This window comes from Salvia miltiorrhiza, unplaced genomic scaffold, assembly GCF_028751815.1.
Source record: "Salvia miltiorrhiza cultivar Shanhuang (shh) unplaced genomic scaffold, IMPLAD_Smil_shh original_scaffold_455, whole genome shotgun sequence".
Lineage (NCBI taxonomy): Eukaryota > Viridiplantae > Streptophyta > Magnoliopsida > Lamiales > Lamiaceae > Salvia > Salvia miltiorrhiza.
In genome coordinates this window covers 157,113-683,788 of record NW_026651553.1, presented here as the reverse complement: position 1 = coordinate 683,788, position 526,676 = coordinate 157,113, and the positions used below count along the sequence as shown (strand labels likewise).

The 526,676-nt window shown below is 36.1% G+C and overlaps 64 protein-coding genes, 1 long non-coding RNA gene, 2 other non-coding genes and 1 pseudogene across 106 annotated transcripts; 29 read left to right on the top strand and 39 right to left on the bottom strand.

The window, feature by feature from the left end:
* Positions 1 to 3,984: 3,984 nt before the first annotated feature.
* LOC131004771 (uncharacterized) lies at positions 3,985 to 19,318 on the bottom strand. The gene is made up of 2 exons (XM_057931533.1): positions 18,869 to 19,318; positions 3,985 to 4,050 (listed from the first exon to the last, which is right to left on the bottom strand). The coding sequence occupies exons 1-2, from the start codon at positions 19,316 to 19,318 to the stop codon at positions 3,985 to 3,987; spliced, it is 516 nt and encodes a 171-aa protein (XP_057787516.1).
* A 7,154-nt stretch (positions 19,319 to 26,472) lies between these two features.
* LOC131004796 (abscisic acid 8'-hydroxylase 4) lies at positions 26,473 to 29,091 on the top strand. Its single transcript, XM_057931557.1, has 8 exons — positions 26,473 to 27,088; positions 27,165 to 27,314; positions 27,406 to 27,654; positions 27,744 to 27,833; positions 28,013 to 28,091; positions 28,198 to 28,304; positions 28,484 to 28,602; positions 28,735 to 29,091. Exons 1-8 carry the CDS (start codon positions 26,552 to 26,554, stop codon positions 28,841 to 28,843), a joined length of 1,440 nt encoding a protein of 479 aa, XP_057787540.1. The 5' UTR covers positions 26,473 to 26,551; the 3' UTR covers positions 28,844 to 29,091.
* A 7,586-nt stretch (positions 29,092 to 36,677) lies between these two features.
* Positions 36,678 to 38,052, bottom strand: LOC131004770 (uncharacterized). The gene is made up of 2 exons (XM_057931532.1): positions 37,246 to 38,052; positions 36,678 to 37,148 (listed from the first exon to the last, which is right to left on the bottom strand). The coding sequence occupies exons 1-2, from the start codon at positions 38,050 to 38,052 to the stop codon at positions 36,678 to 36,680; spliced, it is 1,278 nt and encodes a 425-aa protein (XP_057787515.1).
* Positions 38,053 to 71,150: 33,098 nt separating this feature from the next.
* On the top strand, positions 71,151 to 71,690 carry LOC131004769 (uncharacterized). Its single transcript, XM_057931531.1, has one exon. It carries the CDS (start codon positions 71,151 to 71,153, stop codon positions 71,688 to 71,690), a length of 540 nt encoding a protein of 179 aa, XP_057787514.1.
* A 2,196-nt stretch (positions 71,691 to 73,886) lies between these two features.
* LOC131004787 (ethylene-responsive transcription factor ERF109-like) lies at positions 73,887 to 75,104 on the top strand. The gene has a single exon (XM_057931548.1). The coding sequence runs from the start codon at positions 74,047 to 74,049 to the stop codon at positions 74,887 to 74,889; it is 843 nt and encodes a 280-aa protein (XP_057787531.1). The 5' UTR covers positions 73,887 to 74,046; the 3' UTR covers positions 74,890 to 75,104.
* A 35,509-nt stretch (positions 75,105 to 110,613) lies between these two features.
* LOC131004780 (protein CYPRO4) lies at positions 110,614 to 113,789 on the top strand. The gene is made up of 2 exons (XM_057931543.1): positions 110,614 to 112,593; positions 113,299 to 113,789. The coding sequence occupies exons 1-2, from the start codon at positions 110,941 to 110,943 to the stop codon at positions 113,578 to 113,580; spliced, it is 1,935 nt and encodes a 644-aa protein (XP_057787526.1). The 5' UTR covers positions 110,614 to 110,940; the 3' UTR covers positions 113,581 to 113,789.
* A 367-nt stretch (positions 113,790 to 114,156) lies between these two features.
* Positions 114,157 to 114,229, bottom strand: TRNAR-CCU (transfer RNA arginine (anticodon CCU)). Its single transcript has one exon. It is a non-coding gene; the product is annotated as a tRNA-Arg (tRNA).
* Positions 114,230 to 114,613: 384 nt separating this feature from the next.
* Positions 114,614 to 117,350, top strand: LOC131004776 (probable LRR receptor-like serine/threonine-protein kinase At1g67720). Of its 2 annotated transcripts, XM_057931537.1 has the most exons (9): positions 114,617 to 114,818; positions 114,900 to 115,449; positions 115,710 to 116,173; positions 116,237 to 116,372; positions 116,451 to 116,522; positions 116,596 to 116,664; positions 116,743 to 116,814; positions 116,897 to 116,968; positions 117,053 to 117,350. In XM_057931537.1, exons 1-9 carry the CDS (start codon positions 114,746 to 114,748, stop codon positions 117,060 to 117,062), a joined length of 1,518 nt encoding a protein of 505 aa, XP_057787520.1. In that variant the 5' UTR covers positions 114,617 to 114,745; the 3' UTR covers positions 117,063 to 117,350. The 2 variants fall into 2 exon arrangements, with proteins under 2 accessions (XP_057787522.1, XP_057787520.1); XM_057931539.1 differs by lacking the exon at positions 116,743 to 116,814 and having other exon boundaries at positions 114,614 to 114,818.
* A 141-nt stretch (positions 117,351 to 117,491) lies between these two features.
* On the top strand, positions 117,492 to 121,163 carry LOC131004777 (protein disulfide-isomerase SCO2). Of its 2 annotated transcripts, XM_057931541.1 has the most exons (3): positions 117,492 to 118,104; positions 118,758 to 118,884; positions 119,892 to 121,163. In XM_057931541.1, exons 1-3 carry the CDS (start codon positions 117,709 to 117,711, stop codon positions 119,963 to 119,965), a joined length of 597 nt encoding a protein of 198 aa, XP_057787524.1. In that variant the 5' UTR covers positions 117,492 to 117,708; the 3' UTR covers positions 119,966 to 121,163. The 2 variants fall into 2 exon arrangements, with proteins under 2 accessions (XP_057787524.1, XP_057787523.1); XM_057931540.1 differs by having other exon boundaries at positions 117,511 to 118,104; positions 118,758 to 120,327.
* LOC131004778 (calmodulin-like protein 30) lies at positions 120,444 to 121,163 on the top strand. Its single transcript, XM_057931542.1, has one exon. The coding sequence runs from the start codon at positions 120,444 to 120,446 to the stop codon at positions 120,999 to 121,001; it is 558 nt and encodes a 185-aa protein (XP_057787525.1). The 3' UTR covers positions 121,002 to 121,163.
* Positions 121,164 to 122,318: 1,155 nt separating this feature from the next.
* LOC131004752 (protein CHROMATIN REMODELING 25) lies at positions 122,319 to 131,931 on the top strand. 2 transcript variants are annotated; one of them, XM_057931501.1, is made up of 21 exons: positions 122,319 to 122,599; positions 122,936 to 123,316; positions 123,679 to 123,765; positions 123,878 to 124,118; positions 124,185 to 124,310; positions 124,402 to 124,458; positions 124,553 to 124,639; positions 124,800 to 124,895; positions 125,075 to 125,125; positions 126,142 to 126,216; positions 126,315 to 126,401; positions 126,785 to 126,876; positions 126,963 to 127,095; positions 128,001 to 128,120; positions 128,556 to 128,669; positions 128,771 to 128,854; positions 128,940 to 129,011; positions 129,089 to 129,147; positions 129,900 to 130,074; positions 130,148 to 130,246; positions 131,370 to 131,931. In XM_057931501.1, exons 1-21 carry the CDS (start codon positions 122,409 to 122,411, stop codon positions 131,718 to 131,720), a joined length of 2,778 nt encoding a protein of 925 aa, XP_057787484.1. In that variant the 5' UTR covers positions 122,319 to 122,408; the 3' UTR covers positions 131,721 to 131,931. The 2 variants fall into 2 exon arrangements, with proteins under 2 accessions (XP_057787484.1, XP_057787486.1); XM_057931503.1 differs by lacking the exon at positions 122,319 to 122,599 and having other exon boundaries at positions 122,957 to 123,142; positions 123,231 to 123,316.
* A 5,106-nt stretch (positions 131,932 to 137,037) lies between these two features.
* LOC131004751 (uncharacterized) lies at positions 137,038 to 137,891 on the top strand. Its single transcript, XM_057931500.1, has one exon. It carries the CDS (start codon positions 137,255 to 137,257, stop codon positions 137,702 to 137,704), a length of 450 nt encoding a protein of 149 aa, XP_057787483.1. The 5' UTR covers positions 137,038 to 137,254; the 3' UTR covers positions 137,705 to 137,891.
* A 9,205-nt stretch (positions 137,892 to 147,096) lies between these two features.
* Positions 147,097 to 149,989, bottom strand: LOC131004750 (uncharacterized). 2 transcript variants are annotated; one of them, XM_057931498.1, is made up of 4 exons: positions 149,461 to 149,989; positions 148,312 to 148,399; positions 147,628 to 147,710; positions 147,097 to 147,546 (listed from the first exon to the last, which is right to left on the bottom strand). In XM_057931498.1, exons 2-4 carry the CDS (start codon positions 148,387 to 148,389, stop codon positions 147,282 to 147,284), a joined length of 426 nt encoding a protein of 141 aa, XP_057787481.1. In that variant the 5' UTR covers positions 148,390 to 148,399; positions 149,461 to 149,989; the 3' UTR covers positions 147,097 to 147,281. The 2 variants fall into 2 exon arrangements, with proteins under 2 accessions (XP_057787481.1, XP_057787482.1); XM_057931499.1 differs by lacking the exon at positions 149,461 to 149,989 and adding an exon at positions 148,771 to 149,407.
* Positions 149,990 to 150,047: 58 nt separating this feature from the next.
* LOC131004748 (uncharacterized) lies at positions 150,048 to 151,683 on the top strand (the record flags this gene model as incomplete). The annotated part of the gene is made up of 2 exons (XM_057931497.1): positions 150,048 to 150,176; positions 150,290 to 151,683. Coding segments are annotated over 2 exons (1,209 nt in total), but the record flags the coding sequence as incomplete, so codon positions are not given.
* Positions 151,684 to 151,853: 170 nt separating this feature from the next.
* LOC131004747 (putative pentatricopeptide repeat-containing protein At3g15200) lies at positions 151,854 to 153,773 on the bottom strand. The gene has a single exon (XM_057931496.1). It carries the CDS (start codon positions 153,570 to 153,572, stop codon positions 152,043 to 152,045), a length of 1,530 nt encoding a protein of 509 aa, XP_057787479.1. The 5' UTR covers positions 153,573 to 153,773; the 3' UTR covers positions 151,854 to 152,042.
* A 192-nt stretch (positions 153,774 to 153,965) lies between these two features.
* LOC131004746 (autophagy-related protein 2) lies at positions 153,966 to 165,257 on the bottom strand. Of its 2 annotated transcripts, XR_009095098.1 has the most exons (14): positions 164,734 to 165,257; positions 163,292 to 164,340; positions 162,716 to 162,864; positions 161,452 to 161,627; positions 158,191 to 161,316; positions 157,995 to 158,107; positions 157,288 to 157,495; positions 156,934 to 157,047; positions 156,159 to 156,266; positions 155,946 to 156,078; positions 155,487 to 155,689; positions 155,022 to 155,218; positions 154,642 to 154,932; positions 153,966 to 154,247 (listed from the first exon to the last, which is right to left on the bottom strand). XR_009095098.1 is itself a non-coding variant. In XM_057931495.1 (13 exons), the coding sequence occupies exons 1-13, from the start codon at positions 164,935 to 164,937 to the stop codon at positions 154,857 to 154,859; spliced, it is 5,856 nt and encodes a 1,951-aa protein (XP_057787478.1). In that variant the 5' UTR covers positions 164,938 to 165,257; the 3' UTR covers positions 154,488 to 154,856. The 2 variants fall into 2 exon arrangements, 1 of the variants encoding a protein (XP_057787478.1); XM_057931495.1 differs by lacking the exon at positions 153,966 to 154,247 and having other exon boundaries at positions 154,488 to 154,932.
* Positions 165,258 to 171,510: 6,253 nt separating this feature from the next.
* On the bottom strand, positions 171,511 to 174,378 carry LOC131004745 (uncharacterized). Of its 2 annotated transcripts, none has more exons than XM_057931493.1 (6): positions 174,219 to 174,378; positions 173,938 to 174,029; positions 173,372 to 173,485; positions 172,558 to 172,637; positions 172,169 to 172,293; positions 171,511 to 171,784 (listed from the first exon to the last, which is right to left on the bottom strand). In XM_057931493.1, exons 2-6 carry the CDS (start codon positions 173,988 to 173,990, stop codon positions 171,713 to 171,715), a joined length of 444 nt encoding a protein of 147 aa, XP_057787476.1. In that variant the 5' UTR covers positions 173,991 to 174,029; positions 174,219 to 174,378; the 3' UTR covers positions 171,511 to 171,712. The 2 variants fall into 2 exon arrangements, with proteins under 2 accessions (XP_057787476.1, XP_057787477.1); XM_057931494.1 differs by having other exon boundaries at positions 174,159 to 174,332.
* Positions 174,379 to 175,045: 667 nt separating this feature from the next.
* LOC131004743 (uncharacterized) lies at positions 175,046 to 182,073 on the top strand. The gene is made up of 17 exons (XM_057931491.1): positions 175,046 to 175,476; positions 175,554 to 175,735; positions 176,086 to 176,191; positions 176,343 to 176,419; positions 176,637 to 176,724; positions 177,168 to 177,357; positions 177,443 to 177,569; positions 177,849 to 177,929; positions 178,841 to 178,942; positions 179,048 to 179,143; positions 179,314 to 179,388; positions 180,029 to 180,148; positions 181,042 to 181,170; positions 181,294 to 181,371; positions 181,457 to 181,543; positions 181,626 to 181,712; positions 181,783 to 182,073. Exons 1-17 carry the CDS (start codon positions 175,248 to 175,250, stop codon positions 181,831 to 181,833), a joined length of 1,905 nt encoding a protein of 634 aa, XP_057787474.1. The 5' UTR covers positions 175,046 to 175,247; the 3' UTR covers positions 181,834 to 182,073.
* On the bottom strand, positions 181,974 to 183,691 carry LOC131004744 (B3 domain-containing protein At3g19184-like). The gene is made up of 7 exons (XM_057931492.1): positions 183,388 to 183,691; positions 183,219 to 183,311; positions 183,111 to 183,145; positions 182,863 to 183,022; positions 182,581 to 182,787; positions 182,315 to 182,394; positions 181,974 to 182,206 (listed from the first exon to the last, which is right to left on the bottom strand). Exons 1-6 carry the CDS (start codon positions 183,514 to 183,516, stop codon positions 182,350 to 182,352), a joined length of 669 nt encoding a protein of 222 aa, XP_057787475.1. The 5' UTR covers positions 183,517 to 183,691; the 3' UTR covers positions 181,974 to 182,206; positions 182,315 to 182,349.
* Positions 183,692 to 186,314: 2,623 nt separating this feature from the next.
* On the bottom strand, positions 186,315 to 190,225 carry LOC131004741 (B3 domain-containing protein At5g42700-like). 6 transcript variants are annotated; one of them, XM_057931484.1, is made up of 8 exons: positions 189,982 to 190,225; positions 189,718 to 189,819; positions 188,353 to 188,381; positions 188,090 to 188,255; positions 187,796 to 188,002; positions 187,200 to 187,290; positions 186,922 to 187,095; positions 186,315 to 186,851 (listed from the first exon to the last, which is right to left on the bottom strand). In XM_057931484.1, exons 1-8 carry the CDS (start codon positions 190,081 to 190,083, stop codon positions 186,754 to 186,756), a joined length of 969 nt encoding a protein of 322 aa, XP_057787467.1. In that variant the 5' UTR covers positions 190,084 to 190,225; the 3' UTR covers positions 186,315 to 186,753. The 6 variants fall into 6 exon arrangements, with proteins under 6 accessions (XP_057787467.1, XP_057787470.1, XP_057787468.1 ...); XM_057931487.1 differs by having other exon boundaries at positions 188,090 to 188,249; positions 189,982 to 190,221; XM_057931485.1 differs by having other exon boundaries at positions 189,718 to 189,816; positions 189,982 to 190,221.
* A 5,624-nt stretch (positions 190,226 to 195,849) lies between these two features.
* LOC131004740 (B3 domain-containing protein Os01g0234100-like) lies at positions 195,850 to 199,696 on the bottom strand. 5 transcript variants are annotated; one of them, XM_057931480.1, is made up of 5 exons: positions 199,443 to 199,696; positions 198,053 to 198,282; positions 197,770 to 197,976; positions 196,966 to 197,056; positions 195,850 to 196,883 (listed from the first exon to the last, which is right to left on the bottom strand). In XM_057931480.1, exons 2-5 carry the CDS (start codon positions 198,200 to 198,202, stop codon positions 196,138 to 196,140), a joined length of 1,194 nt encoding a protein of 397 aa, XP_057787463.1. In that variant the 5' UTR covers positions 198,203 to 198,282; positions 199,443 to 199,696; the 3' UTR covers positions 195,850 to 196,137. The 5 variants fall into 5 exon arrangements, with proteins under 5 accessions (XP_057787463.1, XP_057787464.1, XP_057787465.1 ...); XM_057931481.1 differs by having other exon boundaries at positions 197,803 to 197,976; positions 199,443 to 199,685; XM_057931482.1 differs by having other exon boundaries at positions 197,803 to 197,976; positions 199,386 to 199,632.
* A 2,765-nt stretch (positions 199,697 to 202,461) lies between these two features.
* Positions 202,462 to 211,276, top strand: LOC131004739 (presequence protease 1, chloroplastic/mitochondrial). The gene is made up of 19 exons (XM_057931478.1): positions 202,462 to 202,894; positions 202,982 to 203,165; positions 204,624 to 204,798; positions 204,892 to 205,024; positions 205,157 to 205,227; positions 205,438 to 205,521; positions 205,908 to 205,998; positions 206,331 to 206,851; positions 206,951 to 207,115; positions 207,185 to 207,403; positions 207,490 to 207,617; positions 208,012 to 208,201; positions 208,531 to 208,614; positions 208,701 to 208,798; positions 209,045 to 209,309; positions 209,407 to 209,569; positions 209,648 to 209,828; positions 210,317 to 210,388; positions 210,982 to 211,276. Exons 1-19 carry the CDS (start codon positions 202,624 to 202,626, stop codon positions 211,121 to 211,123), a joined length of 3,237 nt encoding a protein of 1,078 aa, XP_057787461.1. The 5' UTR covers positions 202,462 to 202,623; the 3' UTR covers positions 211,124 to 211,276.
* A 14,995-nt stretch (positions 211,277 to 226,271) lies between these two features.
* Positions 226,272 to 229,274, top strand: LOC131004738 (uncharacterized). Its single transcript, XR_009095097.1, has 3 exons — positions 226,272 to 226,749; positions 226,821 to 226,895; positions 228,980 to 229,274. It is a non-coding gene; the product is annotated as an uncharacterized LOC131004738 (long non-coding RNA).
* A 2,006-nt stretch (positions 229,275 to 231,280) lies between these two features.
* Positions 231,281 to 233,059, top strand: LOC131004737 (cyclin-dependent kinase inhibitor 7-like). 2 transcript variants are annotated; one of them, XM_057931475.1, is made up of 4 exons: positions 231,281 to 231,851; positions 232,004 to 232,068; positions 232,316 to 232,534; positions 232,740 to 233,059. In XM_057931475.1, exons 1-4 carry the CDS (start codon positions 231,609 to 231,611, stop codon positions 232,807 to 232,809), a joined length of 597 nt encoding a protein of 198 aa, XP_057787458.1. In that variant the 5' UTR covers positions 231,281 to 231,608; the 3' UTR covers positions 232,810 to 233,059. The 2 variants fall into 2 exon arrangements, with proteins under 2 accessions (XP_057787458.1, XP_057787459.1); XM_057931476.1 differs by having other exon boundaries at positions 231,429 to 231,851; positions 232,319 to 232,534.
* A 5,194-nt stretch (positions 233,060 to 238,253) lies between these two features.
* Positions 238,254 to 241,634, top strand: LOC131004736 (uncharacterized). 2 transcript variants are annotated; one of them, XM_057931474.1, is made up of 7 exons: positions 238,254 to 238,643; positions 239,200 to 239,257; positions 239,678 to 239,758; positions 239,909 to 239,944; positions 240,024 to 240,263; positions 240,384 to 240,521; positions 240,740 to 241,634. In XM_057931474.1, the coding sequence occupies exons 1-7, from the start codon at positions 238,465 to 238,467 to the stop codon at positions 240,779 to 240,781; spliced, it is 774 nt and encodes a 257-aa protein (XP_057787457.1). In that variant the 5' UTR covers positions 238,254 to 238,464; the 3' UTR covers positions 240,782 to 241,634. The 2 variants fall into 2 exon arrangements, with proteins under 2 accessions (XP_057787457.1, XP_057787456.1); XM_057931473.1 differs by having other exon boundaries at positions 238,259 to 238,643; positions 240,384 to 240,525.
* A 1,858-nt stretch (positions 241,635 to 243,492) lies between these two features.
* On the bottom strand, positions 243,493 to 244,833 carry LOC131004735 (probable carboxylesterase 12). Its single transcript, XM_057931472.1, has one exon. It carries the CDS (start codon positions 244,708 to 244,710, stop codon positions 243,655 to 243,657), a length of 1,056 nt encoding a protein of 351 aa, XP_057787455.1. The 5' UTR covers positions 244,711 to 244,833; the 3' UTR covers positions 243,493 to 243,654.
* A 3,054-nt stretch (positions 244,834 to 247,887) lies between these two features.
* LOC131004734 (probable carboxylesterase 5) lies at positions 247,888 to 249,335 on the bottom strand. The gene has a single exon (XM_057931471.1). It carries the CDS (start codon positions 249,249 to 249,251, stop codon positions 248,187 to 248,189), a length of 1,065 nt encoding a protein of 354 aa, XP_057787454.1. The 5' UTR covers positions 249,252 to 249,335; the 3' UTR covers positions 247,888 to 248,186.
* A 2,850-nt stretch (positions 249,336 to 252,185) lies between these two features.
* On the bottom strand, positions 252,186 to 253,474 carry LOC131004733 (probable carboxylesterase 12). The gene has a single exon (XM_057931470.1). It carries the CDS (start codon positions 253,328 to 253,330, stop codon positions 252,416 to 252,418), a length of 915 nt encoding a protein of 304 aa, XP_057787453.1. The 5' UTR covers positions 253,331 to 253,474; the 3' UTR covers positions 252,186 to 252,415.
* Positions 253,475 to 255,763: 2,289 nt separating this feature from the next.
* LOC131004732 (probable carboxylesterase 7) lies at positions 255,764 to 256,952 on the bottom strand. Its single transcript, XM_057931469.1, has one exon. It carries the CDS (start codon positions 256,758 to 256,760, stop codon positions 255,831 to 255,833), a length of 930 nt encoding a protein of 309 aa, XP_057787452.1. The 5' UTR covers positions 256,761 to 256,952; the 3' UTR covers positions 255,764 to 255,830.
* Positions 256,953 to 265,896: 8,944 nt separating this feature from the next.
* On the bottom strand, positions 265,897 to 266,926 carry LOC131004731 (2-hydroxyisoflavanone dehydratase-like; annotated as a pseudogene).
* Positions 265,897 to 268,139, bottom strand: LOC131004730 (probable carboxylesterase 12). The gene has a single exon (XM_057931468.1). It carries the CDS (start codon positions 268,012 to 268,014, stop codon positions 267,082 to 267,084), a length of 933 nt encoding a protein of 310 aa, XP_057787451.1. The 5' UTR covers positions 268,015 to 268,139; the 3' UTR covers positions 265,897 to 267,081.
* A 5,628-nt stretch (positions 268,140 to 273,767) lies between these two features.
* On the bottom strand, positions 273,768 to 275,391 carry LOC131004729 (probable carboxylesterase 2). Its single transcript, XM_057931467.1, has 2 exons — positions 274,304 to 275,391; positions 273,768 to 274,007 (listed from the first exon to the last, which is right to left on the bottom strand). The coding sequence occupies exon 1, from the start codon at positions 275,221 to 275,223 to the stop codon at positions 274,312 to 274,314; it is 912 nt and encodes a 303-aa protein (XP_057787450.1). The 5' UTR covers positions 275,224 to 275,391; the 3' UTR covers positions 273,768 to 274,007; positions 274,304 to 274,311.
* An 11,241-nt stretch (positions 275,392 to 286,632) lies between these two features.
* Positions 286,633 to 290,288, top strand: LOC131004728 (uncharacterized). Its single transcript, XM_057931466.1, has 6 exons — positions 286,633 to 287,020; positions 287,738 to 287,973; positions 288,052 to 288,310; positions 289,383 to 289,562; positions 289,637 to 289,792; positions 289,881 to 290,288. Exons 1-6 carry the CDS (start codon positions 286,991 to 286,993, stop codon positions 290,052 to 290,054), a joined length of 1,035 nt encoding a protein of 344 aa, XP_057787449.1. The 5' UTR covers positions 286,633 to 286,990; the 3' UTR covers positions 290,055 to 290,288.
* Positions 290,289 to 296,479: 6,191 nt separating this feature from the next.
* Positions 296,480 to 301,235, top strand: LOC131004727 (polyadenylate-binding protein RBP47-like). The gene is made up of 6 exons (XM_057931465.1): positions 296,480 to 297,228; positions 298,900 to 299,395; positions 299,610 to 299,692; positions 299,771 to 299,901; positions 300,403 to 300,499; positions 300,836 to 301,235. The coding sequence occupies exons 1-6, from the start codon at positions 296,869 to 296,871 to the stop codon at positions 300,974 to 300,976; spliced, it is 1,308 nt and encodes a 435-aa protein (XP_057787448.1). The 5' UTR covers positions 296,480 to 296,868; the 3' UTR covers positions 300,977 to 301,235.
* Positions 301,236 to 302,765: 1,530 nt separating this feature from the next.
* Positions 302,766 to 310,283, top strand: LOC131004768 (uncharacterized). Its single transcript, XM_057931529.1, has 17 exons — positions 302,766 to 303,361; positions 303,435 to 303,542; positions 303,643 to 303,914; positions 304,003 to 304,364; positions 305,021 to 305,116; positions 305,489 to 305,594; positions 305,707 to 305,855; positions 306,799 to 306,830; positions 307,206 to 307,222; positions 307,967 to 308,375; positions 308,456 to 308,563; positions 308,649 to 308,920; positions 308,993 to 309,232; positions 309,310 to 309,431; positions 309,528 to 309,617; positions 309,703 to 309,808; positions 309,895 to 310,283. The coding sequence occupies exons 1-17, from the start codon at positions 303,001 to 303,003 to the stop codon at positions 310,036 to 310,038; spliced, it is 2,994 nt and encodes a 997-aa protein (XP_057787512.1). The 5' UTR covers positions 302,766 to 303,000; the 3' UTR covers positions 310,039 to 310,283.
* Positions 310,284 to 312,133: 1,850 nt separating this feature from the next.
* LOC131004726 (serine carboxypeptidase 1-like) lies at positions 312,134 to 314,452 on the top strand. Its single transcript, XM_057931464.1, has 8 exons — positions 312,134 to 312,491; positions 312,602 to 312,709; positions 313,034 to 313,296; positions 313,375 to 313,638; positions 313,714 to 313,835; positions 313,919 to 314,014; positions 314,095 to 314,200; positions 314,271 to 314,452. Exons 1-8 carry the CDS (start codon positions 312,152 to 312,154, stop codon positions 314,415 to 314,417), a joined length of 1,446 nt encoding a protein of 481 aa, XP_057787447.1. The 5' UTR covers positions 312,134 to 312,151; the 3' UTR covers positions 314,418 to 314,452.
* Positions 314,453 to 320,793: 6,341 nt separating this feature from the next.
* On the top strand, positions 320,794 to 322,190 carry LOC131004725 (uncharacterized). Its single transcript, XM_057931462.1, has one exon. The coding sequence runs from the start codon at positions 320,986 to 320,988 to the stop codon at positions 321,991 to 321,993; it is 1,008 nt and encodes a 335-aa protein (XP_057787445.1). The 5' UTR covers positions 320,794 to 320,985; the 3' UTR covers positions 321,994 to 322,190.
* Positions 322,191 to 327,111: 4,921 nt separating this feature from the next.
* LOC131004724 (zinc finger protein ZOP1) lies at positions 327,112 to 330,723 on the bottom strand. Of its 3 annotated transcripts, none has more exons than XR_009095094.1 (7): positions 330,401 to 330,559; positions 329,506 to 329,706; positions 328,650 to 328,767; positions 328,074 to 328,169; positions 327,598 to 327,994; positions 327,366 to 327,444; positions 327,112 to 327,298 (listed from the first exon to the last, which is right to left on the bottom strand). XR_009095094.1 is itself a non-coding variant. In XM_057931460.1 (7 exons), the coding sequence occupies exons 2-6, from the start codon at positions 330,407 to 330,409 to the stop codon at positions 327,642 to 327,644; spliced, it is 777 nt and encodes a 258-aa protein (XP_057787443.1). In that variant the 5' UTR covers positions 330,410 to 330,584; positions 330,631 to 330,723; the 3' UTR covers positions 327,112 to 327,444; positions 327,598 to 327,641. The 3 variants fall into 3 exon arrangements, 2 of the variants coding, with proteins under 2 accessions (XP_057787443.1, XP_057787444.1); XM_057931460.1 differs by adding an exon at positions 330,631 to 330,723 and having other exon boundaries at positions 327,112 to 327,444; positions 330,401 to 330,584; XM_057931461.1 differs by having other exon boundaries at positions 327,112 to 327,994; positions 330,401 to 330,707.
* A 1,773-nt stretch (positions 330,724 to 332,496) lies between these two features.
* On the top strand, positions 332,497 to 334,324 carry LOC131004722 (protein ALP1-like). The gene has a single exon (XM_057931459.1). It carries the CDS (start codon positions 332,724 to 332,726, stop codon positions 334,050 to 334,052), a length of 1,329 nt encoding a protein of 442 aa, XP_057787442.1. The 5' UTR covers positions 332,497 to 332,723; the 3' UTR covers positions 334,053 to 334,324.
* A 393-nt stretch (positions 334,325 to 334,717) lies between these two features.
* LOC131004721 (CDPK-related protein kinase-like) lies at positions 334,718 to 338,931 on the bottom strand. Of its 4 annotated transcripts, none has more exons than XM_057931455.1 (11): positions 338,249 to 338,931; positions 337,067 to 337,197; positions 336,850 to 336,891; positions 336,644 to 336,752; positions 336,418 to 336,496; positions 336,040 to 336,336; positions 335,841 to 335,953; positions 335,646 to 335,753; positions 335,496 to 335,558; positions 335,242 to 335,409; positions 334,718 to 335,159 (listed from the first exon to the last, which is right to left on the bottom strand). In XM_057931455.1, the coding sequence occupies exons 1-11, from the start codon at positions 338,621 to 338,623 to the stop codon at positions 335,019 to 335,021; spliced, it is 1,626 nt and encodes a 541-aa protein (XP_057787438.1). In that variant the 5' UTR covers positions 338,624 to 338,931; the 3' UTR covers positions 334,718 to 335,018. The 4 variants fall into 4 exon arrangements, with proteins under 4 accessions (XP_057787438.1, XP_057787441.1, XP_057787440.1 ...); XM_057931458.1 differs by lacking the exon at positions 338,249 to 338,931 and adding an exon at positions 337,430 to 337,724; XM_057931457.1 differs by lacking the exon at positions 338,249 to 338,931 and adding an exon at positions 337,415 to 337,716.
* A 13,079-nt stretch (positions 338,932 to 352,010) lies between these two features.
* LOC131004719 (uncharacterized) lies at positions 352,011 to 354,084 on the bottom strand. 6 transcript variants are annotated; one of them, XR_009095093.1, is made up of 5 exons: positions 353,908 to 354,084; positions 353,235 to 353,669; positions 353,017 to 353,088; positions 352,327 to 352,437; positions 352,011 to 352,245 (listed from the first exon to the last, which is right to left on the bottom strand). XR_009095093.1 is itself a non-coding variant. In XM_057931453.1 (4 exons), the coding sequence occupies exons 1-3, from the start codon at positions 354,082 to 354,084 to the stop codon at positions 353,032 to 353,034; spliced, it is 669 nt and encodes a 222-aa protein (XP_057787436.1). In that variant the 3' UTR covers positions 352,011 to 352,437; positions 353,017 to 353,031. The 6 variants fall into 6 exon arrangements, 2 of the variants coding, with proteins under 2 accessions (XP_057787436.1, XP_057787435.1); XR_009095092.1 differs by having other exon boundaries at positions 352,331 to 352,437; XR_009095091.1 differs by having other exon boundaries at positions 353,017 to 353,669.
* Positions 354,085 to 354,700: 616 nt separating this feature from the next.
* Positions 354,701 to 362,580, top strand: LOC131004718 (uncharacterized). Of its 4 annotated transcripts, none has more exons than XM_057931450.1 (9): positions 354,701 to 354,851; positions 354,932 to 355,192; positions 355,713 to 355,996; positions 356,211 to 356,339; positions 356,817 to 356,939; positions 357,664 to 357,771; positions 358,602 to 358,780; positions 358,853 to 358,953; positions 362,335 to 362,580. In XM_057931450.1, exons 1-9 carry the CDS (start codon positions 354,701 to 354,703, stop codon positions 362,352 to 362,354), a joined length of 1,356 nt encoding a protein of 451 aa, XP_057787433.1. In that variant the 3' UTR covers positions 362,355 to 362,580. The 4 variants fall into 4 exon arrangements, with proteins under 4 accessions (XP_057787433.1, XP_057787431.1, XP_057787430.1 ...); XM_057931448.1 differs by having other exon boundaries at positions 362,321 to 362,580; XM_057931447.1 differs by lacking the exon at positions 362,335 to 362,580 and adding an exon at positions 359,126 to 359,720.
* Positions 360,475 to 361,892, bottom strand: LOC131004720 (uncharacterized). Its single transcript, XM_057931454.1, has one exon. The coding sequence runs from the start codon at positions 361,021 to 361,023 to the stop codon at positions 360,625 to 360,627; it is 399 nt and encodes a 132-aa protein (XP_057787437.1). The 5' UTR covers positions 361,024 to 361,892; the 3' UTR covers positions 360,475 to 360,624.
* A 7,069-nt stretch (positions 362,581 to 369,649) lies between the features above and the next one.
* LOC131004717 (peroxidase 10) lies at positions 369,650 to 371,295 on the bottom strand. The gene is made up of 4 exons (XM_057931446.1): positions 370,846 to 371,295; positions 370,574 to 370,765; positions 370,320 to 370,485; positions 369,650 to 370,197 (listed from the first exon to the last, which is right to left on the bottom strand). The coding sequence occupies exons 1-4, from the start codon at positions 371,092 to 371,094 to the stop codon at positions 369,782 to 369,784; spliced, it is 1,023 nt and encodes a 340-aa protein (XP_057787429.1). The 5' UTR covers positions 371,095 to 371,295; the 3' UTR covers positions 369,650 to 369,781.
* Positions 371,296 to 378,553: 7,258 nt separating this feature from the next.
* On the bottom strand, positions 378,554 to 380,989 carry LOC131004716 (transcription factor HHO6). Its single transcript, XM_057931445.1, has 5 exons — positions 380,500 to 380,989; positions 379,996 to 380,264; positions 379,530 to 379,896; positions 379,099 to 379,175; positions 378,554 to 379,012 (listed from the first exon to the last, which is right to left on the bottom strand). The coding sequence occupies exons 1-5, from the start codon at positions 380,723 to 380,725 to the stop codon at positions 378,818 to 378,820; spliced, it is 1,134 nt and encodes a 377-aa protein (XP_057787428.1). The 5' UTR covers positions 380,726 to 380,989; the 3' UTR covers positions 378,554 to 378,817.
* A 3,279-nt stretch (positions 380,990 to 384,268) lies between these two features.
* On the bottom strand, positions 384,269 to 385,506 carry LOC131004715 (uncharacterized). The gene has a single exon (XM_057931444.1). The coding sequence runs from the start codon at positions 385,384 to 385,386 to the stop codon at positions 384,571 to 384,573; it is 816 nt and encodes a 271-aa protein (XP_057787427.1). The 5' UTR covers positions 385,387 to 385,506; the 3' UTR covers positions 384,269 to 384,570.
* Positions 385,507 to 398,932: 13,426 nt separating this feature from the next.
* On the bottom strand, positions 398,933 to 404,556 carry LOC131004714 (pentatricopeptide repeat-containing protein OTP51, chloroplastic). 2 transcript variants are annotated; one of them, XM_057931442.1, is made up of 3 exons: positions 403,910 to 404,556; positions 401,563 to 403,429; positions 398,933 to 399,148 (listed from the first exon to the last, which is right to left on the bottom strand). In XM_057931442.1, the coding sequence occupies exons 1-3, from the start codon at positions 404,432 to 404,434 to the stop codon at positions 399,141 to 399,143; spliced, it is 2,400 nt and encodes a 799-aa protein (XP_057787425.1). In that variant the 5' UTR covers positions 404,435 to 404,556; the 3' UTR covers positions 398,933 to 399,140. The 2 variants fall into 2 exon arrangements, with proteins under 2 accessions (XP_057787425.1, XP_057787424.1); XM_057931441.1 differs by lacking the exon at positions 398,933 to 399,148 and adding an exon at positions 400,563 to 401,044.
* A 5,101-nt stretch (positions 404,557 to 409,657) lies between these two features.
* LOC131004713 (serine/threonine-protein kinase SRK2E) lies at positions 409,658 to 413,114 on the top strand. Its single transcript, XM_057931440.1, has 9 exons — positions 409,658 to 410,655; positions 410,957 to 411,031; positions 411,107 to 411,208; positions 411,307 to 411,360; positions 411,467 to 411,559; positions 411,710 to 411,802; positions 412,265 to 412,369; positions 412,447 to 412,545; positions 412,617 to 413,114. Exons 1-9 carry the CDS (start codon positions 410,473 to 410,475, stop codon positions 412,908 to 412,910), a joined length of 1,098 nt encoding a protein of 365 aa, XP_057787423.1. The 5' UTR covers positions 409,658 to 410,472; the 3' UTR covers positions 412,911 to 413,114.
* Positions 413,115 to 413,747: 633 nt separating this feature from the next.
* Positions 413,748 to 427,916, bottom strand: LOC131004712 (kinesin-like protein KIN-12D). Of its 2 annotated transcripts, XM_057931439.1 has the most exons (38): positions 427,674 to 427,916; positions 426,875 to 427,556; positions 426,640 to 426,795; positions 426,485 to 426,568; positions 425,777 to 425,896; positions 425,562 to 425,675; positions 425,375 to 425,467; positions 424,938 to 425,098; positions 424,774 to 424,848; positions 424,596 to 424,683; positions 424,454 to 424,512; positions 424,259 to 424,322; positions 424,095 to 424,160; positions 423,839 to 424,021; positions 423,238 to 423,342; positions 422,912 to 423,147; positions 422,747 to 422,816; positions 422,593 to 422,646; positions 422,395 to 422,436; positions 422,230 to 422,309; positions 422,063 to 422,144; positions 420,205 to 421,914; positions 419,682 to 420,122; positions 416,955 to 419,441; positions 416,754 to 416,861; positions 416,551 to 416,672; positions 416,387 to 416,474; positions 416,193 to 416,267; positions 415,877 to 416,110; positions 415,679 to 415,777; positions 415,370 to 415,444; positions 415,231 to 415,289; positions 415,042 to 415,153; positions 414,843 to 414,953; positions 414,561 to 414,731; positions 414,395 to 414,460; positions 414,174 to 414,293; positions 413,748 to 414,078 (listed from the first exon to the last, which is right to left on the bottom strand). In XM_057931439.1, the coding sequence occupies exons 2-38, from the start codon at positions 427,553 to 427,555 to the stop codon at positions 413,944 to 413,946; spliced, it is 8,826 nt and encodes a 2,941-aa protein (XP_057787422.1). In that variant the 5' UTR covers position 427,556; positions 427,674 to 427,916; the 3' UTR covers positions 413,748 to 413,943. The 2 variants fall into 2 exon arrangements, with proteins under 2 accessions (XP_057787422.1, XP_057787421.1); XM_057931438.1 differs by having other exon boundaries at positions 426,875 to 427,916.
* A 3,295-nt stretch (positions 427,917 to 431,211) lies between these two features.
* LOC131004711 (DNA-directed RNA polymerases II, IV and V subunit 12) lies at positions 431,212 to 433,006 on the bottom strand. Its single transcript, XM_057931437.1, has 3 exons — positions 432,870 to 433,006; positions 432,661 to 432,753; positions 431,212 to 431,367 (listed from the first exon to the last, which is right to left on the bottom strand). The coding sequence occupies exons 1-3, from the start codon at positions 432,907 to 432,909 to the stop codon at positions 431,345 to 431,347; spliced, it is 156 nt and encodes a 51-aa protein (XP_057787420.1). The 5' UTR covers positions 432,910 to 433,006; the 3' UTR covers positions 431,212 to 431,344.
* Positions 433,007 to 442,066: 9,060 nt separating this feature from the next.
* On the bottom strand, positions 442,067 to 443,927 carry LOC131004709 (protein DMR6-LIKE OXYGENASE 2-like). 2 transcript variants are annotated; one of them, XM_057931434.1, is made up of 3 exons: positions 443,161 to 443,927; positions 442,544 to 442,871; positions 442,067 to 442,468 (listed from the first exon to the last, which is right to left on the bottom strand). In XM_057931434.1, exons 1-3 carry the CDS (start codon positions 443,670 to 443,672, stop codon positions 442,214 to 442,216), a joined length of 1,095 nt encoding a protein of 364 aa, XP_057787417.1. In that variant the 5' UTR covers positions 443,673 to 443,927; the 3' UTR covers positions 442,067 to 442,213. The 2 variants fall into 2 exon arrangements, with proteins under 2 accessions (XP_057787417.1, XP_057787416.1); XM_057931433.1 differs by having other exon boundaries at positions 442,067 to 442,871; positions 443,161 to 443,773.
* A 230-nt stretch (positions 443,928 to 444,157) lies between these two features.
* LOC131004710 (protein DMR6-LIKE OXYGENASE 2-like) lies at positions 444,158 to 445,665 on the bottom strand. Its single transcript, XM_057931436.1, has 3 exons — positions 445,029 to 445,665; positions 444,620 to 444,947; positions 444,158 to 444,533 (listed from the first exon to the last, which is right to left on the bottom strand). Exons 1-3 carry the CDS (start codon positions 445,496 to 445,498, stop codon positions 444,279 to 444,281), a joined length of 1,053 nt encoding a protein of 350 aa, XP_057787419.1. The 5' UTR covers positions 445,499 to 445,665; the 3' UTR covers positions 444,158 to 444,278.
* Positions 445,666 to 449,018: 3,353 nt separating this feature from the next.
* On the top strand, positions 449,019 to 453,159 carry LOC131004706 (uncharacterized). Its single transcript, XM_057931431.1, has 6 exons — positions 449,019 to 449,193; positions 450,026 to 450,297; positions 450,419 to 451,070; positions 451,172 to 451,371; positions 451,753 to 451,997; positions 452,179 to 453,159. The coding sequence occupies exons 2-6, from the start codon at positions 450,026 to 450,028 to the stop codon at positions 452,934 to 452,936; spliced, it is 2,127 nt and encodes a 708-aa protein (XP_057787414.1). The 5' UTR covers positions 449,019 to 449,193; the 3' UTR covers positions 452,937 to 453,159.
* A 47-nt stretch (positions 453,160 to 453,206) lies between these two features.
* Positions 453,207 to 455,096, top strand: LOC131004708 (putative F-box protein At3g23950). Its single transcript, XM_057931432.1, has one exon. It carries the CDS (start codon positions 453,669 to 453,671, stop codon positions 454,896 to 454,898), a length of 1,230 nt encoding a protein of 409 aa, XP_057787415.1. The 5' UTR covers positions 453,207 to 453,668; the 3' UTR covers positions 454,899 to 455,096.
* Positions 455,097 to 455,816: 720 nt separating this feature from the next.
* LOC131004705 (uncharacterized) lies at positions 455,817 to 459,614 on the bottom strand. The gene is made up of 9 exons (XM_057931430.1): positions 459,126 to 459,614; positions 458,181 to 458,369; positions 457,880 to 457,956; positions 457,658 to 457,748; positions 457,386 to 457,580; positions 457,044 to 457,300; positions 456,672 to 456,762; positions 456,340 to 456,556; positions 455,817 to 456,248 (listed from the first exon to the last, which is right to left on the bottom strand). Exons 1-9 carry the CDS (start codon positions 459,321 to 459,323, stop codon positions 456,037 to 456,039), a joined length of 1,527 nt encoding a protein of 508 aa, XP_057787413.1. The 5' UTR covers positions 459,324 to 459,614; the 3' UTR covers positions 455,817 to 456,036.
* Positions 459,615 to 460,300: 686 nt separating this feature from the next.
* LOC131004703 (pollen-specific leucine-rich repeat extensin-like protein 3) lies at positions 460,301 to 462,437 on the bottom strand. The gene has a single exon (XM_057931428.1). It carries the CDS (start codon positions 462,369 to 462,371, stop codon positions 460,542 to 460,544), a length of 1,830 nt encoding a protein of 609 aa, XP_057787411.1. The 5' UTR covers positions 462,372 to 462,437; the 3' UTR covers positions 460,301 to 460,541.
* Positions 462,438 to 462,576: 139 nt separating this feature from the next.
* Positions 462,577 to 464,289, bottom strand: LOC131004704 (CCG-binding protein 1). Its single transcript, XM_057931429.1, has 3 exons — positions 463,760 to 464,289; positions 463,268 to 463,341; positions 462,577 to 463,061 (listed from the first exon to the last, which is right to left on the bottom strand). Exons 1-3 carry the CDS (start codon positions 463,992 to 463,994, stop codon positions 462,747 to 462,749), a joined length of 624 nt encoding a protein of 207 aa, XP_057787412.1. The 5' UTR covers positions 463,995 to 464,289; the 3' UTR covers positions 462,577 to 462,746.
* A 3,657-nt stretch (positions 464,290 to 467,946) lies between these two features.
* LOC131004760 (uncharacterized) lies at positions 467,947 to 476,330 on the top strand. The gene is made up of 15 exons (XM_057931513.1): positions 467,947 to 468,369; positions 468,819 to 469,221; positions 469,323 to 469,500; positions 469,601 to 469,740; positions 470,265 to 471,165; positions 471,533 to 471,633; positions 472,101 to 472,245; positions 472,314 to 472,382; positions 472,458 to 472,503; positions 473,209 to 473,681; positions 473,993 to 474,072; positions 474,346 to 474,481; positions 474,891 to 475,074; positions 475,444 to 475,526; positions 475,740 to 476,330. The coding sequence occupies exons 1-15, from the start codon at positions 468,267 to 468,269 to the stop codon at positions 475,860 to 475,862; spliced, it is 3,165 nt and encodes a 1,054-aa protein (XP_057787496.1). The 5' UTR covers positions 467,947 to 468,266; the 3' UTR covers positions 475,863 to 476,330.
* Positions 476,331 to 476,372: 42 nt separating this feature from the next.
* LOC131004762 (uncharacterized) lies at positions 476,373 to 477,489 on the bottom strand. The gene is made up of 3 exons (XM_057931519.1): positions 477,065 to 477,489; positions 476,864 to 476,971; positions 476,373 to 476,760 (listed from the first exon to the last, which is right to left on the bottom strand). Exons 1-3 carry the CDS (start codon positions 477,380 to 477,382, stop codon positions 476,485 to 476,487), a joined length of 702 nt encoding a protein of 233 aa, XP_057787502.1. The 5' UTR covers positions 477,383 to 477,489; the 3' UTR covers positions 476,373 to 476,484.
* A 130-nt stretch (positions 477,490 to 477,619) lies between these two features.
* Positions 477,620 to 479,342, bottom strand: LOC131004761 (uncharacterized). Of its 4 annotated transcripts, XM_057931515.1 has the most exons (5): positions 479,207 to 479,342; positions 478,874 to 478,939; positions 478,343 to 478,655; positions 478,141 to 478,248; positions 477,620 to 478,036 (listed from the first exon to the last, which is right to left on the bottom strand). In XM_057931515.1, the coding sequence occupies exons 3-5, from the start codon at positions 478,652 to 478,654 to the stop codon at positions 477,740 to 477,742; spliced, it is 717 nt and encodes a 238-aa protein (XP_057787498.1). In that variant the 5' UTR covers position 478,655; positions 478,874 to 478,939; positions 479,207 to 479,342; the 3' UTR covers positions 477,620 to 477,739. The 4 variants fall into 4 exon arrangements, with proteins under 4 accessions (XP_057787498.1, XP_057787499.1, XP_057787501.1 ...); XM_057931516.1 differs by lacking the exon at positions 478,874 to 478,939 and having other exon boundaries at positions 479,207 to 479,327; XM_057931518.1 differs by having other exon boundaries at positions 478,874 to 479,228.
* Positions 479,343 to 480,801: 1,459 nt separating this feature from the next.
* Positions 480,802 to 484,320, top strand: LOC131004794 (B3 domain-containing protein REM6-like). 2 transcript variants are annotated; one of them, XM_057931555.1, is made up of 4 exons: positions 480,802 to 480,975; positions 481,074 to 481,179; positions 481,251 to 481,607; positions 481,703 to 484,320. In XM_057931555.1, exons 2-4 carry the CDS (start codon positions 481,084 to 481,086, stop codon positions 481,934 to 481,936), a joined length of 687 nt encoding a protein of 228 aa, XP_057787538.1. In that variant the 5' UTR covers positions 480,802 to 480,975; positions 481,074 to 481,083; the 3' UTR covers positions 481,937 to 484,320. The 2 variants fall into 2 exon arrangements, with proteins under 2 accessions (XP_057787538.1, XP_057787539.1); XM_057931556.1 differs by having other exon boundaries at positions 480,802 to 481,179.
* Positions 482,134 to 484,335, bottom strand: LOC131004793 (pentatricopeptide repeat-containing protein At1g11290, chloroplastic-like). 2 transcript variants are annotated; one of them, XM_057931554.1, is made up of 2 exons: positions 484,182 to 484,318; positions 482,134 to 484,107 (listed from the first exon to the last, which is right to left on the bottom strand). In XM_057931554.1, coding segments are annotated over exons 1-2 (1,896 nt in total). In that variant the 5' UTR covers positions 484,184 to 484,318; the 3' UTR covers positions 482,134 to 482,213. The 2 variants fall into 2 exon arrangements, with proteins under 2 accessions (XP_057787537.1, XP_057787536.1); XM_057931553.1 differs by having other exon boundaries at positions 482,134 to 484,335.
* Positions 484,336 to 484,841: 506 nt separating this feature from the next.
* Positions 484,842 to 485,670, top strand: LOC131004804 (uncharacterized). Its single transcript, XM_057931564.1, has 2 exons — positions 484,842 to 485,076; positions 485,144 to 485,670. The coding sequence occupies exon 2, from the start codon at positions 485,156 to 485,158 to the stop codon at positions 485,501 to 485,503; it is 348 nt and encodes a 115-aa protein (XP_057787547.1). The 5' UTR covers positions 484,842 to 485,076; positions 485,144 to 485,155; the 3' UTR covers positions 485,504 to 485,670.
* A 353-nt stretch (positions 485,671 to 486,023) lies between these two features.
* On the bottom strand, positions 486,024 to 487,736 carry LOC131004802 (uncharacterized). The gene has a single exon (XM_057931563.1). It carries the CDS (start codon positions 487,525 to 487,527, stop codon positions 486,142 to 486,144), a length of 1,386 nt encoding a protein of 461 aa, XP_057787546.1. The 5' UTR covers positions 487,528 to 487,736; the 3' UTR covers positions 486,024 to 486,141.
* A 2,355-nt stretch (positions 487,737 to 490,091) lies between these two features.
* LOC131004801 (uncharacterized) lies at positions 490,092 to 491,801 on the bottom strand. The gene has a single exon (XM_057931562.1). It carries the CDS (start codon positions 491,601 to 491,603, stop codon positions 490,215 to 490,217), a length of 1,389 nt encoding a protein of 462 aa, XP_057787545.1. The 5' UTR covers positions 491,604 to 491,801; the 3' UTR covers positions 490,092 to 490,214.
* A 3,443-nt stretch (positions 491,802 to 495,244) lies between these two features.
* LOC131004800 (uncharacterized) lies at positions 495,245 to 511,352 on the top strand. Of its 2 annotated transcripts, none has more exons than XM_057931561.1 (16): positions 495,245 to 495,724; positions 496,288 to 501,244; positions 501,367 to 501,555; positions 501,859 to 501,973; positions 502,482 to 503,535; positions 504,188 to 504,635; positions 505,196 to 505,249; positions 505,334 to 508,172; positions 508,264 to 508,377; positions 508,863 to 508,993; positions 509,181 to 509,273; positions 509,390 to 509,659; positions 509,745 to 510,098; positions 510,189 to 510,300; positions 510,440 to 510,515; positions 510,593 to 511,352. In XM_057931561.1, the coding sequence occupies exons 1-16, from the start codon at positions 495,456 to 495,458 to the stop codon at positions 510,690 to 510,692; spliced, it is 11,175 nt and encodes a 3,724-aa protein (XP_057787544.1). In that variant the 5' UTR covers positions 495,245 to 495,455; the 3' UTR covers positions 510,693 to 511,352. The 2 variants fall into 2 exon arrangements, with proteins under 2 accessions (XP_057787544.1, XP_057787543.1); XM_057931560.1 differs by having other exon boundaries at positions 510,186 to 510,300.
* A 432-nt stretch (positions 511,353 to 511,784) lies between these two features.
* On the bottom strand, positions 511,785 to 511,857 carry TRNAA-CGC (transfer RNA alanine (anticodon CGC)). The gene has a single exon. It is a non-coding gene; the product is annotated as a tRNA-Ala (tRNA).
* A 1,033-nt stretch (positions 511,858 to 512,890) lies between these two features.
* Positions 512,891 to 517,308, bottom strand: LOC131004799 (extra-large guanine nucleotide-binding protein 1-like). The gene is made up of 8 exons (XM_057931559.1): positions 515,771 to 517,308; positions 515,539 to 515,679; positions 515,349 to 515,453; positions 515,057 to 515,242; positions 514,592 to 514,766; positions 513,998 to 514,266; positions 513,733 to 513,896; positions 512,891 to 513,613 (listed from the first exon to the last, which is right to left on the bottom strand). The coding sequence occupies exons 1-8, from the start codon at positions 516,887 to 516,889 to the stop codon at positions 513,022 to 513,024; spliced, it is 2,751 nt and encodes a 916-aa protein (XP_057787542.1). The 5' UTR covers positions 516,890 to 517,308; the 3' UTR covers positions 512,891 to 513,021.
* Positions 517,309 to 526,676: the final 9,368 nt, after the last annotated feature.

Sequence of the window (526,676 nt, the reverse complement as noted above, 5' to 3'; positions counted from 1 at the left end):
TAATTAATTACTACATATGAATTCAAAAGTTGCATGATGTTAACAAAACTACACAATATTGAACATAAAACTATATACATATGAATTCAAAATTGCATTCATGTATTAACATTACTATAAATATATGTGTAATGCAATTTTCAAAAAATACATAATTATATATGCAATATTACACTGCTTTATAAGTAAAAATAACATGGACATGGATACTACGATAATACCAGAGGAAAATATACTACCTAATCCTGACCCTATTAATTTCGAAAGGTCTGACACCATGTGCAGTGTGGTGCACAGATTATTAGAATTTTAGATATCAATTTCAAAAGGAATATGCAGACAAGTTTTCCGAAAAATACAATTCAAAATATAACTACGGCCCAGAATTGAAGCCCACTTTCTAGTTAAGACCATTTGTAATCATCTTTTTTTTTTTTAGTATAACTAGATTTATTGGGCCTACACCTGCGAATCCTATTTACTTACTAGATCAAATCAATATTTAGGTTCTACAAAATATAAATTTAAGTTTCAGCTAGTTTACTAGAAAAATCTCCACTGCAATTCTAAGACATTTTTCTTCCAACTCTATTAATTCACTTCAAATACCACACCAACACTTCTTTCTTTTTCCGAATAGATTTCATTGACACCTATCAGTATATCAACTAAAAATATTGTCTACAATGTTAAATTCAAATCAGTAGTAAATTTGATTAACAGTACCAGATTCTGCACCAATACAAATTGACCTCAAGTGAATAAATTCAAACAAACAATCCGGAGTCAAAGGTCGGAAATATTAACTTAATATTAATTGGGTGTTTTTCCACAGATACTGGAAGCTGGTTTTTTTTTTTTTTTCCATCTGAAAACATTTAAGATTTTTTAAGTGTGTCAACATGTAGCACAAGTGAACCACAAATATCCACACATATTTTCTTTCATTTACTTAATTGTGTGTACAATAACATGTGTAGCCAACTATCATATTTAAGAAAACCAGCTAATAATGCAAGAATTTCATTCAGTCGTCAGTTTTCAATAGCTAACAAACTGCCATCCTAAGAGACACAGACAAGACAAGAATTAAAATAAAATAAGTAAAGATAAGGACCCAAAACTGTACCTAAGTAAACAACACATACATACACGCGAATCTACATATATATTTACACAGAATTATTTTTATAGATAAATGATCCAGTGAGAATGATCATATGTGATGAAAAATGAGAATAAATTTGGAACGTCAGATTTTCAAATCCTATAATTGATATTAATTTATTCAACGTGTAAAATGAAAACAACAAATAACTGAAATAAGCCACACGAAATACACAAATAATCGTTCAAACTTGGGTTCAAATCCAACGGAAAGCGAAAATTTCACTATATTAACTGAATACGTTATTAATTCCTACTTATTCGTTATTCACATTTTTCATGAAAACAATTATTCTCTGTATAACTTAACCCTAGTATACATAGTAATGATCTTGAAATTGACGAAGTCTACAAACTAATAATTGGTTGTGAAAAAAGTATAGGCATAACTCAGCTCGTAAAAGGATCAATGTATTTGTGTGTTTTTGAATGCATGGGGGAGTAATTATAGTGATATCATACGAGATGGATGTGGCGAGGGCAATATAGTCATTTTAACCTGTAAATGCTCAAAAAACCAAAGTTAATTTCTACAGGCTTTCGAGTTCTACATAGAGATAGTTATGATTTGGTATGAACTACGTTCGGCTTAATACATTATTATTATTATTATTATTATTATTATTATTATTATTATTATTATTATTACTATTATTATTATTATTATTATTATTATTATTATTATTATTATTATTATTATTATTATTATTATTATTGTGTTGGACATATAAATAAGGTAGTTGAGGCTAATATAATATATATGAATAAAATTTACATTTGTTGAGATATTGGAAGAAGGTTGAAAGCGAGATAGGGGCGAATGTGTGTCCTCAGGTATCGCACGTTTTCGCACAGCCACATACGTTGCTGTCTACTTTTTTTTGCCTTCACTAATTAATCACTACCAATTTCACATCGTCGTTTAATTTGTACATATTAGTTTATCGAATTTTTCACTTCTCACGGATATATGATAAGATATTATTCCTACTCTTTTTGTTTTTTAAATTATTTGAAGTATTGTTGGAAACCAAACAACCCCCAATATTGATATAGGACTCAGCCACATGAAATCAAACCCCATTTAATTTATTGAAGATCATCCTCCAATACTCAAAACATAATTTAACGAGTTTATGATTGAAAGAGATCTTAATTATTACTTGAAGATAAATTCATTCTATGATCATAATGCGACAAGCGATAAAGGCCTTTAAAGATGATGTGGAGTAAATATCAGCGTTGATTCACCTATATTCCTCAAGTAAATGCAATTATACTCGATTAAAATAATATATTTATATAATATATAGGTAAAATTATAGAGAGAATCGGCTCAAAATATCTCATGATAGCTCTAGTCAGAACAGAGGCGAGATGAAGTAAAATGGAGCGACATAGCACAGGTGAGATGAGTCACCAAAATGATCAAAAGTCAAAGTATAAGGTTTTATTGGATTACATGATCAAAGCCGTAATAATAGAGATTCATAATCACATACCGAGATATATGGCGAAAAATTAGCATGAGGGGCAATTTACAACATGAAGGACCTTATTGATCGAATCTTCAATATAAGGTGTCAGAGACCATAGAGGTGTCTATGATAGGGGCTAAATTACTACTTTTCTCTATTAAAAATGCGTTAAAAATTAAGGGACAATAATATTCCTCAGTGCTTTTTTGTAAATTTCGATCTATTTGCTATCCAAGGAAAGGAATTTACTAAAATAAGCGGCAAATAGTAAAATGTAGAATAATTACATATTCATCTCCCATCATCAATTTTACACATCACTCTATGCAACATGAAGAATTCCATTCTTAATTGTTTATCATCAATTTTACACATCACTCTATGCAACATGAAGAATTCCATTCTTAATTGTTTATCATCAATTTTACACATCACTCTATGCAACATGAAGAATTCCATTCTTAATTGTTTATCTGATTACTGTAAATCACGTGTTTAGATATAACTATATTTATATTCAATATTTAATTAAAATTAAACATAATATAATTTAGTTTAATTTTTAAATATTAATACACAAAAACCTATGTTTATATTTTTACAAAATGATCAATTTATTTCAAGAACATAAAACTAACATTTGAAATCATAATTTACACAATAAATTTTAATATCATCACGATATTTATAAATTGGCTTTAAAACTAATTTTACAATGTAATCAAGATAAGTAATAGGTTTTGCAAAATAAATGTTCTTGATAAAGAATAAAAACAATAATCAACAAAAAAAATATTGTAGGAGGTTGAACGATACCCCACTTCATATAGTGGGATACTGTTTACTCCTCTTATTCTAACTTGGCGTTTAGTGTTAATGATGTAGAATAAGTAGCTCATGTATAATTGCTGATCAGTGACTCAACATGCTCCAATGTTCATGTAACTAGACAAGCACTATTATAAGTTTATTGTGGTAAAATATGTAGTCCTTATTTCCCTCTACAAATGAAATTAAAGGCCATTTAGACCTAGAATAGTAGAATGTAGCCAACACCAACTCTCCTAGGGGACGGAACAAGAGCAATTCTCCTAGGGGACGGAACAAGAGCAGTTCTCCGAGGTAGATTACCAACCTGCCATAATCTTGCCAAGAGATATGTTGACATTCCGGTCGAAGAAGCAAGTTGCAATGCGTGTATTTTGAGAGAGGAGACCACAGATCATCTCTTTCTCTCTTGTGCAAAAACAGAGCAAATTTGGGATGACCTCCAACGATGGATCGGTATTACTACGGCAAGACCAAGAGGTGTGACACATCATTTCATGTCTTTCTGTCATCAGGGGAGAGGTAAGAGAAGTCGCAAAATCCTTAAAGCTTTGTGGATGTGCATCATTTGGCTTATCTGGAAAAAAAGAAACGAGAGCAGATTCGAAGAAAAATATTGGAACGTCAAAAATCTGGTTTTGGAAGCTAAAGTCAGGCTGTGGAGTTGGCTGACATCATTCAAAATGTTGAAAGAGGAATTTTGTCTTGAGTTATGGTGTTCTTCGGATTTCTCTTTGGCCTCCTGCTTTTTCGTTTAGCTTTTCATTTTGTTGTGCTCGGTTCCGTACTGATATGGCGTGGGTTGGTTCTTTAGCCGGCTTGGTTTTCTCTTTTCTCTTTTGGTTTCCTTGTGCCCTGAGTCTCTCGGGTGCCTCGTCTCGTTTGGCCTTTTGGCTAGATGAAACTGTGCTGTAGTTTTGTTTTGGTACTTCTGGTACCTTGTTTTTGAGTTATACTTTCCCTCTTTTCTTATCAAAAAAAAAAAAAAAGTTCTCCGAGAATTAATACAAAATATAATTATATTATTAAACGTAACTGAATGAAGGACATGTGTCACTCCCATAAAAATATTCTAACTACCTACACTCAATAAAAGGAAGAAACAAACAACACTATGCGATCATTGTTGGAAATATGGTTTTATGCCATATCTGAAAATTATTATTTAATTAAATATTTATTATTTAATTAAAATAATAATTGGATGTTAATCTACATCTCGAGTAGATCAACGTGATATACTTGAAGTCTCAAAACCGATTTCCGGTGAGTGAGATATTGTATGTCAAAGTTTGGATGTTGAAGAGGGAAAATCAGTTTCAACTTCTGCGTTCAACGATTGCGGCCACCTACCGCAGCCGCCGGAGTTGACTGCCTTCCGTTCACACCGGCCGTTCACACCGGCCGTTCACACTTGGTTTAACACCTATAAATATGGGTGTGTTGTGAGCTTCATAACTGACAACTTACGAATCATAATTCACAACTCACAACATAAGTCTAGCTTAGTTCTCGATCCTTATTCAGTTCGCCGGAGCTCGCCGGATTGTGGTGCTACATCCGACGAGACGAAGTCGTTTTACCTTTGGGGAAGATACGCCTAAACCGAAGAGCACTACCGGGGCGATAATCTTCTTGCGGGAAGAGATTTATCTCGACTCGACTTAGTCTATACGTATAATTTATTTATACAGTATATTTCACTTGTACAAAATTATTTGAGTTGTAATTTCTCAAATTATTTTCTTTGTAATATTTTCAATTATTTTGAGTTGTAATATCTCAAAATATTTATTTTGTAATATCTCGATCGTGTACCCGGTTCTAACAATCGCAAGAAGATTATTTCTCTGCCGTTGATACACGTTCGAGAAATGGCTCACACCGACGTCAATATGGACGGCGCCACCACCTCTGCAACCATCGGTTCAACCACGTCGTCAATGTTTTCCTCGTTTGCATCAATGGGCGCTTCAACGTCAACCATGGCCCCATTGCAAACATCCAGAACTATTGGTCTTGCCGAGAAACCATCAACGTTCTCAGGCAAGAACTTCAAATATTGGCAAGAGAAGATGCTATTCTACCTCACAACTGTGGGGTTTGCCGGATTCTTAATGGAGGATAAACCTCCAACCCCGAGTGAAGGGGAAGGGGAGACAAGCCAAGAAATTCGTGCCGGATATTTGAACTGGTGTCGCGGCGACTACTTGTGCCGTAACACCGTTCTCATGTCTCTGGACGAACGGCTCTACCGTGTTTTCAAGGTTCATGAAACCGCGAAACAATTGTGGGAGGCCCTTGATCTAAAGTATCAAGTGGACAAGGCGAATACTACCAAGTATGTCGTTGCCAAATGGTTGGAATATAAAATGGTTGACTCCCGACCATTGATGGACCAAGTGGAAGAATTCCAAAATCTTTCACATGAGGTTCAAGCCGAAGGGATGCCCTTGGCGGATGCATTGCTCGTTGCAATCATCATAGAGAAATTACCTCCTAGTTGGAGGAAATTTCAAAACCTTTTGAAGCATGAGCGCTCGGAGATGTCCGTGCCGATATTAATATCCAAGCTTCAAATGGAGGATCACGTGAGAAGTCGTGATCAAAAGGGAAAAGCTCCGATGGAGGCAAAGGCCAATCTCACCGAGAAAGGCGGTCCCTCCAACAAACGTGGTCGCCCTAACCCTAATAATAAGGGTAAAGGGAAGCATAGCGGTAGTCAACCATCAAAGTTTGATGGTGTATGTTTTAATTGTGACAAACAAGGTCACATGGCTAAAGATTGCCGCAAGCCAAAGCGGAAGAAGGTAAAGAGCAACGTGAACAACGTCGAGAAGGACTTCGACGATTGGAACCACGATGACTTTACTGCCATGATCTCCGAGGTGAATCATGTGGACAACCCGAACGCTTGGTTCGTGGATACCGGCGCTACCGTCCATATATGCATAAATCGTGAGTTGTTCCACAACTACAAGGAAGTGGAAAACAAAACGATAATGGAGGCTAGCGAGCGGACATCCCAAGTCCTTGGCATGGGAGATGTGATTCTTCAACTCACGTCGGGCGTGGAGATCACATTAAAAGACGTATTACACGTTCCAACTGTCCGAAAGAATTTAATTTCGGGCTTTAGGCTTACGAAAAAGGATTTTGAATTGTTTTTCAAATCTGACTATGTTGTAATACGCAAGTGGGGAAAGTTCCTAGGGAAAGGCTATGCCTCCGAAGGACTTTTCAAACTTGGTGTAAGAGCTTGTAAGCCTGCCAAGGCTAAAATCAATAAAGATGCATCAACTTCTTCTGCTTACTTGATTGAGTGTTCTGATTTATGGCATTGTAGACTTGGACATGTTAATCTAAATGCTATAAAGAGATTAGTAAAAATGAATTTACTAAAAGTTGATGAATACAACTCACAAGAAAAATGTGAAGTTTGTGTTGAAGCCAAAATGACTAAGTTACCGTTTAAATCGGTAAAAAGGAGCACTCAACCATTGGAACTTATTCACACCGATGTTTGTGATTTAAAGTTCGTGCAAACTAGAGGTGGCAAGAAGTACTTTATCACCTTTATAGACGATTGCACAAAGTATTGTTACCTTTACTTATTGAAAAGTAAAGATGAGGCTATTGAAGCTTTTAGAAACTTCAAAAATGAAGCCGAGAATCAACTTGGATGTCGAATTAAGATGGTTCGAAGTGATAGAGGTGGAGAATATGTAGCTCCGTTTGCTGAATTATGCAACGAAAGTGGTATAATCCATCAAACGACGGCTCCTTATTCACCACAATCTAACGGCGTTGCTGAACGCAAGAATCGAACTCTTAAGGAGATGATGAATGCCTTGTTGATTAGTTCAGGATTACCCCAGAACATGTGGGGGGAAGCTGTCTTAACGGCCAACTATATCTTGAACAAGATTCCACTCAAAGGGAAAGATGTAACTCCCTATGAGCTATGGAAAGGAAGGAAACCTTCGTATAAATACCTCAAAGTGTGGGGGTGTTTAGCCAAGGTAGAAGTGCCTTTACCAAAGCAAGTTACAATAGGACCTAAAACGGTGGATTGTATCTTCATTGGTCATGCACTTAATAGCAGTGCCTATCGTTTTATAGTGCACAGATCGGAGATACCTGATATACATGTTGGGACAACGATAGAATCAAGGAATGCTATATTCTTTGAAAATATCTATCCTAACAAGGATAAAGGTACATCGAACTCTAATGATGGAGTTGATGGTGATGCTACAGGTTCTAAACCTATGGAAGTAGCTAGTAATTCTACTCAAGTAGATGATGCCACGGGTTCTAATCATGTACCACCTAATAGGAAAAGACCAAGGTCTAAACCTATGGATGTAGAACCGAGACGTGGGGAACGAGTTAGAAAAGCTAATGTCTATGGACCGGATTATGTTGTCTTGATGCTAGATGGCGAACCGGTGACGATTAAAGAAGCTATGTCTGACTCAGATGCAGCTCTCTGGAAAGAAGCCATCGATATTGAGATTGATTCCATTATGCAGAATCATACTTGGGTGTTAGTGGATCTACCACCTGGAAGTAAAGCTTTAGGATGCAAATGGATCCTAAAGAAGAAGTACAAATCTGATGGTACTATAGATAAGTACAAAGCCCGACTTGTCGTTCAAGGTTTCAGGCAGAAAGAAGGGTACGATTTCTTCGATACCTATTCACCTGTGACCAGACTAACATCTATTCGGATGCTTCTCGCTATTGCTGCCTTGTACAATCTCGAGATTCACCAAATGGATGTGAAAACTGCGTTCTTGTATGGCGAGTTGGAAGATGAAATATATATGAAGCAACCTGAAGGGTTTGTAGTACCTGGGCAAGAGCACAAAGTATGCAAACTTCAAAGGTCTTTATATGGGTTGAAGCAAGCACCGCTTCAATGGCATTTAAAATTTGACAGTGTAATGTTGTCAAATGGATTCAGAATCAATGAGTGCGATAAATGTGTCTACATTAAGAATTCTAATAACGGATATGTTATTGTTTGTCTTTATGTAGATGACATGCTCATCATGGGAAGTAATTCCCGAGTGATTCAAGAAACCAAAGGCATGCTAAGTAAAAATTTTAGCATGAAAGATATGGGCTTAGCTGATGTTATCCTTGGAATTAAAATTCTAAGAAGACCTGATGGTATTGTTATAACACAATCTCACTACGTTGAGAAAGTGTTAAAGAAATTCAACGCTTTTGACAAGCCAATAGCTAAGACACCATGGGAAAACCTAGTGTGCATTTGAGTGTACACAAGGGAGAACCTGTTGACGCGATAGAATATGCGAAGATTATTGGGAGCTTGTTGTATCTAACAAATTGCACTCGTCCCGATATAGCATGCTCGGTCAATAAGTTGAGCAGCTTTACAGCTAACCCTAGTAATGAACATTGGAAAGCTCTTGAAAGGGTTTTGAGATATTTGAAATATACTCAAAACTATGCGATTCATTATACTAGGGAACCCTCTGTACTTGAAGGGTACTGTGATGCAAATTGGATATCTGATGCCAAAGACTCGTTTTCAACGAGCGGTTATGTATTCACTGTGGGGGGTGGTGCTGTGTCTTGGAAATCCAAGAAGCAAACATGTATTGCTAGATCGACCATGGAATCAGAATTCATAGCTTTGGATAAAGCTGGTGAAGAAGCCGAGTGGCTTAAAAATTTCCTCGAGGATATTCCATGTTGGTCGAAACCTGTGTCGTCCGTAATAATTCATTGTGATAGTCAAGCTGCTATCGGACGAGCACAAAATCATTTGTATAACGGTAAGTCGAGACATATTCGTCGACGTCATAATACCGTGAGACATTTGATCACTAGTGGAGTTATCACAATTGATTATATAAGATCAATTGATAACATAGCGGATCCTTTGACAAAAAGTATCCATCGAGATCAGATGTATAAACTGTTAGGGGGAATGGGTTTGAAGTCCACAAATTAAGGATAATCATAGTGGCAACCCAACCATGATGACTGGAGGATCCCAAGAACTTGGTTCAATGGGACAACTAAGCTATGAAAATCCGTGTGTTGAACACTCGAATTGCCTATTCCTTGTAGAACAGTGAGTGTTCGAAACCTGCACGTGGTGAGGTTAAGTCTTTGACTTTTAATGACTCTAGAACTCCTCGAAGAGGACAAGTATAGCAGGATACTTGAGTTAAGAGTCACCTATGTAAGTGTGAAGTGGGGCCGCTTCGATTGAAACACTTATGAATCCAAAGAGGTGTTCCAAGGCCTGTAATGGACACAAACGTGAGAACGAATAAGGATTGAAGCAATATTGTGTCAATATTGTTGACTCAGTATACACCGAGGAGGACTAGTTCAAGGAACACAATCCACTAGGCCGCCGGTATACTCGATAATATTGACTATGGCAGGTTCAAAGCCACAAGCTACCTTTCCAAATGCAATGTTGTTACTTAAGAGAACTGAGCTAATTGTCTGCATACATTCGCATACTGATTTCTCACTCATGTAGGGGATTGTTGGAAATATGGTTTTATGCCATATCTGAAAATTATTATTTAATTAAATATTTATTATTTAATTAAAATAATAATTGGATGTTAATCTACATCTCGAGTAGATCAACGTGATATACTTGAAGTCTCAAAACCGATTTCCGGTGAGTGAGATATTGTATGTCAAAGTTTGGATGTTGAAGAGGGAAAATCAGTTTCAACTTCTGCGTTCAACGATTGCGGCCACCTACCGCAGCCGCCGGAGTTGACTGCCTTCCGTTCACACCGGCCGTTCACACCGGCCGTTCACACTTGGTTTAACACCTATAAATATGGGTGTGTTGTGAGCTTCATAACTGACAACTTACGAATCATAATTCACAACTCACAACATAAGTCTAGCTTAGTTCTCGATCCTTATTCAGTTCGCCGGAGCTCGCCGGATTGTGGTGCTACATCCGACGAGACGAAGTCGTTTTACCTTTGGGGAAGATACGCCTAAACCGAAGAGCACTACCGGGGCGATAATCTTCTTGCGGGAAGAGATTTATCTCGACTCGACTTAGTCTATACGTATAATTTATTTATACAGTATATTTCACTTGTACAAAATTATTTGAGTTGTAATTTCTCAAATTATTTTCTTTGTAATATTTTCAATTATTTTGAGTTGTAATATCTCAAAATATTTATTTTGTAATATCTCGATCGTGTACCCGGTTCTAACAATCATTTCATCTCATTCATTCAACTCACCGATTCTTCCACACATGTAACTTTATTCTCTCTCTCTCTCCGACATACACACGAAGAGAACATATATATCAAATTGTCTTATTCATGACTTTCGGCCATCGTCGCCGCCACCAATCTTTGAGGACATCTTTCTCTTTTCATTTGTTACAAGAGACTTAACCTATCCCTTGTAATAAGATATTTTCGAAAACGGAATAACGAGACGAGCAAAGACTCACTCATTTGTTCATTTGAGAAGTGGAATTTATCATGAATTCATCAAATATTATCGATATTATGTACCCAATTTTGTGCAATAACTAGTACGGGATTGTGGTTTCCATATGTTTATATTGATGCAACCATATGGCGATATTATATTTGGTATATTATTCATAGTTGGAACTTTTATTTCATATACGTACGTGTATGTATGTAATCAGTAGCTCTAAGTTTGATTGTTAGGGAGCCACGTCATCTTGCAAATTCTGTTACTCACAACCACTAAAGTTGGGGGGAAAGAGGCGCTCAAAAACAAAGTTGGGGGGAAAGTAACGAGAAGAAGAAAAACAATGAAAAAGAACAAAATTAAAATAGCTAACTTTTAGCCTTATTTCAGAAAAAAGCCCAAAAAAGGGAACAAAATGTGAACTTGGATATTATCCCCTGTTTGGCTAAATTAGGCTGAAATTGGCATCATTCTAGGTATCTTCATGCCTTTATCTAGATTTGTTGTGCTTTTAGGGATAAGTCCATATCCATATCCACTTAATCTTGATTTCAACTAAATCGCTATATCTATACTATTTGTAAAAGAATAACTATCGAACTATAATGTTCATTATCGTTTAGTTTTGATGTGTGGACACTACACAATAATCATAATGGTAATAATCACATAGAAAATTAAAAAAATCTTTTAATTTTGATGTTCATTATTAAATTACTGTATATAAACAGTGAGGTCTAAGTTTCAGACCGCATCACTCCTCTCAAATCAAGGAAAAAAAACCTAAATAATCACAAGTAATCATAATGAAAGTAATCCACTAAACAATTATGATTTTTTTACTAGAACAATTATAAACTTAAATACTAGTGAATAAAATTTTGTTAATTATATATATAGACCATACTATTACTAATGAAATAGTTAATCCTAGTTTACAATAAACGAATTATACAGCTAGCTAATAGCAAATGGTTAGTCCTAATTTAACAGAACACTTAAAGCCAAACTTAATTATGCTTATGTGATCTTAATTTAGAAAACGTGACTTAAAATAATAGTTATCCTATAACTCTCACACTCGATGACTAATGAGTTAGTGAGGGAAAGCATGTAAATCGAAATCATCGATAAACAAGAATATTTTTGGGAGATTTGAGGCTTGCGGCTTCAACCATTTGTGCTACGCCCATTTGTTGCACCAAAGTTAAAAGGATAAAGCATCTACACCACTTTTCATGATAAATTTCTTTTCCTAATGACTAAATTCTATCAAGTTAGTCTATAAGCCATCTTGAATTTCACTATAAAATATTCGCACTGCCCTTATATAATTGCCATCTACGACCGTTGAAATGCATATATAAAGAAAATGAATAATTTTATTCTTTCTATTGTATACTCCGATCCATGATCAATTTATCACATAGAAAATTGAAAAAGTATATAAAAAAATTGTATTGATGATATATAAAGGTGAAATGAAAAACTTGACATTATTTTATGATAAAAATATTCTAAAATGATCAAATGGAACACTTATTCAGAGATGGAGGGAGTAATATTTTTGTATTTAGTTAATATTTAATAAACGTTAATTATGATTAATTTTCATTGATATATATAACACCTATTAATTAAAGAATACAATACTATAAATTTCACGAAAAATAAGTCGAAATTAACTAAACTAGGAATGACACGAATGAACTAGATAGAAGACACTATCTTTTTTTATTTTTGATACCAAGATATGCAAATGACGAGGCAAATCTTGAGAGCCACTACCCTTTATTTCTCAGCAGTGGTAAATACCCATGTGTGTTGCATTAATTTTTGAAAGAATCGTGCAGCTCTTACATTTGCTACAACTTTGTTGCTTGCTGCTTTAATTTTGGAGCTGTCATTATGTGAAGATGAATTTTCTGCATCAAATTACTTCACACTATGTGGCTTTACTTAGTTGGTCAACATTTGAAAAATGCGCATGGATGTCCACGTGTCGATGTTTATATATAGATAGCTCGAAATAATATTCTCTTGGACAAAATCGAATCTTGTTTTATAACTAAAAGTAATGTGCACTTTGAATTTAATTACAACCACAAAATTTACATTATTATAGTCTATAGATCCTCTCTTACATCAGTTGATACCATTGTACTTGCATTGAATTGAATTAGCGGTAAAATGATTAATATTTAAATTTAAAAATTTTAAATTTGAATTCATATACTCTCGCCATCCCTGAAATAAAATTTTTTTTTTTTTGGGACGTCCTCCAAATAAGTTTCTCTTTATTTCTTTCTATTTTTGGACAACTACCCCACCACTAATAATACTTTATTTATTCTTACTTTTCACTTTTTCACTACTCCAATACTAATTATAACAATTTTTCACATTTTCACATAACATATTTTTCTTTACTATTAATACATTTTACCATTTTTCCTTAAAACTCGTGCCGTCCCCAAAGAGGAACTTATTTTGGAGACGGAGGAAGTATCATAATATAATTTTAAAAGGTTAATTATCAGAAAATTCATATACTTTTCCAATAATTGATTTTTTTTTCATAACTATTAAATTATGCGTGACACTACATGAATTGAAAAATCATTCAAAATATATATATCTAATAATTATGTATAAGTGATGGATTGTGAAGCTCATACTCAAGCACGTACACGTGCGCGATGCCCCTGCCCACAGGGGCGGAGCCAGGGGGGGCTAGAGCCCCCCCCCCAAATTTTGAAAAAATTTTTTTTTTTTTTTTTTTATAATATGTTTAAAAATGTTGTTATTATTGTTATTATATTTGTATTTTAGTAAAAAAATGTCTAAAATGTATTGAATGCCCCAAAAAAAATTTTAGTAAATGTTGAACTATATTATCTATGAAAATGTTATTATTATTATTATTATATTTGTATTTTAGTAAAAAATGCCTAAATGTATTGAATGCCCCCAAAAAAAATTTTAGTAAATGTTTTGAACTATATTATCTATGAAAATGTTGTTATTATTATTATTATATTTGTATTTTAGTAAAAAAATGTCTAAAATGTATTGAATGCCCCCAAAAAAAAATTTAGTAAATGTTTTGAACTATATTATCTATGAAAATGTTGTTATTATTATTATTATATTTGAATTTTAGTAAAAAAATGTCTAAAATGTATTGAATGCCCCCAAAAAAAATTTTAGTAAATGTTTTGAACTATATTATCTATGAAAATGTTGTTATTATTATTATTATATTTGTATTTTAGTAAAAAATGTCTAAAATGTATTGAATGCCCCCAAAAAAAATTTTTCGGGGGCTGCCGCCCCCGAACCCCCGTAACAGTTCAGCCCCCCCCCCAAAAAAATCCTGGCTCCGCCACTGCCTGCCCAAGCCTGGGCTCGACGTCCGTGGACTTTAACAATTAGCCTTTGGGGTGATTTTGAGCTAGACTTTAGACTCTATTGGGGTAAATGTTTTAAACCATAAATTTGTTTGGGGTTTAATAGATCGTAATTAAGCTTGTTTGTACACATGGGAACTCGTCCGTCCGTCGATCTCTCATAACTGCATCAGTGTTGATTCGACAACAGCGAAAATATCACGTCATAATAGGAGAAGTGAGAATTACGATGGTAACCTCCTGGAGTTAATGATGGCGTGGGAGTTACACCAATAATAACCTCCCGGGAGTTGTGTCCGACCATCACTTTATAGGCTCCCCTGCATTAATGGAGAGTTAACTCTGCAGGCTTCCCCCATAAGTGTATTGCGGCTATAAGTAGGACAACCACACATATATTTTAGAACTGCGAAATCCGCACACACCATGCTCAATTCACTACACTAGCCAGTAAAACACTGGTTTTACCTTATTCCAGATCGTCGGAGCTCATCGATTTGTGGTATTGCTATGTATGAGACAACTTTTTGTATCTTTGAGAATGACATGCTAAGATGTGAGCACTATCACAATGTATCTCATCTTGCAGACGAAGGGATTTCTCGACTTGGCTTTATACATTTTGTTCAGATTTATTTCTTTAATCCAGTTTAGTTCTTTTGTATTCTAATCCTCTCAATCGAGTTCTGTTTCATATAGTAACCACCGCGGCAGCCGGCAAGCTTTGTATTCCAACAATTTTTCTCTTGAAAGTGCATTTTCCTTTATCATAAATTTATCGTAAAAATAGAGGAATTAATGAAAAAATAATATCACACCACTATAACCTGGGATAATATTATTATGAATTGGAGTGAACATGCATGAATTGCTCGACTTTTTCATTCTTGTCCATGGAATAAATATGACATTATCCACCATATTCTATGTGAAATTAAAGAAATGAAAATTAGATAAACATATATAATCTCATCCATTGATCTTATCTAATCTAACGGAACATGGCGTGAATAAATCATGTCCGTTAGATTAGATAAGATTAACAGATGAGATTACTTCTCTCTTTTTTCTTGCATTAAGGCCTTCTTCATTGAACCTTCGCCTATATATATATATATATATGATCACCTATTTCCATGAAAGTGAATGCGGCACCACCCTATGAGAATTTGAACAAATGCCATAAAATTATAAAAACGGTGTTGATATTGCAAATTGCAATCCGTGAACTAAATATTCGAACTGAGAGAAACTTGAAAAGCCTATATGCATGCTTTAATAAATTGACATTACAACGATGCACATTCCACCTCAATATGTTGATAACAATGATTTTGAGTGGGAGGAGCAAAAAAGCAAACGTGACCTGCAAAGGATCGTAACGAAATTTGTAACAGCTTACGTGATGATGCTTTGGGATCTTATGTCTCACTCCTATCTCAATAGAATCATATCTTTGGGAAGAAAAAAAAAATTAAACGTCGTGCCGTACTAATTCAGTTACCACATTTCCCCACGTACTTGGGTCAATATCCTCCAAATTTTAAGATTACACTCTCAAAATGGGACACATTGAGACAAATATACAAACTTGGAGTACTAGTCTGTAGAGGAGTATTGTGTGAGTAGTTTTATTAGCCAATATTTGAATTTAAAATATGATAAATATTAAGATAATTATTATAGGAAGGGGCGGATTCAGGAAAAATTATTGATGAAGCTTGTATTTTCTAAATTTTGAGTTCAAAACTGATCAAGAAAATAAGTTTTCGAAACTTCAATTTGATTATAAATATGATTTCGGATGTAGCGTTTTTAATACAAATCCTATCTCATTATGAGATGATTATACACAAATTTATGTGATGGTTTGTTTGACATACAAATAGCCGTAAAAGTCCATTAGTATAGCATTGTGCATGTTTTCGTTTGAAACTTTAATTGTTAAGTGGTGTTTCCAAAACTATATACTTATTGAATATGTGCACATGTATATGTGGCTTTAGAATATTCTAATATTGTACTTTTCCGGATTAATGGGCATGAAAGTGCATCTCTACTCATTTAATTAAACTAACACTTTTCGTTAACTTAAGTAGTATTAAAAGTTCAGTCTGATTAGGATGCTCAGAAAGATTGCCGTTGTGTATTTGGTAATTAATTGGTAGAGTTAATTCATGTTTTAAATTACAAATTAATTTAATCAGCAAAGTATATTAGTATAACATAATGGTATTCATTCCTCTGTTTTACAAAGTTGAGTGACCAAACTACGAATCTCATCCCTTCATCTCCATTTTATAAAAATCCAAATTTAATCGAATTTCAAATTGCACCACAAAATTAAACTTTAGCGAATTACTTTTTAGTTTTTCACAAATGATAATAAAAAAATAAAAAAATAAAAAAGAGAGAGAGAAAAAAAATTCAGTAAAATAAATGGAAAGTATTAATAAAATTGTTTATGTCATATTTTTTGGAATTGATGAAGGAGATAGGGTTGGAATATTAGAGGTAGTGATAAAAAGGTGGTATGAGTATGAGCACGCATGGAGGCAGCGCACGCATAAATCTTTATGCGATGATTTTATCGCATCTCAGACTCATATCCTATAAATCCATAGATACGGGATCAGATTTTGCACTGTGTTGTTATATATATTCTATAGATTCTACAATGATTGATGTTTCGTATAACGTATTATAACGAGTGCCATAATAATAATAATAAAATACAAGATGTAATACGTAAGCGTAATAAAGGAATCAATCCACAATTTCTATTGCTTTTATGCCATATACTATGTAAACTTTGATTCGAAACATTAATCTTTATATGCATATGGTTATTTCTGATGTATTATTTTAGTAATATATAAATACATTATCAAAAAATATATGATTACTATAATACATAGGGGAGCGTGTGTGTGTATATATAGTAGAGAGAGAGAGAGAGATATTAGAGAAAATAATATATACTAATTTTAGTATATAAACTCGGAGATAATTTTAGTCTTAATTAGATCGTTAAATTTAGGATGTACTTATTAGTTTACCATTAATTCGTTAACAATCCAAAACTCCTAGGTGTATTTGCTTTGAGATATAAGAAAGGTATAAGCTACATTTATCACCTTATACCTCGTTTATTTTGATGTATGAAAAATTCTGAGCAGGTTGTATAATTTTTCGGGCAGTTTCTTAATTATCCCTTGAGAAATGGATAATTTTATACCCAAGAGAAGGCGATATAATTTTTTACCACCTTATAATGAGTGGATAAATATACAATCCTTCAACCAAATAAGATATAAAAAATATGATCCCCACTTTAAATGATAAATTTATACTTCATTATATTATCCCTTCATTTAGAGGGATAAGAGCATCCGCAATGGGGTTACATGATAGCTTACATGATAGCTTACATGATAATGGGGGGACCACATAGTGTAAAGATGCTGCAGTGGGGTTACATGATAGCTTACATGATAGAATTAGTTTTGATTTTTTCATTTTTCATTTAAGTTTAATTTCATAAATTTAAATTACACAATTTACTTCAAATTTAAATTGCATTAAATTTTAAATTCCTAAAAATTACATATTTATTTATAAAATAAAAACAAATACTACAAATAACTATTCCGGCCCTAGAGGTCCGAAACGTGCCCAAACATGCTCCATCAAATCATATTGGAGCGCGGCGTGCAACTGCCTATCTCGGAGAAGAGCATCTCTTTGGACATATTCCTCGAATGAAACGGGGGTTGCTCGACCACTCTCCGTCGAGTCACTGCTAGACGCCCCATGTCCCGCGTCGTCATCTCTCCAATTGGTTGCTCCTTCACCTTCGTGCTCCACAATCATGTTGTGGAGAATGATGCAACACAGCATGATGTCCCGGAGGTGCGCAACGTACCAATTCCGCGCGGGACTGCGAATTATTCCCCACCGTGCTTGAAGGACTCCAAAGGCACGTTCAACATCCTTCCGTGCCGATTCTTGCATCTTCTTGAACCTCGCCTCCTTCTGATTTGTCGCCATCGGTGGACTCTTGACGAAGCAACGCCACTCTGGATATATGCCGTCGCACAAGTAGTAGCCCATCTGGTAGTAGCGCTGATTCGCCTGAAAGAGCACAGGCGGGGCAGTTCCATCCAACACGTCGGCGAAGAGAGGCGACTGGTTGAGAACGTTGATGTCGTTGTTCGAACCAGCGACACCAAAAAAGGCATGCCAAATCCACAGATCGTGGGATGCAACGGCCTCCAATATCAAGGTGGGCTCTCCCTGATCCCCGCGTGTGTAGGCGCCGTGCCACGCCTTTGGGCAATTCTTCCACCCCCAATGCATACAATCAAGACTCCCGAGCATCCCGGGAAATCCGTGTCGTACCTCGTGCATCTGGGTAAGACGTGTGATGTCCTCCGGCGTTGGACGGCGTAGATAATGGGCTCCAAAAGCCCGGATGACCGCCTTGCAGAACTTCTTGAGGCATACACGCCCGGTGGAGTCGGCGACTCTGAGATACTCGTCAAAAGTATCCGCAGAGAGCCCGGTGGCTAATTGGCGGATAGCCGACGTGCATTTCTGCAACGGGGAAAGAGAGTCCCGACCTATTGCATCAGTGGTCATGTGGAAGAAAGTATCTACACCTTGAACAGCCTCCACGATGCGCAAGAAAAGCTCCTTTTGCATTCGAAAACGCCGCCGGAAAAATGTAGGTCCGTACGTCGGATTGTCGTGGAAGTAGTCTTGCATAAGACGTAGGTGGGCTTCCTCTCTATCACGGTGGACGTAAGATCGGGGACGTTTCACACGTCCCGCCTCCGGAGCCGGCTGGCCATAGATGTGAGCAAGCACTTGATTATGCAACTCTATCTCCTCCATGATCGCATTAGCTACACCGTCGGATGAATCAGACGAAGAACCGTGGTCGGATTCCGCCATTGTCGGAAGAAATCAGATGAAAGCGCTTGAAAGAGGAACAAGAATGAAAGAAATTGAAAGAAGAAGGAGAATTGTAGAGTGAAAGTGAGGAAGATGAAGGAGGAAGATGTAGTTATAAAAAGAGAAGAAAAATTGAAAAAAAAAAAAAAAAAAAAAAAAAACAATTCCAAACGGTCAAATTTTGAATTAAAATTCGAATTTCCGTTTTTTTTTTTTTTTTTAAAGAGGCGCGTGTAAAACACGCGCCTATATATAACCGTTTAAAGGGCTACACGATAGAACGTGTAGCCCTCGTGTAACCTGAGGCTGCAACGCTTACACGATAGAGCTTTTACACGATAGGGCTATCGTGTAAGCTCTATCGTGTAAGCGTTAGTGATGCTCTAACAAACAAACACACCTCTATTATATTTTTAGCTAAACTACAAATTTTATCTAATTGGATCGATTTTCTAACATGCTATCTCTCTGAGTGGAAAATAATCCAAGTTTAACAACACAGATATTCAAGAGTGTCTATATAATACTCTTTTAAAAAAATATAATTTGTAGAGATAGTGTTAGTACAAAAAAAGAAAAATGGAGTGTTCACCGCTAGGAGGAAGGAGGAAACACCATCGACTAAGAAAGATGGAGTGTTCACTTCGACGTGGAACTGTGGTGCGACTCAAAAAGCAAAGATCACTGCATGGAGAGTCTTAAAAAACAGGATGCCCACATGCGATAATTTGAGGAAGAGGAAAGTCGTTTTTAGAGACGAAGAAGCCAAATGCAACGCTTGTCAATCCGAAGGTGAGACGATTGACCACTTCTTCTTGATTTGCCCTAAGACGGAGGAGGTTTGGAATGATTTGCATTCTTGGATCGGGATTAGTACCGTCAAACCAAATGAGGTCAGAGCACATTTTCTCTCGACTGCAAATTTTCATGGTGATAAGAGCGTCAAGAAACTGTTGACTTCCCTTTGGGTGTGCACTATCTGGTCGTTGTGGAGGAAGAGGAACTGCTGCAGATTCGAAGGTCATAGCTGGAACTCTCGCGACATAAGTACAGAGATAAAGGTCCGGATGTGGTGCTAGAACAAGGCCTTCGGTATTACAAAGAAGGACTTCAGTCTTCAGGCTTGGTGCGAAGAGGGATTGATCGGTCATGTCATGAACTAAGGTTCTCCTTTCACTTTTTTTGTCGTTGGTCTTCTTCTTTCCGCTCCTTTTTGCCTTGGTGTTTTGCTGAGTTGTCTGCTGTTATTCTGCTCTTCTTCCCGTTGTTTTGCTCGGCTTCCTGCCGATTGGCTGTCTTTTCCTTTTGGCTTGTAATTCAAAAGAATAAAGTACATTATTAATTAAAAAATGGAATAAAAGTACAATTTATAGTCAAATATATGAGAGAAGGTATGATGTGATGGTTTAAAAAGTAAAATGAGACTCTTTTATGTACAAAAAAAAAGACAAGTAAACTATTTTTTATGAACGGACTAAGTATTTATCAAAAAAAAGTCTAAATAATAAATCTTCCATAGCAAAAGGCGTAAGCACATTGTCATTCGGAATTTATCTTTATTGCCATCCGCACATTATTGTTGATTAACCTGATAAAACAAAAGGTTTTTCTTGTAGGCTGCGTCTACTTTGATGGATAAATTTATCCATGAAAAATAATAGATAACAAAAATTTATGCTTTTAAATGTCTCCCTTTCTTTTTCCACATTTTACATAAAAGAGAAGTTCACCATTTTTCCTTCCTTATTTTCACTTCAAGGATGGATAATATTATCACTCCATTTATCCATCCTTGAAGTGAAAATAAGGAAGAAAAAATATTTTTGTGTCAAATGTTGAAAAAGAAATTAGACATTTAAATGCATAAATTTTTGTTATCCATCATTTTTTATGGATAAATTTATCCATCAAAATAAACGCAGCCTTATATGCCATAAACACAAAAGTATGTAAAAGATTATGAATTTGTCTATTGACCATTGAATGTGGCTTTGATATTTGGATGGTGTTACAATCACACACATGGTGACTAAAGTTCACTGGCCGATACTTAACCAAACATTTAAAAAAAAAAATTGTAAAATGTTATTCTTTTATAATCGTAGTAGCTAAATTCAGTTGATCAAAAATCCCATTTAATTTGAAACAAGAACATATGCATCGATGATCGATCAATAAAATGATATTTCATTCCTCCACATAAAATGGAACAAAATTACCATTTTTAGCATCCATAGAAAATGAAGCACTTTTCCTTTTAATACATGAGTCTATATCGATCTTTTCCTTATTTTTTCTTCTTATAAATATAATTTATTTTAAAAAAATTAATTCAATCTCAACTTGCATCTTATATACTCCCTCCGTCCCAATAATCTTGTCCCACTTTCCTTTTTGGGCTGTCCCAATAATCTTGTCCCCTTTCCTTTTTAGGTAAATTTTAAGGATTCATTAATTTCTAATTAAACATGATTTTAATTAACTCAACTAAACAAATCCCCTTTATTAGAATGAATCACAATTCACACCTACTGCTCTCTCTCTCTACCACCTCCCCCTTCCCCTCTGTAAACCGGCCTCCCCCTTCCCCCTCTGTTCCGCCGGCGCCGGCGCCACCTCCCCCCTTTCCCCTCTGTTCCGCCGGCGCCGCCTGGCGTCGCCTCCCCCCTCCCCCCTCTGTAAATCCGTCGATTACCTCTTCGCCACCGCTTCCTCTTTCTCTCTCGTCTGCCTTCCATTCTCGTCTCTCCCTCTGTTCTCACAAAACACAGACACACACACAGTCGCCGGGCACATAGCCGCCATCGGCTTCCCTTCGGCGAAGCAGCAGCGACGGCTGCCGTCTCCACCTCTCTCTCCTCCTCCGAGCCCTAAATCCCCAAATCCAAAAACCACCCCTTCGATTTCGCCCCTCCTACTTCATTTTCTTTGGTCGAACGGCCGGAGCCGCCACCGCCGCCGCCTGAATCTGTTGAATCTGTTGAAAGACACAGAGAACTTGCTCTTCTCTCCTCCACCATAGAAATTAGGGATTTTGTTCTTCTGTTCTTGAATTTGCTGCGTTGCTTGAATTGGTTTTCTTTTTCTTGTTTATTGAATTTGCAGAGTGTTGATTAGTTCTTCTCCTTGAATTTATTTTTGTTGAATTCATGTTTCATGTTTGGGGAGAGAGTGCCGAGAGAGAGAGCCATGTTTGGGAAGGGGAGAGGGGGGAGGCGACGCCAGGCAGAAGGGGAGAGGCGGCGCCGGCGGAACAGAGGGGAAAGGGGGGAGGTGGCGCCGGCGCCGGCGGAACAGAGGGGGAAGGGGGAGGCCGGTTTATAGAGGGGGAAGGGGGAGAGAGTGCCGAGAGAGAGAGAGAGCCATGTGTTGATTAGCTGTACTTTCATTTTCTTAAGCATGTGGGACCTTACAATTTACAACACTAACTCAACACTCCTTAATCTCCGTGCCCAAAAGAAAGGGGACAAGATTACCGGGACGGAGGGAGTAACTTTTTTTCATTATATCAAAATCATCATCTATTTTATTAGTAAAATATATGCCCAAAAGATGTGCTAGCGAGGGAGTAGCTTATAGATTATCCAAAATGACAAGTTGGCATCATGATTGATGACTGATCAACAGATTAGGCAAATGAGGGGCGCCGACATGTTGCCAAATCAGGGAAACTATGCTTGCTCCTGTGCTCCCGCCCATACACAATAATGTCCTTTCTCGGGGACCAGGACACGCGTCGCCTCCGCATAGGATTAATTGCGAGTACATGGTGGACCCGCACTCGCGAAACTTCACAATCCGTACAAGCCGACTGTTGGGCCATTAGATGCTGTGACGTAACAGTTGTGGCCGTTGGATCTAGAAAGTGGGAGCTGATCGCCTGTGTGAGCTGGCATGCACCCGCGCTGGTTTTCCACTGTTACCCGTGCACGCGCTGCGCCGGTTTTCAAAGATTCGCATTTAATCTCAAAAGATTTGAGTCGCACGACCATTCCCTTATTTATTTTATCGTTTATTGTGGCTTCAAAATTTATTATTTAGGTTTTCCGCAAAAAAATACAAATAAAACACCAATTAAATGAGAAAAAAAAAACACCCATTTTTTTTTTAATATGCCTAATATATTCTTATATATATATATATGTATAATTAGGGCCTGGCTCCATTGTTGTCTAAGTGTTATCATCGGATATGTGTAAACTGTAAAGAAGGATATAGAGCCTGCGTCATTCAGTGATATTTTATTATGTATTCTATCGATTTTTAAATGTGTTGAAGGAGATTTACGTATTGTGAATATATAGGTAAGGAAAAAGATCATCTATAATCATATGATACAAATAAGATCATCTATAATCATAATTTCTGTTATTTTAAGTGAACTTATTTATTTATTTTTTAGAGTATTTTATGTCCAAAAAAAAAGGAATACGGCAGGATTTGTCTTTCATTTGAGTTTTGTAAATTGTAATTATGAAATTACACTCCTTTACTACAACATGCAATTAATTAAACATAAACTAGCTACATAGTATGTAATAATAAAAAATGTTATGCTACACATCATATGTGAGCATCATGTGTAGAATAGTTCACGTTTAGCCCATATTAGCATTATCTTTTTAATTTTATAAATTTATTTTAATTTTAATATATCATAAAGTATTATTGAGATAATTTACATGAAAATCAAAGCTCGATTTGTTTACTTTCCAATTAATTTCAAATAAGTAATAAAAATAGCAATTTTTATTTTTATTTTTATGAAATTAATAAAATCAATAATTTCAATAATAATTTATGAGGTATTAGAATAAGAATAAATGTACAAAATAGAAAAGAAATATAATGTGACTAAATGTAACGCGATGCTCACATAAAGTATGTAGTATAATATTTTTTCTGTAGATAATATACTAAGATGTTCCTATATGCATTAGATCGCGACAATTTGACCTTTTCTCACATGAGCTCTCATACGTATGGATCAAAACTCATACTTTATCCATTCATAAAAAAAATAGGGCATAATTATTATTTTTGGCGTCCGCGAGAAATGGAACACTTTTCCTTTTAGTATATATGATCACATAGAGGCATAAAGGCATTCCGCAAATATAAATCAATAGACAAAGATATTTATTCATCTTCAAATGTTCTAATTAAACATTACAGTAATTAATGTAAGTTAATTAAAGAATTAATTATATGACGACATTATACTACAAACTACTTTTAAGAAAATAAAGGTAAAATTAAAGGAAAATAACTAACTTCTATGACATTCGATTCATTCTTGAGTAAACTAAACTCGTGTAAAGTCATTAATTCCATATAAATGGTACGTATTTGCCTATTTTGAAAGATAAAATTTTTAGAAATAAAAATATTTAACAAAAAATAAATAAAACTACACATTTAGATTTTTTTTTCTTTTTTACTTTTATGACTAGCATTATTAATTAAAGTATTTTGCAGTAATGTTCAACTTGCAATGGTTGAATATATCGAGTATTATTGCATTTTTTAAGAATACTCGATTGTTCGATTCGCTATAGTCAAACTTATCAAATTGAATTGTAGGTTGGGTGTAAAAGAGAAAGAATAATAATTCTTTTATTAAAAGGTTGAATTGTTATAAATTTGTTGATAAACATAATAATTATTTGACAACCTTTTCGGATGAGGCGAAATCGAAATCGAAATCTAAAATGTTAATCTAAACAAACAAATAAATAAATAAAAACTCTTTTGCTAATAAGAAGAATAGAAGATATTGGACAACTTTTTGGATGTCTGTAGTAACCGTCATTAAACTAAAGAGTACTGTTAAAAGTCAAACTTGACCATGCATGCATTAACACACATGATATGATAGAACTCTAAATTATGACTCCAGATTATTCAAGATTAGAAATTTTCTTATATTTTCCTCATTTCTTTGGATTAAATTGATCCCATTGACCTCCCATCACCATCCCATGGATTCCATTAATTTTTCTACGTTCTATACAATTCCATTCTCGTATGTACGTATTTTAATCATACAGCTAGTCTCTAGATAATACTCCCTAAGACAATTCTTTTAAATACATGATTAAGAAGTTGTTGTTTAATGTATTAAATATTTTTAATTATATGTGTAATTAAAAAAAATCAAAAATAATTTCAAAAATAAGGGATGAGTATTAATTATGATGATTAAGAAAAATAATAGTGTAATTATATTTATTAACATAATCTTAAATTTCCTAATTTTTACCAAAAAGGAAAACGATTCACCTCTCAAAAAAAAGAAGGAAACGACTCACTTTAGTTGGAATAATCTAAAAAGAAATACTACTCACTTTCGGTGAAATAGAAGGAGTACTAAACTATATATGAACACACTATATATATTGAAAGATAAGAATTACTAAATAAAATATAATAGAGGGTTCATATCATGCATTGATAAAACCGTTAGTACTATCCTCATTCCTCGGAACTGGTCTATCTGGTAGAATATAATAAGCGAACTTGTAGCCTAAGCTAGGTCCTAACATATATATATGCTGTGTTAATGTCTAATGCAATTTATCTATTTTATATAGTTTACGAACCATCACATAGGATGTTAGCTTAGCAAGATTTTTACGATATGATGATTTATATATTTCTTCCGTATATGAAAAAAAAATCCCAACCTTTTCTTTCTTTTTAGGGTGTCCACGAAAAAAGTGGAGTAATTAAAAAAAATAAAAAAATTATACCCTATCAGTGTTACTACTTTATTTACTTTTTACTTTTCACTTTTTCACCACTTTCAATATTAATTATAATATTTTTTACTATTTTCAATATACTCAATATTTTTTTTTTCACTAACACACTTAACAACTTTTTCTTAAAACTCATGTGAATTTCTCATAATAAAAAATTCGTGGAGAAAAGAAGTATATAATACTAAACTCGACTTTTACTAGAGGTGGTAAAAGTGGTCAGCATCAAAGTACATTTTGATAGGGTCAAATCTTATCACAAAAAAAAAATTGTGGGGTGAAAGACATCCCGTAAAGTTAGGGTAATTAAACTGGTCTTCCTTAAAGAAGACGATGTAACAAAGCTTGTGCGCCTATATAAACAAACCAACCTCCCCACTCATTCCCAAAGGTTGCATTTCGATCGAGGGTAGAGAGAGAAAGCCACACACACACACACACAACAAGTGATTTAGCCATCATATATATCTTGATGTTAATGGATAAATCCCCTCCCACAATCATCTACATCCTCCTCTTCCTCGCTACTCTCTTTTATTACATCTTCTCCAAAAAACACACGAAAAAGCAGAAATCATTGACACCAAAAGTGCCCCCAGGTTCAATGGGCTGGCCTTACCTCGGAGAGACACTCGAGTTATACTACAAAGACCCCAACATCTTCTTCTCCGACAAGCAAAAAAGGTACGGCCAGATCTTCAAAACCCACATCCTGGGTTGCCCCTGCGTCATGCTGTGCAGCCCGGAGGCGGCGCGCTTCGTGCTCCTCACCAACGCCCATTTGTTCAAACCTACTTACCCAAAGAGCAAGGAGAAGATGATCGGCCCCGCCGCCCTCTTCTTCCACCAAGGCCAATACCATTCCCAAATTAGAAAGCTCGTCGCCACCTCTCTTTCTCCGAACTCTATCAAGAGATTCATTCCCGGGATTCAATCCACTGCCATCTCCACTCTCCATTCATGGGCCACCACTCCCCACCCCATCAACACCTTTCAACAAATGAAGAAGGTATACTACTACTACCACCCTTTTCTCCTCATGCACGTTTTCTCAACTTTCTTTAATATATACTATATATTTGCAGTTCTCCTTTGAAGTGGGGGTTTTAGCTATATTTGGGGAGCTGGGGAGAGAGCACAAGGAGGAGTTGAAGAAGAATTATTGCATAGTGGATAAAGGCTACAACTCGTTCCCCACAAACCTACCGGGAACACCATATCACAAGGCTTTGATGGTAATTAAGAAAAAAAACACCACTAAAACTAGCTAACTGCAATTTATAATTATTCAAACTAATTAGTCTGTGATGATGATGATGATCCAAGGCAAGAAAGAGGCTGAGCCAGATTTTGGAGGAAATAATAAGCGAGAGAAAGGAGAAGAAGGTGTTGGAGAATGATCTGTTGGGGCATCTTCTCAACTTCAAGAACGAAAAAGGGGAGACGCTGAGCGACGATCAGATCGCCGACAACATCATAGGAATACTGTTTGCTGCTCAGGACACAACTGCAAGTGCATTAACATGGATCGTCAAATACCTAACCGATCATCCCAAACTATTGCAAGCTGTTAAGGTTAGTTAATTACTTCTAATCAACGTAGTTATCTTCATGTCTTCTAGTATGTTCTAGTTACTAATTTTGTCTCATTTGACTATACACAGTCTGAACACAAACCAATCTACCTGGAAAATAAAAAGGGAAACAAGGGCCTCACATGGACTCAAACCAGAAGCATGCCACTTACTTATAAGGTATTTCTCCGTACGAATACGAGAGATTCTCGTAGATGCTACACTTGAGGAAATATGCATAATTAATTACTTAATTTGTTAGTACATGATTATTTATATTTTACATGCATGTATTTGATTGATTTGACAAAGATTTTTTGATAGTTTTTGCTAATATGCATACTTACTATATATGGTAGGTGATATTAGAGAGCTTAAGGATGGCAAGCATTGTGTCTTTCACTTTCAGGGAGGCTGTGGCTGATGTAGTATATAATGGTAAGATTCTTGGAACATTTTTTTTTGTTGTTGTTAATTTATTTTTTGTGGGGTTAGAATTATTGGGATGTTCTGAAGGATAATAGTGACATTTTCTTTTGGGCAGGTTATCTAATTCCAAAAGGGTGGAAGGTGATGCCGTTATTCAGAAATATTCATCACAATCCTGAATTTTTCAATGAACCACAAAATTTTGACCCCTATAGATTTGAGGTATGAAATTAAAATCGATGTATATTTTTTGTCGACATAAATTCCATAGCTTTCTAGAGAAGTAGTAAAAGCTAACATAAATGTGGCAGTCCTTTTCTTTTCTTTTTATTTAAATTTTTTTTAATTTATTTTGAGGCGGTGTTTTATTTAAATTTTCTTGTGGTGGATGTGGGATGCAGGTTGCTCCGAAACCCAATACATTTCTGCCATTTGGCACCGGGGCCCACTCCTGCCCGGGAAATGAGCTGGCAAAGCTTGAAATTCTGATCTTGGTTCATCATCTGGTCAACGAATTGAGGTAAGATGAATTTCAAATCGTTTTTCTCTCTCGCTCTCTCTCAATCACTTTTCTATTATACGAGGAAAATTTAAAAAGTAGATTATGTATAATATAAATAAATAATAAGGAATATGGTGATTCATTTTGCAGGTGGGAAGTGGTTGGCTCACAAGATACGGTGGAATATAGCCCGTTTCCGGTTCCTCGTAACGGGCTAAGGGCCCGATTTTGGAAGGAGCCCAACACCCAAGAAAATTGACGTTTAAAAGTTAGAAATTAAACAAGTACAAAAATAGTACCTAACAAATTAAATAAGTGTTACTATTAGCTATGTACCCCAGAACCCTTTGTAATTTTTAGAATTTACCAAGGGTTCAATATTAATGTATTATGCTCATAGGGTTTTTTATTTTCACAACTTGGTGATTTTTTTCTGCAAGTCTTGCACTTGTTTGTACACGATATATATTAATATGAAAATTTAATGATACTATATTTTTAGTACAAGTCGAGTTTTCTTGTATCTTTTTCCTTGGTACTTCTGGTACCTGATTTTTTAATTAATTTCCCTTTCTGATAAAAAAAAAAGTACAAGTCGAGTTTTGTTTAAGGTTATGTCATTAACAAAGATCTTGTTCTTGTTTTTGTTACTTATGCCATCAAACATTATATATACATACATCGACACAAACATATATACATATGTGTGCGTACGTATAAGAGTATATTGATACATAATTAAAACTAATTAGCCTACGAGAAATATATATTCACCTTATATATTGCACAGGGTTGAAAATTAAATTAAGTAATTATCCAAACCACTAAGCTATATAGGTTTGTGGTTCTATATACCAATATCTTTCAGATCAAACATGTTGCACAAAATTAAAATTTGTCTTGTTTGTCTTTTGCACGTGTCTCACTTCTTTGAAGAACACATAAATTGAATAATAATTCATCATTAAATTTGCTTTAAAAATCATCATTACGTGCATACTTTTATTTCATTTTTAGAAATATGTTAAATTATTTAAATAAATTTATAATATATATAATTCAAATTTTGAACTTAATTTATTACTACTATATGTTAAAAAATTGGTAAACTTTTAATAGGGATATTTAAGGTAAAACACATCTTCATTTTAATATCATGAGGACCAATTTAATTCAAATAGATTTACCTAAAATTATATTTTCGTCATAAGTCTGTCATTAAGTCGCAATATTGTTATGTTTCATTTTTTCAGAATTCTATGTGGTCAACGAAATTATATGATGATGAATTTCCATTGCCGAAAAAAATTAGAATCAAATTGAGGTTCAGATGTCTTGAGAATTGAATGAACCTTTCTGATTTAGATCCTTTTTCTTTCAGTAGTGTTGGAAAATTGAAGACTGTTATGTTTAAATGAAGGAAGAGCCGGTCAACGAAATTATATGTGAAACATAGTGATGGAAATTATATGTCGTCACAAGGATGTCGAAAATCCGGATCGCTTAGCTTTAGGGTTGTAAAATGAACAGAGTTTTTTTTTTGGTCGATAAAAGAAAGATTTATTAATGGATCAAAAAGCATAATGGTACCAGAGGTACCCAATTACAGAAAGTTCAGGGTGTATTCCTTAGAGCACCACAAAGGGAATGAAATACTTGTATCCACTATAGGAAAAATTGAATTCCAACTTTAGATCCTTCCTTTAATTTCCTTTTAAACTTTTTGGATCTCTCAGAATTTGATTTTGCTGTCTTGATGTTGATCCATTGCTGCAGATTGTTCCACACTTGTTCCGTTTTCGGGCAATGAAGGAGCACGCGCTCCACCCTAAACGGAACAAGTGTTGATAGACTGTTTTAGGGTTTTTTTGGGTTGTAAATGAACAGAGTTACTCACAAGCTATTTGAGATATGATTCGACAAAAACTCGTTCGGAGCTTGATTTGATAGTAAACGAATCAAGCTCAAGCCTGACAGCACTCGACTCGCTAAGCTCGCAAATATGTTCGGATTCGATTGTTCGCGAACATGTTTGCGAGCCTGTTCAAGAACATTCAATCGAGCCCTCAATCGAATTAGTATACGAGCCTTAAACGAAACGAACTCGAGCCCGAGTAACATATTAATTAAGAAGTTTTTTCAAATTTTTGTTTAACTGTTTCGAGCTCGAACATCATGTTTACGAACATCTAACGAGTCGAGTTCGAGCCCAAGCTCAAATTTGACATTATCGAGTATCACACGAGTCGAACTGGAACCAAGCTCGAGCTCAATAAGTAGGTAACGAGCCAAGCTCGAACAACAATATAAAAGCTCGAATCAAGTTCGAACCGAGCTCGACCACCTGAATATTTAAACGATCCAAGCTCGAACATGCTAGTATTCGACTCGACTCGACTCGGCTCGTCTACGGTTCTAATTAAGCTTTTTCAAGTCGTGTTGGACTCGATTTAAGTATTTCTCAAATAATTTGGTCACTAGTATATCCCCAATCACATAAAAAATTAAACGGTTTTAGTTTTATTTGAACCAGAAAAAAAAAAAAATCTTCTAAATTTATTTTTCATTCATAACTCTTACGAGTGTATTTCAAAATAACTATCTGACCAATAGGTAGATTCCTTTAGTGGCAACACATAAACGACTCCTAGTATAAAATACAGTTGGGATCCCCTATACACAAAGCCTGTCCCACTCCCACTCATGTTCCAAATCAAATACAGTATACAACACCGTTTTAGATTGAGGTATTTCATTTTTCTTTTGTTATTATTTAATTGATTTATATGTAGAACTCCGCTTGGCTTCAAGCAGCCACAAATCTTCTTCTTCTTCCTTTCTTCCAAAGCAAATCTTTTATTTTTCCGTTCAAAAAGATTTCTCTCTCCACCGAAAAATGATTCATCTCCTCTGATTCCTTTCCACTTAATTGATTCATCTCCTCTAATTCATTCCCATTAACACACCTGAACTTTCGTGATCTTGTGGAAGAATAAAATCAGAGAAAATCGAGTATGGATTTTTTGAAGAAGAGGAATAAGAAATTGAAGCAAAACAAAAATTGATTTGGAGACAAATCCCGTGCAGCAAATTAAGATAAATTCCTCATTTGTCGGTGGAGAAAGAAATCTTTTTGAATTGGAAAATAAAAGATTTACGTTGATGAAGAAAGGAAGAAGAAGAAGATTTGCGGTTGCTTGAAGCCGAGCCGTATTCTTCATATGAATCAATTAAAGATTAACAAAAGAAAAATGAAATAACCTAAATCTTAAACGGTGTCGTATTGGATTTGGGACATGGAGTGGGGCAGGCTTTGGGTACAAAGCATCCGAACTGTATAAAATAAGTTACGATTAGTACAACTTTGAGTCGTTCTTTTTTTAGAAACAACTTTGAGCCATTCTTAAATACGTAACTAATACTCTCTCAATCTTCAAATAAGTGTTATTTTTTGAAATTTTTTATATGTCATTTTACGTGTCATTTGCAAATTTTTAGAATATTAATTGTGCCAAACTTTCAATTTTGTCCTTGTCGAAAAATTAGAAAAAGAATAAAAATTTAAAAGATAATGTCTTAAAATTGGGAAACTTTAATAAAGAGTACAACTGTAAAATTATCCTCGTCTTTAGTATGTATTTTTTTTTTTTTTTTGTATCATATGACTCTTATTTGAAGAGTATATGATTAAGAGATTAATTTTTAATTGGAAGTGTATATGGCCTTTGTACAACTTAAACAAAGAAACTAATTGAAAACAATTGGATGCTCAAGACCAGAGAGGTTCCGGATTTAAGTCTATCGTGATGCTGTCTTTAAATTTATTTATTTACTTGTGTAATTTATATAAAAATAATAATAGAATGCCTAAGCCACATAGAACTCTTACCAATTAATGTTAGGACGGTACGTGATTGAAAGTCGCCAGATATGTTTATAGATACTCAACCCCTTCATTGAATAGTAATGTGGGATATATTCATTGTCTAACATGGGCTAATTTTTCTTTGCTAACATATGCCAAATTTTCCATACATTAATGTACTTGCTACTTCGCTAGGGTTTAAAGTCTAAAATCGATGGGGGTTTCGTAACGCTAACATCATTTTTTGCTTTGAATCTAAATATTTTATTTTAACACCATCCCAAAGGTGCCCAAAGGTGTATCTTATCTTATGTTAGTGAAGATATGATCCAAAATAATATTTAAAAATCCCAAAACCTCAAATTTAGTTGATATAGAGAATCTAATTTTGTAAAGAAATACTCCACTCGTCCGCCAAGATTATGTCACAATTACTATATCGGGCGTCCGCCAAGATTATGTCACTTTCCTTTTATGGCAATGGTCCCACCATCCTCTTTAATATTTTATCCTTACTAACACTCTTTATTTACAAAAAAATCATTCAAAATTCAATCTCAACCACTCATTTCATAAAGTGGTGGGACCCTTTCTCCACTACATTAAAATCATCACCAATTTTATTAAATCTCGTGCCCAAGCAAATTACCATAATCTTGACGGACGGAGGGAGTAATACATACTCAATCAAGAAATGAAAATAATACGAGAATTGGTTATCTAATTTGTCTCTACTAGATTACTTCTTGAGATGATACTAAGTCACAGATTTTTCGAATACCAAATATAACAAGAGAACAGCTTTTTATAAGTAATTAATTGAAACCTAAAATCTAAGCCTAAAAGAAAGATGCATGGATCTAAAAACAAATTATACGAACAATCCAAAAGAGTTGTAGATTGTTGAAATCGAACTTCAATATTCATTATTTATCTTCAGACTCCATGCTTCAAAAAAAAAAAAAAATCACAACCAACCTTTGACCACAATGTAAAAGTTTTTTTTAACCGTTTGCACGATGAAACCATCTCACACATAAGATTCCATCTCGCCATTTTACTTGAATAAAATTGGCTTGAGAACCGTGTTATTCCATGAATATTCCTTAATTTATTAAGCATACCTCCATCTCTTCAGTAGTAAAAAATATGTATTAGTAGGAGATATGAACAAATATAAAATTAGTCGTCATTAATCCGGGCTAATATGCAAATAAACTCCCAAACGTTACCACCTCAATTGTACTTAAACCCGCCAATGTAATGTTAGCAATTACCACCACAATATTCAATAAGTATTCCATTTAAGTCTAGTTATAGATGAAAATATTAACATAGATATGAATTTTTTTTATCTTTTTTTAAATTTCATGTGAAACCACCTTTAATACTTCTCGTTTTTGTGACGTATACTACCAATCCTGCATCTTTCAAAATCGGCGATGTCGAGCCCTATTCCATTATTTGCAGTCCAATAATTAAGATCATACACTATTAACCTACATAAGTTTCAAGCAAAGAAATTCCTCCTTTGCAATAAATTTCTATAGGTAAAGGCTAATCTAAAACAAAATACTGAACTAGTACAGAAAAAATTAGAGAACTATTTGCTATAAAGGAGAAATTTCTTTGCTTAAACACCAGCAGATTAATAGTGTATGATCTTAAATTGAACTGTAAACAATGAAATAATACTCGACATCGCTGACGTTGGTAGTATACATTGCAAAAACGAGGAGTACAAAAAGTGATTTCGCATGAAATTTAAAAAAAAAAAAATCTTAACAATGTTAATATTTTCATATGTAATTAGACTTAAATAAAGTACTTATCAAACATTGGGGTGTTAATTGTGATTAACGTTATTGGGGGTTTAAGTACAATTGAAGTGGTTTCAAAGCTCGTGCCATAAAAAATTATGCATATTTTTGTGGGATGAAGGAAGTACTTTTTTTGTCCTATTGTTCTTGTCTATTTTTTTATTCAAATTGTTTCATTGTTTTTGTCTCATTTCTTAAAATGAGCCTAAATTAATGAACAAAAATATCTTAATTTTTGTATTCACATAATTTAATTTCAGTATTTATAATATCTTAATTCTCGTGCTTAAAAAATTGGGATAAAAAATAATGAGAGGAAGATAGTTTTTTTTTTAAAGAAAATAACTTTGAAAAAAAAAAAAAGAGGCAATGATTGATGTAATTAAATTGGGTGCATAAAAGCACAAGTGCCTTGGGGCCAAGGGAAGCTTAGTTTCAGGTGCAGAAAGTAAGTATTGGTGGGTCCCACAAAATAGGCATTGCGAATTGTGACCACCGCTTTCGTGTTGGGTTTTCAAGCCCATGTACTCCACCGCCACCACGTGATGTTTGGAACCCACAAGAAATTCAGTTAATTTATTTCAGGGCGATTCGTGAATTTTTAGAATAGGAATATTGGCATGTAAATAAATGAATGAATTATTGGTTAGTTTATGAATTAAATTTAAATTTTAATTTTAATATAATAATATATAAATTTTAATTTATATGTACTCCCTCCGTCCCAGGCCAATAGGCCCAGTTCTTTTCGGCACGGAGATTAAGAAACTCATATTTTAGTAGGTAAATGATGTGGTCCCCTAACAATTAAGGTTTTAAGAGTTCCCTTATTTTTCCTTAATCATATTTGGGGGAAATTATGAAACTTCTTCAAAAAGAAGTTGAAATAAATGAATGAATTAATTCTTCATTTTCTTGACAAAATGGGCGGCTGATTCACAATTAATTGGAGGAATAAACACAATGAATTCAGGGATGCATCTCCCATCAAAAATTCAATAGAACACAATTCTACAGAGCATCAAAAATCAATTGCTAATCACCCATTTCACAAAAATTGCTAAGAACTCAAAAATTCAGGGATACAGCAACAATTCTACAGAACCCATTTCACAAAAATTGCTAAAAACTCAAAAATTGCATAATTCCATATCTGCAAGAATGGTCGGTGGAGACGGAGGAGGCGGTACACGCGGTGGAGGTGGACAAGAGTGGAGATGGAGAGCGGTGGACGGTGGAGACGATGGCGGCCTAGCAGAGGTTCCGGGATCTGGAAGGGGAGAAGACCGCCATGGCTGGGAGAGATGAGAAGGAGAGCGGTGGGGGGTGGAGATGGTGGCAGCCTGGCAGAGGTTTCGGGATCTGGAGGGGGAGACCGTCATGGCCGGGAGAGGGGAGAAGGAGAGCAGCGGAGGCGGTGGAAATGACGGCGGTGGAATGTGGGTGAGAGAGAGGGAGAAGACGAGAAGAGAGATGCAAGATAGAAAGAGAAAAAAGGAGAATGAATGATTTAGGATTTTAATTAGGGGTGTATATCCTCTTTAATTAAGTAGCTAATTATTTTAATTACAACCCTAATTATTTCCATTTTAAGACTGAGTCTATTGGGCTGGGACGTCCTGAAAAGGAAAACAAGCCTATTGGGCTGGGACGGAGGGAGTATATTTTTTCTTGAAACTAAAAATTTTAATTAAAAGTTGATATCGAAGTCGAAATTTGCCTATGTAAACTCATCATGTGATGATCAATGCGATATTACTTTTAACTAATTAAAACGACGTTATATTGAACAATTTCTTCTCACAAAAAAAAAAAAAACAACAATCTTTCGGTACGGTGAGCTCAGAACCTACGCAAGGTAACACTTGCCATCACACATGACACATGATTAAGTAAGTGTCTTCATATTGATTCGTGTATGATTAGATTGATTACGCCACCTAGCTAGTATTCCAACACACTCAGAATCCATCCACGCTCATTAAAACACACTCTGAATGATTGCTATTCAACTCTACAATTTGATGATTAAATTCATGTTCCTATACTTTACGAAAATGCACCGCAACAATGTGAGCTTCAATGAAACTGCACTTTCAATGCTCTTCTAATGGCCTCAGCCCAACTAGAGAGCGTCGAGGAATAAATTCGTTATTTGATCTCTAATTAAAATTTTGACAATGTCACGTTCACACCGGTACTTGTCGCGTGAATTAAATTTCTCACGACAAAGTTTAAAAATGACCAAAATGTTTCATCGTGGAAAATCATGACAAATTAAAAGGTTATGTATTGTCATATCAGAATTAAAATAATTCGCGTGCAATTCATGAATTGACTAATAATTTATATTTTAACAGGCCAGTATTTCATAATCTGTTGCACCAAATTCATAGGTGCATGTTCAGTCAAGTAAGTAATGCACTCTTCCACCAAATTCTTAGAAACCTCCAATCCCTTGGCAACTCCCCTGCTCTCATTAGTGCATCTTTCCTCATGTGTGGGATTTTGTATGCATTATGACCTCGCTGTTTCATTATCTCTACCATGCATGATTGCAAACTTAGGAACACTTTGTTAAGTGTGTGAGGAGATAGTGCTGCATATGATGCCTCAACAGCCTTCACTATATCATCACAACTGTAACATGCATGCTCTTCTTGTATGCTCTGAATAGCTCTAAACCATCCCAGGTCGTTCACATTTGTGTCCGGACTGTTTGGTGGTTGTTGAACTATTCTTATGTCAAATCCATGAGCTGTGGCTGCAGCCCTAAATTCAGGGTCTGAGTCTAGTATATGGGGCTTCGCATTATCTTGCTGAATATAGATCAATTTACTTCCAAATTCAGACCACTTTTGATATATTGCTGGTAGAAGCTGTATTAAAGATAAAAGAACAGTCTCAATTTTATTTGAAAATAAAATACATATCACATCCACATTCTTTGCATACTTGAGCTGCATTTTTGCATACCTGATTTATGTAGCACCCTTTCATGATTTCCTTGGTCACGGACTGTATAGGCTTTGTTTCCATAGTTCCAGCCGGTCTGTTCTTGCTGTTTCTCTTGGCTGGAAGTTGTTCTATTAGTGGGAAGATTCCAATCTTCCCATCAAATAGGCACTCACCAGAATTTGAAAACACCGGCCTACAAAATGCACACACAAACATTACCTTCTTTATGAAAGCCTTACTCTTGCACGTGCGGTGAGGATCTCCCTCTCCCGGTGTTAGGTAAAATCTGTTTGATGCCTTTGTGATGTAAAACCACTTCTCATCCACATGAATGGTGTTGTCCATAGTCTTAAACTTCACAGCCGACATAATGTGATCAAATTCCAAAGCCTCTAGTGAGAACCGTAGTCGCAATAACTTGTTTGGTGCTGTTAAGTCGGGCTTAATAGCACTAGAATGCGCTCTGATCAGCCCTTTGTTTACCCACCTCCAAACAGTTGATTTGCTTTGATTAATCCCCACTGCGAGTCGTCGTATGGTTGATCTTTTTTGTAGCTCCAGACTTTGTACGAGCTCTATGTCGACTTGTATTCTTTTTCTTCTTGTTGCACCTGGTTTGGCATTGGCTAGATAAATTTCTTGACCATTCTCCTTTTGTTTTTTTGCAGCCGCCCAAAGACGAGTAATCATACGTTGTGATGTGTTGAAAAGGGATGCCGCCTCCTTCATGGCTCCGTACCGAGGCTTGCCATTCTTCAAGTTGGCAAGAAGATATTGCACAATCTTATTTCGATCTTGGTTAGAGAGATCCTTAGGAGGTCTCATTGGTAGATGTGTTTTTCTGAATTTTTGGTGGATTTTTGGAATCGGCTGAATTTGTAAAAATGAATCAGCCCTTGTTTTTATAGATGTTCTGCCGCCTTTTTAGTTGTGTTAGTGCACCGAAAATTTTTGGTGGCAAAACAAAATTATGTACTGCCGCCTTTTTAGTTTATCTAACAGTCCAAAATGTGTGCATTATTAAATTAGTTTATCTAACAGCCGCTTTTTTCATTGCAAGTGTTTATGTTTAAGTTTTCTCATTGTTTAAAATATTGATTTCCTTAAATATAATGGGTAGATTGAATAAGTTAAATGATTGAATAAAATAAAACTGAAAATTACACGTGAATACAACTAAATAAAATAATTTTGTTTAATTTAATTAAATGTAATGAGTGAATAAAATAAAACTGAAAATATTGGTTTTAATTTAATAAATAAAATAAATTAAATTTATAAAAAGTGAAAAAGGTGGTTGTTAAGTTAGTTGAAATTAACAATTTAATTAAGTTTCAAAAAGTACATCAAATTTGAGGGGACCACCCTTAATCTCCACTAACTATCCCTTTCTTAATCTCCGTGCCGAAAAGAATGTGGCCAACTTTAATGGGACGGAGGGAGTAATATTTTTCAGAATGACAACGAAGTGCAATTTGTGACTAAGACACACTTTACTCCAATCAATTTGGATTTGTTTGAATCACTCTCTTTTTATTAGAGTTTAGTTCAAATAAAAAATATTTGTATCTTATAAAATGAGAATATATATTTTTCAGTTCTTAGATTGTAGTAATAATGTAAGAATTAACTTTTAAATTTTTTTCAACATGTTATGACTTCATCATTTTTTCATATTGGCTTCATCGTTTTACAACAATTTATATCTAGCCTTGTGGACCTCTTCGTCCAGTTTGATACATCATCTGGAATTAACGATCGAGCTTCACAAATATACAAAAGTACATTTAAAAAAAAGTTAAAATACATATGAACGTGTGTCCCAACAAGATGCAATTAATATCACCATATATTTGGACGTGAAACCAAAGTTAAAAGCAAAACTATCATTTATCAGTTGAGAAATTCCACCTTAAAATAAATACCATACACAAAACAAAATTTATTATAAACATATAAAACATATTTATAATTAATTATAAATATTTGAAACATTAAAATGATGAAATAATTTCAAAGTCAGCTAGTTTATCAAAAAATAATTTTCTTTATTTATTAATTATATCACACATAATAAATGTATTCCAATACCATTTTTTGTGAGGCAAAAGCTAGGACCACAAAAGGTACAAAATTTATGTAACAAATGATGTGTAGCCACATTTCGAGCAACTCACATGTTTATGATATCGAACTATTGTAACTAATTAAATAGCATCGAGAAAGCACTAGAATTGTGAAAAATCAAGATTAGTTAACCAACCACTTGAATTATTGTTTCTGCAATTAAAGTCTCACATTGTTGTGATAGATGTGAGTAAATCGATGGATTTTTGCTCTATATATAAATGCATCTGAGTTAGCAACTTTGACACTGTCACAACATACATTCTGCTATATTTATTGATATGCAAATTGATCTATAAAATTTTCAATAGAATTTAAATTTATGATTTTTTAATTACAAGATTGTCTGTATCACCAACTAAACCACTCAATGACGTCAAAAACTACACACTAATCTTGCCTCGCAAAAATAAAACTTAAAAATAATTAATTTCTAAACTATTAATTTATCTGATTAGCTAGTCTCACACGGTCTCAAGCTTGATTTTCAAGTATATATATTATATAACATACATATCAATTAATTAATTGACAAGCGTAGTCCAAGTACGTACTTGCATATTGTATGCACATTGCCTATTATATCTGGAGAAAAAGAAACACAGGTTAATCGCGTAGCAGCTAGACCAATAATATTGACCAATGTCTTTTTTTAATTAATTTAATTAAGCATCCATCAAAATCAGTCGGTTTAGCAAAAGTGACCTGAAAATAACAAAAGCTCACATACCAACTAAGTGACATTGACAAAGCAAGTGCTAAACCCGTCCAATATTATGCATAAAAGATGAGTCGACCAAACTACTAATTTCATCTAACAAATTGATTTAGTTGTAAAAATATTACTAATTAGTATCGTGTATGATTAAGACTGTAGGCACACGATTTTCATAAATATTTATTGATTTTATATTTTATTTAATTTGAGAAATTTATTAAATCCAAGATTAAATATGATATATTACTAATAAAGATATTACTATATCTTAAAAATAGAGATCAATATTTTTGACAAGAAGTCAAATCTTAATATTGATATATATCAATCTTCAAGAATAAATGAAATCTTGACACATCAGCTTTAGGCCCATAATCATACGGGCTCTGGCCCAAAGTATGGCTCTTCCTACAATTATAAATAATGGTCTTCATATCAGTTATAAACACATCAAATCATAATTTAAGAGCTCGAAAATTGGAGGAGAATTCTCTCCAATATTCAAGGTGTCTCATCAAGGTTCAAGGCGTTCTTCATGGAAGCAGCGCAAAGCTTAAGTCAAGCCCAACGTTCGATTCAGATAAGGCGAAGACCCTCTGCATCAACGTTATAAAGTACAAAGCTTAAGATTCAATGCGTTCTTCGTGGAAGCAACCCAAAGCTCAAATCAAGTCCAGCAGTCTGCATCAACGTTTCAAAGCTCAAAGCCTTAAGTCAAACCCAACGTTCCAAAGCCCAAACCCTCAAGTCAAACCCGCATCAACGTTATAAAGCACAAAGCTCAATTTTCAAGGCGTTCTTTATGGAAACAACCCAAAACTCAAATCAAGCCCAACGTTCGATCCAGAAATAAGGCGCAGACCATCTGCATCAATTGTTTAAAGCTCAAAGCCTCAAGTCAAACCCAACGTTCCAAAGCTCAAACCCTCAAGTCAAATCCGCATCAAAGTTATAAAGCACAAAGCTCAAGTTTCAAAGCGTTCTTTATGGAAGCAACCCAAAGTTCAAATCAAGCCCAACGTTCAATCCAGAAATAAGGCGCATACCATCTGCATCAATTGTTTAAAGCTCAAAGCCTCAAGTCAAACCCAACATTCCAAAGCTCAAACCCTTAAGTTAAACCCAACGTTTATTCCGGAAACAAGTCGAAGGTCCTCTACATCAACATCATAAAGCTCAAATACCAAGTCCAAGAAGATCGGAGGCATATTCTCCAACAAATCTCAAGGACTAATCAAAGACTATCCAAGAATCAACTTGAAGAGTGTGCGTGTGTTGACTAAGCGGCAAAGGGTTAATGCCGAAGGCCAAAGGTCTTGGGTTCGAATCCCATGCGGTGCGGGCTTTAAATTTCTTTATTTAATATTGTTAATCTATCAAAAAAAAAAAAAATCAACTTAGAAAGAAGAATCGGATTCTTATGTGGTGCGAGCTTTAAATTTCTTTATTTAATACTGTTAATTTATAAAAATAAAAAAGAATCAATTCTTGAAGAAAAATCAGATGATCAAATAGAGATAGCAATCTACATAAATACATTTGATCTACAATATTAAAGTTGTATGTAATTCTGTATTTATTAAATTAAATACATAAATTTGTGTTTACAAAGATAAATTAAAGTTAATAATGAGAGAGAGAGATTGACCACATGCATGAACATTCAAGATTTTCAAGACTTTTGGGAATAATTTTCTGCTAATCTGGCTTTCTATTAGTGGAAATATTTTGTTCGAGAACTATCTGTATGTTTCGCGCCATGAATGAAGCTTTGTCTTAATCTTGATAGCCACCCACAAAGTAATCTATTAATTAGGCTCGAATTTACCAATTTGACCCTGGTAAAATCTGTGTGATTCGCAGAGAGTTGGTGATGTTCCGCAAGGCAAAGTTGAGTACATACGTGAAGGATTAAAATGTCAATTCCGTATTGATTATTTGCTAGAGCTCAAAGAATCGTAATTTGTTTTAACAATGCATGCTAGGCACTATTTGTAATTTGTTGTATTAAATACTTTTTCCCCTAAATTATTTTCCTAAATATGTAGAACCATTCAGGAAGACATCTATAACGAGCTTAATCTTTGTTTTTTTTTTCTAAATTATTATTTTAAATTTAATGGAATGTCCCATAATATGTAGAATCTTAAGGGCGTTTACTTTGAAGGATTAAATTTGATAGATAAAAATAATAAGACTAATCTCATGTTTATTTAGATAAATTGACATTTTGGGATATTTCAAGGCCCTTAATTATTTTATTGAAAAAGTGAGAATAAAAAATTCTTAAAGATAAAAATACTCAATTATTTATATTATCAATCATGTAAAGTAATCTCTAAATGGAATCTCAAATATGAGCTTGCTAGGACTCTATATTTAGATATGAGTATTAATTAGTACGCTAAATCAAGTAACAATGCCCACTTTTTGCAAAACTAAATGTTTTTGAGAGATTGAAAAAGTAATTTGGCAGATAATCACATGATTACAAAATTCATCATTATTAATGCCAGCAAAAAGATGACTTTTCTAGAGACTTTGTAGGAAACTTAACTGCAGCTTAAAATCGTAACGTCGCGTACGTAATCTTATGTTATTAATTACTCTCTCCGTTCTATTGTAAATGACTCAAAAAATTTCAACATGAAAACTAAAAAAAATGTGTAAATAGGTTGAAAATTGTAGGACCTACACTTTTTTATGGATTAAAATTTTTCATTTATGAAAACGTGTCACTTATAGTAAAACAATCCAAAATAAAATATATGTCATTTTTAATGGGACGGGTGGAATAGAAATTACGACCGCAAAACAATAATATCAAATGAGATGGATCGAGTCTTCTGCATTTAATTTTGTAATATCAATATATTCAAATAAGGTGTCAAATTTGGGCCAATCTGGTCAAGAGGCGGGCTTTATTATAAGGCAGGGCTGGGCTTCCGAAATTTAGGCCCAATCAAATTTTGCGCTAGGTTAGGCGAATTGATTTTAGAGTGAGGCCCAAATTTCTATCAGATCGGCCGCTCTAGCTTGTAAAATACCCACGCTTTAATTCTGACGGGCTTGCACTATATGAAATAGGGAATCAAATTATCAATTCAAAATAGTAGATAAATTTTGGGAGAAAAAGAGGGTGAAAAAATGATGTGATATCCATTACTTCGCATTGTGTTATCCAATTGGCTTAGACTACACCTTTGAATAGTAGTATTATGAGATTGCTTGAATTAGTCTCCTTATATGGACTTATACTAAGATTGCTCACATCGGCCCAATTACTTTATTTTGATTTGTTCACAATGATAGTAGGCTATAGACTAGGCCCATCAAACAAAATAGAACCGCTTTATACCATTCATTCACTTTTCTTTTTCTTTTTCTTTTTCTTTTAGTCTGTGTTATCTTTGATTGGTAAATTTATTATGAGAAAATAAGTGATAAAAAAAATTCTTAAATCCCTTCTTTTTTGCTTCTTATTTCTATAAAAGAGAACTTCGATCATTTCTCATCCACCTTTTCTACTTCAAAGAGGAATAATGTTATCACATCATTGTTGGTATAATGATATTATTCTTCATTGAGTGAAAATAAGTAATGATTAATGAGAAATGGTCGAATTCTCTTTTGTAGAAAATGAGAAAAGGAAAGAATAAATTTAAAGGAATTTTTTTATTATCTTTTACTCCCTCCGTCCCAGCTTTTTGTATCCACTTTTAGTAGTAAATACTACTAAAAGTGGATACAAAAAGTTGGGACGGAGGGAGTATTTTTTCATGATAAATTTATAAATAAATAAAAACATACTTTTAAAGTCCCTCTATGAAGAAAGGACAAAAAAAGAATCCGCTGAAAATGATATTTTTCGTGGAAATGATAACTGATATAAATAAATTAGTATAATGATTGAATAAGATGCAGTGTAATGCACAAATAATCATTCAAATCTGAGTTAGAAATTTAGAGGGGTCGAAAATTTCACCAATTAACTACATTACGGTTATTCATACATTACAAAAAGCTTATTCAACCATATATAATGATTTATTCATTATTCACATTTATTGCGAAAATAGTTGTTTTCACTATAATCTAACACTATTATATATATAGTACGAACTAGTTAAAATGTATGAATTTTATATAGAATATATATGAATTCGTTGTGTAAGAATTGCAAAAAATAAATTTTTTGCTAACTATGAAAATCGAATTCGAGACCATAAATTCATCCAACAATTGAAAATTTTTTATATTCCCAGTTGTGTTTTTATTTTAGCTTACCCCTATATATATATAGGGAGAAGATCAAATGAGAATGGACAAATGTGGTGAGAATGAAGAATGATTGCATAAGCCAGTATATATGTTGAATACAATATTTGCATAAGCTGCTTGTAATGATTGCATAACGAAATTCAATTAATTAGATAAAATTTTCACGCCCTCTAGAATTCAGACACATGTAAAAATTTTATGCAATATTATACTGCAGCTTGTACAATACTATATATTGGCTTATGCAATCATTCTCATTTCTCACGAAAGTTAGCATTCTCAGTATAACTCATATATATATATATATATATATATATATATATATATATATAGGGAGTGGTTCAATTGAGAAGCTCAAATGTGTTGAGAAGTTGAGAAGCAATCTAATAGATGAACATGTCAGCACATTTTAATGAACATGGCAATTAGACCCCAGATCAATAAATTCTTTGAACATACCAAATATAGAACATACGAATCTATTTAATTTGTTAAAAAATACGCCACCGCCAAGGATCGAACCCCAGATCAAACCCGCGTTCATAAAAACTAATTGACATGTTCATCTATTTGATTGTTATTCAACTTCTCAAGCTTCTCAATAAAACCTAACCCTATATATATATATATATATATATATATATATATATATATAGGTTCAATGGAGAATTCTTTATTGATCGTTTCGAATAAGTCAATAATTTTTTTGAATAAATCAAAAAACCGCATGAACAGACATATACGCATAAAAGACACCTCATCTAGTATTTGAACCAAGGCGAAAATGCTTGTAGAGAAATTAAATATTTTGCGAAACTTAGAATCGTTGAACTTTTTCATAGTAAATATTGGTTTTGTCTATCCTAGGCTGGTGCGTAGAAAGCACTGCCGTGGATCTTTCGACACGTCAACTATAACTAAACCCTTTTGATTTTGGTTTTCGAAACCTAGACCGGTCCGAGTTTGATTCCAATACCACTTTTTTCCACTATTCCTGTTTTGCCTCAAAACAACCTGACACCTATGAAACCCATTACTCACTTTTTAGTTGAGAAAGTTGTTTGACCACGTTTTGACTTTTGAATCTGTTTAATTATCTTCGAATGAATTTAATTACGTTGGAATGAATTTATAGTAAAAGGGAGATCACACATACAAAATTACATTATAATTTCTCATATATATATATATATATATATATTGGCTCTGCACTTGTTTGATTTTGTGTCTCTCTCGGTACATTTGTGTGAAGCATTTATTTCATTGATATGTATATATGTATTTGGGTAGTGCTAAATGGCCATAATTATGGCTGCCATAATAGGTTAAATTAGTAATTTTCTATTTATATAATTATATATTTAATTATTTTTAATCAATGATTTATTATCTTACAATATTACCCCTACATATATTCTATTTCCTTAATAATCAAAGATTACTTCCTTATATATATTGAACTAATTATACTATGTTTGACTAATTAATTATTACCTACTATATATAGATTGATTTATTTTCGAATTCATTTCACATATCATTGTGAGTTTTGTAATGGATTCAATTTGAATATCAATTTAAATGTTATGTGTAATTCGAATTAAAATAACATCACCATAGCCATCCCATCACCCTTAATCTTTTATGTTTTTTCAATATACAATTAAAAAATCAAGATATATTTGAATTTGCTTTTTTTATTTAATTTATAAAATTAATAAGTTAGTAACAATATTTGAGTCACTTACATATTTTGATCTATATATTTTTTATATAAAATTTATAAAATAAAATTCAAGAATCATGGGGTTTTAGTTCAAAATTTCCAACTTTTTTTTCAAAAACTTGGAATATGTGATAACAGTGTTTAGAAGATATATTTTTATTTGGGAAAGATAAAAATACAAACTTTGAATATGTAACAAGAGTGTTTAGAAGATATATAGTTTTAATCGACAAAGATAAAAGTATAATAAGAGTGTGATAGAGAAAATTTATTTAAATAGAGTGTAATGGATAAATGTATGTAATTTCACATGTATAAAATTATTTATTTATTTATTTATTAAATTGCGGCTTTATTAATAAAATGAAAAAAGAAAAAAACTAGTACTCCCTCCGTCCATAATTTAAAGCCCCACTTTGGTGTGGGGCACAAAGGCTAAGAAAGCTGAAAAATATGATGTGGATGAAATCTAAGGGTAGTTGACTAAAGTGATAAAGATAGTTAACTAAAGTGATAAAGATGTTGTGAGTGAGTCCATTAGTGATAAAATGTACTCCCTCCGTCCACAAAAAATATGCCACTTTACTTTCGGCACGGGTTTTAATAAAATGTGAGTGAAGTTGGTAGTGGAGTAAGGGTCCCACTTTAAATGTGAGTGAAATGGTGTGAACCCTACTACTAAAAATAGATGTGGCATATTTTTTGTGGACGGATGAAAAAGGAAATTGTGGCATATTTTTGATGGACGGAGGGAGTAGTAAATATAGAATATAAAATTGATAAAGGTGTTTTAAGGTGGGTCTATTAGTGAAAAATAAATATAGAAAAAGAAGAATAGTAAAAAAGTACAAAAACAGAATATGACCTTAATTTGTGGACAAAAATTTAAGAACAAGTAGGGCTTTAAATTGTGGACGGATGTAGTATTTCTTTTTTATTTATGATTAAATGTAACAAGTAGGTAAGATGGTAAAGAGTTAGGTTAATATTTGATAGGTCTTAAAATCAATTCATTTTTAATATTTTTTCTTATTTTTATTTCTATTTTCTTATTTTGTATCTTCAATTTATTTTATTAAATATTCGTCGAATATAATTATTTTTGTTTTTGTTTTCTTATGATGTATGTATGTGATAGATATAAGTGTTTTTTAATCTCTTGTTTTAATTTGAAATCATATTATTTTATTAAATACTAATTTTTATATATCGGCTCAAATTAAATTTTATCCGTTCAATTCAAATATACTAATAATTTCTCATAATTATTTTTAAATTTTTTCTTATTTTTCATTTCTATTTTTTTGTTTTGTATCTTCAATTTATTTTATTTAATTTTCATTGAATATGCTTTTTTTCTATTTTCTTAATTATGTCATGTGTATGTAATACATATACATGTTTGTTTTATTCTACCAATTATTTATCCATATCGACACAATTCAAACTCCAAATCCATATATATATATATATATATAGAATAAAAAATAATCGATCATTTACGTATCATGGAATGTGTAATGTGTACGTGTATAAAATATTACATACAATTATGGAAAGAAGAGTATTAATTGATGATTAAGGAAATAATAATACATCCAAAATAGTTTAAGGATATTTTAGTCATAAAATTTTCTATGTAATTTCAAGGGTATTATGGTAGCCATAATTATGGCTCCATATAATTTCCCTATGTATTTATATAGGTATTGTGTGTGTGTTTGGAATATATTAGCGACTGTGGGGAAGAACAGTCCTCATACTAGTTTGGCAAATGAATTAATTGCAATTAATATTGGATGATTATTCTACGAAGGTGTATGTTTATTTATTTAAAATAAGATCAATTATAATTCCTTATATTTCAAATTAATGATGTATGTTAAAAATATTTATTTTAATAAAAATATGTAGTATCCATCCCTTTTAATGTAACTAGTGTTCTACCTGTATACATTTTTTATAAAATGATAATCTATAAGTTAATTATCATTACAAAGAATAATATCAAAAGTTAATTGTACTATATTTAAAATATTACATTATAAGTTTGACTAACCAATATTAATTTAATCAATCTGAGTATTGTAGCTCGGTAGTATTCTTTTATTTGTAATAGTGAGTTGTCCAGATATGTATTTGAATCCCTCCATATCTCAATTTAAAAAATACTAAAAGATTTAATCAACCATGTATTACTAAACAATTGTATAATCTAATTGAATCGTACTATTGAACGATCTGCCAAGATGAATACTATATTTCATCAATCAAAATTATTATAAATGAAAAAAATATATATAATTTATATAAATAGTAATATACAAAAATTAATTATGAGATATGAATGAAATATCAGCTTTATTGAAAAGAAAAAGAAAAGAGAAACAAAAAAAAACCCTTAAAAGCACAGAGAGAGCAAACTAAGGGTCGAGCCTCGTTAAAACCTCTTTAGGAAAAACCTGAAAAAGAAAAAACAGTACCCATCTGAATACAAGTCAACTGACTGAAGAAAAAAAAAGGCCGAAAATAACAAGCAACATCATCGAGCTTCGACCTAACTATCACCCAATAATTATTACCCACCATTTTCGACCAACAAAGAGCAACCCGGCTAAAGTCTTGAGTGAGCTTCGGCATGGCCATCACCCCCTCAAAACTCATAGCTCACAGGACCAAAGTCCGAAAAGGACGGGATAAATAATCATAAGTGTGGACCAAATTATGAGCTATAATCTCATAACAATTTTATTAATTATTTTAATAGTGAAAAATACTCATAAGGGCCCTCTAAGAAAATATACTTATAAAAGGACATTCAAGCACTAAATATTATTTTAGTTAATATAAAGGCTTAACGTTCAATCTCCACCATTCCCCTTCCCATCTAAAACAAAAAACAAAATTCTTGTGTATTAATATACAAAGATCATTCAATTAAATTCACTAATTTGAATTTTTTTGCGTTGATTATTGAAGATAAATTTACATAACTTTTTATGAAAATATCGTCAAATATTACTGTTTTATTCTTGTATGAAAATAAAATAATTCAATATAATGAATATAAAATAACTATTTGATGTTTATATGCAATTTTATGAAATAACCACCATTTTATTAATATAAGGCCCGTGACATTGATTATACTAAAGATAATAAATATACTTTCTTAAGATAATAAAGTGGGAAAATAAGGTAAATTAAATATGATTGTAACTATATTCTATAGTAACTAAACTTATACAACTTCATTGCTAAAAATATAAATTTGTGCTAATATGATACACAATATGAGATTCAATTTTCATATCCACAATTTGATTTGATGCAACTGGGATTTAATTTAAAAATCTTCGATTAGATTTGATGAAATTGAGATTCAAATTTATAATCCCCAACTCAGTTTCATCTAATATAACTCGAATTTTAAAATTTTCAATTCGATTTCATCCAATCTAACTCCAATTTAAAAATTCCTAATTCAATTTTATATAATTTAACTAAAATTTCATAATCCCCAACTCGATTTCACCTAATCTAATTCTAAATTCATAATCCTCAACTCGATTTCACCTAATCTAACTCCAATTTAAAAATCCTCAATTTGATTTTATGTAATATAACTCTAATATCATAATTCCCAACTCAATTGGATTTCATCTAATCTAACTCTAATATCATAATTCCCAACTCGATTTCACCTAATCTAGCACAAATTTCAAAATCCTCAAATGTATTTCATCTAATCTAAGTCCAATGTCATAATCTCTAATTCGATTTCATCCAATCTTACTCCAATTCCATAATCCCCAATTGCATTTTTCACTAATGATTTCACTTTTCACTAATATTACTTGAATTTGAGAATTCTCAATCGATTTTCTACTAATCATACTTCAATTTGAGAACCCTCAATCGATTTTCCACTAATTGTACTTCACTTTGAGAATCCCCAAATGATTTTCCACTAATATTACTTGAATCTGAGAATTCTCAATCGATTTTTCACTAATTTTACTTCAATTTGAGAATCCACAATCGATTTTCCAGTAATCATACTTCAATTTGAGAATCTCCAATCGATTCTTCACTAATCTTACTTCAATTTCAGAATCTCTAATCAATTTTTCACTAATTTTACTTCAACTTCATAATGCCCAATCAATTTTTCACTAATCATACTTCAATTTTATAATCCTCAAATGATTTCCCACTAATCTTACTTCAATTTCATCATTCCCAATCGATTTTTCACTAGTCATACTTCAATTTAAGAATCCTCGAATGATTTTCCACTAATATTACTTGAATTTGAGAATTCCCAATCGATTTTCTACTAATGATGCTTCAATTTGAGAATCCACAATCGATTTTTATCTAATCAATCATACTTCAATTTGAGAATCCTCAATCGATTTTCCACTAATATTACTTCAGTTTCATAATCCTCAATCGATTTTCCACTAATCATACTTCAATTTCATAATCCCCATATGATTTCCCACTAATCTTACTTCAATTTCATAATCCCCAATCGATTTTCATTATCCCAATCGATTATCCTCTAATCATAGTTCAATTTGAGAATCCCCAAATGATTTTCCACTAATATTACTTGAATTTGAGAACCCCCAATCGATTTTCCACTAATCACACTTCAATTAGAGAATCTCCGATTGATTTTTCACTAATTTTACTTCAGTTTCAGAATCCTCAATCGATTTTCCACTAATTTTATTTGAATTTGAGAATCCCCAATCGATTTTTCACAAATCATACTTCAATTTGAGAATCTCGGATCGATTTTCCACTAATTTTACTTCAATTTCAGAATCTTCAATTGATTTTTCACTAATTTTACTTCAATTTCAGAATCTCCAACTGATTTCCACTAATCGAACTTCGATTTTCTAAACCTCAATTGCATTTGCATTAATCTTACTTCAATTTCATAATCCCCAATTGATTTCCCACTAATCGAACTTCAATTTCATAAACCCCCAATTGCATTTGCACTAATCTTACTTCATATTCCCCAATTGATTTCCCACTAATCAAACATCGATTTCATAAACTCCCATTTGCGTTTGCACTAATCGAGCTTCGATTTAATAAACCCCCAATTGCATTTGCACTTATCTTACTTCAATTTCATAATTTCCAATTGATTTTCCACTAATCGAACTTCGATTTCGTAAACCCAATTGCATTTGCACTAATCTTACTTCAATTGGGGATTCTCAAATTTCAGTATGATTAATGAAAAAATTATTGGGGATTCTCAAATTTAAATATGATTAGTGAAAAATTGATTGTGGATTCACAAATTCAAGTATGATTAGTGGGGAATCGATTGGGGATTCTCAAATTCAAGTATTATTAGTGAAAAATAGATTGGGGAATTTTAAATTCAAGTATGATTAGTGAAAAATTGATTGAGGATTCTCAAATTCAAGTATGATTAGTGGAAAATCAATTGAGGATTCTCAAATTCAAATATGATTAGTTGGGAATCGATTAGGGATTCACAAATTCAAGTATGGTTAGTGGGGAATTGATTGAGGATTCTCAAATTCAAGTATGATTAGTGAAAAATCGATTGAGGATTTTCAAATTCAAGTATGATTAATGGGGAATCGATTGGGGATTTTCAAATTCAACCATGATTAGTGGAAAATCGATTGAGGATTCTCAAATTCAAGTATGATTAGTGGGAAATCGATTGAGAATTCTCAAATTCAAGTATGATTAGTTGAAAATCAATTGGGAATTCTTAAATTCAAGTATACTTAGATGAAATTTAATAGAGTATTATGAAATTGGAGTCCCGATATAGTAATAAGGTCACAATTTTCAGGGACGGAGAGAGTACTATACAAAAAATCGAATCGAATAGAAATAATTCAAATATTCCAATCGAAATTATTATTTAAAAGATATCTGAGTATTGAATCGAATATTCGGATGATTTTCACCAATATAAACCGAATACAATAATATTCACTTCAAATATCATTTATCGCATTAACACACTTCAAAAAATGTGTGTAATGACAACATAATTCCTTCCTACCCCAAAAATAGTTCATTTTTGGTCATTTTGATACGTCAACATTTTTTTTCATTTATATACACTAACCTACAATATATTATCCTTAATATATAAATTTATTAATTATTATACCACATGACGGACCACTTTCTTACTCACATCTATACAATTAACTAATCATCATTAACACTACTCGTAAAATGTAATTATTTTTTTATTCATAATACACTCTACCACTTTTATTAAAATTTATGTCACTCTCTTCTAAGAATGTAGTATAAAGGCCCATAAAAATATATAGAATGTGACAAAATGCCCATTGTTTCGTTAAATTAATCAAAATTTAATTTAAAATATGACAATTCCTTAATTGTAGAAAATGAAACAATTACAAAAAAATAAAGTACACCATTATGCTTATGTACTCTAATAACAGTGCTTTTCTTTTTTATGCTTCTTATAGTTACATATTGTGCATATTTATGTATTTTTTAAATAAATATATTTTAGGATTAAATATTTCAATAAATTGTTAGTGTAATATGTTGAAAAAATTATAATTTCAACTTAATAATATTATTTTTATATATAAAATATGTATATTTTTAATATTTCAGTTGATGATAGTTCATTATTAATGTACTCTACTATTTTTATATTGTTAAGATACGTTTATGTAGAAAATGTGATAATTAAAATTAACAGTAATACTAAAATTTATAGCATAGATAATCTTCCAACAAATTACTATAGTAATACTCCCTCCGTCCCGCGAAGCGTGACCCACTTTCTTTTTTGGGTTGTCCCACGAAGCTTGACCTGTTTCTAAAAATAGCAAAAAATTTACCCTTTATTCACCTTTTCACCTACCACACTTAACACATAAAATATCAATTTCTTAATTTCCGTGCCGAAAAGAAATGGGTCACGCTTCATGGGACGGAGGGAGTAATTACTAGTATAATTGTCAATTATAATTAGCATTATAACATTAATTTTGACACACTAAATTGGCTGTGCATTTTCGCGCAAAGAAAAGTTTCTAATGAGCTTAGCTTTATTGTTTCAAAAAATTTCTCGTAATATAATGTTAATGCTAAATGAGCTGGCATCCAATTTGTATTTGAATTAAGGTCCAATTAAGCTGCTGCCATCCATTTAACTTCTTCTCTCTTCAACACATATTAATGTTCTCAATCTCTTGATTTCTCTCTCCACAAAATCAATGGAGCTTTCTTGCCCCTTCTCTCTCTTGACTTCCATATTAGAAATCCACCTGCAACAAATGTTTTCTCTTCTCAAAAAGCTCAACAATTTCTTCGTCCTCGTTAACTCAAAGTCACAGTAACAAATCGGTGGTAAGATGCGTGAATTTTGGTTTTAAAAAGCAGAGATTTGGCGTCGACTTGCATGTTGTATTCTGGTTCCCTACTCCCTCTTATAGCAGAATTGAGAATAAAAGAAAAAAGAAATAGGATTTAGTATAGTAGAATTAAATGCTAAATGTGTAGAAATAATAACGAAAAAAAAAGCAGAAAAGAAGAAATTTCAGAGAGAGAGACGTAGATCTATGAAAAAGTGAAGCTAAATTGGACGGCTAAAATGGAGAGCACTGGAGTTTTTGGTAACTTGTGAAAACTGGACAGATTATCTAATTCCTTCCATGGTGGTAGAAGTCGGCAACAACAGCAGATTTCAATCACGATGGTGCGATGAAGATGAGAAGTTTGATATTTGGGGCGTGAAGATGAAAACGTGAAGTCTGACATTTTGGGTGTCAAATTGGTGAAAAGGAAAAGAAATGAAATGACTCCAATGCACAAAAGGTGAATTCTGCAAAATGGGAAAAGTGAAAACTATTGCAAGGGGGTATTTAGAAGTAGACCAGACCGGTCTGGGTTGTCAAAGGCGGAGACCGAAATGGGTTGGTGAGTAGTGACGTGTTGAAAGATCCACGGCAACGCAGCAGCCTAGGATAGACAGAACCGTAAATATTGGTCGTGGGTATTTCTAGTAAACAAAAAACAACAAAGTAGGGGACGAGCCCACCTGTTCCCTCCGAGTCTCTCAGCCTGGCCCTTTCTTCTGACTCTTGTGGGAAGTTTTTGATATATTCAGGTAGCTTTGGATAATAAATTAAATGTAGTATATGAACAAATAAGTTTAAAACCGTACAATAAATCAATTTATTTGTTGATTAATATAGTACGATATTAACTTTATTTACTGAAGGTGTGATTATCTATTGTTAAGTGTAATTGCATTATACCATACCCATGATCTTTATTCTTTAATTACTAATTTTACTCTGTGTTGTATATGATGTACAATATAGTAGCTACTAATCTAAATATTTATCTTCGTAATATACTTTACTAAAAAATCAAGATTTAAATCAAATTGATTTCAAAATTAAGTGACAATTTTATAATTACTAGCATTTGCATCCCGTGCAATGCAAGTAAAAATATTTTTAATTTTTATATTTATGTAAAATTAATACTAATTCAATTATTATACTTATAAATATAATAAAAGGCTAATTTTAATTGAATATATTTGAATTACATGTTGAAAAAACTAAAAAAGAATTCACAATTATAAAATTTGATGTTATGAAAAAGAAAAACAAAAAAATAAGCTAAAAAAATTTAAAATAAAATACTAATTAAAAAGAATTAAAAATATATTTATTCAAAAAAGATGAGAGAGGAGAGAGAAATTTATAAAACTTTAATATTTAAACAAATTTAATTCTTACATGTTAAAACAAATATTTTCATAAAATATAGTATCATATTAAATATAAAAATATTTCAAATACTAGTATATTTCAAATATAAAATCGATATAACTTTATAAGTGGAATATTTACTTGGTTGTTAGTAAAAAGTAATGTTGGAAAAATGTGTTTAATTGAGCTCTCAAAGTTGACAAATATTAATGGGAATTTATTTCGAATATATTTAGAAAAGTAATCATTATTGGGAGTATATTAATTTAAACTAGAAATACAATGAGAAAAATAATCTCGTTTACATTCAATGGTAAAATGGATCTTGTGTAATCAATGATATAGAAAGTTCCTTTGTCAAAGGCAATAAATAATTTCTTAACGAGGATTCAGATGAGAGAACTTTCGAGATGATCGTATTGATCAATGAAACTCTCAGTATTTAGTCACTTATCTAAAAATTATAAATTTTGATCATTTTTTTATGTTTTAGAACTATTTTACCCTTAATTATGACGGATCTGCAAGTTCAAATTTGCGAGCGGATTGGACTTCGAGTCGTAGCTATGATGGTACAGTTGATACAAAAGGGTAAATTCGTGCTAATTGTGTAATTCATTGGATACACTTGGCATAATTATGCTCATCTGTACAACTGTACCAAGAGAAATGGGGGAGGGAGGGGAGAAAGACATAAAGAAATTAATCTAATTATAACAACAAGCGAGAGTGCATGATTTAGATATTATTGTAACACCCTAATCTAATTAAAATATTAATTTTAAATTTTAAATATATATTTAATGGAAAAATTATTTATATATATTCTGAAAGTAATTTTAAATAATACTTTAATTTCGAGTTGTCACAATTATATATAGTCTCACCACTGCAAAGTTCTGAATTACACAATTCATTACATAGCTAGTCCTAATTTTCTTTCTGATACTTATAGGTCGATTATTTTCTTTTCTTTTTCATTTATGTAAACTAGTCGTGGTTATGATGTAATGACGATAAAATTAAAGAATCATTAATGTGTACCTGTGTTAGTTTAATGATCGTGGGATCTTTAAAAATTTATGTTTTCTTAACTAAAATAATTCGTAAATTGGAAGGGATAAAATTTATGCATATCAACTAAAAAAATCACTGATTTCTCAACTAATGCAGTTTAAATTGCACGGGATTTATGGTATGGATACAAACTACAAAGATGGTAAAATCAATTTTCATTTATCGTAGTCTTAGAGCAAATCCAATGATGCACCAAAACACCATTTTGGTACAATTTTGATCGGTAGGATCTTGAGTATTGTTGTTTAATTTGTTTTAGTAACATTTTGTAGTGATATTTATTGTCCCCTGATATTTTAAAGGATAAATATCATTTTAAATCGTGAACTATATCTATTTTATCAAAAACATCATAAATTATAAGAAATGTCATCTAAAACTTCAAACTATTAAGTATCTATCAAAAATATCATGCGTCCATTTTTTAACCCCAAAAATTGTGACGTGGCTCGTCAAATGTTACCATGTAATTTATATATATATATATATATATATATATATATATATATTAAATGACATGGATTAAAAAAATAAAATTCACGCTTAAAATTAAAATGTATGCTTAGAATTAAGAATAAAAGGTTGAAATTGGAAAGAATTCCTAAAAGTGTCAAGTCAGCGTCAAAGATCAAACACACATACAAAAAATTCGAGAAGATTAGCTCCAAAAACGTCTAATTTAACAACTCCTAATTGAACAAAAAAATGCAACAAGATCAGCCCCAAAAACACAGACAAAATCAATATAAAAAATGCAGATGAAATCAGCCCCCAAAAGTCTGAATTAGAGGCGTCGATCGTCGATTTTGCAACAGTAATGCTAGTCCGCACCGCCATTTTTCCGCTTCTTATATGCCATCGGAGCTGCCGGGCTTCGACTACCACCCCAAGCCGGTAAGAGACTTTTCAGAATTCTCTTCATTTAGAGCTTGTAAATTAAAAGAATTTTTTTTTGAAGAAAAAAATTAAAGGAACAAACACTATTAATGGGAGAGTTTTGGATTCTAGCGTGGATTTTATTTTTTCAAATGACATAGTACGACCACGTCGTTTTGTGCTATGCCATTTTAAAAAATGTATATACAAATTACATATTGGCGTTAGGCGAGCCACGTTACGTTTCCGGAGTCCGAAAAACGGAAGCAGGATCTTTTTGATGCAAACCTAATAGTTTGGAATTTTAGATGATATTTCTTACAGTTTGGGGAAATTTTGACAAAACGGATATAGTTTAGGTTTAATATGATATTTATCCGATTTGAAATTACTTTTACGTGTAATAAATTTTATGCTAAAAATAATTGTGAGATTTTCAAACAAATATCATTATATCATAAACTAATTTAAGATTGTATAAAATGATTTATTAACTTCGAATAAATGCCATTTCAAAACTATCAAGTTTATGCGCACAGAAGACATGCATAATGGAAGAATATATAGTTCTTGGTGTAATAGTTGGAGTTGAGCAAATTTTCTAAGCTAAGATTGCTTCATTTTGGGGAATGAGATTCAGTGTACCACATTTTATGTCCTACTTTGTGTTTTATTTTTAATTTAATTTATTTATTTTATACTCCCTCCGTCCGCCAAAAGTGGACCACTTTTACTATATCGGGCGTTCGCAAAGAGTATACCACTTTCCTTTTATAGAAATGGTCCCACCATCCACTTTAGTCTTTTATCCTTACAAACACTCTTTATTTACAAAAAAACCACCCAAAATTCAATATCAATCACATATCTCATAAAGTGGTGGGACCATTTCTCTACTAAATCAAAATTATCACCAATTTTATTAAATCCTGTGTCCAGCCAAAGTGGTCCACTTTTGGCGGACGGAAGAAGTATATTTTTTCTTCAATTTTAAGTTTATATGCTTTAGTTTAGTTTTATGATTATTAATTAGGGTTTATTCCATAAATATAGGATATATAATTATTTTTTATCATTTAACTTCACTTTTATTAGCTAGCATCACCAACGCTGGGTGCGAAGGTCGGATCGAACCCGGCCTATCGCACCCAGCGCCGTTGCTGCACCCGGGAGCGAAGGGAGGGGGCGATTGAACGCACTCGGGGCATGGCTGGAGCGAAGGAAATGGGTGAAAAACACGTGCTCATTTCCGTAATAAAAAAAAAATCGAATTAAAAAAAAAAAAATTAAACGGTCATTTGACCGTTGAAGCCAACGGTCTTCTCGGCCAATTTTTTTTTCTTTTTTTTTTCTTTTTCACCTATATATATCCCCTTCCTCAATCACAAACACTACATCAAACTACTCATTTTCTCTTCAATTCTTAAAGAAAATGTCTTCATCCACCAATTCTTCCAACAATAATTCTTCATCCGACGAAGAAGTTCATGTTGATCCCGCACAACTTCCTCATCTTCCCGATCCTACTCAAGCCCCCGATTTATTTTTTATGAGATGTGCTGTGAATTTTATGACAGTGGCAAGTTCATATCGTTTCGATCCACCTCGACCACTGATGTGTGTGAATTAGTTGTCTAGATTTATATTTATTATCGTGTGTTTTTATTTGATTTTGCCCAAGTTCGTTGGCGTTTTGGCGCAGGAATTGCTTGGATGGAGAATGAAGCTGGCAGATGATGAAAGTCGAGAATTTTGATGAAGTTGGCATGATTTTGAAGAGATAATTAGAGCTGGGCTTGGAGTTAATTATTTTAGATTTAATTAAGCCTTAAACTTTTGGGGTTATTCTATTCGTAGCCCCCATTTTACTCTTTGTAGCCCCTTATCTAAAATAATAATTAAAAATAATTAAAATTTTATCAATTTACCCTATACTTGATAACCCCAAATTAAATTAATTTATCATCCCCCTTCCACTTTGATCTCTGTTTCAGAGAAATTTTCTGTTCGGCACCATGCTGGAGCCCATCGGACAGCTTCAGAATGGCGGCAAGACGACGGCGCCGCGGGCGGAAGCCTTTCTCCGGTGAGAGTCGGAGGTGCAAAGTTGGCCTCGAAGTTGAACTAACAACAAATAATGCACACAACAATGTAGAGCTCATTCTGAAAACTCTGACGTTGAGGAGGAAATCAAGAATGGAGAGCTCTCTGGAAGAAAGGAAAGGAAACGTGAAGTTGAGGAATGGTTGGGAAAAGTCAGATCCATTGAAAAACAAGTTGTTGAGTTGGGGAGTCAAGTAAAATTAGGTTGATTGATGGAGGATCACCGGAAAAATTAAATGGGTTGGCCAAACATTTAATGAAAATCTGGAAACAATTTTAAAACTTTTGGAGACTATACAAGTGCCGAATATTGGTGTTTATGGTATGGGGGTGTGGGCAAAACGGAATTGGCAGATCGACTCCAGCAACAATCTTAGGGAGGTGTAATTTGGGTTACATTACAGTCTTTCTCAAGAATTTACTGTTATGAGTTGACGAGATAAAATTGCTGCACAAATCGAAAAATTTGGTAAATTAATTTAATTTGGAGGATATAAAATATGTAGGGTAAATTAGTAAAATTTTAATTATTTTTAATTATTATTAAAATGGGAGCTATAAAGAGAAAAATGGAGGCTATGAATAGAATCACCCAAACTTTTGTGTTTTAATTTATTTTGGGCTTATTTTTTGGAGAAAGCCGATTGGCCCATTTTGTGGGCTAAGGACGGTTGCTTTAGGGATTTAATCCCTTATATTTTGCTTTAACTCAGCCGCCATATTAGAGATATATTTAAGGGGCAACCGCATGCCTTAGGATTTAGTTAGTTTTGTTTTAATCTTGCAGTACACGTTTGATTAGATTAGGATTAGCGATAGTTGACTTTTTTTATTTTTCAATTCTTAAGTTCATGCAATTTTTCCTTCTGCACGTTTTCTCTAGTATAGCATTCCTTGGTTTTACTTTTAATTGCACACTACAATTGCGGCTGGAGTGTTTTCGAATTGGAGCAGACGAGTTTGTTCGAATTGGTTCAAGTGGTATCTTTAATTTACTTGCAATTTATTTCGATTGTTTTTATGTTTGCTTTTATTTATTTGATTGTTCTAGTTTTAATCATGAGTAGCTAATTTATTAATTCGGCGAGAATAATGAAGTATTGATTTAATAATCTGTGAGACCTAATTGAGCCTATAATTGATTTCTATTGATTTCGATTTGTTCCTTGTGTTTAAAGATAGTTCTGGTTTAATTTAAGCCTGATCAACTTAGGTTAAATTGGATTACAGTCAATTGGTTCCCCCAATCCGTAATTGTTGGAATAGGGCTGATTAGTGATAAAGCTACCATGTTCGTAGTAGGAATAAATTGGTGGATGAATTATTACTAGCGTATCTAGGATAATTTATCTAAACTGGGTTCCTTTATCTTAATGCTATTAGAATATTAAATCTAGGTCTGGCGTCTCCAGCTAGGTTATATTTTAATAAGGGAAATAGGCAAGACTAGCGTATCTAGCTGTCTATCGACACAGTAAGTAGGAATTGGGGTATGTCAGTGCGTATCACGGTATCCTATAACTAATTGGTTAATAGGGATTAATTAATCATTGCGTCGATGATCAGAGTCACTAAATTAATATGGATTTATTCGAGCCGAGTTACTTTTCTTTGATTATTTTCTAGTGTTATTTTATTTGATTTAATTTGCTTTCTTAGTTAATTAATATTTCTCTTAATTTAAGGCGTGGTGGCTACACCAAATTTTTAGATCTTTAGGAAATTGATTGCAATTACCCGTTCCCTGTGGTTCGACCCTGCTTACTACTAACTATATTAATTCTTAGCTATTGCAGGAATTATTTGGTGGGATACGACGTCCACCAAATTGGCGCCGTTGCCGGGGAACGGTGTTAATTAATTTCTTTTTCCTATTGATTCTATTTTTTTTTTATTGTTTTTGAGCAGGTTTAAAAAAAAAAAAAAAAAAAAAACTCCAGGTTGAGGAAAGAAGCAAAGGAGAGGAAGCTGCAAGGTCTGTTGGATTCGGAAGTTGTTCTGTTTGCCCAAACAGAACCGTTTCTCAAAGCTGAACTCAGTGCCTCCACTGTCGAAGAGGATCTGTTTGCCCAAACGGATCCTGACTCAGAGGCAGAAGCAGAAATCGAAGAGGATCCTGAATCTATTCTCATGACTGTGATTGATCCTTTGATTGATGATTTTGTTGAGAATTTCAGGGAAGAGGAGCTCGAGCAAGTTATTTTCAGTGTGCTGAATGATGAGGATGCCAAAACAGAGGAGAATGATGCTATTCGAGAGATTATCATGCAGCTGTACTCCATGGACGAAATTCCAATTCGGCACCTATCGAGCAGGATGCCCAAATCGACCAGCACAGAACCGATTATGCCATCTGTTGTGAAGCCATTGAAGGTAGACTTGAAAGAGGTAGGGGTTGGGTGTCATTTTGAAGATTCTGGAGAATTTGGGGTCAAATTGGACACTATGCTAAGTGTGGTGGAGTCAACTGCAATTCTGGGATTTGATGGAGGATTTGACCCAGTCAAAATTTCCCCCATCGTTTCCCTCTCAATTCCACCTCTTCCAAAACCCACTCCAGGTATCTCCACTCGCATCTCTCCGCCTGAAACACCACCACCGCCGCGACCCACTCCAGAACCGCCGCCGCAGCCACACACCTCCAGTCTCCATCTCCAACATGCACCCGTCGCTGCTCTCCAATTCCACAATCCAACACCTCCCTGTTCCCGCTATCATATCTTTTCATCTGCATTTGGAAATCACCATCGCCAGCCTCCATTACCGCCCTCCATCTCCACTCGCATCTCTCCGCCTGAAACACCGCCGCCGCCGCGACCCCCTCCAGAACCGCCGCCCTCTGCCGGCATCTCCACAAGGCAGCGTGCACGGTGATGTCCTTCCCTTGTGTTTGTTTTTTCTTTTTTGTTTCTCTTTGTCTTGTGTTTTTGTTATTATTTTGTGTGCTTCCCTTTTTTATGCTTTTTCTTGTTTGCTTGAGGGCAAGCAACGTCTAAGTGTGAGGAGAGGGATGTGTCTTTATTTTTGTGTGTCTATGTTGAGTCGTTGTTTTGTCTTGTTGTTAGTCAAGTGAGTGTTGGTTTGTTAGTTTTGTGTATGCATGCTGCCAAGTTGCACTTTGTGATAAAGTAGATGACTTGATACTTTTGGAAATGAAGAATTATGATTTTTTGGATGAATCTTTATTAGATGAAAATTGGGATGACGAATAAAGGCAATAAGTGAGTAAAAACCACACATAAGTGAGATTTGAGCTTAATAGAGTAGAGCACTCTCTACTATATTCCTTTTTGAGTGCTTTGATGTTCATGAGGTCGTGATATTAAGTGTGTCATATGTGACAAATGATAGAAGGCACTAGGGAAGCCCTTTTGGCCTGCGTTTCATTGCCTACCCATACATTAACCCATAGTGAGCCATTTTTGAAGCCTTAACCATTTTTGTCCTTATTAGTCACTAAATAATTAGCCAAGGCCTGTTTTGGACTCTCTCTTTGGCCCAGTGATGCATGTCTAATTTTGAACTTTATTCCATTAATTACTAGAGAAAGTTAAACTGTGGTTGCATGTGCCGTTTGCCCAAACTGCTGTCTTGTGCTAGATGATAAGGGTCTGTGACCCGTTTGGCCAAACAGTGGCAGTGAATTCAGATGGGTTTGGGAGATGATTTGTGGGGATATTTTGTAGATGATGATTGCATGTTGATTGGAGATATAAAAAAAGAAGGGTGCTGCTGAAAAAAAAAAGAAAAAAAAAAAGAAAAAAAGAAAAAAAAGAAAGAAAAGAAAGAAAAAAAAAGAGAAAAAAAAGAAAAGAAAAGAAAAGAAAAGAGAAAAAAAAAGATGTTGCACCAGTTTGAGTTGAGCATGTAGTATCATTATTATTATTGGAGTTTTCCCCTAAGTTTGGTTGCTTTCTTTCTCTATGAACTTAAATTTGTGGATGATGGTTTGGATTAGATGTGCACACTTTGATCTTCATTGCTTGAGCCTAGGAACCCCTTTAGATCCTTCCAATCTTATGAATGGTCCCTAGCCCCATTACGCCAAATGAACAAAGTCCTTTTTGAGTCACTATTTGACCGCGATATATCTTGACCGAGTGGATCTTTTCTTGTGTGTGTGTGAATTACCTCATATCTTATGGAGAAAATTGAGCGAATGAGTGAAACCGTGAGTTGTACTTGCTATTGCTTGATTTTGACTAATTTGATGATAGAGATGCATTCTTGAGATTCTAAATTTTTCATTTTGAAGGTTGAGAGTTATTTATGAATTACTTAGTTCATCGCGGCAGTATAAGTTACAAGCTAGCAGTTGGCATTTACTTGACTGTTGTGTTTTCATGTCCCACTTCCTATCTTCCATATTTTTTTTTTCCTTTCCGTGTGTTTATGTGTTGAGTCGGGGAGAAGGTCGTATCTAGATAGTTGATTCCACCTTTTAGTCTTTTCTTCACTTCATACTTGAGGGCAAGTATGATTCAAGTGTGAGGAGATTTGATGTGTGTGAATTAGTTGTCTAGATTTATATTTATTATCGTGTGTTTTTATTTGATTTTGCCCAAGTTCGTTGGCGTTTTGGCGCAGGAATTGCTTGGATGGAGAATGAAGCTGGCAGATGATGAAAGTCGAGAATTTTGATGAAGTTGGCATGATTTTGAAGAGATAATTAGAGCTGGGCTTGGAGTTAATTATTTTAGATTTAATTAAGCCTTAAACTTTTGTGTTTTAATTTATTTTGGGCTTATTTTTTGGAGAAAGCCGATTGGCCCATTTTGTGGGCTAAGGACGGTTGCTTTAGGGATTTAATCCCTTATATTTTGCTTTAACTCAGCCGCCATATTAGAGATATATTTAAGGGGCAACCGCATGCCTTAGGATTTAGTTAGTTTTGTTTTAATCTTGCAGTACACGTTTGATTAGATTAGGATTAGCGATAGTTGACTTTTTTTTATTTTTCAATTCTTAAGTTCATGCAATTTTTCCTTCTGCACGTTTTCTCTAGTATAGCATTCCTTGGTTTTACTTTTAATTGCACACTACAATTGCGGCTGGAGTGTTTTCGAATTGGAGCAGACGAGTTTGTTCGAATTGGTTCAAGTGGTATCTTTAATTTACTTGCAATTTATTTCGATTGTTTTTATGTTTGCTTTTATTTATTTGATTGTTCTAGTTTTAATCATGAGTAGCTAATTTATTAATTCGGCGAGAATAATGAAGTATTGATTTAATAATCTGTGAGACCTAATTGAGCCTATAATTGATTTCTATTGATTTCGATTTGTTCCTTGTGTTTAAAGATAGTTCTGGTTTAATTTAAGCCTGATCAACTTAGGTTAAATTGGATTACAGTCAATTGGTTCCCCCAATCCGTAATTGTTGGAATAGGACTGATTAGTGATAAAGCTACCATGTTCGTAGTAGGAATAAATTGGTGGATGAATTATTACTAGCGTATCTAGGATAATTTATCTAAACTGGGTTCCTTTATCTTAATGCTATTAGAATATTAAATCTAGGTCTGGCGTCTCCAGCTAGGTTATATTTTAATAAGGGAAATAGGCAAGACTAGCGTATCTAGCTGTCTATCGACACAGTAAGTAGGAATTGGGGTATGTCAGTGCGTATCACGGTATCCTATAACTAATTGGTTAATAGGGATTAATTAATCATTGCGTCGATGATCAGAGTCACTAAATTAATATGGATTTATTCGAGCCGAGTTACTTTTCTTTGATTATTTTCTAGTGTTATTTTATTTGATTTAATTTGCTTTCTTAGTTAATTAATATTTCTCTTAATTTAAGGCGTGGTGGCTACACCAAATTTTTAGATCTTTAGGAAATTGATTGCAATTACCCGTTCCCTGTGGTTCGACCCTGCTTACTACTAACTATATTAATTCTTAGCTATTGCAGGAATTATTTGGTGGGATACGACGTCCACCAAATTGGCGCCGTTGCCGGGGAACGGTGTTAATTAATTTCTTTTTCCTATTGATTCTATTTTTTTTTTATTGTTTTTGAGCAGGTTTAAAAAAAAAAAAAAAAACTCCAGGTTGAGGAAAGAAGCAAAGGAGAGGAAGCTGCAAGGTCTGTTGGATTCGGAAGTTGTTCTGTTTGCCCAAACAGAACCGTTTCTCAAAGCTGAACTCAGTGCCTCCACTGTCGAAGAGGATCTGTTTGCCCAAACGGATCCTGACTCAGAGGCAGAAGCAGAAATCGAAGAGGATCCTGAATCTATTCTCATGACTGTGATTGATCCTTTGATTGATGATTTTGTTGAGAATTTCAGGGAAGAGGAGCTCGAGCAAGTTATTTTCAGTGTGCTGAATGATGAGGATGCCAAAACAGAGGAGAATGATGCTATTCGAGAGATTATCATGCAGCTGTACTCCATGGACGAAATTCCAATTCGGCACCTATCGAGCAGGATGCCCAAATCGACCAGCACAGAACCGATTATGCCATCTGTTGTGAAGCCATTGAAGGTAGACTTGAAAGAGGTAGGGGTTGGGTGTCATTTTGAAGATTCTGGAGAATTTGGGGTCAAATTGGACACTATGCTAAGTGTGGTGGAGTCAACTGCAATTCTGGGATTTGATGGAGGATTTGACCCAGTCAAAATTTCCCCCATCGTTTCCCTCTCAATTCCACCTCTTCCAAAACCCACTCCAGGTATCTCCACTCGCATCTCTCCGCCTGAAACACCACCACCGCCGCGACCCACTCCAGAACCGCCGCCGCAGCCACACACCTCCAGTCTCCATCTCCAACATGCACCCGTCGCTGCTCTCCAATTCCACAATCCAACACCTCCCTGTTCCCGCTATCATATCTTTTCATCTGCATTTGGAAATCACCATCGCCAGCCTCCATTACCGCCCTCCATCTCCACTCGCATCTCTCCGCCTGAAACACCGCCGCCGCCGCGACCCCCTCCAGAACCGCCGCCCTCTGCCGGCATCTCCACAAGGCAGCGTGCACGGTGATGTCCTTCCCTTGTGTTTGTTTTTTCTTTTTTGTTTCTCTTTGTCTTTTGTTTTTGTTATTATTTTGTGTGCTTCCCTTTTTTATGCTTTTTCTTGTTTGCTTGAGGGCAAGCAACGTCTAAGTGTGAGGAGAGGGATGTGTCTTTATTTTTGTGTGTCTATGTTGAGTCGTTGTTTTGTCTTGTTGTTAGTCAAGTGAGTGTTGGTTTGTTAGTTTTGTGTATGCATGCTGCCAAGTTGCACTTTGTGATAAAGTAGATGACTTGATACTTTTGGAAATGAAGAATTATGATTTTTTGGATGAATCTTTATTAGATGAAAATTGGGATGACGAATAAAGGCAATAAGTGAGTAAAAACCACACATAAGTGAGATTTGAGCTTAATAGAGTAGAGCACTCTCTACTATATTCCTTTTTGAGTGCTTTGATGTTCATGAGGTCGTGATATTAAGTGTGTCATATGTGACAAATGATAGAAGGCACTAGGGAAGCCCTTTTGGCCTGCGTTTCATTGCCTACCCATACATTAACCCATAGTGAGCCATTTTTGAAGCCTTAACCATTTTTGTCCTTATTAGTCACTAAATAATTAGCCAAGGCCTGTTTTGGACTCTCTCTTTGGCCCAGTGATGCATGTCTAATTTTGAACTTTATTCCATTAATTACTAGAGAAAGTTAAACTGTGGTTGCATGTGCCGTTTGCCCAAACTGCTGTCTTGTGCTAGATGATAAGGGTCTGTGACCCGTTTGGCCAAACAGTGGCAGTGAATTCAGATGGGTTTGGGAGATGATTTGTGGGGATATTTTGTAGATGATGATTGCATGTTGATTGGAGATATAAAAAAAGAAGGGTGCTGCTGAAAAAAAAAGAAAAAAAAAAGAAAAAAAGAAAAAAAAGAAAGAAAAGAAAGAAAAAAAAAGAGAAAAAAAAGAAAAGAAAAGAAAAGAAAAGAGAAAAAAAAAGATGTTGCACCAGTTTGAGTTGAGCATGTAGTATCATTATTATTATTGGAGTTTTCCCCTAAGTTTGGTTGCTTTCTTTCTCTATGAACTTAAATTTGTGGATGATGGTTTGGATTAGATGTGCACACTTTGATCTTCATTGCTTGAGCCTAGGAACCCCTTTAGATCCTTCCAATCTTATGAATGGTCCCTAGCCCCATTACGCCAAATGAACAAAGTCCTTTTTGAGTCACTATTTGACCGCGATATATCTTGACCGAGTGGATCTTTTCTTGTGTGTGTGTGAATTACCTCATATCTTATGGAGAAAATTGAGCGAATGAGTGAAACCGTGAGTTGTACTTGCTATTGCCTGATTTTGACTAATTTGATGATAGAGATGCATTCTTGAGATTCTAAATTTTTCATTTTGAAGGTTGAGAGTTATTTATGAATTACTTAGTTCATCGCGGCAGTATAAGTTACAAGCTAGCAGTTGGCATTTACTTGACTGTTGTGTTTTCATGTCCCACTTCCTATCTTCCATATTTTTTTTTTCCTTTCCGTGTGTTTATGTGTTGAGTCGGGGAGAAGGTCGTATCTAGATAGTTGATTCCACCTTTTAGTCTTTTCTTCACTTCATACTTGAGGGCAAGTATGATTCAAGTGTGAGGAGATTTGATGTGTGTGAATTAGTTGTCTAGATTTATATTTATTATCGTGTGTTTTTATTTGATTTTGCCCAAGTTCGTTGGCGTTTTGGCGCAGGAATTGCTTGGATGGAGAATGAAGCTGGCAGATGATGAAAGTCGAGAATTTTGATGAAGTTGGCATGATTTTGAAGAGATAATTAGAGCTGGGCTTGGAGTTAATTATTTTAGATTTAATTAAGCCTTAAACTTTTGTGTTTTAATTTATTTTGGGCTTATTTTTTGGAGAAAGCCGATTGGCCCATTTTGTGGGCTAAGGACGGTTGCTTTAGGGATTTAATCCCTTATATTTTGCTTTAACTCAGCCGCCATATTAGAGATATATTTAAGGGGCAACCGCATGCCTTAGGATTTAGTTAGTTTTGTTTTAATCTTGCAGTACACGTTTGATTAGATTAGGATTAGCGATAGTTGACTTTTTTTATTTTTCAATTCTTAAGTTCATGCAATTTTTCCTTCTGCACGTTTTCTCTAGTATAGCATTCCTTGGTTTTACTTTTAATTGCACACTACAATTGCGGCTGGAGTGTTTTCGAATTGGAGCAGACGAGTTTGTTCGAATTGGTTCAAGTGGTATCTTTAATTTACTTGCAATTTATTTCGATTGTTTTTATGTTTGCTTTTATTTATTTGATTGTTCTAGTTTTAATCATGAGTAGCTAATTTATTAATTCGGCGAGAATAATGAAGTATTGATTTAATAATCTGTGAGACCTAATTGAGCCTATAATTGATTTCTATTGATTTCGATTTGTTCCTTGTGTTTAAAGATAGTTCTGGTTTAATTTAAGCCTGATCAACTTAGGTTAAATTGGATTACAGTCAATTGGTTCCCCCAATCCGTAATTGTTGGAATAGGGCTGATTAGTGATAAAGCTACCATGTTCGTAGTAGGAATAAATTGGTGGATGAATTATTACTAGCGTATCTAGGATAATTTATCTAAACTGGGTTCCTTTATCTTAATGCTATTAGAATATTAAATCTAGGTCTGGCGTCTCCAGCTAGGTTATATTTTAATAAGGGAAATAGGCAAGACTAACGTATCTAGCTGTCTATCGACACAGTAAGTAGGAATTGGGGTATGTCAGTGCGTATCACGGTATCCTATAACTAATTGGTTAATAGGGATTAATTAATCATTGCGTCGATGATCAGAGTCATTAAATTAATATGGATTTATTCGAGCCGAGTTACTTTTCTTTGATTATTTTCTAGTGTTATTTTATTTGATTTAATTTGCTTTCTTAGTTAATTAATATTTCTCTTAATTTAAGGCGTGGTGGCTACACCAAATTTTTAGATCTTTAGGAAATTGATTGCAATTACCCGTTCCCTGTGGTTCGACCCTGCTTACTACTAACTATATTAATTCTTAGCTATTGCAGGAATTATTTGGTGGGATACGACGTCCACCAAATTGGCGCCGTTGCCGGGGAACGGTGTTAATTAATTTCTTTTTCCTATTGATTCTATTTTTTTTTTATTGTTTTTGAGCAGGTTTAAAAAAAAAAAAAACTCCAGGTTGAGGAAAGAAGCAAAGGAGAGGAAGCTGCAAGGTCTGTTGGATTCGGAAGTTGTTCTGTTTGCCCAAACAGAACCGTTTCTCAAAGCTGAACTCAGTGCCTCCACTGTCGAAGAGGATCTGTTTGCCCAAACGGATCCTGACTCAGAGGCAGAAGCAGAAATCGAAGAGGATCCTGAATCTATTCTCATGACTGTGATTGATCCTTTGATTGATGATTTTGTTGAGAATTTCAGGGAAGAGGAGCTCGAGCAAGTTATTTTCAGTGTGCTGAATGATGAGGATGCCAAAACAGAGGAGAATGATGCTATTCGAGAGATTATCATGCAGCTGTACTCCATGGACGAAATTCCAATTCGGCACCTATCGAGCAGGATGCCCAAATCGACCAGCACAGAACCGATTATGCCATCTGTTGTGAAGCCATTGAAGGTAGACTTGAAAGAGGTAGGGGTTGGGTGTCATTTTGAAGATTCTGGAGAATTTGGGGTCAAATTGGACACTATGCTAAGTGTGGTGGAGTCAACTGCAATTCTGGGATTTGATGGAGGATTTGACCCAGTCAAAATTTCCCCCATCGTTTCCCTCTCAATTCCACCTCTTCCAAAACCCACTCCAGGTATCTCCACTCGCATCTCTCCGCCTGAAACACCACCACCGCCGCGACCCACTCCAGAACCGCCGCCGCAGCCACACACCTCCAGTCTCCATCTCCAACATGCACCCGTCACTGCTCTCCAATTCCACAATCCAACACCTCCCTGTTCCCGCTATCATATCTTTTCATCTGCATTTGGAAATCACCATCGCCAGCCTCCATTACCGCCCTCCATCTCCACTCGCATCTCTCCGCCTGAAACACCGCCGCCGCCGCGACCCCCTCCAGAACCGCCGCCCTCTGCCGGCATCTCCACAAGGCAGCGTGCACGGTGATGTCCTTCCCTTGTGTTTGTTTTTTCTTTTTTGTTTCTCTTTGTCTTGTGTTTTTGTTATTATTTTGTGTGCTTCCCTTTTTTATGCTTTTTCTTGTTTGCTTGAGGGCAAGCAACGTCTAAGTGTGAGGAGAGGGATGTGTCTTTATTTTTGTGTGTCTATGTTGAGTCGTTGTTTTGTCTTGTTGTTAGTCAAGTGAGTGTTGGTTTGTTAGTTTTGTGTATGCATGCTGCCAAGTTGCACTTTGTGATAAAGTAGATGACTTGATACTTTTGGAAATGAAGAATTATGATTTTTTGGATGAATCTTTATTAGATGAAAATTGGGATGATGAATAAAGGCAATAAGTGAGTAAAAACCACACATAAGTGAGATTTGAGCTTAATAGAGTAGAGCACTCTCTACTATATTCCTTTTTGAGTGCTTTGATGTTCATGAGGTCGTGATATTAAGTGTGTCATATGTGACAAATGATAGAAGGCACTAGGGAAGCCCTTTTGGCCTGCGTTTCATTGCCTACCCATACATTAACCCATAGTGAGCCATTTTTGAAGCCTTAACCATTTTTGTCCTTATTAGTCACTAAATAATTAGCCAAGGCCTGTTTTGGACTCTCTCTTTGGCCCAGTGATGCATGTCTAATTTTGAACTTTATTCCATTAATTACTAGAGAAAGTTAAACTGTGGTTGCATGTGCCGTTTGCCCAAACTGCTGTCTTGTGCTAGATGATAAGGGTCTGTGACCCGTTTGGCCAAACAGTGGCAGTGAATTCAGATGGGTTTGGGAGATGATTTGTGGGGATATTTTGTAGATGATGATTGCATGTTGATTGGAGATATAAAAAAAGAAGGGTGCTGCTGAAAAAAAAAAAAGAAAAAAAAAGAAAAAAAGAAAAAAAAGAAAGAAAAGAAAGAAAAAAAAAGAGAAAAAAAAAGAAAAGAAAAGAAAAGAAAAGAAAAGAAAAGAGAATTATTTGGTGGGATACGACGTCCACCAACCACGCCCGAGGAAGAAGCGGACAGTGGTTCGTCATGACCGTGAAGGTGGAGCCGAGCGCCTCCATCGCGATTATTTTTCTGTCGAGCCTGTTTATGGGCCACAATTCTTTCGCCGTCGATTTCGCATGAGCCGGGAGTTGTTTCTACGCATTGTCAATGCGCTAGAAGTCGATCCTTACTTCCAACAACGTCCGGATGCTATTGGCCGCTTAAGCTTCTCCCCGATCCAGAAGTGCACTGCCGCTGTTCGACAATTGGCATACGGAACTGCTGCTGATTGTTGTGACGAATATCTCCGTATAGGAGAGACGACGGCGTTGGAATGCTTGAAGAAATTCTGCAAGGCCGTCGTTCGTATCTTTGGCGGCACGTATTTGAGGCGGCCAACAATTGCCGATGTGCAACGCATCACTACAATGCACGAAGCCCGCCATGGGTTCCCGGGAATGTTGGGGAGCCTAGACTGCATGCATTGGGGATGGAAGAATTGCCCCGTAGCTTGGCACGACGCCTACACTCGAGGGGATCAAGGCGAGCCAACAATTATATTAGAGGCCGTTGCTTCACAAGATTTGTGGATCTGGCATGCATTCTTTGGAGTCGCTGGGTCCAACAACGATATCAACGTGCTCCACCAGTCCACACGCTATTCAACGATGTTTTAGCGGGGCATGAAGCGGCTGTGCACTTCCTCACCACACTCGAGGATACTACTTAACAGACGGCATCTATCCGGACTGGCCGGTGTTCGTGAAGAGCTTCCAGTTTCCGAACGATGAGAAGAAGCGGAGGTTCAAGGTGATGCAATAAGCTGCAAGGAAGGATGTGGAACGAGCTTTCGGTGTTCTTCAGGCTCGATGGGGTATAATTAGAGGACCGTCGCGTTTGTGGAAGGCGGAGCAAATGAGTTCGATCATGTTTGCATGCATCATATTGCACAACATGATCATTGAGGATGAAGGTGGAAATGCAAGTAATTTTGACGGTGACGACGGCGAGGGACCAAGTTCTACTCCTCAAACACAATTCAATTCCGGAGCACCACCGGAGTTCGCCGCCTATTTGGCACGAAATGCAAGCTTGAAGGATGCACGGTTGCATGCTCGCCTCCGCGATGATTTGGTTGAGCATATATGGGCACGCTTTGGTCCGGTTGACCCGTAGTTCGACGGCTTTAAATTTTTCGAAAATTGGATGTTTTAAATATTTGTTGTTGTTTTTATTTGTAATGTTTGAATTTTTAGTTGAATGAATTTTATGTTGTTAAAATTGAAGTTGTTTAATTTAAATTGAAAAAAGAATAAAAGTAAAGAGAAAATGAAATTAAAATCTATTGAACCCGGACGGGTGCAATACCATTGTTGGAGTGAGTGCAATAGAAGTGGGACCATGTCTATTGCACCCACTATGGGTGCAAGCATTGTGGATGCTCTAATAGGTTGATCTATTCAAAGTGATGGTATACACTTTTTAAAAAAAATTAATTTTTTGAAATAAAAATTAAATATAAGTTATAGTATTATAAATTTTGTTTTTATAAAAAATATCTATGAAATAATAAATATAAGTATAAGATATAGTGATACACATAAAATTATGGAACGATGTCAACCCTCATTTTGGTGTCAAATTGAAAACCAAAATAATGCAAATAATCGAAATTCGGTGATAGAGGCAGGGGCGGAGCCAGGGGGGCTAGAGCCCCCCCCCCCCAAATTTTGATTTTTTTTTTAATAATATGTCTAAAAATGTTGTTATTATTATTATTATATTTGTATTTTAGTAAAAAAAATGTCTAAAATGTATTGAATGCCCCCAAAATTTTTTTAGTAAATGTTGAACTATATTATCTATGAAAATGTTGTTATTATTATTATTATTATTATTATTATTATTATTATTATTATTATTATTATTATTATTATTATTATTATATTTGTATTTTAGTAAAAACTGTCTAAATGTATTGAATGCCCCCCAAAAAAAAATTAGCTAATGTTTTGAACTATATTATCTATGAAAATGTTGTTATTATTATTATTATTATTATATTAGTATTTTAGTAAAAATTGTCTAAATGTATTGAATGCCCCCAAAATTTTTTTTAGTAAATATTGAACTATATTATCTATGAAAATGTTGTTATTATTATTATTATTATTATTATTATTATTATTATATTTGTATTTTAGTAAAAAATGTCTAAATGTATTGAATACCCCCAAAAATTTTTTTAGTAAATGTTTTGAACTATATTATCTATAAAAATGTTGTTATTATTATGATTATATTTGTATTTTAGTAAAAAATGTCTAAAATTTATTGAATGCCCCTCGGGGGCTACCGCCCCCGAACCCCGTAACAGTTCAGCCCCCCAAAAAAAATCATGGCTCCGCCCAGGTTCCCATGGTCCAACGGCCTAATTTAGGTCAAACACTAAAATATGTACGGTTGACTACACTTTTTATGCTTGGCTTGGGCATTATTTAAATTGTGGCCCCTATAAAGTAACGATTTATTTATATTAATTTAGAAAATAATGTGAAGAAATAGTAAAAACTAAAATGAGTTTTGGGGGATGATAAGAAAAAGCAACGGTGTAGTTTTCCCCGAAAGCAGAAATAGTATCTTAACACCTGGGGTTTTGGTGGTCCGTAATCGATTACGTCAATTGTTTGGTCCCTCACCGAGTCGGTCAACATTACCGTGTGAACACACAGGTGGTGAAGCCACATCATCCTTACTTATCCTATCAGAGTATCAGATAGCCGCGCGGACCCCACCCTCCATTCAATACCGCACGTGCCAACATAAACAGAAGCCTTTTATTAGCCGAGGATTCACTCCGTCTCCGTGTAAAACTAGTGTGTGAGACTGTGAGCTGGCACTTGCTCCCCTTTTCCACCATCACCCCCTTACATATATATACCATCCCGCACTTTGACTTATGTTCATCATTCAAAACATTTCACAATTTCAGACATCTGAAACCAATCTCCTCAGATACATCAAAACTGAAAAATGCAGAGGTCAAACAAAAGGATCAAGCAGGAGGAAAGCAACAGCATCGCCGCCACATCCGCAGCGACGCCGCCTCTGCAGCGCCTCTCTAATGAGGAAGAAGTCTCGGTCATGGTGGCCGCCTTGAAGAATGTTATCACGGGCGAAGCGGCACTCGTTAACACGGCTCACGAGTTCAGATTCATGTCATACGGCCGCGGCGCCGCCGCGGGCGATGGGCTCTTCTCTGTTTCCGGCGATATGGAGACGTGCAGGTTCTGCGGGATTAAAGGGTGCTTGGGTTGTAATTTGTTCAACGAGGAGAAGAAGGCGGCGGGGGGAGGCAATGCGCCGCCGCCGCCGCCTGCGGAGGCGGCGACGGGGAAGAAGAGGAAGAAGAAGAATTACAGAGGCGTGCGGCAGCGGCCGTGGGGGAAGTGGGCTGCGGAGATACGGGACCCGCGGAAGGCGGCGCGCGTGTGGCTGGGGACGTTCGAGACAGCCGAGGACGCGGCGAGGGCCTACGACAGGGCGGCGATCGAGTTCCGGGGGCCGCGGGCGAAGTTGAATTTCCCGTTCTCGGACTACACGTCGGCCGCTTCCCCTACCGTGGCGAGCTCTTCGAGCTCGCAGCGGCAGAAGGAAGCGGCGATCGTGGCGGCGCCGAAGAAGATGATGAGCAAACAGGAAAATGGGGGAATGTGGGAAATTGGATCGAGCAGCAATAATCAGAGTAACAATGATTATAATTTTTGGGATTTGACGATTGGGGAAGAAGATATGGAGCAGTGGATGACGATGATGGATTTCAACAATGGGAATTCCTCGGATTCTGCTAATGGCGGGAATGTTCAAAGCGTGTAGTACTATTGAATAGAAACGTTTTTTATTTTTTATTTTATAACTATTTTTTTTGAGATATGGGTGTGACTAATTTGAGAATTTTAAAAATTCAAATTTTGGCATAAACCCAGCTCTCTCTTTTTTAGATATGCATATACATATTAAATTGATTAATTAGTTAGCCGAATAATTCCAAATAAGAACTTGCTGAAAATAAGAAATTTGCAATGGATTAAGATTGAGTTTGTCACCATTGAATACTTATAAAAGAATTTCCCTGAAAATCCATGCAATGGAACGACGCAGCTCTGTTTACGAATATGGTAATCAACAAAAAGGAAATCTAGAAAAGTAGCTTATGTCAAGATTAATTAAACCGTTTAATTAATGTCTAAATCCCATTTTATTGTCTATAAACATACTAATCTTATTTATTAACTGTTAAAACAACCGCGAACAACACTTCATCAACATGTTTAAATAATACCATTATAGAATGCTTAGTTCAAATAAAAACTTTTCCATATGCTTTTTGCTTTATTCTTTTCAAACTCTCGATTAATATGTTTACCACATTCTTTTTTTTTTTTTTTGAGAGAATGTTTACCACATTCTTGAAACTAGGAAAAGAAAACAATAAAATGAAGGAAAAGGTGAGAATCAGAAACGAGTACGACAAAACAGTAGCGATCGAACAACGATGGATATACCAACCTGACATGTCGGCATTAAGCTTTTCTTGAAAGGAAAAGCCATTCGATATTCACACGTTGTCTAAAAAAACCTTATTTTAGCATAATAAATGGACATGTGCTGGTATTGGAGTGAGCTAAACTCAATAAAAAACAGAAACCATATTTAACACGTGATCCAAAAGTAGTGGTAATTCCCATGAGTTGTTGTTGCAAGTGGTTATTTTAAATAATTAGTGGTGGGGTTTGGGTTTGATCAATACTCAATCATTATTATTTGATTCTTAAAATAATGGATCCCACCACACAAATAGTAAGTTTCTATAGTAAAGCAGCGAGTGGTGCTCACTCGACTTTGTAGTTTCCTTATTTATCTGTGTCGGAGCAGTTAGTATTGATTATTGAGAACTTTTTTATTGATTAGAGTCATTAGATGAATCGATTAAATTTAAACAGATTTGTTGTCGTTGATCAAATACAATTCGTTTTGAAATTTTATTTTCAGAAAGTGTTGATACTGACTACAATTGTCTTGCTAATATTTTAGAGAAATATTCATATCAATACTTAAAACTTTGGTAAAATCTCTAGCAATCCTTTAAATTTTGTAACAATACAAATGCATCCTCTAATGATATGCACCGTTTTTCTTTTTTTTTGAGAAAGACATGCACCGTCCTAGTTGATTGTATTCGATCGATTCATTTAAAAAATTCCGGATAATACTCCCTCCGTCCCAATAAAAGTGACCACCTTTCTATTTTGGTTTGTCCCACTAAAAGTGGCCACTTTCTAAAAATAGAAATATTAATATTTAATTAAGTCCACTTAATTAAAATTAGGGCTCTCTAATTAAATCATCATTTATTTACCTCTCTCTCACTCAAAACACACAAAACACATACAAAACTCTCACACACCTATCGGCCGCCTCTTCTCCCCCTTCTCTCTTCTTCTCCGGCGACTACAGCAGCGCCGGCCGCCGCCCCGCCCCCGTTCCCTTCTCCCTCGTCCTCTTCCTCCCTAGAACACACACAACGACGCAGCCTCCTCCCGCGAAAGGGGAAAATCGATTCCTGGGTCAAATCGGAGGGGGATAAGCTGAACAACGGCGAATCAGTCGTGGTGGTCGACCACGGCGCCGCCCTTCTCTCAGAAACCCTAGATCTAAACTCACCGCCCTTCTATTCTCTTCTCTTCTCTCGCGATTCTTCTCTGAAATTCCGTCTATGTGTGTGTGTGTGTTCTGTTTGGAGCGTCTGGTCTGGTGATTTGGGGGTGGCGCGATTTGGAGCGTTCTGGAAAAATCGAGGACTGGAGCGTCTGATGAGCGTGGATTCCGGGCATGGCGGTGGCGGCTCTGCCATCGCTGGTAAACCAGGCGCGATTTGGGGGCTGGGTTTTCAAGCGATTCGTTCGAGTTCGACAGGAGAGAGAGAGCTCGACGTAGGTGAAGTCAGATGTGGGTGTCTGGTTCGCGATGATAGGACGGCGAGGGGCGACCGCCGTCGCCGTCGTCCAGGTGCAGTGAGAAGGAGAAGAAATCAGATGGAGGAGAAAAATAATTATCTTATTAAACTTGGTGGACCACACCCAACTAAACTCATAATAATAAGTTTCTTAATCTCCGTGCCCAAATAAAAGTAGCCACTTTTATTGGGACGGAGGGAGTACAACATTAGGCGCACGCGGGATTTTTTTTTTTTTTTTATCAGGACACCGGAATTTTTTTTAATTGATCGACTTGATTTCTAACTTCTTAATTAAAAGTTTGAATATTTTTATTGCAAAATAATGATATTAGATGTATATTAAGAATATTCATCAAGAACATATACAAACTTATAACATAAATTTTCTTGTGCGAACGTTGAGATGATGCACAACAGTACTCACATGTTATAATAGGACACTTGTAAGTGTCATATTAAAATTTGTAAGTGATTAGAAATGTGCGAACATCAGCTTGAGATACTTTTTCAACTTATTACATACTTCTTCCGTCCATGAAAACCTATTATAGGGAAGGTTGATATGGATTTAAAAAAAAGGTACTTGTATATTTAGTGAATGGAAAAAAAGCTCCAAAAAATAAATAAAAAAAGTGAAAAAGGTTAGTGAGAGAAATGGTCCCATAATTTAAAAGATGGTGAATCCATGAATTACAATATATAAAAAATTTACAATAACAATTAGTAAAATTATTTTTAAAAAATTAAAATAATATTTTAGAAACATACGAAAAATAATAAATTAAAATAAATTTTCATGAACGAAGGAAGTTCTCAATATTTATTGGTGAATGTACTCCCCTCATCCCGTTAATAATGACTCATTATCAATAGAACATATGGAAGAAAAAAAAAGTGAGTTATTAATAATGAGACGGAAAGTGTAATACTTCACCTGTCCCACTTATCTTGGCACACTTTTCTTTTTAGTTTATCTTAATATTTATAATGACATTTTTCAAAAATAATACATAATTCCTATATTTTTTACATATAAATTGAGTGAGCTCTATTAGGGATGGCAATCTACCCGCGGGTAGCGGGTATCCGCGAAAACCCGCACCCATTAGGGTAGGGTTTGGATACCATTTGATATCCACGGATAGTTTCGTGGGTGCAATTCACTATCCATTTAGTTCGTGGGTATGGGTTTGGATACTTACTATCCATACCCGCGAAACCCGTTTACCCGCCAAAAATACCCGCTAATTATCCGTCAATTACCCGTCAAATATCCACAAAAAGTTCATAAAATATGGGCCTTGAATATATATTTTAAGGTTATGGGCTAGCATATTATATTTGAAAATAGGCCCAAATAAAAATTGAAGGAAGGCCCAAGCTCTAATACTATTATTCTGTTTCCTATGCCCTAATTCTCGTTTGGCAAAACATTTCTTCTAACTGACACAGCCGCTCAACCTTCAGCAGCTCCCCATTTCTTCCCTTCGTGGGTATCCAGCGGATAGTAGGTATCCGGCGGATAACGGGTATCCGTCGGATAGTGGGTGACGGATACCCGTCGGATAGCGGGTTTCGCGGATACCCGACGGGTAGTGGGTATCCGCGGGTAGTGGGTTTGGATACCATTTGATATCCATGGATAGTTTCGTGGGTAGCAACCACTATCCATTTAGTTCGTGGGTATGGGTATGGATAGTCACTATCCATACCCATCGTACCCGATTGCCATCCCTAAGCTCTATCCATTTTACACTCTTAATATTTTATTTTTAATTTTTGTGCTCAAAATAAATGCGTTGATAAGTGAATACTAATTTAGAACTTGCACTCGTAGCCCAAATGTTGACAGCAATAGTTTATTTTACATATTAACTTTCGCGTCACTATTATGATATGCCCCACGTGATCAAAATCAATAAATCGGGTCGCTAGGTCATTAAAATATCATCAAATTAATTTTGACCTTTTCTATGACAACTTTTTTGGCAAAAGATCATTTGTTTAGTTCTAAATCTATAAGGAGTAGTTTATTTCAAGAAGTTTTGGTTATTATACTATAATAAGACCGTTTTTCTGGCAAAAGGTTAATTATTTAGTTCTAAATCTATATTAGTTCATTTCAAGAAGTCTTGGTTCATATTACCATTGTCTATGTCCCGTAAATATATAGTATCACTTTTTTCATTTTCATCCGTTTTATAAGAATGTATTACATCTATTTTAGGACATAACCTCACACATTATCTACCAGACTATCACACATTATCACTTTTAAAAAAAATAATGGGACTCTCTCTATACTCGACACATAATTCATCAAATATTTCTTAAAACTCGTGACGTTCCCCAAATTTTACAATCTTATGGGATGAAAGGAGTACTATATTTAGTGAATGTGCAAATCTTATTTTGTTCGAAGTTGTTTGATTTTTTTTTAAATTTTTATTTAGAAGAGAAGTTCTTTGAAATTAATTAATCATTATGCATGCACTTAAATATTCTCTCTATCCACAAAAAATGAGGCACATTCCTTGGACACATGTTTTAATAAAATTGGTGGTTAGTGGAGAAAGGGTCTCACTATTATTTGAAATGAGTGGCTGAGATTGAATTAAATGGTGTTTGTAAGAATTAAATATATGGAAAAGTGGTGAGCCCATATACTAAAAGGGAAAGTGTCCCATTTTTTATGGACACTAAATATAGTAATTGTGCCCCAGTTTTCGTGGACTGATGGAGTATATTATGAAGTCCAACACGTTGTATTTTTTCTAAATGATATTTTTTAAACAAAATTAAGGTTCATTGTAAACGAAGGGAGATGAAGAAGAACAAGAGTAAAGTCAAGCTTAAAATTCACCAATTTTGGTTCAATTAATTTTGTTTGACATGCTTTATAAATTATTTGAATTAGAAAAATAAACATATAAAAAAAAAATCAGTGCCTGAGAAAATGACTGACTTAATTAAGCATGACTTCTAATTGAGTATCAATAAACTCTAATTAAAATTTAATTCAATAAATACTAATTTAAAATTATTAAGCTACGTACAATTAACTATTAATCACTAATCACCACTACCAAGGACATTTGGACTAGCCTTAATACACCATACGGAAGATCTTTATTTCAAAACAAACTAGATATTGACGTTTATCATCTAATATTATAGTAACATTAATCATGATGAATTCATATGCCTAATTAATCACCTCAGCAAATAATATGTTGCGTCCTAAAATGAACATATGTCTAAATCAAACCAACCAATATTTTCTTATTGATCTTAATAAACATTTAACAGGTGATGTTAGTAAGATAATTAACACATACGGATTGATTAGCCCATTTCGAATGCAAAACGCATAAAATTAGTCAACTGTGAGGAAAACTCCGAACGTGGGTAATTATTTTATTATTACAAATGATATTTTCATCGTCTTATAAAATTAGTCATCTATCTTTTTATTAGAATGTCCAAAAATGTAATCCACTTTTTTTAATTTGAACTAAAACTTGGTTTTACTAAATAACCTTATTTGGTGTTGTGAAAATAATGTGGAATAAGGATAAAATAAAACAATTGTATATAAATTATATATTTCAAAGAACATTAAATACATTTTTTAATTTATATAAAAAAATAAAAACGGACTATTTTGATGGGGCCGACGGAAATTAGTACTCCCTCCGTCCACAAAGTATTGCCCCATTTACTGTTCGGTACAAGTTTTAAGAAAGCTGATAAAGTGGTTGTGAGTGAAATATAAGGGTAGTTGACTAAAGTGATAAAAGTAGTTGACTAAAGTGTTAAAGGTGTTGTGTGGTGGGTCCACTAGTAATAAAGTGTATTAAAGTAGAATATAAAAATGAAATAAGTTGTTGTATGGTGGGTCCATTAGTGGCAATTGATGGTAAATAAATGAAAGAAAAAAGGGTGTAATGGTACAAAAAGCAGAGTAGGGCATTACTTTGTGGACAAGGAAAAATGAGTAAGTAGGGCAATATTTCGTGGACGGAGGGAGTATCATTGAAGTGATAACATGACATCTTACTATGTGTTATCTTTCCACGTGAATATTAAATGTCATTTTCAGTAATCGCAAAACTCCTAGCTTAGTGGCACTAAACTTTGGTGATTACCAGCTGCAGTTATTTAATTCTGCTGTGTTATCTCATAGCAAGAATAAAAAACGAATATAAGGTTGATATATAGCATGATGTTAATAAGTAACATATGAATCACCTTTCTTAATTTTCAACTTAAATAATTATATATAGCATCCTATATTTGTTAAATTAATTTCTAAAGATTCAAGTGTAGATTATACTCCCTCCGCCCCATATGCTTAGGCTTGTTTTCCTTTTTTGAATGTTCCATTTATATAGGCTTGTTTCCATAAAAAGTACTCACACTTTACTATTATATTCCTATTTAATTCTTTAATTTACTCCCACTTTAATACATCATTAAATAATAAATATGAGCATACTAGGAAATTTACTTATATATTTTCATTTTCAATGATTTTTTTTAGTCTTTGTGAAAATCTCAATCAGCATATCCATATCCATATGGGACGGAGGGAGTATTAGCTAGCTATAGCAAAGAATGCAAAGAATGGTAGTGGTCCCAAGACTGTAATAAAGGCATCCCACATGTTTATTGCTCATAAATGTTTATATTGTTTTCTTACAAATAATTAAGAATGTGGAGTTTAAATGTTTAATTAGCAAAAGATAATTTATTCTACATGTCATATTTGCATAAGATTCAAAAAGTAAAAGAAGCAGTATAGACTTAATTTAGTTGGTGTGTATACGCATATAACTAGGTAACAGCAACAACGGATTCCAAGTTTATAATACTCTCTTCGTCTCATAAAAACATGAACATTTTATTATTTTGGAGTGTCTCGCAAAAACATGAACATTTCTATTTTAATACATTACCCCATCACAATCCCTTTACTTTTCATCTCTATTTTTTCATTAAGTGAGATCCATTTTTCACTCATAATACACTTTTATCTAACATTTTTTAAAATACGTGTCACTTACAAATATTTATATTTTTATGAGACGAGGAGAGCATGTATTTAATTTATATTTATGCCTATGGTGTATCAATTAAAAAATAAATGCAATAGTATAGTATAAACAAGGAGATGATTGCTCTACACCAAACATCCACTTACATTTCATTCATATTCTCATTCCTTATTCCCAAACCACGATACGACCAATTCTAAACCATTTGCGGACTCAGTCAACATAGAATATTTCATTAAGATATTCTCATTAACATGGAATATTTCATTGAGATTCTCTTATGGGTTGTCACGTGATATATTTAAGATATTTTAACAAAATTTTCTCTAAGAATCTGCTCAAGTATTTTTATGCTAAAGAGTATGCTTTCTCTAATATCACAATTTTCATGAAATAAAAATCAAGTAAAATCAGTTTGAATAAATAATCAAGAATTTTAAAATTAATCTTACTATTTTTATCTATCAAGACTAATCTTTCAAAGTAAACGTTCCCTCATGATAAGTGATATGATATTTGCAAGTGATATAATAAGGTAGAACACTTGTAAGTGATAGTATATTATTATGGTGTGAATTTAGAATACTCTTATCTATAACTTGTATATAAAAATAAGTATTTTCAACATGTAAATTATGAATGGAGGTATTTCACCTTGTTAACACTTATTATGTCACTTATAAATTTCTTATTATATATGAACGATTCGCACCGTATGGATATCTACATGAGAGACCTCTGCTAAAATATATAGTCTTTCAAAAGTTTGTTTGTTTTCATTTCAAATAATAGAAGATTTTTAGTCTTTCAAAAATTTGTTTGTTTTCATTTCAAATAAATAATGATTGTTACTTTTCTTTTTTATCTTATTTTTTCCATAATAAAGAAAATTCACACACCATCACGTACCCAAACCATAAATAAAATATTCTATTTCCATGGATCTCAAATGAGAAAATGCGACGGAGAATAAAAAGTTGTAAAAAATAATAAAGAGAGAGAAAATAAAATATTTTAAATTTTGAATTTTTCATAACTTATTCGTTTTAAATTCATTTATGATGATTTAAAGATCTTGTCATGATCTTAAATTTAAGATGCATATTGAATATTTTTTTTCATGAATCAAATTTGTCGATATCTAGAAAAAAAAAATTTAATTAGAGAAAAAAGAGTACTTAATTGGTAGGGGATGAGAGGCAAAAAAAAAAAATAGTGAAAAAATTGGTGGAAGAAGAGAGATAAAAGGGGAGGGAAAAAACTCACACTTTATATATTACTACGATTGTATTGGAAGAATTAAAATAAGATTGACAAGTGTGATAATTAACAAAATCGTAGAACATTAGCATTTTAAGTCGTGACTAAGAATATACCTAAATTTATAATCCCAGTCATTTTATACGAATGAATATCGACATAAACTTAGAAAATAACTGAATTTCAATCTTAGACTTTACCATTTACCAAAAACGATATTACCATCGGTGAATCTACATAGTGTACCTTCTTCCTAATAAATAAATGATTTTTTTTTAAGCTACAAGATGTATTTGAATACAATCAATTATGCAAACCCGCACGCGCACGCAGACATGATCTCAACACCACTCAACTCAACGGTGGAAAATCATCACTGCACGCAGGAGAGCCGATGCTACATTCTGTTGAATCGAATCATGCATAGTATTTATCTCAATTGACTAAGAATTCAACTTCAAACATTAATAGATTAGACTTATAAAAAAAACCTCGTACTATTGGTAATGGGTATTATTGGGTCAATGGGTATTATCAGACCCGTGGGTAATTAACTTACCCGAACCATTTTATTTTATCACTTAATGGTCCGGTCTGGTCTGGGTCCAATAAGCAGTGGGTTGGTTCTGGTTCTGAAACTGTAATAATGTTAATGGTTCTGGTCCGGGTAAAACCCGCCCATTGACATCCCTAACTCCAACTCCTGGCCCTCCAGAATAGCACCTTTCACGAGAGTCTTCTGGGTTCTAAGAAGCTCAATGTTGGATGCATTATGGAGTAAATGACAAGAGTAGTTTCCTGTCTCCAGCCTCGACGCATTCATATATAAGTAGGCAAGTGTTTGTGTGTGAGAGAGAATTGTTGCTGATATTACATTCCTATGCTTTTGGTTTTGATTTTTTTGAAATGCTTACCTATTTCTACGTGCTAAATATACTCCTATATCTGAGAGGGTGGAGTAATAACATAACATGTGACAATAATTTCTATTTAGATACAATTTTGTCAACGCTGTGATTGCAGACAATATCTCAGGCACTAGGCGAGCATCTGACAAGATCGCTTCTGATTTCACACCAGCTAAGCACGATTCGTTTGATGATTAGTTTTTTATGCTTATGATTCATTGTTTGAGTACCATATAATTCAGAACATAGTATCATGAAATCGATCGATAACTTCTTGTGTAGAGAATGACGTCTCCTAACATGTTTCTTCATTTTGAGAAGAACAACCTTTTTCATACGATAGCATATTAAAATTATTATGTCTACGATCTCAAAATTTTCCAAACAATATTAACCTCTCTGTCAATCATTTAAATCAACTTAATTATAATAGTCAGCGCTAACCGTAGTAAAGAAAACAGCTCAATTTTTGCCATAGACACTATTGGGCTTTAACTTAATTAAGCCCAAAAATCAACTTCTGAAATTTTACTTTTACAACTGTAGAAAAAAGCTTATGGGTTATTCGATGCTATTGGGCCGAAACAACTGAGACTCCCAACAACTTCCCAAAACAACATTTCATACATAAAATATTTTTCTTTTCGATATTTTAGGTGCTGGTGAGGAGCAATATGTGCAGAGCAGGGAGAGAGTATAAATCAGAGAAGTCACCATCGCCAGAGGAGACGCCTTTACCAGAGACGACGTGTTCGCCAGAAGAGTCATCTCCACCAGAGACGACGTGTTCACCAGAAGAGTCATCTCCACCAGAGACTACATCGTCAGAGAAGGCGCCTTTGCCAGAAGAGACATTTCTACCAGAGGAGTTATTAAATGCGCGGGAAGGTCTCCCGCGTATTATCGAAATTACCAGCATACCCTTCCACCACGCAAGACGCATGCACCGAAGATGTTTTTACTATTTTACCCCTCCGCTTGTAAATCTATAAATAGGGCCCGAGCTCGTGTATTAGGACTTACGCTATCTCATATTTTCGAACACAACGACTATTTTCTCTTTGGTGCAAGGTTTCCGATCGGTTACTCTTTCCGGCTTTCTCGACTAGGTAGAATTTATATTTTCCCTTTATAGATTTAGGTGTTGGTTACGTTAAACACCAACTGGCGCCGTCTGTGGGAAGGCTACTGACTTAAGACGTGAGGTTACGGTCGCCGGCGTACGCGGATCTGTGAATCCAATTGGATTCGCGGGCGTCGGCACCGATCGGTCCGATAATCCGGACCCTCAGCTGTTTTTAGTCGGTTAATTGTGTTTTCTGGGTTAATATGTCGTTAATTTTCTATGCTCTGCATTAATTTGTGTTTTGGGTGCATGAAAAAGGTGGCGACGGGCGTGTAGGGGTGTTTTGCATGTTAATATGAATATTGTGGGTGATCTTCGTGTTTTTTCTGATAATCTTAGATTTGTGCTCATGATTTGTCGAATTTTACCCTGTTTCCGGTGAAGCGTGTGGTTATTACTGTTAATTCATGGGTTTGCATCGATAGTACGTCGATCAGTACTTTGCTTCCGTTGTGCTGGGGTTCGCGTTGTTAATCAGCGGGTCTTCTTCGTTTGAGGTTGATAATTACCATTACTTCCTTTGCCTGGGTGATAAATCTTCGTTCTATATCGTTGGATTGGGGTTGATAATCTGTTTTTGTTACGTTGGTTCTGTGCCGGGGGTTTATAGACGTTTTTCGTTTAAGGGAGGGGGTTTATGGGTGTTTCCCATGTTTTTCGTGGTTGATCTTCGATTTCGATGGTTGAATTGGGAAGTTATGTTCTGTTCTTGATATATTGAAGTTTTTTGCTCCGGATCTATGAGTTTTTGTGGCTCATCTTCGACTTCAAGGATATTTATTACCGTTGATGCGAGGGATTTACCTCAATAATATGATAATTGAACACTTTGTCTTTGTGATGGTGCGATTCATATTATTGTTTTGTGGATGATCTTCATTTATGGGCAACGATTATTCATGTTCTCCATGTTTCCCTTGACTAATCTTCGTATTATGGTAGTATTTGTTTTCTTACATAATTCTTTTTCCTATCATGATTAATGAATTGCGCTAACACGTCTGCTGGTGATTGCTCTGTTTGTACTTCTTTCTGGGTATCTTGCGTCTGCCGGATCTTAATGAGGGCTCTGTTTTCTCAATCTATACTCTGGGTTTATTTCCCATAGTGTAGCGTTACTGGGAAGGGAACTCTTTAACGGTCTTTGTACCGGTGCTCGGGATTCTTTATTGGATTTCTTATATCGGAACTCCTATCGATAACGGAGGGTTTGTTCTTTCATCCTTGGGGTTGTTTCTCACTTTGTTTACATGTAGGTACTATGGGATCATCAGATGCTCACCGCAACTTGGAGAAAGAGTTCAACTCTGCTGCTCTCACCACCGAGGTGCCTACCTCATTGTTCACTGGCCTACAGGGCAATGCTGCCTTCACTGCACCACCAGGGTTTCAGGCTATCTCCGCCACGCCGTTGACAGGGTTGAATGCAAGCCTCCAGAGATCTGCTCTGGTGACTCCAGGATCTGACATGCCAGGCTTAACTCCCGCGTCTGGAGCAGGACAGCTTACGTTTGGGTCGATGGAACAGATGATGGCGTTGCTCCACTATTCTGCTGTGCGTCAGGCACTGGGAACTCCCATGTTGTCCACTGTTCCCACTGTAGCTCCACTAGTGGGGGCGACTACTTTGCCGGGTATTGAGGCCCCACCTCCCGCTGCCCAGGAGGCAAACATTTTGGCAATCAACAAACAGGCTGCTATGCCTCTGGAAATGCAAGGAGACCCCGCTGACAGGGAAGGGGAAAGAAGACCAGAGGGGAGCCGTGTCCGGCTCAACAGTGTTGTCAGAAAGGAGAGGGTTGACGAGTCTGATAGTCAATCTGTCTCCCTGGTGTTCGAAGAAGAGAGACCAAAGGAGAAGGCACGGTTGAAAAACCAAGTATCCCAGCTGAAACACCAACTCCAAGATCTGGAGGAGTCACTGAGGGAGAAATCCCGGAGGGACGATAGGGAACAGAGATCAGAGAGGTCGAATAGAGGGGAGCGTTCGTACAGGGTAGAGAAGTCCCACCGTCAAGAGAAATCCCGATACACGGAAAGATCAGAGGAGAGGGAGCCAGAATATTCTTCTGGCAGACATGAATATAGAACTCACAAGCGCCATGCTCACGACACACCCAGGGACAGAAGGGAGCAGGAGAGACACAAGGGGGATAAGAGGGCTAAGACTTCACGATTTCACCCCATCAACAACCGTAGTCCTTTCTCTGATGATATTCTGGCAGATACCCTACCCAGAAGTTACAAGCCCATCTCATTGGATTACGATGGCACTACTGACCCGGAGGTGCATCTCAATCGGTTTGAGGGATTGGTCACTCTGCACATGTATACTGAGGGCATTAAGTGCCGAATCTTCTCCACTACTCTTACTGGACCGGCTCAGTTATGGTTTGGGACGCTGCCCCCAAATTCCATTCACTCTTTCGACGAATTACAGACTCGGTTTTTGCGTCAGTTCGCGAGTTCGCGGAGGGTAGGGAAATCAGCTCTTTCGTTGATGGATATTAGGCAGGAACAGGGAGAAACGTTGCGGGAGTACACAGCGAGGTTTAATCTTGCTGCTCTGGAGGTGCCAGAGGCAGAATCGCAAATTAAAAACTGCGCCTATGTCAGAGGACTCAGGCCGGGAATCTTTTTTGACGAATTACAAATTCGACCAGCAAGGGATTTTGATGACATCATGGCAAGGCTGCCAGGTTACCTACAATTGGAGGATGCCAAGATGGCGAGGAAAGTGGAAAATGAAAAGCACAGGGCCAAGAAAGCCGAGGAAGCACCTGAAAGACAGAGACACCAAGATAGGGCCCCGTTCCGGGGGTTGCCTCCGAGAGTACTACCACCCCAGGGAGGAATGCCGCCCCAACAACAGCGCACTGTTAATGAGGTTACGCGGTTCACCGAATACACACCCTTGAATAAACCGCAGGAAGAAATCTTTCATTTGATAAAGGATCAGCCGTTCTTTCGAGCACCGGGAACTTATCGGACTGGGCCACCACAGGAGGGGTCTAATAACAAGTTGTGTGAATATCACAATTCCTTCGGGCATTACACAAAATACTGTGGGCATCTTAAGCACCAATTGGAGCTACTGGTGCGTCAGGGATACCTCGACCAGTTCATTGACAGAGGTAATGAGGGTCAGAGGCGGAATGATCAGAGGGATCAGAGAGATCAGAGGGATCAGCGCGATCAGAGGGATCAACGGAATAATCGCGATCATCGACAAGAGCAGGGGAACCACAAGGATCATAGAGCAGACGATAACCGCGATAATCGCAGAGAGGGGGCAGATAGGCAAGCGCCTCCTCCTCCCCCGTATAGAAGGGAAGTTCACATGATTTGTGGGGAGAATGGGATGCCCACATCCAATAGGGCTAAAAAGCAAGTCGTCAGAGCAGTCAAAACAGGGTATTATCCTAAAAAGGTCATGGAAGTTACCAGCGCGGCAGACGAGCCGGTGATCACTTTTGGGGCGGAGGATATACGTACACTCATGTATCCGCATGATGATGCACTGGTCATCACGGCCGATATCGCCGGTTGCATCATCCACCGTATTTTTGTAGATTCGGGCAGTGCTGTAAACATATTATATAAAGAATGTCTTCAAAATATGGGAATTGATGCCCGTATTGAGCCGACCAACGCCCCGCTGTTTGGGTTCGGGGGAGAGATGGTCATGCCTTTAGGGTATGTGGAGTTGCCGCTGGTTCTTGGCAATACAGTCGCAGGCACCAAAACAAGGATGGTGCGGTTCTTAGTGGTGGATATGCCTAAACCTTCATACAACGTCATACTGGGCCGGCCCGCTTTGACGGCGTTTAGGGCAGTTATTTCTTTATTTCACCTAAAAATGAAATTTCCCATCGAGGGAGGGAAAGTGGGGGAAGTCTGTGGCGATCAAACGGCATCGAAAGCATGCCACGTACAAATGCTGGCACAATCGGCGGGGCAGAAAAGGGAAAGATCGACAGAGGGGTCGGATAGTCGGAAGAAGGGAAAAATGGGGGAGGTGCACGCCCCGGCAGAGGAGCGCCAAGAGTTGGCGGACCTGTTAAAAGACAGAGATAGTACAGGCAAAACTGCGTTGGTATCCACCAGTGATGTCTGCAACATGATAGAATTATTTCCAGGAAAAGAGGGTTTCCAGACCAAGATTGGGTCGGCCATGAGTGATCAGGTCAGAGACGAGCTCATTGGCTGTCTTCGGCGAAATGCGGACGTGTTCGCTTTCAGCACCGCAAATTTAAAGGGAATTGATAGAGGGTTGGCAGAGCATTGCCTCAACGTGGACCCACCTAGGGTTAAGCCGGTGAAACAGCGGACAAGGAATTTCGGGGCTGAAAAGGACGCTGCGATCAGAGAGCAGGTCTACGAACTGTTGAAAGCTGGGCATATTATGGAAGTGCAATATCCAGAGTGGATCTCAAACGCGGTGATGGTACCCAAGAAAACAAACACCTGGAGGATGTGTGTGGATTTCAGAGATTTAAATGCCGCTTGCCCAAAGGATCATTATCCTCTGCCGAGGATTGACCAATTGGTGGACTCTACTTCTGGATGTGCTTTGTTATCCATGATGGATGCATACCAGGGATATCATCAGGTCAAGATGAACAGGGGAGACGTTGCTAAAACGGCTTTTGCCGTCTGCTGTGGGGTCTACGGATGGAAAAGTATGCCGTTTGGTCTGAAGAATGCGGGAGCCACATATCAGCGGATGATGGAGAAAATTTTCAAAGAACAGCTTGCTAAGAATATCTCAGTGTACGTGGACGACATGCTCGTACGGAGCAACAGGGCAGAGGACCATGTGTCTGATTTAGAAGAAATCTTCACAGTAGTCAGAGATCACAGACTCATGTTGAACCCAGCCAAGTGCACCTTTGGGGTCACAACAGGGAAATTCTTGGGGTATAAAGTCACGCCAGCAGGGATTGAGGTCAACGCCGACAAGGTCAAAGCTATTTTGGAAATGACACCGCCCAGAGGAATCAAGGAGGTACAGACTCTGAACGGGCGTATCACTGCTCTGAGCAGGTTTATATCGCGATCGGCAGAACGGAGCATGCCGTTTTTCAAAGTGTTGAGGAAGGGAACCAAGTTTCTATGGACAGCGGAATGCCGAGCGGTGTTTGAGGATCTTAAAGTGTACCTAGCCAAACTCCCGACTCTGACCAAGCCAGTTCTGGGAGAAACGTTGTATTTATACATAGCTATGGGGGAGGAGTCCATCAGCTCTGTGTTAATCAGAGAGGAGGGAAGTCATCAGAGACCTATCTATTTTGTCAGCAGAATTATTCAGGGCCTTGAGCTCAACTACACAGAGATCGAGAAGGCTGCTCTGGCGGTCATGATCACGGCAAGAAAGCTGAGGCCTTATTTCCTTTCACACCGAGTAGTGGTACGCACGTCTTTACCTTTTAAACAAGTTCTGGGGCGCCCAGATCTGTCGGGCAGAATGGTTAAATGGGCTGTGGAACTGGGGGAGTATGAGGTAGACTATGAGCCGAGAACGGCGATCAAAGCGCAAGCGTTGGCAGACTTCATACAAGAAACCACTCGCCGTCCCATACCAGAGTTCTGGGTGGCTTGTGTGGATGGATCAGTGACAAAAGAAGGGTGCGGAATCGGGGTATATATCACTTCCCCGGGATACGGAACATATCAGTTCGCTATTAAATTCACCTGTCGGTTGTCTAACAATGAGGCAGAATATGAGGCAGTGGTCAGAGGGGCACATATCTTGTCAGAGCTTAAGGCCGAGTGTGTCATCATCAGGACGGATTCTCAACTGGTTGCTCAACAGTTCTCGGGAGGCTACAATATCAAAGATCAGAGGATGAAAGCGTACCACGCCAAAATCAATGAAATAAAAGACAAGTTCATGGAATTCAAGCTCGAGCAGATTTCACGGGAGGAGAATACGAAAGCAGATCTATTGGCGCGAATGGCTAGCGCAGTGGAGCAAACTTGGAGCGATGAAATCATTCTACTCTGTGATACCAGAGAGATGGAGACTTCGCAGGTGTTCTCAGTAGAGATCAGGGACGATTGGCGGGCTCCGATCATACACTTTCTAAAAACAGGGGAAAGACTAAGTAGAGAGTCCAACCAGAGGGCCCGCTACGAGAATTACTGCCTAATCAACGATCAACTCTTCAAACGATCTTTCACCCAACCTCTGTTAAAATGCTTGTCACCAGATGAGGCTAACTTTGCTCTTAAAGAAATTCATGCAGGTTGCTGCGGTGGGCACACGGGATTTCGGGACCTTGTACGCAAGATCATTCGAGTAGGGTTCTATTGGCCTCATATCAATCAGGAAGCCAGAGAGTTCGTACGCAAATGTGAAGCCTGCCAGAGGCATGCCGGGAGAATCAACATACCAGGGGAGCCCATGGGGGTCATGTACGCTGCTTGTCCGTTTGACAAATGGGGCATTGATATAGTAGGCAAATTGCCCACAGCACCTGGAGGGAAATGCTTTCTCATTGTAGCAGTAGACTATTTTTCTAAGTGGGTCGAGGCTGAGGCCGTGAGCAAGATCGATGAAGTTACAGTGGAGCGCTTTATCTGGAGGAATATCTGTTGCAGGTTCGGAGTGCCGCGAATCATTGTATCTGATAATGGGACTCAATTTACAGGGCAGAGGATCACGGATTTCTGTGATCGAATGGACATTACACAGAGGTTTGTTTCGGTGGCTCATCCACAGGCAAATGGACAAGTGGAATTAGCTAACAGGACCATATGTGAGGGAATCAAGAAGAGGCTGACTCAGAGCAGAGGGAAGTGGGTGGAAGAGCTGGACACAGTTCTCTGGGCTTATCGAACTAGTCCAAAAACGGCAACAGGAGAGGCACCATTCACGCTGGTGTACGGATCTAACGCGGTGATACCGGCAGAAGCGCGCCTAGAATCCTACCGGATTACCACGTACAACACTGAGCATAATGCGGAGCTCCGCCGAGCAGAGCTGGATTTGGTGGAAGCACAGCGGGAGGAAGCCCGTGTCAGAGCAGCCAAGTATAAAGGCATCATCAAAGCGGGATATGACAAACGGGTCAGAGTGAGGAAATTGTCAAAGGGCGATTTGGTTCTTAAGCGGGCTGATGCGTTGAAGGTGGTGGGCAAGTTCGAAGCCAATTGGGAAGGGCCATACATAGTCACAGAGGTCTTGGGCGGTGGCGCATACATACTAAAGGATTCAGACGGCAGAGATCTTCCTAGGCCATGGAATATAAACACGCTTAAAAAGTTTTATGTGTAACTGCTGCCTAGCAAGAATGATCATTTGTAGACCGGATACTCTTTTTCCCCACAGGGGTTTTAACGAGGTCCGGGGCCATAATATCAATAAAACAGATATGTGGTTCTAGGGAATTCCCTGGTGTTGTTCTATTCACTTTATTTATCGTTTTCTTACATTACAAATGCTACTTAACATGTTCATGCAGAGCATTGCACATGTCACCAGAGGGGGGAGTAGGGTGTATACCCGTAATCCTCAATTTACAAATTCAAACTACAAACTGCTTCTTAGCAGGTCAGGGGCAAAATAAATACAAAAACTGCTTCTTAGCAGGTCAAAGAGAAAGCAAGCAGTCGGGATGGGCACCTCCTTTCCTCCACGATACAACACTCCGAGTCCCTTTTCGTCGCTGGGATATGCTCATCTCTCAGATCTACCTCAGCTCCACTCCGCGTCTGCAGAATATCAAGCAAAACAACAAGTCAAAACGCCAAAGAAAAAGAATACAGAAGAGGAACAAACCAAGGGCCAGATCTGAGGAACCAACGCCCAGATCTGAGGAATCAACGCTCAGATCCGGAGGACCAACGTCTAAATCTGGGAAGCCTGGTAATAATGCTCTCAAGCAAGGGAAGTCCGCTCATTACAACCACAAAGTTAGAGATATGCATCAGAAGCTCAGGGATGTGAGTGTTCAGAGGGGAACTTCCCTTACTTGAGTGCCTTACAACCGATCTAGGGAGGCAAAATGTCGGCAGATCCAGGGTTTGAGAGATCAGAAAGGGCAACGAGAAAATTTTCTTCAGGAATCCTGGAGATAAAACCCTCAGGCGGAGGAGAGTCCTGTTTTCTCAGCCACCAACAGGAGCCGGTGTACTTTCTCAAAAGGACTGACTCCTCCGACTGAGGGCGTTACAACCAGGATGAGGAGGCAGCTGGCGCCAAGGGAGCAGGAGATCTAGGGTTGGAAAAGAAAGTAGTGTGGGACGGCGGAAAAGAAATGAGGGAATTATAACCTAAATCGCGAAGGGTGGAGGATATATATAGAGGCGATACTGGGCTCAGGAAATGGGCTAAGAGATAATGGGCCTACGCGAGTTTACGGGCCGAGGAAGGAGTAGGAAATAATGGAACCAACATGTTCATAACGGAGTATTGCACATGTCACCAGAGGGGGGAGTAGGGTGTATACCCGTAGGTCCCAATTTTTATATTCAAAAATGGCTTCTCAGCAAGCCAAGGGAAAAACAGAGGGATCGTGCTTCACCAGAACAGAGGGTGTTCCTGACAATCGTAAGCCGCGAAAGTTGGTCGTGCCATCCGGGCCTTCCATGCTCCACGCAGAGGTTCCTGACAATCGTAAGCCGCAAAAGTTGGTCGTGCCATCCGGGCCTTCCATGCTCCGCGCAGAGGTTCCTGACAATCGTAAGCCGCGAAAGTTGGTCGTGCCATCCGGGCCTTCCATGCTCCGCGCAGAGGTTCCTGACAATCGTAAGCCGCGAAAGTTGGTCGTGCCATCCGGGCCTTCCATGCTCCGCGCAGAGGTTCCTGACAATCGTAAGCCGCGGAAGTTGGTCGTGCCATCCGGGCCTTCCATGCTCCGCGCAGAGGTTCCTGACAATCGTAAGCCGCGAAAGTTGGTCGTGCCATCCGGGCCTTCCATGCTCCGCGCAGAGGTTCCTGACAATCGTAAGCCGCAAAAGTTGGTCGTGCCATCTGGGCCTTCCATGCTCCGCGCAGAGGTTCCTGACAATCGTAAGCCGCGAAAGTTGGTTACACCCCCCGGGTCCTCCATGCTCCGCGCAGAGGTTGTCCTTAACAGTAAGCCACGAAAGCTGGTTACACCCCCCCGGGTTCTCCACGCTCCGTGCAGGGTGTTCCTGACAATCGTAAGCCACGAAAGTTGGTCGTGCCATCCGAGCCTTCCATGCTCCGCGCAGAGGTCCCTGACAATCGTAAGCCGCGAAAGTTGGTTGCACCCCCAGGGTCATCCATGCTCCGCGCAGAGGGTTACTATTTAAATCGTAAGCCGCGAAAGTTGGTTGCACCCCCTCTGGGTCTTCCATGCTCCGCGCAGAGTGTTCAAACTTGGATGGGAAGCAGCTTGGATGGGAAGCGCAAAATCATTGACAGAGAAATTAACCAAATCCTCGTAAGAGGAGACGGTGAAATACCTATCATAAAGGTCAACCAAATCCTCGAAAAAGGAGGTGGTGAAGCCTCTACCAGAAGGGTCAACAAAATCCTCGCCAGAGGAGTCATTAAAATCCTCGCCAGAGGAGTCGTTAAAATCCTCGCCAGAGGAGTCGTCCAAATCCTCGCCAGAGGAGTCATCAGAATCCTCGCCAGAGGAGTCGTTAAAATCCTCGCCAGAGGAGTCGTCCAAATCCTCGCCAGAGGAGTCATCAGAATCCTCGCCAGAGGAGTCGTTAAAATCCTCGCCAGAGGAGTCGTCAGAATCCTCGCCAGAGGAGTAGTCAGAATCCTCGCCAGAGGAGTCGTCAGAATCCTCGCCAGAGGAGTCGTCGGAATCCTAGACAGAGGAGTCATCAAAATCCTCGCCAGAGGAGTCATCAAAATCCTCGCCAGAGGTGTCGTCCAAATCCTCGCCAGAGGAGTCAATGGAATCCTCAGAGTAGAGATTAAATAAACACCGAAGGAGGGGAGCAAAGAAACATCGACAACAAGCATGATGATTTATGCTTAATTGTTCTAATTTTAAGGGTTTGCATGTGCATATTTTAAATTAAATCTTCTGGAAATTAGTGCGTTTTATGGTTTGTTTGATGCTTTGCAGGAGATTTAGGTTTATAGATGGAAGAATGCAATTTTGGAGATTTTTGGGCTAAAAATGGTGTTTTTAGCAGACATCGACATAGCAGAGCTAAGTGCCAGAGTTAACTGCCAGCGCTGACCATTTTCAGCTCAGCTCATAACTGCCAGCGCTGACCATTTTCAACTCAGCTCAACGCTGCCAGCTCTGCCGAAGTCAACACTGGCAGCGCTGCCGAAATTCGCACTGCCAATTTCAGCACAGACCAGGCCAGCCCTGCCAACTTCCGCACTGAGCAGAAAACCACCAAGGAAGAAACCAGCTCTGAACAGGACAAAGTTGAGCAGAATTTAAACGAGGAGAAGAAGGAGATGGCCCAGAACATGGAATACATGGGAGACTTCACCAGACCTGTGATTGGAGATACCAACACGTCGACAATCGTGCTCCCCACTGCTGTGAGAAACTACAATCTCAAACCTAATGACTCGAGTTTACTGCCGGTATTCCACGGGATGCCAAGCGAGGATGCTCTGCAATTCATCCGGGATTTTTGCACCCAAGTGCAAACAATTCCTTTGCTTAGTCTCACGGAGGACCAACTCAAGCTCAAGTGCTTCCCCTATGCACTTAAAGACCGGGCGAGGACGTGGATGCTATCTCTGCCACCCAACTCAATCACTACGTGGGGAAATGCTTGTGAAAAATTCATGCTGAAATACTACCCAAGCCATAAGACACAGGAGTTGAGAACAAAAATAATGGAGTTCACCCAAGGAGCGGACGAGCCTTTGCATGAAGCTTGGGAGAGATATGAAGAACTCCTCCGTCAATGCCCTCAACATCAATTCACTAATGTTATGTTGATGCAGTTCTTTTACGATGGGTTAGTGCAAACTGCCCAATTTATGGTGGATAGCACGGCAGGAGGTAACATAGCTCGGAAGACAACAACTGAGTTAAAAGGGATTTTTAAAACTTTAGCTGAGAGCTCCCAACAAAAATCCGTCCGTGGAAGAAGAGTTGAAGCCAGCGCAGTGACGAATCAATTTGAAATACAACAACAATTGGCTTCAATCATGCGGGACGTACAACAGCTGAAGATGGGCAAGATGGATACACCTTCCGTTCCGGTGCAGAATTTAGCTCTGCAGAATGCAGCGCTGCCGACGCCAGCTCTGCCGAACCCAGCTATGCAGAATATGGAGCCTTGTGGTATTTGTGGAGATTTCAGCCACGGAGCTAATGAGTGCCATAGAATGGGAGAGTTTACTCTGGAAGGACAAGATGAGGTCTATGCGGCACAAGGATTTCAAAGCTATAATCAAGGGCTAAGTAGACCATATGGGCAGAACATGAATCAAGGGCAACATAATGTCAATGGAGGATGGAGAAGTCAACCGAATGCTGGATGGGGAAATCAAAATTTTGGGGGGAATCAATACCGTCGACCACCCCAAATGGGCTACCAACAGCAACCACAATATTTCCCTCCGCAGCAAAGCTCCTCTCAACCATATAGACCGCAATACCAACACCAACAATCAGCCCTGCAGCAGAGTGCACAGCCCATGCCACCACAGAAAACATCCCTAGAGGATACCTTGCAAGCTTTCATGGAGATTAGTAAGCAAAATATGGAGATGACTAAGCAGAATATGGAGTCCCAAGCATCTACCATAAAAAGGCTAGAAACAACTGTCGGTCAACTTTCCGGTACTTTGAATCAAATCCAACAACAACAGCAGCCCGGAAAGTTTCATGGCCAACCTGCTCAGCCGCATCAAGCTCTAGCTGTAACTGTTCTTCGTAATGGTAAGATGGTGGATAACAAAGTGGAAGTGCCAGCGCTGCCAAGATCATCCCTGACGAACTCAGCATTACAGAATCTCTCAAAGTCAAAGTCAGCGCTACTGCAGTCAGCGCTGCCGAATCCAGCTCCGCCGATGTCAGCGCTGCCAAGTCCAGCTCTGCCTAATTCAGCTCTGAATAGCTCTTCCTTCACAAGAGCAGAGCTGCCGAGCTCAGCACAGCCCAGACCAGAGATGCCGAGCTCAGCTCTGACCAGCACTACCAATGGAGAGAAGGCAGATCAACAAAAAGATGGAGAGATGGAGGAAGAAAATGAGAATAAACTTCATAAGTCTACCACACCCTATCGACCTCCGATCCCTTTTCCTAGCAGATTGAAGAATGAAAAGCTGGATAAACAGTTCGCCGACTTCTACAACATGCTTGCCAAGGTGAACGTGAATCTTCCTCTCCTTGATGTGATAAGAAAAGTACCGGCGTATGTGAAGTTTTTCAAGGAGTTGGTTTCCAACAAGCGAAAGTTCGGGGACAATGAGAAAATTTTAGTCTCGGAAGTAGCGACCTCAATCATGCAGCAATCCTTACCACCAAAGCAGCGCGATCCAGGTAGCTTTGTGATTAATATTGCTTTGGGAAATGGTAAGAAGGCCACGGGTATGTTAGATCTGGGAGCGGGAATTAATTTGATGCCTTACTCTATTTTTCAACAATTAGAGTTAGGTAATTTGAAATCCACTCGCATGTGTCTACAACTAGCTGATAGGTCCGTTAGGTACCCCCGTGGGATAGTAGAGGATATTCTGGTTAGAGTCGGGGGTTTGATTGTGCCTGTTGATTTCGTAGTGCTTGAGATTGGGGATGTGCATGAGAATGGTAGAGACCACACTCTACTATTAGGAAGACCCTTTATGGCGACCACTAACACTTTGATTGATGTTCAACATGGAACTATTAAAATGACGGTGTTAGGGGAGTCGGTGTCTTTTTCGGTGCATGAAAATCGTGCAATGCCTTCTATGAATTTCATAAATGAATGTTCATATATAGATGCTATTAATGGCTTGGTTGAGAAGGTATTTATTCAGGAACAGGAGTATATGTAAGCTTTTGCTGGATCGACCGACATGGAGGAATTAGCTAAGGAAGCAGAAGAATCAGCGCTGCCTGAAGAGTCAGCGCTGCCGCAGCCAGCTCTGCCGACTCCCGCGCTGCTACAGTCAACTCTGCCTAGCTCAGCACCCTTCAGCACTGCCCAGCCAGCTCTGCCACCCTTTAGCGTTGACCAGTCCGCTCTACCGAGCTCAGCGTTGTCCAGCCATACCGAGCTGCCCTTTGATGAACAGATGGAAACCAAGAGGTCAGCGCTGGAACTAAAGGAACTCCCTGCCAATCTCAAGTATGTATTTTTAGAAGCAGGTGAGGAGAAGCCAGTGATCATATCTTCCACGCTGACTTGGGAGCAAGAGGCAGCGTTGCTCAAGGTATTGAAGAGAAACAAGGCAGCGTTGGGATGGAGCCTGGCAGACATACGTGGCATAAGTCCAACCACATGCATGCACAAAATCAACCTAGAGGAGGGAGCAACACCCAAGCGAGACGCCCAGCGACGATTGAATCCTATTCTGATGGATGTCGTGCGCAAGGAGATCCTTAAGCTGCTGGCCGAAGGGATCATCTACTCTGTCGCTGATAGTGAGTGGGTGAGTCCCGTGCATGTCGTGCCAAAGAAAGGAGGAATGACGGTTGTGCGCAATGACAAGATGGAGTTGGTACCGACGCGTCCTACGACGGGGTGGCGGATGTGCGTTGACTATAGGAAACTCAATGCCGTCACCAAGAAGGATCACTTCCCTCTCCCTTTTGTTGATCAAATGTTAGATCGTTTAGCTGGGCATGATTTTTATTGTTTTCTTGATGGTTTGTCAGGATATTACCAGATCGCGATCGCCCCGGAAGATCAACTCAAGACTGCCTTCACCACTCCTTTTGGGACGTTTGCATGGAAGAGGATGCCGTTCGGGTTATGCAATGCACCCGGGACATTTCAACGATGCATGATGTCCATATTCTCTGAAATGATTGGTAAATTCGTGGAGGTTTTTATGGATGATTTTTCGGTTTTTGGGCAGTCCTTTCATGATTGTTTGACGAAGATTGATGTAGTGTTGCAAAGGTGCATTGAAAGTGGCCTAACCTTGAGTTGGGAAAAGAGTCATTTCATGGTTACACGTGGTATTGTCTTGGGTCATGTGGTGTCTAAGCATGGACTAGAGGTCGACAGAGCTAAAGTGGAGGTAATCCAAAAGTTGCCACCCCCTATTGATGTTAAAGGAATTAGGAGTTTCTTAGGTCACGCCGGTTTTTACCGACGTTTCATTAAAGATTTCTCTAAAATTAGCCAACCTCTATGCAAACTGCTAGCTCAGGACATTCCCTTTAATTTTGATGACTCTTGCATGAATTCCTTTGAAACATTAAAATTAAAGTTGAGCTCTGCCCCGGTGGTGATTGCGCCTGATTGGTCATTGCCCTTTGAAATTATGTGTGATGCGTCTAACTCTGCTGTAGGAGCTGTGCTAGGTCAGCGTGTGGATAAGATGTTACGTGTAATTTACTATGCTAGTTTAACTCTGAACAGTGCACAAGTAAATTACACCACTACTGAAAAAGAGATGCTTGCTGTGGTCTTTGCCTTAGATAAATTTCGTGCCTACATCATTGGGTCTAAGGTTATTGTTCATAGTGACCATGCTGCGCTGCGATATTTGATGACTAAACCTCAAGCTAAAGCTCGTCTGATCCGTTGGGTCTTACTGTTGCAAGAATTTGATGTAGAGATCAGGGATAGGAAAGGGAGCGAGAACCATGTAGCTGACCACCTTTCACGCTTGGATAATCATCGGATAGAGTCGAATCTTAATTGCATCCCTGAATCTTTTCCTTTTGAGCAAACATATGCATTAACCTTTGACAAGTGCAGCGCTGCAGAGTCCAGATCTACCGAACCCAGCTCCACCGAATGCAGCGCTGCCCAGCCCAACGCGGCTCAATTCAGCCCTGCGAGCGCCGAGCCCTGGTATGCTGATATTGTCAATTACTTAGTTTGTGGTATTCTACGACCTGAGCTGACATCGCAGGAGAGAAAGAGATTTTTAGCTCAGTGCAGGCACTACTATTGGGAGATTCCTCACCTCTTCAAGCTTGGAAAGGATGATGTCATTAGACGGTGTGTGCCGGCAGAGGAGCAACAACAAGTGTTGAAGATGTGCCATGAAGATCATTGTGGTGGACACTTTGGGGGGCAGAAAACAGCACATAAAATTCTTCAATCAGGTTTGTTTTGGCCTTCCATTTTCAAAGATGCACATATTTTCACTCTTGCATGCGATAGGTGCCAGAGAGTAGGAAATATCGGACGCAGGAATGAGATGCCTCTCCAAAGCATATTAATTGTCGAAATTTTCGATGTGTGGGGCATTGATTTCATGGGGCCATTTCCTACTTCGCATGGGTTTCAATATATTTTACTTGCTGTAGATTACGTGTCCAAGTGGGTTGAGGCTATTCCCACGCGAACATGTGATGCTAATGTGGTACTTAAGTTTGTGCAAGAGAACATTCTTTCTAGATTCGGATTTCCTAGAGCCATCATTAGCGATGGAGGCAAGCACTTCTGCAACAAGTTGTTTGCAAAGCTCATGAAGAAGAATGGGATCACGCACAAGGTAGCAACACCTTATCACCCGCAGACCTCTGGCCAAGCCGAAACGAGCAATCGGCAAATCAAGGGAATTTTGGAGAAAACGGTTCAACCCTCGCGCAAGGACTGGTCCGCAAAGTTGAATGATGCTCTTTGGGCGTACAGAACTGCCTTCAAGGGCGTACTTGGGATGAGTCCGTACCGTCTCGTCTATGGCAAGGCCTGCCATCTGCCGGTGGAAATTGAGCATAAAGCTTATTGGGCGATCAAGGCTGCTAGCTATGACTTGGACTCTGCTGTGAAGCAGCGCACGCTACAAATGGAGGAGCTTGATGAGCTACGCAATGAGGCGTATGAGAATGCGAGAATTTACAAGGACAAAGTGAAGCGACTCCACGATCGCCGCATTTGCCACAAGAAGCTTTGCCCTGGAATGAAGGTGCTCTTGTTCAATTCTCGACTTAAGTTATTTCCGGGAAAGCTGAAATCTAGGTGGAGCGGTCCATTTTTACTCAAAGAGGTGTTCGAGCATGGTGCGGTAGAGCTGTTGAACGAGCACATAAAAGAGAGTTTCCGAGTGAATGGCCATCGAGTGAAGCCGTACTACGAGCACCAGAGCTCGCCTATGGAGGTGGAGTCTCAAGCTCTGCACAACCCTAGCTGAAGTTCAGCTCTGAAGTCGGGCTGGAGACTTTAACTCTAGCGCTTTGTGGGAGGCAACCCACCTTTGGTTTGTTTTTAATTTTTATTTTTCTTTTGCTTTCTTTGTTTTCGTTGTTTGTTTTGAGTCTTTCCTCAGTTTTGGTTGCCATATGGATACTTTGATGTTGGCGTTCATGTTTTGACTCCAGCGCTGCCAGCGCCTTAGCTCCAGCCCGCCCATTCGGTTGATTTATGATGACCAATTTCATTGGCATTGATTTTTTTTGCCACCTGCATAAATCAACCGAATTGGTCAGCGCTGCAAGAAATCCTCCGCCATCCGCCACCCGTCACCCGCACCCGTCAGCGCCTATAATGGCACAGTGACCAAGCTAAGGTCAAGAATTGCCAATAATGGCTAAGGGAGAAAAGACGCCATAAAAGCCAACGCTGGCAAAAGAAAGGAAAATAGCTGAAGGAGTCAGCGTTGGCAAATAAAGGCAAGGCCGATTGAGTGAAGCAGTCAGCGTCGCAAATTTTGGGGGAAAGAGTATTTAAAAAAAAAAAAAAAATGCCACCCGCCAGCGACGCCCAGCCTGCCCAGCCACGCACCCGTCAACGCCGCACGCCTCGGTCACATGCCAGTCCGCCAGCGCTGCCGCGCTGCCAGCCCGTCCACCCCGCCCAGCCACGCCTCCGTCAGCGCTGCCAGCACCGCCACCCATCACGGGCGTCGTGTCAGCGCTGCCACCCAACACCGCCCAGCCACACCCCGTCAGCGCTGCCACCCGCCAGCGCTGCCAGCCCGCCAAGCCCGCCCAGCCACACCAGCGCTGCCAGCCGCCAAGACCGCCCAGCCACGCCCCCGGCAGCGCTCCCACCCGCCAGCGCTGCCACCAAGCCCAGCCCCGCCCCGCCCAGCCACGCCTCCGTCAGCGCTGCCAGCACCGCCACCCGTCACGGGCGTCGTGTCAGCGCTGCCACCCAACACCGCCCAGCCACACCCCGTCAGCGCTGCCACCCGCCAGCGCTGCCAGCCCGCCCAGCCGCCAGCGCTGCCAGCCGCCAAGACCGCCCAGCCACGCTCCCGGCAGCGCTGCCTCATGCGCAGCGCTGCCCAGCACCATGCCTCTCGCACACCATGCCTCATGCGAAGATCAGTCTTCTATGCCAGCGCCTTCGCTCTCCAAATTCAACAAGGCAGAACGTCAGCGCTGCTACATGAAAGCGCTACCAGCACCTTCACTCTCCATATTCAGCGCGGCATAACGCCAGCGCTGCCAAATGCAAGTACCTTCGCTCCCAAAGATTCAGCCCTGCTGCCATCACGCCCTGCTGCGCCCAACACCCGTCAGCGCTGAACTGACCTAGCGTGGGAAACTCGTTAGGCGACTTGATTTCGAATTTGGCCATGGCGTTGAAAGGCGGGGCCGACGACACGAAGGTGGCGATATCTAGCTGCTACGTGGAGCCGCTCTTCAACACACTGAGTCAGCGCTGCCTTTCTAGTCTGCAGCTATCAATGCTGCTACTCTCCACACTTGCAACAGACCGCAAAGCCCTTTCTTAACCGCCTCTCACGATGCTTCAGTTTTTCAATGCCGATAATCAGGGATGTTTTCTAAACTATTCATATTTCTTTTCTTCCCTGAGGACATGGCATGCTTTTAGTGTGGGGGTGTTTTCTTGTGCTTATATTTAAAAAAAAAAATTAATAAAATAAAAAAAAAAATTGGCGAGATTAGTCTTCTATGCTTAGTTTTTGGTCTTTGTCTCATGCGAATTTTTATGAATTTGTGGAAGAGAAGATGGTTTTCGATGTGCATTTAGGGTTTGTGAATGAATGGTGGTTATTCTTGTTTTATTTTTAATATGCGTCTCTTGATTATGCAAAGAATTATGAGTTTTGTTGCAACATGATTGTAAGTTAGTAAAACGTGATTTGTCCGGTAGATACTAGAAGGAGTATTGTCAGTGTGATTACCTACGATTGTATCTTATCTGTGAAATGTGAAAAATGTTGGACGAATTGCCAACTCTGAAAATTCCAGCTCTGAAACATGTGGCCTGTTCTGAAAACGTGACAGCTCTGAGTCTCTGCTCCTCTAGACTAAATCTATGAGCATGGGAAACTACGTGAAAAGACTTTGGATTACATCCAAATGGTTTTATTTCATGAATTATGGCTCAACTATTGAAAATCTTAAGCACAAAAAGTGATCACATTAGGGAATTCACTTCTAGCGGAGAATCGGGTCTGATCGAATTACTTGCATTACTCTTTTGTTGCGTCTTAAACTTTGAGTTACTTGCATGATCAAGAGATGTGTGTTGTTGATAAAATTTTGAATTGACTTTGTGAATGTTTGGATGGAAATTTGCATTGTTGAAATCAATCTCTTCCTAGGATTCATATGGATTTTGCTTGAGGACAAGCAAAAGGCTAAGTGTGGGGGGGTTGATTTATGCTTAATTGTTCTAATTTTAAGGGTTTGCATGTGCATATTTTAAATTAAATCTTCTGGAAATTGGTGCGTTTTATGGTTTGTTTGATGCTTTGCAGGAGATTTAGGTTTATAGATGGAAGAATGCAATTTTGGAGATTTTTGGGCTAAAAATGGTGTTTTTAGCAGACATCGACATAGCAGAGCTAAGTGCCAGAGTTAACTGCCAGCGCTGACCATTTTCAGCTCAGCTCATAACTGCCAGCGCTGACCATTTTCAGCTCAGCTCATAACTGCCAGCGCTGACCATTTTCAACTCAGCTCATAACTGCCAGCGCTGACCATTTTCAGCTCCGCCCATTCTTGCCAGCGCTGACCATTTTCAGCTCCACCCATTCTTGCCAGCGCTGACCATTTTCAGCTCCGCCCATTCTTGCCAGCGCTGACCATTTTCAGCTCCACCCATTCTTGCCAGCGCTGAGCGCTGACTACTTTCCAGCTCCACCTATTTCGCCAACGCTGACTACCTTTCCCAAGCATAATCATCGGAGTTCACTTTCCAGAGCTATGTTTATTCTTTCCAGCTCCGCATATTCTTGCCAACACCATTACTTTCCAGCTATGTTTATTCTTGCCAGCACCGATTACTTTCTAGCTATGCTTATTCTCACCAGAGCTAGGTCTATAAATAGGGTTTCATTTCTATTGTAAAATCATCTATCTTTTGCTATAGTTTTAGACTCCATCCTTGAGATCTCTTGGCATCCGAAATTTAGAATTTATTGCTTTCATAGTTCTTTTTCATAGTATTGAAAATTCATTGTTTTTAGTTAGTTTTCGATTTAGTTAAGTTTTAGTTATTTATTGGATTGTGATTGCGTGACACAATTACACGTTCAAGACATTTACGGTATTTCGTATTTCAATTCAATTTATTTTCGTTTAATCATGTTTATGTTTTTAGTTCATGTTTATGCTTTCTTTTTAATTATGCAATTTAAATTATGCATTTTAGTTTCATGCCTAGATTAGTTTTATTTTTAATTTACAAGTACTTAATTTCTTAAGTTAGATTTTATTTAAGTTGTTTTAATTCTGCCTAGGGTTAATAATTTAATTCGCCTAGTAATTTTACAATTTGGTTTTAATTCAGTTTTAAGTTTCAGTTTTAGATTAATAATCAAACTCTTTACTGCTTTCTTTTATTACTTTTTCCCACGATACTACTAGAAGCCCTTTAAGACTTTCCTTGAGAGATGACACTGGGTCAACTTACCATCACTAGAATGTCCTTGTTCTATTGCAAGTCAAACTAGAGGTGTTCTAGGTTGAGTCACATGACGAGCCAAACCAAGCCAAATACAAATTCAACATAAACAAGCAACAACAACAACATAAAGAACGAAGGGAAAAGGCAGTACGAACAGGGAAGAAATTTTATATAAACACGCCAAGAAGGCAGAGCTATACATCAAAAATTGGAGGTAAGTGTTCAGTTGGTACAAACATTTCTTTTGGTAAAGACAGGAGAAGGATGGAGAACATCAAGAGGGAGGAACAGAAGCAGCTTGAGCGACAACAGAGGATACAGGAGCAGAGGCAGATGAAACCGGGGGAGGAACACCACTTGCAGAAGCATGGCCGGAGACGGCTTTCTCTGTGAACACGGGCAACATGCCAGTTTCCTTCACCTTGGGGAGACGAGCACCCAAGTCCAGTAGCTTTGCAGCTTCTTGCACATATAAATCCTCATCTTGGTACAGGTCAAATAGCTGATCCACCGCAGCAGAGGAAGAGGCAGAGTCGGTGAAGGCAGAAGCCGCTAAGTCAGAGGGCAGGGGAAGCTCCATGCTGAATTGAGAGAATGTTCGGGTGCTCTTGCCAGAGGGATCTCGTAGCTGGTTCACAAAGCGCACCAGAGAAGCAGAGAAAGCAGGCACGTACATGGGAGCAGAGGGCAACGAGTCAGATCCAATCCCGAAAGTAAAATAAGGAATGGCCTTCTCTAGCACTGGATACCACCACTCTGGTTTCCCTGGAGAGTGTGCAGGGATCCCCATCCGCTTATTTATCTCCTCATCCTTAAGGTTATCCATTAAGGCTCGGAAATTCAAGGAAGCAAGTTGCTCCGGGGTGGCCCTCGCCATCTCCAAAGTCTTGGAAGCTGTTTGCTCTATCACATAAGCAAACAGGGGTCCAAAATCCTCCAGGTATTCAGGAGTCTTTTTGAAAGCCCCCAGAGTGCCTTCCAGCATCACCCCCAGGAAGTGTTGGCCCTGCGGAGACAAGAAATACTCCAGGCGCTGATCTCGAGCCCCCAGGACGTACGCGCGGTTCTGAGCCTCCACAAGTATCTTCTTCCAGCCCCGCCTGGCCTCCTTGTAATCTTTCTCGTATCCCGCCTTGAACCTGGCAAGGCTCTCGTGGCTCTCCTTGGTCGCCCTGGTCAATTCAGAAACCAGGGAAGATTTCTCCACTTCGGTTTGGGCCAGCTGAGCCTTCAACTCAACAATCTCCGCTTCAGCCTTGCTCAAGCGCTCCACAACTCCAGCAACATCATCATCGCGCTTGGCAATGTCTGCCTGCTCCTTCTCTCTTTCCTTCTCTCTTTTCTTCTCTGCCATCTCATAGTCATGAATGCATTTCACAGCTCCCCACAGCCGCGACTCCACCTGCAACAAAATGAAATGAGTTCCAACAAAACAATAAAAAGGTTAGTAACTTAAAATTTTTAACAAGAGTATAAGATGCAGGATACCTGAAGAGCTAACTGGCAGAGCTGAGTAGCTAAAGCTGGTCGGGACAGCTTTTCCATTTTCTCTTGGTCCTTTGAGTGGACACGAGCTATCAAAGCATCAATAAATTCCTGCCCCGACAAACTTGAAATCGGCCCAGGAACAAGATCCTCTGATTCATCAGCCGAGGGCACCACAGCTTTGCCCTTACCCTTTCCACCGGCCGAGGGGAGAACCTTAGAACCACCAGCTGACTTCTTAGCTGGCCCCTTGCCCTTGTCCCCAGCAGAGGGGAGAATCTTCACACCACCAGCAGACTTCCTTGCTGGCTCTGAAGATTTGCCAGCCTTTTTCAGGCTCTCCTGTTTCTCCTTCTCACCCACAGAGATTAGGGAGCCCCTCTTCCTTTTCTTCGAAAGCTCAGCAAGGGTGGCACCGGGAGCTGAATCGGGCGAAGGAACCTCATCAGTAATATCCACGATTTGGATATCTTCTTCACAGGTGCCAGCGGCATTACCAGCGCTGGAGCGTCTACCCCTATGAACAAGGGCTCCCGCATCAACTTCTTCCGCGTCAAATGGGCGCGAGGCTTCCACATTCCCCTCTGGGATTTCAACTACAGGAGGAATGGGGATCAGCTCGGCCCCAGTAGACTGTTCCGAGGGATTCGTTACGGAAGCAGAACCGCCTGCACCATGTTCCCCGCTGCCAGCAAGAGAAGGAGTGTCAGGCAAATTGTCCCCACACTTGTGCCTCCAAGACATATCTGCAAACCAAAATTTCACATCATTAAAATCAGGGTAACAAAAGCTAATATGTTTTTTAATGTATATTTTTTTTACCTATTGATTTCTCTGGGTACAGGGGAAATAGACCATTGTATGCCAGAGATGAATTATTCTCAGCAAGGTACCTACAGTCTAGGGGCTGGGCCTTATTCATAGCGTTAAGGTGGGCTATAATATTCTGGTCACGGGTAGAAGGGACCTCAGGAGAGGCTGGTTTATAAGTAGTGCGACGTGTATGCCATTCCAGCTCCAAAACGTGATAGTCGCGCCAGGTGCCGAAAAGAGTGCGCACATAACAATAATGCTTCAGGAAGCCCTTATCGAAAGAATTCAGAGAGGAAAGAAAGGTAGTAGGATATTTCGGGTGAGCAGCAAAGCTATACAGGGGATTGCCCTGCATGCGAAGGGTCTGGGTCTGACAGAACAATTTGGCGGTGTCCCCAACACCGTGAGCCCGGCACAAAACATGGAAGGCATATAACCTCCGGATAGCAGAAGGAGCGACTTGAAAGAAAGGGATGTGAAAATAGTTACAAACGTCAACCAGCAGAGTAGGAGGAGGGAGCCTTAAACCAGCATCTATCTGGGCTTTCCAAACAACTATCACCTTGGGATGGCGAAGGCTTTCGGGAGGCGTTGAATCCTTAGAGAAGGCCTCGAACCTTAAACCTTCAGGACGCTTACATTTGCTTCTCAATTTTTCCACCTCCGCGACACTAAGACGGGATGGGGGAACACGTTTGGGGGGTTGGGGGGTCTTCTTCCCCTTTTTCTTAGGTGGAGGGGGAGGGGGCGCAGTTTGAGATTCGTCAGAAACAGAGGGGGAAGGAAGATTTTCGAGATCTTGCTGCGAGGGGGAGGAAGATGAGGGGTCTCGGGCAGAAGGAGAGGGCGAGCGAGAAGGTTGAGGGGTGGAGGTGCAGGCCATGATGGGAAATGCCAATCCTAGGGTTTCTAACACGCTCAATCAGAGCACCAACAGTTATACCACTACGCTACGATTAAACACAAAATTGCAGTGAAGAGGATGCGCGAGTTACCTAGGCCAGAGAAAGATGGACGGTAAAACCTGGAGCGGAAGGGTCGCGGGAGAACGCCGGAACAGTGAGGAAATCGCCGGAAAATGCAGAAAAATCGTTTGGAAAACTTGGAGAAGAAGAATAGTGAAAAATGGGAGTTCGAATCGACTAAGTAAAATTGTACGTGGGCAACCACCAGCACGCGGGATGAACGGCACGTGGCATACGGAAAAAATCAACGGAGGAGAATTTATACGGAGAGGCGAAAGGACGCAAAGGTTAAAAAGTAACCTCGGGGTACGGGGAAAATACTGTAGACTGGGCAGGCATTTAATGCGGATGACGTCATCCACGCGGGCGAGTCCTCTGGCTAGTTGCACCACTCCAAAATGAACTAGCCAGACCAGGGGGTGGGAGTAACAAAAACGCCAGAGAACAATTCACAGGGCTTATCTTTACTTTCTCATAATGTCAAAACGCTTACGTCTTTATGATTTACAGGGATCCAGGAAAACAACAAAGTGTTAATGCTAATAATACACCACTGGTTGAACACGAAGAATACCCGGTTCAACCAGACTAGAGGAGGGAGTGGTTGGTGAGGAGCAATATGTGCAGAGCAGGGAGAGAGTATAAATCAGAGAAGTCACCATCGCCAGAGGAGACGCCTTTACCAGAGACGACGTGTTCGTCAGAAGAGTCATCTCCACCAGAGACGACGTGTTCACCAGAAGAGTCATCTCCACCAGAGACTACGTCGTCAGAGAAGGCGCCTTTGCCAGAAGAGACATTTCTACCAGAGGAGTTATTAAATGCGCGGGAAGGTCTCCCGCGTATTATCGAAATTACCAGCATACCCTTCCACCACGCAAGACGCATGCACCGAAGATGTTTTTACTATTTTACCCCTCCGCTTGTAAATCTATAAATAGGGCCCGAGCTCGTGTATTAGGACTTACGCTATCTCATATTTTCGAACACAACGACTATTTTCTCTTTGGTGCAAGGTTTCCGATCGGTTACTCTTTCCGGCTTTCTCGACTAGGTAGAATTTATATTTTCCCTTTATAGATTTAGGTGTTGGTTACGTTAAACACCAGGTGCTAAATATTTTTTTAACTAATTGTTCTGGAACTTTTGAATCGTATAGATTTATGTAGAATATGATATATATATATATATATATATATATATATATATATATATAGGCCAAGGTTCAATGAAGAAGGCCTAAATGTAAGAAAGAAGAAAGAAATAATCTCATACGTTGATCTTATCTAATCTAACGGACATGATTTGTTCACGCCATGTTCAACGGATTTTTTCGTTGAACATATGGGGGGTCAAAACCCAGAACCCCCAAAAATATTATATATGTTCACGAATGTTCAACGAAAAAATCCGTTGAACATGGCGTGAACAAATGATATCCGTTAGATTAGATAAGATCAACGGATAAGATTACTTCTCTCTTCTTTCTTACATTTAGGTCTTTTTCATTGAACCTAACCCTATATATATATATATATATATATATATATATATATCATTGTAAAACTAATTATTCATTTAATATGATTCATTGTTATATTTTTTAATATTTTCCGCAGAATTTATTTATTTTATTAATTCGTAATTTTTATCTATTAAGAGAATATTTACTTTACATGATTGATAAAATGACTGATTAAGTATTTTTATCATCAAGAGTGGAATTTCTTCAATCTCATCTTTTTAATGGGATAAAATTTATGTAAAATTAATTCAAATGATAGAAATAATTAAGAGTTTTGGAATATTCCAAAATTTCAATCGATCAAAATAAAATAAGTGACTAATCTTATTATTTTTATGTATAAAGTTAATTCTTTAAAGTAAACATCCTTAAATGTAATTTAAATAAAAAACATAATATCAGTCGCATCAGGACGGAAAAAATCTAAAAACGAAATAAAATGAAAAGTATGATCGAATATTTTAAATTCCTTTTGTTTGTGGTTATATCAAAATAACGAAAATAAATTGCTGGCAACGGAACAGTTTGAAGAGCTATACACGATTTATCCGCGGCTGAAACGCATCTGACAGTTGTGCCTTCGCTACCAAGCAATGCCCACACGTGTCGCCATTTGGATGCCGATTCATTCACACTTTATCTTTCCTATCGTATAACCCACCGCGGCCCACATTTAACCACTTTCCATTTTTCACTCCCTAAATCTCCTCAAAATCAACGTTTCAATTCTCGATCGTCACTCAAATTCGAATTGAAATTTTCAGCTCGTGATTGAGAGGTATTTTTGGGGGGAAAGCTTTTGATTTATCGGAACATTGAACTGAACTTATCATTTCCCTGTAATTCCGGAGGCAGAGCGCGACCACCATGGGAGCTTCACAAAGTCGCGAAGGGCTCGAGCTTTCCGATTCGGAATATTCCGACGAGGAGGAGGTAGAGGAAAGAGAGGAGGAGCACTATTCGGAGAAGCATGCCGATGCAGAGGATCGTGCCCCGCAGGTGAGTGCAAAAACCCTAGACGAAGTCGATTCGAGGTTGAATGCTTTAAAGCTGAAATACCCGAGCAATGCGTCTCCTTCGCCTCAGAAACCTAAAGTTGACTTAAGGAACGCCGCTAAGCTTTACCTTCATATCGGCGGCAACACGCCCAAGGCGAAGTGGGTGGTTTCTGAGAAGCTCAGTTATTATAAGTTTGTTAAGAAGTTGAAAATCGATGACGAGGACGATTATGATGAAGACGAATTGCGTCGTGGAGAAGGATTTTGGGTTTTGAAAATCGGGGAGAAGATCGCTGTTAGGGTTTCCACGGATTTGCAGATGAAGTTTTTCGGGGATCAGAGGAGGGTTGATTTTGTGGATAGGGGCGTTTGGGCGTTGAAATTTTTCCTGGACGAGGAGTATAGGGGTTTTGTGACTAAATTTCAGGACTGTTTGTTTGAGAATGTTTATGGATTGAGAGCGACAGAAGAAAACAAATTGAAAATATATGGAAAGGAGTTTATAGGTTGGGTGAAGCCGGAGGAGTCAGATGATGCCATGTGGGAGGATGCAGATGATGGTGAGTGGAAGACTGCGGATAAGAGGCCTGTGAATTTCTCGGATAGAGAGAGCCAGGATTTGTTGGAGGAATTCGAGGAGGCGGCAACGGGTGGCGGGATTCAGAGCTTGGCTTTGGGGGCATTGGATAACAGTTTCTTGGTTAGTGATTCAGGAGTTCAGGTTGTCAAGAACTTTAGTCATGGGATTCATGGGAAGGGAGTTTATGTCAAGTTTGATGACAAGAAGTTGGAATCGAGTTCTGGAAACTCCGGAACACCAAAGAAGGGGCTTTTGATGAGGGGAGAGACGAACATGATGCTGATGAGTCCATTGAAGGAAGGGAAATCACCTACTACTGGGCTTCACCAGTTGGATATTGAGACTGGGAAGATTGTTACAGAGTGGAAGTTTGCAAAGGATGGCGTTGATATCACTATGAAAGATATCACTAGTGATTCAAAGGGATCACAATTGGACCCTTCTGAGTCGACATTTTTGGGTCTGGATAATAACAATTTGTGCCAGTGGGATATGCGCGATAGGAAGGGGGTAGTTCAGAAGATCGCAGATGCCAATCCGCCTGTGCTGCATTGGAATCAAGGTCACATGTTCTCGAGAGGGACCAACTTTCAATGCTTTGCAACTGCTGGAGATGGCTCCATTGTTGTTGGGTCGCTTGATGGGAAGATTAGACTGTACTCGAGGACTTCTATGAGGCAGGCGAAAACTGCGTTCCCTGGCCTTGGCTCGCCAATAACATCGGTTGATGTCACCTATGATGGGAAGTGGGTGTTAGGCACCACAGACACGTATTTGATCTTGATATGCACTTTGTTCACGGATAAGGATGGTAGAACAAAAACTGGTTTTTCTGGACGGATGGGAAACAAGATTCCAGCTCCAAGGTTGCTGAAGCTCACTCCTGTTGATGCACATCTGGCTGGAGCTGGTAATAAATTCCACGCTGGTCATTTCTCTTGGGTAAGTAACTTGCAAATATATTGCCTTTTGACTCCTTTGCCTAAAAATGTATTTGTATGATATTTACATGCTTGAGTATGTGCTTAGCCTATCAATCATTTATATGCCCCCCCCCCCCCCCCCCCCCCCCCCCCCGGTCCTTAAGCTTTTTGTCTTGTCATATTAAGAGCCTTGCATCTGGATTTGATCTTTTGGACTTGAATCCTCTTCATTACTAGTTGTTTGCTTGCTATGATGGATATTGATATTGCACATGACGCCGTGTTTGGCATACATTTTTTCACTTGCAAGTGGTCGGTATCTAGATAGACTCCATGCAAACTGCTTAATTATGCGGCATGAGATCTCCCTTCCGAGGGAAACCATTTGTCGAGTTCTCCATAAGCATGTGGATTCTTGGTTTGGGATTTTGATATTGAAACAAAGATAATTAAACTAACTATATCAACCACTTGGTATATATGTACGCGTGTTTGTTCCTCTAAGGACTGCGAACTAAGTAAGCTTCTGGCAATCATTGTTTGCATTAGACTAGCTCTTTTCATCTATTACCTTCATCTTTTCCGTGGTTAATTTTATTTCAATAAGTTGGTACACTCAAATATTTGCCCTTGCCCTGTTATGTGATCAATTGCAATATTGGCGCAGTGAGTTTTGGTTTGATTACGCTCTTTGAATCTAATACGTGTTTGTTGAATTTGTCAGGTTACCGAGAGTGGTAAACAAGAAAAGCATCTGGTTGCTACGGTGGGCAAGTTCAGCGTGATATGGAACTTTCAGCAAGTGAAGAACAGCGCACATCACTGCTACGAGAAGCAGCAAGGACTGAAGAGCTGCTACTGTTACAAGATAGTATTGAAGGATGAATCCATAATCGAGAGCCGGTTCATGCACGACAAATTTGCATCGGGCAGTTCCCCTGAAGCTCCGCTTGTTGTGGCAACTCCGATGAAAGTAACTTCCTTCAGCATGTCGGGGAAACGATGATGAGATGAGGATGTTGGCTTGTCGGTACTTGTTTTATTTTATATACCTCCTCAATCTAGTATGTTTTGGTGTGTAGATGGAGGAGTGTCCTTTTTCAGTGGGTATTTAGAGTTTTTTCTTGTATAGGGAATTGATTTGATTCTTCACCTTTGTATTTCCTAACAATTGAAATTTAAATATTAGCAAGAGTTTGATTTGTAAAACATTAATTTCGACCCGAAGCAGACCAAACAAGAACTTGAAAAGAAGCCAAACCTATATGCAACAATGTCGATTTCTGTTGATGAATCTGATTCCTCGTTTGTAAGTTTAGTTGCCTAACCATAAACATATCGCTAATTTCACACACTTGATAAGCTATGGATCTTTTCAACTTCGTTATACTGATACAAGTTTATCAACACAGCTGGTATCAGTACGTGAAATATAAGAGCGATATTTATTTATAGCATTTTTTGCCGGAGACAACATAAGAGAGGCATTCATACAAAAACGATGCAACAAAAAATGGAGTAGACATTTATCATAAACGCAAAAATCAAGGTAAGAAAAAAGCGTAAGAAAACGCAAAAATTTCGCGCCAGGTAGGGGTCGAACCTACGACTTTCTGCTTAGGAAACAGACGCTCTATCCACTGAGCTACAGGCGCTGGTTGATTGCATGTAGAGAGATATTTTATTTATATAAATTATAGTTACCAATCCCTAATTTATTGAGCTTTTGGAAGGAGATTGACTAACCGTGAATATCTCATAGAAAAAATATATATCCAAATTTTTAAATATAAATATATTTTATTTATCTCAAACTGTTCTCCTTAATAGAAAATAATGAATTTAGTAACAGGTTCCTTAGAACATGATCCATAACTCCATTGAAACAAAACGAGTAGTAATAGTTTTAATCAACTTATTATTTGTTCATTAATTTAATAATTTTACTTCTATACGATGCAATATGAAAACTGCCCCAACATAAAATTGGGATTTAAATGATGAAGCTTAGTCAATTATGTAGCAATCTATCTTCAAGCATAGCCCCTCATGCACACCATCTCCCCTAAATCCATGTCCAACATCGCCCATTCCAAATTCGACCACTTTTCTCTCTCTAACCTCTCTCCCTCTCCCCGCCCTCGCCGGAAAATTCATCCACCTCCGCCGCCATGTCCGCGTGCGTCTTCCTCCTATGGCTCGTTAGCATCCCTCTCTCAATCCAAGCGGCCCGACAACCCAGAGGTTCGTTGCTTAATCTAATATTAATGCATTCTCCACGTTCACAAATTTGATGGAAAATCTTTTCAATTCTACACACTGCAGATTACCTCATAAGCTGCGGCGCTAAAACCGAAATCAAAGAAGGGGCTCTGAAATACGTTCCCGACAGCGACTTCATCGCGACCGGCAACACCACAACCTTAAAGCGCACCGACATCTTGCCTCGGCTGCGAACCCTTCGATTCTTTCCAAACGCCAACGCCAGGAAGCATTGCTACAGCTTCCCCGTGATCAGGGGCGCCAGGTATCTCGTCAAGACCATATATTTCTACGGAAAGTTCGACGGAGGAAGAGCGCCTCCGGTGTTCGACCAGATCATCGACGGCACCAAGTGGAGCACCGTGAACACGACGGAGGATTTCGCCGGCGGGGGATCCTCGTTCTACGAGGCCGTCGTGGCCGCCCAGAACAAGGTCCTCAGCATATGTCTGGCTAGGAACCAGCACACCCCCGCTGGCTCCAGCCCTTTTATCTCGTCTCTCGAGGTGCATTACCTCGAGAGCTCCGTCTACAACTCCACCAACTTCGACAAAGCCATGTTGATGACGGTTGCCAGAAGTAGGTTTGGCTCACACGACGACATCATCATTAGGTAAATTTACTTATGATAACTCCCTTCGTTCTATTACAAATATCCCATTATTTTTTGACAACTTTTTGACACGGAGTTTAAGAAATGTGTAATTAGTAGTAGGTTGATAAAAATTGTTTAAATATTAGGTATAGGAGACAATATATTACCAAAAAAGGAATGTGATATCCCATTATAGAAAATGAGACATTTGTAGTGGGAGAGATAAAGTATTAGATTGATAATATTACTTTTATTTGAATTGGGATATGTATATACAGTTACCCGGACGACATATTCAACCGTTTTTGGGAGCCATACAAGGACGAGAGCCCGTTCGTGACGAGCCATTGGAACGTGACGACGACGTCGTTTTGGAACATCCCGCCGCAGAAGGCGTTTGCGTCGGCGCTGACGACGAGCAGGGGGAAGACTCTGACGCTGAACTGGCCGCCGTTCCCGTTAAGTAGCGGACTCTACTACATCGCGTTCTACTTTCAGGACAACCGCAGCCCCAGTCCGTACAGCTGGAGGGTCTTCGACGTCCAAGTTAACGGCCACTTCTTCTTCCAACACATGAACGTGACGGAGCAAGGCCAGGGCGTCGTCGGCACCAACTGGCCTCTCTCCGGCCAGCTCGTCATCACCTTGTCTCCGGCTCCCAGCTCTCCGGTGGGGCCGCTCATCAATGCCGCCGAGCTCCTCCAGCTGCTGCCCTTCGGAAACAGGACTCTCACCAGAGATGGTATGCATATTTATTTCAATTCGGTCTTCAAATTAATACTCAATGTATTGGTGGATTGGACAGCGGTGGCGATGGAGGAGTTGAAGAAGGAAGTGGTGAATCCGCCGGAAGATTGGGGAGGGGATCCATGCCTGCCCATCGGCCATTCCTGGGGCGGCGTTTATTGCACCGTCGCCGAGCCCTTTCGTGTTGTGTCTTTGTAAGTGCACAAATTGGAGCTTTCAATATCAAAAGTATTGCTGTTTGATGAGATGTGTGTGAAAATGGATATATGTAGGAATCTAAGCGGGTATGGATTGTCGGGGAAGCTGTCGCCGAGTATAGCTAGATTAACTGGGCTCAGACACATGTAAGTTTGATGATGATGCTTGCTTTGTTTTTGTTTTGTAATTTGATTTGGATGATATATGATGGTGTGTCAGTTGGCTTGGAGACAACAAGTTTTCGGGCGTCATACCTGATTTGAGCCCCTTGAAAGCTCTAGAAACTCTGTGAGTTGCTCTCTAATTTTGATTCATTGCTTAATTATGTGCAAATAATTGTGACAAAATATTATACATGGGAAAAAGGCATTTGGAGAACAATCAGTTTGAAGGGCCGGTTCCTCCTTCGTTGGGGCAGCTGCCCAATCTTCAACAAGTGTAATGCCTCACTTTCTCTCACTCTTCATCTTCCTCTTATTTCTTACTAGTGTTATCAAACCTCTCTCTCTCTCTTCCGCAGCTTTCTCCAGAACAACAAGCTCAATAGTAGCGTTCCCGAGCCTCTCACTAAAAGAGATGGTCTCAGTGTTCGGTAATTCTCTCTCTCTCTCCCCATTTTAGTATACCCTTTAATTATAGAGATCTAATGCTTATCGTTTCATGATTTGATGATCAGACTATCCTAGCAAAATGCAGCAGCCCCAGGAGACGTAAAGCTAAGGTGAAACAAGAGGGAGAGATTCGTGTTTTGACTGTCGAAAATGGAGATATGTCTGTATGTAAATATACATTTGCTTCGTCTTTCTACAATGTGATTGTTTCAAGAATTAGTATCCATCATCATACTCACTATTTTCTCTACCCAACTGCGACGTGTAATCATAATAGTCATATATCATCTTGTCGACATAGATAAATATTAAATGCTCTTGAATTATGACATTTATAGTCACAATATAATTTGAATTCTATTACATTGATTGAATTAATTTTATCATTTTATCATATTCGTTGGAGATGCCTTGAATGGACACTTTCCTCATCATTCAAAAATAAATAAATGTTGATTGATGATAGTGAATCAGTGATTATGGATAGTCATAATTAGCAAATTTCAAAGTCAAGCCTTGGAGCTGAAAAATAAAAGTGCCAAAGTTTAAGAGAATGTGGTGTAAAACGCGACGGTGCATCCTATAATTGAAACTGTAAACACTCCCATAATTTCATCTCGTGCACCTCAACTATCCACGCCATTCTCTCTCTCGCTCTACAAAATCCGTTATATACTCACTTTCTTTCTCCAACTGTAAAACTTGAAGATATTTATATGGAATGTTGCCGATAAACCCTACCTCAATTGCTCCCCTTTCCAACCCTCCGATTCTCTCATTCCCGCAATTTCTCTCCCCATCCTTCGTTACCTTCCGCTGCCGAGCCGCCGCCGACAACGGTCTCCCGCGCTCCTGGTTCAATTCCGCCGCAGCTTCCGACGCCTCCGCAGTCGGAATTGGCAATACTTTACCGGATAACGTAGGCTCTGGCGCTGCTACTGGGAGCAGTAATAGTAAGAACACCAAGGTTAATGCGAAAGAGAGATGGGCGCGAGATCGGGAGAGCTATATGACCGACGCCGACGACGCGCTGCCGCTTCCCATGACTCATCCCAATTCCTCCCCCGTGTCGCCGGAGGAAATCGATAAGAGGCTCAGCTGCGATCCTGTGATTGAGGTAATTTATTAAATTTTAATTGTTGCTTAAATCCACATTTAATGTTTTAATTCTATTGAGTGCAAATGATAGTTTGGCTTGCGTTTTGTGTTGTGCTTGGAGTTTAGCATTGCTCCCGAGGATGGGAAGTTTGACCGTGAAAACAAGGCTAACTTGATGAAATGGATGCTAATTTCTTTGAATTCTGTATTAGAGTTTGAGTATGAATCTTATCATCATTGATGTTTACTGAAACAGAAGCTGTATGTATGTTAATGTTACATGTCGAATTTGGACGAGTGGAATTTCTTGAAATCGGTTGATGATGATTTAATTCCCCCTACATTTTTAAACCAATGCGAAAAAAAGAGGTTTCGCATAGTTCGAGAAAGGGGAATTTCCACTCCAGCTTTGCTCTCACTTGCTGCTTCCAGATGATTTTGATTTGTTAGCATTCACATAAGTTAAATGGATCGTTGCCAATTTGATTGCTAGCAACTACTTTAAATGGCGAGCAGTTTACTTTTTATCTCAATATTTTCCTTTTATTTTTCAGTTTCTGATGTCTTGGCAAGGAAAGTTGCCTTCTTAATAAGAATTTTCAATTATTTTAACATTTTTAATACCAAACTCTTGCTTGCTAGAATTGCGTTAAATGTATTCTGGAATTACAGGATTGCAAGCCAATGGTATACGAATGGACTGGAAAGTGTCGTAGTTGCCAAGGATCTGGTTTAGTCAGCTATTATAACAAGAGAGGAAAAGAAACCATCTGTAAATGCATACCTTGTCTTGGGATCGGTACTATTTCCTTTTTTCCTCTTTCACTCTTTCTTTTTGTTTCTCAATCCCCTGCCCCCCACCCTCCTTCAAGTTGGCTATTTTTTGTTCTTCTACTTGGGATGGGATTTTCGTGATTTCATACCAAACTTGGATTACGAGCTCATACAAATACGAAATCCAAATAAAGCTAAGAATCCCAGCAAATTCCTAATTGAGATTGAGGTAGCATAGAATCATTTTTAGAAGAAATGTGAAGCACTAGGTTGCTGTCTATTCTACAGTGACAGAAATTGGTTGGGATTTAACTTACTGCCTAGGAGAATTCTGCTTTACGCACTTTTGTACTCCATTTATAAAAGCACAATATAGGTTTGACAAATGCCAAAAGGCTCTTTTGGAATGAAAAATAAACAACAGGCTTGTTTTGAACACAAGGTCTTGATTGTATTAGCTACGTGTAATTCTGAAACAAGTGAGGTGAGGAATACTTCAAGGTAAAACTAATGAAAGTGCACAGTATTGTAATTCAACTTAGGTTACTCCTCTATGCCATGATGGCCATATCCTATATCATATTCATTCTGTGGACAATTGTTTCATAGAGCACGTGTCACATCACTTCTGGATTAGGAAGTCATATCATGCTTTGCTCTTATTCTTTTGTTGAGATCTTTTTACCAGTAGCACTTGATTTCAAATTATACAGACATTCCTTACATTTTCCATTGGCATTTTTCATGCATGCTATTATCACCTTAGAGATTCTTAAGAGTTAAAACTGCTTTCACAAAATAGAACATAGATGTGACAGACAGACCACAATGCAGAGACACTACATTACTTTATTAATAATATTACACTTTTGATGTAGATATTTGCTTTAGATGCTATCTAATGCAGATCTTCTGTTAGCATGAGGAAATTGTTGAGTGTAATTGTGCACCGGCTTTTCAATCAACTCTTCAGTCTCTCTTTTAACTCATTTAAAGGATCAGAAACATGATCTTTTTCTTTCATCATAGCAGGATTTGTACAGAAGATAACAGCGCGGGATGATATTGAGGTGATGGAGGACTTGGATAATGGAAAGCCATCTTGATCGATATGCACCGCATATATCACTTTTTTCCTAACCCCCGAGTTCCTTTCCACATTCTTAAAGATGCAACATTGTTGCAGTTTTTCAATATTATTGGTCGTTATATTCTACCTATTTTTTTAACAACTTTTGAAAAGTCAAGAGAATCTGTATTGTATTTACTATTAAGAAGGATAAACTTGCAAGAAAAGGAATGTTGTGGAAGATGGAATCAAGTAAACACATATAGCAGCCACAGAATAAGAATCTCTTTTCATCTTTTTACAGTTTCCCACTTTCTGTGTCCTTTCTTGTACCTAAGAATCTTGATTATGTGATTTCTAAGTAGTCCATGAATAAAGTTATTCTGCGTTATCATTCAAGCATCAGAATAACTCCAACCATATCCCATCATAGCTTGATCAAGCATTTATATATTCACTGAGTCTCTTAAATTTTCTCATATCTCATCCCTGTCTCGACTCTTGCAAGTAAAACGATGTCTAGTTTCAGTTTCCTGGACCTGCAGTACAATCTGTCCAAGAGGAAGTTCTTGAAAAAGCCATCAAGAATGTTCTCTCGAGACAGGCAGACGTCAGGCCTAGCGCCCGTTTACATGCCGACTATAGAAGAGCTGAGGCAAGTGTTCAACAAATTCGACTCCAACAGAGATGGGAAAATATCTCCCGAGGAGTACCAGGCAATACTGAAGGCCTTGGGGAAGAGGAATCTGGTGAGGAAGGAAGTGCAGAAGATATTCGAGGTGGCGGATTTGGATGGCGATGGCTTCATCGACTTCAACGAGTTTGTGGAGATGCAGAAGAAGGAAGGTGGGGTGAAGACGATGGATCTGCAGCGGGCCTTCCAGGCCTTCGACAAGGACAACGACGGGAAGATCACGGTGGAGGAGGTGTACGAGCTGCTGCGGAGGCTGGGAGAGAGATGCAGCCTGCAAGACTGCCAGAAAATGGTGCGAGCTGTGGATGCCAACGGTGATGGTGTGATCGACTCGGATGAGTTCATCACTATGATGACTCGAACCATGATTACATACTAGATCAATTACTCGTGCTTGGTGTGTGTGTGTTTAATTTCATCATGCTAGACCAAATTCAATAGAAATGAACCGAGTCTAGTACCCTTTGTGTAATTATGCTTGCTTTAGTATGTATCCAAACTTTTTAATTCTGTAGTGATATTTAATGATTACGGAACTCCATGTATACGTGCATACCAACAACGCTAAATTACAATGTTCGATTCCAGGAGAAATCCCATAGTCAGTCTTCATTGAACCAAAATATGTGAAACCTCTATCATCAGCATTAACACAACTTTCTAAACCAGCAAATAAATAGAGTGGAATAAATAAATGGTCATCAAATTGGCGGGCAAATAAACTCGAGTCACCCTCTTATCTTTTTACCACATTCTGACACTCATCATCTTTCTAATCGTGTATTAAAGTACTATCTTAAACACATTTTACTATATAATACTACCTCCATCCATGAAAGAACTTTCTAGGAGGAAGTGACACGAGTTTTAAGAAAAAATATTGTTGAGTGTATTGAGAGTGGATAAAAGTAGTTGAGTGTATTGAGAGTGGTGAAAATGTGTCATAATTAATATTGAGAGTTGTGAAAAGTGAAAAGTAAGAGGATTATAAGTGGTGCGGTATAGTCCAAAAATAGGTAGGAAGTTCTTTTATGGACGTCCCAAAAAGGAAAGATAGGAAGTTCTTTCGTGGACGGAGGGAGTAATTCTTTCTAAAATTTTATAATAATTGTATTAAGCTTCTTAATGATTAGTTTCTTTAAATAAAGTAGAGCCTAATTTTGTTATATTTTCACAAACAAATTAAATACTTATTTTCCTTTTTTTTTCAATTTTATAGTTAAATTCTTCCAATTTTCATTTAATATTGAGTGAAGTATCAATTATAATAATATTTTATTTTCAGTATGAATATTATAAAGTAAAAAAAAAACAAATATTTTATTGTATTTTTAAATATAATACTATAAAATTATTACTTTCGGCTATAAGAAATTGTTGAATATAATTGTAAACTAAAGTAGCATATAAAAGGAAAAAAACTCATTAATGTTGCATATTAAAGAAATCAGTGGGAGTTTTAACAGGAAAAATATTATAGCAATGTGACCACACATATGGTGTAACTATTTAACATATTTCTATGTTCGTATTTAAAATATTTTTACATACACGTACATATGCAGATGCAGAGTAAAATACACGTACATATGCAGATGCAGAGTAACGGCAACCAAACCTCAAAATAAGCAATTTATATTTTTTTTGGAAACTCGAGTTAGCAATAGTATTAGCATAAGCCAATAAGGAAATTTATACTATTTCAGAAAAAGAAAGCTTATTTCCAACTTTACCGCCAAAATTAGATGAATTTAAAAAGGGGCAGTGTTTGTTGTAAGGCTAGAAGATGAGAGACGAAGACGAAGACGAAACCCTCTCGACTTCCGGCGACTCCACAGGATCCGAACCCGATTACCATGTCTCGCCCGAATCAAATGGCTCCGAGTGCGATAGCGAAGATGAAGAAATGCCGGGTACCCGTTCGGCTCCGGCGCCGAACCTCCGACGGAAGTCGCAAAACGTAGCCGCCCTCGTGAGGTTTGTAGTTTGTTAACTCGTTTTTTTTGTTCAAACATTATTTTTTGAGAATTAGTTACTGCTCAGTGATCACAGCGGCATTGGGTTGTTCTAGCTGTTAGTGTGTGAGGTGCTTGAGTTGTGTGGATCTAGGGTTTTTTTTTTTATCGTTTCTGATCTCATTTTAAGCTATTTGTATCAAATTAAGGTTCTCTGATTGTGTCAGCAATATTTAGTACTAGGGTTTTAATTCCTAACTAGAGAAATGCAGTAATTTGCAATTGAGAGAAGATACATTTCCATGTGGCTTTGTCTCTGATATCTTTTAACAAGTTAGGTTGTGGTGTTTTAAATCAGGGGAAACCTAGAAGTGAATCGGCAGTCGCTATTTCCTCGAGTTTATTCTGTAGTGGGTTCAGAGGCCACCTTAAGAAAGCCCTTTAAGCCTCCCTCTTCCTTTGGTTACTCTGAGAACAAAGAGCAGTTGGCACGTAAGCTTTCGGCTCGCAAACGGTTTGTGCCATGGGGGTCCACGAGGCCTGCTCTAGTCCACATTTCAAACAGGTTTGGTACTCCCAATACGATTGAGAATGATGTTCCCGAGGAAAGTGAATCACTGCCTCCAGGAATTGAACCTTTGGTGTTGTGGCAGCCGGAAGAGTCCAAGGAACAAAATGATGAATTTACTTTTGTAACTGTAGATCCCTTGCTTGTGAAGTTTCTCCGGCCCCATCAAAGGTACTGCTCAGCAGATTTTCTTGTTTTCAATATGTGAGTTTAAGATTGTGAAACTAAAAGACAAAATGTTTCCACTACTAAGAAGAGGTTCAAGATAAATTCAGAATATATGGTGTGACTAGCATCTTAGTATCATTTTGCATTCTTCATGAGGATCAGCATCATGTAACTTCTTTTTACTGAATGCTTGCTCAAGGTCTTACAAAAGCCAAGCCTGTTATTTATCAATTAAAAAGTATTTATAGCTGGTTAGTGTTAAAATTCAGTACCAAACCAATAACTTGCATCACCCAATACGGATAAATATTCTGTTTCTTTTGTCACACCACTCAAGTGGAAGGTCGTTTGATTTTCATTTGCAGAGAAGGCGTGCAGTTCATGTTTGATTGTGTTTCTGGTATGCTCAGTGCTGAAAACATCAATGGATGCATTTTGGCTGATGATATGGGGTAAAAGTTCAGTAACCGATGATGGTCTTAATTCCCAGCTTATGAGACTGAAAAAAAATCTAATTTATGTAACTTCTCATTGATGTTCTAAATTTGGGTTTTCCTTCTTCAGGTTGGGAAAGACATTGCAGTCGATCACACTTCTGTACACCCTTCTTCGTCACGGATTTGATGGGAAACCAATGGTTAAAAAAGCAATAATTGTGACTCCTACTAGCCTTGTGAGTAACTGGGAGGCTGAAATCAAGAAATGGGTCGGGGAAAGAGTTAAGCTTGTTGCTCTTTGTGAGAGTACTCGAGATGACGTCATCTCTGGAATTGATAGTTTTACTAGTTCCTCAAGCCCTTTACAGGTGCTTTTCTGGTGTTTTTTAAGTTATCACCAAATGTTCAAAGTTACTCAACTCACATTCTGACAGGTACTGATTATTTCTTATGAGACGTTTCGGATGCATTCTTCAAAATTCAACCAAGATGGATCCTGTGACCTACTTATATGTGATGAGGCTCACAGGCTAAAGAATGATCAAACATTGACCAATCGAGTAAGATACATTATCTTTTTTCCATTGAGCTTATTTTTCCTGAATGAGATCATTCTGGATTCAAGATGACTTTCATATCCATATGGAGCAGGCGCTAGCTGCTTTATCATGCAAACGACGCATTTTGCTCTCTGGCACTCCCATGCAAGTAAGAATTTCCTAAGCATCCTTACAATCTCATGGTGTGTTCTCTCCATTTTCTTATTTGGAATTATCCATTTTTCTGTGTTATCCCAACGTAGAATGATCTTGAGGAGTTCTATGCCATGGTTAATTTTACAAATCCTGGAGTTCTGGGTGATGCTTCATATTTTCGGCGATATTATGAGGTATCAAACAAAATTTTGACTATGTCAGGCATCTTTATGTCTATGGAACCTAAGATAGATTTGGCAATGTGGTGTTTGTTGTATCTGATTATTCCTAGGCTTTAAAAAACACTCTTTCTTCATTTTATCTTAATATTTGTTCTGCTCTGTACTTCTGGAGATGCCAATTGTATGTGGTCGAGAGCCAGCAGCTAGTGAAGAAGAAAAGAGACTTGGTTCAGAGCGTTCTACAGAACTAAGTTCAAAAGTAAACCAGGTAAACTATATTATTCAATATTCCCTGCATCTGGACTTCAAATTGCTACTTTCCATTCTCAATTAAATCTTAATAAGAATACAAACTTGCTCATCTTTTACAATTTTTTTGTTATTCATGGCTTTGGAATACAGCACAGACTTAAGATACTTCTTATAATTTGTTTGCTTGTGTCTCAGTTTATATTGCGAAGGACAAATGCATTACTGTCTAACCACCTACCACCAAAGGTACCTAATTTATTTCTGAGTTTTATGCAGAATAACTCATGCAACACATCTGAACTAAGGCCATAAGATCCTATGACTATGCAGAATGACTTTACTTGTATACTAAGAAAATCATGATTTTCCCACTCCATGGTTGATGTTCCGACATCAATGTTTCAAGTGATTATTTATTCCTATATATATATGTGCCCCTGGGCTATCAATCATTCTTTTTGTTTATTTTCTTGCCTGCCCTCCACGGTAGTATATCTGTTCAGAACAAATAACCATGTAGATCCACATGACAACGTTATAATTGTTTCCCTTAATTTTGATAGATTAGATAGAGAGGGGGCTTGGTCTACAACTTTTGGAGTATTTGTGATTATTTGGCCTAGGAATCACTAGTTAATGGACTTACTTTAGAGGTCCTTTGCGTATACAGGAATATCATTTCCACAACACTGCAGAATGTACGTCTGTAGATCAAATTGATTCCAATAAGAGTATATGTTGAAAATGGAAAAGTGAAAAATTATTTAGTATTGCACGATTTAGAACTAAAGTCTTGTTCGTCTGTCACTGTATTCTAGCTATTGAACGTCCGGGGATTTTCACAAGTTTTACTTTACCTATCTATTGAAAAATCTGAATTACTTATAGAAGAATCAGCTAGATGGCAAAGCTAACTTGGGTTTATTCTGACTGTCTATTTCTTTCTGGCATCTGAATGGCATATACTGTTGGTTTGGTTCAGTTCTAGTAATTTAGACCTGAAAAACCAATGGATCTGCATATATTGTGCCTTAATTCAGTAGAGTCCAGCTTCCACCCACATTCAATCTCGAGACTTGGGAGTTTTGATTATGTCCGTCACTTGGTACTTGAAGTTCCAGAACTAGATTTGAGAGATACATGTTCTGCATAAAAAGTTATTCATGCTGTCCAATAACTTATTTTGTTTTGATATCTAGATGATTTGCTTCAAATATGCTGATATGCTTGTGTTAACTAGAGTAGCCCGTGTCTTTCTACAGATAGTCGAAGTAGTGTGCTGCAAAATGTCGCCACTCCAATCTCAGCTATACAGCCATTTTATTCAATCAAAAAATGTAATATTCTTTCCTTTTGTATGATATGTGCAGTCAACATCAGCTTCTGCATGAGATGTAGTAGAAGAACATCTAAGAATCATAAGCTTTAAATACAGGTAAAAAGAGCAATTTCAGAGGAAGCAAAACAATCAAAGATCTTAGCATATATAACTGCTCTTAAGAAGCTCTGCAATCACCCAAAGGTATGTTGTTTTTCAGGAATTAAGAAAATCTTGGATTTATGGTGAACTTTAGATATAATTGTATCCTTGGTGTCAAAGGTAACTTTAATCTTTGTGATTGATACGAGGTTCTCACTAAAACCTAGTGATAAGATGTAAAACATTCTTGTTTGCCTAGATTCTTGTTTCTTCTCACAGACAGGTCTCACGACATTCCATGTGACCATATACTGTCATTTTTCATTGAAAAGTGAAAACTGTTGCCAGGGTTTACCAACGCATCAATCTCAACCCCCATCATATGTTGGGCATAATTTTTCATTTGAAGTTCTAATTTTAATTTCTTGTTTATTTGTTGCTGTTGTGGATATAGTAGTTCTAACACCAGAAAATCTTATTTGAAGCTAATATATGATACAATTAAGGGTGGTAGCCCAGGAACATCAGGATTTGAGGATTGTTTGCGTTTCTTCCCAACATCAATGTTCTCTGGAAGGTAAATCCTTTCTGGTTATTTTGTTTTTTTTGATCAACTTGAATTTACCTGATCCTAATTTAAGTGATTACATGATTTTCTCTCAGATCTGGATCCTGGACTGGTGGAGATGGGGCATGGGTTGAGCTATCCGGAAAAATGCATGTATTATCCCGGTTACTTGCTCAGCTTCGCCAGAAAACAGATGATAGGATTGTTCTAGTTTCGAATTACACACAGGTTCCAATTTTTTAACCTTAAATGATCGAATACTTTGACGGATGATGGGATGCATCTTCTTCTTATTCTACTGATGTTCAATTTTTTAAGTACTGCATGCCACTTTTTGGATCAAAATTCCTTCTGGGATGAATGGATGAATGATTCAATTAAAATGAAGAAGTGGATATGAGTATTTTAGTCTGGTCTTGGATATTCTCATTTCTACAAAAGACCATACTGATTATTGAAATTTATTCTGCAATTGGTGGACAAAGAAAACACATAGAGAAGCTACATCCAATTTTCAGTTTTGTGCTAACCTTACTTTTATCAGGCTTTCCTTAAGCATTCCATATTTAAAGCAACTTGGACCAAATAAACACTTGAACAACTGTTCCTATGAAAATTCTGTTTGACATGGTAACTGTAAGTGAAAGTTTGAAATGGTTAATATAATGCAATTGCTTATGCTCTCACCTAGAAGAGTATAAAAGTATGATAGGGACTTACTGAATCTGTTCCATACATCAATGTGAAATTACTTAATTTTCCAAAACATGGCTAGTATGTGATAAACTTATGATAGACTTGGATTTCTTCTAATTTCTTGAAGTGTCCACATCAGCTTGATCTGACTATACAGTCTATACTTAAGTTGTCGCATATAGGATTTCTTTTTTTCCCTTGAATCTTTTCAAAATTCTTTATTCTGCCATAAACTTGGCATGAAAGAAGTTTGTAGTTAGGGTCTATTAGCTTGATCATGTTGTTAGTCAAACTTAAGTGCAGTGTGGAAGCAGTTATGAAGATTGCTGTCATCTCTAGTTGCATGAATACTTCTATTATACTGATTTCTTTTTTTATGTTTGTGTTATTTTGTTTCATTGAAGTGTGGTCATTTTGATTCCATTCTTCTTTTTCAGACTTTGGAACTTTTCGCTCAATTATGCCGTGAAAGAAGATACCCTTTTCTAAGACTTGATGGGAGTACATCAATTAGCAAAAGACAGAAGTTGGTTAATCGTTTTAATGACCCTTCAAAGGTACATGATTTTTCTTCTTCTTTGAGACGTGTCCTTATGTTTCGCCTTTCGGGAAGCCTTGTGGATTTAAAAGCACGATGCTATTTTGTTTGGACTTGTTTAAAGATTCAAAATTAGTTATCTAGTAGTTGTGGTCTTGTTTTTATTATACGTCGTTAAATGTATAATCCACCTAAGATTTTGGCGAGGTGATTCGTCATTCCATCGCTGGATTCTATAATGCGGGGCATAAATTATTTTTTTTTTCAAAGTTTGGGGGTTTTTAAAGTGAAAATGTGAGTTGGGGACATCTTTTGTAAAATGCTAAAAGTTGGGGTCACAAACTATGATTAACCCTTCTTTTAATCTAAATAAGGTTTTTGTTCTTATAAATAAAAGGAAAATCTGTCTATATGTTTTTGGCCATCATCAGGTTGTATTAACGTGTTTTTTCAGGATGAGTTTGCCTTTCTCTTGAGTAGCAAAGCTGGCGGCTGTGGCCTCAATTTAATTGGTGGAAATCGGCTGGTTCTCTTTGATCCTGATTGGAATCCTGCCAATGATAAACAGGTAAGTTGTCCTTTTATATGAAAATTCATATTTGGCTTCAAGGGTGTAATAAATAAAAATTCGAATTTTGAACAAGATCTCTTGAGTTCTGATTCTCACAGGCTGCTGCAAGGGTCTGGAGGGATGGTCAGAAGAAGAGAGTCTATATCTATAGGTTTTTGAGTACTGGAACCATTGAAGAAAAGGTTTTGTGCAGTAAATTCTTGATGCATTTGCTTTCCTATCTGTACATCTCCCGAATCACTTATGCAATGCTGTATATTTCTGCAGGTATACCAGCGTCAGATGTCAAAAGAAGGTCTTCAAAAAGTTATTCAGCATGAGCATGTAGATTCAGAGATGGTACTGTACCCTATTTTCTTATATCTCTCATTTTCTGTTTGTAATCCTGTGAACACATTATGAAGTCCTCATCACAGGGAAATCTCCTTTCAACGGAAGATCTACGCGACTTGTTCACATTTCATGAGAACACAAGGTGTGTCATTGTTTGAAGTTTTGAACTTCTTTTCCAAACGCACAAGGTTCACAAAAATTACAAGAACTATCATTCTTTTAATTAGTATTTGGTGGGTTTTAAACATCATGCATCCTAAAGAAATGTGAGGATGAGCGTTGGCAGTGTATTTTTTCTTAGACTTAATATGTCTATGTAGTTTTATGTGTTCTGATCTAGTTCTGCTACAGTGTTATGAATTCCATAAAACAAGTTTAGGTGGAATTGAATCCCAGCAAATATGGTTACCCCTCCACCCAAGAAGATAAAAGCAATACTAATTAATAAGTAAATAAAATTAAACCAATAAATAAATTATGTTCAAACTGTATTTGTGAATGTTGTGTGAAAATGTCAATTTATATGCAGATTGATATATAAGTTCAAATAATAAGCTTTATTGTGAACTGTATTATGAAAACCTCACCTTATTGTTGAATCTCCAGCATTTTTGTATTCATGAGATCACGTCTAAAACATTTATTGTCAATAACGCAAATGCTTTTATCATATAATTGAATTCAAAATAGGATGATTTTTCATTTGGCATCTCGTTCTACCTTCTAGTGAGATGCTGATTTCTGCAAAGTGCCTTTTTGCTCTTGCACACCACTTTTTCTTGTGTGAAATGCACAGGCTACTGAAATGACTAATGAAAGTTTTGGAACACCAAAATAGGGTCCTCTAATACTGTGAGATATTCTCTCTGTATTACTAATGATAACATTTTGTAGCTCGGAAGTACATGAAAAGATGTGCTGCAACCGCTGTAGACAACAGGAAATGATGTCTGATAGTATTCTCATATCTGAGTGCCTGAACGGAGGCTGCCAAATTGATGAAGAGGATATAGGGGGATTTGCAGGCATTGCTGGGTGCTCTGGAAGTTTGAAAAGCCATGAGAAACAGGTTTGTGAGGTTCAAAATATCCAGATTCTTGAAAGTAGATCACCTTCATTTGCTCAAACACTGCTTTATCTAGGTTGGGGCTCCCAAGGAAGAGGACTTAGCTAGCTGGGGGCATCATCATTCTCCGTCATCTGTACCTGATCTAATACTTCAGGCTTCTGCAGGGGATGAGGTGAGGGTTTCAAGTGAAGCAGATTCTGCTTTAGTTTATTTGGTTAAACTTAAATTACTGGTCATCACATTTTTAGTATGACAGCATTAGAGATTATCATCATTAAACAAGGTCAGATTGAAAATCACACTCTTCACCTTTTGTTTTCCTCTTTGATACTTGTGAGTTGTGAGTAGACAATTACAAACATTTTAATGTGTCTTTCTATAGTTGATAAAGAGACCTAATGGATTTGCAAATATTGAGTACAAATTTTACATTTACTAGCGTGATTGACTTCCCAAGGAGTATCTTATTCTTTGATTAGCCAGACTTTTCTTCCCAATCAAAACCATTTGTGACTGAACATGAAACTGAGTTGTTTTGCTGACTAGTTTTTCATAAACATGAGTTGAGGGTTCTTGGAACTTAAAAATAAGATAGTATCAACCTTTTTATAGGATTTCGTTTCTAAAATTTCACTTTTTGTGTCGAATCAGAAATTTCTTTAGCATAAGGACTGAACATGAAACTGAGCTGTTTTGCTGATTAGTTTTTCATAAACATGAGTTGAGGGTTCTTGGAACTTAAGAATAAGATAGTATCAACCTTTTTATAGGATTTCTTTTCTAAAATTTCATTTTTTGTGTCGAATCAGAAATTTCTTTAGCACACGGACCTATTCTACTTGTCACTCAGAGATTTCTTTTTCCCAGTTTTTTCCCTTTTTGGCTATTTTCTTTGTTCACTGCTAAAGTTTATAAATTGTCTCCTGTTCATATGCTTTCATTAACTTGTTAATGGTTCTCTAGATTTTATTTATTTATTTATTTTTAAAATTTTAATCTGGATTTAGGCCTCTTTTTCATGAGGCATTATGAGTTATTGTATAGTTTCTTCAAATACCAAAATTGCTTATCTGGAATTTACCCATATCAAATTTGATCATTTCAAAATGTTATAAATAATAATTTTGTTCACAAGTCAGGACTCAGGTAGAATACTGCACTTGTGGATATTGGACCAAAGTAATCCCAGTATGAAATTAAAGCAAAATACAATATAGCCAAAATTAATTACAGATCTTACTGACTTTTATTGTGTATGCTCTTTGTACAATAACCTTTTTCTTATTGTACATCAGGTTTCATTTGTTTTTACAAATCAAGTAGAAGGGAAACTTGTCCCTATTGAATCAACTGTGAGACCAAAGATAGAGGCGGTAGAACGCAAAGGCCTCTCTGTTTTAAAAAGAGACCTCTCCCGAGAAGCAGTATTGCCATTTAAGAACAAAGATATGTCGCCAGCAATCTCTTTTAGGAGAGATTCGAGAAGCTCATTCAATTTTACGACTCTACCACAGCCACACTCAAAATCAATGAGAACTTTAGAAGGTAAAACTAAAATCTCGCTGTTGCCAAGAAGCTCTGTGAGTTTTAAAATACCTTCAAATCGGTTATCTCCTGCTTGCATCAATGATGATGATTTTGCTTAGGTTTTGGTCATCTGGCTAGTTCTGGTTTTGCTTATATTAGGTTTTATCCCCATTTTATTAAAAAATAGTCATATAGTCATCATATTCAGGCTGGATTAACCACTATTTGCCCATTGGATACACATAATTCAGTTGTCCCTATACTTATGTACGTTACAGAACCTTGCAAAATTTTCCTGTGATTACATGAATAAAGTAAATAAATTCTTTATGTTCCTTGGATAAAGTTTTAAAATTGTGTATGATTCCTGCGTACTAACTTTTCTTTTGTTGACTGCTTAAGTTAACTGCTGAAGTCAACTACCTAAATGGCTTTAGAGTTGGCATCTTGGGAGTCTGTCTAACATATACGTTTACTGGTCTAATTCTAAGCAGCCAGTTTTGTTGACATATATAAAAGGCCTTTTGAAGTTTTGTTACCTATGACTTCAAAAACCACGAGTCCAAATTGAAAGAAATTTGAATAACTACAATGCTTGGCATGTTTCGGTGCCTGAAAAGAAAAAAAGACCTGCATATTTCTATGTTTTAATCAATGCTACTCTTTCGTATTCTGATTTACACATGCTCAGATTCCAATTTCCATCTGGATATAAATTTTTTATTTCATCCATGTTGCATATCATCATCATTAAATTCTGGAATGAACTTCAAGAAAAATTCCATTGTCGCCCACTCTTCCTGGAGTAGCTGTATTGAATCTTGTTTAGTTTCTTGTCCATTACTTAGGTTCCTGCAAGTAAATTGCATGTTCTCTTTGATGGAAAACATATATATTCATCATTTTCTCATTCTTTTCATATGTTCTTTATGATAGATAATTTTTCCCGAGCAATATAGATTTTATTTTTTTGGACTAGTATTATGTGATAATATTTTCTCATATTTTCCACCCTAGAAAACATGAGAGATAAAAAGGTGGGTGTGATAAAATTTTGATCATTTTTATCCTTACTTTTCTTATGATAAATGTACCATAAGAACACTCTTATGACTTATCTTAACTGCTTAGCATAACAATCCCTTCCATTACTTGTGATACACATAATAGTATTTGAATAAATTTTCACCCCAAAAGAAACCGTTGTGAATTTTTACAGGCATATGGTGCTTAAAAAAAAGAGTTTTACAGGTCTCAAATACAAGGCATCTGTATTATTTTAATTTTGTTGAAATTGTTGTTGGGAGCAGTATTTTATAGTCTCCTATAATAGTGGACGGTGAATCTTGCTGAATTTATACAACACTTGTTAGTGGGTTGGATTGTAGTTTAAGTTTTGAGACAGCTATATCCATGTGGTAAAGCTTGTCATTTACGTCTGCATGCGCAAATTATTGCTACTTCTATCTCCTTCTCTTCTGTTGGATTAGTGATTTCCAAGTTTGGATTTCAAACGTATGTATTCTTTTCCAAAATTTCTTATCTCATTGCAACTTTGCAGCATGAAGTTCCAAATTTTCTGATCTCATATATAAACACAAATAGCCAAAACATTACATATGGACACATTTTCGCTGATATATGACACAGCAAATCGTGGCAAAGAAGAAAAATAGTTAATAAAGGAACCAAATTTTGGGGCAAAAGGAGGTGTAAAAAGACAAAAGTTGTTCACAAGATGGGAGACCACAGAGAAGAAAATTTGTGAGTCTCCACCTTTTGATAAAGGGATTTGGCCACATCACATCTTAATCTTTTTTTACTTGTTGAAAACATTGGGAATCAGCCACCTGTTATATACTCCTTTGACTAACACTATTTAACCATGTCTGTCACCCTTTTCTTTGTCAAGATTGAGAATCTTTTAGTTTCACCTCACATTAATTAATTATATTCCTTCTTATCTATAAGAATTGCATTTTCCTTTACTACTAGTACAACATAAGAATTAAAGTTCGTCGTTTATTTAATATTTGAGCCACTTCTTTATTTTTATTTTTTATATTGACCACTTCTTTATTTGACCATACACAAATCCAGCTTCAGTGGCTCGATTCTTCACACTTACGATCACCTTTATTTATTTATCAAGTTCGAGCAATTTGATTTTTTAACCATACGCAAAAAGTACATAGGTTTTTTGTTAGATGGGCCGAATGAGTTTTTAAGTGAAAACAATTTCAATTTTCAAATGGCTTTGGCTTCAGTTATAGCTGCACTCTTTAAATATTAGTTTCATTAATTTTCCCAATTGTCAAATTTACACACACACACACTATTTGAAGCTGTGTTTTTTTTCAAATCATGCAAAAATGCAAGATTTTCATTAAGTACTAAATAATAGTGGTACCGAAAAATGTCTACATTTTATCCGGTTTATATATAAAATCAAAATAGAGCATATACATAATAAATTATGTGCAGTGTGTGTGTTGGTGTCGTGGATTCGTGTGTGGGTCAAAATAGAATAGCTAATAGTAGTGTTTTTGTGTTGTGAAATGTCGGTGGCACATGTGACTTGCCAGTTTGGCTCTTTCAAACAACACCCATTAACCATAAACTTCTACGAAACAAAATTATTTTGCCTCACTAACAAATTTATAATACAAAACTTCTAATTTAATTCGACGGAGAAAAAGATAAATTTCTAATGCAAATTAGGAAATAACTGAATTTTAGTGTTTCAATTAGAATATAACAGTCATTCAAAAAAAGAACATAAAATTGAAAGTGTACATATATGATACATGTTGGTGCAATATTGGCACTATATATACATATATCATACTATTATAGCTCGATATGTATCATACTCAATGTTCTTCTCTACTTCTACTTTTCATCGGTTACTTGGAAATTTCAATTCAAAGGGAAAAAAATTGTAAAACAGTCCAAATTCAAAATGGTTTCAAGTATTATCAGATTTTATTTATACCTTAATTTATGCTATTCAAGTTCCCAGGTAAACCTAGTGTGACCTGGAGTGTAATTATTTATTCTTTCTTTGCGATAAGCACTCGTATAACAATTAGGCATAAAATAATAATTTGGAAATATTTATTTATTTCGAAGACATCAACTTTTTGCTGTCTTCCCTTGATTCAAAAGTTTTCTCACTGGATCACATCTTTCCAAGGGAAGACATATGAAAGGATCAAGAATCCAAGCATGCACATTGCAAACACACTCTCTCTCTCTCTAGATTCGATTCGTCCACTAAGACTTGAGATGAATATTATTTTTTTTAAATAAATAATTCCATACAGCTTCTGCTTCCCATGTGGGATCAATTTTTATTAATTGCAACCTTTTTTCCGAGTTTGTAGTACTTGAGCAAATTTCTTGAAGTATAGACAGCGAATGTTGTAATAGCAAGAAATTAACTAATGATGCGTCTTGGAGTTCTAAACAATATCTTAAAAATCAATCTAATAAAAATGAATGATCTGAAAAAAATAGACTTACGTTTGAGCGAATTGCAAAAATAGATTGATCTTAATTTGAAACTTTATCAAAATAGCCCTATTCTTGGACGTAATTAATTGGTTGCAGATGTGGCCTGAGCCCGCGTTTTCAGAATTCATTCTAAAGATATACTCCATTAGACAATAAATTAATAATAATTGACTAGGAAAGATTTACGAGAATTAATTAAATAAATTAAAGAGTTTGGGGCCGGATAGGAGTGCATAATTATTAATTACCACAATATAAATTGATAAATAATTAATGATGTATAATTATTCATCATATATTATCCATTTCGATTACTAATAATCATTTTGTGATTATATATGGATTAGGAGTTTAGGACATAGCATTATGATATTGGTATACAAGCTATTTTTTTTTATAAGAAAAAAAACTTTCATAAGGGCACCAGTGATGCCAAAAAGAACAGCTACATCAGTTTAGAAATTAAACCCGAAGAGCACCATTCGTCAAAACTACAAACACTCCCAACAACCTTAAACTCACAAAACCAACTCCAACTCCCATATATAATCAAAAAATGATTATTAGTAATCGGAATGGATAATATATGATGAATAATTATACATCATTAATTATTTATCAATTTATATTGTGGTAATTAATAATTATGCACTCCTATCCGGCCCCAAACTCTTTAATTTATTTAATTAATTCTCGTAAATCTTTCCTAGTTAATTATTATTAATTTATTGTCTAATGGAGTATATCTTTAGAATGAATTCTGAAAACGCGGGCTCAGGCCACATCTGCAACCAATTAATGGTATACATGCTATAATGTTCCTTATGTTTGAACCTCTAAAGTGGGAAAAATGAAGTTTAACTTTTTTAGATGCATACAATTAAGACAACACAAATTCTCCCTTGCACCCAGATGTACAGTGTCATTTCGATAACATAATAGTGTCATTTCACGATAATATTATTTATATAACATGATAGTGTCATTTGTAAAACAAAATAGTGTTAGTGTCATTTCAAGATAGTGTTAGTGTCATTAATTTAGTGTAAATGTTAGTGTCATTTTGCACCCGGGTGCACAGGAGACCACCTCTTAAGACAAATGCTGATGTGCGCGGGCGCCAAAGTATGTGCGTGGGTCGAGTCGGCCCGGATTCGACTCATACTCTGATTCAAATTCTAACCGCCCATGTCTTATTATATAAAAATGATATTATGAATAAATGTATTTTTGAATTTCAAATAAAAGTAACAGTTTTTTATATTTAAAAGTAACAGTCGTACGTATTTTAGAATCTCCATGAACTCAGATCTAAATGAGCCCAAAAAGAATTAAAGTATTCTTGGGTACTGATTTGCTTTTTCAAGACAAATATATTAAGTTTTGATATCATTACAAAAGCAAAGAAATTAATTACATGAGGATAATATAGATAAAATTCTTCCAATATTCTATCTTGCACAATTAACCTTCTTCAAGAATAGCTCAATACTTTTGATACTTAGATGAACTCATGTGCGTTCATTTATATATCGGTGAGCCCAATTCAATTCAAGAATGGATTCGACCTATCAATATTAATGACGATGAGAAAGTTTGTCACGTAACATATCTACTAATGATGTTGAAACAAGACACAAAACCCTAATCAAATTAAGCAGCCACGGTCAACATGTACTGACCATATATTCAGACAGCAGGTCAATTACTGACACTTAGTGAATTCACATGTCTCTAACCTAATTCCACACCTTCACAAAAATTCAATCTTTTACAATAAGAAATATCCCAAAAACAAATATAAAAATCTGGAAAAAGTTAAAATCCCACATATCCTACATGATTCTGCATGATACACAGATCTGAAGCACATTATTTATAAATAGGATATAATATCCTCTTCTGTAATAAACAAGGCGAAAATCATGGTCTTCTTGTCTTGAATAAATCTAGAAATCAAACAGTTGTACATAAAAAGCTTGTTTCTTATTGCATTTATTAATTTATGCACACAAAGATTTTAAAATCCTTGCATGCACATGCAACTCCCACTATCCTATATAAAGGCCCCTCACACTGCATGTGATCATTAGGCCAAGAAAGAAAAAACAAAACCCCCCTCAAACCTCAAAATCTGATGGCTTCTTCAATGGCATGCAGCTTGAACATGTTGAAGAACGAACAAAATCCAAGAATCTCATTCTCGAACGACTTCGGTGATTCTAAGCAGCTCGAAAACAGCTACCGGGAGGCTCCGGTGTCGGCCGATTTTGAGTTCTCGGCGCCTAGCTACACCATGATCGCCGCCGATGAGATTTTCTCCAAGGGGAAGATTCTCCCCTTGAAGGAGAACTGCAACACATTGCGCGATGAGCTGCTCTCCGGCGACGACGATTTCGAGGGGCTGCCGGCGAAGGGGGCTAGCCGGTGGAGGGAGAGGTTGGGGCTCAAGAGATTTAATGCTGTTGGGCCTAAGAAATCTGGTGGTGGTAAGAGTTTGGGAAGCATAGATGAGCTCAAGATTCAAGACATCATTCATCATCATGAGGCTGCTCATAGTTATTCTATTTTTGATTTCAAAGCTTAATTACAACACAATTCAATTGTGTGTAAAGTTTAGTTTTTGCTCATCTTAATTTGTGATGCACATTTTTCAAATCATTGTTTTTTTTTTTGTGTGTGTCAGTCAATGGTAGTGGGGATTATTAATGTGGTGATTGGTGTAAAGAGATATTATTAAGGATGTATGAATATGATGATCTGTGTGTAGACAATTAATATGCAGCTAGTCTTGCTAATTGTCTCCTTCATGTGCACAAATGTTTGCAGTTTAATTTGAGATATATCTTTATCATGTACTAATAATTTGGATGTGATCGTTCTTGCTTCTTTTCAAGTGGATCTTGCTCGATCATAAGGAAACTTTAATTTGTTGCCTCTTTCGAATTTGATCTCTCTCTTTTTTTTTTCCCTCATGTGTATTGACAAGTTTGCATATACTTAAAGGTGGATTCAATACAATTCAAACAATCAATTGTAAACAAGTGAAAGTTCGTGTATTTTTCGGCTATTAACCCTTAAATATATATATATATTCTTTTAAAGAATATATATATATATATTTAAAGGTTAATAGCCGAAAAATACACGAACTTTCACAAAATTTGTAAATTGCACATCACCTTCAAAAATAGCCTCAGAATACATTACCTTTTAATTTTGTTGCGAATTGCACACGCGTTGACCACCACTTTGATCGGAGTTGACGTGGCACCAAAATTTTCATACGCAGACTCACCGGCATTCAAAACGACGTCATTTTGAATGAGTATAAATTAAAAAAAAAAAAAAACGAAGAAGGGAAAATCGTGAAAATCAAAATTGAGCCATAATTCCTCTTCACTCCCAAACCAGCAGCGCCTCCTTCCTTGCACCAGCGGCCGGCCTCAGTTCACCACCACCACTCCAGTTCGTCGTCGGCCGCCGCTCGCCTCTGCCCTCCTCGCCACAAGACACGCTCGCCTCTGCCCTCCTCACCTCCAACTTCCAGACATTGCGCCGCCTCTACCACCATCGCGGTCGGACGTCGCAGCTGCGGTGCTATTTAATTCCGCGCCGCTGCCGTCGTTTTTCCATCTGTAAAACGTCGACCACCACCACTGCTCAGGCCAGCTGCACAGCGCGGCCTTGTCTCCAGCCGCCACCTTCCACCACCACGCCACGAACTTCTCAGTTTACCATAGATCTACCAAGTTTGCAAAACCCCCAAATCCCCCACCGAGCCCTAGATCTTCGCTAGCGACTCCACCGCCCCGTGCAATCGACGTCGCATCAACCAACCTCTACATCTGCGCCGTCGCGGTAAGTTTTGGTCTTTCATTTTCTTTGGCAAAACGATGGTGGTGGAATTTTTGTAGTGGTGGTTATGGTGGAGGTGAGGGATAACAGTGGTTGCGGTGGTTGTGTTGTGTTTCGAAAGGGCGGAGTCATGTTAGTCCGGTGATGGCTCGCCGGATTCTGGAAATGTTGACGGCGGCGCGGCGGATTGCCTAGAGCAGCAGGAAGAAGGCAGTGGAATGGCTCGCCGGAAAAGCAAGGATTTTTTTTTTTAATTCTTCAAAATATCAAAACGACGTCGTTTTGCTCACGTGGCTTGCCAGCGTGTAAAAAAGCCACATGGCTGTCCATGTCATCGTCGGTCAAACTTAAGAGTTGCCGGAATTTTCGCCGTGTGCAATTTGCAACAAAATTAAAAAGTGATGTATTCTAAGGCTATTTTTGAAGGTCACGTGCAATTTGCAAATTTCGTGAAAGTTCGTGTATTTTTTGGCTATTAACCCTATATTTAATCATATGCAATAATTGCTTTATGTTTGGGTGTATACGTTCGCTATACTTCTCTGTGTAGTAAAAATAAAAAAATTATATAATCCACATGCAATTAAGCAATTTTTTATTTATTTATTTTTTTTTAAAATTTGGTCAGCAACATTCAGTTCATAAGAATGAAATTAATATTGGGTGACAGATACTGTAAGGATTACATATAGAGGAAACGAACTATAGAATTAATGTTGCTTCTTCCAATATATTGATATCTGAATCTGCAGCTTGTGGATTGCTTTAAGCTCATAACTCAGATCTAAATAAGCCTAATTAAGCAAAATAAATTATATATAGTATTGGGTCGTTGGGTGACTTTCCAAGACAAATAGATATACAAAACAAAGATATATATTGCATGAGGATACTATACCACAATTATTTTCCTCTGTTTTGTACAAATTAAAGTCTTATTGTCAATACCTTCAATATTAACATTACATGCAAGTATGCAACACCTCCAACATTATAATTTATACTATATGCGAAGAAAAAAATTGGCATGCAGCTTAAATATGTATATGATGAAGAATGAACAAGAACCTCCAACTGTTTTGGTGATTACACCTGCAGATAAGAAAAACTATTCGTTTGGTTTGATGGATGAGATAGATAAGATTGATAGGATTGGAAGAGCGTTTAAATAATCCACCCAACTTTGGGGTGATAAATAATCACTCAATTGGATGATTAGACGCGGGTCGAATTATCAATCACAAACTCAATCGTGCAAACAAAACACCTGATTAAGGTGAATTATTTTATCAATCATGCCTAGCTTGTCACTCAAACCAAACACCTGTTTTGGTAATTAATAATTAATGTTGAGTTTGGCAAGTATAGATGGACTCAAGATTCAAGACATCATTCATTAGGGTGATTGTGTTGTGTTCCAAAGGTTAATTAGCAACTACTAATTTTCTGTGTAATTTTGGCTATTGATTATGCTTTTGCACGTAGTGTGTAAATGGTAAGAGGAAAGTAATTAATTAATTAATGGGGATTTTGGATTGATATAAAGATCTGTGTAGACCATAGTAATAAATGTGCGCAGCTTCTTGTTCATGTACAAATGTTTGTTGGGCTTAGTCCTTTGTAATTGGGCCTATGGCGTTGATCTCTTTCTACTGTAATTGGCCTTTCTTACCAAAAGCCTTTCTCCTGCCCAAACAAGACTCCTAAATAAATCAAACAGCAAGCAAACAGACAAACAGAAAATTGAACCATTTCTCTCTTAGGAAGAATACAAAAAATTCTCCCTTCAATCTTCTCTTTCTTTTCCGTCATTTTTCACAAAAGGAAATTTTACCATTTCTTACTTCTCTTTTCACTCTTAATAGAGATAATATTAAGAGTAAAAATTTAAAATGTCTTATTCTTTAAGTTATATATGAAAAATATCATATTTTATAAACATAAGATTCCTATGCTCTATTCTTTAAATATCCTTGATGTTGATGAATTTGTTTGATTTTTTATGAAAATCTTAGATCACGTGTCCGGCCGCTAAAATCATGTGTCCGCCCAACCGGTCACATGATCTAGCCACCCACCGATCATATGTACTCTCGATTGATAGCTGTCAAATCGGTCAAATGTGTAAGACTTTCGCAAAAAATCAAACAAAATTCATCCATCAACATGAAAGGGTAAAATAGGTTATTCACTTAAATTTGAGCATAAAATACTTAAGTTTATAAAATAGGGCATTTTTAACATACAACTTAAAGAATAGGGCATTTTTGCCTATTTACACTAATATTAATATTATCACTTTATTTTTAGTGTGATAATATTTTTTTTTATTTTTTTTTTGGTAGTAAAAATATTGAATAAAAAATAATGAAATTCTTTTTTGTATAAAAAAGAAAAAGAAATAAGATATTTAAAAAAATAAATTCCTTTATCTCTTATTTTCAAATAACAAATTTACAGCTAAAAGAAAATTTAAATAACCATGGAAATGGACGTGGACGAAGTAGCCCTCGTAGAAAAGAAAGCAGGCGGAGATATTTATATTTAATGGAGAAAAAAGGTGAACGGCGAGGGGTATATAGGGAAAAATATTTAGTGTGGACCGGTTTGAATTCGAAAAAGGAAAAGTCTCGACCGGGTTTATTGAAAATGAGTATTTGGCCACGCGTCGATCATCGAGAGGATCGTAGCTTCGAAATTACCGTTTTAAAAGACAAGCGCATGTGATTTTGAAGGGAATCTAATCGATTAGCCCCAAGACGTTTCACTACAGACTTTGCAGAATTCCCAGTGCTGTCTGTAAATTTAACTGTACACCCCACCCCACCCCCCCCCCCCCCCACCCCCACCCACTTACCATTTTCTCTCTCAACTTACCATTTCTTATCACTTTATAAATTGTCCTCACAAATCTTGACCCATACATCTCCAGGTCTATCCTCTCTTCTCACTAGGGTTTCTTCTCTACTTCTCCCAAACTAGGTTTACATCAGCCGCTTTTAAACAAAACCTAATTTAGGGTTCCTTCACACCATAAACGTTTAATCTTTTCTTGCTTCTTGCAGATTATATATATCTATATTCTGCTTGCTTATTATGTTTATAGATCTGTAATATCTGTTTCAACTTTTGCTAGATCAAACTTAAATGGGGTTGACTTTCTCTTCTTTGTGTTTTTCATTACACATTTCTGTTTGTGTGATTTATTCAAGAAAAAAGCAGAATTAATTAATCTGTGGTTGATTTTGAGGTATATGAGTGGAGCTCCTTGAAGTCCAATAAAAGGATCTTGCTGGGATAAACAAGCTGCTGATTTATGGATTCCTCAGCCCTATCCAAAAAAGTATAGTGTAAATAAATTGGATTGGTTTGTGGATTGCATATGTCAGGAGCTTTTGTTACCTATGTTGGAGCCTTCTTTGGATTGAAGGGAGCTCTACACTATTTTTGCTCTTAATTAAAAATATTTCGAATTTTAATTTATTCATCTCTTACATTTGTGTCTTGTAGCTCATATTTATTGTTCAATGTGTAGAAACCCTTTGTGTAACCTTTTTTTTCCAAGAAAAGGAAGAATTTCTGTCAAAATAAAGATTTTCATTTTAGATTTGTTTCGTTGTTGTCTGTTTCTCCTTAGATTCTCTTGGACTGTTGTGTGATTATATTCAACTTTAATCTGATGACTTCATTCCCTCTGCATGGAAACTTATTTTTTTCAAGAAAATTCTCATCTTTAGAATTTTGGTTTGCTATTTTTGGTTACCTTGTGAAAGTCAAATCTTTAATTGAGGCCTTCTTTTTCTTTTAACACATTTTTGGTTGTTGGTGGATTCAGTGTTCTAAGATTTCTGTTACATATTGCTGGATTTTGCTTACCTTTTTGTGTTTGTTTTCTGTGTTGTAAATTTATTATGGAGTAGATTTGTTGTTGGTTTTTGCTCTCATTTAGTTTTAGCCTCTTCTGTACTAGATCACAGATTATTTGTTTGTAATAAAAGTTCAGATTCACAAGTTTTTCGTAATATTATTGTGTAATTGTAAATAGGGTCTTTGTTTTCTTAATACAGTAGTATATTAGTACGTGTCAAATTAAATTTGAAGTAGTAAAATTTTGAGAATATCTAATTACGCAGCGTATGTCGGTTTGTGACAGCTACCTCTCCTTTTGAGTTGTATATAAATGTGTACATTTTGGTATTAGTAGATCTTCAATTCATTGTATTAAAACAGATCGTACGTTTGAATAAGTTGATACGAATTTCCTTTAATTTTGTAATAAATGTACGTTTGAATAAGTTAATACGAATTTCTTTTAATTTTATAATAAATTTACTCGTTTCTGATTGGGGCCTGGTTGTTTCTCTTTAAAAACACTGCCTATTTTTACAATAAATTTATAGCTCACTATTATTTCTTAACTACCCTTTTATAGAGATGTGAGGGGCCACCAATTCAATCTCTAAATTCATTTTACCCTGTGTAATAAACACACGATAAAAGAAAGAAAAAGCGCTTCGTATTAAAGTGACGTTCTCTATAATAAACTTAGCTCGTGATATTTGGATGATTGGATCAATTTGATTTAAATAAATATTTAATTTTCAACATAAAAAGATATTCCTACTTTTTATATGTTTTTTATTTCATAATTTTAATATAATATTCATTAAATGGTTGTATTTTAAAAAAGAATTTTAACTGGTTTTATTTATATATATATATATATATATATATTATATTTAATTGAATAATAAATCATCATTAAATTTTCTTTAAAAATCATCATTAAGTTGATATTTTTATTTTTTTTATGGTAATTTATTTTAATTAAAATGTACTATATTTTTCATTCTATTTTTAGAAATATATATGTTAAAATATTTAAATAAAATTATTATTCAAAATTTGAACTGGATATAATATATAATATAAATAAATAAATTTGGTAAACTTTTATTAGGGATATTTAAGGTAAAAATTATTAGTATGTTTATTTGTGCTGGATAATCCTCTGAGTTCGCTGGATTCTACATTAGTACTCTTGAATTTGATGGGATGTTTGTTTGGGTATTAAACAAATTTACAAATTAATGTTGGAATCAAATAACAAACCATAGAATTAAGTTGCGATTCTTCAATAAAATTAAGGATAGTGATAAATTAACATAAATCTGTATACATAATTGGGGCAAATTTGTCACTTTTTACAATTTTTAAAAATCATGGGATTAATCCATTTTAATTGAATTTTTATCTTTACATTATTACATAAATTTCGAATTCCAAATTCAAAATCTAATTGAAAATTTTGGGATTAATCCATAAGGAAGGAATATATAGAATTCCAATTTCCTTCTCAAAAAAAAAATTAATAATAATAAAAAAATCCAATTTCGAAAAGGAATATTCAAACATTTTCTTAATAAAAATATTTATTTCTATAAACTATAATAAATAATTCCACTATTAGTGCATTAATGATTTATACCTAGTTGTGATTTTTTTTTCTTCTTCTTCTCTAGTTTCCCTATTTCAAAAAATCGTATAATTTGATAAATAATAAAAATATTCAATATGTATATAAAATGAAAAATTATGAGGAGAGCTTTAATTTGGTACTCTCTCTATGTGCACAGAAAATATTACATTTTTATTATTGTGACACCTACATAAAAATTAGTCTATTTTTCATTTATGAATACGTAGATCTTTTCTAAACTCACAGTACAATTAATGTCATCCCCTTCTAAGACATTTTTTTTTATGAATGGAATGAGTATATAATTTATAAAAATATAAATTTAAAACTAGAAAGTTAATTCTCATTTAAAATTTGAGGCTGGTTTTGAAATAAATTTTTTAATTAGCCTCTAAATATTTCATGCATTCCAATTCATTTATATTTGTATGATGTTTGCTAGTTTTTTTACACGTCGTAAGTATACGGGTGCAATTGTATGTATTGCAAGTAAGGTCGTATTTTATAGAGATTGGTACCAAGTGATCTAAACATTCCTCTATTTGGATTAACAGAAAATAAAGGGTGATTTGAACGAGTAAAGTAAATGAAAACATAAATAAAATATCACTAGTATGATGAGAGAAAAATATGAAGATAAAATATTCATGGCATTGATTTCAACAGACTCATGAAATCAAATAAATTAAATTAAATTAATCAAGTAAAGACAAGTTCTTCCTGAGACAATTTCAAATTTAGTCTATACACACTCTCGTGACATATAAACCGTGGATTACATTGCAAGAAAACCATCCACGAATCATACTTAAATATATAACTCCCAACAGTTCCTAGGATTACATGCAAGGCCACAAGTCTCAAGTCCTATAAGCTACTATTGACAAGTATGTTCTATGTTCTTAGTTCATAGTTCAAGCAATACTAATGATCTCCCGATATCAAATTAATGTCAATAATCTTGCAAATTTGATGATCAATCAACTAAGCAAACAATATGCATAAAAATATGAAAATGAAAGAACAAGTCTCCATTAATTGAATCAAATAAAATAAAAAATTCATTATCTGTTTACTTCCTAACCCTATAATAAAAGCACCAGCAACACATAGACATATGAACTAGTATCAATAAATCAAAGGTATGAATAATCACCGAACGATAAAAATCGTAAAAACAATGATAAATCTTCAAGTCAAGCTCTTGATCTTCAAGTTCGGCTTCTCTTCTAACTCTCCAAGTGTGAAAATAGACAAAGGTAAAGGCTAAGTCTTCTTTCTTGAAGCTCTTAAGGGTTATTTATAGGCGAGGGTATGAGATACTAAAGAAATTAAGTGAAAATCAATTGTTGGCCCAAAAATCAATAAAAATGCAGTCAAACCCAGCAAACACGTGGCTCGAGGTGTGAACACGCATCCAAAACAACAAACTCAACTAACCACGCGGCCCAGACACGTGGCCGCACAAGTTTTCAGCTTTGAGCAGTGTTTTAATTTCGCGCGCATGGCCACGAGCTCATTCGAGATGAACTTCAACTTCCATTAAGATCCATTTTTCAAATTAAGCTTCGATATTCCTGAAAATTCAGTCAAACAACAAGTTATTGACAATAAACCAAAATACACTCAAATTAACCATAAAACATACAATTCCCTACAAAATTGACATTATATTGACCTTTGAAACATAGAAATATGTGTGTTCATCATCTGACCAGTTTAGTTGAAATGATTTTTCATTTTCTTCTTTCCTTTTTTTCTTTTCTTTACTTTTGAATTAGAGTTTTTTTTTTTATTTTTTTTTTGAATTTTAATTATTATTTTATAATCATATTATATTATGATGGAAGTATTTATTATTATTTTATTAAATTAAAATTTTATAAATTAAACTAAATATATATTAGTATAAATTTGAGAATGATTAAGCACAAAAGGTTATAAATACTACTCCCTTCGTCCACCAAAGATATGTCATTTTACTTTCGATACGGGTTTTAATAAAATGTGAGTGAAGTTGGTAGTAGAGTAAGGGTCCCACTATAAATATGAGTGAAATATTGTGGACTCTACTACTAAAAATGGATGTGGAATATTTTTTATGGACGGACGAAAAAAGGAAATTGTGACATGTCTTTGGTGGATGGAGAGAGTATAATAGTGGCGTGAATATTTTAGTTGAACCTTTATATAAATTACTCTCTCCGTCCCACTATACGTGAGAATTTTTTTCTTGGACACGGGAGCATCACATGAATAGAAAAGATACCAAAACTAAGTTCTCCACAGTCAGCTCCACATTGACTCGATGAGAGAGAGAGAGAGAGAAAGGCAGAGAGCGATAGAAAAGAGTTTTTTGTTTAGTTATTAAATTAATTTGTAATTGTAGTTTGCAGTGGGGATCTCTCTCTCTCTCATAAGTTCGAAGAAGAGCAACTCTTCTAAGAGCATTTCCAACCAATTCTTACCTTGAACATCTAATGAAATAGATCAAAAGCAGGATCTGGTTACAGAAACATTAATCGATTTTGTATTATATATATAAGCACTTATGCATTCATGTTTCCCAGTTGGATCTCTGCTGATATAGGCAACTTCTGTGTTTTCAAATTAATTGATATCCATAACTACAGGGCAAACAATAAACAAAATCGCCTATTTTTTCATTAAAGTTACAAGTCATTTTTTGCAGGGTACATTACATGTGCATAACATGAATAGAAAAGAGAGACCAAAACTACATGAAAACTACACGGTTGTTGCTGTAAGCGTCGAAGAGTATGTTCAGCCAATGTCTCAGACAGCGTTTCTTACAAAAATACACCAATTACCTACGCTTCTTTCTGGCATGTAGATGTGAAATTGAATTCGGAGTTCTCTTCTTGGTGAAAGCTCGGGTTTTGCTTTCCGACTCCTCTTCATCGCTGTCTTCTTCATCAGCCTTTCCATTTTCTGCAGACGGGACCAAAGCTTCATCTTTCATGGCGACTTTTCTTTTGTCGTTGTGCAGCTTGGCAAGCAGCTTTCTTTCAACAGGATTACTTGAACGTGTAAATTGGGATTCTTTAGGAACGGTTGCACCAATACCAAGCCTGTGAAAAATCTCCAAGCAAATAAAATTCCATTCTGATGTTACATTGTGATGCAGGAGTTATAGCCGGAGACACACTAACCTCATCGGACGCCCTTCCAAATCTATCGAAGTTGATTTATCATTGGATGATGATTTACTCATGTTATTAACCCATTGCTCAGCCTAAAGAGAAATAATACGTTCATAAGAATCTATTCATTTCAAGGCACCTACATAATTTGTATTGAAATAATATCAAGTAGATCGCAATTTGAAAGAGTAAACAAAGTAAAAGTAAAAACAAAAACAAAATAAGCACTCAACACAAATTTTAAATAACAGGGCAAGATCTATGTCTGTACTGCAAAAACATATCACTAACCAATATCCATTGACAAAATCATAAAACCAATTCATCAATTCTTCCTCACTCTATAACAAGAAATGTCTTCTCAATCTGAACAATCAATTGATAACCCAAACAATAAAACTAAGATATCTGATTCCGGGAAACCCAGATATGGATTGACTATATACATAAAAGCAAAACTTGTGTATATCCGAATGTAACGTGCATCCACCCCAATTAGGGTTTATTAATTCCTATTTAGGGTAATATTAATTACAATTAGGATTTAATTATGATGGATGCACCTGAGTGTGCCTCGTATATAAATGGGAGATTAGCAGTCAATCAACTCCAAATACTTACACTATTTCAACTCCCTCATATCAAAACCAAGTAACCTCAAGGACAGCAACAAAGCATCTAAATATGGTTTACCAATTTGAAAGCATGATTCAACTTCACCAACTGCGGCTGCGGTTTCTTCTTTGGATCCTCTTCTGCACCAGTTACCATCTTGTCACACCTGATCATTGGAAGCACTCATAAGTAGAATTATCCACAACAACACAAAAATTTGAACCATAAAAAAGATACACAAAACAACAAGGATATCACAGCTGTTTGTTCTTCCTTTAGTGTTTGAGAACACACTAATTCTCAAACCCATCAAACATCAATATAAGAACTATACACCAATTACTCAACCAAAGGCACATCTTGTGCATCTGACGGTACAAACAGCAGTCATCTAAACAAGCAAAATAATTGCAATGAGCTATCACACGCCCAATCGTGAACCCGAAAGGCAATTAGTAATTTCAAACAAAATTAGACATCAAAGTGTATCCTGAAATCATAGAAATCTTCGCTCCGAGAATAATAATAAGGGATTACCATATGCTTTCGGAGTTTGGAAGCAATAGAGACAGAGGCACGAATGGCAGTGGTAGGGTTTTGTGGCGGCCACTCCGACGATAGCTACCTTCCCAACTCAAGATTTTAGTGCAAAGGCGACCGTGATGCAGTGATTATGGTTATGGAGAAAAATAGATGAAAAGGGGCGCAGCTCGTATTCTTGTCTGTATAATAAATTTAGGAGAAAAGTATATTATGTGATATTTGCGAAATTGGTATTACCCGACCCCGATTAAGCTGAAAATCTACTATCCGACTCCCATTTGACTTTGGTATTAGGGTACCAAATACACTAATCGGTATTCGAAAATTACCAGATTTTGTTTGGTCTGCTTCTCTAGATTAGTATTTTGTCAACAAACATGCTTCGAATCTTGGAAGTACGAATGAGAAGATAAAACATTATGAATCAGAAACACAAAACCAGATGAGCTACAAACAATAAAGGAAAATATATAATAAAAAAACACAATTAACTACAAGCAACAAAAATCGGTTTCACTGAAGTGTTGAGCAATGCATTGGGCACCAAAAAGGCAAAAACCATTCATTTAAATGAATTGCAGAATGTTAGCACGGGAAACTCAAAATTGATAATAGATTCCAATCTCAGCACAGGGCAATGAGGCAATAGATAAATCGAAATCAGAAAAAAAAAAAAATTCGAACCTAGAAGGCTGAAGGAGCGGCGCGCCGGGGGCGACGGGACGGCACAGCAGCCGAGAGGTGGGGGGTGCGCCGGGGCGGTCCCGGAGGAGTCGGGGAGAGGAGAGATGGTGCGGCGCACGCACTGCGCTGGGGAACTGTGGGCCTGCGGCGGCGGCGGCGGCGGCAACGGCGCGGCGAGAGACACGGAGCGCGTCGAGAGAGGAGAGAGAGAGGCAGAGAATTCAGACTTGTGTAATTAAGTGTGTGTGTTTTTTTCTTTCAAGTTTTTTGTTTAAAATTATTAAATTAATAATTTAATTTAAATAAAATATATAATCCATCAGAACATCTTATCTTATAGGAGTAATAATAAAACTAGTAAAGGTTTCAAAAAAAAAAACTAAATTAGTACTAAAATTATAACATGTCTCATGAGAAAGAAAAAAAAATTATATATATAATCCATCAAATCAAATGCTGTTATCAGATTACATTTGTCTACAAAACTTAACCCTAGGGTTTAGACGCAGGATTGTGGCTTCCAACTACACAATTGATCATCGAAAACTGACTAAATTTATTTATTTAAAACAATGATTATTTGAATATATTCGAAGACAAATGCTTTTATCAGATTATTACAATTGTCTAAAAGAGTTAACCTAGGGTTTAGACGCAGGAGGGGCTTTCAATCTCTGAAATTCGATTTTGCTAGAATTGTTAATAGAATCGAAGAGGTAAGATTCTGTATTCAATCATGTTCAATCAAATTCGCAAAATCAATTTTTACGATGTAAGATTCTGTCGCGTTGCTTCTCTCCCATCAGTCGCTGATTTCCTTCTCCTGCAGTTGAACCAATTTTCATCACCAGCTACAAATGCCCTAGAACCTAACTCAAAAGATTCGAATCCAAAGTCCTTCGTTGCGGTTTATCTGGAAAACAAATTCGATTTTTCCCCAAAACGAGCCCTACTCTATTCCAAACACCTCAAATTTGATTCCCCTGAAAAACCCCTTTCGGTTATCGCATTCCTCAAGAATCATCATTTTACCGATTCCGTAATCTCACGCATTGTCAAGAAGTGGCCTTTGCTTTTGAGGCACTCCCCCAAATCTATTCTGCCCAAGATTGAATTTTTCCGTAATTTGGGACTATCGAGTTCAGAAATAGTGAAGCTTTTGACATTGCAGCCAAATTTGCTGGATAGAAGCATAGAGAGCCACATAATCCCATTTGTTGATTTCCTTCGGAGCTTCCTAGGTTCCGACAGAGATGTCGTGTTCTCGATTCTGCGTCATCCCGGTCTTCTTAGGGAGAATTTGCACAAGACATTATTGCCTAATGTGGGAATCTTGAGAGATGCAGGTGTGCCCCAATCCCACATTGTAGCCTTGCTGAAAGCTGATTCTAGACGGTTGGCTCTTGATCCCAACAGTTTTAGGCAAAAGGTGCAGGAGATTCTTGATCTCGGGTTTAGTCCCGCGACAAAGGGTTTCATCTCAGGGTTGAAAGTGAGGAGGCAGTTGAGCAGTTTGTCATGGAAGGAGAAGGTCGAGCATTACACAAGATGGGGTTGGTCCGAGGATCAAGTGCTCGTTGCTATCAGGAAGAATCCGCGGATCATGGCAGTTTCCAAGGATAAAAGTAGTAAAATCTTGGATTTTATCATCAACACAATGGCATGTGATGTTTCTTTTTTCATGACCAGGCCGGCGATATTGGTTTTGAGCTTCGAGAGAAGGATTGCACCACGGTGTGCCTTTTACCAAGTTTTGTTGTCCAAAGGTTTGGTCAAGAGCTCGACCTTGGGCACGATGCTTGTCTGTAATCAGACCTTGTTTCTTGAGAATTATGTGAAGCGTTTTGGGGAGAAAGATCCCCAGCTCTTAAAGCTCTATCAGGAAATCTTTAGTAACTGTAAAGCTTAGATTTTTGGTGGTCAGGGCCATATCCTAACTGCTTTGCCTATGGTTTATCGTACATTTTCATTATGCATGCTGCTGATTGTAAGCAAAGTTTGCAGTCGGAGAATTTCGCTTTTTATGATTAAAGTAGGACCTAGAATTGCCTTGTTTTGCAATTTTGCTAGTGATGTTTGTTGGATTTAGGTAATTGGTGGTTTTAAACAGTTGTAGTTTTCATGGTTGTTTTCTGTCTTTTTTGGATGCAATCTAAATCTTGTAGTGGACTTTCTTTGGGAATTTGACATCTCATTTTTATATTGTTTCCAAGAGAAAATCAATTCTTGAGTCTGTATCCAGATCTTGCTTTTGATTTATTTCCATGTCGAATGTAAGAACTGAATGAAAATGCTCTTACAAGAGTTGCTCTTCTTCAGAAATATGAGAGAGAGAGAGTTACACTTATGACTTGACTAATTTAAAAATTAAACCGGATTTTGCACAAATAGTATTAAACAAATTTTCATTTTCCTTGATCAAATTTAATCTCTTCTCGACATTTATTTTCTCCGAACACCTCTTCACAAATTCACAGGATCACTGATAACTCACTCATTCTCTCCAAGGGCACACTATTTCATCTTCTTCGGAAGAAAAAGAAAAAAAAAATCAAGCGCGCACACACACACACAGACATAATCTAACAATTTTTGTTGAGTCGTTTAGGGGAAAGTTTCAGTGAAGTATCCCCCTTTCTCAATCCCATCTCTCCTTGATTCAACTTACATCTCATCTCCTCCACCAACACCTTAGTCCGAGGCTCCGGCGACATACCCTTGCACTCCATCTCCGCAAAATACTCCAACGCAGCCCCTACCCTCCCCATCTCACAAAGCCCGTGCACGACGATCGTGTACGACCTTCGATCGGGCCCCACTCCCCTCCTCTCCATCTCACCCCAAACACACCTCACCCTCTCCTCATCCCCCCATTTCACAAACAACCTCAAAACCAAGTTGTACAAGTCCCCTCCAACCTCACACCCTCTCTCCTTCATCCTCTCCAAAATCCCATCAACTTGCTCCACACTCTTGGCAGCCCTCACCAAGCAACCATACGTCAAAGCATTCGCCTCAAACCCGCCATTCTCCTCCATCTCCTTGAGCAGCTCCTCAACCGCCTCCATCCTCTGAATCTTGCAGAGATGCTTGATCAGCGAGTTATACGTTGCAGCATCGGGCGAGCACCCTTTCTCTCTCATCTCTCTGAAAACCTCAAGAGCCTCTGGGATCTTCTTCTTGAAACACAGCCCCTCAATAACAGTGTTGCATATGGCTGCGTCGGGGCTGCAGCCTTCCTCCCACATTGCCCTCAGCAACTCCAACGCCCTCCTTGCCTTCCCGCATTTGCACAACGAATTGATGAAAATGCCATAGCTGTATCTATCCGGCTTGCACTCCGACGCAAGAATGTCCCTCCAAAACCTCTTGGCGTCGGGCAAGCTCCGCAGCAAGCACCAACCGTTTAACACGATGTTCCACGTCTTGATATCGACATTAAACTCACTCTTTCTATTGCGGAACACTAATTCCGCCATCTCCACATGCTTGTACCGGCAAAGCGCCAGCAGCAGCGTCTGAAACGCAGCCAAATCACGCCGGAGGCCCAAACCTTCTTCCATCCTGTCGAAGAACTGGATCGCTTCATCCACTTTGTGAGCGGCGGCTAATCTGCGGACCACGATTGCGTACGTCCGCTCGATCATTGGTTTTTCTCTCCTGGGCAATTCGTCGAGCAGTTGGCGGAGTTCGTCGAACCGGTGATTTCGGCCGAGGGTGTCGAGGATCTCGTTGTAGACGGAGGTTTCTGGAGCGTACCCTGATGAATTTTCGGGTCCGGAAAGCCAGCGGAAGAAGGTGTGGGCGGATTTCCAGTCAGAACGGTGGCGTTTGAGGACGTTGAGGGCCAATTCGTGCGAGAGCGAGGGGTTGCATTGCTCGAGGCGGCGCTCGATCGATTCTGCGGGCTCGTGGAAATGGGACTTGAGAAGGGTCTGGATTTTGAGAGCTTGATCATCAATGGAGGTGGTTTGCGGTTTGTGATCCTTTGTTGAAGTGCTGAAGCATGGTATCGGAGAAACAAGGATTTTGCCGGAGTTGGAAATGGTGCGAATTGAGGAGTAGTGATAAATGAAAAGAGTGGAGACTCGCAACCGAAATCTTGAGTTCATGACGCTGCAAACTACAACTACAGATTAATGGAGTAGTTGATAATTAAACAAAACAGAGAAACACACTTGTATTCTGCCGATCTATCGTATCGCCGCCGCAGTTATTTTCCTCTACCTTTCTTTCTCCCTCAATGTGGAGAAGACTAGTTTTGGTCTCTTTTGTATTCATTCATGTCACGCACATCATACCCTGAAAAAATTTAACTTGTTCACTTTAATGAAACAAACCCATTTTTGTTAGTATTTGTTTTCCCGTTAGATGCGGATATCAATTAATTTGAAAATTATTTGGGCCAATTTTGATTTTATTTGGTTCTATTGAAACTGGAGAAGTTGGCTACATCAGTAGAGAGATCAACTGGGATACATGAATACATTATCATACAAAATCAATGAAAACAAATAACTTCCCGCTTCAGCATTCATTGTGTGTATATTTACATCAACAAAGAATCAAAACAAACGAAATCATAATTACACTTGAAGCTGTCGACCAAAACATGACCCCTAATTACAAGGCTGGGGGTTGATTTTAAATAAATAAAACCTAATATCATCACATATTCACTATTTTACACTGTGTATTTACACAATCTCTCCTCACAAGCCGGGCCACAGAAAACACCCCTCCGATAGAGTTGCCCATTTGTGCATGATCTATATACATCGGTATACCTGCAACAAAGCAAATATTAATTTGATAATTTAGCAACAAGATATAAGCAGGCTTTCAAGAATGAAATCTTAAATGCAATAGGAATGTCTTTTTTGCTAAAACTAGGAGACGGCAATAAGATTGGGAGAGGAAATTCTGTTAATTTTATCAGTAAAGGCAGCCTAAGAAACGTGTAAATTTGAGAGCAACAATAAGACTCATTTTGAGTGCAAGATTTAATCCCTAAGGACAAGATTGCAAAATCTCTAATTTAGTTCTTTTGACACAAGCAAAACACACATGAAGGTACATAAACAGATCACCTCAGACGTTTCAAATCACTTCTAAACTTAATGGTGCAAAGAAGCTAGTACATTCGGGGGGTAGGGGGTGCAAAATATAAATGGAATTTACCACAAAACCAGAGAGGGAGGGAGAGAAAGAGTAAGTTTTGCTCCTCTCTCTGCAGCTGTTGAATTTCTGACTGCCTGTGATATGACCGTAACCTTGCTTTTTCACCATCAACTTGTGTTTTCAACAGCTTCCACATAGGGAAAAACCCATAAAATCTATCTTCAGCGTAATTGATGACATAATGCAGCATCAATTGTATTGCTTGTCTGCAAAACCTACTGCTTGGATTCCTGAGGTGGGGTTCTGCCCAAGTATTTCTCCAGAGACTCTTTCTTGTGCTCAGGATCAAGGCTGCCATACAAAAAACTACTAGTGTTATGGATCTGACAAGAAGCTACTGCAACATACACACAGAAAAGGAAGATGGGCAGTAGCAGAACCTGTTCCTAAAGCCAAGAAGAGCGCAGTGCACTGCACGTGCTGTAGCAGAAGCAGGAGCTATAGCCGCAGCTGGAGCAGATTGCACAGCAGTTGCCAAAGCAGATCCCATACTAGCACCACGCTGGTACTTTTTCAAGGGGCTTTGTACCAAGGCAGAGGCTGATCTTCCCAGGCCATCACTAATACTCTGGTAGGCCTGCCAAGAGAAATTCATATCCTTATTTGCAACAGCAATGAAGAATATTGCTTGCTAAAGAGGGTTAGGGAAAAAGCTGATAAAGAGTAATCTTTCCAAGCTAAAAGGGACGGGAAGTTGCCAAAAAACTTCTCTCTCCCCCAGTGAATGGTTAGGAATCAGGAATTAAATATTAATAATTCAAAAACAAAGTCAGTTCTTAAAAAAAAATCAAAAACAAAGTAAGACGGAACCATGATGAACAAGCAATGTTTGATAGGACACTGACCTGTTGAATTCCATGTTGAGCATCATTTGGCTGATTTGATTTCACACCGTTACCTACTTCGCTTTCTAGCGGCCATGGTACAGAGGGTGGAATACTAGCTAGAATATACTCTGCTTGGAGGAGGATGTTATGAGCTCCGGCAGCCAAATGTACTCCCAGCCCAATTGCTTCAAGCGAAATGCTTTTAAGGAATGCAACAGTGCCTATGACAACAGTTCAGTTACACATTAAATATCATATCCTTATTCAGACAACAACAATGAAGAATATTGCCTCTTGAAAGGACTATTCATCTTCAGCAGAACCAAAAGCCATGTACTGAAAGTTGAAGATGTCGACTAAACTCCAAAGATAAGTACACAGGTAAATGACAAGCGAGCTCACAGTTGTGGGTTTGCATCATGTCAATGGAACTCACACAATATGAATAGACGAGACATGTCTATTAAAATATTTTACCTCTTTGCATTCCTTTGAGTAACCTATGATCCCTTCTATAGCTCTTCACAGGCAGAGATACCAACTTTGCAGCTCCAGAGCTAACAGCAAGCAATGACTTAATGGGAGGAAGGCCTTTCAACAGTTTATGAACCTACAAAACACGCAATATATTAAATCTCATGCATTCACAAATATCAAAATTCGTAAATAATAAGTCGGATTTAACTGAACCTGGTTCTGAGAAATGTCTTCCAGCCACTCTCCCATTATTGTTTCACAAACACTGCTCCAGCCGTAGAGACCTATTCCTTGCACGTGTTTGAGTTGCAACTCCACACCCTGCATAAGAAGTCATTAGTATATAAAGCTAGTAGTATGGATATACAATAACTCCCTTGCATAATAAGCTTTAATTCAGCCGGAAGCACGTCAACTTATTTCACCAAACTCACGACGATATCAATTAAGGCATGCCTAATGACACAACTAAAATACCATAAAGTGGTAGAAAACTTATGATGGAATATCAGAAAAGCCAAAAAGCAAGTGCATTTTTAGATTCATATTCTTGCACAAGAAAATTCTCACGAAAACTAGTAGTTTTACTAAGATGAACCGGGTAACAGTAGTTAGGCATGGACTTCATTTTTAAGCTGGGAGACACAACACAAGGCATCTTCAAACTTCTCTGATAAGAAGCAGAATTTTATGTTTCATGGCAAGCATCAATGCTGATATATGCAAATCAAAGATGCATATCCAATTATCCATCATGCAGATGAGCCTACCACTCCAAAACAGATCAGTGTAAGCGGATCAAGCAACAAAAGCAGCAATTTGCATACGGATATATTCATTAAATATCAAATCGCTTAAAATTCCTCAAATCTGGCCCATTGATTAAGTTTACTTACTTTATCATGTGAAATCAAATGATTAGTTTATAACCTGGGTGGATTGCAGAATTAATAGAAACAGATCAAGAGATGATAAAACAACAAGTCACCTTCCAAGGTATGAGGTTGACAAGTTCGACATACTTGCCACCCCTTAGAGCTGTTAAGTCAACATGGCAAGGACTATAATCAACTCGAACCAGCATAGGCCATATGTCAAATTTCTGTAAGAAAGCAGATAAAGATGAGTGACCCAGACTAGATGAAGAGCCCAGTGAGAAGAAAGAACATAACTGGCAGCAAACAGGTATATTAGAACTTAGAAGTGAAGTATATAGAATGGAGCATCACTGCAGGTAGAGGGGATGAAAGACAGACACGTCCTTCCAAACACTTATGGTCTTCATATATCACAAAAATCACAACTCAAATTAGGCCCATCTAAAAAATAGACTCAAACTTACCTGGAAGTAAGTAAGAAATGCCTCTTCATTGATGCCACGACCCTGCACATTGTTGCTCTTCTCAAATGGCTCTCCTGAATTACTTAAATCCAGAGGGGCACTGGAAGAGGAGTCAGCTGATGTGTTTTTTCCTCCAAAGAAGCTGATGAGAAAATCAAGTTGGCGTTGATGAAGATGCAAAAGAAGGGGAAGTAAAGCAATACGTAACCTGGAGAGGAAATGCAATATCAATTAGAAATTCAGAAGATAAAATGTTTCAGCACTGTATACTTATAATGAAGGGCAAGGTACATCTACTGATGCTATCATTCAGTACAAATCCTTCTAGAGACAATTTAAGAAAGAAACCCAATGTTCACTACAATCCCAATTTCAGGCAAATCTCTGCTTACGATAATGACAGAAACAAGGAATTTACAAGAATGGACAAAATGATTAAAGAGTTGGCACGAAAATTGGTGGAAGGGAATATATTGGCCTCATTTCACCTTCTTCATTCTTTCATATAAAACCCTATGACTTATTGGTTACCCCATCTCAATGTCACCCCTATCAAGTCGTTGTCTAATACTTACTAAATGGACTCTTGATATTTCCTCCAAAATCCACTAGAAATAAACTAATTAGATATTTTAAAGCAAACAGCAGAAAATTCCTTCAAATGTCCAAAAATGGCTAAAGAAATAAAGCTAAAACAAATAGCACACCGATTTTCTTCAATACGGATTGAAGGGTCTGGTCTAACGGCTTCTAAATTCAGCTTCACAGCTTTTGAAGAGAACTTTCTTGGATGCTTCTTCGACTGATAATTCCCAAGCATCTTACAACCAAACAACACTGAATCAGAGAATAAAATATTACAAGATTAACAAGTGGACTGAAGCATAGATAGTTAAGCAGTACCAGCTTCCATGGCGCATCATTACTTCTGTCATAGAGGCAGAAATCCCTAATGGTGAGAGAAAGCGTAGATGCAGATATTTCACCATTTGGGTACACATCATACTCAACACATAATCCAGACAATGTAAGCTCTAAAGAAGTAGTCACATCCCTTGCTATAGCCAACGGTGGAGAAGTATTCTGGAAGTTGGACCAGTCAGAACCACCGTACATTCTCCAACTGACATTTATATTCTTAAGAACTACGCGACCCTCAGCTATCACATCAACATGTTCAGAATCATTTGTACAAACTTCAAAGTCCACAGGTTTCCGCACATCAGGCTTCTCCACTTTTGAAGCATGATTTTCTAGTATTCTTAATGGGGTGCTCCCATACCATCCATCAGTTCCTATCCGATCCTCTCCAGCAACAACGGTGTGGAAACCATAAAATTCAGATGACTGGCTTCCTGAAGAAAGTACGGAAAGGGGGCGAAGATCTGACAGGAAATATTCTTCTATAATCTCAGGAGTCTTTTCTCCTGATGATGAAGCCCCACCAGCTACACGAGAAGTATCCTCGACCATGGAGCAAAGATGAGAACTAAAAGTTTTAGCTTGGCCAGCAGAGTTGCTGTCCAGCTGAAAGGCATCTTCACATATCTCATCCATCAAATTTCCCATCTTGGACTTTTTCTCTTGACTTGAACTCTCTGATTGGTAAAGTGGAGAGAATTCACCGCTTATTGCCATTTCATCAGTGACTTCATGTGCTTGCTGTACATTATTCCACCTATTCTCCAAGTGCACAACATAATCTTGCATATCAGGAGCAAAAAGCTTTTGGAGTTGAGCAGCCAACCTAATTAATCCAAAAGTTGTATCATGGCATGTACTTAACATGATGTGCGACTCTGCACATTCTAATTCCCATGCATGGCCATTCTCACAGTTCGTCCTAAAAAGTGCTTCAACATTTGCCTCTTGGGCAACTTTCACATAACCAAGATTGTTAAGTTGCCCTACACTGTGAGTGCAACCAATTAACCCATATTCAGGCACTGTGCATATAAGAAAACCTAGATCTTGCAGTCTGATTTTGTAATCCCTTTCTGCACAATAAGCCACAGTTGTATTTGAAAGTTTCAACGAAGAAGCAGCCAGAAGGCAAGCAATATACATCTCATCCTCATATTCATTGGCCTTAAAATCAGAAGATTTGAGGTCTGAGCCCTGATTTTCGATCAATTTTTCAATGTATGGCTCATAACTCAGGCCAACATCCACCAGATTAAGAATGAACGAAGATCCACAAGCCTTCTGACAATTATCACCTGCTTGTTGAGATTCAGAAGATGGTAGGATGAAAAAGGATATTATTGTATTAAACCAATCCAGGCGACCCCCAATTGCAACAATAGTGGCACATCTAATAGTAATTGAAGTAAACATATGGTTGCTTTCTGGGTCCGAAAAGTTGATAATGTCAGAACCAGAGTATCTAGAAGATAACACATTTGAACCTTCTCCATTACCACGACCCATTGTCGAGTCACTGCATGATATCAAAAGAAACTCCCGTTTAAGACCTTCAGTAGAACCCCACAAACTTCCCTTACCATGGGACACCCATAGGAAATTGGCATGGCTTATTCCACCAATGTTAGATACAGAAAGTAACTCAAACTTGTCTACCTTGAGAGTTAGACTAGACCAAGAACCTGGAAGTTCTGAGCGTATGTAACACTTAAAATCCCCCACTGGTTCAACTGCAAGAGAAATTGTTACAGACTCACATTCAAATAGAAATGATGTTTGAAGCGCAGAATGCTCTTTCATATTACTAACTGATTCGGCAGTGACAAAAGCGAAATGCTCGGCCATCTGATTTAGGAGGCCAGATATGTTCTCGTACTTTTTTTCGTCTACATATATTGTTGCAGGAGGTAATTTTCCACGCAAGAAAAATGCAGAGCTTGCTAACATCTCTTGCCGAGTATGAGTATCAAATCCATTGCTGTCTCTAACAGTTGTAACTGAGGCAAACTCAGAATCTTTTCCAACAACCTTATCTTGGCTCTTACCATACTCAGAGGAAGCCAAAAGCTTGGCTTTTTTGGCGATCCAAGGACCAGTCACAGGACCCTCCTGCCAAAACATACTAATAACAGACAGATGATCAGTTCCATTAACAACTGAAATAATCTTTTCAGCTGAAAAGCTACCCTCCCGCCTCTCGTAGGTTTCACTTTCATCAATCTTCTCCATATAAGCTGAGCTGATGTAAAAGAGATAAAAGTCACCCATATTCAAATTCAAGGAGCATGATGTGGTCATAGTGGGTCTCTTGTCAAAACTAGCAATAGGAGTCAGCCTGGTTGATCGATCATCTCTCCCTCTTATTGTTGGTGAAACCAAGTCAAAAGCAATAAACTGATTGCAAGAAGAGTAGCTGGAATAATATTCACGCTCCTTCAAAGGGAAACACAGTATTATCCTAGCATTTGGGAGGAATATATTGCCCTCCAGAAACTTTCTGGTTGACACATTGGTAGGCCGTGGCTGTGAAATCTTTCCATGAATAGCCGAAAATCCATATTCTTTACTTTCTGGTTCCAGTGCAAAACCATTCCCCAGGCTAGTTGTTCCAATACAGTTTGACATCTCTTGCAGAAATTCTAGCACCGTAATAATAAGATCAAAGTTCATCCAACAAACAAAGGGTGGCAGCTTTAAAGTAAAAGATGTAGGCCCCATTAATGAGCTGCCAGAAGAACCCAGGTTTATACTGACATGGATGCTGCTGACACCTGAAGTTTTGAGCAAAGTTACACTGGCATAGTCTCGACAAATATCTTTGCCATTCTTCAAGTGCTGACATCCACTAGTGTCCTGCATGCTCAATGAAACTTCAACAGGATCATTAATTCGGTGGCCTAATCCAAGATCTTTTGTGGATTCTTGAACAGTCCGAAGAGCACCTTGGACACCATCTTGCATTTTTTGGATCAAGTCCGTCTCACTATCAGAGTTTTCATGTTGAACATGACTCTTGTAATCCACCAAGTCATTCACGGAGGACAAATGATCGACTAATTGAATATGTTGCGCAATTAATTCAAAGTTCATTTCTCGAGGATGTACCTGTGGAACTTGCATAATTTTGAACGTTAACAGAGTAAACTAAACATAACATTGAGAGAGATTATGGTTACTAGGTAAAGACGACATCAAACTGTTGTAATCAAGAAACGAAAGTAGTATCCTGGTTACAATTACCTGCAGTACAAGATCTAGTTCTACAAACTGTGCACACAGATGATGAAGGTGAATAGCAGCATTAGCCATATCAGCCTTAATGTTGGGGGACTGTTTCTTGTCTTCATCAATGAAAGACAAAAGGAGGGATACTTTTTCTATGGATGCACTGAGGTTGGTTTCAACAAGCTGCTGTTCTGCACCCAAGTAAGTAGAAAGTGATATCAGTTCCAGAGATGAAAATGTTATGGTGATGCAGCAACAGAGCTAATAAAGGTAAAAATATTTTCAAAATTGAAACAAAGAGAGTACCTTTCACAGATTACATATACTCAAAATAACATATCTTCAAGAAAAAACTGACAACATCAATGATGCAGACAGTCAAGACTCAAGAGTTAATTTTTAGAAGGTGGTGTTAGAAATTAATTGTTGAAACTTCACATATGTTGAGTAAGCAGACCAGAATAAGCAGAAAAACAGTTCTAGAACAGAAGCCCCTACCTCCCTATCCCCAGAAAATCTGGAATTAAGTTTCAGCTGTACAGACAGAGAATAGGTACACAGTAACATCGATACTGGAAAACATCGATGAAAAACCCAGAAAGTCTCTTAAAATCATTGTTAAACCATTCACCAACACTGAGGAAGGTTTTTTTTTTTAAAAAAAAAGAGTAAAGTGTTTATATAGTGAGATAACTGAATAACATGACCAATGTCTTTTCTCTTCTCATTTTACCAACACTTAACAACCCCAATCATCATAATGATTCTACCAGATGGAACTTCAAAGCAGTGAAGACAGTTCCAAAATTCAATAGATGTGTCCTGTTGCTATATCTTACATTGATGCAGTATAAGCTAGACATGTGTTTGGTCATGACCTAATAGTTGATAGGGCATGGCATCAGAGTTAGTTTCGCAGCTCAAGAAAAGTCAACTTGTTTATAATAATCTTATTAAATTACTGTAATGTCTTTTTATGACAATATCCCACCCACCACCACCATTACCCATGCTTGCACAAGCTTATGATTTAGATAGGAATTCAAACTTTCGCAGATTCAGTTGATGGCCGCATAATTTTAGTGAACAGGTCAATAACATGAATCTGGAAAGACACTGACATGGTATTCAATAATTTGCTAATCAAGTAATACAAGCATTAACCAAAGTCAAAAGAAAAGGTAAAAGAAAGAAAAAGCTTACAAACTCAGTAGCACCATACTGAACCGCTATAGCACAATTTGCATTTGAGACTACACTGTATAGGATTAGGACTTACCAGAAGGGACATGTAAAGATCCAGAGGCAAGGTTGGATGCTGCAGTAATTGCACTAAAAACAGAACAAGTCCAATTCCACATGCCACTGTTCCCTAAAGCTGACTGTGAATTTCTTAGTCCATCAATGCACTCAAAAAATTGATCCACGCTGCCAATATATCATTTAACAGGAAAGAGTTCAGAACAGGTTCAGACCAACGAGAGAGGTGAAAATTTTAGTATAGATATAAAGCAGCAGAAACTTTCATATCCCCATGAAGAATAAGACTAAATTTCTTTCAGCCATCAAAACTATGTCCTGAAGAAAGGATTCAAAAGTTCTAATAGCCAAAAAGTGACATAGTGAGAATGTGAGATTGATCAACCAACTATTTGCATCTCCCAAACAAATACCCATGACTGGTAATACATGATGAGGCTAAGTTGGTGGCAAATCAAATACCAATTGGTTTTATTCAATTACAGTAATATGTGCTCATTATAGCATACGTACAGCTTAATGCTCAATAATCTGTTTTAAGATGCAGTTTATTGTTTATTTAGTGCAAATTTGTAATAGGTAAGAGAATACCAACCTCGCCCCAAAGTCTGGTTCTTCTTCAGTTAGGTCTTTCTGGCTTTTACTCACCCAATCAGATATGAGATGTGAATCTGATAGTAGGTTATGTACTGGTTCTTTCTCTGGCAAGTTGGCAATAAAGAATTCATTACCGAGTGGCCCCTTGCTACTAGGATGCATGGCAGAGCTCGAGGATGACAAGCTGTCTGATGGTTCACGAGGAACTGGGTCCTCCCTCTCCTCACCTATACCTTTAAGTAGGTTCCACATAAAGATGAAGTACCTGATGGAGCTAGGTTCAAGTCTTAATTCAAGAGGTTCAATATGAAGGTTGGCATCCACTTTGCTAATGTCCAGTGAACCATTTTTCCAAGGTAAACTTAACTTTAAACTCCCACAAAAACCACCCTTTTCTCCAGAAATTATAGCAGTCGTGTTACCAGCTGTACAATTTCCTGAATACCAGTTGCCAATAGTCGAATCAACCAAAAAATCAGGCGAAGACTGATGATCAAGACCATCCACAGGAAGTAATTCAAGAACTGCTCCTTGGAATTCAAAAAAGTTTGTTAATCTACTTATACCAAGGACATTGCGAGCTTTGGTGAAATTGGTAGAAGCAGAATCCTCGCAAATATGAGTTCCACATTGAAGTTCATTAATCCGAAGAACCAATATTCTGTCTAACGCTTTACTATTTTCATCTTCCAAAAGTGGATCAAATGCCACAATTAGCTTCTTAATATTCACATGAAAGCTAGTTAGCAACCACTTCACCATTTTGGCAATAGTTTTAACTCCTTCATGAACTTCAACAGAAGCACTTGCAACCGCATTATTATGAGTCTCATTGTCTTGTTTTCTGAGACCATGGCTCGAACTATTGTTGCCACTCTTGCTGTGACAGTGAGTCTCAAATTCATCTCGAATTACTTTCGTCTGGCGAGGAGCAATAACAACTTCGAGCTCATCCACCTCAACTCGGCAACCACCTTCCTTCCAAGGCATAGTTACAGTTAATGATCCAACAGACCCCTCTTTCACTAGAACAGCTGCTGTTCCAAACTGAAAAACAATAAAATGTTAGCAGAGAACAGTATAATTATTTGGGTTAATGGTAAGCTTCCCCACACCACCCACCGAATTGCAACTCCTCAAATAAGGTGGGTGAAGGCTCAACTGTTTCAGCGAAGTTAACCACATAACCCAAAATCAACATTTTCAAACTATTGGAGAACCATCGCATACTAAAAAAAGCTCTCGTTTAATTTTTAGTCTGTCAAACACCTACATCAGGCTTAATCACACTCCACTTGAATTAACAACGTATCGCATCCAAAAACGCAGTAATCGAACAGAATTCACTTCCAAATTTGAGAATAGCGCTATACAAACAGACAATTACCAAAGCGGGGAAAAAATTTAAAATTTACAGCTAGAAAAATTAGCGCACCCTACCTTCTCGTTTATGTAATCAACATTCAGCGCGAGGTCGGAGAGCTGAATCGTGCCAGCACCGAGCTGAACATCAAGGTGATCAAGATCAATATCTCCCAGTATAAATTTCCCCAGTTTCTTCTTCAACAAGAATTTACAAACACGCTTTACTGCCCACCGCGAGAACATCGCCTCAGCGGATTTCGAGAAACTCCAAGAAAACATCTTCAGTATAATCTATGTACACTTCCTCCAGATAATATTAGAACTTTTATATTCTGGGTTTCTGAATCACTATATACAGAGTGAAGTTGGATTTGATGGAGGCTCGCACCTCCATCCAACCGGAATTCAGACAATGAAGACGGAAACAAGGTTTGAGGTTTTGTTTTCCGTTTTTGCCTTGTTAGGGTTTGGATTGGGATAAATTGAACTGAGACGACTTTTGCTATGGGAGAGTCGTGTTTAGATTGTGAATGGTTTCGTGTCAATGATTGGATTTGTCGTAGTGTTCTATTTTATGTATCGTTAAGATTAAGATTGTGATCTCATTGGAAAACGAGGGCTAACCGTAATTTATTTCGATCCAGACTCCTAAAGCTTGTGCTTCTGTAGTAATCTTTGGCTCAATTGTTTGAAAGATTTATGCTTTTACGTAATTTAAGTTTAAACACAATTTATAAAATATTCGATAATAACTTTTTTTTTCTCATTTTTGGAAGTATATATATATATATGTACGCCTGAAATTTTCCAACGACTAGATAAATGTTGTGGCATGCTATCTATCTATCTATTATACTAAAACAAAGTTGTGAAGCCAAAATTTCCCGCCTAAATTCTATGTTTCTTCAACTTCTTCTATGTCTCTACACTGTATTTTCATGCTGCCTCTTCCAACTTTTTTCTTTATTTTCTTTTAATTTGATATATCCCCAATTGTCTCTTCGAATTCTCTTGGTGTATTCCCAATGTTTCTGCAGTTTACTAGAATTCAAAAACATTATATTCCTTTCTCTATTTATACTCCATAAACAAGGTCATTTTTTTCATCTTTTGATTGAATTGACAATATTCTTCTTGAGTTCTTGCATTTTTTATTTGCTACACAAACTGTGTTTTTCTTGCATTTCTTATTTGCTATATAAATTATTGTTGCATTTCTTATTCGCACTACAAGTTATATATTTTTTTTTGTTAATCTTCAAGTAGATTTACCATCAATGTGTTGAAACTACATTCGGTAAAAAGAAATTCACGTACCTTCCAAGTATGTGTTAAAAACTAATTAATGAACTTGCAATAAATAGAGCTTAACAAGTTTTATATACACAAATAAGTTTTTTTTGTACTTTTTTTTGTGTCGGCACAGTCGAACGAAGAGGTTGGCGGTGTCTCGGACACCATGGTGACTCAGCAGAATGTGGAAAGCAAAGGCCCTGCGTAGGGCAGAGGGGGCGATTTGATGAAGGGGAATGCCAAAGTAATTACAAACATCTTCTATAAAGACTGGGGGAGGAAAACGAAGCCCCGCGTCTACCTGCCCCTGCCAAAGGATGATTTTAGTTTTGGAGAGGTCATTGAAGAATTCCACAGGGGTACCAGGAAGTTCGAAACGAAGGTTGGGAGGATTCCTCAGCCTCCTTTGCAGTTTATCTAGCTGGCCTTGAGTCATGACAGAGTGGGGGATTGTATCGGAGGCCATGATTGTACAAGTCCTAAGTATCCAAAATAAACCACACCAAAATCGAAAAGAACAAAATGGGAAAAATCGAGGGTTCGAGATGATACCTAAATCGAGATTTGGGGATAAACACGAACAAGAACATGCACTTGGGAAGGACAGCAGATGAACAACGATGAAATAGCAACAATAATCTCAGTAGCAAACTGATAAAGGAAAGAAAGAAATTGTTAAACAAACAAAAGGATCTCCAGAAATTCGGAGAGAAAAGAGAAATGAAGAACGAAGGGTTGATTACCTTGGATATGGAGGGAAAGTTAGACGTTTCGAATTCCTTTTATTTTATAATTATATGGTCAATTATATGGATATGGATACGAATATGGAGGGAAAGTATGTCACGCGTAGTTTTTAAAATATTATTTGCTTTTATGAATATTTACCTTGTGCACACTTCAAATATGGATTTTGATTACTCTCCTAATCAAAATACTATGTTACGTCATTTCTTAATAGTCATAAATTGGTGGGGTGTTTTTTTACTATAAGTTAAATGTGATGTTACTATTGAAATATTTATAACTCGTGTCTAAAATAAAATAAAATCAAAATTGATTGATTTTGTGATAATTAACCCTCAATTTAGGTATATTATCAACAAATACGGTGAGTTTAATTTTTACATCGTTCGGTACTAGAAGGATTCTATCGTTGGAATGCTAGCGGAAGACTATTAAATATAATAATGAACTTAATTAATATGTCGAGCATCAAAATATCAAACTAGATCTTCGCGTAATTACATTCGTAAGGTAATAATCATCAATACATCATCATGGCAATAATTTATTATGTCACTTTCTTGTTTACAATTGATACCGGAGTAAATAGTTTAATCATTCATTGTTGATGAATGTTAATCAATTTTGATGTATCTCGTGATATTGGATTGGAGCACTTTATTGATCTCCCGTGCACTCATATGTACTGTACACCAAAATTGACTCATACTCAAATCCTGATCCACATTCTAATTCGAACTTGCATCCTAATTCAAATCGTACAAATGACATTGATTTATAATTGACATTATTCAATTATATAAATGATACTATAACATTTTAAAATGTTATAGTATCATTTTCAATCTTATAATGTTATTTAAAATATTATAATATCATTTACAATTTTATATAGTACTCCCTCCGTCCACCAATTCAAGGCCTACTTGCCTTTTTGGTCCGTCCACAAAAACAAGGCCTACCTATTTTTGGTAAGTTTTTATTCATTATTTAATCAAAAAAGTCAAAGATTCTTTACAAAAAAGTGGGACCATTTCTCCACTCAACTAATAAAAATACATTTTTTTCTTAAATCCCGTATTTTTTCATATAGGCCTTTAATTGGTGGACGGAGGGAGTATCAATTATAAGAAGTGCTATTTATATTTCTGAATAGTGTCAGTTATACACAGTGTCATTTATACGCAGTGTCATTTGTATAACAAAATAGTGTCAATTACAGATAGTGTCATTTACATGATTTGAGTCAAGATGCAAATTTGGGTCGGGATGTAAGTCAAGATTTGGATATAGATTAATTCGAGCGTACGGTACACTCGAGTGTACCCAAGACCATCTCTTATTAATTTGCCGGATAAAATATTTTGGGCAGTTGAATAAGAAATTACAACATGCTTTAGAATTAGTGGCACATGTCATCTCCAAGTAATGAGCAGGATCGGTGTTGGAGAAGTATAGTGGAGAATATAATTTATCATCTCAATTTTTTCAATGTATATCAATTATATAATTAAGGGCTAAGGTGCAGATTGGTCCCTGAACTCGACCCCCCTAGAGCGTTGAGCCCCCCATACTCGGTCAAGGCGCGTTGACCTCCCTGAACTTCCGAGAAAAAGGTGCAACTAAACCCACGCACCAAACGGCGCCTAAACGCCGTTTCTTCCAATTTTCCGGCTGGATTTTATCATCTTCTCCGGCTGGATTTCTTCAATTTTCCGGCGTCAATTTTCCGGCGTCATTCATCTGTCGAAAGGGGAAATCTTGCCAACGCCACTTCTTCTCCGCGAGCGCCCTACCCCAACCAATGCGAGGCGTAACCGGAGCAGAAATCTGCAGCGACGACTCCTCCTTGGCCGTTCGCTGCCGGAAACGCGAGAGAGAAAGGGAGGACAGATCTATTGCCGGAAACGCGAGAAAGGGATGAGGGGGGAGGCGAGCAGCGGCGACGACGCTCCATCCTTGGTCGTCCGCTGTCAGAGATGCGAGAGAGAGAGGGAAGACAGATCCGTTGCCGGAAACGCGAGAGAGGGATGAGGGGATGGCGAGCGGCGACGGCGGCACTCCATCCTTGGCCGTCCAAGCCGGTGGTTCTCTCTTTCTCTCTTCTCGCCGGAGAAGATAACCAGAAAATTTTTCGGCGATAGCGGGATTCTTTGAACATTGTGCTTGTTTTGGTTGCTGTAGTTTTTGGGTTTCTTAGCAGAAATCGAAATGAGGAGAAATCTCCATTGTTTGATGAATTTCAAACTTCTCCGATCAAGGAAGATGAAACCCAGAAATCGAAATTGTTTAATTTTCCATCAAATGATGAGGAAAAATCGAATCTTTATGAATTTCAAGATTTTCAGCAACATAAAAATTCGATCTTGAGAAGAAGCAGCAGCTCCTACCCTGATTTGCGTGAATTTTCTTCATCAAATTGGTGTTATGGAGATTATCAGAGGAGATTTTTTGATGATTTTCATGTTGATTCGAGCCGGAGTTCGGATCCGTTGCAGCTTCACCACCGCCGGAAGATGAGGAGATTGGGAAGAGGGTGGTGAATAGGGATGGCAACGGGCCGGATCTGGACCGGGTCTGACCAATACCAGATCCAGATCCGTTTTCATATATTAGATCCAGATCCAGATCCAGATCCGTGGATCTGAAAAATTTGGATCCAGATCCAGATCCGTCAGATCCGCGGGTCCACGGGTCCAGATCCATGGATCTACTATTTTTAAATTAATTTAAAAAAAATTCACAAAATCAACAACATCTAATTTCCATCATGAAAAATATAACACAAAATATTTTTATCTAATTACTTTTGGGTTTTATTCTTTTGAATATAATTTATTTATTATTTTTAATTTAGTTAATATTATTAGTAAACTAAATATTAAATATAAAATATATATATAAAATAAAACGGATCCACGGGTCGGATCTGGGCCGGATCCGGATCTAAAATTTCAAGATCCAGATCCAGATCCGTTTTCAAAACTAAGATCCAGATCCAGATCCAAATCCGTCGGGTCCAAAAAATTGAGATCCAGATCCGTAAAAACGGATCTGGATCCACGGATCTGGACCGGGTCCAAGATCCACTGCCATCCCTAGTGGTGAATGAGAGTGCGGTGGTGAGGGAGGAGAGATCGAGCAGGAGATTTTACAAAGATTTGGAGATCTCAAATCCCGTTTCGACGCTGAAGCCGCCGCTGCCACCGGTGGAGGAATCTACTCCGCCGCCGGAATTTCAAGAAAGTCAGAAACGGAGCCGTGAGAGAGCGGCGCGGAAGAAGGAAATCTAGCCGGAGAAGAAAATCATTTAACGGCGTTAAACCACCGTTAAACGCGTGGGTTTAGTTGCACCTTTTTTTCGGAAGTTCAGGGAGGTCAACGCGCCTTGACCGAGTATGGGGGGGCTCAACGCTCTAGGGGGTCGAGTTCAGGGACCAATCTGCACCTTTGCCCTATAATTAAAACAATGGAAGAGTTTTTCAAACTCAAAATTGTTTGCTCGTGTTCTCAGCGAAATGATTGAGTCGAGAAGTTAGCGCAGTAGAAACATGAACGTCATACCAAAAAATTGAAAACATACACAGACAATTCATACCACAAGCTTCAAAAATCCTCAATAAATATTGAGTTTCAAAATCCTTCTTTTATCTCAATAATAGAATTGATACATAATGAAAATGAGAATATAGATCTGACAAGTTTAAAAATTGCGATAGAATTTCCTTTTCAAAAAAACATCTCCAAAAAAATTGGAATAGAAATCGATATTAACCAAAAGGTGTTGCATATCCAAATTAATAAAAGGAATTAATTTCAAAACCGATCTACTTGAATTTAATAAACAATGTATTTAAAATAATTTTTTAAAATGAAAGAAAATCATTGTTCACGTCTTGGATTGATATGTTCATATCATTCAAGTCTTAAATCTAAGATTGATGGTAATCTCCTCAACTGACATACTATTCCCTCCGTATCTGAAGCATCTCTCTTTAGTTACTTTTTAATTCATTCCACTAACTATTATCCTTACAATTCCACTAATTTGTGGGACCTCTTCTCTACTCATCAAATACACAACAAACTTTTATTAAAACCCGTGTCATCTCCCCTCATAAAGATATTTCAGGAACGGAGGAAGTATCAAATAATAGTGAGCAATCAATATACAATTTATTACCACATTATAAAACAAGTGGTCTATGCCTACATATACAAATTATATTAAAAAAGTTGTTTAAAGTAAATTGAAGTGAAAAAAAAAATGTAAATTGAAGTAACTACCATATACAGCTGCCAAAAGATAAATGAAACAATTACTCCATATACAATCAAAAGCACGCCCAAATGCTTGAAATGCCGTAAAAGTCCTTTGAAGAAACTTGTAAGTTTCCACAAAAGCCGAGGTATATAGCCAGGGCCGGCCCTGACATTCTGGGGGCCCTAGGCGAAAGGGAAAAAAAAGGCCCTCTAGAAAATAAAGCTTCATAATTTTATAGCAAATTTGAGATAGCTGCATATATAACTAACATTATTATAAAGTGCAATAAATCATAAATTAATGATCAAATAATTATAGAAATAAAGTAGATTTTTAACCAGTATAGTCTTTTTTTTTAGGGAGACAATAACCACATCATAATCAACAATATTCTATATGCAATAAAAATATTTAAAAAATAATCTAAATTTTTTAATAGAATTAATATTAGTGGACTTGTATTTATTTTGGGGCCCCCTAAATTTAAGGGGCCCTAGGCCCTTGCCCCTTTGGCCCTATGCAAGGGCCGGCCCTGTATATAGCAAGAGTAAAGTGATAGTAGAACAAGCAAATATTATGCAACAACAGCTACAACCATACAAATACAGACCAAATAGCCAAATAAGCAATTTGTAGAGAGTATCACGAAACAAACCCATGAAAGTGCATTTTCCACGCAGTAATCATAGCAAGAAGGCAGGCCCCCCTTTGTACACATGGAGAATGCAGAGGTTGTCTCGTGTCTGTCAATTAGAAGTCAATTGGTGGCTTCAATCGTATAAGTCTCTTGATTCTGTCTTTGTCTGTGTTCTCCAACAAACCCTTCAGAAAAAAGGAAGTATATTAATTGCACCATTGGTGAACCCGTTCTTCAAATTATGCAAAAATTTGCAACATAGATCAAAGAATATATGAAGATCCAGTTATTGATAATTTTTGGTTCATAAGTAAAATAGAAAAATTATGCTACACAGATTTAGACGTCATAGCTATCTAAATCGGATGTAACCCCCAAAAAAGATCCAAAAAGAAAGAGAGGGAGCTAAATAATGCAATGCTTCGATAAAGATTCTTTAAAGAAAAGCTAATAATACCAGGTAACGTACAAGAGTTCAGCACATAAATTTCCAAGTATTTCCACTAGAAAGGAACTAATGTTCTCATGTAACAAACAGTCGTAATTTAGAAAAAGGTAAGAACGCTCACCTTCCAGACAATCTCATCCAAGCACAAGCATATTTTACCATATTTGTCAAGGAAAAGGCGTTCAGTTGGAGGTTTTCCACATACATCCTTCAGGGCTGAGGTTATAACAAATATAGCTTCTGACACTAGAAGAACAAAAATACAATGTCAAGATAGAATGACCAAGAAATGGATATACCTAATGTATCGGACTGAGTGGCATGTGAAACAGATAACGGCACATCCAGAAAAATAGATTCGGACATATTTATTTGAATTTTTAAATAAGGGCATGTTTCTCATAAAATAAGAAAGAGAATAACGTATCTACAGTGTTCAGTAAAGAATGCTGTGCCACTTAATAGGACATTCGTTGTATATAACCTCGCCTAGCTGAATGAATTACTTACAGGCAAGTTCATCGTATTCGTCCTTGCCAACAACGAATATACTGACATCACCAAGCACTGTGTATACAATATACACCGACCTGTAGCATAACAATCACACCTACACAATTAGAACACTCAGAGATGATACAAATAACAAAATAGTAGCAATATCCAAGTAATACATTATTAATTGCACATTGCCTCTAAATTAAAACATAAGAGCAAATGATGTGCACTAAACAGATACTTATTCAGTTGAGGGAAGTAGGTTCTATCCATGCTGTGCACAAAAATAATTTCACTAACTTCTCATCTTCAATTACATTATATCTAATCCAAGATAAGTCCAAACAGACATTTTTTTCTGTAACCATAGCTGCAAAAGTAACTTCAGTTGAAATTCGAAGGGGAAATAAGCTCGATATAATTATAAGAGCAATAAAACTAAAGAAAATGTAAGCATATGGGCATCCTTTTCCTTCCCGCAACAACAAAACTAGAATTTCAGGTTTATTAGTTACCATGTGATGTTTTAATAACATAAAACAGTTAAACTGCACACTGGGCCTAGGCAGAAATGTTCAAGGAAATACTGCTGGTAGGTTTTTTCAGGAACAAGAGATACAAATTCATGTTAATATATAGGCCAACTAGAAAACATACATCAGCCGCGCAAGTCAAAAATCAACATCATTTTTAGCATTCAACAGTTTAGATCTGACGCAAAGTTTGATAATCACTCCTAGCAGATGCACAATCACAAAATATGCTTTCCACAAGAGGGTAAAATTTACAAGAAAAAACGAAAAATAGAATAAAAATCATCACATACTTGTGATTAGCAACAAGGAGCTCCTCATTCTTGACTCCTCTGAGATTATCTACTCCCAGTTTCACTAAGAAAGATCTCCAATGTAAACGTTCCTCTGCCGGAACACCATTAAAACTACGACATCCAAGAACCAAATAAACCCATCAAAAAACAAAGAGCAACAACAAAAACTATAAACTTTTAAAGATGAAATAATTTTACTAGAAAAAAGTACAAACTAAAACCATTATTTTTATTTGTTGTACTTAAAGCTTACACATGAAAGTTGAATTGATTCTTAAATTGATCGTGATCAAGTAAGGCTCAATTCTGAAAGCATTTCAAAATTTTAGCTAATTTTAGGATTATATTTATTCTTCAACATTCCTTAACTCAAACAACTTGCCGATTACAATAGATCCACAAAAACATAAACAACTACAAATGCTAAAGACATCCAATTCGACAATTGTCATAACTTCAGTTCACATAAAAGTGAGCTGAAAGAAGATGAATATAAAGGAAACCCATATCAACATTCAGAATATACGACAGAAAATAAGTATCTAATTTTTCGGTTGTTGTACCGTTCGACAAGAATATTGCCTTCCGAATTTGCGATCAGGACTGCGAGCAACATTTTCTTCTCTGCTGTCGATCAAACTGCAATTCCGTACTTCTATACGAGAAAATGTTCGATCGAATTATCAACTTCAAATTATTCCATCAATAAAATGAAAAAAAAAAATACACATCTAAGTTTCACAACATGTACAAATGCTGAATTCCTGCTATTCAGTGAACTTACCATTTGATTGCTGATTACAACTTACAAAAATTGAAATAAGCAATGCAAGTCAGGAATTACCGTCAGCTGGATTTTGTCAGTGAGAAGATGAATCTAATAGCGCGAGCGGGATTGCTGATTAGGGGTTTTGGAGGGGAAGAAGATGAAAGGGGATCCCGGCGTATCAAAGAGGGAAGACCGATTCAGTGTAACAACAAGTTTTTTTTTTTTTTTTGAGAATGCGTAAATAAATTTCACTACTACATGTCTACATCATTGTAATTTTGAGGGATAAACTATTCCTTGATGTGGAGTTTCAACTAAAAAGTTGACATTACGTAGTTCAATTGGGCTTCCATGTATTCTTTTTATTTCTCTATTTTTGTTGGACGGCTTCATCTTCATTCATTCCCCAAATTAAAGAACCAAACCACCGTTTATTTGAGTTAGGAGAAGAAATATTGGGAGATTTTCTGAATTACCCACTTTTCTGAATATATACTAAATATATCCATTTTTATCATTTGCTACATTTTATATCCTTTTATATTTTTAATATTTCATTCGACTATTAAAAATTGAAAAATATACTGCATTTGTGTCATTACAAGTACAAATGATTGTGAGTTGGAAAATTATTTTGGAATTTTCAGTGACTTATATTTGATGACCTTTGTTTTATTCCGCATAAACATAATTTATGTGAATAGTTAGTTCTTGTATGCGCATAAATTATGCACATAATACCATTGTGCGCATTGAAACATTAAGAATAATTTAATATTTTAGACATAAATATAATAATTTTATAAAAGTGACAAGGTATTTTTACTCTTATCTTTTTTTTTTGGGGGAACAAATATTAATTTACAAGAAAAGATAATAATAAAAAATAACATATCGACCATCTTGGGCGCTAACTTCGAGAAGGATATGAACAAAAGAAGTTGCAATCACACACCGTTCTTCAAAAAAAAAAAATGCTGCGTTCACACTCTCTAAGATTGCATCGCAAATCTGTACATATACACGTCCACGTGTGTATATATAAATGTGCGGCCTGCTTAACTATTTAGTCAACAACGAGAAAACTATCAACAGACAGCGACGATGGAGCTGAAAGCCGGCCTCTCAGCCATCGTCACCGGCGGCGCCGCCGGCATCGGCCGAGCACTTGTCTTGGCGCTCGCGCAGAAAGGTATTTTTATCACAATCATTGATTATTCTCAAGACAAAGGGATAGAGGCTGCATCACTGGCTGAAGAAGAAGTTCGGAAGTTTCACGCCGACCTGAAATTTCCGGCGGTGCTTTTCTTCAGATGCGACGTCGCCAACTCACGTAAGGGAGAGGTGTTCATATTTTATGTGTTTTATTTTTTGTGAATTAGTATGATGAGATTTTTGATTTTGTGGCAGATGCTCTCGCGGCGGCTTTCCGTAAGCACGTGGAAACTTATGGAGGATTGGATATCTGTATCAACTGTGCTGGAATCGCGACTCCGCTTTCTTTCTATGAGGATCGGACTGATGGCTTAAAAACGTGGAGGCGTGCTGTTGATATCAATTTTGTTGCAGTCATTGAATCCACGCGCCTCGCGGTATGAATTCAGGTTTTTGGTTGTTAAATTTTGTACATCGAAGTTGTTATAATTGCTTAGTAAGATGAAAATTTGGCCTCCTTTAATTTTGTCCTGTGTTTTCTCAGTGTGTTTGATTGTAGTATGTTGCACCCAGTGATTATATGATCTCGTTTATTAGCTTGCTGTCTTATGATAAAGTTGTTCCTCATTCTATTTATTAGCTTGCTGTCTTATGATAAAGTTGTTCCTCATTCTATTATAGTCTATAACTTTTGATAACATCTTTTATTGGTTTGCATGTTATTTATGTCCGTCTCTTTACTTGTAGTTCTAACTTCTAAGAACTAAGTTTCATTTCGAGTGCACAGATTCAATCGATGAAAGAAGTTAAGAAACCAGGTGTGATCATTAATGTAGGCTCTGCTTCGGGTTTATACCCAATGTATGCTGACCCTATTTACTCTGGCTCAAAAGGTTTGTTACTCTTCCACTTCCGTTGTGTGTACTTGAATTTTTGTTTCTATTCTACAAGTGGAAATGGTTAATGTACTTATTCTTGATATACAGATTTTTTTGTTTTATCATTAGTATAGTAATATTTTCCTGAATTATAATTTTTTTGCAGGGGGGGTAGTCCTATTCACCAGATCACTGGCTCTTTACAAGCGTCAAGGTATTCGTGTTAATGTCCTTTGCCCTGAGGTGAGCTATTTTTATAGATTATTTTGGAAAAGAGATTATATTGTGTATTTTGGACTGTACTGTGTAATGCGACTAAGCTCCTGCTCATCCAACTACAGAATGCTTTATCTGTATATAATGCTGCACAATATTCTCAGTCTTAATCTTGGTTGCTAACCAGACTCGAGTGATCTTTGAGGGTTGTAATTTTTTATCTTTCTACTCTTACTCTATGCAGTTTGTTCAAACTGAGTTGGCCTCTAAGATGGACCCTAAGTTCATTGATATGATTGGCGGCTTTTTGAGTATGGAAATGGTTGTGAGAGGTAAATTTTACCCCATCTAATATTATCTGCGTTTCAGCATTCACACCATCTCTCATTTGTCGACTTATGAATCTAATTGAGGAATAAGCTTGGTGTTCGTTGTTTTCTGCTCTTGGAAAACTGTATTTGTTCAGTGTATCTGAACTTGAGCTGTTTGGAGTGACTATGGCACAATATACAAGGCCAAGTAGCCTGATATGCTTCTACTGTGTGTTGCTATTGTCTGCACCCCCAAGATCTTCTTGCTGCTTCATATAGCAGGAATGCATGTTTCTAGATCACCTATAGGCTATAATTGTTCTCAGCCATGAGAAATAGGCTATTTGCAGAATCAGTACATTATTTTTCAAAGTTCTTCATTCTCTAAAGCTGATAGAAATTATTAATACCCTTAATACAATGAACTACATCTTAACATTGGTTTTAGCTCCTAACTTATGTAGGAGCCTTTCAGCTTATTAGCGATGAAAGTAAAGCCGGGGATTGCTTGTGGATATCCAATAGAAGGGGCTTTGAGTACTGGCCAACTCCCGCAGAAGAAGAGAAATATCGAATTCGTCCTAAGGCTTCAAGGAAAAAGTCTGCAGATGTTTTGCCAGTGAATGTTCAAATCCCTCAAAGTTTTGATAAGATGTAGGTACAAGTATCTAGGCCACCTCTTATCTCAAGCCACTTTGTCGTGACCTTAACACATCATTATTTCAATCCTGTCCTTTAGAGTTGTTCACACTCTCAGTCACAATTTCCAAAGTGCAACAAGAGTGGTACGGGCACCCTTGAGATTGCCGCTTAAACCAGATTATGTTCTTATGAAGATCATATATGCTGGGGTCAATGCTAGTGATGTAAGTTCATTTCTTTCAAGTTAACAAAATCTGTTTTTTTTTTTTTTTGTTCAGGGGCAACAATAACTGTTCTTTTTTTTTTAGATAATGATAACTGTTATTTATTGTATTTTGGATTTTAATTGGCTAAGTAAAAATGTACGAGGTGAACAGTAAATAACTACAGACTCACCTGTCTTAGTTATTATAGCACATAAGAACTTACATGTCTGGAGAGAATTTGATTTTGTTTGGGCATATCTCTACAAGTTTTTGACATGCTTTTATCAATTTTAACAGGTGAATTTTAGCTCTGGAAGATACTTTAGTGGGAGCAGTAAAGACACTGCTTCCTTGCTTCCCTTTGATGCTGGCTTCGAGGTTAGGAAAAATCCCAAGTCTGCATTTTTTACTGTTACATACATACATGCTTACATTATGTGTATATATATATATACATAATTAGTTTGGATGCATGAATCTATCTGGAATTCGATGTAATTTATCATTTGAATTTTGTGATTGTTCAACTTCATCCGCAATACCTATACATCTGCATAAGCAGGGACGGAGCCAGGAATTAAGTTCGGGGGGCTGAAATTGTACGGGGGTTGTAGCCCCCGAGAAATTTTTTTTGGGCATTCTGTATATTTAAGGTATTTTTTTTATTAAAATACGAGCATAATACTAATAATAACGAACAATATTTTCATAGATTATATAGTTTCAATATATCACAAAACTTTTTTTGGACATTCCGTATATTTAAGACATTTTTTATTAAAAGGCAAGCATAATAATAATAATAACAAACAACATGTTCATAGATTATATATTTTCTATATATTACAAATTAGTTTCAATACATTATAATTTTTTTTAGCATTTCATACATATTAGGCATTTTTTATTAAAAGACAAGTATAATAGTAATAATAACAAATAATATTTCATAGATTATATAGTTTTAAATAACAGAATTATCCTTAAATTAAGTATATATATGAGAGAATATAATAACCAAATACTCTTTTATAAAACAAAATTATTTTATAATAGTAATAGGTATAAATATATATTAAAAAAAAAAAAACTCAAAATTTGGGAGCCCCCCCCCCCCCCCCCCCCCCCCCCCCCCCCCCCCGGCTCCGTCCCTGTGCATAAGTACCATCCCGAGGAAGTCATGATACCCATTCCAAAATATAGAGTCATTCTGTTAAGGAAGAGTGTCATGATCTAGTGCCATCTCCAAGTCCAAGGTCAGTTTACAAATGCTATCTTTTTATCTGCAGGCTGTGGGTATAATTGCTGCTATTGGGGATTCAGTTAAGCACTTAAAGGTTGGCACTCCAGCTGCAATTATGACATATGGGAGTTATGCTGAATTCACTGCGGTAAAATATTTGTTTGATTTTGACATACTTAAGTATATTTCTCTCCTTTATTTTCTTTCTAAGTTTTTTATGATAACTGAAAGCATAGGTTTCCCTGTAATCTAGGTTCCTTCAAAGCACATTCTTCCTGTGGCAAGACCAGATCCAGAAGTTGTTGCTATGCTCACATCTGGGCTAACAGCCTCGATAGCTTTAGAAAAGGTATTTCTGCATTCTTGGTTTTCTTTTCAATTCTTTGTAAGATAGCGAGTGGCTTAAAAATGGATTTGGAAGATTAATTCTTTCTGTTTTACAGGCTTTAGTATATTAATGCATTGCACCTATAAAATGTTAAGTCTTATCATTTCCCCTTCCTTTTGCTGATGTTGTAGGCAGCTCAAATGGACTCTGGGAAAACAGTTCTGATCACTGCTGCTGCAGGAGGGACTGGGCAATTTGCTGTCCAGGTATATTTAGTGACACAAAATTCTGTACTTAAAAAGAAATTGCTCCTCGTTCTTGAATATTGGCAGCAAGAATTTGGTATGTATACATGATGCTCTATCTTTGCATCAAAGAAGAATTCCTTGTGGTCTGTCTTTCTCTACACATTCTTCCTTATGGATCAAATATCCTTCTGAGACTCACGATACCAAAATTTTGAAAGGAAAAACATAAGTTTATTGATTCCTGTTAAGGGCCTTCAAATACTTTGAGTTTTTGAGGCCAAACTGAAGCTAGATCATATTCTTATCAGGATGCCAGATCCTGACTCTGTTGAACTTGTAGGCTATGATATTTTTGTAATCCACCAAACATTATCCTACCCAGTTACTTCTCCAGAAACAAATGCATCCACTTTTTCTCATGCAATTTTCTTCCTAATAGCCAATAGGTTGCATTTTCTAAAACACTTGTTTCTAGATTCTTATCTAGAAACACATCACACATGAACCATCTAAACATCACAACATTAAGTAATGGCTCCAGTGATTCTTTTAGGGTCTTTATACTGCCTTTTATTTTTTTTATTATTGATTTCTCATTCTATCATGAAGATGTTGCTATTTATTTTAAGTAAATAAATAGAGGACATTTATAGTGCAGCTGGCAAAATTAGCCGGAAATAAGGTTATTGCAACTTGTGGAGGAAAAGACAAGGCCAAGCTTCTGAAGGATTTGGGAGTGGATAGAGTAATCGACTACAAAGCTGAGAATATCAAAACTGTACGTTACTACAACATTATTTTTCTCTCTTAATTTATATAATGCAGTGTCTAGTGTATAGAAATTGGAAGCAAGCAAACCTTTATGGGCTGTAGTGGTGTTAAAACAAATGGAATTTTCGGTTTTGACCATCTCCTAATTTCCTCCCCCCATATTCTCTGAAGTTGTAAATCAGTCTGTGAAGTAGAAAATATAAAATTCTGCCTTGAGATTTGTTAATTTTGTGAAGTTTCCTTGTCATAGGAACATGAAGTTATGGAAAATCATAATAGCTCCTCTCTTGGATTTGGAATTTTGACTTAGTTTTACCGCATGATTCGTGCAATAATCAATATCTGGGAAAGTTCCTATCTTTGACCTCATACATGTTATAAGCAAAGATTGGCTGATGTAATTAATTAGCAACAGCTACTTCAAAGTGCAGTTCAAATGTTTGTCAACTTCTTGTAGAGATATCCCAAAATTTCGCTTAAAATTTTTATTCCTAGTTATTTGGTTAAGGGTTTTCTTGATACAAGTTCAATCTAAAGTTTTAGTATGGCTACCTGAGCCTGCATAAGCTTTATTGATCATGGAACAATTTGCTGGCTGATATGAAATAAAGAGTTTCCAAAGTTTCAAGGTGCAGCCATCATACATATTTTACATTTTTTAAAATTTTGGCTATTCGTCAGAATGTACTTCCGAGTTATATCATTGTTCAGTTAAGCATAAAATACACAGTTAAAATTTTCTAACAATTGAGGATATGGACAACTACGTGCATGCTTCCTTATTTTCCGGTTGAAAAATATTTTCCGTTTTAATATTTGAAGATTATATTAGAAATAATGTACAGAACAAGGCTGCCCGCAGGAAATCCAAATATTTATAATGCTTTGTTTCTTGGTCAGGTTCTGAAAGATGAGTTCCCTAAAGGTGTTGATATTATATATGAGTCTGTTGGTGGTGACATGTTTGACCTATGCTTGAATGCTTTGGCAACCTATGGACGTCTTATTGTGATTGGGATGATTTCTCAGGTTAGTACCTTCAATCAACTATGTCATTATCTTAAAACCTTAACAGATTGGTTTACTTGCAAGTCTTGGCAATTTCATGTGGGTTTCTAATCCATTGCAATCATGAAACATATTCAATTGTAGTATCAAGGGGAGGAAGGATGGAAGCCACGAAATTATACTGGACTGTGCGAAAAGATTCTGGCAAAGAGCCAGACTGTGGTAAGTCCTATGCATTTTCATATTGGATAGTTGCAGACTTGAAGTGGCTTTTCAATGTGTTTTAATGGTGACTCCAAATGTCTAGGCTGGTTTTTTCCTAGTACAATATACACATTTTTGGCAAGAACATCTAGATAAGCTAATGGATCTGTACACCTCCAGAAAGTTGAAGGTAACTAATATTCTCAGCTCTTGTAGCATACTTGATTAGATCCATTAATCTGCAACCTTTTTTTTCGTTTCTGCTTTATCAGGTCATTATCGACCCTAAACCATTCTTGGGAGTTCATTCCGTTGCTGATGCAGTTAACTATCTTCACTCTGGTCAAAGTGTCGGCAAGGTAATAAAATACGCGTCAAAACATTCACAAAACTACCAGATTGATTACTGATGGTTTCTAACTATCGCAGGTTGTTGTATGCATGGACCCAACGTTCAACAATCGCCTTGCAAAATTGTGATATGTGTAGGATTCCCGCAATCCATTTGCAGAGGATTTTACTCGTGGAGATTGGTAGAATAATGTACTATCTTCTCAATTATAATCAGCAGCTAAACCATATTTAAGTTTGTATTACCCACACTACCGAACTCCATGTTGTGTTTCATTTGAACCAATTCACTCTTTAAGTCAGCATCCTGATACATGAATTTTTGTATAAATTATATTCATGCTGAATATGTAGCAACATCCAAACTAATCAGTTCCAAGCTACAAACAACAAAAACAGCTTCTCTCTCCAAAATATGCACGAGTATTTTGGCGATGTAACATTCTAGAAGCTCATGAAGATTGAACTTGCGCCCCTTGTCAGCAAGAGCAAATTGGAGGAACTGCAAAATGAGATAGCTAATCGGATCTCTCTTATTGCTAAATTACTAATATCATGCAATGGAATTCGAAATAGCAAAAAATAAGAGTAGACATAACATTTATCATACCTGACAAAAAAACACCATCAGATCTGCGTCGGTGGTTAGTTGCTGCTATCTCCCGGTTCGTTTACCCTTATGATGTAAACCTGTATGTCAATTAACATATGCACAAATAGCATAACTTTTAAAACTCGGATATTTCGTATAATGATGAAAGCTAAGTACTTATACATATAAATATGCTAAGAAAGTAAGCATCAGCTATTCACTTGTGTAAAGTTGATAATACAATGAAAAGAACAAGTGATTGAAGCAAATAGGTATAAGGTTACCTTGAAAGTGGTTGGGTCAATTAACTGGAAAACAAGAGCATCTCCATCGACTAATTCATGGTCGATAGCAAAACCTCTCCATCCACCGCTGAGCCCCGTTTTGAGAGCAAGGTACTTGGTCTCAGACACTTGATCATTCTCATCAACTAGATTGATGGCTGCATCACGGCTTGGAAGGTGCGTCGTGCTAAAATGTTTCGGGAGGCCCTAATTCCACAGCAACACCACACACTTAAGCCATGTCTATATTCATTTTTGTGATACCATACAATACATACATACCAGCCAGAAGCCACCAGTAACATGAGATTGAAGCATGGGCTTTACAAAGGTGGGGATATCTTGGTCTAAACTTGATTGAAGATCCTCGGCCCTTTGTATAGCATACTGCCTCTCTTCGTCCCCGGCATACACTCTGTTTAGCAAATCCCTTCTTTGGTAGCTGAAGAATCAGTGCCAAAACTATTATTCACATTCACCCACGCCCTAGAAATGACCTATTAATTAAGGAGTAAGGAGTGGGGACTAACCTCCTTGGCTTCCCCATTGCTTCAACAACAGCAACCTACCAAGTTATAAACACCAGCTTAGTTTCAGAAACTACCTTTAAAATATGCAGAGAGAGATTAGTTACAGACTTCCTTGTAGCTCCGGGGAGGCATAACTGCAACGCGGCTAGATCGCCGGACCGAAGAGAGATCCAACGGCAGCTTCGGCTTTACCTTCTTCATCTGTGGAAGAAAGCATCATCACATGCCATGAAACCACAGAGGTAGAGAGAGAAGAAACAACAAAATTGGGACATACTGGAGAAGGCTTGGGAGTGTGGAGAGCGTGGGCAAGCTTGTTGAGATTGAGTTCCTCCATTCTTTTCTTGTTCTCTTCCAGCCGCTTCTGCCTAGTCTCCTCGTACGCTGATTTCTTCCCCACCACCATTTTATCTCTTCTCTTTTATGGAAATGATATTCTACTACTTGTCTCAAGAAATTTTGGAGGAGTGGAAATGGTGGACAAGGAGACTGAAGCAAAGAAATGGCCGTTGAAATGGAGGAAACTAAACATTCCGTCTCCCTCCCAAAACCCTTGCTGGGGCCCCACTTTTTCAAATTCAAATTCAAAATCATCCACTTTAATTAGATTATTAGTACTACTACTATATTTCCTTTAAAAAAAATATTACATAGAATTTATCCACTATAATCTTTTGTTCATCGAGAATCGAGATTGTGCTTGATTTAGGGGGGTGTATTCGTTGTAGATTTTCACAGACTTTAAAAAGTCCATGGAATTTAAATTCCATGGAATTCAAATTCCATTGAATTCACATAGATTCGAGACGACTTTCAAAGAATTCGTGGTTGGATTTCACCCTGATTTTCACTGATTTTCGAAGAATTTAGGGAATAATTCTGGAATTGAAATCCATGATGCCAACGCCCGCTGAGTCTCAGCACCGCTGGAAACCCAGCGACCGCTGGGTTCCAGCGGGCGCTGGGTTCATTGTTATGAATATAACGCATCCGTGCAGCCTATGTAGAAAAGAGAAAACATTGACAGCAATTATGTGTTTTCTTCATGTAAGACAATTCAACCAACAAATCTTATGTCTATACTCATCTAAAGTAGTCATATAGCAATTAGAGCAGTAATAGACAGAGACAAAACCTGCAATTTGATAGTGATTCCTCTTTCTCTCTCCAAGTCCATATTATCGAGAAACTGCTCCTTCATTTCTCTGCTCTCCACGGTGCCAGTTATCTGCTCTCAACGGTGGCCGAGTTCCAGCGGTCGCTGGCTTCTTGGCCGCGGTCGCTGGAACTCAGCGCTCGCTCAAAACTCCATGGATTTCAATTCTCGTGGTTCTTGGTCGGATTTCGTCGTGTGTATTTTTTGGATGAAATCCATGAAAGTCATTCCGGATTTGAAGTTAATGGAATAACGAATACACCTAGATTTGTATGGATTTTAAAAAGTCTGAAACGAATACACCCAGATTTATATGGACTTTTAAACAGATTTCTGCAGACTTTTAAAAGTCTGGAACGAATATACCCAGACTTTTAAAATCCATAGAAATCTATTAAACTCCACAACGAATACACCCCCCTTAACTATGCATATGTCCATCATTATATGTCTCTTCGATTTGATTAAGAGCAGACATTTACTCAAAATAAAATAATATGAAAGGGAAAGCTCCAACCTACACAATAATATTACAGGTTCGAATAAGGTGTTGAGGTTTAAAAATTGAGTACTGCTATTTTGACAAAATATATTTCAAAAAAAGTTAATGTTTTAAAAAATTAATTTATTTAAAAATTTTGGTTTAAATTTAAAAAGGAATCAATTAATTTTTTTCTCTATATAGTTTTTTATTTTATTTTATTATATTTTTTTTGTAATTTTTGTACTTAAAAAAAACAAAAAATATTAAAAAATTACAAAAAAAGTATAATGTGGGTAAAACAAGAAAACTAACTAAATTATTTTTTATTTTGAACCAACATTTTTAAATAAATTATTTTTTATTTTGAATCAAAATTTTTAAATAAATTATTTTTTAGAGTATTTAATCATATTTTGTCCAAATAGAATTATTGTTAAAAATTTGACAAAAGTGAAGTTTCGGAATTCTAACTTTGTATACAAATTTCAAAGTTTAGCATAGTAATTCTTGAATTAATTATTTAATCTGATCTTGCTATTAATTAGTATTTCAGTCAAATTTACTGCTGACATGACTAGCCAAACAATTGGCGTTATTTCATAAGAAAGAACGTCGTTTCTACCAACTAATTGTCACGCAATAACAATTATGACATGTCAACTATTTGAGTAGTCATATCAATATTAAATTTAGGCAAAATTCTAAATGATAACAAAATTAGATTAAATCAATAATAATTTAATAATTACGACACTAAGTTTTGAAATTTATATAAAAAGCTAGGATTTAATTAAAAAAATCAATAATTTACAGGCATAACCTATTTAGAAATATATTTTTGACTATTTGACTGTGGCAAGACGATTGGGTGACCTCGTTCACTTGTAACTATGTCGCCTCGAAGCCAATATTAATCCAAGATGCTTCAAATCACATTACCATTTTTGCTACCCCTTAATTAATGCATAAGAGAGTTATTTTCTGATGAAATAAATAAGTTGGCTGATTCTGATTCATGGAATCACTCATGGATAGCAATAACGTGTATTTCTAAAGGCAATTAATCCATACTGTAAGGTATTACGGTTTACAATAATGAAGCATTTAATTTGAGTGAAAGATGTGATTAATTAAAATAATCCTCCCTTCGTCCCGCTCCAATAGGCTCATTTTCTTTTTGGGTAAAAAATTGTACTTAATTGGTGTGTACCACACCACTTTATTACCACTTTCCTGCCTATTGAAGTGGGACGGAGGGAGTATAATCTAATTGTATAATCCAATTTGTGATAAATAACTCAATTCAAACTTTAATCATTTAATTAAATAATTAGGAGTACAAAATAGGGTGATGTGGCGACCAAGGTTGCAAAGCTATCTCACAAAGTGATGGTTATGAGACACATAACACTCATTGAATCAATAAACAAAGTTAATAAAATTTCATGGTCCCAACTCTACATAAAAAGGTTTTCTGTTGCAATTTCCCTAATCACTATTGCACTTACATAGATCATTCCTTAATCAAGACCATCTTTAAATTTGCAGTAGTTGTGAATTGATATAACTCAAACTGTAATTTTTTCAGCTACTCCAAGTAACTCGGAACATACGTTCACAACCCAAAACTTCTCAATATTCAAACATTACACTATAATGATTCTACATTACAAATGCTTGATGACAAGACCCTGATAATGAAACTTCTCTATAAACATCATGTAATATAAGCGACATATAATGTATTCAGTTTTCTTTTTTTCTTTTTAACCTCGATGTCGATGTCAGTATATATTCAAGGCCTTCTGTCAGAACTTCTAAATTTCAACGCTTTCTTCGACTATTTGCTCCCCGAGTTGTAAAATCAAAGTCTGAAGCATCTATATATGATTGGGATCCAGTCAAAAACTCGCGCTGTCCAAAGCCAATTCCAAAAGACTTTTGCAAAGCTTCGTCCTCAAATGTAAGAATTTGGGGTAGAAGTGATGGAGCTTCAGCAGGAACTATCTACAAGTGACACCCTCACGGGCATGATCGCGTAGAAATGATGTCTCAGGATAGCAGAGGTCGTTGGTTTGGTGCTGATTCGTGATTTCAGGACCTACAAAATAACATTTCCTGGGTCAGTTATGATTTCCATGGATCTCATTTCATCAACTAGGGAACAATACCTTTTTCAATCACATCCGAGCAAAAAGCAGTGCTGCTATGATCTGCTACAGGGCTAAGGATCGAGTTTTTGCCCTTGACGTTCTTCACTGGAGAAGCACTGCCAAGCTGATAAGGCTCCACGTACTTTGTCTTTCTGCGCTTCCTCTGCTTCCTGTCATCTTTCTTCACGAGATCTTCTCTCAAAAATATGCCACGCCAACAAAAACAGACATATTCAAATTTCTATGTTGAAGATTCTAATGCATTGTAGAATAGTTGAACGAAAGAGGTATCCAACCTCCGTTGCTCCTTCTCTCTGAAGCATCCATATTCATGAGACAAAGCGCTGCACCTACAACATCTGCACCGTTTACTCTCACAATGTGTACCTATAGGAGACATTATGGTCAACTACAATATGACAAGATGTGTTTGTTTAACGAACTATCAATTGGGTAAAAGATGCTCCATCGATACAATCAACAAAATATGCAACTGGTTACTCACAGTTTCTACAGGAAAATGTTATTGCCACATGCATTATTTGAGAGTACAGAACCGTAATGTCAGATGTTCATAACATGATCGATCAGTAAATAAATATTCTTCCTAGTGTTCACGAGCATGAAGTTGAACATTGTAACTCAAGAATGCAGTGAGATGTAGAACGTTCGACCTTTTCAGGGCTTATTATAGAGAGAAAAAATTTAACAGTAATTTCCAAGTTCCTAGACTCAGTTCCCAGACATTTTGTGTTTTATGAGACGGGGGGCTCTGGCATCAAGTTCAAAATGAAAAGAATATAAATATTCATAGAGACAGGCACACACTAGGCAAGGTGCAGGTCATAGATGCGATTAGAAATTTTATAAACCCATATGATGGAATAATTACCTTTAATTTGCAAGGCGCAGTCAAATGGAAAATCAATATATCTCCTTTCAGTAACCTGTGCGATAAGGAAAAGCCCCTCCATCCCGCACTCAAGCCGTGCCTATCGAGAAGGTAAGATGTCTTGTACTCATTTCCCCATTCATCCACCAACACAATCGATGTATCATGATTGGGCAAATGAATACTGCAAAAATTCTTAGGTAGATGCTGCCATAAGAAGCAATGGCACAATGATTTAGCCCACCAACATTCTTCACATGTTATAAAAACAGGACAATATTTACATGGGCTTACCAGCCAAAATCCATGAGCAACATTTGATGGGAGCATACACTTCACAAAATGAGGTAGTTCATTTTCTAAATGTGCTAGTACTCTTTCTGCTCGCTCCATTACGGAATACTTAGCTTCGACATCATCATATAGGTCGGTATACCTGGTCCTCTTTCGTGCACTGCAGCTTTACATTTCACACCACACAAAAATAAGCATTCTTGCACCTTCAACTTTCAAGTGAAAGTACATGAAGATTGGATTCCATGAAGTAGATAGCTTACCTTCTCGATTTCTTGGGATTATTTGATGCCTGTCCGGGAATTCGGAAATTTTCATCAGCTCAATGATTTATCATTAAAACCAACAGAAACATTTTCAACGCATTCACAGTCAATAGAGAAATTCATGTAATTATTGATTACCATTATACCATCAGCATCAATCAACTCAAAGAAAAAGATGAATTTGATAAAAGGCAGTAATAAAAATAATATCAAGGACACATTGGCAGCAAAAGAAGACTCAGCACCAAGATACTGACACACCATTTCATTCTAGGACATTTTTCAAATTCTTAACAAATTTCAATACCCAAAGTCATGCACATTTGCGCAATAGAAAATTATTTTCTTGTACCCCATTGTTGTTCTTCTGATTTATGAGTTGATCTCTCTATGATCATCTTAAGCTAGTTGTTCTTAAAGTGTACCAGTTATGCAGCTACGGAGGCAGCCAGCTACCTGGAAATCTAAAATAATTTTGAGATGATACAAGAATTTGAATTTATTCACAAGGCAAATGATTATGAAATTCATAAAGAAAGCCAAATGATCTTATAACATCAAACTCAAGATCGAGGACAGTCACAAAATGACCAGGGAATTATGCACCCTGTCAATTGCCATTGCCTAGCATCTTATTTCTTTTGAAAGAAGCCTAGTCTGATAGTTTGAGTAAATTACCAAATATAGCACAAATTTATCTAACAAAAAGTTCTAAAAATAATACAAACATGAACATCACTGGAAATTGCCTTCATTGCTTTGGGAACTATATCGCAGTTCTATAACTCTGCAAGAAGTACAGAGCTTCAAACATTCGCAACTCTCAGATGAGATTCTCAAAAGGTCATTTAATTGCTGCAATCGCGTAAGCGTTTAAATTAGCGCATTAAATACTTCTATGAACGGATACATCGACCAACTATTTGAAATCCGACCTACCAACAATAAATGCAAAGAAACTGAATCCTGAACCTATGCCGGGTTATCCGGGGCAATCCTATCTGGAGCAATCCTGTGTTCACACAGCTAAAATATGGCATGGGTTTGAGCCAAATAATTTTAGGGTTTCAAGCATCACGGATTAGGGAAAATTCATCTTTAGTTATCCGAAAACGAATAGAAGTGTGGCATTAAATATTACCCTTAGACCTCCAGAAACTGAAGGAACCCCTATGACATTACAGCAAATTGGCATATAAGGCAAACCTCCATGAATAAAATTCAGTGGCATTAACTTGCACAAGATTACACAAGCGAATTTTTCAAGAATCTAGCCAAAAATGCACAAAATCAACAAAACATAAAGTTGTATAGACATGGATCCAAGCATATTGTTAAACAAAGGGAATCACAAATTCTCACTTGTCTATCTTTAGATTTGAGACTTTTAAGCTTCTTTGAAACACCCTTTTCCTTGTTTTCTAGTTGCATTACATTCCTCCTCCTCCTCCTCTTCTTCTTCTGCTGTAAGCACAATATATAAATTAACAATAGAAAAGCCAACTAACTAAAAAATTGAAATACATGCAAACTACACAATCACAAACCTGGACACAAATCGCTAAGTAAAATACAAAGGTACATAAATATGTAAATTAAGTAATAATTAAAAAAATTTAAGAAAACCTTGTGTGAAGAATCTGTGAGGCCTGCCGCACAATAATCTGAAACATCAGATGTCTGGGCCTCAATCTTATTTGCTTCTTGTTTCAATTTACTAATTTCCATGAGTGCAAATTTTGTAATTTGTTTTTTTCCCCAACTTTTTCACTAGCAAAAGTTTTTACTGAGTTCAAATCTGGATACACGCATTTGATTATTTATATGTGTTTTTGTGGTGAGAGAAAAGGGAAAAGGACATGGGGCAGCTCAGACAGCAAGACGCGGGCCACACTCACACTGCGTAAATATAGCTTTAATTCTCACTCTCTTTTACCATTATTGCGCCGGTCCCTATTTTTCCACACAATTTCTTCTCTTCTGCAAATAAATAACTGCGTAACTAATTTTTGGGTTTTGAAGTAAAAATCCATTTTTCACATGATTAAAAGGACAAACTCCATTCTCACTGTTCTCTATAATAAGGGTGAGATAGACTCGAATATTTGATATGCATGATAAGTGTGTGAGGTAGACTCAAATATATTATTTTGGTTCAAAAATTATTTTTTTTTTATAAATTAATGACTCATTATTTATTATTTATATCTTTTTAATTTTAGTATTACATTTAAGAGTTGTGATAACATTAACACCTTTTTTACATATCTTATCAAACATGATATTAATATCTTTCGATGATAGTGATATCTTATAAGTAAATTAATAAAAATCTCGATCAAAAATATCACATATCATCTCATACCACGTAGGAAATGATTTACGGGAATTCAGACTTTTGGTTTGTGTATGTACTAATTTGGGGCGATAAGCGATAATAAAGCGGTATTAGGATAATTATGTTAATTTGATATTGGAAATCATGCAAGTATTGAAAGGTCGTGAAGCCAATTATTTGAATTTAAAAGATTGACTTACTATTATTTCAAAAAAAAATAAAATGACTTACTATATGAATATATTATGCTGATAAATTAGTGAATCGGCTTACCTAATCTTCAATTCAAACAAATATATTTAGTCCTAAATTAAAAGTGTATTCGTGCTAAACATTGATGAATCGATACTAATTTGCAAGACTATCTCAAATAAATTCTTGTCTCGATAAAGATTTCATAATATAGGCTATTGTTAGAATATAGATTAGTCTTAGGTGTCATTATGTATATTGTATTTTTGATGTTTGATAGTTCGTTCAGATACACGTACTAAAAGATGTTTTAATTTAACTGGTACTTATGAAGACTTTTTATTTGTTGGTGTTTATCTTCAAGAGGACAGATTTGTCTGTGCTTATATATATATACTATATATTAATCTAATCATAAATTTAATTAAATAGCCAATCAATATATGTAGTGACCCGCTCTTTTATCAGTATTTTAATTACAGTATTGTGTGTTTAATTTTCTATCTGCCAGTAATTGAAGCGTTTTATGTTTTCATCTATGTTTATGAATTTCGCATTTTGGAGACAGAGTCACTACACTAGCAAGTATGCATTTATTTATTTTCGTGTGTTTAAGACTGCGATGAGAATCCTTGAGTCGATGAATTATTATTATTCAAAGTTATAACCAACTTAGCTTAGTTGTGTTATTTATCAAGATGGAGTTTATTTCACATTGTTACTTAAGTCGTGAATTATTTCCGACTTTGAAGCTAATTAAATCTACGGATTTAATTTAAGTATTAGAATGACGAACGGATTGAATCTACGGATTTAATTTAGCATTTATCGATGTTAGCAAACACGAAACCAGTATTTTTCTTTTTACAGAGAAGCCATCACTGAAGGATTTTATTTAGATCTTTTATTAGATCACTTCACCACTCACGCCACCCAATCCCAACACTTGCCAACGCTACAAGTAAAGAAAAGAAGGAAAAAGTGGAAAAGGAGGCTGCAGCTATGCCCATTGGCTGGGCAGCCGAAGGGCCGCCTGCTGCACCCCTCTCCCACGCCACGCCATACTCCACGCCAGACCAGAGCAGCCACGGCAGCAGCCTCCATTGGACGAGCAGCCGAAAGACCACACTCCATCTCCACGCCGGCAGAGCAGCAGCAACCCTCTTCCACGCCACGCAACACCACAGCAGAGCTCAGCACGCCTGCTGCACCCCTCTTCCACGCTGTGCAGAGCTACAGCCGAAGCTCTCCCCTAGGCACTCAAGCACATCAGCCGAAGCCCTATTTAAACTCACCTTCAACCCCTGAACCACCCCTCTCTCTCTTCGACACTCTGAATATTCAGCAGCAACAGCAAAAGCTTCACCTCTCTTGACGCCTTGCACCTCGACGATCGAAAACGCGAAAGAGAAATCATCGTTTTTACCCGACCAAAGCACGCGACATCAAGGTAACTCTCGACCTCCGTTGCTACTCCTTTCAGCATGAATCACACGCTCGTAGAAAGCATGTTTTAGGCTCTAGATACGAACGAACACAAGAAGCATGTTAAGTCACTTTTTCAGTAGAACCCACGGCTTGAAACCTTGATTAAACGACGATAACTTTAGCTTTAAACGTAGATGAACTTGAACAAGCACATCATGCTCACATAGGAATAGATTTAGGCCGGTGTACGAGTGAGAATCGAGGCAAGAAAGGACGAAGAACTCTGGTTTTGGAAACTGGAAATCCTCGTCGTTCTGCCCAGAAACGCCAGAGCAGAGCTGGAAATTCCAGAGCAGAGCTGGAATTGCCAGAGCAGAACTAGAAAATGCCAGAGCAGAGCTGGAAGTTCCAGAGCAGAGCTGGAATTGCCAGAGCAGAGCTGGAACTTCCAGAGCAGAGCTAGAAATGCCAGAGCAGACTAAAAATACCAGAGCAGAACTGAAAAATGCCAGAGCAGAGCTGGAAGTTCCAGAGCAGAGCTGACCAGAGCAGAGCCGAACATCCAGAGCTGACTTTCGGAGGCCAGAGCTGACTTTCGGCATCCAGAGCTGACTTTCCAGAGCTAAGTCGCCAGAGCTGACTTTCGGAGGCCAAAGCTGACTTTCCAGAGCTAAGTCGCCAGAGCTGACTTTCGGAGGCCAGAGCTGACTTTCCAGAGCTAAGTCGCCAGAGCTGACTTTCGGAGGCCAGAGCTGACTTTCCAGAGCTAAGTCGCCAGAGCTGACTTTCGGAGGCCAGACCTGACTTTCTAGAGCTAAGTCACCAGAGCTGACTTCGGGGCCAGAGCTGACTTCGGGGCCAGAGCTGACTTTCCAGAGCTAAGTCGCCAGAGCTGACTTTCGGAGGCCAGAGCTGACTTTTCAGAGCTAACTCAGCCAGAGCTGACTTAGAAGCCAGAGCTGATTTCCAGAGCAGAGAACGAAGAGACAGAGCAGATCGCGAGAGAAGAGAGAGAGAGAGAGAGAGATAAGAACTTAGGGTGTTTGAGTTTTATTCCTTTTCCCTTTGCCTACGCGAAGGGGGAATTGTGTTTAAGTAACAGTTTAGAACACCCTAATGAGAACGAATCAATATAGTTAATTACTTGACTTCATGAGACGAAACCTAGTTGGTTTAAATTGTCTTTATAACAAGGACTAGTGATAAAGTTTCCCTAAGTTTTATCTCAGTAATAAAAAAAGGAAGGAATATGAGTCATGCATATTCATTATACGCATTCTCATTTATTTGAGAATTTTCATCGAACTAAGGTTTGACCTTATGTTCTCGCATTAGGTTAAGCGCAAGAGTAAGAGCTAGTCAAGGAGTTATTGAACTGAAGCAAAGCTTTGCTATCAGGTGGGCATTACTTTACTATACGTATATAGAGATCCCCTGCGTATCGTAGGCCTCTTATACGAATGAATGCATGAGATGATTTAACTGTTAATTTCAGTTTTATATGTCTATCAAACGGGTTTAATGTTACCTTTGAACAAGTTACTTCGTTACAAAATCTTTGAATTAAAGTTATTTCAAGTATTGTCTTGCCATAAAATGTTTCAATTTTAGTATGATATCTATCTGCTTTGGCTTTGCCAATGATGTAATCGAATTCGGGTCTTGAGCAGTTGATAGCTATCCTGCCTTGACTAGTGTACACCAATGACCGTGAGTCATCTAGCGGGTTGTCCGGTCAAGTGTTCGTGAGAGGTGGCCACCTCTCCGACACACAGTTCCAGATATGATAGATTATAAGAGAACTTAGTCTGCAGACGAACTTTAAGAATCACAAAAGAATTTAGTAAGCTTGGGCCTATTTCACGAAAACTCCCTTGCTGTACTGTTTATGATGGCATGACAATTTACAGTTTTATGAAGCACGTATTTTTATATCTAGGCATACGTGCCCACTGAGTGCTCTCGTACTCAGCCCTGCATATATTTCTAAATGTGCAGGTTGAGCAGTGGCTGATGGAGATGAAGTGAAGAGCGGAGCTTTTGTCATAAGTTAAATGAATGAACTCTTGGATACATGTCTTCATACATGTAATCAGATTATGTTATTCCGCTGCGTACTCTTAGGTTTTATGATCTTTCAGTTAAGCCAGTTTTATCTGAACCTGCAAGTCTGTTCGAGTCTTGTGACTAAACATCAGGTGTATTATACTTTTCCCTTCTTTAAACAAATTTTAGTTCGATCCTCTATTATTTGTTCACCCCCTTTCTATCGCCGTCGATAACTGTGTCCTTAGTTACGATTTCTCTGGCTTAATTATCCTTAATTAAGTCCGGTCGTGACAGAAATTCCCTTTCTATCGCCGTCGATAATCGTGTCCTTAGTTACGGTTTCTTGGCTTAATTATCCTTAATTAAGTAGGGTCCGTGACAATATAATTATAAATTGAACTGAATAACTTAGTGTACTGCACAAATTGATCAAATTTGATTTCTAATGCCATTAATAATTAAAGATATAACTAATATTAAATTAGTCAATCATTTAACAATTCATGAATAATAAGAATGAAAAATCTAGGAATCATGATTGTTTGAATATATATTGATATATGGAGTATAATTAATAATAGATGTTATGCACCAACCAAAGCCAAAAATAGTAGTAAAATATATTTTAATAACCAACAAAAAAAATTCTCTAAAATTATAAAATAATAAATATGGTTATGAATATGAAAGATTTTACATATACGTTTAATGGATTCAAGAATCTTAAAATAATTCGGATGAAAAAATCTTAAAAAATTAGAATATTGAAAATATAATACACATAAGTTTCATTTGGTACGCGATATGGGATCTGGTGTAATATGTTTGACGGAAATGTCTTTTATATATTAATATCATATTTGGTAGAATACATTAAAATATCTGTAAAATATAATACTATGTCGTTTCATATGATGTATTAAAATTATATAAAGTTAATAGTAGTTACTTATGATTTGTGAAGCGTATACCCCCAGACGTAGTATACAAAATTTCAAATTAAATATTTTCGGGCTTTTAATTTATGAAGAACCATGTATTTTTTTATTTTATCAAACAATAGTGTCACATGCATATTATACATCCTAATCACCCGTCCAAAGGTCGTAACTTTCGCGAAGGCCTCAAGTAATCGGAAACTAGCCCTAAAAATTGAATCTACGAACGAAAGAAAAATTAGGTTAAAAAATAGAAATCGGTAAGATATGATATTGCTACTATAAACTGCACCTACCTATTCTATGGGATTTTTGCTTTCTTCTCATCTTTATATTTAAAATAAAAATTACGCCTATATATTTATATTTCTCATCTTATATATCATAAATTTATTACTGGTCTTCTACTGCCATGCCATCTATTGAAGGGAAAATATAAGACCGAAGCATATAAAATTTTCATGTATTGCAGCATAAAATAATATATAAACTTTTGACAATAATACTCTACTTGAAAACAAGGGGTCTGCTGCGCCTAGGATGCAAACAGGAGGTAAGACTTTCTTTTTTTCATTGCATAATAATTCATTCTGGATACAGCATGACGCAGAAAGCTCAATAAAAAGACTACATAATTCTATAGGGGTGCGATTTCTCACCAATAGCTATTTACAAAAGCATGATACAAGCAAGCATTTGCATTAATGAATAGGATGAAATCTCTATGATGCATGAAATTTTGATTTTTACGGCATTGGAAACATACACGCAGCTATTAAGGTCTGTCAACAAGCAGGTGCAGGAGTTACCGTATGTGCTCGCCTGCAGAACACGCTTTCACCATGGAACCTGAGCAATTCTCCGGAACTCAAAATCGAGCTTCTCATTTTTCAAGTTGAGGGCCTCTATTTCAGCCTCTAGACTTACTACGAATGCTTCCACATTCAAAGATGTGGTCTCAAGATTGTTGATCTCTTCATCAGCTTGAACTCGTTTTGTTCTCTTCGATTCTGTAGTCACCTGGGATTCGTGGGAAAGGTTGAGTAACTTATGCAGCCTATTGCGTAAAAATCCCACTGCCATGCCTAGATCCTCAAAAGCTTTAAGAGTTTTATCCCAGCATTCCAGATAATGGAGAGGTGTGGCAAGGTCCGCAGATCTGATTGCATCGGCTATACTGATAGTTTCAGAAATCATTACAACAGCTAGCTTACCACTAAGGCCCTTTATAAGGTGGCCATGAAGACTCATGTTTTGACTGCAACAGAGCTTGAAATATTTTACTCTCAGATTTTTTGATATCTGTGAATCAAGAACTAGGCCATCCACTTGGATCTTGAAATCCTCGAAACACTTTATATCTTCAAAAAATACAACAGGCTCTGAATATCTGACGCCTTCTGGAACACTGGGACTAAAAGGATAGTCTCCCTTGCCAGATTGATCTATCTCAAGCTTACAATCAGAATTTAATCTAGCCTTTTTTGTTCCTTGATGGCTATCCATGGCAAGCCAATTTAGATATAGCGGCCTTGCTGTTTTGCCAGTGCATGCATTTGCTTCCATTTGGTCTTCCACTTTCACTGCGAAACACTCTGGTACTTCATTTCTAGCACAATTTGCAATTATATGGTGAAATAATCTTTTAGCTGTGAACTGTCTTACAGGTGCTAGTAGGCTTGCCATTCTGAAAATCATTAGTCTGAAGACCAATTCCATCATCTTCTGTTAATCTGCTTGCTCTCACAATGTAGACCTTACAAAACCAAACAAGAGCAGTCAAAGGCCGTAGGTGGGAGAAATATTGTTAATATATTCACAAGTTTTAAATCAGGCCTTAAAACTGAGTAAACAGCAGAGTAAGCAATAGGACAGAATATATATGAATCCCAACAGCAAACCTACCAATTATTTGGCCCAACAAGAGTTTTAAATGTAGATGTTACGTGTTTATGTACTTTCAGGAAAACATTGAAACAAACAACAAACAGAAAACGGATACACCTCGCCTTGGATGAATCTAACAAACACATAATACCAAATATCCACAACTTGTTAGTTCAATCAGCCAAAGTCCCACTATCTTATTATTTATGACCCTGATCAATGAAAAGATTCAATTTTTGATCAACAATGATATTCTGCTAACTATAAAATGACATAACCATTTCAAAACCAAATAAAAGAACCATAATTATTGTGAGAACGGAGAACCTGTTTTAGCTCTTGAATTGTGAAGATCTACGGTGGATGCATCATCATGCTGGATGAATACATCACCCGTGTTCGAATCTTGGAGGGAGCAAAAATTTCAATTTTTCCGAGTGCATTAAATTTAACATCAAATGCATTAACTTTTATAGGAAAGTGCATTGCTCTCACGCCCTCACGAAAAATGTAGTAGTTCTTATGATAACCAACCCCAATATATATATGAATTCGATGTATTCATGAGGCTCAAAAAGTTACCCTAAACTTGCAAGGCTCAATCAGATGGAATACCAGAGCATCTCCCTCTAGCAAATTGTGAGCAATGGAGAAGCCCCTCCAACCACCACTTAGTCTATTTTTCCGAACAGAGTATTTTGCACTGAATTCTTGTTCATTTTCGTCAACCAAAATAATCATGTCATCTTGGCTCGGCAAATGCATGTCACAAAATTTCTTTGGTAAACCCTGTTAAGAGTATATAATCTCCATTAAATTATCTAGTCATATTTTAGATATTATAGAAGATAAAATATCGACTTACCAAATAAAATTTACCAGACAGATGAGATTTAAGCAGTTGTTTCATAAAGCTAGGGAACTGTGCCAACGAATCTGCTTGAACCCCTTTTGCTTGCTCCAGGGAAGAGGAATTGAACTCGAAACAACTATGATGATCAGCAGTTGTTCTCATTTTAGCTTCATCTCAGGTAAAAATTGCTAAAAGAGATCACGACCCATTGACACAAAGAAGCTCCTTCCTTCTATGGGAAACTATATACATAGCCATTCAATGCATTTAGTACACCGATTGCATATAAGAAATTATTCCACCTACCCAATCTCAATCTACTTATGCAAAATAGTAAGGCATTTTATGTCTGATAAATGACCGGATAGTAAAGACGCAAAGCATAAAATACATCAAGTATAAAGAAGTTGATAGGATGTACATGGAAATCATACGGCTAGGCACGATAAAGACTTAAAATTAACAAAAGTAATTTCAGTATATTATTTCTATATGCTGTATATAACAACACCATGGTATAGCCGTATGAGGGGGTAAAACTGAAAATGCATACAAGTGCTTACATGGTTACATATGCTACAATAATATATCTTTAAAATTTAAATGCACACATAATCAAGTAATAATAAAATTTAATATGGTATATATAAAGTATAATGCAATACTGCATAATATAATATAATGTGCATATTTATGTATATATTTAATTAAAATATTTGTAAACATACATGCATATATATAAGTATATAACATGAGTTGACACTTGACAGATTGAGACGGGAATGAGGAGGTGAGGGGCGTGAACTCAAACTTTGGGTTTCAGGAGAAACAAGATTTTGCAGGTTTTGGGGATTTTGGAGTCCCAAACGCAAACAAACACACCGTAAGGATTTCCTCCTCGGCTGGAGTCGAATCTCATACTCTTATCACAATCATCATCATCCTGTTTGCGCTTTGCTTAAATTGTGGCTCATCAAATAGCAAACTAACTTACAACTTACCCAGAAAAATAAAAGGAAAAAGCAAACAAGCAAACAAGCAAACAAACAAACAAACAACACGTTAAGAAATGAATATTAGAACAAAATCACCATGAGCAGAACATTGGAACCCTAGCATATATGACCAACAGTAACAAAGATAAGTGACGCCTAAAATCAAATTATAAGATCAACCACTAAAACGAACCTCCACTACTAATCGAAGTTCCACAATAACAGACCTCACGATATCCTTCTCCACACTAAAAATCATCCTTGCTTATTTTTCACGATAAAATGTATTGCAGAAAAAAAAAAAAAAAAGTACTACCAAGTCAAAAAAAAAAATCAGAATTGAGCATTACATTATTGGAATCAGATGCTCGAAGAGATTAATCTGAAGAGAACCAAAGAGGTAATACCTCGGCACAAGAATCATACAAATTGTGAGCTGCTTGGTTCCATCCTTTTCCCAGCCATAGACGGAAAAAGAAGCTCAACTTGCAGCGTTTGGTCGGCGTCGTAATTTCATAGTAAAAACTGGGCACTCGCTTAAAATGCGTGAGGGAGACCCCGCTAAATAAAAATTATTTTGGGCTCGTGACTATGGGTGTCTCGACACCAATCTGGGCCTGAGAGAACCCGTTTCGAACCCTATACTGGAACCTTCGTCGTGTAATTGAAGCATTTGGTATTTCGTAAATCGAAATAACTGAAATTAACGAAAACAAAAAACAAACCAAGCTCAAATGATAAAATAAAATACTTGAATGCTTGAAATAAAAATTTAAAAATAAAATAACATTATAATATATTAATAATTAAAATAAATAATTTTGGTTAACCGTTTATATCCAATCCATTATTGAGTACACTTCCACAACCCCACCACAATCCATTTACTTTTCATCTCTACTTTTCATAAGGTGGGACCCATTTTTCACTCATAATATACTTTTACCTAACATTTCTTAAAAGTAGTGTCACTTACAAATATGGATGACAATCTACCCGCGGGTAACGGATATCTGCAAAAACCCGAACCTATTAGCTAGGGTGGGTTTGGATACCATTTGATATCCACGGATAGTTTCGTGGTTGCAATTCACTATCCATTTAGTTCGTGAGTATGGGTTTGGATACTTACTATTCATACCCGCGAAACCCGTTTACCCGCGAAAAATACCCGCCAATTACCCGTCAATTATCCGTGAATTACCCGTCAAATATCCACAAAAAAATCATTAAAATATGGGCTTTGAATATATATTTTGAGATTATGAGCTAGCATATATATCTTAAAATAGGCCCAAACAGAAACTGAACTAAGACCCAAATTCTAATAGTCTAATTTAAATTTGAATTTTGTTGAGCAATTATAGAATTTTGTTGGATTTTATGTTTTAGTTGATGAATTTGAATGTAAACATTGTTCTTTGTGGATTTCAACATATGGATTTGAATTATGTTATTTGTGTTATATTAAATTTGTTGTAAATTTATATTTAAATTTTATTTCGTGAGTATCCGGCGAATAGTAGGTGACGGGTCCGGCAAATAGCGGGTGACGGATACCCGCCGGATAGCGGGTTCGTGGATACCCGACGGGTAGTGGGTATCCGCAGGTAGCGGGTTTGGATACCATTTGATATCCATGGATAATTTCGTGGTTAAAAACCACTATCCATTTAGTTCGTGGGTATGAGTATGGATAGTCACTATCCGTACCCGTCGTACCCGATTGCCATCCCTACTTACAAATATTCATATTTTTGTGAGACGGAGTGGGTATTATTTTTAGACATTTAATTCTTCTTTATAGGAAAAAGTAAAAGAAATATTTGATATGAACTTAAAAAACCTCCACTTTTTAACATTAACAATGTATTTGATATGAACTTAAAAAACCTCCACTTTTTAATATTAACAATGTACCTGTTGGGATCGGGTCGAAAAACGCAACAGAAATAAATTTTTTTCGAAATTATAAATGAAATAACTATTATTTCATTCCAACGGCATTAACGACTTCACGTTAACATGATGAACGAGTGAGAAAAGAATCTCATACCTTTCGTCCTACTTATCTTGACATATTTGTTTTGAGCACATAACTTAAAAATAAAGGGGTAAGAGTGTAAGGTGGGTAGGACCCACTTATTTTATGTGTGTATACTTTTTTTAGAAAATGTTATTATAAATGGGATAAACTAAAAATGAAAGTGTTCAAAGATAAATGGGATGAAGGTAGTATAATTTAAGTAAACGCATTTAAAAAGCACAGTGTGTCACATTATCCACAGTATGGGATCTTTGTAGCGTTGGAAAAAGAATCATTCACTTATCCACCGTGTGCAAATTTAAGTATAAATTTCCTTCTTTTTTTTTTGGTCGAGAAGTCTCAAAATTTCAAATTAAATTCGTACTTCGGTTACTAGTATACTACTATTTTTGGGCTATTCCTACCCACACCATTTTGAACAAATTTCTTTAGAATTTGAATAGCGCGACAAGTTTTTTATGGGAATAGAAAAATGAAGAGAGAAGAGTACACAAGTGTAGCTGGAAAAAATTATGCCTCGTAGAAGAGGATGACTTCAGTTCCGAGACATTAGTTTGTTTAACCAAGTCATATTGACTAAACAACTCTGGAGGCTGCTGCAAATTAAGCCAACGTTCGGAGCTTTTGTCTACTTCTGCAAAACTAAATACTAGCATGAGTTTCTTTTTTTCTCCAGAAAATTTAGTTGAATTTTGCTTGGGAGTTTAGTGCTAGGACAAAATTTTAATTGGAAAACAGTGGACGAGAAGCAACCAGAACGTCCCAACGCTCACCATAAAAAAGTTGGAACAAAAAAAAAAAAAACAAAGAAGAGAGAAAGAGAGATTATAATTCTTGCCGTAGAAAACAATGCCACGGATTCTTGAAACTTGAAAGACTGTTCAAAAATTTAACATGAACGACACATATAATTGAAATGTTTCATAACATGTTAACAATTTATTCCCAAAACATCCAACTCAAAAAACAAAATAATTACTTCCTATAATATTTACAATAAAAAATTCGATCAACTTATGTGTATGTATATATGAGAAATATTTGCTATATGAGTAGTTTATATGAGCACCGTTCACTTATAATCAATATTGGCGTTAATTTTTTTAATTTAATATATTTATTTTAATTTCAATGCCTTATAAATTGTTATTGAGCGCATTAATATTATAAATGGCATAAAAATCGAAGTTTGATTTTTTTTCATTTTTTTTTAACTTGAGATAATTAATGAAACAGATCAAACTTTTAAAATTTATGAGGTATTAAAATTAAAATAACTATATAAAATAAATAAGGAAAAATAAGACAAGTAATTTTTTTAGGAACACAAATTTTCACACTTCTTATTCCCCAAGAAAGCACCACAAATTGTTGATATTTATTTTTCCCTCCCTTCTCTATCATAAACCCCCAAACTCCGAACAAAAACACACGGTAGATATATCACCATATAACCATTTTACACACGACAATATCTACACACTTGAGCTCACAGCCTCTCCAGTTCTCCGCCGTTTCCCCCCTTTTTTCTTAGACCTGCGATGGAGCGTGCGGTGCTCCTCCGCTCCTTCTCCTCCACATCCCCCGCCTCCTCCGCACTCGCATCCACCAGATTCTTCTCCCGCTCCGCTCACCGCCTCGCGCGCATCCCCAGACGACACCGTCTGCTCCCCGGCGCCCGCCGCGGCTCCCTCCTCCGACGACACATCGGTCTCATCTCGCCGGCCTGCCGTCCTTCTCTTCACCTGAAAGGACAGTTCTGCCCCCTCTCCATACGCGCCGTTGCTACCTCGTCCGTCCAGCCTTCACCTGGTAACTGAGCGGTTCTTCTGCTCATTTCGTGAAATCTAAAGGAATTCGGATGTTTTTAGCTGACTGTTTTTGCTGAATTTTTGCAAGATATTTTGGGAGCGGACGATGACGTGGCGGAGAAGCTCGGGTTTGAGAAAGTATCGGAGGAATTTATCGAGGAGTGTAAATCTAGAGCTGTGTTGTATAAGCACAAGAAGACTGGCGCTGAGATCATGTCTGTTTCCAATGAAGACGAGAACAAAGTATTTGGCATTGTTTTCCGCACTCCTCCGTAAGCCTTCAATTCATGCGATTATGACTTTGATATCTCCTCTTTGCTGAGTGATTGTTCAATTGAACGATGTTAGTTATATCTCTGCATAATCGGAATATTCCGAGTATGTCATGTTTCACTCCTCTACAGAAAATACTTTTGTATGTGAGCTCTTACTTAAGTTACACGGTTCAGTTAGTTGCTAAGAGTTTACATGGAACAAATTGGAAATGGAAGAAAACCTAACACTATGACTTTTGCGTTTAAGTTCAGATAAGTACATCTGGATGTGGATGGAAGATTACTAGAATCTAATATTGCTTAATGATTTTTTAATGTTGCTACTGAATGGTAGTGGCTTATTTGAGGTTAAGGAAAGTATAATAGTGATGAACTTGCTTAATTTTGGCATCTCATGATAGGCTCATTGGCATACTTATCTTGTTTGTCCATGTAAATGGGTGGAAATCATGTCTCGACAACAATGTTTAAGATTATTACTCTTATGTTGCAACTGAGTCTTTACTTGTGGATATTTGATCTTTTTTCATCAATCTTTTGGACTTGGTTTATTGATGACAATCGATAATTGTTTATAAATAAGAAGTAGAATGAAAAAGAATGAGCTGTGTGTTAAACTCAAAAATGAGACTTCCATGATGAAAGACAGGAATGCAGAACGCTACAATATCAAATACACCATTATGGCTGCCGATACAATTGTTTAGTCCCTTAAATTCTCCAAGTATCACTATATTATCCTAAAATTTTAGAACCATGAAATTAAAGTAATCCTAGTTCCATAGAGATATTATTCTTGGACAAAATTTGGTGAGCATTCTGAATAGTGCAAACAAAGTCAATGCTTCACATATGTTCTTTGATAACGGTGCATGTTTCTGTGTTTCAAGTATTTCTGAAAATTTCGTTTGGACTTCTGGTGATTAAATGTTTCCCAAACTAATCCTTCCCTTCTTCTTTCCCCAAACTAGTGCATGTTGTGTACGAATCAATCTGAGGACCTCTATGGCTCTATGACATATGTTTTGAAGGAGCTAGCTTATGTTGGATTCTGTCACACTCTATGAAAAAATAGTATAAAATTTTATGTTAATGAAGTATTGTTGGAGGATGTGTGGTATGGTGGCTTGGTGCTTTTTGAATCATAAAAAGTTTGAGGCGTTATTATATTATTATCTTTTTGGTGTCAGAGTTAGCTAGATACTGGAGTTGCATAATTAATATGATGCTCTCATTAATTTGGGGCTGACTGTTCCTTTTGTACTGTTTTACTTCTTCTAATAGCATTTCATCTTCCTTACCCTCCACCCCCAATAAAGGAAGACTATTGAGGAAGTCTTTAGCAAGTAGTCTTTTAAATCACTTTTCCTTACCAAACCATTTTTATATTTATCTTCTGATTGAATAAGGATAAGGCACTGAATAAGGTACCTACTTGCCAATTTGTTGATGCAGAAAAGATTCGACGGGAATTCCGCACATTCTAGAGCACAGTGTATTATGTGGTTCGAGAAAGTATCCTTTGAAAGAGCCTTTTGTTGAGTTGTTAAAAGGGAGCTTGCATACATTTTTGAACGCTTTCACATATCCTGATAGGACTTGCTACCCTGTTGCTTCCACAAATACAAAGGTCTGGTCCCTTTATCCAACTTAAGAGTTAAGATACAGAGAATTCCTCAAAGGTCCTTATAAACTAAAAAATATTGCTACTATCTGTGTGCAGGATTTCTATAACTTAGTAGACGTGTACTTAGATGCAGTCTTTTTCCCCAAATGTGTGGAAGATGTTAAAACATTTCAACAAGAAGGCTGGCATTATGAACTGAATGACCCTTCGGAGGACATCACATATAAAGGTCAGTGTTTACTTCTAATAATTATTTTCTCCTGGTACTGTTTGAGTCCAAATGTGCCTTGATAGATCATTCATATATGACATGCAGGTCCATAGCATCCTGATATTTTTATCTGATAATGGTAAATTCCAGGTGTTGTTTTCAATGAGATGAAAGGTGTCTACTCTCAGCCTGATAGCATACTAGGCCGAGCTTCCCAACAGGTAAGCTTCTCGAGATTATGGATTTAATTGTCCCAAAGTTGAGCTTAATGAAGTATACGAACCATATTGTCCCGAGATTCAGCTTATGTGTCATAGATAAATTAATTAAAAGCAGTAGTTGGTTTGTTTGTTACTGATATTATTTACTGATTCTATTCGTGAGTACAGATTATATTGATGGGCTTTTTAACTGTGATTATTTTTCTGCAGGCCCTTTTTCCTGACAATACATATGGTGTTGATAGTGGTGGTGACCCGCAAGTTATTCCTAATTTAACTTTTGAGGAATTCAAGGTTGGTTTCCCATCAATTGACATTGTAGGCGTTTGGTTTGAGGAATAATGCATGATTGATAAAATAATGGAGTACAACTTAATCAAATGTTTGGTTTGCATGATTCGACCCGTGATGAATAATATAACTCGGTCCGCACTCTAATCATTCAATTAGATTATTATTTTGTCAACCTAAAGTTGGGTTGATTACTAATTATTCTCTAATTCATATGCAAAATTTCAAAAATACCCTTATTAAAATTATTATTGCTTTTCCTTGTTTTCATAATGCACCAACAACTTTCATTTTATATAGTATACTTCTGGCGGCAAAACATATATGATTACCTGATATTTTGCTGTAATCCGAAGGGTGTCTTATTTTTTTATGTTGTCTATGTACAGGAGTTCCACCGTAAATACTATCACCCTAGCAATGCCAGGATATGGTTTTATGGAGATGACGATGCAAATGAAAGACTACGCATTTTAAGTGGTATGTAATTCCATGTATCTGTGTGATTGTTGACGTTTCTTTGGCCTAATGAATCCAGATGAATGGAAAAAGAAGTAAATTGACTCGGAAAACAATTCCATATATTTTCCACATGGTGTGATTCCTCAGTTTAATTTCCCTTGATGTCAATCGCTATGGTTTTTTCTTTATTTATCTGTGTAAGTGCACTCTGAGATAGATGTTAAATGGGAAATATGTAAATAAATTGCATCCGTATTGTTGTTTTAACTGTTATTCTCTAATCAGTTGTTTTCGGAAACCTTATAATAAAACTTATTGCACCTCATCTTTTTATCCCGTACTTTTTGCAGAATATCTTGACATGTTTGAAGCAAACTCAGCTCCTGAGGAATCAAAAGTAGATTATCAGAAACTGTTTGCGAAACCGGTTAGGATTGTTGAGAAATATCCTGCTACTGACGGGGTTGACATGAAAAAGAAGCACATGGTGTGCCTTAATTGGCTCCTCTCAGAAAAGCCTCTAGACTTGGAAACTGAGCTAGCCCTGGGATTTTTGGATCATTTAATGACGGGAACTCCTGCTTCTCCTTTGAGAAAAATCCTGTTAGAGAGTGGTCTAGGGGATGCAATTGTTGGTGGGGGGATTGAAGATGAGCTCCTTCAACCTCAGTTTAGTCTTGGACTGAAAGGTGTATCAGAAGATGACATTCATAAAGTAGAAGAATTAATCTTAAATACATTAAGAAAGCTGGCAGATGAAGGCTTCGACACTGATGCTGTGGAAGCATCAATGAATACAATTGAGTTCTCTCTAAGAGAAAACAATACCGGATCATTTCCTCGTGGCCTAGCGCTCATGCTTCGCTCCATGGTAAGTAGTATATATTATTGTCACACCTTCAATTTGGTTTCTCCATTATTTGTCACCCTTCAAGTTTCAAATAGTCTGACCAGAGTTTTTATTTGACAGGGGAAGTGGATTTATGACATGGATCCATTCGTGCCATTAAAGTATCAAGAACCTTTACAGGCATTGAAAGTTAGAATAGCTGAAGAAGGCTCAAAAGCAATATTTGCTCCCTTAATAGAAAAATTCATTTTGAATAACCCACACCGTGTAACTATTGAAATGCAGGTAGATGCTGCTACTTTTGATGTTGGTAATTGCAAGTTTTTATATACAAACTCATGTTGTCATTGACAGCCTGATCCAGAGATGGCTTCACGAGATGAAGCAGCTGAAAAAGAAAATCTGGAAAAGGTGAAAGCTAGAATGACTGAAGAGGATCTTGCTGAACTAGCTCGTGCTACTCATGAACTGAAGTTGAAACAGGAGACTCCCGACCCACCAGAAGCTCTGAAATGTGTACCAAGCCTGTCTTTAAAAGATATTCCTAAAGAGCCTATACAAATTCCTATTGAGGTGATGAGGATGATGATATGCTATAGAAGTAATTCTATAAAACTTATGATCCAATTCTTCTTACTTTAAGCTCAATGCTTATATAGGTGGGTGATATCAATGGGATAAAGGTGTTGCAGCACGACCTTTTCACAAATGATGTTCTATATGCTGAAGTTGTGTTCAATATGAGTGCACTGAAGCAAGAGCATCTTCCTTTGGTACCATTATTCTGGTGAGACAGCAATCAGAAGTCTTTGTTTTGGAACTTAATGACTGTAGCCATGAGAGCTGAACGTCATAAGGCTGCAAGCTGTCGTGTTTTAGTATATTGAAGATATGACTGAGAAAAAATCATATTCCATCGAAAGAAAGACTACATATCCGATATCTCTGACACTATCACTAGATCTGGATTCTGAAACTCTATAGTCAGATTAATACATGGCAAACGTTATTCTGTAGCCACTACATTGGTCTGCCAACCACCTGTTACAAAATGCTGTTGTGTCTTGGATGTTTGTAGTTTCATGATTTTTAACTGTCCTAGTTATAAAATTGATGATTTCGATTGATTAATAGTCTTGTGGCATCTTTGTTTTCATTAAATTGATTTGTAATGTCAACAGCCAATCACTGCTGGAGATGGGTACCAAAGACTTGGACTTTGTGCAGCTGAACCAGTTAATTGGAAGAAAAACTGGTGGGATATCTGTATATCCTTTCACGTCATCAGTCCGAGGGAAAGATGACCCATGCAGCCATGTAATTGTTCGAGGCAAAGCAATGTCTGAACGTGCTGAAGATCTATTTAATTTGGTAAATACTCATAATCGTTCTTCATAATTGATGAAGCATTTAAGTTGATTATCCTCATCGATATCATTAATCGAGTTGTTAGCAAGGCTGTTTATTATTTGAATAGGAATCAGAATAAACTGTTTGTTACCATCTTATACTTGTCTGAGTTTCACTCTCCATATATTTCAGTTATGTTGCACAGCCTCTTGGCTTTATTAGACTGAATACTAGGTCCAGTTAATTGTTCAATGGGAAAAGTTAGTATTGGGTTTCCCTGCACTGTCCTTTTTTTTTTTTTTGGAACTTCTGGAGATTGCTTAAGGCAGTTGTGAATTTGCTACTCGCAGGTCAACCGTGTTATTCAAGATGTTGAATTGACAGACCAAAAGCGATTTAAGCAGTTTGTTTCGCAAAGCAAAGCAAGAATGGAGGTATTTGTCAAATCTAACAAAATAAGAGTAGTTAATGTTAAAAACCTTGATACATTATGATGCTAACTGTTGATTTCATTTTCCAGAACCGATTAAGAGGCAGTGGACATGGCATTGCAGCTGCAAGAATGGATGCAAAGCTCAATGTTGCTGGTTGGATCTCTGAGCAGATGGGTGGTGTCAGGTTGGTAATTAGGAATCTAATTAGAATATTAAGTTTTGCAATTTCAGCAAAGTTTGTCGTGCTATTTTCATGAAGATTTTCAGTCACAATATATACTTTTTTTGGTTATCTGTGCTGGGGTGAGGCTTCTGGCAGCTGTCCCTATTTTTCCTTTAAGTCGTGAAATAAAAGCCTCCATACTCCAATACTTTTATTTTCCGGATGTTTCTTTTGGCCCCAAATATGGATGACATATTTTGCTTGCAGTTACCTGGAATTTTTACGAGCTCTTGAAAGTAAAGTTGATGACGACTGGCCCAATATATCTTCTTCTCTTGAGGAGATACGAAGAACGTTGTTTACAAAAAATGATTGCCTGGTAAATCTTACAGCTGATGGGCAAAATCTTAAGAACACAGAGAAGTATGTTGGTAGATTCCTTGATATGCTTCCTAGCAGCTCTCCAGTTGGATCAACTGCTTGGAATGCTCGACTCCCTCCCACAAATGAAGCTATTGTAATACCTACTCAGGTTGATAGAAAATGAATATTTGGTTTGCTTGACTATCTCTATTTGTTTAAGTATTGTGGTAGGCAACTTAACTGAACCATGTAATATCTAAGCACAGGTGAACTATGTTGGAAAAGCAGCAAATCTTTTTGAGACTGGCTATCAACTTAAAGGCAGTGCATATGTCATCTCAAAATACATAAGCAATACATGGCTGTGGGACCGTGTGCGAGTCAGTGGTGGAGCCTATGGAGGATTTTGTGATTTTGACACTCACTCAGGTGCAATTGATATGGCCACTGTCATGGTACTTTTCCCTTATAACTTCCTTTTTCCTAACCATGGTACTCTCTGTTCAGGTGTCTTCTCATTCTTATCATACAGAGATCCCAATTTGTTAAAGACACTTGATATATATGATGGAACAAGCAACTTTCTGAGAGAACTTGAAATGGATGATGATGCTCTCACTAAGGCAATTATTGGAACCATCGGGGATGTCGATTCCTATCAGCTGCCTGATGCCAAGGGATATAGCAGGTATGGCAATTACTGGACTTGCCTTTGCAATGCATCAGTTCGTGTATGACAGAATATTCCAGAGATTTTAAGTCTTGTATATAAATGTTCGTTATTTACACAATCAAGTAATATTTGCACAAGCACAATCACCACTTCTTTGAAAATATTGGTAGAAATGAGAACCTCAAATAGGTAAGTTGTTTGGAGGCACAACAAAGCTAGGATTTGGAAACCAAGTTAACTTGGAACTCTTGCATTTGCACTTTGTTTGTCTGAAACTTGAGGTATCCAACTGGGTCTTTTGTTTTGAAATTAAAGGCTTTCTCTTTAAAACTTAATATGTTCTTAAATCCTACTTTGTTGCTGTTGCACATATTGCTATGTTGTATGATGTTGACTATGTGTAGCAGTGTAGGTGTGTGTTTGCTTTCAATAAAATTTATATAAATACATTATCTGAAATGCTGCCTGTACATTGGATGTAATCGATACTTTTTATTGTTCAGCTTGATGAGGCATTTGTTAGGAGTCACCGAGGAAGAGAGGCAAATTAGAAGAGAAGAAATTTTGTCAACGAGGTACTTCTTATTCTCTTGGCTATAGAGGAAGTTCATATGTACAATATCTCTGAATTTCTTTGTCCACGTCTCCATTGCAAATGGCTCTGATGAACGTTTTCATTTTATCAACCATGAAAATGAAATCATGAAGGGTATTAAATCCCAAACAACTTGTCTACTTGTCCATTTAAGAGTGGTGTAATTGTTAATAGTCACTGCAAACAACCTTTCTTGATCGTGGGTATTGTTTTATTTCTGAGATTTCCCAAGAAAAATTGCAATTTGTATGTTTTGGATTTATGATTATCCATTTATATGCAGTAAAATAAAAAAACAATATCTGGATTCGTCGTAATTATATGTGATTGGGTAAGTGAGAACCAGATTTTGAATTCAGGAAAATGGGAAATAGTAGCTCTATATTTCACAAGTCATCATCTTTTTACCATGCATGAAAATGAATACTATTCACCACAATCTCAAATTACTTTATGCAAATCATAACTCATACAGACATAAAAATGAGGAATGGCGCTGATACTTGACTTGAAGTTCCTTTGTGATCATCATCTTTGGCAGGCATGTTTCTTAACCATTTTTCATCTCTGTAGGTTGAATGACTTCAAAGAATTTGCTGATGTTATTGAGGCAGTTAAGGACAAAGGTATTGCGGTTGCTGTGGCGTCGTCTGACGATGTTGATGCTGCTCACAAGACGTGTCCCGAATTCTTTCAAGTGAAGAAAGCTCTCTAAGATACTGAACTTGTTTGAATATTCTTTCCCAGAGCGGTTTTTGCCCGTACACGATGCCACTTTGATCTATATGTTACAAATACATTACATTCCTTCAATTTGCAAATTAAGGAATGCATTCGTAAGATCAAATGTACTTTATACTTTTTCGCCTCTGCTATAGTTTTTCATTTCTATATTTTTAAAGAATGTTAGGTTCGGATGGGACAATACCAATACCTTCTACAGCATTCTCATTTCCAAAGCGTGAATATTGGATGGTTTGCCCCTGTGGTTGCATCTCTTTACTAGCCTACCAGGTAATATACTCTTCCAAAATATGCTACTTGAGTCCAATTTTCTTTTTCCTTTTTTTTTAATCTTTGAGAAGCTTAATCCACTTTTGAGATGTTTCATTTCATGTGGTGGATAATATCTTAAATATACTCTGGGTCTATCTATGGCCTATGCGTATGATACATCACGTCACATTTTGTGTTTCCAAACACACGACGTACATTGATAAAGCGAAACACAAAAATGTAAACATAAAGAAGCAGACTGAGAGTTTAAAGTCTAGTTTGCAATGCATATACACGACAGGTACTTAAGCTCTCCCCCATATAGGTTTAATTTCCTTGGATCGAAAATAGAAAGAAAGGGCAGGAGGTGAAATTGAATAGGGAAAAGCTGCGGGTGAGCGTCACCCGATTTATAAGTGCAGCAGCGGCCCGGCCCGGCCCTCAACAGATGCATAGTAGTAGTAGTATTATGTTTTTGTTGTTATCTTGTAGCGAAACAGACTGCTGGTCGTATATTTTTTCTGATTACGGATAGGGACAGCAGCCCTTGAATTTAGGGGGAGGGAAAATTGGAGGTTTCTACACGCTGCCAGTTTTTATGTTTACCCTTTTTTTGTGGGCCACTCGTTTTTTGCCTTTTCGATTCTTTCTAAGGGAATCCAATGTTGCATCTCAACACTTACTCCAAAACTTCCCCATTTTTTCGTTTGCTCAGATGTGGCTTTCTCTGCTCTTTTTTATGCCAATTTCGAGCATAACCACGTGTTAGGTATTTTAATTCAATTCGGAGTTTTACCTATTGGTTGCGTCTCCCCTATTATTTTCTCAACTATATGTTTTATTTATCTTCGCTTTGACTTCAATCTTCAGGTATAGTGGTAGTAGAAATATACGACTATGCACCATTTTAAAAGTTTTTATTATCAATTATCTTCTTTTATTTTCTTGATATACTCAGAATTTTATGTTTACAAGTTCTCCGTGGCCTTGCATGCCTTTTAGTAAATTTTTACTAAACTTGACAAAGTTGATTATAATTGCCTCCAAATTGACCAAAATATGACAACGCACAACTAAAAAAAGAACTATCAAAATTAGAAACGTGACAAAGCTTTTAACTATTTTTGGATTTTGCTGCTTGGCCTTTTTCTCTATTCTAACTTGTGTGTCAGCTATCGTTTCTCCCTTTCGAATTGCGTAAAATTCTGCAGTAAATTTAGTAACTAGTTTTGTATTTTTCTGACAAAAATGTTATTTGTAGATCTACTTTACGTTTATTTTCATGGTTTCTGATTGGAATTGGAAAGGATCCATATATAGATTTTACCTAGTTATATCTCCCCTATGTAAGTAGTGGCTTGTTATGTTTAAATGAGAATGTGTTCATGATGAAGCTGATGGAATTCTTACAATACACATTCAAAGAACAAGCAGTTTTACAAATGTATTTCACTCTTTAATATTAATGCATCATTTATGAATATCTTGCAGCTTTAGATGTAACATTGAGAAGTTATAATAATGAAATGTTGTTTAGGGGTAAAAAGGTGTGCTTTTTTTTGGCCAAAGAACTGTTGTACGAATAATCTATTTTCATCATATTTTGATATCATGATCTATTTAATTTGCAGTCCGAGTTTATTACTGCACTATTGATTGTATATTATTGAAATGAAACACGAACTGATATACGACAATAATTAGATATCTAATGTAAAAAAAAAAAAAATACAGTGATACTGCACAAGCACAATGCAAAGTTTTACTATTATTGATTTCTTCCATATGCATTATTCTGCTAATTCTGTAGCACATTCTCTGGCTTCTTTCGCCATAAATTGTGATGTGGAGCATTGTTGGTTGAAGGCTTTTCCTCCTTGGGTGAGGCATCTTGAACCCATTGTTGGGTAATCTATTTATGAAATATTTTCTCCAGTTTAAACAAAAGAGTATGCGTGTTGTAAATTCTCATGTAAAACCAAATTACACCTTATCTTGTTAGGTGGATTTTCATGTATGTGTATGTATACATAAATAACATCTCTAACTTGCAACATATATGAAATATGCGTCGAGAATTTTATTGAGAATTTTGCAGCATGATTAAACATCTCGCTCCACTTTCACATATAAAGATGCACAACATTATTGCAGATCTGCAACATCCGAATTCACTATTTTTTTCGGAGTTGGTCTCTTATGCGGACGTTTGTATGGTGCAAACAACTTACATATTTTAATAGGACACTTGTAAATGTCTTATTAGACACTCTAATAGGACACATAAGTATCTTATTAAGAGTATGTGAGCGGCTTGCACCGTACGGATGAATGCACATGCACATGAGAATACATGAATAAATCTATAAAATCCATGAACTCGATATAAACAAATTAACGTAATATAGTTGTTAATGTGTTGCGTTGATTTATTCATGTCACATTTGAATTTGTTTGTGCGTAAATCTGACTAGATTTGAACTCTATATATGTAGTGTTTGCATAAAAACTTCTTGTTGAGTTGTGAGATTTTTTTGTACTGAATCTACAGAGTAAATATTGAATCACTCTATACTATATGTGTGTGTTTGTGTGTGGCAGCAGGAAGTCAAATGCGACACACAACAGACGCTTAGTGCGAAACAAGTGAACTTAATTGTAAATCCAAAACTTCCATTTTAGTGATATTTGACCTCAAGAAAATAGATATTCCCTCTGTCCACCAATTCAAGGCCTACTTGCCTTTTTGGTCCGTCCATAAAAATAAGATCTACCTATTTTTGGTAAGTTTTTATTCATTATTTAATCAAAAAAATCAAAGATTCTTTACAAAAAAGTGGGACCATTTCTCCACTCAACTAATAAAAATACACTTTTTCTTAAAAAGTGGGACTCTTTCTCCACTCAACTAATAAAAATACATTTTTTTCTTAAAACCCGTGTTTTTCATATAGGCCTTTAATTGGTGGACGGAGGGAGTACTAAAGTAACAGAATGTGATCCATGAACTGCATTTGAGTTCCACAATTTTATCATCATGGTATAGTTATTCTTCCCCACAATTCTCAAAAAAATTATTGTAACTTGATTATTTTTTGTGCTAATCAGTGAATTATAATAAATAAATTTGCAACTTTTTGTATCAATTACAGGATGTACGATGTGAGCAATACTAGACAAGTACTATTTTAATTTTTTAAGGGCCTGTTTGATATGGGTTTATAGGTAGGATAAATTAAATTAATACAGATTAGTGTGATGTTTGATATCATGTGCAGTTAATATGGTCAACTCCTACTTAATCCTACTTCTTCATGCTATTTTGTGGGATTAACCCATACTAATAATCCGCCCACCCCCCCTCGGATAAATTTAATACTGAGAAGTTGGATAAAAATTCTGCTACCCTTCCTCACGCATATCGATGCAAATGCCCAAGTAATGGTGGACACACATGATATTTTTAAAATTATGTGAGGATAGTTTTGGTATTAGATAATATAATCCAACATAATCCTATGGATATCAAACATAATATAGGATTAAGTAGCCATGATATCAAACACCCATGAAATAATATAAATCCACACTAATCCACACTAATTTCTCAAGATAATTTTAATCCTAATCAATCCTAAACTGCAAATCAAACGGCCCCTAAAATTTTTTGGGATGTTACTAGAGAAGTACTATTTGAACCATGTAATTATAGTCTTCAAAATTACTCCGCAATATGGATTATTACTTATAGTCTTATAGATAAAACTTGTAGAGACATTAGGCAGACAATCTACTACGAGTCGATGTCTTATAAATAAATGCTTTTATTTATCTGATTTGGCATGTCTGTCTATTTGTGGTAGTATATAAAGTGGAAATCAGCAAATTAATTGTCGCGTAACTTATTATATTTAAGGATATGTATATATTACTATGGTGCATGTGATTTCATATTTCCTTTAATAAGTTTTCATGTTTGATTAAATGCTTGCATGTGAACCATTTATTGCCTTTTTTGCCCCAAGTGAAAGTGCTTTACTGTGAAAACATAAGATTGAGCCGGTCGTACAACATTGTTTAATGTAATTAGTCGTTTCGGTACGATTTTCAAATCATATAATGCATAATCGGAGTGGAGATTGCACATCAAATTAAATTTTTACCGTGAGTGCAATGATTTTATAAGTTCAGTGTAATATTTTCACGTTCACACGATGGATAAAGTTCTCGGGATAACTAATTACATATATGGGATAACTAGAATTTAATATTCAAACAAAAGTGTCTCGAATTACATATATTTACAATTAAATACCCTAAGCTATTGATATTTTAATAGAATTATCACGGATTATGCATAATTATAGTTAATAATTAATTAAACTATGAGAAAACTAAAGTTCAATTTTAGGTGATAAAAAGATTACAAAGCTTCTCAACAATTAATATTGCCCTTCGATTACAAAGCTTCTCAACAATTAATATTGCCCTTCGATTACATAGCTTCTCAACAATTAATATTGCCCTTCGTCCACGATATCGTTTTCACTTTGTGAATGACACGAGTTTTAAGAAAGTGGTGGATAGTAGTAGGTATTATTGTGAGTGGAGTTTGAGTTTCACTATATATTGTTGTGGGTGGAGTTTGTGGACCCTACTACTATAAATGAAAATGGAAATAATATTGTGGACGGACCAAAATGACAAAAGTGGAAACGATATCGTGGACGGAGGGAGTATAAATTAACCTAATATATAAACTAACATATAAAATAACACATACACGTGTCAAATAGAATAAACAAAGTAATTGAAAATTAACCTAAAATTGAACTAAATTTTAACGTACACTAACCTTTGGAGTCAACAACGAGGAAGGAGGCGGCAAAGGTGGAGACAGTGCCGACAAAGGCGGGGCGGGGCGGGGGCCAGTGGGGCAGAAGCGACACGACGCGTCTGGGACGAAGGAAGGACAGATACGGCGCAGGCAAGGATCGGCTTGGTGTGTGAGGGTGGAGGCAGCGTAGTTGGGCGGAGGCGAGCGAATAGGGCACGACGAGTGGTAGGATGGGACATGGCGTCGGGTGGCTGGTGGCAGGTAGGGAGAGTTAGGTTTTTTTTTTTAACCTTTAATTCTGCAAAGGTGGGAATATTGGGTGGATAAAGATGTTTTTATTCAACGATAAAAAATATCGGTTGTTAGCTAACTTAGCTCAATGAAAATGATCGTTAATTTAATTAGAAAATAATTTTTAAAACAAATCAACAATGACCATTTAAAACGGTCGTTAACATATTTAAAAAATTAATAAATGAAATAAAAACTAATGTTCGAAAGGAACTATCGTTAATTTAATTATTTAAAAATAAAAAGTCCTAACGATCGTTTTTTTTTCGATCGTTAGAATTAAAAATTCCTCCAAAAAATTAAATTTAAATCGATCGTAATATGATCGTAATACGGTCATTGGACCCTCCCCTTAACGAGTGAAAAATTTGGTAATTATTCCCCGTTGTAATACGAATGTCTTTTTGTAGTGATATATGTGTTAAAAATCACCTCACCACGTAATCTTCACGACACATGAAATTGAATTTTGTTTGGTTTTAAGTTTTATGATAGTTCAAATATCTAATTGTTTTTTTTTTACTTTGGGGAAAGGGCAGCGGTGGGGTTTGAACCCTGGACCCGTTCGTAGACAGGAGTCGCACCGCTTGGTGAATATCTAATTGTTATTATGTAAGATTTTCAATAATTTTATAAAAATATGAAAAGTTTTGGTTATAATAATTGTGTATAATTCGAGTCATTTCTTTTAATGAATGTAATTAATAAATAAAAAAGGTTTGATTTTCAGTAAACGGATGCGAATAGTTTTTATTATAATCAAACCTTATGGAGTATAAGAATACATGTATATGGATAAATCGGGAATGATACCAAAATACTCAACCAAACTCCATGTGCACAATCCCTCTCCGTTTGGTTAATGCTCAACTACCCTGATTTGTGCATAATGAAAATATACAACATGAATTAATATACATTTCGGGAATATATGAACGGGGCACCGAAACTCAATAAATCAAGATATGAATATCAAAATCAATAATTTCCAAATAAATCGGACCGAAGTGACACTATCGATTTATGGCATGAGCCCTAAATTAATTTGTTGGCACATCATTTATTTGGACGTAAATTATTGCTTGAATGATGTGTGAGGGTATGCTTGGGCCGAGTACAATTTTTCATAACAATTTTGTGTAGATTACGCCAACATTAATACTACCTTTCTAACATTCATTAATACAGATCTATAAAACTATGATAATGGCGACACTTCACCGATATCTTTGTTTTCACATCAATTAATTTCTTATTGAAACCATATACTTTTTGGTGCAAAGTTATTTAATTCTTACCATGTGTGGTCATGAATTAAATGATCATTTTTTGTCCAATAATTTTAAACGGTTAAGCCAAATTAATATATCTATATGTGCTGCCATTCAAATTATAAGTCTTTCCTAAGTTTTAACACACATATTAATAAATGAAAAAAGTTATCAAATTAACACTATATTAATGAATTGAATGATGAAATTGAAATTTTATTGAAGAAAAAAGAGAAAAATTATCACTATATTAATGATAATCAAATTATTGCACTGGGTGCAAATACTAGTCTATATATATATATATATATATATATAAGCTCAACCACTTACATAAATAGTAAATTATGTTTTCTCGTCAAAATCATCTTACTATTTTTAGAAATATATATTTTTTAAACTTATTTAATTGTTCTTATTTTCGTCTTCTTAATATCATATGAATATTTTTTTATTATAATTTTTCATATAGCCCCAATTAAAGTATTAATTTTTTATCTTTTAAATATTTTATAGTCATACGGATAAATGTAAATAAACTATTCAATAAATATTTATAATATTATTAAAATATTTATATTGGTAATATCTAAGATTAAAATAGACTTTAAGATATTTATTTATTTATTCTTTTTTGAATATTTAATCAACATATGTAAAAAAATATTTGAAATTTAAGATTAATCAACCATTATGATTGTGTATCAATTAAAATCCCAACAAATTAATTATAACATAATCATAGCACTACAACTTATTGCATTAGTAATTTTTGATCTCTTAAATATTATATAGGAAATAGTTGTATTATATATATATATATATATATATATATATATATATATTGAATGAAATAATGATATATTTTTGTATAAAATGATCACACATGTTCAGTAAATGTAAATAAAATATTTAATCAATGTAGGTATTAGAAATTTAACAAATGGTGGGGATAATGATGGTTATGCATCTACCGATATCGTTTAGTATATATTGCTTAAATCATCTGAAGTTCCAATAACAGACATCATTTCAAACATTTACCTGTCTTATTCTAACAACATTCATGGTAATTTTTATTTGAAAGAACGAGCAATAATTTTTCCTACCCCATATCATGTATTTTATAACATAAATTTTTTAACAAGCATATAACATTAATAAATAATTTAAAACATAAAAAATGCTAGTTTGGTTTGAAAAGCCAAAACGACTTATAAAATGAAAAGAATTGAAAAACTAAAGCGACTTTTAAAATAAATAGGAGGGAGTATATAATACTATAAATCTTGATTACCTAAAAATTCTGAGTTTCTTGAATATTGCATTAATTTGAAATTCATCTACTATCACTGGCCCCTGTGGTCATGGTAGATGCCCTAATTTATTACACGTACTAAGTGTTTTCGCCAATTATGTCTTACAAGGGATGGTGAAATTGTATTTCATTCACACCCACTACCATTTATATTTATGGGCTTAATAATTTATTTCTGTATCTCTTTCGTATTGGGATCAAATTTCTACATCATGATAAATAAATAAGCTTGTGATGTGAAAATATATCTATGAATATGATGTTTATGTTTTTTAATATTTATGACCAGTTACATTACATGTATATTGAAACTGATGTCTTTTAAAAAAATGATTTTGAGTCAAGGAGTAGTGTAGTATAGTTGTTTACGTATTAATGTTTGACGATATTAAATAGTTGCCGTTTTTTTTCTTTTGTTTCAATTAGAGATTTTATTGCCACACCAAGAAATAGTATTATTCTTCCTCAACGTAACTCAGGCAAATACATATATATATATATGTACGACTTAATTTATTAGAAAAAGAAGAAAGAATAACCTAGCAACCCTTGAAGAGGAAAAGACGCTAACAAGGGCCGAGCCTCGTTAAAAAATCTCATTAGAAAAAACTCGCTGAAAAAATTTCTGTATAAAGAAAAAAAGTACTCGTCCATTACAACGAGAAAGCAAAGAAAACCATGAACACCGTAAACCAAAAAACCTCAAAGGCACCCAAACTCCATAGCAAGAGGCATCCAAATGCTGCCCCAAAGAGGAAACGTTATATCGTTTCTCTTTTTCTTTTAGGATGCATTTATTTTGGCGGTAAAATTTTAATTAGAAAAGGGTGGATAAGAAAATTAATGTGAGAAAATATTGTCTTTTTCTTCTTTTTTATCATATGTTTACTAGACATGAAAAAATGAGGAAATGTTGAAAAATATTTTCACTCCACTATCCAAAGATAATATTATCCAACATTAGAGAGAAAATGAGCTTTCAGAAAATATTCCACCGTGTCCGAAAATGTTTCTATTATTGTGAACATATGAAAATGATAAAAAAAAAATGATGAAAATATATGTATTTTTTTCTTTTTCCATCACAGTAAACACACCTTATAATATATAATTGAACAACTTGTCATAAAAAAAACGTTTTAGTTATAAAAAATCAAATAACTAATAAATCGTTGTGGTCGAATCCATTAACAAAAACACAGTGTTGCTATAAAAATGCAATTTGCCCAATAAATTGCATATTTAAAGTAAATACTTTGACCTATCTAACACAACTTGAGTTAATCCACACAATATTATGCCATGTCCTAGTATAAATTTTGAAGTATATATGAATTCTTGTGGGAGTAAAAGAATGTGGAGTTTCAATTTTCAAATATTTATAATTATGCAGACATGAGTTTGAAACAAACAATATCATATATACGAACATAAAGATCTAAAGCATTTTTTTTAATCTAAACTATGAACCCAACAATAATACTCCTATATAGCCATGTACTATTTAGATTTATATCTACATCATGTATGGTTGTTAATTAATAAAGTTTTTCCGACACCTACAATCTAAAACTACATATGTATCATTGATTGATCCGAGAAAGAGATGTGGCGTATAAACGGATAAGGAATGTCGATTAAATACTCAAACATTTTGTAGTTTGTAGCTCACCAAACTAAATAAATATCATAATAATAAATATAGTTTATTTGTTATCGATGATATTATAGTAAAAAAAGAATGACACTGAAAAGGAAAGAATAGTAGCTTTGTGGAGATACAAAATGATTAATTAAATGTGTGTTGTTTTTTTCGTTTAAAAAATGTAGTACTCCATACGTCTCTCTCATAACAAGTATCCTAATTTGTTTGAGCACGGAAATTTAAATGGGTACAATTAAAAAGTAAAAAGAATAAAAAGTGGTGGAGTCAACTTTTATTTTGTGAAATGAATAAAATTAAAATGAAAATGAAAATGAATAAAAGGTAAAAAGTGATGGAACACACTTTCTTATTTTAAAAAGAGAACACTTATTGTGAGACAACTCAAAAAAGAAAGTGAGACACTTGTTATGGGACGGAGAGAGTATTATATTTCTTATCAAAAAATAATATACTAATACAGTCCTATTTATACTTTTAAGGATTTGTATAGTGACTCAACCTAAACACCTCTAGATTGACTTGCAATAGGACAATGACACTCTAGCAATGGTAAGTTAACCCAAAGTCGTCTCTCAAGGAAGATCTTAAAGGGCTCTTAATTGTATCACACGAAAGCAATAAAGGTTGGACTGAAAACTTGTAAAATTAAACTTAACTTGAAACTTAAACTTAAGAATTATCTAGGCGGAAAAAGAATTAAACTAATGCTTGTAAATTAAACTTAAACTTAAAACTTAAACTTAAAATTAACTAGGCAGAAAAGAATTAAACTAAATACTTAAGCAGAAATAAACTATTAAACCCTAGGCAGAATTAAGAGCTAGCGTAAATTAAAGGCGAGTTGAATTTAAATGCTATTAGGCTAAGAATTTAAATAACTTGTAAATTTTAAAGGTTCTAATCTAATTAACATAAAAGAAATCGCAAATTGAAAGCATAAACATAATTAATAACGCGGCAAAGAAATAAACGTAAATACGAAATATCATAAAAGTAACGTTGCGATGATGAAACCACTGTCACTTGATTACACCTTCGAAACAGAAAACTAAAGCAAAACGAAATTGAAATCTAATTTGAACAAAAATCACGAAAACTTGAAGAACAATGAAAGCTAGAAAAAACGCTAAGTGTTTCGGTTGCCTAACGGAAGCTCAATAATTCCCAAAGGCAAAAGAAGTAAAGTGCCGGAGGCAGAAGATTGTTCTTGATCATGAACGTTGAGCCCTTTTTATAGACCACCCTACTTCATCAACCCTAATGACCATCAAGTACGGCCCAGCCAAACTGGGCCTAAGAGATAGACATCAAGGCAGCGTGCGCGCACAGGGGATTACACTGGATAACTTGCTCGGCAAGTCTTGACAGCTCTGGCGAGTTCTGGCAGAGCTGGAACGTCAGCTCTGTAGAAGTAGTCAGCTCTGGATAAGGAGATTGCCAGCTCTGAAAAAGTGTTGGCGTAGGTAGCTCTGGAGTTTGTCAGCTCTGGATTTGGTCAGCTCTGTCGAGTTTTGTCAGTTCTGGAACTCAGCACTGTCCACTCTGGAATTCAGCTCTGGCTTGGAATTGTTAGCTCTGGCTCTGGCACGGGAAATCCATTCTAATGAATGGACTTCGGCTCTGTCAGCTCTGGCGAGGCAGCAGAGTATGCACCGTCAGCTCTGGCACCACTTTGAGCCCAAAATATCAATTTTTGATCAAAAACTCCAACTTAGCATTCTTCCTCTTGTTTTATCAAAAGCTCCTACAAAGCATTAACAAACTCATAAACGCACAAACTTCCAGAATATTTAGCTCAAATATAGCACAATCAAACCCCAAAATACGAACAATTAAGCATAAATCATATAGTGCAATATCTACTTTTGGATTTAAAATTGATAAGTCATCTATGATATAAACATATTAGAATTTGATAATTTGATTTTGGTTCTAATTTCCATTTTTTTTTTTTTTTGCAGAAATAAGTGTTTGTTAGTAGTACTTTAGCTAGGTCATTTATGTGTTAGGCTTTAACCCCACACCCAACAAAACAGTAGCGTTATTCTTGTCGAAAAATCTTCTTTTTTTTTTAGTAGTAGGAATCATTATTTTAAATAAGTGAAAAAACGTCACCTAATTAAAAATTTGACATTGATATTTTCATCCGAGAAAATAACCCTGGTTCCATATAATAATAATAATAATAATAATAATAATAATAATAATAATAATAATAATAATAATAATAATAATAATAATAACACCCTAAAGAAAATATTGATTGATCAAAGAAGGGATGCAACTTAATTTACTGGATAAGGAATGTTCTAATTAATACTCAACTAGCTCACCAAACAGAACGAATACAGATCTTAATTTAATTGTTATAAATATTACTATTTACAATTAATTTGGAGACAAGAATCGGAAAGGAATACGGAAAGCTTTCGAAAGATGCAAAAAAATGTATGGAGAAAAAGAGGAACAAATGACTTGAATATTAATAAACCATTCAAATTTCATTTTAATACTTATAATTAAAGCAGTCCAGTCCAGCTGCTCTATATTAACTGCAAACTTATACATCTGCCCAAAATTAATTTGAAACAAACACGTCTGACGTAGTAATTAAACATTTGTTATCATTAGACTGCGTGCGTGTACTTTTATTTTTTTTTTCTTTTGACCGGGAAGGAATATACTCATAAAATTTGAATCAAATCACGATTTCAATGTTTCTAAAATATCGAACATACGGTTTTTATTTTATTTTATCATGAGCACCGGACATCTTTGCATCTTAACGTATTTATGTGGTGATTTCCACCCTTTGTGCTTAATCCAACAAAATCAAAATTATAGTAAATCGATCGGAGATTAATTTGATTTGGTTAATTTGTGGTCTTAAAGTACAATTAACCAAACCAACCTAATTTTTATTATTTTTTTCTCTATATAATATATAGGCACTGATTATTGTTTACAAGAGGTAATTAAATACAATACGAAAATGATGGATTAATTATAATTAAATTTATTTGTGTTGACACGAAAATTATAAGTATAATTTTTTTTAATGTTATATCGTATCGTGTACGTTCTAACCTGCAAAACATAACACAAATTGATAGGTTACAAGACAATGATCTACTAGAAGTTCCATAATTGTTTTTTTTAATCGTACAATGACCTATTGTGGCATGATAATTATAAATTATGTATTTATTGCTATTGTTAAAATAAAATTTCTAGAGGTAATACAATTATTTATAATTATAATACATAAATTTTCAATTAATAATTTTATAAGTAAAAGCTAAAATACTAAATGAGTTCCAACGAACTTAATTTTTTCTAATCGATATCTAATACAACTTATAAATAGCTTGATTCATTTACGTATTATGTTTACGAAGACCTTCAGTATAAAACTATACTTCCTCCATCTTCAAATAAGTATCATAATGTAGAGTTTTTTTATTCTCTTCTAAGTGTCATATTGTGGAATTTTAAAGTAAAATTGAGCTAAATTTTCAATTCCACCCATGTTTTAATATTATAATTAAATGAAATCTTAAAATTAGGAAATATATTAAGAATATGCATGTAAAATTATACTCCTCCTTGGTATGTGTAATTTTGTGTCATATGACACTTATTTAAAGATGAAAGGAGTAGCTCTTTCCCATTTAACATTATATATACAGGTTGTTTTATAGTACTCCCTTCGTCCCATGAAGCGTGACCCATTTCTTTTCGGCACGAGAATTAAGAAATTGATATTTTGTGTATTAAGTGTGGTAGGTGAAAAAGTGAAAAGGTGAATAAATGGTAAATTTTTTGTTATTTTTAGAAACAGGTCAAGCTTCGTGGAACAACCCAAAAAGGAAAGTGGGTCACGCTTCGCGGGACGGATATATATATATATATATATATATATATATATATTATGTAGAATACGTATGAATTTGCTGTATAAATGTCTGAAATGAGAAAATTAAAACTTTCGCCACCTATGCAATTTGAACTCAGGACCATGAATTCATCATAGATCTTAATGATCTAAAGGCTAAAACTTGTTCCTATTTTATATTTCAAGAGGTATTTTTATTTTAGCCTCCATATATATAGGCAAAGCAAATTTATAGAAACCTTTTGATTTGTTTATATAATTTTTTTGTTTAAAATAGAGTTTATGTTAACAAGTCTACAATTCTTAATATAAGAGCCCAATTATCAACACTTTGTATTAGGGACGATAATACAACATCGGGTATTCGGGTAATATGATTCATAATCGTGTGGTGTTTGTTAATTGCATTTGTAAGATCACAAAGCGGTTATGGAGCGAAGTTTCAATTAATTATTGGCTATTAGTTACACCTATTAACTAATGAGTACACCCGTAATACTCATAATATTTGGATAATTTTTAATTATTATAATTTATATATTTTACTCTTATAAAATATTCACTCCGTTTTAATTTTTAGTATCCATTTGAAAATTACATAGATTTTGATAAAAATGGTTTATTTGTGAGTTGAATAAGGATTTCACCTTTATGAGAGTGTTAAAGTGATTAAAGTGGAGTAAGGGTCTCATCCACTTTTATTATAAATAGAAATAAATATAAAAATATGAGACAAACTAAAATGAAAATATGAATACTAAAAGTTGGGACCAAGAAGTATTAATTAAGTTAAACAAAAGCTTGCTAGTTTAAGATAGTAATTACTAATTAGTAAAGTACCAAGTTTAATACTAATAATGACACGTATTCCATTTCGGGTTGTCCCACCGATAATGACATGTTTCTACTTTAGGAAATAATAAGGGATAGCTAATCTATATGATATATAAAAGAGGAGTTTTTTCCCTCCATGTTTTCCTTCTCTTTTTCTCTCTCTTCTTTCACCAAAATTTTTACTATTTTTTTTATTTTTTTAATAATTTAATTATTTTTCTAAACATCATAAAAAAAAATCAATATGTATCTTAAATTTAATATAGTATAAAAATTATCAAAAATGAATTTAAAATGAATAAGTTATGAAAAATTTAAAATATTTTATTTTCTATCTCCTCATTAAAAATTTACGACTTTTTATTTATGTTTATATGTGAAAAATATTTATTATGATTAATAATACTATATAATAATATGCATAATGCAAATTTTCATTATCGAATCATTTTTAAATTTATTTAATAACTATAATATCATTACACTTTGTATAAATTGAAAATTTATATTTTTAAATTCAGAATTTTATTGAGTAATTGATGTGAATTATTATAATTTATTTTAAAACATACTTTGTATTTTTTATATTATTTTATTTATTTATTTATTATTTAAATTTATCATTTAATTTCGATGTCTGTCGTGCATCGCACGAATGGGCATATACTAGTTGTAATTAATTCACTAGTTAAAAGCCTAATCAAAATTAAACTTAATTAATGAAAATCAATAATTAAACAAAGAGGGTGGAGAATTCAAGAGGTCTCCGGATCTAAAATTCGAGGGAGTAAATTATTTTCCCTTTCTCATTCTCACGTCCGCCGCTCTCACTCAAACCCTAAATCTATCTCTCTCCATCTCTCCAAGGTTTCGCCTGAAACCTCTCTCTCTCTCTTCGCCTGCTGACCGTCGTTGCCTTGTTTGGGTGTAAGCCGCTGCCCACTCTGCATTTGTCTCTCACCAATTTGGCCTCCACCATCGTCCCCGATAGAAAATTCCATGTGATGTAAACCCTACCCGAAATCAGATCTATCTCTCTGTTTGTCTTCCGCCTTCGTCGCCTTTCTCTATGAGTTTATTTTCAAAATCTGAGGGATTTAATCGAAAGAGTGTCGACAGACTACGATGATTCTTACGATTGGGAATGGATGAGTTCGTTACAGACATGGATTGAGTTCAAGGTGATCGAAGATCGATGCAGAGAACGGGGTCGCCTGGCTTTAGCCCAACAAGGTAGATGCCCTATCATTACTCCGATGGTCTCCGATTGTGATGTTTACCCCGATTCATTTTTTCTTTATGAGAAAAATTGGCAACACATGGAAATGGCTGACAGCGAGTTGGCGATGTTAAAAATCCTGCTTCCTGGCTTTTTTCTAGTGAGATTTGCCCTAATCCCTAATTTGCTCTCCATGATCCGAATTTAAGCTGTTGCACGTGGGATTTGTAGTGATTGTACTATGTGTTATGTGTGTTTATGTGGGTCTGAAATGATGATTTAATGCTCATACATTAGGTCCCTGTTTTTTTTTTACATTTATGATTGATTTTCTTTTGAATGAGATGAAAAATTCCTGATTCTTAATGGTTCGTCCCTTGTTCTTATGGTTTGGTGTCCTTATGTCTAGTTTGATTTGGGATTGTTGGTGCTTGATGTTTGCTACTAATTGTAGTTGTTGTTGGTTTGATTTGGTGTTGTTGGCTGCTGTTTGTTGGTTTGATTTGGTGTTGTTGGCTGCTGTTTGTTGTTGCTTATTCATTCATTCACTTACAAAATGAAACCAACATTCATCTTTTCATTCATTTAGCCCAACATTCATTTACAAAATGAATCATTCACACTTTTGAATGATTTAGAGCAGATAATTTACAAAATGAAACCAACATTCATCTTTTCATTCATTTAGCCCAACATTCATTTACAAAATGAAATCATTCACACTTTTCAATCATTTAGAGCAGATCATTTACAAAAAGCAAACCTTCACAGTTTTTACTTACAAAATCAGTCATTCTTCATCACTTTTCTTCAACACATCACCTTCTCCGCTGCTCTTCATTGCCAAATGCTTCTTTCTTTTTCACATTACTTCATTTCCTTGAATTTGAAGGTGATGCACCATCACCTCAAGCTCATTTGTACATCCTGCATGCACTCCCAACACTTGCATTAGTGTATCACTAATTGACAATGCTCCATTGTCAATTAGGTAAGATATGCATTCCCTAACAAGTTTACTTGGAACTTGGAGATTCAATGAGAGCATATCCTGCCTAATTAGTGCATCTTCCCTCATATGTGGAATTTTATAGTTGTTCTTCCCTTTAACCTTCAGAATTTCAATCATGCAACTCTGTAAGCTTAAAAACACTTTATTCAAAGTGTTTGGGCTTAATTCATTAAATGAATTAATGACTGCATTCACAATACCACCCACACTGGTACAAACTAATTCAGTTTGTAGGCTCTGTATTGCCCTAAACCACACCGGATCATTGATGTTTGTATCTGGGGAGTTTGGTGGTTGATACACCAGGTGAATGTCAAAGCCATCTGCTGAAGCTATTGTCCTGAAATCTGGGTCTGAGTCTTGAATGTGAGGCCTAGCATTATCTTGTTGTATATATATGGTTTTGCTAGCCCCTGCTGGCAATTTGCTTTAATAGCAGGAACAATCTGAATTTAAAAACAAATGGTAACAGACTTTACATCAATCTACCATGCATTGCATTAACTAAGCATATAAAGAAATTAATTGAACTATGTACATGCAATTGTTACATTTAGAGCATGTTTCATTCACCATTTGTACCTTGTTGATGAGGCATTCTTTCACAACTTGTTTGGTGATGCTTTGTATTGATTTCACCTCCATTGTCCCTGCATCCCTATTTTTACTCTTCCTTTTGGCTGCCACCAATTCAGTGAATGGAAATATGCCAATTTTGCCATCAAACAAGCAACTGCCATCACTTGCAAACACTGGCCGACACACATCACACGTGAACATCACTTTAGTGATGAACTTTTTGCTCTTGCATGTCCTGTGAGGTTCTGTCTCTTCAGGGGTCAAATAGAACCTTTATGATATTCTTGTGATGTAGAACCACTTCTCATCAATATGGACTGTGTTGTGCATGCTTTTAAACGTCAAACTCCTAAGAATCCTATCATATTCTAGAGCTTCTAAGGAAAACCGTAACCTAAGCAACTTGTTTGGAGCCGTTAGATCAGGTTTAATTGCATTTGTATGAGCCCTGATCAGCCCAGATTGAATCCACCTGCCTATTGTGCTTTTACTGCATCCAATCCCACATGTTAGCCTTGTAATGGTAGATCTTTTTGCCAAGTCTATGCTAGCAATCAACCCTAAATCAATTTCTACATGTTTTTTTTTTCTTGTTGATGATTTACGACTCAAAGAACTAATTACCTCACCACGATCCTTTTACTTTTTTGCAGCTTCCCAAAGTCGACTGATGGTTCTTCGCGAGCTCTTCCGCTTTTGCACCGCTGCAGTCAGCTTACCTCTACCTGGTTTGCCATTTTTGCTACCTTCAAGCAAAAATTGGAGGATGGCTGCTCTCTCAAAGGAAGAAAGATCATTTCTTCTAGCCATGTTGCTGTTGCTTTTTTGTGTTTAGGTGTTAGATTTTGAATGTTTTTTAAACTGAATGTATGCCCTATTTATAAAGGGCTTAACTTTGAAAATTTGTGGGAAATTTGAAAACTCCCAAAAATTTAATGAATGAGCAGTTCTGCCATTCTCTTCCAAAATGTGGCGCCATTTTTTTAGTTTTAGTTTTAAGTTTTTGGAATGAATTGGAGAGTAGCCGAAATTAAGGAAATCAAAAAGTCGATTCAGTTTTTCAGTTTCATTAAATTTTGAAAAAATAGGTTATTAAAAAAATTATTAAAACAAAATAAAGATAGAAAATTAATAAACATAAAAATAAAGTTTATTTGATATTGATAAAATAGAAATAACTATTAATCCCTTAATCACAAACTTAAATATGTGGACCTCACTCTTAACTCTACTTACTTTCTTCTCCTTAATCTCTGTGCCGAAAAGAAACGTGTCATTATTAGCGGGACAGAGGGAGAACTAGTTTATAATTGATGTGAATGGTGTGTTTTGAAACGTAAATTAAAGTTGCTGAAAGTTTAGAGATTTAATTTGTGAATAATAATGTTTGAAATTTATTAATGTAAATTGTGATTTAAGAATGATATTCTATTTTTAATTAGTGAAACTTTGGTGTTTATTTTTCAATTTAAACATATGGGGAAAAAAAAAATAGGGGAAAGTTTTTCGCTGCGATATTAGTGTTACCCATATAATCAACTCGTTTAACTCAGCCGATTATACGGGCAGCCAAAATTTTGTATTCATCACCCCTAATTTGTTTTTTTTTTTTTTGACTTGGGGGAGTTGGGGAGGGGGAGCAGTGGGGTTTGAACCCGGGAACTCACTGTTCACACACAGGAGGTCGCACCGCTTGGTGTCCCCTTGGGGACATCACCCCTAATTTGTATTAATATCTAAAAAGTATACTCATATTATTATAAAATAGTATAAAGGGTAACAAATAAAGATCTAACACGATCTACTTAAGAATAATGATGTACTGGAATTCCACCAATTTTGATCTAAGATCAAGTCCATCGTCTAGTGTTGTCATGTCGGGTTTGATATTTTTATGTAATTATCGGACAATTAGGTATGGTGTCTATTTTACCTTTCATCTAAAAATAAATTATCTTTAGTACGAAAATATGCATACTCATTTTTGTAATATTTACCAAGATCATTTTAACATTAATTGCTTGAACTAATACCAATGGATCACCATTATAATAAAATTTAATTAGTCTTATTTTCGTATAATGAGTTAGGTTAAGAGTTTAATTCTCGTATATACTTTGTCTAGTTGTACACAGTCACAACCACAATTAAAATAACCAAATCATCCAATATTTGTTGATTTTTATTCAGTTGTATCGTATTCATCTAATCGTTATATTAAAAGAAACACTTTCCTTCAGAAACAATATAATTGAAAAAACTGTAATAATTAAAAATATTAAAAAATGTCTAGTTGAACACGACTGCATGGAACTTGTTCGAGGACTCAGAAGAATCTCTCAACTCAAGCCCTTTCGAATTGCGATCATGTTGGGATTAAGCGCTTCGTAGACATGCTTGCCTACAATTTAGCTTCTTTTTTTTTGATAAATTAGTAATTAAAGAATTAAAATTAAACATCGCAGACTCGAACTAAGATCTTTAAACTTGCAGACATTCATTTTGCTTTTGATTCTTCTTGTTCTAGTCATTTCGTGAGATTCCTCCCGTCTCAATATATTTGTGCAGCTTCTATTTCAAAGAACTAAAATCTTTTGTTAAAAAAAAGAAGAACTAAAATCTAAGTTTATTGATCTTTTATTAATTTTGCTTTTCCCAAAAAGAAAATAACAAATGGTAGAACTAGAAAAATTCAAATCCAAAAATTTGATTTAGGAGATGCAAATTTACGTTTAGAGGATTGGTAGCAATTACAACAAACTCTGTTTAGGCTACTTGAACAACCGGCATGAGAAACTATTGTAGCAGTGATTTTCAGTTATGCCGCAACAAAATCCCAGTCATAATCAAGATTTCCGGTCAGCCAACCGGGTATAACCGGTTGTCATGCTGTACCACGTGTCGGTCGGTCACTGGTTTATTAATCCATAATCATTCTCATACGATCCCGATCTCTCTCTTAACGGCATCACCATGTGCCTGTCACCGTTAACAGAGTCAGGACCACATGTTACGGTAACCGCTTCGTTTAATCTTCACCGTCCGATCAAATCGCTCCTTTTTCTTGTTTTCCGTATTTGCCCCTACTCTCTCTCTCCTCGCGTCTGATTTTTATAGCAGCGGAAGTGGTGCGCTCAAAAGAAATTGAGCTTTATGCCTTTGCAGGCGTATGTTGATCACACATATAAATATATATACACACACCAGAATTCACACAAACAAACTCACTTTCTCCGATTTTTTGAATTATAGCAGAATATATGTACAGGGGTAGGGAGAGAGATGGGGGAATTCTTGAAGAGAAGTGAGAGCGTGAGGATAAAGTGTAGAGCGACGGAGGAAGATATGCTGTTGAATTTAAGCAAGAAGAGGAAGGTTTACTCTAAGCTCGAAAATGACAGCTGCGGCGAGGAAGAATTGGCGGAGAATTCAGTGTCGCCCGCGGTGTCTAGGACTTCAAGTTGTTCTAAGCATGAGAACTCAACCGACGTCGTAAAGATGAGTCCTAGTTCGCCAGATCTGGAGGTGAGAATTCGAAATTCAAACACACAGTTGGATTAAGTGCTACTTGTGGAATTGTGTCCGTTGTGTTTTCGTTTTCTGGAGCTGAAATTACGGCAATATTTTCCTTTCTTGAAGAATTTTCTGAATTTGTTCCTCTCTCTCTCTCTCTCTAGAATGCTGGTTCGCACTCCGAGGGTTTCGAAACGGAAATTTCCACGTCCACCGGACGCGTTTTCAGGTGAATAATGAAAACAATTAATGTATTAATTATGCATTTGTACTTTGTATATTTTCAATTTTCCAAACATCGTGATGAAATTAGATGACACTAAATTGTTTTCATTGACAAAATTACTGTTTAGTTAACGTTTCACTTGCTCAAAAAAAAATAAAGATAAATAACGTTTCACAATGTTTCTTATGCTTTTCCTCTTCGTTCATAAATTTAAATATTGATTTTCAATTTTGTTGTTGTACGATTTCAGTAGAGAGGCGACTCCAACTAGCGAGCTCTACGGAGACTCGGAGCATGTCCTATTGCAGCAATCGCCGTCGACCACGTCAAAGAAAAAATCATCTCCGCCTCCGACGGCTCTCCGCCGCAAAAGTCTGAATTCCGTGGCGGAAAACATGCCATCGGCGGCGGAATTGGAGGCGTTCTTCGCGGCGGCGGAAAAGTACGAACAGAAACGATTCGCTGAAAAGTGCGTAATATCCACAAACTTTTATCTCCACTCCATATTCTCGCATATGCATACAATCATTACATGATTCCGCGGTGGCGTACGATAAGCGCTTCACGCTCAAAATGTACACCCTGCTCATTTTAGCGTGGGCCAATTGATTATTCCCGCAACCGAAAAGGAAAGGAGAAATTATTTGATTGAATTGGGTTTGTATTATTTTCAGGTACAACTATGATATTGTAAAGGACGTTCCATTGGAGGGCAAGTATCACTGGGTTCGTTTACTGCCTTAAATGAAACCACCACCAAAACAAGAAAGAAAGCATCTTATGATTTCCTCTCTCTTTTTCTTTTTTCTTTTTCCCTGTTTAATTTTTGTTTTCGTTGGTGGGGTTAGATTAAATTAATTCACTCATTCAAGAAGAGAGGGCATTCGACATTTTCTAACATCGAAATCGATCTGGCTCGATATGTATAGCAATTTCCCAAATTCATGTAAAGAAGCTAGAGTTCTCTTAATGCAAAATCAAGCTTTTTCTAGTACGATAACATTTCATTTCCCTTTTTCCATTTTTGAAGTGGCGAAATTTGGGATGATTTCTTTTGTCAGAGTTTGATGATATTGATGTGGGTAGGACGGTATTAATTTGATTTTGTTATCTTGCGTTTCAAATTGAAAAGGGAGTTTCTGTTTGTGCATATTTTGGATGCTTTCTTGATTGCTGTCACTTTGTGTGTGAAGTTTCTTGTACCCATTATTTGGCAGAATTCCAATTGAAAATATAAATGTAAAAGTAAAAGCAGACTCGGTTGCATGGCACGCAATTCACCCACCCACATGTGTGTGTCTTGAGAGTGGAGCTCAGCTAATACATACACGTTGTAAATGTATGTATATACTAAATGTGTGAGTGGGTTTAGTGTGTATGCTGTGTGTAAAGTGGGCCATGTGAATTGGTTTTGAAGTTTGATTGAAAGGTTTGTCCTTTAGCATTTGGAGTGTGGGATAATGATAAAAGGAAAAAAAGAAACTGGCTCAAAAAGAATTGTATATTTCGAGATAGATCTGGTCCCCAAACCGGCGGGTATTATTTTACACTTACACATACATCCATTGCAAACTCTAACCAGTAGTCTGGATAAGTTATTGTGTAGCCGATATTCATGTGTATATCCACACAGAAATATTGTTCTGCTTTCTCTATTCATGTGAAAGAATATATCATGAAAAAAAATGACGATAAAAGGGAGCAAAAACGAGTCAGATAAGAGTGGTTGTGATGATTGTTGAAGGCGCAAGAAATCCTCAAAAACAGAATTGTCATATTCTTATGAATGTACAGAGCAGAGCCCCTTAAAAATATGGCATATGCTGTAATATATGTTTGAAAATTAGATCTCCCTCCTCTGTGTGTGTGTTATTAAAATTTTAGTACTAATAAGGAACAAAGCAAAAGTGCCACTAGCTGGCAGCATTATTTATCTTATACTCCCATACGATATATGTGATGCTGTATATAATAGACACTTGTTGCAGTATGTAAAATACAGATACTTGTTGCAGTATTAATTAGAACGACATTAATTTGAGCAGAGATATATATGATTGGGAACTATGAGGAAGCAATGCAGAACATTCTATGCGTTCAGATGATATATACCTTCTTTATCAGTAACTAATCTACTACTAAATTTTATCGAAAAACATTTCATCCAAAGATAGTATACTATTATTTTCAATATATGCGTGTGTGTATACCGCATTTGCACCCGTTAAATGCACCAAAAATATTTTTATATTTCTTTTTATATATAAAATAAATACTAACTTAATATCATAAAAAAAAAGATAAATACAATAAAAACATATAAGTTTATTATAAACATTTAATTAAAATCTCATAATCATTATATATTTAAATACATATGTGAATATTAATTAAGTATAATTAATTAGTTTCTTTTAAGGGTAAATATCACTTTAAACCTCAAATTATTTTTCCACTATCAATGAGATCCTGAAGAATCGAAAATATTTTTTTAAACCTTGAACTATCTATTTTGTATCAATTGTATCATTCGTCCATTTTCTTTGTTTCAAAATTTTGACATGGCTCGCTGAATACCACAATGTATTTACATTTTTTTTAAGTCCACATTATGACTTATAGTTCAAGGTTTTAAAAAAAATGATAGTTTAGGATATAATAGATAATGCGAAAATAGTTTGGGGTTTAAAGTAATATTTTCAATTGTTAAAACAATAGTATTTAAAACTAAAAGTACTTAGCTAAAATACTTAAACATGTATATATTACAAATTTACAGTACATATACTAATGCAACATACAAATGCACCTTTAATTTTATTCTAATCATAAACATTTCCACTCTATTTTATAATTAATATAAAATTAATTTTTTAATTGAAGATTAATGTTTTAATATATGATAAATAGATTATTAAAATAAAAACACAAAATTAAACACGTACTATTACTGTAATGCACATTGTCATGCGCTTGAGGCCTTGTCAGATTTGCAAGCGATACAAGTACATATGCCGTTTTAGTATGATATAAAATCGTTATTTTTAGTAAAAGTTGCGTTTTCGTACTGTACATTTGATTACCAATTTTTCATGTATTTTAGCATAAAATTCAAAATTAGTGATGTTACTTTACTTTTGGATAAGAGAATATTTTTGATTCTACATATTTATAGTAGTCCACATAGTACAACACAGAAATAAAAGCAAACATTTTCGCTTATGTCGGAATGTATACATACATTATACTATATATATTGAAAGGTTTTCACTTTCATGGTGTAATTTTTTGTTCCAATTAATGTATTAAGAGAAAACATGGATCTTTTTAATTATATCATGGCTGCTACAACAAAATGTTTTTTTTAATGAGTTCTCCCCAATCTGTTCTTTAATTTATTTATCATACTAGTGGGTGCATTGTATTAGTTTGATAAGTCCAATTAATCAATACATTTAAAATAAAATTATGGGTTAATAAGATCTTCTTGGGATTTGTATTCCATGAATCTGCATTTTCAATACGGATCCTTATTCTATTTCATCAGAATACCTTTTCATTTGTTTAATTTCAAATTTGATTCCCATTATGTTCATTAGATCTTATGCATCTACAAATCTCCCATCATCCCCACACCTAACATATTAAACATCAAAATTCAAGTGAATATACAAACGTGAAATGGTAATTTCTCCGTCGCTTTTCTTCTCCTCTCTTGATTAAGCTAAGATTCTTTTCTATTTCTTTTTTCCTGAAAAAGAAAAAAGAGGAAAAAGTGTATAGATGGCGAGCATTGATAACTAGACAACAAGTGTAGATGTGCACGTGCCGTGAAGGAGTGGTCGGCAACTGAGTCGCACGTGCTTTGGATCTGATGCAGAATTTAATTAATTACTAACTTATTAGTAGAGGAGAAGAAAGAATGTTGAGAAAGGAAGGTTGGTTGTGTTTCTTGATTTCAACACCCACACACACTCACTCACTCACACACGCAAATTTTTATTCATTTGATCGCTGATTATGATGATGTATCGGCGTCGGAAATTTCTCACTTTCTTCTACTTCTAGATTCTTGATTTCTGTGCCTTCCACCACCAAAAATTATTAAGGGATTAGATTAGATTAATTAGCATGTACTAATAGTATTTCTTTTCCAATTAATTTGGTTAATGAAAAAATGGGGATGGGTAACTGGACCACAAATTGCTTTTACCTTTACACTAATCTTTGATCTGCTTCCCTTTTTTTATACATGTTACCATTGACTTTTTCTTCCTTTATTCAATTCTTTATTTTAATAAGCATGACAGCATGATGCAGCTACTATTTGCTTTTGCTGCAAGAGAGTTTTAAAATAGTGACTCTTGTATGTATTTTTCACTGCAACATTTTGGTTATTTGGGGTTAGTTGCAATTTTTTTTTTGAGGAAGGGGTTAGTTGCATTTTAATGTATAAGTTTTAAGATAAATTGCAATTACAATTACACTTTTAATCAATGACAATGTGGTACCAATTCTTTTAATTTGTTGTAATATGATCACCCTATAATTTAACTATTTGGTCGAATTATTAATTTCAAATAAATTATTGTAGTTCGAGCCCTTAAATTCAAAGATAAAAGATTCAGCTTCGACAAGTTCGATGAGATAAATATTTTAGCATATGACTTGATGTTCAATCTTGTTAAATTAACACGATGAAATTTACAAATTCTACAATAATTTTGGTCATTGTCGAATATGTTGGAGCTTTGACAAAATCATCATTATTAGCAACCATTGGACGTCAAACTATATGTATGTCAAAATGTTCCTCTTATCACACTCATCAATACTCCTTCCATTTTTTATTAAGTGTATCCGGTAGTCAAAATACACATACCGATAAAATAAGATATTTACATTGGTAACCTTAGTAATTATCATAATAAATGCATATGTACAACTAATTATTATATTCATACAAGTATTAAATAAGGATAAAATAGGAAGAATGTCATAATTATACTCTCAAATTTTGAAATGAGACACTTATTAAGAAACAAGGAAAATAGTAAAATTGGACACTTTAAAAAAACGGAGGAAGTATCAACTTTTGATTTGAAAAATCAAAGACTCGCATTATAAGAATTTGTTTAAAATTGAAAGTTTAATGAATGGTCAAATTTGGAGTGATTTGATTGCGATAAATCAAAAGCTTAGACATGGTGTTGCCAACGTTTGAAAATGAGGTTGTATTGTAATTGTTGTTTGGATTAAAACCAATGTGCAGTTGAACCCATTTATATGTACTTGACGAACTACCGAATTTGGAATGTTTGGCGGAAAAGATCCAACGGTTGTAAATGGCTAACGCTTTAAAAAGTGTTGGGCTAATGAGATGAGATGAGATGAGACGAGACGACAAGCAAGTAACATTGTTGGTGAAGGAACCACCGTGATGGCGCCGGGCCAACTGTTTTTTTGGTACAAATAGAATTAACTTTTTAAATTAAAATGATAATATAACTTTTATACATTTTTGAATTACTATGTCTTTGTATACAAAATTTTCATTTTCTTCTGATTTTGTACACGAAGAATATTTCCAATGCCCACAACTTAGTTACGAACCCATAACTCGAAGCCCTAATCGTGCAAACTTAAATCTACATGAATGACAAGCCCATAATCCTGAATCGCGAATTATGGCCTTGAATCGTGAACTCACAACTCTCTGAGTCCTATATTGCGAAAAATAATACTTTAATTTATAATCTAAAAATTTAAGACTTATTTTATGATGAAAAATGACAACATTTCATTGTTATTCGTAATACGTCGTTTAGTACAACTACCGTTTAAGTCACATAAATAGTTTCAGCTTCCACCTCAGCATTTATTTTTCATAAATGTTTATCATGTGCAAAATTAAAATAAAAAATAGATGTGTAAATGGTTGAAGACATGAATGTAAATCATGGACCAAAGATCTGTACTTATGCAAGATATCCCATAATTACGTATGAATAATTATAATAATTTTATTTTATCAGTTTTATTATGTACTCATCATATATATTTTTCACTGTCAAGAATTACTATCTAATTTTATCTTCACTCTCATTTTGTACAGAGCCCGTAGATTATAAATTAATTGGGCTTCAGTTCGAAAGCCCAATCAAGTAGTGAGTGTGGATCACACTCGAAGCGGAAGCGGCGCAGGATAGCCGATGGAATATCCCTACGATGCGCCAAGGTGCGCATGCGCATCGTCTGAGCTGTCAATACGCAATCCTACTCGGCGATTCACCACCATGAACACAACCATCTCTCTTCCTCTCTAATTTCCCATTTTCGGTCCACACCAAACCCTCAATTTTCTACAAAAAGATTCACAAAATTGGCTGTTTAGTGAGGATGAGCAGCGGCGGGAAGTTGTATTGGGCGCGGAATCGCGGAGAAGAATGCAAAGCGAAGGGGATAGTTGTGCTTTTTGCGTGGGTTTCGGTTGGCGATGTTCAATTGAATGATTTAGTCGCTCTCTACTCTTCTCTAGGATGGGATTGTCTCGTTTCCCGTTCCGATTATCTCAACCCGTACGTTATTTTTCCTTTTTTCTATTAAAAGATAATTACTGTGTTATGCAGTTCGTTGCGTTTGTTGGATGATTGTGGTTGTGTTTGAAGTGTACAGTTCTTGAGTTGGTTGTATTATTGGCTGAGGTGGAGTTTCAAATTGTAGCGTTTTGTAAGCACTTCTGTATTCCACAGTTTGGGGGATATTGTGTTTGTGTTGCTGTGCGAAGTGAGAGCAAGTTGAAGATGAAATTGCTAGTTTCTGGCAAGTTAGAGTAATTACATTAGAGTATGCAGTAGATTGAATTAGTGCTGATTATGGAATTTCAAAGAGTAATATATTGGCTGGAGGGTGCTTCAGCTGACCCTAGTAACCCCCCCCCCCCCCCCCCCCCGAGTGCTTGAATTTTCTGACCAGAGCTCTGAAAGATGCAACTTCAGAGTCTATCTGTACCTTCGTTAGGTGTCAAATTGAAATCGTAGTGGGAAGTTTATCAGAATAAGATTTTATTCTACTTGCTATTTGCTTTCTTTCTACAGACACTGGCCTCTGATACTATTTGCTATCTTTCTACAGATTCATTCCGGAGAGAGCTACATCACTGGCCTTTTCGGTCCTTGACGAGCTTATTAAGGTTTGCATTACCTAATCATCCATGTTTTTCTTCACACTGCTTGATTTTTGGCAGCTTAAAACAAAAAGAAAAAAGAAAAAAAAGAAAGAAAGATAATCCAGAGCAATGCTCTTTTCATTGAGTTGGGGACGGGAGGATTGTGATTCTTACTCATGTCTCTCACCTTTACAACAGGGGAAGAATACCAGTAAGCTGCAATGCTTTGGTTCCAAAGCAATGCACTTATTCTTATTTCAGGGTGTGGGATCTGTATTAGTATAATTAGATGAAAAGAATTTGAATTGTGATTGTGGAAGTTTGACCATGCTTATACATTTCATAATGTGTTGTTGTTTGGTTTAGTAGTAGGAACATTTGGGTATTACTGCCTCAGCAATTTTGTTGCTCTTTTGATGATTATTCTCTGTTATGTACACATAGGAACTTAGGCGTGGAATATGTCCTGTTGTTCTTGCATCCTTTTCCGGTGGTTCAAAAGCTTGCTTGTATAAAGCACTTCAGGTATTGAGATGGACTACTTGTATAAAGTCAAATTATATTAAACACTGCTTAGGCATCAGTATTATGTTATGCTTAGTATTCCTGTAAACTATGTTGTTGAGGATGCAATGCATTTTAATGATATAGCAAGTTCTCTTCTTTATGGTGTAGATTATAGAAGGATGTTCTGATGTGGAGCTCAGCCTGGTAATCTTGTCATTGAACATCTAAATACCAGTGGATAAGTTAATATTATACTAATGATTGTCTTTTTTGTTATGTTTAGGAGGATAGTAGAATTCTCGCAAACTGTATCTCAGGCCAGATCTATGATTCTGATCCTATTGAATTTACTAAAGACCTGGGTGCTCGATTTGCTTTGCACCGCTCCATCCTCAGAATGCCTGGATCGTCAAAACTAGTATCGTTGTTTGCAAAAGGTGTTACTTCAAGTTTGGATGCTTTATTTATAACCAGGTTTGGATCCCAACGTGCAGAGTACTGGAAATCCCTATATTCCTCAGTTGTAAGTTTCAAATTGCAGTTCTCTCAATTAAGTGATCTTCTATTTTGTTTATTTTTTTCTTGTTGTAATGTCTTACAAATGTTTTTTGGCCGTTTGTTCTTACCTCTGTTATTCATGTAGGGATTGGGTGCCCCCTTTCTCATTTTATTTTCAGAAGATGATGATGTGGCTCCATGTTCAACTCTGTGCAAATTTGCTCAGAATTTACATGATCTAGGGGCTGATGTTAAAGTTGTGAAGTGTGGTACCTCTGTTCATGTAGGTTAGTCTTAATCTTTTCCTAATGTTTACACTTTCACGTCCCGTCTATGTCTCTTATGTCGTTAGATGTTTGCTATTGGGGTTGATGAATGGACCAGACTTTTCAGGCTCTCCGCTGATTGCTTAGTACTACTCTCATTATTGTAAACATTATGGGGTTATTCTCTTTAATTTTTGTTATAAATTCCATACTCATTATTATTGCCTTGTGTCAGGTGGCTACAAGCATCAATTGGTACAATATACAGCTTCCGTAACAGAGTTGCTTGATCAGGCAGTTTCGATTTTCTCTGGGAAGCTTCAGAAACTTGGGGAGAGGTCCCGTATGGATGATGAAATATCCTACTTGATATGTGACCTCCAGGATGCAGCAGTCGACTCAAATCAAAGTTTCAGAAGAGTCGCAGTTGGGCCAAATGACCACTTTTTCTTGCCAAGTTCATCAGAGTATCAAAACAGCAGAGAATTTGGTTCTACGCAGCAGGAGCCCAGAGATAGATTACTTCATCGTTCAAGCCCCCCTTGTATGAGTGCAAATAGTGTCCTTGGCCAAGCCCTTTTTGATGCGTGTGTTCCGAAGAATGTAGAAGGTTGGGATATCAAATTCTCTGGCTCCTTAAATGGAGAGCCATTTGCTTTGGTTCGTAGGAGGTCACCGGTTCGTGGCATCAAGCATAGATCAAGATTATGAATGATCTTGCGGAACAGATTCTTGTACTTGGGAAGTGCTGGTTAAATGTGCATACTTGTGATTGAGGAACTTCTGAGCACCCCATGTGATTTTGACACCAACTTTTGAGCTTGTAGAGTGGAGTGATAGTGCTTAAAACAGTGGTGGAGGTTGAGGAGTCGAGAGAGGTGCTTACGTGTTGGTTTCTTCATTGCACCCTCCATTTGCAATCTTTGCCTTATAATGATTTCATGTCGTGCTGATGAGAGGATGAGATTTGGTAGGTTGCGTGTATCTTGCAGTTTGTTAGTTTATCTCGGTGACTTGTTTGCCTGTAATACTTTACTTGTATATATGAAATTATGAATGTATAATAAGCTAACTCTTGTACAATACTTTTATGAATAAGCAATTGTAAAATTTTGTGGTAGTGATCTAAATCTTTATGTGGTTTATCTTGAATACATGAATAATAGTGGTGGTGTTGTTACATCACCAATAATGTTTTTGATGTCTAATGGTTTTTTATTATTTGAAGTATACATTTTTTTACGTCTAATGGTTTTTTATTATTTGGAGTATACATTAGGTTAAATAGCCTCCACGCTAAAAAACAAATGATATTTGGAATCCCTTACTAATGATTCATTTTCATTGTTAAACCAAGCACTCAATAAAAGTAATGATTATTGTTACCATTCCACTTTATTTGATTTCATTTCCTTTTCATTTCTTACTTGAACCAAACGAGCACTTAATTTATAAAAAAATAAAACTTTGGGAAGACACCATGAAGGTGCTTATAGGATTCGAACCTAATTAATATACGAGTGATATGTTTTTAGTGGATGAAGAGTCACAGTATATAAAAATGAGTAGTTGTGATTAAAAAGAGAAAGTGAGAGAAAGTGAGGTAATGTAAAATAATAATACATTGGACGTTTGATCATATTTGATGTTTTCGGATACTTAACCGAAGGAGGTTTTTTAGGATGATATCACTCTCATAGATTAAACTTTGATGCAAAAAAGAAAGAAGGAAGAAATCAGAAAAATCATACTCAATTAAGTCTTCCTCTAAAAAAATATAAAACATATAAATTAAATTACCTATCAAAATCACTATCAACACTAAACAACCATATTAAACACGCAAATAATTCCCACCTGATTCACTCCTGATTTACGATTAAAGGATAATTAATTAGGTCCAAAAAACCCATTTTTAGAGTATGTTTACTTCTCTTTTTCGTCCATCATATAAAAATATGTATAATTTATTTTTAGACGTGATTCCACAACTATGACCCACCATTATTTCTCAACTCCATTTACAAAAAAAGGAATTATTTCTTCATTTACAACACACTTAACTAACAATATTTACTAAAATTCGTGCCGAACAAATAAGCATACTTTTTCAGAACATGGATAGTACTTTTTAGAGAAATATTGTATTCCCTCCGTCCCCCAAATAACTTTCTAAGAGGGAGGGGTAGGAGTTTTAAGACAAAGCTGTTGAATGCGTTGAAATTGATAAAAAAATACTCCCTCCGTCCCACGAATCTTGGGTCACTTTCATTTTTCAGTCGTCCCACGAATCTTGATTAATTTTCTTATATGACAAAAAAATACCCCCTTATTCACTTTTTCATTTTTTTACCTACCACACTAATTAACACACTAAACATTATTATCTTAATTATCGTGCCCAAAAGAATTGACTCAAGATTCGTGGGATGGAGGGAGTATTATACTTGAAAGTAGTGAAAATGTGTTATAATTAGAATTGAGAGTGATGAAAAACAATAATAAATGAGCTATTATTAGTGGTGTGATAATGTCCCAAAATAAATAAGAAGTTATTTGAGGAAAGATACGAAAAAGAAATATAGAAAGTTATTTAGGGGATCAAGAGAGTATTTATTCGTTATCAAACCATCCTTTATAATATCTTCCAATCAAAAATGAAAAATTTCAATCCAAACATTATCCAATAAACCATACCTTTCCAGATCTAGGAAACAAACACATACTACATTATTAGCATATATTAATTTCTTTCAATCAAAATAACTAACAAGCCTCTAATCAATAGGTCGAGGAGTTTGAATCACCTAAACAATTAACACGTGTGTGTGTTTTCTATTACGTCACAACTTTTAAAATTTATGTTTATCTAGTACTCCCTCCGTTCTATTATTGTTGGCCTATTTCTTTTGGACACGACTATTTAGGATAACAGTGTAAAAATGTGTAAATGCGTGAGCCATATTGTTTGTAGTGTAAAATTATGGCTAGAAATAAAAATAAATCAATATTAATGGGACATTCCAATAAGAAAAACAAGCCAACAATAATAATACGGAGGGATTAATAAATAAATGACAAGCTTCACATGATACATTGTAAAATAGATGGTAGATAGATTATACCACTCTCTCTAATTTCACACTCTAGCTAGTTAAATTTCTCTTTATCATTGAGAAACAATGCAAAATGGTTCAACATTTTGTGAGCATCTTTGCTCTTGGGAAATTGCAGATTGAAAACATGAGGAGCCCCCTTCACGTCCACACCCTTCACCACTCCTTCCCACTTACTCTTCCTCAACGCCTTCGTGTATTCCAATCCTCTATCTCTCAATATATCCTTCTCACCAACATAAACCACCACTTTTTTGCACCCCAACCTCCACAGATTCGGGTCGTAATCCGGGTTCAACAGCGGGTCGTCAAACCCGGTCGAATTCGGGTATGCATGGACCCATATACTATCCTCCGCAGCCACCATTTTAGGGTCACTCGCTTCATTCCCAATTCGGACCTTCCCCCAAAAATGCGGGCAGTTCAGAAACAACCCGCGGATCATAACACCCGGGTCGTCACGACCCATTTTCTCCAACCCGACCCGGACCGCCACGTTGTGGGCGATGTTGCCGCCGGCGCTGTCTCCGCTCAAGTAAACGCGCTCGAAATCGACGTCGTTTCGGAGCCATTCCTCGCTGCCGCCGCCCTCACCGGAGTGAGAGAAAACCCATTTTAGCGCAAGCCAGGAATCTTCATAGGCGGCGGGGAGAGGGTGCTCGGGGGCTAAGCTGTAATTAACGGACACCGCGACGACGTTAGCTTTGGCGACGACGGAGTTTAGGTAGTTGTGGTAGGTGGGGGTGAAGGGCGATGAGGTGAAAAACGCGCCACCGTGGAAGTAGACCAGAAGAGGAAGTTTGCAGGTGGCGGCGGCGGCGGTTTTGGGTAGATAGAGTCTTGCTGAGATGTTGAGAGAAGGGTCGATGATGATGTCTTTGGAGAGAACCCTAGACTTGGGATCGAGCGAAGGTGGAGTGGTTTCTGTTCCCGTTAATCTCTCAACACTTCCATTTTTGTAAACCCTAATAAATGGTTCGATTTCATACAATATGTTTGAGGAATTTGCAGCAAAAGCTGGCGGTACGAGTAAATGAAAAATGATGAAGAAGAAGAGATTGGACATTGTTGATGAGAGAGAATGTAGCATGCATTGAGTTTTTGTAATTTCATTGAATTTATAAAACCAACGATTGGAATGATGCAAAAAAAAAATAAAAAATGAACCAACGATTGGAATACTATAGCGGGCCACAATTAAAATATATGAATGGAAATAGTAATAAGATGATGACTACAAACGTATATGAATGAAAATAGTAATATATAACTTAATGACTACTTACCATAAGAAGCCAAAAAAAATGACTACTTACCACAAACTTAAATGAATAAAAATAGTAGTAATAACTTCCTGACTACTTTCCACAAACGTATATGAATGAAAGTAGTGGTAACATCATGACTACTTTCCACAAACGTATACTAATGAAAATAGTAATAACTTCGTGACTTGCTCCAATGCAACTGGGCTCTAAACCATTGATATGGAATTCTTTTTCATTATTTTTAAATATATAAACCATTTCCGGAATTGAATCTAAAAATTAAGCTCTTCCTCAAAAATAAAAAACAAATCACTCACTTCAGGATTCGAACCCAGGATCTGCATTCATCCAACAAGATGATACATCCACCGTAGATTCGAACCCAGGATCTGCATTCATCCAACAAGATGATACATCCACCGTAGATCTTGATAATCGAATGACTGAAAATGGTTCTCCGTTCTTTTTTTATTTATGGTTCTTTCTTGAACCTCTCCATATATATATATATATATATATATATATGATAAATATTTCACTGAGTTGGAATTTTAATGCCAACTCATTTTTTTTAAGCTAAATACTAATTAAATATTATTTCAATGCAAAATAATAATAAGGGTAAATTTCCTTTGTTAAAATCATTTCTCCAGCAGTTTTTGTATTGTTGTCGTTGTAAAATTTTGTTAGAAAGATAAGCAACTTTCTCGTTGTCAGTCCCATACTGATGTTAGTAGAAACTGGTCAAAGACAAGAAAGTTTCAAATAAATACTACTCCATCCATCTCAATGATTAGGGATGGCAGTGGATCTTGGACCCGGTCTAGATCCGTGGATCTCAATTTTTTGGACCCGACGGATTTGGATCTGGATCTGGATCCCAGTTTTGAAAACGGATCTGGATCTGGATCTTGAAATTTTAGATCCGGATCCGGCCCAGATCCGACCCGTGGATCCGTTTTATTTTATATATATTTTTTATATTTTATATTTAGTTTACTAATAATATTAACTAAATTAAAAAATAATAAATAAATTATATTCAAAAGAATAAAAACTAAAAGTAATTAGATAAAAGTATTTTGTGTTATATTTTTCATGATGGAAATTAAATGTTGTTGATTTTGTGAAATTTTTTTAATTTAATTTAAAAATAGTAGATCCATGGATCTGGACCCGTGGACCCGCGGATCTGGATCCAAAATTTTCAGATCCACGGATCTGGATCTGGATCTGGATCTAGTATATGAAAACGGATCTGGATCTGGTATTGGCCAGACCCGGTCCAGATCCGGTCCGTTGCCATCCCTATCAATGATCATAACTCACTTTATTTTTTAGTCTGTCACATTATAATGACCGATAAAAAAAATTATAAATTTTACCATTTTCTATCACTTTTAGCATTTAATCACTTTTCTTCTTAATAATCGTGTACAAAATTAATGAGCTATTATCAATAGAACGGATAGTACTAATCTATGCAATTTTCAGTAAAATACTATCATCCCACTTTTGGGTACAATTTTGATAAATTGTTTTGAGTTTGAGAATTAATTATTTTGTACAATTTTTTTTTTTAAAATTCAGATGAGTTTTGTATACCAATTATTTAATATTATGAACAAATTATTATTGTTTACTGATAATTGTTATTGACATAACAAGTTAAGAATCAATTTGAATATAACAAAAAGATAAATATTCTTATTAAACTAATAATATTTGTAACTGACGAAATAATTATGGACTTTTAGTTAAACTTTTCAATAACCTTATAAATTATAATTAATCGTTGTTTATTATTTTTATTAACTAACATAACCATGTAAATTTTTATGATTATTTATGTATTATTAAATTTTAAAATGGTATTTAAGTATATATAATATGATAACTATTTTACGGTTTCTTTTCTTTTTTGAATGGATTTCACGGTTTCTTGGTCATATAAAAATTGAATATACAATCGTAATATTATTTGTATTGTAATATACATTTCATTTGCTTATATACTTTATTAGACTTATCTTCAATTTTAAAAGATGACTATAGCTTAGTATTTTTTTACAAAAAATAATAATTACATAATATAGAAAAGTTCCAATGTATCTCACGGGGGTATGTTGATCAAATGGGATCCTTTGTCCCAAAATATAGTGTGTACCATTCTTTATTTCTTTATATTTTTAAATTATTTTTTATTCAATTTTAATTTATTATACTTTTATATAATATAAAGATAATTAACAAGGGTTCACTTATCCATTTAGGGTTTACAATTATTTTTTTATATTTATTTGAATTAATAATAGATTAATTGGGTTCATTAATTAATTCAAAGTTAGGGTATATAATTTTTAAAATTTTAATTTTTCAATGATAAATACTAATTAGAGTTTATAATATAATAATTTTTAAAATTTTAATTTTTCAAATGCACGGTTGAAAGGATCAAAGGCGCAGTCCTAAATGATGCTGCTTGACCAAAAACGTTGCTGGTTGATGGCGATGAAGTAATTTTGTGGAACAAGGGATTTTTGTTTACAAAATGATGAAGCGGAAAGAAGGGAAGAAGTCAAGAACGCACCTCAAATTTATCCTTGCCGATTAATGAAGACGGCAAAAGGATTTTTCATTAATCTGCAAGGGTGATTGGTTCGGGTATTGACTCCACCCATCAACCAGAAATCGAGTAAACGAAGACTCCTTTTCACATTGTATTTGTACCTAACTCTTTAATCTTTTTTTTTTTTTTTTTTCTGTCGGAGTTTAGCCTTTATTGATTTTTTCCTTTGTGAGAGCCGAAAAAGAAAACTCCTTAATTTAGCAAAAAAAAAAAAAATAATTTTTATTTTTATAAAACAAAGAAATGAAGAGTGGTACACGTGATACACACAATATTATGGGACTGAGGATCCCATCTGGTATATTGATACTAGTCAGCACAATATATTTGAGGAAAGTCGGCACAATATTTTTTAGTCTGTCAAAAATCGGCACAATATTAAACACACGCCAAAATTCCCAACTAATTTCACTCTCTTTTTCTTTTGAGGTCCACCTAATTTCACTCCTTAATTACATTACATAGTAGCAAACTAGCACCAAAACAAACCCAATTTATTTCCTTCATCACATCAACTAGCTAGCGCACACAAACACATGCGTACTTAATTATTAGCATTGATTTTCTGCAATCAAAGGAACAAGACAAGTGATCATGCAGTGCAGGCACATGATACATTGTGAAAGATTGACATTATTGAGTTGGGATCGACATCGACATATATGATTCTTACTTTTTAGTTACTCTCACTCTAAATTTCTCTTTATCATTGAGAAACAATGCGAAATGGTTCAACATTTTGTGTGCATCCTTGCTTTTGGGAAATTGCAGATTGAAAACATGAGGAGCCCCCTTCACGTCCACACCCTTCACCACTCCTTCCCACTTACTCTTCCTCAACGCCTTCGTGTATTCCAATCCTCTATCTCTCAATATATCCTTCTCACCAACATAAACCACCACTTTTTTGCACCCCAACCTCCACAGATTCGGGTCGTAATCCGGGTTCAACAGCGGGTCGTCAAACCCGGTCGAATTCGGGTATGCATGGACCCATATACTATCCTCCGCAGCCACCATTTTAGGGTCACTCGCTTCATTCCCAATTCGGACCTGCCCCCAAAAATGCGGGCAGTTCAGAAACAACCCGCGGATCATAACGCCCGGGTCGTCACGACCCATTTTCTCCAACCCGACCCGGACCGCCACGTTGTGGGCGATGTTGCCGCCGGCGCTGTCTCCGCTCAAGTAAACGCGCTCGAAATCGACGTCGTTTCGGAGCCATTCCTCGCTGCCGCCGCCCTCACCGGAATGAGAGAAAACCCAATTTAGGGCAAGCCAGGAATCTTCATAGGCGGCGGGGAGAGGGTGCTCGGGGGCTAAGCGGTAATTAACGGACACCGCGACGGCGTTAGCTTTGGCGACGACGGAGTTTAGGTAGTTGTGGTAGGCGGGGGTGAAGGGCGATGAGGTGAAAAACGCGCCACCGTGGAAGTAGACCAGAAGAGGAAGTTTGCAGGTGGCGGCGGCGGCGGTTTTGGGTAGATAGAGTCTTGCTGAGATGTTGAGAGAAGGGTCGATGATGATGTCTTTGGAGAGAACCCTAGACTTGAGATCGAGCGATGGTGGAACGGTTTCGGTTCCCATTAATCTGACAACGCTACCATTTCTGTAAACCCTAATAAATGGCTCGATTTCATAGGATATGTCTGAGGAATTTGCAGCAAAAATTGGTGGTACGAGTAGATGAAAGATGATGAAGAAGAAGAGTTGACAACTCTTGTTATCGGACATGGTCGATGAGAGATGAGAGGGGGAGAGAGGTGTCTACGATTTGAAGAAAATTTACACCTTAATTGTGTGTGCACATAATGTAACATTGAGTTTTAGTAATTGCATTTGAATATATATATATATATAATATTTTTTTTGTACGATAAACAAATATTTTAAAAAGTTCCCGGACTGAAACCTAGGCATTAACTAGATCTATCACTAGGTTAAGAGAAAATAAGTTATTAAAATTTAATGTTAATTAATTTTTTTTAATTCTAATACGTACAAAATTTAAAATACTATATTTTGAAAAGAAGGGATTGCGCCATAGCACATGCAAATATTTAGATAATTGCCTTGAATTAAAAACCTATACAATTAATTAAAATATCTATAATCGGTCTAGGATTAATTGTATTTACTACACGACACGTCTGGAAATTAAGCAAATTAAGTGAATTATATCAACTTTATAATTCAATTATCTCATGAGATTAAAATTAGAGTTTGTGGTCGTTTCTGACCAAAAATGGGCTCAGAGCGAAACGATAAAAATTGACCTTCTATTCACCATCATAAAAACACAAAAAAAAACACTTTTTTTAAAGTCATATTATAATATTTCAGTAAAAAAAGTATTAATAATTATTAAAAAAAAATGACTTATTCTTACCTTTTTTACTTGTAAAGTAATCAATAAGAACTTTTGTTTTAATATTTTTTAAGATATCTTTTTCAACATACAAAATTGCTAAACTATTTAATCTTTTTTGCCATATCAACGTTTTCAAATACGTCTTCAACAATTTTAACTTCTAGAAACTCTTCTCAGTTGAAGCTACGGTTACAGACATAGTCAACAAGATCCTATAAGCTATTGCAACATTTGGATAATAATCTGTAATTTTCATAAATTCAAGAATTTCAATAGCCGACGTTATTTTATTTGACAATTTCATTTGTAATATTTTTAATTCAATAAATAAATCATCTAACTCATATTATGAGTAAAAGTAGATTTCAAATTAATACAACAATGTCTTAATTTTTCACTATCCAAAGATTTTAAGTTTTCGAATCAAATACATGATCAAATGATTTCATTTCTTTAAATCTACATTTTAAAAAAGCAATAGTCATGTCCACAACAACTACAAAATATTCAAATTCTAAATGACGTTTTATTGAAAATAAATAGACTCCATATATATTCATATTAGATGCAAAACTCTTTGCAATAGTCAAACTTGTATTAAAATCTGTATTCCTATACTTTTTCAAAAAAAGATATTAGATCTTTTAATTATTTTTTGACAGAGTCAATGCGCATAGTATACACAAAAAATGATATTATACCTTATAATTTTTTTGGACCCCAATATTATTTTGGGATGTAATTTTTTGGGCGTCACTTTTCTTTTCAAAGCTAGCAGTATACACACAAAAAAGTTAGGCTCATAATAATAATATAATATATATAAGAGGATATAAAATTTTTGGGCCCCAAAAATGATGGGTCCTGGACGTATGGTCGCCCATGCTGGCCCGCCCTCAGAGACGGCCTTGGGCCTGGAGGAATTGAGTTTTCTCTTTTTATAAATAGTTTTAATTGTAGCGTGCATAATATTTTCATTGAAATTCTCTAGCTAGTGGAGAAAAATTATGGCTTGGCAGAGCTACCGAACATCGTCTCGTGGAGATAACTAAGAGGGTGTTTGGCTGAGCTTATAAGCTCCTCAACAGCTTATAAGCTCAAAAAATAAGCTCCAACAGCTTATAAGCTCCCCAAAAAATAAGTTCCTCTACCCCAACTTATTTTTTTATAATCTCATATGCAACAATCTTTTTACAAATATTTTTCAACTATAATTTATTATTTTCATCATATATCATTTAAGTTTATTTTCTCTCTCTAAAAAATATTTTCTCTCTCTAGCAAAAAAAATCTCTCTCTAGCTTATAAGCTCAATTATCCAAACACTTTGACAACGTATAAGCTCTTAAAAATTACATCTTATAAGCTCTTGAAACATCTTATAAGCTCTTTAAAATAAGCATAGCCAAACACCCTCTAAATTGGATAATTCATTCTCATGTATTCTTTTTATTTTTATGATTGGGTGTGCATTCTCATCGTTTCGTGGAGATAATTAAAATTATGTTCCGTTTTAAAAAAATTGAATCGAATCGAATTACTCAAAAATTTTAAAATTAAAACTGAACCGAAAAATCGAATTAAAACAAAAAAATCAATTTTTTTCATAAATTAAAAAAAAAACTGCTCAAAATTAGATTATATATTTTATCATTATTCATCTGTCATTTTAGGAACATATAATTAAAATATTATAATTAGGGTTAGACTAGAAGTTAGATATTAGAAAATTATAATTAAAAATTATATATATATATATATAATATAAATATATTTCGATTTATAGGAATTTGGGGTTTTATGTTCAGTTTATAGGAGAAGAAAGAAGAAAAGGACTAGAATTTGGGGTTTTATGTTCAGTTTTTAGCTGTTTATATATTTTTGGTTAAATCAGACAGAGAGCCGCTATTCTACGATTGCTACCCTTGCGCAAAAATGCCAAATTACTCTATGACTAGATCTACTATATCGCAATGAAACGGAAAAAAGTAGTAGAGAAAGAAGAAAATTAATTGTAGCCACGCTTGAATTTTATTAATTCTTCATGATTAACTATAAACAACTAAACCCTCTCAAAAAAAAAAAAAAAAAAAACTCTAAACAACTAAACATAAGATTCCTCTCAAAAAATACTTTAAACCCAGGATTTGCTTCTTTTATTCCCAATCAAGGTTATTTCAAGCATTGCATGAGCACTCCTTTCGCTACCATCTTGTGTTGTGTTTGTCAGTGGAGTTTTGAGGCGGACGTCCAATAAAAGAAAACTTCCAGTGTTTTCCATCATTTTAATTTTTCGATAATCTCAATCAAATAGTATCACAAAAGTATTGAGAAAAAGTGCATACGAGAAGATGAGATTAAAAATGAAACAAGAATGAAACCAAGAAAACACGATGATATTGTCATAGCCAAACGAGTCCTAAACAAAATGGCAAAACGATGCTAAATCTCAAACGTACGGATCGAGTCTAAATGATATAGAACAAAAAAAAAGAAAAAAGAAAAGGAGAGTGACGAAATATAGAGCTTAAGCAGTGTTCAAGAAAGCAACCAATCGATCGGTTATGGCGGCTGCTTTATCGGTACATGGATTGAACAAATGGAAGCAATGCCCCTCTCCTTCCGACTCCATAATCTCCACCTCTCCAGTCCACGCGCTCCTCTTCAATCCCTCGTAGTAGTTCCTCCCCCCATCCCTGAAGAAATCCTTCTCCGCCACGAAGAATATCACGCGCCGCCCAGCCATTTTCCCGATCCGCGGATCCACCGCCGGATTCAGCCGCGGATCGTCGTCGCGACCGCTGCTGGTAGGGCACAGCGTTTGGTACAGCTTGTCCTCTTCCTTATTGCCGAAGAAAGGATGCACAAAGAAAAGCCCCAAAATCTCGACGCCGTCGAATCGCCCGCTGACCCCGGCGCGAATCGCCACGTCGTTCGCTATGGTGGCCCCCGCGCTCTCCCCGCCGATGAAAACTCGACGGAAGTCGGCATATTTGTTGAGCCACGAATCGGCGCCGATGCCGCCGGCATGGGCCGCGATCCACTGGAAGGCGGTCCACGAGTCGTCGAATGGGATAGGGAGGGGGTTCTCGGGAGCCAGTCTGTAGTTGACGGAGACTGCGATGACGTGGCCTTTCTCGACCACAGTGGAGATGAAGGTATGAAAGGCGGCGGCGGAGGCCGATCCCATGCAGAAAGCGCCGCCGTGGATGTACACGACGAGGGGGAGTTTCTGTGGCGGAGCGGGGTGGCCCGGCGCGAAGATGCGGACGGAGAGGCCGGTCTCGCGGTCGATTTCGACGTCTCTGGAGCGGACGGTGGCGCCCGGGCGGTCGGAGGTAGGGACTTTGAATGGCGGAGGAAGCCTGTCAATGGTGCCGTCGGTGAATAAGCGGAAAAACGGCGACATGTCGACGGCGATTTCTCTGGATGATGATGCCATTTGAAACAAAGTTGTTTTCAAGGAGAGAAAGGCTGAGATATTTGGAAGCTGTTGTGGTTAGTTAAGAGAGTAGAGGCACTAATTTATAGAGATATCATTCGATTTCTAAATTGTAATCCAAGTCGACTATTATTCTTAATTGTGGCGATTGCCCTAGCTTTTTATTCTTAATTGTTATGGGTAGATTTTGTTGATTTATTATTCTTATTATTCTTATTATTATTATTATTATTATTATTATTATTATTATTATTATTATTATTAGAATAAATATTAGTACTAAAATTTGAATATTTGATGTTCAAAATTCATTGTCATCTAATAATGATGAAATTGTGATATTTTATACTAATTGGCAATTTTAAAAAAGAATAATGAAAATAAACATAAGAGCTTACTTTAAAAATGTCCACATTGAAATAGTATAAATAAAAATTGTCCACTTAAATTGAAAAACTTAAAAATAAGCAACACTTATCATTTTACCATTCACATCAAAAAGTTATAAATCTACCATTAAAGTAACTCTTTAGTTGTGAATTCGATTTTTTTATCAACAATATTTATAATCGTGAATTCGAGTTTTAAAGCTTGAATTCACAATTAGAAATAGTGTTGGTTGTGAATTCAAATTTTAAAACTCGAATTCATGACTAGCACTATTTCTAGTTGAAAAATCTAACTTTAAAATTCGAATTCATGACTTTATTTCTAATTTTCAATTCAAGTTTTAAAACTTGATTAATTTAAACTTTAAAACTCAAATTTACAATAAACACTAAGGATTCTGTTGTGAATTCAAGAACATTAACAATACAAATTCACCTCCACAGCAATTGACAACACACAATTTCACATATTTGATTAAATCCGTATCAATTTCTCCATCACTTATATATTTTCAATAATTAAAATCAAATCGAGTTTAATTTTTGTTCCCAATTTTGATGTGTCACGCATAAAATATTGAATTCGCATATCTAAAAGTTTGGAAATTAGCCTTTTCTTCTCTAATCACTTCTCATGAAATCACACAATATTCTGCTTTTCCTATAAATTGAAAATGAAATTAACAATAACTTCAAATGAGATTTAAAGCATGAAGTCTTCCAGGGATGGATGGATGCGAAAATATATATTTTATATTTGCTCTCCTTTCTCTAACATTAGGCGGTACGCTTACACACTTTGAACCTCGATTTCACTTAGGTGTGATATATATCGCTAGCAATGTCAATTTGGCATTCGGCAATAGTCAAAGAGAGATTTCATCTATACAACTTAGCTCCAAAGTGAACATGTATTGATTAAGAAATGGAAGGAAGAGAGATCATCGCCTTGCAACATCCCGGGCCAACGCGAGTTGCTGACAGTGGCGGATCCACATGGAGGTTAGGGTGGGCTTCAGCCCACCCTCAAATATTCAATTTTTTTTGGAATATATATATATATATATATATATATATATATATATATATATATATATATATATATGTAGGGGAGCGCTCCAATGAGACCCCCTATTTTGTCAATCATATGGTTGATATTGTACCTAGAGAATGAATTTTTTTCTCAGGGTTCGAATGCTGGAGGGAGTGAAAGATTTTAAATTTCGTTATTCTATACTGCCTTATTCATTACCAAATTTTTAAATTTAAATTAAATTTTTTAATTTGATCTGGACCATTAATTCACTATGATCTAATGAATAGCATTTGTTCCTATTTTATACACTTAAAAGTGTTTTTATGGTAGCCAACCTCTACAAATGTCGGTATATAAGAAAATAGCGAGGGACTATCTCAAAGGAGTCTATCATCATAGGAAGGACCATTCAATAATGTGCAGAAATGTTTAAGGAAAATAAATACTACAAACCTACAACATGATATAATTAGATAATTTTAGACCGTACATGTAGACCGGCGAAAAAAATATGCATGCATATGATATGATATGTAGTCAACATCAGTTTTGGCCAAGGGAAGGAGCTAGTCGGGATGTGTCTCCACTTAATTGAATAAAATTTGATAGTATATCCTATATAATTGTGTTACACTTACACATACTCATACACATATTATCACTACGATTCACATCATGTCAATCTTCATGTCATATTCTCAACCAGCATGCAAACAATTCGATTGTTGAAAAGTTTGAACGAGTCTGTTTACTGTAAATGATACAATTGTCACATAATTATAAAACATATCAAAAACCAAACTTGAATCAAAATGCGTGGCTGAAAATCAAAATTAAATTGACACTTGCTCAAGTAAAAAGTTAAACAAATCTCAAACACAACATCTAGAAAAGAGAAATTAATAATTAGTTGCGAGCATATATCCACACTGAAAAACACAAAATTAAGTACCAAACTATAATAAGATAAATTGAATATTTTTCAGTACCCTTTCGGATCCTGCGATTCACATCAAAGATCACTACATTTATTCGGGCGAGATGAGATATAACAATAGACGAGAAATACTCGACATTAATCAGTGATAAAGGAAGCCACTTTTTTGAGCACAGCGATGCCAACCTCATTATCTGGGAAAAACACACTGAAAACATGGTCCTCACCTGCAACCTCGACGCACTCGATTTCTCCCTTCCACCCACAATTGCTCAGCACCTCCTTGTAATACCACCCTCTATCCTTCAGAGAATCCTTCCCCGCAACATAAACCAGCACTTTTCCGCAACCCAAACCCGATATCTTCGGATCCTTACCCGGATTCACCCATCCCTCGTCGCTGTCCGACATGCTCGGGCAAGCAAATCGCCACAGCTTCTCAGCAAATTCCCTCCCACTCCTCAACTGCTCCGTCATCTCGCTCCCTATCGGATCCACGCCCCCAAAGTAGGGGCAGTTGAGAAAAATCCCGCGCAGATTGAACCCCTCCGGCTTCTCCGACCCGACCCGCATGGCGATGTTGTGTGCTATATTGCCGCCGGCGCTGTCCCCGCCTAAATACACACGGTTCAGATCAGCGAATTCCTTAATCCACTCCTCCTTGCCCTCAGCGCTCCATTTGAGAGCGCGCCATGAATCCTCGAACGCGATCGGGAGCGGGAATTCGGGGACTAATCGGTAATTCACTGATACGGCGACCACGTTGGCATGCGCGACTAAGTGATTGAGGTGCTTTTGATAGAGAGGAGAGAAGGCGGATTCGATGACGAAGCCGCCGCCGTGGTAGTAGACGAGAAGCGGGAGCTTTTTGCTCCTGTCGGCGTTGGGCGGCAGGTAAATGCGGGCGGAGAGGTTGATCTCCGGCGCGATTTGGACGTCTTTGGATTGGACCCCCGTGGATGGATCTAGAGAAGGGGGAACGATATCTTGGCCAGTTAGCCTCTCGATGCGGCCATTTTTGTAGACTCTGAACATAGGGAAGAAGTCGTGAAGTATTTCATCGGCCATTGATGAGTGATGAGGGAGAAAGGATAGTTAGTTTGTCAGCTTTTGTTCTTTCTTCTGCTGCTTCACACTTATAGGCAATCACTTACTCACGAGATTATTATTGCTCTTACAAGGCCATAACTCGTGGGACCATTGCTCTTAATGGCTTTTGTAATTTAGCGGATTGTCGTATATACATAATTCTTTCATTTATTCCATCTATAGGTATATACTCCCTCCGTCCCATTATTCATGGCTCAAAACTTTTGGACAGGGGTATTTAGAAGAGATAAAATAGTTGTAAAAGTAGTAGAGACCACAAGATTAAGGTATTTCTTTCAACTATTTTATTCCTTGAACACTTTTGCTTAATAAGGTGCTTTATACAATAAAATAAATAAAAATAATTGAAAATTCAGCCAAAAAATGAGGTTGGAACAGAAATGAAAAAAAAGGCGTCATTCCTAATCTTATAATCTTATCTCTCCAGCGTCTGCTCTCACTTTTCGTTCTGTCGTCCCCGGCGTCTGCTCTCACTCTCCGGCGTCTCCAGCGTCTGCTCTCCCTCTCATATTCTCCTTCCACAGTTCGATTGTCATTGGTTCGACTCAAACTCCGACAAAGCAGCGGCGAAAACCACCTCATTTCTCTCTCTATCGGATCCTGAAACACCACCATTTCCCCCCAAAATCTGAAACAGAGCCAACACCACCATTTTCCCTTCTCTTGCTCCGATTGACAGCAACAGCAAAAATCAAAACTCAAAACTTACAATTTTCCCCAAAATCTGAAACAGAGCCGCAAAAGAGCCAACACCACCATTTTCCCCTCTCTTGCTCCGATTGACAGCAACAGCAAAAATCAAAGCTCAAAACTTCAAAATCAATAGTAGCAAAAATCAAAAATTAAAATAGTAAGAGAGGGGAAAATGATGGAGGCGGTGGAGCGCGCAGGAGGCGGGAGGCCTGAGGGTGGTAGAGATGGCAGATCTCACGCGACGGTGGCTTTCCGGCCGTGCTATCGTCGGGAATCGAGGCCAGGGGGGTTGCAATTTGAAGGATCTAGGGTTTGGGGAGAAGGAGCGGCCGCGCTAACCCTTCCCTTTTCTGGGCATACACAACAATCCAAGTGGAGGATGGAGGCGGAAGATGCAGCGGAGGATGGAGGCAGAGGTAGAACATGCGGTGGACACGGCGGAGGATGGAGGCAGAGGATGTGGCGGACGCGGCGGCGGAGGCGATGGCCGGCGACTGGTGGAGAGAGCAGATGAATCGAGAGAGAGAGAAGAGAGAGCGGCTGAGAAGAAAGAGAATTGATGGGGTGAAAATCTAGGTAGAATTTAGGGTTTTGTTCACCTATTGATTAAGTAATTAATCTACACCTAATTATGGCCCAAAAAGGAAACGAGCCAAGTAACATGGGACGGCTCAAAAAGGAATACGAGCCATGAATAATGGGACGGAGGGAGTATTTATTTTTTATCATTTAATTTCATTTTTATTAACTAATAATAAGTTGATAAATTCAAAATCATGGTATATATTTTTTTAAAAATTTATTTTTTTCAAATAAAAATTAAATATAATTAATAGTATTAATAAATTTTATTTTTATAAAAAATATTATTTAAAATAATAGATATAAGCATGGGATACAATGGCACACATAAAATTGTAGGACACTGAATCTCATCTCGTTAATCCTATTCCGTCACAACAAAAATAATGGGATTATTTGATACATTTATCATTTAAATATATTACTATATTATTATTTGTTTGTTTAGATATACAGATTGACCAATGGTTAAGCCCTTGGCTTGATTACGTTTGATATCTACTCCCCCCGTCCCTGAAATAAGTTCATCTTTTTCCATTTTGGGACGTCCCCCAAATAAGTTCCTCTTTCTTTCTTTCTATTTTTGGACAACTACCCCACCACTAATAATACTTTATTTATTCTTACTTTTCACTTTTTCACCACTCCCAATACTAATTATAACACTTTTTCACATTTTCACCACTCCCAATACTAATTATAACATATTTTTTTTCCACTATCAATACACTTTACCATTTTCCTTAAAACTCGTGCCGTCCCCAAATAGGAACTTATTTTGGGGACGGAGGGAGTATATTTTTTGGGACTAATCATATTTAGGTCGTAAAAATTCTAAAAAAATGAATTGATAAGATAGGTATTACTCTCTCCGTCCCTGAAATAAGTTCATCTTTTTTCTTTTTGGAACGTCCCCCAAATAAGTTCCTTTTTCTTTCTTTCCATTTTTGGACAACTACCCCACCATTAATAATACTTTGTTTATTCTACTTTTCACTTTTTCACCACTCTCAATACTAATTATAACAATTTTTCACCTTTTTACCACTCTCAATACTAATTATAACATATTTTTCTCCACTATCAATAAACTTTACCATTCTTCCTTAAAACTCGTGCCATCCCCAAATAAAAACTTATTTTGGGGACGGAGGGAGTATTTTTTTCAGGACTAATCATTTTTAAGTCGTAAAATATTTCAATTCTAAAAAATATCATGAAATATCGAACTAATAAAAAATATCATGAAAATTCAGGACGTTTACGTTAATAACGACGTCTTTAAAATATTTAAAAGTAGACATCGCTATGATAATATATAAAAGTGATGTTAATAACGCGTACAAAACTCCAAATCATAAAAATTCACGTCTCCACCATATATTACAAATTCCCAATTACCATAAAGAAAATAATAATCCTCGTCTCCTAAGTTCCTGTTGTTATCAAAAGGCATATTTCGTGCAATTCACTTTTATCTTAATTCTACTCTCTTTAATTTCTGTGTCGAAAAGACATGAGCCATAAATAATGGGACGAAGGGTGTATAAAAGATTCTATGACTTGAATTGATGATTGAGAAACTCTAATAAAAATGAAGTTAAAAGGGAGAGAATAAACTAATTCTAACAACGCTTGATTGTCTTTTTATTTATTTGGTTTGTTTATAATAATTTGATTATTCATTTTGTAATTTGTATACGGCTTAGTTTGTACTGTTTTAATTAATTTATTATAATATATATATATATATATATATAGGCCAAATCAGAGTCATTGATCTCACCAAAATCAATGAATCAGATTAATCCGAATTCTTCAAGTTTAGGAAATTCCGTAAATTCCTCATTTTTCAATTCTGGGAACCAGCGAACATTATTATGAACTTACGAACATACTAATGTTCGTCGATGTGTTCGTATAAAAAACAAATGAACATACTAATGTTCGTCGATATATTCGTATAAAAACAAATGAGCATACAAATAAACATACTTATGTTCGTAAGTTTATAATGTTCGCTGGTTCCCAGAATTGGAAAATGAGGAATTTACGGGATTTCCTAAACTTGAAGAATTCAGATAAATCTGATTCATTGATTTTGGTGAGATCAATGGCTCTGATTTGGTCTTCATTCTCTATATATATAGGGGAGTGGTCTCCATTGAACTCTTCTATATATATATATATATATATATGGGACGGTTATTCAATAAACCACCTTTAGTATATAAATTAAGAACAATTTAGAACGATAGATCTCGCTTGATAGACGGCTGTGATACTTTTTAACATCAATTGTATAATTCAAATAATTAAACCATCTAATTCATACTTAAAGATGACGAAATGGTATAAATGATATTGCATTTTTGACTTTCCATATAGCAATCATAACTCCTCCGATTTTGGCGTCCGAATATTTTCCCAAATTTAAGATTTGTTTTGGATTGACAACACAAGATGTATAGCGTGAATTGCACCATGAATTATTTATAAAAAATCGACTAATAAATTTCCTAGAAAAGTGGGATGCGAATCATCATTGATAGGATTAGATGCATTCAACTAAATCACTTTTTATTTTCATATGAACCGACTTCATTTATTGCTTAAACTTTGAGAAGAAAAAAATTGGAGTTGCAACGAATAATTCATGCATTATTAATGTAAAATTCGTACAATGTTGCATATTTGTTAATTAATTTATAATCCAATCATTCATACATTGATAATGCAAAATTCGTGCAAAGTTGCATTTTGGTTCATTTATAATTTAATAATTCTTTCATTATTAATTCTGTATGAATCATTATGTAACTGTGTGTGAACAAAGAATGAGTGAAATTAGGATGATATATTATCATGAGCATGAGGAATCTGATTCATTCGTCAGTTCATATGATGGCTCAACTATAGAGATTCACGTGTCCATCATAAAAACTAGGAGCATGTTCATACAGATTGAACGAACAAATTTTTATCAATGTATGAATCGCCTTAGCATATGTGCATGAACCATTGTGCATTAATGTGTGAATCGTGGTACGGTGTCAACATATGTAAATGGAAAACTATGTAATTCGGTACAATAAGTTCAAAGCCACAATGAATGACTTGTTGTATAATAGTCATGATGATTATAATCTGATACATTGAATCTCCATATGAATAACGAGACCTTTCTGATTCTCCTTGAACCAACGTTTTTTTTTTTTTTTCCTGGTTTGCGTGTTTCAAACTTTCAGTATAGTAAAGGATTTTTGAGAATTAATATGTATCTTTTAAATTTTTAATCGTGTAATAATATCCCTTTAATTAAGGAAATAATATTTAATCAGAAACTGAAATTATCATCTTAACCTATTATTTGAAGTGGCGTTAATTTCATTAGTTATAGAGGAGCAAGATCTAATCGTTGATTATTTTAAATCTAATGGTTTATAGTGGTTCCTATTTTATAGCCTAAATCTAGTTTTTATTTTAGCCTATCCCTATATATATATATATATATATATATATATATATATATATATATATATATATATATATATAGGGGTGTGCTACCGTGAGAGCACATCTTAAAATAAGAAATAAGAGAAATTTTTAATGTATGAATTTTATGTAGAACACGTATGAATTCGTCGTATAAAGGTATGAATTGTGAAAAATAATTTTTTGCTACCTTTGGGATTCGAACTCAGGACCATAAATTCATCCAACAGGATTACAAATCAATCGTAGATCTTGATGATCTAAGGGCTGAAAATGATTCTTATTTTATATCTTAAGAAATGCTCTTATTTTAGCCCTTCCCTATATATATATATATATATATATATATATATATATATATATATATATATATATATAGGGGAGGGCTAGGGTGAAAACACCCCTTAGTGTATAAAATAGGAATGATTTAAGACCATTGATCTTGATGAATTAATGGCTCAGATCTGTTTTTATTGTACATCCGAGATTCATAAACATTGTGCCTTCAATTCGTACCATTTTAATTAGTAAAGGACAAAATGGGCATTTAAATTGTAACTTCCGTCTCCTAACAATCGGTTCCGAAATTGATGTCAATTAAATATGGAAAATTAGATCTTTCATATCTGATTACATAGTTTAGCAATTAACTTGATTTTTCATTTTGCATCGGTCTCTCTCTCTCTCTCTCTCTCATTGCCATTTTGTGCCTGCTATTCTCGTCTTCCCCGGTCAACCTCGTAACAGTGAGATTTATGGCCGCCATCTACAGCGATTCGATACTTCCATTCGAAATCGGTTGTGTGTAGGAATTGTAGACGGCCGTCTGATTTCGTAACTTCGCCGTCGATATTCGACCTGCAATTCAGAGCGACTGGGATTTTAAAACTCAGGAACTTTGGGTATGGCTGGGACGAAATCTAATCCGCCGGGTGAGTCGAAAATGAACGCGTATTTTTAAATTTTGTTTGTGGTATGAAATAATTTTGTGTTTTGTATGCGATTTAAAATAAAAGGGGTTAACCATGAACTTTTCACCGTTTGTTGATAAAGATTGTTTGAGTTTTGTAATAATTCGATGAAATTAAATGCATCTGGATTATATTGCATCATCTTACTTGTATGCAGTTCATTTAACGAGTGGTCAGGGGAAAAGGGCTTGAGATAAATGGATGAGGTGTGCGATTTTTCGAAATGGGATGAACTGATACCATATGCACTTGGGCTAATATTCAAGAATCTTTCTCTTATTGAGCTGCTAACTGTAGTACGAAGAGTCTTCAAGTCTTGGGGAAGAGCGGTGATGGAGTTATTCTGGAACCAATTGTTATATTTGGACCAGAGGCTGAACAATTTAATGAGGTTAGCTATTGATGCAGGGAAAGCTCCTGAAGCAAGTGATGGTGTTGGTGAGGAGAGTTTTCTGGATAAACTTTATCGTGAATTACTAATTTCTTATGTATGAATTGATGATAAACTTTATCAAAGGATTATAGGTATTCTGAATTCATGTGAAAATATAACGAATTCATGTTGTATTATAGCGTAGTTCATGCAATTCATATCGTGAATTACCAATTTGTTATGTATGAATTAATGAAAAATGTTATCAAATCATCGGAGGTATTCTGAGACCGTGTTATACTATAGGTAAAATCATGGGATATTCGTAGCTATTAATATTTATTTTTATCGTGAATTACTAATTTGTTATGTATGAATTGATGACAAACTTTATCAAAGGATTAGAGATATTCTGTATCCATGTTAAAATATGACGAATTCATGCTGTATTATAGCGTGGTTCATAAAATTCGTATCGTGAATTACCAATTTGTTATGTATGAATTAATGAAAAATGTTATCAAATCATCAGAGGTATTTTTCCAGCAAATATATATGAATTTGAAATTCCATCATTATTGATACTCTTATCATACATTACCCATAATGAATTAATAAGACAAGTGGCATGAATTAACAATAAATATATATGAATTTGAAATTACATGCGATCACTTACACATTATAAAAATGCATTCATCCAATACTTCACCATAGTTCGTAAGATATTGCATCAAATAAACAATGATCTTAATTAGCATGTAGAACAAATATGTTTGAAACTTAATATTAACAACAAACATTACAAGTAGAGGAAATTCATTCAGAAAATTAAATTTTACAAAATATAAATACATGCATCAGGTACATATTATTTGATATAGACTTAACTTCGCACATGATTCTTGAGAAAATGAAAGAAAATTAAATCTGTTAAAGTAATGTGAAGCGTGCAAAGGATTGTCCTTCAAGCGTGCAGAGGATTATCCTTCAATGTTCACGAGGAGCACACCGTGTGTGTTGATGAGGGCCGTGAATCAGATGAATGACGTTCAGCAGCAAGTCGTTGCAACGCTGGGGTTCGACCATCTGCTGGATCTTCCAATTCAGGACCTTCCTGGGAAGCTGAAACTACTGGGTCATGGATAGTTGTAATGCTAGGAGGTCGGAGATTGTTCTTTCGTCTGGGAAGACAATACCTGTTACATAAGAGGATGTTTATCGGGTTTTGGGATTTCCTAGAGGTTATAGGCAAATTGTGCCATTCAATAGCGGCGACAATACACCGCTATATGAGGAGTGGATAGGGCGGTAAATTAGTTTTTAAGTATGAATTAGTTTATGTGTTTGGGTGAATCGTAAAATATGTGGTGCCGAATTCATGTGAATTGATGAGTAATTCATACAGGACCATTTCTCAATTCACACATGGTTATTATGTATGAATTATTAGTAAATGTTTGGTGCTGAATTCATGTGAAATTTCAGACTGGGGAAAACAAGCATGGTGTGTGAATTGAGAACTTGTGCTGTTTGAATTAGAAAATAATAAAACTTTTTGATATGCTAAAGGTTCTTGTCGTGGCTCCATCTCCATTTCAAGTGCAATACCTAGATAGTGAAGTAGCGGTAGGTGTAGTCTGTTTTTGTGATAACTCTAAATCGAGTATATCATTGCAAGGAGATAATTAATCCAAAATGAAATTGCAAGAAAAATTCATCATGTTTTTATTTTAAACATTGAGAATCACGAAAAAATTCCCATCAATAGTTTTAAATAGAGATTTCAGATGCAACCATGAAGAGTTTTAAATAGAGAATTCAGATACAATCTCGACAAATTTCCAATCAATAGTTTTAAATAGACAAATTTTCAATCAATAGTTATAAAACAATGAATCACATAGCTCACTTGAATGACTCATATTGACTTTCGAATAGTGTGGAAATTGTGATTACTGGTTTGCCATCTCTCTGTAATGTTTCGATATGAAATATTGTGATTATTTTTAATTGTGAAATATTATAGATATGCTTGGATATGGAAAGAATTAATTTATTAATTAAATAGATCTTCCTAACCGATTATGAACACTAAAATTACTTTGTTAACCTTAATTGTATTAGGCGTATAATTCCAGCATTAATAAAAGGATGATTTTAGGCCACAAGATCTTCAAGATCCTATGGATGAGATGCGTTCCTATTTTATACAAAAAAAGCTGTTTTTATTATAGCCCTCCTCTATATATATATATATATATATATATATATATATATATATATATATATATAGGAATGTTATGCTACATACATTATGTGAGCACCACTCGCGTTTAGTCCTCGTTAGCATTATCTTTTTTGTTTGAAACATTTATTTTTATTTTAATACTTCATAAATTGTTATTAGGATCATTAGTTTTATAAATAACATAAAAATCAAAGTCTAATTTGTCTTTTTTATTAATTATTTGAAGTTAAAGGGAATATGAACAAATCGGACTTTGATTTTTATATTATTTATAAAATTAATGATCCTAATAACAATTTATGAAGTATCAGAATAAAAATAAATATCTCAAACAAAAAAGATAATGTTAACGAGGGCTAAACGTGAGTGGTACTCACATAAAGTATGTAATAAAAGAATAAAATTAGTTCTTCATCTCTAACTTAAACATATATAAGACATTTTTTTGATCGAATAAACTTACGGAGATTTGGAAAAGATATTGTATATAATTTAAATGCAAGAGATTATAATGCGAATAGGAAAAATGAGTTTGTACGAGGCATTTTCATGTTAACAAGAAGGCCTGGCCAATCAGGCAGCGTTTAGCTTAATTTTCTTTGAATCTAAATTGAAACCACTGTTTGAATTTCTAATTTTCTAGTTGGTTATATTATGATAGTATTCTGTAACTTTGGATTTTGAAGATGAAAAAACGTTGATAGTTTGTTCTCAACATAAGAAACAATCTAGAATAATTTAAAACATCTAATATTGGTAAAAGATAGTATGTACAACAGTATAAATAATGATACAGAAATATGAAACAAGCTGTATGTTAATAAACTCCTAAATTAATGATTGATCAATGAAGCCACTTTTTTTATCATAGCAATGCCATTCTCAACTTCTGGATTGAACACACTGAAAACATGATCCTCACCTGCAACTTCTACACATTCAATTTCTCCATTCCACCCACTCTTGCTCACCACCTCCTTGTAATACCACCCTCTCTCCTTCAGAAAATCCTTCCCCCCAACATACACCAGCACCTTTCCGCAACCCAAACCCGATATCTTCGGATCCTTACCCGGATTCACCCACGCCGAATCCAAATCCGAGCACACCAATCCCCACATTTTATCGTTAATTTCCTTCCAAAACTTGTTCTCCTCCGCAGTTTCAGTCCCGATCGGATCCACACCCCCGAAATAGGGGCAATTCAGAAACAATCCACGCACAGTCAACCCCTCCGGATTCTCCGACCCGACCCGCACGGCGATGTTGTGTGCGATGTTGGCGCCGGCGCTGTCTCCGCCTAGGTACACGCGATTCAGATCGGCGAATTCCTTAATCCATCCCTCCTTGCCCTCAGCAGTCCATTTGAGAGCGTGCCACGAGTCCTCGAACGCGATCGGCAGCGGGAACTCGGGGGCTAATCGGTAGTTTACTGACACGGCGACTGCGTTGGCTTGTGCGACCAAGTGATTGAGGTGCTTTTGATAGAGCGGTGAGAAGGCGGATTCAATGACGAAAGCGCCGCCGTGGAAGAAGACGAGGAGCGGGAGCTTTTTGTTCCGGTCGGCGTTTGCCGGCAGGTAAATGCGGGCGGAGAGGTTGATCTCCGGCGCGATCTCGACGTCTTTGGATTGGACCCCGTCGCTGGATCGAGAGACGGAGGAACGAAATAATTGCCGCCTAATCTCTCAACTCGGCCGCTCTTGTAGGCTCCGAGTGTTGTGGGGAAATCGATGAGTATTTCGTCCGAGTCCGCCATTGTTGAGTTGAATGAGAAAAGTAGAGGAATTTAGGTAATTGGTTGATTATGTGATTCAGAAAGACGAGGCAGATTAATTTATAGATATGATGGAGTTGTTGTAAGCTTATCTAATTTAATAGTTTAATCTTTATTGAGAAAAGGCATCATGGAAGCTAAACATGCGACAGCACACGAACTCCAGAATTGAGAAACTCAGCAATCCTGGTGAGCAACGACGCAGCGTTGTCGCACGTGGGATTGAACAAATGAAACACGTGCTGCTCCCCAGGCGTCTCGAAGATCTCTACGACGCCGTTCCAATCACTCTTCTTCAAGCTCTGGTAATAGCTCGATCCCCTGCTCCTCAAGAAATCCTTCTCCGCCACGCAAACCAGCACCTTACCGCAACCCAGACCTGACAACACATCCGGGTGGGCCATCGGGTGCAGCCGCGGGTCATCCGGCCCGGCCGACCCGGGGCAGACATAATCCCACACTCTATCGGGCTTCCCAAGCCCGAAGAAGGGGTGGATCAGGACGAGGCCCGAAAATCCAAGCCCGAACCTGCCGTCGCTCCTGGCCCGAACCAGCGTGTTGTGCGCGATGTTGGCGCCGGCGCTGTCGCCGGCGAGGAACACGCGCTGGAGATCAGCGTGGTCGTTGATCCAGGGGTCGGGCCCTTGGCCGGGGCGGGTGTGGGAGTCGACCCATTTGAGGGCGGCGAAGGAGTCGTCGTAGCAGGCCGGGATGGGATGCTCCGGGGCGAGCCTGTACTCGACGGAGACGACGAGGGATCGGGATTGGGAGGCGAGGGCGTTGAGGTGGCGGTGGTAAGATGAGGAGAAGGCGGATTCGATGCAGAAGCCGCCGCCGTGGATGTAGAAGATGAGCGGGGGTTTGGGATCGGAGGGGGAGGTTTTGGGGTTGGGGAGGTATAACCTGACGGAGACGTGCGAGATGGCGACGTCCTTGGATACGACGTCGGTTTGGGGGTCGTGGCCGGCAGGGGCGAACTCGTGGTTCATGTATCTCTCGATGCGGCCGCTGCTGTGAACTCGGAAGAAGGGGGGGAAGTCGTCGGTTATTTGGGTCGGGTCGGATTCCATCTCGGGTACTTGGGTTGGGGTGGGGGTATGTGTGCTTTCAATTTGATGTTCACATATTTATGGTTGCGAATCTTGTGCGATGCACATGACTGGTTGGTGATATTTTTCTTTTCCTAATTAATGACGTGATATTTTTCTTTTCCTAATCTTGTGCGATGCACATGACTGGTTGGTGATATTTTTCTTTAAGCCGCTGCATGCAATACTCGTTCGGAACACATAATACCCTGTATTAGCTAATTTAGTACAAGATCAATCTAGCATTTGATATCTATATTATATATAAAGCAGCAATTTCAAAGATAATATTTTCCCATCAATTTTTTTTATAGTTTTTTTCTTCCACAGTTTTCGATCTGTTTAAAAAAATGTGTGCTCTTTTCTTATCAATAGGTAATTTTTTCTTTCTCAAAATCTAATTTCTCCATGATCTGTAAAGGGCACACTTTTCTTTACCAATCAATTTTCTCTTTCTCTTCCAAATCAAGTTTCTTCGGAAAAGAAAAAGATGAGTACACAGTTAAAACAACAACCTCTAATTATATTCTAGACAAAAAGATACGCACAAAAATAAAAAATCAGCCGAATTAAGAAGAGGGAAGTATTAGGGATGAAGAGCTCGAGGCCAAATTTGAGAGCGGTGCATCTAGTGCAGATTTGTACCGAGTCGAGGCATGAGAAAATATTCAACTATTCGAATTGATATTAAATATTTTTTTTGAATCATTATTCGAAATTTTGATTCGATTTTTGGGTGAATCATGTATAGAGGGAACAAGATTCGATTTTTGGGTGAATCGGGTATAGAGGGAACACGAATTAAAAGAAAGATATAAAGAGGAAGGAAGGACGACAAAGATGGTGGTCTTCAGCCAGTCGTTGGCGGAAAGAGACGACGGCAAAGGCGGCGAGACAACGGCGGCATTTGTTGCTAGTGATTCTGCCAAATTTGTTTAGGGGAAGGTTTAGGAATTTGAGAGATAAAAACGATGCAAACGACGATATCCGAGTAACAGCGATTAGTGGTCGTCGGATTTTAAGGATGAAGGGGTAGGTGGAGAAGTTTTTAGGAATCTGGCATGATTTTGGGGAAGATGGGATGTGTTTTAAATTCACAAATTTTTCGTTTAGAATTAATATAATATATAACCATCATTAACCTAAATAAATATACGTTTGTTACATATTAAAAGGAGTTTTGATAATGGATTTGTAAAAAAAGAGTTGGGCTTTTAAACAAAAACTATTTTGGGCCTCCAAATAATTTTATTTATAATTTTTTTATATTGGAGTAATTATTTTCTAAACGTCTTCAAATTTGATCATGAAAAAATAATCAGTATGCATCTTAAATTTAATATAGAATAAAAATCATCAAAAAAGAATTTAATTAAAATGAATAAGTTATGAAAAAATTAAAATATTTTATTTTTTTTTCTTCGTTATTTTTTTTTTAACTTTTTATTTATGTTTGTGAATAAAAATATTTATTATGATAAATAATATATGCATAGTGCAAATTTTTGTTATCGAATAATTTCTAAATTTATTTAATAACTATAATTATCATTACATTTTGTATACATTGAAAATTTACATTTTTAAATAAAGGATTTTATTGAGTAATTAATTTGAATTATTATTATATTTTATTAATACGTATTTTGTATTTATTTTTTATTTTTAATTATTTATCATTTAATTTCGATTTTCGTCGTGCATCGCACGAATGGGTGTATACTAGTTATTTAGTAATAATACGGATGACCCGGTTTAATCCCACGACCCAGTATTATTAATCCAGATTTCTTATAAATCCGGATTTCTTATAATTAATAATACCACTTCCCCCCTAGGATTAACTTAAACCAAGATATTCCGTATTTAGTCATGATAACAAACACCAACTCAGTATTAGTAATCTGTCATTATCCACGCTAAATATTCTGGTTACAAATTAGCCTACATAATCCTTTACTGAAAGCCAAACGAGCCCTAAACGTTAGTACTATTTATGTCAACATCATAATTATTTAGAGGACTTTACTTTTGATAATTTAGTTAAATAGATTAAAATTTGAGATATTTTATAATTTCAACTATTTGAATTAATTTTACTTTAAGTTAGTAAAAAAATCAGGTAGATGGTATAAATATTTTGACAACACATTTTTTCTTGAGAAATTGATATTTTATAACAAAGGAAGGATAGTGTGACTTAATACAAGAATGGATAAATTAAGAGTAAAATTTTGAAGTAGTCAAAATGAAGCATAAAACACAATTTATGACCACACATTGAAAAAACATAAAATTTGGCCATTTTTATTGATTTGGACGTTTTTACCCTTAATGAGGCGGACCGGGCTGGATCAGGTGCGCGGGTCGCGTGCCGGGTCGGGTTAGACACTTATGGCACTATTAGTGCCATAAGCGCCAAGATTTTACTTTGGTTTTATTTTGGATTTCCGTTGGCACTTTTGGCACTAGGATTTCCGTTGGCACTTTTGGCACTATTAGTGCCATAAGTGCCAACGGAAATTCAAAATAAAACCAAGTAAAATGATCATTTTTTAGTGCCATACGTGCAACAGAAACAATAGTAATAGAATCAAGAAATTATAAATGGATCATCTAAACCCTAAATGGATAATCTAAACCCTAAATCGAACATCTAAACCCTAAATGAATAATGCAAACCCTAAATGGAACATCTAAACCCTACGGGGAAGTGTTTAAAATGGTTATTTTGGCACTTATGGCACAAATAGTGCCATAAGTGTCAACGGAAATTCAAAATAAAACGAAGTTATAAAATGATGCGTATGGCACTTATGGCGCTATTAGTGCCATACGCGCAGTGGGCGCTGGCTTTTCCCCGCGAGCGCGCAACTCACCCATTAGCTTCCAGCGACCGCGTAATCATCCAGCGGTCGCGCAATCACCCCAGCGGCCGAGTAAAAAGGGCAAATTAGGCATACCACCTAATTAATGGCAATATTTTGATGTTTTAAGATTAGGGGCCAAAAATTGATTTTTAATCTTCATTATGACCATTTGACTACATTGTTTCATGAATAAATATATTATCATTCAAACCAATAAATATATAAAAAAATATGGTTCCCAATTAAAATGATAAATATATATCTCATTATATTATCCCTCTATTTAAAGGGATAAAAAGCAAACAGACCCTTACTATAACAATCTAATGTTTTGAATAATGTTCATTTTAAATCAAATTAGAGTTGAGAAACTTGAAAAATAGATGTCAAAATTCCAAACATGTTAATGTTTTATAGCTAGTGTGAAATTTTTGTACTTCATTCTTATATATAGTCTAACTTTTCAGAAAAATATATTATACTCCCTCCATCCATGAAAAAGAGTCTCATTTGGGACTCGGCATGAATTTTAAAAAGTTGTTAAAATAGGTGTAAGTAGATAGAGAAGTAAATTTATAAGGGTAGTGTTAATAACAATTTTAATTGATTAATCCTTTATTAATGGGTAAACAATTTCAAGCAATATTGAGCAAACAATTTCAACAACAAATTCGATTCCAACAAGGAATGAATTTCAGCAACAAATTCAAACAAATTCAACAAATCAATTCCACCTACAAATTTAGGAAATTACAGCAACAAATTCAAACTCTCTACAGCAAATTCGATTCCAGCAAATTCAACAACTTTCTGGATATTCAAAACAAATTCGAACATATTCAACAACAAATTCGACAACAAATTCAACAACAAATTCAAACAACAAATTCCACCAAAATAAATTCAAGCGTAGGGGGAGCGAGGCGGCGAAATAAGGGTTTCTAGCTCTGAGAGGCGGCAATTTGAGGGTAGAGCGAGGGGTTGTCGTTGTTACCTGAGAAATAGAGAGAGGGAGGGATGAAGGGCGACGTAGAGAGAGGCGGTCGGCGGCGGCGTTCCTCGCCGGGGAAGAGACTGGGCTCGGCGGCGGTGGCCTTTCGGTCGTTGCGCTCAGGGGAGCGGTGAGAGAGAGAGAGAGATGAAGCTAGGGGATTTAGGGTAGATTCTAGATAGGGTTGAGTGGTGAGAGAGAGAAATGAAGCCAGGGGAGCGGCGCTCAGGCGCGGCTTCGTCGGAGAGCGAACCGCGGCGGTCGCAGCTCTCGCTGCCATCACCTTTGCCGGCAGTAGGCGTCTGGGTTTAAGGGTGCGTGAGAGTTTGAGAAGAGAGAGAGGGCGTGAGGCGAGAGGTGAGAGAAGGGAGGGGCACCGGTGGTGGTGCCCAGAGAGCCGGCGACGCCGGTGTGGAAGGGGGGGCGCCGCTGCGTCTATGTGTGTGTCGTGTGTGTTTTGTGAGTGTGTGTGTGGGTTTTAATTTCAGACGTCTAAAGGGTAATTAATTAAGACGGTTAAGTTAATTAATGAATAACTAAAGTGTTTAAATTTGATTTGTGGTGGGCCCATCAATAGCAACTAAAGTAAATAGTGAAACAAAATAAGGGTAAAGTTATAAAAAAAATGAAACAAGACTCTTTTTTGTGGAAAAAAAAGGGGGAGGGGAGGAATCAGGACTCTTTTTGTGGACGGAGGGAGTATAGAAAAAAGATATGTGCAATTTCATTTTTACATTTTTAAGTAAAGGATTGTGTTGATGCCACTACCAAAATTGTTTGAGTTAATTCTAAAATTTTATACTACCAAATTGTTTAGACGTTAACAACAAATTGCGTTTGCAGAATTATGTACCAATATCAATTTATTTAGGGTTAATATGCAAAAACATCTCTAACGATACCATCCCAACTACACTTAAACCCCTAACATAACGTTGATAGCAACTAACACCCCAAAGTTCATTAAGTACTAGTGTACTACAATTAAACCCATAAACAAAATTTCTTTCACAAAATTAAGAAATTCATTTTTTTTAAATTTATATAATATATAAAAGGGGAGTTTTCTCCCTCCATTTTTCCCACCATTTTTTCTCTCTCTTCTCCCATTATTTTTTTCATATAAATAAATATTTTCATACACAGACATAAATAAAAGAATTGTAAAATTTTAACAAAGAGAAAGAAAATATAATATTTTAAAATTTTAATAACTTATTTGTTTTAAATTTATTTTAAATAATTTTTATACCATATTAAATATTTTGTTGCAAACTTAAACATAAGATGCTTATTAAATATTTCTTCATAAATTAAATTTGATATTATTTAGAAAAGTATTAAAATTGTAAAAGAAAAAAGAGATGAAATATAATGAAAAAATTGATGGGAGAAGAGAGAGAGAAAAAATGGTGGGAGAAAACTCCTATTTTATATAGATTTAAAAAAATGAATTTCTTAATTTTGTGAAAGAAATTGTTTATTTATGGATTTAATTGTAGTACTTAATGAACTTTGGGGTGTTAGTTGCTATCAACTTTAGGTTAGGGGCTTAAGTTAGGGGTGTTTTTGTATATTAACCCATTTATTTATTTTATTTTTCTTTGTTATATTCTCCGCCGCAAGCTACAAATTACAGGGTTTAGCCAAAGAGCTACATTTAATGGAAATGTGTAGTTCATAGAAATGTACGTACATATGATGGGAGTTCAAACGTAACACATAGAGGAAAATAATATGTATTTATTAAAGAAAAATTGTTTAAGAAACAAACATAGCATGTCAAGTAATATTACACAAAAATCATATTGCTAGTATTGTTTTTTGGGGGGGCTTAATGCATAGTAAAACTTGCTGCTTTTACAAGAGTTCCAAGTCTAAAACCCACAATAAAACTAAAACAATGAACCTTCAAGTACATATTTGAAGAAATTTGTATTCATCAATTTGAATCTTTCCAACAAAATATTGCATTCTTAAATCTAGACGATTTCTTATTCATAGGCTATTATAGGGTCAAGACAAGCCGCTATGGTGAAATTGGTAGACACGCTGCTCTTAGGAAGCAGTGCTAGAGCATCTCGGTTCGAGTCCGAGTGGCGGCATGACATGTCCTAAAAAAAGAAAATAGATCCTATAATGAATAATAATGAATTCAATTTCGGATTTCGATTTTATAATTAAGGAACTTTTTTTTATGATATTTTCAACTTTAGAGCATATATTAACTCATATTTCGGATCTATGAGCCAAAAATAGCCTTTATTCAATATTAATTGGATAGGGTCCAAGATTCACAATAATATAACATTATGAATAATTGGAAGCTATTTTGATGAAATTAACACCAATCCTTCAAAATTAGAGCTGATTCATCGTTATCTCTCAAAGTAGTTGAAATCACACTTACCAGGCAGCTTATGTGGCGTTGAAGAAAGCAAGCAATCGATCGGTTATGGCGGCAGCTTTATCAGTATTGGGACTGAACAAATGGAAGCAATGCCCTTCTCCTTCCGACTCCATAATCTCCACCTCTCCACTCCACTCGCTCTTCTTCAATCCCTCGTAGTAGGCTCTTCCCCTATCCCTCAGGAAATCCTTCTCCGCCACGAAGAATATCACGCGCCGCCCCGGCATCTCCCGAATCCGTGAGTCCACCGCCGGATTCAGCCGCGGATCGTCGTCGCGGCCGCTGCTCGTAGGGCACAGTATTTTGTACACCTTGTCCACATGCTTGTTGCCGAAGAAAGGATGCACTAAGAAAATCCCCAAAATCTCCACACCCCCGAATCGGCGGACTCCGGCGCGAATCGCCACGTCATTCGCTATGGTGGCCCCCGCGCTCTCCCCCCCGATAAACACGCGCCGGAAGTCGGCGTACTCGTTGAGCCACGGATCGGCGCCGCCGCCGTCGGCGTGGCCCGCGATCCACTGGAATGCGGTCCACGAGTCGTCGAATGGGATCGGGAGGGGGTTTTCGGGAGCTAATCTGTAGTCGACGGAGACTGCGATTAGGTTTCCCTTCTCGACTAATTTGGAGATGAAGTTGTGGAAAGGGGGGCTACTGGCTGCTCCCATGCAGAAAGCGCCGCCGTGGATGTAGACGACGAGGGGGAGTTTCTGCGGCGGAGCTCGGTGGCGCGGCGCGAATATGCGGACGGAGACGCCGGTGTCGGGGTCGATGATGACGTCTTTGGAGCGGACGGCGGCGTCCGGGTCGTCGGAGGGAGGGGTGTTGATTGGCGGAGGGAGCCTCTCGATGGTGCCGTCGGTGAATAGGCGGAAATAGGGCGGCATTTCGATGGCGATTTCTTTGGTTGCTGAGGCCATTGAAGAAATGTGATTGATTGGCGAGGAAGAAAAGTCCAAACAAATTGGTTGGTTTGTGCCGGATATTTTATGGATGCATCACGTTTTAATTATACAATAAATGATAATTATTATGTTACAAGTATGCGTGCGTAGGGAGATGAGAATTTTGGGTGATTTAATTGGTGGAGGTAGTCTCATCATTCATGATATAAATTTTGCATTTATAGAATTCAACCAAACCAAGTACCTTCTTTTTTTTTTGATCAATACAAAATTCATTAAAAAACTTGGGTGGTACTAGGAGTACCAAAAACATCAAACAAGTGGTGCGAACTCGTTAGAGCACCACAAAGTAAAAGAAACATTGAACTCGACAACATGGAAGATTTTGTTCCAGCTCCAAAGCCTCCCTTTGACCTCATTAACAAGATTGGACACCTCCCAATTCTTATTCTCATATATAAGTAAATTTTAAGTTTCAGAATCTTGTCGTATTCCAGTCTATGGGTGTCGTGTTCATAGGAAATCTTTCGAATTAACCATCATATCGATGCAAATCATTTTATTGTTACATGAAAATAATATTAATCATGAATGGCCTTCTTAGTAATATCCGAGAGAGCCTTTAGATTTGAGTTTCATTCATTAATTGCACACTTCGGTGCACGCGGATCACATTAGATTCATATCAATTAAATCTTAATCGTGGTTAATAAATTTTATTTATAAATTCTAATTACAATTAATTAAAATGAAAACATCGTACATCCACATCCACATCCGTATAACAAGTTCTTGTCTTTTTCTTATAAGGATTTAAGTTTACACTAGCTCAAACTTCTTCTAAATCATTTTTGTTTTCAATTTCAAATTATTTTCCATTTTCCTTAAAAAAGTCATTTTGGGATGCTGGTGTGTTATTTTAAATTAAGCAGTTATAATCAAGTTCATCTAATCAAATATCATATCATAAGATTAAGTGTTAATGTATATCAGCCAAAAGTGGCAAAAGGTCACATGTATGACTTTTTTAGATGTTACACTTACAATATGTTAATGGGTATAAAAATTAGGTTGCCTAATAAACTAATATAGTTCTCAAAATAACTTAAATGTCTTTTAAATAAGACCTATAAACAACCATGCTACTGACGTAAGTAATTACGCCACTTGTAGCTAGGACCAATTCTTTTTTCTTTTATTTTGAAGGAAAAATACAAATTAATTCTAGAACCCTTCTATAGTTTCAACGACTGGACCATAAATTATAACCTTTGCATTTTCAATTCGGTAGTCTATAAACTTTTTGTCAAGTGGTAATCTATGAACTTAATAACAGTATCCCTCTTTTATTGAAGGGGGCCATATTCAACCTAACTTATCTTCACTAGTCGGTAATCCGTCAGGAATAAATGAAAATATATAAATATTTGTAATTATTTAATATATTTTTTATTTGATGATTTTTTTTCACTAAAATAAAGCATTAAATAAATTTGTTTTAAAGTAAAAGATGTTAACTAAATATATTTTTACTACTAATATTTAGTCAAACAATTCTCTCAACTCAGAAGGTAATTGTAAGAAACTAATTTTAGACACTTCCACCAATCCAATCTGATTATGATGATTTTAGAAATTTCCGATGCTTAAAGGTCAACTTCTGTCTCCCCCTCCAAAAAAAAAGAAGAAGCAAATTCCAAAGTCCCAATCCGAAACATGATAGAGTAAAAGATGAAATATATTCATCCTCATATAACACATTATTATAATGCGATTATATATAAAAGAAAAGAAAAACCTAAGAAACCCTTGAAAGCACAAAACAAGCAGACTAAGGGTCGAGCCTCATTAAAATCCTTTTACAGAAAACTCTGTTGGAAAAACCGTAGAAGGAAGAAAGAGTACTCGTCTAAAACGAAAACAAAAAGGAAAGGAAAGAGGAGCGGGAAGGTCAGTTTCAAGAACTTCGGCCTAACCATCGTCCCCAAACCGACCCGACTAAACCATCCTCATATAACATAATTTACCTAACATGAAAAAATATGATGGGATTTATTGCACCTTTCTTCCCTCCAAGCACAAGTAACACACACATATCAAATCAACCTAGAAAAATATAAGAAAAAAAATATTTTAAATAATATCGTTAATGACTTAAAACTTTTAAAGTTTGAATAAAATATTAAATTTGCAATTACCTCATAATCTATCGCAAAATTTCATCATACACAACATTAGTTGTTGTGTCTTGCGTATGACCACTCTCATCACATACTAAAATCTTTAGACCTCTTTTTCTAGTGACTCTTGAGATTGCCACGTAGAGTTGTCCATGACTAAAAACTGATTTCGGTAGGTATAATCCTACATTTGAAAGAGATTGTCCCTGGCTTTTATTTATTGTCATAGCAAAACAAACACTCACAGGAAATTGCCTTCTCTGAAACCGAATAGGAAATTTAGCGAAATTTGATGGACTCATAATAATTCTAGCTATGGAAAACTTTTTGCCCGCATTTTTTCCTGAAATGAGTTTGCCTTCAATTACGCGTTTCCCAAGTTGAGTTACTATTAGCCTAGTGTCATTGCAAAGCTCATTAGATGGATCAATATTTCTGAGAAACATTATTATGCATCCTTCTTACAATTTAATTCACTACAAGAAACTGGGCGATTAGCGACGGAATTTTTCGTCGCTAATCGCCAAAAATTCGTCGCTAATTTCGATCACCGACGGATCAACGACGGCCGCCGTGTGTTGCTGTAAAAGTGGTCGGTAAAAAAATTACCGACATAATTTATTTCCGTCGCTAATTACCGATGGACCATCCGTAGGTAAGCACACGACGACGCCTGTCTGAAATCAGCGACAGAAATAGTCCGACGCCTGTCTCAAACTAGCTTATTCTCCACAAGTATTTTGGTATTTCTAATGTATTTTTAACTTAATTGCATACGTTAAGACGAACTTCCCAGTTGGTCACCCATCTTAGTTGTGCTCTAATTCAAGCATGCTTAACCTTGAAGTTCTTTTCGAGTGGTCACCAATACAGAACACGCGTATTATTGATCTAACCATCACCTATTAATTCATTTAAACTCTATTTTAATATACAATATCATTTATTCATAACCTTAGAATATGCTGAAGTCATATCTAAGACTTGTGGTGCCGACGAAAGAATGACGGTAATATATGACCGAATTTAAAATAATAAAAAATATTAATATTATAGTTAGTTAAAAATATATATATATTATTGTTGAAAATAACAATAAATTTAAAATATTCTCAATAATTTAAAAATAAGAATAAATTAGAATATTAATTAAAAAATAATAAAAATATTTTAAAAAAAAATAAAAATAACAAAAAATTAATAATATTTACCGACAGATTATTAATTAAAAACTAAAAAAATTCAAAAATTCAAAAAAAAAATAAATCATATTTAGCGACGGAATATTTTTCGTCGCTATTTTTTTTTACGAAAAATAATAAAAATATACTCCATCCGTCCACGAATTAAAGCCCCGTTTGAGGGTGGGCACGGAAACTAAGAAAGCTAAAAAAGGTGTTGTAGATGAAATATAAGGGTAGTTGACTAAAGTGATAAAGTAGTTGACTAAAGTGTTAAAGGTGTTGTGTGGTGGGTCCACTAGTGATAAAGTGTAATAAATATAAAATATAAAAATGATAAAGTTGTTGTAAGGTGGGTCCATTAGTGGCAAAGGGTAGTAAATATAGGAAACGAAGAAGAGTAAAAAGGTACATAAAGCACAATAGGGCTTTAATTGGTGGACATAAATTTAAGTGCAAGTAGGGCTTTAATTCGTGGACGGAGGGAGTATATTTTAAAAAAAAGTAAAAAAATTAATAAATCATATTTAGCGACGGAATATTTTCCGTCGCTAATAATTCCGTCACTATTTTCGTCGGTAAATTTAAAAAAATAATTAAAAATAAATTAAAAATAATAAATAATATTTAACGACGGATTATTTTCCATCGCTATTCCGTCGGTAAATTAAAAAAAATATTAAAAAAATAAATAAAAAATAATGAATAATATTTCACGACGGATTATTTTCCGTCGGTAAAATTTTTAAAATATCTTCGTCGGAATTCCGCCGTTGATTACCAACGGATTATTTTCTGTCGGTAATTCCATCGGTGTCCGATATATTTTTTGTAGTGATTTCATGACTCGGTAATCTTGAACACTTGATTGTGTTGAGATATTCAACCGAGAATACATGTTCATCAAGGTCCACTTGTCCATCTTCTTTACAAATACTGTCTGAACTTAGGTAAACATTTTCCTTGCTAGACATCAGAGATATGACGTAATCATTGATTGTATCAACCGGCCATCTCATTGGTGGGGGCCAAGATAACTCTATTCTTAAACATTTTTGGATCAAATGCATTATTCATGACGTCATTGTATGTGTTTTTCACTATAGCTGCAATAGGATTTGTTGCATCGCGTATAAGGATATCTTCTGATAATGCCACAACAGATTCTCCATCACCAAGACTATGTCCGGCAGTACCGTCACCTATTTTAAGTATCCACTCTGCAAATTTTTTGGTTTCTTCTGCATGCGTACCAGAAGCATTTGCCTGAAACAAAAATGTGTACCAATATGTCTTATTCGAATTATCACTAAATCAAACAAAAATATCTATTGTTTTTATCAGCCTTATTGCCTTCCCTATACGTTGTATTATAGTATTTTCATGAAAATATCCTAACTATACATAATTACATTTAAATGTTCACAAAATCAATCAAGATAAGTCATTTAACCTTACTGTGTCATCTTGTAAAGTATGTAATCCATAGAAAAACGATCTATTACTACATTAATTTTAATTAGCCTAATATAATTGACAAATGCCATCGTATTCTATCAAGGTATTTGGATTTAGAATAAATTAATAAATTTTTGTTATTATCGCTGAACTTAATTTACTATAGTCGCCTTTATATAACATCTACTAAGGAATGAGGACTAATTCGAACAATGCAAGATAAAATTATTAAGATAAATACATAGATACAAACATTTAGTAATTTTTATATTTTAATATTTTTATTTGAATTAAAATAATATTAATAAATTCTCATGGTAATATAATTTTTTAAAAATATATATTTAGATTAAGATTAAAATACATAAGAAATTAATTTATCTAAGAATTTGAGATTTATTTAAGAATTTGAGTCTATCTATAATAAAGATGATAGGTTGAAATAAATAAAATAAGAGCTCAAACGTGGCTGCATGAGGCCGAAATTAGATATATATGATTGGGATATAATTAAGGGATGGAATTAAAAGTACCCACCCCCATAATATGTCTATGAAAAATACCCACCCCCTTACTAGGGGGTAGGTATTTTTCATAGACATATTATGGAAGTGGGTATTTTAATATATTAAGTCTAATATTTAATGTATAAGAAATTAGATATAGAAATTTGTTGATGTTAAGTTCGAAATTAGATATATAGAAATTTGTTGATTAAAAATTTAGAAAAAATAAGAATGAATGAGAATTGAGGAAAATTAGAATAGAGTGATTCTATTACGCCTTGAGGATAGAGCTTATTTTACTTTTATATATATATATATATATATATATATATATATATATATAAATTCTACATTGTAAAAGAATATATATTTTTAATGTTGTGAAGAAATCGATTAACTTTTAAAAAAAAATCAGCTAAAAGAACTGTTATATAGTAATATTTTTTAATAGAACCATATATTGCATGCGCTCCATTCTCTCTCCTTCTATTCTAGGATAATAATATTATCCAACATTAAAGAGAAAATGAGTAAAAAGGTGTTGTCCGATAAAATATTTCATCCTGTCCGGATAAATTTTTCCATCATATTAACATGTGACAATAGTGGAAAATGAGTGAAAATATACTTTTTCTCTCATTTTTCATCAAAGTAAACGGATCCTAAGTAATCAATTCATATTCTGAAGCACTTGAAATAATTTCTGGATGAATTTATTAAAATTTTCTTCTGAAATAAATGCATTTTAATGTTTACCTCTTTAAATGTAAGGACGTTTGAACATGATTGAAATTTGAAGTGTGTCTTTTCTTGCGATTTATTCAAATTCAATATATTTAGTTTTAGGGTAAATATCAGTTTATGACCCATCGTTTGAGCGTTTTCTCAAATATATCACACTCTAAGCATATTTACAAAACAATACCCATCGTTTCATTTTTTTCTTATTTGTGGCCCGCAAAAATAATTCGGCAACCGGTAATTGACGCGTCCGGTCAAGCACCATGTTGGAAGTACACGTGGAATAAAAAAAATAAAAAACAAATTATAGAAGAGACCATGTATGCGCCTCTCCCTCTCTCCTTCGTTCACTCTCTCGCTCCCTTTCATTCTCACACAGATAACCTCCGCCGCCGTCCCTATTCAGGCGAAGTCGCCGGTCATTCTTCCTCATCTCTAATCTCTCACTCACTCTCTCTCTCTCGCTCGTCCCCCTCATCTCATATCTCACCAAAAATCCCCAAAATTTCAGAAACCCTAGGTCCTCTCCCCTACGCCGGTGTTCGCTATTATTTTCACCACGCCGCAAGTATACGGTGTAGTTGCAATATAAGGGAAGCAAGGTCGTATTCCACAAGGATTGGTGAATTTAAACTTCTAAATATTATTAATAAGTTGTTTTCAATCTATTTAGACAACCAAAGTTCAAGAGGTGTTGATAACTAAAACAAAGCTAAATAAAGCAAGTAAGGTAGATAACAATAACATAAACTTAGTGAATAAATTGGGGAATGACTTGAATGAAAGTTATCCTAGGGACTAGATTTCGATGGATCGTAATGAACTTCAATCTAAATCAATATAAATCTTGATATGGCCTACTTATCTAGGGCGATCTCCCCACTAGTTTTAGCCCCCTCCCGGACGACTAAAACAGTAGATTACGGGTCATAATTGCCGTCCCCGGTCAATTTCTAACCTATAACTCCCAAGAGCACAAAAGATCAACAAGCCCTCACCCACCTCTCAACCTCCCGGTTTATTGAGATGATATGTATCAAACTCCTAATCTATTGTAATTATCCTCTCCCGATTCAAATCACAAATTAGAAATGCACAAAAGGTGGCCAACCAATCATACAAGAGATAAATCTAGGACTTGAAAAGATAACAATAAGCACAATCAAGATATATATTGAACAAAGAAATCAATCCATTACAAATCCATCTAATCTAATCCCTAAGATAAGAGATTTTAGCCAAGCATATTCATAATAAAAGCAAATCTCAAGTCATAAGAAAACATAAATAAAGATATAGAGAGATAGAGATTCATAGACAAATCCTATAATCTTGATCTTCAATCATGTAGTCTTGATGAGCTCCTTTCCAAGTCTTCCCCTTCTTTATTTGATTTTGGTGTTGTTTTTGTGTGTGGAAGAGAGAAAAATAGTAGAGAATGGAGGCTAGGGTTTGGGATTGGAGAGTTGGGGAAGATGAAGTGGGTGTGTGTGGTGAATGATGTTAGAAAAGAAGGAAAAAATGGAGTTTTGGGGCTAAAATCGCGTCTGGGGCCCACTTGGGGGAAGCCCCGCCCTTTTTCCGCGGTCACGGCCCGCGTCCGCGGCCTTCAAACGTGGGGGATGCTCAGGGGACCCGCGGTCCCGCCCCGCGGCCGCGGGTGTCTCCTGAGTCGGGAACAGCTGACCCGCGGTCTTACCCCGCGGCCGCGGGTGGTGACCGCGGGGTACTGGGCGTTTTGCACAGTCTGCTCGTTTTGCTCCGTTCTCCCTCGTCCGGACTCGGATTTGGTCGCCGTTTGCGCTCACGGATTCCTCTCGAGACGTACTTCAATATCATATCTTCACAATCCTCCAATTAATCCTTGATTTTTCCTGAAATTACTCCAAAACTATACCAAGACATCAAATCTTCATAAAACTCAACATTATGGTACAAACACGCATTGGCAAACAAAACATGAAGGAAAATGACAACAAATCATGTGGAATTGAGGTACGAAAACCATGTTTGTCAGCCGGTGCTGCCTTCCTTCTCTCTAACTTCGACCGACACTTGCAGCCGTCGTCCTCCCTTTCTCGCCTCGAACGGACGGCAACAACAAAACGTCACCGCTCCAGCTGGCTTTTCCCTCTCTTCCCAACACCCTCTCCCTCTCTGACATCGCCACCGCCGCTCGCCGACGACGGCAGCTCCACCACCGCCTTTTTCTCTCACCGACAGCAGCGTACCCTATCTCCTTTACCACCGAACAGCAGCAGGAAAGCCGCCGCTGCTTGCCGCCTCAGTCCTACCCGGGCTCAAAACACCAAGACCCCCAAAGCCAGTAAACTTGAAGCAATTGATTCCGAGATGTGAAAACAATTAATGAAAAATAGAAGATATTGAGTATGACCTGTGCAGATTTTGGTTGCGGGGAGAGGTGAAGGAGGTGCCAGAAATTTGCTCGGCGTAGAGGCCGTAGGGGCAGAGGAGGGCGAATGGATCCTTGATTATCCTGATTTTTGGAAAAAATTTAGTGATAAAATTGTTGATGAAGGTGTGCACTACTTGAGATTGTCTTATGATATTAATATGTCTATTTGTGCCGGTATACTAAGAACTTTGTCCGCTTTACGTTTAATGTTCACATCTACTGCTGAAAAAAAAAACTCAATTAATGAGCATTTACATGCTTTCATGCAAATTAGCATATTATAAGTCTTTGTTTATGTTGAAAATTGGTGCAAATCATTTGTCAGGTACATTTGAGGAAGAAGAAAACTGGCGTGCTCAATATGGTCAAGTAAGTCGACTAGATGAAGAGTGGATGTTAGGTGTGCAAATGGTGGATTTGTGGGATTGGGCTTTGGTCAAACTTTGGTTCGACCGTTCGAGGAACAAAAAAAGATGGAAAAACAGAGGTTTCAGGCTTGTCGGCAGATTGAGAAAGCCCTCTAGCAAGCTTCACCCGTCAGTTCCTTCAGGTGGTGGCATACTGAAAACTACACCAGTATGTGAAGCTTACCTTGATATGGTACGAGTGACATCAGGTTTGCCTGTTGTTCCATATGAACCAACCATTGGGTTTAAATTGCTCAAGAATATCTTTAGCGAGACAGATACTCTTGAATGACCGGCGACTTCGCCATAACAGGGGGCGGCGGTGGCAGCGGAGGTCATCTATGTGTGAGAATGATATGGAGCGAGACAGTGAAGAGAACAAGAGAGAGTGAATGAAGGAGAGAGAGAGAGATGCACATACACGTGTCTTCTATAATTTATTTTTTGTTCCACGTGTACTTCCAACATGACGCTTGGCCGGACACATCAAATACCGGTCGTCGGATTATTTTTGCGGGCCACAAATAAGAAAAAAAATGAAACGATGGATATTGTTTTGTAAATATGCTTAGGGTGAGATATATTTGAGAAAACGTCCAAACGATGGGCCATAAACTGATATTTGCCCTTAGTTTTATTATCACTTCATATAAATAAAAAATTGAATTTCAATATAACTTAACTATCTTCAATAATATGGTAGAATCCGCGAGGGTTCTTGGCTTAAAACGTAGAAAACGTCACAAAACATTTACTTTGTTTGATTGATAGTATGATATATAATTGAGTATTTTTGTATTAAAAATTATGATTTTTCCATTTTTATCCTTTTAATTAGATATGAATCAAATAAAATTAGTTTAAATGATAGGCATTATCAAGGGACTTAAAATATCTCAAAATTTCGATCCATCTTAATAAATAAGGAATTGATCTCATACTATTTTTATATACTCCCTAAAAGTATGAATTAATTATATGTATGTTAAAAACAAATATGTTAATTAACTTGTTTGGACGAAATAAGATTGCAAAACTTTCGAAATGCTAGCAAAGATAGTATTCAGTCTAAAACCTGATCAAAAAAAAAAAAAAGTATTCAGTCTAAAAACAAATGCTACCATCTTCTTCTTTAGGAAAAGAAAAAAAAATTAAGCTCGTATAATATTTATCTTACGAAAACACACAATGTTATCTCGTTCTGTGAGAATATGAAATGCAAATTGAAAAAAATTTGCAAACATATTCTCTAAAAACAAACCATTAAAACAATTGAATGCATGTACATTTTGTGTGTGGAGAGGTATGAATGCATATACGTTGAATTGCTTTGGATAAATAGAATGAGGACTGGGCCTAATTAAAAAAGGGCCCACGTTTTGCCCTAGGCTGATTCTGATCCAATTAATATGTGGGCCCGGCCCGGCAACGTGGCAAGGCTCGTTAGTCATTAATACATGAGCAGAAAATGTGAAGCTAGGAAAGAGGAGGTCGGTACGGGCAGGCGCCACTTCCTATGCATTAAATAAAAAAAGAATAAATAATATTTTCTATACTTTTTTTTTTTCCGACTTATTACTAACTGGCTGCAACCTGGTGATAATTGTTATAAATAAAAAAGAAATCAAATTTTACTAGTATAATAATTTGGATGAGTTGAATTTGCATTGTCATTCCCCACCACTGACCGCTTTTTTGCCCTTTTCCAATTATCACTCCATGTGTGCAGCCAAAAGCCTGCTTCTTGCCTCTGTTTTTATTTTATTACTTTAACTTTTAAAAATTAAAAATGCAAAAAGGCTGTTTAGTTCTTTCCCTACAAATATATCTAATATCCTCTTCCTCTCCCATCCCATTTCACTTCACCTAATTAATTAATTTATGGGTCATTTTATGGGAATGGATTGGAGACAGTATATCTAAGTTCACATACCCATCTTTTCTGGCTCATGGATCTTTGTCTGTCCCATTTCTCATATTTGATTAGGGGAGTGAAATTTAAAGAATTTTCCATTATTGGCAAGAGACACCTTTTGTATTTTCGATATGTGATATCCAAAATACTGATTATTTTCAACAAAAGCAAAATTCTGGATATTTTATAGCAGTATCAAGTGTGATTCATTTCCCCTAATAAATTCTATATTCTCTTGTTCAAGAATATGAATCAGAAACTGTACAAACATTCATATTTATCAAAATAAAAATCTTTAATAGTAATAAATATAAACATCGTTTTAGTATAACTGTATAAGAAGCCGATGTGCTAGCCGGCCGCAGGAAACGGATATACTTTGGTAATTTCCTAGTCCTTTTTTTTTTTTAAATAGCTATACTGTCTAGCTAGGCAAAGTTGAAATTAAGGAATTTTGAGTTGTGAGGATTAACTAACAATTGAATCGACGTCCAATTTAACAATGTTTAGTAATTATCGATTGACAATGATTAAATACCAACATAATGATTGACAAATTCAAAAAGCGTGGCACGACGTCGTTTCAATTAGTTTAATGCCTGAAAGGCTGGAATCGATTTCCCCCTTCCACATCATACTACTAACTCCACCGAAGAGAAATAGTCTAGAGAGAGAGAGAGAGAGAGAGAGTGTGTGTGTGTTTGGGGAGGGGAAAATCTTGATTGAAAATCAATCTTTAATCTAGGAGATTAACATAGAAAGAAGAGCGTGACAACGGTCTCTTTTCATATTGGTCTTCACGATCAATGTTTTTCTGTTCATTCTTTTTCTGTTGATAGATATCAAACATATCTATCTATCTATCTATACACGTATTGTTGCATGCAAATTTTTCACTTGAAAAACGATGGATAACGTGAAGAGGAAAAGAGTAAAGCAGACGTGAATCTGAGCTCTCCCTTTTGGGCATAAACAGGAATGGCGGACGATCTCTGTTTCTGGGCCAAGGCACGTCTTTTTTCTTCTCCTACTTAATTTATGCCGTATTATTAGCTCGGTCTTAAACAACAATTTGCTCTTGATTTGTGAATGAAATACCGTGCCCTAATAGTGTGTAATTTTGTGTAGATAGATATTCTTTGTAATTGCTTGTTTTCAATAAAAGATTATTCTTGATCTGGGGTATGAGGACTATGAAAGTTCAGTGAATTTTTACCTTAGTTGTTAATGGAAGCTCGTGGTTATGGTTTTGTTTTGTGTTTCTTTTACTACTATCATTTTTTTGTAAAGGGCATTTCAAGATTTTGTTTAAATTAGTGAACTTTATCCTGTTTGTGCTGGTATCACTTTCTGTTAATTTAAATATTAGTATGACTTTTATTAAGAAAAAAAATGCCCTTTTGGTTCATCATTCTGATTCAAATCCACCACTCTTAGTCTTGCTAAGATTTTGTAGCTCTATGGCTTCTTCTTTGGAGCTTAATGCAAACTTATCTGTGATTATTGGATATTGAGAGATTTGTTAATGAAGTATATGAATGAATTTGTAGTCTTGTATGTGCTGATATTTCTTTCTGGTAATTTGAATATTATGCCTTTTCCTTTAGGGAAAAAAAAAGCCCTTTTGGTTGACCATTAAAATCCAAGCTTACTAAATATATGGGTTTGTAGTGTTGTTGAAAGCTGCCCTTTTTCTTATTGCTATTTTGTTTGCTTGAGTTTCAGGACAGCTTGATTGTGAAACATCCTAAGAAAAATCCTCTGGTATTGAGGATGCTGGTTTTGATGTTTGTGATGGTGTGTGGAGTATACATATGTGCAGTCTGTCTTAAGCAAATTGGCGGGCATGCGACTGTGCGGTTGTTGAGTTTTCCGGTGGCTGCGAGACCTTGTGTTGCAACAGACATTGAGCCTTCTGACAAGCCCTATATACATTTCCCCAAACCAGAGACTTTTAGCAGGTTATACTTGGTCTGCAGCTAGAGAAAGTTTCTGTGGTAATCAAATTTGAGTTGCTGATGTTGTTTGGTTACTAACAGGGAAGAATGTGCATGCAATCCTGTTCGGTACTTCGCAATATTGTCCACACAGAGGTCTGGGAGTGGATGGTTTGAGACGTTGCTGAACAGTCATACGAACATTAGCTCCAATGGAGAGATTTTCTCAGTTAAAGTTCGAAGAAGTAACATATCCACAATCGTGGAAACATTGGATAAGATTTATAATCTAGATTGGCTTACAAGTGCCTCAAAAAATGAGTGTACAGCTGCCGTTGGATTGAAATGGATGCTTAACCAGGTGAGTTCTTGATCTTGTGAAATCAATCACATTTATGCCTATAGTAATCTGTACATGAAATAATCTGGTTGCAATGTCTTGATTTGCTCTTTGTATGTCAACACTGATTTGTTTACACACCACCGTTATGCAAACAAGACTTTTTTTGTTTATTTTAGCATTAGTTTCTTGTGTTATTTGGAGGGAAGTTTTGCGATTCACCATCTCCTGTAATTAGAGTTTTAAAGTTTCTCTAGAAGCTGTTGAGGAGTGAATAACAATGGGCACTCGTCTAAATGTGCAGCTCTCCTGTCTATAACTATTTTACAACTGAACAAGCATTATCCAAGAATGATTTTTACACAAAATCTGTTATTGATGTAATCATTATTCCAAGCTCACACCAACTTGTGTTTTGGTAAGAGATGACTGCAATTGTGAAAGCTGCCCATTAAATTCAATATCCAGTCTATAACTGTTTTACAACTGAACAAGCATTATCCGAGCATGATTTTTACACGAAATCTGTTATTGATGTAATCATTATTCCAAGCTCACACCAACTTTTGTTTTGGTAAGAGATGACTGCATTTGTGAAAGCTGCCCATTAAATGCAATACACTGAGTCTACCTGAATGGGATACTAGTGATATATTTTCCTTGTTTCCCTGTCATACATGCAATAAATCTCTCTCTCTGGTTTGCTAATAATTTGGTTTCACCTAGCATGTTGTTTTATAGAAAGAGAAATGATCACAGACTCTAAGATCATGTACATAGTTTTTCAGCTTTGGTATATAGATGTAGATTTTTCATAAGGTTCGAAAATGCCTGATCTTTCTTGTAAATGCCTTGGTAGTAATTCTGTGATAATTATAACATCAGTTTTAGCATAAACTGTCTTTAGATTGTTTTCTTACATGTGCATATGTCTTCTTTTTTGGTTTTCTTACTATGTGCAGCTGATTATAACAGAGTAATCAAGGAAAAATAAAGATTGAATTTCTTTGAGTAATGTATTTATGCAAATTCTTAGTTTAAAAATGGCTACCTCTTCTATCCTAGATGGTTTCAAGTAGCATATGTTTTTCAGGGATTAATGCAACATCATGAAGAAATAGTGGAATACTTCAACTCTAAAGGTGTTTCAGCGATTTTTCTTTTTAGAAAGAATCTGCTGCGTCGTATGATTTCCATCCTAGCAAATTCTTTCGACCAGAGCGCCAAGCTACTGAATGGGACTCACAAATCTCATGTACACTCAACCCATGAGGTCCTCTCTCTCTCTCTCTCTCTACATGTGTGCACACTTAATGCAGGTCCTAAAAATGTGTATGACTACTGCAGGCTGAGATACTTGCCAGTTACAAGCCAGTTGTTAATACGAGTTTGCTTATACCTAACCTGAGGCAAGTGGAAGATCTCGTTAACAAGTCCATGGAATATTTTAAGAGCACCCGCCATATTATCCTCTACTACGAGGATATAATAAACAATCGAACTGTAAGACACATACTCAATTTTTTTACACTATCAACAAAATGTATACTGCATTTCCATTTTGAAGCTCAAGTTATCTTCTTTCTTGCAGAAATTAGTCGACGTTCAGAATTTCCTGAGGGTTCCTCTTCAAGCGCTGAGTAGCCGGCAGGTGAAGATACACAAAGGATCCTTGTCTTCACAGGTCGAAAATTGGGGAGACATCGAGAAGACGCTCAAGGGAACACATTATCAAAGTTATTTACATGAAGATTACAAGTTGTAGGATGCTGATGTCTGTATATATATATTGATTCTTTAGGTTACCTTATTTATTCATTGATTCTTTTCAACAGCATAAGCTAACAGGCATTTTGCCCCTGTTGGAATTTTGATAGCATAGTTTTACAGGACATTTTATGAATGTGTTGTCTGTGTGTTTGTTTTATTTTTACTTTTACTTTTGGTAAGCAAGGTGGAATATTGTTTCTAACAGAGAGTCCAAGACTAATTTTCAATATACTCTTATGGAGCGTTCCAAGACTAATTTTCAATACTCTGACGAGGCGTTTACTTTGGAGGATTAGTCTTAATAGATAAAAATAGTAAAAAAATTTATTTATTCTAATGGATTGGAACTTTGGGATATTCTAAGATCTTTGATTATTTTTATCTTTTAAGCTAGTTTTTATCCACTAAAATTGTGAGATTGGATAAATTCTATTCTTAAAAATAAAAATATGCAATCATGTATCTTATTAATCATGCAAAGTAAATGTCAAATAGTTTGTGATCTTGTCAATGTTACATGTTTTGAAGTACATTTAGGTAGTATTTATTGTTTATCTCATACATATACATGTGAGCGCATGTGCATTTATGTATAGATAATGAAATTGAGCAAAAAAACATAAAAGAAATTAGGCCTTTGGCTTTTGATTGTTTTTTAACCATATATATATATATATATATATATATATATATATATATATATATATATATAGGGTTAGGTTTAATGGACAATTCTCTATTGATCATTTCAAATAAGTTAATAATTTTTTCAAATAAATTAATAGACAACATGAACAGACATATACACATAAAACACGCTCCCCCTCCAGGGATTAAATCCAGGCGGAAATGTCTATACAATAAAATTATTGATGTATCCGAACCAATCAGAGATTCATTCTCCATTCTCTCTATATTTAGCATTTGCATAGAAAATTATATTTTTCGAGAAAATGGAGAATAACGAACATATCAATAAATTCTTCAAACAAATCAACATACTCATAAACATATGTATTTAGTAAATATAATGAAAATCTTGCCCCCCTCAGGATTCGAACTCAGATCAAAATACTTGTTCATACGGTACCTTGATTTGTTCATCAAAATTATTAACTTGTTCGTTGTTTTGTAGACGTTCTCTCCTTTCTCGATATAGAGCTTAAATGAAAACATTCATTTATGTGTTAATAAGGAACCAATATGAGCCCTTCATATCTAAACATCTATGAACAAGGTTAATTGCTATCATCAACCTTGAGCCCCTCCAGCCCTCCTCCTGACATGCAGAATACGGTATAACTTCCGTAAGAGTAGTAATTATTTACAGAGACCGTCCTTCTTGAGGAACTCCATGCTATGTTGGTTGCGATTAGGTTTTGCTTAGAACATGATTTTGGCTCGGTGGTTCTTTATACGGATTCTCTCTTGACGATATATCTTCTCCAAGATTCTCATCACGCCTCAAATTTTCTTTGTGACGATCTTTGGGAGGCTTTTGTACATGCTCATCGGCATATAGTCTTTGAATTTTTTCACGTCTGTCGTGAGGCTAATAGTAGCTCATGAGCTCGCTCGTTTTTCTTTTTTCTGTCAGGATGTAATGGTCTAGAAGTCAAATTTTTCAATTTGGCTTTTAGATATTTTTCCCGTTGCGATGTTGATTAATGATAGCACCCTATTAGCCTCTCGTTTACATTGAGTAAATCCCAATATTAACCTCAAGTTTTACAATGAAAAATAGAGTACAAAATCTCAGAAAATTACAATTAATTAATATCTTTGGAAAACTCATTCCATGAACTGCTTCTCTCAAGAGATTCCAATTGAAGATATTATGTATTGGCGAGGTAAATTGCAAATATTTCAAAATTGTATTCGTTTCTTTCCGAATTAAATCCTCTATCATTTGAAATCGTTACTTTACAACTATTTAATGGTTCTCCTGTGCTGAATATTTGAAATTTCAACTTTCAACAACACACAATGAGAAGGGTTAAATGGTCTGGGTCGGGCCAATTCGGCTCAGCCAACCGTAGTTTCAGAATATACCGGGTAGGGTTGGTCCGACCTGAAATATAACCGAACTACAAATTAATTAGCAAGCCTGACTCAATCCCTCTCCGACCACCTGACTATCGGGTCAAACACGTCCAATAATTTCTTTTCTACAAAAATAATGAAAAATAAAATAAATTATATCGACTGACATGATAACATCAAATCAAATCATCAATAAAAAATATAATCAATCTCATAATAGATGTCCCTAAAAAAAATCTCATAATAGATAGTTTACTAAATTACCATAACCGATCACCTAATTTTAACATATCTTACTCTAATTAAAATTATCACATCAATGATGACACATTATGCTTGCCCACGATGGGTAGGTGCTCGTTTTTGTTACTAATTATATAATTACAATTAAATTTTTGATTTTTTATAATCACAAAATTATCATTTAATTTTGAATTTTCTTTTCAAATTGAAAATTGTCTTTACAATTTAATATATTATAGATATAAGATGAAACATGAAGAGCATCGTTGGTTAAATTTATATGTATCATTATCAGTTATAACTTCTCAACTAAAGTAATTATCCCACTTCATTCTTTTTCCTTTTTGATTTTAGACTCCCTCCGTCCCAGTTATCTTGAGACGTTTTTTTTTTGCATGAAAATTAAGAAAATTATGTATAAATAAAAAAGTGAAAATATGAATAAATAGTAAAATTTTCGCCAAATAAGGAAATGTCTCATCCTTATTTCTCAAGATAAGTGGACGTTAAAAAAAAAAGTGTCTCAAGATAAGTGTGACGGAGAAAGTATTTGTGGCAATCCGAGGCCCGCTATTTTCGAATAAATCACATTTAATTAGAAGTTGAAAAATTAAATGTGCTCATACTTATAAAAGCTCGAAGAAACTCATTGGACTGATATGATCTTCGTCTGCAATTGCATCTACCCATTCTTGTTTGAAAAATCACCTAGTCAAACTGTATTGTTGGTGGGCTCCCCACCAAATATTAATGTATATTGAGTTGTTAGTTAATGTACAAATCTTATACTACCTCCGTCCCCAAAATAAGTTCCTCTTTGGAGACGGCACGTGTTTTAAGAAAAATGGTAAAGTGTATTGATAGTGGAGAAAAATATGTTATAATTAGTATTGGGAGTGGTGAAAAGATGAAAAAGTGTTATAATTAGTATTGGGAGTGGTGAAAAAGTGAAAAGTAAGAATAAATAAAGTATTATTAGTGGTGGGGTAGTTGTCCAAAAATAGAAAGAAAGAAAGAGGAACTTATTTGGGGGACGTCCCAAAATGGAAAAAGAGGAACTTATTTTGGGGACGGAGGGAGTATATTTGATAAGTAAACAGAGCTGGATTTCAAAATAAAAAAACTGAATAAACAGAAAAGGAGAAAACCAAGGTACGTATTGATTCTTGTTTTGTTTCATTTTTTTTTTGTCAAACCAACCAAGCTATATGTTCTCAATTATTAATTAAATGAGATGAATGAAGTATGTAACAAATATCTCAATAAAGTAGGACCATAAAGACTAATGATTCTATCTAAGTAACCTCTCACCATCAACACTAAATGTTGGGAATATTTGGAGGTTGTGTTTTGATGCACCTAATTCTAATCCATTTATGCAAATCATCCAATTTTGTTGACCAAAACTGTAGCTAGCCCCCCACCCCCCAAAAACTTTAGAACATTTTGACCAGCCAAGCATGGGATATGGTGGCCATAAAGATATCCTCATTTTGACCAGGACCATGTCCAAGTCTACCTTACTACAGTTCTCCATCCAACCTTAACTACTTCATAGGCGTGTTTGGATTGGCGTTTTCAGAAAGAAAAAAAAAAAGGCAATTAGATGTTGTGGATTGGATTCGGATTTATCATGTTTTCAGTGTTCAAAATTGAGAGAGATTCAACATTTGATGTTGGCATTAATTGGATTCAGTTCAAATAAAACAAGGGTTAATTGCATCAAAATACCCGACCTTTTCCCAAAATTTGGTTTTTTGACAAACTTTTTAATTGTAGCAAAAATTTTAGCTACGTTTCAATTTATTGCAATGTCCGTCCCGCGTATATTTCCGGCCAAATTCATGCTGAGGTGGACCTCCGTAAAGCTTAGGCGGCATGCTGTGCCGGGTAATGAAACATTGTCGTCTCAAATCCATAGCAATAAATTGAAACGTAGCTAAAATAAATTGGCCGGAAATGAATGGATTTGGCCCGAAATATATGCGGGACGGACATTGCAATAAATTGAAACGTAGCTAAATTTTTTGCTACAGTTAAAAAGTTTGTAAAAAAAACCAAATTTTGAAAAAATGTCAGGTATTTTGATGCAATTAACCCATAAAACAATTACCAGAATTCAAGACGATACTAGCTTTTATTGAATAGAAATAATTTGTTTGAGCCGAATTATTTTATGTATAGTAGCACTGTAGCACTCACGTGAATATGATGTATATAGTTGTTATATAAGTCACTTTATTGTACTCAAACTTCAAGCGATATAATCTATTTAAAAAAAACGTTTATTATGATATACAAATTCATGTTATATAAAAAAAATGTAAAAGTTCCATTACACACTATTTAAATGTCAAACGTTAAACTAAAAAGATTCATATTTTCAGATTAATCAATGATTTAATAGTTTCAGATTCAAATTTGCCCCTATTAGCGTTTTTTTTATAGTATACGTTTATTGACTTACTAACGATTTTCTCATTTTTGTTTCATAGATTACATAAGTAAATAAAGAAATTCAAAGATCATGCGACGGGGGATTCAAATCTAAAACCTTATATCTTGAGCATTAATCTCCTATAGCTAGACCAACACACGCACACACAATCTCCTATTTTTCTATTTCAAGAGGCTGTATCAGATTACCTCTCACTGCGCTTAATGTATTTAAATTCTGCGCTTGATGTATTTAAATCCTAATGATTAAGAAAAAGAGGAAATAGAGAAAAAGGAGAATTATTCTTACATCCTTCAAAAGGAATGATTGGTCTCAGTTGTCTTACATAAATGTCAGCTTAAATCAAATTCCTTTCATTCATCTAAAAAAAATATAATTCCTTTCCAGAAAGTGCTAAACCAATTTTATCGTTCATCGCTAGGGGTGGGAAGATAGGGTTCGGGTATAGGGTACCCGAATACCCGATCCGAAAAAATTGGGTATCGGGTACCTTATACCCGAAAAATTAGGGACCGGGTTCGGGATCGGGTATTTAGGGTGGGGAAAAATCGGGTATCGGGTATACCCGAAATACCCGATTTTTATTAAATATATATTAAATTATTTAATTAAATTTTAATTCCTTAATTTCAATTTTCAAATCAAAGGAGTGAACTACTGAACTGTAACTCTACCTACAAAATTTTCAATTTTCAATTTTCAATTTTGATTTGATGTTATATATTATTTATTAATACAGATTTTGATTTTTTTTTTAAAAAAAAATCGGGTATTTTCGGGTATTAAGGTACCCTAATACCCGATTAAGGAAAACCGGGTACCCTAATACCCGAAATACCCGATTTTACACAGTTTGACCTGAAACATGTAATTTTGACAGGGTAATTAGGGTACCCGAGTCGGGTATTAGGGTACCCGATTTTTTTTCGGGTTCAGGATCGGGTATTGATTTTCCGTCTTAATCGGGACCGGGTACCCGATTTTTTCGGGTAGGGTACCCGATCCCGACCCGATTCCCATCCCTATTCATCGCATACATATCAACGCATTTACATTGTGTTTGTTATATTAGCGTGTAAACACACATGTACACACACAAATTTATATAATAAAAAATAAATAAACAGAATACTCATGTCATAAAATGCATTTTCTTAAATCAATGTAGTGCATTATACATAAATTGTCCATATAAAGGCGAATAAATCAAGAATTATAATTAACAAATTATAGATAACTCTATATGATATGCTTAATAACCAAATTAATATAAACTAAATCACATATCTACTCAAAATGAAATTACAACTCACAAGTAAGTGAAATTCTAATCAATAATTTTTCTGATTTTGTAGAATCATAAAAGGAGAAAGCACATATCTCCACTCAAGCTTAAACTTAGGCCAATATCCTTCTTTATTTGTACAAGAACAACTACGCAACACATTATTTCTCCACATTAAAATATTTTTGTAGAATATATCCACTGTCAGTATATTGTCACTAAAATAATATTAAAATATTAAATATAGTAAGTAAATTCGTATAAGGAAAAAAAAAAGATTTTAGAATTGAAAATTCTATGTGCGAGTCCGGTGGTGCCGTAGAGTTTTACTTTTACCCTAAACTCGATTTACAAATATCCCCAAACAGCATCTTCCAGCCGTCAATTGAGATCCAGTAGATCTTAGCTGTTTCTCTCGAAACCAAATCCAACCGTTAGATCTAAAATAGAAGCGGGTCCCACATCCACCACCGCGTATCCGCTGGGCCCACTGGTAGCTGCTCCCCCCAATCAACGGCCACCATCCATCGCAGCGCCCACCAACGGCCCAGATTCGGCATCGTCAAATACAATGCCACACGTTGAATCCACCCTAGATCCCTCATACACTTCCTCTTTTATTTCTCTCGCCAGCCGACTTCGCAAGCCTCTTTCTCTCTCTCTCTCCTCTCGAGTCCTCTCTCTCTCTCTCTCATACCTGGTTTCTTCGACCAGGTAACCCATAAACTCTTGTGAGGATTTGAACTCGAGCGGAGAGGCGATTTTTCTCGCGGAGTCGACATGAACGGCGGGGATTTGAACCAGAACCAGGGGCAGAACCAGCAGCAGCAACAGCAGCAGATTCAGCACCACCAGCAATGGGTGGCGATGCAGCAGTACCAGCAGCAGTGGATGGCGATGCAGTATCCGGCCATGGCGATGCAGCACAATATGATGTACAATCAACATTACGTCCCGTACTACCACCCGCAGCAGCAGCAGCAGCAGTATCAGCAGCAGCAGCAGCAGCCGACGCAGGGGCAGAAACAGAGCAATCAGATTCAGAACGGCGCTGAGGATAACAAAACGATCTGGATTGGAGATCTCCAGCAGTGGATGGATGAAGGCTATCTCCAGTCGTGCTTTTCTCAATCTGGAGAGGTAATGAAAGGTTTCTATCTCTTTCTTTTTCATTTTTGCTCGGAGATTTATTGGCTGCTTTGTTGGTGCGTGGTATTACGCAATTCGATGGATAGTGTTGTATGCTTCATGTTATAATTTTAATAAAGTAGTTATGCTGAAAGAATTATGTGTTCTTGTTGGATCTCTTTGGCGATCTGTATTCGTTTGCCTTTTAACGTGAAAACTGTATTTTTATCGGTAAAGGAAGACAAATTAGGGGGAAAAAATGTTTTTTTATGTGATTTTTTCGTGATAGCGTTGAGTGGAATGTAGTAGCAAGTGAAGAAGATGCATTAGGGATGCTAAAAAATGGGATTAGTAGATGAGGATATTCAATTAGTAATTGATGTTGGAATTAAATGTGCAAATACTTTATGATTCTAAATGAAAATCGACTCACTCTTAATTAGCATGTTAAGTAATTAAAATAAAATTTAACTCTAGATAAAAGGCATATTTAAGTTCATTGAGAACGCTAGTTTCTAGAGCTCTCAACATTCAAGATTTTAACAACGTCTGCTGTGTGTTGTGCACACTAATAGTTTTTTGGAAAAAAAGAAGAATGTTAATTTCTTTTAGACTTGAGACTACAACTCAGATACTGGGTTGTACTTTTTCTTTGTATATGATATGATGTCTTTGAAATAAATAATGAAGAGGCATTAATACCGTGTCTTAACACCATATAAGATTACAGCATTAGAAACACACCAGTATCCGTGACAGTTTCTTGGCGAATGGCTTGGATTAATGAATTGGTGCTTTCGCATATGTTTTAACAAATTAGTCCATTAATTATGAAGATATAATAATTACAAAAAACTCAAATAATGTAATAAGTCATTGTATTGAACCCCTTAAAGACACGAAAATTTAGTGGTTGCTACCATGTTTCCCACTTCTTGAATTTGTTTTGTCTGGCTAACAGTGTAAGTAACATACATATGCCTTTAAGGGTATATAGTTAAATGAATGAAGCTAATGCTTTTAGTAACTTTGACAGGCTAGACACATGATTTTTTTTCTTTTCTTTTCTGGATAGTTACTTTAGTTGGTAGGGCCAGATGATTGGTAGATCCTGTCACATTTATCAGATTTGTTATCCGAACATAATGACGATTTGCTACTACAATTCATAGAATTTAAAAGCTCATTTAATGCAGAAAAGACAACACGCTCACCAGACGAATATCCAATGATTTTATGCATAGATGGTTTAAACAAAATGCAGTTGGATTTTTGTGTGTTGATTTAATCTTAAGATGCGAAAAATTTGAAGAAGTTGAAACAAAGTTTGTTGAACTAGTTTGTTTAGGCCCACTTAAAGGAACTGAACCTACATCTTTGAAACGGCGTCGTCCAATTAGGTGGCAATAACTTGTAATGAAGGATCATCAATTAGGCTACCTTTTTATTTAGTAGATTTGATGTATCCCTTGACTGGTATTATCTGTTACCCGTTAAAATAACCTCTTTTATTTTGCACAATATTACAATCTTTATCTGTGATTACAGATTTATGTGAAGACTAAGTTAACAATGTGATAAGATGATCGTTCTTCCATCTCATATATGTATTGGAACCTGTTGCTTTATACAAAATTTTGTTTCACTCTTTATATTATTAACTTATTATATCTGAACGTGTAGGTTGTCTCAGCGAAGATAATACGGAATAAGCAAACAGGTCACTCTGAGAGATATGGATTCATCGAGTTCAATTCTCATGAAGCTGCAGAGAAAGTTCTGCAGAGCTTCAATGGAATCACCATGCCGAATACAGAGCAACCATTTCGCTTAAACTGGGCAGCCTTTAGCACTGGTGATAGGCGCCCTAACACTGGTGGTGCTGATATTGGTTCTGATCTATCCATATTTGTTGGAGATTTAGCTTCTGATGTTACTGATGCAATGTTGACCGACACATTTGCTAGTAGATATCCATCTGTAAAAGGTGCTAAAGTGGTGGTTGATGCAAATAGTGGCCGTTCAAAAGGTTATGGCTTTGTCAGGTTTGGAGATGAAAATGAGAGGACTCGAGCCATGAATGAAATGAATGGTGTTTATTGTTCTAGCAGACCTATGCGAATTGGTGTTGCAACCCCTAAAAAGACATCACCTCAACAACAACAATATTCTTCACAAGGTGCAAATTACAAATTTTTATTAGATTGTCTTTTATGATCTACTGCTCATTCCTGTAATCTGATGAATAGCATTAAAAACTCGTAATTTTGTTCAACTGGTCCTTCGATTTGTATGAATAAGACATCTTTCTTGGTGCAAAATAAATTTCATGTGTTGTCAGTTAGTTTGTAGTGTTATCCACTGTAACATCACAATTGACTTTCTTGATTTAGCTGTCGTATTGGCTGGTGGTGGTGGATATGCAAATGGTGTTGTGCCCCAAGGTCAGTCCGAGAGCGACTCAGCTAACACAACAGTAAGTCCTGGACCTCTTTGGGAAGTCGGTTAATCTGATGCTAAGTTATTGAATAATCTAAGCCCATGCTTCTTGTAGATATTTGTGGGAGGACTTGACTCTGATGTAACTGATGAAGAGCTGAGACAGTCTTTTACTCCATTTGGAGAGGTTCTCTCTGTGAAAATACCAGCTGGAAAGGGATGTGGTTTTGTTCAATATGCAAACAGGTCAAATCTGATGTTTCTTTTGATAGTTGACTCTATGAAATATCCGCCCCTGCCAAAAGAATGGACAAAACATTGCATAAAAAAATTGTTTGGTCAAATAAAAGATTTATTATTTGGTAATTAAGTTCATTGGTCTACATAATTACTTCATGAAATGCTTTCGATTCCAGTCAGCTACGTGTAGATGGCGTGAGTTTTGTGTAGTGAAACTGGTGACAGGTTTTTCCTTCCATTTTATTTTTTTCTGAATCTTTTGAATATTTTTTGTCTTATTTATGAAAAGATGGTGTTTACTGATCAAATTCACTTTTTATTGGACTACCTACATAAACACACATTATTCATTTCACTGATTTTGGTGAATGTTATTACTATGCATAAGTGAAATTTTTAAAGTTAGAATAGATATATGAATGGAAGTATAATCATGATTGTCGGGTAAGTGCTGCTATATTGGAAGTTGCATAACCATGGGATGACACTCAATTCTCTCTCTGACAGGAGCAATGCAGAGGATGCTATTCAGAGACTAAACGGGACGGTTATTGGCAAGCAGACAGTTCGTCTATCATGGGGTCGAACTATGGGTAACAAGCAGGTATGCCTCTCAAGTCTTGCTGTGTGATTGGAGTAGTCCTGGTATATTCGTGCTTTCAGATTACACTGATTAGCTTGAAAGGAAGTGGAATCTTGTCAATGACAAAATACAGTAAGTTTGTTGAACCAAATCAGTACCTGAAAACTGTTTCTAATAAGCAACGGTACACTGATAAAAACAAATAACAAAACAGAACTAATTCTTGGCTAGTCATATTTGAGATTTTTTTCCCAAATGGGAGTCTGATGCTTTTGAAATGTTACACAAGCTGTGTTGATATACGTGTTCGTCCTCCTTGACACATTTTTATTAATTTTCTTGATTTCTATTTGGTAGTCGAGGATGGATGCTAATGGTCAGTGGAATGGGGCTTATTACGGGAGGCAAGGTTACAACGGTTACGGATATGCTGCAGCAGGCCCGTCGTATGGGCCTCCTTCAAATGGCCATGGGAACCTCCAGCAGCCTGTCAGCTAAAAGCCACCTCCATGGGAGCTCTCTTATTTATCGGGGAAAAATGTATCGAAACCCAGATGTCTGGGAAAAAAGAATTTTGTAGCTGGATTATATATCGCGTGAGACTTGCTTACTTTTCTTTTTCTTTTTCTCTTTTTTTGAACTTAAGTTTGAGATTTTTACTTTTAAACAGAGACTTATAATGACTCTAGTTGTTTTACCTGCTCATGATTCATTCTTTGAGACTTTCGATAATGATGAACAGAAATTTGTTGTACCATTTTACACTAGCTAAGAACGGCTCCATAATATAATGTCTACTTTTAAATCCAGATGCCATTGAAATTCCCCTCATTTTTTATTCGTAAATTATGGGAGCAGATGCTTGGGCACAGTCAAATGTCTCCTTTATGTTTGTTTGCATTAATCCTAATTGAATACTATTGTTGTAATCAAAATTTGCTAATAGTAATAATAAATAGAATACTCCTTTCACTCTATAGAAGTGTGTACACTTTGTCATTTTCATCTTGGAGTGCGCACTTCTCATTCTTCACTTGGAACATATTATCAACTATTCTTTTCGTCCACCAATTCGTGTCCTAATTTGTCATTTTTATTCGTCCACCGATTCGTGTCCTAATCCACAAATTAATGTATTGACCTTTATTAATTGTGGATCTCCTTCTCCACTCAACAAATAAACAATACATTTTTTCTTAAAACTCATACCCATTTTCTCTAAAACACGAGTTGGTGGACAGAGAGAGTAATATTCTCAAACTATGCCTGACAAAATGTGCGACAAGTGTCAACTAATATTCTTAAAACGTGCCGAAAAAGTGTGCGCACCCTTCCGGGAATTCTTAAAACTATGCCCGAAAAAGTGTGCACACTCTTCTGGAACGGATGAAGTATATAATATTCCAATAGTTCCCCTACCAAATAAAAAATAAAAATAAGTACTGTGCTCTTTAAGTTAAATACTTGCAATATACTACTACACAATTAAATATATAAACTAAGGCTTGTTGATAAAAGATATAAACTATTGTTGAGGATTAGTCTAGATAAAAAAAGGTATATGTATTACTCCCTGCGTCCACTAATTTATGGCCTACTTTCCTTTGTGGTTTGTCCACCAATTTATGTCCTACCCATTTTTAACTCTTTATACATTTTTTAATTGGTGGGTCCCAATAAATAATACACATTTTCTCCACTCAACTAATAAACTAATACACTTTTTCTTAAAACCCGTGTTTCCTTCCCTAGATCATAAATTAGTGGATGGAGGGAGTACTTATTAAGATGGATTTGAACTTTTCAAGGCTAACTGTTGAACTAATTTTATTTAATTTATATTCCATTAAACAGTTGATAGGATCATAAGACTTGAGAAATCTTAAATATAAGAATAAAAATATTCATTTATGCATCTTTAAACAAGTTTGGTTTTTTCAAAATTCCAACTCTAAGTGTCCAACTAGGACAATAAAACCTGCTTTTTCAAAATTCCAACTGCAACTGTCCAACTATGTCAATAATTTCTAAACATATGTTTCAGATAGTAGAAAGATCGAATAAGACAGATGCAAACTAGTCCAGGAGTTTATTCTTGTTTTCCACATTTATTTTTGATTTCTCTCGTCTTATATGCCTCATTTCATCTTCACTCTGAAACAAAGGATATAAACAACGTACGTCTATGCAGTTTTTCCCATCTAAGACAAGCAGGGAAATAATAGAAAACAACTAATTAAAAACAATAAAAACTAATTAAGCCGGCTTCAGTTAACCCATCCTTTTTCTTAGTAATAACATATAGTATTAAGCTTTTCTTGCATTGGAACTATTCGCATGTAAAGGAACTACAAGTCCAAACACTATAGGCCCTCACAACCACAACGACAAAAAAAATTCTATTGGCATAGTAACTATCTATGAGTTGTATAACAAGAAATAACAAGCTTAAGCTAGCCCCTATATAAAGGATTAATTAAGAATGTTGCTCCTATTAATTCCATCCATATTCATTGCTAAAAATGAGAGGTGCAATTCTCCTCCTGTGTCTCTTGTGCATTGCAGCCTATGCACAATGCTACGGTGGGAGAGGGTACGATCCTCTCCGAGTGCTGCAAAGGTCGCGAAGCAGATCAAGAAAATCAGTCGGTGATGAACACGTCTTAAAATCAAGTGAAGAATACTCACCAGTTTACATAGCATCTCAGGATGGCCTCAAGGAAGCCGACATGATTGTGGCGCTGCCCGGCCAACCAGCTGTCGGATTCTCACAGTATTCCGGCTATGTCACTGTCGACCCCACTGCTGGCCGCGCCCTCTTCTACTATTTCGCCCAAGCTCAGGACGCCTCCACCAAGCCCCTCGTGCTCTGGCTCAATGGAGGTAATTAATTTCTTCATAAATTTGAATGTTTTTGTTGGTTGTTGCTAAGTCTTTTTTTGTGATATATTTGCAGGGCCTGGCTGCTCCTCATTAGGGGCAGGTGCAATGACAGAACTCGGCCCATTTCGCGTGAATCCCGATGGGAAAACCTTGTGGCACAACCAGTATGCTTGGAACAACGGTGAGTTCTATTGCGCGTTTTTCATAAAATGTCTCAAAACTAACGTTTTCTATTCAAAAAACCCTCAACATTTTGTGGTGATTGTTGGAAACTGATGCAGTGGCGAATGTGATGTTCTTGGAGTCTCCCGCCGGCGTGGGATTCTCGTACTCGAACAGATCATCGGACTACGTGACGGGCGACAAACAGACGGCGGCGGATGCCTACACCTTTCTAGTGAACTGGCTGGAGAGATTCCCGGAATACAAGAGCAGAGATTTGTACATAACCGGAGAGAGCTACGCCGGCCACTACGTGCCTCAGCTCGCCGACTTAGTCCTCCAAAACAACATCATCACAAACCAAACCGTCATAAACTTGAAAGGCATTGCTGTAAGTCTGTCTCCCCCAATCCAAACCATGCATTAATTTTCTTAAAAGGGAATGATTTGATTTTGAAAGAATAATAAAAATATGTTAGATTGGGAACGCGTACATCGACTACACGGATAGGTGGAGTGGCACGTACGACCATTTCTGGAGCAGTGCGCTGATATCTGATGAGACGCACCAAGGGATTTTGGAGAACTGCAACTTCAGCTCGGATATGAGCGTGACGGAGGTGTGCGAGGACTACCAAGACAAGGCGTTTGAGGAGAGTGGAAACATCGATATCTACGACGTCTATGCGGCCTTGTGTGACTCCAATTCTACTGCGTATCAGATATCTACTTATGATCCATGTTCGAGTGTGTATGCAACCGCTTACTTGAACACACCGCAAGTGCAGAAGGCTCTCCATGCTAACACCACTGGCCTTCCAGTGCCATGGCAGGGTTGCAAGTATATCTTATGCTTTCCAAATTAAATTAAATGTGTTTTTCCTTAATCTGTATGAAAGTTAAAGGGGAAGTATATATGTGTTAATAGACAAAAATGCTCTATTTCTTGTGTTGCATATGAAAAATGCCATACTTTATAAACTTGAGCATTTTATGCCCTAATTATGTGAAGTAACTATTTTACTCTTTGATGTTGATGGCTTGTTTGATTTTTTGTGAAAGTCTTACACATTTGACTGATTTGTTGACCGATTTGACAGCTATCAACGATTTGATAGCTATCAGTCAAGAGTACATATGACCGGTGAGTGATTAGATTATGTGTCCGTCCAGGCGAACATATGATCTAGCCATCCACTGGTCATATGTACTCTTGACTGATAGCTGTCAAATCGTTGATTTTTATAACTGATTGCTGTCAAATCGATCAACAAATCAGTCAAATGTGTAAGATTTGCACAAAAAACCAAGCAAATCCATCAAATCAAAAGGTATTTAAAGAATAGAGTATAAAATGGTTATGTTTATAAAAGAGGGCATTTTTCACACATAACTTAAGGAATAGGACATTTTAAATTTTCACTCAAGTATATATTATAGTAATTTTTAATTTTAGACGGTTATAATGTTGCATTATATATTGTCCATTTTGTGTAGTGATCCGATACGCTATCATTGGCAAGATGAACCTCTTACCGTTCTACCTGTGATCAAGAAGCTGATGGCGAGTGGCATACGCGTCTGGATCTACAGGTGACTCACTCAATCCATTCCTCAACACACTTTGAAAAACAGAGTAAATATTACAAACTCCTTTTCAAAATATGAAATGCGAATTGTAAAATATGATGAAATTTTATGTGTAATACGATAAATTCGCTTTGGAAAAGTGATGAATAAAAAAAAAATAGAACTTCTATCCCTCCATGGAATTCATACACCCAGGACAATGATGAATCAATCGTAGATTTAATGATGAATCAACAAAATAATGAATCAATCGTAGATTTAATTAATAATTTAAAACCTGAAAATAATTCCTATATTTTATATTTTAAAATAAATTTTTATTTTATTCAGTCTCATATTACAAACATAGTTATGCATGGTATTGGATAATTGCAGTGGAGATACAGATGGTATAATTCCAGTAACATCGACGAGATACTCATTGCCCAAATTGGGGTCACCAGTTAAGACTCCATGGTACCCATGGGATTTTCAAGGCGAGGTAACATCACTTTTTGTCGAGGATGATCGATAATTGTTCCTCATTTTTCTTTCATGGTTAGAGGGGATCGAGGTGTCTTACTAATTGAGTTGCACTTCGTTTTCATATGTAGGTGGGAGGTTACGTGGTTGGATATGAGAATGTGACGTTCGTCACCATAAGAGGAGCCGGCCATTTCGTGCCAAGTTATCAGCCCCAACGAGCTCTTGCTTTCTTCTCCAACTTCATTGAGGGGAAACTGCCTCCACCTCAGAAAAACTAGCTAGACACCATTTCCAAGATATACAAACAATTGTTGTAACTTTTTATAAGGAATTAAATTATATGCATAAGGTTGCATAATCAATATCCTAATTGTTGGACCACATTTTCTCACCTAAACAGTATATATATATAAAGATGGTAGGTATGTACTATCTATCTATACACTATACTATAGCAATTGGTTTTTTCTTTATATATCCAAATAAAAAAGCAGATTTCTATATTTGCTTCTACCTCAATAATTCCATCTTCGTTTTATCTTTTTAATTAGGGGTAAATATCACTTTAAACTTCAAACTATTTTCGCACTATCAATTATATCCTGAGCTGTCGAAAATAATTTTTTAAACCTTGAACTATTAATTTTGTATCAATTGTACCATTCGTCCATTTTTTTAGCGTCAAAAATTTGATGTGGCTCACCGGATACCACAATGTATTTAGAATCATTCTTTTTTTGACCTATATTATATAAAACGGCGTGATTATATGCATTACTCATTAAAAATTCAAAGGATGAAAAATGGATAAAGGGTACAATTGAATTGATACAAAATTAATAGTTTAAGGTTTAAAAAATTATTTTCAATAGTTCAGAATATAATTGATAGTGCGAAAATAGTTTGGAGTTTAAAGTGATATTTATCCTTTAATTAGTGCATGACACTTGTATAGTGAGATAATGATGACATCATTCTACAGCAAAGGTCTAAGCATTGTGCCAACAACAAACAGTCAAAACCATATTTTTCTTAATAGCCTACAAATTTTTGGAATCATATATTGATATTAATGTACACGAAGCTGACGCAGACTCTGAAACCAAATTATTAAGACACATATAGTGATTGCCACTATGTGTTATAAGCAATAACAGTGCGAAAACCAAATTATTAAGACATATATAGTGATTGCCACTATGTGTTATAAGCAATAACAGTGCGAAAAGGCATGGGTTGAGCATGACCGAAGGTAAAGACGTCTCACTCCATTTCATCTTCACCCGAACCAATTTTTTTTATTTTTTTTGCAACTTTTAACTTAATACTAATATATATAGTACTCCCTCCGCCCCATGGAACATCACCTAGTTCTTTTGGGAATTAAGAAATTGATATTTTGTGTGTTAAGTGTGGTATGTGAAAAAGTGAAAGGTGAATAAAAGGTAAATTTTTTGCCATTTCTAGAAACAGGTCAAGCTTTGTGGGACGGAGGGAGTATTATTTCAGTATATAACTTAATTATTTAATTTGTCACATTTTCTTCTCGTATTATGCAACCATACTTTCTCCTGATTAATTATATGTAATTGTACTTTCTGTATCTATTGATTCTGAATTTTGATAGGTCTGCACTTAGATGAGGTCAGATTATCGTGCAGCTACAAATTACGAATTGAAATAAATTTATTTTTATATATATAGGTAAATCTTAAGTTTAACCAGTGCATATTTTGGTTGCATAACCCACATAAAAAAAATGTAGCCAGCCGATATAATTGAGACGTATAATATGCATCAAAACTACAAATTTTAAGCAAGTCTTCTCCATATTATTCATGTTTATCGAGATTCTGGCATCCGTCTAAACGAGTAAATCAAAATCTACACCTTAGCCGGCTGAACTTGTTTAACTTAAAACACCAAAACCCAGCAATCTGCATAACATATTTCTACAAAATACATTTTCAAAAATCCACCCCATATAAGGTGCATGTGGAATCATATACTACAAAATATACAGAAATTAAAGATATCATCCTCCACATCATTTCCTAACTTAGTAAAGCAATTATTAGTCAATCAGTGGATTAAAAAAAACCAATACTAACAACATGTTTTCTTCACTCAAACTTTGTTGCTAAAATGTGTAGTCATTATCAATTATGGTAATGCATTTTCAACAATGTTGAATGACTAAACTCGTGTCGTTTAATAAACTTCACTAAGTGAAGAGACAATAACTATGAGCTGGTAGAAAACGAACTAGGCAGCTGCCGGCTCCTCTCATTCTTTTATCTTGCTGGAATACTTATTTCCATGTTTGCATCGTCTGAATCACTGTCATCTTCCATCTCCCCAAAATTCAAAAATTTGTTATATAAGTAGTGTCACATGTTTGCATATTCATCATTCACTAAACAAAGCTTGAAAATGAAAGGTGCACTCATCTTTCTCCTCTCTGTTCTCTGCCTCTCTGCCTCCGTGCAATGCTACGGTGGTGGAAACCGCGATCCTCTCGGGGAGCTGCTGAAGGCCCGCAGGACGAAGAAGAGGTCATCAGAAACAATTCTAGTGGAGGAGGCTTCGAGTGAGTACTCACCGGTGTACATGGCGCCTCAAGACGGCCTGAAAGAGGACGACAAGATTGTGGGGTTGCCGGGGCAGCCGGAGGTCAGCTTCCCTCAGTATTCAGGATACGTGACCGTTGATCCTAGCGCTGGACGCGCACTCTTCTATTGGTTCACCGAGGCTGAGGACTCCTCCACCAAGCCACTAGTGCTGTGGCTCAATGGAGGTTTCTTTCTTTCCTTCTTCCATAACTCCTTTGTTTTGACATAAGACTAATTTGTGGTGGGATGATTACATTTACAACAGGACCGGGGTGTTCCTCGATAGGAAATGGTGCAATGACGGAGCTCGGGCCGTTCCGTGTGAACGCAGATGGGAAGACGTTGTGGTACAATGACAATGCTTGGAATACCGGTGAGGCCTAAAATGGGAATAATGACTAGAAATAGTAGTCATTTTTTTGCAAGAGAAACTTACTTGTTTTGTTTGTGTATTGTAGTGGCTAATGTCCTGTTCTTGGAGTCTCCTGCTGGTGTTGGATTTTCCTACTCAAATACGACGTCGGACTACGTGACTGGAGACACCAAGACTGCAGCGGATTCCTACACTTTCCTAGTCAACTGGCTCGAGAGGTTTCCGGAATACAAAACTCGTGATTTCTACATCACGGGAGAGAGCTACGCCGGTCACTACGTGCCCCAGCTTGCTCAGTTGATCCTCAAAAACAACAAAATCACCAATCAAACCGTCATTAACTTGAAAGGAATTGCAGTAAGTTGTGTTTACAAGTTTCGACTTTGTTTGATTGCATTGATGATGATGATGATGATGATCTGTTTTCAGATTGGGAATGCATACATTGATTATCTGGACGAAATAAATGGGTCGTACGACTTCTTCTGGACACACGCATTGATTTCTGATGAGAGTCACGATGGAATCGTGAAATACTGCAACTTCTCGTCTCCAACACCATCAGACAAATGCGATGAAGCTTTGGATCAAGCAGATGGTGAAGTAGGCGATATATACGTTTATGACATTTACGCGCCAAATTGTGATTCAAACTCTACTGCTCCATCGGTACACTTCTCTTCTCTTCTCTTGACTCTTGATAAGTTATTCCACATTCTTCTCATCTGTTTTTGCATCGAAAACAGCTGTCTTCATTCGATCCATGCTCAGGCAAATATGTTTTCGCCTACTTGAACACGCCGGAGGTGCAGCAAGCACTTCACGCCAACATCAGTGGAGCTCTCCCGGGCCCCTGGTCAGCTTGCAGGTACTACTGCAATTAATCCAACGCCTCACTCACATAAATTAATTAATGATTAACAATTAATACTTATTAGTAAAGTGCTTCATCTTGATAAAATAGTGATCTGATAGAGTGGACTGACGAGGTGGACTCAGTTTTACCTGTGATCAAGGAGCTCATGGCCAGTGGCATCAGCGTCTGGATCTACAGGTAATTAATTCATAAGAAACATATACTATAAAAGTGTATTTTGATGTGAGCTACTAAACAAGAATCCTTTATGCAACGACGACAGTGGCGACACAGATGGAAGGGTGCCGGTCACAACAACAAGGTACTCCATGGCCAAGCTTGGCGCGCCCGTTAAAACTCCATGGTACCCCTGGTATTATCAAGGCGAGGTAAATTAATTCAACTTCAAACAAAACATGCCTACATTAATTCAAGAAACAATTGGGTTAATGTATTGGTTACATATGTTTTGAAGGTTGGAGGATACGCAGTGGGATACGAGAACGTGACATTCGTGACCATAAGAGGAGCTGGACATTTCGTCCCCAGCTATCAACCTGAGAGAGCCATCACCTTCTTCTCATCCTTCTTGGAAGGAAAGCTGCCTCCCGCCGCCTAACTAAAACTCACACCGATTGCAAAGACGCCATCGTTCTTACCTATCTGTCTACCAGAAATAACAATGACAATAACACATGTTTTGTGATGAAATGCCCGTGAAACGGGAATTCAATTTCAATCAACCACTTTTTAATTGCTGTTTATCTTAAACTATACTTTTCCTGTAGAGGAAAATGATGAGTTTAAAATGTTTAGAGGGAAAAAGTTTCAAAGCCTAAGTGAAGTGATTACCTTTTAGATCAATATTGAGGCCGAGATTTGAATTGATGCTCAATTAGAAGAAAATGGACACATTCTTGGAACAAATTGATACAAATCAAATTCAACAGCTACTAAATACGAATATAATTAAACGGTACAGATATAAACGTACATATTTAACTTCACAAATTAAAATATTCAAAAACTCCTTCATAAGAGATTCTAAGCTATCTATGAACTTCGGGACTCGTACATTTTCAAGACAATTCGTCCTTGAACTAAGTTACAGAGGAACAATTTGTAGGTAATAAAGTTGTTAGCCTATGATATATATGAGCTACATGTGAATAAAAATTAACTTTTTTTTACTGATATATATCTTCTATTTCTGGGAATTAATTAAATATGATTTCAAATTTAATACATATATAATTAATCTGTGAACACATATATGGAACTTTTAGCCAATAAAATATATAGTGCCACCACCTCAAATCTAAGGGGTTGTTTACTTTTTACGATTAATGAGAGACAAGAGTATATATGTTTATCTTCACTACTAGCTAGTATTTCTCCAATATCAAGATAAGAATCAAGCAAAATTAGTTAGAGTGATAGAAATTATAAAAAAATTTGTGTTATTCCAAAATTTCTATCTATTTTAATAAACAATAAATCAACCCAATATCTAAGCTAATATTCCTTAAAAGTAAACGCTCGCTCTAATGTGCCACATGGCCCACATCTGCCTTAAAAGTCCAATATGGTGGTTCAAAGCCTACTTAATCTCACACTGCCCTAGCTAACTACAGCTATTAAGAGAGGTGTTAAAAACTTCAAAGCTCTAGAGCTTCGTCAAGATGAAGGCTTTTCGCATGGAAGTTTTAAAAAAAATTAACAAATAAATCGTTATATATATGACCAATTCTGTAATTCAATATATAGGGGCTTTTAAAATATTTCAATGGTACGACCACATTTATCGTAAACCAATTAAGAATAGAACGTGATTAATAAAGGATGCATATATATATATAGTAGTGTCACCTCAAGAAATTAATGCCTGGCCAACTTATCATGATCAATATATATATGCACATATTTGGCCTCATATATATATTCTGCAAGTCGTCTAGCTGTTGAAGATTTCTCCGTCACCATCCTCGCTTATGCACAATTTTGTCTTCTTCTCAAGAAATACTAATTAATAACACAAAAATTATTTCCGATGTTTCACTAAAAACAGCCTAAAGATATAGTAAGAAACTTTAATCACTGTCCATGAAAATCGTATGCTTCTTGTAATGAGCTCAGAAAGGGGAACAGCATGATTGACGGCGATATATTCGGTTCGATGCATGTAAATTATAATTACGAATTAATCTCATGACCATGCTCATCAATATACTATCTCTTGTCTCAAATGCAATACCGATACGCACTAAAATTTTAATTTATATCAATTAATTGAGTACAATATATTACCAATAAAAAAATAAGTTCAATTAATGTCTGTATTAGTTAATATGAGTTGATGTTCCAATCTTCAATTTTGAAACAAATCGGGGACTTAATTGATACTCATTTTCATACGAATTGATCTTCGGTGTGGCTACGCAATAATAATTACTATAATGCACAAAACTTACATGTTGAGAATCCATGATTGACTCTTTATGCAATATACCATCAAAATACATTTATAATCGATGATTATAATTTCATCACTAAATACAGTTCTGGAGTAATTAATTTCCTGCTTAAACAGTATAGTATTGAGCCTAAGATTATATTGCATGGTCAACCAATATTATCTCGATCGGTGTCTTTTCTTTCTCAATTCTATCATAAACTCCAAAATTTAGCACTATATAAAAAAAGGGGGTCGTGAGAGAAACACATGATAAAAGATGAAGGTAGTATGTGTTGTGCTTGTTTGTTTTGTATGTGTAACAGTTTTAGCTGGAGGATCAACTAATCCTCTTAACGAACTCCTCAAGGCGGGAAGGACAAAAGCGTCAATTGACCATGTCGACACGCTCCGAAATTATGCACCCGTTTATGTCGGAATTCAACATGGATTAAGGGATGCTGATAAGATCTCTAGCTTACCAGGGCAACCTCAAGTTAATTTTTCTCAGTATTCAGGATATGTGACCATTGATCCCGTCGCCGGTCGAGCATTGTTCTATTATTTTACCCAATCGGAACACCCTTCCGACAAGCCGTTGGTGCTCTGGCTAAATGGAGGTTAGTCTTCGGAGCGTACGTGATACTGAAAAAAATGATCTACGAATTCACAATTTAATTTAATTTCAAGAAATTTATAAACCATTGCATTGATTGGTCTTCGACCGTAGGGCCTGGATGCTCGTCATTGGGATCGGGAGCAATGACCGAACTCGGACCCTTTCGGGTCAACCCAGACGGGAAAACTATGTGGCACAATGAAAATGCCTGGAACAAAGGTGAGATATATATATTAAGGAGGGTTTATTTTTTATGATTAATAATATATATTATTAATTTTTTTTTAATTTTCAATCTCGCTCTTCCAATGATGAATATCTATTAAAATTATTTCGAATAATAATTTTTTTTTTTGACAAATAATAATAAAATTTGTTAAGAATCTAAAAATATTCAAAATTTTAATCCGTGTATCAGTGTATGCCAATAAATAATGAATTAATTTATATTATTTTCATTTACATAAATCAATTTTCAAAAGTAAACGTTTTCTAACGAGTTTTACTCACGTATAAATTTGGTGGGTGATGAAATATTTGCAGGAGCGAATGTGATATTCTTGGAATCTCCGGCGGGAGTGGGATTTTCCTACTCGAACAGGTCGTCGGACTATCTCACCGGAGACGAACAAACTGCGGCCGACACCTACACCTTTCTCCTCAACTGGTTGGAAAGGTTTCCCGACTATAAAAACAGAGACTTCTACATAACCGGAGAGAGTTACGCAGGTCATTACGTCCCTCAACTCGCGGCGCTCATCCTTAAAAACAACAACCAAACACCCATCAACTTGAAAGGGATAGCTGTGAGAAATTAAGATTCACTTTCTAATTAAAACTGCTGTCTTTTTATTTTATTTTAATTGTACCTTTTCTTTTTCAAGATTGGAAATGCGTACATCGACGACGGCGACAATTCGCGGGGAATGTACGAGTTTTATTGGACGCATGCATTGATATCAGATGAAATACATCGAGGAATTGCAGAGAACTGCAATTTCTCATCCGCTGTAACAAATATATGTCGAAATTACACTAATCAGGCAGATGAGTCCATCGGCAACGTCTTCGCTTACGACATCTACGCTCCCTTATGCTCCTCCTCTTCATCTCTATATACTAGTATTTCTTCACAAGATAATCCTAGGGTAAATTCATATATATTGATCAACGTGATAGGTGTATAAACACATGTAAAACTTGATATATTGGTGCATATATAGGTATCAGATTATGACCCATGCTCGGATGATTACGTGTACGCGTATTTAAACAGAGCAGACGTGCAAAAGGCTCTTCACGCCAATTCCACTGGGAACATTCCTGGACCTTGGAACTCCTGCAGGTGCTACACATTATCACATTATAAAATATATATATGTCATCGAGTTTAATTATCAAGAAACTCGTGTTTAATTATATATGCAGCGACGTTGTGCAATACGATGCCAAGGACATCAAGGCAACTGTGATACCTACCATTATAGGGTTGATGGGCAGTGGAATTCGGGTGTGGCTCTTTAGGTAAATTAATCATAATATACTGTTTGAAATCTTAAATAGTAATGAAATTCTTGTTAATTTAATGAATTGATTATTTGCAGTGGAGATACAGACAGTGTGGTGGCAGTAACAGCGACGAGATACTCATTGGACAAAATTGGAGCAGCTGTAAAGACTCCTTGGTATCCTTGGTTCTCCCAAGGCCAGGTGAGATGATTATTTCTGCCTCAAGATTTCTCTCTTAATTTCTCTGTCTAAGTGAATGGTTTGATTGAAGGTTGGAGGTTATGCGGTGGAGTATGAAAACATTACGTTTGTGACGGTGAGAGGAGCTGGCCATTTCGTTCCCAGCTATCAACCTCACCGCGCCCTTACCTTGTTTTCATCTTTCATAGAGGGGAAGCTTCCCCCTAATCACATCTAATTATTATTTTTCACACATTGTATATTTATATCGTTGTACTAAAATTAAAGTTACGTGTGGCTTTGAATTTTTTTAATGTTTACCTTATGATAGTATTATGATATGACTCCAACCTCCTGAAGAATTTAACCCGAAAAGAAAATAATTAATAAGAATAAACCTTTGTAATTTAGAGAAAGGCAGGTTAATTTCTTCATATTGAGATCTGAAATCCCAATAAAATCGATACATGTAACTATGCGAGGCTGAGGCCTATGTTGGTGTTATTAGTCCCTTTCTCTCTTTGAGGCTAATATGCTCCACGTGCTTAATCTAAAACAGAATAACAATGACAATAATTTAAATATAAAAGTGTGTTTTATCTGTAGAACGAAAATTGTCTGCAAATGTCTACAACTTTGATCGGAATAGCAGTGGAAAAATATGCAAACGAGTAAAGACACATGAATTAATTCACTTGCAATTTTTTCTAGTATCTGACTTCTTTATGAGAAAAAATTAATTCTTTTTGCTTCATAAGTTGCATGATTTGGTGGCAACTAAGTCTGAGCTTAAGCAATAAAAAACTTCCTTTGAGACTGTAAGCAGATATAATCACTCAAGTTCAAGCTTAAAGTGAGAGACTGTGGTGATGATCTGTTTGACTGGATTTTGGTAAAAGTTAAGTAGTTCTGTTTAGCTTCATCAAGCATTAGAGGAACCCAATTGATTGACACTATTAGGACTCGTAACTTTAATTTCTTAAAATAGTTTTCATTTAATTGGATAAACAAAAATTTTAGACGTCAACATCAAAGTGAACTTGAACTCGAGACCTTTAACTTCAATCAGGGGCGGATCTAGGATTCAATGTTAGGGGGGGCTGAATCTATTGGACTACGGTGCTTGAAAATATTTACACGGGGTTCGGGGGCGGGAGCCCCCGAAGCAAAATTTTTTGAGCATTCCGTACACTTCATTTTCATGCATTTTTTCAACAATCACTTAATATAATAAGATAATTGTTCGCAATTCAGTTAATTCAACATCAAGTAGATTGAAAGCATATAAAGACGTACTTTTATTCATTTTTCTTAAAAAAAATTGTTTCATCTTCTAAACAAATAAACTAATTTTCATTGTTAGTAATTAGTAATTTTACTTTTACCTTTAGAATTGACTCAAATTTAACATTAAAAATTAACTAAGAAAGAAAAAATGATAAAAATAATATGGATAGTTGGATACTATAAATAACTCAATGCGTTGAGCAATTAATATGGATAGTTGGATACTATAAATAATGTATTACTATATTTTTTCTTGTATTTTTCTATTTATATACACATATATAGATATAAAAAAAATAATAAGAATATATATATATATATATATATATATATATATATTTAAAAAAAAAACTTAAAAATTGGGAGGGGGCTGAAGCCCCCCTGGATCCGCCACTGACTTCAATTATTAATCACTTTATCATTAAGCCAGCACATGCACACATATAATTTTCTTTCTTTTATCCTAGATATATGTAACTTATGGATAAGTTAAATGCCAAATATTTAGAAATTTGAATTTAATGATTAAAAGAAGAAGAAGAAAAAAAGAGTACGCGATATCGAAAATAACATTATATTAGATTGAAAGGTCATCAGCAAAAACCTTGAATTCTGATGCAAAATTCGCTGCGGAGTATATTAATTTTACGATCATTTAATAATAGTGTATTATATCTGTCATTTGCTTGATTTTCGGTTAATTATAGTAACTTGATTGAGGCGTTGAAAATGCAAGGGGGTTCAATTAATTTATACATTTTTAGAGCATGTGATTATTAAGTGCTAAATTACACAATCCCCTAAAATTGACTTTAGAGCTACCTCTACTTATTTGATTGAGGTGGAATTCAGTGGATGGAACGTCAATTGCAATTTGCAGCAGCATATGCCAAAAGAATTATTTCTAGAATGTTAATTTATTTTGTCTCAAGGTCCACTAATACATGTTTAAGACGCATTGTATACATAATTTAAATATTGAAATAAAACATAAGTTTGGTTTCATGGTTGGTTGTGGTTTCGTATGAGCTTTATTCTACAAAATTATGGGAGTTCCCAATATATCAATGTTTATTTTGGTATTGTTGGTAAGACGATGCTTGTCATTTTTAAATTTACAGGTACAATTTTCCACGATGTATAGAAGTATAGGTATGAATTATTCAATCTATTCCGGAAAAAGACAAAACAAATAATTTGTCCAAAAATAACTTTTTATCTCGCATTTGAGTTGCACTCCTCGTGTGTGAATGAAATTTTTATTTTAAAAAAATGTCAAAATTACTACTCCCTCCGTCCCAAACCAAATGGCCCTAAATTTATCGGCACGGAGATTAAGAAATACGTTTAAAGTAAATAAAGTGGGTTGGTGGAATTAAATTGTTTAAATATTAAGTATAGATAGAGTGTGTATTGCCAAAAAAAAAATTGGTCATTTGGAGTGGAACAACCCAAAATAGAAATAGTGTCATTTGGAGTGGGACAGAGGGAGTACAATTCTTGATTAAATTTGTTATACATGCAGATAATGTTGCGATTTTTTTTTTAAACGTAAGATCATCTCATATATTAAGAAATATCTTCAGAAAGCGAGATGCAAAGCAATCGAGGAAACCCAGAAATCCAACACACTGATTGCTGATACGACCGTGCAAATTGCGCAAGACTATGAGCTACACTATTTTTAATTGCTTGATTGGTCAAAAAAATTATAAAAATAATAAATCATAATTAATTTTTCATAGTATTTTTTTTCTGTATGTTAATTACTCCCTCCGTCCCACTCCAATAAGCTCATTTCTTTTGGATACAGAGATTAAGAAAAATTTACTTTTTAGTAGGAAAGTGGTAGTAAAGTGGTGTGATCCACATCAATTAAGTACAACTTTTTTACCCAAAAAGAAAAATAAGCCTATTGGAGTGGAACATCTAAAAAAAAATGAGTCTATTGAAATGAGACGGATGGAGTATAATACCGTACGAAAGAGAAGAATACTTCAAAATGCTCTCAACTTATTATTAGAGGTGAGAAAATGCGAAGTCCAGAATCAGAAAAAGTGGCAAGATATGCAAGACGGGAAAACAGACATTGAAATTAATAATTTAATTTGGTTGATATTTTGGTATAATAATTTCAAGGTTTATATGCAGAAATTAACAATTTAACAAAGAGTCAGTATCCGGAAACAGCGATATTTTTTTTGAGGGACGGAAATAGCGATTTTATGAGAATTGCTTATAATTAATTCTCGTCCACCAAAAATAACAATTAATTGTCTAAATTGCCGGTCCGCAATCATCAATAATGCCAAGTGGGTTGACGACATTTTTGGCAGAAACAATTTTTTTTTTCATTATATTTAAAAGCGATCATGAAGTCCAATTTATTGATAAGATATTTCGTCTTTAATTAATATCGGGCATCTGAATTATCTACAAGGCTTGTATGAATATGCTTTTTTTTCTTTGATAATAACAAATTTTGACTATATGTTCGTTTTGTTTAAAAGAACTTAAGAAATTGAAAATAAAATGATACTTCATCAAATCCCATTAACGATGACTAATTTTTTTTATTTTGAATCATTTCATTAAAAATGACTCATTTTCATAAAAAAAAAATGGGTCTTATCACTTTTATTCAATTAATAAATTTTTCTTTATTTTTGTATCTAAAAGAAGTTATTCATCTTTAATGGGATGGATGAAGTATGTTAAATATATTATAAAATAAATCTGTTGACCCTAACATGAAATTGCTTTGACAAATGAACTCAATTTTAGGACATTGCCATAAAAATCATACCATTTGATCAAAATTGCAAATTGAATACGAATTTTAAATCGTTTTTCATAAAAGAAACAATAGAATTTTCAATCTATGCAATTAATTAAGACAATATATTTCACTTTGTTTGATTTTCTCACATTCCAAAATTTTCTTTGGTCAACCAGGCCAGGATGATATGGTGGCCTTGTTTTTCCTATATTGACGTATATATATAGCATTATAGCTAGTTTCATAAAATCTAAAACAATATATATATATATATATATTTTTTTTTTGTAACAAATTTTTTTGGGTAAAATAAATATTTGTGAACTTTAATATTAAAAACTTTGCATGTAATGACTCACATTGCAATGAGCTTTTTGTATTTTTTTCAATATGCGAGATAATATATACGTGATATTCAAGTATTCTCAATATATAATTTTGCCTTTTTTTAAGCGAATAATTTTGCCTTTTTAGTTGTTATTTTTTCAAAATATCATGATTGAAAGTCCCCGTTTTCACCCTGAATTTTAGATATTGTACGATTTAATTTTGAATAACACCATCTTTTTTACCCTATAAAAAAACCTTTGCATGATTTTTTATGCATCTTTTTTCCCACAAATGGAACAGTTTACAATTGATATGCTTTTTAACATCCTAAAAAAACATCAACATCTTATGATTTTGGTCATTTTATTTCAATATCCTCCAATTTTATTTTAAAGATTATGGCTAATTTCAATTGTTTTGTACTCCCTCCGTCTCGCAAACTTGATCAGTATTTCTTTTCGAATTGTTTCACGAAACTTGTTCACTTTCTTTATGTTCTCTATATATGTGAACATGCTTCAGCAAAATACTCTATTTTTTCTTAAAAGAATGAACATAAAGTAATCATCTTCTGAAGTATTGTAAGGTTTTTCTATAAATAAAAATGAATTTGACAATTGTGGGGTCTGAACCGACAATCATAAGGTTAAAACCTTGTACTATATGATTGAGGTAGATCATTTTCTGCTATCAGTTTTATTCTAAAAAAGTTTTCATAGGAATTTTGTCAGAAAATAACTTTGCATTTCAGACAAGTGATTTTGCTTCTATATATACGACATAGACAACAAATGAACTTATACAAATATAACCTCTTCAGTTCGTAAAAGACCATTTAAATTTTATTTTATAACGAAGTTGAAAAAATGGGTTTTAATTATAAATTAAACGCCTTAATTAAAAGGTCAACTCGTGATGGTTATTTGGTATGCCACTATTAGCTACATCGAGTTCATATGGAACTTTTTATAAATTTTATATGTATTGTAACTTATCCAATTGTAAAAATCATTGATAAATTGTCTGAATAATTTTTGCTGCACAAAAACTAATTTGGAACTAATCGCACGTTAATTTAATTAGTATTTCATCTAGCTAGAATAAAGCATTTGGTACGCATTTGAGGTCGTCTACATCGCGAGACATTTGAAGCCAGTGACATCATTTGCTTCAAAATTTATTTTAATCATGTCACCAAATCTCTACTATTCTTTAATTCTTATTTTCTGCCACACTTGCAGCTGTATATATTTGACGGCAATTTAATTTGGATATGTTATTATCCACTTCCGTCACGTTGAATTATTAATTCGAAGAAATAGCAGAATGAAAATTACAATTAGTTTAATTATTAGCATCTAAATTTTATAAATTATTCCCACAATAACTCGTAGATATGAATTATTTCAGTCAATTTTTTTTTTAAAGATATCTTTCAGTCAAATAGAAATAAATTCAATTATTATTGAGCTCAATTTCCTCTCATGGAAAAATCTGCCACATATTGCTAGCAAAGATTGGATTATCGAAGATTTTCATATTTACTGTCCATTGTTTGGAAAAAATAATAATAAAATAACACAAACCTGCAAAACCAGATTGTATGATCGAAACCAACGGTAAATTAAAAAAATTAAGAGCATTGATGTGTAATGATTATCATGATTACGATACCGATATTCCGTTGCTTGATACTTGCACAGTTGCACGTTCATTTTTTTTTTTCAACTCTATTTCATTTCTACTTAAAAACTCGCCTAAGAAGTCAACTCAAGCAAAAATATAAACTCTGTCCGCACAGTGTAATGTCCAAATCAAGCTGTTGTAAATATATCTAAAATTAAATGAGTGTACAAATTAGAACTTCTCCAAAAAAAAGTGTACGAATTAGATCAAGGAGGAGAGTATGGTATCCATCAAAATTTGGATCCAAAATACAAATTTTGGATAATTTTTTAAAGCATAAATAGTCCATATTAAATTGAATTTGATCACGTCTGTGAATTTTGACTTGTCAAATAATTTAACACAAATCTTTCATAAGCAATCATATATCTATATTAAAACTGATCAATTACAAGTAATTCAAATTAATATGAATAGCTATGTATAAAGATTAATACTATTTTTCATAAAACATTAACTATGATATTATTCTTAAAATAATTTAGTATATGCAGAAGTGTAAAAAAAGTTGTTAAGAGGTGGTAATGAAGAGCATAAGAGTGGATAGACAAAAGCATTAATCTGTGATATAAAAGAGGCCCCACCCCTCAGTCAAAGCGTAGCCCCCTTCCTCCCCATTTCCCATCCCAACATTTATATAACGAACCTCCATTCCTCGCCACCTCTTTGCAGGGCCACTCTCATATACAATTTCTCACACACACACACACACTAAATTAAAGCAATGGAGATGGAGGTGATGATGCCCTCCCCCGCTCGCGACTTCAACTTCGACAGCGCCTCCACCACCCCCTTCATCAGCGCCCCCTCCAGCCCCCAACGCTTCGGCTCCTTCTTCTACAGCGCCCCCACCAGCCCCTCCCGCATCTCCGCCAACATCCCCTTCCACTGGGAGGAGCGCCCCGGCACCCCCAAGACCGCCACCTCCTCCAACTACGGCGACGCCGCCGATCAGGACCTCGACGACGCCGACTTCGCCTTCGACTTCAGCGGCCACCTCGAGCGCCACTCCCTCCCCGCCGACGAGCTCTTCCACGGCGGCCAGATCAAGCCCCTCAAACCCCCGCCCCCCTTCCACTACGACCCCCACCGCCCCCCCAAATCCCCCCGCAAGGCCTTCTCCCCCCGCCACCGCGTCAGAGACGTCGACCCCTTCGCCGCCGCCATTGAACAAACAACCAAAAAGAACACCACCGCCGACAGAAGAGGGAGAGAGAGAAAGCAGCAGCCGCCACCATCATCAAGAGAGAGAAACAAGGGGTCGTCGCGATCGCTCTCCCCCTTCCGCGTCTCCGACCTCCTCTTCGACCCCGCGGAAAACGACACCGTGAATGAAGAAGATAATCCCAAAACCAATAATAACAACTCGATATTCTCTTCCTCGTTTTGGTACAAGAAGTGGAAGATCAAAGACCTCCTGCTGTTCAGGAGCGCGTCGGAGAGCCGCGCCAAGGACAAGCAATACTCGCAGCTGAAGAAAACCCCACGCGCCGACGACGTCAGGAACTCCAGCTTCCGATCCACCGACAGCGCGGGCTCCGTTTCCAGCCGGAGGCCGCCGATCTCCGCGCACGAGCTGCATTACACGGTCAACAGGGCCTTCTCCGAGGAGATGAGGCGGCGGACGTTGCTGCCGTACAAGCAAGGATTGTTGGGATGCTTAGGGTTTAATCCCGCCGCGCCGGACATGTCTAAGGGGATTAGCCCCGCCACTTCTTTGCCGCGGGTCTGAAAATTTCGAAAAATTAATCTCTTTTATTTGATTCATCTTGTTCGTCCATGTACACGTTCTTTTTTTTTTTTTTGGATCATGATAAGTTGATTAGGAAATTGTTGCGGATAGCGTATGTAGAGGAATAATAATACTTTTATTTTTATACAGTACTATATGATATTCATATGATATGATGAGACGATTCAATTTGTACACGTAACGTTTGTTCTTACTTTTGAAATTATAGCCATCTTAATGTTGATTACTCGAAAAAGTTGGTTTATTTTAGTTGGTGTTGGAGGTGCAATAATAATAAATCTTGAACCGGTCACTCAGGTTTTGACAATTTAAATAGTATGGTCGTGCAGTATATTTATTTATATATATGGATAGAGACGATAGTGTAGTGAAATTTAAGAATATATATGTGGTGTGGCGCCCATACTTGGAGAAGTGGTAATTCATAATTTAGAGAATATTAACCAACATGGTAGTGATCGTGAAATTGTACGTATTGGAAAAGAAAGAAACATGAAAAAACATTTGTCCGCTCAATGATGAGTCGGGGGATTTTTTAGGACATTAACTTAGATTAATTTGAAAATTAGGACAATAACTTTCGGACTTGTAAAAATAGGACACTAATTATTTTTTTAGAGTAAAATAGGACACTAATTAATAAGTGTCGTAAAAATAGGACATTTCTCAGCCGATAATTGGCTAAAAAATGTCCTGCGGATGCAACACTTATTAATTAGTGTCCTATTTTACTCTAAAAAAAATTAGTGTCCTATTTTTACAAGTTCGAAAGTTATTGTCTTAATTTCCAAATCAATCTAAGTTATTGTCCTAAAAAACCCTCGAACTTGCTCAATGATCATTGAGTAGAGGGATTTTATTAACACACATTAAAATATGTACCCACTCCGTTCAATTATAAGTGGTTCAAAAATTTTCTACATGGGAATTAAGAAAAAATGTGTAAATTGGTTAAAAGTGGCAGGGTCTGCACTTTTTTAAGGGTAAAAATTTTCCATTTATGAAAACATGCTACTTATAATGGAACGTCTAAAAATGAAATACAAGCAACTTATAGTGGGGCGGAGGGAGTAGATTTCATATTCTTAATTAGATCGTTAATTTGATGCAATTTTAGTGGAGTAATAGTTGGCTAGTACTAAAAATATATTTACCAGAAACTTGAAGATATATGTGTGGGGACCCTATATGTGTGTGTCTAAAATTTATAGTTACGATGAAATAGAGATCTCATAAAAAGATAAAAGATAAAGAAAATATCTATAATTTTTTTAAAAAAACACAAAGACGCAAATTAATGGCCGAACCTCAACAAAACTTTTTTGATGAAGATCCCGTGAAAAAAATACCGGAAAAAGACTATTAGTCTATTATCAAAATAAAAGGAGTTTCTTTAACAAAATAGACAACTTCAAATAATCAACCAAAAGAACTGTAATCAACGGGGCCTGACCTATCAAGATTCAAGACCTAGACCCAAGCACGTCAGGTGTCTATAATTTATAGTTATGAGATTTAAACTAACAATGAATAAATTTATATGAGTTTATGGAATTATATTTTGACATAAAAATTACATGAATGTTGTAATTCTAGACAACTATTATTATTCATTATTAATTATTTTATTATCATATTTAGAGGAGAATATGATTGGCTCTTTGCAATCGAATCTGATGTATGCCCATGGTAGCTCTTACTATTTTTCTTTTATTATTTTTTCTTGCATGATCAGCAAGCTATATATAATATTCTAAATGATCACTAAACTATGGTGGCTAATCTGTCGAAATGATTACGGTTGGAAGATAAATATTTGTGCCCCCACAATCTACGACTTTGTGTCATGTCCCATAAATTTGTATATTTAGTACAGTCTCGTATATTCTAGTAATTAATATTTTCCACCAAAACTGCTTTTTAATAAATCTATAAAAAGAAATATACTTATTGCTTATGCTTACATCTGTATATGCAAAAATGGACATTATATTGGGTAGATATATCTAAGTACAATTTACATTAATCGTGAAACATTTCAGATATCGCGTCGAAATTGTAATTCGAATAAAAATGGTTATATGTTTTTATCCATTAACCCTAAATTAATTAAGAATTAATTGTCGGTATATATAAATTATTGGACACCGAATTCTAATTTTACATACAAACTTTAAAAGATAAGGTGGTAATTACTGAACTTTCATTATATTTTAAATATGATTTTACTACCAATCGAGATTTCGATCAAATTTACTATTGACATATCTAGCCAAATAATTTGATTTTGCATGCTTTTTAATAGTGGTTGCAATATATGATCACATACGTCATTTTATTTTCCCGCCAATTATGTCATGTCAATTATTTAGTTTTAGTCATATCAGCAGTAAATTTGGCTGAAATTTCAATTGATCAATAGTTTGATAATCATCGCGATATATTTTAAAATTTGTATGCAAAATTAAAATGTGATGAAAATTTAGTAATTATCATACTACTTTTTAAAGTTTGTAAGTAAAATCTGAATTTGATGAAAGTTCAATAATTGTAGAGGCAATTAACCCATTAATTAATTGAATCTTTAATCTCTTATGATTTTTTTTAAAAAATACAAACTTATCCAATTTAAATGCACCAAAATGGAGAAACATCATTCCGATGTGTCACATTAATTTCATTAGGCAATAGTAACAAAAAAGTGGTGCCACCAAACCTTGCACAATTAGTTTTCTTTTTGACAAAAAGGTGAATTGTGTTACATAATGTAAGGAAAAGAATTCAAATCAAACACTGTAATTGTGTTACCTTTTTCCAACTTCACTTTTTCTTGCTTTAATATTTTCTTCTTCTTTTTTTTTTCAGTCGGAGCATATTCTGTCACAGATGAGGAGGGTACATGAATTTCGTTAGGCTAATGGTGGGTGTAATCATTAATCACAGGTGTTTGCTTTTGTTTTTCTGTTTTTTCTTTTATCGAATAGAAAAGGTTAATTGATTTTCTTTTAATGATGACAGCTAGTTGAAAATAACTTTAAATGACATCCGATTCGTGTCCTCTATTCTAAAAAATTTAAATATTTTATTTTCTATTTTAACAATGTTAATAGATTGTGGGTGTATATTATGATACTATCATGTCATTTTAATATACATGATTTATATAAATAATAAAGAGTAAAAGATGATATACATTTCGAATAAAAAAATAGTGTGCTCTACTTTCTCTCATATTATAATTTTGTGATTTTTTTTTATGTGAAACGATTGTTGTTGAGAAAAAAAATAATATTAACAAAACAACAACAATTAGGTAGTCATCTCCTTGCTCTATAGCATAAAATCCGGCTCTTCTTCAATATCGTACATGCCTATGTTTTAATATTATGTTATACCGTTTACTAATATGACAATTATATTCTCGTATAATTAATTGAAGTCAATAGAACATGTCAATACAAAATGCAGTAAAAATATAAAGTAGTCAAGGAGTGAGTACTATTGGATTCTGACAAATTACGTTGAATCTTGAACAATTGGAAAAGTCTAAGATGTTGACCAATGGAAAATTTACATTTGATTTCTAGAGAATAAATCATGCAATTCACATGATCATTTTTTGAAGGAGGCAATCACATGATAATTAAGAATCTAAGCTTTTAATTTTTTTTTTTTTTTTTTTTTGAGGCGATAAGCTTTTAGAATTTGAATGAAAATATTATAGAGAAACAAATAAGAACAAAATTTACAAGGCTCGCGTAAACGAATGGACGGTGGGCCGGGATGAAAACTGCATATATTTTATTGTTATTTTTGTCAAAATATAATTTGCACTTCACCTCTCACGTTGAGATTTATTTTTGCAAACCCGTAAGACAATATCACAAAATACTTCACAATATTTTTTTAAAAAAGCTAAAATATATTATCCGAAATAACAAAAGCAAATGGAAAGGTCACACCAGACTATTGGCATTTAATTATATGATGTTTGGTGAGATAATCCACTCTATGATATCAATGAAACCAATAGCCACCAACCCGCCCACGTTAATAGATGTATTTATTACATCCTAATGTAATAACTAATGAGAAGACCAAAAAAACAAAAATTAACCATCTAATGAGAGATCACATCTATCCAGCTCTGTCACAAATTTAAAGACAAAAAATAATAACACGTCACTTTCATCACCTAGTGCAAAATTTTATAAGGTCTCACATGTAGACATTACAGACGCACAAGAGAATTTGTGAAATTTTATAATTCGTGTAACACTCACGCTGTCAAAATCAAATAGAAAAAAAAGTACATTAGTGAAACTGTGAAAGATGTTATAAAATTATAATATCTCCAGATAAAAATATCCAAAATAGACCGCGACATCACCCTTACATCCGGCAACATGGCAGCAAAATCAAGTGGAGAAAAATTCATAATCATCGCATAACTAACACATCCAATCATATGAAATAATGAAAACACATAGTAATAAAAATGATGATTCTCAACTCCGAAAAATGTCAAACTCCACTCAATAGTAAAAGGCTACCCAGAATAATTAATTGGGGTATTTAAGCAATTAGTTTAGGGGAGGGGGGGGTCCGAATTATTCTAGTCGTGAAGAATAAATGGAGAAAATGTGGGTGGCAGAGCAAAAAAATTAAATAGAGTGTTGACTAAATTGACTAAGAAGTAAATGCAGTGTGAACATTGAGAGGAAGAAAATCAAACTCATGCGGCAGACCGCCCACCACCATGTGCCGCCGTCATCCACTCAGGGAACCACCGCCGACTTCTTTGAACTCCAGTCAATTCTCACCAACTTGTTAGGAAGCAACAAAGAAACCTGTCGATATATTATTCACTCTCTTTCTCCCCTATATATTTACATCTTTTTTTCTTTTTATGAGAGAGACCCCGCAGTGCGCTCTAGGTAAAACTCTACTTCTGTATATTAGCTCGAAAAACACATTAAAGAGGAAAACCGTATTAGAAAACCCAGCACAATGGTCGACATAGAAGGCATTAGTGGATCCAAACTCATTCTCTCTATCCTACCCCATTCCTCTCTTCCTAATGCATCAAGAGAGCAGTTTATGTGGAAACGATAAACAACTATTTATACAACATAAACCATTTAGTTTCAAGCGTTTCTGGGTAAACGGGAGCAAATAGAAAAGGGAAAGGTTTTTGCTTCATCAAATATTCAGAAATTTTGAAGAATTACCCATGTAAAGCTATAATCTTTGGTGGATACATCAAAGTTCGTCATCTCTCGACCTACAAACAGAAATGCAGGTCCATTAATACATGGTTCAAGTCGGTGCACAAACATTGCCGTATTCACCTTTTCCTGCAATGAAAAAATAGCAGATGCCAAATCGTCTGAGTGCATGGATCACTTTGCCACTTTAAGTGTTGGACTCCTGCATAGGTCATGTTCGGACAATCAGACTATGAACTACTTCAGGGAAAATTCTACTGGGACATCTTTTTTAACACAAAATTGATAGATTGAAAATGTGGAACATAAGTTCCTGAATATGTCTAGTATAGTCGATTGCGATTTTGAAATTCACCTCTTACAACAACATGGAAGGGTTTCTGGAAGCAAACACGTATATCAGGGCCTGTACAGACCGAGCAATGGTTTCTCCCTCTGTTCAACTCTCTTCCTCGCAGCCTCCCTAGCCTTCAGTGCAGCTGCTTCCTCTTTAGACACAGCTTTGGGCTTCTCATCTGGTCGCTTTCTCTTGACAGCAACCGAGGAGGATTTAGCGCCTTTCACAGATCTCATCGGATTGAGTGGCGTGGAAATCAAACGTCCGGGTGGAGGTCCACTTTCAGAGGTTGAGCCTCCAGCACTTGATATATTCTCCGATGCTGATGGTGGCTTTCCCAAGTTAGGTCTCGTCTTGATAGACCTTGGAGAAGCTCGAAATGCTGCAAGTGCCTCTTCTTGTGGCACCCATTTACCTGTTGTATCAGCATATTATTAGAGAAGTATCTGATAGGCAAAAGTCACTGCAGAAATTACTAAAGAAAATGTGGTTACCCAGAGAATCACTATAGTAGAAACCAGAATTGGGATCATAGTGAAAACCAGTTGTTTGATTGTAGTAGTAGCCTGATGAACTGTCTTGCTCCCACTCTGTCCATCGAGAGAGAAAAGTAAATAGAACAAATTGAAAAGTTCAGTCGAGAAAATTATAACAGATATGCAATCCAACAGCAAAAACAATTCGTCTACAAGTTTATGGTTGATCAAAGAAACTCCATTCAATCAAATATAGGGAGCTTTACATGTGCAAGTTTTCAAATGATTTGACAGCCTTGACATATCAAATTATTGGCTAGATGAAAGCATTATTATATTTTTCACTAACATTGAGCAGATTATGCACATGAGAGTCTCATGGTTGGTCTGGTATCGCAAATGATGGTATCCCTGAATCATATAAACAATGTTTGAATACTGATTAGACTAAAGACTTAAAGTAGTCCTATATGTAAATTCATGAGACAGACATGAATCACATTAAACAAATAATTTTATTGATTAGGACATCGACAAACATATCATCAGCCCAATTAAATTACAGATTGTGAAACGAATTTGTATCACTATCACCTCCAGGCATACTGGATCCATCAGCAGTTTCTAGATCTTCACCAATGAGTGCCTGGGCATTGGACTCCCTTGCCTCTTGAAAAGATGCTAAATCTTTCTGGTAGCTGCGCTTGGCTTTCTGAGACAAGTAAATTATAAAAGAGCCAGAGTAAACAACATATAAGTAAAAGTATAGATAGTAGCAGCTCAAGGGTTTTATGCTGAACGAATATTATAAAGATAAACTTGTAAAAGATTCTCAGATACATTACCTAAATATCAATAAACTTACACAATTATTATGAACAATACTATGCATAGAATCTCATACTGCAGGATATCCAATACCATGGGAGGTATATTAACTTAACTATTAAGCATTACCAATGGCAAAATTACAGCTATAATGAGATATGATGGTTTTGTGTTTATACTCATTAATCATAAGGGACCATTTGGGGAATATACTAAAATAAGATCTGGTTTTGAGTACAAGGAAAAATGAGAATAGAAAATGAAGAAGATCAATGTACCAGATAAATAAGTGGGTAATGTCTGAATAGACTATAAGTAGCAATTAGTCATACCAGTAAACTAACAAAATTCATGAACAGAAAATGGATGACTTGTGATAAGGAACATGCCTTTCACTATAATAACCAACAAATGTCTATGAGCATCAAAATTCAAGTATGCTTCACAGGTTTACTTGACGTATCGAATTGCCCCCAGACAGGTAAATAAAAATCATCAAATTGCAAATTAACACTATTCAATCTTTTTCCCCTTTTTATTAAACTAAGTTGGTCCCGTTTTGAGTTAGATAATAATAGCCCACATACAAAATAGTATGATAATTTGATAAGGGATAACTCACGGCTTCTATCTGTTCCAGGACTTTAGCTGCTTGCTTTTGTTCCTTATCTTTTTTTGCCTTATCTTCCCGCATAGTATTAAGCCTCTTGGTGACACTGTCCTTGTGCCGCTGGCCAAGCTCATGATTTCTTATGCTGGCGGGATTGTTGGAAATGTAAATCTTACAGGTGTCACACCACTTGTTACCCTGACTGACCCAAAACTGGAGACAGGAAAAGGAAAGGTTTTTCAGACAGCATTAACAATATATTGATAAAAAAAAATACAAAAACCACGGAAAAAATAATTGAACAAATATGATTTTGATGCATTAAGAAAGATTGTCTTGTTTTTGCAGGGATATGGGGAGAGGCAAGCAGCCACACAGCATAACCCCTTCATCTTTTCGTGATTGCAGTATACACTTGTAAATGCATTTTCAAGTTAAACAAGCAACTCAATATGCCTAAACTAAAACAAAGTCCACTTGGTCGATCATGAATTTAGAAGTCTGACAAGCCAAAACTACGAGCAGCAGATGGATCAACACTTTTTTATCTTATTTCAGCTCCTAAATCAATGCTTGGGAAATCGGATTCAAATACTCAATCTGATCTACGCATTGCATAATTAACACTATCTTTCAGAAATCGGATTTAAATATCCTTGAATTCAGATTCTTCATTCGTACTGAAAAAACCATCATTCCATTTTGTCAAACGCGGCCTAGATCAAAGTTAAAATGTTCTTTTTATAAAGACATGTATAAGATTATGATTACACCAACCAGACGAAATCAATAACTCAAACATGTCCACGTAATCTCTATGCTTTAAACGCGCATTTGGAGCTTTAAATTAGAAATTTGAAGCGAGAAAAAATAAAATCGGAATGCATCGAAAGACTTCTGCTCGTACCTCTGTCATGGCTGAAAGTGATTTTGATCAACTTCAGTTCCCGGAGAAGAAGAAAAAGTTTTCGTAGGAGCTCAAATAATAAACCCTAACAAAATAATTACCCACTTTTCCCCTATTTCCTCTTGCGCACAACGACGCCGTTTTCAGATTTTAAAATTGCCAGGAAAAAATCGTTGGGCCTTTTCTATTTGGGAGGTGGCCCGCAACAATTCGAATTCTCGATTGGCCACATATCATTGTTCTGGTTAGATTGGCCCAATGCTTGCGTAAAAATTAAAAAGAATATTCATTTATCATTTGCCACATCACATTAGTTGTTTCCCATCGAACATCGCCTAATTTCTAGGCGATCTAATGTAGGGATGATCTTCTCCGAGTTCAAAGGGAGGTTCTGTTTCCTCTATGTCTTCTTACAACGCCGGGAAAGTGCGCGTTATGGATTAAGGGCATCTGATGCATTCGATAATTCGCGCTGTCAAAATGCATTCAAGTTTATTTTAATTCGATTACAAAATCACGAGCTAAAAAGTTTGAGGAGGAATTGAATGCATTGATTCAATAAATTCTTACTCAATACCATTTTGGTGGTCAGATGCTAAGATGTGCAAAAGTTTTGTTATCAATTATCTCAAGTCATGAGTAAAATTACACACAAATTTAATACTAATTGAATTTGCTTATATAAATATTATGATGATTTAAATAATTAAACAGGGAATATCAATTGTATGGTTTTAATAGTCTCAGATTGAAACAGCATGGTGAATATCTTGCATCAAAAGGTATTTCATTTAGTCTTTATATTCGTGTATATAAAAGTAGAATAATTTTAGGGTTAATTGTAGTTTATGATATAAATTTTAGAATCATTTGTAAATATGGCCCGAATTTAAAATATACAAAATAATAGTTTGAACTTTGAAGTCATTGATAAAAATAGCATAAACTTAAAAAAAATACAAAAAGTAGCCTGAACTTTAAAATTATTTGTACAAATGGCCTAAATTTTAAAAAAATACAGAACAATGATCTAAACTTTGGAATCATTTGTAAAAATGACCAAAACTTTGAAATCATTTATAAAAATGATCTAATTTTATGTTTTGACAAGTAATTTGTACTTTTTGCAAGTATCATGCAATATGTGAAATAAAGTGATTGTTTTTAATAGTAATAAAATATACTCGCTCTGTTTATAAAAATTAGTACCTTTTCATTTTTAGATATTTTCTACCACATGGTGAGTCTATTTACCCACTGGAGTAATTATTAACGCTATATTTTGAGTGAGATTTTTTCTGTACACAATCATTTTTATTAAAACTCGTAAAATTCATTTTTAGCATTATTTTTTGTAGGATGAAAAAATATATATATAGATATACTTCATTCGTCCCAATTCAATAGGTCACATATATAGTTTGGACACGGATGTTAAAAATGAATAGTTTATAATGAAATATGAGATATAAAGTAATTTTTTTAAATGCTATATTTGTTTAAAATTGAAGAGAGAATGAAAATATTGTCTCACGCCTTTTTGTAATAATGAGAGGGGAAGGTCGTGTTAAATTAGAAAATGTCACAATTTTTCAGGGATGAAGTAAGTATTTTTTTAGGGTTATTAGCTTGTAAATACACAAACTTTTTATATTTTCTGAAATTTAACATGACTTTTATTTTTAGCCCACAAATACACGAACTTAGCATTTTTTCTGATTTTTTATATCGACAAGCAAAAATTCTAATTTACTATTAACGTGGTGTCATTCACTCTCTAATCAAAATAATGAATCAAATTATTCTATTCAAGTGCATATTTCGTAGTTCACGTCATGTATTCCGGCCTCCACCTCAACAATAAATAGAGTTTTTTCATGTCGATGTCAAAAATCAGAAAAAAATGCTAAGTTCGTGTATTTGTGAGCTAAAAATAAAAGTCATGTTAAATTTCAGAAAATATAAAAAGTTAATTTATTTCCAGGCTAATAACCCATTTTTTTATTATATAATTTACATTGATATTTAATGTAATATTTAAATAACCTATTAAAATGAATCATTTAAATGGAGTAAAAATACGTGGCCGGTTGAATTGGAAAATGAGATGGTATTTTTTGCTGGGTAAAGTTGTGGGATCCTAAGCAAATGACGTGGCATCAATGCACAGAAAGTCTACTTCTCTTTCACACTACATAGCCGCTGGCTCCTAAACGGCGTCGTAGCTACCGTCGCCGCCACCTCCTATTTCCTGCCGATTTCCGCTTCAACCCAATTCTCAGCCAAAACTCGAACACTTTCTCTCTCTAGGGTTTCTCCAATCATGGATCAATCTTTCCTCCTGATGTTATCAAACCTCCTCCACCTCCACAATTACCTAGACCCCACCACCTCCCCCCTCCTCTCCTCCACCGCCCTCTCATCCTCCGCCGCCGATGCCACCTCCACATCCGCCGCGCCGCTCCTCTTCTTCACCCTCGCCTCCGTCCTCTCCTACCTCGCCTCCCACCCCCCGTCCAAAAAGAAGCCCAAGACCTCCTCCGCCTCTCCCTCCTCCGCCGCCGCGAAACCCCCCTCCGAATTCTCCGTCGCCGCCTTCCGTGCCCTCTCCACCGAACACATCTGGGCAATGGAGGCCCCCCTCCGCGATGCCCAATGGCGATCCCTTTACGGCTTGTCCTACCCCGTCTTCACCACCGTCGTCGAGAAACTTAAACCCTACATCACCCAATCCCAGCTCTCCCTGCCCTCTGATTACGCCGTCGCCATGGTCCTCTCCCGCCTCGCCCACGGCCTCAGCCTCAAAACCCTAGCCTCCCGATACGCCCTCGAACCCTACCTAATTTCCAAAATCACAAACATGGTCACCCGCCTTCTCGCCACCAAGCTCTATCCGGAATTCATCAAAATCCCCGTGGCTCGCCGCCGCCTGGTCGAGACGACCCAGGGGTTTCAGGAGCTGACGCCGCTGCCAAATGTCTGCGGGGCCATTGATACAACCCCCGTCAAGCTCCACAAACTCAGCCCCGATGTGATCAACGGTTCCATGTATTATTGCAAATACGGATTCCCTTCAGTTCTGCTGCAGGTTGTCGCCGATCACAAGAAGATATTCTGGGATGTCTGCGTGAAAGCCCCCGGAGGCTACGACGATGCCGATCATTTTAGGGATAGTTTGCTGTATAACAAGCTGATTTCAGGCGACATTGTTTGGGATAAGGCGGTTAGTGTCAAGGGGCAGCCCGTGAGGCCGTATATAGTCGGGGACTGGAGCTTCCCGCTGCTCTCTTTCCTGCTGACGCCCTTCAGCTACAACAGGACGGGCAGCCCAGCCCAGAACGCGTTTGACGAGGCCTTGCTGAAAGGGCGGAAGGCTGTGGAGGGGGCGATTGGGTTGCTGAAGGGGAGGTGGAAGATTATGCAGGACTTGAATGTGGGATTGAATCACGCGCCTCAAACAATTGTTGCTTGCTGTGTGTTGCATAATCTGTGTCAGGTTGCGAGGGAGCCTGAGCCGGAGCTGTGGAAGGAGCCGGAGGAGAGTGGGCAGCCACCGAGGTTGCTGGAGAACGAGAAGCCATGCTATTACTATGGGGAGAACTTGAGGCAGCTTTTGGCCGATGATCTGTATCAACGACTCTCATCAAGATGAGGGAAAATTGTTAGGCGGTAAATGTAAGATTACCTGTCGTTCGATGTATTACTAACACAGCTTAGCTTGACATTGTGCCTTTTTTTTCTTTTTTCTTTTTCCTGTTATATCCTATAGTTCATAAGATGAAATAGTCTGATTTTAGTCCCAAATTTACATTGGAGGATATGAATGCATTAGGGAATGTCTCTCTTGTAAGTTGTTGCTTATAATGTGTTATTGCTTAACTGTGGTGCAGAATGAATTAGTACTTTTTTGGATAGCCTTTTCAATTTGGTGTGCATGATTCTTAGATATTTGCTACTACCTCCATTGCTATTGAATACTGCTCTTAGGTCTTATGACAAAGGAACTGATTTGAGCCCTCTTTGAGTATTTATATCCCTAGTTGTTGCATTTTCGAAAATTTCAATAACCTTCTCCGAATATTATTGGTGGTAGATTTGCCTGATAGGGGTTTCTTGATTTCTTCATTTTCTTTCCGTCACAAAAAAGAAAACAGAATGGAATGTAGGAGGGAAATCCAGTTATGAAGGAAATGACTTGGGATACCTTAGGATCCGTCCCATGTTACATCTAGGTGTGGCTAATTGTCTTTGCGCACTGTTGTATTTCTTGTTCTTTGCCCGAATAGAAACATACAGTGTATGATACATTTCAGGAAATATCAGCAAATGGTAGATTTGAATGGTATTTGCATCAGAAATCAGAATGTACATATACCATCACATTTGTGTGGTAATGAAACAAAAATGACAGAATTTTGAAGTTCTCCACCTCTATGCAGAAAACGCTTCTGTACAGTTTCGGTGTAGTTGTGTTTGCTCTCTCACGAAGTATTTAGAACTGTACTGATAAATGGGATCATATGAATAAACGAGGACTGAGGGACAGAAACAGGCGTGGTGCTTGGTTCTGGGCTGCAATTTATACTAACCATTGTTATCCAAAACTTGCTTGTAGCTCTTACGGTGTCTTTGCAGGTGAGCATGGGCGTAGGCTGTGCAACAGTCTTATGAAACCTGGCAAGGTCAGCTTCCCATCACTGTGTCTTATATACTCTTGCAGAACTGTGTGGATTGGCACCGAAGGACTAAGCCCGAGTTCCTGGTAACAAAAATTCACATCAGTTAAAGCTCCCATACGAAAAGATGTCTTATCGAAAACATAAGAGGAAAACCCAGCTTACGGATGCTAGTTCTTGAATGAGAATAGCCCTGTTTCCATCTTTCTCAAATATCTCATACGCAGATTGTGCTCGTTCTTCCCAGCCATCGCCTATCTCCAGCTGATGGATGCTTAATGCAGCTGCGCAGAACTCTTCACGGTGCATCTTTCTGTACCCAAGCGCGTTTAGCTGCAATTCAGAAGCATCTGCCCATGAGTTACTACAAGTGCATCGAGAAATGAAGGAACATAGAACACACAGCATTGTGTTGTTACCGGCTCGAGGAAATCCAGAACCCGGGACTCCTTCATCACCTCTGTTGCGCTTCTCATCAACGCCTGCTCGGACCAAAAGAAAACTGGGTTCAACTCAGCTCATGAATGAGGAAAGAGCTAAGACTGTTGGCTTATGATATGAACACAGACCTTCTTTATGGTCTCTAAAGTTATGCCTTCATTTGCATCCGGACACAGCAATGCAAATTGTTTCTCAAGGAAGAAGAGCTCGTCTGCCGTCAATATCTTCGACAACGCCTGCAAAAATTGGCGAATAGAGCGATTATTTTAGCGAGTTTGAAACTACTGATTAGGGTTGGCAATGTAAGTAGGAGATATACACACCCTCAGCGCAGCCCTACGCAGAGGCGACGAGCGCATATACGCTCTCATGGGTCTGAACACGTGAACGTCGAGCTGGAGCTGCACTTTCTCGTGATCTCGGAGCCATGGATGACCTGCGAACGAGACGATGATTGTAGAGGGTCTGAGACGAGTACGAGTAAGGGGAAGTTGCAGCACTTGAATTTAAAGGATGACTCACATAAAGCCTGAGCAGCAGTTATTCGACGGCTGGGATCTTTGCATAACAGGCATCTTACAAAATCCTTCGACTCTGACGACGATGAAGGCCAAGGGTCGTCATCGAAACGTGGACATGCTTTAAGAACTGCTCGGAAAATGCCAGACTCGGTGCGAGCCCAGAACGGGCGGCTGCCGCATAGTAGTATGTATGCTATCACGCCTATGCTCCAAACATCGGCCTCTGTGCCGTACGATCTCCGTAGAACTTCGGGCGCGACGTAGTAGGCGCTTCCGACTATCTCGTTGAGCTTTTGATCTGTGTAGTTTGGCTATATAAGTTGGATTTCATACAAACAGATAAGCAAGATGTCGAAATTTTGAGGAAGGGAGAACCAACCTGGTCTGATGATATCTGATAACCCAAAATCAATAGCTTTTATTTCAGAATCTTCATGTTTGGAGGAGAACAAGAAATTCTGTACAATGATGCATAAAGGAGACCATAAAATTGGATAGTACACAACATAGCCCTATTATATTGAGATCATTGCCATGTTTTGATAAACCAAACAACTTCATCTGAAACATTCCAAGTACATGGAGATCGATATGGAGATCGTTACCTCCGGCTTAATATCGCGGTGGATCACTCCTTGGAGGTGGCAGAATGCTACGACGTTCAGAATCTGTACGATGATCGTCCTTGCATAATCTTCGGAGAATTTCCCGCCTCTAGTAAACAAGACGAACATATGTTAGGATGCCCGTTGTGCTCATCTATCGCTAGGAAACGAAAGACAACACGAGCTCGAATGAAACTGAATAGAACCTTTGAAGTATCCTATCAAGGAGCTCTCCCCCTTCACACAATCTGGAAAAGATATACACATGGCTTATTTTAACTTCCAATATGGCTGGTGCTCGTGGACGAGCATGTGTAAAGATTTTAACAAATTTTATACCAGATGATTTAGATCAGAGTTGAAATTGTTGTCGAATTCATATTCTATTTGAAACACATGCGAGGTAACATGTTGGATGCTTACTCCATCACTATATAGACGTTGTCGGAATCTTCAAATGCCTCGTGAAATCGTGCCAGATTCCGGTGTCCTGTCAAGGCGCGCAATATTTTAACCTCTCGCCTAACATCTTCGATAGCAACAGCCGTCGTCATCTGCTCACCAAAACCATGTGAGGAAAGCAAGATTTGAATATAAAAGAGAAGGAAAAGTTTAAGCCATAGCTGACAGAAGTTGGTAGAAAGCAAAAGAAAATTGTATTTCAGCACATGAAGGGCAACCAAATATGGAAGATGCTTCTTTTATTTGCTTATTAAAGTATCAGGAATCAGCATCGGATTAACAAAATGCAACTCTAATTAAAGATGGCACCATTTTCAAATCTACCAAGCACAAGAAGTGATCCTAGACTCCCAAAACTCCTCTAACTCGTATTCTTGCAACCAAATGCCTCAATAATCGCTTCAAGATAAGGCAATCGCAGTAGGCGTTGCTCTCGTTCATCATGATAAAATTTCAGAAATAATCTAAATCTCAATTCATCTGGAAACTCCAAAATAGAAGAACATGGTGTTATTTCTACATATCCTCTTTGGGGCTGCATACATACACTAAAATGACAAAGCGTCAACTATATCTCAATAGACTATACTAAAGAGCATACGTTGTGGGAAATTCTGGAGCCATAGAGTTGTCCCAATCATGCAACTATTAATGATAAAATGCAGCAACGCTATTTTCTCTACCATCATTATTGTATTAGCAATAAAGATGGCTACCTAAGTGGGCTCCTATACTACATTTTCAAATGAATCGCTACTACACGTTTAGAAAAGAAATGAATGAATTGCAATCAAAGTGTGACTATTCATCACCTAATTAGTAATGCGTTGATTATGAATGAATAAGAACATGAACGGACAATATCTGCTGCAGTTGCACACCTGTCCTAAATAAGCAACCCCGCCTCATAAATGACTTCCAAAATGGTGTTATTTCACTACACTGTACAATCCAATTTTACTCAAAATGAATCGTGGGTTTCTTCATCTTGATTGATATAAACATGATAACTCTATGCAAGAAAAATGCAATGACTATCGCAAAGCAGATTTAAATAAAATTCATGAAGAAACAGGCAATCTCAAACTTTAAATAAAGATTGGACTGAAATTAAAAGGTAGCATGGATAAAAAAAAAGGCGACCTTGGACTTGGGAATGATCTTGACGGCGAGTTTTTGAGATTTGAGGTCACCCTTCTTGGCAATGGCGGAGCAGGTATACCCAAAATGCCCCCGCCCCACCTCTTCTCCCACTTCGAACCTGCTTGCGAACTTCTTCGATAACCCAAAGCTCTTATCCAAACCGGCCTCCGCCCCTTCTGCTATCTCCGCCGCATTAGGCTTCATCGACGCGTGCCTCCTCAGCAGCACCGCCATCAGGTGCTTCGCCGGCGACGGCGGGGGATTTGGCCTCCTCCGCGGTGTCTCCGCCGGCGTCGGAGGCTCCGAATACTCTGGTGCTTCTTTTCTGGCGTAGGGGTTGGGCTTCGGAACTGGCTTGGAGGCGAAAATCCCCATGGCCGGAGGCGGCGGCGGAGGAGGAGGAATAAGCTTTTTATTGTTCGAATTATGGTGATTGAGCGTAAATACTATATTTTATATATATATAAAAAAAATTGTGGGAGATTGCAATTTGCAAGTATCATGAAATTTGTGTTCTATCGTTTGTTTATGTATGGCAAGAGTATATAGTATTATTGCAGTACGTATATAATCTATATTCCATATTCAGATATTCTATAAGATTCCACGTCTTCCTCCAACGAGCTCTACCACACTGGTTTAATTTATTTTTTATATGAGGGTATTTGTCTATTATATGGCTCAATTAATGAAGATATTACTGTTTTAATGTTTTTGTTACCCACAAATGGATACTAGCTATACATCATGATCCTATACTATTCATACCTAGCATAATAATGTTATAAATTCACATATTATAATTTATGCGTTTACAAAAATACTCACATTAACGATGTAGAATAACGTTCGTTATTCTCAAAAAACGACGTAGAATAACATCTTTTTTTAAAAAAGAAAATTCAAGAGGAAAAACAATAAGCAATTTGCATGCACGCAGGCCGAATTGAATTCAAGACCTCTCACAAAAGAAAGTCTTTAGATGCCTCAGTTTTACTATTTTAGCTAGGCCTCATTAACGTAGAATAAGATTTCTTGATACATATTCATACGCAAATAATTTAATAGATAAACACAAGTAATAAATAAATTCAAACTAATATGAGACGCACGCGTGTGTGTGTGTTTTTAATACATGGGAAAATGTGCAGATTGGCCCCGAAGTAGTAGCCCCTATAGCGTATAACCCCTCTTACTCACTGTGTGAGCAACTAAACCCCTGAACTCCGAGAAAATGGTGCAAATTCCCCCCTCTGACCTAACGCCGTTAAGTGTCCGTTAACGTTTGGGGTTTAATTTGCACAATTTTCTCAGAGTTTAGGGGTTTAGTTACACACACAGTGAGTAAGAGGGGTTATACGCTACAGGGGCTACTACTTCGGGGGCCAATCTGCACATTTTCCCTTAATATATATTCAATTAAAATATGGCATAAGTATATTAGAAATTGATCACAACCATTCAATGCATAGGGCGATTGTAATGGTTGATAACATGTACTTCTTCCGTCCTGCAAATCTTGAGGCAATTCTTTTCGTCACGAAAATTAAGAAAATACTATATTTAGTGTGTTAAGTGTGGTAAGTGAAAAAGTGAACATGTGAATAAAAAGAAATATTTTTGTCATATAAAAAAATGACTCAAGATTTGTGGGACGGCCTAAAAAAAAGGTGACTCAAAATTCGTGGGACGGGGGGAATAATAAATAGTGGCATTACAGTCAATAACATTACTTAAGGAATGCAAAGACAATTTTATAAATAAAAGCACAAGTAAAATAGTCTGAGGGCGTGTTTGATATTGGCTAATACACTGTATTAGCTAATTTAGTACATATCAGTCTAGTGTTTGGTATTATTTAGTAATAATGCGGATGACCCGGTTTAATTCCACGACCCAGTATTATTAATCCAGATTTATTAGGATTAATAATACCACCTCCCCTCTAGGATTAACTTAAACCAGGATATTCTGTATTTAGCCATCATAGCAAACACCAACTCAGTATTAATAATCTGTCATTATCCACGCTAAATATCCTGGTTACAAATTATCCTACATAATCCTTTAGTGAAAACCAAACGAGCCCTCAATGTATTAATGTAATGCTAAAATAGAATTATGCAATGTTATTTTTTGGCAATGTTTTTTTAAAAACTATAAGTAATGATTCTCCATTTTTTTATGATGACTCGAAACCCAACCTATTAATTGGAGAAAAATATGTTATCAACTAAATTACTCCCTCCGTCCCATGAAGCATGACCCAGTTCTTTTCGACACAGAAATTAAGAAATTGATATTTTGTGTGTTAAATGCGCTAGGTGAAAAGGTGAATAAAGGGTAAATTTTTTGCCATTTTTAGAAACAGGTCAAGCTTCGTGGGACAACCCAAAAAGAAAATTGGGTCATGCTTCGTGGGACGGAGGGAGTATTATCTTATTCTTTTAGCAATGATAATTTTAGATAGATAGAATCTATACTATATTAAAAATGGAGTTTTCAATTTCAAAATTGAGTGGCAATTTTTTAGTTATAATAAAATTGAAGGTTTATGTTTAAACTATATTTTTCTTTTTCTTTTTCATTTCTTTAACTTCTTATTTGTTGTTTTATTTCTTTCCAAAATTGTGAAATTCGATTAATTATAAAACATTTAATATGCATATCAAATAAAAGATCACGATATAAACTTTAATTTGATATATTTTATGTAAATATTTGATTTAAATTGTACAAATTAAATTTGCTTAAATATTAAATTTTATAAATTCCTCTCTCGTCTTCTTTTTTATTAGTATTTTTTTTTTATTTTTTTAACTTTTTTTTTGCTTTTCATAATATCAAATTTTATAATTGTAATTTTTTTTTTAACAATTGAAGGTTCACATGTGAATAGGGATGACAACAGGCCAGATCTGAACCGGATCTCATCAATATCGGATCCAGGTTCATTTTAATTTATCAGATCTAGATCCGCCCCAAATTCAACGGATTTGAAAATTTGGGATCCAGATCCAGATACGTCAGATTCGCGGGTCCACGGGTCCAGATCTATGGATCTACTGTTTTTAAATTAAATTTAAAAAAAAAGTCACAAAATCGAACGGTGGAGGGAAGCGGACACCATACGTTGACCTCACGAACGTCGGACGGTGGAGTGTTCTGCGAAGGCCGAACGCTGAACTCGCGAACGCCGGACGGTGGCGGCGAAGTTGGCTGAAGAAGAGATGAGATTTATTGGAGATGGTCAGAAGAGATAGTTGGTGGAGTCCGGAGTTGCGTCGAAGTTGGCTGAAGAAAAGATGGGAAATGGTTAGAAGAGATGGCTGGAGTCCGGAGTTGGCGCCGCACGATGACAATGGATAATCGGAGATGGTCAGATAGGATTTGGGAAGCTAGGCAGGGAGGAAAGCGGCTCACTGTAGGATAAACTAAGGTTTCTTAGTTCTAAATGAATTTTTCAAGACATAATGTATTCTTTTTTATTTTTAATATATTTAATATTATTAGTAAAATAAATATAAACTATAAAAATGTATATTAAATAAAAGGGATTCACGGATCGGATCTGCGTCGGATCCGGATCTAAAATTTCAAGATCCATATCGAGATCTGGTTTAAAAATCGAGTCCAAAAAATTGAGATCCAGACCCTAAAAAATGGATCTGGATCCACGAATTTGGGCCGAGTCCAAGATCCACTGTTATCTCCACATTGGAATTACAAGATTTCGCGTGAACTTTTGATTTTTGCGGAACGTTCAATTTGAATTATTTTTAGATATTTTAATTACTAAAGGCATTTTGGTAAGTATTTATATATTTTGGCTAGAAGTTATATATTTTTAAACTTTAACTATTATTTTTATATTCCCTCCGTCCCATTACAAATGTCTCATTACTTTTGGACACAAATATTAAAAAATGTATAATTGGATTGGTGGAAATTGTTTAAATATTAGGTATGAAGAGAAAATATGTTGCCAAAAAATGAATGAGTCATTCTTTATAAAAAGTGAGACCTTTGTAATGGGACAAATGAAGTATTAACTAAGCAAAAATAGATACTTCATCCGTACATAATATTATTACCACTTTATGGATAGTACGAATTTTAAGAAAATTGTGGATAATAGTTAATAATAATGAATATTATTGTGTGTAGGATTTGAGTCTCACTATTGTTGTTAGTGGAGTATGTGGATTCTATTATTATAAATATAAGTGTCAAAGGTATTGTGGACGAACCAAAACAATAAAAATGATAATGATATTATGGACTGAGAGTATTATATTGCCTCTAAATCAAAATACTTATTAGATCAAAGTTACTCTAACTCAAGTAGACATAAAACATAATTAATTGTATTTAAGAATATTGATAAAACTGTGACTCTTATGATTTGATTTGTGATTTGGACATAAGGACTATGTTGAGGAATGAGGAAACCCGGTATCCCTAATTAACATTTTTACATCCCACTTACATATTGCTGGCAAAATTATGAATTATTAAATAATTTATGTCGAAAAAGTAAAGTTATTTGACTTTCAGTTTTTATATTAGCAAGTGGAATCATTATTGATAAAGAAAATATATAATTATATAATTAAACTATCAAATTTTTAAGGGTAAATATCATATTAAACCTTAAACTATTTTCGTTTTATCAAAAATACCCTGAAAGTTTCGAAATGCTCTCTAAACCCTCAAAGTATCAAGATTTTATCAAATATATCCCGCATCTATTTTCCGGTCACTAGAAATGTGACATGGCTCGCCTGATAACACAGTGTAATTTAAATTCTAATTTTTTTAATCCATGTCATTTTATATTCTATTTTTTTAATCCATGTCATCCATACTCTCCATCTCTCTCTTCGTTTCCTCTCCCCCTCTCTCTACCGTCTCTCCCCCTCTTTTGGTATTTTTGATAAAACGGAAATAATTTTTAAACAATAAAATATCACACATATCCAAATGATCTAGTATTAATTTATTATTGCCATTCTATTTTTTTTTTTTGACAGAAGACGATTATATTATTCAAGAAATATCATCATTTACAATATTCGTGAGTCATGTCGGAAATTCGTTCGTCTCTATACATCGATTGCTCGAGATTTTTGGCAAATTGAGCTGAATTATGCGCCACTTTATATTTCTCGCGAGGACATCGTATTTATATGATCACAAAATGTGAAATCGTTCACAAATAGAAATTTTTAAAATAGTATTGAATTTGGCCTTAGATTAATATGTTTAAACTTTACACGTTACACATAGTGCTCCCATTTTATATCATTTTATATATAGAAAATATCACAAAAACTTGTATCATATACTTACATAATACTCCTACTTCTCTTTTATATTTTATATAATTAAAAATAAAACAAATATCACAAAAACTTTGGTGGTATCTAGTGCATCATCCACAGTTTTGTACATATAATACCCGTTCGATGTATATAATTAAATTGACCTAAAACTACTTAAAATTAGTTTTATTACAGGAAAAAGCCAAAACTCATAAGACAAGATTAATCCTACGGGACACAATCTTAAAATTGAGTTTTGAGTCGTGTCGACCCGAACAAGAAAATTATAAGGTTAATCTTATCTAATTCAAAAGAAAATATATATTTACTCTTTAAAATATCCCAGAGGCAACCTAATCCTACATGAATAGTGTCACGCTCTTATCCTATTCTTGTTTGGGCATTTTAAATTTATTTATTTATTTACTTAATTAATTTATCAAAAAAAAAAAAAAATAGTGTGACGCTCTTATCCTATTCTTGCTTGGGCCTTTTAATGGGCTAATTTCATTATATTAAGTAAGCGAAGGCATGCTATTTGCTGATTGACTTGACATGGATAGTATTAGTACCGCTATTAATTTCGATGTACCTTTCAAAATTCAAATAATGTTCAAGTTTTTCTTTTGCAATTCGAATAATGTTCAAGTTAAAAATGTATAAATAATTTCTCGTGATGACCTTTCTCAACTTAAATAGTACTCCCTCCGTCCCAAACGAAATGTCATGTTTTCCTTTTTGGGCTGTCTCAAACGTAATGTCTTATTTCCTTTTTTGGCAATACACACTCTCTCTATACTTAATATTTAAATAATTTCTACCAATCCACTTTATCTACTTTATACACATTTCTTAATCTCCGTGCCGAAAAGAAATAAGACATTTTTCGTTTGGGACGGAGGGAGTAGTACATACTATTTATTCAAATTTGCAATTACAAGGAGATTTCTAAAACATTCTAGATTTCGCAATTATAAACCCATTGATATATTTGAAAAGTCTAGTATGTTTGGTTGAATTGTCTAAGGTTGAAGGCTGCATTGACTTTAGTCGTAGCACCGCATATGTGGTTGCAACCTTAGCCATCACATTCACATAATTAGAGCTCTCCTTCCTCCTTTAATATTGTCACACATCGTTTGTGGTGGTTATTTTGCTTCGATTTTCTCTACATATGTATATGTGTTGTCTTTGTTTTTCAATAAAAAAAAAAAAGGAAAAATTGCACCTAAATACACAAACTTTGTCAAATATGAACATTTTAATACATCAACTTTTGTTGTTGTTCAAATTTAACACGACTTAATTCTTAAAAATTCAAAAAACAACCCCTTTTTGTAAATAATTATACAAAGATCCACTTATGTTATAATTTGGGACATTTAAACCAAAACAAGATATTTCCTTATGATGTTTTCTTTTAAACCATTTTAGGCGCGGATCAAAGATTAAAAGAAAACATCATAAGGAAATATCTTGTTTTGGTTTAAATGTCCCAAATAATAACATAAGTAGGTCTTTGTATAATTATTTACAAAAAGGGGTTGTTTTTTGAATTTTTAAGAATTAAGTCGTGTCAAATTTAGACGACAACGAAAGTTGGTGTATTAAAATGTAAAATCCTAACTTCGCGTCAAATATGATTTTTTTGGCAAAATTTGTGTATTTTAACGCAATTATCCCATAAAAAAAACCATCTTGTGGTTAAATTTGTAAATTAAGAAAGTAAATAAATATAATCTTTTTATTCTTCGTTATTACATGGAAAATTGAACGACTAAAGAATTTGCATTGATGATAGGAGTAAAAACGAAAGTTTGACAATTGATATTATTATTCTATGTAATTCTTTAACAATACTATTTATTTAGAAAACAATTTTATTTTTATATGTGACACTTATTTGAGGAAGGACGCATCCTCTATACTTACCTCAAAACAAATGGAGTACTACAAATGTTACTATATGTTTGTCTTTTTAAAAAATTCTACACGTTTTATTGAGTTTTTTAGAGGAAGGACATAGCCTCAATATATATTTTCTGTTTTTCTACTCTCTAAAACTATAAATGTATTCATATCACTTTGTAATTTAATTTGTTTCAATTTTTAATGGTATGCATCTTCTTAAATAAAAAATTAAATAATATTATTGCAAGATGCAAAGGAAAGTGCAATTTAAAATTTTAGTGTAAAATAAAAGAGGATCTAATTAAGTTAGAGGCTCGAGAGTTATTCGTCAGAGACAAACATTATGATTCAAGTATAAATCCAAAAGGATTCCTGTCAGAAAATCACCAAATATGTCAGCAACATAGATCAAACGCTCACATTTAGACGTGTCCTTTTTCAAACAATTAATTGAAAAACAAACTATAAATATGAATTGGAGGCTGCCACTATGTAACTAAACAGCCGCACTGTGGCCACCCACAATTTAACTAAATAAAAAATAATTTAATTTATTTTCTGAATAAAAATTAAATTTAGTTATTTTATCATATTCTTTATATTGTAGTTATTTTTTTGTAATTTTTTGATAGCTTTTTTATTTTTATTAAAAAATAAATTAAAAATAAAAAATATAAAGAAAATTTAAAAAAATAAGTACAATGCAGAAAATATAATAAAATAACTAAATCTTATTTTATTTTAAAAAAATAAATTAAATAAGTGAAGATTTTTCTTATTATACTAATTTGTGGGTGGCCACAATGTGGCTGGATAAATCTATTGAACTAATAACTACCTTTTTTTTTTTTCCCATCCCTTGAAAATTCATCTCATTAGATGTTATTTCCTACATAGGATAATATTAGATTATAATCGATATATAGTCTAGTGCTATTTATTTATATATTCCTCATTCGTTTAAAGGTGCGAGATTGGATTCAATCTCCAATTTCTTCTTCAATTCTAAAAAATAGCCTTAATTATAAGCGACTAAATTTTGTAAAACAACATTGTTTCAAAGACGATAATTTAAGTCATTATTTTTTTTTATTTACCTTTCGAAACAATATCTTTAATTATCTAATACTTATTTTATATTTTATTTGCACCATGCAAAACCACGTTTTCTTTATGAATCAACCTATCCTTATTTATTAAATAGTACTTAATTATTTCTAGAATCCTTTTTAGGTAATTTAATTCGAATATTTTTGTGCACTGATTTATTAAAGGATTTGAAATAGTTCTAATGTTTGATAAATATTTTTCTAGTAAAGCTGAGTCATCTAAAGATTTTCTTTAGATCGTGCCCACGAGATCTAATTCAAGTGGTAAAACGGAGATATTTAAATATTTTATTTTATGAGAAGTATTAGATTCAATCATGTTTGTGTACACGAATTTTTCTACTTTTGTGTGGATAAACAACAACAACATAGATGGCATTGTCCGACACAAGTATTTAATGCTAATAAGGATTTGATACAGTGAAACGAATCAACGATGCACAACGGAGATCGTATTTTGTAACCTATAACTATTTGAGCAATCTGTAAAAAGAACCTATAACTATTTGAGCAATATGTATTTGTTTATTTAAATATTCTCACCTAAAAGTTTCCATGCGTATTGATTTGGTGTCCCCAATTATATATCATTGACAAAATTTTATGAGATAGTATCTCACTATGAGATAAATTAATATTTGGATTTAAACTTATATTTTAATATAGTATTTTTTATTTTGTTGATACTCGTGGTGAGACTGTGCGAAGCCTTCACCTAGATACTGATATCACAGAAGATAGATTATCAGAGTGATGATTGATGAAGACGTATTCGTATCAGGTTAATTTCATAAAATGCTATCACACTATGATACATGTATTAAATTAGTTACTAAATTTTAATTTGTTTCAAAAAAAAAAATACTAGTATAACTCATCGGAATCAACGAATCAATTGGCGTCATCGTTCGATTATTCAGCTCTCCAAACTTCAGATCCCACAATCTACACCAATTCATATATCTTAACTGTTTCTCTCGTGAAAGCAACAATTCGAGTCATCCCAAATTCTACGATAACTTTCCTCAATTTATTCACCATTTATTATATTCTTTATTTATTTTTGCAGAGGTGCCATAGATGCATATGGAGCAAAATTGAAGAAATTGATGGCTCTTTATAGAATCAGAGAGCGAGAGAAGGAGAGGACAGGATGGGGGTGTGAGAACATAATGTGGCATTTTATTTCTCATGTGGAATAAAAATATTAGAAAAATTAAATTGAAATCTAAAATGATAGTACAAAATATAAGTTTAGTAATCAATTTGATACAAGTACCATAACTTAGTGACATTCTATGAAATTTATCCATTCGCTATCTTAAGTAATTCGAACGTTCTTTTATGAAAATTCAATAGTAATTTGAATATTCCATTTAATGTAATACTCCCTATATATGTCCCCCACTTACGTACTAATTGGACAATGACCCGAGTTTTAATAAAATGATTGAATGTATTGTGAGTGGAATAAAAGTCTCACTTTAATGACAGTGTTAAAGTGATTAAAGTGAAGCAAATATCTCACATTTTTATAAGATTGTATAAATTAATTTTATTAAAAATAAAAAGAAGTGTGAAATTGGGGACAAACTAAAATGATAAAAGAGGGTATGAAATTGGGAGATCAGGGGCAGAGTAATATCAATAACATCCAGAATGTATTTAGTTGAGGAATTAGTGCATTTACTACATCTATGAATTATATTGCATATTCGATATATAAGTATCAATAAATAATCATGTAGGACATTAATTTTTGAAATAGAAATTACAGATGGCGATTATAGTGGGTTCCTCAAATCTATAGGGAGTATTAAAAAGTCAAGACTTCGTATCAAATTAAATATCACGATAATAGCTTTAATTTGATATATTTTATATAACTATTTGATTAAAATGTAGAAGTTTTATTTATTTAAAGATTAAAATTAAAAAAATCTCTCCTCTTTCATATGTTTTTTTAAATAAATCTATTTTTATATAAACATAAAAATAATTTTCCGTACATAGCACAAGGTGCAAATGCTAGTTTATAATAATATGGGATCCTCTACCTTTTCTGTATCTGGATAACTTCACTTGGGTATCAAATTCACTGTTCTTTAGTCTATTTCTTCAATTTTAATTTTTTGTATTTTAGGTTACTTTTATTGTTATTAATTAGGACTTATTGTATTCAATTAGAATATATAGAAATTATTAGCATTTAATTTTAAATTTGTTAGTTAATAATTGATAAGGTGTGTTTATTCCATAATTACTACTCCCTCCGTCACATTGATAATTACTCACTTTCTTTTTTAGTCTGTCCCATTAATAATAACCTATTTCATAAAAGGAAATCACATTCAATCACAAAAAGTCGTGGCTCCACTACTTTACATCATTTTTACCTTTAAATCACTCTTCTTCTTAATAATCGTGCTCAAAAGTAATGAGTCATTATCAATGGAACGGAGGGGGTATGATATTGTAAGCTTCAATGTTTTGGTAATATCAATTACGGTTAAATATATTATAGTAAATTTATTTATAATAAATATAATTAAAATAAAAACAAATATTAGTAAGACACGAGTGAGACATATAAACATTGGAACATTTAATTTGAACAAAAACAAAAGTAATAGTGTAAAGATCGAATCTTCACTTTGAAACTAGATTTAATAAGTTTACAGGTAACACTTTTCATTTCCTCTCGAATTGTTGTATTTAATTTGGCTTTTATTTCACGTGAAGTCATCCTTAAAATATTCTAGGAATTCTAAAATTTTAGGAAAAATTGCATCTAAATACACAAACTTTGTCAAAAATCCATATTTGACGTGAAGTTAGGATTACATTTTAATACACCAATTTAATAACTTGTTCAATTTTGACACAATTTTCATTTGCGGTTACCGAAAAATCTGACGTGGCTATTACGTGCCATTCACTTATCCAGCGTGGAATGGAAACGACAATGTTTTGCTTGCGTGTAATTACACGGCGTCGTTTTATAATAATAAAACGTAGGGTTTCAGATTAATTATCAACAAGACAATATCGTTTTATTCGAACTCTTCATATTCTTTCATGCAACGTTTCATCTCCATTTCATTATCTCTTCCAATTTCGTTCTCCGATCACCCCTGTCATTGTTCCTAAAACTGTTGCCGGCGTCGTACTCTGTCATTTTACACTGGCGGAGAATTGCACGAAGTGGCGTCGCACCGTGGCATAATGGAGAATGACAGGTAATGCACCCTATCTCCCCTTCTCTTCTTTTGCTGTTGCCTCTGTTTTATTACTTTTTTTCGTGCATGTTGTTTAGGACTAGTGTTAATTTTTTTCGGGGTTTTAATGTTTTAGTGGTTTTACACTGATTAGTTCATGTCTAATTCTTATTTTATGTTTGTATATGTTTTACAATGATGTTTTCGGGATTTATCTCCATCATGAGGGTTCATTCAGACAGTTAGGAAAACAAAGATTGTATTTGGGGGGTGAAGTTAAGTTTATAGCCAACTTTGATAAAGATAGATTCAGATTTTTTGACATAAATGATGAAATCACCAAATTAGGGTATGTAGACTATGGTGACTTAGAATATAAAGTCCCTAAAACTAAGGAATACTATCTCATCTATGATGACGATAATTGTATGGCTATGTTGGAGTTTTTGTCTTCTTCTTGTAAGTACTTTAAAGTGTTCTTACATAATGGGGTGAAAGAGGGTGATATCATGATCACAATCATAAGGATTACAATTAACCAACGCATGCAAATCAGCTTCTTCCCACAAGAAATCTTCATATCCTCCAAGTCTTCTATCTTCTTCTCCAATTCAGAAAATTTCTCTTCAAGCTCTGTCACTCTAGTTAAACAATTCTCAGCAAATTTACCAAAATGAGAACTTGAAACTACATTCAATTGCTTCTGTACCGTGTCCACCCAGACGAATAAATTACACTGACAATGAAGCAAAATAAAGAATATTAGGGTTTCGAAAATTTTCAAATTAGAAAGGGGAAATCGAAAATTTCATGGGGAAATCAAAATTTTCATGTGGAAATCGAAATGAAGGGGATTCTTACGTCTCCATATTGACAGCAATAGAACTTTCGACCTGGATTTCTCGAAGTTCTAGACGTCTCCACCTTCATCGATATTTTGCACTTACATTTAATCACAGCATCCTCTGAACCAATTGTCCACGACGAAAAGGCTGACATGATTATCCCACTCCAATTCTTCGATGCAAAGATTCAATTAAACGTGCTTGAAGAGGAAGAAGCGTAGGGATCGCGTTTTCAAATTTGATGTGAAATTATAATTAGGTTTCAGTAAATTGGGGTTAGATAATGAAGAGTGTAAAACGACGTCGTTTTATTTAACAAAAAAAGACGTCGTTTTGTGTTTAGTCCGGCGAACGGAATGGAGTGTGCCGGTGAGACACGTAGGCGCCATGTCAGATTTTCATTTGGGGGAAATGAAAATTGTGTCAAAATTGAACAAGTTATTAAATTGGTGTATTAAAATGTAAAATTCTAACTTCGCGTCAAATATAAATTTTTGGCAAAGTTTGTGTATTTAGGTGCAATTTTTCCAAAATTTTAGATAAAAGTAAAATTGGGGCGGACAAAGAAAATCAAAGAGAGTGACAAGTAAATCTAAGTTTTCGAAAATGACAAATGCGATGTACCTAATCCACAATCAGAATGTGGATATAAAGCAAACAACCACCACAAAAGTTGTGACATACACTAATTCTGAATTTCATATAATATATAATACTACATACTTAATTCACGTACATTATCATTATAATTTATAATCAATAATGTTGTGTGCAATAAAATTAAGCAAACTAAAAAGAACCTCAATTATGCCTTTTTGTCAATTTATATACATAAATCGTATAGCATTTTCTATTATATATTTAATCATAATTGATATTATTACCAATAAAAATAAATAATCTAAACCCCATTATATGGTTGAAATATACTAATAATATAAAAATATATATATGAATATATAGCACACGTTATGCAGTAGTAACTCGTGATGATAAATCACAATTCACAACTGAGAGTGGTCTAACAAGGTTGATATCAAATTTTCCTTAAATACTCCGACATAAAAATAAAGTTGAGTCGAGCTGTAAAATCAACTTCTCACTTCTCAACTGCACTGCCTCCAAAAAATTTACTGATCGAATTTCAACTATGCTTTATCCATCTCCTCAAAACTATTTTATATCCTTGAATATCACAAGAGAATTGTCTCAGTCAGTATCCAAGAAGAAAAAAGTTGTGAAAGTGATGAAACAATCGGCTCCACTCTTTGAAAAAGTATAAATCAATGAAGAAATAGCCACCCCAACCAAAAAAAAAATAAAATCTCATGCCATCATTTTCCCTTTGACCACCATTTCACAAGGGCAAATTCATTGCATTATAAACTTCTTTACTGTTTCATATTTAAATTTAACACGCATTTTTCACCATTCCAGTTCTAGTTGATAGTACAAATCCCACAAGCTACATGATTAGTACCAGAGATAGATGATCAAACACAACGTTAAGATGGAGGATCGCCAGCAACAACTCAATATGCCTTCTTCGCGGCAAAGTTTGTCATGATTCGGTGATGGAAAGCGCAGCACCTACACAACAGATAGCAAAGTATCAATCCTTCTGCACAAATGCAATATTGAGTTGATCTTGACAACACAGAAAAAACATACGTACTGAATGGGTGTGTAGATACCGAGGGCACAACATCCGGCTGAAGCAATCGCCATTGCAAGAGGTTCTCAGGCTAAATTCTTGCAACTTTCCTATACTTAAAATAGACTCTGCAAGCGATCATAACAAGCCTCAGTTGTTCATAAAGCCTCATCATAACATAATGGTAACGGCAATTAGAAACGCTTCCGGAATATAATTTACTTAATTTCTAGGAATGGCCACATATACTGCTCAAGAGCAAGAGCAAGTCATTTGATAAAGTTCAAGCCATGATAGTCCCATTTTATACCAACACTTTTTTTTTTCCCCCCCCATAAAGCATTATTTTTTTTGGTGGGGGGGGGGGGGGGTTCCTAGATGAACACTTAATATTATTGCATGCCTGTCAGATAGGAAAGCAGCATGGTTTTCAAAGATGAACGACTGATTCAGGCACACATAAACAAGAAAGGAAGGAAAATTATCATGGTTCTCTCACAACATAGATCATTTGAAACTATCCGAAAACTAGTCCATAATTCTTCGATGCCAGCAGTCCTCACATTCTAAATTATCAATAATGATTAAAAAAAGAATTTTACAGGTTCAGATTAACACTTTTTGAGCTATTATCCCCTGCTAGTGTTAGGTATATATGCCGTTTATATAACAATACAATCATCTAAAAGAATCAGAAATCTCCAAACCTGATATTGCTTAAATCAAGTGGTCTCGTTTAAGACAATGTTGGGATCTTCTTCATCAGAATCAAATTCGACCTGCGGACAAAATGATGCATCAAACAGTTTACAATATGAGCACTTCTCTTTGTCAAAACCTCACATCGACAACTATGTAAATCCGAACTGTGAAATGTAAACCCAAACATTAAAACAACAAACTCCAGCCAAATGAAAGAACTAACATTTTCATCCTTGAACCATCTACCGTGGCAATCGCGTTTCCAGCCAGCAGCCGTGAACTTGAGTTCCCTCTCTTGGCGTAATCGATAATTCAATGGCTGCACCTCTCTAACAACTCCCTTTACCGTTGCCTCAACTCCGATGGGATCAGCATTGCTGCCACTGTCTCCAACACACGGCCCCCCCAAATTAGCAACTCTGGGTTTCACCTCCGGCAGAGTAACTTCGCCGGAAATTACTTCCAATACAGCCTTTCGTGCTCGCTCAATCAAGGGTTTTCTGGTTGATATCAACTGTTTGGTTGCAGTATTTGCAGGAGCTTTAGCGCTAACACAATCCGACAACGCTAATCGTTTCTTAATTTCTTCTTGCTTAGACAATTCTCTGTTTTTACGCCTCAGCTCGGCAGCTTGATGGCGTGAGCCGCTCACATGCGTCTGTACCCAAAATCATAAAGCTCTTTTGCATCAGAATACTTTTGAATCTTGATCAATCTTGATTCCTTTAGCACCCGATTTGCAAACAATGCAACTTTGATAAAGAAACAAAATCATTCGCAAAATCGTTTCGATTTTCATATATTAAATCTTCAAAAACAAAATCGAATAATCTGGGGTATTTACTCTTTGGATAAATAAATTCAAACCTTAATTTAGGGTTTGTGAGAATTCTTACCGAGAGCATGGTGGGGGAGTCGAGAACAGGATTGCTAGGGCAAACGAGGCAGGCAAACTTGCCGTTGGAAAGTTTCTTATAAGCAGATGAATCGATGCCTTCGATCATCAACTCGTCGACGCTTCGCTTCCGGTGTTGCGCCTCCCGCGCCCAGCTATCGCCGCCAAAAACGCTCATATCAAAATCACTCTGTAAATCGCCTGAGAAAAATTTCTGTACAATCTCCGCTAATGGATTGGTCTATTTAGAAATTGCAACAAACGATCTCGCCTCAGTTTAGGCAGGGCTTCGACATCTCGCAAAATCCCTTCCTCTGCTACAACACTGTACTTCATCAACTAAAAATTGCATTTTCTCAAAATTAAGTACTCCTATAATTTTCTTCCTCTTTCAAATATCTTAACACAAAATTTATTATTCACTACATTTTCAAAAGTTAAATAAACCTGTGACTGACTGATGACTACACTCTCATCTATAACTAAAATCAACAGTTAAAAAAATTTCCCCAAAACTTCATTCATGTTCAATTCATGAAAACATTTTTTTATGTATAAGAAACTAATTTACTCTGTTTTTTCTTTTTCTTTTTTATTTTTTCACGGAAAAGTAGCCTTAATTACCAATTTACCACTATACTGAATTCATGGGCTGCTACGATTTTTAGGCGCAAACCAAAACCTTAGCCCAAACCCTTTCCATATCATCTCAGCCCGCTAATATTTCAAATTTCTAAATCACGAATCATCCCCGGCACATCTGGCATCTCTCTTCCCTCGATCGGCGGCACAAGATGGCACCGTCAAAGGCGGCGTCGCGTAAAATATCACAGCAAGCGTTCGACGAAATGGTGGCAGAAAACATAGACGACCTCGGCATGGATCCGGCTGAAGCTCTTAACGACGCTATCCAGACACTCACTCTTCAAGGCGTCGATCTATCCGGTTTGTGTTTCCGACCACACTCAAACTTCTTCACAAGCTAAAGGACGGCGTTTCTGACTCTTTTTTCCATTTTTATCCAGGTATTGTGACCTCCGTTCCGGGAGAAAGCAATCCGGTTATCGAGTGTTTGGGGAAATTGAGAGAGGACAAGCCACTGCCGGAAACTGTAGAATTATTGGATGAGTTGAGCGTTCTGTGTGGAGATAATGAATCCGGAAACGCAGCTATAGCGTCAAAAAATGGAGCGGTGGAGTTGGTTATTTCTGCTTGTGCAAAGCTCCGCGACGAGCATCGCCGGGGTTTGGCTTCAGGATTGAAGGCCTTGGCTTCTGTTATTCATGGTATAGACATCTCAGCCATTATAGATCCAAACGATCAACGCATTACTGTAGCCAATATTCACCTCTCAGAATTCACTTAATTTTCTGCGGTCCATCAAGTTAGTTGGTAATTTGGACTAAAATATACACTGATAATATGTTTGGATATCACTCCTTAGACTAAGCTCCTCAAGAGTCAAGATCAACACTGTGGTAGTACACTAGAAGTGGACGTAATAGCTTCTAATATGGATTGAGTTGTACAAGGTAAAATTGCGCTATGGTTTAGGTAGTTTTTGCCGTTTTTCCTTGCTGTTTCATACTCCAAATGGAAATAGTTCTAAAGTTTGAGTTTCATGAATGTGATGTAAATCTTTTTTGCTTTATAGTCTAAGCTATTGTTTTTTGGAGTCATGATGATATTTATGCAGACCAATTTTCAGATTAATATCAGCAATATGTTATGTTGTGGACAATACTGAAAAAATTGGCTTACTTCGATGGGTAGGAAATATCTTATAATTGTGCTGTGTTTCTGCAGATCTTCAAACTACTGAAATATTTAGGGAGAATGGAGGCCCAAAGATGGTTGTAGGTATCCTGAGCAATGAAAGAGAAGATGTGAAGATCTTAGATAGTTGTTTCTCAGTTGTCACCGCAGCTGCAACTGGAAATGAAGTTCTCAAGGAGTCATTCATGGACTTGAAAATAGATGAATTAATATTTCAGATTCTAAAAGAACAAAATGGAGGGAGCATTCCAAGTATATATAATGTTATACATGTCATCTTATCAGCTGATGATAATCGCGTTCTAGCCTCACAAGTAAGTCGACTTTTGGTGGAAGTTTACTTGCCAGATTAGAAAGCTTAATGATTATTTCACATAAGCATAATGGAGACTCTAGAGGTGAAATAAAACTGATGATGCTTTATCTGCAGCTTTATTTTAATTGCAAGCAACAATTTCAGGAGCTACTGACTGATTCTGTGTTTTATGATTTTGCTTACCGTCCTGGTACTCTGTATGTTCGTTTCAGGTTTTTGGTTATGCTCGAAAGTTCTCAAAGTTGGGAATTGCAGAAGTTCTTGTAGATTCACTTCGTGAAGGACTTAGTTCTCCCTGTCTAATATCAGCTAGCATAGCTCTGAAAGCTGTGGCTGTGAATGTAAGAGCGTGCCTGATTTTTTTTTTTTTTTTTTTTTTTTTCTTGTATTAACATATCACTAAAACAAGATGCAGCTGCATCATGTGGTATGTAACTCATTTCATATTTTCGAAAGGGCTGAAGGTTTTCATGTTGTGGTTGTCCTTGTTTTGAGGTACCACTGGCATGAACTCCAAATACATTACATTAATTGTCCATCCTCTTTTTGGAAATTCTAGATATAAAAAAAGAATGTAGTCCCTTCTGGTACGCTCAAGCAGTTGACCTCCCTTGTGTAAAGAGTCAATTCTTACCGCTCCCCCCCCCCCCAACACAAAAAAGAAAAGGGAAAAATGTTAATCTCGAAATCTAGTTCTTTTATTCCCTGTAGATTGTAACAAGAATACGGCTTCTGGTTTTAAGAAGCACAAAGAAGAGGATACCTTATGTTGAATTTTAACATTTATCTTATTCACTTTTAGTTGTCTATTATTGCAGGACGAGATTTGCAGGTCCGTTTCTCATGTTGGGGGTATAGATGTGATTCTAAGGTGCCTTGACGATAGTGGTATGCAGGGCAACAGTGCTGCAGCTAAAGCTCTCTGCTCTTTGTTGTCTAAGGTGCAAACTGAATTTCACCATACATGACTATACATAATTTTACTGAGTAGTGAGTGGTAATCATTGAAGGTCAGGAGCATTAGATATTGATGTTGGGCTGGCATAATGTCCTAAATACTACAACTGGAAATATATTTAAAAACCTTAATGGAAAATTATGCGGCATTATTTATGAAGAGTTTTAAACAAGATACACATGCAAGGAAATTTCTACATGCTTTAACTCCATACTAACTGAAGAGGATTAGTTATGCTTCTGGTACCTTGGTATATACATGCGGATGTCTGAGCTTTTTGGTACTTGTGTTGCCAGTTTGCACCCTTGTTTATTCTATTTCTGTATCTGCATTCACATCAGTTCACATCATGCATTAGTACTTATGATTACATTTAAGTAGGATAGCTTATAAGCAACCAGCATTTGCATAACTGCAGAAAATGTTTCCTCTTATTCTGTTCTCGCAGGTAGTTTTAGGCATCTTTGTATGTACAGCATATCCTGTTCTTACTCCTATTTGATTGCAGTTTTAGTGATTTTCTACAGTATATTTCTGGTATATTTGATCTTTGTCCGACTCCAATGGATTATTTCTAACTTTGCCTAAATTCTTTTTATCATGTCTTTGTTCGTCTTCTTTGTTCGTCTTCAGTTTAATGGATCCTGCATATATCTGTGTTCACTGGTCTGGAACTTAGAAGAATCTTATATTATGTGTTTGATTAGCTTGCAGGAAGTGATGTAAATAAGAACCTTATTGTTGAAAAGGGAGGCACAGATAAGCTTGTTAATCTTTCAGCGAGATTCTCAGATGATCCTTTGGTGCTGCAAGAGGTAAGTATGCAGCTTGCTGCCATAAAAAATATGCTTCAATCCCCATAAACTTGTAGTACTAATACTATAAGGTTTTGACTATATAGTAATTAGTTATTAGTTCCTAGAGTAGCACCCATGCCCGTATTGATACGGCAACAAATTAGAAATTTCCTAAAACTATGCACAAGTCTTTTTGTGCACAATTGTCTTTTTGAGGTGTTTAAACTCCTTTTAATTGTTCTTTTAGAAGAAAAAAATACTTTTTAATTTTTATAATATAATATAACACTAGAAACTCTTATTTTAAAAAAATCCAACTCAAAAGTAATAATTTTACATAGAAAATAGAACACGATATTACTTAAAATGTGTTTACAAAGCTGTATATCACATACTCCTAAAGCTTAAAATGGAGTATAATATAATATTTAATTTATTAGATAAACAATATATATCAGTATGTACTGTTATAGATACAATACATTAATAGATAACAGAAAGATATTATTATATTTAGTGGAAATGATATAATAATACTCTAGAAATATGAAGTGCATTTGGGTGGAACAGTGGGAGATTCTATCATAGATGTAACTTGAATATTGATCAACTTTTATCCTACTCAACCCCCATGGTCCCCCCTCCCCATCAGAAAGAAAAGAAGGTAGACGGATAAAAATGACAGCGTGAAAATGAAGTGCCAACGACAACCAGACGTTACTTTCAGCTTCTTATGCTTATGCGTGCTTCAATTGTCTGTATTTTTGGTTCGCTTAATAATTTGTTCAAGCTAAATTGGGAACTCAACAAGCACCTAATGCAGCAGAATTTGGTTCCTGGCTGAACAGGTCATGTCAATTATGACCACTCTATGTTTGAGGTCCCCAGAGAATGCAGCTCGTGCGATTGAATCTGGAGCCGGGGACCTCGCTATTCAGACCATGAAGAAGTTTCCTCAGTCGGATCAGCTGCAGAGGAGCTCTTGTTTCATGATCAGGAACCTTGTGGCTCGAAATGCAGAAAACAGGTAAATAGTTTTTCTGACTTTGATATATGCCACTGCGATGATTCCAAATGAATTTCTGTATGATATGTGCAGAAAAATTCTGCTTAATAACGGCATCGAGCAACTAATCCGAAGGGCGAAGCAAAGCCACAAGGGCTGCAAAGATGCAGCCACCGATGCTCTTAGGGATTTAGGTTTGGACAATTACAACTCGTGAGCTTTTTACTACTCTGTTCCCTTTTATCATAGTATTTCATATTGCTTTGTTGCAGCCACTATCCAAGAATTTTACCTGTTGTAACTTCATATCATGATCACATCACTCGATGCTTGTTTTAATATTTTGCTGATAGTATTATGTATATTATGGAGACGTGGGCGGAGCTGGGGGAATTTTTTTGATATTAGCATCCTTGTTGAAAATTCTCGCCTTCAGATCTCTTCCAGCTATATTTGTGGCTCGCAAAGCTTGAATTATTCCATAGATATAGGTTTTTTTTTTTTTTTTTCCCTAGATATGGTTGGTTACTGTTTTTGAAGAAATGATAAGTAGTTGCTGGGATTGCATGAAATAGAGAATGTTGTTAGAAACTAGTTGCGAAAAATATTTAAAAATCATTAAAAAGGATTCCTTCCTGGCAAAAGAGCCACGTGGCGGCTTTCTTTAATAGTGTTCCTATGAAGGCGACGCCCAATAGCAGAAAGCGGTGAGGAAGCGGAGGTTGGATCGACGCCGCGGCTGAGTACGGCGGTGAACTCCCGTTGGTGGCTGGCGCCGCTGCCGCTCGCTGCATATTCCTCGACAAAAGCTGCAAATTCACATGGTCAAGGTCAAACCAATCAGAGGAATCTATATGCCACCTCTCGTGCCTGTCACGTGGCGTGCCACCATATACACAACAGATATGTACTTAATTATCATCTTACGTTATTCTCAAAAAAAAAAAAAATTATCATCTTACGTTAAAATTGAAACAATAAATTTTGTGCTTATTCGGTGAGGGAGAGTAAATTTGAGAAATAGTTTTGTTTGTTTGGGTGAGAAAAAAGTGGGACACAAGAAAGAAAATGAAAGTGCGCCACCCACTTTCTAAAAAGAGCGACATTATTGCCAAAAATTCATTCTTTGCCAATGAAGCCATTAGCCATCCATCATCCTTACTTTTCAATTTTTATTATGAAAAAAGTTCGAATAAGAAACAGCTCCTTCAGTTCACCCTTTTTAATTTCGTATTATTATTATACATACACTTAAAAAAAATTCTAGTTTTATTTTTTTTGGGGGTATGAAGAGAGATACTGAATACACTAGTTATTATTAGTAGGCAAATTTGAAAACAAATTAAAAAAGAAATTAAAGATTCGAACTAACTTGTAATCAAGGGGGGGTCAGTGACAGTACAAAATCATAAAAGCAAGTAACTGTAGCAAAGCAAAAATGAGCGAGACTGAAATACTTGGTACTACTTTCTTCCTAACATTGGAGTCTGCATTATACTATACAACACTGTTAAAATCTTTGCAACAATTCCCCATTTATTTCTTACGACCTTAAATCCATACATCCCTCGAGGAACGTGTACATTTCTCAAACTTTGTTTTATTTTCTTTTTTACTAATTCGATTATGAAACTGGTTTATCATGAATTAAAGATTTCGTCACAATTCATCAACTGTAATCTTATAGCACCACGAAATAACAGAATGTCGCATCATAAAGAAACATTAATACTCCATATAAACCCACAAAAAATTTAAAATTTCTTTTCCCCCAATAGAAACATAAAAAAGAAAAAAAGAAGGAAACAAACAGTTTACAGTGAGTGAAAACCTTGGATTTCACTTGAAAGATTTTGATTGGAGGTCTACTCATGTTGTTGTTGATGATGACTCTCATTCGCCTCCTCGACTCTCTCTTCCGCCGCCGCCGCCGCTCTGGCGCCGTCTCCGGACGAGCTGCTGACGCGGTGCTCGACGACGACCCGCGGCGGAGGGTGGTCGACCCGGCCATCAATGCAAGAGGCGCATTTGGTCTCGACCCATCTCTCGAAATCGTACTGCGCGTGGCCCCTTATGCCCCGACCCGAGCAAAGCCGCCCAATCATCACCGCGATTGCGCCCAGAATCGTTATAACCGCGAGAACTCCGATAACGGGTCCCACCGACCCGTGACCGGAATGCGCGGTGTAGGCTTGCTGCGCCATCTCCATCGGCGGCGGCTGCTGCTGCTGTAAAGGGTCTAATACCGGAGCGGAAGTCGCCATTTTGAGAATTCTCGGTTTCTGGCAGATAAGGTGTTCGAGGATATTCCTCAGTGGAAAAAGAAGTCAAGAAAAGGAGTAAAGAAATGTGTGTTTTTGGGGATTGGATAAAAGTTTGGAGGAGGGAAAAGAAGAAAATGATGGCATCAAAACTTAAGTTTTCTCAAGAACGTTGGAACTAAAGACTGTAATAAAATGAAGTTAAAAAGAGTTGGAGAGTTGTACTACTTGTTGTTTACAGGTACTTTAAATTCTCTCTCTCTTCTTTGCAATTTTTTCAAAAATAAAAACCTTGAGAAATCCAAGTGTGAAAACAGGTAGGAAAATAAGTGGAGGGAAAAGGGTTGTTCTTTTTTCTATCATCTTTTCTATTTTTTCTTTATTATTGTTTTTTATAAGCAACAGATGAGACAATCACATAGTTATAAGAAATAAATTTATTAGATGACAAAAGGTGTCTGTTTTTGCATGGAAAATTTCAAGAAAGAAAATAAAAATAGAGAGCATTTTGTGGGATTGAGAAAGAATTGTGTAGTAAAGGGACTAGAGAATAGAGATGCAGATAGCAGATAGCAGCAGACCTGGTTTCTCTCAAAGCCGAATTGATGCCCTTTCAGTCTCATGTTGTGTTTACATCCTAATAAATTGTTGGTTTTTTTAGTAATTCTTTATTTATTTGGGACCACAGTAAAATTCTTAATTTGGTTGTGGATTTATTGATGGTAGTTTTTGGACTTTGATTTCTGTCCAAAAACTTAGGCCTTGTTGGTTTTCAAAATTGTTAAGTGTGTGATAATGTCATTTCATTCTGATATACTATTGTCTGATATGCTTTCTTGATGTTTCATGGTCCATAAATACATTTTTAGACCTTTGAATTTTGGGTTTCAATTATACTTTGTGTCTTGCATGACATACGACTACCAGCAAATTTTGGGTTTAAGATCTAGTGTGAGTAGAGAGTGTTTAGGGTTAACTGCAAATCAAACCATTACATTATTTTATTAAATTCAATTTGTAATTACAATATCACTTTTAAAGTGTTGCAAATTCATAACCAAGTAACCAATCCTTTTGAGTTGTTACAAATATTTATTTATGCCACATTTTAGTATTTCGTTTTGGAAACAATAGGTGAACATTGCATCCCCAAAAATACTGTATATCTTATTTGAGTTGATTATATTATCTTCAATATGGTTTAGTATAGTATCCATATAATGGCAGAAGAATGAAATAAATAGTTGTTTATTCTCTTGGGTGCTGATCTTGGAAATATATTGATTCTATTTCATAACAGTATATTTGTTGCAGAACACACATGCTGTCCTTAAAGCTAGCCGTTGGGGGGCATAAATCTCTATTTATAATGTAAATCATGCAATCATTATGTCTCGGCTCCATGTTTTTCAGGTTAAATTGTCATATATTCACCCTGTAATAAAGAGAGCAGTAGAATTAAGAGTTAAGTATAGTTTATGTTCCAATTTTTTTAATCTGTTAAAAAAATGATTTGAGTATTTTGTTTATTTTTCGATATTACTACCCACATTGTTCGTCTTTCGATAGAATTACATTTTTCTTAACTGTAATAGACGATTAGTTGAAACTCGAACCGGAATTGGCGTCTTTTTTGAATATATACTCTGGTATCGCTCTGGATTCCAATCTATATGACCTTCGGATGGTATGATGTCAACCATCCTAAGGCCTACATGAAACCATGGAATCGACTTCAGTAGTTTCAACTTCCTTTATCTCTTTTGTTTCTGCCCCTCTGAGGAATAATCGGTATTGAGCAAACCTCCTAATACTAGATGGGTTGATGATTATAAATTTTATTGAAAGTTCCAATGTTGGTTCGTGATGAAAAATTGGTGAGATGGTAAAAAAATCGTATTTAGTCTTATCGTGTCGTTGAATATTTAACATGCACGAATTATCAGCTCTACTCCAAAATACAAAAGCCATGCTCTTGGATCTTTTCATGAAATGGTACAAATTATGTGGTATTAGTATATATATAATATTTTTCTTCAAGAACGGACTCAATGTGGTAGCATTCCCCCTTTGTAACGTTCAAGATTGACAAGTCTATCGGTCAATACAATTGTCCAATTTTTAGTAAATAAAATTACTCAAATAAGCACAAGTAGGGATGGCAGCGGGCCGGATCTGGACCGGGTCTGGCCAATACCAGATCCAGATCTGTTTTCATATACTAGATCCCAGATCCGTGGATCTGAAAATTTTGGATCTAGATCCAGATCCGTCAGATCCGCGGGTCCACGGGTCCAGATCCATGGATCTGCTATTTTTAAATTAAATTAAAAAAAATTCACAAAATCAACAACATCTAATTTCCATCATGAAAAATATAACACACAATACTTTTATCTAATTACTTTTAGTTTTTATTCTTTTGAATATAATTTATTTATTATTTTTAATTTAGTTAATATTATTAGTAAACTAAATATAAAATATAAAATATATATATAAAATAAAACGGATCCACGGGTCGGATCTGGGCCGGATCCGGATCTAAAATTTCAAGATCCAGATCCAGATCCGTTTTCAAAACTGAGATCCAGATCCAGATCCAGATCCGTCGGGTCCAAAAAATTGAGATCCAGATCCGTAAAAACGGATATGGATCCACGGATCTGGACCGGGTCCAAGATCCACTGCCATCCCTAAGCACAAGGAGTGAAATCCAACAGTGAGATGTGTCAATTACGTCTTCTAGTTAATTACTTACATTTTGTTTTATCTAGTAAAGAAGTTTGATTGTGTAAGATATTTTATTTTTATTTTATTTTAAGGATTCTATTTTGTATAGGTTTTCTTCATTACAAATTGATCCCATGTTATTTTCATTCTTGTAACATTAAATTACTGAAATATGTAATCTCGCATTTTTCAGGACATAATGTATTTTAATAAATCTAAACTCGTTTGTGGTATTGGTAGTTATAACAACATAAATTTCACATTAGAAATATTTCTTTTTTCCGTTTTTCTTTTATAGTGGACACTAGAAATAAGAACATAAATCTAAACTCGCTTTATGTATTTGACCGAGCTTGACCGGTTCAATCAAATTATTACTCAATTGATTAAACAAGCTTATTATGGGACCAAATTAATTAAAAATATAATTATATACGTATTTATTAGGTGTGCAAAAAAGTAAAATAGTCTATTTTCTATGCCAATTATTTCGATCTTCTTTGACGATATGCAAACGGTGGAAAAGGCAATGGTGATCGGCTGAAGTGAAAAGTTTTCTTTTGGTGGGTTGGATCATATCTGTAATAACTAAAGCTGCTCTATTTTTAAAGTAAAGATAGAATTCACTATACATCTTATTTCTTTTATAAGTAAAATACACTATTATAATTAATACTTCGATAGTGGAAGATTTTATATTTTGGTTCTTGCGTCTCAATCATAGTCCAATGTGATGATAAGCTTCATTAATACTTTACTATAATTTGGCAGATACATATTTTTGGCCTCGAATTCTCAAGTTTCTATTTCAGTAAATCACTAATTTTAAGTACTTATTAAAACAAAATTAAAAAATTCAAGGCGAAATGGTTGTTTAACTTATAACTACTATATAATGATTTTCGCATTAATATATTTTATTAAATTATAACTGCGACATAATTATAAATTGCCTTACAGTTTAATTATCACTAAAAGTTTCTTTGAAATTGAAGATTGTTAGGAATATGTATCATATAAGGTAGATCATATTGGAAAGTAATACACTAATAACACTATACTCGATCAATATATAGATTTGTAGCATTTATTCTTGTTTTCCACATATTTATATGAGAGTATGTATATATTTTTGTGTGGTAAGTGAAAAATAGATATGCCTAATTAGGAGATATACATGAGCTGCAACATGCATCCACTTGGTTACGGTAAGAATGATTAAACAATATAAATGAGCACTTAAAGAATAAAGAGTTATTTAAAAAATTTACGTAACTTAAAATTTGTCTTTTCTTTGAAGCCAATTGCTTTATGAAAAGTCAAAAAGGGCTAACTGTGTCGAGACTTTAGCCCCTTCGTGAATTTCTCCTTTTCATTTATCTCTTACAATGTTGCAATCAATTTTTTTTTTTAAGAAATGGGCTTGTTGTTTTCATCGAAAAAGAAATGATATATTTTATCGAAGAAAAAGAAAAAAAAATAACACACATCTTTTATAGGATGGGTTTAATATTTGATTTGGAAAAAGAACACGAGGCATCTTGATTTATTCAGAAGCGTTTTGTTCCTCTTTCATTTGATTATCTAATAGATGTCTTGTTTGATGAAAAATACAATAAAGTATTTCATATTTTTTCTCAAAAAACAAAAACAAGTCTATTTCTTAAAACACGTCTTTATTTATGAGAAAATTGACTGTGAAAAGAGTCCATGTCTAATTTGCATAACTTTTATGACCAATCAAACTTGTGTTTAGAAGATATATATATCCTCGTAGTAATTAACAATTTCGAGAAAAAAAATTACTTGTATTTTTAAATTTTAAAATTTGTAGTCTACTAGTCACAATGAATGTAAATAAAGTTAATATCATTTTAAATTTTTATGGTTTTCTGAGGCTGAATTTGGGTTCAGACGAAGATATACAATTTTCTAAGCAATTAAAAGGCCAAAAAGTAAAGAGAATAAGGTTGTGCACTATATTTATTTCGAAAAGCCAATAAAAACATCACTCAACAAAAACTAATAAAAAGGTGCGGTCTAATAGAACCCATTATTCAGAGAATAATATATTAGATAATTATTCATTTTTACAAGCCTATTATATCATCGCATTCTTTTATTACGTTCGTGGCAACATAATCCTATAGTGGCATTCAAACCCATTTATTAATCATGATTAATCAATGAATCCATATGATATTGATAATAATTAATCATGTATATATGTTTTATATAAATCACAAATTCTTTTGTCCGGAAGTTCGCATGATGTAAGTCATTCTAATAGAACACTTACAAGTATCTTATTAGAGTATATGAGTGGTCCGTACTGTGCAGACGTCCGAATGAGAGACCTCCTCTTATATAATATGCCTATTAAGATTCACAAGTATTATCTTCATTTAGAGAATTATAACAAATCACACTAAATTATACTTACATCAAGCTCAACTTAGACAGTATTAGTGAAATTAATATATATATCTATATATGATAATCAGTCACAAACTTACTCACTTTAAGTAGTCCAAAAAAAGCATGTTCACTAAATTTTGATCCGCTTTCAAGTTCGGTGATAGAATACAAACAGTTACGATCACCTACCCACCGTGGGCATACATAATGTGCCCACCATTGATGTGGCAATCTTAATTAGAGTAAGATAATTTTAATTAGAGTAAGATATGTTAATTCTCTTTCCAAATTAAAATTGTCACATCAGTGGTGGGCACATTATGTATGCCCACGGTGGGTAGGTGATCGGTTCTGTACAAAATTAATTAACACAGTATATTAGTAGTACATATCCATCAACATTAATGATGTGAATCTATTAATTAATAAAGATTTAGATTTATCCCAAAATTCCCATGGAAGAAGATCTAAGAGGAGAAACAAATTAGTTTGTCAGAGAAAATGGCAGAATGACTCAGTTTAGAAAAGGGAATAAAATGCGTTGGTGAAAGTGATCATGACTAATACTAATCATCCCATTCTTTATTACTAACATTTATTTATAAATCTACACACACATAAATTCACGCAGTAGAAGGTGATAGGAGTATTTAATTTCCAAAGGACAGAAAATCTTGATTTTCAATGGATAGTACAAAGGTTTGGTCAAAATCAATTAATATTCCGAGAGAAAAACAGCTTTTTTCTTGCTAGTTTTTTTGCGATTTCTTCTTCTGAATGAATTATGCCAACTTCTTCTGCTTGTCGCTTTTCTATTGAATTCTTGTGCTTTCCAATCTTATTCTTTTTTCTAATTAAATTTGGTAATTGGTATTACCAATTATATATATATGTGTACTTGTATAAATAATGCACAGTGTCGATTATTTTCCCGGGGTGGTCAACGTACGGACACATTTTAATAACTAATTTTGAATCCCTCTCCTATCATTTTAATTAATTCTAATATTTATTAATTCAAATTTTGATGCATGTGATTGTATACATGTTTGGCGTACATAATAAAATATGTTTATGGAGTAATATTTAGGACTGCTAAATTTTGTATCTATCTAAGTAGCGTGCTATATATCTCTGTATTGATAAAAAAAACACAAGTAGTATTAATTACTATGTATCAAAATATAAAATGCTTTAAGCTTTTATACTAGAATTAAGAAGTATTAATATATTAACATCTCTAAGAACTCATTTTATTCACTCTATTCTTGATTATTTAAGTAATTTTTAATACTGTAATTAGAGTTGGAAAGTAAAAAATTTAATGAGGGAAGAGAGATAATTAATTTTGATTGGAGAAAAATTTTATATTGTAAAATAAAATTAAAGGACTAATTATAAAACATCTTTTATTTTGATAGGAAGGGAGTTGTCAAGTCCAAAATTCTCCAAACTGAGTTAAGGATTCCAATTATATTGTATTGTCATTTTCAAGATACGTGATACATATAAAAGTAAAATAGTTTTGAAAGAAAAAAAAAAAAGTTAGCCGTTTATTAATTTATGTTCGGACGTGAGATTAAAAATTGTTGCAGCTGTAATGTATTTGTTTATAGTTGAAGCTAATAAGTATTAGTTATAGATGTAACATTAATTAAAGAAAATTAATCATATATATTAATGGAGATATATATGTAAACCAAGCCATAAAATCCATTCTCAATGTGTAAACTCATCGATATAACCATGTTTAATTGTTTATAGCGATTCATCATTCATATAAACTAAATTAAAGAAAATTAATCATATATTAATGGAGATATATATGTAAACCAAGCCATAAAGGTGAGAGATCGGAGTTAATTATTATATTCTCTATTATATAGTGTATTGTTTTTTTTTTTTTTTTGAGAACCTATATAGTGTATTGTTAGATTCTTGTTTCAAACCAAATTCGAGGCCACAAACCATCAAACATAAAATGATGTGAGATGGAGGCGTGGAATTTAGGAGATCAAGGAATTTTACATAAATAACGTATTATTTTTTTAAAAGTGATCCCTTGTTTAGGGTAATCAACATCAGCTTTTTAATACTCCTAGTCCGCAGCTAAAAACAAAGGTTTAATTAATTATATGTCCAACGTTTTGCAGAAAAATAATACTAAAGTTTTAGTAGATTAATATGCGCCTTTTACTCATATTTTATTTTATTTTATTAATTTATACATTACCTTACGTTATGCTGTTTCTAGTCATCCTCCGAAGTTGAGCACTACATCTTTTTTTCAATTTCTAGCTTTCTATGTTGGAAGATTATCTTGGGAAAAGAAAAGGGTAATTCTAATATTTTTTTCATGAAAATGAGAGAAATAATAGATATACTTTAATATATCTCAGCTCAACTGAAGAATTATATATATAATATTGCCGATGATGCGTGTCAAATATGAATATAATTAGTTGAGATATATTCAATTATTAATATTATATATCTTGCATTAATTCTAGCTACTGTAGGAGTATATCTATTCTTTGACTAGCTAGTGAAGAATGCCTTATCAGGTATCTTAAAAACACCAATATGAAATCAATTCAACTATGGTTTTCGGTCCTGTATATTAATTATTAGTTATAATATAATAAAATACACGTTATATGTTTAAATACAAGTTATAATATGGTTTAATTTATATTTCATGATCTAATAATGGTTGCCTGGGGCGGAGCCGGAGGGGGAGGGGGATCACTGAACCCCGTGAAATTTTGTAATTTTTGTAAGGGTATTTTTGTAATTTCATATATATTATAAAAAAATAGAAAAAATATAGGTTTTGTATTATTAGTTTTTAACGGAATCTTTTGTCTCCAATCCTCAACCTTTGTAAAATATAGATTTTGGTGTTAGCATGCTTGTTTCCTCTATCCATTTCAGTGTATTTCTTTTAGTTAATAAGCATTATGTTTTTGAAAATTATCTTTTTGCTCATCTATTTGATATTGAACAGAGGGATTGGTGCTTATTGGAATTTAGAGAATGTGATGATGATAAGTGATGATAATTTTTAAATCCATACAACTACAAGTTCCATGTCTTAATTCAATTTCTTCTTGTTTGAAGACAATCAAAAGTATTCTTCGCAATCGTATGTTAGAAATTTTTTAAATAATTGCTTAGTAACTTACATCGAAAAAGATATATTTGTAAATATTACTAGTAAAGTTATTATGCAAATATTTCAGGACATGAAAAATAGTAGAGAAATATATATTGTGATTTATGAAATATTTTTTTCACGTCTTATGTAATTTAAACGATATTATAATCATTTTAATGATTGTTATTTATTTTTAATTTAATATATATATATATATATATATATATATATATATATGTATATATTTTTAAAGACTCCCTGAGTTGAAAGTCTGGCTCCACCATCGATGATAGCTATAAGTATTATATATACACATTAACATTAACACAAAGCATGCATTATCCCATTTCTGCACATATCTCTTCTAACATATATAGCAAATAAAACACAAAGTCGTGATTATTTGATTACAGAAACACATGCATGCATCCCACTTATTACATATATTGAAAACTAGTTGATGAAGCCACATTTATTCCTGACTTGGCCATGGGCAGCCTGTCCAGTTAGAACACCGATGTTTCCGAGCTTCATCATGGAGGCGGCGAAATCCTTGGCAAAGAGGAAAGGATCAGCGCCGTAGGCCTTCACCATGGCCGCAGTTTTAGGGTCTGTGATGAGTGCTTGGTCGGATTCGAGGAGGCCGGAGTTGTTGACAATGTTGTTGTAATAAGCGTTGTCGAATCTGGCTATGGTTTGGGCGTCCAGAGGGATGAGTTTGGCGTTGGAGGCGTCGGAATTGGGGCATGATGTCTGCAGATTCGACAGGAATGGAGTGTCCAGAGATGGATCTGCTTTGCCGGAGCCTTTGAAGTTGAACAGCCTCCTCTTGAATGTCGCGCATTGAGCAAATCCAATTGTGTGGCCACCTGCAACATTCATTAATTAATTAATATCCAAGGCCAAAGGTCTGATCGAGTCCACGGCTTTTAAATAATATAATATAATATAATATAATATAATATAATATAATATAATATAATATACGTACCCGAAAGAACTACCATGTCCTTGGCATCAAGACCCTTTGCAACAAATTTGGCAGTGATGTTATCAAGAGGCTCAAATGGTGAGGGCAACTGCTCATTTGCTGATTTCTCACTTGCACTCAGCCCATCTAGCCTCCCTAAACCAACAGGCCAAAATGGGCCTCCTGACTGCTCATTAGCCCACAATAATAGTAATATTAATTAATTTTGTACATACATTTAATTTTAATTTAATTTAAGTTAATTTAGTAGGTACCAAAACAACTGCTTCTCTAGCTGCAATAGCTAAGATATCGACACACGACACAATGGAAGGGCAAGATTTTTCGACATCTGCCTTTATGGCGTCGATGACTTCAAACCCTCTTGCCGAATTGCGGTTAGGGAAAGCATTCTTCTCTCCCTTGAAATCTTTTGTGTCATCAAGAAGCACAGACCCTTCACATCCCTATATATAATTAATCATTCAGATTCATGTCCATGCAAATATATCTATATATATAAGAGAGTGGTTAATTAATTACATACATCAACGAAGCAATCATGGAAGTGCAGTCGAAGGAGAGAAGCAGCTATTCTGGTGTCATTCTTGAATGCTGCCCAAACGCCCCATCTAACTATCATCCCCAAATTCGGACATGATTTGTCGTAGTAATCGAACCTCAGAGGCCCCTTATCTCCTTTGTCGTACCCATCTGCGGGTCTAGCATGGATCAGGCGATGACCCAACAAGATCATCAAAATTATTATGCAGACGAGATTAGGGTTGTGATCCATTGCGAGAGAGACAGAGATGAAATGGTAAGATGTTGGTGGTTATTGAGAGGTTTAGTTGCTTCTATTTATAATAGAAACAAGGCATATATATATCGGATTAATTGTTCAAGGTTGGAAAAATTGGTGGGATTATTTGGAGAGTGGCATTGCCACTATGTTCATAATGGTGACCTAATGGCGGCCATTTCTGCTGTAGTTCATGCATCATGTACCAATATATCTATTATTTTATATACAAGATAACTAATTGAAGGCGGCATCAGTAGCATTAGTATCCACTTGGGACAATTCTTAATTGTTTGTTTGTTTGAATTCTTGCACATGAAGCCTAATTAATAAGCAACTAATCAGATCACTTAATTTGATAATGCTACAAAGTGGTATGTCTACTTATTGTCTTTCGGTTATATGCTTCATTTTGTCAGTCACATTACATTAGCACACTGCAATTCAGACCACAAAATTTACTTTTTCGTGGGGAAAACATGATTAATTAATTGATGGATTTTAGCATGTGTGGTCTAATACTACATTTATATAATATTAAACTGTGTATGGTTGGAAAATTTAAAGTCAGCACTAAGTGGAAAATTTAAAGTTGGAAAGATGGAAATGAGGTGTCAAAATGGGATTCATTTTTGCTTCCATGTAATGATCAGTGGCCGAATATTCAAAGGAAACAAGGAATTATGATTTATGTGGTTAATTTGTGACATTGAACAGAGTGGCAGAATACTGACAAATTTAAAATTCTGCAGCACTACTGTTTTATTAGTATATGCCATTTATTGATCACTGCCTAACATAAAGATTGGATGGATGAACAACATCATGACTCAACTTTTAAATATAACTACCGTTTGTTCAGAGAGATGGATTTGTGATGAATTTCATACGGATGAATCTGAAATTGTCACATAGTAATTATTTTTTTAAGGGATTATGGTAAAAAAAAATTACACGAATTTTAAAAAAAAATGTAATTTTCACATGAACTTTCAATTAAGCCAAAAAATACATGAATTTTTATTTTTGTTGCAATTTTCACCTAAGTTTGACTTTAATCTAACTTCTGATGATGAGAAGTATTTAGAAGTTCGGAGGTTTAAGAGGGCAAAAATTAATATATTTGACTTAATTTCGACTGTCAATTAAACTCTAATTTTGTTGAAAGTCAAATCTATACATATATAAAAGCTGGTCCATCTAGCAAAAAAAATTTCCCGCTCTTTTACTCAATTTATTTTTGGAAAGTTGATTTATATTTAGAAAGTTCACTAATTCATAGGATGATATATATAAGTTGCGGGACCCACTTGCTACAATCTATACAGTGCTCTTTTATATCATGCAATTTATAGTTTTGTGAAAAATATCCTTTATTTTTGTGAATTTATATTTTTTTAGATAAATTTATATAAATATCCAATATTTAAAATTTAAAGTCACCAATATTTTTCAGTGTGAATTTATATAAATTTTGAAATATATATATATATATATATATATATATTGTGAATTTACCCGTGTGAATTTAAATATCCAATATTTAAAATTTAAAATCACCAATAGTAAATTTATGAATTTATACTTAGAATTTATATTTTTTGAAAAATATCCTTTTCTTGTGAATTTATATATTTTTAGATAAATTTATATTGAAATATCCAATATAAATTTATAGTTTTGTGAAAAATTATCAATTTCAATTAAATCTTTTGTGAAAAACATCTAATATTTAAAATTCATAATATAAATACATATAAATTGCATGGGATCTTGTAGTCATTTGCAAAAGTGAATATTATTTTTCATTTACCGCAATTTTTGACTATAGATTGTTTTTCAATTCAAGAGAATAAAAACTTATTTACGAACTCTAGCAATATCTCATATTAATTCTTACTGATTTACACGTTAAACAAAGGGATTGGTATGCATGATCAATGGGATTTTTTGTATGATCTTCACAGCTAGACAATGAACAAGCCTTATTTCAAGGTATGTATGGCGTCAAATTTGTGGGAGAGAGAGAGAGAGAGAGGGTGATAGAGTGAAATGTGTAATTTGACAACATTCCTTATATATCTCCAAAAATGCAGCAACTTTTTATTATATCAAACCAAAATCAACTCCATTATCAAAGCATCTCATTTAATATAATATATTAAATATATAAGTTTCATATATATCTCCCATGAAATGTGCATCCCCATGGCCTATATAAACAAACTTTTCGTGTTAAAATTTTACTTACACTCCCTTCTCATTTTGATATTCATCATTTCTCTAATCACAAGCATGCCGACCATGTGGTCTATAGTAAAAAACTTGCAACCAAATAATGTCAGATCTACAATTAAAATGAGACTTGTGCGTGCATACAACCGCTCATCTCAAAGCACCAACAATGTTATCAGCTATGAGTGTATTTTTCATGATCGTGAGGTAAAAATTCTCTATTCACTAAACTATTATGTATTTAAGCATTTTTGCAACATTATTATGTTTTTCTAATTTAGTTGTTTTTTTTTAATATAGGGTGACCACATCCATGCTACACTTGATCGCACGTTGATCCCCAAGTTCAAACATATCTTGAAAGAAGACAGTGTTTATGCCATAAAAATTTTTTTGGTGATGCATTATTCCAACAAAAAGTATAGAACAACGACAAATGTCTACTATATTAAATTTATTAATAGTAGTCATATAGTTGAAATTTATGAAGAAGGTTTTCCACGCCAACTATTTAACTTTAAAAGTTTTGAAGAAGTGGCCTCCATTGCAATGACAATATGCTATTTGGTAATGTGTTTATTTCATTATTTCCTTATACATGCATATTCAATTGATAAACTCAAAATTCATATTTTTATAAACTCAACATTTTGATATATCTACATTATTGGTATGCATTTATATATGTAGATGTAATTGGTGTGGTTTATCACAAAGTAGTTAAACTGTACTTTGCAATGATGGAAGACAAGTTGAAGGGGTCTGAAATCTTGATATATAATGAAGACAAAGTAGAATGTTCGTCTACTACAAATGTTGTATATAAAGAAATTTTCCAAAATTTATAATAATAAGATGAGAAGTTTCCAATTGTCTTTTCATGTATTATTATTTTTACATTGATTTTTATGTAATTAAAAATGATAGTCTTAAATATATTTTAGTAGTAATATAATTGGTATAACAATTGTATAATAAAATATTTTTAAAACTCATTTATTTTAGAGATTATACAAAAATGTATTCGAGAATATGTTACAATAAAACTTTAACAACATATGTAATCTCGTGCATCGCACGGGTAAAACACTAGTTTAGGTGAAAATTGCAACTATTTTTTTGCTATAACCCCTTTTTTAAGATAATTGTCATTTTTTAATTAGAGGGCAAAAGAATAAATATCACATCTTATATTTTGACAGATCAAAAATAGAAGATCCCTTGGCTTGAATCAATGTATGTTTTTCTATAAAAATATACTCTAATAACTAAGAATATTATAGGTATGCCCAAATTTATAGGTAAGAGTTTATTTCAAATTAAGAAGACATTGTTTTTAGGGTTTCATCTGTTTTACAAATTATTTTGTTGAATTTTAACAACTTTGTTTGTTTTGGGCTGCCCATAAGAATTAAATAAACCTAGCCCACTATTTTTGACCGGGCCTTCGTCTATTGGGTTGTATTTAGATTTTCTGGGCCTAATATAACTGTGCTATAATAATTGTTGGTCAATTATAATAAGATGGTTCTGAAAATGTATCTTAATTATTTAAAAGGTTAATTGGATATAAATTACTAAATTTTCAACGAATTCTCATCTTACATATCAACTTTAAAATTTGTATTAAAATTATTTAATTATTAATCATTTTCTCATTTTACATACTTGCCCAATTTCTGACGTATTGACATGGCCAAGATATGCTCGTGTGGCCAAAATATGTCTGCGTGGTCAAATAGAACCGACGTCGTATTATATAGTTGGATCGAAACAATGTCATTTCAAGAATAAAGTTTGGTCGAAAAATGGCAAAGTATATAAAATGAGAAAAAATTTAATAATTGAATAATTTTAAAGTTGGTATGAAAATTGAAAATTTGTTGAAAGTTCAGTAATTTATATGCAATTAATTCTTATTTGAAGGAGTGAACTAATAAAATAGTTATTTTCTATTAAAAATAAAAAAACAATTATTAAGACAAAAATAATAAAAAATAATCACTTTTACAATTTTACCTTTACGTTATTATAATAATTTGCAACCATGAAGCTCTTTAGTCGTGATTTAATTGATCTTATTTTTCCTATAATTCACTATCACTCTATTTTTTCATTTTTATTTTTATCGTGAATGGACCTATTTTATATACTATTCACAACCATTAAAATTCTTACTTAAGTCTAAGGCTCTCCTCTTCTGGTGTTAACGCCACTCTCGCGGGGTTCACATAAATTAAGGAAAATATAATACTTTAAAAATAACTATTTTGTACATTATTTATATTTGTGATTATTTTTATCTTTACAATATAAAAATAATTATTTTAATGTATTAACGACCTTTTTAGCTCTAAAATTGTTCACATATATGGTTAATTATACTTTATGAAATACTATGAAATTTAGTCTCATGTATCACATCTTCACCTGGATCAATATACATTGAGTATATATAACAGGAAATAGACTAAAAATGAAATTATAATTGGAAGAGCATTCCAATAAAATAAATCTTCCTCAGTACTATGATCACATGATTGCATAAACTTGATTCTCTATTTCACTTAGAAAACTATGGTATGATCAAATTAGGGACCCTTAAAAGATTCTTTTGATATATATAATGAAAAACTAATTTAGTTAATTCTGATCCTTTTCACTCAAATTAACCATTTCACCCAACATTTTTTTCTTTTTGTCATTCTACAATGGAGCCATCAATGTGGACCTACACATTATATCTTGTCGCAAAGATTCTTTCTCCATTATTTTGTTTATGAAAGTGACTTTTTGTCAACATTTTTGGATAAATATCAAAACACATTTTATTTTTTTCAAAGTGTGATTTAACTTGTTTGGTATAAGGCCGGATGGATCAACTTTGAGAGTTCTTCCAATTGTTCAATGTTTCTTGTTATTATTTAATCTTTAGTGACTTGACCTCTTGAGATGCAGTAAAGGTGCTCTGACTTTTAAGGTGTTCATCTTCTTATCCAAAGCTTCATGGTTCATTTTGATTTTAATGTCACACACTCTATAATTCTTCATCAATTTATTATAAAGTCAATTTTGTTGATAGTTAATTGGATTAAGTTTCCTAAATGGATCTACGACGTTGACGTCGTAACCCACATATCTGCAATTGATGCAATGTTTGTTAATCTCTTTAAACAGTTCCAAAGAAAAATATTTAAACATTAATGTATACAAATATGTGTCACACACATTATGGGATTAAGTAGCCCACTAGCCGGTGTGATAATGTCATATGATTTAAGATTATTATATTTTAATTTCTTTGGTTGAGCCTTAAGACTTTTTTATGGTATTGCACAAAGTACTCGAACTTCTGGAGTATTACATTAACTCTTGTAGTTTTTATTTAAGATTTATTGTCATGATTTTTAACATGTTCCAATTATAACACCATATTTTAGAAGAGTTTTATATTACAACATCCTCAATTTTGATAAAGTTAATTTCTGACATATGCTTCTTGAAAAATGTTGTGTTACCCCTCTCAAAAAAAAAATGTTGTGTTACGGAAGAACGATGATGGTTTATTGCTAAAAATTTTGGAATATTTTAATTGTAAATAATTAAAAGGTGCATGGTATTGTAAATACACATTAATGTGAATGTTGTGTTATTTGTTGTAATCAACCATTAATCATTTTATCACTTATTGAGCAACTTAAATAGAACGTAGTTTAGCATATGTGTAGTTCGCAATTAACAAGTTTTTCACTCTTAATGAACTTTTATCAATCTTTTATCATCAAATGACGTTAACGAATAAAAGAAGAAGGCACTCGAGAAAAGTATTACTACTATATAAAATTTTCATAACTTGTTACAATCAAAGGAAACGTACGAAAATTCTGAAATTCTATTATCGTAAACGGAATAAAAGCTTTAACAATTCAGAAGCAAGAAAATGTTACTAGGTATTTTTTATCGACAAAAAGGAGAAGAAATTCATATGTAAAATCATGGCACATTCGTGGTCAAATATTATTACGTGTTCTAACTTCTAAGCTGAATTTGTTCCACAAAATTTGCACAGTATACTTAGTTTTCTATTATAACGGAGTTTAATAAAAAAAAAGTATTCATAAATAACAATAATATATGTACATCAAGATATGCAGTAAACCCATATACCTAATTAAATTTATAGGATTCATTAGTTCTTATTCAAATTTATTCATTCTTACTCAAATTTATTAATTTTTAATTAAACTTTATTAATCACAATTAGAACAGATGCATTGAAATGTGCTTTTTAATTTGTAAATAGTGATTGTGGAACTCCATGGTTAAAAATATAAAAAGAAGGGGCCAGAAGTTACTAAGTAAATAATGATGGATTGACCGAAGGAATAAACTAAGGCCATACTTTTCTAGATGCAGCTTCTCTTGTTTGAAGTTTGAACAAATCAAGATTCCCCTCCTTGTCTACCTGTGAACCATTCTTTACCTAACATTAAATTAATGTGGATTCCATCAATTTGCTCAAAGAATATTTTTAATCTTGGATTCCCAAATATTGCCTTTAGTTGCAAGACCAATGGTGGAACAACATTGAGTCGTCAAACGGGCTAAATATAGTATATATAGCCTCGGACTAACATAGTAGTATTATAGTATTACCGCCTTACAATAATAAAATTGCAAACCCTAAATCATGGACTAATTGCCCAATGACCGATTAGTTTAATGAAGCAGATTAAATAATAAACAAGAACTTGCTAATATACTATTACAAGATAAGTAGAAATCTTGACCTAAATCACATCCATATGTAGAATAATGTTCCTTAACCTTGTGAAGAAAAATAAAATAAAAAATGATTCTCTAACCATGCACCACCAGCTCTTTTATTCCCCCATTTTCGTGTGTATTAATTGTTTTTTAATTTAATAACATCAAAAGGCGGTGCCTTTTCAAATGGTTGATTGAAATGGACTTGGTTTCAAAATACGTGTCCCCATAGCATTCTTGGGATATACTTGTATTAGATTTCAAATATAATAATAAAGTGATTAAAGGCCGAGTACATTGAATTATTTTATATTGGTAATTAATAAGTGGAGCAAGATATTTCCTTGTGCTAGACAAAAGCAAATGTTGGTTTTCCACTTTGTGTGTGTACCAAATACCAACTACAACTATCTTCTTGATTCTTCAGATGAAAGAAAGCAAAACAGCTTGCTAATGTAAAGCATAACTTAGATAAGATGGTATCACAATTTATAATGAAAGAACAAAAAATTCTCGATTCAGAAAAGCCGGTGAGGAAACCTAATCCTGCAAAAATTTGATACAACTCTGCCTCATGATATTTCATATGTAGTATTTGTGTATTTAAGTTTATTTTTACGATCAAAGTCCTCCCATGTATATCTCAGTATCTGCAAAACTCATGGTGGACAATTATACATCATTGGCTCCCATATGAGTGAAAGTAGTCTGATGATCATTCATCATCTTCGTCTTCGAGGGCGTCAACGTCGCCCTCTGGGCACCTCGATAAATGAAGAGGGCCTTCAGGGGAGCCAGATTGCCCGTTACTCTGTTTCAAGGATTCACCAAATTGTTCGTGGGTTGCCCACAAACCAACAGATTGGGAGGTGGAATTCGTCGCCACTCTTCTCATGTGCAGCCGATACTTCTGAAAGGGATCACCAGGAAGAAATAGCATCAGTTATATGAAAGGTTAAAAGGAATGATAGGTGAGAATAAGAGATGAGAACACACCTGTAGATGACTCTTCACTTCGTCGTTTGTTAGACCATCCACTTGCATATGCTCTCTGATCTGCTTGGGAGTAGCAGCTGTGAAGCATAGAACAAAATCAAATGAGACACAACTGCAAGAATTGGTAGAGGAAACTAAACACCAGAGGCAATTCAAAGGAACACCATTTGCAAGATCAATAATCTCGAGTGGTGACATGCCAATAAGAGTAGTCATTTTCCAAGATTTCAAAATGATAATAACCAAATCCAGCACAAATTCTTAGGCTTAATCAGTTAGCAACTTTGTCCTGATAAATGCAGAGCCACCCTGATTGTACCAAAAGCCCACACACACTTTGCTCATCAATCATCATAAACTCAATCAAGCTTAACAATCTAAGAGTAATTCAGCATATTTCAATGAAATGACAAGTTGATCGACTTTCAAACCTTGAGGGCCTCCAAGATGCTGCAGGGCATTGATAAACTGGCGGTGCAGCTCAGGCGACCAGCATCTCCTCTGCTTCCTAGCAGTCTGCAGCTGCCCGGCAGCCTTGAAGCTTTGTTGAAGAGTTGAGTTTGCAGGAGACGAGCTTGATCTACTATAGCTGGATCCAATGGGATTGATCACCTCCTTCGAATTCTTGCTTCCGGGCGTACAAAGTGAAAGCCCGGGAACCGGCAACTCATCCGTGTCCTTCTTCCCCACCGCCATCACTGGGAGATTAGGAGTCCCTTTGAAAGGCACAAATGCCCTGTTCTTCCCACTCTCAAATAAATCATCCATCACCGGCTGAACTATTTCATCCCCCATTCTCTATTACACAAGACATAAGAGTATCATCAATAATCACATAAGCAAGGGATCAAATTAGCACATTTTGTAGCTTAGTATAAATTTGCATATATGCCATACCTTTGTTTTGTTGCTATCTGTATTAGAGGGCAGCTTTTTGCTGCTGTAAACAGTATTTGAATCAGTATTTTGATCATCGGAGTTCCATAACTGCACAGAACTCATCCAGTTCTTTTTGTCTCTGCTGCTAACTTCCTTCTCTTTACTATCCTCAACTTTATCATCCTTTTCATCAGTGCAGATTTTTTTTATAGGTATGAACTCTTCCAATACCGGCTCAGAATTTAATTTCTTGCACTGAGCTAGCTCCTCCTGCGCTGCTACAATTGCTGCAATTGAAGAAATCATCAAAACCTAAATGTTCAGTGAACAGAGATGAAAGAAATAACAACGCCGTTGATTCAAATCATCTAAAATCAATCCACAACAACTTCATCTCAATTCTCCACCATTTCCTCAACATAAAAAAAATCAACCAAAAACTACTATAATCCGAAAATCAAAATGACGTGAAAATCTCCGAAATAAACCTAAAACGAGAGAAAAGGGATAAACGGATCGCACCGTCGCTGATGAGAAGCATGCAAAGAGGTAGTTCGCGTTTGAACGCGTCGATCTTCTTCATCTCGTCTAGCAGCCGATTAACGTAATCGTCTAGCTTCAAAATCTTATCCGATACGCAGCGAATCTGCGAAACGTCGGCCAAAAACCGGCCGATTGGTTTCGGAAGCCACGGTTTGGGTGAGAATCGGGAATCCAGGCCGAGTTCCGGATGGATTAGCGATCCCATTTTCCCACCAGATCTTCGAAATTCCTCCAATTTTTGTTATTTTCCAGTGGATTTATGAAATATTTCCTCCGATAATCAGTGTGAACGAGGAGTGGTTTAGAGAGAGAAAGAGTGGGAGAAATGAAGGGTTGAAAGGCGAAGATTCTGTTAACAACGCCGAGTTTTGACAGAGATGAGAGATATGTTTGCTGCGTTGGATGTGTGTAGAGAGAGAATTCTCAGAATCCGAATATTTATACATGAATATGTATTGAGAAAAGTCATTTTCTAGTCGTCGCATATTTCTTATTTCTTTTTTCTTTTTTTCTTTTTTATTGTTTCCGAATTTATGTATTCCTATGGTCGAAATTAACCTCCCTTCCTTTATCTTGTGAAGAATTTTCTTTTGCTTTATTATTCCTTTTCTTTCACCCTCTAAATCCTTTTTTTGGTTGAGAATCTTTTATTTATTTTTTTCTTTGGTAACCGATCGAAATAAATAAAAATCGCACGCTGCGGATTCTTGGAATATAAATACAAAATATTGGGTGATTCCACTAGTTGTTGATGGATGCTTCTGGGTATACACGTGTTAAAATAACGTAGGGTGCAATTAATAATCAACTACTCATATATATATATATAAAAAAAGTGATTATATTTTTATGGGCAAGTATGAAATTTGTATCCAATCTTTGCACATCCCAACATTTATAAACTACTCCCTCCGTCCCGCGAAGCATGACACACTTTCCATTTTGGGTTGTCCCACGAAGCATGACACGTTTCCTTTTTTGTCAATAATTATTACATTCTCTCTCCTACTTTATCACCTTTATTATATCTTCTCACCTACTTTATCACTTTTATTACCTTCTCTTTCCTACTTTATCAATTTTATACTTTATTAATTACACACTTAAAACACTAATCTACAATTCCTTAATTTCCGTGCCGAACTCAAACGTGTCATGCTTCGCGGGACGGAGGGAGTACAATTGATATCTGATTTCTCAATATTTACATGGGTGCGTTATTTTTTACACAAATTTTAATGCGACGAAGCCGTCATTATGGACCTACACCTACATAAAAAAAACAATATTATAAGTATTTAAGCATGTATTTTCAAATAAATGCATGCTAAGTGCATAATATAAGGATATAATTGTACAGATATTTAGTTATCGAATATATCTAGATTTATAAATTATTAAAAAAATCAATTTTAGAAAAAAACACTCAAATGACATAACCTTATTTAAATTGATGTTCATTAACCTGCTTGAATATTGCGTCGTAGTCACGCTGGGAACAACTCAGGGATTAAAATGAAAGTTCACATTTTTGGGACATCAAAATGAAAAGAGTAATAATAAACCAAGACAAAAGAAACTCCTACTACAAATATAGCCTCCACACCACAAAAAGATGGGAATGCAGACGAGATGAAATCCAAAACTTCTTAAAAACGAAAAAATTTTGGTGTCTCAATTTTGTCATTTGAAGGCCTCATTGAACTTTTAAAAAAATAAAATTGATGTTTAACTTTTCTATTATACTTGTAGTATTTACTAACGTGTAATTTTACTCATAAGAAAAAACTTAACTAAAATTTTGTTAGTTTCAAAAAATATTAAGTATCTTTAATGCTTGTTAACAAAGAAAGAAAACAATAAATTCGAGAGTGGCATAAAATAAATATGGAAATAGTATTATTTAGGAGGATCGAATATTATTTAATCTTATGTTTGTATCGAATCTCAAGACTAGTGAGTTTGAGTTAATCGGGTATGAAATTTAATTGAAAGCCAAACTATAAATAAAGAGTTCGAACTTTTTGGTTAGTGAAAAACTATTTTTTTCTGAATTTCACTGAATAAAGTGATTTATCTTATAGTTATGATATAAAGTTATATGGTATTATACGCGCCTGTTTGATATGGGTTTATAGGTAGGATAAATTAAATTAATACAGGTTAGTGTGATGTTTGATATCATGTTCTATTAATGTGGTCAACTCCTACGTAATCCTACTTCTACATGCTATTTTGTGGGAATAACCCATACTAATAATCCGGCCTCCCCCTCGGATAACTTTAATACTGCGAAGTTGGATAAAAATTCTACTACCCTTCCTCACGCATATCGATGCAAATGCCCAAGTAATGGTGGACACACATGATATTTTTAAAATTATATGAGGATAGTTTTGGTATTAGATAATATAATCCAACATAATCCTATGGATATCAAACACAATATAGGATTAAGTAGCATGATATCAAACACCTATGAAATAATATAAATTCACACTAATCCACACTAATTTTTCAAGATAATTTTAATTCTAATCAATCCTAAACTGCAAATCAAACGGCCCTAAATTCAATGTTGAATGATTCAGGTCTTGACTTGTATTCCTTTCTAATCCAATACCAAAGGGAAAATATCATCAATGTACATAATTGTACTAGCAGATAAGGTTACGTTTCACATTAATAAATGAATAAGATTACTTTTTTACACATCAAAGTGTAAGCCACACTAATGGCATTTCTTCAACTCTTTCACCTAAACAAGTTATATAACCATATTAAATCATCTGACATGTGATTCAATTGTTGGAATAAATGGCTTAATTAGTCCATAATTACGTTGTAATTAATGGAATTAAATGGCATATTTGGAATCTACATTTTGAGTAGATTAATTTGGTATATTTACTTGTTCAAATCTATTAAGAATTGAATGAGTAATTAAATGCCAAAAGATAGCCATTGAAAATGGAAATGTGGAGTGTCATCCCACATTGGAAAAATAAGGAAGTTGAAAGCTATTTATAAAGTGCTCTCCACCATAAAGGAACAATCAAGTGTGCTTCTCTATGGTGGACCATATGGTGCACCCAAGTGGGTTTTGACTTAGCCTTTTAAGGCTAAAACTCAAATTCCTACGAGGAAGGTGCAACCTTCCGAGGCCGAGCATGTGCACGTGCACGTCGCACTTGTCGCAATGGGCGCTTTGTAGGCGCACTTCGCTCGTTCGCGTCGTCGCGAGGAGCTTTGAGGAGCCTTTAGTTTTGACAAACTAAACGATGGCTCGTGTGACGTGGCAGTGACGTGGAACATGTGGCTCGGTGACGTGGCACCGCGTGGCGGATAAGGAATCTGGGTGGATGAGGTTGCTGACGTGGCAGCGGTTGGATCAGACTGGTGAGGTGGGGGTGGTTGGCTCACACCCTTTGACCGAACCAGTGCGATGGTTCGGACCATTGGTTGGTTCGAATTAATATTACTCATTCTCTCTTCTAGTTCATACTCAAGTCCCGAGTATTTAGTAGTTCGCCGGAAGTTCGAGTTCCTAGTACAAGGTCTCGTACTCATTCAAACCGTTGTATCTTGGGGACATTTGCCATCGAACCGTGTGTACTGTGCGGGGCAATTTTATCTTACGGAGAAAGAGTCTAACTCTTGCCTCGGTTCCTACATTCACGTCGTTGTTCTGTCCACATTTCTACACCCTTTAATAACAATTCAATTTATATATCCTTTCCTCCCTGAAAATAAATCTATTTTAATCATTCCACATAAAATAGTTTATTTTTATTTATAGACACATCTCCAATTTCAATATATCAACTTATTTAATTATTCTATTGGGCTAAGGTGCATATTGCCCCCTAAACTACACCCCCTAGAGCGTTTCCCCCATACTTGGTCAAGGCGTGTTGACCTCCCTGAACTCCCGAAACAAGGGTGCAGATGGCCTCCCGCGTTTAACGGCTGTTAAATGCCGTTAAACTTTTTTTTTTTTTTTTTGCAGTTCTCTCTCTCTCTGCCACCGGCTCAGATTGTTGTCGCCCCTCAAGGCGGAGGCGACGGGGCCGAGCGGAGCGGGTAGAGAGGGCCGAGGCTGCGCGATGCTGCATTTCCAAACGTGAATCCACTGAAATTGGCAGTCTTTGCAGGATGCATTCCCCCAAAGAAGAAGTTCCTAAAAATCTCCTCTGCATCAACGTCTGCCTCATAAAACCACCCGTTGAACCCACGCATCCCAATACCACCACCTCCGCCTCTCCTCTCGTAAACCGGCTCATCCGATCCTACAACGTCATATTTCTTGTGGCTCTCCTCGTTGCTCAAGCACTGGAACGCCTTTGAGACCATCTTGAATGCCTTATCCGCGCCGGGAGCCGTGTTCTTATCGGGATGGACCTTCAAAGAAAGCTTCCTATATGCCTTCCGAACATCCTCACCCGTGCAATTATTCTCCAACCCCAAAATCTCATAGTAATCTTTCTTCCTCTTAATCTCTTTGACAACAACCACCTGCTCGTCGTTGTAGGTAGCCGATGCGGCGGTCGAAGACGGCGTTGATCGCGCAGCGATCGGAACCCTATGTTGGGGCCCACTTTCCGATGGATCGGAGGGATTCTCATCGGTTGGTGCATTAAGGTTCTTATCTTCCAGCGGTGAAGCGTTGAGATTGGATGAGAATTGGTCGATTTGAATGGATGGGTCTAACCTACGGGCTTTGTTGAGGAATTTGAGGGCGCGATCTCTGTCGCCCGATTGAATTGAATTCTTGGTGATGTTTAGACACTTCAAGGTTTCATCTTTGTTCCCCATCCATCCTTTCTTGCAATAAACGAGGTGAGATTCACAACAGAGAGCAAACATATCTGGCAAGTTTTACAACAGAAATTCAATTGGATTGGAATGAATTAGGGAAGTTGTGCGATGAACACAAAGTCAGAGGGGCGATGACGATCTGAGAGAGAGAGCCACAAAAAAAAAAGATTAACAACATTTAACAGTTGTTAAACGCGGCAATCTGCACCCTTGTTTCGGGAGTTCAGGGAGGTCAACGCGCCTTAACCGAGTATGGGGGTGTAAACGCTCTAGGGGGTGTAGTTTAGGGGGCAATCTGCACCTTTACCCTATTCTATTACACGATGAACTCATTTTTTTCACTCGTAATATAATTAATTATCATTATTAATATTATCATTAAAGTGAAACTATTTTTTCACTTATAATACATTCAATTAATTTTATTAAAGTCTGCATCGTCTTTTTCTAAGACTATTTATTAGAGACGTAGAAATTACGTATCAATAAAATATTTGGATCCTATAAACATTTAATGTGGATAAATTTTGAACTTTATACTAACCACTATTGTTGATGGGCCTAAGAAAGCATATGCAATCGACTCGATAGATATGATAGAACTGTAGAAGGATAGTAAGATACTTTTTTCATCTAATAAGTGTCTTATTTCACAATTTTATACAAAAATTATGCCAAACTCTTTATTTTATGCTTGTTCGCAATCCAAAATTATTAATTGTAAGGGTAAATTATTTTTTTTCATTCTCTCTATCCTATTTATATGGGTGCAGTGGATTAGAATTTACACAAAAATTAAGAAAAATAAAAATATACAAATAAGTTTTGTAATATGCCCTTACTTATTATTTAATGATGAATTAAAGTTGACGTCAAACAAAAATTTAAACAGGGATATACTATTAATAAATAAGTGAAAAAATATTACTCCCTCCGTCTCATAAATTTTGAGTCACTTTCCTTTTTCGTTTTTCGGTCGTCCCACGAATTTTGAGTCATTTCTTTATATGACGGAAAAAATTCACTTTTTCACATATCACACTTAAAATACTAAATATTATTTTCTTAATTTCCGTGTCAAAAAGAATTGTTTCAAGATTCGCAGGACGGAGGGAACATTTTTTATGAAAACAAGGCTATATATTTAAAATATCAAAAAATTAGAAACAACCTATATAATTATATAACTACTCCAGTCCAATTTGGGTGACAGCTCATAGCTTTCTAAATCAGCACGGATTGGAAAATGAAAGAAAAAAAATGTTATAGCTAAATATAAATCATAGTAATTAGTAATATTCTAATAAGAAAGTGGTGATTGAGTAGGGGACCAAACATGACATCCGGCCAAGACAGCTTATCCATGAGGTTATTGAGGCGGTCACTTCAGCCTTCATAGAAAATTGAGGCCTCAAATATATATTCTTAATATACTATTTTAGCCCATTTTATATACTCTCTTCGTCCCACTTTAATTGTCACACTTACATTTTTTGTTTTTGTCCTATTAGAGCACCTCCAACGCTGGGTGCGAAGGCCGGATCGAACCCGGCCTATCGCACCCGCCGGCGTTGCTGCACCCGGGTGCAATGGGGGTGGGGCGATGGAACGCACCAGCAGCGTGTGGGAGCGAAGGAGAGGGCGTGTTTACACGCGCTCCTTTTCAAACCCAAAAAAAAAATTAATTTTCGTATTTTTTTTCTTCCTTTTTTCGTATTATTGGTTTTTTTAGTATATTTCTAAAATATAATTTTAATTAAAATTTATTTATTGTTAGTTAGAATTTTCTAATTAGAACTGATCAATTAATTTAATGATTTTTATGATTTTTTATTTTATGTTTGTTTTAATTTAAGTAATTTAGGATTTTAATTTCTTGTATTGCAACTTTAATTCAATCAATGTAGGATTTGAATTTGAATTCAATGAAATTTTAATTTATCAATTATTGTAAATTTAAAATGGAAACTAGAATAAAACTATATCAAAAATAAAATAAAATCCATTGCACCCAAGTGAGTGCAATACCATTGCTGGAGTGGGTGCAATAGAAGTGGGACCACTTCTATTGCACCCACTATGGGTGCAAGGGTTGTTGATGCTCTTAGAATTGACACTTTCTTAAAATAGTATGTGATCCCTACATTCTCTACTCACATAAAATAAGTGGACCCTAACTACTTTACACTTTTAACCCTTTATTCTTAATCTTCGTGCCCAACTTAAAAGTGCCAATTGAAGTGGGACGGAGGGAGTAATAAATTTCTTTCATTTATAAAGATAATAAATTAAAACACCACTCTATCTGTCAATCAATTCGTGTCCTATGGAAAAGAGCACGAGTTTTAAGAAAAAATATATTATTTATTTATTAAATGGAGAAGGGGACCCACAATTAGTAAATGTTAATGTATTAGCGTATTAGGAAATTGGTGGACGGATCAAAATAACAAATTATGACACGAATTGATAGACGGATGGAATAATATTTTTTGGTATAAATATATACTCTTAATGATTTCTTTAAAAAAATCCCCAACTTACAACTTGCGCTCCCCTTTCCTTTAAACCCTAATATCTCTATTGCCATTATTTTTTCCCCAGTCTACCTGCGCCAACATCATTCGTTGCCACCATCGCCACGACAAGCTCTCTCTCTCTCTCTCTCTCTCTCTCTCTCTCTCTCTCTCTCTCTCTCTCTCTTCGCCTCTTTCTCTTTCTCCTTGCCTCATTCTTTCTCTCACTTGATTATTCTCACCACCGCTATCACCCGGCTGCCACATCTCCCTCCCATATGTTGTGCCACTGCCTCGTTGCCTCAACCCTCTTCTTTGAATCACCGTTCCTTCTGCCTCGATTTTCGGCGCTTTGTCACAGTCGCCTCGGTTTTTGGCGCTTTATGCTCCACCATCTCTCTCCACTCTCTCGATTCTCCATTGCCGCCAACACCTCCTGCACTCTATTTGAATCGTGGCAGTTATATGTACATAGAGGTGAGTCAGGTGACCACAGTCCGGTTCACGGTTCCAAAATCTGGAACCGAATATTGGCCCTAACGATTTCGATTCGAACCGTGAACTGGCGGTTCCGATTCCGATTTGAACCATGGAACCATTATTTATTATTTATTTATTTTTTATTTTTATTTTATATTTTAAAGTGTTAGTTTAAAATTTATAATATGTACACATTGTTGAACTATTTATCTAGAATGTAAATGGTTGACATTTAGTATGAATTAGATGTGGGAATGAGAGTTCACCATTTTATTTAGATTGTAAAGGGTTGAAGTTTACTATAAATTCGATGTGGGAATAGAATTTGAGATAGACAAAAGTAAAAAAAAACATAAAGAATGCACATGAAATTATGATTTTTCAATGCACATGTTTCCCACATCGAATTTATACTAAACTTCAACTATTTACTTCGTAAATAAAAGGGTCAATCTTCATTTCTCATTCTCACATCTAATTCATCTAAATTTCAACCATGTATAACTAAAATAAATGGTTTAACATTGTTTTAATTTCATACAACACTTCAAAATTTAGTAAAAAAAAATATTTAAAAAAATTGGACGGTTTTACGGTTCGGAATTGTGAACCGCCGGGAATATTGGAACCGAAATTGAACCGTGGAGCCACGGTTACGGTTTCGGTTCGGAACCATTGACCCCGGTTCCGAAACCGTTGACCACAGTTCGGTTCGACGGTTTGATTCCCGGTTTCATTTTTTGGGCATCTCTATATGTACACTGTTACACAATTTTGTGATTATGTAACAATGTATTTTACATTGTACATACTACTTTTACAAGTATGTAATTGCGAAAAAGTTTGTGGTCAGTAAGCTCCAATTTCCACTGCCAGATTCCTCGAATAACCTCTGTAATCCACTCTCGAAAACTGCCAGTCAATCAACCTATATAATATTGATTGAGATCATACTTTAATTGTTATCGTACTGTCATCTAACAGATTTCTTAGGATTAATAATACCACCTCCCCCTTAGGATTAACTTAAACCTTTAAACCAAGATATTATGTATTTAGTCATGATAGCAAACACCAACTCAGTATTAATAATCTATCATTATCCACGTTAAATATACTGGTTACAAATTATCCTATATAATCCTTTACTGAAAATCAAACTAGCCCTGTTTATAAATTTATTCAACATAAGCGTATCACAAATAGTTGGTTATGATACTGAAACTTTATTATATACTTAATTTTTCAGAATCATAGTCTTCATAATTTTTTTAACCGAATGTAAGATTTATCATTGGGTTTCAGAACTTATGCTAGTGTGTAATTTCTTTATGTTTTAAAAATTTATATCTTGAGGAATCTGACGGGACCCACAGAAGATACTGTGGCAATGGCATTGTCCCAAATTACAAGAGAACACGTAGAGAGAGAAAAAGATGCTCCGTTTCCATATTCTCATATTCATCACAAACTGAACAAACAAACAACAGCCTTTTAAAATATCAGCCGTTAGTTTCCATCGTTTTGTGGAATCTCGCTCAAATTGAATTTACTTTTTTATCCGTAAAAATACTGGACTGGATGATTTATTTATGCAAAAAAAATAAAAAAAATAGTGTACGTCGCCAACAGGTAAAAGGTTAATGTTTAAAGACAAAAATTTTAATTCGAGTCTCTCATGACGTTACTTTTAAATTTTTTTATTTAATATTATTAATTTATATATAAAAAAGAGTAAATATCTTTTGGCAATATGCCGTTCATCAGGTATTAGCCAGTACTAGCCGTAACCCGTAAGTCTAAATCGATTTCATTAACAATCACAATCACAATCACAATCAACTTCAATTTATTTAATTAACGTATTAAAGAAAACGTTTATATTTTGAATGTCTTAAAAATGATGACATCTCTGGAATTGATAACATTTTTGCAATTTCTAATTTGACTTGTAGGCTGGAGGCTATTTAGGTAGCATTCTTATTCTCATCTCCGTGCTTTAAATACTTGTGGTGTGCGTGTCAATACATAAATTAAAATACTGTATTTCTTTTACACCGGCTCGTTTGTATATACACAAAGAAATTTGAAATGTAGTCATAAATTAGCTAGCCATTTTTTTCGTATTTTTTATTTTTTTAAATATTACTCCACCCGTCCACGAAAGAACTTTCTATCTTTCCTTTTTAGGACGTCCACAAAAGAACTTCCTCTCTATTTTTGGACTATACCCCACCACTTATAATCCTCATACTTTTCACTTTTCACAACTCTCAATATTAATTATAACACTTTTTCATCACTTCCAATACACTCAACTACCTTTTATCCACTCTCAATATACTCAACAATATTTTTTCTTAAAACTCGTGTCACTCCCTCCTAGGAAGTTCTTTCATGGACGAATGGAGTATTTTATAGGCGTTTTTTCTAGCTCCATCAAGCTATATTTATGCCCTACCTACTGCATATAGTTATTTTAATGGGAATTTTAAAACATTACAATTTTTTCATTTTTGAAAAACTTATTTTTCTTTTGCGTCAACCTGGCATTATGATTATAATTTCTAAATACAATTCTATTAATGAAATAAAGTAAAAGCTATAGTATATGTAGTCCTATCAGTCGGATTTCCCAAGATTTGGATGATAATAATTGCGTGTCGTTTGTAGAGAATCGCCACTAAGAGCATCCACAATGCTTGCACCCATATTGCACTCACTCCCACAATGGTATTGCACCCACTTGGGTGCAATAGATTTTATTTTATTTTTGAATTAGTTTTATTCTAGTTTCCATTTTACAATAATTAAGAAATTAAAATTTCATTGAATTAAAATTCAAATCCTACATTGTTAGAAATAAAAGAAATACAAGAAATTAAAATCCTAAATTACTTAAATTAAAACAAATATAAAATAAAAAATCCTAAAAATCTACGGGATGTTGTGTCGTTTTTTTATCTCCGCCACCTTGCACATGTGAAACGCCAATTCGTCGGGATTCATTTGAGAGGTGTTCCGGCTCATCAACATGCTATCGGCGAGGTCACGTTGAACTTGGGAGAACGTTTCCATTGCATTCACCATATTCGCCATGTACCCGAGAGCTTTTTGGTTATCCTCCGACGTCTCTTCGGCCTTTTTCTTGCCTTTCCGCTTGTCTCTCTTGGCCGCCTTTTGGCCTTGGGGCCGGGTGGAGATACTCGCGTCACTAGAAGTCGTTGTGGGAAGACCGTCGGACCCCTTTGATCGTTTGTCCGAATGGACATCGGAGTGAACATCCTCGCCGAGACTTGCAAATTTCTTGGACTCGCGCAAGATCTTCCATGCATGCGGATACCGGAACGGAACTTTGTACTCGGCTAGCCACATTGCCTCTGCTTGCTCCAGGATTTGAATATCACTCATGCCTGATTTCCATTGATCGTGGCATTTTTTGTGCATGGCCTCAAACCTCTTCGCATCCTTCGACACCCGTTGAAAGTGAGATTTGATTTGCGTGACGTCGCGTGAAATAGATCCTTGGGGCCTTTTAGCGTTGTATTCGGTGCAGAGGGAGCCCCAAAACTTCGCCCCTTTTTGGTCGACACCCACCACAGAGTCGTGGGTGTGCTCGCAATACAAACGGCAAATTAGCACCGTTTCTGGCGGATAATAGTTGTTACGTTTGGTGGCCGCCGGCATAGAAGCAATCTCCTCCACGTCGGGCTCGGGCTCGGCAACGGCGGCAAAGCGGGGGTTCAAATTGGTGGCCGCCGCTTGAAAGGCATTCGATTCTTGCGTGAACGGCGAGAATCCTTGCCTGGAAGCATTTGATTCGCCGGGGGATGGATTTTGAGGATGTTCACGCCAATAGTTGCTCCAATCGCCTTCCATTGCTATTTGTTGAAATAATTTAGAAGATGAGGAGAATGGATGAATGAGGAGAATGGATGAATGATAGAGGATGAAGAAGAGAATGAGGTTGTATATGTATATATAGAGGGGGTATAGAAATTAAAAAAAAAAAAAAAATCGGCAACGGGAAAAAAAAACGGTCAAAAACGGCTATTTTTAATTTTTCTTTTTTTTTTGGGCCGAAAAGGGGTGCGTGTTTACACGCCCCCTCCTTCGCTCCCACTATTCACGAGTGCGAAGCAACGCCCCCCCTCCTTCACACCCGGGTGCGGCAACGGTGGTGGGTGCGATAGGCCGGGTTCGATCCGGCCATCGCACCCACCGCTGCGGATGCTCTAAGTATATAGGATGAATGGATGATATTAAATTGACGTGTAGGGATTCAGATGTTGGGACAGTTGAATTAATTATCATATTAGTTTTCGATTTAGATTTTGATTTAAAAAATCTATGACATTTTTATCAAAGAATAAAATAGTATTTGCGGACATCCGCACCTCAAGTTTTCGTCATAAATTATTCAAGAAAGAAAGAAGGTGATTCTGACATTTATGAGTTGATAATACTATATTTAAGACATACAACCGATACTTCAAAATATTTATCGAGTTTTTTTTTTTTTGATAAAATTGCATAAATAAATAAATAAATTTAAAAATCGCAATAGAAGATTTGAATTCAAGACCTTAAACTTCCTATCGCTGATCCAATGCACACCCACAATTAATCAGAGTCTTTTTTTTTTTATCATGTATGTAAAGACTAAAGATACAAGGATATAAAAACGCATTCGTTTTTCCTTTCCAAATGATTATAGTAGCTTCATTATTTTTACCATGAATTTCAATCTCACTTTTTTTTTTGAGAAATCAATCTCGCGTTTCTTTTCACCGTTGTTGTGATATAAATTTTTGAAAAACAACTTTTATATTACTTCCTCCGTCCCAAAGTTTTGTATTCATATTTTCATTTTTGAATGTTCCATATTTTTGTATTTATTTTTATTTTTTAATAAAAATAGGTGGACTCTTATTTCAGTCATAATGCACTCAACCATTTTATTAAAGCATATGTCACTTTCAATTGAATATTAAAAGCTGGAACAGATGGACTAATAAATTATTATAAGAGGTCAGGTTTTATATTGTCATCCAAATGCAAATCTTCCTACTTTTCCTAAAAAAAAAAAAAAACTAAAATAGGTGAATTTTGTATTATTTCAGCGAAAATATAGATTCCGAAATAAATGGGCTGTTTAGAAGACGACATGAAACAATCTCCATCTCCAGCACCTCCACAGCTCCACTTGAATACAAACCTATTTCTTCTTCTTTCACGTGAAATACCAAAGCCCAAACCTCATTCTTCATGCCTCTTTCTCTTTTCTAATTCTCTCTATGTTTTGTCATCATTTTATTTTTGGAGTTTTCTTGCGTGGATGTTCATGCAGTATAAATTATTCACATACTTTAAAAGTGTATTCTATTTAATTGATAAATTTATTATAAAGAAATAAGGAACAAACAAAAATATATTCCTTTAAATGCTTTTTTTTCTCTCTCTCATTTATCACAAAATTGAATTTCACTATTTCTATTCCTTCTTTTCACTCCAACAAGAAATAATATTATCCTTCCATTTTTTGTGTGGTATATGATCCCTCTTTGACGTGTATACGATAAATGAAAAATGATGAAATCCTCTTTTATAGAAAAGGAAAGATGAGAATTAAAGGGAGAATTTTTTATTATCCTTTCTATTTTCATGATAAATTTATGAGCCAAAGAAAACACACCTTAATAAGATATTTATAGTTTGTACATTCACATTCTTTAATAAGATACTTGTAATGTTCTACTATGTGGAGACATCCACACATAAAAATTTGTGTTGTTTTTTTTATACGTAAATAAATTTCATTGCTTCAATAGAGTCTAAAAGATCGTACAAACTACAACTTGTAAGTTGGGAGAGAAAAACAACACGACTGAAATATAATCCTTTCATCCCAATTTAATAGGTCACGTTTTCTTAACGTCTCATTTCAATGGGCCACTTCCTAAAATAATTTTTTTTAAGTAAATAATATGAAAGGTTAATACAGAGTACTCCCTAGCCTCCATCCCACCAAAAGTGAGACGTATAAGTGAGCCGTTTCCTTTTTTGATAAAAATTAGGGAATTTAAGACTATTAATTAAACTAATTACACCCTTATTTTCTTAATCACCCTAATTAATACCCATTCTTTAAAATAACTGTCATAGTAAAAAAAACACATTAAGAAGGATAATAATATTTGCACTCTTAATTAAGTTTTTCTAATTTTAAGATATTATTTTCAATTTTCAAGTTTTCACTATTTTTTTAACTTTAAGATAAGAGTAAAAATCTAGTTTAATTTAATTTTAATTCTGGAATATGACATTTGCAAGAGGATTTTACAATCTGATCCTTATTTCAAGTGGGTGGGAGTATATAATTTATTTTAATAATGTTCACTTCAATAATTCTGTGCCGACAAATTTCTAAAACTAGATTAACAAAATCCGTGTGCGTCTAATAATAAACAAAAAACAAATAAAAAATAGAGAAATAATTAGTTCAAGTGTCAAAGTTGAGACAACAAAAACTTTTTTTTGTGATTATTTATCTTGAATTCAATCTCGTCTGCGTGCATATAGTTATCCCATTTTTTGTGTGGATAGTGGTATTATCTATGTGCCTTTAGTTTTTCTACTTTTGTATGGATAGTGGTTCCACCTACGTGCGAGTAGTTCGGATTTATTTATTTAATTATATAATAAATGCCTCTTGTAATTTAATAATAAGAAAAAGACAAATTTTATTTTGAGAAAATTATTATCCAATTAGATTTTCTGGATAGAAATCGTTCAAGAATCAAGACAAAATAAAATAAGGAAAATAGTTAATCGGTGGTGGCCGCCGAGAAACGTGGCAGCCAATAGGGACTGGAATCCATTCGCCGCATATTCAACGGCTCTGCTTCCTAACATTATTACCATTTCGAATATGTTGGGGCCCACTCAACCCAATTAAGATTCTTTGGGTCCGTTTGATTTGTAGTTTAGGATTGATTAGGATTAAAATTATCTTGAAAAATTAGTGTGGATTAGTGTGGATTTATACTATTTCATGGGTGTTTGATATCATGGCTACTTAATCCTATATTGTGTTTGATATCCATAGGATTATGTTGGATTATATTATCTAATACCAAAACTATCCTCATATAATTTTAAAAATAACATGTGTGTCCACCATTACTTGGGCATTTGCATCGATATGCGTGAGGAAGGGTAGCAAAACTTTTATCCAACTTCGCAGGATTAAAGTTATCCGAGGGGGGGTGGGCGGATTATTAGTATGGGTTATTCCCACAAAATAGCATGGAGAAGTGGGATTAAGTAGGAGTTGACCATATTAACTGCACATGATATCAAACATCACACTAATCTGTATTAATTTAATTTATCCTACCTATAAACCCATATCAAACATGCCCTTTAATTCGAATAGATATATGTCCCAGTATAATTAAATAAACGAATTTAATTATAGAATGTGGATTAAGATTCTTTAATTTGAATAGATGTATTTCTCAGTATACTTAAATAAACGAACTTAATTATAGAGTGTGGATGGAAATTGTGTCTGAGTATATTGCACTGACTCTGAGTATAATACTTTGTTAATTATATTGCTAATCAATCAAAATTTTGACTATTCTTATTCAGATAGACTACTTGGTGACTTGGACGTTTTATCTTGTTTAATTTAATATATTGGTTAATGATCAATTTGGACAATTAATTATTGTATAATTTACATTTTTCATTACATTATTAATTATATATAGTATAATGAATTTTTACAAGTACAGTAAGGCATCTTTAATGATAATTGTTGATCTTACGGTGATAAAAGAATCAAATTGAATTTTACATACTATGTAAGATTTTTTTTTTCTTATATATATATATATATATAGGGTCTATGAAAGTTAGAAACATTGAACATGTCAATAATTTCTTATGAACATAACAATAATTTTATTGAACGTTTGGGGACGTTTGAGGATCGAATCCTGGAGTACATCTTTTCAACAAATACGTCCGTTCATAAAAAATTACTGACATATTCATCAGAATTATTGATATGTTCATCAAAATCTGAACACGAGATTTATTCTTAATTCTATATATGTAAATATATATATATATATATATATATATATATATATATATGGAGAAGATCCATAGAGAATGATAAATATTTTGAGAATAGAGAATGCGTGAAAAAATAACGAATAAGTTTATAATTTCGATGAATAAATCAATGTAGCGTATGAATAAGATTTTGGCCCGAGTTCGAATCCTGATAGGAGCGAGATTTTCACTATATTTACTGAATTCATCTGTTCATTAATTATGTTGATTTGTTCGTAAAATTTATAGATTTATTCGTTATTCTCCATTCTCTCGAAAAATATAATTCTCTATGGATCCCCTCCTATATATATAGGGGAGCGCTCAAATGAGACTCCCTATTTTTAGTGAGATCTTAGACATGATCTCGTGCGTTTATATTATCAATCATGTGACTGATATTGTATCTAGAGGGCGAATATTTTTTCTCAGGGTTCGAATCTTGGAGGGACCGAAATATTTTAAATTTCATTATTCATTAACATATACTGCATTGTTCATCAGTATATATGTCTTATTCATTGTACTTAGTGTCTCACGAAAAATAAGGGATCTCACTGAAGTGCACCCCTATATATATATATATGGTGCGGTTATAGTGAGAACCACAATTATCGTGAGAACATAAGAACCAATAAAATTACTGCATCTGCTATACAAATTAATGCATCCGCTATTAAATTTAATGCATCCAAAAAAAAAATATTGTTTTTGCTCCCTTCAGGATTCGAACCCAGCATCTGCATCCATCCACCAAGATGATGCATCCATCGTAGATCTTGATGATCGAATGACTTAAAATGGTTCTCTGTTCTTATTTTATTAGTGGTTCTTATTTGAACCTCTCCCTATATATATATATATATATATATATATATATATATATATATATATATATATATAGGGGAAGGCTAAAATAAGAACGCTTATTAAAATATAAAATACGAACCATTTTCAGCCCTTAGATCATCAATATCTACGGTTAATTCATCACACTGTTGGATGAATTCATGATCCTGAGTTTGAATCCCAAAGGTAGCAAAAAATTTATTTTTGCAATTCATGCCTTTATACAGTAAATTCGTACGTGTTATACATAAAATTCATACATTTTTGCTGGTTCGTAATTCTTAAAATTAGGGTGGCATATACTAATGCTAACATATTATTTTCAAATGAGAGACAAAATATCTAAAATCATTGATTGGATGTTGGCAATAATGTTCCTTACATTCACAAAAAAAATTATCATATTATGGACTACACATGTTTTAATGAAATATGTGTAAAATTATCAATGGAGTAAATGTCTCATTTCAAATGTGAGTGAAATTGTGTGTCAAATCCACTATTCTAAATGAAATGGACAAAATTTTTCATAAACAAATAATAATAATAATAATAATAATAATAATAATAATAATAATAATAATAATAATAATAATAATAATAATAATAATAATAATAATAAAATTGTGATAAATTTCTTGTGAAACTCCGAATGGCAATTAATTCCCAATGCAGAATTACAAAAGACTAGTAGTATGACGGAATGGGAGAAAGTATGAAATGATCATTTTTTTTTTGACTCAAAGAAGAAGCATATTATTAGGAGTTATCCTCGGAGAGAACATCGCTGAGCTACTTTTTATTTTGTCACTTGGTATTTTTGATTGTAAGGATTTGTTATTCAGATTAAATTATACAATCATTTCTTTTTCAAATCAATTCAAATATCATTGAAAAACATACATTCTAACCTACTTTTGTATTTAAATACTTGAACTATATCACACTTGTAACAAAAATGTCTATAAATTCCCAAGACCTGAGGTCTTAGGTTCGAATCCTCTGTTGCGCAATTTTTATTTATTTATTTATTTATGTAATTTATAAAAAATTGTCTATAAATTCAAATTTTGACTACATAAGCAATGCTCAAAACTAAATATAAATTAGGTATTTCATTGAAATTTATTATTAAATCGAGATATTTTTAATTAAAAGGTCTACAACGAAAAATTGCTAAGAAAGTGTGTTTATTGAGGAGGTGGCTAAAAAATTACTCCAAACTCAAGGAACCCAAACCGGAGAAAAAGAGAGAAGGGGAAATAAATCGGGGCCGGAGAAAAGAGAGATGGGGGGTGAGGTTGAGGGGCGAGAGGCGGCGGGGCGAGGAGGCGGCTGGCGCTGCTGTCGTCCGCCTGAGAAGAAGAGAGACGGGGGCGCCGGGCTATGTTGGGGGAGCGGCTGTATGTTTTGTGTGTGTGTATTAATTTAAAAGAGAATTTAAATTTAATTAGAAATTTTAGTTAAATTTAATTAAGCATTAAATATTTCTATTTTAGGAAAGTGACCACTTTTTAGTTGGACAAACTAAAATGGAAATATGGCCACTTTTATTGGTACGGGGGAGTATTTCCTTATCTAGGATGAGTATTATAATCGTCTTCCAAGAAAATCATAAGTGATTCAATTTCATTCATTTAAGTATTGAATAGCAAATTGAAATAGACAAAAGTTGAATCCAAGTTGGTGTTGATGTCATGTTAAAACTTTTGAAATAAAATTGTAAAAACTCGTGTCCATTATCGCAAGCACATACTAAAGGAATCCATAAGCGTGAGCGTGAACAACAAAACATAGCCATCATTAGCTCTCTTGGGTTGGACGTGCCCATCAATGCGCTGTTTGCCACATGAAACTACAACATTTTAGTGATGTTATACACCTCCATTTCTATCCACATTTTGGTTGGCAAATATCCTAGAATCTTCTATCGTCAAATAATATTTAATCAAAGAACGTTTACTATTAAAAAGCAGCAAAGATTGATAAAAGTAAAAGAGGGAACTTATAAAAAAAAAATTAATTTTTAAAAGTGATATGTTTTTTAACCCCTCTTTAAAACTAACTTTTTTATATACTAAAATGAAATAAAAGATTAAAGTACTCTTTACGGTCCCCATCACTTTAATTTTCGCGTAACATTACACGTGTCCACGATGGTGGAGACGATCGTGGACACGATGGGCATGATCGTGTCCACGATAGGCACGATCGTGGGTGGACACCATTGTGCCCACGACCGTGTCCATCGTGGGAACAGGTCATGTTGCGCGAAAATTAAAGTGGTGGAAACCGTAAATGATATTTTAGTCTTTTAATTCATTTTGATATACAAAAGAGTTAGTTTTAAAGAGGGGCTAAAAATATATATCATTTTTAAAAATTGGTATTTAAAATCTTGAACCCCTAAAAGTAACACTGTATCAATTAATTTATGGGTTAATTCGCTCTAAATCCTTAAACTATAGTCATTTTGCGTTTTTTCCCTCAATCTTTGAACTTCCCACAAAAAACATCAAACTTTCAATTTTTCCTAATTTTCCCATGACGAGTTTTCCGGCTAAATCCAGAGTAGGAATTTTCCTATGTGGCGTTATTCATGCCAAATCACTCTATACGTGGCAAATCACACCCACCCTTCCCCTCATACGTCACTCTCCCCCTCCCACGTCACTCTCTCTCTCTCTTCCCCCTTCCCCCTCTCCCCCGTCTGGCTCTACCCCTCTCTCTCACCGCCACAACCGCCCAGATTCTCGGGACGGTGGATTCCAGGAGACGGCACAAGCCGAAGAGCAGCGTCAACTCCGCCGGTATCTCAGAGGCGGCGAGCGAGCTCAGGCGGCGCTAGCTTGAGGGCCGAGTCGACTCTTCCCCTTCCCCCATCCCCCACCGCTGCCACTTCCCCCCCCCCCCCCCTCCCTCTCTCTCTCTCTCTCCTCCACTCGATTCCCGGCGCCGATTGAAAGCCCAGGTTTGAAAGCCCACTTCTCCCCCCCTCCTCCCTCTCTCCTCCACTCAGATACCAAATTTGAAGAACAGATCTACACATGCCCAAATGGAAACACTATTTTCTTTGGTCTTTGTGAACCTATGAATACTTTCAATAACCATAGTTTTAGAGGCGGATTGTCCGTCGGGCATCGTTTACGGCCGGTGCATATTCGTCAACCAGTTCCAAAATGTGGAGAATCTTTCTAAAGAATTGGATTCTGAAATTCTCAGTCTTCACACAGAGTTGTTGAGAAAGGATGATATTCTCTAGGGGCTGTTGTTTGATATGGCTTTGCTGCAGGAATCTGCATCTAACAGTAAAGATGAGAAAGACGATAAAGATGATCTGCTTGCTTCTTTGAGGGCATTGGAAAAAGATCTTGAATTAAAGTCGCTTGAACTGGAAGAAGCTGCTGCGGAGCTAGCCAAAATATCTGCTCGTGAATTGTATCTCAGAAATGAAAATCAGAGAATAAATTCACTATCCCAAGAAAACGCTGAGCTCTTATCTATTTCTCAAGATGCCTATGATGCAAGAAATTCCATGGAGAAGGAATTGGTGGAAGCAAGGATCAAAATTGAGAACTTAGAGTTGGCAGTTGCTGAGATGGATATGGCTCTTGTCAATCTGAATAAAACTACTGAGTCATTGAAGAGCAACTTGGAAGGCGATATATTGCTATCTTGGGCAGACCATTTTCACGCTCATAAACCACAAGATGATCAGTAAATAGTTGCATGTCCTGAATATTTACACAGGTACAAGTACAAAAATGTCAGCTTAATTCATCATTAGATGTCAACTGAAAAGAAAAAAGCAGCTTGGATGATCTCTGTCCACAAATTTAGCGTTGAACACGGAAGAGTTTCACTTTAGTCTTTCAAGCTAAACTGATAAGTTATGAATATCAGTCCTGAATAGCCATGGATTTGCAGACCTTAGTTAAGGAAATTCTTATTAAAGTTAATAACATGTAAGTTTATCCAAAGCTAGGACATAAGTGTACCAGGAACACATGAAAATAGTTAAATATTAGTTCAATATCATAACAATTTGGCTCACGCCGAAGTACCTCTCTACCATTATGTACAACTATAGAACTTCCTACCAAATTACTCCTCTTCACGACAAAAAAATTCTTAACACTGCATCATGTTATCAGACAGGAGGATCAAATATGGCACCCAAATCTAAAACATAGGTTTGAACAAACACAAGTCGACACAAAAAATCCACCTCGTTATAGGATATTATGTGTACCTTCATCATTGCTATGATCTGAAGTGTTTCCATCAGTATCTGAATCGCTACTAAAACTTACGTTGTTGAGCCCTGACCTCCCATCTAGAGACTCAACATTTGCTTCAAGAGAATCTCTCAGATCTGCAAGCACAAAGGGTTCGGTTAGTTTCCAAAATTCAGCGGCATCAGTTCCAAGAAAACCCATCCAGAAAACTCTCCCTCTTCTTTTGACACGGCAATTCAATGACTTTGCCTTGATTGTTTTGGCAATCCTCGTAACATCCTCTTTATCGAACTTCAGCTTCAACAAAATATCACCGGATGAAGTCTTGTAGCCCCCATACATATACCAATATGCAAGAACACGAGGTGTTAGCCACCTGTGGATTAGCTTAGGAATCACAGGTAGGCCTTGAGGCCAGAACTGGTCGGCATACAACTGAAAACAAGAGTGGGGTATGGTTGTAAACTGACATGGAATATCACCATTATTGTCATCAATCTGCACTTTTTGAGCTAACCATTCATGAAATCGGTTGTGTATATGTCTTCTCAGAAAGTAATGGATCTTGTTGTCCTCCCTAAACACAAAATCAATCGCGTAACTCCTTTTCTCCTCATCCAATTTAAGCCTTAAACCACCCAACAGTAGACCTATCAGAATTTCTCTCTGCTCTTGGCTGAGCTTCAAGCTTGATGATCTTTTGGCTTCCTTCATACTAAATCTCTCGACGTATTCTAGCTTCTCCATCAAGGAAGATTCAATTTCATATTTCTTTTGACACATGAAATCATATATCTTTCTTGCCTTAGCATGATGCTCATAGGTTAGATAGCCCCTCAAGATGTTGTTGCATGATTTAGCATCCACACCAATTGCCTCATCAGCATGCATTTGGCTGAAGATCTGTTCTGCCTTATCAAGACTGCCAGTTTGCACCAAAGAATCCAAGTACAGATTATAAACAGTCTGATTGGGATGACATTCTTCCAGGCACCGGAAGAAAGTGGATTCCACTTTATCGTGCAAGCTTAAATTGGAATACATAGTCATCATATCTATAAAAGACCGCGTCAAGGATTTTATGTCACTATTTATGAACTCTACCATAAGTGACTCTGCAAGCTCTATCTCTTGAGCTTTACACAATATCTCAATGATTTTGTAGTATGACACAACATTTGGTGAACACAGTTCCTGCATAACCCTGAATATTTTAAGGGATCCAATCGGTTTCCCGACCCTTGAATAGACCTCCATTAGATACACAAATGCTTGAGGTGGAGGTTTACTATGGGAAGAAAGAATATTTGTCCAAATACTTTCAGCTGCTGCAAGATCACCATGCTTAGCACAAGCTCGTAACACTGACACGAGCACTTCTGTACTCTCTTCAATACCCGCTGATTTCATCTCCTTTCTTAATGACACAATTCTTTCTTTATCTATTACGTCTTGATAACTATGGAGCCAGATAAGCCCACCATAAATATCATTATGTACTTTTAATCCAGACATTGTCAGATTGTGAAAAATAAACTCCGCTTGTTTAAGATGATGTTTACAAGAGCCTCCAGCTTTGCTCACAAGAGCTCTAAATAGAGAGTTGTGCAAGCTTAGTCGAGGCTTGTAATTTCCCAAGTGAATCATTTGATTGTAAATGCTACATGCTTCCTCTAGACAACTTGGACCAGATGAACTAAGGTAGGCAACAATCAGAATATGAAATGTGGATTCATTAGGAACTAGACCTTGGTTAATTATATCGTTATACAGTTCACGACATTTCAAGTATTTTCGCTCCTTTCCCATGTAATCAGCTAATTTGGTTACAAGGGCAAAATCAAATTGAAACCAATGCTGCTGCATCGTCCATTTGTACACCTAAACCATGAGAATCACACACTGTCAGCGAGAATCACACATAATCTAGGACTTCCCTACACTATAGACCCTCTCTACGAGCAAGAATTACTACTCTGCATATCACGCTTTAAACGAGAAGATCGTCAAACATGTAAAATGTACCAACAAAAAGGTGAATTAGATACAGGCAGCATGCATACATAAGATAATGCAGATAACAAAAGGAATCACATCAATTCAGCATTTTCTAAACTTCAATTAGTGATATTTGATCCATATCAATAACTTAAGTTAGTCCACAGCTACTAGGAGCAAATTATACATTAAACCTCTGTTATAAACCAGCTGCAACAATTACATGGACATTCGAACATAACTATTACCAGTTTTCATCAGTGTGTAAGCTTCAAAGAGTCTAAGCAAAGATAGGAAACTAATCATCACAAATTAATCAAACCAATTAAAATTTTCAATTGATAAGGGCGTAGATAAATTTACCCTGAATGCTGACTCGTTTTCACGTATACGCATGCAGTGGACGGCAATATAAGTGCAATCGTCCTGCCTAATCCACTTCCTCTGCGCATTGAGCACCCGAATGAACGTAGGCAACCTATGCGCCGGAAGCTCCTTGCACAGCCACGCCAATCGCGACCTCCGCCACTGCTCCGGCAGCTCCTCCAGCTCCTTTACCTCCACAACCGGAGACCGAAACCGCTTCAACTCAGCCAACTCAAACGAGCCATCGATATCGAAACTTTCCTCCCGTTTCTCTCCATAAAAGTGGTAATCATCTCCTTTTCCCTCTTCCGAGATGTCATAATCATTTGCTTTTTCCTCTTCTGAGATGCCGGATACTGTAGCTCCGGCGGATACGGATGAGGAGACGATAATTGGAAGGGGGAATCGCCGGTAGGGTTTCGAGGGGAGGGAGAGAGCGGGGAGGCGGTGGTGGTGGGAGAAGGATCTGAGGGTACGTGAAGGTGTAATTTGGTGAGTGATGCAATGGAAACTCAGAAGCATTGCTGGGGCGGAGTAAGGCAACAGCAACCGCTCGCCGGTGCGGGAAAGTGGTGGCTCCGACTGTGAAACTGTTATTCTTTCTGGTTGATATCGAATGGATAATACTACTCATTTTCCATTGATTAAATCATTTCTATTTATTTAATTAAGTTTCAGATTTCTTTCACATTTCATAAATTTCTTTTAATATTTTCAATCTTTTTCAAGGAAGGTCATATATGCTATTTTTAAAATTTTACTTTGAGTTTCAATTTACTGATTTATTTTGTTTGTTTTTTCACATTTTCTAAAAACTTTGTACACCTCTTTATTTTCTAGCATTTTTATTTGTTCATGTAACTTTAAAAAGATGCATTCTAGTTTCTAGAGCTTTCTTAAACTCTATAATTATATTTTTAAAAATTTATTAACAAAAATTGAACTTAAGACATTCACTTCATCAATATGTCATCACAATTTAATACGTGTCTCGGCTAAGCAGTAAGAAGTTAATGTCTAAAATTAAAAGTATTGAGTTCGAGTCTTCTATGATGCAATTTTTAAATTTTTTTATTTAATATTATTAATATATATATATATATATATATATATATTTTTTTTATCGGGGCAAAGTCAAGACTTTATATATATATATATAAAGTCTTCATAATTTAATGACAATGAGTGTTATTTATATTTAATTTTATTTTACTCACTTCATCAATAAGTTTTCACAACTCAGCATGTGTGTTGGCCAAATTGTAAGAAATTAATGTTTAAGGCCAAAAGTTTTTATATTTTATTTTATTTTATTCACTTCATCAATAAGTCTTCACAACTCAGTATGTGTATTGGTCAAAGGTCTTGAGTTTGAGTTCCATGAGACATGATATTTAAATTTTGTTTATTTAATATTATTAATTTATATAAAAAAGAAAGTCTTCACAACTTAATTACAATAAAAGTGTTATTTATATTTTGTTTTTGGATTACGATGCCTATAATCTATAATCATGCAATGTTGCATATAAAATATAAAACTAGCATATGCCCATTCGTGCGATGCACGACGGATATCGAAATTAAATGATAAATTTAAATAAATAAATAAATTTAAACAATAAAAAAATTAAATATAAACAAATACAAAATATATTTTAATAAAATATAATAGTTCACATCAATTACTTAATAAAATTCTGAATTTAAAAATACAAATATTCAATTTATACAAAGTGTAATGATAATTAAAGTTATTAAATAAATTTAAAAATTATTCGTTAATGAAAATTTGCGCTATGTATATATTATTCATCATAATAAATATTTTTATACATACGCAAATAAAAAGTTATAAATTTTTTAGTAAAGACAAAGAAAATAAAATATTTTAATATTTTCATAACTTATTCATTTTTTATGATTTTTATACTATATTAAATTTAAGATATATATTAATTATTTTTTCATGATCAAATTTGGTGACGTTTAGAAAATAATTACAATATAAAAAAGTAAAAATAAAATAGTGAAATTTTTGGTGGAAGAAGAGAGAGAAAAAGAGAGGGAAAAAACTCCTCTTTTATATATTATATAAATTTTAAATTATTAAACATATAATGCGCACTTTGAATAACGACTGAGTTTCCCTTATTATTAAAAAATCCTTAAAATTATAGGGCCATGCATATGTATTTATGCACTAAGGCCCCAATTTATTTGTCTTCTAACAATGTTTTTATCAACACATGTATAATATTTTATTATTATAATTTTAATTACTAGTTTGTTAAAACAAAAACAAAAGAAAATCAACCAAACGAAAGGGGTCTTTGAATATTTCCATGTTTAAATTGATGTCAAAATTACTAAAGATGTACCAGAGAGAGCTTGGTGTTAGGCCCAATCCCAGAGAACTCCCAACTCATCAAAGCCCAATAACGGCTTATTTCACTTCTCATTAAAAGGGGATTGATTCTATTGACAATCTATATAGTTTACACTTCACAATCCCATTCCCATATTTAATTTATACTACCATATTCACCAAGAGTATATAATAATTATTTAATTTAATGTTTACAAAAGAAACATTTGATTTAATGGATGAGTGGTTAAATAATTTATTCAATTTGAAGTGATAAATAATTACTCATTTGAGTAATTAGATGCAAACTAAGTGATCAATTACGAGTATAATCATGTAAACCAAGCACATGATTAAGATGAATTATTTTATCAATCATGTTTTATTACTCAAACCAAATGCTACTGAAAAATATACTCTCTCTGTCCCCAAAATAAGTTCATCTTTGGGGACGGCGCGAGTTTTAAGAAAAAGTGGTAAAATGTATTGATAGTGGAGAAAAATACGTTATAATTAGTATTGTGAGTGATGAAAATGTGAAAAAGTGTTATAATTGGTATTGAGAGTGGTGAAAAAGTGAAAAGTAAGAATAAATAAAGTATTATTAGTGGTGGGGTAGTTGTCCAAAAATGGAAACAAAGAAAGATGAACTTATTTGGGGGACGTCCCAAAAAGAAAAAATAAGAATTTATTTCAGGGATGGAGGGAGTAGTACTTTTCTTTTTTGAACATAATTTCACTTTCTCTTTTTAACTACAATCACTCATTTTTACATGATCTCACATTCAATTCAACCACAATCGTTTATTTATATTTAAAAAACATTTATTAAAACTTATATTGAACCAAAATAAATTAAATAATATATTGTCGATGGATGGAGATATTAGGTAACTATTTAATTTATGCTTTAAATTTTACCCTTACTAACACAACCACTAATTATACCATTCTTCGGTGGATTGTATTTTAAGTTACATAATTTTTTATCATAAAAAAATAGTTACTTAAGCATATAATAGTATCCGTGCACGTATCATGTAGAAATACTAATGGTCGATTGGAATTGGATTGCAATCAAACCGAACCAACGCGGTTCGTGAATACTACTAAGCTCAAATTTAATTTATTTATTATTAAAATAAGTCTCAATTATCAAATATGGGGTCGGATTTTAAAATACATAGCTCTCGAGCTCCTGGCTATAACTATATGATGTGCTGCTTGGTTATACTTGTATATATCCCTTCTATCGGAGTAACTCATAAGTAATTACCGTTAATGTTAAGCAGTTGCCATGTTAAAACGGATACGCATATTTAATGAATAAAATGATGTTAAAAATAGCAGTATCTATCCAAATTATAGTACTTTTTTTTTTTGGTTAATTACGCTATCCAACATATTATATGTAAGCATCTTTAATTGTATATTATATGGACTATTGCAACCAATATGGTCTTATAATCCATGTCATATATGTTACTTTTTCAGCAAAACATTAAGCTATACAAACAATAGATCTCTTCTACGACTAGGTCATGTTTTCATCAATAACGAGATTCATTGAATACAAATAATTAAAATCTATACGTAACCTAAAAAAATAACGATGCTATGCATACGCTAGCAGTGCAACAATAAACCCTCTTTTACTCCTTTTTTAATAAAAAGACAAAATCTTTCCTTAGTAATATTGGTTCTATTTCGCATGCGCATGCCGTAAAGCAGTTCTTGATTATATTTTTCATGCAGTAGGAGAGGTGATAACTAGTATGGTGGTTCATTTGTTAATAAATCAATTTTGTTATTATTTTTTAAGATGTAGTGATTAAAATGAGAACTTTTAGCTCTGATTTCTTGATATTGTAAATTTAAACGGGGAATAAAGAATTTCATGATCTTTCCCTATGAAATTTTTATATTTCCATTTTATATTTCCCAAGATATTTCACACTTGAAAACCGGTCTTTAATTTGTTCCAATGTTTTCTAAACTTTCTTGTAGCATTCTTTCGTTTGTATGTATTTTAGACTACTTGGTAATAACGTCTTCAAATAATTGTACATTTTTTTTAGTATTTAGCTTTCCGAAATAGATTTGGATTCAATTATATACCCTGTATGAGTGTATTCTATATTTGGTAATCTATTTTTGGTAAATTTTAGATACGTCCAAACAATTTTATGTTATTAACTTTTTAGATTTGAATTGGCACGACTGCAAATGCGTATGCAATTCAGACACACATATACGCAGATCTTATCCCGAAAAGAAGCAACACATTAACCATAAATTGTAACGAATTGAAAAAGGGTACCATTATATATTTATATGTATTTATTGGATCAAATTATATATATAAAAAATAAATAGAAACTAGAATTACCCATTCACAATAGATCTATGGACAGACTAAATTCTAATTCCTATAATTGAGATGATTCGTACATTGAAAAATCGAAAATCCTCTCTTCTTGTTGATCGATGGGCTCTTGTATCTTCTGTGCATAACATCTTTTGTTGGAGTTATGTTTTACTTCATCATATAATAATGCATGAGTTTCAAGTATGTATGAATAGATGTCGTTCTTTTTTCCTTTTTTTTTTTTTGGAGAAAAAGGACAATTAAGATCAATACTTAAAACTCTTTATTAATGTAGAATATCTTCACTATTTGAATATTATGGGTAACAAATACATGGATTATATCTGTAATTATGTTAATCCATAATAGAGCGCTTCAATTATTCAGTTTTATATGAGAGTTTATGATTCCGACGAGTTGGTTAAATAAAGCATTGTGTAATTAGGTTAGGGGCAACATCGGGTATCATTCATCACAGGTTATACTTATTCTCCATTCTTTAGTTTCACACGTAATTTCCATTTAGTCTGCCTTTACTTTGATGGATAAATTTATCCATGAAAAATGAAAGATTAGAAAAATTTATACTTTGAAATGTCTTCTTTCTTTTCCAACATTTGACACAAAAAAGATGATCATCATTTTTTCCTCCTCATTTTCACTTCAAGGATGGATAATGGTGAACATCTCTTTTGTGTCAAATGTTTTATGAGTGAATAATATTATCCATCCTTGAAGTGAAAATAAGGAAGGAAAAATGGTGAACATCTCTTTTGTGTCAAATGTTGAAAAAGAAAGGAAATATTTTAAGACATAAATTTTTGTTATTCATATTTTTTCATGGATAAAATTTATCTATCAAAGTAAACGCAGCCCTATTGGCACATTCAACTTTCTTTTACTCCATCTTTAAATTATACTTATTTAAGTAAGTTTAGTTTGACTTATTAACTAATTATAATATTGAATTTTACCCATCAAAAATATAAGTTTCAAAAATTTTATTTTGTTTTTATCAAACTAATACTACCCTAAATTTGAAAAAAAAAATTAACATTTGTATTTGATCAAAGTCTAGGTAGGTGAAAATTGTAGGCCCAAAATAGAAGCGAGCCCAGAACAGATCCATCTCGGCGCAACCAGCTCATCACACGTGTCGCCAATAAAAAATTCCCGGGGGCTAGTTCCGTCATTTCGACGCCAGCACCGCATAGCCTCTTTTTCTGAAAAAAGAAAAAAGAAAAGAATAATAAAATAATCCGAAAAATCTCTGGGCCTCACCCCTCTCTCTCTGCCGCTCTGGGGAAGTGGAAAGAAGAGAACCAACTGTCATTTTTGCACAAACTAAAAAGCAGTTTCACTTCACGAGCACTCTCTCTCTCTCTCTCTCTTATCTCTCTCTCTAGAGATAACGCACACACACACACACACTGATTCACGTATAAAGTAGTGGAGTAGTATATAAATAATAAGCTCTCTCAACTGATTCCACTTTATTTTAACGCCAATAAAGTGACGCACTACGATCATGGAAATCCGATACAAAAAAGGAGGAAACCTATGGTCAAATTATTGGTGGTGAGGTGTTGCGGGTAAGTGAGTTCTTCACGAGGGCATGCTGCAGACCTATCTCTATCTTTACTCACCTGAACTCCCTCGCCCTTCCGTGATTCATCTCGCGCCACGTCGGTTGCCCTTTTCTGTTTTGGGGAATTTTCCCGGCTTATTTTATTGGGTTTTCGAGGGACTTGATGGGAGCTGCTTGATTGCGGCGATCGTGCCTTCTGTTTCGGGCAATTAAGGGCGGGGGAAGATAATTTCGGGATGGATCGACCGCCGGTCACGGGTGGCGGGCCGCCGGGGATGGACATGCCGATCATGCATGATAGCGATAGGTATGAGCTGGTTAGGGATATCGGCTCGGGTAATTTCGGGGTGGCTCGGCTCATGAGAGATCGCCAGACGGGCGAGCTTGTTGCTGTTAAGTACATCGAGAGGGGCGAGAAGGTAACTTTTGGTTGCTCTTCTTCTTTGCTGCTGATGATCAATGGATTTATTTTGTAGCTGTAGCTGGGAGGAGGATTGAAGTGCTAAGGCACTGTTTATTTAGGTTTTGTGTTGTGTTGTTTGTTTAATCAATTTATACCGGAAATAATCGCAAAGATTGGTGTTCAGAAATGAGTATTGCAATGATTTTGATGGTAGTTTGTAAGTGAAGAGATAGGGCAATATGTTGGCCCCACTGTTGAAGCTTTTAGCCGACTGTATATAACTAACACTTTTGTGATTCTTGCTTTCATGTGGATAGATTGATGAAAATGTGCAGCGAGAAATTATCAACCATAGGTCTCTCAGACACCCCAATATCGTCAGATTTAAAGAGGTAAGTATCCATTTCTTTATTCCTGGTATGTTTTACGCTTTGATGATAACTCTCTGCTTATAATTTCTATTTCAGGTTATACTGACACCGACACATTTGGCAATTGTGATGGAATATGCATCTGGAGGAGAACTCTTTGAACGGATATGCAATGCAGGGAGATTCAGTGAGGATGAGGTGCCTTCTGATATACCGACGTATTGACATTTTCTTGATTTGGTTGGAAGTTAAAGTTTTAATATTTTGTTAACGGTACATCTCTTTTCGGTATATAGGCAAGGTTTTTCTTCCAGCAACTCATATCAGGTGTCAGCTACTGCCATGCTATGGTACTTGATCAATCTGTTTCTCTCTATCTCTTTGTGTGTGTGTTTTACCCTCCTAAACTTGAGAGCATATTTCTCAATAGTCTTACTTTTTTATGTATTTATGAAGCAAATTTGCCACCGTGATTTGAAGTTGGAGAATACGTTACTCGATGGAAGCCCAGCTCCTCGGCTGAAAATCTGTGATTTTGGGTACTCAAAGGTATATATCCACTACGTTGTTCCAGTTTTGGAGTTTTCATACTCTTTTTCTGCTGGTTTGCTCACTTTCATTAACTTATGGCCTTTTTTTGGTGGAACATTATATGTATTCATTATTTATATCTAATGAGACATTGCTCGGCTGTTTTAGTCGTCGGTGCTTCATTCACAGCCAAAGTCAACAGTTGGTACCCCTGCATATATTGCCCCAGAAGTGTTGCTTAAAAAGGAATACGACGGAAAGGTGAGTAGTTAGTTTGTTATGATCCCATCCGATTTATTTGACTGTTTTGCTATGCATTTTCTACGCAAGCTGAGCTCAAAGTTTCCCTTTTCCCATTATTTTATACCTTCAAACGAGTTTTATGTTCCCCAAAAGAGTCCAAAGGGTAGCAAAAGGGGAAAGCCAACCTAAACATTGTTGTTCCAAAATAGAGTTGACCAAGTGAAATAAAGAAATCAGTTAGGTAGTAAGTAGTTCCAGTAAAGATCTCAAGATGGGTCTAGAAAGATTCCCAAAGAGGAAATAAAATACATTATGCAATGACATGTTGCTCTAAGAGGAAGGTTGGGGTCAAATAATAGTAGCTGAGCTGAGTCATAAGTCAACCGACATTTGTGCAATTTCAATTGTTATTCCTAATATCTTGTCACACAGTTCAAAAGCAACTAACGAGATATTCTATGTGTTGTTTAATTTATATAGATCGCAGATGTCTGGTCTTGTGGAGTAACTCTATATGTCATGTTGGTTGGTGCATATCCATTCGAGGACCCCGAGGAACCCAAAAACTTCAGAAAGACTATACAGGTACCTGTTGACAATGGATCCTCCTAACTCCCTTTGTGATTCGTCGTTTCCTCATTGGGCGTTGGCATGTTTGGCAGCGGATCTTGAACGTTCAGTACTCCATCCCGGACTATGTTCATATATCTCCAGAATGCCGTCATCTGATCTCAAGGATCTTCGTGGCGGACCCTGCAAAGGTCAGTAGTCAATCAGCTTCGTGTTCATGTTTGTCGTGATTGGACATGATAAACATATGTTGTGTCGACAGAGGATTTCAATCCCGGAGATAAAGAACCACGAATGGTTTCTAAAGAACCTCCCGACGGATCTCATGGACAACAACATGGCAAACAATCAGTTTGAAGAACCAGAACAACCCATGCAGAGTGATAGTGAGATTATGCAGATAATAACCGAGGCTACCATCCCGCCTGCTGGAACCAACAGTCTGAACCAGTATCTCACGGGGAGCCTCGACATTGACGACGACATGGACGAGGATCTTGAAAGCGACCCGGACCTTGACATCGATAGCAGTGGAGAAATAGTCTATGCTATGTGACTTGTGTTACAAGAAGGATGCTCTGTTTCCAGCTCCATTGCTTTTAAGCCTGCAAGCAAAGAAAGTTTGTTATCTTCTCTACAAATAGCATAGCATTCTGTAGTTTGATGATTTCCAAATCAACTGTTTGTTTGCTGTGTTTCAATCTTACCACTGTCTTTACTGCTGGAATTTAGTATTTTTATAGAATTTATTGTTGTTGAATTCTTTACTTGAGCGTATTTCGGAATGATTGATTCTTTAGAAGTGCATTTAATTTATTTTTACCAAGCTCTAACTATACTTTTCAATGATATTAAACTAAATGCTCCAATCAACAAGGCTAACAATAACTAAAAAAATATTAAATCGAATATCTACACATTTAATTAGCATTTACCATTCAAAAGGCCCAACTATCCTCTCAATCTTAGCTGCTCTGATTTAAAATTTCTTCATAGATATTCTACTTAAATGATGAGTGAACTTGTAGAAACGCTAGACACTTTGAATACACACATACAGAAGGGGGTTATCTACCTGGCATTTAGTGAAGATCGAGATGATAAAGAAACATCTTTAAATGAAAAGGAACCAAATTTAAATTAGGGTTACTTTGAGCTTTCTATATTTAGCTTTTCAGTAGGAAATAAAACGGTAGAAAAAGCCCACTCGTCTCTTACTCTTTTCTTGCCATGGGGAATTCAAATACCACATTTTTATGCAGAATAATATAGGACAAGCAAGATCGTCAATTAATTTAGAATTAGAGATTCTGCTTTCAATTAAAGGGAATTTTTACCCCCATGTTTCTTAGGCCAGAATGAGAAATCATTCAAGAATGAAGAGATTGACGACGAATTTGAAAATCAGTTTACATACAAACGCACAAATTTAATAAATTAATATTCTGTTTTGAAGAAATTTACACCAGGGCACTAGATATACATCTGTTCAGTAAGCATGATGGATATACAAAATTTGTATTTATTTACAGAACAAACAGACACAACTTCATCTGCTAGCAAAATGCTAACTAACTTTGAGCATCAATTCATCGATCAAAAGCAGAAAGAAATGGAGTTTGAGAAGCTCGCACTCTTTCTGGACAATTTTCATCTGCCCTTGAGATTGCTGCTGCTGATGGCATCAGCTCAGACAATCTGATTCTTTCGTCCGAGATTCGTACCTAAAGAGGGCAAAGAATAAGAATACAATATGAACATACAATATTCATTAACTTTTATGAAAATTATCTGCAAAAATGATAGCAGAAAAATCTACCTTGAGTTTAGCATCTTCAAGTTCCATTTGAAGGGCAACAACCCTACTTGTAAGTTGCTCAAGTGCTGCTTCAGCCACAGATATACCTATCTCAGAAGCTGGTCTAGTTATTCCAGCAGCCTGTTATTTCAAGTAACACAAACAAGGTAAATCGCAATGCTGGATTTGCTTCAATGTTAAAAAGTACGGATTTAGTACTTTAGACAAAGAAATAGTCGTACCCTTAATACGGAAGTACACAAGCCTAGTAACTTCTGAGCTAATTGCAGCCTTTCCTCATCAGTTTCCTGTTTCAAGAAAGGAACCGATGTTATTATAATAGGCTCTGTTTTTATCTGTGTAGATGTGACTGATTCATCTGAAAAGAACTTTTTGTTCTGTGCTAACCTTCAGCTTCTTGTGCAACAGCTGCTCCTCATCAAAATCAATGTAGGCACTTCTACCATTTGCTACACGGAACTGAGTTAGCTCTTCCTTCACACGTGAAAGAATAGCCTCTGTCTTGTGCAGCTTGCTGCTAAGTTCTTCATTTTGACATCTTAGGGAATTGTTTTCTTCCTGTGACATGACAACACATTCACAGATGTTATATTCAGTGCGAAGGTGTAAGTATATCCAGATTATTTGTATAACTATTCATGCTTTACAAGGGAATCAAAGAGTTCTTGCCTTAATTTTTGCATGGTGATGGATACGCTGTTGTATATTCTGCTGACCTGATAACTTCTTGATCTCGCCTTCAAGTTCCATCACCCTCTTCTTGTGAATAGTGTTTTCTTTCTGAGAAAATTGCAGGCAATACATCAAATAAACTAAGAAATATGGCAAGCTGGCATTCTTGAGTAATATTACTAAACAAAGCTTCTACCTTCAACATCTCATTTTCAGTTGCAAGCTGTTGATCTTGTTGTCGTAATTTTTCCAATGCAACAAGTGCAGCCATCAATTCAGCCTGTTTTCTCTCGATCTCCTCTAACCATCTAAATTTTGATAGAGCAAGTGTAAGCTAGAGATTAGGTGAGATTATATATAAATAAGTAATTTAACATGTCATTACCCATTACGCTCTTTAAGGAACTCATTTATCTGCTGCTTTAGACTAACAACTTCTTGATCCTGAAAGAAAAAATAGTCAAGACTCTAGGCTTCATTATTCAGCTTATTATCATGACCTGGTAACTTGGGAAAATATGTACCTTGACATCAGCTTCAACGCTATGGTGTTGAGCCTCCTCAATTAAGGAGTGAAGCTGCTGATTATCCACTAAATTCTGGCAGAAACAAACAATATTGATGAGTTTGGCATTGTCTCAACATCTCTCCTATTATACATTGTTCACATTATTTTGTGTTGAGATACATTTATCCTTTTCAGCATTTGTTATTTAGACAATAAAATTTCAAATAAATTGATATGACCTGATAATATTCTTTACGATAGTGCAGTCACACTTTGGAACAATGAGTTCATGATGTCGTATCAGAAATTCAGAATGCACACTTACAGCATAGTTCTTCATATTCAGTTTTACACCCAGTAAATCCCGAATCACATCATGCGTCATACTTTCAGTGGCAGCCAGTCTTGCCTTAAGCATGAATATCTGAATAGAAAGTGAGGTATTTCAGGTGAAGAACATTGAGTAAACTTGTGCGTTTTAAGAAGCGGGGTTTTTATATTCAGTATTCACCAGTAAAGTTACCTCTTTCTGTCTGCTTGCAGCTAGAGCCTCAAGTTCTTCAATCCGTTGTCTTCCCTCTTCGTCCTTCTCAGATTTGATTTGTTGAACTAAGCCCAATCCTATGCATTTAAAAGGGGACCCTGAGCCTCTAGACTTTGATGGATTTCTTTCCATTTTGTTTGATGATGAATTTGCGCTATTAGGTGCAGGAACTTCGGATTTTACTTGCTCTACCATAGCTTCCAATGCCTTGAACTAATTTGAGCATTTCACGTTAGTGTCTCTTTATGGGAAGGACATCCCTATGTCTTTTAAAGATAAAGAATTAGACACCCACCTTTTGTTTGTATTCACTAGCCTGTGCCTCTGCATGCAAATTTATCTCAGAGATATGAGCTTTACACTGGGAAATCTGTTGAGGGGAAGTAGAATCAAATCAGTTTTTCGATTGTTGTGGGGCTAAACAAAACCATATAATTCAGACATTTCAAATATAATCATATAAAGTATTCTGGAAGCCATGGGGCTCACCTCAGCATCTCGGGCAGCAATTTCATTTTCAAGAAGCTGAACACGTTTCTGTGCTTCCTGAAGGTTCTTCTCTTTTTCATCTAGACATCTGAATACAAATAACAATACTTAGTGATGACTATAAGTAGCAGTTTTTGAAGACTTAAGCAAACTTTCTGTCAGACCTTTTCACATCATAATCATTGCTTCTGACATTCTGCATTTGTTCTTTAAAAGCAAGAAGCTCTAGTTCAAGTTCCTCTCTCTGCAATCGTTGCCTCTCAGCATCTCCTTTGACAAGATCAACCTAAGGAGTGGAAATCATCATGTCAATGTTATAGTTGTCAACAAAATAGATTTTGGTATACAACTCAATGAATAGGGATACCTTTTGCTCGAGTACATTTATAGTACATTCTAGCTCTTCAATGGACCGTTCTAATAGTTTCACTTCTTCTTCCTTTTCCTCAGCATGTACTTTCTGCATTTCAGCTATCTGCCATAAAAAGTCAAAACATATACATACATATTAGAGAATCGTATCCTGAGCAGCAGCTATTTAGACAAAAGAAATGAGGATAGATTTTACCTCTCGTGCCTCAGTAGCTATTGCTTCATTTTCTTCAGCAAGAGATCGTGCCATTTCAAGCTCGTTGGTCAAAGTAAAAACTTTACAGTCCAATTCATCTCTCTGGCCGGTGACAGTATCCAAGTTGCTCTTCAATGACTCAGTAGTTTTATTCAGATTGACAAGAGCCATATCCATCTCAGCAACTTCCAACTCTAAGTTCTCAATTTTGATCCTTGCTTCCACCAATTCCTTCTCCATGGAATTTCTTGCATCATAGGCATCTTGAGAAATAGATAAGAGCTCAGCGTTTTCTTGGGATAGTGAATTTATTCTCTGATTTTCATTTCTGAGATACAATTCACGAGCAGATATTTTGGCTAGCTCCGCAGCAGCTTCTTCCAGTTCAAGCGACTTTAATTCAAGATCTTTTTCCAATGCCCTCAAAGAAGCAAGCAGATCATCTTTATCGTCTTTCTCATCTTTACTGTTAGATGCAGATTCCTGCAGCAAAGCCATATCAAACAACAGCCCCTTGAGAATATCATCCTTTCTCAACAACTCTGTGTGAAGAGAGAGAATTTCAGAATCCAATTTTTTAGAAAGATTCTCCACATATTGGAACTGGTCGACGAATATGTGTCCCATCTCCATTTCGTTATCTATCTTCTGAAACATATCATCTATCTCAATGAATTTCTCCTCAATTGCATTGAGTATATTGGAGCTTACTTTATCTGCACTTTCGGCCAAATCCATATTCTTCAAACTTCTTAAGTTCATAGCATTGAGGTATTCAGACTCCTTAATCTCTTTGACGCTCAATTCATTTCTCAAACACATGTTCTCTTCTTTCAAGCCATTGACTTCACCCAGTTGCCTTTCCAAATCCTGGATTCTAATGCACAAGTCATCTTGAACAGAAGATTGTGAATATTCAAGGTTTCTGATTTCCACCCTAGCCAAAGTTAGATCTTCCTCTAACTTGGCAATGCTATTCTCCAACACTGAAACATTATCTCGTAGTCTGTGATTTTCGACATCAATGCTTTGGGTGTTTCTAGATGAGGCTTCAAATTCAACTTTTTTATCCTCCAATTCCTGATGTAATACTTCATACTCTGCCTTGCAGTTGCTTAGCTGAAGCAACAGGCTTTCATTCTCTTTCTCAAGGCAGTTTATTCTACCAAGTTCTTCATCTCTCCTTTCCAGTTCAATTTGGAGTCTCTGTGATTCCATCTCCAGCAGACGTACATCATTCTGCAGATTTTGTATTTGCTGCTGAAGTTCAGAGATATGACTACAAGATATTTCGATAACAGATTCCTTCACCTTAATGTCTTCTTCTAATTTTTCATTCCTAGATTCCTTGTCATGCAGTATCAATTCACTGGAAGCAGTTTCTAAACTCTTAAACACTATTTCCTTCTTGAAATTTTCCAGGACTTCCAGGGTACTAACTAAAGCATTCTCCGCATCTGCTTTCAGAAGGCATATCTGCTTTAACTCGGTTGACAGAATTAACAGCTCAAAATCTTTTGCCAACAGTTCTAGCATGAAATTTTCCTCTTGATATTGGAGTAATTCGTCTTTCTCTTTCAGTAGTTTTTCCTGGTCCATAATAGAAGCAAATGCTTGTTTATTGCTGAGATCGAGCTCCTTCATTAGCATGGTCAGTTCAGATCCAATGTCATTCGACCTTTGCAGCATAACCTCTTCCTGATTCTGCAGATCCTGTATCTTCTTTTTGAAAGAGGTAAGCTTAAGAGTTACTTCCCCAGTTTCATCAACTTTACTTGATATGCGATCAAAACCCGTCTTGATATCCGACAGCAACTTGCCTTTCAAAACTCTGCACATTTCAAGCTCCCTTCTTGATCTTAAATTGTGCTCCCGAAGTTCTGAAATAGTGGAGTTTGACTCACATAAACCATGGTGAAGGAGACCATTTTCTGCGTTTAGTCCATTTGCAGTTTCCAAGAGAATTCCCATGTGGCAAAGATGCAACACAGACACAGCACAGTCCTTGGCGATAATCTCTGACCAGACCTCCTCAAGCAATTTCCTAATGGATTCAGTCGATTCATGAATTTGACACTTCATACTGAAGAAATCAGATGACACAGACATCCAATCTTCCATCGAAGTGGTCTGGACTTCAGAAATAACATCCTCAAGTTCCGAAATCATCTTCTTCATGGTGACAAAATCCTCATCATACTTTTTCTCCAGCTCCACATAATTCTGATCTTTCAGATTATTGGAGAGCTTCAGGCTTTGGATTTCTTTCATGAGGTTTATTCTCACACCGTTAAATTCATTTTCCTTTGCTTTTGTATCATGAGCACTAAGCTTCAAGGCTTCATTAGCTATCACCAACTCATTTATCATTATGTCTGCTTCTTTCACTGTGTCCTGTACCTCCTCAAATTTCTTAAGAATGCAGGAAGCTTCAATGGTTTTCTGGGCAGCAACAAGTTTAGCATCATCAAGTTCATCTTCCAGTAACTGCAAAAATGGGATTCAAAGACTTAGTGGAACTGTGGAAGAGACCGTGATCAATAATATAAAATCTAATATGTGGCCATCAGTAGAAAGAATCTTTATTCTATTTATAATGGATTTTCCCTTAAATGCGGCCATAGTTAATGAAGTGCTGTGAGTTTGTTAACATATAATGGAATGTGATATAGAGATGTTCAGACAGTAGAAAAGCCACTAAAGAAGCATGATCATCACAGTGCATACCTCTGTTTGCTGGAACCATGAATCAAGAGATTCTTGTACTGCTTCTTCCATTCTCCTTATCTTCCCATCTACAGCGCTAACTTTGAGCTCAAATACATCTTGAAAATTATCTATTGCATCTCTAAAGATAACTGTCTGATTTAGCAGAGACTCTATGCTCTTCCGACTACACCTCTCAGATGCCAAAATCTCTTCTTTTTCAGATTGCATTTTGTCCATCTGGGCTTGCACTTCTTTTAAGCTTTTAAGGGCACATTCTATCTCTTTCTTCAAGAGAAAAATAGCAGCATCTCTCCCAATTGCACTATGCAAAGTGATTTCAGACTCCAAATTGTTGTCATGACCAGCATCGGAAAAACACTTCAAAGTCTCAGTACCCACCACACCCCCATTATTAAAAGAGCTTACATCATTGAAGTCTTGCACTATTCTGGTACCTGTCTGCAGCAATATTAAACTAGTCAGTCAAAGGTATAAAGTAGAGGCTCTATGGAAAATTTGAATAAGGGAAACATTTATGTACCCATGATTCACATTCATCACTAGCAGAAGAACAAATAGACATCTCCGATTCTTTATCTTTCTGAGGATATCCACTCAGCATCTCATACTGGTTCATCCACAACTTCAGTGATGAGACCCCGGAATTTAGTTCCTGAAGTTGTTCCCTGGCTTCAGAAATTTTATTTTCTTCCTTCTTTTCAAGATTTACCTCTAGATTTTCCCGGGATCTTTGTTCCTCAGAGAGTTCTAAACTCAGTTTTGCACAATATTCCTCTGATGCTTCCAGTTTCTTTTGGAGAGAGCGAGTCATTCCATCTGCTTCATCTATTACCAAAGCCTGATTCTGGAGAGTTGAATCTTTTTTGGTAATAATTTCTTTGAACTCTCTAATCTGAAGCTCCTTATCTTGCAGAGAATTGTGATAGTTAGAGTTCAACTCCCACAATCTGTTTACAATCACCAAAGCAGCTGTTGCACAAGATGATGCTGTTCTGAGCTGATCCTCTCCATGCTTAATTAAGCTCCAAAGCTCTGCCACAGTGGATGTCTTATTATTTAAGTCGGATGTTAAGAAGAGAATCTCTTCATCCTTCTCACTGCACTCTTGTTGATGAGTCTCAGTCATAACCAAAGCTGCCCCTCTAAGAGACCTCAGCATGCGCTCCATGTCATCTTTCCTATCAATTGCATCCTTTAAATATTGATTGAGCTCATCAATAAGAAACTCCTTTTCAAAAATATATTGTTTCATTCTTCCAAACTGTTCAGAGATCCAACTTCCATTGTGACGGAATGATCTGGAGATAACATCAGTCTGGTCAGACGCATCCTTAAGAGCCGTATTCCCATCAAACAGAATACCTTCAATTTCACCGGCGATTAAATTCCATTCTTCAGTCAGTGTTTTTAATTGGTTTTCTTTGTCTTCAAGCAATTCAGAAAATTTTGCATTTTCTTCACTTGTTAGACGTAAATTTTCCTCCATGATCTTCATTTCCGTTTCCAGTTGCGCAAACCTGTCACTTGTTTCCATCTCTTTGACTTTACTTTCATGGACTTCCTGTTGAAGACCAGAAAGTTCTTCTTGCAAGCACACAATCACCTCTGCAGTTTCCCCCTCAACCTGCCTTCGGACTTCCTCCATTTCATCTTGGTCAGATGCTTGAAATGCAAGATCGTTTTGATACAACGCATTCAGTCTCTTAGCCATTTCAAGAGATTCATGCATCTTCTTCAGTCTCACTTCTAAAGGAGAGACCTCCTTCTCTGAAGACTTATACAATGAGAGATCTTTGAACTTTTGGCAAGATGCTTGATTCTTTAAATAAGAAATCTGAAGCTCCTTCTCCTTTAACATTTCTTCAAAACGCACATTAGTGCTTCTGAGATCTTCTATCTCATTAATGGATTGAATTTGTTCAGACTCAAGAGCTTCAACAACCAATTTGACAGTTTTGAGCTCTTCCTTGACTTTTTCATACTCTTTGGTAACTGAGGTTGCCATTTCCTTTGAGAACTGAAGCTCTTGGTTTAGAGATTTGGCTATTTCCTCTTGTTCTGAATGGTATGATCTCTCCTCTTGAAGAATGATTTTAAGAATGTCTAACTCCAGTTGTAAATCCATGATATCTTCTGCACTCATCGGGAGACTCGGATGTGTTCCATCGTTCTCTCTCCTGGTGTTCGTTGTTCCCTTATCAGAAGAAAGAGGAACTTCTACAATGGATTCCTGAAAGTAAGACTGTATGTTAGTTATATAACTAAAATGGAGTTTCACTACTGAAAGTAAGATTCATATTTGATGAATGCCAATAAGATCGCCAAGAAAAAAGATATAAAAGGAAGTAAAAAAAATTATTAGCATCCTGTTCTGGTACCTTTATGACTTCTGCGCTGCAATCATGTTCTTGGGAATACGTAATTTCAGCATTTGATGAAGCGCGTAACTCCTCAATTTCTCTGCAAAAGAATAGCATGAGAATATAACTTTAAATGTGAAATCATAATGTCCAGAGAAAATCCAGATACGAGTGTAATGAATCACCTATGGAGCTTTGTATTTTCTTCAAGGATACGGCTAAGCTTGATCTTGCTTTCCTCTAGCTCAGAAAGAGTTTTCTGCAACTGTATGACAAATTTATATTAAAAATCATGATTTGTAGTATATTTTAAAGCATAAGCTTAACGTCAGAAATAAGACAGGAAAAACCTCCTCTTCAAGCAAGCCTTTTTCGTTATTATGATCAGAATCCTGTTACAGAAAAGAAACAAACGATATTAAGGTTTCTGAAGAACTTTTCTTCATTTAAAAAAAAAAGGTTTCTGAAGAACGGATTGACTCAATCTTAGTTATAAACTAGCTAGAAAACTAGTAAGATATATTTAGGGAGGCTGCACAATATGCCACCTTCACATCGAAGTGTTTAGAATGCTTCAAGTTTCCATCGAGGAAGCACATAAGCTGTCAACAAGAATAAAATCAGTAATTAAAGGCTTGAATAAACTAATAAGCGAACTATTTGAGAAGGATAAGACATGAGACACTTATGTAGAAAAGATACCTGATTTCGTAGTTCAGACACTTCTTTCATCAACATTTCTCTCTCCCCTTCTCCATAGAAATCTTGAAACCTGAATTATCCAACAAGCGAATTTCCATAGATGAAATAAAACAAGGGTTTAAAACTTGCAACTTAATAAGACATATAATGATTAGAAATACATACTGCCGAACTTCATCCAAAAGCCTGATATTTTCAGCTGCAAATCGTGTCACTTCAGGATTTATCTGGAGTCTTGACCTCAGGAGCTGAATTTCTTCAGAAAGTGCATTATTTTCTTCCCTTAAATAGTCGTCTGCTGACATCAAACCACCAAGAAGTGACTCCATTCTTTGAATTTTGTCTTCTCTAAACTTTAACATCATTTTTGTGCACCTAGTGTCCTCTTCCCTTTGACTAACCTGAGAAGCAATGTGTTTAGAGCAATTAATCAGGTTACACTCTTTTCAACGAATGCCTGTTGAACAAAAAAAGAGAGTGGTGAAAAATACAAGGCGGTTCAACTGCTCAATCTCAGCTTTAAATTGAGTAACTGAAGTTTCTGCCATCTTTTCTCTCCTTAAGGAACCAGCAACTGTAGTTTCCAATGATTTTAACTGTAGCAAAAACGAAAAAGATGGAATTAAGAGATTATGTGATGAATAAACGTACCTAGACTGAAGAAACAGAATCATGAGCATCAACATTGATATCTGATGCTAAAGTCAGAGGCAGGGCAAAAAAAAAAATATTGAACAATCAATGTAAGAGGGTACAAGTTCAAGACCATTGTGCCAAATCTACTCAATGTAACCAAAGAAATAATCCAGAGAAAGGTCTGATGGGCATTGTTTTCTTGCATAAGTCTTGCAATCAGGGATATAGCACATAATTTAATGCAATTAAGATATGTGGGGCAAGTTACTGAGTCAAGAACATGTATCAAATACAAAATTTATGCTAATTCAAATTCTTAAACTTAGTTCCACAATTCACAGAAAGTTTTCCCATTAATTGAAACATTGCTGCAGCAAGAATTATCATGACTTATTTTCTGAAATTAGCAATACATTCTTTTGCAGGACACTACGCAAGATAGAGAGCATATCTAACCTGTTTACAAGACAGTCTGAGAACTCCCTCAGATTCATTTCCAAGCAAATTTCCCATGTATGTCTGTGCAATATCCCCTCCATCTGAATCATCCTCATAATTGTTTGTTGAGTCTAGATCGTTGGCGGGGCTTAACAACAGTGAACGATTTACCCTTTCACGTTTGAGGGCAGCCAGTTCCTCCTGTCCCAATAACAAAATACAAGTTCAGATGTAAAAAAATTTCAGACCAACTTCTGTACTATTGCTAGTTTACCTTCAACAATTGTATCTGATGTTTCAATGCAACAACATCTCCAGATAAATCTTCATTGATGATAGCCTGTATCATGAAAAATATGTCCAAAAAAGCATGTAAAGGGCATTATTTATTACCATATAATGTAACTTAATTTCATCTGTACATGCAAAGAAGCTTACGTTGTTCTGAATCAGTTTTGCTCGTTGAGCGAACTTCAACGTATTCAACGTTTCAGCTGCAGAACTGTAGATGAATTGAGATTTAAGATTCATAGCAGACAAAAGAAGAGAAAGTTGAAAATTCAAACAAACACATATATGCTTATACAGGCATAAAAATAAAGAAAATGGTAACTCCGGGAGTTTATATATTACCAGATAGATGGGCTGACATTAGCTATTATCATTGTTTTTGAGTTACCGCCAAGAGAGTCCTGTTATTCCATTTCGGTTAAGAACCATAAGAGAATACTTTCTACACTCTGTGATAATTAGAACACACAAACTAATACTTCACCTGGAGGAGAAATGTCAATCTTGAGTCTCTGTAAGGAACATGTCTTGGTCTTCCATGTGCTACATCCACTAAGACCATAATCACGTGACTGAAAAACAAGAACATTTACTGTCCATGTCAACACGAAAGGAAGACGAGAAAAACAGAAATTTGACAATGCTCGAAAATAATATAATACCCTAGCGTGGACAATGACTTATTGATATTTGCAGCTTCTTTCAGACGCTCTCCCTCAGCACCAGAGGACTTTTGTCTGTTGGGAATTGCATCATTAAAACTATATATAGTTTTGAGCCACATTTCATTATTCCACCACAATATAGTTAAAAAATTACTTGATACCTTTCAGAACCAGCAAGATCAACGAGATTCAGCCTGGCAAAACGGAAGTTGGTCGCAGAGTCCTTCTCCCACTTACTTTCGATCACACATGTAAAAACGCTATGCGAACGGCTGCTTTCTCTGTTCATATTTGTGGCAGCAACTCTCCTATTTGATGCACCCTATGACATAAACTCAAAAGTCAATTCGCAATTACATGCTTTAGAAGCATTCACGAGGATGCATGTGTGCATGCTTCAGGATTGTGCGAATCATAATAAACTAAAAGAGGAAACACAATAACAACTCTCCTATTTTATGCACCCATGACATAAACTCAAAAGACAATTCGCAATTACATGCTTTAGAAGCATTCAGGAGGATGCATGTATGCATGCTTCAGTATTGTGCGAATCATAATAAACTAAAAGAAGAAACACAATAATAATATGCATCACCTGAGTCAAAAGCTGCAGAATGTCTCCTACAGTGTGGACCTCGAATTCTGATAGATTTTCAACGTACACACCTTTTTTCATGTCCTCACGTAACTTAATTCCAAAAAAACAAAAAGGGATTCCATGACCAACTACATTCATTTAATATTTCACAACGGGAAATTAACCTATTAGAGAGTGGAAGTACCATCAAATTTGAGGATGAAGGATCAAGAAGGTCAGTAATTTGTTCATTGTAAATCTCAAGAAAAGAGCATTTGCAGTTGTACTTCAGTTGCTCATCTCTCCGACTTTCTTCTTCCTACAATGGAAAGGTGCCATGTCAATTGCTTGTTTCAGGAATCAACTTGAACAAAAGACACACAAGAGCACCAAAGAAAAAGGTAAAACTATTGTGGTTACCGCTCTAATCCTGGCAAACAAGAATTCAAATATGCGAGGAGTCATTCCACGGTTTGTACTAGGCTTGACTTCCAGGTCGTCAATCTCTCCAAGCATTGTATAAGTCTTCCCACTACCAGTCTACATATACAGAATTACAATGTTTAGAGTAAGAATTGAAATACTGAAGTAAGAGATGACAATGTCTGATACAGTTCAACCAGAAGTAAAGTTCTGCAGCAAATGATTCGAAGAAATAGACATGTACAATGCCAATGAAGGAAAATACTTGAAAAGAATGATAATGCTGCCACTTTCAAACACTAAAACAAACATTTTTTACGTCTTCATTAATGCACAATCTTTAATACAAGAATGAGCATATGCCATTTATAATGTGCTGCTAGTAATGCTAAGCGTCAAGAGGGTTAAATGATAGTCAGCTTCAGGCAAACTACATGAATAGCTGGAAAATTTTAATGAGTTTTTTGCAGTCTGCAATGGATATTGCTTACTTACGTTATACAGCAGAGCACCCAAAGGATACAGTTGATTAAAAACAAAATACAAAAAGACCAAGTCTTTTGGGACATTAATTGAAGCTAGTTCAAAGAATCATACACCAAAGCAAAATTACATCTAATAATCACACTTATAATATGCTATAGGAACACTTTAGAAACCATGTGCGTGCAACCAGAAACAGAAATGTGTATATCAAAGTGTTACCTGTCCGTATGCAAACATGCAGCTGTTGTATCCAGACAAGCAATTTTCTACCATGGGCAAGCCAACCATTCTAAAAAGTGTCTCCTGCAGATAAAAAGCATTAGTCAACCACTCTCACCATAGAAATCATTGTAATCAGACAATACTACACATACCTGGTCTATTCCTTCACATGCTACATGGTCAAACATAAACCGCGTCTCAGGTTGCCCTATCCAGGTTATGCTTTGTGCAGTTTCCTGTTTCAGGCATCTACTGAAACCAAAACTACTTTTCTCCATGTTATTCAACGGTCGTATACGAATCAAGACCTACAAATGCAAATTTGAAAGACAATAAATCAGTGGCCTGAAATCAAGCAGAATATCAGTGGACAAAGAAGTAGCTTACTTGCACATTGTGTTCCATCCAGAATGATGGATCTTCCCTGAGCTCAAAATAAGGGACCTCGACAGTGTTAACAACAGTCGACGTGTTACAAGAACTCGGAATCCCCTTAGACAATGCAGCATAGTTAGCCATCCTGGCACCCATGTTGCATACTGTCCTAGAACCAGTAGGCATAGAAAAGCCCGGATTCGGAGGCTTGCTTACGCTCTTAGTAGGCGTGGATTGGAGAGAATTACACTCCGAATAACTCAAGGTAGCCCTGCCACCGGCCCTAGTAGAGCTTGGAGTATTCACATTTGATGCTATTCTTCCTTCCTCCTTCAGCTCCACAACACCATTATTTGATGGATTCTCACTCTTCTGAGCCCAATTGAACCGGTTTCTCGACATTGCCCCTTGTTTCTCCGGAGTGCGGAGGGGCAATGATGCATCTGAATATCTTGGTTTAGGCTTAGTGGGAGTTCGATCGACTCGGTTAGGCCTATTGGCTTCCTGATCTGGAATGCTTTTCGGGATTCGCGACGGCGGGAGCTCCGTAATTGCATTGAAAGGGGGGCGTGAGGGTTCCGTTCTTATCTGAGGATTCAATGAATCCCTAGAATTTGGAGGCACATTCTCGACTTCCTCTGCATTGGCGTTCTTGGCCGGATTGCGGCGCAAGAATTTGAAGTCCCTCAACATTCTACCGCAACCCCCACACAGAAAAACAATAAAACAAGGGCAGGAGAAATCTCTCTATGTACTAAAAGCTCAAAGATTGAATATTTTCATTCAAATAAAATTGAGCGGCGAATCCAACCTGGCAGAGGAAGTGAGGAAAAGGATTCCAGCGCCGCGAAAGTTTGTAATTGTTTCTTCTGGTTGATAAATGAGAGGAGAGATACAGAGATCTGGTCCTGCTGATTTTTGATTGCTCCTAAAGAAAATATTGATTCAAAATCATCCTTACTAATTTCTTCGTATTTGAATTAGATAACATGCAAAACTCTCTTTTCTCTCTCTCTTTGGAAGTGACAGTGAGCGACTACAGTTAGCAAATTCAAATTTTGTGAATTAAAGAGGAGGGGCAAAGATGGACGGCTGAGATGAGATCTGCAGTTTGAAAAGGTTGAGATCTAGGGAAAATCGCGCTGCGGGGTTTTGAATTTTAGTAGGGTTAATTTCGGGAAGACGGGCAAAGAATGTAATGATGTTTAAACGGCTACAAAATTTAAATTTTGTCGACTTGTGGGCCTTACAATCCCACATTCAAATCGTCAACCCTTTATTCCAATAATTCAACAAAGTCGTGAATAAATTTTACAATTATAAATCTATCATTTAAAATAAGAATCATATTTTCTATATTTTTATTTTTTTGAAGAATGATATATTTATTCTTTTTTATAAGGTGATATAAAATTATAACACTATCCGTTAAGTATAAAATTATACTTTCACTAAGGGAAAATGTATTGTCCAAAATTTTATATCGCATGCCTAAATTCTACGTCAAAGCAAACGAGATATAAAGTAATAAATAAAATTATACTTTCACTGAGGCATCTGCTAATGCACGTTGAGATTTTTTATCATCATTTCATTTTATCTTTAAAGTTGGATATGTGTTTATTTGTTTTTGAATAATTATATGTTTGATACTAGTATTTTTTAAAAATACATTGTCAAGTGTTCAATACAAAGACATCAGAATTAACTAAAAGTGTGGTAGAACAAATTGTAAACAATTATGATGTATAGGCTTTAAGTAGTTCGAACGTAGTTGCAATTTGCAACGTTAAAGTTACCATGCCCCAGCCCTACTACAAAAGGCAAATTTGAAATTTTAAATTTCAAATATGCATACTCCAAGTTTTCATGTATGTGCTTGCTTTAACATTGTGTATTTGTGTGCCACTGGCCCACTGCCACAATTTTGGTGAAAGCCTCAAACCTTAATGGAACCTTGAGAGTGGTGGTGCTGAAATTGAAATCTATTAATCATCCATCACTTTTCTTTTCTTTATGTAAATTGAAATATAACTTGAATTTTTATGTAGTACTTTGTTGCATGGCAGGTAAATATGTATTTATTTTTTTTTGACTTGGGGGAGTTGGGGAGGGGGAACAGTGGAGTTTGAACCCGGGACCTCTCTGTTCACACACTGGAGGTCGCACCGCTTGGTGTCCCCTTATGTATTTATTCAGATTTACGATTTGTATTTCTCTATAACTAGTGTACCTCTCGCGCTATGCGCGGTGAATATAATTTTAGACTCGTGTAATGTTGAGTTGGGTATTAGATTCAACGGCAAATTTATGAAAAAGTGAAGAAAATCGAGCTAAGAGCTAAAAACAAAGAAATTGACTGTGCAAAAAATGTGAAAAGGAATATAGCATTTGTTGATTTGATTTCTTCTTATGGAAGGACTTATTTATATTTAATCTTAAGGGGTCTATTATAGTCTATTATTGAGATACAATACTAAGGCTCATTTAGTCTGATTTCGAAGCCCAAATAATAATATTTGAGAAGTGCAAATTGTTGGTTGCCACGTGTTTAAAGTTTGTATCTATGTAGTTAGAATATAAATGTTTCGTTTCCCACTTTTATTATGATTCCCCTTTAGCCTCAGATCTGCGGTTTTATCTTCATGTTTCGTATTTTCACTGAAGTTAGATCTGAATATATTTAAGTGCTCAATTTCATCCTCATCACGTAAGTTGTGCATATATATATTATAATATTAATACAAACTAATAAAATTAAAATTTTATACCAAAATTATTATTTGCAAAGTGATCTAATATTTTAATATAGCCTAAGTAATTCGTATCAAAATATAACATGTGTCTATATATAGATATAATATCATTTATATAGGAACTTTATATAATTATACAAATTAAATCAGATTTATCAATATAAAATAAGTTGTCTATGAATTCACTACGTAAATTATGAATTTGTTGTGAAAAATGCTGAATAAAAAAAAATTCCTGAATAAATAAAAAATTCAACCTATGAAATTCAAACTCTGGACCAAAATTTATTTAGTGAAGCTATAATTCTAACAAAGATTTTCACAATTTAAGGGATAAAAATAGTTGTTATTAAGCATATTGGTCCTTGACAGACCATATCTCAACACATTATTTTTAAAATATTAGTAGACATGCAAAGATATCCAAACTTAATTTAATACCTATAAAAGATAATTGTACGAATATAAAAAAATACATACATTAATAAAAATAAAAAAAAGTTATCATATTTAGAAAGCAACAATAATTTTGAATAAATTCAAACATATATGATTTTATTTATCTCTCTTTTATAACTTTTGATTCAATAAAAATTAAATATTTAATTATGAATTCAATTTTCATTTATTTGATGATGAAATAAATATTGAAAACTAAAATCAAAATTACGAAAATGATAATAATTGATAGCATATATTTTTTTAAAAAATTATGTAAATGATTTACTCATAATCATCTTTATTTCATGAAAATGATAAAATATGTTTTATCTACAAAATGAGAAAAAAAGGAAATAAATTTAAAATTTAAACTATATCCTTAAGACCTTAACAATCGGAATTAACACTAAACATTTGGCAGTTTTCTTTCTTGTGTTCACCATTCACGGTAGTTGTTTTTTTTTTTTTTTTTTTTGAGAGAGAATTTCATGGTAGTAGTTATTAGCGTGGTTGCGTGAGTGATGCAATTTTTTTTTCCAATTCCAATTATATCCTTGCAATTGAACTTATTTACATTTACTTTGCTTTTTATATATATAAAGATTTAATGTTTATCAATTAAATGTAGTTAGTTTTAATAATATATATTGTCTCTCTCACATTGCATAGGTCTCACAGAAATTGTAATTTACCAGTAAGAGCCAAAACTACATTCTCAAGAAAAATATGATGGAAATGTGAAAACCTTGAAATTATACAGAAACCTCATTGGGATTTAACGCAACGACGAACCTATCTATGGCACTCTCTATCCAATAAAACATCCCCCATTTATTAACTCTATCATCAAAAGTGCTGCATATTTTTTTTTTTTGGAGACGAGAGGGTAAAATTAATCTGGATAAGGTATTACGAGCGATAGCACTAACCCCAAAGCTATTTATTTATTTCAAAAGTGCTACATCATGCACAAACATTTATTTAGTTTTGAATACAAAGATAGTAAGGTTTCTGGTTTTACGAAAATTAGTGTGTTACATGAGTTGATAATGTCATAATGGTACATAGCAATCACATCATTCCTATCTGGAACAGATCAAGCAACACACATTTTCATTTCTTGAATTCATAAAGCAACCACAAAACATGCAATGTAAATCACCATAAGATATATCACAATTCACACAGATTAACAATTCTCAACAACATATCATAAAACATCGTGCAGACAACAGTAAGGGGAAATTAACCCATTGATTTTACTCTATAGACCTCCGAAGTTTCTCTAGCGCGCTTCATACTGGACAACTGCATCGTTCAAGTAAAACAAACATATGTTAATCCAGAAGGGAAAAGACAGTCATACAATCAACAATTCAAGTATTGTAGCATAGCAATGGCCCATTATTACATTGATTGTGTGGAAACAAAACTTTCATGATCAGCTGCATCACTGATGATGGGGGCAACAGAAAGTCCTAGCAAGGTGATGTGCATTTAATCAATTAAGATTCTTTTTCACACAGTTGAAGATCTCTTCTACAGTCATCTTTAAAAAACCAGTCTCATTCCCCATGTAAAAATAAACCTCAATCCTCAAGTGTATTCCTTACCTATTACAACTGACACTGAAATTGAAGTATTATAACCTATTACAACTGACACTGAAATTGAAGTATTATAACAAAAACCAATCATTCTTTAACCAAAAAAACAAAAATAAAACCAGTCACATATGTATATGGTCTTCCATTTTACTATATCATCATGACATTTGGACTCGGAACTGTATTCTGAGGGTGGTCACTTAGCCCAATTTTTAACTTCTCTTCAGCTTACATACAACAATCCAAGCCACGAATTAGTGAATCCTATCGTACTCAAAGAGCATAAATGAGAAACTTCATGTCAAACCCAGCAAGGAAGAATGTTCATACTCAGTTTACAAACTGGGGACTTCTTGTTAAACCAAGCTAGCAACAATGTTCATCCTCAAAGCATTTAATAGTTAATACACTTGCATAAATAAATATTGTGTAGCTCAGCGAAGGCAGGATTCTTACAGTAGAGCCATTAAATATTAATTCTCAATATATCAATAATCACTGAAATTCTCATAGTCACATCTTGGTGCCTAAAGATAAAATGCTATCTCTTTCCGTTAAAAGATTTCGTATCGTCCAAACTTTGTAAATACATAAAACTTATAGTATAGAACGTTCTACCATGATCAAGATAGTGATTTTGACTATATTTAAAATTATAATAGAACTGTTATACATTGATACTCAAATAAATTAGTATCCCGACTTGTGGCATAAAGATAAAATATTACTCTTGATACGACTTTTAGTTAACAGATTCTCGTCGTCCCAAGGCTATTAATTCATACTATTAATTTGAAGTAATAAAGTAGTCACATTGCCACAGAAAGATAAATTACTACCCCATTAATTAATACCTATTTCAGTTCAAACACTCTGTCGTCCAACCCCAAATTGTCAAATTACAGAATTATTGTATGTACCATGATTTAAGAAATGAAATCGAAACGAAAAAGGCAACAATAAGGCAGGATAAGAAAAGGGGAAATAGTAATACTTCTGCGGGTGCGTTTCTTGTAGAGAATGCGATAACCACATTCACGGCACTGAATCACATCCCCTGGCTTCAGCGTGTTCTCCTGCCCACAATCTGCAAAGCCATAGTTCAATTTTGTCATTCAAACAAATCAAAGGAAGCGAAGAAAACAAAAATTAAACGCATGGAATTGAAACAAACGAAAGCCCTTATTCGAGTAATAGGATCACCTCCGCAGATGTAGTTTACGGGTTCGGGCTGCGGATCCATAGTGGATTGAACGGAAATGTGGATTTAGGTTTTGAAGTCGTCGCGCGCTGAGCAGAGAATGAGATGTGGGTGGGGTTTAAGACCGAGTCGTGCCCTAGCCTAAGGGTTTAATCATCAGAATGTTCGATTTACTATGGAGTATTAATTAATATTTTCTTAAAGAAATTTAAAGATTGTAGTGGAACTTTTTTATTGAAAAATTATAGATTTTAAGATTTAATACATTTAATTAAGATGTCTATATAACGTCAATAATCAATATCATATTTAATAAGATATGTTAGAATTATATTCTCTTTGTCTCATAACAGAGTATCACTTGATACTCTCTAACATATACTCTCTCTATTCACTAATTCGTGTCCATAAAGGAAGAGAGCACGAATTTAAAAAAAAAAATTGTATTATTTATTTGTTGAGTGGAGAAGAGAGCGCAACTTTAAAAAAAATAATTTATTTATTAATAAAATAGTTATTAAAAAATGGTGGAATACGAATTAGTGGATGTATCAAAATAGCAAATTACGACACGAATTGGTGGACAAATGAAATATTATAACATCATTTTTATTATTTTAATTAAATAGGTACCACCGTGCATCGCACGAGAGTAATACTAGACCCACACTGCCAACATTATCTACCATTTCAGAATTTGCCCTGAATTTTAATTTCGACAACATCAAAACATACATGAAAAAATTAAAGATGGTATAATATATACACATTATATTAAAATAATTTATTACAAAATTTCTACTGAGATATATACAATACTAAAATATATACATATATATATATAGAGAGAGAGAGATATTAGGACTGGTAATCAATCCGATTCGATTTTAACCGAATCGATTTTAACAAAGGCGATTTCACTAATCGCTAACCGAACCTATTAGCGATTCGGTTAACCGGCTAAACAAATCGATTAATCGATCTAGTTATTCGGTTAACCGCAAGTAATCGATTAGTTTGATTTTTTTTTTAAAACACATTGTTATTGCTATTCAAGGGATTCAAACTTGTGCCCTTAGAAAGAAAGGATAAAGTCTTATTCACTCCACCAACTCATCATTTATATTTACATTAAACAAAAAAACAATATTTTATAAAAAAAATTGTAATTTTATAAAAGAAAAAAATAACTTTAATAAATGCATTTCCAACCTATAACAATAATTAAAATAAAGATACCAACACATATGACACAACCAATAATAACAATAAGGAGGTGATTGATATGATGAAATGGAATAAGGGTGGAATGAAATGAAAGTAGGAATGGAATGAGGGTGGGAAAGGAATTAAAAACCTTAGGTGATTCATATGCTTGGTATGCACAAGGAACACCAAATGAATGGAATTGTGCTTCTTTGATTAATTCAAATTGGTAACTAGAAATAAAGTTTAGGAATGAAATGAAATTATTTTATTTTATTAATTTCAATCCATGTATATGATTGTGTAATGTGTTGCCTCAATTTCAATCCATATATTAGACTATTGCTTATATAAAGTTGATAATATTTTATTTTTTCAAAAAATACTTTTTATATTTTGAGTAAAAAATGAATAATAATTGATGAGGGGTGAAATATGTATTCATCCAAGATCGTGCCACGTGGTTTACTTAAATAAGCCAGAATATTAGAGGAGACGGGTAGCACCAGAGAACACCCATCTTCAGACAATTTCCAGAGTGGACCAAGTCAGAGAAGATCGAGACAGAGAAGACCAAGTCATAGAGTACCGAACCAGAGAAGACCGAGCCAGAGAATCGGATATCAGAGAAGCAGCTCCAGACCAAGCCAGAGAAGCGACTACCAAAGAAGCGGTTCCAGAGCTAGTATTAAAGACAATGCTCCGACAAAGAATCTGACACCTTTTCAAGATATATCCGTTTAGGTCTAGGTAGTTAGTGCGCGGAGCGCGTGTATTAGTGTGAAATTACTGTAATACCCTTCTTGTAACTTCTATAAATAGTTCTTCCCCGTAATAATATACCCATGATATTCACCACACCAAAAACACTCTAGGGCTTTTCTTTCTTGCATACGAAAACTCAGGTGAACCAAAAGAAATCTCTCTCCGTCCAAATACCTAGTTTTCATCAACTGACGCTGTCTGTGGCAAACTTGAGTCTAAGACGCGAGAAAATACCGAGCGATTCTGCCTTTCTGGGATACCAGTCGGAGTTTTCTATCTTCGAAGCGATATCTTAGATTGGAAGGCATAAAACATCGACCGAAAATGGCACGAATTAAGCACGTTATGTTACAATTAGAGAGCCGAACTAGTTGAGGAGTAGAAAAATGCCAATGGTATGTTTCAACGCTGCTTTACTTTAAAATTTTGGATTCTTATCATTGTAGTACTGTTTCATGTGTGTATTTGCATGACTTCGAAATACGTGCATCGATTTGAAGGTTGTGAATGTTTCGCGCAATTGTGTGTGTCGATCTAGAAGTTATCAATGTGTATGAAATGGTATATAGGCTGGAATACCTTCCTCGTGCCAACGGATCACTTTATGATCTATGTCTGAAATAATACAACGTCACGTACCTTTGCGTGTATATGTGTGGATCTGAGAATCTGGAGTAAATCAAAGTGTGTGTGCTTCTTGTGCTTATAACTGTTGTTCCCTTCCTCCCAGTAGAAAATTTTGATTGAGTGTTTTTCTTCACAAAAATTTGGTTAAGTTTTCCAAAATCGATTTGATATATGTGAATGGTGAAATTCTGACTAAGTTTTCATTTCGTGTTTTGTAAAAATTGGTTGCGTGTTTTTTTTTTCTTCATGTGATATTCGTGAAATCGTGATGGCTATTATAATAATATACTTGCAATCTTACGAAAACTCAGGAAATGGAGGTACCATTCCGCGAAACCTTCATGGGGATTTCAGAAAGGAAGCCAATGATGCCAATCCCCGTCAGTCAGGAAATGATAAAGAGACCCATTCTGTTGGGTTAACACCGCCAAGAACAGCCGAGCCAATGCACTTTACTCCCATGCAGGTTAATATAGGGTTGTCGTTGACAGGGCCCTTCTCACCTGGACAAATCAACGTCACTATACCAGGGCAATTGTTGTCATTACTCAACTATACTTGCACAAGACAGATGATGGGGATCTCATTCACTCCCTTAACCCCTGGAGTTTCACCGGCACCAAGACTATCATCTCCGTTTACAGGAAGTCTGGAAACTACGCCACAACCAGTTCTGGAGGGACACAATTTGAACAGATCTGACGTTATGAGACAGCTAGGACAAACTGGGCTTTTGTACCCAGGAGATATGGATAACATCGAAGATGTAGAAGATACTTCAAGTAAAACTTCCAAGAGAACGGAACATCAAACCAAAGACACAACGCCTGAGGACCCAGAGCTGTTAAAGGAAACGGTTTCCCTCATGCAAAAGCATATCTGAGAGTTAGAGGCAATGATAGAGGAGAAATAGCTCCAAGCAGAGACCGCTAGAGGAGTGATGGAGAAAGAGAAGAGCCAAATAGCCGTATCCAGGAGAAGGCAGCATTCTCATGATGAGCAACAACGAGAAAAAGATGAAGAGGACGGTCAGAAGGAAGATGAATGGATCCATTCCTCCCACCCCGGGAAGAGTAGAGCCCACATCTCTAGGGCATCATACGGAGAACGACAAAGAAATAGACGAACGACAGGGGGACGTGCTTACATCCCACGCCTCCAGTCTAGCCCTTTTTCAGAAGAAATCTTGGCCGACATCCTACCTAACCATTACAAACCAATCAATATAGAGTATGATGGTTCTGACGATCCAGGGTGCACATGGCCAGATTCGAAACTATGGTAATGCTTCACCAATACTCTGAGGGCATTAAATGTAGGATATTCTCCACCACATTGACAGATTGACTCAACAGTGGTTCCGAACACTCGATCCAGAGTCCATCCATTCTTTTGAGGAATTCCATGATCTCTTCATGTGTCAATTTGTCAGCTCAAAGCGAACAGTGAAAACAACTGGTGAGTCTAAGGTGGATTTTTCAATATATATATATATATATATATATATATATATATATATATATATATATATATATAGGGGACGGTTATTCAATAAACCACCCTTATTTTAAGAATTACGAACCAGCAAAAATGCATGAATTTTATGTATAACATGCATGAATAAACTGTATAAAGGCATGAATTGCGAAAAATAATTTTTTGCTACATTTGGGATTCGAACTCAGGACCGTGAATTTATCCAACAAGGTGATGAATCAACTGTAGATCGTGATGATATAAGGGCTAAAAATGGTTCCTAATTTATATTTTAAGAAGCGTTCTTATTTTAGCCTCCCCCTATATATATATAGGGGGAGGCTAAAATGAGGTTCTAATAAAAACCTCAGTTAAAATGAGAACTAGGAACCTAATCTTGACCTTTTAAATATTAGATCTAATGGTTAGGATTTAGTCAACAAAAGAAACTGTGCATCTATTATATTTTACTGTGCACTTAAAAAATATGCAATTTATGCAATAGAAACCAACAATGCAAAATACTCAAGCAAATCGAAATTGTGCATCTATGCAATTGAAATTGTGCATCTATGCAATCGAAATTATGCATCTGTAGTTTAATCTCAGCCATCTATTTTATTTAAATCAATGGCTTTAAATTGGTTCCTAGTTTTCATCTTAAGAGGGGTTTTTATATTAACCCTACCCTATATATATATATATATATATATATATATATATATATATATATATATTTCAATTTTATTTTTTTCTTAAAAACTCTTATATTTCAGCATTTTCTATAAAGGGTTAATTGCCGCTAAATTCAAAAGCTTTTTGAAAATTCGCGATATTCTCACCAACTTCAAAATCGGCATATAAATACATGAATTGAAAATCCGTTCTTAATGTTCCCAAAATTAAAAAATCCGGCGAGATGACATGGCAAACACCTATGACTTGTCAATTATATGTATGACATGTCATTTTTTAATTTTTTAATAATTTTATTTTAATAAAATATAATAATTTATTAATAAATTAATTTATAAAAAAAATAGAAAAAAACTAACCCCATCCCCAACCCCCCCCCCCCCGACCACCACATCCCCCAAACCTCCTCCGGCCAACCCCTTCCCCCTCCCCCCCAAACCTTTCCCCTTCCCCCCGGCGAGAAGAAGGCGGCCGCGATGAGAAGAAGGCGGCCGCGCTACCCCTACCCCTCTTTGTTCTTCCTCACAACAACCGTTCCCTCTTTTTCTCGATCTTTCTCTCTCTGCACGATTTCGGAGGCTGCAATTTGGATGTCCTAGGGCGCGAAGAGATGGAGGTCTGTGGTGGTGATGACCACGGCTGGTTGTGGGAGGAGTAATGGCGGTGGCGGCGGCGGTTGAAATTGAGGTGGAATCGGGAAACGACTGGTGGAAATTGAGGTGGAATTGCGGCGGTGGTCGAATTGAGGTGGAATCGGCGGCCGACTGAACGAAGGGATGACTGTTTCCACCCGAAGAGAGAGAAATCGGGAGGGAGGCCGCCATTTGCGAGAGGGAGGAGGCGGCGAGAGCGCCGTGGACGGTGTGAGGTGTGGGTTCTGTTGTGAGGTGCGGCCAGAGATTCGAGGGAGAGGGGCAGACCGGCGGTGGCTGGCTTCAGCTGCGGCGGCCGTCGGGTTCTGTAAATGGGGTGAGGCGAGGGAGATGCAAGAGCACGATTCAGGGAGGGAGATGCCAGTGGCGGCTCCGCCATCCGAGCTTGAAGCTCTCGCCGAAAATCCCAGCCCCAATTTTTCTTTTTCTTTTTTTTAATTGTTGATGGAAATTAAAACGACGTCGTATTGTTTTGAAAAAAACGACGTCGTTTTCTTGCACCGCCGACTATGCCACGTTGTATTTACGGTAGTCCACGTCACCTTCAATTTGGGGGTTTTATTTGAGTTTGGGAAAATTAAGAACGGATTTTCAATTCATGTATTTATATGCCGATTTTGAAGTTGGTGAGAATATCGCGAATTTTTAAAAAGCTTTTGAATTTAGCGGCAATTAACCCTTCTATAAAATATCATGCGATCCAAATTTCGGTGATGAAAAGATAAATCATCTCATCAGATGAGTCTAAGGTGGATTTTTCTTTTCCATGTCACTGTATGAAACAACGTCGTTTTGATGTTAGATAAAAAAAGAATAGAAATTTCAATAATCTCTCCATCTCTCATCATCGCTAATAACCGCAGAAACCTCCTCGTTAAATTAGTCGATTTCCTTATCCAAAACTGACGAAAACCATCATTCTACCACCACTCATGACATTGTATACAGCTATGGTTAATAGCAACAGAGTTTAATAGGCAGGTGGAGTGTGTGTTTGCTGAAATTTGAAGTAGGGAGAATGAGCATGGTGATTAGGAGGTTGTAGATTAAGAGAAGGAGATGGAATTGTGAGTTTTGAGAGTAGTTATGAGGAAAAGAGATTGTGATTTTTTGTTGCAGAGCTGAAGGAGAAGATGGGAGCGGCTGTGGGGTTAGGAGGAAGATGGTTGTAAATTTGAAAAGTAACATCGATAAAAATTTGGAGATAAAGATGAATGAGGAAGCAAATTTTTCACTTTTTTTCATCTATACATTAAAATAATATTATTTTGATGTTTAGATGGAATAAAGTTAAAAAGATAAAATTAAGTTATACTTCAGCGAGATTATTATTATTATTATTATTATTATTATTATTATTATTATTATTATTGTTAGATTTTATATAGTGAGATATCTTATGAAAAATGATAAGAGTTGAGAATTTTTTAGGAGAAGATAAAAATGGAGAATATTTTATAAAAAATGATGCAAGTTGGAAATACCAAGATAGTATCAATCATCCCAGAGATTTCCTATTACAATACAAATCATAAAAGTTCAGTGGCTAAAGTTATTTTATTCGCCACTATGATTAAATGATAATCATGACAAACAAAGTTTCGAATTCAAATTTTTTAAAAAAACCAATTGAATATAATTAACATTCTTCAATAGAAAACCCCTGAGCATGCTGATTTGTGTAGGGCCAACTATAAAATAATGAGAATGGAATATGCCATTCTATTATAGTGAACATGCACTTTTGTTTCCTATGATCCTATCATTGCATTTTATTACTATTATACATCAACTACATCTTAAATGGATAAGGCCCAAATTTTCATAATAAAATACTTGTAAATAAGCAATAATTGTATCGAGACAAAACACATAGGGTCCAAGTGTAACACTTTATGAATTAAGTAATTTAGATCAAACCACTTTTACTATTGAGGCAATAGTTCCTAACTCAACATCTCAACAACCAACAAATATCTACCCCTTCGACCTTACCAATTGTGCAGACTTAGATGCATTACAATTTGTTAAAACATTATTTTCAAATGCTTGTTTAATTGAATAGTGATTAATATTTTTTTTAAAGACAATAGGTACTATGGGCCAACCAGGCAAAGGATATAATTTGAGTTCCTGTAGTACACTCCAACTAGACCTACTACTACTATCATCTCTATCTTCAAAATTAATATACTTTAATAGAAATAATCATTTGTTATATAGATTTTGACTATTCATATTAAATAGTACATTATTATCTATATATATGTAAAATACATTAATATATTCTTTATGATAACACATTTGATATGTTACAGTAACAACTAGAAACAGACTAGATTATTTCTTAAATTCTACGAATGAGAAGGATTTTTATTTGATCCCCCTCTTGCGTATGCATATACAAATTTAGATAAACATTCAGTCGATAAGACGTTTTACTTCTATCCAGGGAGAAAAATCGGAAATCATTCTTGATCCTATCCTTTTTCCTTTCTCTTAAAAAACAAATTAAATAAAGACCAAATTTTTCGTAGTTATAAATAAAGACCATGCATAATAGATAGCATTCTCATATAGTCGGCTTGTATGAATATATAATATCTCATTTGTGATTACGATTTTTTCATATTTTGCGGCCATAATACAATTAAACATATAATGATTATATCGTTGTCGAATGAAATAAAACAATACAGTGTACATCGACGAAGCCAAGTTGGCAGTATGATTAGGCCTCAATAATGTTTGCAGTTGGAAATATTTCACTTTGTTCCTTGGTGCTTCGAAAAGCCACACACATCCAACACTATGTAATCTATTCATAAAAACCTATAAATACACATCATTTATGGAGAGAGAGAGAGAGAGAATATACACTCGGAAAAAGTAGGAACACAAACAAAAAGAAAAGACAATTGTTGAAATTAACAATGGTTATGCAGAGGCTGGAAATATGCTTTGGATTGCTGAAGATGATGGTACAGTTTATGTTCGATTTCGTTGATGCTTTTGGCTTTGTCGTAGATCAAACCAATTCTGCGCTTGCTGGAAATGGTGAATACACAATTTCATCAGTTCCATATGTCGGTATTCTTCCTTAAATTTTGGTCGGAGACAGAGACAGAGACAGAGAACTACACATGTATAGTTGGGAATTTTGCACTCTTCATTCCTTGTTTTGTTTGATTGTTTTTGTGAAGACAGAAAAAGTTTTGCAGTGAGAAGTTTTGTTTTGCTTATGAAATAGGAAAGATCTGTCTGTAGCTCGCTCAGAGATGTAAGGTGCTCTTCGATGAAGTTTATTTGATGATCTTGCTATTTTCTTTTATATAAATATACTGGTGAATTGAACAATGTTGAGTTTGTATGGTGAATATATTCTATCCATTCAAAGTAACTGCTTGTAGATAGGATAGGACTATGGAATATAAATACTGAATTTAATTTAAATTTATTTTTTGGGGACGGACACACAACTACACAAGCTAGAATAAATTCCTTCAGTTGAATTCAGGCTTGTACGTGGAAGAAGGCTCATAAACAGAGTAAACAGTAGTTAGTTTCAAACAAATATGATGATATCTTAAGAAACAAATACTCCTTTGTGAAATCAAGAAATATGATATCTACTCATTGTCCAGGAAAATAATTGACTTAGAATAAATATTTGGTTAAAATGATTTGAAGAAAATTCATGTTTGAAGTGGTATATGCTTTTGCATATTCACAGAATCACTGAGGAAAGTTTATGACAAAACATAAATACTTCAATGTTAGAATAATTAAAAGTGATTCATTAATCTGGATGGTGTAGATCAATCATTCAAATTCTTAGTAAAATGTAGAGGATACATATGCAAACTTGATGAGATCACTCTGACAAACTGGTCATAGCTACTAAAGATTCAGATATGCATCTCCTAAACCTTGAAATGGTGCACTTGAATGTTCTCAGAGGTAAGCTTCTTGAAATTGCTAAGCTTTCGCGTTGCGTAAAACTTCCCCCAACTATACCCCTTATACTTGGAAGGATTTTCCTCATCTACCAGCTCGTGCAGTGGCTCCACCCACACATAATGTGAAGGATTCAAGAAGAATGGAATCGAAAACCTCTCCTTCTCAGAGTTCACAGTCACTCTGTGCTCCACACTCTCATACTTATCATTGCTCCAAACCTGCCGTATCACCAAACCATATATAACATAACAATACATACAATCTGACTTCATCAATGTGCAAAGAAAGGGTACCTGGATTAGGTCTCCCACGTTGACAATATAAGCATCGGGCATAGGTTTGACAAAGATCCACTCCCCATCCGGCTTCCTCTTCACCTCAAGCCCTCCAACGTCGTCTTGAGCCAGAACTGTCATGGCACCGGCATCCTTGTGCCTCCCGAGCCCTAGTGCTAGTTGTGGAGCAGGGCAGGATGGGTAGTAGTTCAGCCTCATGAAGCTCGTCTGCTCTTTAAAGAAGCCATGAAATCGATCTTTTTTAAGGCCTAAGCTCAATGCTATCAGCTCTAGTAGCTTGTGAGTTAGCTTCTGCATTTCTGCAGCATATTCTTGGCATATCTCCCTGCATCAGAAAAAACTAGTTCTGTATGAATACAGACATGTGTATATGTTGATGTAATATGTAAAAATAGCCGTTTTGCTACCGTAAAGATAAAAGATAGCTACTAAAAGTAAAAAAGATAAAACACAGTCACTTTTTTTTTTCTTTCTTTGAAAGTATTTATTTGACCTTCTTTTTCATCTTTGTAGCTACTTTTATCTTCACAATATCAAAATGGTTATTTTATTAGTTAACTCGCAGATGATTTTCTCTAACACAAGAAAGAAACAAGACTGAGAATTGAAGTTGCCTTAAATTTGGAGGATACTGAGGCCACTGACTAGTGAGCTCTTTGAGCTCCTTGTCATCGGGCTCATCTGAGGCATATATGACCGTTGGATTCTCTATGGTGCAGTCGAAGATCTCCTTCCAGTCTCGGACGCTCTTGGTGATCTCAAAGTCCGAATAGCCAAAGAGGTTGGCCTCATCTCTGCTGGCCTTCCTCTTCTCCTCCTTGGGGAGAGCAAAGAACTCTTTTGATGCTTTCTCAATTCTCTGACGGACTCGTGAAGGCACCCCGTGGTTGATGATCTGAAAGAAGCCCCATATCTTGCAGGCATCACCTATCTCCGACACTAGATGATCGAGGGCAGCTGCATCGGGTTCTTGGGAGTTCAGCGGGGAGAGGTTGATGAATGGGATGCCTCGGGCTTCAACACTTTCTGGTTTAGGCTGGTGTTCGAGGGGTTGAATGAAGTCAGGATCTACTTCTCCCATGGCTGAAATTGTTTGGTCTGATGAATGTCTGTTTTGCCAACTCATTTAAGGAAGTTAGTGTCTTGTTTTTTTGCAAGTGAAGTATGATACAAGTAACTAACTAGTGCAAGTTTTTGAACTATAATCCAACACCTACTCTGAATTTGATTAATTTTCTCACTTTCTTGTAAATAATTCTGTTCATGTCACTTTCATCACCAACAAAGTTCAAAAATTGTGATCAATAACAGAGGAGATGAGAGAGAACAGAGAAGTTAGCCATTTACTCACTGCAACAAGATAACTAATAAACAATTTGGCCAATGGTGGTAATTTTCTTCGTTTGTTACTACTTAATGCATGATTAACATGGTAGCAGTTATGGTTAGGTAAACCAATCCCAATAATTTTATTGCAAATGTGTGGGATATTTGCCATAAGATTTGACTTAAAACACATTTTGACCATCATTCCACACAGGTGCATTCTTGCAATTTTAATTCTGAGTTACTGTAAAAAGAGCAGGAAAAACTAAATGAGTGGAGGAAACAGCAACAGCAATAGCAACTCTTTATAAGCAGCAAATAATGCTTGTTTACATGAAGGGTCATTTTATTCCTTGCAGTTTCACAATACATAAAACACTGATAATGGAAAGAGAGAATCTTCACATCAGTTCTTGAAATGGTATATCTGAACATTCTCAACATCAAGCTTCTTGAAGTTACTGAGCTTCCTCGTGGCGAAAAACTTCCCCCAGCTGTAGGCTTTGTACTTTGCAGGATTGCGCGCGCTCACCAGCTCCTCCAGAGGCTCCACCATGGTATCATGAGCAGGATTCATGAAATATGGAATCGAAATTCTTGCCCTCTCCGCCTTCACTTTCACCCTATGTTCCACACTCTCATACTTATCATTGCTCCAAACCTGGCAAACATATATATATATAGTCATGATCCTGGATATGGTATTTTGTTATGTCCATATACAAACAAACATGGTTAACTAATCACCTGTATTATGTCACCAACATTAATAATATAAGCATTAGGAGTAGGTTGAACAAGAATCCACTCCCCATCAGTTTTCCTCTTGACTTGGAGGCCTCCAACCTCATCCTGAGCCAGAACTGTCAATGCCCCGGCATCCTTGTGGCGGCCCACCCCCAGAGCCAGCTCCGGAGCTGGGCATGGCGGGTAGTGATTCAGCCGGACGAAGCTCGTCTGAACATCGAAGAAAGCCCTCAGCCGCTCCCTCTCCAACCCCAAGCTCAATGCTATCAGCTCCAGCAACTTGTACCCCAGTTTCTCCATCTCAGCAGCATACTGCAGGCACACCTCCCTGCATCATCATCATCATCACATCAATCATTACACATAGATTTCCATCTATGAAAATACTATACGCGATGTATAAGTATACTTCATGTGAGGAGGATTATGAGGAGGCCAATGATTCCGTATCTGTTTGAGCTCCCCGTGGCTGTCATCGAGCGAAGCAGGTATGATGATGGGCTCTCGCTCTGTGAAATCGAAGACTTCTTTCCAATCTCTCACGTTTTTAGTGTGCTCGGTGTCGTAATATCCTAGAGGATCCACCTCGTCTCTGGCCACTTTCTTCTTCTCCTCTTTCTGCAAAGCGAAGAATTCCCTCGAGACCAGCTCCATCTTCTCCCTGAGATGCAACGGCACGCCGTGGTTGATCACTTGGAAGAATCCCCAGTTCTTGCACGCATCGCCGATTTGAGCCACTAGGCTCTCCAAGGCGGCCGGAGCAGGCTCCGGGGCTCCCAACGGGGAGAGGTCGATCAACGGGACGTTGTCGGCCTGGAGTGTTTCGGGTTTGGGCCTGTGTTCCGGGTCCTGGATGAAAGCAGGATCCACTACTCCCATGGCTAGCTGAAGATGGATTGAGATGTTTGGCGAGTATTAGGTGACAGTAGAAAACTAAACATGGAGTAATAATAATCTCATGAAATACATTGAACCTGGACAGAAATGTGACGTACCTTTCATAGTCTTTGTTTTGAAGTTGGATTGTTTTGCTTTAAAATTCACTCAGATTTTGCCCTCTCTTGTTGGAACTTCTACAAGTAGAATTATGTGGTCGGATGACCGACGCTAATTATTATTCTCTTCGTTCACAAAAAATATAGCATTTTTGCTATTTTGAGTGTATAAAAAATATGACACTTTCCTTTTTTTTCTTTTTTTTTAACATGGAGTCATATTTTTTTCTTATCATTTATCTTTATAAATACCTTTTATTTATAAAAGAATCTCCCTCAATTCAATTTCAACCACTCATTTCAAAAATGATGAGATCATTTTTTCCATTACATAAAAATCACCACTAATTTTATTAAAACCATAAAAGTGTTATACTTTTAATGGACGGAAAGAGTAGTTTATTACGGGGATAACAATGTTAAAGATGTGGAATTGTGTTTTCGACTTTTCGTCTTCACCCACCAAATCATATTTGAATCCGGTTTACAATTAATTGTGTCTTATTATATGCCGATGATACCCTATGTTGCATAATTAATTGCGTCTTATATGTTCAATTATTAATTATTTATTATAAAAATAAAAAATATTATAATGAATTTTAATTCATATTTATTACTTAAAGTTAAATTTTGAAAAAGTTTATACTCCATATCCTAACTTTTGATTGATAACTCTAATAATAAATTATAAATTCAATTCAACAATTATGAAAAAAACTTTAAAAATAATTATAAATTTAAATTGAATTAGTGAGCATTAGTTAATTATTTTAAAATTATATATCAAAGCATAACAAAATTCAAAATCCAATAAAAGTGAGACTTTAAAAATAAGAAAGAGACACCCATGTGCATTCTATGTAGGGGAAAACCAGGAAACGAGCACTCAGTTTCTTGTATTTATTGCACCCGTACAGATTAATAATTGAATATAGATCATATAAAAAATAAAATGAAATAATTAATAATAACATCACTTTACATATTAAAATCGCTTGTAATTCTTGAACAAGTTTGACATATTGGATCCATGCATCAGACCATCAATACAATTACGAGCATATTAACTTATCTACCAGGAAAATTATATATTCATGTTTAAAAAGAAAAAAAGTGTTCCATAGATATTTAATAAAAGGGTAATTTTAAATATAGCCCCCAATTTTCTCACCATAACCCCCTATTTAAAAAAATAATAAAAATAATTATAATTTTACTATTATATCCTTATAGCCTCCATCTAAAATTTGCAATAAATTTATAAATTACTGTTATATCTTTATAGCCCCCCGTTTTTTAGGTGCAAACTCTTCGCAGACATACTCTCCAGATCCAGTCTCCCCCTATATCCGTTGAAACTACAGTATTCCTGTCAATTAATCATTTCTCATCTCCTAAATCTAAACAAACAATTCCCCATCTTTTCTCATTCCTTAATGTTATCTTCTAATCGTTTATCTTGTGATTTGAATATATTTTCCTTTCTAAGTGAAACGAAAAAAATAATGATATCTGTTATTGTCCTCATTTATTAAGGACGTGATTGGAACTGGTTTTGGGAAATTGAGTGGGGAGAGAAAGAGGTAGTTCACATGGAATCTGGGAAATTGAGGCTTTGTTCTCTGCTACCAATTGCATCTCTTTGCAGATTTGAGTCCTTCACTCTTTGTGTTCCAAGAGTATTGATGTTTTCTGGAATTCTTGATTAAGTGGAGATTGTTAAACAATGGAATATGCAGGGATATGGTATATGATATTGTGATGTCAGCCTTGATGTTGTGGTAGGGAAGATTCCATATAAAGGAAATTTGATTGGTGTGATGCATAGTTTTTCAACTCTCGGTAGACTTTGCTTGGTAAGAGGAATTCTTACGGCAGTTTCAAGAACGGTTCTTGACACTACAAATTAAGATTTGTTGTTTGAAACTGCAAATTAAAAATTACGGTGATGTTTGTTGTTCGTAATTTATCATTTTCTTCTCCTACTTGATGTTATATAGATTCAGGAATGGAGTTATACGATCTATATGTTAGAGATTATACATAGTATTCATTTAAATCAATTTTTAAAATTTATTAATTTATAAATTTTAAATGGAGGTTATAAGGATAAAATAGTACAATCATAAATATTTTTATAATTTTTTAAAACAAGGGGTTATAGTTAGAAAATTGGCCAGTGTTTAAAATTACCCTTAATAAAATCTATGAAGTAGAATTTTTTATGATCAACAGCCTTGTGATATTTACACAATTGATCGATAGTCGTGCCATCAAACTCCAATTAAAATATAAGGCCCAACAAGGCCTAATACCATACCTTTTTTTTTGAGAAATCTATTTATTATATGAAAACACGGTTTGTGGTAAAATTGTAATTAAAGAATCAATCAAAGAGTATTTATAAAACTCAACAAATCCCATATCCCATATATTTTCTCTCTCCTCTCTTCTCTCTTTCATCACATGCATTCTTCAATTTTCTATTCTCTCTCTCTCTCTCTCATATTCTCCTTTTCATATTTTGATGATTTTTTTAAAAAATTAAAATTTATTTATAAAAAATATTCTATATATATCTTAAATTAAAGATGGGTGCAGATATTTGATTGGTATCAAATAATTATTCAACTCTTTTATTAGTATTCTAATAAATTCTAATAATATAATTTATTTTCCTACTTATCAATTGAAGTTTTTCTAATAAGATGACATAGGTAATGAGCTAACTTAGAAAAAATTAATTTTATGCATGATTAGCTTATGTTTTAAAACTATATATTGTGATGTGAAAACTATTTTTTTATTGTTTCTTCGTTTCTTTTAATTTGAATGATGTGTTTATTCTATAATTTTAAGAAAGAAAATAAAGTTTTCCATCAAATAGATGGAAAATTAAAAATGATACTTTTCAAAATTATAAAATAAAATTAAGGATCTTTACTGAGTAATTGATGTAGATTATTTTATTTTTTAAGAAAAAATAATTTACATTTACTTATATTCTAACTATATTTAATATTTTTATTTATTTGATACATCATTTAATTTATTTATTTTTGATAAATTAACATGATTAAATAAAGAAATTTAAAGGCCGCGCCACATGGGCTCGAACCCAAGACCTTCGATTTTAGATATTAACCTCTAATCGCTTAACCGATACACATGCTACATCGTTTAATTTTTATGCAAAACTATGTTCGCCGTGCATCGCAGTATAAATATAATATACATATAATTTTATTATATGGTACGAACTAAATTATACCCGAGTTAGGTTATCAATTAATCTGATGATTGAATTGAATTAATTCGATTAATCGAAGTATAAATATAATATACATATAATTTTATTATATATTTATTTAATTCTAAATTTGTAAACTAAATCCTAATTACCCTAACTTACTCACGCACACAGCAGTCAGCACAAAGACTGCACAAACAACACCCTCTCACTGCCCCCTGGCCCCGACGCCCCCATTTGCCGTTCACACCGCCGCCGTCCCCAGCTGCCGGTTGCCGTCCGCCGCGCCGCCCTCGCCTATTCTTTCACAATCAGAATTCTAAAAGGTTTGTTAAATTATTGCTGTTTTGTTCTTCAACTTTTGTGTAATCTTTGTAATTGTTGAATGATGATTACCGCCAATTGATTTTTTTCTCCCTTATTTTTTTCTTTCTAGAAATTTAGTCACTTCTGCTACCCTGCTTTTCTCTTTGAATGTTTTGCTATTTTTCTGTTAATTTTGCGCGCCATTTTACCTATTTCTTCCGTAAAATTAATTTTATTCTGCAGCTGGGAACTGAATATTATTCCGAGCTACATTTCGTGTTGTTTGTAATATTGAGTTTGTCATTGTTCACTTTGGTGCGCGACTTTGTCTGGAAAGTGTCTTGAGGCATTATTTGAACAATAATGAGAAAATCAGATGTGAAATTAGATGAAATTTAGAAAGTTACATTTTTAATTTATCAGAGAATTGGTATTGGTATTATTTGTTGATCAAGAAATGAGTTCATTTCTTACAGATGGTAGAAATTTTGGTTCAGTGAGTTAATTGCTGGGCAGTAGATCTCTTCTCGATGGTAAGATTTTGCCAAGATTATTTATGTGGTCGCAAATTCTTGGTACAAGACCAGTAAAATGATAGTTGCAGCAGGCACAATTTTATCAATGTAGATGCTCGAGTATCAGCATTTCAGTTGTGCCTTAGGTATCTAGATTTTAGTCTTGATGTCTTTGTTAAGACTGCTTGTTATAAAAGAGATTTTCTGGCCCAAGGCTGGGGCTTTGCACTTCTTTAAGCTTGGTGAATTTACATATCTGGCCTCTTGTAATGCAGTTTTGAAAATTAATCTGTTATTTGATCAAATTTAAAGTATACTGTTGATTCTTGCCTTGTAGATGGCTAGATGGGATGAGATTCTCTCCTTGCCTGTGCAGAATCCTCCATCGTTGGAGTTCTCTTCCACTGATCTTGTGTGGTCCAAGGTGGAAGGTTGGCGTGATACTATAGACAGAGTTTCTCTGATACCATTTGCCAGAGTTGATGATTTTGTCAGGGGAGAGTCAAATAATAAAGAGTGTCCAACTAGATTCCATGTTGAGGCAAGGAGGAGAAGAACTCCAAAGACGTCTTATAAACCTAAAGTTGATGGAGTCCTCGAGTATATATTGTATGTTTAAAGCTATTTTGTTCCTAACTATTACATATCTTTTAATTGACGTGTAATGTAAATGCTATTCCTGGTCACTATATGCTTTATATCCTTAACGTGATGTTTTTGCTTTCAATAGGTACTGGTGCTCCTTTGGTCCAGACGATCATAGAACAGGTGGTCTTGTACGTCCTAGTAGGAGTACTTATGTTGCGAAAAATAAATCCGCTGGCCGACCAAATACTAAAAGGGGCTGTACCTGCCACTTTATTGTTAAACGCTTAATTGCAGAGCCTTCTGTGGCACTTATTATATATAACAAAGAGAAGCATGTTGATAAGCAAGGATTGCCGTGCCATGGTCCACAAGACAAGAAAGCTGCAGGTACTCGTGCAATGTATGCTCCATATATTTCGGAAGAACTCCGCCTTCGGGTCTTGTCTCTCCTCTATGTTGGGGTCTCTGTGGAAACCATCATGCAGAGACACAATCAATCAGTAGAGAAACAAGGAGGTCCATGTAATAGGGATGACCTTTTGACCCATAGATATGTTCGAAGGCAAGAGAGGAATATTAGACGATCTACATACGAGCTTGATGAAGATGATGCAGTCAGCATTAGCATGTGGGTTGAAAGCCACCAGACTGACGTTTTCTTTTACGAAGACTTCTCCGATTCTGACCCACTAACGCTTGGAATTCAAACTGAGTGGCAATTGCAACAAATGATCCAATTCGGAAATTGCCGCCTTTTGGTTTATGATTCAAGATTTGGTTCAAATAAGTTGAAGGTTTATCTCCCTCTATCATCCTTCTGTTTAGCGGTCTAAATATGGTTCAGTAGCTCGAATAATTTGCACCTAACTTCATTTTCCTATTGCATAAAATTCAGTATCCTATACATAGCCTTGTTGTTTTCAATTCAGAAAACAAGGCTATCCCGGTGGCTTGGATTATTAGTCCCAGATTTGCAAGCAGAGATACATACAGATGGATGCGAGCCCTCCACAATAGAATTCTTGCAAAAGATCCTACGTGGAAGTTAGCTGGGTTTATTGTGGATGAGCCTTCTGCTGATATTCTAGCAATTAGGTATGCCTGGAAGTCTTCATCTCTCAAGTCAGTTTTCCTTATACAAGTTGTATGTTCAAGTCCCATATCTGAATATCTCGATATTTTCTGTAGTCTGGAAGCTTTTGGTTCTTAATTTTGTTGCTTGTCTTTAGTGCCTGTAAGTTGCTCCTTTTACTTCAAAGGTTACAGAATCAGCTTTTTGGTGGTGGAGAAATCATTATGGGTATCATTCTAGGTTTCATGTTCAGTTCAAATGGAAATTTTAGATTTAATTATTTAATGAATTTATTGGGATAACGAACAGGTGGGCAGTGTTATCTGCCTTACTTTTTTTCTTGTTTATTTAATGACCTACCCTTCTTCTTCAAGTGCTTGATACTTTGGAGATTTTGTTTCTAGGGAAATTTTTCAGTGCTCAGTACTGATATGCTTCTGGCGTGTTCGTCATGCATGGCATAAAAATTTGATGAAGAGATGCTCAGATATGGAAACATGTGCTGAAATATCAAAAAAGCTCGGTCAGGCTGTTAATAAAATCTGCAAAGGAACTGATACTGCTAATGCATTTAAAGATTTCATGGAAGGCTTTGTGGATGCTGAAGAGTTCATGGACTACTTCAAGGCAACTTGGTATCCGAGAATAGGTAATTGTCTTTCTACCTTCCAAAGAATTGTAAATGCAGTATTTACTTTATAATTTGGTCCCATGATGAAACATGATGGTAACTCAAATCCGGCGCTCTTACCCTAAGAAATCTCAAGTTATGTTACTCTCAACTGTCGAAAAAGGATTCTACTTTATTCTCATACGACTGTTTTGACTAGGTACGTGGACGCATGCTCTGAAAACTCTTCCTCTTGCCAGCCAAGAGACATGTGCAGCAATGGAGTTTTATCACAAACAGTTGAATCTTAGGTTATTGAATGAGAAAGACCAAAGTGTATACCAACGTGCTGATTGGCTGGTAAATAAGCTAGTGACTAAAGTGCATTCTTTTTTCTGGCTTGATGAGTTCTCAAGTAAAGAGGATTTTGCACGATACCGGAAGGATGAGTGGATGAGTGGTCCGACAGCATGGAGGCAATCTACAAGGATCCCCGATGCCAATGTTATCGTTGATGGTAAACGTGCTAAAGTTATCGGGTTGAACGATCAGAATACAGCTCATTTAGTACGGAACCCTGGTTCAGAGTATGCGATTTGTGATTGCAGTCGGGCAAAGACGGGGAACTTGTGTGAGCACGTTTTCAAAATGATCAAATTCTGTCGCAATGAGGGGTGTGTTGCGCCATCCACGAGTATGTTCCAGTACAGTCAGGCCTTGATTAAGATGCTACACTGTCCACCGCTTGATTCTTTAGTTCGCGACCGTGCTGCTTTGTTGTCCATCTGGGTAGGGATGCAGTTGGATACGCATATTGGTCGTGAAAGCATGCAGGAGGACGAAGGGCACGCTACAGAGCCGGAGCAATCTTTGGTGAAGCGCAGGCGTAGAGACGGTGAAGCTGGGGATTTTGGTGAAGGTCTCGACCTTAATGGAAGTAACCTTGAGAGTGGTGGTGCTGAAATTGAAATCGATTAATCATCCATCACTATTCACTACTTCCAACACCTCAAATTATATTCTTCTGACTTGTAACCCTACGCTGTGCATGTTGTGCCATTTTTTTTTATGTAAATTGAAATATAACTTGAATTTTAATGTACCTTGTTGCATGGCAGGTAAATATGTATTTATTCAGGTTTATGGTTTGTATTTCTTTATAATTTAATATTTATAATTGAAATGTAGTTAGTTTTAATAACATGTTTTGTCTCTCTCTCCCTCTCTCTCTCACATTGCATAGGTCTCATAGAAATTGTAATTTACCAGTAAGTGCCAAAACAACATTCTCAAGAAATATGATGAAAAGGTGAAAACCTTGAAATTGTACAGAAACCTCATTGGCAGCGACGAACATATCTATGGCACTCTCTATCCAATAAAACTTGACACATTTATTAACCACCCTATCACAGTACATGTCTCTGATCGACAAAGTATTACTGAAAAGAACAAAATGATAAACCTTTCTTTGAGGGGGCGCCGGAGGCCGAACTCGGCCGCTGCCATCTCCACCGTCTTCTCCGCCGAGACCTGTTCCATCGTGACTCCGTTCCTCGCTTGTTTCACTCTCCCTCTCCGCAGAAACTCCACCATCTATCACAACTCCGGTACACATGCATTCAACTCCCCTCTCTCTAGCTCATCTTAATTTGCAATCGCTGATTAGTTTCTCAACTGTTTCTCTGATCAGCGCTGAGCGAGCGAGTGATGGAGGAAGACGAGAGGCAGAAGGAGCTGATCATGACCTCCACCATGGACGATCTCCCAGACTACCTCTTGCTAGAAATCTTCCAAAGGCTGCCGCTGAATTCAATCTTCAGAGCGAAATCTGTGAACAAGAGATGGAATTTCCTCATAACCGATCCCTTCTTCCCCCACTGCTACGCGTCGCGCCAACAACAGTGCTCCTCCTTCTCCCCACCATTCGCTCTCTTCTACATCGGTTTCATCCCAGGATCTAACCACCCTTGCCAAATAGGCCCTTTCTTTCCCCCATTCCAACACCAACAAACCTTCACTTTCCCTCTAAACTTCTTCACATCCCAACTCCAAAAGCTGCAAAGGGAGACACATTCTCTGCAGCTGATCGGATGCAGCAGCGACCTGCTGCTGTTTTCAGGATCAAAAGGAGACACGTTATCTGATACGTACTACGTGTGCAATCCCTTGACCTTCACATGGATCACTCTTCCGCACCCTCCTCGACATGGACCGAGATATCCAGTCGTCGGATTCATGGTCGAAGACGATGGAACATTCTGGATAGTCCAGATTCTGGCATCCGGCTTCCTCCCCTCGGGCCTCTTAGTATTCCAAGTGTACTGCTCAACCACAGCCAAATGGTCGCCCAACCACGTCATCTGCCCCACCCACTTCGATTCCTTCACGACCAAAACCACGCAAGTTTACCAAGGCAGCATATTGTGGATGGTGGAAGACGGTCTTCTCTGGTACAACCCGAGAACGGCCATAATTAGGGTTTCGGAGCTACCTAACGATCGGAGGCGGATACGGGGGAGGCTGGGGGTTTCGTGCGGGCGGCTGAGTTACTACGAGGTGAGTAGGTACGATCCAGCTTTGAGAGTGTGGACGATGAGCGGCGGAGAGTGGATGGTGAATCATGTGATAAGGCATGATCATTTTTGGTCGAGCGATGAGTCGGTGCAGGGGAAGTTTCTGGCTTTGGCGGAGGCGCGGAGATACCTGCGGTGGGTGGCGTTCAATCCCACGGATTGCGACGTGGTGTTTCTCAAGTGCGATCGCCAGCTGGTGACTTGCAAGCTCTCGTCTGCGTGCTTGGAGGTTGTGCCTTGTCGCTGCGACCACAGAGACGGCATTTTTTACAGGTTGGAATGGGATGTGATGCCTCTTGTCTTTAAGCCCTGGCCTACTGCACTCTTCATTGCTTCTTCCAACCACATCATCGATGCTTCTTAGCTCTATCTCTATCTATTGTTTACTCAAATCACTACCTCATAATCCATTTGTGCAAAATATAGATAGGGAAACATTTTAGAATTTATTCCCGTTGATTGTCGCTATTTCATTGAATAGGGAGTATTTCACTAGAACATGTCATGTGTATCGATAAAGTTGTTCTATTGCCAATTTATGTGACATCTTGTTTACTGATTTTAATTAAGCATGTTGGTAGAAAGGCTAAATATGTAGCTCATACCATTGCTAGAGCTGCAAGGGACTTGCTCATCCCTAGGGATGGCAGTGGATCTTGGACCCGGTCCAGATCCGTGGATCCAGATTCGTTTTTACGGATCTGGATCTCAATTTTTTGGACCCAACGGATCTGGATCTCAGTTTTGAAAACGGATCTGAATCTGGTTCTTGATATTTTAGATCCGGATTCGGCCCAGATCCGACCGTGGATCCGTTTTATTTTATATATATTTTTTATATTTTATATTTAGTTTACTAATAATATTAACTAAATTAAAAATAATAAATAAATTATATTCAAAAGAATAAAAACTAAAAGTAATTAGATAAAGTATTTTATGTTATATTTTTCATGATGAAAATTAGATATTGTTGATTTTGTGAATTTTTTTAAATTTAATTTAAAAATAGTAGATCCATGGATCTGGACCCGTGGACCCGCGGATCTGATGGATCTGAATCCAAAATTTTCAGATCCACGGATCTGGATCTAGATCTGATATATGAAAACGGATCTGGATCTGGTTTTGGCCAGATCCGGCCCGTTGCCATCCCTACTCATCCCTCATGAGTGGAACAAAACCCACAGCATTTGTGGATGGTGGTCTTCCCTCCTTTTCTTGTTCGTGATAATAAGAAAAAAAAAAGGTCTAGCAAGTAATCTTTATAGCAATAAAGATGGGACTGCAAACGTCATGAGATGTATTTTTCTTCCCTTGAATAAAACAGCGGGAGTGGAAATAGCAATGGCCCGCCAACAGCAGCAAGATACGTGTAAAATGAAGTTACTACATAATGGTGCAGGGCGAATCGAACTGAGATTTAGGGACTATTAGTATTTACAGATACAACTAGAGGAATGTCTTTGTCCTGTATGCATTTTGCGAGATTTTTCTCACTTTCAAGCAACAGGCATTGAGGTAGAGATAACCAAATACGTCAAATACTGGAGTCCATCCTGCATTTTACCCACTGCTGTGCTGTGATCAGTTCGGAGATTATCAGTGAACAAACTCGCCTTTTCCTGGATCGACTTCTCAGGAAGAAGACCTTGCGACTCAGCAGAAGCACTTTTGATGGCTGCCGAATAGGATTCTGCTACGTCTGATATGCCTGATCAGAGCAAAAGCACATTCTTTAGTTCATGCTTTCTGAAATCACCAGCTATAAACTAAGGAAAAATGAAATCAAAGCTCATATTTACCAGTAATGAAACCATTGCAGACCGCTTCCATGTTTTCTGTCACTGATTGTGCCTTTGTTCTGATAATCTTAGCTCGTTCAATAGAATCCTCAGGCCAATCAATCTTCACTGTCTCCTCCTCAATATCTTCATCTTGAACTTTGTTTGCATTTGATATGATGGACTTCCCGAGCATCAGAAGTTGAGTTACCGCAAAACAGCAAATTTCAGAAAGCCTCTGTAAAGACAAGTACAGGATGAATACATATAAAATAATACATGAACTTTTTAACCATTCAGCGGACTACTACTTGAGCAATTAAAATGGTAATTAAAACAACTCATCTGCATACATGGACACCCTCTGAGTGAATATTATCAAGCCTTCCAGAAGTTCGCTGAATGATGTCATTTGGAGCCAGTCCAGCCAAAGCACTTGCGAAACTGCAAAATATTAGAAGTGCTTTAGTTCCATAGTTGAATGTCTAGTTTCAACCCCAAATATTTAAAAAAAAAATGTACGCAGGATGCTAATGTAAGGAAAAAGAACAAGAATACTTGTGACACTATGTATGAGGGGGTTTGATAACTATAATAGACACAAACAATCAGCAGACTCCCTCAACCTCATCAAAGTTTAAAGCCATAATATGACATGTTTTACACCTAAAATAGAAAATACTGATGATACTAAATATAACAGATGAATGTCTAGAGGAATTTACCCAGCAGCCAATTCAGCAGCCTTGCGAACACTGGAATCATGCAACCTTTTCAATTCATTCATGCTGTCATCATTTCCAGCCTCTTTTCCCTTCCCTTTCTCTGAATATATAACATTACCATCAAGTTCAGAGCCTAAGTCAAATATGCTTTGGACTTCTTTCAACTTCCCATCATAAATAGATTTTTCTTCTGATGATAGTTTAGCCTTTCTTCGGTTGTATAACAGTGCGTAGTGGTTGGAAAGTGCCTCCAACTCCTACGGGAAAGATAAGATAAACATTTTATAACAATCAATTTGAACTAAATTTATAGCAAACGGATATGTAGAAGCTATAGGATACCTCCAACTGTTCTGGACCTCCATAAATGTAAAAGCACCTATCAAATGAAATTTCTTCAAACAATTGATCTTCATCTTCATTACCATCAGATTTCTTGTCAACTAGGATCCCAGTTTCTGAAATTAAAAGATCCATGGTGTCCTTTCCAACTTGCTCTAGCACATGCATACCTTTAGCAGTAAAAGCTTTTCCAGTCTGCATTAACATAAGCAAAACTGAGAAAACAGAAAAGAACTCTGGAAATTTAGAAGGAAACGAGACACTAGCCAAACCTCTAATAAGGATGGTGCAACTGGACCAGTTGAGCCAGGTAGACCGCCCTGTTGAATTGAATCAGCTAAATTTGTAGCTGAATTCTCAATCCTAGGAGATATTGAAAATGACCAAGGGGTCAGCAACTGGTAGTACTTCTTCTGTGCAGTTTCTTGCACAAAATAAAATATCTTATGTAAGATACTAATAACCGGTGTCTTATGTAAAGTAGAGTTGCTCACCCTTTCCATGCAGATCCAAGAGCTTGCCAAGCCCCCGAGGCAAAGGTTTCCACAGATGTATCAATAACCTTCAAACCCTGCATTTACAGCATGCAATTGCATATGAAATATCGAGCTAGCATTTGCAAACAGTAAATGGGTACACTCTTGCAATACTTCCTGAAAGTCATATAAGATCTTGAACAGATGGTCATGTCATGTTAAGAGAAAGAAGGTGAAGAGTATAAGGAGAGAATTAGAAAAGGTCAAATAAGAATTTATATATATTAATATGTACATATATATCTTTCACATGACCCACTTGGCTAAGGAAGGATTCTTCGCTGGCTTTCTCTAGTTTATCCAGAGCTTCTTTCCGCTGCTTATCATGCTCATCATCGGTTTCCTCTTCCGCTGCAGACACTTCTGTATTATCCTCCTTGGAAGATTCTGAATCTTCATCAACTGTCTCTGAAATGGTCTTTGCTGCTGTCCTGGCAGCCTCAACAGCCTACATTTACAATGGCATACAACTCAAACAAAGTAGATAAAAAGTCGTATGAACTGAATGGAGTGTCAACATAGAAGCTTAAAAGTGTTATGCATTATGTGCCAGAATCACTATCTATCTTGAAAGGTATATATATACGTTTGATTGGATATTTCATAATTCCAAGCCAGCCAATTTTGTCCAGTATAGAACATTAACATTAGAAGGAACCCTCAGAACAACATTAAAGACTGCATTTCCAGAGCCCAGACATGTTTGTGCCAATTATTATCATACACAATAGCACAATATAGTGATATATCTTGCATCATGGGTTCTCATTCACACTGCCAGTCTATCCCTGTATTAAAGAAGAAGCAAGCCACTCCAGAAAAATAAAATAGAATATACAAGCTCAACAAACGTAATATACAAAATGAGGTCGTGATAAACTCAAATTTTGAAGCCAATTAAACACATTATCCCATGAACATTAACAGCTAACGTAAGCCCTTAAAGTATAGCTTTAAGATCCAGATAACTTCTCATCTCGAACAAAGTTCCCAAACGAAGGAAGAACAATAAAACTAAATACTTTCACCGTTTCACGTAAACCGATCTCACGCGAACTCCACTATCAACTACATCAGAACCATTATCCATATTTCAAAATTAAGCAAGACAAGCACAAACCTAAGCAGAAACAAATGCCAGTAAAACTCTTAGAAGAGAAAAATCTGAAAGAAACAATTGGTTTCTGAGCGCAAAAACACATACATTGCGAGAGATCTCTTCAGCGGCCTCAGCAGCAGCTTTTTGAAGATCCGAGAGATACGAAAGCGAAAATCCCCATCCGCCCCATCCGCCACCGCCGCCGGCCTCTTTCACCGGAGATAACTTCTGTGCCTCGGCGGTGGTAGTTTCTTCGGCTTCGGGCTTCACTTCAGATTCAGATTTCTTCGAGTCGTCAGCCATGAAGATGAAATTAATAAAACTAACTAGTATTACTTTGATGGATTCAAACAATATTTTGTCGACAAATTGAATTGAGAAATGAGATGGACTCAAACTAATTTGGGGAATTTTTTTATTTTTGTGTTTCCGCTTGAATTGAAAATGCCGTCCCGTCTTCCGCTATCAGGAAATCTAGTTAGTTCAACGTGTTCTTGAAGGCAACGAAGATCCAAACTGCGTCGTTTTGAGTCTAACTCCTATACGCCATCGTTTTCACCAAGCGAGAAATGCTTGTTATAAAAGAATTCCATTTTCACAATACAAAAAAGAAAGAAAAAGAAAGCGAAAAACCACTTTTGCGTAGAAAAAAAATCGTTTTGTTTTAAAACTGTGACATCAAGCAATCTAAGAAATTAGCCAAAAAAGTGTTCAAAAATGGCCTATGAATCATAAGATGTGAAAGAACTTGTAATTCTATTCATAAAGATATTAATAATTATTTTATACATGCAAGACTATATATAATAGTTCTTTGATCTATATCACAATATGTGTTATTAGTAAAACAAAGATATCATTAGTATACTATCGATATTACAGTACAATTATAAGATGGAAGATAGATAAATTTATTGTGATACGAGGTTGTATTAATTGACAATGAGGTTGTATATCCAATTATCCAAAAAAACTTAACAATTAATGAGATTGTTAATTCTGCCAAGCAATATTGATCAACCATTTTCGGAATACCTTCATTCAAATTTGAAACAACTTACTCCTATTAAATAAGAACCACTAACACGTTCGAGTTGAAAATTGGCCGCTCAGTTCAACAATTCTTTATTACATAAGCATGATTATGTTAATGTTATCTCTGATTTTGATTTACATTGTGTTTATATTTATATTGTTGTCGAAAAATAATACACTAATCACAATATTAAAATTATGCGACATTGATTCTGTATTATATATAATGACGTAAGAAATATATATGAGGCGACAACGTAAGAAACGTTTTATATCGAAGTGAATGAAGGTTATTTTGATGGTGTTGCGTATATGTAAGAATGAATGAACTAATCTAGATTGAAAAAACCTAAAAAGGAAAAAAGAAGAAAAGGGATAGAGACGGCAGAACTTAAGAAAGTGAGTTCGTGTTGTACATTACTTTAGGCGAAGGCGACAACAGGACATGATCAATTAGGTAGATTGATCAATGAGATTACAAAGCTCTTAGTAGCCCTGAATAGCAGGTGGAGGAGGCGACTGGTATTGGGCGCCCAAGTTCTTCGGCAGTTCGATTGGTGTGAAAGCAGGAGGTGATGGTGGTGGCGGAGAGTGGACTGGTGGCGGCGGAGACTGGGTGGGTGGCGGCGGAGACTGGACTGGTGGTGGTGGAGAGAAGACGGGTGGTGGTGGGGAGTGCACTGGTGGTGGTGGAGAGTGCACTGGTGGGGGTGGGGAGTGGACGGGTGGCGGAGGAGAGTGCACTGGTGGAGGCGGGGAGTGGACTGGTGGCGGCGGAGAGTGCACTGGCGGAGGTGGGGAGTGGATTGGTGGTGGAGGAGAGTGGACGGGTGGTGGTGGGGAGTGAACTGGTGGAGGAGGCGAGTGCACCGGTGGTGGTGGGGAGTGGACGGGTGGTGGAGGCGAGTGCACCGGCGGTGGTGGGGAGTGGACTGGTGGTGGAGGAGACTGCACTGGTGGTGGTGGGGAGTGGACTGGCGGTGACTCAACCTGAGGCGACGGAGTCGGCTCGGGTTTCACAGGCGCTGGAGTTTCTGGCTTTGGCGGCGGAGAGGGGGCCGTCTGCTTCGGCTTGGACGGCGGCGGAAACGCCTCAGGTTGCGGTGGAGAGGGGTCCTTCTGCTTCGGCTTGGACAGCGGCGGAAGCGCCTCAGGTTGCGGCGGCGATTCCGTCTTCCCCTTGGGAGACTCCCCGTGCTCCGGCTCCCGGCAGCCCTGAGCCTTACAATCCACCTTCTTGCTCAACTTGTCACGGCACTGCTCCTCCGGCCTCTGCTCCTTCTCCCCCGCGACGCAGTTCCCTTGGCCCTCGAACATCACCTCCTGGATGGCCTCGTGGCTGCAGCTCGCATCCTTGGCGTCGAAGTAGTTATAGGCGTAGCTGAAGTTCTTTAAATTGGGCAAGCTGCACACGCTCTCGGGCACATTGCTCCTGAACTCATTCTTACCAATGTTGATCACCTCCAACCTCTGCATGTACTCCATCCCCTTCGGCAAGTCCCCCACGAACCTGTTCTTGCTCACGTCGAAAACCACCGTCGTGTTCAGCAGAGTGACCTCCTCCGGCATGCATCCCGACAGATTGTTTTCCGACAGGATGAATTCATCCAGATTGCCGGCCATCTTGCCAATGCTGCGGGGAATGCACCCCATCAGGTTGTTATTCGACAGCACGATCACGGAAGCAGGGGAGTTCCCAAGATTCTCAGGGATGTTCGACCTGAATCTGTTGTTGTTCAAGAAGATGGCGTCCAGCGGTTTATCGAACAGCTCCGCTGGCAGCTCGCCTTCGAAGTCGTTGAACCGGAGGTCGAGGTACTTGAGCTGAGGCAGCTCGAGGACGACCTCCGGGAACGGCCCGACGAAGCGGTTGTTGCTCAGATCCAGCTCGAAGAGAAGCTTCAGCTTCTTGATGCTGTCGGGGACGATCCCGCAGAACCTGTTGGAATTCAAGTGGAGGAGGCTGATGTCGCTGAGGTGGCCGATCTCATCGGGGAGGTGTCCCGCGATGTCCGCGTGGTTGAGGTCGACCCCGGCCACGACGGTGAGGCTAGGGTCGTCGAGGGCCTGGGCGCAGACGACGCCATTGTAGGAGCAGACGTCGGGGCCGACCCAGTTGGCGGTGTAGTTCATGGGGTCGGAGTAGATGGCCTGTTTCCATGCCTGGAAGGCGTGGTGCGCCTGCTTCAGCCTGTCGTTTGGTACGAACTCGTTATTTTTGGCAGGGTTGTTGAGAGCGGATGCGCGAGAGCACGATAAGGTGAAGAAGACGATGAGAAAGCAGCCGTAAGCATTCATTCTCCGAGGGTTCTCCATTCCTACCCCCTAGGACAAGCCCAAGGCCGCTTATTGTGGATTGCAATAAGAAAACCAGAAACCTGCGTGTTTTATGCATGCTAAAAAGCCTAGTTTATGGAACCACCATTTTCCTCTCACCACCACAAGATTTGAGAGGTTTGTCTTTCTCAATTCCTCTAAATATAGACCGTTATTATCGCATGCTTTACACCACATACGTCTATGATCAACAAAACTCTATTTATTCAACATATTATACACCTTCCCTGTCATTTGTGACATATTATATTACAAAGATAATCAATCACACCCATCTCACTATACAATCAAACCATATGTAATTTCACTACTATATTAACCTAAGCTTTATACAAAAGAAACAGAGTTATAAGGTCAATGTGTCTCGTGCTCGTGTGGCTGAGAGTACCGAGCAGAGCATCTTCCTCTAGCTCTGAGGAGTCTGGTGAAAGGCGAATCGGGCATACGAGCTTTCTCTTCTTCCTCGAGCTCTTCTGAGGTCTTGGGCAATCCATCCGGGATCGGACAGGGAGAAGCTTCTGCTTTCACATTTCTTGTAGATTTTCGCAATTCGACACATTCCTTCTTAGCTTTGTGAATGCCTGCAACGCCATGCACGCAGCTGATGAGTGATTTTACTCCACCTGCTTCCACTATCAGCTTCTCCACCTCTTCCTTGGGTGACTCTTTCTGGATCATGTCACCAAAATGAAAGGATATTAGACCATTTCTTGAATAAAACAGAGTATTTTGTGACCATACATCATCATTCAGCAACTTAGAAATCAAACAGGTGATGAATTAGACTAATCATAAATATGTTGCAAGCATCGTCTTTTCAATTAGTTTTCAAGAATCAAGAAAAAAAAATACAATTCACCAATTCAAGAACATACTTCAAGATCTTTGAGTTCAAAATAGGCCTGCCAGCAGCTGTAAGAGTCGTCTCCTTCGAGCGTCACACAATAATCTGAATTGAACATCAAGATTTATCAAAATCTACAAATACCATCAAAAAAATAGATCAACATAAGTTACATAACAAATCTTTAACTAATTACTTCATTTTGTACTTAATATAGAGGTCAACTCAACCCCATACCTGCAAACAATGAAAGCATAGAATTCTTCTTTACTTTTTCTTTTTTGAGAAAAAAGCACAGAATTCTTAAATCTACACATCTATTGTGTACTGACAAATGAATCTAGAATACACACATACATAGTCACACACATAAGCACTTGTACATTTACCGATCCAAAATAGATTCAAAACCTAGTTTAGCATTAAAAACGGCTTTAAAGTTCTAGCATACTGATTGATCGCTGAAAGGGTGCAAGAAGTTGCAATAAAACCGACAAACTATGAATCAAAGAAGAAAACTTGCCTGCGATTTCATTCTCAGCTTTCTGAATCAAAGGGGGCTCTCTAACGGCTCTATCAATCTTGTTTCTGCTGAACGGCTCCAGCTTTGGGATGTAAGTATTGTTTCTCGAAACGGAACAGCAAACGGCAGGGCTCCAAGAGCCGCCGCTTCTCGATTTTGAACAATGCCACAAACCATTCGATTCAACAAAGAAAGCGTTTGCCGAGTAATTCAAAGGCACGGTCTGCATATTCATCTTTCCTTCCTTCAAACGATCAGAATTTCATGTGATGTGTGTGTGTGTGTTGCGTGTTTTTTTAGTGAGAGACTTTATTGAGGAAAGACCTTTTTATTGGTGTTGGATAAGAATGAGATTTTTTTAATTGATTTTTGTTTTGGAACTGGGGTGATGAGGGGCGGGGCGGTTATGGTGGGATGGTGACAGACAAATATTGGCTGTTGATGGAAGGTTATCTAGTGCGGGTGATGTGGTGGGCATTTCGGCTGCCGTAGATTTTGAAGAGTAGGATGCGGCGTAGAGGATTCGGAAGTGAAACAATGGGCGCTTGCTTGGCGAAGATGGGTCCCCTAATAGGAAAAAAGCTACGGTTTTTGGAAGATTTTTTTTTACTCCCTCCGTCCATGATTTAATGCCCTATTTGGGTATGGGCACGGAGACTAAGAAAGCTAAAAAAGGTGATGTGGATGAAATATAAGGGTAGTTGACTAAAGTGATAAAGATAGTTGACTAAAGTGATAAATGTGTTGTGAGTGGGTCTACTAGTGATAAAGTGTAGTAAATATAGAATATAAAAATGATGAAAGTGTTTTAAGGTGGGTCCATTAGTGGCAAAGTGTAGTAAATATATGAAAAGAAAAAGAGTAAAAGGGTACAAAAAGCACAATAGGGCATTAAATTGTGGACAAATTTTTAAAGGCAAGTAGGGCATTAATTTGTGGACGGAGGGAGTAATTCTTTTTTCTTTTTGTAAAGATACTTTTAAATTGAGTTGAAAGCTCAATCTTATCTCTAAATATCTACATGGAATTGCCTATTATCAGTCAATTTTTTATGCAAAATTTCTTTTGAAAGGGAGCTTCGTATCTATTCCACTTGTGGATAGTGAGATGTTGAGATGTCAATAGATACAGGCTGAAGAAATATAGCATAAGATATTTGTATAGCACAGTTTTTCTTGTATAGCCAAAGAAGACTAGTGGTTGAAGCCTGAGGTCATCTCCTCTTTAACCTCTTTATTTCATCAATCAGGTTTAACCAGAATTGGTTCACATATTTCATGGTTTTTTTTTTTTTTGTTGCAATTATGTATACTACCACTCCACTCGTTGCGATTTGCAGAGCAGAATGGGATAAAATCAGTGTTTCTTCATGTTCCTCTATTCTTGACTATAGATGAGGAGACTCAAATGCAGTTTGCTGCTACTCTGTTGGAGATACTTGCCTCTATAGATTAGCTTCTTCAACAATTAATTTGGAATCGTGTATGCAAAGATGAACCTATCTATCTATCCGCTGCATTGCTTTCAAAATAAACAGTTGAGTGAATGTGAATTAACAAGTGTTTCATTAAGTACTCAAGTCGATCAGAAATTCAGCCAAAAAAAATGAAAAAAGTTTTATAGCCAAAGATTAATAAAACATACGAACATGTATCTTATAGGAAAACCTGGACTACAATTAAAAAATAATGGATTAATGGTAGTCTATGGCTCGAACTTTAAAGCTATCTGTAAATATGATTCGAACTTTTAAAAATATAAAAAATAGCTTGAACTTTGGAGTTATTTATAAAAATTGACTGAACTTTAAAAAATACGAAAAAATAACCTAAACTTGTGAGTCATTTGTAAAAATTGCATGTACTTTGAAATCTTTGTAAAAATGGTCCGAACTTTGAAATTATTTGTAAACATGACCTGAACTTTAAAATATACAAAAAGTAGTTTGAATTTTCAAGTTATTTGCAAAAAAGACCCAAAGTTTTAAAAAAATCTAAAATAGCCCGACCTTCATAAATACAAAAAATGCATTGAATTATTTAATTATGACGACGTTGGAGACACAAAGTTGATATAGAAATTATATGAAGATTCTGAGTTCACTTGGTGCATTCCTAGAATGCAAATAGAATATGCCTTGCATAAGTGATTTTATTTTCTCTTGCAATTTTTTGGTCATGCTCGTAATAATCTAATGAATAATTTATAAAATAATTAGTGTCTTCAATACAATTCTTTTATTTTTGCCGGTGTGTATTTAGAAATTTATTAACTCGAGTGTTAATAATATTTTGTGAGAAAAAAATTGTTTGTATGAGATTATGATTTGTATGAGATCAAGAATTTTTTATTAATTAATACATAAATTTAAATATTTTGAAATTTGGTTGAATTAAAATTTCGACAGCAATTAGCTATATGCGGATGCCAGACTTTTATTATGTGGCATTTAAACTAATAATTAAAACATTGTTTGAATACAAAAGATATTACTTTTAAAATATAAAAAAGATGTTACTTTTTTTATCGTTCATGATATATCGTGAGTAACAAGATTCAACGAGCATTGAGCATTGATTTTAGAGGGGGAAACGATGTTGATTTTATGTTATATGACAACGGCTCGTTTGAATACAAAAGATATTACTTTTTAAAATAGTCGTTGGCAACAATTATTTTGATATATATATATATATAGAAGGGTTCAACAGAGAAGCTAAATATTGTGGAGAATAGAGAATTCGTAAAATAAAAACGAACATATCTATAATTTTAATGAACAGATCAATGTACCACATGAACAACAATTTGTCAATGGTTCGAATCCTGCTGGTGGCGAGTTTTTCTTTATTTTTACTAAATACAACTGTTCATTACCTATGTTGATTTGTTCGTAAAATGAATAGATTTGTTCATAATGAATAAAAAGATAATTCTCTATTTAACTCAACCCTACATATATATATATATATATATATATATATATGGTATATATGGTTAGGTTCAATGAAAAAGGTCTAAATGTAAGAAAGAAGAGAGAAGTAATCTCATCCGTTGATCTTATCTAATCTAACGAACATGATTTGTTCACGCCATGTTCAACGGATTTTTTCGTTGAACATTCGTGAACATATACAATATTTTTGGGGGTTCTGGGTTTCGACCCCACATATGTTCAACGAAAAAATCCGTTGAACATGGCGTGAACAAATCATGTCCGTTAGATTAGATAAGATCAACGGATGAGATTACTTCTCTCTTCTTTCTTACATTTAGGCCTTCTTCATTGAACCTTGACCTATAATATATATATATATATGGTGTGGTTTTAAAGAGAACTACATTATTTGTGAGAATGTGAGAACCAACAAATTTAATGCATCCATATATATATGGATAAATTTAATGCATCCATATAATTGTAGAGATAAAATGGAATGAAATAAAAATTAAAAAATTAGAGTCCTGTCGTAGATTGTACAGTGAAGACTGAAGAGTCTTTAAGCGTGGATCACTTCCTTACCTTAGAGCCCAAAGAGGCTCTACCATTTGAAGATGCTATTGATAAATTTTAAGCTCAAGTTACTTTTTGTAAATAGATCGACTGCCCAATCTATAGATAGAATCGAATCTATAGGTACTTAATTATACACTAAACTTTAGTAATATAAGTTCATCTTATTATCAGTCTGCTTTATCTATTTATATCATACAAAATTCGTAGCAAATCTAAATATACGTCAAATTAGCATCCACGATGGTGAACCTCAAGTGGATGCAAATGATGGTCTCCACTACTATTGCACCTATTTTTCACAATGAGAGAGCCCATCCTTGGCTCTCTAATTTTTTATTTATGTAAAACATGAAAATAGGGATAAAAGAGGGAGGTGGCAACACGCGCGGCGGCTTGCACCCGGAGCACTGGGGCGCTTCGGCCCTCTGTACCACCGGTGCGACAACGGGAGCGGGTGCAATAAATGGGAGCTCGCACTGGCTATTGAGCTCCATTGTGGATGCTGTTAGTGATAAGAGTTCTTGATTAAATTAGCGGTGACATAAAAAAACTTGTCAGCGAACTTCCACACGTTGAAAATTTGGATTATACACAGCAAGGGTAAACTCGTCAATTCACCTCCGACAGTACAACCAGACTTAGCTAATGATTCATTTACAGCGAGTATAACGACGTCGTCACGACCTCCCCTAACATTTTCCTTTTTCTCTCTCCTCCCCACAAACTGGCAGCCATGATGACTAGAACAAGAAAGAGAGAGAAACTAGGAGAAAGTTCATACGCATAGTTACTCGCAGTTTGGATTCAAGAAATATTTCAATTTTGTTTTCTTGTGATCCAAAATTCGAAGAGAGTTGGCGGAATTCTTTGTGTAGCTCAATAAGTTTACTTTTGGATTCTGCGAGATTGTGTTTAGGTCGTTCAATCGTTTCTTAATTGTTAAATTGGACTTGCAGTTGAGAAAACGAGGTATTTTAGGGTTCGTAAATCATGAGTAAAGCGATGGAGAGTATACAGGATCTAATTGAAGAAGCTAAGCTTCGAACTGTGTGGTGGAGTCTCTGTATATTCGCAATGTCTTACTTCTTGACGCGTAAGTGCTTGAATTGCTTTCCACTTTCTTGGTTTTTCTGACATTGATAAATCTTAAATCCGGCGTTTCACTTGTCTTGAGCTACTGAGTTGTGATTACGACATTGCTTTGTTCATAATTGGTTCGTTAATTTCGTGATCTTGCATCGGTTTTTCATAGGCGAAGAAGTTTGTTTTTGTTTCGTGATTTCATTTGATTGTGTTGCATGCTTTATGATATGGTTGTGGTTGTTTGGCATTTTGAAACGCAAGTAAAATAACTTAATGCGTGCTTGGGTTATTATAAGTTTTTGGTAAAACAAGTGAGATCATTTCTATTTTGTAAACCATACAATGTTCTACGCTATTTTGTTTTACTTCAACTAAGTGAGCTGCTGTCAGGGCCTGCTTTAGTCTTTAACTATAGGCCTACAGTACTGATCAGTTGTCTGCATATATTGTTGCTTGCAGATAGTAGCAAGTCAATGTTAATGAATATTCCCATAGCCATACTCTTGGTATCTGGGCTGAGAATTTTGTTAAATGAGGTGGAATTCCGATGGAAGGTTCGGAATAACAGGACAGCATCGTACTTATCACACTTAGAAAAGAAGCAGCTATCAGTAAATGATTCCCGACTTACTACTCCGCCACCGCCCAAAAAGTGGAAAAGAAAAATAGATTCACCTCTTGTCGAAGCTGCTATTGAGGATTTTGTCAACAAACTTTTGCATGATTTCGTCGTAGATTTATGGTATTCTGAAATTACGCCTGACCGAGAGGCACCAGAACTAATACGTGCTATAGTCATGGATGTTCTTGGAGAAGTATCTGCTAGAATCAAAGAATTAAACCTTGTTGACTTGTTGACAAGGTAATGTCCGTCTTGTATATGTGTACTTAGATAAAGTTGTAAAATGCGCAAGCTGAATAATATATGATGAGCAAGTGACCCTTCGTTCTGCAATCCTCCAGGGATGTAGTGGACCTGATAGGGGAGCACCTTGATCTCTTCAGAAGGAACCAGGCCACTATTGGTGTGGATGTTATGGGAACATTATCTTCTGAGGAAAGGGATGAAAGGTTGAAACACCATCTCCTGGCTTCTAAGGAGCTTCACCCTGCGTTGATATCGCCAGAGAGTGAGTACAAGGTGTAGAAATGTTCTAATTCAGAAGGATTATTTGCCTTACTAATTTTTCCTTGTTTCTTGGTTAATATTTTATGATATCTAATACTTGATAGTATTTTAGGTTCTTCAGCGGCTCATGGCTGGACTTTTGGCTGTTGTGCTGAGACCAAAGGAAGCTCAATGCCCTCTAGTCCGCTGCATTGCTCGCGAACTCTTAACTTGTTTGGTAGTGCAACCTGTTATGAATTTTGCAAGTCCCTCGTAAGATGCTATTTCTCTTACTATTCTTTTTACGAAAAAAAAGTTTATTGGTTTTGCTCTCTATCCATGTAAAGAGCTTTTAAGTCTCAGATGGTTTAGATCGGCCCATCACAGAATAAACTGGAATTCGTTTTGATATGAACTGATCATACTTTTAAGTGTATAATCCCACAGATAGAAAGTCATAAAGCAGAATTTAGTAATTTTTGGATTCTAATGGGTAGAGCTGGAAATCTATTTATTAAGTAGGCATTTGGTTTGGGTGATAAGATATGATTGATAAAATAATCCAACTTAATCCATGATGGATAACTCGGGCCACACTCTAATCATGCAATTGAGTGATTATTTATCACCCCAAAGTTGGGTGGATTATTTAGTCACTCTCCAACCCTATCAATCTTATCTATCCTATTTACCAAACCAAATGCTCCCTAATAGTATTAAATAACTTTTTAAATTGCTACTTCCTTGTGTACTTTGGCCTGTCGGAATCTAATAATTTTCACATTTTTTTCCCTCAGGTATATTAATGAGTTGATTGAATATATTATCCTTGCCTACAACAATGAGGGGTTCAGGGAGTCCTCCAGCGATCAATCACCTAATATGGGGGTTCATAACCCTGAACACCAAGTTTCGGGAGAACGTGGTCAAAGCAGTGAATCTAATTTGAGAAAAAGATTGCCTTTGAACAATCAAGAAACTAGTTTATCATTGGCTCGACTGGATCATGAGAAGGTACAAGAGTCAGATATCTCAGGTGATCCTTTATCTAGTATGGCTGAGGGTGAACCAACTCATATACGGCATGGTGAGTGGGCTAAACCATTTGAGGCTGCAACTCAGAGAAGAACTGAAGTTCTTATGCCTGAAAATCTTGAAAACATGTGGACGATTGGAAGAAACTACAAAAAGAAAATCCAGAAAAAGGCTGCTCTAGGTGTTCTGGCTTCAGAAGTTCCAGATTCAGTAAGTGGCCTATTACCTACACAGGATTTGGTGACTGAAGTACCCAAACAGAAGCCTGGAACATATCCTCGAATAGAAGACAAAGTTTCCATGCAGCTACCACCCAGGCCCCTGCAGGAGTCACAGTCCACTGGTCTGAGTATTGATGCTTTAAGCACTTCCCAAGAGCATAATATGGAGGTGGTTCCTAAAGGAAGATCTTCTGTTTATGAACTGGATAACCCTGCTGTTATTTCCCATGAAAACAGAAATAAGCTTAAAAGATCAAACAGCACCTCTGCCTTGACAGTTCAGTTAAACCTGGAAGATATGTATGCAAGTGAAGGCAGTGCACCTATCATTAATGAGTTCTACAGCGCAGATGGTAATAAACTTAATGTACATAGCCTGATGAGCAAATCAGACATTGTATTACGTCATGAAGGAGTGCATGCTTCAAAGCTTAGATGTCGGGTATGACAGTGATTTCTTTCTGTGGTTCACAACTTGTGTATTGGAAAAGACTAATATTATTCAAAAAAAAGTAGCTTTACAGGATTCGCTCCTCTGGAAACTGTTCATTTCTTTTGCTGCAAGTGCTCTAAATCTAATACTGTTTAATTCCTTATGTTGAAGAGTTGACCTCTAACTAATATAGGTAACATTACTGTGTCACTGATGACTTCATAATGGAATTGCATGAATTGTTATGTGTTACATTATTAGCTGTTTCTTGAGGTCAAGAGGCTTGAGCTTGTCAGAACATTTCTAGACCACCTATATTTACTGTTGCCTGGTGATAATCTGTGCCTTGGGTGATGAGAGATCCTTGTTGCTACAGGTTATTGGAGCATACTTCGAGAAACTTGGTTCAAAATCTTTTGCAGTTTACTCAATTGCTGTAACAGATGCTAATGGCACCACTTGGTTTGTGAAAAGGAGGTACATTTTGTTTCCAGTTTTAGATAAAAATTGTCTCTATGTTTACAACATATTGCTGCATTGTCTTGAAACCAATGCTATAAAATTTGGCCTAGGCATCTACACATCTGACAGGCGGTGACTGGTCGTCTGCAATTCTGGACTAGTTGGCCCGACGGCCTGCTGTCTCAGCCAGATTCTTTATTCTTCTATTCATAAAGATAAAAAATACGAGTGATTTTTGTCTTCCTTGTTAGTTGTTAAATTTGATGATGCAATTCAGATTCTGACAGTATTAGGGCCAAAAAGTATTGTATAAAAGCTAAAAATGAATAAAAAAAACATGAAACAGCCAGGCCATTGCCTGATATGGTGATCAATGAATTTTAGAACACTGCTTGCAACTGCATTAGCTTTATCATCATGTGAAAGTTCTCGGATAGATCACTTATAGCTGTTAATTCCTCTCTGGGGTAATTTATCTACAGGTATCGGAACTTTGAGAGATTGCATAGGCATCTTAAGGATTTTTCCAATTATACATTACATTTGCCGCCCAAAAGGATATTCTCTTCAAATACAGACGATGCTTTTGTTCACCAACGCTGTATTCAGCTTGACAAGTATCTTCAGGTATGCATACTCCTTCTGGTATAGAGACAATTTTCTTTTTTCCTGTCCTGATGTTCTGTCTTCAACAGGATCTTTTATCAATTGCTAACGTAGCAGAGCAACACGAGGTGTGGGATTTTCTTAGTGCCTCCTCTAAGGTATGCATTTATGTTTCTGTTAAAAGCATACGTTAAGTTGGCTTCTTAACTAATTATAGTTTTTCATCAATGAAGAATTACTCGTTTGGGAAATCTTCGTCTGTGATGAGGTCTCTTGCAGGTTTGTGCCTTCTCTTGTTGGATCTTTCTTATGTGTTCAATTGTCTATGAAAGTTTCGTTACTCTATCTGCATGCATCCATGCTTCATTTGAGTTGTGTACTGAAAAGGCTCCCTATAATTAGAATCATTAGTCAAATTGTCGGTATCAAGGCAAATGATGTTTGAATCCTCAATATTATGCTTCAATTGTATTCTATGAGACTATGACCAAAAATAAATTTATGGAAATTCTTTATATAGAAAATTTCAAACATTGAAAATTCATTTTCTTATCAGTTTATTCTTATCTCAGAAGTAAATTATAATTGTGGCGCATTATATTGGAGCTTTAGATAAAAAAATATAATCTTATGTCCAAATGTCTTTCGGTCTTTGTCTGCATGAACAATATCCGTAACAATAAAAGCTTTTTCCTTTTACTGTCATCCATTAGTCGTTGTAAACTGGCTAAAGAGATTCATTGCCAACTAAATTGTTTATAAATATAATCTAACCCTAATAGTCAATTAATTCTTTCATGGTAGGTTTGGATTTTCATGGAGGTTTACAAAAACTAGATGCTTAAGTTTGTTGAAGAGTGAATTGTTTGTCAAAACTTCGCATTATCATGGGAGCTAACCTTGTTGTTTTCAATATTTTGTCTTTCGAACACTTGATTTTAAATTCTATTTACAAAATATTCTAATCACTCTCTACCAAAACAGTTAACGTGGATGATGCTGTGGATGATATATTACGTCAATTCAAAGGGGTTTCTGATGGCCTCATGCTGAAAGTTGCTGGCTCACCTTCGTCTTCAATCGGACAAGGTTCTTCTGTTACAAACAAAAACTTGTCCTGGAATGCTGATGATATAAATAAATTGGCCATCAGGCCTAGTATGTCAGAGTCAACTAACAGTGCCTCAGACAACGACGAAGGTGATAAAGATCTAAACCTTGGGGATCAGGATGTAGAAGCTTCAAGCCAAACTAGAGGGTGGCATTCAAACTATGAGTCAACCTCAAAGGGGTTACCACAAAAGGTTGTTAAACATGATGCAGATGTCAGTAACTTCAACTCAGATGAAATCCAAAGTGTGAGGTTGAAATCTGAATCTAACTCTGATAGATATCCAGAGTCTAATCTAGCGGTAACATCCATTCCGCAAGATGGTCTTACTGGGGTACCCCCAGAGGTACTTCTCATTTCCTCCTTTTCATGTTTGTTGATTGGTCGTTCACCCTTCTCGTCATGATCTTGACACTGTTGTTTCTACTGCAATACTAAGATTATATTAAAACTGATATTACTGGAAATTTTAGTATGCATAAAATATTCTTTAATGCACCACCCTCTCAATATCCTGTTACTCTTTATTTACTCCTGGGGCTGGGAGACACAAAAGGAGCTAACCTATGGTTTCATATGAGTCTGTTAGGAAATCTATATCACTGTTTCATGGTCTTGGTTATGCATTCTCTAATTGACATTAAATGTTCCTTGCAGTGGACGCCACCAAATTTAAGTGTTCCAGTTCTGAATTTAGTTGATAATGTATTTCAACTCAAAAGAAGGGGCTGGCTGAGGTGATTTCTTTTACATACATTGGTTTTGTTAACTTTCTTTAGCACTAAGAGGTCAAATTGTTCTCATGATCAATATTTTGCCATACATAACTATATTCAGTCTGTATGACTTTGATCTTTGAAATAGCTAGTTATGTATATTTTTAGGTTGAAATTATATGCCACTGGCCTTTAAGTACAACTTCTCCTTCTATTTTTCGTTTAAAATCATGCTGCTATGAAGCCGATCATTTAAGCGTTAAGCCATATATTTTGTATCTTCTCTGATTGTAGGAGACAGGTATTTTGGATATCAAAACAAATACTGCAGTTAGTCATGGAAGATGCCATTGATGATTGGCTCTTAAGGCAAATCCAGTGGCTCCGTAGAGAGGATGTTGTTGCAAAAGGGATCCGATGGGTCCAGGACGTAAGTTACATTATTTTAATATGTGCTTGTGTCCATTGTTGAGTAGTTTCTACTTGGCAAGACTCTAATATTTAGTATTTGTATTCTGATCGGTATCGGTCGCATGAGAGAAGCTCGCTTTTCTGTATATGTCAATCTGATGATGTTATACAACTTGAGCTTGCATCCCCTTTCTAGTGGAACTAATTAATGAATTGGAGGATTGCAGATTTTACATTCTTGATAACATATTTTTCTTGATAATGGGATTAATACTCCCCAATATCGAGTAGTCTATCTTTACATTATATCAGCAACCAGTTGTCTGTTTTCCATGTAACTCAACTTTTGTTCAATATTTTGATTCTGCTACTCTGTTTTCTCTATTCAGAGAAGATCTCTTTTCTGACCCTTATCATCTTCTCATTAGATCCTCTGGCCTGAAGGCACATTCTTCCTGAGATTGCGTGCTCAACTAAATAATATGGAAGCTACTCAAGGATCTCAGCAAACTACAAAACAACCAGGTGGTATGAGGGCTACTCAATCAGGGTCTTTTGAGCAACAGCTGGAAGCTGCTCGCAGAGCTAGCTATGTGAAAAAGATGTTATTCAGTAAGTATCTTGGTATTTATTTCCTCTGTTGTTAAGAGAACAATATTTTTCAGTTAGGAATGTGGTAATCAGTTGCTGATTTAGCCTATAAGTTGGACATGTAATTATGCTATACAGCCTTTATCTTAATAGCATTTTGCTTCAATCTTCCTCGTTAAAATACTTGCCCTGGCGCTGCTAGTTGTCACTGGGAGAGATGGAAGTTATAATATGAATTTTCTGGTTAGGAAGCTTGCTATGCATGTAATCAGGTGTTCCTGTTACCATTCATGTGACAACATGATAATATTATCCAGACTTGCATTTTGATCGACTTTCCTTGTTCTTGTAAATATCACGGATATCATCTCATTCCCTTGCTCCTGGCAGATGGTGCTCCAACCACTTTAGTCAGTTTGATCGGACACAAGCAGTACAGACGGTGCACTAGAGATCTCTACTATTTTCTTCAGGTATAACACTAATCCTCTCTTTCCAACATGTCTCATACCAAGAAGTACATGAGACTGGTGTTTTGCCACCTGTAACCTTGCCTATGCAAATATGTGTACATTTGGTGCAATCTTGCTCAAGGAGATTATATATGTATACATGTGTGTTTGTATAGCGTTACTTTTCCTGGCTTTAAATCTTATTGCTCAATGCATTGCTTCAATGATTTGCAGTCCACAGTTTGTCTGAAGCAGCTCGGTTATGGAATACTGGAACTTGTTCTAATATCAATTTTCCCTGAACTGCGGGAGATTGTTACGGATATCCACGAAAAGTCGGGATCTCAACCAGTATAGAAGAAAATCTTGTTTAGTCCCAACTCACTTTCTGAGGGTGGTCAAGCCTCTAGCATCAATTCCAATTTTGTTGTACAAAATGTAAAACAGTCCTATGTACAGTTGTCTATTTTTGTGTATATTTGACAATTTAGTTTGATCCTTAAGCAGCTAAAAAACTCTCGAAAAAAAGGAAAAGAAGGGGGGAAAAATAACATCGGATTTATCCTTTAGTAGAACTGTTTCTTCGGCATTCGAAGAGCTCCAGGTGTTTCAAGTGAAAAATTTAAGTTCACCTACTCGATTTTCTGCGTGTTCTCTCAGTCGAGATGGTACGGTATTTTCTGCGTGTTCTCTTAGTTTATTATTTTAATCAGTTTACCTTTTGTTTTAGGATTCTAATTTGTTTTTAGGCCTAAAAATATTTATTTTTTATTCATTCATTGATATATTATACTTGAGTTTCAATAAATTTCGTTTTCTGTTGAAGAGCATTTGTCTTGTGTGTATCTCAACTTTCCTAGAAACTCATTGAGAACCGAAACTAAGCATATTTGCCTATCACAACATTGCAACATCATTTTTGTGAGAAATGCAGAGATGAACACAATGAAATCTTGAAATCTCAGAAGTGGTAACAGGCTCACTGAGATCCTGAGTATAGGCCGGAGAGAGAGTACTGCCGGAGCTTTGCTACCTCGTACCACGAGTTGAGCACATTGTCGTTTTTATCAGTGCCGGAGAAGGCCAACTGTATGCCCACGTCACAGTCGGTAGAGCCTCCGTTGCTTCTGCAGTTGGAGTTTTTGATTGTGCAGTCAGTGTTATTGAGGCACACGAACGAGCTCCCCGTGCACGAATCGCACCCGAACTTCTTCCAGTACAAGTTCTGCAGGGTGCCTTTCTGGAACTCAAGAACCTGCCATCACAAAAGCAGTTGAACAAGTTGCTCAAAAAAAAAAAAAAAAAAAAGCTGAACACTATTAGATCTCTCTAGAATATCTTTTGACATGAATACTTACCATGGTGAAGCTGGTCACAGTGTGATCGTTGTCTGCAACGAACACTGGGAGAGATCGAGCTGCGTACTTCCGTCCAGCAAAAGCCACCACGTATCGTTCAGCTTCGCTCTTAAGAATATTGCAGAAAGAAGGCAGTTAACATGATGATGATGATGATGATGATGATAGTAAAGCTAAAAGAGTATAGTCATATAATCTTACCGAATTGGGAGTGGTGGTGGTGGTGATAGTAAGCAGAGAAATCTCATCAACCTTCGGCCTAAAAAGCGCGAGCTGCGCACCTTTTGCCGGCAGCAAGAGACGAGAATCACAGGGTGAGAGCTGAGTGCCATCGAAGAAGAAATCGTTCCGTTTAGAAAATGCAAGGCCGAATGTAAAACCATCGAATCTCGCAACTTGTGCATCCGTGCAGGGGTCGAACACGGGATTCGTGTCTCCGGCTAAGACCGGAATCGTCGTCGTCATCATCATCATCGTTGCCATGATTGAAAACATCATCCACCAAGCCATATTGATCATCGAATTGATTATGATCCTAAAGTACCAGCGATGGTTTCAACTATCCAAATAAAGAATATGGAGTTGATGAATGAGTTTTTTAGAGTGAGACAAAAGAAAGGGTCGATTAAGGAGAGGTTGCTTCATCATTTCTGACTTTTGCTTTGTTTCTATCTATTTTCTTGGTTTTTTTGAGATTGACAAAACCTAAAACCATCGTTTCCTCTGTCTCAAGCAACTGAATGTAATACAAAAATATTAAGATGAATATTGAATTGAATTAAGACGTAGAAAATTATGTATGTGTGTGCAGAGCACAGAGCAATCGGTACATCCTTTTCCCTGCAGTAAATACATTCCTCATAGAATACAATAATCTCAGAAGAGGCCACTGAATGAGGAACTTAGATCGGAGTAGAGGCCGTAGAGCGAGTACTGCCGGAGATTTGCCACCTCGTACCACGAGTTGAGCACGTTGTCGTTCTTATCAGTGCCGGAGAATGCCAACTGTATCCCTATGTTACAGGCGGTAGAGCCTCCGCTGCTTTTGCAGTTGGAGGTCTTGATGGCGCAGTCGGTGTTGTTGAGGCACATGAAGGAGCTCCCCGTGCACGACCCGCACCCGAACTTCTTCCAGTACAAGTTCTGCAAGGTGCCCTTCTGGAACTCAAGAACCTGCCACCACCAAAAACAACATTCCTCTACAATTGTTTGGTCTGTTTTTTCTTACTTTAATGATTGCTTTGTGCCTTATTTTGTAGCAGTAACAAGATTTTTACCATGGTGAAGCTGGTGACGATGTAATTAGCGTCAGCGACGAATATAGGGAGGGATCGAGCTGCATACTTTCGTCCAGCAAAAGCCACCATATAACCTCCTAATTTGCTCTGAGATTAACATTGCAGGAAACTACTATCACAAATTTGAACCACAAACATAGCTATGAATGATTAAATCATAGTTGAGCAGAACAAGGCTCACCGGATCGAAGGTGGTGCTGTTGATGGTAAGCAGAGTTATCTCATCGACCTTCGGCCTGAAAACGGCGAGCTCGGCGCCGTTGGTGGCGAGGGAGAGGCGAGAATCGCAGGGTGAAAGCTGGATGTTGTTGGAGAAGAAATTGTTCCTTGAAGAAAACGCGAGTCCGAAGGTAAAGCCGTCGTGTTTCTGGACTTTTGTATCCGTGCAGGGGCTGAATACGGGATTCGTGTCTCCGGCGAAGGCCGCCGGAATCACCGTCATCAGCATCATCGCCGGAATCATCATCCGCGCCGCCATCGTCGCCGGATTCATCCTAACATAATCAGGATTCAATCGCACAATTATAGCAATTGAAATATATCGAATCAGGTTGAAATAAACAGAACGTCGTATAGTTTGATATTAACCGTAAGATGCGATGATTTCTACATGAAAGAAGATCGCAACAGAATTTTGATTAGAAAATCACATCATGTGATCAAACATGATCGTATAATTCGTATTCAAAGCGGTGAAATTAAATTAACTCACTGAAATCAGATATGGTATTGTTCGCTTTTCCTCTGTTTTCCTTAAAAGAACGGCTTCTTCTTCAACCTCCAAAAAAATAAAGGGGAAAAAAAAAACTTGAAATTGCAGGTGGACGAATCACGGGAAAGGAAGAAAATCAACGGAAAAAGGGGAGGGTTTTCGAGGATTAGAGAGAGATGGGAAAATGGGTGGATTAACGGTTGAATATCTTAATATTCATATTATGTCGAATTCTTCCTTGATTTTTAAATGTTTCATAATCTAATTTCGTATTTCGCAGAGATTTTTTTTTTTAAGAATTATTTTTGCAGAGAATTAGTACAACTGATATACCTGAAAATAATACACTTTTCCAGTTCCAATTCGTAAAGAGAATTGCTAGAAAAGTTTTGCTGTGGAAGGTGGCGTAACGGGTGGATCGTGTCCAAAAACGGTTATGGGAGTTGTGCTGACTACGACTACTTTAACGTTAACAAAACGCGATCCCCAAAAAAAAATAAAACGTTATAAAACGCGATTTTCAGTATCTAGGACAACGTTTTTTTCTATAAATAATGGAATTCTTTTTCGGGATTTTGACAATAAGTAGGCGGGGAAAGAAAACCTTATCAAAATCCCAATTTTTTCGGATCATTAATATCATTTTTTTTTCTTTTGAGAGAGGATCATTAATATCATTGTTTGATTAACTTCGGAGGACCTTTTAATTTTAGCATATCTTTTATCATATCAACCATTGCAACTCCGGGACCGGGTTATGTTTCTTGTAACTCCAGACTGACGCAATTTATATGTATACTCCCTCCGTCCACCAATTCAAGGCCTACTTGCCTTTTTGGTCCGTCCACAAAAACAAGGCCTACCTATTTTTGGTAAGTTTTTATTCATTATTTAATCAAAAAGTCAAAGATTCTTTACAAAAAAGTGGGACCATTTCTCCACTCAACTAATAAAAATACACTTTTTCTTAAAAAGTAGGACCCTTCTCCACTCAACTAATAAAAATACATTTTTTTTTCTTAAAACCTGTGTTTTTTCATATAGGTCTTTAATTGGTGGACGGAGGGAGTACTTTTTTTGTAAAATTTTTACATTTAAAAAATCAAGTGTTAGAAATTTGCCAACATTTTATAACTTTTAAGTTGAGAACTCACTTAAAAATTACAGCCGTAGCTAGATGATTCGAATATAATCAATAATAAGAACTCTCGAATTAAATCCCAATATAACATTATGCAAATCTCATTTCACTGTGATTTATATTTTCTAGAACGAACATAATCTTTATTTTTCTCTATATTTATATGCATTAAGAAAAAAAGGAACTTTTCTTTTCCCTCTCTTTCGAAGTGTTAATGTACGTAGTAAGGTAAAAGACAGAATCATAATCAAATTCAATCTTGCAAGATGCCAAAAAGTTACACCAATATCACAATTAACATCGGAATTATTATATAGTGGAAAATGCTAATGATTTAGTATTAGCTATTTTGAATATGTATAGAAGATTTTTGTTTCTAGCAACAAATAAGCACATTAGCATGTCCATTAATTATGATTTGACAGTGTTATATTAACGTAAAATGATAAAATCTTAACATGTAAATGAGTGGAGACAAGTTTTAGGTTCACCAAAGCTATGATGTTAGGTTGTAGTGTTGTACTAACATCATAATTATAAAATGTCAAAAACATTTACCATCATTTATTAGCAAGACTAAAACCTAAGCCCTACATTTTAAGAAGAAGAATTTCACGTGATTCTGAATTAACCAAAAAAATATAGTTTTCTGCCAAGCATCATCACTTGTTTGCATGCAGATAAAATCTTAATCAAATTAATAATCAAAACTAAAAAAGAAAAGTTACTCTAATTGTGCATGCATGGGTCTCTATCTCTCTTCTCTTCCCTTTTCGCCTTAGCTGTTGGAAAAGTGCAAGTTCAAGTAAATGAGATGCTTCAAGAAAATACACAAGCAAAACCATTTCCAAAAATACAACCAAACCCTGTTTCATCAGTTATAGGAAAAAGAAAACACCATAAACATTACACTTTCACCACCCCAAAAATTGTAGCAGGACTCATTTGATCCTTCAGCCTTGTAAAGATCAAGATCCAATTTTTCTATTAGCTAGCTTTCTGTTTTGTGTGTGTGTGTGTTTTAGTTTTGCCACATTCATAACACAGGTTTATTTGAAGGTCTAATGGGATGGAAAAATCCAAGGTTGGAGAGGAAAAGTGGGGGGATCCAGACACAAGGCACTCCTTCTACCAAATTATGTGGTTTCAAAATCTGACTGAGCTGGTAAGTAGGTAGGAAATTCACTTAATTGTGTCTTGACTACAATATTGATTATTTCATGATTAAACTTGCAGCAAATTCCAACCAAGTTCTTCAATGAACACTTAGCAAGTGAGGAGGAAACTGAAAGGGTGACCCTGAGGGGTCCTTGTGGAAGTTGGGCTGCCAAGATGGAGCGGAGAGATGACGGCGTCTATCTCGTCCAAGGATGGAAAGATTTTGTGGAAAGTCACAGCTTAGGCAGAGCAGAGTGGGCAGAATTCCTGTACAATGGTGGGATGTCTTTTGATGTGAAGATCTATGGTTGTAATGGTTGGCTGAAAAGCTACAAGAAAGCCGCCTCTGAAGAAGGCACGCCTTCTTTCACCTCGTCTTTCCCCTTCTTCAAACACGTGATGAAAGGCCACAATGTTGGCCACAAATGCACCATGGTGAGATGCACAGTTATTTTAGATTTGATGCGTAGATTCATGAATATGTCGAATACATTTGATTTAACCAAGATTTTGTGTGTGTTTTCTTGCAGCTGATCTCAAAGGCCTTTTCAAGAAAGCATCTGTCTATGTCCAGACAGGAAATGCTGCTGAGGGACTCTGATGGGGTTTCTTGGGCAGTCACCGCTGTCGTCGTGAGCAGCGGTCATCTTTCCCTGTGCGGAGGATGGAAGGCCTTTACAGATGCTCATTCGATCAAGAAAGGCAACACCTGCATTTTCGAGCTGGTCGAGCAGAAAGTGATGCAAGTCCACATTCTCAGATGAAACCAACAAGCTAGAATCTTTTGATCATGTAATGAAAACTACAATGTGTTTCCATGTGAAGTTATTATGCAATCTTGTTTTAACTTAGTTTGCACCATTTGGTAGGAAATGAGTCAATCTGTCAAGCTTCCTTGTTTTCAACATACCATTTTGCAGGGTTTATTTCAAAATCAATAAGAGAGTAGTAACAAATGTGCTGAAGATACTAACAAGCAAATTTTATATATTGAAAAGAAGTAAAAATGTTGTATCGTATATACACAGCCTAAAACAAAAATCACCACCAGTCTCTGCAAGAGCACACGCCATCACGGAAAATATGAAAGCGTTTGGCATCCTTTATAACCAGAACTCGTGCATAGGCTTTGGAGACAAACTTACTAGCTAAGTGGCAATCATCGCAAATCCTTAGATTTTTTGTGATCCGAACTACTGCTCCCGGCTTAGTCCTCATCAGTCCAAAAGCAATAGCCAGCTTCTCGCTGTGGTGAAACAGAATATCTCTCTTCACATCATCCGACACATCTAGGAGCACAGAGTCGGTATCAGGCTCATACCCTGCAGCTTTTATCTTCAAAATCAAGCCTTTAAGGAAGTCCCTAATCTCTAGGTAGTGAGGATGGTCTGTCTGGCTTGCCATGAATGTGAACATTTCTCCATTTATTTCCATAGAACTAAGGCCAGGGTTCTTCTTCAAGTTGCTCGATTTCAAAGATATTCTACTCATTCTAGCACAATCCCAATTTCCAGCCAAAGCATGCATGTTTGAGAGCAATATATAGTGCCCTGCATCATTAGGTTTCAACTCAATAAGTTCTCGAGAGATCTCATCTCCCAGCTCAAAGTTCCTGTGGATTTTACAAGCAGTAAGCAGAGAACTGTATATCTCAAGCCCCGGTTGCAGATGCATCCTCTTCGTGAGCAAGTAAGCATCATATATTCGCCCAGAACGGCCAAGAAGGTCTACAACACAGGCATAGTGCTTCAAATTAGGAATCAAGTTCCAAACTTTAGTCATTTGATCAAAGATTCGGAGCCCTTGCTCGACCAGGCCAGCATGACTACAAGCACACAGGACTGATACCAATGTCGACTCATCTGGGCTTAGGCCCGAATCCTTCATCTTTAAGAATGTGACTATGGCTTCATTCCCACAACCAATCATGCCATAACCAGATATCAGCGCGTTCCAACATGCTGCATCTCTCTCTACCATACCTCCAAAGTATCTTTTTGCATCTATCATACTTGCACAGTTAGCATACATATCTATTACAGCTGAACCAACAAAAAGATCATCTTGAAAACCAGTTTTCAACACCAGGGCGTGCATTCGCCTACCCTGCTGCAAAGCTCCAGAACAGCTGCAACCCGAAAGCATAGTTATAAGAGAAACATAATCTATCATGTTTTCTCCCATCATCTTGTTGAAATGTTCAATGGTCCTTCGCCAATTGCCACTCCTCGAAAACCCTCTCAACATCGAAGTCCAAGCAACCAAGTCCTTCTTATTGATCTCCTCAAATATACGATAAGCATCATTCACAAAGTTTCCATTTATATACAATCCCATCAAAGCAGTTCTAATTAGTGGATCATTCTCATATCCACTTCGAACTATTAAGCCGTGGATTCCACTTCCTACTCTGAAATCCTCTAAACTGATCAAGCTCATCACAGTAAAAATATCACCAGACATCCCTTTCCTCTTCATCAAATTGAACATCCGCAACGCTTCCTCTCCATATCCATTATCTGAGTAGCCTGAAATGATTGCATTCCACGAGACCACATTTCTCACAGACATATTGTCAAACACATTCCTCGCAATTCTCATGCACCCAAATTTTGAATACATATCAATTAAACCTGTTTCCACAAACACATTATCACCGAAATTGCATCTTATCCAGTAACAATGCACAGATTTCCCCAACAAAACCCTCCCTAATTTTCCGAATGCGGGCAAAACACTTGCTATTGTTATCTCATTCGGCCTAATTTGTAGAACCATCATCCCATAAAACACCTCAACAGCTTCGAAGAAACGGCCATTTTTCGTGAGACCAGATAGCAAAATCGTCCAAGACACCAAATTTTTGTTCGGAATTTGAGAAAATATAATCTGGGCTTTCGATACAAGTCCGCAAGAAGCATATGCATTCATCAACCTGTTGCATAGGAAAACATTTTCAGAGAGATTTGACACGATTATATGACCATGGGCTTGATGCAGAGGCTTTACATCTCTAATCTTTTGGAGAATCGATGCCTGCGACATTTGAGTTGAATAATATTTTAGGCGAAGTTTTAGATGCAGAAGAAAGTGTGCGTTTTGGCGCCATGAGAAACGGGTAGGATGCTTGTGAAAACAGTTCATTTACAACGGCTAGAATAGATTTTAGTAATTGAAACTGATTCAGCTTGGTCTTAAAAATTGAGACAGATTCGGCCCCAATTAATGATCGTGTTTCTGGCTCATTGAGGACACACGCTTCTTGGATGAAGTATAAAATATCTTGGAATTCCTTTGTTCATTTTATTTTGACAGCAACAAAAGAAAAGAAAAGAAAAGAAAAAGTGTAGAACACGAATATATAGTTATTAAGGAGATTTTTATATGTTATTCTTTTATAATTTTATGGTCCAAAAAATTAACTTCAAAATTGAAGGTTCATGATTAGTGTTGAAAATTTCAATTGACTCGAAAATAATTTTACTGGCACGATATCAAGTGAATTGACTCGATTTTTTTTTTTCGAAATATAGCTACGTCACAAATCACAATATTAAGATTTAAGACCCTATTACGATCAATTTTATGATATTATTCAAAGTATGTTCCAACTTTTTTGTTAAGTAGATAATATATAAACGTAAATATGAAATGAATGTAGGTCAGCGAAAAATAGTTGCAACTTGCAACAACAATTAAGTTTGTGCAAATAGTCATCAAAGTTTGCCAATAATAATAACCCAATCTTTTTGTAGCCACTACTACGAGGTCAGGGGATCACTCTCCCAAATGAGCCTCATTCACATATTCTCCACCACCTTATCCACACTCGCATCATTTCTCTCCCATACAAACTCCCCTCATTCAAATCCGCATCATCCCATTTTTCTTGCATCAAACAAAGGTAACAACACACATTCGTAATTGCTACGACATTCACTCACTCACCCACCCTTCATTCTTTTGTACAGATTGCAAGCAATATGGCAACGGCAATATCGGCGGTGGCGGCAGTGGTGGGCCCCAGCAGGCCGTCCGTGGGCCGGGCCAGAGTGAGGTACATCAATGGGCTCAACTCATTCGGAGGGCTCAAGGCGCACAACCACGTGGCGTCGTTAGGCCTCCAAGTCAGCAGCGAGCAGTCTTTTGCAAAGATAGTTAGCTCGTTGCAGCAGCAGGGGAGGAAGAGCGGCGGCGCTCTCACCTCCACCTGCAATGCTGTCGGGGAGATCTTCAAGATTGCGGCCATCATGAACGGTATTACGCTCGTCGGAGTCGCCATCGGCTTCGTGCTGCTCCGGATCGAAGCATTTGCGGAGGAGAGTGAATGAAGAAGGTGTTGTAGTTGTACACAACTCTATATATGGTTGCTTCATTAAATAATATGTTGTCTTTTGCTTGGTTGGAACCGATGGTTCTTGCCTTTTGTTTCAATTGTTGTCTCCAATGTAGAACTGATTCGATTATTTTGCATACATTGAGTGCTCAATTTTGTTCATGCTTGTCAATTCAAATAGACTTAACCAAGAATTGATTAATTTATAGAATCCATTATAGCTAGCTGTTCACTTCGGACGGAATCGGATAGTTCATCACAGTTTTGGATTGCTTCCTAATGACGGCCACATGCTAGATGAGTTGGTTCTGGGTTAGTGCTCGTTCGATTATTTTTTTCCTATATTTTTTTGGGGTTTGGATAAAAAAAATAAATTAAAGACTGCATAATGGTGGTTATTTATTTATTTTGGTACTAAACTATGTATTAATTGACAGCCATAAAGATCGAGGATTATAGAAATGTAGTCGTTTCGGAATGGATGTCTGTGTACGCCAACGCTAAGGAATATAATGTAGATACAAGATGCAAATATTTAACGAACAACTTATGTATTGACATATAACTCTTTGAAATGAATAAATTACATTAATTCTGGAGATGCAGTTGAAAACAGAGCACGATTGTTGTGTTTCACAAATCATCTCCAAACTGAAACGGCTGAGCTACATAATAGGTCTCTCCATTCTCCTTAATAGGAGCCCTCCATCTCTCATGCCAAAACACGGCCACTCTCGACCACAGCGGAAACGGCGCGTGCCTCTCATTCCTCGCCTTCACGGTCAACGGCAGCCACAAATACCTCGAATCACGCAAATCCGCCGGATTCCACCTATCCGCCATGAAAATAAACAAACCCCGGCCACCTTCACCGTCGCTGTCGCCGCGCGGCATCGGCAGCACGAAGCTGCCTTGCGAGAAGAACGTGGCGGCGCGGTACGCCTTGTTGGCCCCCACGCAGGGGTTCCCGATGGTCTCCCACGGCCCGAGCATCGACTCCGCCTCGTGCACGAGCGCCTCGTTCGGCAGCCACCCGCTGCACCCGGACGTCACCATGTAGTACACCCCTCCGTGCTTGAACACCGCCGGCGCCTCGCGGTGCATCCCGATCAGCGCCCTCGCCGTCACGTTCGCCACTGAGAGATAATCCTCACTCAAAGGACTAATGTGGATCTCCTTATTCCTTAACGAGGCGTAGATCAGATACGCCGTGCCGTCGTCGTCCTTGAACACCGTCATGTCGCGGCTGTCGAAGCCGTTGGGCCTCGCGCTGCCTAGGTACACGAAAGGCCCGGTCGGGGAACTGCTCACCGCGACACCGATCGCGGCCTTGCTGTATTCCGCATCATCGATATGCATCCACATCACGTACTTACTAGATATTTTATTGTAGATCACCTTAGGCCGCTCCACGACCTTCAGCTTGTGGAGGTCGTGGGCGGCGTCGGTCTCCTTGGCCGCCAGCACAATGCCTTCGAACTTCCACGCCCAGAGATTCTTGGAGGAGTAGCAGCCGACGCCGATGACGTCGACGCGTGCGGTGCCAGTGGCTTGGGCGCGGTAAGTCGGGCCGTCTTTGTACTCACCATACCAGTAATAGGTCTCGGATTTTTCATCGAAGAGGATGCCGCCGCCGTGGGCTTGGATCGGGTTCCCGTCGGTGTCGAGCCAAAGCTTTTCAGGCAAGTAGAAGTGGTTGGTGGTGTTTATGTTGGTCTTCCTTGGATCGAGGGTGCCCTGCCAAGAGCTGGGGAAGAAAATGGTGCGAGCGGTGGAGGATTCGTTGAGGAACTCGTCGTTGAGGTTGATCGTTTGAGGGTGTTTGAGGCCGTAGGGCGGCAGGAGAGTGACATACTCCACTTGCTCGAGTTCTTGGAAGCTTAGAAGGGGGGCCTGCAGTGCCAACACGCGCGCTATCTTATTGTATTGGGCGGAGAAGGAGTAGATTTGGAGGATGAGGAGGACGGCGACGCCGCAGAGAACGACGGCCCACCGCCACAAGCAGCGGATGCGGGCCATGTGTGTGATTGTTTTAGCTGTGCTTGCCTGGTTTTATGAAAGTCAAGATTTATTATTGGACATGTTGATTTAGCAGATTCCGCGGCAGTTCTTGATGCCCAAGAATGATTAAACAATGAATTCCAGTTGCCATTTTTAAAATCTCGATGCCAAGGAGGGAGGATTGCTTGGAAGCTCGGAAATTCGTTATTTTCATTTGTTTTGATACTTCTTAAAGTCAAACCTTAATTCCAACCTTATAAAAATAAAAATCAAACCTTACCAAACTTGTTGGGGTGTAATGCGTTAACAAGATAAAAAGATAATAGAAAGATAATTAACAAGGATTCACTCATCTAATTAGAATTTATAATTATTTTTTTATATTTATTTATATTAATAATTGATTATTTGAGATAATTAATTAATTCAAAGTTAGGATATAATTTTTTAAAATTTCAATTTTTAGTGATATATTAATTCGAGTTCATAATATAATAATATTTTTTATTTTTATAATAAACAATTATAAAATAGACAAATTAAGAGTAATACACAATGGTACACACTAAATTGTGGGACACAGAATCCCATTCCTGGATATGTAGGCAGTTAATTTTTCAAACAATTAAGTTTCGTATTAACAAGAAGCAAGTTTCGTTTTTCAGTTTTTTTATATGCACTTTCTTCGTAGCCATAAGCACTAGGCAGTGTTTATTTTATTTCATATGGTTGTATTATATATTTTGGATTGTCCTCAATAAATATGTAAGTCCAAGATTTAAAGCACATATCAATTTTGTTCAAACTAAATTGACTGTCCAATTAACACACACGCCTGCAAAGGTTTCTCTCTAGCTATCCGCCGTTGTCGCCGCCGGTGTCTTGGAACCCCATATATATGAAAATTATTTATAGTTATATCTTACACAGTTTAAGTAGGTTAAACCACAGATGAGATACTCTGTCCCAAAATATTGTGTGTACCACTCTTCATTTCTTTGTTTTATAAATTATTTTTTATAAAAATAAAAATTATTATTATATTATAAACTTTAATTAGTATTTATCATTGAAAAATTAAAATTTAAAAAATTATATACCTTAACTTTGAATTAATGAACCCAAATAATCTATTACTAATTCAAATAAATATAAAAAAATAATTATAAACCCTAAATGGATGAGTGAACCCTTGTTAATTATCTTTATATTATATAAAAGCATAATAAATTAAATTTGAATAAATAATTTAAAAATATAAAGAAATGAAGAGTGGTACATGTGGTACACACTATATTTTGGGACAGAGGATCCCATTTGGGTTAAACCAAGTGAGATGAACAGAGTGAATATATTTTAAACTTGTGTGGCTAACAATCTATTTTTTATTATTTTATTTTCACTGTCTAATTTTTTTAAGGATCGGTTAGGGTTATAATTTTAGGAAATTAGAATAAGAACTAATTTATTTAGGTAAAACTAATATTATATATATAATTCAGATTGTGATTTTATTCGATTTAAAAATATGTCATCGAACTGACAAGTTAATCAAATTTTTAAAAAAATATTTCAAACCGAATTTGAGAGAGACTGAATTAAATTTAGTATTTTAATTTTAAATAGTGACGCTACCTTGAGCGATGCACGAGAGTATTTATATAGTTACATAAAATAGTAAGAAAATAATTAAAATTAAATTATAGTACTCCATTCGTTCACGAAAAATATGAAACTTTTGTCATTTTGGGTGTACACAAAAAGTATGTCATTTTAAGACATCATCCCACTACTTTTTCTTATCTTTTATCCTTAAACACATATTATCTAAAAAAAATTATTATTAATTCAATTTCAATCACTCATTTCAAATTTTGGTGAAACCATTCACCATTCTTCCACTACATAAAAATCACCACCAATTTTTTTAATACATGTGCCCACCAAAAGTGCCATACTTTTATATGACGAAAGGAATATATAATAATAATAATAATAATAATAATAATAATAATAAGAATAATAATAATAATAATAATAATAAGTTAATTTATTGATTAATTAATTATTAATTATTTACTTGTAAATTGTAAACCACACAATAAGTGAAAGAAAAGATTAAAAATATGTGCATGTGTTGACCCAACGGTAGAAGGTTAATGCCTAAGACTTGAAGTATTGAGTTCGAGTCCTCCATCACGCGGTATTTAAATTTCTTTATTTACTTATCTAATTTATCAAAAGAAAAAAGAAAAAAAAAGAAGCAGATGAAAGATGCAGTTAAAAACGGGATGAGATCCAGTGTCCCACAATCTTATATGTGTCATTGTGTCTCATGCTTATATATATTATTTTAAAAATATTTTTTATAAAAATAAAATTTATTATAATACTATGAATTATATTGAAATTTTATTTCAAAAAATTAAATTTATTAAAAAGTATATACCATGACTTTGAATTTATCGACATATTATATATTAGCTAATAAAAGTGAAATTAAATGATAAAAAATAATTATATACCCTAGATTGATGGAATAAACCCTAGTTAATAATCACAAAATTAAACTAAAGCATAAAAAAATTGAAATTGAAGAAACCATACATAAGAAATTAAACAAAATTGAAAGTGGTACATAAAGTGGGATATAAAGTGTAGTACACTAAATCTCCGTTCAAAACAGAGAGCAAGATTCTTGTGTTTCACAAATCATCTAAAGACTGAAAGTACTGAGCTACATAATAAGTCTCTCCATTCTCCTTAATAGGAGCCCTCCATCTCACATGCCAAAACACGGCCACTCTCGACCACAGCGGAAACGGCGTGTGCCTCTCATACCTTGCCTTCACGGTCAACGGCAGCCACAAATACCTCGAATCACGCAAATCCGCCGAATTCCACCTATCCGCCATGAAAATAAACAAACCCCGGCCACCTTCACCGTCGCTGTCGCCGCGCGGCATCGGCAGCACGAAGCTGCCTTGCGAGAAGAACGTGGCGGCGCGGTACGCCTTGTTGGCCCCCACGCAGGGGTTCCCGATGGTCTCCCACGGCCCGAGCATCGACTCCGCCTCGTGCACGAGCGCCTCGTTCGGCAGCCACCCGCTGCACCCGGACGTCACCATGTAGTACACCCCTCCGTGCTTGAACACCGCCGGCGCCTCGCGGTGCATCCCGATCAGCGCCCTCGCCGTCACGTTCGCCACCTCCACATAATCCTCACTCAAAGGACTAATGTGGATCTCCTTATTCCCAACCGAGGCGTAGATCAGATACGCCACACCGTCATCGTCCTTGAACACCGTCATGTCGCGGCTGTCGAAGCCGTTGGGCCTCGCGCTGCCTAGGTACTCGAAAGGGCCGGTCGGGGAGCTGCTCACCGCAACCCCGACCGCAGCCTTCCTGTATTCCACATCATCGATGTGCATCCACATCACGTACTTTCTAGATATTTTATTGTAGATCACCTTAGGCCGCTCCACGACCTTCAGCTTATGCAAGTCGTGGGCGGCGTCGGTCTCCTCGGCCGCCAGCACAAGGCCTTCGAACTTCCACGCCCAGAGATTCTTGGAGGAGTAGCAGCCGACGCCGATGACGTCGACGCGTGCGGTGCCGGTGGCTTGGGCGCGGTAAGTCGGGCCATCTTTGTACTCGCCGTACCAGTAATAGGTCTCGGATTTTTCATCGAAGAGGATGCCGCCGCCGTGGGCTTGGATGGGGTTCCCGTCGGTGTCGAGCCAAAGTTTTTCCGGCAAGTAGAAGTGGTTGGTAGGGTTTATGTTCTTTTTTCTTGGATTGACGCTGCCGTACCAGGAGGTGGGAAAGAAATTAATGGAGCGATCGATGGAGGATTCGTTGAGGAAATCGTGGTTGAGGTCGATCGGTTGAGGGTCTTCGAGGTCGTAGGGCAGCGGGAGAGAGAGATGCTCCACTTGCTCGAGTTCTTGGAAGCTTAGAAGGGAGCCCTGCAGCGCCATCATGCGCGCTAGCTTATTGTATTCGGCGGAGAAGGAGTAGATTTGGAGGGTGAGGAGGGCGGCGACACCGCAGAGAACGACAGCCCACCGCCACAAGCAGCGGATGCCGGCCATGTGTGTGATGAATGATATGTGATTGTTTTAGCTAGTTATATATATAGTTGTGCTTGGTTTTATGAAAGTCGAGATCAAGATTCATAATTGGACATGTTGATTCCGCGGCAGTTCTTGATGCCCAAGGATGATTAAACAATGAATTCAAGTTGCCATTTTAAAAATCTCGATGCCGAGAAAAGAGGATTACTCGAAACTCGGAAATTCGTTATTTTCATTGCTTTTGATACTTTTGTAATTGTAGCACTTGAAGTCAAACCTTAATTACAACCTTATAAAAATAAAAGTCAAATCTTACGTACCAAACTTGTCGGGATAATGAGTTGAAACGGGAGCGCTACTGATTGAGGCAACCAAATGAATTATCACATCTTACATTAAGTTTCGTATTAAAAAAAAAGCAAGTTTCGTATTTCAATTGTTTTATCTGTACTTTGTCTCGTAGCCATAAGCACTAGGCAATGTTTATTTAATTTCACATGGTTGAATTATCTACACATACCTGCAAAGTGTCTCTCTCTCTAGCCATCCGCCATTGTTATCATCGCCGGTGTCTGGAACCCCAAATATGGAAATTATAGGAATTATAACTTACACAATTTAGGCAGGTTATACATATATATTTTTATAATTAAAGTTATGTAATACTTGAAAATGAATTGTTAAACGATTTTGCGAAATTGGAGAAGGATACATTCGAGTGTTCGCATTATCGATTGGTAGTCCATAATTGTCACGCGTGTCGCTCGTTCATGTTTGGTACATATATGTGCCACCATAAATTTTAAAAATTAAATGGAATGCTAAAAAAATAATTAGGAGGACAATATAATCTCTTCACTAAAAGTGACGTTAATTTATATATTTTAAACTTTTGGCTACTATCTATTTTTTATTATTTATTATTTTATTTTAACTAATTAATAGTACTACAAGTTTTCATTTCATTTTTGAAGGATGTGTTAGAGTTAGAATTTATGAAATTAGATTTAGAACTAATTTATTTAAATAAAACTGATATTACATGTATAATTCAGAATTTGATTTTATTCAATTATAAAAACATCTAATCTAACCGAATCAAATTAATCAAATTTAGAAGAAAAAAAATATTTCAAATCGAATTGGAAAAGAACCAAACTAAATTCAGTGCTTGTTTAATTCAAGTAGATGAATGAAATCAAATAAAGGAGATGAATGATAACAATAACTATTATTTTTATTCGGTGTTTGGTTTAACAATGGAAATGAATCACTAATAGAAATTTCTTTTATTTTGTTTCTTTTCTATTTTGAGGGTAACAAATTGGATAATTGAGTTATCTTAAGTAAGGATAATGATTGACTCATTACCTAAATCAAACAATAATTAAATCCCTTCTAAGATTCGAAAAAGCCCAATCAAACATGGGCTTCAAATTTCAATTTTGATTCCGTTCGATTGTTGGATTCAAGTTTGATTCTGTTCGATTCTTCGATTTTCAAATATTATGAATGAAATTTGATTCCATTATATGGTAAGGAAGTTTGGTTCGATTATTCAATTTTTGAAGGTTTTACTTTTACCCACCCATAATCGTATGGTATATGCGGCGGGGAGAAAAGGAAAAACATTGTGGCCGAAGTAGGGGTGGCACGGTACGGTATACCTTATTAAATTGACCATACCTTATACCTTACCTTTACCTCCGGTATGGAGAAAATTCATACCTTTACCTTAGGTATACCTTAGTTCGGTATACCTTAAGTACGGTATGGAGAATATACAAAACCTTTACCGTACCTTATTTCGGTATACCTTACCGAATTTCGGTATACCGTACTTTCACGGTATACCGCACTTTAACGGTATACCAAAATAATCGGTATTATCAAAATCGAAAAAATTCAATTGGTATACTGTACTTTATATTCGCATACTTGTATGCATTCATGTAATATATAGTAAATTATATAAATGTTATAAGTTACATATAATTTATATGTTAGAAGTAATATTATTTATAATATAATACTAATATTATAACTATGCTATTATATATGTAACTTATAAGTTAGATGTATAATTTATTGTAAAACAATAATTTTAGTTATAAGTTAGATGTTACACGTTAGATGTATAATTTATTGTAGAACAATAATCTTAGTTATATACTAATATAGAATATTATATTATAACTGTACAATAATCTTAGTTATATAATATAGAATATTACTCCCTCCGTCCCAGCTTTTTGTATCCACTTTTAGTTGTAAATACAACTAAAAGTGGATACAAAATGCTGGACGAAGGGAGTATATTATAACTGTGTTATGATATCAATATAAATAATTCAGTTATATTAAATTATATAACTTACTCCCTCCGTCCCGCGAGTCTTGACACGTTTTCCTTTTTGGGCCGTCCCACGAATCTTGACACGTTTCCTTTTTGGGCAATAATTATTACATTCTCTCTCCTACTATACCACCTTTATTATATTCTATCTCTTACTTTATCACTTTTATTACCTTCTCTCTCCTACTTTATCAATTTTATACTTTATTAATTACACACTTAAAACACTAATCTACAACTCCTTAATTTCCGTACCGAACCCAAACGTGTCAAGACTCGCGGGACGGAGGGAGTACATACTATATTATATTTTATTCATTTTTATATCATTTGATGATATTTATATTCGCATACTTGTATGCATTCATGTAATATATAGTAAATTATATAGATGTTATAAGTTACTTATAATTTATATGTTAGACGTAATATTATTTATAATATAATACTAATATTATAACTATGCTATTATATATGTAACTATTATAAGTTAGATGTATAATCTATTGTAAAACAATAATTTTAGTTATATATTATAACTATACTATAATATCAAAATAAACAATTTTATTTTATTGTATGACTTATACTATATATATAGTATATTTTATTTATTTTTGTAGCATTTGATGATATTTGTAAATTCATGTACAATTGTATATATTCACATAATATAGATTATATACATCATTTTTTAAAATTTATAAATATTTTTAAAAATATAAACATAAAAATAAATATTATATATTTTAAAACTATAGATTTTGATACGATATATACCGCGATTTTCGGTATACCAATATATACGGACAACTGCGGTATATCAGAATAAGGTATTGTACCTTATTACCGGTATATACCGAATATTAAGGTATACCAGAATAAGGTATGATACCGCATCACCATTATATGCAGTAATATTCGGTATACCAGTAATACGGCCGGTATCATACCGTATTCCGGTATATACCTTTAATACGATATTTATTGATTTTTTCGGTATATACCGCGGTATCGGTATACACCGGTATACCCCGGTATTTGGAAAATCCATACCTTTACCTTACCGTAAATCCTCGGTACGGTATCATACCTTACCAAAAAAACCGGTATACCTTAAATTCAGTATTTTGCAGTATTTTACGGTACGGTATGGTCGGTATAACGAGTTTTCGGTATATTTTTCCAGCCCTAGGCCGAAGTGTATAGCTAATAAAAGAAGTTGGGCCGGATGTTAAATGTGTGACTGGGCCGTGGCTGGGTCGGCTTAACACTAATTTGACGGCAGCTGCTACCGCAATTTGGACTGGAATTAACCGCGCCGGCAAAATATTTTACTAACTGCAAACTCCATAGTAATTAGGAAAAAAAGGGAAAAGAAAAAGAAGATCAAGCAAAACTTCGAATTTCCTGTTGCTCCGGTGCCGCGGCGGTCGACGGAAGTGAAAACCAATAATGAAGCTCTTCGATTCTAATAATAAGTAGGGAGAGAGAAAGAGAGATGCGGTGGAGACATGATGCAAGGCCTCCACCACCAACAGCAGCAACTGGCGGCCCTCCTCACGGCGGCGCTGCCCAAGGACGACTCCACCAAAACGGCGGTTACTTCTTCCTCTTCTTCTTCTGCAGTGCCTGTGTCGCCGCCTTCTGAGGAAGACGAATCGTCGCGCCTCGCCGCCATCACCTCTCTTCACCGCGCTGTGCTTTACCCTCCAAACTCACTCCTAGTTACGCATTCCGCCTCCTTCCTCGCTCAAGGCTTCTCTCAGCTGCTAACCGATAAGTAATCTCTCTCTCTCTCTCTCTCTCGACATTTGCTATGTAGAGTTTATATTTAAAATATTGCTTTGTAACAATCAGTTTCCAGGCGAATCATTGCAGTTTGGATAGTATATTTATAGGTAGTATCAGTCTGGAAGGCTGTTGCTCTCTCTATTTATTACTAGATGAGTGCCCATCCACAGTGGAGCTTTTGTGAACTTCTAAAGCATGACACAATCTGATGGAGCTTTTGTGAACTTCTATTTAGTATGAGGTCTAAGGGAAATGATATGCGACATAGGTTCAGTCGAGATATTAAAGCTGGAATGGTTGTGTATATGCCTGTTGGTACCGCTTGATGCTTAGCCATTTAGTATTTCCATACCTGATTTCACCGTTTTGATTCATGAAAATGTATTTGCCATTTCCCATTTATATGGCAAATAAAAGTTTTATTTGCCATATAGTCTGAATATGATTCAATCCAATTGCAGTTACCGATATTGACTGCTATTTAAAGTGCTTAGTGTTTTGCATAATTTGTAGCTTGTTTTATTGGTTTATTCATTTGGACTTGTCCTGTAGATTGTATTCAGTGCGTCATGCAGCAGCTGCAGCATATGGAGCTTTGTGCTCCATGTTGAGTTCATTCTTGCTATCCTCAAATGGAAGGCAGAACAATGTTTTACTTGGCAGTTTGATTGATCGTTTTATTGGTTGGTCGTTGCCCTCTCTTAGCAATACAAGCAATGGAACTTCAGAACTAGCTTTGGAGAGCCTTCATGAGTTTCTTAATGTTGGAGATGGTGGAGCTGTTGAGAGATATGCTTTGCCAATTCTTAAAGCGTGCCAGGAACTTCTTGAGGATGAGAGAACCTCCATGAGTGTACTGCCCCGGATTCTTGGTGTATTAACATTGATTTCGTTGAAGTTTATTAGAGTTTTCCAACCTCACTTCATGGACATTGTTGATCTTCTTCTTGGGTGGGCAATGATTCCGGATGTTGTTGAATCCGATAAGCGTGTTATTATGGATAGTTTCTTACAATTCCAGAAACACTGGGTAAATAATATGCAATTTTCTCTGGGATTGCTTTCAAAGTTTTTAGGCGACATGGATTTGTTACTCCAGGATGGAAGTCCTGGTAGTCCTCAACAATTCAAAAGATTGCTTTCCCTGCTATCTTGCTTCTGTACAGTTTTAAAATCCCTGGCATCTGGTTTACTGGAAATAAATTTTCTTGAACAAATAGGTGAACCCCTTTCCCAAATGGTGCCTCTTTTACTAAGATGCTTATCTATGATTGGAAGAAAATTTGGATGGTCGAAATGGGTTGAGGATTCTTGGAGGTGCTTGACGTTGTTAGCAGAAATATTGGGTGAAAGGTTTTCTACATTTTACTCTCTTGCAGTGGATGTATTGTTCCAAAGTTTAGAATTGGAAAATGCAAATCAAGTTCATACCAAAAGAATTTCTTCTTTCCAGGTTCATGGTGCTCTTAAAACTAATCTGCAGTTGTTGTCACTTCAAAAGCTTGGTCTTACACCATTGTCTGTACAGAAGATACTACATTTTGATCAACCCATATCTCAATTCCGCTTACATCCAAATCACCTCGTGACTGGAAGTGCTGCTGCTACATATATCTTCTTACTTCAACATAGAAAAAATGATGTCGTTGAGAAAGCCATTGATTCTATATTTGAAGAGTTACAGTTATTGAAGAGCAGGCTTGAACATAATTCATACAGGGGGGATGGACACGAAAAGACAGTAGCTTCTAGAGGTTATTCTAAATCTGAATTGGTTGTGTTAATTAAGTTTGACTTGCAAGTACTCTTGAGCTGTGTTTCTTTAGGAGGAGATGATAGTTTCATTAGACAAGCAGAAGCTGATGCTTGGTTTGTTGGCAGAGCAGAAAAGTTGGTACCCTTTTTAATTGATAAGTTTGATCCCTTTAGCCTTCCGATCCAAAGCAGTGTATTATTGCAAGTTACTCTTCTAAGAACGTTGGAAAGGCTTGCTGCTATTGAGTTCATGGGCAAGTGCTCCATAAGAAAAGAAAATAGTGCTATGTGTTCTCATGATACATCATCTGGGACACACGTGGAGGAGAAGAACGTGAGAGTTCCATATCCAGCGAAGGTTCTTGGTCATGTGAGGAGGTACTCCAACCTACTTATAAGAGCTCTTGATAGTTCTTCTCCTTTGGCAGTCAAAGTAGAAGCCCTAAAATGGATGCAAAGTTTTTGTGAAAATGTTATTGACATATATAGAAATGTAAAGGCTCCATTTTACCCTTGTCAAGCAGTTGCATCCTGGAAAATTACCGAGGCTTTGCTATTATCAACTTTGGTTGCTGCTTCAGATAGGGAACCAGAAGTGAGATATCTAGTAGCAACAGTTCTTGAGATGCTTCTAAGAGCAAAAATTATCCATCCCATGCACTTCCCTATTATTGCTGAAGTGATCCTTGAAAAACTTGGTGATCCAGAAAAGGAATTAAAAGATGTATATCTTAAGTTGCTTTCTCATGTTTTACCTACAACAGTATATGTTTGTGGTCTTTGTGGTTTTGGAGCAGCTAATACAAGCCAGCCTCAACTTCCTCTATTGGCCGATAGATCTTTCTTGCACTGGAAGCAAGTTTTTGCCCTAAAGCAACTGCCCCAGCAATTCCACTCGCAGCAACTTGTTTCTATCTTGAGTTATATTTCACAGAGATGGAAAGTGCCCCTATCCTCTTGGATCCAGCGGCTCATTCATACTGCCCGGAGCAAAAAGAACCACCAATACATTCAGGCAGAGGAAGGAGAAAATATTGATGCTAGTGGTTTATGGTGGGACATCAAAGTTGAAGAAGACATTCTTGAAAGAATTTGTTCTGTTAATCATCTTGCTGGTGCTTGGTGGGCTGTACATGAAGCAGCGAGGTTTTGCATTACAACTCGTCTCCGAACTAATCTTGGGGGGCCAACTCAAACTTTTGCTGCGTTGGAGCGTATGCTTCTTGACATTTCTCATTTGTTACAGCTGGAGACATCACAAAATGATGGAGCTTTAAATATAATAGGTTCTTATGCTCATTTACTGCCAATGAGATTGTTACTAGAATTTGTCGAGGCCTTGAAGAAAAATGTATATAATGCATATGAAGGGTCAATGGTCTTACCATCCACCTCTCAGAATAGTTCATTGTTTTTCAGGGCTAATAAAAAAGTTTGTGAGGAGTGGTTTTCGCGAATAAGTGAACCAATGATGGATGCTGGAGTTGCAATCCAATGTCATGATGCTACAATTCATTACTGCATGATACGTTTGCATGATAATAGCAACATCGTGGCTTCTGCACTGATAGATAAGTCTAGAGTCCAGGTGAGTGAAAACCTGCAGACTATTAGAGGGAGATATGGTGGAGATATTTTGAGAATCATACAGAATATGGCACTGGCTTTGTGTAAGATGTATGAACCAGAGGCTTTGATTGGGTTGCAAAAATGGGCAGCCATGGTATTCTCTCCCTTGTTTGCCAATGAAACCCAAGGCTCTATAGATAATACAGACTGGAGGCACTTTTCATGGATTACTGGGCTTGTTTATCAGGCAAGGGGCCAGCATGAAAAGGCAGCTGCTCACTTCATTAATTTGTTACAGTCTGAAGAATCAATCACTTCTATGGGTTCTGATGGTGTACAGTATGCCATTGCACGTATAATTGAGAGTTATACAGCTATTTCTGATTGGAAATCTCTTGATTCTTGGCTGCTGGAGCTGCAAAATATTCGTGCAAAGTATGCCGGGAAGAGTTATTCTGGTGCTTTGACTACAACAGGGAATGAATTAAATTCAATTCAAGCCTTGGCTCGTTTTGATGAGGGAGATTTCCAGGCAGCTTGGTCATACCTTGATTTGACCCCCAAAAGTAGCAATGAACTCACACTCGATCCCAAGCTGGCTTTGCAAAGAAGTGAGCAAATGCTTTTGCAAGCAATGCTTCACCACAATGAGAGGAAGGTGGAAAAAGTGTCGCATGAATTGCAAAAGGCTAAATTAATGTTGGAAGAGACAGTGTCTGTTTTGCCACTTGATGGACTGGTGGAGGCAGCACCACTCATCAATCAGTTGTATTGCATTTCTGCCTTTGAGGAGGGTTGCAAACTTGGAGACAGCCAGGGCAAACACTTACCATCATTGTTAAGCTCATATATTGAAACCATGCAGTTTCCTTGTAACCAAGTCCACCAGGACTGCAGTTTGTGGCTTAATGTTTTGCGTGTTTGTCAGAATACGCTCCCAAATTCTCTGGTCACTCTTGAACTCTGTAAGAATTTAGTGATTTTAGCACGAAAGCAGAGAAACTTAATGCTAGCTACCCGTCTCATCAACTACCTCCAAGAGCAGGCCTTATTATACTCTGATGAAACATCTCGTGATTACTTCATCTCTAGTCTCGAATATGAAAACATTCAACTCATGCGAGTTGAGGGCAAGCTTGAAGATGCATATAAAAATGCCTGGTCTTTTGTGCGCCCTTCCATGGTGTCTTCTTCAACTACAGCATGCATTTCTCAAGAGAATGTTCTGAAGGCCAAGGCCTGCCTAAAACTTTCAAACTGGTTGCTTGGAGATTGTATAAATAAAAATTTGGAGGATATTGTCTATGAGATGCAAGCAGACTTTAGCATGAGTGAACTTCCTTCTCCAAGCAAATACACCCTTGCCGGTTTTGAAGGTAATCATGGTTCAAAATCTGGATTAGATCTTATCATAGATGAACTTGTGGGTACTGCTAGAAAGTCATCGACACTTCTGTGCCCAATGATGGGAAAGTCTTGGATTTTGTATGCTTCATGGTGTTATACTCAAGCTAAAACATCAGTCTCTTCTAATGGAGATGCAGCTCTTCGTTCTTGTTCTTTTTCTCCCATTCTTGCTCCTGAAATTCAACCTGATAGATTTGTTCTAACTGAAGAAGAGAAATCATGTGTTAGAGAAGTAATTCTACAGCTAATTCCAGAAAGATCTTACCAGGAGTCACTTGAAGAGAGTGCAGATGGTAAGGTTTTTGTTACTGAAGGCATGCACTGTGAGAATGAACGGACGTCTTTACTGCAGCAAATAATAGAGGTTATTGAAACTGCTGCTGGAGTACCTGGGGCAGAGAACTGTAGCAGGGATGACCTATCTGCTGCACTATCTTCTCAGTTGAAGAAATGTTTTCTATCTGCTAACATCGCTGCGGGTATGGACAAACTAGTACCGTTGGTGGCTGATCTGGTTGATGTTTGGTGGTCTTTGCGGAAAAGAAGGGTTTCTCTCTTTGGTCAAGCTGCTCAAGCATTTATTAATTATCTTTCATGTTCATCTTTTAAAAGTTCTGATTGTCAATCAACTTGGCATGATGTTGAGTTGAAGTATAAGGATGTGAGTTACACTCTGAGGGCCACACTTTATGTACTAGACATTCTGGTCAACTATGGAGTTGAATTGCAAGATAATCTTGAACCAGCTCTGTCAAAGGTCCCTTTGCTACCATGGCAGGTATTTAATATTTATGAATTCATGACTGACCATTGATCGTTTTGTAATACTGGTCTAATCTTCTTTTTTCTTTCCCCTACCCATCCCCAATGTAATACTGATACCATTTTATATGCTTGAAGGAAATAGCACCTCAGTTGTTTGCTCGATTAAGTTCTCATCCAGAAAAAGTGGTCAGAAAGCAGTTAGAGTCGTTGCTTGCCATGTTGGCTAAACATTCTCCATGGTCACTAGTATACCCAACCCTCGTCGATGCAAATTCACCAGAGAAGGGACCTTCTGAGGAGCTGCAGAGAATTCTTGCTTACTTGGTTAGGAAATATCTTTACTATATTGTTTGAACTTGCCTTACACATTTTAATCTGGTAATAATTATTTGATAACTTGCTGTAGTAAGGATGGCATATAGCTACTAGGTATGCCGTATGAAGGCACCATTAACCTTCAAAGCTATCAGATGTAGCTTTATTATGATATACTCCTGGGGGCAGGAGACTCATTGAGATAAAATCCTATTTAATCACTCCCCCCCCCCCTTTTAGCTATCATCATACAAGATCATCCACTTGGTGTTGAGAAATTGTACATGAAGTTTGCATGTTTTTGATGTGCAGAAAAAGCTTTATCCAAATTTAGTGCATGATGCTCAGCTGATTATTAAAGAGCTTGAAAATGTAACTGTCCTTTGGGAGGAGTTGTGGCTTGGTACACTCCAGGATCTTCATCCAGGTGAAAGTTTTTTTCGCCTTCTCTCTCTCTCTCTGTCTCTTCCATGTTGCTACTTTGACTTGATACTTGGTTTGGTCGGGTTATCAGATGTAGTTATTAATAGCATTTTACGAGCTGCTAATAATTGTGGCTTAAGATAATGTAATCTGGTTTTCGGGAGGATTCTAGTCATGGAATGTATTATGACCATAATATGGATATATACACTTAGCATTTCTTGATGGAAATCCAGATTTACATGCAATCCATATGGTCATTGCGCACTCCTGCCAAATTACTTCAACCTATTATGATGGTGAGCCATTGTTGCTGGTATGAGGAATATGGTATGGACAGGCACCTATGGCCAACATAATTGTTTTCCCTTCTTTGTCAAGCTGCTTTAATCTATTGTGATTGGAAGCCATCTTTCCTCATAAATGATATGCATGCTTCATTTTCAGACAGTGTGAGACAATGATTTTGAGTGTTGTATTTTTACCTGCTTTCGTATTTTGCTGTCCATTAGATGTGATGAGGCGCATAAGTTTGTTGAAAGAGGAGGCTGCACGAATTGCTGAAAGTACTACTCTCACTCATGGTCAGAAGAATAAGATTAATGCTGCGAAGTACTCGGCTATGATGGCTCCCATTGTTGTGGTATTAGAGCGTCGTTTGACTTCTACATCTCGGAAACCTGAAACACCTCATGAAGTTTGGTTTCTTGAGGAGTACCAGATGCAAATTAGATCAGCTCTAGCAAAATTTAAGACGCCCCCTGCATCTATTGCAGCATTAGGAGAGGTTTGGCGACCATTTGAGGCTGTTGCTACATCCTTGGCATCTTACCAGAGGAAGTCCTCGATTTCTTTCGGAGAAGTTGCGCCACAGTTGGCGTTGCTGTCATCTTCTAATGCTCCAATGCCTGGTCTTGAGAAGCAAATTGTGTTATCTGAATCAGAAGGCTTCTTAGACAGCTTTCACCAGGAAATAATAATGATAGCTTCTTTCTCTGAACAATTAACCATTTTACCAACCAAAACGAAGCCAAAAAAACTCATTATCATGGGTTCTGATGGTCTGAAGTATACATATCTCTTGAAAGGACGAGAAGACCTGCGCCTTGATGCAAGAATTATGCAGCTACTGCAATCTGTAAATGGTTTTCTGCAGTCATCATCTGCAACACGTAGGCAGTCACTTGGTATACGTTATTACTCTGTAACACCTATTAGCGGACGAGCTGGATTGATCCAGTGGGTGGATAATGTGATCAGCATCTATTCTGTTTTCAAATCATGGCAGAAGAGAGCCCAGCTACAACAGCTTTCTGCACCTGGTGCTGGTACAAATTCTGCAGTGCCTCCTCCTGTTCCTCGGCCCAGTGACATGTTTTATGGAAAAATTATGCCGGCACTTAAAGAGAAAGGCATAAGAAGAGTAATATCAAGAAGAGATTGGCCTCATGATGTGAAGCGAAAAGTTCTTATAGATCTTATGAACGAGACTCCTAAGAAACTTCTTCATCAGGAGCTCTGGTGCGCCAGTGAAGGATTTAAAGCCTTCAGTTCAAAATTGAAAAGGTACTTGTGTTATCTCGAAAATACCTTAATCATGTTCTCTGCTCAGGATACTCAATTTATGCTTCTTTGATGGTTTTTATATCTTATTTTTTATCTTATTTTCTTCATGGATTCTATGTGCCATTGATGTCTAGCAGCAGCTCTCTTTCTGCATTCATTATATGCTGATTTATTTTCCGTTCAGTCGCTCTAAAGTTTGTTGCATAATAGTTTGGAGCTTATTGGGAATTTCTGATAATACTATGGCATTATTTGTACTGTCACTGTACTGACCATAATACTTGAGTAGAGGGAGAGATGTGAAATTTTTTTAGTTGTTTTCTTTACCGTCTTAATTCATAATGAAAGAAATGGTGGTTTCAGAATGCAATCTATGGCCGCTGCTCCACAGAAAATTTGGGTTGAGTAAATGGAGAAAGATGCACCAATTGCTGGCATATTTTGAATGAAAGAGAACCCTTAAGATCAGTGAATATTAGGGTTTTGACTTGAAGCCATAGGATTCTGTCGTGCTTTCTGATTAATCTGTTACACTAGGCTGCTTAGCCTGCTTTTGGACATGTTAAGCTGTGGTGTGGGTGAAATTTGGCATTTCTCTAATTTGGTTGAATGTTATGTATTACTTCACTTGTGCTATTTGGTTCCTTTGCAGGTTTTCTGGAAGTGTAGCAGCAATGAGTATTGTGGGCCACATTCTTGGCCTAGGTGATAGACACCTGGATAACATACTTATAGACTTTTCTACAGGGGATATTTTGCATATTGATTATAATGTATGCTTTGACAAGGGGCAAAGGTTGAAAATCCCTGAAATTGTTCCATTCCGCCTTACTCAGACAATTGAAGCAGCATTAGGTCTAACTGGCATTGAAGGCTCCTTCAGGGCAAATTGTGAAGCTATTTTAGGTGTTGTAAGGAAGAATAAGGATATAATTTTGATGTTGTTAGATGTTTTTGTGTGGGATCCACTTGTGGAGTGGACACGTGCAAATTTTCATGATGATGCAGCTGTTGTTGGTGAGGAGAGAAAAGGCATGGAACTAGCCGTGAGCTTAAGCCTATTCGCATCACGTGTCCAAGAAATTCATGTTCCTTTACAGGTATTCATATAACAAATATTTACTTCCAACTGTTCTATTTCAAAACATTTGCTTCCAACTTAGGTCTTCCTCAGAACACTAGCACTATATATACGGCACTTGATGTTTTTTTTTTTACTTTTTTGAAGATGTTGCTTCATGGGAGCCCATTGACCAAGTTGCGATTTGCATTTTGCTTGCTTCTCTTAATTGAATATTATTATTCTATATCTTTCTATGTATGATTGATGACCTTCAGCATCAAGAATTTGTTATCACTGTGATTATTTCTTGTTTCTAAAGAAGATACTACAGCTTGGAGGGTTTTTTTTTTTGTGTTTCGTTTGAAAAGGAAAATCCCAACTATACTTGCTTTCTTTGTTCGCATTCTAATGTGTTCTCTTGATTACACTGAGCAACAGGCTTGTTCGTTGCAAATATTTTGTATTTCAAAATTCTAGATAACATTTCCAATGATTATATTTTATCGAGTATGATCTACTCCAAAACCTGCTTGTTTAACACAACTACATGTCATATTATAAATTCTATATGACGTGCTGTTGTTAATTTGTGTCCAGGAACATCATGATCTTTTAGTTTCTACCTTACCAGCAATTGAAACAGCCATGGAGGTTTGTTAAATTACTGTAATATTGGTTATCTCTATGTTTGTGAAATTAAATATAACTTCTCTGACCTTTATATGTCTCGTGTAGATGTTTGCCAGCATTTTGAACCATTATGAGATTGTATCAAGTCGTTTCTATCAAGCGGACCAAGAACGATCAAAACTTGTTCAATACGAGTCATCCGCAAAATCACTTGTTGCTGAAGCAACCAGCAATTCAGAAAAGAACCGTGCCTTGTTTGAATTACAGGTTCATCAGTTAAGCCAGGAACAGGCCATAGTAATGGAAAAAGGCCGAGAGGCAGGAACCTGGATTGAGCAGCATGGAAGGATTCTTGATGCTTTAAGAAGCAGTTCAATTCCAGAGATCAATGCCTGCATAAAGCTGACTGGTTCGAATGAAGTTTTGTCTCTTGCAGCTGCCGTTACAGCAGCCGGAGTTCCGTTGACTGTAGTTCCTGAACCCACACAAATTCAGTGCCACGATATAGATAGGGAAGTTTCTAAGTTAGTAGCTGAGTTGGACGATGGGCTTTCTTCTGCAGTTGCTTCACTCCAAATGTATTCATTAGTTTTGCAGCGACTCCTCCCATTGAACTACCTTACATCCAGCCCAGTGCACGGTTGGGCGCAAGTTTTGCTTTCTTTAAATAATCTGTCATCTGATATTACATCATTTGCTCGAAGGCAGGGTGCTGAACTTGCCAATGACAGACTCATTGATAGGTTTGGCTCTGCTAAGAACAATTATGATGAGCTTTGCGTCAGGGCAGCAAAGTATGCTGCAGATATTGAGAGGTTGGAAGAAGAGTGTGCTGGACTTGTGATTTCTATTGGTCCCGAAACTGAGTCAAAAGCCAAGGAACGTCTTTTATCTTCCCTGATGAACTGTATGCAGCATGCCGGTCTCAAGAGAAAAGAGGAGTCCTCTTTTTCTGAACCAGCTGTTCATGAAGGAACATCCAACACCTTATTCAATTGGGAAATTGAAGAGAAGAAAGAAAGCTTCCTGAATGTTTTAGATGCAGCAGTAATAAGTCTGTTTTCTAATGTCAAGCTTAAAATGCAACAGAGCCTGGATAATTTTGTAGGGGAAAGCAATTCAAACCGTAGCTCACAGTCTGATCTTGGATCTTTTTTCTGTAAGTTAGAAGAGCAAATAGAAAACTGTGTACTTGTAACCGAGTTTCTTAATGAGCTGAAATACCTTGTTGGCCTGGATATCTCGGGCACCGAGGCTGATCCTAATAGTTTGAAAGGGAGCTGGACTTCTATTTTCAAGACCAGTATTCTGCTTTGCAAAAACCTTCTTGGGAATGCGATTGAAGCAGTTGTACCCAGTGTGATACAATCTGCGATTTCATTGAAGTCTGATGTTATGGACATTTTTGGATCAATCTCCCAGATTCGCGGATCTGTAGATACAGCTCTTGATCAGCTTATCCAGGTTGAGCTCGAGAGAGTATCCTTGATTGAACTCGAGTCCAACTACTTTGTGAAGGTAGGTCTCATCACTGAGCAGCAGTTGGCTCTCGAGGAAGCTTCTGTAAAGGGTAGGGACCATTTATCCTGGGAAGAGGCTGAGGAGCTTGCATCTCAAGAAGAAGCTTGCAGAGTGCAGCTGGACAAACTCCATCAGACATGGAACCATAAAGATCTGCGGACTTCGTCTCTTACGAAGAAAGAAGCAAATGTTAATGGCGCTTTACTTGATTCGGAACTTCGCTTACAATCTCTTCTTACTGCTGAACCAGGAAAGGAGCCACATGTCTTGAGAATGAAAGCACTTCTGGCAGCCATACTCGAGCCTTTCTCTGAGCTGGAATCTGTTGATCAAGCATTGTTGTCCTCGATGGGGCCCATTTCACATAGCTCAAATAGAATTCCTTATCTTTTGGACTCCATAAATTCAGGATGCTCAGTATCTGAATATATATGGAAGTTGCCTGGTTCACTGCATGGTCATGCCTTCTTTATTTGGAAAGTTTATATGGTGGATCTTCTGCTTGATTCCTGCATACAAGCTATGGCTGCATCTTTTGATCAGAATTTAGGATTTGATCAACTTGTTGATGTAGTAAAGAAAAAGCTCAGGTTTCAGTTTCAGGAGCATATTACCAAATATTTGAAAGATAGAGTTGCTCCAATCTTTTTGAAAAGATTGGAGAGAGAAATTGAGATTATGAGGCAAAGGAGCGAGTCAGTTAAGGATCTGGAAAAAGATATAGTTCAAATGGATTATGGTGCTGCTAGAAGAGTGCAGCTAATTCTTGAAGAGTACTGCAATGCACACGAAACTCTTAGAGCAGCTACATCAGCAGCCTCTAGCATGAAAAGGCAGGTTGAAGAACTTAAAGATGCACTTCTGAAGACCAGCTTGGAAGTGGCTCAGATGGAGTGGATGCATAATATTAACTCAAGACCCTCAGAATTTACCAGGCTAATTTCACATAAGTTTTTTGCAGGCGATAACTTACTACCTGTTATATTGAATACTAATAGGGCAAGATTTCTGGAAAGTACGCGATCATCAGTTTCCATTATAGCTAGGTCACTGGAATGCCTGCAATGCTGTGAAGGAACTTCTGTGACCGCAGAAGGGCAGCTTGAGAGGGCAATGAGCTGGGCTTGTGGGGGTCCAAATTCTGGTTCTGCTGGAAATGTTCAGGCTAGAAATGCTGGAATACCACCTGAGTTCCACGACCATTTGGTTAAACGGCGGAAATTTTTGCAGGAAGCTTCAAAAAATGCATCAGATATAATGCAAGTTTGCATCTCGATTTTAGAGTTTGAGGCTTCAAGGGATGGCTTGTACAGGACTATGAGTGAAAGTTCCGCATTGAGGGCTGGAGCAGATGGTGGAAATTGGCAACAATCTTGTCTTAGTGCAATAACAAAATTGGATGTTGCCTACCATTCCTTCATACGTTAGTTTGAATTCTTTTGTCATTCAGTATTGCAATACTAATCCATAGATGTCCTCCCAGGATCTCATAGTTTCTCTTATTTTTTATTCAGGGGCTGAGAAGGAATGGATGCTTGCACAAAGCAATATGGAAGCAGCTTCGAGTGGTTTAATTTCTGCAACTAATGAACTTTCAATTGCTTCAGTGAAATCCAAGTCCGCTTCAGGTGACTTGTCGACTTGTCTTTCCAGTAAAGATAATATTAGATGCAACCAACTCAGTAACTTTTTTTTATACCTGAAATATTTTCACATTGATCTTGACAAAGTTTTCTGCCTTGACTACTCTTACACTTCACATAGGAAATATCTAATCATTGATGAAAAACCTGACTTCTGGTGTTCCAATTCAGTACTACTGTTGAAAAACCGTAATGTGCGTGGGCATGTTGGGTTTTTGTCATATTGATATCAGTACTGAGATATCTTAGTTTAGCCTATATAATTAACTAATATAAATTCTATTAACCAAATTACATGATTTAGATTCTTATTTTCTAACACAATTCAAGGGTTCTTGGAGCATTTATTTCGTGTGTCTGATATTGGTGAAGAGTCTTGGATTGTTTGGTATTAAAGCACTTCATGTTCATGGAGTTCTAGTTTTTTTAGTTTGTCAGAGTCTGCACTTATTATATTTCATCTTTTGCAGGTGATTTACAGAACACTCTTATTGCAATGAGGGATTCTGCCTGTGAAGCCAGTGTGGCATTATCTTCATATGTGGCCATTGTTGGAGGCCATAGTGCTCTGACTTCTGAGTGTGGTTCTATGCTCGAAGAGGTAAGTAGCATATTAATAAATAGTAAAAATGATTTGAGAGTCAACTGGCGTGCTAATTCAAAATCAGAAAAATAAAAATGTATGTCTAGGCAATTGGCTAAAATGTCGCACCATAGAACTTTCAAATCCACCTATAAAATACACTCACAGATACGAGCTTCTTAACTGACCTCCGTGTATGCTGCAGGTCTTGGCTATAACTGAAGGTTTGCAGGATGTTCACATTTTGGGGAAAGAGGCTGCTGCTTTACACTCTTCTCTTATGAAAGATCTTACAAAGGTTTACTTTTGGGCTTGAAATTCTTGTTCATTTGATTCTTTCTCCTCCTGCTGATCTTGGATAGGCAAATGAAGAAAGTGCCGTATTTAACCACTCTTGTTTTGGAACTTGAATAGGCTAATGCAGTCCTTATTCCGCTTGAGTCTCTGCTCTCAAAGGATGTTGCTGCAATGACCGATGCTATGGCTCAGGAGAAAGAGACTAAGTTGGAGATAGCTCCCATTCATGGACAAGCTATATTCCAATCTTATCATAATAGAGTCAAGGAAGCTCTACAAGTTATCAAGCCTTTGGTACCACCACTTACATCGTCTGTCAAGGGGCTTTACTCTGTTCTGACCAGGCTAGCAAGGGCTGCAGGTCTTCATGCTGGCAATCTTCATAAAGTAATGAAATGAATATATCCTGATAACTATGTGATTTAGTATTTAATATGTAATGATGCTAGGCTATTTGTTATGTTTATCCTAGGCTCTTGAGGGAGTAGGAGAAAGTCTTCAAGTAAGATCACAGGAAATTGATCCACTGAGGGCAGATGCTGCACATCCTGGTTCTCAGTATGACACTGAAGAGACGGAGATGTTCAACAGATCCGATGGAGATAATGATGAGGCTTCTGCTGGTATGAATGAACTTGCTTTGCCAGATAGTGAGTGGATATCTCCACCAGTAAGCATCAAAAGCGGCAATGCAGAATCAGGTGCTACATCTGCTGAGGCAGGTCTTGCAGATAGCTTCAGTCGTCTTGATGTGACTGAACCAATTTCAGGTGCGGCTGAAGTATTGGAATCATTTCATGGGGAAACTGATTCAAACAACAATCAGGTATTTGATATCTGTGCTCTGTCATGATGTTATAAGCTGTTCACTGCTTGATGTATCCAGCACGGCCTAAAGACATTTCTTTCTTAGCAGGAAAGTTCTTCTGTGAAAGATGAACAGTCTATATTAGACCAAGACAAGGTCGAAGAGGAATTGCAGAAAACTTCCTCCAACCAGATAGAGACTATTGATCGTCCCCACAGGGGTAATCCATATTCGAAACTCGAGTTGTTATGCTCTACTTATTATGTGCAACAATTATAGAGGAGACTGTATTTTGTCTGGAAATCTTAATTGTCCTTATTTGCTTTAACATCCTCTAAAGTGGAAGCTCCATTCTGCAGGCAAAAATGCTTATGCAGTCTCAGTCTTAAGGCGAGTAGAGATGAAAATTGATGGCCAAGATATTACTGATAACAGGTACCTTCTGCTTCCCTCGTAATGAATGGTATAAAATGTCTGAATTTTGATACGAGATGTATCCGTGGATATCTCAGGGAAATCAGCATCCCAGAGCAAGTAGATTTTCTCCTTAGGCAAGCAACAAATATAGACAACCTTTGTAATATGTACGAAGGTTGGACGCCTTGGATCTGATCTTGAGAAGGCTATTCATCAGGAAGCACAAAGTTTGCCCTTGGAAAAATGCCTCCATGTGCAGAACAAATTGTTCAAGGAGGAGACAGCACCGTTCCAAACGGAGGATGCAACAAGCAGACGAAAGTATATTCCTTGGATATAAATGCAGCAGCTCCCTTGAAAGAAATTCAGCTCAATTTCAGAGAGAGAGAGAGAGAGCTTTGCGTTGTGGCTATGTCAGTGCTCTCTGTGATCCTGAAGGCTGAAGAACTTCCGGGACTGTGCTTCTTGCACGATCCACGTATCCTAGTTGGAGATGCAGCATCACGAGTGTGAAGGCGCCATGACGGCGTCTGTGTCATGTGGGATCCCTGTGGCTCTTGATTCAAATTTGGATGTTTCTCACCTGCAGTTGGGAAATGAAAGGGTCGGAGAGCTGTAGCGACTCGGTTCAACATTTGAAGTCCCTTCCTAAATCATATGATCGTTGAGCCAACCACTATTTGTAATCTTAATTAAACATTCTTATCTGTTTTATGTTTGGAACTCCTATTAATGAGACTGGAGTTAGCGCTAATCTTTAGGTCATGCTAGAAATTTTAGGGCTTCTTCTAATTTAACGACTACCTTTATTTTTCTTATTTATTTTTAATTTATTTGCAATTAGAATTTTATATATATATTTTTTTTAAAATTATGAAAATAATTAATATAGTTGGATGTGAGAAGAGAAAGACAAAAGAGAGTGAAAGTTGGCCAAATTTAGAAAGGAAAATGACAATAACTAGTTTGTAACCGGTGTTTACAGAATGGGGTTTAATCTCGGTTTCTATAATTTTTATATTGAGTATATTATTTCTTTATTTGATTATTTTGAATTAAACAACAAACAATATTGAACTAGAATAAGAATATTGAAAATGTAATGTATAAATTGAAGTAGTGAGCATTGGAACAATATTGTAGACATTTGACACAATTTAGGCGCTATTGATGTACAGTACAAGTACAACCGAAATATAATTTACAAAATTTAAACTACAAGAAATTATAAGAGAGGGAAATTTAATTACAAGTCGAAAACCGGGAAAAAAAAGAAAGAAAAGGGGATGGAGGTGCGGGGAATCGAACCCCGTGCCTCTCGCATGCGAAGCGAGCGCTCTACCATATGAGCTACACCCCCATACGATACTTGAAACGATATTATAATATTTGACTACGATGGAGCTGTAGAGCTCCTCACTCTCATTTCACTTATGAGAGTGACACACATCCCCTCTCACTTCTAAATTAAAATCTTCACTAGTCGATTAACTTTTTAAGCATTCCCTAAACAACCCCCAATAAATATCTAAAAAAAATATCTCAATACTCCTCTTTTCTTTTCTTTTTTTTTGCTTTGTGCTTTTCAATCCCGTCATCAGCGTATGTGACAAAAACCTCTATCAATTCCCAGCAAATTGAGCCAATAAAAGTGTTCATCTTGATATTTGGACCACAGCGAATGAATGGTAGCAGAGCATTGCAAGCCTCCCTCGACAATATTTTTTTATCTTATAGTGCACAAGCATGATTCGTTTTGCATATTCTATTGACGTATATAGATTCACACGTATAGCACAAAAGAGCATGTGTGCATTGCATGCTTTTGTTGACCCTCGTATTTGAGAAAAATATACTGAATCATGCTTCATGGAATATACTTGGAACATATATATCCGCGTGTTAAGGCCTCCACACATTGATTTTCTTGCTACACCACAAAAATATCTTGTGTGTGTGTGGTGAACTTCAACCTTCATCACTTTTTCCTATAAATACATTCCCATCCATGAGAAAGAAAAGAAGAGAAAAGCAAAAGAAAATATTTTTCAGTGTCAAAAAAAAAAACACAAATGGGAGCTGCAGGTGAAGCTTGCATTGGAGAATCTAGGAGAGGAATGTTTGCAAAGGTGAGAGCAAAAAACCCATTCCCATTAAGTTTTAGGAAAAGCGATGAGAAAAGCCAAGAACCAAAACATGGCTCTTCTTCATCTCCGGCGAGCCCTGACGATACCATGCCGGAAACAATCGTTTTGTTGCTGCTTGACCGGTTTGCCCCCTCTTGAATTCAATGTGAAAAGGGGGTAGCTCTTTGTAGAATCTATTGAATCAAAATGTAGCAGCACTGTATATTTGTATAAGGATGTTTTCTTCATGTATTGATATGTACTCTATTGAATCAAAGAATTTTAATATATTCCGAATGTGAAATACAACACATTTGCAAATTTATTACACAAAAAACTTGAATGTATATATACATTTGATGTCTCCAAAACTCGAAAAGGGCAACTTAGTTCCAAGTTTAAGAGTTGTAAGCAGAGGAACTTGGATCAATGCTCTCACTGGAATCTGGATTCAAGCTCACAGTAGTATGCCGCTCATCTTCCCACTTGAGTATCTCCTTACCATACCTAAGGGCTTTGTCGACGCTATCGGCCTCCAACCCCGTTGCTCGTACCACATACAGCTTCTGCCCGGTCAGGGAATAGAACAGCCTCTTGAACTTCACACCCACATAATGGGCGGCGCGCTGCGCCAGGGAAGGGTTGTTGTTGCTGTTGGGATTGTGAGGGTGTTGGCTGATCACCGGGTTGAAGTCTCGAAACCACTCACACTGCGACAGGGGAGTTTGGTCGATCATCTCTTCCAGCAGGTCGAACTTGTTGAGGACGAGAAGGAAGTGTTTCTCAGCGAGGGTCGGATGAGTGATGATCTTCTCAAAGAGTTTCTTGGTCTCCAACAGCTTGTTTGATAGCGTCCCGTTTATGTCTTCGTGGTACTCAGCGTATTCCGTGAGGGAGATGCAGAACAGGACGAGGTCGGCATCTTCAAACATCTCCAGCCACTTGCAGTTCTGTCCGAGGCTGCTTGCATGAACTCTGATGAGCTCGTAGCTGCATACACAAAATTTAAATGATTATAACAAAAAATTATTTCAACCAAATGTTCAAAATTCATGATGTTGGGATGTGGCATTCGAAATGCAGTGAATCAGACATCCGAGGCAACTCACCTTATCGGTGGTTCGTTCTGATCTAGGGTTTCCATGTAGCCATCCTGAGACGACGTTGGAAGAGAAAACTCCATGGATGCAACTCCATTTGAAGATGTTACGCCATCTGAATAAAGGATATCCAGTACAGACGGCTCATAGTCCATCTGCGAAATTTCAACTGCCTTTTGAAACAGAAAGAAGCTTATAAATATGTGTGGATGCAATCAAGATTGAACGAAAGAAGTAGCATCTTAAAGAGTAAAGACCACAGAGCACAACTCACTCGATCTAAAAAGTAGTTAGCAACTCTAGGCAGCATAGGCAGCTCGTTCCTCCGTTTGTAAATGGCTTGAAAAGCTTTGTCTTTCCATAGCTCCTCAACTAGAGGTGAATACTCTCGAGTAGCAGCCGGGAATATAGCCTCTAAGTTGCCTGTCATCATGATTTGGAGTAGCCAGCTCGAGAAATTTTCCAGCCTTGGACTGAATGAATAAGCTTTCTTCTCATCAATGTGGTTAGATTCCTCTGCCATCAGTGAAGGATTCTCAGAATCTGAAGACGACAAAAAGATTTGGTTATACAAAATATAACCAAACTAGGATTCTTTTATGCATATGCTTGGATTTTTATGCATAAATACTCTAAAAAGTGTAGGATGTGTATGTTACATTTGCTTTTGTAGTGTCTAACTGTTACAGAGAATCACATTTTGTGATTAACAAGAACACACAAACCTGTGAAAGTTTGGATTCATATTATTATCCTATATCTATGTGGAAGTTATGCTTGGCCTATTGAGAGGAAGGCCCTCTTTTAGGACATAATTATCTAAGAGATAACTAACTGATGCCAATGAGACAACTAATTATATGTGTACCTGAAGGACCAGGCTTGTCAGTACGTCGCCTTCTTAATTCCATCGCATCTTCTTCTCTGAAATGCTCTCGCTGCTCAAGAAGAATACCAATGTATCTATATAAATTTCTTTGGATCATGATTTTGATGCTTTGCTTCTCATCTTCTGAAAAAGGGACGTCATACAGAATTTTGGCCTGGATACGACAAAGAGGCAAACAAACAGATTCATCAGATAATAGGATTATGCAATTTTGCTTTGTATACATCTGTTAAACTGCACCTTTGGATCTTATTGCTAATTTTGCTTCTTTTGAAACAAACAAAATTTTCATATCACAGAGCATACATTTAGTAGTTCTGAGCTCAGAGAGCCAAATCGACTACAAATTTCAAGCGAAAGAACATCTTAGTATTACCAACAACTAAATCCAAATTTGAGCTTTAACCAAAACTAGAAGATTATATTCCATCACCTATGTCTCACCTGTTTGAATATCGTACTCGTTCCAGACTGATCACAGCCTACTAGGAGAAGTTTATTCATCATGCTCCGCTCTATCCTCTTTGCATTAGCATTTTCCCTATCTCTAATGGAGTCTTCGCCACCAGGATTAGCCATATTAGAAGGAAATGGCAAAGACAGAGCCATACATAACATCTTGGCTCGTTTCTGTGGGAAAATTCAGCACAATCAGTATCCATACAATAATACTATGCATCAAGTGAAAAGTCACTAAACACAAAGACAAACTTTGATAACCAAATATGTGCCTTACCCTTTCCCATAGTTTCCCAATAACATTATTCATGCCTTCATGCTGACACGATCCATCTGCAGTGATCCAAAAGTGAGGATCACCCTCGTACCGGATTCCAGCAGCCTGCAAACATAACCAAGAAACTGCTCAGCTCTCATCTACACTTCAAAACAATATCTCGTCAACGGAATCCTTACAAAAGACATACCCACAGCAGCCAGAGCTCGGGTTTAGTTATCTCCCGTCCATTGATCAGCACGTTTGTGTCACCATTGCTAGCATCTTGCCTAATCTGATAACCAACTGCCTGCAGCAGGGGACTGATAATCTGGCACGGCGGCTCTCCCTCCTGCTCAATTCAGCCAAACAAAAACTATTATTTCACAAACAAAACAACATACAAAATTAATCCAGGTCCAAGAAACACCTCTCAGTCTCACCTTTCCCCAGAATCCAGACACCTTATCATACCAATATCTCCCAGGTTTAAGCTTCTTGGGAGGATTCGGGCAGCTCTGCAGCATAACCAGCTCATCAATCGACAATGCCTTGTCGTTCACAAAGATCCGATCAGGCGGCAGCTGGTTAACAGGGCATGACAGCTCCGCGCTCATGATCTGCTTAACTGCCTCGCGTGTCAGCATCCTCCTCATCATCCTCGAACGTTTCCCAAGCGATCCCCTGTTCATCTCATTAATCCGGTGACCAATGCAGGAGATGCATTTCCTCCCTTCAGGCATCGACCCCATTGCCCTCAGCACACACCTGCTGCAATACTTTGCATTGCAGACGATGCAAACCTCCCTCTCTCCAAACCGGTTGCGCCTGCTGCACCTGTGGCACATCCCCTTCACGTCCTCAACTAACACGGGCCTCTCCGGTGATACTGCAGACTCGTCATGGTCACTCTCCTCGGACGCAGAATCACACGAAGACAGCTCACGGAACGTGACAACCGGCGCTCTGTTTCCTGCGCCAGAAGCTTCTGCTTCACATTCTTCTCCCACTTCCTCTATCGAGTTGCACGTGCTCGCGTAGGAAAGGCTATCATAAGACACATTCGCCTTGTTCTCGTCGTCCAGTTCTTCACCATCCGAGCTTCCCGACAGCTGATTGGAATCATCGCGGCCATCAGAGAATCCCAGCGTGCCAGAGCTGCTGGGGCTTTCATCAAATACCTTGCAGGCACCACCTGCTCTGCCTTCCACCGCACTTTCCTTCTCCGAAAAGCTATCCAATTTACTCGAATAAATTCTTCCAGACCTCGCAGGTTCACTCGATTTCAGATCAAGTGACAATTTATTGCTCGATTTATCGCCTTTTCTACCGATTGGCTGAAGAATCGGTATGGCGAGATTGCTCATCATCACGGCATTGGCAGCCACCGCGGCAGTGGGAATGCGGCGGACGTCCACCGGAACCACCTGAGGAATCTCGTGGCTGACCGGAGGGCCGCTGTACTCCACGGCGAAGGAGTACTCCACGCTGTACTCATCATCGTGATCGTCATTCTTCGATGACGAAGAGCCGGGCCATAAATTCCTCAAAACGCTAGTCATATTTATTAACTGAACAACGCTCACTCCTCAAAATCAGCTCACACACACATAACCAGCACCGTATTATTGGATTTTCGGCTTCACATCAGAACGACAGAAGATGAATCATGATAAAGACCCTTTGTCTGTTTCAGCAGGGAAACTGTGAAAAATGCTACTCCGTCTTTTATGTTTGCCTTTAACTGGAAAACTTGGAAATGTCGGAGAAAAACTGAATGGCACTAAAAATAATGGAGTTTAATAGGGATTTGGTAGTAAAGAAGAAGACTTGGAAAATTCCGAGAGGTAAGAACGAAGACTTGAAAGTGGGAAAGGCTGCTTGAAGACCAATTCTTCATCAAATTTTTCAAAGACCCAATTTGTCTTCATCAACGCGTTTACATGAAATTTTGACTCCAAAGCAAGGTGGGAAACGAAAGAGGCCAATAATGGTCTATAATTTTTATTTATTTTATATTTAAGTTAGATGAAATTCGTTACTATTTTGCTTTAAAAAAAATTAGATGAAATTCGAACATAAAATATTTTACTTGAGGAATATTCGTAGTACCATACTCTTATTTTTTTGCACTACTCTCATTTTCATTTCATCACTCGAATTTAAATTATCCCATTTTAGGTTCCTAATTATTTTTGAGATATCCACTACCGTTACATGTGAGTACATGATATCATAATATCTCGATTTAGAGTTATATAGTTATTCAAATTCACGAATTCATACATTTTGTTTACATTCGTAACAACGTAGTTACTAGTTATATTGTGAAGAGAAAAAAAAACGTTTGTTTGTTAAGGTGGTGTTAATTTTGAGAAGCAAAAGCAAAACTCATCAACATTGCCCTTCAATGAAAATCGACACATTTTATTTTCAATAATTCAGGAGCTAAAGCATCTTTCTTTTCTTTTTTTTTTTTCTTTTTTTCTTTTTTTGAGGTAGCTAGAGCATCTAATCAAAGAATGACAATTTACATTAATATTTTTTAAAAACTTTTTATATAGAAGTACTTATGTACATGGCCGTTTCTGGCCGAAAATGAATTCAGGGGAAAACGATAAAAATGGGCCCCTATCCACCATCATAAAGACACAAGATAACACACTTGTTCATGTTTTTTTGGAGATGTAATTTTTTGGGCCCCGAAAATAATGGGCCCTGGGCGATCATTCATGCTCGTCCGCCCTCAAAGACGACCCTGCTTGTATAATTTAAAAGACGTTAATAAAATTCAAACTCAAGACAATCAAAGTATCCGCACTCTATAAAGTATCAATATGTCATTCTTAATGTAATAAGGAGCCATGTTGCCTGATTATTTTTCTTAATGATGCGGCTAACTCACAATCATTTATCGAAATGCACAAAGAAAAACCCATTCATGTGCAACAGTTTGCAAATGATACAGAAATAAAAAATATAGGAGTATAAAATAAATAAATAAAAACTTTAATTTTAAAAGGTTTTATAACATTATTTTATTAGGGTGTATGAGCGGAAAATGAAATATTTTAAACAACAAAGATGAACATTTGACTAGGTCAAGTATTATTATTTGACTTTATGAGTAAGAAATTTCTGGAGAAATTTCATCAGCCTGAAGGAAATGGACGTCGTATATTTTAGCATGTCACGTTTTCTACTACACCGACAAGAAGATAAAATCAATTATAAATTGAAGTTGTTCTATTTCATTTGTTAGGGATACCTTCCTTTTAAGGAAAAAAATGTAGTCCTAATTGCAATGTGGAAAAACATTAACCAAAGATCATTTACCCTTGTAATGCCAAATTTTTTATTTTTTATTATTCATTAGATTACTTTTAGCTTTTGGCGCCATTACTTAGTTTCTATGTTTTTGTTTCATATATTCTCATTACTTTTCGTTTTTCCATTTATATTTTAATTATTTTATATGTCTTCGCCACTTTGCCTTCCCTCTCTCCCACGTGAAAACACTTGAAGGGGGCAAAAATCAAAGTAGATTTGAAAATTCTATATTGATGTGTTCCCTCCAAAAATCATGTAACTAGCTTTTATATTATTGCCACATTTATATACTAAACAAATTAATAATGTAATTTTTATACTCCACTATAATTATAATAATTATATCCAATATTTATTTATTAATATATATATATATATAGGGGAGGGCTAGAATAAAAACACTCTTAAGTGTATAAAATATAAATGATTTTCAGCCCTTAGATCATTAAGATCTACGGTTGATTCGTAACCCTTTTGGATGAATTCGTGGTCCTGGGTTCGAATCCCAAAGGTAGCAAAAATTTATTTTTCACAATTCGTAACCATGTTGGATGAATTCGTAACCCTGTTGGATGAAATTCGTACATTAAAAAATGTTTATATTTATATTTTAAGAAGTGTTTTTACTGTAGCCCTCCCCTATATATATATATATATATATATATATATATATATATATATATATATATATAAAAATGAATTGCAGAAGTACTCCCTTCGTCCGCGATATCGTTTTCATTTCTATTTATAGAAGTAGGGTCTACAAACGTCCACTCACAATAATAGTGGGACTCAAACTCCACTCACTACATATCAACTACTATCCACCACTTTTCTTAAAATTCGCGCCGTCCATAATGTGGAAACGATATCGCGGACGGAGGGAGTAATACAAATCACACGATCCTTTATATAAATCAAAAATCCGAAATATTATACTGATTTACGTGATTCTGTATATAACCTACGGATGTGGTATATGTAATACAAATCTTAATTATAATTGTTACTCCCTTCGTCCCATTATAAATGCCCCATTACTTTTTTTGGGCACATAGATTAATGAATGTGTAATTAGTAGATAAAATGAATTGGTGGAGAGAAAGAAATAAATTGAAATTTGTAAAAGTATGTAGAGAGAGAGAAAGAGTAAGTGATTGGCCCATTAGTTAATTAGTATTTTAATTATTTGCTAAAAAAAAAAGAATGAGATATTTGTAATGAGACATCTCATCATGGAAATTGGGACATTTGTAATGGAACGGGGGAAGTATTAACTTTACATAATCTTAATATATTATATCAAACATTATATTATATTTTATAGATATTTTAATGCATTCTACCAAATATAAGTATTAATATGACATATATTAAAATGTATTTCAGTCAAACATATCACACTTTATTCCATACAGCGTATCAAACAAGTTCTAACAATTCAATTTCGTTTATAAATTATTTTAATTTGGATATTCTGAATCATTTTTTCAAATAATTGCTATATAAATGTTAACATGTTGGGACGGCCCACGCCCACGGCAAATTCCGTTGTCGTGCATGGCATTGTACAGTGGGTTTATAAAAACACTTACAACAAATTTTGTAAGTGGTATTTAAAATTATTTCCCATTTTTAGTTAAAACTATCAATTTTAGTGGGAAAAAGATTGATACTTGCTATATTTTTCATTACTCGGGAAAAAAATAAAGACAGTTGTACATACGAGGCAAATCTTTTTATAGCCCCTTTTTTATGAAACATAAGTTATATAGCCCCTCCTTATGAAACATAAGTTAAACAACCCTTTTTTGCTGAAAGTATTATTATACTCTTATTTATTTTTTATTTTTTTCTCACAAAATAGACAAACAATTACAATCCTCTCTTCTCTCTCTCAATTTGAATTTCACGTTTTTCATCTTCAAAGAAAAAGAAGAAGGGGCGGCGACTGTGAGCATCTTCACCACCCGTCGTCGCCGCCGCCGCCGCAACTCCGCCGTCGCCGTCGAAGCCCAGCCAAGCCCGCCGTCGCGCGCTGCGATTTCAAGCACGCTGCGATTTCCAGCCAATCTCTTCCTCTCTCTCTCTCTCTCTTTCTCAAAATTGTAATTTACAGCCATAGCTCGCCGAAAAAATTTTTGCTCGCCCAACTCCGTCGTCTGACCCGTCGCCGTCGAAGCGCATCCATGCTTCGTGTTGTTGCTCCGTCGTTGTCGAAGCCCAGCTCACGCACAAACGCCCCCGTCAACGTCTGCCGCTGCCGAAGCCCCACTTTTCCGTTGCCAAACTAGGGCTCAAAGTTCAGCCCTTGTCGTCCAACCCGTCGCCGACCCTTGTCCGCCGCTGAAGCCCCATTCTCCGCCGCCGAACTAGGGCTTAAAGCCCAGCCGCTGCTGCTGCAATCCGCCGCCCAGTTGTTGTCTGTCGCGAGTACACGATGGAGTACTCGATCGATCGTGATCGAGTACTCCATCGAGTACACGATCGAGTACTCCATCGAGTACTCGCCAGAAATTATTTTCTTCTCTTTTTTTCTTCGCTAAATATGTGTTTTGTAATGTGTAGGTTATTGCAATTTGTAATGTTGGATTTCATTGCGTAACTATATGCATTGACTTGAGTGTGGCTATAATATTTGATGATTGGATAATAATTTAGTTGATTATTATATTTGATGGTTCGATTATAATTTGCACAAGCGTATAATTCGTTAATAATTAAATGCAACATAATTTTGATTATGAATCTAGAGAAAATAAGTAAAATTAAAAATTGTGCAAGATGTACACCGAGTACTCGATCGTGTACTCGATGGTGCCATCGAGTACACTGAGTACTCGATGGTTCCATCGAGTACACCACCAAGTAATGAAAAATAATAATATTTTTTGTATTATTTTTTGGATTAATTAACAAATAAAATATTACGTCGTTTGTACTCTAAACAATGCAAAAAAAATTATTATTCGATACGATACTCCGTAGTCCATCGAGTAGACCGACTACTCGATGGTGCTATCGAGTACACGATGATCGACTACTCGATGGCGTTCTCCATCCAGTACTTTATCGAGTAGTGAAGAACAATGATAGACAGAACACTTCATATCATTAAAAATAACGAGAGAAATAGTAAAATTGAAGAGCGAGGGAACGCTTCGTATCATTAAAATTCACGAGAGAAATAGCGAAATTGAAGATCGTTCTTCACTACTCGATGGAGTACTCGATGGCATTCACCATCGAGTACTCGACCGAGTAGTGAAGAACAATGGTGATTTTTTATCAATTATTGTGATTTCAACCCACATTCCTTGTTTATAACGTCAACGGGAGTATATTTGGATATTATATAACATGGGGTGTGATAATCGATGAACACGTGGCATGTATCCTAAGTTTGAACATAAAAGTCCACACTATGTCTTATGAAGTAGATATTCTACACTTCAATCATTTTCTCTAGTGCAATAGTAAAATACACTTAATACTTATATTTTTCACCATATTTAGCATAAACGCGTTAGTTAAGAGCGAGGGAACGCTTCGTATCATTAAAATTCACGAGAGAAATAGCGAAATTGAAGATCGTTCTTCACTACTCGATGGAGTACTCGATGGCGTTCACCATCGAGTACTCGACCGAGTAGTGAAGAACAATGGTGATTTTTTTATCAATTATTGTGATTTCAACCCACATTCATTGTTTATAACGTCAACGGGAGTATATTTGGATATTATATAACATGGGTGTGATAATCGATGAACACGTGGCATGTATCCTAAGTTTGAACATAAAAGTCCACGCTATGTCTTATGAAGTAGATATTCTACACTTCAATCATTTACTCTAGTGCAATAGTAAAATACACTTAATACTTATATTTTTCACCATATTTAGCATAAACGCGTTAGTTAAGAGCGAGGGAATGCTTCGTATCATTAAAATTCACGAGAGAAATAGCGAAATTGAAGATCGTTCTTCACTACTCGATGGCGTTCACCATCGAGTACTCGACCGAGTAGTGAAGAACAATGGTGATTTTTTATCAATTATTGTGATTTCAACCCACATTCCTTGTTTATAACGTCAACGAGAGTATATTTGGATATTATATAACATGGGGTGTGATAATCGATGAACACGTGGCATGTATCCTAAGTTTGAACATAAAAGTCCACGCTATGTCTTATGAAGTAGATATTCTACACTTCAATCATTTACTCTAGTGCAATAGTAAAATACACTTAATACTTATATTTTTCACCATATTTAGCATAAACGCGTTAGTTAAGAGCGAGGGAACGCTTCGTATCATTAAAATTCACGAGAGAAATAGCGAAATTGAAGATCGTTCTTCACTACTCGATGGAGTACTCGATGGCGTTCACCATCGAGTACTCGACCGAGTAGTGAAGAACAATGGTGATTTTTTTATCAATTATTGTGATTTCAACTCACATTCCTTGTTTATAACGTCAACGAGAGTATATTTGGATATTATATAACATGGGGTGTGATAATCGATGAACACGTGGCACATCTTTTGATATTATGCTTTCAATCCACGTTTTTTGTTTGTAACATCAACGGGAGTGTATTTGGTTATTATAAAATACGATCGATGATAATTATTATCGTTATTACATGTTTCATTTCAACATGTGACACATCTTTTGATTTTTAAAATAAAAGTCCACACTATCTCTTATGTAGTATATATACACACTTCAATCATTACTCAAGTGCAATAGCTAAGTACACTGAATATGTTCATTTTTCAGTGAATTTAGCACAAACACGTTATTTAAGACCGGCGAAATGCTTCATATAATGACAAATCTCGAGAAAATGAGCAAAATTAAAGACTGTTCTTCACTACACGATGGAGTACTCGATGATGAACGTCATCGAGTAAACCATCGAGTAGTGAAGATCAATGATGGTTTTCTTTCAATTATTTTGATTTAAGTCCATGTTGCTTGTTTGTATCACCAACGAGAATTATTATCGGTATTATATTTTTCATTTCCACATGTGACACATGTGACAAAATTGAAGATTGTTCTTCACCACTCGATGGAGTACTCGATGGTCAACACCATCGAGTACTGAAAAACAATGATGATTTTTTTTTTCATTTATTAATTATACACTTATTTTACATGTAATTATTAACTATTATACGCTTGTGCTAATTTTGATCGCACCATTAAATATGATAATCATATAAAATTATCATCCAATCATCAAATATTATAATCCACCACAAATCAATTCAAATTAATATCAAAATAGTTTAGTTTTCAAACAAAACGTATAGTTATATAACTCAATCTTCTAGTCATTCTTGACTATGCGTATAGATACTCAATGACATCCACCAATATTGCAAATTGCAATGACCTATACATTGCAAAATATATATTTAGCACCAACTTCCCAAAAACAATAACAAAAAAAGAGAAGAGAAAAAAAAAATCTGACGAGTACTCGATGGAACACTCGATCGAGTACTCGATTGAGTACTCGATGGACGATCGAGTACTCCATCGAGTACTCAATCGAGTACTGGACGCGAGGGTTTGAACAATGCGGCCTCGATTAGAACTTGGGACGCGTGGGTTGGAGCTTGAGACGTGATTCTAAGGTAGAGAGAAAGAGAGATGTGATTTGGAGAGATTTGGGACATGATTCTAGGCTAGAGAGAGGGAGAGGCGTGATTAATTGGTTTGGCAGCCATGGCAGCCATGGTAGAGCTCGAAAATCAGCCATGGCAGCCATGGCCAATTTTAGAGGAAACAGTGGGGGCGAACGACGACGGGCCGGCAGCAGCGGGGACGGACGGTGACGGGCCGGCGGCAGCATGGGTGGATTGCGGCGAGCTGGCGGCAGCAGGGGCGGATGGCGGCAATGTGAAGAAGAAACATGAAGAAAAAAAGAAATGTGTATAAAAATAATATATAAAATGTAAAAATAAAAATATAAAAAATGTGTTATAAAATGTAAAATTTAAATAAATACAAATATGAAATAAAAATATAAAAAATCAAAGGGCACTCTAGTCTTTTAAGTTAAAAAGGGTTGTTTAACTTATGTTTCATAAGAAGGGGCTATATGACTTATATTTTTATGAAAAATGGCTAAAAGTGATAATTCCCACTGTACATACTTTATTTTGTTATCGAATATTATTATCGACTAAAAAGTCTCATATGAATAGATTTCGTCCGTCACCTCTAAGGATTATGGGTCTATTAAAAAGCCCATTAAAAATGTAAGCCAGTCATTTTTTTTTCTTTTTTTTTTTTGAGAAAAAAGGTAACTAATTAATTAAAAGTGTGATAAAGTAAACAAATTAATTAAAAATGGGCCCGCATCTTTCACTGGATTGTTTACTTTTCTAAAGGCCCATTTGATTTTTTTAGTTGAAGAGTCGAAGGCCCATTTACTTAGTAAAACCCATTAAGCCGAAGGCCCGCTTACTTGAGTAATAGGTCTCGAAGGCCGACAGTTTCTATGCGGAAGAAATCTGGCCCCACTATTTTTCTTTCTTTTTTTTTTGAAATAATTTTTCTTTCTTTTTTGATTGCACTGTATTCCGTTACGTATTTGATGAAAGTGATTTACTGAACAATGATCCGTATCAAACATAAAACTTCCATCTTCTTCCACAAAAATAACATGATTTTTATAAAAAAAGATGCAGCTCTTGAACAGAATTGGAAGATTTCCAATTTCCAGTAATAGATGTCCAATTCATTCTAGAATTTCTCCAATACGGTATTCACACCTCCGATTTATCGCATAAGTGCAATGAACATACATATATCCACTTTCAGAACCATCGAAAAAAACATACAATTTCACAAATTGGAATTTATTTGATTTAAGAGATTGAATGTGAATGCTTCATGTTGGGTATCTTCGCCTAGCCAGGGTTCACCACTTGGTTCCCGAACCTCCTGTCTCCCCCACTCGTGCTCAAGCACTTGATCTTCCTCTGCTCGTAGCAAATTCTCTGCTCGGGACGACTTCCCTGCTCGGCAGAGGAATCACGACTCCGCTGGCCTAGAAGCCTCGACTCCGCTGCACTGGAGAGGCGACTCCGCTGGACTGGAGACTCGATCTCGCTGGACTGGACTCCGCTGGCAGTGGGGACTCGATTTCTCTGGCAGCGGGGACTCGATCCCGCTGGCACACGATTTCGTTGGCACCCGATCCCGCTGGCCTCGGTTCCTCTGCTCCTTCGATCTCGCTGCTTCTTCTTCACTTCTCTGCAACGCACAAAGACAGGCAGCAAGTAAAAGAGAAACAATAGAAAGTCAGAAGAAAGAAAGATAGAAATCAGAGGAAACTCGATGTGGGAAAAATGTGTCCTCGGGACACTTTGGCTCAGATATTTCCCACAGTAGGCAACGGCTTCTTCCGGCAGCTCAATGATCACGGCTCAAGGGGAACAGGAGAAACAGATCAGCACCCCAATCTCGATTGCACAGCCACCAGCAGCAGGAATCCGATGGACAGGATTCTGATGGCTTGCACACTCACAAAGTATCACCAACCAGGAAACCGATGGACAGGAATCCGGTGATACAAGCACTCAATCGAAGCGAAGTTCACACCCACAGTCACCACTCAGGAAACCACGAACAGGAATCCGGCGACACTTCAAGAAGGAATAGCAGAGCCTTCTATATCAAACGGTGTGAAAACTTCCTTACGATTGAAAGACTTGCAGCAGGGATAAAAAGGAGTGGAGGTCATTGGGAAGGAGGGTGGAGCATTGAAGTCGGAGGTGGGGATCGAGGAGACGGGCAGCGGAAAAAGATGAAGCGGCGCAGATAAGTGAGGATGAGGGGAGTAAACCGAAAGGGCAGTGGGCTTAGGGTTTGGGAAAGGGCCGGGAAGTGATTTGGGCCAGAGGGGTTAATGATAATTGGGCCAACTCTCCACACTTCAAAAAAAGAAAAAGAAAATTGAATGTGAAGGGGTTATCATGAATTTCATGATTT

Bases quoted from the DNA above. Each gene is read 5' to 3' on its own strand.
- LOC131004750 (XM_057931498.1), bottom strand. From the start codon at position 148,389: ATGGTAACTGGTGCAGAAGAGGATCCAAAGAAGAAACCGCAGCCGCAG. The intron at 147,711-148,311 runs GTAAACCATATT...ATTTCTCTTTAG, and splicing joins TGAATCATGCTTTCAAATTG to GCTGAGCAATGGGTTAATAA. The intron at 147,547-147,627 runs GTTAGTGTGTCT...GATTTTTCACAG, and splicing joins TTGGAAGGGCGTCCGATGAG to GCTTGGTATTGGTGCAACCG.
- LOC131004715 (XM_057931444.1), bottom strand. From the start codon at position 385,386: ATGTTTGCTCTCTGTTGTGAATCTCACCTCGTTTATTGCAAGAAAGGA.
- LOC131004740 (XM_057931480.1), bottom strand. From the start codon at position 198,202: ATGAGAACAACTGCTGATCATCATAGTTGTTTCGAGTTCAATTCCTCT. The intron at 197,057-197,769 runs GTAACTTTTTGA...TGGTTTTGTAAG, and splicing joins TTGAGCCTTGCAAGTTTAGG to GTCTACATTGTGAGAGCAAG. The intron at 196,884-196,965 runs GTAAGACAGTTC...AGTGTTTCGCAG, and splicing joins TGGCAAGCCTACTAGCACCT to TGAAAGTGGAAGACCAAATG.
- LOC131004734 (XM_057931471.1), bottom strand. From the start codon at position 249,251: ATGTCCGATAACAAGAGTTGTCAACTCTTCTTCTTCATCATCTTTCAT.
- LOC131004710 (XM_057931436.1), bottom strand. From the start codon at position 445,498: ATGGGAGTAGTGGATCCTGCTTTCATCCAGGACCCGGAACACAGGCCC. The intron at 444,948-445,028 runs GTATACTTATAC...ATGATGATGCAG, and splicing joins CATAATCCTCCTCACATGAA to GGAGGTGTGCCTGCAGTATG. The intron at 444,534-444,619 runs GTGATTAGTTAA...TATGTTTGCCAG, and splicing joins ATGTTGGTGACATAATACAG to GTTTGGAGCAATGATAAGTA.
- LOC131004714 (XM_057931441.1), bottom strand. From the start codon at position 404,434: ATGCTTCTGAGTTTCCATTGCATCACTCACCAAATTACACCTTCACGT. The intron at 403,430-403,909 runs GTAAATTTATCT...CTCATGGTTTAG, and splicing joins AAAACGAGTCAGCATTCAGG to GTGTACAAATGGACGATGCA. The intron at 401,045-401,562 runs GTACACATAATA...GTAAATATTCAG, and splicing joins AGATCATAGCAATGATGAAG to GACATGCAACTATTTACTGA.
- LOC131004703 (XM_057931428.1), bottom strand. From the start codon at position 462,371: ATGGAGAACCCTCGGAGAATGAATGCTTACGGCTGCTTTCTCATCGTC.
- LOC131004722 (XM_057931459.1), top strand. From the start codon at position 332,724: ATGGATCAATCTTTCCTCCTGATGTTATCAAACCTCCTCCACCTCCAC.
- LOC131004801 (XM_057931562.1), bottom strand. From the start codon at position 491,603: ATGGCCGGCATCCGCTGCTTGTGGCGGTGGGCTGTCGTTCTCTGCGGT.
- LOC131004799 (XM_057931559.1), bottom strand. From the start codon at position 516,889: ATGACTAGCGTTTTGAGGAATTTATGGCCCGGCTCTTCGTCATCGAAG. The intron at 515,243-515,348 runs GTAAGGCACATA...ATTTTCCCACAG, and splicing joins TTGGGAAACTATGGGAAAGG to AAACGAGCCAAGATGTTATG. The intron at 514,267-514,591 runs GTACACATATAA...TGTCGTCTTCAG, and splicing joins TGACAAGCCTGGTCCTTCAG to ATTCTGAGAATCCTTCACTG.
- LOC131004780 (XM_057931543.1), top strand. From the start codon at position 110,941: ATGGGAGCTTCACAAAGTCGCGAAGGGCTCGAGCTTTCCGATTCGGAA. The intron at 112,594-113,298 runs GTAAGTAACTTG...TGAATTTGTCAG, and splicing joins ACGCTGGTCATTTCTCTTGG to GTTACCGAGAGTGGTAAACA.
- LOC131004804 (XM_057931564.1), top strand. From the start codon at position 485,156: ATGGCAACGGCAATATCGGCGGTGGCGGCAGTGGTGGGCCCCAGCAGG.
- LOC131004768 (XM_057931529.1), top strand. From the start codon at position 303,001: ATGAGAGGTGCAATTCTCCTCCTGTGTCTCTTGTGCATTGCAGCCTAT. The intron at 305,117-305,488 runs GTGACTCACTCA...GGATAATTGCAG, and splicing joins ATACGCGTCTGGATCTACAG to TGGAGATACAGATGGTATAA. The intron at 309,618-309,702 runs GTAATTAATTCA...CAACGACGACAG, and splicing joins ATCAGCGTCTGGATCTACAG to TGGCGACACAGATGGAAGGG.
- LOC131004800 (XM_057931560.1), top strand. From the start codon at position 495,456: ATGATGCAAGGCCTCCACCACCAACAGCAGCAACTGGCGGCCCTCCTC. The intron at 504,636-505,195 runs GTATTCATATAA...ATTTGTGTCCAG, and splicing joins AAATTCATGTTCCTTTACAG to GAACATCATGATCTTTTAGT. The intron at 508,173-508,263 runs GTTAGTTTGAAT...TTTTTTATTCAG, and splicing joins TGCCTACCATTCCTTCATAC to GGGCTGAGAAGGAATGGATG.
- LOC131004706 (XM_057931431.1), top strand. From the start codon at position 450,026: ATGGCTAGATGGGATGAGATTCTCTCCTTGCCTGTGCAGAATCCTCCA. The intron at 451,372-451,752 runs GTATGCCTGGAA...TTTTGTTTCTAG, and splicing joins GCTGATATTCTAGCAATTAG to GGAAATTTTTCAGTGCTCAG. The intron at 451,998-452,178 runs GTAATTGTCTTT...TGTTTTGACTAG, and splicing joins AACTTGGTATCCGAGAATAG to GTACGTGGACGCATGCTCTG.
- LOC131004733 (XM_057931470.1), bottom strand. From the start codon at position 253,330: ATGGCATCATCATCCAGAGAAATCGCCGTCGACATGTCGCCGTTTTTC.
- LOC131004770 (XM_057931532.1), bottom strand. From the start codon at position 38,052: ATGAGACCTCCTAAGGATCTCTCTAACCAAGATCGAAATAAGATTGTG. The intron at 37,149-37,245 runs GTATGCAAAAAT...TCTTTAATACAG, and splicing joins AAGGGTGCTACATAAATCAG to CTTCTACCAGCAATATATCA.
- LOC131004762 (XM_057931519.1), bottom strand. From the start codon at position 477,382: ATGATCAATATGGCTTGGTGGATGATGTTTTCAATCATGGCAACGATG. The intron at 476,972-477,064 runs GTAAGATTATAT...AATATTCTTAAG, and splicing joins CCACCACCACTCCCAATTCG to AGCGAAGCTGAACGATACGT. The intron at 476,761-476,863 runs GTAAGTATTCAT...TTGTGATGGCAG, and splicing joins CTGTGACCAGCTTCACCATG to GTTCTTGAGTTCCAGAAAGG.
- LOC131004741 (XM_057931484.1), bottom strand. From the start codon at position 190,083: ATGGAAATTAGTAAATTGAAACAAGAAGCAAATAAGATTGAGGCCCAG. The intron at 189,820-189,981 runs GTTTTCTTAAAT...TTGTGCTTACAG, and splicing joins TCACAGATTCTTCACACAAG to CAGAAGAAGAAGAGGAGGAG. The intron at 186,852-186,921 runs GTATTGTTCCCT...GTTATTTTGTAG, and splicing joins CTCGGATGTGATTGAAAAAG to GTCCTGAAATCACGAATCAG.
- LOC131004720 (XM_057931454.1), bottom strand. From the start codon at position 361,023: ATGGCGACTTCCGCTCCGGTATTAGACCCTTTACAGCAGCAGCAGCCG.
- LOC131004747 (XM_057931496.1), bottom strand. From the start codon at position 153,572: ATGAACTCAAGATTTCGGTTGCGAGTCTCCACTCTTTTCATTTATCAC.
- LOC131004713 (XM_057931440.1), top strand. From the start codon at position 410,473: ATGGATCGACCGCCGGTCACGGGTGGCGGGCCGCCGGGGATGGACATG. The intron at 410,656-410,956 runs GTAACTTTTGGT...TCATGTGGATAG, and splicing joins ACATCGAGAGGGGCGAGAAG to ATTGATGAAAATGTGCAGCG. The intron at 412,546-412,616 runs GTCAGTAGTCAA...TTGTGTCGACAG, and splicing joins TCGTGGCGGACCCTGCAAAG to AGGATTTCAATCCCGGAGAT.
- LOC131004718 (XM_057931447.1), top strand. From the start codon at position 354,701: ATGGCACCGTCAAAGGCGGCGTCGCGTAAAATATCACAGCAAGCGTTC. The intron at 356,940-357,663 runs GTGCAAACTGAA...GTGTTTGATTAG, and splicing joins TCTGCTCTTTGTTGTCTAAG to CTTGCAGGAAGTGATGTAAA. The intron at 358,781-358,852 runs GTAAATAGTTTT...TGATATGTGCAG, and splicing joins GCTCGAAATGCAGAAAACAG to AAAAATTCTGCTTAATAACG.
- LOC131004794 (XM_057931555.1), top strand. From the start codon at position 481,084: ATGGAAAAATCCAAGGTTGGAGAGGAAAAGTGGGGGGATCCAGACACA. The intron at 481,180-481,250 runs GTAAGTAGGTAG...TTAAACTTGCAG, and splicing joins TTCAAAATCTGACTGAGCTG to CAAATTCCAACCAAGTTCTT. The intron at 481,608-481,702 runs GTGAGATGCACA...GTTTTCTTGCAG, and splicing joins TTGGCCACAAATGCACCATG to CTGATCTCAAAGGCCTTTTC.
- LOC131004752 (XM_057931501.1), top strand. From the start codon at position 122,409: ATGAGAGACGAAGACGAAGACGAAACCCTCTCGACTTCCGGCGACTCC. The intron at 125,126-126,141 runs GTACCTAATTTA...GTCTTTCTACAG, and splicing joins CTAACCACCTACCACCAAAG to ATAGTCGAAGTAGTGTGCTG. The intron at 130,247-131,369 runs GTGAGGGTTTCA...ATTGTACATCAG, and splicing joins AGGCTTCTGCAGGGGATGAG to GTTTCATTTGTTTTTACAAA.
- LOC131004769 (XM_057931531.1), top strand. From the start codon at position 71,151: ATGAGCCGGGAGTTGTTTCTACGCATTGTCAATGCGCTAGAAGTCGAT.
- LOC131004744 (XM_057931492.1), bottom strand. From the start codon at position 183,516: ATGGTGGTGGGGAAGAAATCAGCGTACGAGGAGACTAGGCAGAAGCGG. The intron at 182,788-182,862 runs GTATGTATGTAT...CTGTGGAATTAG, and splicing joins TTACTGGTGGCTTCTGGCTG to GGCCTCCCGAAACATTTTAG. The intron at 182,395-182,580 runs GTAACCTTATAC...ATTGACATACAG, and splicing joins TTGACCCAACCACTTTCAAG to GTTTACATCATAAGGGTAAA.
- LOC131004721 (XM_057931455.1), bottom strand. From the start codon at position 338,623: ATGGGGATTTTCGCCTCCAAGCCAGTTCCGAAGCCCAACCCCTACGCC. The intron at 336,753-336,849 runs GTTCTATTCAGT...CTTGTTTACTAG, and splicing joins CTTGATAGGATACTTCAAAG to AGGCGGGAAATTCTCCGAAG. The intron at 335,410-335,495 runs GTAACAACACAA...TCTGAATTGCAG, and splicing joins TTCTGGATTTCCTCGAGCCG to CTAAACGCGCTTGGGTACAG.
- LOC131004726 (XM_057931464.1), top strand. From the start codon at position 312,152: ATGAAGGTAGTATGTGTTGTGCTTGTTTGTTTTGTATGTGTAACAGTT. The intron at 313,297-313,374 runs GTGAGAAATTAA...TTCTTTTTCAAG, and splicing joins TCAACTTGAAAGGGATAGCT to ATTGGAAATGCGTACATCGA. The intron at 313,639-313,713 runs GTAAATTCATAT...GTGCATATATAG, and splicing joins CTTCACAAGATAATCCTAGG to GTATCAGATTATGACCCATG.
- LOC131004745 (XM_057931493.1), bottom strand. From the start codon at position 173,990: ATGTTGCTCGCAGTCCTGATCGCAAATTCGGAAGGCAATATTCTTGTC. The intron at 172,294-172,557 runs GTAAGTAATTCA...TTGTTCTTCTAG, and splicing joins CGAATACGATGAACTTGCCT to TGTCAGAAGCTATATTTGTT. The intron at 171,785-172,168 runs GTGAGCGTTCTT...TTTTTTCTGAAG, and splicing joins TGGATGAGATTGTCTGGAAG to GGTTTGTTGGAGAACACAGA.
- LOC131004743 (XM_057931491.1), top strand. From the start codon at position 175,248: ATGGAGCTGAAAGCCGGCCTCTCAGCCATCGTCACCGGCGGCGCCGCC. The intron at 176,420-176,636 runs GTGAGCTATTTT...TACTCTATGCAG, and splicing joins TTAATGTCCTTTGCCCTGAG to TTTGTTCAAACTGAGTTGGC. The intron at 177,930-178,840 runs GTTAGGAAAAAT...TTTTATCTGCAG, and splicing joins CCTTTGATGCTGGCTTCGAG to GCTGTGGGTATAATTGCTGC.
- LOC131004760 (XM_057931513.1), top strand. From the start codon at position 468,267: ATGAGTAAAGCGATGGAGAGTATACAGGATCTAATTGAAGAAGCTAAG. The intron at 468,370-468,818 runs GTAAGTGCTTGA...TGTTGCTTGCAG, and splicing joins AATGTCTTACTTCTTGACGC to ATAGTAGCAAGTCAATGTTA. The intron at 472,383-472,457 runs GTATGCATTTAT...TCATCAATGAAG, and splicing joins TTCTTAGTGCCTCCTCTAAG to AATTACTCGTTTGGGAAATC.
- LOC131004732 (XM_057931469.1), bottom strand. From the start codon at position 256,760: ATGGCCGATGAAATACTTCACGACTTCTTCCCTATGTTCAGAGTCTAC.
- LOC131004802 (XM_057931563.1), bottom strand. From the start codon at position 487,527: ATGGCCCGCATCCGCTGCTTGTGGCGGTGGGCCGTCGTTCTCTGCGGC.
- LOC131004717 (XM_057931446.1), bottom strand. From the start codon at position 371,094: ATGGATCACAACCCTAATCTCGTCTGCATAATAATTTTGATGATCTTG. The intron at 370,486-370,573 runs GTACCTACTAAA...GCTAATGAGCAG, and splicing joins CTAGAGAAGCAGTTGTTTTG to TCAGGAGGCCCATTTTGGCC. The intron at 370,198-370,319 runs GTACGTATATTA...TGAATGTTGCAG, and splicing joins GGACATGGTAGTTCTTTCGG to GTGGCCACACAATTGGATTT.
- LOC131004793 (XM_057931553.1), bottom strand. From the start codon at position 484,316: ATGAACTGTTTTCACAAGCATCCTACCCGTTTCTCATGGCGCCAAAAC.
- LOC131004787 (XM_057931548.1), top strand. From the start codon at position 74,047: ATGCAGAGGTCAAACAAAAGGATCAAGCAGGAGGAAAGCAACAGCATC.
- LOC131004796 (XM_057931557.1), top strand. From the start codon at position 26,552: ATGTTAATGGATAAATCCCCTCCCACAATCATCTACATCCTCCTCTTC. The intron at 27,089-27,164 runs GTATACTACTAC...ATATATTTGCAG, and splicing joins CCTTTCAACAAATGAAGAAG to TTCTCCTTTGAAGTGGGGGT. The intron at 28,305-28,483 runs GTATGAAATTAA...TGTGGGATGCAG, and splicing joins TTGACCCCTATAGATTTGAG to GTTGCTCCGAAACCCAATAC.
- LOC131004724 (XM_057931460.1), bottom strand. The intron at 328,170-328,649 runs GTGATAGTGATA...CTCGATGGACAG, and splicing joins TGGATCCAGTATGCCTGGAG to AGTGGGAGCAAGACAGTTCA. The intron at 327,995-328,073 runs GTAACCACATTT...CTGATACAACAG, and splicing joins CTACTATAGTGATTCTCTGG to GTAAATGGGTGCCACAAGAA.
- LOC131004777 (XM_057931540.1), top strand. From the start codon at position 117,709: ATGTTGCCGATAAACCCTACCTCAATTGCTCCCCTTTCCAACCCTCCG. The intron at 118,105-118,757 runs GTAATTTATTAA...CTGGAATTACAG, and splicing joins GCTGCGATCCTGTGATTGAG to GATTGCAAGCCAATGGTATA.
- LOC131004725 (XM_057931462.1), top strand. From the start codon at position 320,986: ATGGAGATGGAGGTGATGATGCCCTCCCCCGCTCGCGACTTCAACTTC.
- LOC131004735 (XM_057931472.1), bottom strand. From the start codon at position 244,710: ATGCTACATTCTCTCTCATCAACAATGTCCAATCTCTTCTTCTTCATC.
- LOC131004705 (XM_057931430.1), bottom strand. From the start codon at position 459,323: ATGGCTGACGACTCGAAGAAATCTGAATCTGAAGTGAAGCCCGAAGCC. The intron at 458,370-459,125 runs GTATGTGTTTTT...TTGTAAATGTAG, and splicing joins CTGAAGAGATCTCTCGCAAT to GCTGTTGAGGCTGCCAGGAC. The intron at 457,957-458,180 runs GTGGGTCATGTG...CTGTAAATGCAG, and splicing joins AAGAATCCTTCCTTAGCCAA to GGTTTGAAGGTTATTGATAC.
- LOC131004709 (XM_057931433.1), bottom strand. From the start codon at position 443,672: ATGAGTTGGCAAAACAGACATTCATCAGACCAAACAATTTCAGCCATG. The intron at 442,872-443,160 runs GCAACTTCAATT...TTTCTGATGCAG, and splicing joins CAGTATCCTCCAAATTTAAG to GGAGATATGCCAAGAATATG.
- LOC131004737 (XM_057931475.1), top strand. From the start codon at position 231,609: ATGGGGGAATTCTTGAAGAGAAGTGAGAGCGTGAGGATAAAGTGTAGA. The intron at 231,852-232,003 runs GTGAGAATTCGA...CTCTCTCTCTAG, and splicing joins CTAGTTCGCCAGATCTGGAG to AATGCTGGTTCGCACTCCGA. The intron at 232,069-232,315 runs GTGAATAATGAA...GTACGATTTCAG, and splicing joins TCCACCGGACGCGTTTTCAG to TAGAGAGGCGACTCCAACTA.
- LOC131004729 (XM_057931467.1), bottom strand. From the start codon at position 275,223: ATGGCCTCAGCAACCAAAGAAATCGCCATCGAAATGCCGCCCTATTTC.
- LOC131004739 (XM_057931478.1), top strand. From the start codon at position 202,624: ATGGAGCGTGCGGTGCTCCTCCGCTCCTTCTCCTCCACATCCCCCGCC. The intron at 203,166-204,623 runs GTAAGCCTTCAA...TTGTTGATGCAG, and splicing joins ATTGTTTTCCGCACTCCTCC to AAAAGATTCGACGGGAATTC. The intron at 205,228-205,437 runs GTAAGCTTCTCG...ATTTTTCTGCAG, and splicing joins TAGGCCGAGCTTCCCAACAG to GCCCTTTTTCCTGACAATAC.
- LOC131004708 (XM_057931432.1), top strand. From the start codon at position 453,669: ATGGAGGAAGACGAGAGGCAGAAGGAGCTGATCATGACCTCCACCATG.
- LOC131004719 (XM_057931452.1), bottom strand. From the start codon at position 354,084: ATGAGCGTTTTTGGCGGCGATAGCTGGGCGCGGGAGGCGCAACACCGG. The intron at 353,670-353,907 runs GTAAGAATTCTC...TTTTGGGTACAG, and splicing joins ACTCCCCCACCATGCTCTCG to ACGCATGTGAGCGGCTCACG.
- LOC131004751 (XM_057931500.1), top strand. From the start codon at position 137,255: ATGGCTTCTTCAATGGCATGCAGCTTGAACATGTTGAAGAACGAACAA.
- LOC131004704 (XM_057931429.1), bottom strand. From the start codon at position 463,994: ATGAATATGCAGACCGTGCCTTTGAATTACTCGGCAAACGCTTTCTTT. The intron at 463,342-463,759 runs GCAAGTTTTCTT...TGTTCAATTCAG, and splicing joins AGCTGAGAATGAAATCGCAG to ATTATTGTGTGACGCTCGAA. The intron at 463,062-463,267 runs GTATGTTCTTGA...GACATGATCCAG, and splicing joins TTGAACTCAAAGATCTTGAA to AAAGAGTCACCCAAGGAAGA.
- LOC131004728 (XM_057931466.1), top strand. From the start codon at position 286,991: ATGGCGGACGATCTCTGTTTCTGGGCCAAG. The intron at 287,974-288,051 runs GTTATACTTGGT...GGTTACTAACAG, and splicing joins AAACCAGAGACTTTTAGCAG to GGAAGAATGTGCATGCAATC. The intron at 288,311-289,382 runs GTGAGTTCTTGA...TATGTTTTTCAG, and splicing joins TGAAATGGATGCTTAACCAG to GGATTAATGCAACATCATGA.
- LOC131004716 (XM_057931445.1), bottom strand. From the start codon at position 380,725: ATGGGATCGCTAATCCATCCGGAACTCGGCCTGGATTCCCGATTCTCA. The intron at 380,265-380,499 runs GTGCGATCCGTT...CTTCAATTGCAG, and splicing joins CATGCTTCTCATCAGCGACG to CAATTGTAGCAGCGCAGGAG. The intron at 379,897-379,995 runs GTATGGCATATA...CTTGTGTAATAG, and splicing joins CAGATAGCAACAAAACAAAG to AGAATGGGGGATGAAATAGT.
- LOC131004746 (XM_057931495.1), bottom strand. From the start codon at position 164,937: ATGTTTTCTTGGAGTTTCTCGAAATCCGCTGAGGCGATGTTCTCGCGG. The intron at 162,865-163,291 runs GTTGGTATTCTC...ATATATTGGCAG, and splicing joins GAACCAGACTTTGGGGCGAG to CGTGGATCAATTTTTTGAGT. The intron at 155,219-155,486 runs GTCAGTGTCCTA...TTCTCTTGGCAG, and splicing joins CTCAACATGGAATTCAACAG to GCCTACCAGAGTATTAGTGA.
- LOC131004712 (XM_057931438.1), bottom strand. From the start codon at position 427,555: ATGTTGAGGGACTTCAAATTCTTGCGCCGCAATCCGGCCAAGAACGCC. The intron at 422,817-422,911 runs GTATGTATTTCT...TGGATAATTCAG, and splicing joins CTTTTGGATGAAGTTCGGCA to GTTTCAAGATTTCTATGGAG. The intron at 414,294-414,394 runs GTACGACTATTT...TTGAAATAACAG, and splicing joins TGTGTACTTCCGTATTAAGG to GCTGCTGGAATAACTAGACC.
- LOC131004778 (XM_057931542.1), top strand. From the start codon at position 120,444: ATGTCTAGTTTCAGTTTCCTGGACCTGCAGTACAATCTGTCCAAGAGG.
- LOC131004736 (XM_057931473.1), top strand. From the start codon at position 238,465: ATGAGCAGCGGCGGGAAGTTGTATTGGGCGCGGAATCGCGGAGAAGAA. The intron at 239,258-239,677 runs GTTTGCATTACC...ATGTACACATAG, and splicing joins TCCTTGACGAGCTTATTAAG to GAACTTAGGCGTGGAATATG. The intron at 240,526-240,739 runs GTTAGTCTTAAT...GCCTTGTGTCAG, and splicing joins TGGTACCTCTGTTCATGTAG to GTGGCTACAAGCATCAATTG.
- LOC131004711 (XM_057931437.1), bottom strand. From the start codon at position 432,909: ATGGATCCGCAGCCCGAACCCGTAAACTACATCTGCGGAG. The intron at 432,754-432,869 runs GTGATCCTATTA...ATGGCTTTGCAG, and splicing joins CGTAAACTACATCTGCGGAG to ATTGTGGGCAGGAGAACACG. The intron at 431,368-432,660 runs GTATTACTATTT...TGAACGATGCAG, and splicing joins CAAGAAACGCACCCGCAGAA to TTGTCCAGTATGAAGCGCGC.
- LOC131004776 (XM_057931537.1), top strand. From the start codon at position 114,746: ATGTCCGCGTGCGTCTTCCTCCTATGGCTCGTTAGCATCCCTCTCTCA. The intron at 116,373-116,450 runs GTAAGTGCACAA...GGATATATGTAG, and splicing joins CCCTTTCGTGTTGTGTCTTT to GAATCTAAGCGGGTATGGAT. The intron at 116,665-116,742 runs GTGAGTTGCTCT...CATGGGAAAAAG, and splicing joins TTGAAAGCTCTAGAAACTCT to GCATTTGGAGAACAATCAGT.
- LOC131004730 (XM_057931468.1), bottom strand. From the start codon at position 268,014: ATGGAATCCGACCCGACCCAAATAACCGACGACTTCCCCCCCTTCTTC.
- LOC131004727 (XM_057931465.1), top strand. From the start codon at position 296,869: ATGAACGGCGGGGATTTGAACCAGAACCAGGGGCAGAACCAGCAGCAG. The intron at 297,229-298,899 runs GTAATGAAAGGT...CTGAACGTGTAG, and splicing joins GCTTTTCTCAATCTGGAGAG to GTTGTCTCAGCGAAGATAAT. The intron at 299,396-299,609 runs GTGCAAATTACA...TTCTTGATTTAG, and splicing joins ACAACAATATTCTTCACAAG to CTGTCGTATTGGCTGGTGGT.
- LOC131004761 (XM_057931515.1), bottom strand. From the start codon at position 478,654: ATGAATCCGGCGACGATGGCGGCGCGGATGATGATTCCGGCGATGATG. The intron at 478,249-478,342 runs GTGAGCCTTGTT...TGTTAATCTCAG, and splicing joins ACAGCACCACCTTCGATCCG to AGCAAATTAGGAGGTTATAT. The intron at 478,037-478,140 runs GTAAAAATCTTG...TGGTGGTGGCAG, and splicing joins TCGTCACCAGCTTCACCATG to GTTCTTGAGTTCCAGAAGGG.
- LOC131004771 (XM_057931533.1), bottom strand. From the start codon at position 19,318: ATGGCGGAATCCGACCACGGTTCTTCGTCTGATTCATCCGACGGTGTA. The intron at 4,051-18,868 runs GTATGCCTCAAG...CTTTTTTTCCAG, and splicing joins TCGCCGACTCCACCGGGCGT to ATAAGCCAAATGATGCACAT.